This window comes from Mercenaria mercenaria, chromosome 12 (assembly GCF_021730395.1).
Source record: "Mercenaria mercenaria strain notata chromosome 12, MADL_Memer_1, whole genome shotgun sequence".
NCBI classification, from domain to species: Eukaryota; Metazoa; Mollusca; class Bivalvia; order Venerida; family Veneridae; genus Mercenaria; species Mercenaria mercenaria.
The window spans coordinates 29132372-29663045 of record NC_069372.1 but is presented as its reverse complement, the minus strand read 5'-3'; the positions used below and the strand labels follow the sequence as shown (position 1 = coordinate 29663045).

Here is a 530674-nt window from a genome sequence, read left to right as displayed (position 1 = left end):
TTACTGTTTTCAGTCATGCAATAAATCAGTTAGACAATACATACGCGTGTGTTACCGGCGAGTATCATCATGCTTGGGAGATTCTCAGGGAACGTAATTTGATAGCAAACTCGCCTCTACGAGGCTCGTTTGCTACCCAAATTACGTTCCCTGAGATTCCCCCACGCATGATGATACCAGCCGGTAACACACTTTTATGTATTATCTAACTTATACATATTTTAACGATTCCGCTATATGTTTATATAGTAATTGCTGCGGATCGTGTTAGAATTTGTAATATCAGAATAGCACTAGATATTATTTTTGTAATCACTATCGTCTTTTCATTGTTTGTGTGAATACTAGCATTTTTTTTGGCATTCATGGCCTAAATTTCATCTCGGTCAACGTCTGCAAAGTAGTACATTTAACAGTCTAGCTGGAAATGGACCTGATGAAAATTGACACATGTCTATGACATTACTAAAGCCTTGTGTCGAACATTTCATATCATATGTCTTGAATAATTCTGAATGGCTGTTTGAGTATTATTCAAATTACTATATCTTCCAGTGTAATGTTATTTTCGTGTGTCTGGGACCGATTGGTAAATTGTCATATATATTTTTTTCCGAGTGGACAGGCGTAAAAGAGATGGATCTATATCCGACCGAGTAATACAGATGGCCATATATTGGCCCTATATCGCTCATCGAAGTTTTCGAGCGACCAGGCGTGATAAAGATAGGCCTTTATCGATCATCGAAGTTTCCGATTGACCAGGCGTAATAGAGATGGCCCTATATCACTCATCAAAGTTTCCGAGCGACCAGGCATAATAGAGATGGCCCTATATCGCTCATCGAAATTTACGAGCGAACAGGTGTAACAGATGTGGCCCTATAGCGAACATGGAGATGGCCCTATATTACTCGTCGAAGTTTCCGAGCGACAAGGCGTAAAAGAGATGGCCCTATATCGCTCAACGAAGTTTCCGAGCGACCAGGCGTAATAGAGATGGCCCTTTATCGTTCATCGAAGTTTCCGAGCAACCAGGCGTAATAAAGATGGCCCTTTATCGTTCATCGAAGTTTCCGAGCAACCAGGCGTAATACAGATGGCCCTTTATCGCCCATAGAAGTTTCCGAGCAACCAGGCGTAATAGAGATGGCCCTATATCGCTCAACGAAGTTTCCGAGCGACCAGGTGTAATAGAGATGGCCCTATAACGGTCATCGAAGTTTTCGAGTGACCAGGCCTTATCGAGATGGCCCTATACCGCTCATTGAAATTCCCCGTAATGAAGATGGCCCTATATCGCTCATTGAAGTTTTCGAGCGACCAGGCGTAATAGAGATGGCCCTATATCGCTCATCAAAGTTTTCGAGTAATCAGGCGTAATAGAGATGGCCCTATACCGCTCACCAGGCGTAATAGAGATGGCCCTATATCGCTCATCGAAGTTTCCGAGCGACCAGGCGTAATAGAGATGGCCCTATATCGAAGTATTACGCCTGGTCGCTCGGAAGTACGCCTGGTCGCTCGGAAACTTCGATGAGCGATATAGGGCCATCTCTTTTACGCCTGGTCCCTCGGAAACTTTGATGAGCGATAAAGGGCCATCTCTATTACGCCTTGTCGCTCGGAAACTTCAATGAGCGATATAGGGCCATCTCTATTATGCCTGTCGAAGTAATACAGATAGTCTTATATCGCTCATCGAAGTCTCCGAGCGACCAGGCGTAATTAAGATGGCCCTATAACGCTCATCGAAGTTTCCGAGCGACCGGGCGTCCAACTAATTTTCTTTTTGGGGTATGAAAAAGATAATAAAAAAAGAAAATCAACTCTATTACAGTTAAATATTCATGCACAAAACAGAAACTACCAAACCCTGTTTGAAAACTGTTGTTTGATACAGATGGATACCCAAACCTCTCCATTAAAATTAAAATCAAGATATGACAGTTGTAAAGTCGGTCAAATGCCCATCTATTGATAAAGCTCTCTATGATGACAGAAGGTAAATAAAATAATCCAAGGGTTACCTATCACTGTGTAACACATAGAAATTAGCCCACGTATAGTTCACACAGCTGTCTGTGATAACAGTGACTTACTCTCTGACATTATCACCAATCAACAAATTATCACACCGAAGTTGTGTAACATGCAATCTGACTAAAGTACATCTCCTTGTAAGCGAGGGGTCCCGGGTTCGAACCCCAGGAGAATTTGCACATTTTTCTCACCCTATGACATTCGACGCTATTTTGATGGTCCTATATCGCTCAACGAAGTTTCCGAGCGACCAGGTGAAATAGAGTGTAATAGAGATGGCCCTATAACGCTCATCGAAGTTTTCGAGTGACCAGGCGTAATAGAGATGGCCCTATACCGCTCATTGAAATTTCCCGTAATGAAGATGGCCCTATATCGCTCATTAAAGTTTTCGAGCGACCAGGCGCTATTTTGATGGTCAGTCAAATGCGTTTCGTCTGCTTGGTTCAAATAACAAAGAGGGTCAATGACCCATAAAGCGCTCACCTTTGTACAAGGCTTCAAATGTGTGTTGTATTAGTACAGAGTTAGGTTTCTTCTATGTTAGCTTATATCATATGCATTCAACAAACATTTTGAACCCAGGGCAATAATTTGAATAATTACGATAGAAATTACAAATCTAATATCACATGCCAAATATCAAGGCCCTAGCCATTATTGATTTAGAGAAGAAAGATTTTCAATGTTTCTTATATAAAAGCCTATAGTAAGTACATGTCAGACACAGGGGCGTGGTCATTTATTTTACCTTAGGGTTAGTATGGTAGAGAGTCAAACCCTTATATCAAATGCCAAATATCAAAGTTCTAGAGAAAAGGATTTTTAAAGTCTGATAGCTAAAACCTATTTTTAACCAAAAAGACCTATATGTTCAATGAACCAGAACCATTTGAACAACTTTGAAAGAGGGCTTCCAAGAAATCATTTGTGTAACGTTTTATCAAAATCCATTCAGTGCTTTTGGCAGAGATATAGACCTTTTTACACAAACTATTGTTGCAATGTCACGGGTGTTTTGATTTTAACGCGCATGCGCTCTTTACGTGTGGCAAAAGAACGCTCAACGATAAGAAAACCTACATAGAATTATCATTATATTACGAATTGTTTTGCCACTATAAAGATGATTTCAGTCAAGTAATTTATTATACAGTATGCTTTGATTAAAGACATGTATGTTATTAATTATATCTTACCTGAAAAGCCTGCTTTATTCTTATTTTCGTCAGAAAAGAACAAGCATTCTATTTCCACACATCATACAAGTATAAAACTTATTCCTTACATTTACAAAATGTCATATTTTCTTTCATTTTATCTATTTTTTCCACAACTTCAAATAGTTGTTGTATATATTTTTCTCGGACTTGAATGACATCTACATACTTTGGGGTCGCGGCTCCATATGTCACTGAAGTTGCTGTTTTAAGTAATCTACCAGAAATTATTACGTAACTATTATGCAAATGGCATGATAAAACATAGCTCACTTAGGTAATCAAGACCCTAACTTAATTTCGATGGTGTCCCCTAATTAGAGTGGATTATAAAAGTTACTGAAGCATATAAGATGGCTTTGATGTGACATACTTTAATGCCTTCGGTCATCAATAGAAAGCACTCGGATTAATATATCACGTGGCGGAGCTGTTTTGTGAATCAAGAATAAACATTTCACGTGATATATAGACTAGTATTTTAAAATCAATAAGAATATACTTTAGAACTTTAATGAAAATTTCCCTTTATAGCGATGAAAGTGTAGTTTAAAACAAATCTAAATTCGTAAGATATGAATCAAATCAAGGACTATAACTACATACTGAAGCAAAATACCTAATATAAATTTCTATTTTTTATCTCTTATGTTTACATGCTGGATCATTTTCATATCGAAAATGTATCGTGCGCACTCATTAGCCGTAAATTAATAGAAAATTATGATAAACTTGAATTCCGCAAAGAATAGGAACTTCGTTTAACAACAGATAAAGAATGTAAGTATAGCCCCTCTCCCCACTACCCACTCCCTCTATTAAATCTGACCGCTGCATTCACCAACCGCTGCATTCACGATCCAAACCACTTTGATATTGCCATATCAAAACTTTCAAATTCAAAGAATCGGTAGAAATAACAAGAAATGTCTTTTAAAAGACAAACGGCGTAGAGGTAATAATGTTTGGTGCGTGAAAAATTCAGAATTAAACAGGATGTACACTGTAGTGATGGGCAAATCGGTTAGATTTGCCAGTCGATTAATCGGCATACTCGGACAAGCCAACCGATTCGATTAATCGGATATAATCGGTTATTTTAGTTGCATATCTGTAAGTTCACTTCACAGTGTATGTTTTATATCATTACTTAGGTAGCAGTTGGTAGTTTCCAGCCCTAGATTCGAATTTGCCAGGGTCAAAATCCTAAAATAAAGGTAAGTGTCAAAACTGAAGGTCCCGTTTTCATTCAAAATAATATTCAATGCAGATTTTGTGCTTTGGTGCTGTGAAATGGACATTTAAAAAACTTCTGACAAGTATTCAGCCGACCTGAACGGAATTAGTGTCCTGAAGTTGATCAGATGCGAAACTGCGAATATTGATTGCTGGCTCTATGTGCAAATGTCAAAACATCGGAGGCCTAATTCAAGAAGGAGTACTGAAAAAAGTAATCGGTTGACACATATTTTTGTTATGCAGAATAGGTACAGGAGAAGCTTGTGTTCAAGGCACTATGCATTGTTGAACTCCTGCTTTTCCCCTAACTTTTTGCCACAAGGCCAAATATGGCAATATTTTGGAAAAAATTGTCGATATTTTTGCGTACCTATGTTTCACTATTAGCTACCTATGGACTACAGAGTCTTATAAATGGCAAATATTTCTATCGGATTTTAAGAAAGCGTACAAATACATGATATGTATATGCTTTATTTCTTTCAAAGCACACTGTTTAGTTGATTTCTGCTTGATCGAAGGAAGACGGTCTCCGGTCGGCTTGTGAAAAACCGCAAAACTGGCATCTGCTACCTTAAGAAATGAACCACAAAGATATTAAATATCCTATTTCTATTGTAATCCTTCATTAACACGAGTAAGTTAACAGCGTAAAAGTAAAATATTTGTGAAGATAGTAAACTTCAAATCAGGTACTCGTCTTAATTTTACCAGGGTACAGACAGACAGTACATATTAATCCAGGGATATTGTGTTATTAAATTAAAAGTTATTTGGAGTTCAACAAAAAAAGTAATAATGATTTATTAATTCTAAGTAAACGACTTGAATGTTTTCAATCCCACAAAATCAAGAATTGAAAATATTTTTGTTTGTGTAAGTCTTACGGCATGCTATGCATACTAATGTCCAGAGTTTGGGATGATGGTTTTCCCGGCTTAATTTTGTAAAAGCCATATATCTTCCAAAATCTCGGTGATCATAGATGACCTCGAGTTCTTTCGAGACATTGAAGGAAGCCATTTTTTTTTTGCAGAAGAGTAGTTTCCCTTGGCGTAATTGCCCCCAAAGAACCGTAAATACCAGAAAGGAAAAGGTCAGAAACAACTACATTATCCGTTTAGGGTGCCAAGTAATTAACCGGTCAGGGAAAAGCAAAGTCGGCGATCGCGATCATGAATGCCACGCCGACGATTATCCGATTTTCGCCGATTGTCGGCCCATCACTTTATTGTACAGACAGAAACGATTTGGATATGCATATACGAACACATTATTCATTTGCAAATATTCCAACTAAGCGGCAAATTTAAATAATCAAGAGGTATCCTTTCAGTGATAGAAGGTCAAAATGATTTGACGTCCTGGGCTGATTCTGAAATACTTTCGTGTTGGGTCATAATCCTCCATAAGTAACCCACTAGCACAATATGTCCAGTGTACAATTACTTAGTAGTTGGACTGGAAAAGGCTAAAGCAGTTGACATGACAATAAAACCCTAGCTTTTAAATCACTAGTAGTGACCCCCATAACTCGAGTTACTTGATTAAGTTCTGTTTTAAAAAAAAAACTTAAAGCAAAAAATCAGACTTTTGCAGATTGGAATACCTTCAATAAGTGTTGAACTCTTTTTTATTTGGGTAAAGTAATAGGTAAATACTTACATAATATATGATGGAATAGTGATTTTTAAATTTAATTTGCACATTGTTGTTGTTTGCATTTAATTTGCATATTGTTGTTGTTAGCATAGTCATTATTTTCATGAAATTAAAAAAATTTCAGCTGACCTACTGGCCTCCATTTGTGTTGTTATTGTTTTTGCCTGCACTTGCCAGAGCGAGGCTCCAGTGGGGGAAATACCCCTGGTGTCAAATGTTATGTAGGGAATAACTCAGTTTCGTGAAATAATAACAAAGAATTGTTAAATTTTCTGCTTTATTTTCACGAAGAACATGAATTTGCTGTGTGTGCGAAACCGCGTACAGTCCGACACCGGGTACATTAACTCTACAGTTACAAGCAGCCACAACACATTCATCCATAAGCGAGGTACGCAACTGGGGAGAAGTTTACTTTCGATTTCTCTAGCGGTGATAAATTACTAAAAACTTTAAATTAGAATATATCATTTTAGTTTAGGGTATCAAAACTACTAAATATGTTCCATTTAATATGTGCCTTCTGATAATCAATGTCATTTAAGACTTAATAAATGGTTTATCTTCTCAGCGCGCACCTGTTCCGTGTCCCGATTACTACAGAATCTAGGTCAAAATCCATGTTATTCAGCTAACGCCGAAAAAAAAAATTTTAAGATTATTATTTTTTTAATACGGAATGAATTGATCCCCATTTGGGTATAATTGGATACAAAATCAAAGGCTGAACTTTGTTAATTGATAATTGAACATTTTGTTTTAAACTTCATTATTTAAGGTATATCAGCTGTGGGTTTGCAAAGATCTACATATATTTCCCCTTGTCTTGCGGTGGATATTTACTATAGAACAAACTAATTATTGATCCATCAGATTGAAATGCAATATAACTTTAACGTAATTTATATTGTGCCATCATGTCTTTTTGCTCTACGTAGAGTGCGCATCAGCGAAAATTGTCTCCCGTTGCTAAGGAAATAGCTCTCTGTAAAAAGGTCTATTGTTTAAAGAAATTGTCGATGAAAAGTGACTACGCCCTCTGGCGGTCATGTTTTTTGACAAATAAGAAAAATTTGAACAACATTTGCAGAAAGTGACACATGAACCATTTGTGTAAAATTATTTTAAAATCGGGCTACCAGTCTCACACAAGCAAACTTTTAAAGTTTCTAGTATATACATATAGGGAAAAGTGACCACGCTCCCTGGCGGCCATGTTTTTTGACAAATCAAAACTAGAACTGTCACAGGAGTGACTCATACCCCCACCATACGGTCTTGTCACAGAAGAATGGCAACCATAAGAAATCTTAAAAATACTTAGAATAATATAAAAATGTCAAAAAAAAGCTTAATACTTAAAAAGAATTTTACTTGTCTTTGGAGTACTTCATCCTGGGCTTCCACATATAAGTAATACTAGTATAATACTAGTATAGTAATACTAATATAAAAAATCTCTAATATTAGAGATACACTAAAAGTGAATACAAAAAAGTGTCTTACCGACCCATGTTACCACAAAAAATGTATTTACTTTTTACATAGGACTTATAATAAAAAAGTTAGAAAAATACCTAAAATATTGAAAATCTAAAAACAGGATTTCTAAAAATAGACTAATTCCTGGAATTTAAGGGGAAGAAACTCAGTACAAAAGTTAAAAAAAAGGTTACTTCCCTTTGGCTCTTAGCCAATCAGAATGAGATATAGTAAAATACATCAAAATTAACCTTAAATTCTAAGTAAAAGGGGACATAATTCAAGAAAAATTGGTGTCAGAGTTATGCACCTTGTCACATGATGTGGGTGATGAGATGGAACATCTATTTTAAGTTTGAATCAAATCCATTCAGTAGTAACTGAGATATAGTGAAAATACATCAAAATTAACCTTAAATTCTAAGTAAAAAGGGGCATAATTCATGAAAAATTGGTGTCAGAGTTATGCACCTTGTGTCACATGATGTGGGTGATGAGGTGGAACATCTATTTTAAGTTTGAATCAAATCCATTTTGTAATAACTGAGATATAGTGAAAATACATCAAAATCAACCTTAAATTCTAAGTAAAAGGGGACATAATTCATGAAAAATTGATGTCAGAGTTAAGCACGTTATGTCACATGATGTGGGCTATGAGGTGGAACAACTATTTTAAGTTTGAATCAAATCCATTTAGTAATAACTGAGATATAGTGAACATGCAACAAAATTAACCTTAAATTCTAAGTAAAAGGGGACATAATTCATGAAAACTTGGTGTCAGAGTTATGCATCTTGTGTCACATGATGTGGGTGATAAGGTGGAACATCTATTTTAAGTTTGAATCAAATCCATTTAGTTATAACTGAGATAATAGATTTCGCGACGCGACGGGACGGGACGCGACGCGACAAAACTGACTTGGTAGAGGGTCACACAAGAAGGACCATTTGTGTAAAATTATTTTAAAATCGGGCCAGCAGTTTCACACAATAAGATTTTTAAAATTTCCACTACATACATATAGGAAAAAGTGACTACGCCCTCTGGCGGCCATGATTTTTGACGAATCGGTATAATTTGAAAAATCTTGGTAGAGGGTCACACAAGGGCCATTTGTGTAAAATTATTCTAAAACCGGGCCAACAGTTTCACATGAAGATTTTTAAAGCTTCTATACTTGTAGGGAAAAGGGACGACGTACGCCTTCTGGCGGCCGTGTTTTTGACGAATCAAAATCATTTGAACAATCTTGGCAGATCACACAAGGACAATTGTAAAATTATTTTTAAAGTTTCCACTAAATACGATAAGGAAAAAGTCACTACGGCCCCTGGCAGTCATGTTTTTTTGGCAAATCGGTATAGTTTGAACAATATTGGCAGAGGGTGACATAAGAACCATTTGTGTGAAATTATTTCAAAATCTGACCATCGGTTTAGGAGGAGATGTCATTTTTCTATATTTAGCTCTGGCAGTCCCTATGTGCAACCTAGCGGAACAGTTTGAACAACTTTGGCAGAGGACCATCCAAGAAACATCATGGCAAAGTTTCATCAAAATCCATTCTATGGTTTCGGAGGAGGTAACGTTTAAACATTATTGTTGAGAACAGACAGACGAACGGACGCATGCACAACGAACGACGGACACAGCATGATCACAATAGCTCAACATGAGCACTTTGTGCTCAGGTGAGCTAAAAATAGATTTTCGTAAAACAAAAATAGCAATATCGGAAATCCAAATATACAGAAAGATGAATGTGAATACACCCAGTCCAATCGTTACCTTGAAAAACCGGATCAGTAACGCATGATCTCAGATCAAATGAGGGCGAATTCGGTAAGAAAATTAGTGTCTTTTTCAGTTATTCATGATTTTAACATGTCCAAAACATTGTGGAATGATACTAATTTCACTTGGGTATTGATTATATTTTACTCGGACTTTATCATAGACTCCCTGTGTAAAATCTCAAACTTTTAACTAAAATAAAGGTATTAAATCAATATGATATTTTGATGAAACCTCAAAGTTTTGATTGTTTGTAGCATCATCTGGAGCATGTGCAGTGAAAAATCTTAATTTGATTTCTACAATAGTATGATATTAATTGCTAAAGTCACTATATGTTCATTGTAAACATACTTCGTCATACCCAAGTGGAAACTGGCAGGTACTCGAAAATGCAGCTCTCTGATTGGTCAATTAGAACCCCTAATGTACTGTGATGTCATGATAAAGTTATGAATTTAGAAATTATTGTCAGAGACGGCATACAGCGCAAGATGTGCTCTAAACATTATGGAATGTAGGGTTAATGCACGTTTTTTTGTGTAACAACATCTGCAGAATCCCAAGGGATTCTGCAGATGTTGTTTCACGAAACAAACGTGTGTTATCGCTATTCTTGCATAAAACACAACTAAAGTGCAAAACAAGACTATTCAGCTGACATTAGCCGATCGAAGTCGGCCGTTTCAGGTTGTTATGGACACATGTTTAATTTATGCATTTCCTGGGCCAACAGAAACAGTGCATATTTTATACATGCTGAACGGACATTCTTGATGTGGTAATTTCTATAATATTAAACATATGTAAAATAAGTATGATTTCCCCTTTTTCCGATACTTTAGGTTTAGAGACTCGGAATTATGAGAAAAGGGCCTACACGGCATCCTGTCTAAAAAGTTACACAATATTTGCAGGTGTAGTGAGATGCAGATAGAACCCCACAATTCTGCTTGGTTTAAATTGATAGTCTGTCCCTTACGCTTTTTTGTAAACATTATCGTGCGATAGAAATTGGTATCGATACCTATATTCTTCATATCGTTAGAAATGAAATCTCTAGGCCTATATCGTAGAAAATTTTGCTTTGCACCCAACCCCATCGCGATCAAAGTTTGATAAACACAAAATTTTGAAATTTTCCAACATCGATATAATCAACTTATATTGACTTCATAAACTCAAACATGGTTGGTAAGATCTACAAATAAATTGAAAATTATATAATAAATACCTTCTGTTCATCAAATGTTCATTAACTATGGAAAAATCCTTCAAACTTAACGCTTCGTCATGTTTATGCTTTACATTACACACCATCACTACATCAGTAGACTGCATAGATGTGTAAAGTAGACACAAACATTTTTTAAAAGTTTTATTTTAAGATTTAAAGTAAGCATGTCAACTTTCTCGACTTAAATTAATTTGGAAACGAAATTGTATTTTTGTAAATATTGTTTGCATATCATTTTCAGGGATTAAATCGCGGCGTGTAAACTTACTTTGAGTCAAATACGCGTAATAATACAATAATAAGGAACGTCAATGCAGTCGCATATCAAGAGAGGTAGCACTTACTACAAGTTAAAGTAAAGTTAGGTTGAAAAATGATATTTTTAATAAAAATGCAGATGAAAAGATTTCATAAGTCTAGGACCTTTCGACTTCGGCCAAAATTGATTCGGGATCCATAATTTGCTTACGTTGGACCCGCAACAGCATATTCAAAACGTTCACCAACAGTGCGTGCTCACGAGAATCTCCTTGTATGTACACGTTTTTTCCCTGTTTGTGCATGGTCGAAATCGGCAAAAAACAAAGGTTTTATGCAAGAATACTCGTTGGTGCTTTAAAAGATGAATCAATAAAGACCAATATAAGGCGATTCATGACTGAGCTGACCAGTAACGCAGGAGCTAAAGGACCAGCGACTGCAAAATGCAGTAACGCAGGAGCTTCGGATTTTACTTCTGTGTTCATTTTCATCAGTTTCTAAGGGAAACGTACCATTATTCATTTAATTTATTTTTCAGAAACAGCTATAAGTATTTTTATTATTAAATCTATATATATATTCCATTCCATTGGTCTAGATGTAGTCACATGATCAATGATAAAAAGCCGTATTGACTCGTAGGCGGAGCCAAAAACACATATTGACGTCCAGCTGTGACTTCATCACGGTTTGACGTCAAAACAATGCGACGTCGTACACAATTTAGTGCGAAAAATGACCAAAGGCTGCAGATATTTGTATTCAATTTTAATACTTATTCAAGTAGGCTGGAAAACAATTGTTGCCGTTTAGGTTCGGTCAATATGTGGATTTATCGACCTGATAAAACCTCACCAAAATGCAATAATTGTATAACTCTTGATACTGTTCTAGACTAAACAGCAATTTATTGTTTTTATATAGTTAATCATTCTTCTGAAACCCCGTGAAATACTATTTCTTTAAGGGCGGTAATTGGGTCGCACTGTGGTCAAAATGTTTTAGACAGAAAAAAAAAGCATGCATGTACTAAATCCTGTCTATATTTTCTACATAAAATTAAAAAAAAATGTACAGATAGTTATAAGCACAATGGCGAGAAAGCCATTTTCGAGAGTTTTTTCCGGAGATCAAAATTAAAATGCTGTTAGTTTAAACATATTTTATTTCAAACAAATTGATATGATTACAACAGAGATATTAACATTAACAACGATACAATCAATTTGAAAAGGGATACGACCGAAAGCCCAGCTTATAGAGGTCTTCTCCCGATTGAAGTGTAATTACTTATACATCTGACGGTCAAATATATAATGTTTGAAATATGATTTTAACAATAACAAAGACATTTTCATAAGAAGTATGAAAGGAATGACGATGAGAATTGATTTGGATTAACGAATGCTGGAAGCAGATCCTATATGTTGTGTCATGGAAAGCGTCTACTGTCCCTTATGAAATTTTGAACAGCGAGAAATATTTCATTGTTAGTGTTTTCACTAAGATTTGGATCACCGTGCAACAACGTATAGAGCGTGACTGTACATAGGTTAGAGATTTTTTGGAACAACAAAGCTCTGATATTTGTGTAAAGTGGACATTCAAAAAAGAAATGATGGTTACTTTCTATAAGGCCACAATGACAGAGAGGTGAGGGGGAAATATTTTTGCTATGTAAGTGTTGGTTTAGGGAACTGCACTCGTTGCGTAACCGAGCATGATGAACTTGCCATTTCCTCGTTCCTATATAGAAATGTGCAGGTGTTTTGCGAATGTTACCACGGATTCTGTGTTTGAACGAAGATAAAGAAGGGGAATTTTGCAACTGAGGAGATAAATCATTCCATTCTCTTAAAGCCGATGGAAGAAAAGAATTATAGTAAAGTGCCGTACGAGTACGTAGTTCCTGAATGTCGGCGGCATTTCTCAAGTTGTATGTAGCTGTTTCTCCCACAGTTTGCGGAACAAGCGAAGACAAATATTCAGGTGTGAGACCATTTTTCATTTTATACAAAAGAATCAATTTGTGATGCAGTCTACGTGTTTCAAGTGATTCCCAGGGAACTTCTTTATGAAGATTATGAAATGAAACAAGCTGTGTCGTTCCAGACACAATTCTAGATGCTTCGTTCTGTATTTTGTCAAGCTCTTGTTTTTCGTATTGGGTGCAATTGCAATAAACAACGTCGGCATATTCGAGAATGGGTCTTATAAAGGAAAAATAAATGATTTCGAGAGATTTTCTGTCAAGTTGAAATTTAAGTTTGCGCATCAGATGGATCCTCTTCCAGGCCCGTTCTGTTATGTGTGTTATGTGATTATGCCAGGAATCATCCTCAGCAAGATGAACTCCAAGGTGTTTATGAGATGTTACAGTTGATATTTGTTGATTATTCATGAGAAGTGGTGGATGAAGTGGTTTATTTGCTTTGCGTGAGATAAGCATAGTTTCTGACTTTGATGGGTTAAATTTTACGAGCCATGTATCTGCCCAAGTAGAGATTTTGTTGATGTCAGTTTGCAAAACTTGAGCGGAGATTACAGGATGGTCAACTACAATATGAAGGCTAGTATCATCAGCAAACATGTTAATTCTAGCACCAATATCTTCAACGATATCGTTTATATAAACTAAAAAAAGGAGAGGTCCTAGGATTGAACCCTGAGGAACCCCAGCCTGGAGAGAACACCAGTTAGATTTAGCATCAGGTAGAATAACAGATTGACGTCTATTTGTGAGATAGTTAGAGAACCAAGACAAGAGAGGACCATCAACTCCAGTTTTACGAAGTTTCAGAAGAAGACCATCATGCCAGACTTTGTCAAATGCGTTGCTGATGTCAAAAAAAACTGTTCGGATTTCAAGACCATCGTCCAAAGCTTTGCAGAAAGTGTTATATAGGTACGTTAATTGGTTGACAGTGGAATCGCCTGGTTTAAACCCAGATTGCAGATGTGAAATAAAGTTGTTTGCATTTAAGAAGTTGAACAGATACTTGAATATTATTTTCTCAAAGACCTTTTCAACACAACAAAGAAGAGATATAGGGCGATAATTGTTTGGCAAAGCTGGGTCACCTTTTTTGAAAATTGCGCAAACATGAGCGTCTTTCCAAAGTTGGGGTACAATACAACGTTGCAAAGAATGATTAAACAAGGAACACAATGGATATTTAATGGCCGAAGCAGTCTCTCGAAGTATTCGGTTATTAATTTCATCGGGTCCAGTTGCTTTGTTTGTCTTTAGTGTTATGAGAGCATCTTCAACATCTTGCGGGGAAATTGATATTGTTAAGAGTTTGTTTGTTGGCTCCTTATAGTAATTATGAGGTAGTTCTTTGTTGGCTATATCCAGAGAAGATTGGCCGCAGAAGAATTCATTTAATAGGTTAGATTTTGATTGGGGATCGAAGACTAGTTCATTTGTTTGTTCATGTTTAAGTGCTGGGATTGTTTGTTTTTCATTAGGTGATAACAGTCCTTTGATTAATTTCCACCGGTTTGTTTGTGAGTTTGTATCTGATTTTAGCGAATCTGATATTTTATTGAAATGATCGTGTTTAGCACTGCGAATGAGTGATACTATTTCATTTCAAATTTGTCTAAACTTACGCCAGTGTGAGTGTTTAGCTTTTCGGTACAGTTTTTTCCTTTTGCGAATTTTTTGTTTTATTTGTGTTGTTATCCATGGCGAGTCATTTGATTTTACAGTTATAAATTTGGTTGGAATGCATTGTTTCGATAAATCTAAAAGTGTTTGTGTTACTGATGCTGCATATGCTTCAATATTGTCATCTTTAAGAATCTCCCAATTAGTGTTGCATATGTTTCTACGCAAGGAGTCGTAATCACCACGATCATATTGCCAAACAAGACGCTTAAATGATTTCAACTTAGGTTTTGAGAAAGCAAAAAGAGCAAAGATGGGACAGTGAAAACGTACATTTTGGTCCAGAACCGGCTCTCCCACGCCCGAGGCAATTACACGGTGACTGCATGATACAAGAAATAGATCAAGGATGGAAGAAGATGTCTCAGTAAAATGGGTTGGTTCAGAAATAAGCTGGTTAAGATTAAAATATTGGCAGATGGAAGTAAGTTTACGATATGAATTAGGATTAGACAGGTTAAAGTTGAAATCACCAGTTACAACTATGTCTGAAATGTTAGTGTCAAGAACTAAATTGAGAGAATCTTCTATCAAAGACGTATATATGGCATTTGAATTTGGGGGTCTGTAAAAGGTACCATTTAAAACTCGTTTCGAGTGGGTGAAGGATAATTCAACCCAAATACACTCGAGGTCTGTTGGTTCGAGATCTGGTCGTCGAATATAATGTAGGCTATCCTTAACATAAACAATAACTCCGCCATGACTATCTCCTTTTCTGTCCTTTCTTTCTGGCGCATGAAAACCTCTAATTCGTATATAGTCACTTAAGTCACTTAAGTCACTAGAGCTGAGCCATGTTTCAGAAAAAGAAAGGACATCAAAAGAGCTGAACTTCCAGAACATCAACCTTGTTAAAAAGACTTTGTATATTGTAATGCAGCACAGAGAGACAACCAGTTCCCGACATAAGATCTGACAATGACTGTGATATGGTAGAAGTAGATGAGCACGTTGCGCTAACAGAGTGAGTTGATGATGGACCAGGATTCGGATGAACGTCGCCAGCAAGAACCAGCAGGCAAACCAGCCATGTAATAAAGGTCATAATGAAAAGTGTGCTAATAGATTTATTTACGAAAGAAGTATTTCGTAAATAGTTAATTCCAGTAAGGGATTGTCTATATGGGTGACTGATACTGTGTTTTATTTTAATCTTTACCTGCGTGTAAGCACTGTACGTGTATATGTTATTTGAATAGATGGACAAAATTGTAATTATATGCAGAAATATAGACAGTTTCCACGGACTTGTGTATGACTGCATGATCAGCGAAATGCTGTTACTTGGAACTACCAATCATTTTACAATGTAATTTTATTTCTCACTTTAGCACATATATAAGTTTAATGCGTTTCTACCAAAATGTCAAAAACATTCGCAATGAAGACGCACGTATACCTTTAAGAATTCCTCAAGTAAAAACCTGTCCCCAGTTACGTGACTATTTTTAGATGGTTCTCACTCTTGTGATTTTACCTCCTTTAGACTAGTATGTAAATTTTCCCTTTTCAGACTAAAAGTAAGGCAAAAGTTTTTGGGTCCTTGACGACAATCACATACTTTTCGCTACAAACTTTATTCAGTAGTAAAATCGACAATATCTAAACTGAAGAATTACGGGATTAGCAATTCTTAAGCAGAAATTATCCAGTTTGTCTAATAGAATATAAATTATCATTCCACTGCTTTGCAAGTTATTTTCTCAAAAATTACGGCCTGTAAACACTAGCTCCACCTCTTTTTGGAGGTGAATTGAAAAAGAGTTAATGATACCTCCGTGGCAGGGTTATAATTACCGGAACTATAGCAGTTCTAAATGTAGGCAAAGAAATAGGGGGAGTTATTGCATTATCCGTTCATTATTATGGCTTCATCAAACATGCTCAACAAAATCAAACCTGAAGGGACATATGAAAAGACAAAATTCTCCAGTGTTACAGACGTAATAAATCATACTGTGCCGGCGAGCTGATGTAAACCTTCACGGAACACATTTAACTGCATGTAGTAACCGAAAATTGCTTTTATAAAACATTCACCAAAACACACTATGTGCAGTTACATGCGCATAATGCCATGTTAAGTGATTTAACACTTTTGACCCAAATAGTACATCATAGAACAGGTCCAAGTTCTCACTACAAAGAAATAATTTTAGCTTATTCAAAGATATAAACAGCATAGTTTTTATGTTAATGGAATGACAAACCATAATATTTAAAGTTAACTGATGAAATTTGAAATAGTTAAGTGTGTGAAGTTGGCGAGAAGTTCGACATTCGACATTGAACATTCGATCTCAGAACAACATTGGACATTTGAAGCGTGAAGTTGGCAATAAGTTAAACTTTCGACATTGAACATTCGATCTCAGAACGACATTGGACATTCAATTTTAGAACGACATTAGACATTCGAATCCAGAACGAAATTGGACATTCAATTTTAAAACGACATTAAACATTCGAATCCAGAACGACATTGGACATTCGAATCCAGAACGACATTGGACATTCAATTTTAGAACGACATTAGACATTCGAATCCAGAACGACATTGGACATTCGAATCCAGAACGACATTGGACATTCGATACCAGAATGACATTGGACATTTGATTTCAGAACGACATTGGACATTCGATTTAAGAACGACATTCAACATTCGATACCAGAACGACATTCGACATTTGATACCAGATCTACATTCGACATTCGATTTCAGAACGACATTGAACATTCGATTTCAGAACGACATTCGACATTTGATACCAGATCTACATTGGACATTCGATTTCAGAACGACATTGGACATTCGATTTCAGAACGACACTGGACATTCGATTTCAGAACGACATTGGACATTTGATACCAGATCGATATTCGATACCAGAACGACATTGGACATTTGATACCAGATCTACATTCGACATTCAATTTCAGAATGACATTGGACATTCGATTTCAGAACGACATTGGACACTGGACATTCGATTTCAGAACGACATTCGACATTCGATTTCAGAACGACATTGAACATTTGATACCAGAACGAAATTGGACATTCGATTTCAGAACGACATTGGACATTCGATTTCAGAACGACATTCGATTTCAGAACGACATTGAACATTTGATACCAGAACGAAATTGGACATTCGATTTCAGAACGACATTGGACATTCGATTTCAGAACGACATTCGACATTCGATACCAGAACAACATTGAACATTCGATTTCAGAACGACATTCGACATTCGATACCAGAACAACATTCGACATTTGATACCAGATCTACATTCGACATTCGATTTCAGAACGGCATTAGACATTCGATTTCAGAACAACACTGGACATTCGATTTCAGAACGACATTGGACATTTGATACCAGATCAACATTCGATACCAGAACGACATTGGACATTTGATACCAGATCTACATTCGACATTCGATTTCAGAACGACATTGGACATTGGACATTCTATTTCAGAATGACATTGGACATTCGATTTCACAACGACATTGAACATTTGATACCAGAACGACATTGGACATTCAATTTCAGAACGGCATTCGACATTCGATTTCAGAACGACATTCGATACCAGAACGACATTGGACATTCGATACCAGAACGACATTGGACATTCGATTTCAGAACGACATTCGACATTCAATTTCAGAACGACATTCAACATTCGATACCAGAACGACATTGAACATTCTATTTCAGAACGACATTGGACATTCCATTTCACAACGACATTAGACATTGGATTTCAGAATGACATTGTACATCCGAATCCAAAATGACATTGGGCATTCGAATCAAAAACGAAAATTGGCTAAAAGTAGCATCTTAAGTAAGTAGGTCTTCGTCCTTGAAAGGCGGCCTTTAAATTGTTAATCATGTTATATATCTGTTTTTTGCGTATCTGTTAGTTGTTTTTCTTTGTATTTATTACTTGCGAGTTCAAAACCAGCTGTCGACACATATCTTTTTTTATTTTCATTCTTATTGCGTTGTTTGTTTTAAATGTATAAACATGATGGAAAATGAACACAAGAATGATACCTCTGGTAATGAGTTATTTATGGTTTATGGGCATTTATCTCATCTAAGCTGAGCAAAGATTTTGTTTATAAACACAGGTGTCCTGAAGCTGGACAAATGGCTACCGGATTGACTGCACCGGGGCCGTGACATGAACAATTTCTATCTTAACCTTGTTTATTTGTGAATTGAAATAATACTTTTTTCAGATATGAAATGAATTTTTAGAGAGAAAAAAGTAACAGAAAACGAATGGGAAAACTGATTTGTTTGTTTTGGATTTAACGCCGTTTTTCAACAGAATTTTAGTCATGTAACGGCGGGCAGTTAACCTAGCCAGCATTCCAGGATTCTATACCAGTAAAAACCTGTTCTTTGCAAGTAACTGCCAACTTCCCCACATGAATTATCAGAGGTGGAGGACGAATGATTTCAGACAAAATGTCTTTCATCAAATCGTCACGGAGTACATCCACCGACCCGCGATCCATAGACAAACGCTCTACCTACTGCGCAAAGCGGGTGGGCACGAATGGGGAAAATGAAGTAAAATAATTCAAAGCAGTAAATATTGAAGTCCATGCAATAAAATATGTTACGTACTTTTTGAATTCTGATTCATAATACAATAAAATGAATTTCTGTTGGGGTTCGAACCCACAGGTTGTGTGCATGCCATGTATCAGGGGCAATCGCACTTACCAATACCGCTGAGCAGTCTTTGATCGCAAACCGGTTCATTTCTTACATTACATACCTATTTCTTACGTAAATCATCAGCCAACATTATCCGAAAACCAGATCCACCTTAGTTAATGAACTCGCCCAAAGGTCATTTTTGAATGTCAAAGTATATCTATATCTCGGCTGAATTTCAGATTCAGTTTATACGTATTTACCTTAGTAGTAGTAATGGGAGGAAACACTGTGTCGCATTTTTCGATAGTACAGTTAGAAAGGGTAACTTCCTTCAGGTGCTGGGAAATGATAATGACACGGCATATTGTGTTTACGTTTACAATATCTACACTAAACCGAGCAAAAAAGTAAATTTACTATTCAGCCATTTATTTTCTCTTCGCTATTAACAATTGTGGAAGCAATTGTGTCTTAAGCAGCGAAATATCCCGGTTAGCCAATAAACCTTACAACAATACTTTTGAAGCGGCTCCACGGGATGGATCTAGTAAGCTGCCGTGGACATAGTCGGTGTTAGAAGGGCCAGCATAGCTATCCCTGGAAACCTCTAAATGTTAGTCTTCTGGCAGTAGCATAATATTTAGAACACTTAAAACTGTGATATATGGAAGCCCTGGAGGGACAATTGATTTCCGTACTTCCCACTTCTGACTTCTAACTTTTGCACTTCTCACTTCCTACTTCTTGACTTCCTACTTCCTATTTCTAACTTCCACACTTCTGACTTCTAACTTCCGCACTTCTGACTTCCAACTTCCTGACTTTCGACTTCTTATTTCCAACTTCCACACTTCTTACTTCCGACTTCTTGACTTCTTACTTCCTTCTTCTAACTTCCTGACTTCCGACTTCCAACTTCCGCACTTCTGACTTCCAACTTCCTGACTTCTTACTTCCGACTTCCTCACTTCCGACTTCCAACTTCCTCACTTCTTACTTCCGACTTCCAACTTCCACACTTCTTACTTCTATCTTCCTCACTTCTGACTTCTAACTTCCTGACTTTCGACTTCTGATTTCCAGCTTCCACACTTCTTACTTCCGACTTCTTACTTCCCTCTTCTAACTTCCGCACTTCTGACTTCTAACTTCCACACTTCTGACTTCTAACTTCCTGATTTCCAACTTCCGCACTTCTGACTTCCAACTTTCCCTCTTTGGAAGTCGGAAGTAAGAAGTGTGGAAGTTGGAAGTCGGAAGTAAGAAGTCAGGAAGTTGGAAGTCAGAAGTGCGGAAGTTGGAAGTAAGAAGTCAGGAAGTTGGAAGTCAGAAGTGCGGAAGTTGGAAGTCAGGAAGTTAGAAGAAGGAAGTAAGAAGTCAAGAAGTCGGAAGTAAGAAGTGTGGAAGTTGGAAATCAGAAGTCGAAAGTCAGGAAGTTGGAAGTCAGAAGTGCGGAAGTTAGGAGTCAGAAGTGTGGAAGTTAGAAGTAAAAAGTAGGAAGTCAAGAAGTTGGAAGTGAGAAGTGCAAAAGTTAGAAGTGAGAAGTGGGAAGTACGGAAATCAATTGTCCCTCCAGGGCTTCCATAGTGATAAGATGCATAATTTTAATACTAATTATAATATATAGCGTACACTGACAGAGTAGTTTCACATTTTGATTCTGCTGTTAGTAACATAACTATACAGGCAACTAATACAAATGTGCGTGAAATTAGCCAGAGCATCCAGAGTAGCCAGAGTTCAGCCAGAGTTCGGCCAGAGTTCAGCCAGAGTAGCCAGAGTTCAGCCAGAGTTTAGCCAGAGTAGCCAGAGAAGTCAAAACTCTTGTTACTCTGGCTATCCAGAGTAGCCAGAGTTCAGCCAGAGTAGCCAGAGAAGTCAAAACTCTGGTTACTCTGGCTAGCCAGAGTAACCAGAGTAGCTTGAGTTCAGCCAGAGAAGTCATAACTCTGGTTACTCTGGCTGGCCAGAGTAGCCAGAGTTCAGCCAGAGTTCAGCCATAACTCTGGTTACTCTGGCTGGCCAGAGTAGCCAGAGTTCAGCCAGAGTAACCAGAACTCTAGTTACTCTGGCTGGCCAGAGTAGCCAGAGTTCAGCAAGAAAAGCCAGAGTTTGTAGGATGTTAAAATGTTATGGCTACTCTGGTCAGCCATAGTATCCAGAATAGCCCGAGTCGCCTGGATTTTTATTTGCTTTGGTTAGTCTGGCCAGAGTATCCAGAATAGCCCGAGTCGCCTGGCTGAACTCTGGCTACTCTGTTAGAAACAGCCAGAGTGACCAGAGCAAATGATATCCTGGTGACTCGGGCTACTGTTGCTACTTTGGCTGAACAGAGTAACCAGAACATGTTAAAAATCTAGAAACTCTGCCTACTCTGGTTGAACTATGGCTACTCTGGCCAGCCAGAGTAACCAGAGTTCTGGATACTGGATGAACTCTGGCTACTCTTGCTTAACTCTGGCTACTCTGGCCAGCCAGAGTAACTAACCAGAGTTCTGGCTACTCCTAGCCAGAGTAACCAGAATTATGGCTACTCTGACTGAACTCTGACTACTCTGGCCAGCCAGAGTAACCTGAGTTATGACTTCTCTGGCTGAACTTTGGCTACTCTGGCCAGCCAGAGTAACCAGAGTTATGACTTCTCTGGCTGAACTCTGGCTACTCTGGCCAGCCAGAGTAACCAGAGTTATGACTTCTCTGGCTGAACTCTGGCTACTCTGGCCAGCCAGAGTAACCAGAGTTTTGACTTCTCTGCCTGCACTCTGGCTACTCTGGCTAGCCTGAGTAACCAGAGTTTTGACTTCTCTGGCTACTCTGGCTAAACTCTGGCTGAATTCTGGCTACTCTGGCTGAACTCTGGCCGAACTCTGGCTACTCTGGCTGCTCTGGCTAATTTCACGCACATAAGCAATTGCTTTAAATATTGTTTACACCAGCATTAACGTATGAAGAAAAAAATATTAGAACATTCATTAAAATTTCAGCACATAAAATACTTTTCACGTACAGTGACATACTAGTATATAGAGCAGATGCAGCCAGCTGTCAAAAGGACTAACATTTATGATACTATAAAAAAATTGATTGCAGCAAACATTTCTGCCAAGTTTTTTTCAGAACATTACCATCCATTGCTAAATAACAGCCCAGATAAGAGAAGCTGTATTAACTTGTGACCTCACCTTTCCAGTACTTACATTTGACAGACTATCCCACTGAGGCAAACACTTATTTATGAATCCCTCAATTTTCATTACTAAATTACAGCACGGACAAGGAAAACTGCAATTCTTTGACCTTTGACCTCTAAGTATGACAATGACATTTAAGCTACTAATCTATTTGTTGCTTATACCGCATCATTACAGAATGAAATATTTTACACTGACACAAGAAATATATAGAAAACTGACGAATAATATATGTATAAAACTTCTAAAACACACCTGTTACCAAATACATCCTGGAAGAAGAATTTGCAAATACGTGAAAAAGGCATATAATGTAAGAAATCCAGACTTAACAATCCTGGACACTTCAAAATCTGTGACAGTGAAGAAGCTTTCTAAAACGATAACTAATATCGTTATGGAAGCGAATATCGAATATTGTTCTGAAATCGAATGTCCAATGTCGTTCTGAAATCGAATGTCCAATGTAGTTCTGGTATCAAATGTCCAATGTCGTTCTGAAATCGGATGTCTAATGTCGTTCTGGAAGCGAATGTCGAATGTCGTTCTGAAAACGAATGTCCAATGTCGTTCTGGTATCGAATGTCCAATGTCGTTCTGGTATCGAATGTCCGATGTCGTTCTGGTATCGAATGTCCAATGATCGTTCTGAATCGAATGTCGATGTCGTTCTGAAATCGAATGTCCATGTCGTTGAATTGAATGTCGAATGCCGTTCTGAACGAATGTCGAATGTCGTTCTGAAATCGAATGTCAATGTCGTTCTGGTATCGAATGTCGATGTTGTTCTGAATAAATTTCGAATGTCGTTCTGAAACGAATGTCCAATGTTGTTCCGAAATCGAATGTCGAATGTCGTTCTGAAATCGAATGTCCAATGTCGATCTGGTATCAAATGTCCAATGTCGTTCTGAAATCGAATGTCGAAAGTCGTTCTGAAATCGAATGTCGAATGTCGATCTGGTATCAAATGTCCAATGTCGTTCTGAAATCTAATGTCCAATGTCGTTCTGGTATCGAATGTCGAATGTCGTTCTGAAATTGAATGTCGAATGTCGTTCTGAAAACGAATGTCCAATGTCGTTCTGAAATTGAATGTCGAATGTCGTTCTGAAATCGAATGTCCAATGTCATTTTGAAAACAAATGTCCAATGTCGTTCTGAAATCAAATGTCCAATGCCGTTCTGGTATCGAATGTCGAATGTCGTTCTGAAATTGAATGTCCAATGTCGTTCTGAAAACGAATGTCCAATGTCGTTCTGAAATCGAATGGCCAATGTCGTTCTGGTATCGAATGTCCAATGTCGTTCTGAAATCGAATGTCGAATGTCGTTCTTGTATCGAATGTTCAAAGTCGTTCTGAAATCGAATGTCCAATGTCCTTCTGGTATCGAATGTCCAATGTCATTTTGAAATTGAATGTCTAATGTCCTTTTCAGTTTCAATGTCCAATGTCGTTCTGAGATCGAATGTTCAATGTCGAAAGTTTAACTTATTGCCAACTTCATGCTTCAAATGTTCAATGTTGTTCTCTTATCCAATGTTCAATGTCGAATGTCGAACTTCTCGCCAACTTCACACACTTGAAATAGTTTATAGTTTAATATAACTGTTGTAGCGTAGCCGCTCCTTATTAAGTCCGCTGGATAAATAACTTGATACACTGTTTTTGTTTCTATCTGTTTTATTTTCCGCCACCAATAGTATAACTTCTAACTGATAGAGCTAACAAAATTCCATCTAGCACAAATAAGCCTGCATTTCATAACTCTCTGTCTCCGTCTTCATTTCTCCTCAGGCTGGGCACAGAGCAAGGCCTTAGCCCTGGCCGTCTTCCGAGCCACCACGTGGTTGCTGTGTGAGCGTGCGTCCCTCAGTTTTGTCCGACAATATACAATTTGTCTCCATATTTATACAGATTGGTCAAATCATCATTTACATAAGCAAAATTAATGAATTCTAGTACAAACCGAAAGTAATAAACAATAAAAATATTTCTCTTAAAATACAGATAAATTGTCATTCAAGTTACACCCTATGTCAATCAGTTTACTGCAATATAACACTTATATGACCTGACTAATTGTTTTAGGGGCATTTTATGTTTTAGGGGCATTTTATGTGCACTTTGTGAGAAAAACAACATGTTTTTTCTATAGTGACACACTTTTTAATTAGACTAGATTTTAATCTGTTCAGTCTCGCCTTTTTGTAGGAAAAGTGTTTATTTACTTATGAAAGTTTTTTCTTTCCACAGAAAGAAATTATATCAATTTCTTTACATCTCCCATGGAAAAAAAGATTTTAAGTTTATTTTAGATGAAGTTAAATTCTTAGCAAGTTAAATTCCTTACAAGTATTACTTAATGTGCCGTTCTTAGTCTCACCTTTCAGTACACAGGAATATTTATAAAAAAAACTGTACTCATTTCTTTACACTTTACTTGATTTTTTGTACATAGTTACGACACAAAAGCACAGGAAAGAGTTGTAATTTAATTGACAACATTCTTAGGCCGTTTCTTCTTCTTTCTTCTTGGCGTTCACCGCCTACACTGTCATCCCTGATCCAGCAATGAAGGATGCCTTCCTCTTCAGGTCCTCCTTCTTGCCGTGCACTTTGGTTTTCATTGGGGTGCTGTTTTGCCACACACTTTTCCTTTGGTTTTCCAGACGTGGACATCTCTGCAGAATATGCTCAGCAGTTTGCTGTTCCAGGCCACAAGGGCACATGGGAGAGGGAGACAATTTAAGCTTTGTACACATATGGGCATTTAACCTGTTATGTCCTGTGCGAAGCCTAAAGATGATGACTTGTTCACATCTGTCCAGTAGGTGGTAGTCATCTTTGGTTGGCCTTGGCTTTGCCAGTGCTTTGTCACCTTCTCCTCGTGAGTAATGAAGAATATTTCTATAGAATAGAGCTAGTCTCTGTTATTTGGGCTGCAAATTATGTGCCATCCTGTAGCAGTGACGTAATTCATTTCTCAAACGTTACTTCCTTTCCTGCATCGACTGGAGAAGTTGAAGGTAAAACATTTAAGAGAAAAAATAAAAAATAAAATATTTAGCTACTAAATTAGTTTCTACTTAGACAAGATTAACATTAAATTAAACCTAAAGGAACATAGTTACTATTCAAGCTTAGTTAATTTGCAGATGATTTCTGTCAATTGTAGATTTAAACGGATTTGAATGGGCATGTCCGCGTTCACCGAGTCTCAACGCAAGCGTTGACCGGTGGTATAATTACGTGCGAGCAGGTCGCTTTTTGCGGTTGTTTTCACCAGTCAAGGTAATATTTTCCTTCGCAGGTTTTCATTTTTAAAGCTTTGTCATTAAGAACTGGCCGAGGATGACCTACAATGGACGCGCTTTGATGGTGATGTATTGAATTTTTCATGTCATTTGTATTTTTTTCTAACATTCAGGAAATATTCACTAAATTAGCTCCTTCAATAAGGGAAATGAAAATGACAAATAATAAATATGAATTTTAATGCCAAATATAATCACACGTGTATCAATTTAATTATCAATTATATAAATATATACTGAAAACCGCCATACGGCAGGTTACTTTTTAACAACATTAACCATACAGTATATCAACATCACGATCATTATATCAACATCACCACAATTTAAACACAGTTCATCTCTGAAACAGAGTTCATGACACTACACTACTCGTCATCTCTGCGCCTAACAGAGTTCATGAACACATCCTTTTTTCACTGTATATCACATTAGCACATGAATACTGAATATATGAACATTTCATCTCTGATACAGAGTTCATGATTGTATGAACACACACCCATATACATATAATCCAAGAATGAATTTAATTAAAAATAAAATTATATAAATATTTATGTAAACAGAAAGTAATTAATAACTGTAAATGAAGAACAATATATATATTTATTTGGCTGTAAATTAGCGGAGGGTGGGAGGGTTTTTCGAAAAAGAACGTGTGATCAGTTCGAAGCCAAAAACAACAGTGAAGAAAAGAGTTAGTTCTAAACAAAGGACTGGCCTCACACTACGTCAGAAACCGCGGGGAAATACAGTCTAATGCGCCAAGACTAAACCAATCAAAAAGTACGAAACAAAATGTAATTCAGAACTACGACCAATGAAATTTAATAACTCAAAAATTATGGACTGGTTTATTCTAACCATTTTCAAGAAAGGTAATTACAGACAAGAGTAAGTAAACATGTATAGCAAGAGTTATCAATCGCTAATTAAATATTTTAAAGTTAAACCTTATAATAAACCAACTAGCTCCTTCAATAAGGGAAATGAAAATGACAAATAATAAATATGAATTTTAATGCCAAATATAATCACACGTGTATCAATTTAATTATCAATTATATAAATATATACTGAAAACCGCCAAATTACAGCCAAAACAAGCAAAACATAGGCAAATAAACATAAAGCAAACGACACAAATAAACAAGGCAATAAAGGCAAAATTATAAGGTAAGCAAGCAAGACAACGCAAACAAAGTCAAGGCAAATTTGGTAAGGCAAGCAATCCTATCAAAACATAAGGGATGCTTGTCATAAGCCAAAAGGTGGTTAATATTAATATAAGATTACATGAAATTCATAAATAGTAATGAATGATGAATGTAGCTTGCGTAACTGAAATGATAAAGTTATGCCTGGAGACACAAATCTGTCTCTATAAAAAGATCTTCAAATAGTTTCCAAAAATTTTATATACATAGTTTTAGAATCTCATGTATCCTTAGTAAATACAAATGCAAATAAGCTGTAATGGAACACAATGCAGTAAAAACAAATAGTAACAGTTCAACATGATAGCCTACCTCTTATATAGTAAATTCTCTTGAACAAACTGTTTAACTTCATAGAATCCCTGGATTAAATTAATGTAAAATTAATTTTTTGCTAGATAAACAAGGCTATTGATAAAATTTGACAACAAATATTGACACTAAACTAAGGTAGCTAACAATGACTTTCTCTTTCGCGATTGTCTACCTTAGTAACTAATGCAAATGTATGCAATCTGATTTTTACCTTATTGTTCATCTGTCATTTAAGTGCGTTAAGGCAAATGTGCAATTACGTTTTTCAAATAATGACCTAAACGAGCTGAACCTTCAAAATTCAAATGAAGACCCCCGTCTAGTGTTGCAAAGAGATTCCTTTTAACCACACCTTTAGTAAAGAATGGTCTGTATTACTTAATAAATTTGAAATTTAGTTCCTTTGCATATACATCATCAAGCGATTTATTATATTCTTTAATCCTCTCAGAAGTTGTTTCCATATCTACTGGACGAGGCAAAATGGAGGACACAATAATATATACCCTTTTAGATTTTTTACAAACAATGGCCAATAAATTAGTTAGAGCTGATTGCATATCTCTTACTGACCAATTGTTGCTAATATTATTTGTACCTACATGCAGTATCAAAAATTCAACATTAGTTAAAGAAATGACTTTTTGATCAAAAAGATGTTGCAATTTACCTATAGTTGCCCCCCTAAAAGACAAATTAGTAACACCTTCAATATGTGGTAAATGCTTCACTATGGAATCCCCAACAATGAGAACTTTACGGATTTTGTGACAGTCTGCAAAGAAAAAACAAGTATTAAAAACATGCATAATTAATCATCACATTAAATTAAATAATTATAAAGACAATATGAGTAAAACAAATAATTAAAACTGTCTTTACTTTCGAACTGAGTTTGCTTCTCAGTTTACTGTCAAGTGTACACTGGACATGCCTAAGTAACTATTCTGACTATCATAGGAAATAATTTAAAACTATATATACACTTTCATAATCTAATCTATACTTAGACAATAAACATAACGCAAATGAGTATACAATCTGAAAAGTCTTAAAACATGATACACAGAACCACGTGATCCTACCCAGTGATGTCAAAACTGCCACTGTAAGTAGGGTCGTCTCCCCTTCTTAAGGTCGAAGACAAACACTCGTATCATGAAAATAAGACTCAACATTTTGAAAACCCATCTGCTTCAAAAATGCCTCTCTGTAAGTTGCTAGATATAAACTTAGACACTCTAACCTTGTCTGACAAAGTAAATTCTAGGTACTTTTTGTAACAATAAGATTTCCAGTCCCCCAAATTTTGAATAATGTCAGCTGGTAAATTTAAACGAAAGGCTAATGTTGTAAAACCACGACGAAAACTATGAGTCGAGTACTTGTAAGGATCCAGGCCTATCTGTGAAATTACAAAACGTAACTGTTTCAAGAACATACGGTATGAAACCAATTTGCCAGATTTCAAAACAAACAGTGGCGAGGCATGAGACCTGGGAATCAAGGAAATCATGTTATTATAGGCTGTAACTGGACACAATGGTGAATGAGGAATAGGTGCCAGAGGGAACTGAAGCACTCTTTCCCCTTGCTGAATGGTCTTGGACCACTTTATGGTTACTAACAGTCCTAACTCGGATTGCATAACATCCCTACTGAGTAAAGATTTTGGATTTATTAAATCATGTCTGGAAGTGGGTACTAAGTTTGATTTTCTGGCCAAAAGAAAAAAGGCGTAAAGGAAAAGACACCAGTAAACATAACTATCAGCCTTTGAAAAATCTAAAACTTTATGAATCTGTAACAGAATACCTGGAAAAATAGGTTCTGCTCGCTTCACCATATGACACTTTGATTTTGCTATGCCTTTTAAGGATAAATTTAATAAAAAATTATTAATTTGCTCTGTTTTAGCTCCTAAGATTAGGTGCATGTTTCTAACTCCACTGATGTAATTTTTAATTGAATCGACAGATTTAAATGTCCTACTCAAAAACTGAGCATATAATTGTAATGTTAATGTATCAACTGGTATAGCACATAGTTTAAAATAAGTACAAAACAATAAAAAGGATTTCCATTGTATATTTAAATTTTTTCTGGATCCTTCTGCATAAGCAATCCGGTTTGAGTAAGTAAGTTCATCTTTTAATTCTTTAATCTGGGTCTCTGAAAATTTAAATTTTATTACCAATTATTTAAAAACTGGAAATCTGAGTATTTAACTACATGTTCCTGTAACCTTGTAAGGTACATTTGGATTTACCAGTGTTGAGTGTAATGCACCCTGACTGATTGTCACATAGGACCACTATTCGGTGATGTTTAAACTTTTCACCCCATAGATGTAGACAAACTACCAAGGCTAACATCTCCAGAGCACCTATATGTAACTTTTTGTCCAAGATACTACTTGGAAACCGAGTATGGAAAAATTTTCCATTCCGGAAACCCCCGCAGCCATCTAAACATGCATCAGATGAGAAAATTTGATCAGGCTCTGACCAATCACCTAATGATAACATGGAAACTCCATTGTAAAGTGGTAGGAAAGTATCCCACCAAAGTAAATCTTTCCTTACCTCCGTTGGAATTAACACCTGCTTTGACCTTTCCATATTATACAATTCTTTCAACCAATTAAGTAACCTGGATACAAATACCCTACTTGGTTTGACGCAAGCACCAATGAAATTGAGTTTACCAAGCAATTGTTGAACTTCCTTTAAATTGGCTGAATCCTTATGTAACCAAGACTTAATTAGGCATGTAATTTCAATTAGTCTCTGTGGTGTTATTTCCATTGTCATTGTGTTAGAGTTGAATAAAACACCAAGAAATGACATAATCTGACAAGGGGGACAACTCTTACTAACAGATTCCTTTATACCTGCTCTCTCTAATACTCGACCTAATGTCAAGTAAGCAAATTCTGCATGCTGTGGCTTTTCAACCCCAGCAAAGTCATCTAAATAGTTTAAAATAGATAAGGATAATGATAAAAGAATAAAAGCAATAGCATTGGTGACTCGTTGGCAAATTTGAGCCGCGCGTCTCAAACCCATGGACAACACTACATCACAGAAAATATGTTTATTCCAGACATATGAAACTAGATTGTAACTGCCCGGACAAATATAAATCTGTCTATAGGCTCTGGATAAATCCTTCTTAAACATAAGGCAATTTTGACCTTTGGCAACTATTAAACGTGCAAAATCATCCACTTTTGGAAAAATTAAGGCTACTTGTTCACCTAAGTAAACATCTTTATCAATGAAACTGTTTACAGCACATCGAGTTGCACTACTTAAGTCTAAAATAACCCTTCTGTCTGAAATATCCTTCTTTGGAACGGTATTTAGAGGAGAAATCAGCAAATTGCTAGAAAATGGATTGGACTTAAATGGACCAATAATAGCATCTTCATTCATCTCCTTAATTAAATACTCTGACATTTGCTTTGGAAATTCATTGGCACCTTGATAATTTTTATATTGCCACACTGGTTTGGGAAGGGGAAACGAACTATCATCTCCTGTGAAACCTATTGGAAATCCAAATTCAATCAAATCGCAAACCAGTAAATCTTTATAACCAAAATTCTCAAGATTTCGTCTCAAATAATCTGTGTCTATTTTATCATTTACTTTAAAACGACACCCATCAAAATTATGCTTGCCTGATTGTTTTACTAATTCATGCATTCATTTTTTCGAAAAAGAACGTGTGATCAGTTCGAAGACAACAGTGAAGAAAAGAGTTAGTTCTAAACAAAGGACTGGCCTCACACTACGTCAGAAACCGCGGGGAAATACAGTCTAATGCGCCAAGACTAAACCAATCAAAAAGTACGAAACAAAATGTAATCAGAACTACGACCAATGAAATTTAATAACTCAAAAATTATGGACTGGTTTATTCTAACCATTTTCAAGAAAGGTAATTACAGACAAGAGTAAGTAAACATGTATAGCAAGATTTATCAATCGCTAATTAAATATTTTAAAGTTAAACCTTAAAATAAACCAAAAACACGTATTTGGATACCATGCGTAGTTCTCTCGCTGTAAATGGATAAATTACTGTTAAAATGCCCTGTAATTTAGTCATACCTGTACGATATACCCACTTTAACAGATCGGTCACCGTTATATGAAGTTTCAAAAATCACATAGCCCGGCAAAACCCGGCCGTCGGCGAAGGTGCTGTCTTATGTCCGAGTCGATGGTACACCAAAATAAAAATGCATACGTACGAGCTGGTGTAATTTATCAAAAACGTTATTTTCAAGACTTTTCAGGATCCGACAGTGGACAAAATGCATTTTTATCGATATATAGACTACCATTTCATGTTTCTTCGTTGTGCACAGTCATTTAACTCATCATTGTGCACAGTCATTTAGCGTATTTAGCAGGATTTTGTGACCGAATAGTAATGTTTCCTTCGCGATCGCCAGACTATTATTTGCCCATGTGTCTACGCTTACAGTACAGTTAAACCACAGTTGGCCCTATTAAAAGCTAAGTACATCTTGATACGCAACGTTTTTTCACACTTTCCTTGTACATGTATATATATGTTGAAAAATGTTGCGTTTCTAGATGTGCTCAGTATATTAATAGGTGTAAATATTGCTAGTAACGTTTGGGAGAAAAGTAATTAAAGTATAGTGGAAGCAACTTGACCCCGGTGGTTGACCTTTGTATTATAATACATAATAAGGCACAACCTATTATTGAAAAGGAGTGTACGTAAAACACGAGCTGCACGAGAAATGGAAATATAAATTAATGTATTGGAAAGTTTTAAAGACATGCTCCAGTCCTACCTTTTAACCTTAAATTGTCACTGAAAAAGCATGAAAATCCTGACTATGAATAGTGACGCCTGTCAAAATAGAGTCTATTTTATATAAAATACCTGTGGTTTTGCGTGCTATTAAAAGTGTGGCGCGTGGCCGTTAACTGTTACCTATTGTAATCATGGGTTGCATACACACAATAGATTTTGAATAGCCGCGGAGTAGGGCTTTAACGATCAAATGTAAGTATACATACTTTGATGCAGCACTGTATACAAACTAATTCGATATAAATATACACGGCTACCCCAAGCACCCCTTATTTCTACAATGAAATAATCGATATGAATAATCAGCCTCAATTCAACCATCGCGGTCAAGTTGCGACTACTATACTACATACAACCCAAAATTAAATAAATACACTGAATTCCCATGAATTCCTAAATGGAGAAATGTGTGCAGTTTAATTAAGTATGCACATATGCAGTCTTATTTACAGACTCTGTGAACCATCCTGACTATTTGAATTGTGCAATTTCAATTTCAGTTACTGTTTCATGTGGTGCTCATAGAATTATGGTACTTTATCGATTTAAAGAAATCACTTAATTTAAATGACTTTGTTTCGACCAAAACCTCTCAATGAAGATAGTCAATAGTTAACTATCAAGCACTGACATTAGTCGAGTGGCAGCTTTTGTTCCCAGTTATACTCACTTGTTTTATATAAGATAGATCTATATAAATGTATACTTTTAGATGTTTTGCGATTCAAAATGACTCGAAAAAGTCTCAAATTTCTTATTAACCAAACGCTTGATTTTGGTGAAACTGGATATAGGTTCATAATTAGGTTATACCAACAGTATGACCACTGAAAGTAAATCAATTTTCTTTTTCTATAATTTAGAAAATTTCTTTCTTTGTTCTACAGAGACTTTACCCAATAGCTATCGAATAAAAACGATTGAGTAACATCAAACATTCCATTGATCATTTACTGTTATATAAGGCAATACCTACCTTTATTATATACCTATATAAATTCTGTAAAAAAAATGGGTTGTATTTCACAATTAAATATGAACGGACAGACAAAAATTCCGTATTGTACCTTTTAAACTCCGTATTGTACCTTCCGTATTGTATGCTGCCGGACTATTTTCATAAATATGCATGACCCGACACATTTCTATATTTGCGCACATAAAAACTTCACTAAGTTCCATTTAATATAGATAAATATTGAGATTTCGTTCAAAGACAAAACAAGAATCAAAATGGTAAAGGTATATAATAAAAGGATCATTATAACAGTAGCTAGATCTGGGACTTTGTATTCGGCTCTCGTGGATTTTGCAAGGTCGGATCACAATCGGCGCTTGCGCGCCTCGTGAGATCCGATCTGGCAAAATCCACTCGAGCCGAATACAAAGTCCCAGATCAATCTACTGTTATAATAACCCTATTTTATTGTAGAGATGGTACCTAAAACAATCAAATTCATCTTTACAGATTGTTTCAGGGTGAAATGATAGCTAAGTGCACCAATGTACTAAATATATTTATGGTTTTACTCCTCTCCATATAAAAATAGAAGTATTTGATATTTGAAAAATTACTTCCTCAAAATATCTGAAGCAAAATGGACAACTCTTGTATTGACCGTTTTTCAATGACATAAGGATCTCCCCAATTAGTCTGTATCAAAAGTATCCACAGCTAAATAAATTCAATAGAGTATAGTGTAAGTTTAGTCTATTTCCAACACTTTGAAATAGCCTATACTGAACTTTCTTTTGTCTTTTAATAAAACCAAAATCTAAAACTCATGAAAAAAATCTGGGTGAAAGGGAATGGCATGCTCTTTATTATAAGCTTACAAAAACCATACCAAAACTGTACCTGAAAGAAGTTATTCAAAATTTTATAATGTAAACAAACCCTCTCACCATTTTGCCATCAATATTTTCCACTCATGAATGGTGATAATTACTGATAGAATTGTAAATGAGAGGCCAAAACAAAAATCTTTTTTTTAATTTATGTAAACAGTTTTAAGTTGTAAATTAATGTTGGTATCTGAAGTTTCTTAGTTATAAAACATCTCACAGTTTGTTACAATAAGGTAGTTGACATCTAACGAAAATCTTCAATAAAGTAATCTCCATATGCTTTTTCAGCAGTTATTCGTTGTTCATGGAACGCAATGATCGTGATAATTCCATCCAGAGAATGTTGAATTGCTTAAAAATACATTGCAGAGAGTCATTACCTATCAGCTACCTACCTTAAAGTGTTGTATTTACAACCACTGCCTTAAAATGTTGTAATTTCATTTGATGACAATTACTTTTTGTGTTTCATTATTTGCAGCAAAGTACTCTTGAACTGTAAGAGAAATGCTTCAAAACGACTAAAGCGTAAGAAACACTTTCAAAATGATTAACTGAAGTGATGAACATAAGCAGTATAGCTGCATTGTTACAGAAACATGATACCAGTCTAACTTCTTTTTTAAAATTCTCATTGTTGGATATATACATTGAACATTTAAATATATAAATTTTGTGTAAACCGGTGTATCATCCGATCATTGATTGTTACAGCCACATTTGTAATAAAAACCAGATTTGTAATAATTATAACATTTCTCGTTTTTATTACAAAAGTGGTTTCAAAGGTTCAACCATATTTGTAATAACCAGATTTGTAATAAAAATCGCAAACTATTTTTTTCGGGAGATGTGTTTTCCCACGTGATATTCAAGCTTATGCATGAGTTATTAAGCACGTGCAGGTCGAATTAAACTGTTCTGGGTCATTTAAGACTCCAAATGTTTTACCTGAAATCCTTGTTCGTGGACATATTTTACTTTAAAAAATTATTACATTTCTCGTTTTTATTACAAAAGTGGTTGGAAAGGTTCAACCACATTTGTAATAACCAGATTTGTAATAAAATTCGCAAACTTTTCTTTTCGGGAGATGTGTTTTTCCACGTGATATTCAAGCTTATGCATGCGTTATTAAGCACGTGCAGGTCGATTTAAACTGTCCTGGGTCATTTAAGACTCCAAATGTTTTACCTGAAATCCTTGTTCATGGACATATTTTACTTCAAAAAATTATTACATTTCTCGTTTTTATTACAAAAGTGGTTGGAAAGGTTCAACCACATTTGTAATAACCAGATTTGTAATAAAAATCGCAAACTTTGCTTTTCGGCAGATGTGTTTTCCCACGTGATATTCAAGCGTATGCATGCGTTATTAAGCACGTGCAGGTCGAATTAAACTGTCCTGGGTCATTTAAGACTCCAAATGTTTTACCTGAAATCCTTGTTCATGCACATAGTTTACTTTAAAAACTTATTACATTTCTCGTTTTTATTACAAAAGTGGTTGCAAAGGTTCAACCACATTTGTAATAACCAGATTTGTAATAAAAATCGCAAACTTTATTTTTCGAGAGATGTGTTTTCCCACGTGATATTCAAGCTTATGCATGCGTTATTAAGCACGTGCAGGTCGAATTAAACTGTCCTGGGTCATTTAAGACTCCAAATGTTTTACCTGAAATCCTTGTTCATGGATATATTTTACTTTAAAAACTTATTACATTTCTCGTTTTTATTACAAAAGTGGTTGCAAAGGTTCAACCACATTTGTAATAACCAGATTTGTAATAAAAATCGCAAACTTTTTTTTCGGGAGATGTGTTTTCTAACGTGATATTCAAGCTTATGCATGCGTTTATGGACATATGTTACTTTAAAAAATTATTACATTTCTCATTTTTATTACAAAAGTGGTTGCAAATGTTCAACCACATTTGTAATAACCAGATTTGTAATAAAAATCGCAAACTTTTTTTTTTCGGGAGATGTGTTTTCCCACATGATATTCAAGCGTATGCATGCGTTATTAAGCACAAGCGGGTCGAATTAAACTGTCCTGGGTCATTTAAGACTCCAAATGTTTTACCTGAAATCCTTGTTCATGGACATATTTTACTTTAAAAAATTATTACATTTCTCGTTTTTATTACAAAAGTGGTTGGAAAGGTTCAACCACATTTGTAATAACCAGATTTGTAATAAAAATCGCAAACATTTTTTTCGGGAGATGTGTTTTCTTTCTTGATATTTAAGCTTATGCATGCGTTATTAAGCACGTGCAGGTCGAATTGAATTCTACTGGGTCATTTTAGAACTCCAAATGTTTTACCTGAAATCCTTGTTCATGGACATATGTTTCTTTAGTGAAAGGTCGTTTTTGCATTAAGCCTATACTCTTTCAGCTTACCTGACACATGGACATAGACACGGACACCAATGGCAAATATTGGACTTCAGCAGAATCATTTGATATAGGAAATAATCAAATAACAAGTTTATTAAGATTTAGCTAAATTTATTAGGTCTATATCCTTTAGACCCTTTAAAGACTCATGATCAAAATAACGAAAAATTACACAACAAATATCGTAGTATCGTAAAAATTCTTCAATGAAAAATAAGCAACATCCTGTACACTCATCGTCTGGTGGTTTAAATACTACGCATCAGAACTCATGCCAGTACTTGAATTCCCAATAATGTACAGGATGTTGCTTATTTTTCATTGAAGAATTTTTACGATACTACGATATTTGTTGTGTAATTTTGCGTTATTTGTGATCATGAGTCTTTAAAGGGTCTAAAGGATATAGACCTAATAAATTTAGCTAAATCTTAATAAACTTGTTATTTGATTATTTCCTATATCAAATGATTCTGCTGAAGTCCAATATTTGCCATTGGTGTCCGTGTCTATGTCCATGTGTCAGGTAAGCTGTAAGAGTATAGGCTTAATGCAAAAACGATCTTTCACTAAAGAAACATATGTCCATGAACAAGGATTTCAGGTAAAACATTTGGAGTTCTAAAATGACCCAGTAGAATTCAATTCGACCTGCACGTGCTTAATAACGCATGCATAAGCTTGAATATCAAGTAAGAAAACACATCTCCCGAAAAAAAAGTTTGCGATTTTTATTACAAATCTGGTTATTACAAATGTGATTGACCCTTTGCAACCACTTTTATAATAAAAACGAGAAATGTAATAATTTTTTTAAAGTAAAATAGGTCCATGAACAAGAATTTCAGGTAAAACATTCGGAGTTCTTAAATGACCCAGGACAGTTTAATTCGACCTGCACGTGCTTAATAACGCAGGCATAAGCTTGAATATCACATGGGAAAACACATCTCCCGAAAAAAATAGTTTGCGATTTTTATTACAAATCTGGTTATTACAAATGTGGTTGAACCTTTCCAACCACTTTTATAATAAAAACGAGAAATGTAATAATTTTTTAAAGTAACATATGGGTGGTTTTCAAAATAATGAAGCAAAAGTGTGACATAGGGGTTGAAAATTCAAACTTATTTCTTATGGTGGTCACCTATTTTTTATTATAGCAAATACTTCAAATTTGAAGGAAATAACTTTAGGAAAGTGTTGAGAAATGCCAATCAGAAAATATTTCACCCTTTAAATTCGAAAGTTCAGTGAATTCCCAGTAAGGTGGGTGATAAATGTTGCATGGTTTTATAACAAGGAAATATGTATAACAGTAATTTTTTCAACATAAATGATAAGTAATGGGTGTATGTGTATGGTTTGAAACTTATTTAATCATATGTTTGTGGACTGGTTTTTAAAATCACCCTTTCTGCACAAATTTGACATGAAAATAAAACTTTACCTTGAAAAGTTGTTGCTGAATGCAAAATAACTATCATATAATTATAAAACCAACTTTTTTCTGACATGTTGCATGTTTATAAACCACATGCCAAATTTCAAGAATGTCCAGTAATTCTAATTTCTAGAATTGTCTACTCAAAACTGAGTTATTTTAAAGATGCACAGGGGACACCTACTGAAGATCAGTGTAATATTCATCCATTTTAAGTTTTCTATTCATAAAAAGACTACTGGTAATAAACTTTTGACAAAATTTTAATACTATCAAAAAAATAGTTTATTCCACAAAATAACTACAAAATTGAAAATTTTCACTACAAAAACATGAAAATTCAACCAAATGTAATGCTTTAAATGAAAAATAAGTGACTTTATACATAACAAACACACTGAAATCATTTAGTTTACATGAACTGCTTATTCATATTAGAAAAATGACAAAATACCATGCATGATAAAAAGGAATAGTAAAATTCATACATACTTTATAATGTTACTAAAAAGGGTGCACAGGGGACAAATTGTATCAAAATATTTATTTATAGAATATGTTCATGGTAAGTAAAATTCTTTTAACTACATAATATTTACTAGTGAACATTTACATATTTAGGTAGACTTAAGAGCTTAGGAAGCAATAAAATTGATGTTTCCACTTTTAAACTCGAAAAATTGCAACTTCGGAAAAAAATGCAAACAATGAATTTTTAATTGTCCAGGGTTTCTTATATAATGCTTTATTATCAAATAATGCCTAAATTCTGCATACACACGGCTAAGAATAAAGAAATGCCACCACAAATTACAGTAATGCTATGATAATTGAGATATGTCAAAAAAGGGTGCACAGGGGACATCACTTTTGGCTTTGTGAATGTTTAACAGTCAGTAATATGTGAAGTTGAAGGCTGCTTTTGTATCTGTTGTAACTCCCTTTCAAGGAAAATAAAGTAAAATCCCATTTTATTTAAAGAATAAAAGAAATCTGACACTTTACAACTGAAAAGGTGCACAGGGGACATTTTTAGGTGTATAGACATTCATCAAGTTTTTGAGAAAGTTCATTTTTTAAAGAAAAAAATCATACTGTGTCTTCACAGCTGAAAGGATAAAGATCATAGAAAAACATTAAGACTTTAGAAAAGTAATAGGGTAATGAAGTTGTAGTGTTCAACATTTAAATTTAGTATTTTTTCACCATTTTTCGTGAAAAGGGTTCCATCACAAGATGTGAAATGTTGGTAACAATAAGATGTAGGTAATGAAAAGAAGTATTTTATTTAAATGTGCAGAGTTTAAGTTACATTAAAAAGCCAAAGCTGTAACAATAAAGCATGGTTTTAAAAAGTAAACCTCAGTTGAAAACTATACTTCATGTAAAATGTCACACTTTTTTGGGTGCACAGGGGACAAAATTAGCTATATAATTTAATATAACTTTAAAACTGCTTGAGCCATTAAGCTGAAATTGCACACATTTATTGAGTACATTGATTTGGATATATTTTGCTGCAAAACACATTCTAAAACTGAACTGAATAAAAGTAAGGTGAGAGAGAAGAAAAAGCTTCATTATTTTGAAAACCACCCATATGTCCATGAACAATGATTTAACGTAAAACATTTGGAGTTTTTAAATGACCCAAGAGAGTTCAATTCGACCTGCACGTGCTTAACAACGCATGCACAAGCTTGAATATCACGTGGGAAAACACATCTCCCGAAAAAAAAAGTTTGCGATTTTTATTACAAATCTGGTTATTACAAATATGGTTGAACCTTTGCAACCACTTTTGTAATAAAAACGAGAAATGTTATAATTATTACAAATCTGGTTTTTATTACAAATGTGGTTGTAACAATGCACTGCTAAACTTTCTATCAGGGCCTCGGTACAAATTATTAAATAACTGTAAGTGTAAGCCATGAGAAAAGTGTGCGTGTTCTATACTGAATACAAAGCGTTCTAAACCAATGTAGGTCATATTTTGTCTGCCTGAGCAGTTGATGGTAAAAGGACCTATTTGATTTTCTTTCACTTTTGACCAATGTTTTATGTTTGCTTCAATTTATTGGTCAATTCAGAGTCGTTCCCCTTAGATTTTCTTTGGTCGGTACCATCTCTATTTATTGCACGGGAAATTGCCACCAACATTCTGTACGATTATAATTGATGATGTATCCGATTCAATTGACCTGCCGGGGCGGGGTTTCGCGATGGTCCACTGCGTTATTGTGTTGGATATATAGTATATTCTGCAACCAGATTTCTTATTCAGTGGCCATCTAGAAATATATTGCTCTGCGTATTTGGCTCGTTTCATGAATTTACCAGCATTCGCATAAATCAGAGTTTTTATCCTACCATCATACAAGATATAGCACAAAATCGGCCTGCCTAATAAACTTTGCTTTATCTAGTGGTATCTAGTCAGTGTCAAGATCTCGGATGGTAAACGCGCAATCCAATTCCCGCCGGGAATACGCTTAAAATGGGCTGCGCAACGTCCGGTGCTGGTGTTGCGCGTAAAAAAAGACGAAATTGAGGTATGTGAAGTTATGATTTTGCTTCGTATGAGACAAGAATAAATTTTCTCGAAAAAAGCAAAATGCTATTCGACACAAATATGGTAATACATATGTGTAAAATATCTGGTTTGTAATTTATGATTCGGCTCTATTATCTCAAAAACTCAGGCGACACGAAGCGTGAAAAAGTATGAAATCAACAAAAATGGAAGTTTCTGACCTCATGTGCCTAATCTGAGGACATCTGATGCTTTTTATGATAACTCAACCGTTATAAAGTAACCAATATCAAAATTATTTGCTTCAAATCCTGCTTACGTGGACATAATTGACCAAAAAATCATCGGGAATTGGGTTGCGCACCGGGAATGGAGTTGCTCGTATACATCATAATGTATTATAATGTATACGTGCAACACCATTCCCGGGGCACAACCCCATTTCCGATTATTTTTACAAATCTTTCTTCCAAAAGCAAAATATCATTCAAGTGTATGTAATATTCCTGACTGTTTTACACGTGTTTGATCATTAGAAGCGTCACATTTCCAGAAAGAAGGCACAAGAGTTAGAAAATTTGCATTTTTCATGATTCCATGCTTTTTTGACAGCTCGAGCCAGCAGAGTTTTCGTGATACCAGACCCGATTCTTAAATTAATAAGTTGGTATTTCACACATATGATCTTTATTCATTTTTTGTCGAATAGCATTTTGCTTTTTTTTCGAAAACACTCATAAATGTGTCGTTATTTACAAAAACAAAAACCCACCTACCTCGATTTTGTAAATATTGACCAGGTCGGATATCCGGGCACTTCAGCGTATCGCGTTGCGTAGCAACAAGCGGAGGTGACAGCAAACGCTAAATTGTAATTGAAAAGCGTTTCATGTTTCACTAGTGCTGGTTGTTTTTCTTTGCTTAAAGTAAAATTTTGGGCAATATTAATAAGTCAGTGAATTTATAATGTAGCATGATGTTCCAGAAATCACTCCTGAGAAAAAAACTTTCTTTTTTAGGTTTCAGACGTGATATTCATCATTGATCCGTGTAAGCTGCAAGGCCCCATATTTGTGACGGACTGGAGGAAAATCATAATTTAAAAAATCGGAGGTCTTTTAAAAATAAATAAACAAGAGCTGTCGGATGACAGCGCGCTCGACTATTCGAAGAATTGATTGAAGAATGGGGTCAAAATATTTCCATAGTTTTTCAGACTAAACAAAAAAATGGATTAAACAAAAAATGTTCCTGTATTTGTGGATTTCGATTAGTCTTGCACTAACTGGCAATGTGTGACCATGATGGCAAATATGTTAAGTTATATGTCTGGCAAAACATGGACTTATATGAAAAATTTAACTAATTTCCAAGTCCAAAAAGGGCCATAATTCAGTCAAAATAGTTGTCAGAGTTATGTACTCTTGCCTACAGATGGAAATCATAATGATAAACAAGTGTTTAAAGTTTAAAAGCCAAAATGTCAAATAGTCTTGACAAAACATGGACATATATAAAACAAAACCAATTTCCAAGTTCAAAAGGGCCATAATTCAGCCAAAAAAGACGAGAGAGTTACGTACTCTTGCCTATTGATAGAGACTATTATACTGAACAAGATATAAAAGTTTCAAAGCCATATGTCAAACACTTTACACAAAATATAAACTGGTACGAAAAACTTAACCAAGATTTCTAAGTCAAAAGGGGCCATAATTCAGTCAAAATGCTTGATGGAGTTATGTACTCTTGCCTACAACTGGACATTGTGATGGTAAACAAGTGTTGAAAGTTTCAAAGCTTTATCTCAAAAGACTTTGTCAAAATGTGGACTGGTACGAAAAACTTAACCAAGATTTTTAAGTCAAAAAGGGGCCATAATTCAACCAAAATGCTTGATGGAGTTATGTACTCTTGCCTACAACTGGACATTGTGATGGTAAACAAGTGTTGAAAGTTTCAAAGCTTTTTCTCAAAAGACTTTGTCAAAATATGAACTGGTACGAAAAACTTAACCAAGATTTCTAAGTCAAAAGGGGCCATAATTCAGTCAAAATGCTTGACAGAGTTATGTACTCTTGCCTATAACTGGACATGGTGATGGTAAACAAGTGTTGAAAGTTTCAAAGCTTTATCTCAAAAGACTTTGTCAAAATGTGGACTGGTACGAAAAACTTAACCAGGGTGTGACGCCGACGCCGACACCGACGCCGACGCCGTGGTGAGTAGGATAGCTCTACTTATTCTTCGAATAGTCGAGCTAAAAAGAGAATTTAGCGCACCTAATTAGGTTTCTCCATTTGTTTCACTTTTCTCGTTCTATTTTGTAGCCTGCCATTAAAATAGTTCTGAAAGCCAGATATATAGCTGAAACTGTGGTGTCAAAAGTGATTCAGTCACGCAAAGAACTAAAAATACATTTATTTTTATAGCTCTTTGAGTCACGCCAAATTTAATCAAATCAACACTTCTTACCTAAATTCTGATTCGTGTGAGATTTAATGAGAGGTGTCATAATTTAAAGCTTAATAACCTCTAGTACATTATGCGTAAATACTGGAGATGGGATTTTTTCTCCCTCGAAGCGTATCAGGGTCACAATATAAGATCTTTATCTGCATTTATAACACAAAGGGATTTTTTATACGTTACAATTGTTTTAAAAGTAATATGACATCTAGAGCTACTGTGTTACACGTGGAGATAAAATGATATATGATAACTGCATGCTAGCTTCTTTTTACGAAAAGCCAGGACGTATCAATAAATTGATGACTTCTATTTACGAAAATACTGATCTCTATGTAGTAAATTGTCAATTATTTAAAACTGTGAACGATAATTTGCATCCATATTTTTTGTTAATTGTTAGACTGTCACAATTGACTGCTTCCACATACCACAAAATTAAAGCATTCATTCCCGTCATAAGTCATAAATCACTATGAAAACCAATCAGAATGTGGTATATTAATGAAAATCAGTTCTGACCAGTTCCTAATGACTATCACTAATTAACAGATTGATTTCCTGTTTGTTTTATCCCTCTGATGTACCCCTTCGGGGCCTTATGGTAATTTCCTGTCTTATCCGTTTGATGTATGCCTTCAGGGTCTTATGATATTTGGAAGATGTTTCAAGTTTATTTATTAAATCCATTTGGCTCATAAGCCCATGAGGACAACAGTTCAATACATGTATGACGAACAGTGAAAAATGCAAATACATAGTACATACATATATCATACATTTCATGTCGGAGAAGGTTACATTCATATCAGTAACAAAGTGTTATATACTAATACGTTATTAACATTTTTAGAAAATTATTAAATTAAAAGGAACAAGAAAATACGTAATTCTAATATGACGTAAAAGGTGTATCTAGCGTATAATGGGAATAGTACTCCAACTATACAGTCGACCTTTATGAAGATGTACATTATTGTTATTTGCGTGTCAACTGACAAAGGAATTAATAGAGCTACTACATAAAAAAAATTAATTAATACACATGCCCGAGCATATAGTTCATTTGAAATTTTAAAATCAATTCACCAAACTAATTTTTGACTGGAAGGACATTTCTTCTTCTTAAAAAAAAAATAAAAAAAAAAACTGAATGCAATAAGATTACATAGAATAAAGTATAAGTTTTCAACTTTATGTAAATGACTTTCGTACTTAATGTACTTCGACATTATAGCATTTTACATAAAACTAAATGAAATATATCGCACAAAGTACATTTCAGAAAATGGCAACAATATAATTATTTCAGAGCATTAAAACATTTAGAAAACCAGCTTATTTTAAAAAGACATAAAAGAAATCAGAAAATTAATTTACTTATTTATTTGATCTGTTCATTCTTGAAAAAAACAAACATTCTTTTTCAAGACACTTAAATGATTCTCTGAAAGATGAAAGAAACAACTGCTACGATTTTAAGCAAATAAAAAAAAATTGAACGTTCTCAGATATTTAGTTTAGTTTAATACTTATATATGCAAACTGAGAAAATGTTGAATAAGCTTGGAAACTTGTTTTAATTATAACTGATCCGTAGCGCCGAAGGGCTGACAACACCTAATGTGTCACTTTTTCCAGACCGTTTTAAAATGCCACAAAATCAATTATTACAAAAATCCTACTTTTTTTGAAAAATATATAGATTGCACCATAGCGTAAGGACTGTAGATAATAAAAAAATGACTTTTGATTTGTTTTATTTGAAAATAAAAACATCACAACCCACACCGCTAGTTAATTCGCTACTCAACTTAGGAACACGAAATAAACGTCCTTAAACTTCAAAGGGAACTAACTATAGTACCCTATTGTTGTATTTTAAGAACATGAGTTCTTTACCTTTAGATATACAATCATATTTTGGAAATTGATCAAATGAGTTTTGTTAAATATTATGACATAGAATGTATAGTTTGTTATCGGACTATTTGCATACCTTTTATGAACCTACGATTTTATAGAAGGAGCTCGTTATTTTTCTTGTTTATAGAATGTTATAACAAGGCAAGTAAACTCTACATTAGCACTACTATATTTCTATTTATTATTATTATTATCATTATTATTATTACATTGTACAGATTTCTGTTATAGAATATTGATGTCAAGTTATTGTAAATATACTGACGGATTGTACTAAGATTATGTATATTCAATTAATGCAAGTAATCTCTATGTATAAACGTAAGCAGCAAGTTTATTTACAGTCACTATTTTAACTTCACGTTTATATGAATAGAGAAGGTCCGAGTATTCAGTATTGGTTTTGAAAATCCAAAAGATGGTATCAGAAAATTCTGAGACATGTACATTTTTCTTCAACTAGTCAAATTTTACTCACGATTGTTGGAATTAAATGTCTCATTCAGGGAATTAGTTATATTTAGTTTTTATTTAGATATGATCTTTCAAAATTTTATTTTAATTTGTTTTTTTTTTACGTATCATTCTTGTTAGAAGTAGTCCAAAGTTGTTGTTCCCTTGTCTACCTTGTGCCACGCACGTACATAGCATTGTTTATTACATACACTGTCCAGTGGTTGATAGAAATGAAACCAGTTGTACTTTACCCCAATAGGTGAATGATTTAATTTCTTATCGATCTATCATTGGACTGTTTAATATTAGAAAACAGCGAGTTGTGAGGCGAGTTGTATTTCAGTCAAGTCTATTAGTTTTTATTATTTAGTTGCTAATTAGAAATATATATCACCTGTTTTATCTTCTTAGACTCCATTTTGCGTATTTTCAACATAGTACACTAAATCTTCAGTTCACTAGTATTATAGTGCTTCATGTATGTAGTAAATGCGAAATGTATTACTGCCTAGGGGAGATAACGTCGTTTGATTCTCCTATATTAAATAATTTATATTATGTTGTAGTACTGAAAATCTTATTGTTGTTATGTGGAGATGCTGAAGTGAATCCAGGACCTTTTAATGCATCTTTGTCTATCTTTCATCAGAATATACGCAACATTAGAAACAAATTTGAATACATAAAAACTAATTTCTTAGACTATGACATACTATGTTTTACTGAGACTAAGCTATCTCTTGATATTACAGAGGATATGTTGAAATTAGAAGGTTTTGATACTATTTACAGGAAAGATAAATCTTCTTAATCGGGGGCCTTCTTACCTATGTATCAGCTAAACTTTGGTCGAAAAGAATAACTACATTAGAAAACATATTGCCGGAATCTATTTGGATGGAAATTAAATGTGAAACAAGGAAATATTTAGTATGCAACTTATATCGGCCACCGAATTCGGCCGTTGAACTCTGGGACAGAATCAATATTTGCATTGACAAAGCGCTCGAACTATCTAATAATATAATTCTGGTAGGGGATGTCAACGAAGATCAGTTAAATTTGAATAATAATAAACAGAGATATATTACTGTTGAATAATATGACCAATGTCATAAATGTACCTACTCGTATTAGTGCTTATTCTCGAACATTATTAGACCCTGTTGCCTTAACTAACAATATTCATTGTTTACATTATGGTATTTTTGAAACTGACAGAAGTATAAGTGATCATTTTGGTACATATGCATTTGTTAAGATTACCCTTCCATCTACGACTTCTTTTAAAAGAACAGTCTGGAATTACAAGCGTGCAGATTTTGACAAACTTAATAACGATATTCGTTTAACAGATTGGTCCTTTCTGAATTGTAACGATATAAATTCTGCAACTGAAACTTTTACAAGCAAATTTCTTGATTTAGCAAAGTCATGTATTCCTACGAGTTTCGCAACAATACGACAAAATGACAGGCCTTGGTATAACTCGGAAATTAGAAAAACTTCTCGACAACGCGACAGACAAAAAAGAAAAGCTGAAAATTCGGGAAAAACTTCTGATTGGAATTCTTATGAAAAAATTAGAAATAAAGTCAATAATATGAAAAAAACATGCCAAAGATTTTTTTTTCATTAATTTAGAATTTACCTTAAGCGATTTAAGTTCTTCTAATCAACGACAGTATTGGAAAATAGTCAGACAGTTGGTAAAAGATAACTCTTCGAGCTGTGAAACAATACCACCGCTTTCTATATCAGGCGATAATCTAGCTTTTTCAGATATTGACAAAGCTAATGGAAAGGATAATATATGTTTAAGGATTCATACAACTTTTTACATGAAAATAAACTTATATATAAATATCAAGCCGGATTTCTCCCAGGCCACTCTACTGTTTACCAGCTTATTGATATCTATGATCAGATTTGTAAGGCTTTTGACAATAAGAAATCGACATGTATAGTCTTCTGCGACATAAGCAAAGCATTCGACAGGGTGTGGCATAAAGGTCTTATCTTTAAACTTAAACACTAGGGCTTTTCTGGAAATGTATTATACTGGTTCTCAAACTATTTGCTTAATAGGAAACAAAGAGTATTTGTAGGCACTTCATTTTCAGATGAACAATACTTTCTGAAGTTCCAATAGACGCTAGCATTATTCATGTCAATTGTAACGAATCAGAAACAGTTGAAAGGTCGTTTGATAATGTACCTCTTGACAGTTGTGATGATACAGCTGAAACTGGTACAGAATCAAATAACCGTTCAACTGATTCTGCTTCGGAGGCAGACACAGAAGATCAATGTAATAATATTTTCACTGGGAAACTTGACTCAGCATTTATGGAAACACAAAAAGCTGTCCATCTTTTGACAAATGTATCGGGTGAGGGGTTGGGCAAAATTCCAGGGGGCGCTAAAGAAAACTCTTATTTTTTAGTAAACAACACAAAAAATTTTGACAAGCGCTCCCGTAGCAAAAAAAGCAGTTTCTCGGACGATTGTGGCGTCTGGAACACTGAAAGTGGTACCTCTCCCAAGACATTTTATCTTTTGGGCAATAATGGTGACCTGTCCGTCATTTACAAAAAAGATAACGTCTTCTGTAGGTTAACACGCGTCCAGCGGAAAAGGGAATATGTACCTATGAATCCTCAACCTGACATATCTCAGGTTGTAGCGGTTCATAGGTATTATACTTCCTTGAAGTTGGACCCAAATTATAAGAAAAAGGTCACCTGGTTGGGAGAGGGGGGCTTACAAAGTCAGTTAGCTTTAATTGAGTATGTAGGTAAATTTCCGGGTCTTGGTTCCCATGGTAATTCGAGACAGCAAACCGAGTACCTACGGACACCTGACTACGTAATGGATGAAGTCACGGATTTACTATCAAATAACAAACCCAAACAGGTCTTTGATAAAATGAAAAGTAAGCATGACGTATCTACTCGCCCCACTGGTCTTCAACAAATCCGTGACAAAAAAAAGAATATGACAAAGACTAACGGGCAACATTCATCTTCACGTAAGAATGTTGCAGACCATATACTGAACTTAGAAAACATGGTGTCAAATAATCATTCCTATGTGAGGTCAATCATCCGCAATAACGGTAAGACACCATGTATCATTCTATACACTGATGAGCAAATGACGGACTTACAAAACATCTGTTGTCAAGGTCATACAGTCCTAGGGGTGGACAAAACTTTCAATTTATGTGACATGCACGTCACGGTCACCTGTTATAAGCAACTTAGTGTTAACAGACAACGGACGGACGATCATCCCATATTCATTGGTCCAATTTATCTGCATGATAACAGTGACTTTGAGTCGTACTGCCACTTTTTTTATCATTTGAAAATGAAACTCTGCAGCTCCCCCTTGGACAAATTAGTCATTGGCAGTGACGACGAACGCGCTCTTGTAAAAGCAGTTACAACAGCGTTCCCTGAGGCTACCCATGTGCTTTGTACGCGACATCTGCGTCAAAACGCAAAACAAAAACTGACTGACGATGCTGTGACGTTACGGGATCGGACAGAAATTCTGGAAATGATATTTGGTGACGGTGGAATCTTAGACAGTGATGATAGTATCTGCTTTGAAGAAAAGTGTGATCGGTTAGAACGTCACTGTTTGGAAAAATCACAAAACTTTGTGCGCTATTTCCAAGACAGACTTAGACCGCAGCTCAAAACGAAGGTCAGTGACCCCTCGTTAAATGACAAAATTGACAGTCATTGGACGAACAATAATTGTGAATCCATGAACCATGTCCTTAAACAGGCCATTGACTGGAAGTCTCAACCATTGACAGACCTAGTCGACATTCTACATACCCTTAGTTAAAGGTCAATTGGAGGACTTGCGCGGTGCCCTTATTGGGTCCGGCGAGTTCCGCTTGTCCCAAACCCATGCCCAGTTTCAGGTCACTAAAACTGAGTATGTCCAAATGACGACTCAGCAAAGACAGAAACTTTTCAATCGATTTAGGCGCCATCATATCCAAAAACAAGGTTACATGACATCGACAAATGGACAGTCTACCATTGTTGCTCCTCGCACACATGGTAAAAAACCAGGTCAACAAAAACGAAAAATCAACACCCGTACTGTGACTGAAAAGAACAAAAAGGGATAATTAGCAATGTACATATTATTTAATAACTACTGATTAGGCTCTAGTGTGAATTACGATATCACTCTGGTGATCATCAGGCTACGGTATAGCCCTCACTACGGCTGAAATCAAAAATTATTTAATAACTACTGATTAGGCTCTAGTGTGAATTACGATATCACTCTGGTGATCATCAGGCTACGGTATAGCCCTCACTACGGCTGAAATCAAAAATTCAGCAGAATGATTCTCGAGTGAGTATAACGATATCACTCTTGTGATCATCAGGCTACAGTATGGCCCTCACTCGAGCTCATTTCCAGCTACTTCATTGCTAGTTATCCTTTCTGTCGGATTTGAGTCCGAATTGCCAATACATAATTTGTGTACATTTTGTATATACAATGTAATATATTTAAGTAGTAATAAGGAAATGTGCTTTACACATCTATTTTAAGTCTCAATCTGATCAAGTTTATATTAAATCAAGAAGGAGGCTCGAGTGTGGCCCTCACTCGAGCTGTGATATGAAAAATATTATGTGTACATGTACAAAATACACCAATGCTGATGCAAATGCTATAGATCTACCATGAAAACGGATTAAAAATGAAATAAAACCAAGCAACTCTATGAAATGGATAATGAAATGTCATTCTATTTACATAATAAATTAATAACTTTAATAACTTATCATTTTGAATAGTTAAATTAAGTCTGCCTCATATTCGATGTCTGTAATTTGTTTTGTGTACATAATTTAAGACAAATGTATTGTTTATATTGTGTGACTATTATATTTCTGACACATGTGGTTGTTTTTATTCTGTGTATAATCATTATAATGTGTTCTTTTATATGTATGTTTTATGTATTAACTTTATTAACTTTGTATATAGAAATTGTGATCCGGAATTACTGACACTTAAGAAAAATAATAAAACTAATATAACATGTTATTTTTTATTCCTCTCTTCCGATAAGACCACCGTGATGATTGGATTAACGCCTATTAATTATCGCTAATATACAATCGCTGTGATTAAATTAGCACCTCGTTAACTATAGATGTACAATACACGATGTGACAAGTGCTTTCCGGTAACCTTGAATTTGCTTTTCGGTACACAAATACATATAATATTGAACGTAAACAAATGTAAACATGTCATATCATAAAATAGTTAAAGAAAAAAAAATGTTTAGTAATTCTGGATCATCGTATTTTTAATGTTTTTAATGTTTTTATATGTAAGTCTTGTCTTCAATTTGTGATCATAAAAGTTCAACAACTACGATGAATTTTACAGACCGTCATCTGCTTTACGTTTGTATGTAATATTAATGTCGTATGTGCTTGTACATGTTTGTATGTTATTTTGACAGTTGTCACAAAAATAAATATGAAAATTGTTTTCAGATATGCTTTTTTTTTTTTTCTGTTTAACAAGTTTATTTATTTTAACACAGTTTTCTCAAAACCGGAAAGCACTATTGAAATAAATATTATCAAATGAACGTAATTATGAGACTTAATTTGACCAAATATTTATCACTTTTTATTACTTTTTCAATCATTACAAGTTAAACAGATTCAACGCTATGATTAAAGATTGCTTTCCGGTCGTGTTGATATATTCACGAAGTGAATGGACATGTGCGTCGGACATTTAGTTTTCATGTAGACATTGATAAATTCGCTTATAATCAATTAATATAATAAAACTTTAAATAATTATCTGAATTTCTGCTGCTCTTATAAATTCCAATTTCCTTCAAATATTATTAATCTCTTATAATTTAACAGGATCGCAGAACCGGAAAGCACTCGCGAAATGTCAATTATCATACTATCCTGATACAAGCAAGTTAATTGGTCAACATTTCATCAAATTATATCTTTTTTTCAATAATAAATCGATTTAAACCATTGAAAACTCGCCCAGAACATCCCATATATGTTTTTTATAAGAAATTTGAGTGCTTTCCGGTGTTTCGGTGCTATCCGGTGCTTTCCGGTCATTCTATTTACCCTTGACAGCCGGCGTGCCACAGAGCTCAGTGTTAGGGCCTTTGCTATGTTTAATTTACGTCAATGATATAGCCGATTCACTTAAGAAATAATATATCTCATCCAGTGATTTGTCGTTGAATAAATCATTGTTTGGAGTTCAGATGCGAAGGAATTATATCAGCCCTCGTGATATAATAATAGGCATCTGAACGACAAACAATGATTTATTCAAGAGCAAATCACTGAATGAGATATATTATTTCGATTCTAACACGTTATCAAGGATTTTTAAGTACATCCTTGACGACATTCATTAAATATTTGCCCGTTTTCAATCGATTTCTTTTCCAGCGCACCGCTATGCCGTTTGACGCCATGACGTAATAATTGTGACGTCAGAACAGTGATTTGTTGTATAATAATTCACTGTTTTCTGCCTTCTTTGTTTAATAGGAAAATGAATCGGATCGTGTTAGAATAATGAGTATAATACGTTTATTTGCCAATGACAGTTCCATAGCGATTAGTTCAAATGATAATAACTACAAAGAAATGACTATTAATACTGATTTAGAAAATGTATCTATCTGGGCTAAACAATGGTTAGTGCAATTTAATCCGGCTAAAACAGAAGTAATGTATTGTTCTCTGTCAAAATATAATAGAAATCGCCCTGCTATTTATTTTCAGAACGAACAGCTTCATTTTGTACATTACCATAAACACTTAGGTGTTACATTCAGTGACGACGGTACTTGGCATAAACATATACAAGATATAGCTTTGTCTGCATCAAAAATTTTAGGAACAATGCGTATGCTTAAATTTAAGTTAAAAAGGAACACTCTTAACCAGATTTATATATCATATCTGAGACCAATTATAGAATACGCATCATTGGTATGGGACAGCTGCACTCAATATGAAAAGGAAATGCTCGAAAAAATACAATATGATGCTGCACGTGTTGTCACTGGTTTAACTAGATCCGTCTCAATTAACAATTGTGCAAAGTCACAAGTGTCATCGGAGACTCAGTAGAACTTGTAAGCGATGACAGTATTATCAGAAAAGATACACAACTGAACATGGCATTTCTAAATCCCGAATTTACAGCAGATGTAATAGATCCAAAACATGTTATTCAAAGGTCAGAGCTTTGGTTTGGAATGCGTCGGATGGCATCAGTCACGTTGCATAACGCTGTTGAACTGTGCGGTGTGCAATGCCAAAAGAAGCACATTGCTAAACTGCCACAACCAGAGTCTGAAGACTCTTTCTCAGAATGGAGTATGGAACAAAGAATGAATGTAATGCTCTCGCGACAATAGCTGATACAGTACTGCCAACATTCTTCCCAGCCTTACAAGATTGAAGGAAATCAAATCTAAAAAAGCTAGGTATGTGAAAACTCTTGTAAAATTGCTAGCAGAAGTTCCGTCGGCAACTATGGTGGACTCAACTCTCCAGGAAGGACTGAATGGGTCCCCTTATGTGTTCCCTATTTCAACAGGTGTTAGAGAAGAAGTGATTTCTTCGTATGCTGTCAGTGAGACAGCTGTTGAGGCTTTACAGCGTGGAGTACAAATGATTGAACTTGCTTACGACTTACAACGACAAAAGGCCACAGAAGTTATGGTTTGGGTACTGACACATGTAAACAGAGATACAAAGACAGAACTTCCCTGCTCTGTGCCTATTGCCCTTGGCCTAAAAGATTATAAACTAACTTCTACAGCCATGAAAAGCCACAGATTTCGTAGTGAAAAAATGCCAGGAGAAAGGCATACAGATATCTCTAAAAATAGAGGGCGGAGGCAAACAAATAATAGGAGGTGCGCAAGTTCATATCATGATAAAAATGTTTATTTTAAGTTTTATGAAATTCTACCTGCTAGCTACTGAGAAATGGATGCGGACGGACAACACCATTTCAATACCCGCCTCCCGATTTCATCGGCGGGGGATAATAACTGCATATGACAAATCAGATTCGTAAAGCCAGTCTGCATAATATTTATCAATTTGTTGCTTTCTATTATGACAATGCCTGTCTTTTAATACTTTGCGTCTCCAGCCAATAGCATGAATGCAGGATGCATACCTAAAATAGTCATTGCATATCCTCATTTTAATACTAATACAATGTAGCAGTTTTATTCATGTTTATATAATAAACATTATGCAATGTTCTTATGATATGTCAAATGTGGTATCTAAAAACACTATAAATACAAACAAATAGAATGGCCACACATCAAACACCTGAAAAAGTTCAACTATTTATTTATTTTGATCAACTGGTTTTGGAGTATCTTACTCCTTCATCTGTGGTATCTGTATAGTTGAACAACAGCTATCACAGGAAACAGCGCGCTCGACTATTTTGATGCTGGATAGTGAAACAGGGTATATCCGAGGAAACTGGAGCTGTCACTGGAGTGTTTAATGACTCAAATGGTGGATGAAGATATTGCACAATAACTAGAGTCTGTGTCAAAAATATTAAGTAATGAGAGGTAAAGATAAAGTGCGTCAAATTTATTTATTTTATTTTTTTGGATATAACATCGCACAGACACAATTATAGGTCATAATAAATATTATGGCAACTTTCCAGCTTTGATGGTGGAGGAAGACTCCAGGTGCCCCTCCGTGCTTTATTTCATCACAAGCGGGCACCTACGTAGAACCACCGTCCTTGAATCCACATCGATGAGGGGCAAGTGATTTGAAGTCAGCGACCTTAACCACTCGGCCACGGAGGCCCCAAAGTGTGTCGAAACACTATAAATACAATTCTAAGTAAAAAGGGGGCATAATTCATACAAGAGGGCCAAGATGGCTCTAGTTCCCTCACCTGTGTAACATGCCATAACAGTGTAAATATGTTTTACCTAGGGATTTCATGGAGACAAATATTCTGACCAATTTTCATTAAGATTGAACCAAAAAACGTTGCCTCTTGAGTGTTAACAAGCATTTTCTTTGATTTGACCAAGTTACCTAGTTTTTAACCCCAGATGACCCAGATCATACTTGTCCAAAATTTCAAGAAAACAAACATTCTGACAAAGTTTCGGGAAGATTGGAGCAAAAAGGTGGCCTCTGGAGTGTATACAAACTTTTCTTACGATTTGACCTGGTGACCTAGTTTTGAAATCATCCAAGACTTCATGATAACAAACATTCTGACCAAATTTTATGAAGATAGAATCAAAAATGTGCCCCCTAGGATGTAAACAAGCTTATTCTTTGATTTGACCTGGTGACCTAGTTTTTGTCCCCACATGACCCAGATAAAAATTCATGCATATTTCATGCAGACAAACATTCTGACCAAGTTTCATGCACATCAAATGAACAAGAGTTGATTTGACCTGATGACCTAGTTTCTGACCCCATATGACCAAGTTTCAAACTTGGCCTAGAAATCATCAAGATAAACATTCTGTACAAGTTTCAAGAAGATAGGGTGATGAATGTGGCCTCTAGGTTGTTAACAAGCTTTTCCTTTGATTTGACCCGATGACCTAGTTTTTGACCCGACATGACCAAGTTTCGATCCAGGCATAGAGATCATCAAGATAATCATTCTGTGCAAGTTTGTATCAAATCAAAGCATAAATGAAACCTCTATATGGCTGAAAGGGTCAAAATAGAAAATTTTGCCCCTTTCAGGGCCATAACTGCAACCCATGATAGGATCTGGCCAGTTTTTGAAAGGAAGCAAGATAAAATACCATAACTCCTACAATACTGAATGAATCTGGACGCGAAACCCCAAGTGCACAACTGCACATGCTGACCAACATTCCTGTAAACTTTGGTGACTCTAGGTCAAATACTTTTGGAGCTATATGCGTCACAACATTGAAATGACCAATTTTTAACCAAATCAGAGGCCATAACTCCTACATGACTGAATGAATCCGGACGGGAAACCCCAGGTGCACAACTGCACATGCTGACCAACATTCCTGTAAACTTTGGTGACTCTAGGTCAAATACTTTTGGAGCTATGCACAACCCAACATTAAAATGACCAATTTTTTATAAAGTCAGAGGCCATAACTCCTACATGACTCAATAAATCCGGACGCGAAACCCCAGGTGCACAACTACACATGCTGACCTACATTCCTGTAAACTTTTGTGACTCTACATCAAATACTTTTGGAGCCACGCGCGACACAACACTAAAATGACCATATTTTACAGAGTCAGGGGCCATAACTCCCATACGACTGAATGAAACCGGATGCGAAACCCCAGGTGCACAACTACACATGCTGACCAACATTCCTGTAAAGTTTTGTGACTCTACGTCAAATGCTTTTGGAGCTAGGCGCGACACAACATTCTCGGAAGGACGGACGGACGGAAAGACAAGGGCAAATCTATATGCCCCCACCCCCCGCTCCAAAGTGGGGGCATAAAAATAGGAGGTGCGCAAGATCATATCATGATTAAGACTCATCCAAGGTTTCATGAATCTATATCAAATACTAAAATGACCAATTTTTACAAAGTCAGGGGCCATTACTCCCACACAACTGAATGAATCTGGATGCGAAACCCCAGGTGCACAACTACACATGCTGACCAACATTCCTGTAAAGTTTTGTGACTCTATGCTTTTGGAGCTAGGCGCGACACATTCTCGGAAGGACGGACGGACGGAAGGACGGACAAGGGCAAATCTATATGCCCCCCACAAAGTGGGGGCATAAAAATAGGAGGTGCGCAAGTTCATATCACGATTAAGACTCATCCAAGGTTTCATGAATCTATATCAAATACTTTTTGAGCTATGCGTGTCACAAGGTGAAAACGTGCATTTTTGACTATTTCAAGGGCCATAACTCTGGAAATAGGGGGGTGGAGCCAGACGAAAAATAGAAGGTGAGCAAGTTTATATCATGATAAAGACTCGTGCAAGGTTTCATCAATTTATATCAAATACTTTTTGAGCTATGCGCGTCACGAACTTTGGATGGATGGACGGAAGGATGCACACATGGATGCACGGACAAGAGCAAATCTATATGCCTCCATCACTCATGGGGGGGGGCACAAAAAGGGGGATATTTCTGCCTGCATTATGGCCCTTGTGTCATATGATGTGAGTAATGTTGATGAACAACTATTTTAAGTTTGAATAAAATCCATTTAGTAACAAAAGCTCGTCGAACACGAAATGCCCCCCTTGATGCATTCAGTAATTGCACAAGGAACAGAAATTATATGCTCAATGTAAACAAAAGTTCTACCGTTCTGGTTCAATCTGACCTTGACCTTTAACCTATTAACCTAACAAGAGATCACAGAGTGATCTTGGCGCCCACCACTGAGCCATTTTTGCATGTTCCAAATTTCAAGACTAGCTCAAGGTCAAAATCAAGGTCAAATATCATATCGGTACAAAACACTGTGCATGTGGTCCAAATTTGAAAGCTGTGGCTTGAGAAATGTGAAAGTAGGTCATTAGATCAATTTCAAGGTCAAAGTTCATTTCGGTAAACAGAACTATGCATGTGCTTCAAATTTGGAGGCTGTAGCTTGAGAAATGTGAAAGTAGGTCACTAGGTCAAAATCAAGGTCAAATTTTATTTCGAAACACAAAACTGTGCTTGGTCCAATTTTGGAGACTGTACCTTCAGAAATGTGAAAGTAGGTCACTAGGTCAATCTCAAGATCAAAGTTCATTTCGGTACACAAAACTATGCTTGTGGTTCAAATTTGAAGGCTGTAGCTTGAGAAATTGAAAAAAAAGGTCACTAGGTCAAAATCAAGGTTATATCTTATTTCGGAACACAAAACTAAGCATGGTCCAAATTTGAAGTCTGTAGCTTCAAAAATGTGAAAGTAGGTCACTAGGTCAATAACAAGGTCAAAGTTTGTTTTGGTACACAAACCTATGCATGTTGTCCAAATTTGAAGGCTGTAGCTACAGAAATGTGAAAGTAGGTCATCAGGTCAAGATCAAGGTCAACTCATGTCAAGCTTCATCTTGCCACTCAAAACTATACATGTGGTCCAAATTTGAATGATGTAGGTTATGGACATGAAGATTCTAATTTTTTTGCCTATACAAGTCTTTATGAACCATGTGACCCCCGGGGCGGGGCCATATTTGACGCTAGAGGGATACTTTGAACAAACTTGGTAGAGAACCTCAAAATCAGTAGGGGTCATCTGCTGGTCATGACCAACCTCACTATCAATTTTCCTGACACTAGGCCCAAGCGTTCTTGAGTTATTGCCCGCAAACCATTTTCCTGTTCCAGGTCACTGTGTCCTTGACCTTTGACATACTGACCTCAAAATCAATAGGGGTCATCTGCTGGTCATGACAAACCTCCCTATAAACTTTCATGACCCTAGGCCTCAGCGTTCTTGAGTTATCATCCGGAAACCGTTTAACTGTTCAGGGTCACTGTGACCTTGGCCTTTAACATACTGACCTCAAAATCAATAGGAGTCATCTACTGGTCATGACCAACCTCCCGATCAACTTTCATGATCCTAAGCCCAAGTGTTATTGAGTTATCATCCGGAAACCGTTTAACTATTCAGGGTCACTGTGACCTTGACCTTTGACATACAGACCTCAAAATTAATAGGGGTCATCTGCTGGTGATGAACAACCTCCCTATCAACTTTCATAATCCTAGGCCCAAGCGTTCTTGAGTTATCATCCGGAAATGGATTGGTCTACATTCCGACCGACTGACCGACCTACCGACATCTGCAAAACAATATACCCCTCCTTCTTCGAAGGGGGGCATAATACCGTATTTTCCCGTATTAAGGCCCCCGGGGGCGTTACATTTTCCAAAGAGGGGGCGTTTATTTGAGGTAAAAAAATAAAAAATAATTTTTTTTACAAAACTTAAAAACATCGTTCAAACTAGCTATAAAGTGTTTCTGTGTTGTTTAATCCCCCTAAAACGTAATTATTTGGCATCCAATTTAATGCAGTGTGTCTTTTATGCATTTAAATACGGTACCTCGTGTATTACGCTCGCGACACTACACATTACGTCATGACCCAAACAGCTGTGTACTCCGATAACATTTTCCTTAGTACATGCGGGTAGCTAATAGCGCAATACACAATGTCAATGGTTTGACATGCTGCTGTGCCTGCTTTAAAATTTAAAGTTCTTAAAACTGCCGAAGAAAAGGGTATATCGTAAACACATTGCTGCAAGTTTGTTTAAAGTCGGCAGGAAGCGTGTGCGCGAGTGGTGTAAAAACAAAATCAAAAATGTATTTACCGTTTAATTTTCTGTTACGTACCGTACTTAGTACAAATGTTTTGGCTTTACGGTACATGGACTGTTTAAAAGTGTGTTTAATTTTTAATACATTGGACTTTAGTACTGTAAATTACTTATTATGTGGACTTATAAAAATGAGGTAGGTGATTTTTTCCCGTTCTTGTTGACTTTTTTCCCCTCCAAAATGGGTGGGGGGCGTTAATTAGAAGGGGGGCCTTAATTCGGGAAAATACGGTAACTGAGATATAGTGAACATGTATCAAAACTTTAACCTGAAATTTTAAGTAAAGGGGGAGATAATTCTTTAAATATTGGTACCAGAGTAATGGGCCTTGTGTCATATGATACGGGAGATGATGTGAACAACTACTTTCAGTCAGAATCAAAACTATTTAGGGATAAGAGCTTGTAGAACACAAAATGCTCCCCTTGATGCATTGAGTAATTGCACAAGGAATTGTGTGGTCATTGTACACAAAAGTTCTACTGCTCTGGGTCAATGTGACCTTGACCTTTGACCTCAAAATCAATAGGGGTCATATGCTGGTCATGATCAACCTCCCTATTAAGTTTCGTGATCTAGGCCCAAGCGTTCTCAAGTTATTGTCCGGAAACGGTTTAACTGTTCCAGGGCAATGTGACCTTGACTTTTGGCCTATTGACCTCAAAATCAATAGGGATCATCTGCTGGTCATGATTAACCTCCTTATCAACTTTCATATCCTATGCCCAAGCGTTTTTGAGTTACCACCTGAAAACCATTCAACTGTTACGGGTCACTGTGACACTGACCTTTGACCTACTGACCTCAAAATCAATAGGGGTCATTTGCTGGTCATGACCAACCTCCCTATCAACTTTCATGATCCTAGGCCCAAGTATTCTCGAGTAACCCAGAAACCATTTAACTGTTCCGGGTCAATGTGACCTTGATCTTTGACCTATTGACCTCAAAATCAATAGGGGTCATTTGCTGGTCATGACTAACCTCCCTAAAGAAACCTCCAGAAACCGTTTAACTGTTCCGGGTCACTGTGACCTTGACCTTTGACCTACAGACCTCAAAATCAATAGAGGTCATCTGCTGGTTATGACCAACCTCCTTACCAACTTTCATGATCCTAGGCCCAAGCATTCTTGAGTTATCATCCAGAAACGGATTGTTCTACATACCAACCAACATCTGCAAAGCAATATACCCCTCCTTCTTCAAAGGGGGGCATAATAGTTGAAATTGAGTGAGAGTATCAAAACTTTAACCTGAAATTCTAAGTAAAAAGTGGGGGGGGGGGGATAATTCATGAAATATTGTGTGAGAGTTATGCCCCTTGTGCCATATGATGTGAGTGATGATGAGGAATAACTGTTTTAAGTTTAAAATTAATCCATCAAGTATTTACAGAGATAAGGATAAAATAGAGAAAGTGTAAAAAAAACTTTAATCAAGGTGGGGACAAAGACACTGATGCCAGGGTGAGTAGGATAGCTCTCCTTATACTTCGTATAGTCGAGCTAAAAATGTTTCCACAAGTCTATTTATACTACAAAATAGATAGATACAAAAACACAAATTATACATAGCATTTGTGACTTTGTAAGTCTACACCTGACATGCTGAGTCTCTTTTATTAAACAAAAATGGCATCATACATACAAGCTACACATAAAGAAAACAACAATATACTGAGATATTATCTAATACAAATTATACAAAATGTGTATTCCTTCCTTTTGGACGTTTCATTTTTAATTATTTGGTCGACTGCTCAAAATTATGGTTTTTATTTGTCCCCCACCCCCAATTTTTTTTAAAAATCTCCCGTAAACCAGAAAATAAACAAGAAGACCATGATGGTCCTGAATCGCTCACCTATCCCCACATGACCCAGTGTTGAACTTAGTATGACATCGTTATTTCTATTATTTGACATAGTGACCTAGTTTTTGAGCACATGTGACCTAGATACCATCAAGATAAAAAATTCTGACCAATTTTCATGAAGATTCATTGAAAAATATGACCTCTAAAGAGGTCACAAGGTTTTTCTATTATTTGACCTAATGACCTAGTTTTTGAAGGCACGTGACCTACTTTTGAACTTGACCTAGTTATCATCAAGATAAACATTCTCACCAATTTTCATGAAATATCTCATGAAAAATATGGCCTCTAGAGAGGTCACAAGGTTTTTCTATTTTTCGACCTACTGACATAGTTTTTGACCGCACATGACCCAGTTACGAACTTGACCTAGATGTCATCAAGCTGAACACTCTCACCAATGTTCATGAAGATCCATTGAGAAATATGGCCTCTAGAGACGTCACAAGGTTTTTCTATTTTTAGACCTACTGACCTAGTTTTTAACCGCACCTGACCCAGTTTCGAACCTGACCTAGATATCATCAAGATGAACATTCTGATCAATTTTCATGAAGATCTCTTGAAAAATATGGCCTCTAGAGAGGTCACAAGGTTTTTCTTTTTTTAGATCTACTGACCTAGTTATTGACCGCACGTGACCCAGTTTCGATCTAGACCTAGATGTCATCAAGGTGAACATTCTCACCAATTTTTATAAAGATCCCATGAAAAATATGGCCTCTAGAGAGGTCACAAAGTTTTTCTATTTTCAGACCTACTGACCTAGTTTTTGACTGCACGTGACCCAGTTTCAAACTTAACCTAGATATCATCAAGGTGAACATTCTGACCAATTTTCATGAAGATCCATTGAGAAATATGGCCTCTAGAGAGGTCACAAGGTTTTTCTATTTTTAGACCTACTGACCTAGTTTTTGACCTCATTTGACCCACTTTCGAACTTGATCTAGATATCATCAAGGTGAACATTCTCACCAATTTTCATGAAGATCCATTGAGAAATATGGCCTCTAGAGAGGTCACAAGGTTTTTCTATTTTTAGATCTACTGACCTAGTTTTTGACCCCATGTGACCCAGTTTCGAACTTGACCTAGATATCATCAAGGTAAACATTCTGACCAATTTTCTTTAAGATCTCATGTAAAATATGGCCTCTAGAGAGGTCACAAGGTTTTTCTATTTTTAGACCTACTGACCTAGTTTTTGACTGCATATGACCCAGTTTCGAACTTGACCTAGATATCATCAAGATGAACATTCTGACCAACTTTCATAAAGATTCCATGAAAAATGTGACCTCTAGAGTGGTCACAAGCAAAAGTTTACGCACGCACGGACGGACGGACGCACGGATGGACGACGGACGCCACACGATCACAAAAGCTCACCTTGTCACTTTGTGACAGGTGAGCTAAAAATGCTGGCCTGTCAGTAGTCTGACAAAGTTTTATCATCAGTAGTTTTTGGTATCTGTCAGTAGTAACTTACAGTCGACCAGTGTTTTACACAACAAAGATTGATTAAACAACAAAACATTGATAATAATAAAAATATAGGAAGTGTCTAGGGGGTACGGATCTGTACCTATAGACAAGCCTGTTAGGGGTTTTCTAGGGGTACGGACCTCCTTTTTCTAGAGATTTAGGTTTATTTACATCTTAAATTCTGTTGAAAATGAAAGACTTAACCTGTGTTCACTTAAAACATGTACCTAAGTGCTTTACAGATACCAAAGTTCACCCGATTGTTTACCGTTTCTTTCAAAACCTAAATAACTGAGGAGCTCCAAATGAATACACTGTTCCATGCCGATTAGTTTATTGTATAATAACCTGTTGATAACAGATTAATATGTGAATCTTACCCTTGAAATTGAATGAATTATATTTGAAATTCAGCAGAAAAAAATACAAATAATGATATACACCTGTTTATTTTGTTATTTAAGGAGATGTAATGATAATCAGCATGGACCTGATCGTTTAATAATCAATTAACCGATATTACGTAAAAGAAACTGTTTGTGAAAACGTCCCTTGTATCTCATAACGGCTACCAAAAGTGTCGAAAACATAAATACCCTAAGGGTTAATTATCACTCTAAAAATAGTTTTTTTTTTTTTCACAACATAATTTAACAATATTTTGTTTAATCGTTAATCTTTTTTCTACAAATTCGAATCCTTGTGATTTATTTGGTTTTCCTTGGTTATTTACGCTTCAAAAGAAAATGTAACCAATGGGGTGAAGTTGAATGTTGGTATCTGTTAACCATTTAGATCAAAGTTTAAGGTGAATACTGACGAAGTCTTATTTGTTATTTCTATGCACATTTTTGACTAATTTGCTCAAGGCACAGTGACTTGAAATTTTATATTGATAAAAACCCCAAAAGTCAAGTATCTGTATGCCATGTTGTATCTGAATGCAATGTTGCCGTACCCCACCCACTTCTTGTAAACAAGAAACTTTCCATATTCAGCACTGACAATTGAGTTTCTGAGCTGGACATCATCAGACCAAACAAGAGCGCCAACTGTCACAAAATACACCGTTTTTATGTTATTATAGCCAAGTATTAAAAGGATCGGATAAGAATTGCTCAAGTTAGGGAGCAGAAGTCGTCCACCCGCTGCTGGTGAGCCCATAACACGCTCTCTCTAGGAGTATAAAAAGGTTATTGAAACTACGCAAAATATTTGTAAGTATTCGTCATTACCTGCTGTTATGCAGTGTTTTCATCAACGGAGAAACCATTCTTTGCAACAGTGATGTCGACGCTTGAATACTACAGTAAGAATGAATGTTTATGTAACACAGATAAACTAAAGAATGGAATGTGTTCCAAATAAAGGAAAGGAGTCAACAACAAAAAACTTTTTACTGCAAATGACTGATTTCCATAGGAATTTCACTATAAATCCATAGTGCGTAGTTTCTGCGGCAAAATTGTAGTAAATACGGACAATCCATAAGGTGTAAACAGGTCTGATCGTGTTGATTAGGGGAATATTACAGCCAAGTCATATTAAAATCCTTCAAAAAAGTTTAGGAGATACAGAATGGACACAAAATGGAAGGATCAAACCTTTGATCTGGAGTTGTGACCTTGTCCTTGAGCCAACATGGCTGTCACATGAGTTCTGCACATCGTCTTGATGAGATGATCATGTGACCCAAGTTTCATGAAAATCCTTCAAGAGGTTTAGGAGATACAGAGAGAGGATACAAAATGGAAGACCTTTGACTTGGAGTTGTGGCCTTGACCTTGAGTCGACATGACTGACTCAGAAGTTCTGCACATCGTCTTGATGAGGTGAACATTTTTCATGAAAATCCTTCAAGGGGTTTAAGTTATATGGAGCAGACACAATGGATGGACGGACTGACGGAAACCATTCCTATAACCCCGATTAGCCAATTAAAAATGGTAACAGAAAAAATGTCTTCCTTTATGGTCATTTGTACATCTAGCTTTTTCATCTGTAAAAGTTTGAAGCAAATTCAGCTAATAGTGTGGAAGGAATTGGACACACAAGATTTTGGAACATACGGACGTACAGACAGCAACAATGCAAAAATTTACATTCTGGATAATATTCCTGCATGGTTGCATGACTCTAGGTGTAATATTTTTTCAAGATATATGCAACACAAACTTTTAAGCACTTTATGTATATTCTTCATTACGTAAAGGACCATAAATCCAGACTGACTGACTGACAGATTCACCGCACTCCCCACTGAAAAACACACCTACATTATACAAGGAAAAGTTTTATGCTGGAATAGGTTCCACAGTACAAAAACATCAAAGTCTTTCATAAAACAACATGTATGCCTCTGTTGATAAAACTTCATCAAGTGTCACTTCCTTTACTGCATGATCTGATGTACAAAGCCATTTACAGCTGTATTTGTTTCCAGATTTTGTTGCTGGGCTTCTTCTGTAAGTTACAAAATGTCCAGAAAACACATCACCAAGGTGGGTTATAACAGCTGTCAATTTGTAAGTGTAATCTTGTGATTTTGGACTGTTGTGATTAATGTCCGACTGAACACTGCCATGTTGACTTGAAGCGTTCTGACTAGATGCTGGGGAAGAAGGTTGGAGAAACAGACCATGTGCTGAGATACGTGAATCATAATTCAAAGCACGTAAAAGAGTTATATGACCAGACGTAGGTGACAACACTGGTGGCTGAGATGGCAATGGTATAACAGTATTCCTGTAATAACATATAATGAGTATAAACTTATTATGGTACTACAATACACAACAAGAGCTGTCCATAAGACAGCAAGCTCGACTTTTCTCAGTGCTTGACTCTGAGCTAGAGCTTTGCCAGAGATATTTGACTTTATCAAAAACTTTAACAAATGGCGACACCTATGCCGAAACAAGTGCAATAGCGCTACTTTTCCTTCGAAAAGTCAAGCTAAAAATGAATTGTTGCTTATATGGGATTTACCGCCTTTAAAGCTTTTTCTATCTTTAGCTTTGGCAAAATCTACAAGAGGCCAACCTATACCATTTAAACAAAATTGATAGAGGTCCATGCCAGGGTACTACTGACCAAGTTTGGTGTAATTCTGACCGGTAGTTTCATAGGAGAATAAGTTTAAGTAAAATTGTTGATGCAGGATGATGAAGTATGAATGACATATCATTGCCCTATACTAACAACTCAGCCTGAACAAAGTTCAGGTGGGCTAAAATTTACAAAGTAGACAAGACAAGAGGCCAAATGGGCAAGAGCGCATGTCTCCCACAATTTCCTTGTTTGTCTGGACTGTTCAGACGTATGGTTCCTATCAAAAATGTCTATTTTCTCTGTATGGTCTAGATGAGTGGATCCAATTAGATGGTATGGACGAGTGGATCCAATCAGTAATTCAAGGGCCATAATTCAAAAGTGCTAGGGCGGATTTGGCTAGTTATCGAACTTGGCCGAGGTCTTATGGTCAAACACATTTTGTTCAAGTTTGGTGAAAATCAGATGAGAAATGTTCGACTTAAGAGTGCGGACAAAAGTAAAAAGGCTGATTTTTTGGTAATTCAAGGGCTGTAACTCAAAAATGCCTGGACCGCTTTGGCTAGTTATCAAAGCTGGCTGAGGTCTTATGGTCAAACACATTTTGTTCAAGTCTGGTGAAGATCGGATGAGAAATGTTCAACTTAGATTGCGGACAAGAGTAAAAAGGCCGATTTTTGGTAATTCAAGGGCCATAACTCCAAAATGCCTGGACCGATTTGGATAGTTATCGAACTTGGTCGAGGTCTTATTTTCTTTAAGTTTGGTGAAGATCTGATGAGAAATATTTGACTTAAGAGTGCGGACAAGATTTGTGACAGACACACTGATGCACAGACTGGAGTAAATCAGTATGTCTCCCAAACCACTGTGTGGTGGGAGACATAATTTATATGAAATTAATTTTGTTTAAAAAAATAATAGACCACTGGATCTTTTACAGAACGTAATGGCAATCTTAGATTTTAGCGTAGACAGTTAGCGCGGAGAGTAGTTTCCCTTTACCAAATGGCGAAAATCATAAACAATCTTATTTCAAAGTTGGAAAATCGTCTATTCCTTTGTATAATACTAACCAACTATTCGGGAGTGGTCCCGATTTGGCAGTTGAATGTAAGAGTTCCGAATCTCTGCGTGCATGTACCCCCAACAAGCAGTTTTTATGCGCGCATTTGATATTTGTGTATGGTAAATGGGCATGCTGAGTTATATCCAAAAAGCGAAGATTGCCAAAAAACTTTAAAAGTATGAACGGGGTATAATTCTGTCAAAAATACAATTAGAGTTATGGGGATTATTTTTAATTTCAAGTCATTATCTTTTAAAGTACCAAAGATATGTCTATAAATGAAGCTTTAGAAAAAATTTAACATGAAAGTAATTAAAAATATAACAAATTGGTGACCTTGACCTTGGGTATAATGGGCCCAGCCTCTGCACATACTTTGTTTGTATGCTGGACAATGTTTATGTGAAGTTACAGTAAGATATAAGCAATAGTAACAAAGATGTGACAGAAAAACAAAGGTTGCCGAAAAACTTTAACCTTAAAAATAACCAAAGTATAACACCTTGGTGACCTTGACCTTGGGTATAATGGACCCGCCCCTGCACATACTTTGTTTGTATGCTAAACAATGTTTATTTGAACTAACAGTAAGATATAAGCAATAGTAACAAAGATATGACAGAAAAACAAAGGTTGCCAAAAAACTTTAACCAAGAAAGTGACACGCTGACACGAGCAGAATTACACCTCTATTCTCTGTATAGTGGAGCTAAAAACAACAGTAGGTAGGTAAGAAAGTAGGTAAGATTATCTGCCTGCATGTCCTTTAGGACTGGCAATATCCCGTTATGTTACCATTGCTAAACTATATACATGTATATAAATTACAAACCCAAACAAAGCTTTTCCACCAAGTAGACCATTTCTGCCTGATTTTTCACACTTGGTGTAGACATAATCATCCATATGCAAGACTTCAGGAAATATCACATGTTCGTATTTTTTGAGTGGGATACCACTGTCCAACCACTGGGTCCGTTGCATATGTAAACATAAACACTGGGGCAACTGCAATTAAAAAACAAATGAGCATGTAATACAAGAGGGTCATGATGACCCTATATTGCTCACATGTTAAACTTGGCTTTGGAATTATCAAGATAAACATTCTGACCTAGTTTCAAGAAGATAATGTCATAAATGTGGCCTCTACAGTGTTAAAAAGCTTTTCCTTTGATATTTGTGGTGACCTAGTTTTTGACCCCACAAGCCCAAGTTTCAAACTTGGCATGGATCATTAAGATGAACATTCTTACCACATTTCATGAAGGTAGGTTCATAAATATAGCCCATAGAATGTTAACAAGCTTTTCCTTTCATTTGTGCGTGTGACCTAGTTTTTGACCCTACATTATCAAATTTCGAACCTTGCCTAGGAATCATGTAGATGAACATTTTGACCAAGTTTCATGAAGATAGAGTCATAAATATGGCCTCAAAAGTGTTTTTTCCTTTCCTTTCCCTTTGATTTGACCATGTAACCTACTTTCTGACCCCATTAGACCCAGTTTCTAACTTGGCCTAAGAATCATCAAGATAAACATTCTTACTAAGTTTCATGAAAATAGGGTCATAAATGTGGCCTCTAGGGTGTGTTAACAAGCTTTCCCTTTGATTTGACTTGGTGACCTAGTTTTTGATCTCATATGACCCAGTTTCGAAGTTGGCCTAGAGATCATCAAGATAAACATTCTCTGCAAGTTTCAAATCAAAGCATAAATGAAACCTCTATATGGCTGAAAGGGCCAAAATAGAAATTCTAGAACCCATGATGGAATCTAACTAGTTTTCAAAGGAAACCGAGATCTTATTGTGACTTAAGTTATGTGTAAGTGTGGTTAAAATCGAATGTAAAATATCACTTCTATTGTGCTCACAAGGTAAAATTAACAAATTCTGGCTCTTTCAGAAGTCAATCAGGGGCCCTGACTCTGGAACCTACTTTTGGATCTGACAGATTCATCATGGAATCCAAGGCATATTGTTGCTAAAGATTCTTTGCAAGTTTTATCAAACCATAAATAAAGTCTCTCTATGGCTGCAAAAGCCAAAATAGCAAAGTTTAGCCCTTTAAGGGGCCATAATTCTGGAACCCATGATAGGACCTGGCCAGTTTCCTAAAGGTTCCAAGATATTATGCCAATACAAGTTGTGTGCAAGTTTGATTAAAATCCATTGCAAAATGTGGTATCTATCGTGTTCACAAGGCACTTTGTGCTCAGATGAGCTAAACTGTTAACTATTAAGTATTCATTAGATATGTATATAAATATTTACATTTATAACTTATATCTGGTATGCATATATACACCTATATGCTGTTTCGTTTATTTTATAAATGTCAAAGAAATATTACAATTTACTCTATAAATCACAACACAATTGAATAATCAACTTATGTACGACTGGTATAACGCAAGGAAATCAACACGCTGAAGCATATTCTTCAAAGAAAATGTTGCCAGTATATAATATTAGTCAGAGCAAAAACATCTTGGCGGCCATGTTTTTAAATAGATACTTTTACATTTTCGTCTAAATATATATTTTGTACTTTACATTGTTTTGATAATGATAATATATATAGTGGGATGTACACATCACAAAGATGATAATTAATTTGTTTCTGATTTCACGTATCAATAAATATATTTTATATTGAATTACCCCACCCACTTATATATATATGTTATCAATAATTTAGATGTACCCTTTTAACAAAATAATAATGTTATTACAATCTATTATCACTTGTCCAACTCTGGATTGCATAGTGTAAGGTACAACAGTAAATGGAAGCACACAAACAAAGTATATTGACCATATGTTCAAGAAAATAGTATTCGTCACATTTTAGTCCATATAGAAATGGTATAATATGTGTCAAAAAGTTTTTTTAAATATTGATTTACGCATATAATTTTGCAAATTTATAACTTTAAAAATGTTGTAATAATTCCAAATGAATTTATAACCGTTAAATACTTTTATTTTGCAATTTTATATATTGGATGTCATTTTCATGTATCAGCGGCCATCTTGAATTTGAGGACTTTGCCCAGTGACTAGAAACTGGCACCAGGCAGTCCTGAAAACTACATATTCTGACGAATATTTTGATATGCAGAAGTTGATGGTCACATTCATAGACCTTTAACACCTTACCTTTCCAACAGTGAGACTGTAATGTATCACCTTACCTTTCCTATAATGAGACTGTAATGTATAACCTTACCTTTCCTATAGTGAGACTGTAATGTATTACCTTACCTTTCCAATAGTGAGACTGTAATGTATAACCTTACCTTTCCTATAGTGAGACTGTAATGTATAACCTTACCTTTCCAATAATGAGTGTAATATATCACCTTACCTTTCCAATAATGAGTGTAATGTATAACCTTACCTTTCCAATAATGAGTGTAATGTATAACCTCATCTTTCCAATAGTGAGACTGTAATGTATAACTTCACCTTTCCAATAATGAGACTGTAATGTATAACCTGACCTTTCCTATAGTGAGACTGTAATGTATAACTTCACCTTTCCAATAGTGAGACTGTAATGTATAACCTGACCTTTCCTATAGTGAGACTGTAATGTATAACATTACCTTCCAATAGTGAGACTGTAATGTATAACCTTACCTTTCCAATAGTGAGACTGTATTGTATAACCTTACCTTCCAATAGTGAGACTGTAATGTATAACCTTACCTTCCAATAGTGAGACTGTAATGTATAACCTAACCTTCCAATAGTGAGACTGTAATGTATAACCTAACCTTCCAATAGTGAGACTGTAATGTATAACCTTACCTTCCAATAGTGAGACTGTACTGTATAACATTACCTTCCAATAGTGAGACTGTAATGTATAACCTTACCTTCCAATAGTGAGACTGTAATGTATAACCTAACCTTCCAATAGTGAGACTGTAATGTATAACCTTACCTTCCAATAGTGAGACTGTAATGTATAACATTACCTTTCCAATAGTGAGACTGTAATGTATAACCTTATCTTTCCAATAGTGAGACTGTACTGTATAACATTACCTTCCAATAGTGAGACTGTAATGTATAACCTTACCTTCCAATAGTGAGACTGTAATGTATAACATTACCTTCCAATAGTGAGACTGTAATGTATTACTTACCTTCCAATAGTGAGACTGTAATGTATAACCTTACCTTCAATAGTGAGACTGTATGTATAACATTACCTTCCAATAGTGAGACTGTAATGTATAACCTTACCTTTCAAAAGGAGACTGTAATGTTTACCTTACCTTCCAATAGTGAGACTGTAATGTAAACCTACCTTCATGTGAGACTGTAATGTATAACTTACTTTCCAATAGGAGACTGTAATGTATACATTACCTTTCCAATAGTGAGACTGTAATGTATAACCTCACCTTTCCAATAATGAGATTATATAACCTTACCTTCCAATAGGAGCTGTAAGTTTAACCTACCTTTCCAATAGTGAGACTGTAATTTAACCTTACCTTTCCAAAGTGATATGTAACTTATACATTACCTTTCCATAGTGAGCTGTAATGTATAACATTACCTTTCCAATAATGTAATGTATTCATTTATTTGGTTGTACGTTACAACACAGAAGTTTATCGCCAACGGAACTTTGTTACCTCTTTCCAATGTTGAAAGATTAATGTATAACCTTACCTTTCCAATAGTGAGACTGTAATGTATACCACCTTTCCAATATGAGTGTAATGTATACTACCTTTAAATGAGTGTAATGTATAACCTTCCTTTCAATTGATGTAATGTATACCTTACCTTTCCAATAGTGAGCTTAAGTAAAATTGTTTCATCGTAATAATGAAAACCACCTTCCTTCTGTAGTTACTACTTTGTAACTGTATTTTCACTTTCCAATACACTGTAATTTATTGACTTTTAATAACTTAATTAATACTTCCAAGTTGAATGTAATTTATAATTTACCTTAAAAAGACTGTATTTATAACCAGTACCTCCAATAGAGACTGAATGTATAACTTACTTCATAGTGAGACTTAATATAACTAACCTTTCAATATGAACTATGTATAACCTTACTTTCAATTGAGACTAAATGTAAACTTACCTTCAATAGAAGACTGTATGTATAACCTTAACCTTCCAATAGTGAGACTGTAATGTATAACCTTACCTTTCCAATAGTGAGACTGTAATGTATAACCTTACCTTTCCTATAGTGAGACTGTAATGTATAACCTTACCTTCCAATATGAGACTGTAATGTATAACCTTACCTTTCCAATAGTGAGACTGTAATGTATAACCTTACCTTTCCAATAAGTGAGCTGTAATGTATACCTTACCTTTCCAATAGTGAGACTGTAATGTATAACTTACCTTTCCAATAATGAGACTGTAATGTATAACCTACCTTTCCATAGTGAGACTGTAATGTATAACTTCACCTTTCCAATAATGAGACTGTAATGTATAACCTACCTTTCCAATAGTGAGACTGTAATGTATAACTTACCTTTCCAATAGTGAGACTGTAATGTATAACCTTACCTTTCCAATAGTGAGACTGTAATGTTATAACCTTACCTTCCAATAGTGAGACTGTAATGTATAACCTTACCTTCCAATAGTGAGACTGTATTGTATAACCTTACCTTCCAATAGTGAGACTGTAATGTATAACCTTACCTTTCCAATAGTGAGACTGTAATGTATAACCTACCTTCCAATAGTGAGACTGTAATGTATAACCTTACCTTCCAATAGTGAGACTGTAATGTATAACCTTACCTTCCAATAGTGAGACTGTAATGTATAACCTTACCTTCCAATAGTGAGACTGTAATGTATAACCTTACCTTCCAATAGTGAGACTGTAATGTATAACATTACCTTTCCAATAGTGAGACTGTAATGTATAACCTTATCTTTCCAATAGTGAGACTGTACTGTATAACATTACCTTCCAATAGTGAGACTGTAATGTATAACCTACCTTCCAATAGTGAGACTGTAATGTATAACCTTACCTTCCAATAGTGAGACTGTAATGTATAACTTACCTTTCCAATATGAGACTGTAATGTATAACCTTACCTTTCCAATAGTGAGACTGTAATGTATAACATTACCATTCCAATAGTGAGACTGTAATGTATAACCTTACCTTCCAATAGTGAGACTGTAATGTTAACCTGACCTTTCCAATAGTGAGACTGTAATGTAAAACCTCACCTTCCAATGTTGAGACTGTAATGTATAACCTCACCTTTCCTATAGTGAGACTGTTATGTATAACATTACCTTTCCAATAGTGAGACTGTAATGTATAACCTCACCTTTCCAATAGTGAGACTATATAACCTTACCTTTCCAATAGTGAGACTGTAAAGTATAACCTCACCTTTCCAATAGTGAGACTGTAATGTATAACCTTACCTTTCCAAAAGTGAAACTGTAATGTATAACATTACCTTTCCAATAGTGAGACTGTAATGTATAACCTGACCTTTCCTATAGTGAGACTGTAATGTTAACCTTACATTTCCAATGTTGAGACTGTAATGTATAACCTGACCTTTCCAACAGTGAGACTGTAATGTTAACCTTACCTTTCCAATGTTGAGACTTTAATGTATAACCTCATCTTTCCAATAGTGAGACTGTAATGTATAACTTCACCTTTCCAATAATGAGACTGTAATGTATAACCTGACCTTTCCTATAGTGTGACTGTAATGTATAACCTTTCATTTCCAATAATGAGTGTAATTTATCACCTTACCTTTCCAATAGTGAGACTGTAATGTATAACCTTACCTTTCCAATCGTGATACTGTAATGTATAACCTTACCTTTCCAATAGTGAGACTGTAATGTATTACCTTACCTTCCAATAGTGAGACTGTAATGTATAACCTCACCTTTCCTATAGTGACACTGTAATGTATAACCTTACCATTCCAATAGTGAGACTGTAATGTATAATCTTACTATCCAATGTTGAGACTGTAATGTATAATCTCACCTTTCCAATAATGAGACTGTAATGTATAACATTACCTTTCCAATAGTGAGACTGTAATGTATAACCTGACCTTTCCAATAATGAGACTGTTATATATAACCTTACCTTTCCAATAGTGAGACTGTAATGTATAACCTTACCTTTCCAATAGTGAGACTGTAATGTATAACATTACCTTTCAATAATGGGACTGTAATGTATAACCTTACCTTCAATAGTGAGACTGTAATGTATAACCTTACCTTTACAATAGTGAGACTGTAATGTATAACCTTACCTTTCCTATAGTGAGACTGTAATGTATAACTTCACCTTTCCAATAATGAGACTGTAATGTATAACCTCACCTTTCCTATAGTGAGACTGTTATGTATAACCTTACCTTTCCAATAGTGAGACTGTAATGTATGACCTTACCTTTCCTATAGTGAGACTGTAATGTATAACTTCACCTTTCCAATAATGAGACTGTTATGTATAACCTCACCTTTCCTATAGTGACACTGTAATATATAACCTTACCTTTCCAATAATGAGACTGTAAGGTATAACCTCACCTTTCCAATAGTGAGACTGTAATGTATAACTTTACCTTTCCAATAGTGAGACTGTAATGTATAACTTTACCTTTCCAATAGTGAGACTGTAATGTATAACCTCACCTTTCCAATAATGAGACTGTTATGTATAACCTTACCTTCCAATAGCAAGGCTGTAATGTTTAACCTTACTTTTCCAATAGTGAGACGGTAATGTATAACATTACCTTTCCAATAATGAGACTGTAATATATAACATCACCTTTCCAAGAGTGAGACTGTAATGTTTAACTTTACCTTTCCAATAATGAGACTGTAAGGTATAACCTCACCTTTCCAATAGTGAGACTATAATGTATAACTTAACCTTTCCAATAGTGAGACTGTAATGTATAACCTTACCTTTCCAATAGTGAGACTGTAATGTATAACCTCACCTTTCCAATAATGAGACTGTTATGTATAACCTTACCTTCCAATAGCAAGGCTGTAATGTTTAACCTTACCTTTCCAACAGTGAGACTGTAATGTATAACCTGACCTTTCCAATAGTGAGACTGTAATGTATAACCTCACCTTTCCAATAATGAGACTGTTATGTATAACCTTACCTTCCAATAGCAAGACTGTAATGTTTAACCTTACCTTTCCAATAGTGAGACTGTAATGTATAACTTTACCATTCCAATAGTGAGACTGTAATGTATAACCTTACCTTTCCAATGGTGAGTGTAATGTATAACCTTATGACTGTTATGTTAACCTGTCCTTTCCAATAGTGAGACTGTAATGTATAACATTACCTTTCAAATAGTGAGACTGTAATGTATAACCTCACCTTTCCAATAGTGAGACTGTAATGTATTACCTTACCTTCCAATAGTGAGACTGTAATGTATAACCTTACCTTCAATAGTGAGACTGTAATGTATAACATTACCTTTCCAATAGTGAGACTGTAATGTATTACCTTACCTTCCAATAGTGAGACTGTAATGTATAACCTTACCTTCAATAGTGAGACTGTAATGTATAACATTACCTTTCCAATAGTGAGACTGTAATGTATAACCTTACCTTTCCAAAAGAGAGACTGTAATGTATTACCTTACCTTCCAATATGAGACGTAAGTATAACCTACCTTCAATAGGAGACTGTAAAGTATAACATTACCTTTCCAATAGTGAGACTGTAATGTATAACATTACCTTTCCAATAGTGAGACTGTAATGTATAACCTCACCTTTCCAATAATGAAACTGTTATGTATAACCTTACCTTCCAATAGCGAGGCTGTAATGTTTAACCTTACCTTTCCAATAGTGAGACTGTAATGTTTAACCTTACCTTTCCAATGGTGAGTGTAATGTATAACCTTATGACTGTTATGTATACATTTTCTTTTCCAATAGTGAGTCTGTAATGTATAACATTACCTTTCCAATAATGAGTGTAATGTATTCATTTATTTGGGTTTTACGTCTCACCAACACAGTATAGGTTATATGGCGCCAAACAGGACTACAAATTTTGGTTCCACATCTCATTTACATCGAAATAAAAACATGAGTTATGGAATCAAAAGAGTGTAATGTATAACCTTACCTTTCCAATAGTGAGACTGTAATGTATAGCCCTACCTTTCCAATAGTGAAGCTGTAATGTATAACATATCCTTTCCAATAATGAGTGTAATGTATAACCTTACCTTTCTAATGGTGGTACTGTAATGTATGACCTTACCTTTCCAATAGTGAGTCTTTTAAGGCAAGAGGATTTGGGGTTCTCGTCAATCATAGGCACACTACCCCAACTTCCTTCCTGTTCCATGTTTCTCAACTTCTGTACCTGCATCTTTTTACATCCTGGACAATCCACATCTTGCACTATTTCTGATGTGATGAAACGTTGTAATAAAACTTCTAACTTAATAGCACTCTGCAAGAATTGAATAGTGTAAAATATTTTACAAGTTAAGTTTCTAAAATTAAACAGGAGCTGTCACTATTAGTGACAGATGCCCCAGAAGCATGCCCAATAAAGCTACAGCTGTCCGTGCAAAATATGCCAGAAAAGTTTAGGTATGAATCATTATGTGACCTTGACCTTGACCTCATAAGCATGACACACCTTCTCAATATGGTTAACATTTGTGTAAAATTATTTTCAAATTCCTGATAGATAAATGACAGAGTTATGGACAGAGAAGAAACAGACCATGTTAACCTTTGACTTCTAAGTGTGACCTTCATCTTGGAGGTAGGTGTATGGATCTTGCGCATGACATGTCCTCTAATTATGGGGAACATTTACGCCAAGTTATTTTAAAATCCCTTCATGGATGGCAGAGTTATGGACTGGACACGAAACAGACCATGTTAACCTTTGACCTCTTAAGTGTGACCTTGACCTTGGAGTCTTGGTCTCGCGCATGACATGTCATCTCATAACGGTGAACACTTAAACAAATTTATTTCAAAATCCTTTTATAAGATGGCAGAGTTACAGCCCGGACAAGAATTTACCAGATGCACGCAAGCATGCACTGACGCATGGACAGACAGTGCGCCCACCTTTGGGGGCATAAAAATAAATACCTATGTGATTACTAAATGATGTATATATCATAAATGATGAACAAGAGGGTCACTGACCTTAAAGCACTCACCTGTGTACAAGGCTTCAAGTGTGCTTGTATTAGCACAGAGTTAATTTTCTTCTATGTTAGCTTATATCATACACATTTCACACACATTTTTGAACCTAGGGCAAATATGGTAGCAATAATTTGAGTAATTACGGTAGAAATTACGAATCTGATATCACATACCAAATATCAAGGCCCTAGCCATTATTGATTACGAGAAAAAGATTATCAAAGTTTCATATAACAAGAGGGCCATGAAGGCCCTGTATCGCTCACCTGACGTATTGACCTAAAGATCATCAAGATTAACATTCTGACCAAGTTTCATTAAGATATGGTCATAAATGTGGCCTTAAAAGTGTTAACTTGCTTTTCCTTTGATTTGACCCTGTGACCTAGTTTTTTTACCCCACAAGACCCAGATTCGAACTTGACCTAAAGATCATCAAGATTAACATTCTGACTAAGTTTCATAAAGATACAGTCATAAAAATGGCCTCTACAGTGTTAACAAGCGTTTCCTTTGATTTGACCTGGTGACCTAGTTTTTGACCCCAGATGACCCAATATCGAACTCATCCAAGATTTTATTAAGGGTTAACAGTCTGACCAAGTTTCATTAAGATTGGGCTAAAATTGTGACCTCTAGAGTGTTAACAAGCTTTTCCTTTGATTTGACCTGGTGACCTAGTTTTTGACCCCAGATGACCCAATATCGAACTCGTCCAAGATTTTATTAAGAATAACATTCTGACCAAGTTTCATTAAGATTGGGCAAAAATTGTGACCTCTAGAGTGTTAACAAGCTTTTCCTTTGATTTCACCTGGTGACCTAGTTTTTGATCCCAGATGACCCAATATCGAACTTGTCCAAGATTTCATTGAGGGTAACATTCTGACCAAGTTTCATTAAGATTAGGCCAAAATTGTGACCTCTAGAGTGTTAACAGTTAAATTGTTGACGACAGACGGACGGACGACTGACGACGGACACAGGGCGATCACGAAGTGCTCAGGTGAGTTAAAAATAGTAAGTACATGTCAGACACAGGGGCGTGGCCATTTTTTTCCCTTAGGGTAATAATTTGGACAAGTATGGTGAAGAGTCAAACCCTTCTATCAAATGCCAAATATCAAAGCTCTAGAGAAAAGGATTTTTAAAGTCTGATAGCTAAAAACCTATTTTTAACCAAAAAGACCCATATGTTCAATAAACCAGAACCATTTGAACAACTTTGAAAGAGGGCTACCAAGAGATCATTTGTTTTAAGTTTCATCAAAATCCATTTCATGGAGGAGATATACATGGGTTGTCCCAGAAAATCGGGAACATTTTTTTTATTTCTAAAATAAGCAACGCATGAAATAATCATTTTAACTGATGGTATTTCAAAGTATACTGGCCAGGACTACAGAGTTTAAAATTTAATAACTTTAATGTTATTTTAGTATTCTTTAAATAATGGACGGCAGTCAGTGCTAGTCGGCGCACGCTCATTTTCCCTCCTAAATAAAGAAGCAGCTTCCATTTAAAATCATGTAATTTACCCGATATACATCTCATAGGATTAAAATTTATATTAACGTTAATTGCAATGTTTGGCACGTAATTATGTTGCGTTTCAAGTCTTTGACATCACTTGCTTTAAAATGGTGGTGTAAATTTGAAAGTAACGGTCGCACGCACTTTCAGAAATTACGATGTCAGAAAATGTCACGGCGCAGGAAGTATTAATAAAATATTGTGTAGGTCGCAGTGTGACTCCTTCACAAACAAAATGGGAAGTGGAAAATTCTGGAAGTCAGGCAAATATAAGCAGGACACTTGTCTTTACGTGGTACAAATGTTTTAAGGAAAGTTGGGCGAGTGATTCAAAGAGAGGGCGACAAAATGCTTTTAAAACTTTCTGCGCCGCAAACTTATCTGATGTAGTCATTTCTGAAAGTGCGTGCGACCGTGACTTTCAGAGTTACATCACTATTTTAACGAAAGTGATGCCAAAGACTTGAAACGCAACATTATTATGCACCACACGTTACCATTAACGGGGATAGAAATTTTAATCGTGTGAGATGTCAGGCCCTTCCCCAGCCGCATACCGCGGCGCTTAAAACACGAAATATAGCTTCCCGCAGCGCTTAAATATCCCGCGCGGTGCCTCAATTATTAGCGCAGCGTCTTAAATCAGTAAGCGATCCCCGCGAGATACCTCAGGTAAATTATGAATACACAGTGTAGCTAGCTGTTTACCGTGTACTGATCAGCTGATAAGGGTTTAAATACGACACGTGTTGACGAAAGTCTGTGTTTTCACAAGTTTGCGGTTAATTGGAACAGGGGTAATTGGAATATAATTAGTTAAGGATTATAATTAGACTATGCAAAGAAATGGAATAACAGTTGGTGGCGGCATGCATAGGTAAGTTAATTGTTATCGTGCAATAATTAGCAGAGAAAGGCAACTTTATTAAAAATGACCAGTGATTCTTCGACTGTTTGAAGTTTGAATTCATTGTTCCAGATGAACTGAAGCAAACTTTTTCGAGGATGTTTAATTACTACTGTATTGTCCTGTATTGTTTATGGTGCTATTAATTTCTAAATATTAAACTTTATCTACTATGATATTTTTGTTTCACTTTGCTTTTGTATCTCTCAAAGTAAACATGAAAAGACCAAATGATACAAGTTTCAGTGGAATTACAAAATTTAGGGCAGGTTACCTAACCATCGTTCCTGGGAAAGACCAGTTCCAAATAAACTGCCTACTTTCTCAGGTAAAGAACCGGGCTAGTCAGTAAAAGGGATGAATGAATTCTCTTCTGCTGTATTTCAAGGAAGTCAATATTTCTATGCTAAATAAACATTGATTTATTTAGAATTTCTATTTACTGAATATATTTACAGCATCATGAACCAAAGAATTTTAGAAGAAAAAACAAACAAGAAACTTATCAACAACAAAAAAGTTATGATTCATTTTGTCAAGTCATTGAAACATGTCATTGTAACTTATGTTTCATTTCAGGCTCTTTCATCACACTTCTCCCTTGAACAAGACTGTGCGGTTATTAAATTGAATGGGCACAGGCAAAAGCCACCCTTACCACAGATGAACACTTTGAGCACAATGGAGTGGATTATTGGTAATCTGTCTGAGTCTCACCAAAACCTGTGCAAAGTCGCTACAGTGGGACTGCTTCTACCAACGTCCACAGCTGGTGTGTATACAATCATGTTCTTTCTGAAACTTGCTGCTTGCAGTAAAATACATAGTTAAACTTGAAATACAGAACCTGCTTCTGTGTGTAAAAAAGCTGCAATGGTGTTGTTAACACCAACAAATATTTAACAGAAATACTGTTGCAGTTCATTGTGCAGAAGAACACAAATGTCAAATCTTAGGAATTTCTACAATATAAATCCATCCTTGGTTATCCTTGCTCTGGGAAAATAACAAATACTTTTTTTTGTACTTTCAGATTGTGAGAGGTTTCAGCAGTTGAAAGTGTAAAGACCACCCACCATTCACCAGTGAGCATGAAAGCGCTTAATGCCTTACTCATGGTATCCATGCAGGGACAAAAAAATGAATGACTTTAATTTCAATGGTGCAGTAAAGGAATGGCACAGTGCCAAAGACAGACACTTACATGAAAAAAAAATGCCTATTTGTTGTTAGTGTTAGTACAAAAGAAGTGGAAGGACATATGTGTTGTTCGAAAATACTTACAAAAGAAGTGGACATCTGTGTAGTGTATATGATATATTGATTGTTATATGATTATGTGAAAATGTAGAAGTAATGAAATACATGTTGTTGTGGTTTTTTTGCATATGGTATACTTAAAAAAGCAACATTTGGGTTCGACTTTTTAAAAAAAATCAAACACGGGAGGGGAAACCCCTCCCGCACCCACCCCTTATCCCGCCGCGCAAACTTTACCCCAGCGCCTTCAAAAATTTCTGGGGAAGGGCCTGGATGTATATCGGGAAAGTTACATGAATTTGAAAAGGACGCCACTTCTTTTTGTAGGAGGAAAACTGAGTGTGCGCTGATTACCACTGACTGACGTCCATTATTTAAAAAATACTCCAATAATATGACAGATAATTAATTTTAAACTTTATAGTCGTAGAAAGTATACTTTGAAATAACACCAGTTGAAATAATTATTTGATGTGTGGCTTATTTTCGAAAAAATAAACAAAGTTCACGATTTTCTGGGACAACCCTAGTAGTTTAAAGAAAGTTTTGATAAAAAGTAACCACACCCTCTGGCATCCATGTTTTCTGATGAATCAGAAAAATTAAAACAATGTTGTAGAAGGTCATACAAGGACCATTCGAGTATAACTATTATGAAATCAGGCCAGCAGTTTCTAACAAGAAGATTTTTGAAGTTTCCATTATATACATATAGGGAAAAGTGACCATGTGGCGGCCATGTTTTTTTTGACGAATCGGTATAATCTGAACAACCTTAGTAGAGGGTCACACAAGGACCATTTGTGTAAAATTTGTTTAAAATCAGCCCAGCAGTTACACACAAGAAGATTTTTTTTTAAATTTCCACTATATACATATAGGGAAAAGTGACCACGCCCTCTCGCGGCTATGTTTTTTGACGAATCGGTATAATTTGAACAATCTTATTAGAGGGTGACATAAGGACCATTTGGGTGAAATTATTTCAATATACCATTGGTTTAGAAGGAGATGTTGTTTGAAGATTTTTCTATTTTTAGCTCTGGCGGCCCCTATGTGCAACCAAGCGGAAACCGTTTGAACAACTTTAGTAGAGGACCATCCAAGGAACATGCATGCCAAGTTTCAACAAAATCAAGTCAGTGGTTTTTGGAGATGTCTTTTAAACACAATTGTTGACGACGGACGGACACACGATGGACACAGTGTGATCACACTAGCTCACCCTAAGCATTGCTCAGGTGAGCTAAAAACTGGACAACCTATTTTTCTCGACATAGCTCATACTGTCTCACCTGTATTGGTTAATTGTGAAACAAGTTCCACAACTTATATTAATCAATCACTCAAAACACCTTATTCCTAATGGTATCTAACACCAAGAGGAAAAGATAAGCCAGTTCCTCTTTTAATGTTGAGTGCCAAGCAAGGAGCTACTGGTACCTTATTCACGTCTTTGGTACGATGCAGCCAGGCCTCAAAGCAGGGCAGTATCACTAGGCTATCAATGCCTTCTGTCATATGTATCAAAATCACACTGCATTGAATATTTATTCACTACAGAGCTTTGTTGTTGATTTAACTAACGAAAGACCACACATCAATTTTTTTAACTTTATGTCAACATTTTAAAGAGGTTTACATGTGTCTGAAGAAAGAAACATTGTAAAGGCAAACCATTGTTTCTACCAGCTGAGGAAACCGTACATACAGAAATTATTTACCCAAGCAGTTTTAGGAAAACTGAGTGAGAGACTGTCACTGAGATCATATCTCACTGGGTGCCGGTATTTACAGTCAACACATTCTAGCTGGCTGGCAAACAACATACGAAATGGATTGTCCAACTCACGGCATGGCAACACTGGTAACAGACCTTTTGTCTTTGTTAATGCTATGTTCGACGGCTGGTACCTCAAGCTGGAACTCTACACAAAGAAATTACACACACTTGTACAATTATATATCTCAAGATTTTCTGAAATAATACTACATGAACTGTTCACTATTAAATGCAATTTTACCTCAATTCATCTCTTACATGGAGCTCTGAATGATGTGTGACAATATGTTATTACTGTGCCAATATATCTGATCCATTATTTACCAGTTTACCTGTGCCAATTATCCTAGGTTATTTCCATACAGGTGTGTTAAGTTACTTAAAGAAAATCATAAATGTTCTATGTCTGAATATCACAGGTGTTGCTTTAGTTGCAAGTGATAGGTTGTAAAGGCAGACAGATGTTCTAAATCACACTATCAAAACCAAGATAAGCACATGAGAAAATTGGAGACCCAAACTATCGGCACCGCCAAAGTTATCTCCTCATCATCTAAACAAGTTGTCAACGGAAATGTAAAACTGCAAATTCTGTAGCAAATTTTCATCCCTGACTTTTTTTACACAGTGCTTACATATTTCATGTACTATTATGGAAGAAGATTAGATATATACCTCTAGTGCAGGAAGGTCAAACAGAGGCAATATCCTTGGGAACTTTGTGCTCTCCTCATCAAGTGTTGAAGTAAAAACATTAAACAATTCATGTGCATCCTGCAATTTCAATAGAGCTCTGTACAATTTGTTTAGCACTGAAAAATATGACTATGCGATGTTTCATTCTGACTAAATATTTTTCATAAATACATTCTTGACATGTATGCGCAGTGAAATAATGCATTAATGAAACTCTTCAAATAGCTTGTTTATATTCACTTAGAGATATACAATATACCAACTGTGAATTAAGCATATGTTGCTTACCAATCTGACTTAAGTACTTGATCTTCTAAACAAAGATCTGAGAACGACCCATTCACATACGTCTTCTGTATATTTTGGATTTCCAGTATTGCTATTTTTATTTGAACCAATCAGACGACTTGTTCGACGACTTGTTCGAATGTCAAAGAGTAAGAAAAATGTGCAATCATGCCAGGGCTCGAACCCAGGACCCCTCGTTTAGAGAGAAAGTGGCCTACCGATTGAGCTAACCGGCTATCTGACACATTACGATATAAGAATTGTAAATATAAAATATCAAGGTTAAGTGTAGATTTGCAAAATGTTGTAAGTTAAGCTCTGATTGCCTAGCGAAAGGGTCGTCAGAACGAGGCTATCAATAGGTCGTTCTCAGATCCTATGCGTAGCGTAATAGGAGATGTACTTTAGTCAGATTGTGTTGCTTACTATCATCAATCCATTTCTTTGCAGAAATCTATTATCAGTCATATATGAAATAAGGCAGTGCCTCAATCAGGAATCATTACAGTCCATTAGCTAGCCTAGAAATACGCATTTGTATCAATGTAACGGTAGATTTTGTAATAAAAAACAATACTGCACATATCTCTACTGATGTGCAAGACAATGTGGTTCGGACAAGTGTTGTAGATGCTTATTATGCACAAGGAAAAAGCGTATTCTTAAAAAAACTCCGAAGTCAGACACTCTGTGCACGTGCTGGAAGACCACATTTTTTAATTTGTTAATAGTATATCTCATTCGGTATATATCGCATGTTACCGTAGAGGGATCAATTTCGATTTTCATCGCTTTGTGACGAAAATCAGTAGGATCGCTTTGTGACGAAAATCAGTAGGATCGATTCCCTACTAAGTAACAATTTTAGTGTTGCTTTTTAGCTGGCTGCAATGAATGTCACAAGTTATTGCTAAACTCTCTGCTTCTGCATTGTGTGTAGACAATTTAATAGAGCAATGAAAAACCAGAAGTCACTAACCAGACATCATAACAATTTCAGTGAAAATCCATCAATGGTCTACATTAAGAAAATGTTAAATCTATTTCTTTATTTCCTGAAGTACAGTCAAACAGAACAAGGATGCTACAGACCAAGTTTGGTGAAGATCAATTGAGTGGTTCATGACAAGAAGGTGTTTAAAGTTTTTCTATGTAGCTCTGCTGTACATTAAGTGCAACAAATGGAGCAAAGCATTTTAAAGAACTTGAGAAAGGTTATTCAAGTATATCTGACCAAATTTGATGGACATCCATCAAGTGTGTGTGTAGGTAAGCTTATTTATAGTCCCCGCTGGTAACCCATATGGGCGACTCCTCCAGAAGACTGTAAGTACTGTTAGTAGGAAGATAGTGCAAGATACAGAAGACGCTCCAATTCCAGAAGCTTCCCTGGATCTTTAGCGTGCCAGGTGTGAAGCATCCATACACGGGACTCTTATCCCGGTGTTAGTAATTTTTAGTTGGAGGAGCAGGGGCTCGAACTCACGACCCCTGGTTTCGTAGTCAAACAGTGTTAACACTGGACCACTGCGTCCGCTCCAGTGGTTGATGAGAAGTTGTAAAAAGATTTTATTCTTCCTTTTTATACTCTGGTAGCTCCTGCATGCAGTCAAGTGGAATAATTTGGACAAATCCAAGGAGGTTACAGAACCTTTGTTAAGGTAAAGATAGAATTACCATACCAAATAAAATACTCTTACCTGTTGGTCATGGGATATAACCCATCTCCTTGACCTAAGAGCCCCTATGATATCTGCCGGAGAGTGCACATCACCACAGTCTTCTTCTTTATTGTTCAATACTACAGATAAGATAAAGCCTAAGGTAAAACATTCTTACCATTCTGTAACCTTCTGTGAAATTGCATGAATTTGTATCTTTGTTTTTATGGTTTCAGTCTACACAAATAGTAACTGTAATATTTCAACTCGATTTTGTTACTTTGTAATCCTTTATTTTTCATGGAGAACTAAAACCTACTTTTAGAATGTGAAACTGAAACACAGGTGCCTGAAATTCTACCCATTATCCGCCTCAAGTCTATACATAAACAAAAAGTATTGGTAAAACCGATGGATGCTGCCCAAAATTTGCATATTAAAAAAACTAAAGTGAAGTTATACTGGCTGGGCACATAATTATAGTTTACTGATGTTGAATGATCAAAGGGCAATATATCACTGAAAACTCATTCCAGTGGATAATGAAGAAAATATGTGCACCTCCTCTTGACTATGAATTTTTGCTGAATACCAGGCAATGGTTGCTGAGAAATACTCCTGACCATGATGGCGCTATAGTTTACTAATGTTGAATAATCAAAGAACAATAATTCAGTGAACAAGAGCTTTCAGTGGACAGCGTGCTCGACTATTCTCAGTGCTTGATAGTATAATATAAGCAATGAGTAAAACTTTAACATTACAATAAGCATATTCTAAGTCAAAAAGGAGCCATAATTCAGTCAAAATGCTTGATAGAGTTGCCTCCTCCTTTTTACAGACTGGGGTCATGATGGTAAACAAGTATGCAAAATATGAAAGCAATATCTCAATGGACTTTAAAAATATTTGGGGTGGTACGCAAACTTTAACATTTGTGTGACGCTCACGCTAACGCTAACGCTCACGCTCACGTTGGGGCGAGTAGGATAGCTCCCCTATTCTTTGAATAGTTGAGCTAAAAATCATCCAACCGAAACAAAGACAAGAAACGCGGTAATGCCACGAAACCAGGTTTTCAAAACTTTTCATAAGAATAAACAAGAGTGCCAGAATGTCACAATATACACCCGTCACAGCAAATTTCTTTACTCTAGCACCTGTATTTGCAGATGTAATTTAAATTTTGTGGTTGTTTAGTAATCATTGTAATTCTTTTGTTTTTCTAAGTCCACAAAAAAACTCCTTACCAGGTAGAGATACCTTAAAATACACCTAAAATTAGAAAGTAACAACTATGTTGTACCACAGAAAAGTGGTCTTGGTTTTTCCCTACGGTCAATTATAAAAAAAGTTACAATATAAGTTATTTATAGTAACAACTAAGGGAAGTAGTCCACACAGAAATCCTTACCAGGTAGAGATTGGTCAAAATACACCTCAAAATTGGATGTAACATGCATGTTGTACTACAGAAAAGTGGTCTCGATTTTTCCCTACGTCTAGTAATGAAAAAGTTACAATATAAGCTATTTATAGTAACAACAAAGGGAAGTAATTCTAAAGAAGGGAACTGCGCAAGACACTTCGTCTCATGATGGTGTTTAATTGTGCCAAGTTACATCAAAATCCCTCTATGCATGAAGAAGATATGCTCCGTACAAAGTTTTCATTCTTGTATCCTTTGACCTCTAAGTGTGACCTTGACCTTAGACCTAGGGACCTGGTTCTTGCACATGACACTCCGTCTCATGATGGTGAACAATTGTGCCAACTTTCATCAAAATCCCTCCATGCATGTAGAAGATATGCTAACCCTAACCCTAACCCTATTTTTAATAACAATGACCTTGACCTTGATCCCAGAAACCCCAAAATCAATCCCAAGCTACAACTTTAAATAAGTTTTCTATACACCAAGTTTCATCATGATAGCTCATTCCTAAGTTAAGTTATTGACCGGAAACCCTTTTTCTATTTTAAGTAACAGTGACCTTGACCTTCACCCCAGAAACCCCAAAATCAATCCCAGCCTTTGTCTTGATATAAGCTACAAACATACCAAGTTTTATTCAAATATCTTTACCGAAACAAAAGTTATTGACCGGAAACACCAGTTTGACGCCGCCGCCGCCCGCCCGCCCGACCGACATCTACCCCAATCTAATAACTCAGGTTTTCGTTGAAAACCTGGTTAATAAACTGCCCATCTCGTCTTGATAGTAAGGCTTCCTATGAAGTATGGCTAATTCCAACTAGTGGTTGCTGAGAAATACTCTGGACAAGTATTGTCCTACAATATACTAATGTTGAATAATCAAAGGGCAATAATTGGGTGAAAAATCATCCGACCAGAACACAAAGATAATATGCATATTCATTATATACCTATATAAATTCTGTAAAAAATCGGCTTGTATTTCACAATTAAATATGAACAGACAGACAAAAAATCTGTATTGTACCTTTTAAATTCACTATTGTACCTTCACTTCTAAGTTCCATTTAATATCGATAAACATTGAAGATTTCGTTAAATAACAAAACAACAAACAACAAGAGATCACAGAGTGATCTTGGTGCCCACCAATGTGCCATTTTTGAGTGTTCCAAATTTCAAGACTTATTGACTAGCTCAAGGTCAAATTTCATTTCCGTACACAACACTGTGCATGTGGTCCATGCATGTGGTCCAAATTTGAAAGCTGTAGCTTGAGAAATGTGAAAGTAGGTAACTAGATCAATTTCAAGGACAAAGTTCTTTGTTCACAAAACTATGCATGTGCATCAAGTTTGAAGGCTGTAGTTTGAGAAATTTGAAAGTAGGTCACTAGGTCAATCCTAAGGTCAAAGTTTATTTCGGTACATAAAACTATGCAAGTGGTCCAAATTTGAAGGCTGTAACTTGAGAAATGTGAAAGTAGGTCACTAGGTCAAAATCAAGGTCAAATTTCACTTCAGAACACAAATCTATGCATGTGGTCCAAATTTGAAGCCTGTACCTTCAAAAATGTGAAAGTAGGTCACTAGGTCAATGTCAAGGTCAAAGTTTGTTTCGGTACACAATCCTATGCATGTGGTCCAAATTTGAAGCCTGTAGCTACAGAAATGTGGAAGTAGGTCACTAGGTCAATCTTAAGGTCAAAGTTCATTTCGGTACACAAAACTATGCAAGTGGTCCAAATTTGAAGGCTGTAGCTTGAGAAATGTGAAAGTAGGTCACTAGGTCAAAATCAAGGTCAAATTTTATTTCGGAACACAGAACTATGCATGTGGTCCAAATTTGAAGCCTGTACCTTCAAAAATGTGAAATAGGTCACTAGGTCAATGTCAAGGTCAAAGTTTGTTTCGGTAAACAAAACTATGCATGTGGTCCAAATTTGAAGGCTGTAGCTTGAGAAATGTGAAAGTAGGTCACAAGGTCAAAATCAAGGTCAAATATCATTTCGGAACACAAAACTATGCATGTGGTCCAAATTTGAAGCCTGTACATTCAAAAATGTGAAAGTAGGTCACTAGGTCAATGTCAAGGTCAAAGTTTTTTTCGGTGCACAAAACTATGCATGTGGTCCAAATTTTGAAGGCTGTAGCTACAGAAATTTGAAAGTAGGTCACCAGGTCAAAATCAAGGTCAACTCATGTCAAGGTTCATCTTGCCACTCAAAACCATACATGTGGTCCAAATTTGAATGTTCTAGGTTATTGACAAGAAGATTTTAGAAGCTTTTCCCTCCTATATAAGTCTATATGAACCATGTGACCCCCAGGGCGGGGCCATATTTGACCCTAGGGGGGTAATTTGAACAAACTTGGTAGAGAACCATTAGATGATGCTAAATTACAAATATCAAAGCCTTAGGCTTTGTGGTTTGGGCAAGAAGATTTTCAAAGTTTTTCCCTTTATAAGTCTATGTAAACCATGTGACCCCCGGGGCGGGGCCATATTTGACCCTAGGTGGATAATTTGAACAATCTTAGTAGAAGACCACTAGATGATGTCACATACAAAATATCAAAGCCCTAGGCCCTGTGGTTTTGGACAAGAGGTTTTTCAAAGTTTTCCCTATATAAGTCTATATAAACCATGTGACCCCCGGGGCGGGGCTATATTAGACCCCAGGGCAATAATTTGAATCAGCTTGGTAGAGGACCACTAGATGATGCTTCATACCAAATATCAAAGCCCTAGGCTCTGTGGTTTTGGACAAGAAGATTTTCAAAGTTTTTCCCTATATAAATCTATGTAAATTATAGAAATAAACAAAGGGCCATAACTCACTAAAAAATTGTTGAACCAGTATGATTTTCAGGGGGACACAACTAGGGTACCAATACATCATTCTGACAAAGTTTGGTCAAAATCCCCCCAGTAGTTTCTGAGGAAATGCGATAACGAGAAATTGTTAATGGACGGAAGGACTGATGGACCACAGATTCAGAGTGATTTGAATAGGGCTATAAAGGCAAAGGTATAAAATAAAAGGGTCATTATAACAGTAGCTAGATCTGGGACTTAGTATTTGGCTCGTGTATTTTGCAAGGTTGGATCAAACTCGGCGCTTGCGCGCCTCGTGAGATCCAATCTCGCAAAAATTCACTCGAGCCGAAAACAGTATCCCAGATTGAGCTACTGTTATAATAACCCTATTGTCCTCTTAAGAGTGAAGCTTCCTTTTAAGTTTCACTAAATTCCAACCTGAGAAATACTCTGGACAAGAATTGTATATTCTTAAAGGTGACTGTGTTTCGCACTGTTTTGCAATTTTTAAACAACTTTTACCGTGCCATTTTTTATAATTTTGTATAACTTATGGTATCTCCTCAAGCTCAAGTACAGACAAATTTCAAAGTGATGGCCACTACCCAAAACATAGAGACCATACCATAGCTCTTCGCATACTTCGATTTTTCAAACTAAAGTGATTTTTACAAATGCACCGGTTATGATAAAAATGTAAACAAAAGACTCCGTCTATAATCTTTGAAATGTATGAATGACACTCGATCTTAGTCATAATACTGACTGACAGTGAATGCTAATGACTCCATGTGTTGCAGAAAGGTATTTAGTTTGTAACTGTAATTTCCTTTCAATTGAAATCCTCTCAAAACTGGTAAAATAATTACTTATATTTGGACAAAGCTCACGGTCTTTTCCGTTCGACAGCTGCTAAAAGGGCAAATATAAAAGATTCAGAGTAAGTTATATTTCACTGGTACTATCAGTTAGTAAGTTCATACTCTGAACAACACGTCAGAGAAATTTGGGCAGATTTGACCGATTATGACGTTGGCAGCATTAGATTATATTTTTTCTTTACACGAAAATTGCCGTTAGGTAACAAAGCGAATATGCCGATAATCCGGAGTCACCGATTATTGTTCCAGTTCACGCAGTGTAATTCAGGCAATTAAACTGCATAGCTATTAGCTGCTGCTGTTATAGGGAAGTGGTAGAGTGTCTGCCTTAGGTGTGAGACTGGTCCTGGGTTCGAGTTCCAGTTAGAGCTTCACTATTTGCATTCTGCTAAAGCATAGTTTTGCTGTTAATAAACTGTTCCAGATGTTCTAATTTTTTAGCACACAGTATCATGGATCATTATTTAGCAATCCAGATCAAAGTTGAATGTTAAATCAAATGCACCCAATTAGTAAATATTCACTATATTATGTCCCTTTGATGTTTATGCTCTCCATGTTTGAGAAGAGTTACATTTCCTTGATCACAAAATTTTCTTTAACATGAAAATATTAAATGCTCATAACTCCACACTTCTGGTTAAAATATTGTCTATATTTCTGTTTTTGAGAAATATATGGACATTTGTCTTCATTTCAAAGCTTTTTAACTTCAAACCTATGATTTGAAAAACTTAGGTACTATCTCTACAAAACTCATTTTACCATTAATTTTAATAAAAGAAACATCAAATTATTGGTAAACAATTATAAAACACAAAATAAAAATGTCAATATCATTTTTTCTTGGGTGCCTCAAGTAAACGGATTTAATGAGACAGAATTTTAACTTCAACATTGAAAAAATAAGGTCGAATCCTTTGTTTCTGTTTTGAATTTTGCTTGTGTAAAACCGTAACCTAAATTTCTTCCACGATATGTAATCTAAAGAGTGAAAGCAAAATAGAGAACTTTAACCGCATGTAACTCAATATTTTTAAAGATGTGTAACTCTGACCCTTCTGTTTAAGTAGAAAATTCACTTCGAACAGCAAGAAATCGCTTATCAAATTATTTTTTTCCCATTTTTGTACAATAAATCAATTATAAGTTTTGAAAGAAGTAACAAGAGTGCCTGAATATCACAATAGACACCCGTCACAGCAAATTTCTTTACTCTAGCACCTGTATTTGCAAATGGAATTTTAATTTTGTGGTTGTTTAGTAATTATTGTAATTCTTTTGTTTTTCTAAATTCACATAAAAATTCCTTACCAGGTAGAGATACCTTAAAATACACCTAAAATTTGAAAGTAACATCTATGTTGTACCACAGAAAAGTGGTCTTGGTTTTTCCCTACTGTCAATTATAACAAGAGATCACAGAGTGATCTTGGCGCCCACCAATGTGCCATTTTTGAGTGTTCCAAATTTCAAGACTTACTGACTAGCTCAAGGTCAAATTTCATTTCCGTACACAACACAAATCTATGCATGTGGTCCAAATTTGAAGCCTGTACCTTCAAAAATGTGAAAGTAGGTCACTAGGTCAATGTCAAGGTCAAAGTTTGTTTCGGTACATTAAACTATGCATGTGGTCCTAAATTTGAAGCCTGTAGCTACAGAAATGTGAAAGTAGGTCACTAGGTCAATCTTAAGGTCAAAGTTCATTTCAGTACACAAAACTATGCAAGCGGTCCAAATTTGAAGGCTGTAGCTTGAGAAATGTAAAAGTAGGTCACTAGGTCAAAATTATGGTCAAATTTTACTTCAGAATACAAAACTATGCATGTGGTCCAAATTTGAAGCCTGTACCTTCAAAAATGTGAAAGTAGGTCACTAGGTCAATGTAAAGGTCAAAGTTTGTTTCGGTACACAAAACTATGCATGTGGTCCAAATTTGAAGGCTGTAGCTTGAGAAATGTAAAAGTAGGTCACTAGGTCAAAATCAAGGTCAAATTTTATTTCAGAATACAAAACTATGCATGTGGTCCAAATTTGAAGCCTGTACCTTAAAAATGTGGAAGTAGGTCACTAGGTCAATGTAAAGGTCAAAGGTCATTTCGGTACACAAAACTATGCAAGTGGTCCAAATTTGAAGGCTGTAGCTTGAGAAATCTAAAAGTAGGTCACTAGGTCAAAATCAAGGTCAAATTTTATTTCAGAATACAAAATTATGCATGTGGTCCAAATTTGAAGCCTGTACCTTCAAAAATGTGAAAGTAGGTCACTAGGTCAATGTCAAGGTCAAAGTTTTTTTCGGTACACAAAACTATGCATGTAGTCCAAATTTGAAGGCTGTAGCTTGAGAAATGTGAAAGTAGGTCACAAGGTCAAAATCAATGTCAAATTTCATTTTGAAACACAAAACTATGCATATGGTCCAAATTTGATGCCTGTACCTTCAAAAATGTGAAAGTAGGTCACTAGGTCAAAATAAAGGTCAAAGTTTTTTCCAGTGCACAAAATTATGCATGTGGTCCAAATTTGAAGGCTGTAGCTACAGAAATGTGAAAGTAGGTCACTAGGTCAAAATCAAGGTCAACTCATGTCAAGGTTCATCTTGCCACTCAAAAATATACATGTGGTCCAAGTTTGAATGTTGTAGTTACTGACAAGAACATTTTAAAAGCTTTTCCCTCCTATATAAGTCTATATGAACCATGTGACCCCCGGGGCGGGGCCATATTTAACCCTAGGAGGATAATTTGACAAACTTGGTAGAGAACCACTAGATGATGCTACATTACAAGTATCAAAGCCCTAGGCTTTGTGGTTTGGACAAGAAGATTTTCAAAGTTTTTCCCTATATAAGTCTATGTAAACCATATGACTCCCAGGGCGGGGCCATATTTGACCCTAGGGGTATAATTTGAACAATCTTAGTTGAAGACCACTAGATGATGTCACATACAAAACACAAAGCCCTAGGCCCTGTGGTTTTGGACAAGAGGTTATTCAAAGTTTTTCCCTATATAAGTCTATATAAACCATGTGACCCCCAGGGCGGGGCCATATTTGACCCCAGAGAAATAATTTGAATCATCTTGGTAGAGGAACACTAGATGATGCTTCATACCAAATATCAAAGCCCTAGGCTCTGTGGTTTTGGACAAGAATGTTTTCAAAGTTTTTCCCTATATAAATCTATATAAATTATAGAAATAAACAAAGGGCCATAACTCACTCATAAATTGTTGAACCAGTCTGATTTTCAGGGGGACACAACTAGGGTACCAATACATCATTCTGACAAAGTTTGGTCAAAATCCCCCCAGTAGTTTCTGAGGAGATGCGATAACGAGAAATTGTTAACGGACGGACGGACGGACGGAATGACGGACGGACGGACCACGGACGCAGAGTGATTTTAATAGCCCACCATCTGATGATGGTGGGCTAAAAAAGGTACAATATAAGTTATTTATAGTAACAACTAAGGGAAGTTAATCTTAAAAAAAAAAAAAAAAAAAAAAATCCCCCCAAAAAAATGTAAGTCCACACAAAAATCCTTACCAGGTAGAAATAGGTCAAAATACACCTCAAAATTGGATGTAACATGCATGTTGTACTACAGAAAAGGGGTCTTGATTTTTCCCAACGACTAGTAATGAAAAAGTTACAATATAAGCTATTTATAGTAGCAACAAAGAGAAGTAATTCTAAAGAAGGGACCTGCGCATGACACTTCATCTCATGATGGTGTACATCAAAATCTCTTCATGCATGAAGAAGATATGCTCTGGACAAAGTCATTCTTGAATTTGACCTTTGACCTCTAAGTGTGACCTTGACCTTAGACCTAGGGACCTGGTTCTTGTGCATGACACTGTCTCATGATGGTGAACAACTGTGCCAAGTTTCATCAAAATCCCTCCATGCATGAAGAAGATATGCTCCGGACAAAGTCTGTGGACGCCGCCCGCCCATCCGCCCGCCAGGGGCGTTCCCATAATACCTCCTGTTTTTCAAACGGGCGTATAAAAACTTACTAGAAACAAGAGGACCATGATGGTCCTGAGTCGCTCACCTATCCCCACATGACCCAGTGTTGAACTGAGTATGATGTCGTTATTTCTATTATTTGACATAGTGACCTAGTTTTTGAGCACATGTGACCTAGATATCATCAAGATAAAAAATTCTGACCAATTTTCATGAAGATCCATTGAAAAATATGACCTCTAGAGAGGTCACAAGGTTTTTCTATTATTTGACCTAATGACCTAGTTTTTGAAGGCACGTGACCCACTTTTGAATTTGACCTAGTTATCATCAAGGTGAACATTCTCACAATTTTCGTGAAGATCTCATGAAAAATATGGCCTCTAGAGAGGTCACAAGGTTTTTCTATTTTTCGACCTACTGACCTAATTTTTCACCGCACATGACCCAGTTATGAACTTGACCTAGATATCATCAAGCTGAACACTCTCACCAATTTTCATGAAGATCCATTGAGAAATATGGCCTCTAGAGACGTCACAAGGCTTTTCTATTTTCAGACCTACTGACCTAGTTTTTGACCCAACGTGACCCACTTTCAAATTTGACCCTAGATATCATCAAGATGAACACTCTGACCAATTTTCATGAAGATCCATTGAGAAATATGGCCTCTAGAGAGGTCACAAGGTTTTTCTATTTTTAGACCTACTGACCTAGTTTTTGATCCCACGTGAACCAGTTTCGAACTTGACCTAGATATCATCAAGGTAAACATTCTGACCAATTTCATGAAGATCTCATGAAAAATATGGCCTCTAGAGAGGTCACAAGGCTTTTCTATTTTTAGACCTACTGACCTAGTTTTTGACCGCACTGGACCCAGTTTCAAAATTGACCTAGATATCATCAAGCTGAACACTCTCACCAATTTTCATGAAGATCCATTGAGAAATATGGCCTCTAGAGACGTCACAAGGTTTTTCTATTTTTAGATCTACTGACCTAGTTTTTGACCGCAAGTGAACCAGTTTCGAACTTGACCTAGATATCATCAAGATGAACATTCCGATCAATTTTCATGATGATCTCTTGAAAAATATGGCCTCTAGAGAGGTCACAAGGTTTTTCTATTTTTAGACCTACTGACCTAGTTTTTAACCGCACGTGACCCAGTTTCGAACTTGACCTGGATATCATCAAGTTGAACATTCTGACCAATTTTCATGAAGATCCATTGAGAAATATGGCCTCTAGAGAGGTCACAAAGTTTTTCTATTTTTAGACCTACTGACCTAGTTTTTGACCGCATGTGACCCAGTTTCGAACTTGTCCTAGATATCATCAAGGTGAACATTCTGACTAATTTTCATAAAGATCCCATGAAAAATTATGGCCTTTAGAGAGGTCACAAAGTTTTTCTATTTTTAGACCTACTGACCTAGTTTTTGACCGCACGTGACCCAGTTTCAAACTTGACCTAGATATCATCAAGATGAACATTCTGACTAATTTTCATGAAGATCCTTTGAGAAATATGGCCTCTAGAGAGGTCACAAGGTTTTTCTATTTTTAGACCTACTGACCTAGTTTTTGACCGCACGTGACCCAGTTTCAAACTTGACCTGGATATCATCAAGTTGAACATTCTGACCAATTTTCATGAAGATCCATTGAGAAATATGGCCTCTAGAGAGGTCACAAAGTTTTTCTATTTTTAGACCTACTGACCTAGTTTTTGACCGCACGTGACCCAGTTTCGAACTTGACCTAGATATCATCAAGTTGAACATTCTGACCAATCTTCATGAAGATCTCATGAAAAATATGGCCTCTAGAGAGGTCACAAGGTTTTTCTATTTTTAGACCTACTGACCTAGTTTTTTACCGCACGTGACCCAGTTTCAAACTTGACCTAGATATCATCAAGATGAACATTCTGACCAACTTTCATAAAGATCCCATGAAAAATGTGACCTCTAGAGTGGTCACAAGCAAAAGTTTACGCACGCACGCACGGACTGACGGACGGACGACGGACGCCACGTGATCACAAAAGCTCACCTTGTCACTTTGTGACAGGTGAGCTAAAAAACGAAAATAAGGGGAAAACAAATTTGGTCCCAGTAGGGCTTGAACCTACGCCCCCGAGAATTGCAGTAGAAGTAGATTTATTGTAGGAATTGAATACTCTTCAAAAAGGAGGCACTGTATTACGCTTCTAATACCTTAACATGAATATAATATGCATATCTCGTCTTGATTGTGAAGCTAACTATGAAGTTTCACTAAATTCAAACCAGCAGCTGCTGAGAAATTCTCTGGACAATAATTGTACTTATGTATCTACTATTGTTGAATAATCAAAGAGCAATAACTTGGTGAAAAATCATCCAACTGGAACATGAAGACAATAATATTATGTGCATCTCCTCTTGAAAGTAAACTTTAAGCGTCCTATAAGGTATGGCTAAAGTCCAACTAGTGGACTCGGCGATATATGACCATTTTGTGTCGATTCGCAAAACCCAACTCACTCACCCAACTAGTGGATATTGAGAATTATATTAATACTCCAGACAAGAATTGTACTATAGTATACTACAGTTGAATAATCAAAGGGTGATAACTCTGTGAAAAATCATCCGACCAGAATACAAAGATAATATGCGCATCTCCACTTGATAGTGAAGCTTTCTATTAAGTATGGCTAAATTCCAACCAGTGGTTGCTGTGAAATACTCCAGACAAGAAATGTGGGACGGACGGACGAAGCCGTGACTATATGCTTCTCGAAGATAATATGCGCATCCCCTCTTGATGATTTTTTTCTTTTGTTTTTTCTTTTGGATTGAACATCGCACTGACACATGATAGGTCATATGGCGACTTTCCAGCTTTAATGGTGGAGGAAGACCCCAGGTGCCCCTCCGTGCATTATTTCATCGCGAGCGGGCACCTGGGTAGAACCACCGACCTTCCGTAAGCCAGCTGGATGGCTTCCTCACTTGAAGAATTCAACGCCCCGAGTGAGGCTTGAACCCACATCGATGAGGGGCAAGTGATTTAAAGTCAGCGACCTTAACCACTGGGCCATGGAGGCCGCTCCTCTTGATGATGAAACTTCGTATGAAGTATGGCTAAATTCTAACCAGTGGTTGCTGAGAAATACTGTGGAAAAAGGGACATAATTTTGTAAACAAGAGGGCCATGAAGGCCCTGTATCGCTCACCTGACCTACTGACCTAAAGATCATCAAGAACAACATTCTGACCAAGTTTCATTAAGATATGGTCATAAATGTAGCCTCTAAAGTATTTACTAGCTTTTCCTTTGATTTGATCCAGTGATCTAGTTTTTGACCCCACATGACCCAGATTCAAATTTGACCTAAAGATCATCAAGATTAACACTCTGCTTAAGTTTCATGAAGATACAGTCATAAATGTGGCCTCCAGAGTGTTAACAAGCTTTCCTTTGATTTGACCTAGTGACCTAGTTTTTGACCCCCACCTGACCCAGATTTAAACTTGACCTATAGATCATCAAGATTAACATTCTGACCAAGTTTCATTAAGATATGGTCATAAATGTGGCCACTACAGTGTTAACAAGCTTTTCCTTTGATTTGACCTGGTGACCTAGTTTTTGACCCCAGATGACCCAATATCAATCTCATCCAAGATTTTATTGAGGGTAACATTCTGACCAAGTTTCATTAAGATTAGGCCAAAATTGTGACCTCTAGAGTGTTAACAAGCTTTTCCTTTGATTAAACCTGTTGACCTAGTTTTTGATCCCACCTGACCCAGATTTGAATTTGACCTATGGATCATCAAGATTAACATTCTGACCAAGTTTCATTAAGATATGGTCATAAATGTAGCCTCTAGAGTGTTAACTAGCTTTTCCTTTGATTTGACCTAGTGACCTAGTTTTTGACCTTACATGACCCAGATTCAAACTGGACCTTGAGATCATCAAGATTAACATTCTGACCAAGTTTAATGAAGATATAGTCATAAATGTGGCCTCTACAGTGTTAACAAGCTTTTCCTTTGATTTGACCTGGTGACCTAGTTTTTGACCCCAGATGACCCAATATCGAACTCGTCCAAGATTTTATTGAGGGTAACATTCTGACCAAGTTTTATTAAGATTGGGCCAAAATTGTGTCCTCAAGAGTGTTAACTAGCTTTTCCTTTGATTTGACCTAGTGACCTAGTTTTTGACCCTACATGACCCAGATTCAAAGTGGACCTTGAGATCATCAAGATTAACACTCTGACCAAGTTTCATGAAGATATAGTCATAAATGTGACCTTTACAGTGTTAACAAGCTTTTCCTTTGATTTGACCTGCTGACCTAGTTTTTGACCCCAGATGACCCAATATCGAACTCGTCCAAGATTTTACTGAGGGTAACATTCTGACCAAGTTTCATTAAGATTGGGCCAAAATTGTGACCTCTAGAATGTTAACAAGCTTTTCTTTTGATCTGACCTGGTGACCTAGTTTTTGACCCCAGATGACTAATTATCGAATTCGTCCAAGATTTTATTGAGTGTAACATTCTGACCAAGTTTCATTAAGATTGGGCCAAAATTTTGACTTCTAGAGTGTTAACAAGCTTTTCCTTTGATTTGACCTGGTGACCTAGTTTTTGACCCCAGATGACCCAATATGGACTTCGTCCAAGATTTTATTGAGGGTAACATTCTGACCAAGTTTCATTAAGATTGGGCCAAAATTGTGACCTCTAGAGTATTAACAAGCTTTTCCTTTGATTTGATCTGGTGACCTAGTTTTTGAACCCAGATGACCCAATATCGAACTCGTCCAAGATTTTATTGAGGGTAACATTCTGACAAAGTTTCATTAAGATTAGGTCAAAATTGTGACTTCTAGAGTGTTAACAGTCAAATTGTTGATGACGGACTCAGGTGAGCTAAAAAGCAAAATAGAGTTATGGCACCTGTGCAATGTAAGTCAGTTTATCACAGTGAATAAGTGTGTAAAGTTTCAATCCATTCCCACTAGTGGTTACTGAGATACCAGCTTACATACAAAAACGTAACCAAATTGGGATGCCGACGCGGACGCACCGGCCAGTCCAATATCTCTACTATTCTTTGAATAGTCGAGCTAAAAACAACTCAGACATTCCAGTGCATTTCGTGGAAATTTAATGACAATGAGTGGCATTGTATTCATTTATCAGTTTTTACTGGTCTTATGCTAGAATAGCATTCAGCGCTTGTTCATTTTGTGTTATAACATTTACAGAATCACTCTGGATACATTGGTACCCTCGCCCTAACAGGCTTAGGCACCAACCAATCCCTCGGGATTCTGCAGATGTTATAACACAAAAAAACATGCGTTGTCCCTACAATATAATGGCAATATTGGAAGAATATATTAAGCAATTAAATAATGTGAAATAATCAAAATATATCTTACACCACCTACTTTATTTCAACAGATTATTGTTTGTTGAATATATTTATTTGGTATATGCCATACCAGTAAAAAATATATGAATATCCTTATATTCCAATAGTGTTCTAGCTTTTTATATTAAGGAGGTAGGTTACCTTTATATTTGTATGTGCGCATGTCCAACCGGAAGCTAACGTGACGATTTACGACGACGTTTACGACAAACTAAATGTGTTTGTATATTCATTCTTCTGAAAACAAATCATGAACTTGTCTTCGATCTGATGCTTTATGGTTTAATAATGCAGAAATAATGAATAAATTGCCGCAGAAACGCTTCAAAACAATGTTGCCATAAAATGACGTCACTGACGTCATGACGTTACGTGTCAGTTACCGCGCAAAATTAATAGCTTTTATCTTGAAAGTATGTAATTCTGTACATTTTCTTTATTTTAACTATTTTCAAATAACCATTATTTACTGAAATATTTTTTATGAGTCTTTTGCTCTGAATGATAATCAATATTTTGCTTCTTTTATGTAGTTATATTGAAATGTTATGCGGAATGTAAGAAAATGGATGATGGCAAGCAATGTTATTTGGAATATAGTTGGGTGAAAGGTTACTTGTTACGGCCATTTTCAAATAAAAAGTCTAGCAGTTTGATTTGTAATACCTATTTTTCAGGTTCCATTGATAATTTGTTACTTACATACTAAACCTAAGATCTAAAATTGTTCAAATTTCAGTAGAAAATTGTGGTTTCTTGAATAGAATTGATGTTACCATGGAAACGAAGCCCGTGACCTATGTATCTAAATGTAAAATTCAAAAGCGTTGACACTGGTCTATTTAAGAAACACAGCTTCGACTTTTTATTTTCATTTCAACAATATCCATGAGAATAATAGCAGCACACTGAATGATTTTTCCATGAAAAATGGCAGACGAGGGGTACTGCTGTACGTATTCTAAGCTGTGAAATTTGTTTGAATAAATGCAAATAACACGAAAATGTAACCTACGTTAGAAATAATATGTTTTAAAGCTACATCAGCTAGAAAGATAATCTTATTCAATATTTTTTTTAAAGAAATTACGACAAACAGCAAGATATAAGCTATTTTAAACATCTCTGTTGCCATGGTTACTTTAAAATTTAAGAAAAATAGGGTACAAGTGCTTGGTATTTTGCTAATAATATTACCAAAATATTTCATGTTGGTCATTAACAGAATGGCACTGAAGCCTTCGAAAACCCCTATTTTTATACGTAGTTGTTTAAAAATGAGAGAAAATGCGTTACCATGGAAACACGAGCCCCGCGACATATACATTTTAAGCTTATATTAGAAAGATAATGTGCATACCAGTAAAATTATCAATTATGCAGTCTTCTGCGGATATCAATGAAACTAAAATACACTGAAAAGTGTTTAATATCCGTATTTTCCTTCTTCTTTCAATATGAAATACCTTTGGAGGGTCATGTTCTTCAAACCTGGATAAAAATTGGACTTGAACGGACAGAGAAAAACGACATTGAGATTGTAGCAGTTAAAACTTCATATTACACGAAATACAAAAAATTGCTGCGGTTCAACTAATTTGAATTTACCCTTGTAACAAGGTAACCTACCTCCTTAAAGCAATGTATACTTATCAATTCCAATAGCCTGTTAACTTATGGAATAAAGCTCATTCTCTGCTACACATGGACATTATTCTGTACCAATTTGCTGGCCCAGCATTTGTATCAAATTGAACTGCACAATGGTTTTAAACATCCAAACTTAATTAAATGTAATGATTTGCATTCATGCAAATAAGATCTTACATTTCCTCTAATGTTTCTTTCCTGGTAGATATGTTTTATTTCGATAGAAGCCTTTCAAAAATTAGGATTTTAAATAGTTTCATAAGATCTCTAAACTTAATTGAACAATAATGGTGTTATTGAAGAATAAACTTTCCATAGTTCATGGTTTCCAGTGTTACCATCAGTATAGAAATATCAGTCATTTTAGCCCTGGCCTGTGGCAAGCAACTTGCGAGAAGGAAACTTTTCATGATGGGTATCATGACTGGGTGATGAACTTTTTGCCATTGTCTAGCATTCTGATTAACTCTTGATGAAAGTTCTTTGATAATTTTATCAGTGGTCAAGGGCTTGCACAACATTAAATAACATTTTTGCAGAATTTTCATAACAGTTCTATCTCAGATTTTTTTGCTATCAAAAGTGTCTTTCTTGAAATCACAATTGTCAACGACAAATAACATATAGCAACCATTCACAACGTTTCTTGGAATATAAACACCCTAATTACAGAACTGTTGCTGTATATCATTTAAAGCTATATGATTCTGATGGTCTACAATTAGTCAGCTACTCAAATATATTAATCGTGTAAAAAGTCTTTTAGTTCTGTACTTCATAACGTGACGTCCATTCCAAGATGGCGGCGTCCATACAAACGCCATTTAAGGGTTTGCTCACAGTTCGCGATGTCTGTTATATTTATTGTTGTGAGACATAGAAAATCAAAACAAACTTTGTCCAAAACTTGTACGGAAGGCCCTGAATTAACATTTTACTTCAAATTAAGCAGTTATTTCCATTTCAGGTGTTTGTACTTACTCGAGCATTGACGTATTACATGTCTCAAGTCTAGTGCGTATCATAAAGTAAAGTGGCGGCATGTTAAAACATTTTTGTGCTATTGATAGGCATGGTAGATCTACAGGCAAAATAAAAATATGACCTTTTGAAGGGGTATTTTGTTCTTCAGCATGTTCAAGCACGTCAGTTACTTTCATTTTCGATGGTATAAAACACATGTTTTTTTTCTCGCCAAAAAGTACATACATGAAGCATTTACTTCTATTACAAATGGGGGCAGTACATAGCTATATTGAAAATTCCACCAAAAACACGTTGAAGGCAAAAAAACCCCCCAAAAAACACAGTGTTTCTGTTAATTAGAGCTGTCCGTAAGACAGGGCGCTCCACTATTCGGCAATTTGTCAGTATAAATGTGGTTATAAATTGTCTCAATAAGAGACCTCTACTTTAAAAGGAAGATACACCAAGGGGCATAATTCTGTCAAGAACACAAATTAGAGTTATTGGGATTGTTACCACACATACAGATGATGATGGTAAAGATATATTTTGAGTTTCAAGTCATTATCTTATATAGTACCAAAGTTATGTCCAGAAAACAAAGTTTCTTAAAAAATTTAAGTATGAAAGGGGCATAATTTTGTCAAAAATACAAATCAGAGTTATTGGGATTGTTACCACACATGCAGATGATGATGATAAAGATAAATTTTAAGTTTCAAGTCTTTATTTTATGTTGCATTAAAGATATAATCCAGAAAGCGAAGATTGCAAAAACACTTTAAGTACAAAAGGAGCATAATTCTGTCAAAAATACAATTAGAGTTATGGGGTTTGTAACCACACGTGCAGATGATGAATATAAAGAAATATTTTTAAATTCAAGTCATTATCTTTTAAAGTACCAAAGATATGTCTATAAACGAAGCTTTCGAAAACATGCAAATAATTCCAAGTCTAACATTTGTGACCTTGACCTTGGGTATAATGGACCCGCCCCTGCACATACTTTGTTTGCATGCTAAACAATGTTTATTTGAACTAACAGTAAGATATAAGCAATAGTAACAAAGATATGACAGAAAAACAAAGGTTGCCGAAAAACTTTAACCAAGAAAGATCACGCTGACGCCGGGGCGAGTAGAATAGCCCCCCTATTCTCTGAATAATGGAGCTAAAAATGATTTGTAGCAATTCAAACTTTATATAGATATTCAGACGAAAATTTCGTAGTTGCAGGAACTTTACCGTACTGTGTATAACTAGCTTATTAAATACATCTACCCATTTCATTACAAAATTATACTCTGGCAAAAATGACGGTATCAATTGCCACAACTTGTAACTAATGCAACATATACACAGAATATCACTGTGGTCATGTATATGCCGTGTTATTTTTGATGGCGGAATAAGACCATCATGATGCATTATTTCATCACGGACGAGAACCTAGGTGATCTACAGACCTTTCGAAAGCCAGCTGGATCGCTTCCTAACATGAAAGAATTCTACACACTAAGGGATGTTTCTAGCCGCCGGCATTCAGGGGCAAGTGATTCGAAGTAAGCAGCCTCAACCACATGGTCGAGAAGCCACTTAATGGCAGCCAATTGAAATACACTAAAAAAAACTGTTAAAATTCTAATTTGAAGGCATATAAATCTCACTGTCTCTTTATTTTAAATAAGACATCCTTAATGCGACTACACGTGCCATTTAAAATATTTGATGAAATTTCAATAATCTTTGAAACTAAAGTTTGAATTGATCTGTACATGTGATAAATGTTTACATTTTTCAAATAGTTAAATTTTTCTGAGATACAGCTACTTATACAGAACATATTGTAGGCCTATTATTCTTGAATTTTCTGTGTAACATTTTAAATTTGTCAAATTGTATTTCGTGAGTCGGTGTAAACATGAACTGAATGTGAGCCAACGTATATCCTTTGATGATCTTCAACAATCCTCCATAATTTCGTGTATTCTAACTAACAATCATCTGCACTTTACAGACAAGTCAAAATTTCAAATTTATAAATATAACGCATCTTACGTAACTGGAAACGTGAAGGTTGTTTGTTTTTGTCGGTGATAGAAAAATCCCTTTTTTACACGTTTTCTTTTAAATTAGCTGTATCGATATGTTATAAAGGAAACTTCTTTTTTTTCTTCTCAGATTTAGGTCTGGGCTCAAACTTAAAGCAAACTGAACCATTCCCGCCTTTCACTTAAATCTATGTGCAAGAGAGCCGACATATCGTGACGCCTATGCACTTGATCGCTCGAGATATTTAGTGATGTCATATATTGTATATAGAGGATATTACGAGAGTGTCTTTTCATACTGAATTTATTAAACGAGTTCAATAAAATAATAAAATGCGAGGCTCTGCTGAGCATTTTATCAATTTTATTCAATGAGTTTAATAAATTCAATGTGGAAAGTCACAAATGTAATATTCTTTTTATCACGTTAGTTTTTCCTTTTGAAACATCAAAACTTCTACACTCTTTTACTATATAAACAAGTCAATTTTACCAACGTCTCCTATACTAAAAACGACGTCAAAGCTTTATTACACTATATTTATTTTATGTTTTTCGGTGGTTTATCGAAATATAACGGTGAATTATGTCCTGATAAACTCACTGGCCACTCAGTGAAAATTATCAAATCTGATACCCGGATTAACGTCAAAAAGTTTACCGAGCGTACTGAAAGCCGGAAACAATATGACGATGACGTCGTTAAAATGACGTCATCTTTGCGATGCTTCCCGATAAAGTTTCCCGCAAATTTCAACATTTCATTGTTTGTTTGTTTGTTTTTGTTTGTTTTGGGTTTAACGCCTTTTTTCAACAGTATTTCAGTCATGTAACGGCGGGCAGTTAACCTAATCAGTGTTCCTGGATTCTGTACCAGTACAAACCTGTTCTCCGCAAGTAACTGCCAACTTCCCCACATGAATTATCAGAGGTGGAGGACTAATGATTTCAGACAAAATGTCGTTTATCAAATAGTCACGGAGAACATTGGCCTCGCCCGAGGATCGAACTCGCGACCCCGCGATCCGTAGACCAACGCTCTTACCTACTGAGCTACTGAAATAAACACAACAAAAGTAGAGTTTTAGACATAAAATAAACAGAAAAATTGTTGGTATCGATGTAATATCACGGTAATTTCACTCGTGAACACCAAAAGTTGTTATTTTCACTTGTGGCTGCGCCACTCGTGAAAATATCACTTTTGGTGCCCACTCGGTGAAATTATAACGTGATATTACACCGAAACCAACAATTATCCTCTATGTATTATCATTTTCATTTCATGGCTTTATTACACTCCTGCAACCTCAAACATGTGATAAGACATAATTACATTTTAGGGTTTAAAAGTTATTGTGTCATGGCGAGCTTGTTAAATGTGTAGAAGGCTATATTCTAAGAAGGCTGAAGCAGTTGACGACTGTATCATACAGGTTCTTCCTGGATTATGCATCTGGAAAATACTGTGATTAAAGATATTGTTTCAAATGCATAGTTCAGTTGTTTGCCTGGAATTCTTAGAAACACTGCCGCAGATCAATTTTCGGATGATGGATTTTCTGTGAAAAACTTCTGACTTTGAAAATTGTGCACTGAAGTGGACATCGATTGGAAGGATTTAAGGATAAATGAAATTATGATTAAAGGAATTGATCTAGTGAATACTTAATGACAGGATTCTTTCGTGCAAAGTAAGTTCTTTTTTCGTTTGCATACTAAGTTATAAATTCTACAGTATTTCAAACCCAATCTGTTTTACGGGAGGAAAAATCGCTTTTTAAGTGTAAAAATAAGTGTGAAACGTCCCTGAAGAATAATATGTGAAATTTCCCAAAAATCTCCAAAATAGAGAATATTTGGCAATGGCGACCAGAAATAAACAACAGTGATTTTCCATAGAGATTATGAAATTCAGTCGCACGGGAAAACCAGATGATTGTTGCAAAAATCCTTGAAATTCCCGAGGGTGACTTTTTTTTAATTCACAAAAACATGTTTTATGTTCTTTGATCCTGTTCCATTTCTTCATATCAGTCCAAAGTTGAGGTCCAAAATTAGGTGGGACAGACTATAGTTATGACAACGAATAGCTGCAGTAAGTTTGTGGATTGTATGCAAACATTATAAGTGTCGAGCTAATAAGATTATGTGACGAGTTGTGAATGCGACTGTCCATGACATATTCATATTATCACTCTCGCTTTCTGCGGAGGACCTAGAATCAACCAACGCAGAAAATGTGCAATCAAATAGGTATAGACTTATCCTTTTTCCATCAAGAGTTTTGCTGTAGGGGAAAGCTCTTTTACATTATAGAACCTTTCCGTCCAAAACCTGAATAGCTATGTATTTGTGTCATCAACAATGGCTCTATTTCTGAAGTTTGTTTGATTGGCCCTCTTGTTTTTTCTATCTTTATAAAACTTGGTCAGAATGTTTGTTATCATGAAGTCTTTGATGATCTTAAATCTGGGTCACATGGGATCAAAAACTAGGTCACTAGGTCAAACTAAAGAAAAAACTTGTATACACTCTAGAGGTCACTTTTTTTGCTCCAATCTTCCCGAAACTTTGTCAGAATGCTTTGTTTTCATAAATGTTGGACAAGTCTTGATTGATCTGGGTTCTTGTGCGGGTAATAAAAAAAAAAAAAAAACTGGGGGCATTAGGTCAAATCAACGAAATTGCCTTGATTTACTATCAAGAGCGCCATGGTTTTTGTGCTTCCATATTTCTAAATGAGAAAATTAAGTCAGATTATTTGTCCCCATGTAATCACTAGGGCAAAACATGTTTACCACTGTGTAGGTATTGGGTTGTTCCTCAGGTGAGCGACCTAAAGCCATCTTTTGCCCTTCTTGGTCATGTTAATCAAACAATAAATTCTTATAACACTGCATCATGACTGCGCCCTTATGTCTTTGAAAGGTTTATCTATGTCTCGGTTTCGGGACTTGGTCACATAAGGAAGAGACTATGTGTCAGGCAGCAGTTTAGGCTCAGTCGGGTGGTAGAGCACTCACCCTGGGTAAGCGTGGCGGTCCTGGGTTCAAGCCTCCGGACTAATTGCACCTTTTTCTACCCTGTGACATTTCCAATGCTATTTTGAGGTACAGCCAAATGCTTTGTTGAACCCCCCCCCCCTCTAGTCGTCTGATTGGGTTTTCAATAAAAATAGATTTGGAGGAAGAAAAAACTAACAAAAATAGCACTATCGGGGCAAGCGAAATCCATATATACAAAAGATGTATTTCAGTGAGTAGGTCATCCTCAGTTCTACATTTAGAAGATCAAGCACTACTTAAGTCAGATTGGCGAGAATACAATGAGATATTGCACTAAAATAGAATAAGAAACGATTTTTTTTTCTTGTGCGAATGTCAATAGAATAGAACAAATTGTGACTGAAAACTAAACATATGTTAAATACTAACTAGAAGAAGTTTGTAATGATTCTTTTAGGAAAAAAAAAAAGCTGCTTGTTTTCCTGGTCAAGAAAGGTAATTGCAGAATATTGATATTAGTTGTTCTCAGAGGGGCCCAATGATCTTGCGATGTGAAAAATCTACAGACAGGGACATCAGTATCCTGAAAAAAAATTTACTGTCAGACATCCAGACCCTTCTTGAAAAGGATATCGCTTTGTTTCTCTTTGTATCAACTTATACTGAAGAGAACTCGTTTTTCAACTTGTATGGCAGCATGTCCATGTGGTACCATTTAAGCTCCGCCCTTATAGGTATGAGGACGGACGGTATATAGGGTTTATTTCGGCCCCCCCTCATCATGTTATTTGCCGGGTAACTTCTGTTTGTTTTAAAAAAAATATAATAAACTATTATTTTATGGTTTAATAAAGGGATTTGATATAGAAACAAAACATTTGAACTTGTATTGGATTTGAAAAATATTTATTTTTTCGTTAACATACATTTGTCGCTTACCTATTTGAACATCACAATATACATATTTTCTTCTAATTCACTCACAGCATGAAGACTCTAATGATTTGAAGGTTAAGGTCCCTACCTTTATAATTATGTGTGATATTAGTAGACCAAACGTTAATAAATTACGAGACAGACCTGCCCTAGAGGATTGATAACAATAGATAATGGTGTGCGTGCGTTACTGTGTGTTTTGTGCCACCCTAATACTTTTGGTCTTTCCACACAATCCTCAGCGATTATGTACGTACGCTGTTTCAGAGATGTTCCGTTGGCTTTATTTCAACTGGAATCGACATTGTAAGTTCGAAGCTTGATTCGTTTTTTTATGAATTACCGTTGGACAGTTTTATGTGTGTAGCGCATCTGCTTTAAACGGTTGAATTGTGTTGTTGTTTTGCGCCATAATGCATCCTTTTTTTCGTGTTTTTTTTAAGGCTCACTTTTTTTTAAATTTTATGTACTTGCCTCCTTCCCTAGAGTCTTTGATCAAACAAATCCAATATTGTCACAAGCTAAAATGTCTAATTAATTAACTAAAAGTAACTATTTTGACCAAACTCAGATATGGACAGTCTTTGTAGAGTATCTGGTTCTGAAATGGCTGGTATGTATTTTTGCCATTCCATAATTACCGGCGTGTTTAATGGTATACTGGACAATGAATTTCTGCAACCTTATCCCCTTTTTATAAGTTGATGTTATACAGAAATTTCTTCGGAGTGTTGTTCTTCGTAATTAATTTTTTAAAACTGTCACACCATATGTTATGAAACCTTTCTGTAGCAAATTGGCTCACCCATAAGTACAAATAGCTGTAATTGTACATAAAACATTATACGTTCTTCTTGTTCGCTCATCAGCCTTGATTTAAACATTTAAATCTGAATATTGGACTAAGGACAGACTTCAATATCAAATGCAAAGCGTTTATTGTACAGTCAGTTCAGCTTATCTGTCTTACAGGGTGATACGTCAATATCGCATCCATTTTATTGTTTTTTTTTAAAGTAGGGGACCGAAATGGGAAATTGTCCTGTTCCTATATGCCTTTGTTGTTTACTGGACAATGTAAAATTTTCAGCATAATGTCTTAAATTAATGTTCGGAAAATTATCAGATTCTGAATCTTTTATTAACAAAATCTGACTTGGGAAGGTTGATACGCCAAAATTGCATATATTTTTTCGGTTTTTATAATGTTATGGTAATTTAAAGTTCTGTCTCACGCACAACAACCTTGATTTTTTAAATAGCAGGAATAGGGTTATTAATTTTCAAAATAGATTTCAATAAATGTTTTCACTTACGTATAATAATTAGGTTTGTCGCAAAATCTCCCTTAAAAGTTCAGTATCATGTTTTTGCACTTTTTTTAAAACTACGGTTTCCAAGGCGAAGCATTGTGTTATGTTCTTTTCATTTTAACAAAACAATCGTGATTTTTGCCACCCTGTAAACACGCTTCAACCATAGCAGAAAAACGCATTAGCATGTCAAGTGCCAAGTTAAACAGTCTGTTTAGAATATTTACCGTCATAGGTTATACTACACGGATAGGTTGATACTCCAAACAACATCCTAGAATGAAGACATTTTTACGCCCAATTTTCTGCGCTGTGTGTCTTTAATTTAAACAAAAATATCATTAATTTTATGCGGACAAACGTTTTAAACATTTCTCAAAAATCACTAGTATATGATGGCGTTGGCTTATCTTACGTAAAGGTTCTACCTACGTATAGGTTGATACGTCCATAAAACGTTCATAGCTGAAGACTTTATTAGCTAAAACATGAGCTCTTTGATTTCAGTTTAACTTAAATATATAATATTTCTGTACCAACGTTGTGCAATGAAGAAAAAAATATCTGTACAGGCAATTCTTACCGTATTATAGATTGATTAACTGCCTTATAGGTTGATTACCCATAAAAACTCAGATGATGGACTACAGTAGCCAAATTTTGCTGTTTGCCTTTCGTTTAACGAAATATCTTAATTTAGTTGCAAAAACATTTCGTACATAGCAGAAAAATAAATTGTGTAGTTTATATACCATATCTTCGTATCAGGTTGCTTACGTCGTAAAAGGCTGATATCTGCCATATAGGTGTGAAGCCATCAAAACCTCAAGATGAGACTACCATTAGCCAACTTTCATTGTTTGCCTTTCGTTTAACTGATATATCATAATTTAAGTTGCAAAAACATATCTACACAGGCAGAAGAATAAACAGGGTAAAGTACAGTATAATCAGTTTTATAGCATACTTACGTTCTATTAGGGATTGATTCCCTTCCGTTATATTTATAAAAAATAAAATAAAAAGTTTGATATAAAAAAAGTTGATTATATAAAAAAAAAAAGTTGAATTTCTGCCGTTTATAGGTATAGCACAATTAAACACGTCAAGTTATTATTAAAGATCTCTTTCGTGGCCTAATTTTTTTTGCATGCCTGTCCTGTTTGTCTTCCTGTTGAAGTTGAAGTGAAATTATCTTACTTTATGCACCAAAAACGTATGTTGCGCTTTGGTGTGTAACATGTAAAATAAATTAAAATTGTGTGGTTGTGGTTTTTTCTACGTATAGGTTGTTGCCTACCTGTAAAAGGTTGAGTATGTTTTTGATGTATCTACCGTATAGGTTTGATATAAAGTCCTTTAACACGTTCCCAGATGAAGACTTAGTTGCGATATATTTTCGCCTCTCTTGTCTGTTGGTTTTTGTTTTTTAACTAGGACTATCTTAATCATGCTAGGAAAATGTTTTTAAACAGTAGCAGAAAAATAACTACTCAGTACGTATTATATAGAACATCTACCTTATAGGTTGATATCTTCCGGTTTATAGGTTGATCGTTTTGATTGATATTTTTGCGAATTGTGTTAGTACGTCAGAGGATGCATTATACTATGGTTTCAAACCCGTCTGCATCCGCCCTTGGGTCTGTTGTTTTGTCTCCCTTTAAGAGATTAAGTTACAATTCATAACTTATTGCAGCACAAATAGATGCTGAAAAATATATTGTGTGGTCTTTTATGGATATCTACGTTATAGTAGGTCTGCATGCCTACCGTTTAATAAAGGTTTTGATGTCTAAGTTTTAGGTTGATAAAAGCCATCATAACCGTCCAGTTTGAGGAAAAGTCTTCGTTGTGGAAAAAATTTGCGTGTTTGTCTTTCAGTGTTAACTGAACTTTCTTAATTATTATATTTGGAAAACGTTTTTAAACATAGCAGGAAAAATAACTAGTTCACGTTTTTATAGCACATACTACCGTATAGGTTGAAATTCTTCCGTAAAGTTGATTATACTATTATTGTCTAGAGCGATGCATTTTTATGGTCAAATTTGCCGAAGTTTGTCTTAAGGAATAATTTAATTTCTTTAATTATGTAGCAAAACGTAGACAGAAAATTTACTAGTGGGTTCTGATATGGCATTATCTAACCGTTAAGGTTGATGCCCTACCGTAAAGGGTGATGTCTACCGTATAAGGTTTATAAGCCATAACAGTCCAGATGAAGACTTTAGTGGAAAACTTTGCGCTGTTTGACTTCAGGTTTAACTGAACTATCTTATTTATGTAGAAAAACGTTTTTAAAACATCGCAGAAAATAACTAGTTCCGTAGTGATAGCATCATCTACCGTTCGGTTGATCTCTTCCGTATAGGTTGATATGCGATTAACACGTCTAGAGGATGCTTTTATGGTAAATTGCGTGTTGTCCTTAAGAATAACTTTATTTTTAAATTATGCAGCAAAAACATAACTGAAAAAAATAACTAGTGTGGTCTTTATGGCATAACTACGTATAGTTGGGATGACTACCGTAAAGGTTGATGTCTACAGTATAGGTTGATAAGCGTAACACGTCAGATGAAGACTTTAGTGGAAAATTTGTGCGCTGTTGTTTCAGTTTACTGACCTATCTTCAAGTCATGTAGGAAAACATTTTAAAACATAGCAGACAAATAAACTAGTTCCGTATTTATAGCAGCACATCTACTCTCTCAGGTTGATATGATTATACGTCTAGAGGATGCATTTTATTGGGTTCAATTTGCCTTGTTTGTCTTTAGACTTAACTTATTTCTTAATTATGCAGCAGAGAAACATAGAGAAAAAAAACTCGTGAAGGTCTGTACGGATATCCACCGTATGGTTGAGCCTACCGCAAAGGTTGATGTCTACCGTAAGGTTGATATGCCTAACGTCCGATGAAGACTATAGTGGAAAAAAATTTGTGCGTGTTTTTTCTCTTAGTTTAATGAAACTATCTTATAGCGTTGTAGAAAACGTTTAGAAAACATAGCAGAAATTATACTAGTTCCGTTTTTATAGACCATCTACCTCTATAGGTTGATATCTGTAAGTTTGATTTGCGATTATACGTCTAGAGATGCTTTTATGGTCAAATTTGCGATGTGTTTGTCTTAAGAAATAACTTAATTTTTAACTTATGCAGGCCACATAGCAGAAGAAATATACTAGTGTGGTCTTTATGTAACATTCTACGTATCGTTGATGCCTACCGCAAAAAGGTTGATGTTACCGTATAGGTTTAATAGTCATAACACGTCCAGATGAAGACGTTAGATGAAAAAATTTGCGTGGTTTCTCTTCAGTTTAATGAACTATCTTAATTTATGTAGGAAAACGTTTAAATATCAGAAAAATAACTATTACGTATTTATTAGCACTATCTCTATATGGTTGATTCTTCCGTATAGGTTGATATGTAATCTTATGCGTCTAGACGATAGGATTTATGGTCAAATTTGCGCTGTTCAGTCTTAAGCATAACCTAATTGCTTAACTTATGCAGCAAAAAACGTAGCAGAAAATAACTAGTGTGGTCATTATTGCATATTACCGTATTATAGGTTGGATACTACGTAAAGGTTGAGGTCTACGTATAGGTTGATAAGCATAACACGTCCAGATGAAGACTTTAGTGGAAAAATTTGCGGCTGTTAGTCTTCAGTGTAACGGAAACTATCTTATTCATGTCGGAAAGTTTAAAACCTATCAGAAAAATAACTAGTTCGTTTTATAGAATTCTCGTATAGGTTGATTCTTTCCGTATAGGTTGATATGCGATTATAGTCTAGAGGAGTGCATTTTTTGAGTCCAAATTCTTGCGCTGTTTGTCTTAAGAATAACTTATTTCTTACTTATAAACCAAAACAATTAAAACATTGCAAGCAAAAATAGGTTTTATTCAGTCAGTATAGCCTATCTGCCTCACTGGTGGATATCTACGTCTAGGTTGATCGCATAACAAACTTCAAGATGAAGGTTGTATTAGCAAAATTGGCTCTTTGATATCAGTTTAAAATAATATCTATTTTATGTACCATCAAGGCGTTGGTAATGACAAAAAATAACTAGTATAGCCTCTGTAGCATATCTACGTAAAGGTTGATACCTGGCCTTATATGTAGATAGGGTATAAAAACCATCACCGATGAAGACTTCAGTAGCTAAAATTTCGCTGATTGCCTTTTGTTTAACCCGCAATAATATGAATTATTGTAGCAAATCGTTTTTAAACCTAGCAGGAAAGTAATTAGTATAGTATGGTATAGCATATCTAGTATGGTTGATACGTACCGTAAAGGTTGAGTTGCTGCATAGGTTGATACGCGATAAACGTATAGATGAAATCTTTAGTGGCAAAATTTGCGCTGTTTGTCTTCAGTTCAACTGAAATATCTTTTTTCATGTAGGAAATACGTTTATGAACATAGTAGAAAAAATAACAATACAGTCTTTCTACTTATCTACCCAGTTTATGGTTGTACTAACGTACAGGCTGATTTTTCCGTATAGGTTGATACGCGATTATACGTCTAAAGGATGCCTTCTATAGTCAAATTTGCGCTGTTTGTCTTAAGTATAAGTTAATATCTTAGCTTATGCAGCAAAACAATTAAAACATTGCAGAAAAAATATATTACAGTCAGTTCTGCCTAACTACGTAAGGTGATTCCTACGTATAGGTTTGATACGCCATAAAACTTTAGATGAAGAACACTAGCCAACATTCACTGTTTGCTTTGTTTAATGAAAATTCTGTATTTATGTTGCAAAACTTTTCCCGTACATAGCAGAAAAATTAAATAGTGTAGTTTTTTTTTATAGATATCTACCGTATAGGTGTGATAACTTCGTAAAATTTGATATCTGCGTAAGGGTGATAAGCCATAAAGCCAGATGGAGACTTTAGTGAATAAATTTTCGCTGTTTGTTTAGTAAAATTTTAATATCTTAATTCATGTAGTAATACGTTTCAAAATAGCAGCAGAAATAACAAGTAACAGTTTTCATAGCACATCTACGTTAGGTTTGATACTCGTTCATGCACATCTACGTATAGGTTGATAGCGATTAAATGTCTAGAGGCTGCTTTTTAAGGTCATATTTGCGCCTTTGTCTTAAGAATAACTTAATTTCTTAAACTTATTCGGCAATACACAATTTAAAATTGCAAGAAAATAGTTATTTACCGTCAGTATTGCCTATCTGCCGTACAGGTTGATATCTACCGTATAGGTTGATACGCCTAAAAGCTTCAGTTGAGGTTTTTTGCCCAAATGCGCTTCTTTGATTTCGGTTTTTTAACTTAAATTATAATTTTATGTACCCAAAAACGTTGTGTGAGAACATTAGTAATATCTTTGTACAGGCATATCTACCATATTGGTTGATATGCTTTATAGGTTTGATAGCCATAAACGTCAAAGGAAGACTTCAATCGCCAAACTTTCGCTTTGTTTAGCCTTCTCGTTTACTGAATATCTTATTTTAATGTAGTTAAAATATTCTAAAACATAGCAGAATCTAGTTTAGTATTTATTACCTTATCTATACCCCCCGTTATAGGTTGATACCTTCCGTTAAAAAGTTGATATCTGCCGTATGGTTGATAAGCATAAACTGTCCAGATGAAGACTGAAGTGGCAATAATTGCGCTGTTTGTCTTCAGTTTAACTGAATATTTACGTTATGCACAAAAACGTTGTAAAATTCGCAGAAGAATAATAGAAGGTTGCGTAGAAATATCTACGTAATGGTTGTGGTTGATACCTTCCGTATAGGTTTGATCGCCATAAAACGTCAAGATGAAGAATTTTATAGCTTAATTTCGAATGTTTGCCTTTTGTTTATTGAAATTTCTTAATTTATGTAGCACAAAGTTGTATAAAATAGAGAATAGTAAACGATTATTGTCTTTATAGCATATTACCGTATAGGTTGGATACCTACGTAAAGGGTGATATTACGTGATAGGTTGAAAGCATAGATACGCCTTTGAAACGTCATTATGAAGAAATTAATAGCCAAAACTGGATGGCTGTTTGGCTTCGATTGACTGAAATTATTTTTATTCGTTGTAAGGTAAAACCTTTTTAACATAGTAAAAAAATACCAGTTAATCTTTTGTAACATATTACGATATAGGTTGATACCTACCATATAGATTTATCTCTGCCGTATAGGTTGATTATGCGGATAAACACGTCCTGAGAATGACTTAAGTGGCTAAATAGGCTTGTCTTCAGTATGACTGAACTGTCTTAATTTATTGGCAAAAGTTTTTATAATAGCTGAAAAGTGAGCTAGTTTAGTCTTTTTAGCCATTACGTATAGGTTGATATACCGTATAGGCTGATAACATCAAACTTTCCAGAAGTAGACTCTTTAGTCAAATGCGCTGTTTATCTTTAGTATAACTAAAAGGTCATAATTTATGCAGGAAAACGTTTAAACATTAGCAGAAATATTTCGCTGTTTATCTTAACGTTCTGTTTAGATCTTCTTTTGATAGGTTGATACGCCATTTAAAACTTTATGGAAGCTTTAGTGGACAAATAAAAATATCTCGTCGTGTATTAATTAAAGCATCAAAAACGTTTTTAAATTGCAGAAAAAAGCGCTATCGGTGAACAGTCCGCGTAGCAATCTAGTGGATACGCCTAGTGACGCTATAACTGGCAAATGTGCGAATTTCCGTCATTGAAAAATGTAAATGAGAATGTCGTGATCAACCGTGTTAAGTCATTGACGATAAATGAATTTAAAATGAATTTTAAGAGAATCAGGACTTTTGTCCATGTTTGTATCGGCAGACACCGTTTCAACTTAATTTGTCAATCTCATATTTTGCCAAAAATCGATGATGCACAATATATGTGTAAAAACCATAGCACCGGTTATTACTTCGACTATACAAGATGGAGAGCTATACTACTTCACCTGGCGAGGGCATTGGGTAGGTTTCATGAAAAGATAGTACATTGTATATAAGATCTGTTTCTTATGATAATCGTAAGTATATATAAAGATATTTACTTCCCCAAACTTGGAACACTTATTTATTTTAACAGCTTCGACAGTACGCAGACTACATATCGTGTGAATTATTTAGCTGAATTATGGTCATTATTTGGGATTTGCTGTTGGTTCATAAAGACTATGTTCTGTACATGTGGCTTTGAAAAACATTTCACACTTGTTTATTAGTTTGTAATGTATGCAAGAACGCATAACATTTTTACGCAGATTGGCGGAATTTGGCCTCTTTTGGACTCGGGAAATCGGTTCATTTTTGGTACCGTCCTTTATTCAAAAATGTATTGAATACAGCCTTGAGTTTTTGGCCACTTGTTACTAATATTCTTGATATTTAGGATGACTTAAAAAACAAATTGGTCAACTGAGAATTTGTGCTCGATTTATGGCTCTTTCTGAGAGTTGATATCGATATTAAGTTCAGATTGCCATATAGTGGAAGATTATAGTTCAAATATTCGATCGGCGTGAAGTTGGCAGTTGCAGAAGTAGAGCAGTATCAGAGTTAATGCTGTAACTGCTGGCAGTGCAGACAGTTAATGATCCTACTGCAGCTGTTTTTTTTTTGACAGCCAGTTAATGCTTACTGCCAGCGTTAAACAGTAACTGCTGCTACTGTAGCAGTTACAGAAGTTTATAGCCTGTCGAAGTTTCACTACCACTAGTTACAGGCAGTTGATGTGTTTACTAACTCAGTTAACTGTACTACTGCCAGCAATTTATAACAGTAATAAGCTGTATTAACAGATGTTAGAATGGCATAGGTTAATTATTTGTCAGTGTTAAATATATACTGCCAAGCAGTTACTTTGTGTTATTAAAAAGTTTTATAGTTTCTTCCGTTGTAATAGGCGTTAAAACTGCCTTTCGCTTATCCTTTATCCGTACGTTTAAAGTTTTGAGGATTTAATCTATTTCTTTCCATGAATTAAAAAGTATCTGCGATTGTGAAATGACTTTCAAGGGCAGAAATTTCAGGATATGTGGATACTATGATTTTAATAATATTTTTGTTTAAACTTGATTTCAGTAAGTATACATTGTTTAAAGAAAATTGCCGTAGGTAAAATTTTGCATCAAGGAAATTGTCCATTTACCTTAAATTCTCCTTAAACTTGTAATAACAGGCAGTTAAATGGTTTTAAAAGTTCTACCCGTTGTGACTTTTTATTTTAATTCTAAACGGAATGCACGCGGATCGATGACGAAAACGGATGGCGCGATGGCCCGAAGATGAAAAACGTGGTACGATGATGAAAACGCGATGGCGTGATTAAAATCGCGATGGTGCGATGGTACATGGTGAAATGTGATGAAATTGCGTTTTTATCTGTACATCGGTTTTCACATCGACTATGCCCTCGCGTTGGCATCCATGTACATGTGGTTTCTCATCGTACCATCACGTGTTCACCATGTGCCATCGCGTTTTCATCATGTACCATCGTGGTTTAATCGTACCATCGCGGTTTCACCATCGTCCATCGCCTTCGGCTGGAATGTTTAGTCGTTGCACGGGTACTTTAGTCCAATAGATGAATGTATCTCATGTATTTTGTGGAGAGAAATTTCCATTTAGATTTCTGCTGTTTTGCAATATGTGTTACTAATGTTCAGTGTAGTTCATTAAAACTGTGTAAACTTAAGGCCACGTTTGTATTTTTTGTATGCCTGGAATGTAATAAAAAGTGGGTGTATAGTCAAGGATATTATTCAACTCAGCTTATTTCTTGTAAGGATGTAGAAGTTATATGTGCAATGTAGAAATTAAAATGTATCAAGGCCTGTAATTTACTGACACATAAAACGTTACACACTGCGCATGGACCACCGGAAGCGGATGGTTGATGGTGAAAATGCGATGGATGATGGTGAAAAGCGAATGACACGTTTGGTGAAAACGGATGGTACGATGGTGATAATGCGATGTTTCGATGCGAAAAGCGGATGGCGATGGCGAAACAAATGGTACGATGATGAAAACGCGATTGTACGATGATTCGATTGGTGAAAAGCGATGGTACGGATGATTCGATGGTGAAAAGGATGTTTTGATGATGAAAAAGCGTTTTACATTCGAATTTCACCATTGCGTTTTCGTATGTACCATCGTACATCGCGATTTAGGATTCAATAAATGCAAGATTGTCCAACGGGACCCGTAATGCGAGCAGATGTTCACTTCAGCGTGAAATGACAATGAAAGCAGTTTTAGAGTTTTGTGTTTTACTGGCAGACGTCAAAGGGTTATAAGACAAGTATTCCAATTTTTTTACATGTACTTCCATAGCGATTATATGATTAAAGGGCTCCTTTTCTGCTGCAGGATAAAAAGTTTATGAAGCAAAAGAAGGTCCTGTTACGGCAAAGCGAGGTGTTACACGTTCGATCTATTTTGGTGTTATTTACTGTAAAAGAAACACTCAAGCGGCCATCCGCCGCGAGTTCCTAAAAACAAGATTATCCTTGGAAAACGCCCACACGGGACCCGGGTTTTTCAAACAAGTGTTTTCCGGCTTGTCGGGCACCCGTGCTGGTGGGGGACAACCTCTCTACAATGGCCACCGGTCCGATTGCAAAATAAGGTGGGGGGGAGATGTTTAAGTGGCGACCCCAAACTTCTCTGCTTTTACCAAATTCCATGATGCGATAGTACTGCTTGGAAGCCGCTCGAGAGGTGAGGTCGTGGGTTTCGATCCTGGCCGGTCATACCAAAGACATTAAAAAAATGGTTAACTAGCTGCTCCTCGCTTTGGCTCAGCATTAGAGGATAGTGCTAGGTCTGGTCGCCCGGTGTAGTATAATGTGAATGGGTGGGATATCATTGGCACGTGTCTGAGGGCAGCACTATTGTGTCACTGCTACAAGCAGGACACCGTCGTATATTTGAACTGAAGAAATGTTGGAAAAAGACGGTTTTTTTTTAAACCGACAAACAACACACACACGCACACTGATTGCGATAGATGGCCTTCTATAACTAGTTTGTGTCTGTTCGGAGCCAGGAAAATTCGATTCCACTGCAGCAACTGTTTGTTATATTCTACTTCTACTCACGTCAAATAATCTTAAAATAAATTTATTGAATAAATATGCTAATAAAATCACGCACTCATTTTGGTTAGAAAACGTGGCCAAAATACGAAAAATAACTGAAATACATGTAAACTATCTAGAAAAGCGGGGGTTTTCTTTTTCGATGCTTCATACGAGCAAATCAAGGGAATTTATTACATCAAACTTGTTTAAAACTACTTTCCATAGGGTAGGGAAGGAGTGGGTGTGTGTGTGTATTGGGGGGGGGGGGGGGGGGGGGGGGGAGTAGGTAGCGCAACCCTCCTTAATTTTAAGTGCTTAAATTACAGTACAACACGGAAACATTTAGATGCACTGAATGTACTAATATTGGGATTTTACTTGATGTGATGTATATTGCAAAGTAAAGTGAGTTTTTATTTACACAAAATACTGATGTCAGCAAAACCATCAAACTAGTGTAAACAGCTATTAATGCTGTAATGTGCAGTAGGAGCGTTAACTGCTGTAACTACTGGCGTAGGAAACAGTTAATGCTGTAACTGCTGGCAGTAGCAGAGTTAATGTCTACTGTGCTACAGCTGTATGCAATTCACACGTTGCAGCAGTTTATAGGTTAATCTGTTCTTGTTACCTTCAGGAAACATTTAGCCTAGTAGGTTTGTAAACACAGCTGTTGTTGCCGTGCGCTGGTTCTTCAATAATTCTATTCAGTATTTATACAGCAATTTAACATTGTGATGAATGAAATGTAATAGTGAACAAAAAAGTGAAAAAAATATCAAAGGTTTTAGTAGGAATATGAAATCTCCCACAATATTAAGGTGGATTAAGTAATAGTACGGACCAACGGAGGAGTTTGTATGGTTCTGGCGTAGGACACAATCGTTTTTTTATTATTACAGCAAGTACAACTTATGTTTCTGTTACTCAGATTGTAGCAAGAATGTCGGTACTGTTTTCAGGACACGATCTTCGCACTGTATCAGTGTTTACACAGGGCACGTTAAATGAACAGCTATCTATTCGAAAAGACGTAGGCTAAGTTAGCCGGGCAGTCTGTATCTCTCTATTGTCTCTGTCGGTTTGAGGGGCTTTATCTCACTCTGTCTGTCTTGGTAGACCTGTGTTGTATAGTACAAGGTGATTTCGCAGCGCTTCGAACATGCTTATCACGAAAAGGCCGCATGTAAATCTGGTTAAATTATATATACAACGAACACTAACATAGTCTAGTTTAATCGCAACGATTTTGGGGATGCAATCAACCATTATATAGCGTTTTTGTGTTAGTATTTTAGAAATGAATATATTTATTGGATTTATCGAAAAATAGCAATGGTTTACACTGGGAAAAAAAATCATGTGGAGCGAAGTTATACCGCAGCGTGTGGGCCAATTAATAGTATTGGGATAGATGAAAAAGGTTCTGCTATAATGATTATTTTAGTCGATAGGGGTATTTTATGTAAGTTATTTCTTGCACTTGTACAGGCCAAATGTTTAGTCGATGTGTCGCCAATGCGTGTACTATTGAAACGTTAAATATGTAAGTAATTAATAAGTCCGCGATTATATTAGGAATGAGTATGTAGATGTTAGAAAGTTTATTATGCGTGCCTAATATTTAAGCTCATTGCGTGTAAATGTAAGAAAATCGCATGCTTTATCGTGTATAAAATAAAATAGTGACATCATTCGAGCATATTATGTTGAGTGACGTTAAGTTTGTAGCGGTAAAAATGCTAGCATTAAAATGCCGTTTGGTCATTTGGGGGATTTTTTATAAAAGAAAAGTGTGTTAGCAGAGTATACTCGCCTCCGTGCTGTTAAATATTTTATATTGACGTTATTCGTGGCTGAGCAAACGTATTACGGCCAAAAGGATAATTCAAAAGGAAATAACGTCCATGTTATAAAACAACGCAGACATCACCGCGCATTTCAGGGAAAATTTTAAATTTGGTTCATGGATAAAATATTCTATATTAGTCTTTACATGTTTCATGCTAAAATAGCGTTAGCGCATATTATTTGTTTATAAATTGTAATAACATCATAGAATACCTACCGTGGGGAAAACCCCAACCCCAATCCTCGGCTTTTGAACGTTTTTTTTATAGATAAAAAGAGTGTATAAAAAATAATAATATTCAGCAGACGTTATAAGAAAAAAAACTATGCGTTATCCCTATTTCGCATGGATTTTTATATTAGATACATATGTTTACATATTGTTTCACCGACGAATTTTCAGACGGGACATATGTACAAAAAGGCCTAATTACGAAATGTGCACATAGTTTGTGCTTGTTGAAGCCAGCAATAAACAGCGTATTTTTACTGAAACTGTTAGTTCAAATTTAACCACATTTTTGGTTTTAAAATATAGCATACTCCCATCATAAAGTCTATAAATAAACGAAAAGCGAATGTACGAGAATATGGCATAATTTGAAACTTGTACTATTTGTGTGAAAGGTTTTTCAGAATAAAACCCCTGTCATATGTTAATGAAAATAATTATGATATTTTCATATATTAACTTTACGTCGCGTGTGGTTAGGGTCCGAATGGGTTTTGTCACCCATGTGGGTTCAAACCTCAATTGGATGTAGAATTTTTATCTGAGGACTCATCAGCTGGTTCAACCTAGGTGTTCACTTATGCCTAAATTCAATATCTCGATTGACACCCCAGATCTTCTTCATCCAGTTAAATTGCAATAGTCGTCGCATTGCCTAAATTCTGTCGGCATGAATCAAACTCAAAAAATAAATAAATAAATTAAAATTTAAATTAATTAATAATACTTGAAACTGTCATAGTCAAAGTAATATTCATGTTCGGCAATGAACATATTGTTTGTTTTAACATTTTTAAATTTTTTAATTTAATAACGCTAACAATGCCAAATATTTCTTAAAATGCTGCCACGCCAGGAAAGGCTAAAAAAAATTAGAAACATTTTAACAAAGTCAGCTACTGTAACAGTGAATGAAATACAAGTATGTCTTGAGAAGACCCTCAGGATATACAGCACATTCACAGTTCATTGTCCACATCAACTTCAGCCGACAATGTCTATTGGGCACCACATATATGTTTATTGAAGTTTATTTTTCACGACATATTATATTTTAATATTTAGGAACAGTTTAAAGTGATTTTACTGAAAAATACTTAACCGTATATATTTGGTTTCATCACGGGCCTTTTATCTAGACACCTCTATATTTTCATAATGCATGGATGCTTTGGAATTTCCGTTCCAATGACAGCACACATAACATTGATATAAAAAATATGGCAGAGTTTGATTTGCCTTAAATGACTGAATTACAATATTATCCTTAAAAAAGTAATACTTGACATTTTCCCATATGAATCTAAGAGAGCTATAAAGTGATGTGTTACTTCTTCATGTTCTTTGGTCTGATATATATATCGAAGCTGTTTATACAAACGAAGGTCATAAATTCATATAATGTAAGTTTTCAATAGGACCTTGATCTTTTAGGTTACACAGTAGATAATTAATTTTCGCATCATTAATTACTAAGTTAGTTACGATTATTTTTTTTCCAAACTGGGGGAGATTTTTTTTAAAATCTGAAATTGGTCAAACTATGACTTGTAGTTGTATGGCCATTCGGTGAAAATTATTTTATGTAGAATAAATCTTGTGCCGCCTAACCTATAAATTACAACACACTAAATAACTGTTCTTTATTCTATATAAAATGGACATATTTCCAATGGCTGTAACACACATCAGGCCTGTAACGTTTTCTTGTAGAATATTATTAGTGCTGAATATCAGTATCACTAGCTTAAAATAGATATAAAGTTCCTTACGATTTTCAGGTAACTATTTAGTACTGATTTTTAGTCTCAGCTGGAATTTAATCTTGAAGTTTTAGTAAACTTTGATTATGAAATTTCACTCTCAGACTCAGCTGAGACAGAAAAATGTTTTATCAGCATGGGGCCTGGCTTTTGTAGATGTCAGTATCTGTTGTTTTACATGTAATACATGGATTTGACTTATATTACCGATGTTTACATTTTTTCAGGTTGAGTCAAGAACCGTAATGAACAGTTATGTAGATGCTGGAACACCAACAGTTAGTATTAATCAATAGTCATAATAATTCCTTTCGGGAAGAAAATGTGTTTCACATACATGATATGCATTTGACACTAGTTGTTTAAAGAAAATTAAGTATTTCAGGACTGAACTGAACAAAATTTAAAGCACAGACATTCTGAGTTGTAATTACTCCCCTATCAGTGGAACACAGGAGAGGACCACAAAAATGCACTCCATCCGTCTGTCTGTACATTCGCAAGTCTGGATCTTGCTGTTTTTCAAAAAGCATTCAAGCTAGGTTCATAAAACTTGGTATGTGTATAGAGGGCATTATTTAAATCATGCACGTTCATGACTATTGTTTAATAGTCAAAGGTCAAGGTCATAATTGAAGGTCAATATTGTTGCAGATAACAATGAGGGAAGAATATTAACAATTTTTCCACTGGTAGGGGACTAATTCTGTATTGCCACTGCAATACTCAGTCATAATTTTTTCTTTTTTGATATCAAATCAGTTTTTTAATGCTTCATATCACCGTTATTACCCTTACAGTACATGGATAGGGATGTAACTGATAAAATAATTTAAATCTGTAAATCATGTCAGCAATATCGTCGGTACAGGTGTAAATAGGGACTGACCGCCTACTTAAAGAATTATCTTAATTTTCAGCGCATATTCACCCAACGTTTTCTGTGTAATTTAGTTATGTTATTGCCACGGTTTCGAATACTCTTTTAACAATTTCTTTGTTTCCCTTGATAAATCCAATATTAATTTTATGAACTGTGTCTCCCTTTTGATTACCAATTTGCAAACAATTTTGAGCCACTCTATTGTATAACATTCTTGGAAATTTGATATTTGAATTTCGAATATACAGTAGTGTTTTTTATTTTTTTATACACCCATATTGTGTAAATCATTTACACCCCTCTACAGGCGTTCTTGAAAATATTACCTTTCTCCTCATTTACCTGTTTTTGTACATAAGGGAATGGTTTAAACAATATTTATTCAACATAATTGCAATTGTTACAATGTTACATATATCAACATATAGATTTGAGTAGGAAGCTAACAGCATCTTTAGAAACTCTCTCCCTCCCAGTGAATGCTTGTTTTTAAAGCTCAATGTTTTTTCTAGGTTGCATTTAAGACAAGTCAAGACACAAATTGCTGCATCATATGTTATGAACGACCGAAAGAGGCATTTTTGGTACCATGCGGCCACAGCTTCTGCACACCATGTGCCATCCAACTGGAATCCTCAGGAGACAGGCTATTATGTGTGCTGTATGCAGAGACTCTATTAAAAATGCGGAAATTCGTTACTAAAGAGTAAAGACTAGTCCATCACATTGAGCTGACATATTCATAATACTAGTCATTACTTTATATATATGTTTCAATTTGGTTTTATGTTACATTTCTTTCTTTGATGTTTTAACTTTCCTTTCCTTAGTGAGTGCATGGGAGTATACGCTTTTAGATGGCAAAGCACCCATACAAAAATATTTTTCTTAATTATTTTGTTTTTCTTAATGTTGTCTCTTATACCCCAGTCACACATACGGCGCGGATAGCTACGTCTAGCCACGGATAGAAACATAGTAATCCGTATCGATCCGTGCCTTAGCCGTACGGATAGGTAAGGACTGTTACGGATTACTATTTTAAGGTACGGCTCAGGTACGGACCGATACGGATTACTACGCTTCTGTCCGTGGCTAAATGTAACCAACCGCGCCGTATGTGTGATTGGGGTATTATTAACCAGTCACTTTTCCCCACCTACATTACCCCTTCTCCTATTTGCATTATTCCCTCTCTCCCCCATCCACCAAACCCCAAATCCCCAACTGGTGGAACAGAGGAAGAAGCTATAGCACTGCCCTCCATCTGTCTGTACGCAAATCCTGATCTTGCAATTACTCAAAAGTGTTTAAGGTAGGTTAATAAACTTGGTATATAAGTAGAGGGCAATATAATAGTTCAAGGTCACTATTGAAGGTCAAGTAAAGCTTGTTTCTGCTCCATAACTTTAATGGATTATCTTAGTGGTATACACAAACGTTCCACATGGTTAGATAATGTGTCAACGCATGCCTTATGATTGGTTTATAAAGGTCAGTGTCACTGTTTAAGGTCAAGTTAAAAATTTGTCTGCCCCATTACTTTCAATTGCATTCGAGTTTCACAGAAATTTTCGCCATGCTTAGACTCTGTGTCTTGCACATAGATTTGGTTTTGTCTGTGCGTCCTAGCGTCCGTCCGTCCGAGGTTCGTGACGCGCCTAGCTAAAAAGTATAAGATATGAATTGATGAAACCTTGCATGAGTATTTATCAAAATATAAACTTGCGCACCTCCTATTTTTCGTCTGGCTCCGCGCCCTATTTCTAGAGTTATGGCCCCTGAAATAGTAAAAAATGCACAAATTAAAGGAACTACTATGAAACACTATAGAGTCAAAATTTATGACACTATCTTCTTGAAACTTTGTCAGAATGTTTATCTTGATGATTACAATGCCAAGTTTAACAAGTGAGCAATATAGGGTTAAAATGACCCTCTTGTTCAGATTTAAATGTATGAAGAATTGAACTTAAAGACTATCATATAATTCACAAGGCATGTCCATCAAAACTTGCACTAGCGTTATTAGGGCTAACACCAACACTGCTGAAGTAATTGTAATGTTTATAGTTTTCTATGACAGACTAGTTTTGGATTACTGTATTATTTTGATTGGGATTATTTGTTTAAGATATTTTGCTTTTATTTACTAGCTATTTGCTTAAGTAAGCTATCCTGGACTTTATTATGTCTACCCTTACTGGGGGAGACATACTGTTTTTGCCCTGTCCGTCCATTTGTCCGTCAGTCCGTCCGTTCGTCACACTTCGTTTCCGATCAATAACTGGAGAACAATTCAACCTAGAATCTTCAAACTTCATATGCTGGTAGGGCTTATTGAGTAGGTGATCTCTATTGATTTGGGGGTCAATAGGTCAAAGGTCAAGGTCACAGGAGCTCGAAGATGAAAAACCGTTTCCGATCAATAACTCGAAAACCACTTTACCTAGATTTTTCAAATTTCATTTCCTGGTAGGGCTTATTGAGTAGATGATCCCTATTGATTTTGGGGTCACTGGGTCAAAGGTCAAGGTCACAAGGGGAGACATGCGCTTTTCTTCAAAAGCATCTTCAAGTTTTATCTGTTATGTCTTGAATAATTTCTTAAACAAGAACTTTGTTAGAATAGAACTTCATGGTAATGAATACAAGGAAAATGTGATTTGATTGAAAGATTTAATAGGCACCATTTAATAATCAAATTAGAAAAAGAAGAAAAACAACCTGTCGTTTCCTTTTCTGTTTCTGTTTTGGTTATTAATTTTCATAAATCTATATATACGGATACATTCAACTGGCCAAAGGACTTCGGACACTATCATATGCTTCTAGCCTACATTTCAAATGCAAATTTCTCCTTAAGTATTTAAACAATACCCAAAGCGTTTCGAGTCAGTGATAAGCCAATGTATTAGTTAATTTATTACAGCAGAAACTGATTTGTATCTGTTCCTATCAAGATGTTTTTCTTATTTTATCTTGGCCAGGGTATATTTTCCTGAAAAAATAAAATGTTTAAATTTCCGTGAAAATATAATGTCATCACTTTACGGAAGTTTTAAATATTTTAATTCCAGTCAAAAAAAATGACAAAATCTGTTTATTTAAGGAAAAAATAACATTTTAAGATTAAAATCTTATAAATAAATAAAAAAGGGAACGATATTTTTCCAAACATCCTGTACTTGATTTATCTATACACTGTTCATAATGTAAAGTTATTGACGCATTACATTGTGTGAATAGGTATACATGTATAAGTGACCGGTCAGTTTTATTACAGTGGTTCAGGTAGTTATTTAAGTACATGTACATGTCTGTATAGCTCTGTTGTAAGTGATGGCAGCTATTTGTGTGATGTATAACATTATTATCGCATAGTGCGGCAATTTTCCTTTGATCTTTGCAGCATGTTATACATAGTAACACACATTATTACTACAAAACTGTGCTGATATCTTACAAAACTGTTGCGATATATATCAACACGGAAATCTCTATGGAGTTTCATAAGAAAAAAAGTGTTCCGATATATATCAGCACAGTAAAACTGTTCCGATATATATCGGAACACTTTTTCTCTATTGAGGTCCTATCAAGGGAGTATAATTTTTTCCTTTCAAAGAAAAGATGATTTTAGCTCCAGTTTACAGTTCACAGAGAAAGAATTGTCACAAAGACCTACATTTATAAAGTAAAAGAATAAATAAACTAGAATATTTCAAAAACTTGATAGTTATTGCCAAATTCAGAAATACATGAAATATATGAAATTCTGAGATTTCTCAAATGTTTCTTTTTCTTTGATTTTTTTTACAAACAAAACAACAAGTTTTACAATATGTCTGGCCAATGAAATGCAAAGATTTAAAACCAATGCAGAAATTTATTGGGTACTTTTATCTGGGGAACACATTTTCTAAAACAGAAGTTTTAGTGTTTCAGTCAGCGAGGCGCAGAAAGGGAATCAAAATAGTAAGAATAATAATAAACAAATTTAAATGAAAATAATATATAAATTTTAATGATAAACTATGCGATAAAACAGTTATAATATGTAGTGCTCGTGTGTTACCAGGATATATCAGAGCTAGGGGTACATCTCGGTATTTTTCTCTTCACATATCTGTCTCGGCCTACCGGCCTCGACGATATGTGCAGAGAAAAATACCCTCGATGTACCCCTAGCTCTGATATATCCTGGTAACACACTCTCACACATACTATAACTATTACATAATAAGAAAAGTCAGTAATCTTATCAAGGCCGTAGGGTGGGATTTTGTTTAGGATAAGTACCAGTGGCACACATTATATTTGAGCCGCGCCATTGGAAAACCAACATAGTGCAATTGCCACCAGCATTGATCGATCCTGACCAGTCTGCACATCTGCGCAGTCTAGTCAGGATCAATGCTGTTCGCTAACGGTTTGTCTTATTCCAATAGACTTTGAAAGCAAACAGCATGGATCCTGACCAGACTACGCAGATGCTCAGGCTGGTCTGGATCCATGCTGGTCGCAAAGCCACTATGTTGGTTTTCTCATAACACGGCTCATTTTGCTTAAACATATAATAAAAATGTATCCGAAATGACAGTTCTATCTGAGGCTTGCCTAAGGAAGCTGGATCGGAAAAAGTTAAAACCGGATAAGTCTGACAACAACCCACCTATAGATAATGTTGTCTATTCAGGGCTGAAGTTGTGGGCAAAACATATTCGAAAAGTTGAAGCAGGTCGCTGCTTAAAAGTTCCACCTGAAACTCGGCTGGACCGTTTAGTTCGTGTTCGCGTCTAGCCGTATTTGTATATGCCATCTGCATGGAAAGCGACTTGACACATCACTTTCGTGGCATCACACTGAATGTGAAACCGTCACTGATATGACCTGCCAAGAAGCTACTGTTCTTGACCTATGCATCACAGGCATATCAATGCCAAGCGGTATTTCTGTTGGATAGACTATAGTCAGGATCAGATAAAATGCTGTGCACATATTGCCCCTTTTTTTTGTTGTGTTTAGGCCTAGTCCGCCGCAAAGAAAATCTTCAATTCAGTTTTTACTGAAGGAAGAACATGAAGTGATGAATGCGTGTCACATGTAGTATGTGTCTAAAAGAAATAAATATAAATGCACAGAAAAAGATGAAGAAATAAAGAAATGAAAAATGTATAAAAAATACAAAAAAAAAAAAAAATAATAATAATAAAAACAAAATGGAAAACAAATTACATCCTGGTGTGCGCGTCGCGAGGAGGGCATGCAGAAGATTACCTGGTGTGTTGCTAGTATTTTACAGCACACATTTGCCAATCTACTACAACAAACAAACAGGATATGCGAATGAAAATTTAACCCAATGAATAATAATGAATTAACAGTATTTGCTTCTCTCACTACTCTACATGTATAACATGCCTATATGTGCCCATTCACACATTTGTATAGTATTTTAGTTACAAACAGATGTAAAAATATGTGACTATCAAATTATTAAAAATGAATATAAAAAGTATTGGTTACTTTACAATTGGGAACACCCTGTAGTTATATTTTTTGTTTAAAAGTACTGTTCCACCCCTTGCATCAACACAATAGTCACAGAAAATGTGTATAATTAATATCTACATATGCTGGTCAAATATGGTTTTGATGCACGGGGGGAACAATGTTCTTTAAAGCAAAATAGCTTTTATATGTATATAACAGGGTACGTAATTCTATTTAGAGCAAAAATTACCATTTTATGAAAAAATATTGAAAAATTTTACTTTAAGAAATAATCTCAAATATGTATTTTGATGGTATATGTAATTAAATACTTATTTCTTAGTGGTTTATTTTTCACTCTTGGAGTAGGCAAATTCATATAGAAAGTGTCCGAAGTCCTTATCTACAGTTGAACACACTGTAATTTGCTACTTATTTTCTCTTGAATACCTCATTAGTCTTAAGTATTTTCTGTTATTTTTTCACAAAGTTACCAATAAAAGTTAAACCTTCCTTGTAGATGTAATTACACACTTATACGATATGTATTGTATTTAATCTGGAAAGTTATATGACAATACATGTCCTCTTAATTATAACTGGTGATTTATACCAGTATGTGATGTTTTCAAACATGTTTGTGATAACTTTTCAAAAAGAACTACAGTCAATTGCGTCCTTTCTTTCATATGACAGTTCTGAAATCAATAAATTAAAGAAAATGCACTAATGTTTACCATTGTCATGTGTTTAACATTTTACATTTCTAGTTTGGCTATTCGAAGAGTTGGTGGAGCTTTTGCACTCATAAGTGCATTGGCGTCAGTGTTTAGATTTATTTAAGTTTTTAGCTTGACTTTACGAAGTATATGGAAAGCTATTCTACTCACCCTGGCGTTGGCGTCTTTTCCCGTTCCAACCTTGGTTAAAGTTTTTTTTCATTTTTTTCTCCTTATCTCTGTAATTATTTTCTATATTTGCTTGAAACTTTAAATACTTATTCCTCATCATCACCCACATCGTATGGCACAAAAGCCCTAACTCGTACACCAATATTTCATGAATTATCCCCTTCTTTACTTAGATTTTCATGTTAAACGTTTGAGGCACTTTTACTTTATCTCAGTTATTCCTAAATAGATTCAAACTGAAAGTTATTGTTCACATCATATGATACAAGGCCCATAACTTAAAATAGTTATTCCTCATCATCACCCACATCGTATGGCACAAGAGCCAGAACCATACACAAAGATCGTTTTGCACATCTACAGGTTTCATTTTAGTTTAATTAGAACATTTCTACATACAAGAAATTGACAAGGAGAACGCATATCTATGGATCGTGGTTCGTTAGTTCGTCGTGCGAAGCGTATATTCTCCATGATGATTGCATAAAAGACATTATATCTTAAAGCATCTGTCCACCAGCCCTAACTCGTGTGGACTAATTGACGGTTACTTGTGGAGAACAGGTTTTTTTGGGAACAGAATCCAGGAACAGGTTAGGTTAGATTATCTGCATGCCGTACTGTTAAAAAAGGTGTTAACCCCAAAGCAAGTGTAATTGTTTAATAGGCATTCTAAAATGCGGCTAATCTGATTTTGGTCAACCAATGGATTTTTTATAAACTTTACCAGCGGATCATTTACACTTATTTTTGTTCATCGTGCTCCTAATACACAACAGATTTTCACTAGAAACATTTGAGTCCGAAGCTACACCTTGCATTTTGTTTCAGGTAGATGAAATATTCCAATATATGTAAAAACTGCAAATTTATAACTAGAATTATATTAATTATTCCAGTTAAATAAAAAATACAGTAATTAATTCAAAAGTTTACTTTCTTTATAATTTATATATTCCTCCAATATGTAGAATTTGACATGGGAATCCATCGTCACGAGGGTATGAGAGAAGAGGCCAGTTTCCCTTTTAATGCTGAGCGCCAAGCAAGGGAGCTACTGGTACCGTTTTTCACGTCTTTGGTATGACGCGGCCGAGGATCGAACCCACGACCTCGATCCACGACCTCCCACTTGTCATCGTTGTCACAAAATGCTTCAGGTCCTATATAAAAACAGTAAAACATTCTTTGTCATAATGCTTTCTTATTATCTAACAATTTGATTGAAAAGCCAGTGTTATATCGTACTTCGTACCGAAAGAAACGATTTCCTGAGTTCCTAAACTTTACTACCGTGTTTTTGATACTTCAAGTATTTTCACGTTCCAGCTTCTCTGACAACATGGCAACGCTGCATTTACGTCATTTCCGGTTTTGAGTCTAGAAGAATTCAAGATATTTCAACAGACGGACATTATCATTTGATGTCCATAGAAGAGGATCAAAAATGGAGTAAATTCGTGAACTTCAATGCAGTACTTCTAATGCTAATTGCAATGTTTCTATGGGGGTATTATCATTGAATAAGCGAAAGACCGGTTTGCTACAAATAGTAAACTTATCTGTATATGCAAGTTAGGTCTCGCATAGGCCTATTTTCCAACTGATTAATCGGATTGATAAATTTATTACTCAGATCTCATCATTTCATAAACTCACTGAGTGTCATTTTTTCGTAAGGTACGAGTGATTACAGGGCGGACTACTAGTGAATATCCGATTAGGTTTATCGATGTTGAAGACGCGCCAAAAATAACTATTCATTTGTATTTCCATGATGGTAATTATACATGGTCTGCATAACAAAAGAGAAGTAACTAGTATCTATCTACAAATTGACAGTGACATATATTGGTCCAAGACAATATGTTTTAATGTCTAAATATATTATCAAATGAATGTAGTAATTGATGTATTAAGATGGGTTTATACCACACTTTGTTGTGTAATATACATATTATTCTATGTTTTAAAACTATAAACAAAAGAGAATGACTGAATAAGTTTGCAGATGAACTTCTGAAAACAATAATTTAGGGAGGACCTAAATTTTGCACCTGTATGTAGCTGTATTTTATACCAGTTTTATCAGAAAGATTTGCACGAAGTTCATGCGGGAGAAAAAAAGTAGGTCACTAGGTTGTGGTGGGTCTTTAAGTGTGAGTAAATAAAGAACAACATAAGTATAATGATGTAGAACTAGTGACTAAAAAATGGACTAGGTACACTATTATATCTTGTTATTTTTATATATTTACAGCCCACGATGTAAAACAATGCATCGTGCTTTACATTTGTACAGAACGGCAATTTTCTTTAAATGTTTAATTTAATCATTTTCCTAATAATCACTTTCTATTTAGAACGTTATCCAATTTCATATTTATCGAATGATTTACACGGTTTTCTGGTATAAGGGGAGGAACGTTCTGTTATTTTCGAGTGTGTGTGGTATATTAGTCTATGTACAGAATTTTTTACGATTTAATTAACTATATTGACTTTATTGCGGTCATTTGCAACCTTTTTTAAATTGTGGTTGATAAATTAAGCTAGAAAAGTAAAACAGGTGCTCATTCTAAATGTAAAGTCATATAAAGGAAATCTGGAAACATAGAACGCACTCAAGCAAAATTATACACTGACGAGATATGAAAACGCAACAAGCATATGCTTGAATATATTTTGTACTACAAAAAAGCATCACCTTGAAATGTTCAACACATACACATCTCGATACTCTATACCCATTGTGTTCAAAGTTTTAAATCAGCAAAACAGAACGTAAACTTAACACAATGGGAATAGAGTATCGAGATTCATGCGGCAAATATGGCCAAATAAGTAGCTTAAAACTGGTAGTAGGTGGTCTATGAATGTGCACATCAACTTCTGCATACCAAAATGTTCGTCAGAATATGTAGTTTTCAGAACTGCCTGATGCCAGTTTCTAGTCTCTGGGCAAAGTCCTCAAATTCAAGATGGCCGCCAACATGGCCGCTGATACATGGAAATGATACCCAATGCATAAAATTGCAAAATAAAAGCATTTAACTGTTGTGAATTAATTTGAAGTTATTATAAAAATGTTAAAGTTATAAATCTGCAAAATTATATGCATTTATCGATATGAAATACAACTTTCTGACACATTTTATACCAATTTTATATGGACTTAAATGTGATGAATACTATTTACGGTCAATACACTTTGTTTGTATTCCTCTATTTACTGTTGTTCCTTACACAATGCAATCCCGTGTTGAACAAGTGATAATAAATTGTAATAACATTATTAGTTTGTTAAAGGATACATTCAAATTATTGATAATATATATATTTATAAGTGGGTGGGGTAATTCAATATAGAATACAATGTATATCTAATAACAGGCAAAATAAAAAATAAATTGATAATCATCTTCAGTTTTGTATACATCATACTATAGTTTCATTATCAAAACAATGTATGAAGTACGAAATATATATTTAGACGAAACGTACCAAGTTTATTTAAAAAATGGCCGCCAAGATGGCTGCCGCAATGTTTTTGCTATGACTTATATTTTATACCGGCAGCAACACCTTTGAAGAATATGCTATAGCTTGTTGAATTCTTTGCGTTATAACAGTCGTACATATGTTGATTATTTAATTGTATTGTGATTTATAGAGTAAACTGTAATATATTATTGGACATTTATAAAATAAACGAAACAGAACAAAGGTATATACATACATACCAGATATAGGTTATAAATGTAAATATTCATATACAAATATCTAATAAATGAATATTTCCCCTACACCAAATACACAGTGAATAAACACTGCTTAATTAAATTACTTAGATCAAGGGAAAGTTTCCCTTACACCAAAGTTACAGGAAATAACGAAACTGTCCGCTCTTCCAATGGAAATAAAGGGCCCGAGCTTTTTTGGCTGTGAGGGTCAAAACACCCATTGTGCACGTTCCAATAATTTCTGCCACTGTCTGGGCAGTCATGCCAAACAAATGTGGGCTGCCAAAGCTGGAAACACCATGGGACAAACTGCCCATTAACTGTGGGCCGCCAAATCTGAAAACCCCATAGGACAAAATACCCAACAAATGTGGGCTGCCAAATCGGAAAACACCATGGTCAAAATGCCCAACAAATGTGGGCCGCCAAATCTGAAAACCCCATGGGACAAAATGCCCAACAAATGTGGGCTGCCAAATCTGAAAACCCCATAGGACAAAATGCCCAACAAATGTGGGCCGCCAAATCTGAAAACCCATAGGACAACATGCCCAACAAATGTGGGCTGGCAAATCTGAAAACCCCATAGGACAAAATGCCCAACAAATGTGGGCCGTCAAATCGGAAAACCCAATGGACAAAATGCCAAACAAATGTGGGCTGCCAAATCTGAAAACTCCCATAGGACAAAATACTGAACATTCGACTCCAGCATTCACAAACTATCGAAAATTAACTATTTCCAGTAGGTGACCTGGTGAATACACAAAATGGCCTGAACATTCACTGCCAACCATGTGATAAATGCAGGGAGAAATAGATCCTTGAGAACATACACTATACAAAATGGTAACCTCCCTGGTTTAATATCTTACATCATATCACTCTACTCCTTCAGTTCAGGGCAATCTCTTCTCAGGTGATTTCCCTGACAATTAAAGCATCTCCCTGGAGATCTAGGCAAAATACGATTCTTCAGCAAATGACTTCCCCCACAATTAAAGCAGCCTCCCCCATTCCGACTAAGGACTACCTGATCAACCCAGACAGGTTTCCCGAGACTTATTTCTTCCGGGACTACACGGAGAGGGAGACAATGATTGATCAACTTTGGCGGTAAGCTCAGACATAGCTTTCAACAAATCTGTCCGCTGCTTAGTAGCGTTTTCTTGGTATTTAAGTTGGCTTTTGCTAGCGGTCTCCTGGACTTTAATCATACTGTTTAGTAACTCTGAGAGGGCATGTTGCGTTGGGGTTGGAGCGGCTTTAGAACTAATAGTCGGACTTGAACTATCTGAGTCTGTACTGGAGGCAAGCCTCTCTGAACGTCTGGGAATTGTCTCCCTATTAGCCCTAATATTTGGACATTCCTTATGCGGAGACAGATTGCCCTGTAATGCATTATGGCACTGTTGAAATTCCTTAGCACGTTCTAAGCACGAGCGTACCGAATTTAGTTTGAGATGGATCACATGTTCAGCTGCACTTACGTCCCGCATTCCATAACAAAAACGGGTTACAGCCTGTGATTCTATCAATGGCTGGTCAACGGATGGAAATGCCTCAGTGGCCAATTCTAACATCCTATCTGACCAGTTAAGGCTCTCATCCGGGCGTTGTGTAGCAGACTGACGTTTTGACTAGATATCTTTTAGTGTGTGTTTGTGGGCGGCGGGGGGTGGGGGGGATTAAGTCCCCAAAATTCCGTTCCAATTTTATGATAAGTTCTGCATAGGAGATCTTAGGCCTACGTCTAACTGAGTTTGAGAAGATCTCCACTGCCTTCCCGGAAAGATTCAATTCTATATGAAATTTGCTCTGTTCTTCCCCCACTTATTATAATGTGCATATGTTTCAAACTTATAACGGAAGGTTCGCCAACTTGAGGTGCCATCATATGGTTGCAGTTTTGGCAGCTTAAAGTCTCTTTTGGAATTTTCTTTTGGTCTTGCAGAAGGTTGTGCGAGGGCAACCCCATTTTGGTTAATAAACCGCACAGCCGAGTTATTATAGTCTTGCAAACCAGAATTACTGGAGAGCACATAATGCGCCTGCTGTTGAGTCTCCAATAGACCCTGGGGGCCCAGGTTTCATGGTTCAGGATGGAACCATTGGTTGGTAAATTGGCTTGAACCTCAGCACGCACTTGATGTTCATAAGGGGTTGTAACTCTTGAATCCGAATATAACAGACCAGAACCTACCCAAGGGTACATGATCTGAGCCGCAATCGACTCATTTACCCTAGGTAAGATCTGTGCCCTTGTGGCAGGCACTTGGAACGGTGCCCTAGCATGCATATTTGCATAAGCTAGGGTGTGGATCATGGGAGTAGCCACGGCATCAGGTGGCATTGAAGCAGCTATAGTGTATGGTGTCGAGGCCACTAAAGATACATTAGCGGGCATTTGCGCAAAGAACGCAGTCGTATGGTAAGATGGCAGTGCAGCAACTGTAGTATTTGGGATTGAGGCCAGACCGGACCCAGCTATACTGGTTGGAATGGATTGAACCCCAACGATACCCATTCCGGGTGCCAGGGGTTGACACAAATGACTACCCCTGGGTTGCGCTATGCGGGAGGGAGCTTGTATATTTGTACTAAGTGTGCCACTCATACAGTAGGGTGTTTGTGCAACAACATGGTCTCTAGCTCCATGTGGAAAGGATCGAACCACCGTTTGTTCCACCGGTGGGATGTGGTACAGGAGCCATAGGCGGTACATTTGTACTAATTCTAGGGGCTTGAACCCCGGTGTCAACCATAGGGTAGGCTGGTCGAACCAGAGCGTTTTGATCAGATGGACGGATATTATTCCAAATGCAACTTTTGGGTTTTGGTGCAGAAACTGTTGCGGGTACATTTGTGTCAATAGGAGGGGGGTAATCGCCTGTGCTATCCATATGGTAGGGTGGTCTAACAATAGCATTCTAGCCCCCGTCAAGTGGACGGGATTGATTCCAAGTGCCACCTGTAAGATGTAGTGCGAGCACAGTTTCTGGCACATTTGAACCAGTTGTAGGGCCCTGCAGCCCTGTTCCTCCCGTATAATTGGGTGGTTGTACCAAAGTGGACTGTTTTATGTCGGGCGGTCACAGCCTTTTCCATATTTCAGCCTTAGATTGTTGTACCGTACCCAAAACTGGAACAACTGTACCATGATGAGGGTCAAGTACCCCACTCCCGCTCATAGGATAAAGCGGCATATACTTGGATGCTGGTACAATTGTACCCTGCTGCGTGGCACATAATTTTCACACAAAAGCTGATGAGGGCGTATTCGTACTAGGCGGAGGTACTTGCCCCCCGGTACCACTAGTAAGACACGGATGCGGGCGTATTTGTACCATGTGGAGGTACTTGTCCTCCGGTGCCACTTCTAATAATACTTGGCACGGAAACCGATGTGGGCACATTTGTACCAGCGGAGGTACTTGTCCCCCAGTACCTCTTGATGCCATAGTCAGAACTGGTTTATATATAGCAGGAGTCTGGCACACTTTGGCAGCCTAGAGGTTCGATGCTGCTTGACCCGTCGGTTTAGACATACGGGAGGCGCGGCTTGGCCCCTCTGAATATTCGCATAATGAGAAACCAAAGATGAACTAATTTCATTTGTATTCCAGTAAGGGGTATGATCCCTCGTGCCACCCGTAAGGTTCGAAGATGTATGCATTGCTGGATCAGACATACGGGAGGCGGGGGCTTGGCCCCTCTGAATATTCGCGTGATGCGATCCCGAAGATGAACTCATTTCTATAGATAAAAGTAAGCATTTTATTTTTACAGAAACTACTTACGTCTTACAAGTAAACTTTAAATCGCAAATACAGTTTATGTATGAGTTGTGCGTATTTGACGTATACAAAGATAGCCCATTAAAACTGCCTAGCTAGCTTCCTGCATATGTTCTCAAAGACCTTCTTCAATTTAAGGCTTTTTTACATTTTGTTCTGCTTTAATTACCTCATACTACAAAGTATGAGAAAACATATGCTTTCTTAAATAACAAATAAATAAAATTAAGATGTTGCTGTTTCAAAACCTTGACTTACATGTAGATTACTTAAATCATATTGTGTTAATTTGTATCAATCAATATGTGTTCAATGTATGTTGTATTTTTTTTTAGAATTTAATAACATTCTAAAGGTTATTTATTCAAATCTTAAAAAGATGTCATTACAGAGCAGTATTCCATATTTTACTGGTATTATCATATCTCACAAGCTTACAACTGAACATAAAATGTGAAGACATTATTACGTATGTTGTATCTTAATCATTTTTACTTTCTCGTTTTACAAGAAAACGACTAGCAAACAGTTAATAAGTTTAAATCAGTATTTTATGTAATTGCTAAAGAAATATTCTATTAAATGCTGTTTTAATCTTCGAATTTAGATTTCAGCCTGTTTTAGTTACTTTTAGCAAACATATGTTTACTTAAAGATCGAACCGTGTCATAATGTGAAAATGATACATTTTCATCATTTACTGATTACCCACACCAATTATGTAACTTAGTTTTACTAATGTCGGTATATATGACACATTTTATTCGTGTAATAGTTCAAGGTCAAGGTCAAACTGAGGTCAGGTGATGTCTGAAGATGAGGAATGGTCACAGGTTACATCTGCATTAGTATCAAGTCATTCTAGTTAGGATACTGATGCTAGACGAAACGGTCCTATCTGGTTAACCTCTACGGACGAACGGACGAACGAACGGACGGACGGACAGGACAATCACTATATGTCTCCCGCTTCAGTAGATGCCGGGGGCATAAAAACCTGCACCTTTACTTAATATGAATTTTAAAGTATTACACATATTTTATGTAAGTGTACATAGATTTACCCCAACCACTAAGCTGTTTACTTAGCCATTGATTGCTGGATTAACAGATAATAATTTTAATTAAAAGTTGTCATGTCAAATACTTGTGATATAGTTTATGAAATTCTGAACATTTATAAGCATAAAACTTGTAAAATATAATCAAGTAATTAAAAGTGGTAGAATTATTAAAGAATGTATGTAAAACAACAATTTTTCTGATCATTTTGCATGCAAAATCCATCATATTTTGTAAGAATTTATTTCAATTTAGTTAAAGATGAATAAAATATGTTTTAATCTATTCTGCAACAGAAAACTAGTATAAGACTAGGACGATGCCTTTAAATTTGAAATACATTGTCCAGTCAATATGTATAGTATGATTTTTAATTTTCGGCGGCCATATTGGCGGCCATCTTGAATTTGAGCACTTTGCCCACCACTTGCATTCTGGCATCAACTGGTTTTGGAAACTTAAGACTCTTACAAACATTTTGATATATAGTTTGCGATGTGCACATTCGTAGACCACCTACCCCCCATGGAAGTGAACTCGTTTGCGACAGTAGATGTGTATGTGTTGAACATTTCAAGGTGATTCTTTTTGTAGTAAAAATATATTCAAACATATGCTTATTGCGTTTTCATATCACGTCAGTGTACTAGTAGCATAGAAATAAAAGTAATAAAAATAATTAGTTGTGTTTTGCGATAATTGTAATCTTTAATTAAAAGGGAACCCCTATTCTTACAAGACAAGGCGTATAATTGTAGGCGGCGTTAGCCATGCTCACAGATTAACCATATACTGTAAAATTTTATAGGTTTTTCTAGTTTAAGGTATGACCCACATTATGGTGAATATTTCAATGTTCAAAACAATGTTACAGCAATATATTGTATCTAGTGAGAGACTTGTATGCAAAATTTAAACAACTTTTACCGTCCCGTTTTTTTTTTATTGTAAATTTTGTATAATTCATGATATTTCCTTAAGTTCAAGTACAGACAAATTTCAAAGTGATGGCCACTGTCCGGAGACGTTTTGCAGAGAATTCATGATACAATTAATTTTGATAAAAGAAACGGCAAACTATTATAAAACACAAAATAAAACTCTGAATATCATTTTTCTAGGGTGCCTCAAGTAAAAGGATTTAATGAGACAGAATTCTAACTCCAGCATTGAAAAAATAAGGTCGAGGAGTCCTGTGGGACTGTTTTTGCTCACTTCATTTAAAAATAAACTTGGGGCAGAAGTAAAACCTACCTACATTTTTCCACAATATGTTATCTAAAGAGTAAAGACAAAATAGAGAACTTTTACCGCATGTAACTCGGTATTTTTAAAGATGTCTAACTCTGCCCACTTCTATTTTAGAGGTAATTTTACTTTGAACAGCAAGAGGTCATTTATCAAATGAAAGGTTTTCACTTTTGTACAATAAATCAATAATAAGTCTTGAAAAAAGGTAAAAACTTACTTGAAAAAAAGGAATATAAGGGGAAAAATGGCCCCAGTGGAGCTTGAACCTATGTACCCTGAAAAATTCAAGTCATTTTTTTTTTGTAGGAATTGAATACTCTTCAAAAAGGAGGTACACTATTACATGAGATATACCTTAACTGAACAGCATCTCAGGATGTTGATCCACGCCTGAAGTAGTTCCAGGTCCTCCATAGAAATTTTACACAGTGCAAGTCGGTAAAGCTTTCAGAAACGTCTTTTGAAAACATTTTAATTTAAGGACAGGTGTCCGCCCGCTTAGCTCAGTAGGGAGAGCGTTGGTCTACGGATGGCGGGACGCGAGTTCGATCCCCGGGCGGGGCGAATGTTCTCCGTGACGAGTTGATAAAAGACATTGTGTCTGAAATCATTCGTCCTCCACCTCTGATAATTCATGTGAGGAAGTTGGCAGTTACTTGCGGAAAACAGGTTTGTACTGGTACAGAATCCAGGAACACTGGTTAGGTTAACTGCCCGCCGTTACATGACTGAAATACTGTTGAAAAACGGCGTTAAACCCAAAACAAACAAACAAAACCTGTTTAACATAGTTTTTCTCTTCCTTTCCGAAGAAAAAACATAATATGTAGCATACCAAAATGAAGGTGAAAGATTGAACTATACTTTTGACTATTTTAATAACATTTTATGCATCATGATTCTTTTGAGATAAAAGAATATGTAAAACTCTATTGTTATCTTCAACTAGATTCAACTCTCTCATCGGTACTTAAAATGAAACAATATTTTGTGTCCAGTATGGGGGGGGGCATAAACTACGAAAGTGTATCACAATTTTTTCCTAAATTGACAGAAAAAAATGAGTTACAGACAAATCAATTATTTTTGGGTATCTGTTTCCTTCCTGAATTAATTAAAAGTAATATAACTCAAGAATGGGTTCATCTCTCAAGAAAACTTGAAACACTTTTATAGACCACCTTTCAAAGGAACAGACTGCAAATTTTATGCAATTTCCTTCATAAATAAAGGAATTGAATTACATCAAACACTTCACCAAGTTGTTAATTTCTGTTCTGAGAAAACGAAGAAAATGTATTGTATGAACTCAAGTCTTAGACTCCATCTTCATCAAAGGATGAACGTCCATTTTTTATCGCCAACAAATCAGACTACTTCATTCTTCCATTCCATGTATTAATAGGTTGGCAGTTTGAACATTATTAATACTGCCATCTGCTTTATACATGTACCTGTTTTCTGAAAGCTTGATATCATACCCATACGTATTCCGCAAAGAATCCTTACCAAGATTCTGCCTTGCAGCCTGATGTGATGTGACCATTTTCTGCATATTCACCATATGATGTTACACTCCTCTCACAATCAACGATATTTCTTGACAATTCTGCTGGAATTCTTACCTCACGCCCCAACATTAGCATGTTGGGTGTCATACCAGTAGAACTATGTGGTGTAGCCCTGAAGGCTGCGGAAAGACATCCAAGGTTCAAGTCCCAATCTGTTCACCTTTAAAATGAGCTTTTATCAGACATACCATGTGGCATCAAAACGTTCAGCTTGGCCGTTACATTTTGGGTTCTTAACTGATGTTCGAGTCTTACGGCATCCATTAACTTATACAGTTCTGTAATAATCCTACTCTCAAAATTACTACCAAGATCACTATGAATAGAAATTGGTGACCCATAACGTGAGATGACTTCATCCAAGATGACATTTGCAGTAGTCATTGCAGTCTAATCAGGAACAACAAAATTAATATTTCAACCCATGTTGTAAAATGATCAGTAACAATAAGTTAATATCTGTTGCCACGAGACGTTAAAGGAAATAGACCTAAGTGTCTGTAGCCAAACATTCTATTACACTACCTACAGAAAAACTTCCAAGTTGCGCTTAAGGCTTCCTCGCTGGTCGTTTGTCAGCTTCACACATGTCGCACTTGCGAACCCAGTTGTTGGCATCTTCTTTCATCTCATACCAGTAGTACCTCATTTTCAGATTTTGATAAGTCTTTTCCTACCAAAGTGTCCCCTAGTAGACATTGTCGGCTTAAGTTCATGTGAACAATGAACTGTGAATGTACTGTAAATCCTGGGGCTCTTCTCAAGACATACTTGTATATCATTCACTGTTACAGTAGCTGACTTTGTTCATGACAGAACGTCATTCAAGTATTATATAAACAGACTGAACGAAATTGAGTCTTGGTTATGTTCTATGCTTGTACAGGAAGTAATTATCTGGGACAATTTAAATGAATGTTAGTATAGGAATGTTCTCATATTAAGACATTAGAAGAGTTACTTTAACCAAACATGAGTAAAGTTTTTATCAAGAGCTCTCCAAAATATACATGAAATTAAATAAGATTTCTTTTTTAAAAAAGATAGTAATTCTACAAAAGTTCCATAAACTATGTTTCCCATTTCATTTGATATATTGTGTTTCTGCCTTCGTCGTAGGTCCGTCTGTCCGTCTTCATATAGCCTGATCTAGCTTCTCAAAATCCTCCGCTAGGATTTAAACGGAACTGCACAGAAATAATATTATGAAGCCTTGTTGTGCGTATCCTCGTTTTTTTTGTGGAGTTAGGGTCCCTTAAAAGTAGCTTTTGAATGAAATTTGTCCGAACTGCTTTTTATTATAATTAGCAGGATTTGAAAACAATTTCATAGGAATGATCCGTTCAAATTCTAGCTGAACATGTATTACGAGGTTCATATTTAAATGATCTTGTACTGAGTAATGGCCCTTTGATTATCCTACATAAAGTCTATGAAGAGATTTTTTCTGTAATTCATCTCCAAATTTCATTGAAGCCTAAGGGATTTATTGAAATAAGATGTACATATCGTTGGTACATACTGCTCGAAATATTTTTCCGGTTTTATGTCCCTTATTCATTTTACGGGAAAAAAAATGTTCGGACTACTTCTCCTAGTATACTGTTTGTGTGATTTGACTGAAACGTCTTAGGAATGATAGTTGCAGGTCTATATTATTCATAAGGTATGGATTGTACGTTGAATGATTTGACGAATTAATTGTACTTCATTATTAGAGATAGAAATTATGTAGACAGGTCCTTTTTCATCATTTTGGGAAAGCCATCAACACCAGTGGAATTAGGAAAATGCTCTTGAAAATTGTTTTATTTGAGAAAATTTGCAAATAAACAAAATCTGTGTAAAGGTATTTTTGTGTAAAATATTAATGTACTGCATTTCAGTAATTGTTCAACAGTATAACTGTTTTTTAATGACCAAAATATACATACAGATTAGCGAAACTATTTTAAACCGGCAAAATTCCTAAAAGGTAACACTAATTTGGGATGTTAAATTAAGAATTTGGGAAAAATACTTTCTTTGCTTTGGGATTACCTCCTTTTACTGTAGGTAGATTTATAGGGAGAAAAGCCCTGCTAAAAATTTTTGTGAACGCTTCATTTTAAAATTCTAGTCCAGATTTCAATGATAGTAGGAAGTGCTTGGTATAAAGTATAATGTCATAGTATTCAGTTACAAAGTTTACATTATTTATTTTACATCGTTTTTTTTTTAGAATTTAATGTAAATATAAACTGTCATTTTTATACATTTCATTCAGCTAATGTGAAAAGGTAAATAGTTACACATAATCAGTTTTGCATAAAAGTAATGCTCTGACCTGTCTAAAAATCATTTTCTATAATATAAAGAATCATCATCATGCGCAAAACCGTTATTTTAAATTTCTGCGTAGGTGATATGATCCATAATTTCATATCACATGCGCAACAGCGTTATTTTGTTTTTCTGCGCATGTGATATTATTTTTTCATATCACCCGTTGAGAGATTGATACTTACGCATTGATTAAAAGACTGAGTCGATAAATTTTCAGACGGACGCTTATATAATTATACTTTAGGATTAAATTACCCTTTTCTGCTGCTCTTGCATGTGCGAATCCGGCCGAATTTTCTTTTTTCTACGTGTAAAATATTTCGCAAACAACTTTTCATCTAATATTGAATCGAAACTACCACCATGAGATTGGAAATGATCTAACTAAGAAAATGAGTGCTCACACTTATATGTTTCGTTTAGAAAAAAAGAAAGTTATCGTCATTTTTCGAATGGTACAGATTGACGCAATGTTGAAATATAAGAATGAATATACTGTAGGGGTCAGCGATATGTAAACGTCTCCACTAAATCTATCAAAAAGTCTTATTACACAGCAAAGTCGCCATAACAAGTAAATACTCTTTAATTTTGTCTTCATTATTTGGTTAGTAATTACTTTTTAATGTTAAATAAATTATGTTGATTTTCCAGTAAATGTTTTGACCCTAATAATCTTCCGGTATAATAAAATAAATATAACATTCCTGAGAGGGTGATATGAAAAATGTTCACCCCTCGAAATATGAATATAGACCTCGGCTGGCGCCTCTGTCGATATTCATATATCTCGCGGTGAACATTTTTCATATCACCCTCTCAGGAATGCAATATTTATATGATATAGGCAAGTTGGCGAGCGTAGCGATCCGCAAAAAAAGGATATCAAGGGTATTTTGATATAATGAAAAATGGAAACTTTGCCGAAAAGGGAGTGCGATCGCACCCGTCGCACCCCTCCCTTCCCTCCTCTGGCTACGCCCTTGCAGTATTTGTTGTAAGTTAACATTAACTTCCCCGTTTTATTTTATCAGGAAGGGAGAAAATCGTTTTTTAAATATCTCCCAAGCATGATTATAGATTGACGAGCACTTTAATGTATAAGAGACCGTTGAAAATATAATGTAAAATTGCGCACTTTAAGCACATAATTGTAGTCAATGAAAATGAATGCACGGCTTCATCCACTAGGGATACACATTTTGATAGTTTAAAAATCTCTACACTAGCTTAAAGTGAACTTCATATGATCATCAAACTGTAATTACATGGTCTCCGAATAGTCTAATTTCAGTATGCACAGTTAATGGGTGTGACTTGTCACTGTGTTAAAGCAACTTAAAAATAGTTTGCTCGTTACATTTTAACATTTTCCATGAAAAAAACAGCAACAGTTACTTGCTGAGAACGGGTTAACTTGTACCGGTAAACAATCCAGGAACACTGGTTAGGCCAACTGCCTGCCGTTACATAACAGAAATACTTTAAAAAACGGCCCTTACCGAAACTAACCAGTAAATGAATAAATGTGTTTTGAAACGCTCCCTAGACAGTCCGCATTCGGTGTTCACAGTCAGACTTCACATAAACCGACAATGTCTAGTACTGGGCCATGAACCCCATGCAACACTTCTTTCATCAATGATCTTGGGGGAAAATGTCTTATAAAGAGCATCTGTACATCGTACATAGGTTTAAGGTCTGAATCTTTATGTTGTAAATCTGTTATCTCGCTGTTAGATCTCTACTGAAGTATTGTTCTCTGTCTTGTCACATTTTTGCTTGTAGTTGGCTTTCCCCCTGTTATGTCTGACCTCTTAACCTTTGTCTTCTCCTGACTTTGAATTCCTCCTTCTTGCAGATCTGTCCCAACTTTCCTCATCTGTTCCTTACTGCAATTATCCTCATTTATACATGTACTGTTTTCCACTTCTGTCACCATTTTAAACTCATTCACTTAGTTTTCAGTCTTGCCATCCTGTGAGACCTTTTCTATACCACGGTTGTACGACTGTCTCAAAGAGTTGTCTCCATTTTCGTGCGTACCGGATCTTATTGTATTTACCTCAATGATTGGTTCCTCATGTTCTACATTATTTTCGGTGCTTACATAGGACGTTTCACCTCTCGGTAGGTTTACAGTCGTCTATGCCTCAGTCTCTCCAACAGATTCATGACTCTTTGTCGATTGACGAGACAAATCAGCACCGATATCTCTACTCACCTTATTAACATGTCTCTCCACAGGCACCGGCATATCTCTACGTACACTCGTCTCACACTTTTTACCTGGCCCACGCCTTAAAACCTCCATCCAATCGAAGTAATTGCACTGACAATAACAGGGCTTTTACTAACCTTAACTTACCATCTGCATTTGAATGTTTTTTCATGAACGATACTCAATGAAAAAGTCATAAGGAGACAAGATTGCCAATTTTAATTGAAAACAAGTAGACTAATGCTTGATGGTCTGTCCTCACTACAAATTTCCTGCCTAACAAATGCCGCCTGTAGTATTCTACAAAGTATCTCAGAGCCAGAAGTTCTTTGTCAGTTACACAGTAGTTTTTCTCAGACTTAGTCAACATTTTACTAGCATGGCTAATCACTCTCTCAACGCCATCTTGAGCCCGCCTGCTTAGCTCATAAGGGAGAGCGTTAGTCTATGGATCGCGGGGTCGTGAGATCGATCCCCGGGCGGGATGTATGTTCTCTGTAACGATTTGATAAAAGACATTGTGTCTGAAATCATTCGTCCTCCACCTCTGATTCATGTGGGGAAGTTGGCAGTTACTTGCGGAGAACAGGTTTGTAATGGTACAGAATCCAGGAACACTGGTTAGGTTAACTGCCCGCCGTTACATGACTGAAATACTGTTGAAAATCTGATGGTATGAACTTGTAATATCAAAAGTAGAGAATAATGTTGCTCCAGCTACAGCGGGCAGGCAATCTCTAGTCCTTGGATAACTATCTGTCTTAGTCACTTTGTTAAGGTCTAACCTTTCCATCCTTTTTGAACACAAGACACAGTGGACTTGCCCAAGGGCTTTTTGATTTTTGAATACTGTCCTGTTTCTCCATTTTCTCTAGGATCTTGCGCTCTTCAGCAGCAAATGCTACTGGGACTCTTCTAGGAGGCACCCTGACAGGTCTTGCATCCCCCGTATCAATTTCATGTTCAACCAGATCTGTGCGACCAAGATCATTTTCATCTTTAGAAAAGGTCTTTTCGTGATTTAAGAGCAAGTTTGCTATTTTTACTGGTGACCTTTCTCTGCCAGCATCCTCAAAGAGACTCTTCAAGTAGCCAGGTACAGCATTTCCATCTTGAACATTGTTTTTAAGCAATGATTCATGACCTTTTTTCTCATACTGAATCAGACGAATAGCACAAATGTTGTCTCTGTCTGCAGGACTTTCTTAAGAAATAATAGTCCTCAGATCAACATAACCCTCTGCTGTACCAATCACGCTGTCTTGCACAAAAGGATTCATTATACGTACCTTTTGAGTAGGACAGCTGTTTATACCAACAATAGTATTTGCCATAACAAGAGAATATCTATCAGTAAAGCCTTTATTTGGTTCGATTAATATATCCTTTGCCCTGTCATAGTCATCTTCAGGTAACCTTTTTACAAAAACATCTATCACTTGCTCAGTTTTACCTGGTACTACATAATAATCCACAACTGTCACCTTCCTTGCACTGTTACATTTGCCAGATTGTAAAATTGGTATTTCATTTCCATGAAAGTTCAAAATTCTCTTGCTTAAAAGTAAGCCGCCAGGTACACTTACATCCTCTGCATTATATCTGTTCCAAGTAGACCTTCATTATCAATTTCAGTAACAATGATGTCAGTATAATTACCAGAGGCCCTAGCTTAACCTCGAATAAAGCTTTGCTTTAAGTTTGTTTGTTTGTTTGTTTTGGGTTTAACGCCGTTTTTCAACAGTATTTCAGTCATGTAACGGCGGGCAGTTAACCTAACCAGTGTTCCTGGGTTCTGTACCAGTACAAACCTGTTCTCCGCAAGTAACTGCCAACTTCCCCACATGAATTATCAGAGGTGGAGGACTAATGATTTCAGACACAATGTCGTTTATCAAATAGTCACGGAGAACATACGCCCCGCCCGAGGATCGAACTCGCGACCCCGCGATCCGTAGACCAACGCTCTTACCTACTGAACTAAGCGGGCGGGTGCTTTAAGTACATTACCACATGCATCTGTGAGGTTGAAGTTTTTCTCAGAATAGGTCTTACATAAGTTCATTTCATATATCCATTAGGTCGTAGACCCATGTGGCAATTTCAGTACAAATAATATTTAAAATATAACGGACATGTACATATAATATAATTTCATATTTGCACTGAATTATACTAATTCTAATAAATATAATTGTATGAAACATTAGTTGTCACAATATGACATAAATCAAAATTTGATTCAGATACTTGTAACGTTACAATACAATTAGTCGTACATTATACATATTATATTGCAACAATAAAACGATTGAGGCACTTTAAAAATCTAAAATGTGATCAATACTATACCACTGCATAGTAAACCTTGTAAGATAGATTCACAAGTGGTTTGTGATAAACATGTTTAATAGTATTTGATTATTATAAAATATGTAACGTCATTATCAATACACATATTAATCAAACGATCATTTTAATATAAAGTTATTCAAAAGCACATTCCACTTTGATGTCTATCTGGTCCAAAACGAAAAAAGACAAGAACAAACGGTGGAAAATAACGCTTGTTTGTTGCAGAAATAAATGTGCAGTTAGTAACCACTAGATTACATAACATTAACGCTACATATAACTAAGTTCATATATGTTTTTAAATTACGTGTTGTTATACAATAAGTCTGATCTCATAGTAAATGCTTTGTTTACAAAACTTCCATCGGCTATTCTCCGAATTCAACAGTTCTATAAATTTAAACATATTTGGACGTTTCCAGTAATACAGAGGTAACAATTGTTTTCTAAGTTCAGAATATATAACATATTCTAGCACAAAATGATATTCATCTTCTAATTTATCGCATATACGTTCATTTAAAGGTGTACTGACTGGTTTATTCCATCTGACGGTTTCAATACAAAGTCTATGAGATGATAATCGTAGTCTAGGTACACTTATTCTTAATTTTGATATATGATTACATCGAGATATGGTTGAAATTTGAAATCAGCAATGTGTTTAGAAAAAAAAAGTTCTCTGCTAGAGTCCTCTAGTCTACTTATCCAATTCTGCATTAACAAGGTCAGCTTTTAACGAGAATTTTCAAGAATTCTCTTCCTTAATTGACTGTGTTAAAGCAATTCCCTTCAAATTGGATTGTCTCCCTTACATTAGCTAAAATCGTGTCATTCGTGACCCAAGTCAATAATTCTTTGTCACAGATTTTGCATTGGTCTTAAGGTTTAGCAGTTTATCGCAAAACAACAGAATGTTTTAGTAAACGAACATCCTCTTGACAAACAACTTATCTGTCTAATACTTGTTTTACTGTTCTGTCACATAGAGTTGTCCCCCCTTTAAAAAAAGAATGTCATTTGTAAAGAAATAAATGTAAACAATTGTCAAAAACGATGTTTTACCTAGTTTTGTTAAGTTTTAACACTGGTACTTGTTGCAAATGCATCAAAACAAAGACATGTAACAACTTTTTTAAAAATGGTGAGTTTTTAAAGGCGCTGAACTGTCCAGAAGTGTGGCCCCTTCATGTAGTCCCTTTCCGGAATTCAAAACATATAAAAATTGACAATAGTTTTGTAGAATAATATAAATGTTTTATATGCTGTTTAATTTTCATGTAAAACAATGCTTTCTTTCTATGATTTGATGATGTTCGATTTTTTTTTCTCCGAAACATGGACCTAACTCTTAATATTTTGCTTTGGGCAATACACGGAAATAAAGCTCGAATATTACTCCATAGAAAACAACAAAACGTGTAGGCAGTTTTTGATATAAATCATGTTGTTTTATTGATTTATATAGAAATATTATTCTTGTAAAGATATAAAACATTTCTGTAAAAAGAGCAATATGTTAGCTTATGATATTGCGGAATTCGTGTTGTCCTGTAACACAAAAGAAAATAAGTGGGTGGGGTATGATAGAATTTATCTGCAAAAAAAATACACAGTTTTGGTACATGAAATGGATACTGTTTCAACTGTTATTAGTACACAAAGGAATGCTCACTGAAATAAAGATAAAAAACTCAAATAAGAAAATTATTGTTGAATTACATACGACTTCGTGTGTACATTCAAAGTCAACAATTAATAATTTTTGTGTGAAAACAATAGCACTTTACCTTGTCCAAACATTTATCAATATCCTACAGATTCTAATTTAAAGAAAAAATGTGAAATAAGTTCACTATCTTTTTTTCTTTTTGCATAGGTAAGCTAAAACACAGTATTTAGTTTGTTTACAAAGAAGTGCATATAAAAAGATATGGTTGTCAAGGAAGGCCACATTCCAAAATTAAAAGAGTGTATTCCCCTTAATACATTAAATATTTATTGTTATAGAAGTCGAGTTGCTTGCAATAAGGACCTAGAAATGATTCCATTATTAACTTTCAACTTGGTATTTGCAAAATACAATGCACTTAAAAATAAACATAAACAACAAACTCTTGAAAATTTATTTTCTTAAAAATCTTTAAAATAAGGTATGAAATTTGGTTGAGGGGTCGAATCAATGTGAATATGTGCAAAATAACTTTCAAATCTCATTCTCATAACTTACTAATACACATCAGGAATGTCAATGATCAAAACTCGACAAAAATACAATTATCGTCACTTTTATGCCATTTATAATATGGCCTTGAATTCTCCACCATACTTTTCATAACTCCATTTCCACGAGCTGCACGAGACTGCTGTCATTCACGTAAAATATCGGGGTCAGACAAGTTGTAAATGCAATACCATGTAAACGAAATTAATTAATAATGCAGTTTTTTTTATCTCATAACATAACGAACAAGTAAAATGTTGCAATAACACCTACACTTACACTGATCTGAGTAGCTGTTGGTTTATATGTGATTTTATTAATTCATTGTTTCTTCTCAAGGGAAGGAACAGTTATGGTGAACATGTCACACTTGACTGAGCATGTAATGGATACAACGGTACCGTCAAAGGAATCCGATTTCCCATAGGGCGCCGCCATCTTGAACTCATGCATATTCATTACAAATAGCCTCTTGCCCAGTATGTGTTTACGCATAATCAATCTTTATTTCAGTCTTTAGTGCAACACAACTACCTAAAATAACAGAACAACAAGACACAATAATAAAGTTTAAAGCATGTAACTCCCCAATTGAATATATCATAGTAAAGAATCGAGATTAATTAGGTAGGGGGCCAATAAGGTCTACCATGTACCCCCACCCCACACCCTCCTCCCTAGACTTTTTTTCATAGGTATGAAATTGTTCAGCAGGACCAACTCTTTCAAAATAAAAATGTTCCCATGAAAAAACTCTTTTGAACTATATATGATTTCACTGTTTCCATGGCAACCGTTCATTTTTGGAAAGGACAACCATATAAATGATAATCAGTCATATCTTGGTCAGTTTTGGTGATAAAAAGGTAACAATGGTATCAAACTGGAGCTAAGACATTGGCCTTAAAATAGCAGTATTTTTATTTTAATTTACTCATTTGCATATTCATGAATATTAACGATAATGTTACAAAATGACAAAATTTTATTAGAAAATAATATTTTCTAAGTTTTAAATCAATTTAATTGTATCAAACAGTTTTGATCTGTTCTGAAAGTCTCTCAGTGTTTTCTTAAATAGTATTTTGTAACACTGGTGATAATTTTTTTACTCCAAAGTAGGTATGTTTAGCTAATTTGCATAAAATTAACTACTACCACAACCAACGTCTCAGGAAACAAGATACTACTAAAATTTAATAAAATGATATAATTAATTGTTATCAATAAAATAACAATTATGTGAGCTATCTTGTTCGGAAATGTAGTTTAAACATCTTTTTGAAGGAGGAATCAGTATGTAACATACTTTACACATGTTACGTTACCATTTCAATAACCTTGTTTTATTACTCGGCGATATATGACCATTTTGTCTCGATTCGCCGTAAAACCCAACGCACGCACTCACTTGTTTTATTACATCAATGTTTTAAAAAATATAGATCAGACAGTTTTGATCTGGTCTTAATGTCTCTCAGTGTTTTCTAGAATAGTATTTTATTACTCTGAAGGTAATTTTATTTTTCTACATTAGGTATTTTAGCTAATTTGCATAAATTAATCTATGCTAAAACAGACATCTCTGGAAACAAGATATAACTTAAACTGAACGACATGATGAAATAAACTGTAATCAATAAACGTGTGTTATTTCAGCTATATCATATGAAAATATAGTGTAAATACTTATTTAAAGGAGGAATCTGTTTGTTACATACTTTACACATGTTACGTTACCATTCCAATAATCTTGTTTTATTGTATCGTTATTTTCTCAGAAAATAATAGAGGGATATTTAGTTATCAAGTTATTAAATACTCTTCTCAATCAATGAGATTTTTTCCATAACTGCGCTTTGAAATACGTTACCGCTGTATTTTGCTGTATTTACAAATACGTAGGAAGAAATTTTAATCATTGTTATTAATGTTATGATATCATTGATTTGTTAAAACTTTAAAGTATTAATTCTAACGTTCTTTTTATACTTTTATTAACCAAGAAATAATCTGAAAATTCATTACACATTCAAAGTTCCTTTTTCATTTTGAATTAATGCATCTATCAGTTTAATTATACTAATATCAGTTTCTTAATAATGATGTTATTGTATTTGATGGTTTCAATATTGTTGTCAATAATCACATTTTACTTTCATTTATTATGTATTTTTATGTATATATTCTGTATATGTTAATTATGTATAAATCCCTGCTAACATCCATACACTGATAATAGGGTTACAATTTGGGGCTGCCTTTCATGAATTTTTTTCTTTTATTGGAATATTTATCTTGTTTTGTGTGATTGTGAAGCGCATCTATGCAGTTATTTACGTAAGAAATAAAGCATTTTGTTTTTGAGTTTGAGAAAAAGATGCATTTGATTGAGACATTTATGGGCTTATTAATAAATTAATCACTGTTGAAAAGCAGCACTGAACAATAACATAAAAACAAAATGAAATATTCAGGTACTTTAAGTAATTTTTAGATTTAGATTTATGAAATTGCAAAAAGCTGTCAAGAATGTGAACAATATTTAGTGTTTGAAAACCAAAATTGTTAAGAAAACAATAACATAATGCTATTCAAAACTTCTAGGAAGATACTGAGTGCCTTCTGAACGACACTTCAGATTGCTGAAAACATGTTGCAATTGACTTTACGAAGATCCTTTAGAAGCAAAGAACGCAACCAAGCAAATAAATAGCAAACTCAGTTGAATCAATGAGAGGTAATGAAGTGTGAAACACATCTTACGGCCCCCTAGCACTGGCTTAAGAGGGATTCTGGTTTAGTTAACATGGTCCAAAAGGGCACGAAAAAATAACAACACTGAAACGGAGAATGAGGAGACTTTTTATAAACTATAAACATCACATGGCACTTAAAGACTTTTTTGTGATAGCAAATATTTTTTAAGATGATCCTTTGGAAGCATAACAACACAACCAAGCAAAATAACAGCTGATTTGATTTGATTGTGTCTCTTCGTTAGATGTAATGAAATGTGAAATTGCCCTCACACCCCTAGCACAAGCTTAAACAGTGTTCTGTGATAGTAAGTTTGTATGGATTAGTTAAAATCTTAATCTAAAATTAGATGAAATATCTGAAAAATATGAACTGCACACAATTTGAGGCAGCAGTGTTACAAGAAAATCACATTTTGTAAGTCTTGATTAAGATGTGACTTACGATATTTTCACTTTAATGTTACCTAATGTAGCATATTTGCTCTCTTGCTGGTTAGCTGTTATGAATAATATGTCGCTTATGACGTATTATTAATAAGATAGAAAGCAACTGACAAAAGAAGATCATAGGCTCTCGAAAATCACTTTGTTTTTACGAATGACATTTGATTACTCTTTGATTCTGAAGCAATTTGTATCATGCTCTCGAGTTTCTTGCTACAGTTTGAACTTTTGACAAAGACAGGTCATGCCTTTTTCATAACCTTTGGTACGTAACTTAATTGATAATCAAACTTTAATTGTTATGATTGATGCATAGCTTCTCTTAGTAGTGTTTCTCTTAATGTTCCGGTATATCCAGGAATATACCATCACATAATATTTATTACAGGGTTTGTAACTGACCCTCTACGGAAATGTGTAGGGTCAGTATGCTTTATAGAGGGAGAGGCGAAGCCGAGCTCTCTGTAAAGCATACTGACCCTACATATTTCCGTAGAGGGTCAGTAACAAACCCAATAATTGATTTGTTTTATCGACCACTTAATTATTTCTCGAAAGGTCTCTGAAGGTGGTAGTAGGATCCTTTTGAATTTTTGAAATAATGTTAATTTTATGGTCAACATCACGCAATTTTGAATTGCAATTCTCATGTAGGGTAACCCACTGACCCTCTATAGAGATATAGAGGGCAACCACGTGACACATCTCAACCACTGAAAGGGCTAGAATCTGGTGGGAGGTAAAAAAAATACAATTTAGTCCTTGTCTGTACAATTTAAAATATTAAAAAAATATTTTGAACATTCTGCCATTCTTGTAAATGTTTCAAAATGACAACAAAAGTTTTCTTAATTTCATATCTATAAAGTTTTATATATTTCTTATATCTTGATTTGGTATCACTTATTTAATAAACAGTTTTGTCAACCTTGTAAAAATTTTAAATCTAAAGTGTTTGATAAATACCTGCATATTTTCTTTTGTTTTTTAGTTTTGGTTTAGCACCGCTTTGCAACAGAAATCCAGTCATGTAATGTTGAGTTAACCTAACAAGTGTCCCTGGATTCTGTACCGGAACTATTCAGTTCTCTACAGGCAAGTGCTAAGTTCTCCGTATTATACAAGGTTCAGAGTCTTTATTGAATCGTCATGGAGAGCAAAGGCCTCGTCCAGATATCTGACTCAAGACCCTATGATTCGTCCTATCGAGCTAGGGTTGGTATTTGTATATGTATATGCTACTATTTCTAAAATAAAAAAAAAATTAAAAAAACTTTTTATAAAACTTGATTTTTACTCACAGGACGACTGCACATATCAGCTGTATGATCATAATTTTATGAACGCACAGATGGATATTATTGTATGTTTTATTGAAATTCCATCTAAAATCATAGTTACATGGATGTTGCAATATATATTTTAGGCAATTTCTGAAATAACAGAAGAAACCCTTCTTAAACAATGTTAAAACATACCACTAACAGTTTAAATAAATCAGTATGTGACAATTTGGGCTTCAGTTTCTTCTTAAATATCTTTTTAAAAAGCAATGGTAGTGGTAACGTATTTTAAACTGTGTTACGGAAAAAAACACTATTTGTCAAATAAATAGAGAATATTAGGTTACTGTCTGATAAATTTAAATTTATTAGGCGAGTTGAAGAAAATAAATTAGGCGAGGCTGTGCCGAGCCTTATATTTTTTCGAAGACGAGCCTAATAAATTTAAATTTTTCAGACAGTAATCTAATATTCTATTTATCCTACCTGTTCAGAAAATAGAGAAAAAAGTCGTTGGAAAGAGCAACAGCGTGCAGACTTGACGTCATATATGACGTTTACAAGTGCAATTCTATTTGTGGATAAAATTGAAAAATTGCAATAACTTCTTTGTTTCTGGATAAAAACTTTTGATATTACCACTTATTTTCTTAGTAAGAACATTTCCAATACAATGGTAATGGTTTCTGTGAAAAATTCGGAAAAAAATGTGTTTTCAAAATTCCAGGCTGAAGTGCTGTAAAAGTGAAAAATAGTAATAACATTTTTTGTTTCTGTATAAAAACCTATAATTTGACCACTCATTTTCTAAGTTCAAGCATTTCCAATATAAAGGTGATGGTTTCAATGCAAAATTTTGATATAATATGTGATTTCAAAAGTTCCCGCAAAAGTGATATCTTGACACTAACTAGATAAAGCAAAGTTTATTAGGCAGGCCGATTTTGTGCTCTATCTTGTATGAGAGTAGGATAAAGAAGCATATTGCGTTATTATAGTGCAAAATAAGTAATATTAATTAATATGTTTCTGGAATATCTTCTAAATAATTGAATCAATACAACAAGGTTGTTGAAATGGTAACGTAACATGTGTAATGTATGTTACATTTTTATTCTTCCTTCAATAAAGCGATGTCTGCGAACATTATAGACCACATAAAAATTGTTATTTCATTGATAACAATTAATTATATCATTTTATTCAGTTTTATTGGTCTCAGAATTTTATTCATTGTTTGTGACACTGGTTCATTTTATGCATATTAGTTGAGAACATCCAGTTTTGAGTAAAAAAATACCATAATAGTAACAAAATAATATATTAAAACACACTGAGAGATTTTAAGACCAGATCAAAGCTGTTTGGTACATGTAAATTGATTTGAAACTTAGAAAATGTTATTATTTTTTAAACAAAATCTTGTCATTTTGTTTATTCGCGTGATGAAAACATCCGGAATTTAAATACAGACTGCCAGACAAATGCTTCCAAATAGCATAATATCTACTGCACTTGCATATATTAAAAAAAAACAACTTTGGATTATGATAAAACTGTTAATACTTAGATTAGTTCTTAAGTAGTTAAGTTTGCACCAAAAATGACAGAACATATTTTTCTCATTGCATTATTAAATGCGCTAGAAGGAACCTTTTGGTAAGCTAAATTTTGTTTTGTATTTGTTATTGTTGTCAAAAAAGTATAACGGAAGTGCCTCACAACTGAAAACGAAAATTACTTCGATTCGGAAAGTAGTCCACTGTAAGTAATTTTTTTATAAAGGTTTATAGAAATTAATAATTTTCAGATATTGAAGACACATTTTCTGAATAGGATTCATTATTTGATAAGAAATTATAAACATCGACAGTTTTTTTTAATTATACACATGCTGACACCTATGGATTATATTACAGTAATTCGGTCAAAAATGTGCTTCGAAAGAAGTCCCTAATAAATAGCTAGATCCTAATTTTTCCATTTTTCGCGCATTTGCGCGTAAATCGGGGGCCAAATGGGCATTATTTCACTCGTGGACTGAATTTTACATAAAACAGGACACTTTTCATGCTAATATTCGCATGTTTTCGAGTTGTTTACTTGAAAACGAAAGTAGGATATTATTCTGCGGACCGTTTTCTGAAATGCGGCAATACGAGGGTACCTGATCACATCAGCTGACTTGAATTTCACTGCATTCTATTCAACACCCCCTTTTTTATTTTCGTTTTCTTGAAGCAAATGTATGGATATCTTGTGTAAAGTAGGTCTACGACGGAGTGAAAATCTAGAAACTGTAACGACATTGTTCTGAAGCAGCTGAATTTTATATGAAACAAAGAACAACTTCTTTTATTGGTATATAGCCTATAAGTGGCAAATCAGGTATTTTTCTCAAAGTGCCAGTAGACAGAGCGGAATCTCATAATTCTATTTCTAATCACGTATAACAACATTTGGGCACGAAACAGAGAATTATTTTTGGATTATTTTTTTATTTTTGACCAGATTTTCGCACATGGTGTGATAATTTCGCTAAATCTGGTGCAGATCAAATCCCGTTTTTGTATGATTTAGACATGAAATCACGAGTGATTTGTTTAATTCGTGGCATTTTAGATGAAATAGTACTTATTTCACCCTCTGTGCATCAAAACATTTGCTGAACTAACGTAAAACACTCGAAAAATGCGAAAACTTGCACATGAGGTGACATTTTTGGCCAAAAATCGGACTTCGGGTGGCCGAAAAACGCGAATTTCTCGACTTTAACTTACAACTTGTAAATGGAACTGCACAGGTTGTCTTTAATTAAGTTTTCTGATAAATAAATGCAAAAACTGCCGAAAATTAAATAAAATAGTTCCTCTTATAGGTTATATTGTAGTAATTCGGTCAAAAGAAGTACCTAATAAATAGATCCTCATTTTTCCATTTTTCGCGCATTTGCGCGTAAATCGGAAGCCAAATGGGCATTATTTCACTCGTGGACTGAATTTTACATAAAATAGGACTCTTTTCATGCTAATATTCGCATGTTTTCGAGTTGTTTATTTAAAAAACGAAAGTAGGATGTTATTCTGCGGACCGTTTTCTGAAATGCGGCAATATTAGGGTACCTGATCTCTTCAGCTGACTTGAATTTCACTGCATACTATTCAACACCCCTTTTTCTTTTCGTTTTCTTGAAGCAAATATGTGGATATCTTGTGTAAAGAAGATCTTCGACGGAGTGAAAATCTAGAAAATGTAGCGAAATCATTCTGAAGTAGCTGAATTTTATATGAAACAAAGATCAATTTCTTTTATTGGTATTAGCCTATAAGTGGCAAATCAGGTATTTTTCTCAAAGTGCCAGTAGACAGAGCGGAATCTCATAATTCTATTTCTAATCACGTATAACGACATTTGGGCACGAAACAGAGACTTATTTTTGGATTTTTTTTAATTTTTGACCAAATTTTCGCACATGGTGTGATAATTTCGCTAAATCTGGTGCAGATCAAATCCCGTATTTGTATGATTAAGACATGTAATCACGAGGTATTTGTTAAATTCGTGGCATTTTAGATGAAATAGTACTTATTTTACCTTCTGCACATCAAAACATTTGCTGAACTAATGTAAAACACTCGAAAAATGCGAAAACTTGCACATGAGGTGACATTTTTGGCCAAAAATCGGACTCGGTGGCAAAACGCGATTCTCGACTTTAACTTATTGTAAATGGAACGCACAGGTTGTTAATAGTTTTCTGATAAATAATGCAAATGCGAAAATTAATAAATAGTCCTTTAGGTATATGAGTAATTCGTCAAAAGAATCCTAATAATAGATCCTCATTTTCCATTTCGCGCATTTGCGCGTAATCGGCCAAATGGCATATTCCTCGTGGACTGAATTACATAAAATAGGACCTTTTCATGCTATATTGATGTTTCGAGTGTTTATTAAAACGAAGTGATTTATTCTGCGGACGTTTTCTGAAATGCGGCATAAGGTACTGATCCTCAGTGACTGAATTCACTGCATACATTCAACACCCCTTTTTCTTTTCGTTTCTTGAAGCAATATGGAATCTTGGTAAAGATTTCGACGAGTGAAATCTAGAATGTACGAATTTTGAAGAGCTGAATTTATATGAAACAAGAACATTCTTTATGGTATTAGCTAAAGTGGCAAATCAGTATTTTTCTCAAAGTGCAGTAGACAGAGCGGAATCTAAATCTATTTAATCCGTATAACGACATTGGCAGAACAAGACTATTTGATTTTTATTTTGACCAATTTTCGCACATGGTGATAATTTCGCTAAATCTGGTGCAGACAAATCGTATTGTATGATAGACATGAATCACGAGGTTGTTAATCGTGGATTTTGATGAAATAGTACTTATTACCTTGCTCAAAACATTTGCTGAACTAATGTAACACTCGAAAATGCAAACTTGCACAGAGGTGACATTTTGCAAACGGACATCGGTGCCTAGAAACGGATTTCTCGACTTAACTTAATTGTAAAGGAACTGCAGTTGTTAATGAGTTTCTGAAAATAAATGCAAATGCCGAATTAATAAATAGTTCCCTTATAGGTATATGCGTAATTCGGTCAAAAAAGCCTAATAATGATCCATTTTCCATTTTCGCGATTGCGCGTAATCGGACAAATGGCATTATTCACTGTGGACTGATTTACATAAAATAGGACCTTTTCATGCAATATTCGCATGTTTTCGAGTTGTTTATTTAAAAAACGAAAGTAGGATGTTATTCTGCGGACCGTTTTCTGAAATGCGGCAATACGAGGGTACCTGATCACATCAGTTGACTTGAATTTCACTGCATACTATTCAACACCCCTTTTTCTTTTCGTTTTCTTGAAGCAAATGTGTGGATATCTTGTGTAAAGAAGATCTTCGACGGAGTGAAAATCTAGAAAATGTAGCGAAATTATTCTGAAGTAGCTGAATTTTATATGAAACAAAGATCAATTTCTTTTATTGGTATTAGCCTATAAGTGGCAAATCAGGTATTTTTCTCAAAGTGCCAGTAGACAGAGCGGAATCTCATAATTCTATTTCTAATCACGTATAACGACATTTGGGCAAGAAACAGAGACTTATTTTTGGATTTTTTTTATTTTTTGACAAAATTTTCGCACATGGGGTGATAATTTCGCTAAATCTGGTGCAGATCAAGTCCAGTATTTGTATGATTTAGACATGAAATCACGAGGGATTTGTTAAATTCGTTGCATGTTAGATGAAATAGTACTTATTTTACCTTCTGTACATCAAAACATTTGCTGAACTAATGTAAAACACTCGAAAAATGCGAAAACTTGCACATGAGGTGACATTTTTGGCCAAAAATCGGACATCGGGTGGCCTTAGAAAAACGCGAATTTCTCGACTTTAACTTATGACTTGTAAATGGAACTGCACAGGTTGTCTTTAATGAAGGTTTTCTGATAAATAAATGCAAAAACTGCCGAAAATTAAATAAAATAGTTCCCCTTATAGGTTATATTGCAGTAATTCGGTCAAAAGAAGTCCCTAATAAAGAGATCCTATTTTTTCCATTTTTCGCACATTTGCGCGTAAATCGGGGGCCAAATGGGCATTATTTCACTCATGGACTGAATTTTACATAAAATAGGACACTTTTCATGCTAGTATTCGCATGTTTTTGAGTTGTTTATATGAAAACGAAAGTAGGATGTTATTCTGCGGACCGTTTTCTGAAATGCGGCAATACGAGGGTACCTGATCACTTCAGTAGTAGTTAGATGAATAACGCGGCCAGCGCTATTTAACCTCATTTTGAACTCTAGCCCTTGGTCCAAAGTGACTACTGCTAACCAAATCAAACAAGAGGGTCATGATGACCCTGGATCGCTCACCAGAGTAATATGTTTCAAATGTCAAACTGATGATTTTTAGAAATTTTTTGGAAAATTTTCCAATGTACAATCAAGTAACCCCTGGGGCGGTGCCAATTTTACCCCGGGGGTCATGATTTGAATAAAGTTTGTAGAAGTCGACTAGGCAATATTACATATCGAAGATTTCCCAATGTACAATAAAGTAAACCCTGGGGCTGGGTCAATTTGACCCTGGGGGGGTCAAGATTTGAACAAATTTTGTAGAGGTTCACTAGGCAATGCTACATGTCGAATATCTAAGCTCTAGGCCTTCTGGTTTGTTTACAGAAAATATTGAAGATTTTTCTATGTACAATCAAGTAACTCCATGGGGCTGGGCCAATTTGACCCCGGGGGTCATGATTTGAAGAAATTTTGTAGAGGTCTACTAGGCAATGCTACATGTCAAATATCTAAGACCTAGGCCTTCTGGTTTATTTGTAGAAATTTTTTGAAGATTTTCCTATGTAAAATCAAGTGACCCCTGGGGCTGGGTCAATTTTGACCCTGGGGTCATGATTTGAATAAATATTGTAGAGGTCTACTAGGCAATGCTACATGTGAAATATCTAAGCTCTAGGCCTTCTGGTTTATTTTAAGAAAATTTTTGAAGATTTTCATATGTAAAATCAAGCGACCCCTAGGGCCGGTCAATTTTGACCTCGGGGGTCATGATTTGAACAACTTTAGTAGAGGTCCACTAGGCAATGCTACATGTCAAATATCTAAGCTCCTGGGCTTCTGCTTTTTGAGAAGAAGATTTTTTAAGGTTTTCCTATGTAAAATCAAGTGACCCCTGGGGCGGGGTCAATTTTGACCCCGGGGGTCTGATTTGAACAAATTTTGTAGAGGTCTACTAGGCAATGCTACATGTGAAATACCTAAGACCTAGGCCTTCTGCTTTATTTTTAGAAATTTTTTGAAGATTTTCCTATGTAAAATCAAGTGACCCCTGGGCGGGGTCAATTTTGACTCTGGGGTCATGATTTGAACAACTTTAGTAGAGGTCCATTAGGCAATGCTACATGTCAAATATCTAAGGTCTAGGGCTTCTGGTTTTCGAGAAGAAGATTTTTTAAGATTTTTCTATGTAAAATCAAGTGACCCCTGGGGCGGGGTCAATTTTGACCCCAGGGTCATGATTTGAACAAACTTGGTAGAGGTTCACTAGGCAATGCTTCACACCAAATATCTAAGCTCTAGGGCTTCTGGTTTTTGAGAAGAAGATTTTTAAAAATTTTCCTTTCGGTTGCCATGGCAACCAGAGTTCTGCATAGAATTCAATTCTTTGAACAATTTTTAGAGAAGACCATCCAAGGAACATCCCTGTGAAGTTTCATCAAAATTGGCCTGTTGGTTTAGGAGGAGATGTTGTTTAAAGGAAAGTGTGGACGGACGGACGGACGGACGGACGGACGACGGACGGACGGACGCCGGACGGTGAGCGATCACAATAGCTCACCCTGAGCACTTTGTGCTCTGGTGAGCTAAAAACCTTCGGTTTGATACAAGGTCTACTTACAAAATTTAAAAACCCACAGGTTTTAACAAACTACTATGAAAACCTTTGGTTTAACGAGAGCTTTATGCCAGGACTGAAAAGAATTTACATAATAGTTTAAGCCTTTATCTAGTTTTGTAATCATATTAGCAAGCGTGAACAAATTTTGGTTTTCCAGCATTTAAATATAGCATTTAAATATAGTTATGATAAGGACTTAAATATAGATTTTTACATCCGGTTTTCCCTGTATTTCGTAAGAACTTAACACTTTAGTTGATTAACAACGTTAGAACATTATTTGCATTAATAAGCTAGCTACTTTATACAACAGAAAGGAGGAAAATTTAAACAAATGAAATGTAAGTTTTATTTTTCGTTCTTTTTATTAACTTCAGAAATATTATTTTGTGTTTTTAGAGATAAATTTTACTTTTACCTGCTTATGGTAATGCAATTGTTTTTTTTTTTCAGGGATAACATTACAACAACATAACTTTTATTTGGCGGAAGACAAGGAGAAGTTATAAAAATGTAGATACTTTAAACGAAGAGAAATGTTTCAGAAGTATTCAAAATTTAGATCAACAAATATGCAGGAACAAACGACATGTAGTTTTTTGTATATAACATTGGATTCATAATTAAAACATTAAAATTAGCTTGCCCAAAGGATTATGCTATAGGACTTTATCTTTATAACAAAGGTATACCTTACACAAAATATTGTCGACACCTTGTTCTAGTTTATGATTTAATTGAAAAACATCAAAATTTACTAATATTTAGTATAAATATTGGAGCTTTTACCAAAAAAAAGGAAACTGACTGAGGAAATATGTATAGAATTGAATTGGTAATTGTTTTAATAACGTCACTCCCGTGTACAATGTTCACGTTTATTTATAGTAACGTTTACAGTGTAAAAGCACGTCACTTCCGTGTATAATGTTCACGTTTATTTATAGTAACGTTTATAGTGTAAACGCACGTCACTTCCGTGTACAATGTTCAAGTTTATTTTTAGCATTAGTGTAATTTTTACGTTTATTTATAGTAACGTTCACAGTGTAAACACTTTTTTTAACATTAGTGGAATTTCTATGTATTTGTACTTTTACTTATAGTAACGTTTACAGTGTAAACGCTTATTTTTAGATTACTTTTTGTATTGAGATATAAAATAATTCATAACTGTTTGTTCATTATGTTTTACATTATTAACATTTAGTATTTTATACAATAAATCATAAATGTTTATACCGTCTTGTAACATTTTAATGAAAAATAAACAATAATAACCACACAATACACTTGTTTTTTCTTGATATTGTATATTGTTATACTTTACATCCGGAATATAACTAATTACCTCCTTTGGTGGTGGTAAGCCAAATGGGTCAAAGTACAAAGTACTATGAAGAAAACCCTTGGTTTGATCAAAGTATATTTTATTTACATAACATATCCAGTGTGTTCCGGATCCAATAGAATTATCCAAATTGATTATTCCACACTCCTTCTTTAACACCTTAGTCCACTTTGTTTTTGGTAGATTATTTCTACTAAATACACCCCTAAAGTTTTTTTTATTTTTAATTGTTTTACCCATTGTTCAATTTCAAAGTTAGAAACAGGTTTGTTTATAAATTTTACTTTTTTTTACAATAGGAATTCGTCTGTAAAGTTTGCTTTGAGAGTCAATTTGTATGCCTTTACCACTTAACAGGGATGTAATCAAAGGTATTCCGAGACTAGCAGCCAGCATACCTAGAAACCCACCGTCTTGTTTTTGTTTTTGTGTTAATTTAATTATTTCAGATCCAACTAATTGTTTTCTTTGATTAGGTGTAAGATATGGTGATATCATATTTCTGTTATCATTAGCTATCGAAATCATACCATTTCCAAGTAACTTACTGACATTAGCACAAGCAAGACCAGGCCGAACACCAACGTTTAACGACCCTACTATTTTTGAAGCTGCCGGAAGTACTCCCCTTAATTGTTTTCTTTGATTAGGTGTAAGATTTGGTGGTATTATACCATTTCCAAGTATTTTACTAACACCATACTGGCAAGACAAGATAAAGCTCCAACGCCTAACGGCCCTAATATTTTTGGAGCTATTTTTGCAGCTACCGGAAGTACTGTTCGACCTAACAAACCAGCCAAAGCTCCCAAAAATCCGCCATTTTGACCTTGACTGAACATTTGTTTTTTTTTTGAAATTGTAATTTCTAATCCCTACTTATCCCTAATAGACTTTTCAATTTGATTAATTTGTGTTTTTGTTAAAAGTAAAGGAAAGTTTCCACGTAATTGTTCATGTTTTAATCTAAAAGTATGTGGAATCTTGTTGATATAAGCTTGTGCTAAGTTTTTTTTTTTGTCCATCTGTTAAATTTACTTTATATTCAATATAATTTGATGTCATTATATATTTTTATATATTTTATTTACACAATAACAAGTTCATTTCCAATAGTATTTATTTTAACTGTTTCTTCATACAATACAATTGCGTAAACACGAATATTAGCTGCTGGCGGAATATTTAATTTAGCTGTTAATGTAATATGCTTAGGATCTTCTGTAATTCCTTCCTTTTTAAATTCTAAGTTAAAATGAATTAATCCAAACAATGTTTTAAAATTTAACATATTTAAAAGACTTCCAGTGGTTTTATTATTTTGTTTATGAAAATAATTAAAAACATCATCATAAATTCTTGATATACTTGTGTATTCCGTTTCAGGGTAAAAACACCATTACCAACTTCAAGACGGCAAGATTCCAGCCTACAGTTATTATTTGCTGCAGTAATTTTAAATGTATCTAACAAATGTGGATTATGTTCTTGTGAATTACTTTTATCAGGTCGTTGTGAATAAACAAACACATGTTCGGGGGGTTTTACACCGGCTGTTATTTTAAAAGTTATATTATTTTGTTGTGTATCTGTTGATTGTGTTATCATTTCCCGGAGGTATTTCCAACTTGTTGCTTTCATATATCTTTCAGAAATTAAATTAATTCCATGTAGATTAAAAATTAAACGTGGAACCCACAAAATTAATTTAGTTACAATTACCCTACCTGCATCAGCAGCATTAGCTCTGTAAATTCATTCATCATCATTTGTTAATTGTAATGTTATTTGGATTTGGCTTGGGGGTAACATGTTTTGTTCCAAACTCTGAAAATATGAATAATTATTTAACGGAATTTTAGCATTTACATTATTACCACCCTGGATTAATACCTTTCTAGAAGCAAAACCTTTATTATATGTAGCTTGATCATCCCTGCTTTCAGCATTAGCATTTTTATCTAAATAAATAAATTCGTTTGTTCCAGTTGATTCTGCACAATCCTTAGATAGTTCAACTAAATTTTTTACATTTATTACCTTGTAATCATAGACAATTTTTCCATTTTGTTTAACCATTAGTTGATCAATTATTGAAGCTGCATTATTAATTAAAGCAATTTGATCTCCATCAGCATAATCATTACCATTAGCAAGTTTATTAACTTTAAAACTTACTACAAAATAACCATTAAACCAATCAAAATATGAACTTCTATCATTAATTGTAAAGTGATACCCACTTTTTTGTTGTTTAACATTATTTCCAAAGGCAGAAATTAAAGGTGTATCTAATTATATAGGAGTTAGTTCGTATCTTTCACAATACTGTTTTGTTCTAAACATGTATATTATATATTATTTTATTTTTTTATAAATTAATCTGTTAATACGTTTCCGCTGAGCTGAAGTCCCAGATCCTGACAATATTTTATTTAATCTTATATCAATATCCTCCTCCTCATCAAATCACCATCTACCATAACGTTAATTACTTCATTTCCAGTTCTTTGATCCTTAGAAATTAATTTGTTTTGACCATAAAGTTTATTAAGATCAATCAACAAATTGCCATATCTACCATCTGTAGAAACTTTATATGGATTATGATGTTTTATTCCTTGTCCATATATAGAAGACATATCAAAAATATTATTTAACCGGCTTTTGTACTTTATCAGTTCACCTTGTTTATATTTTAATTCTTTTGCTTCTTTTTGTTTATTTGGATCTTTTGATCTTGATTTGCTAGCTATCGGACCATTTAAACTTTTAATATTTTCATCAACATTATCTTTTGTTTTTTGAAGTCCCTCTTTATTTATTTTATAAAAAATAAATTCATCTGCAGTAAAAAATGTCAAATATTCTAGATGGTTTTGAATATTCTTCTTAAACATTATCCAAATCAACATCTAAATCTATTGTAGGTATTTTCTTTTCGTTTGGTCTTGTCCCCAATTCTTCAAAAAATTCTTTTTCTCTACTATAATCCTCATATTCTTTTATTAAATCAAATTCTTTTTCTCTTCCATTATCTTTCAGTATTTTATCAATCTCTTTATCGTCTAGTTTTTGTGTTAATGATGGTAATAATGGTTGTTCTTGTAGTTCCTCCGGGGGTAGTTCTTTCAATAACTCTGCTATTTTTTGTTGCTGTTCTACTTCTTGTATTTTATCAACAAACCGTTTGGGAGTAATGCTATTTGCTCTTTGATTCCAGGTAATGCTTTTAACTGACTCAATTCTTCTTTCTGACTTTCTATTCCTTCTGTAATTGGTTTATAAATTTCACTATACATTTCTCGACCAGTAGGTTTTCTTATTTTTTCTTTCATTATTTCTTCTCTTTTAGCTTTTGCTTTGTCCAACTAGGTTGTTTATTTCTCTCATTTCTTTAAGTTTTGCTAACATTTATATAATAATATAAGATAATGTAAGATAATGTAATATTATTATATAATGAAAATTCCTAATTATGATACAAAAAGTGATAAATCTAATAACTTTAAGCAAATTTATCCTTTTATGCCAGATTCATGTTTTAGAATGTTAATGGTTGGATCTTCCGGATCAGGAAAAACAAACACATAAATGCATATGCCCCGAAAACCTCTTATATATTATGATAAATTATACTTGTATGCTAAAAACCTAGAACAATGTAAATATCAGGATTTAATAAATCACTTAAATGAAATTGCAGATGAAATTGAATTAGATCCAAATGTAATACTTGGATATTCGGCTGATCCCAGCCAAAAAATTAACGTTAATGATCTTGAATCAGAAAAACAAAAAGTAGTAATATTTGATGATTGTATATGTGAAGAAAAAAAGTTTCAAAATGAAATAACAAAATACTTTATTCAAGGACGTCACAAAAACTGTTCTGTTATTTATTTAAGTCAGTCTTACTATAAAACACCAAAAGATATCTGAATAAACTGTTCACACTATATCTTGTTTGAAAGTCCAGGTAAAAAGGAAAATGATACGATTTGTAATGAACAAAATATAGATCGTGATTCTTTTACTAATGCAACAAAACAAAAATATGATTTCTTATATGTTGACAAACCAAGGAAGTTTTTAAGAAAAAACTTTACAGGAATTATATAATAATTATATAATGGGAGTTTTTAATGATGTAAAACAATTGCAAATAAGTGAACCTGACAGAATAAGTAAAGTTAAATTTGATATTGATTTAAGCGATTATTTCACTAAAAACAATTCAAAAAGCTTAAAAGGGAAACAGAATCGTATCTTCATAAAAATAAGGAACTTGATAACACAATGAATAGAGCATTAGATATGGGAGGTAATGGAATAATTAATTTAGGAAATTCAGATAAACCCAATGATGCAGTTCCAAAACATTAATGGTTGAGTTACGAGATAAAATTGAAAAAGAAATGAAAGCTAAAGTTGATTCTGTTAAAGAACTTGAAGAGAAATCTGATTTGACAGATAGTCAGATAAAAAAGTATTCCGGGTTAGTTCAGAAATTTTACACAAGCAACATAAGGAATTAAAAGATAGTATGATTAAACATGAAGAATTAAAAGACAAGATTATTGAAGCCGAGAAAAAGTTACAAAATATGTATCAGTTAGAAATCAGAACAGAAATAAATAAACTAAATACTGAGTTTACAAAAAGGCATCAAGATTTGTGAGACACATTTTCAAATCAATTTGCAGAATATAAATCTGAACTTGAAAAGGCAGTTTTACAAAGAGGTGATGACCATGACATAGCATTAGATAACCTTAAAAAAGAGCTTATTTCTAACTTAGAAAATTTGAAGAAACAACTTCGGATCTTGATTAGTAATGTTGACACACGTCACAATTTAAAGTACGCGGAATTAAGTACACTTACATAAATATTACAAAAAGATATTAACGAATTTAATGCTAAAGTTGAAAAAAATAAAAATGAACTGGACTTTGTAGTTGAAAAATCAGTTAAACAGGGAGAATTAGAATTAATTATCTCTAATGCTGAAGCAATTACCACTAATACCGAAGAAATTACAAAAGTAAATAATGTTTTTTTAAAACAAGAAACACGATTAGCTAGAACAAAAAATACTGTTGACAATTTGTCTGCTTCTGAAGTTGCTACAACAAAACGAGTTGATGATTTAGCTGAAGTAATTCTTAAACTTAATGAAAATTATAAAGCAATAGAAGAAGAACTAGAAAAAGTAAGATGTGAAGTATTTCTTTTTGAATACTACAATAGCAGACAACTACATGTAAAATATTATCTTGGAACACAATTTGATATTGAAGATAAACAGTTACAACAAAAGGTATTAAAGACCCATGATTTTTTTTGCATTATTCGGAATACGAGTTAATAAGATTACAGATTATAAAAGTTTTATTAAAAAAGAAAAAGATGGATATACATTTGAAATCCAACAAGATGGAGATTACATAATTGAAATGAATATTATCATTGAATACTCTGGTAAAGAATTAAGATTGTTTATTTTTAACTGGAGGAGTGAACACACGAGCGGATATGAGCATATATCACCTGAGGTTAAAAATACAACATTGGTTTTCAAGAAAAAAATTGAGATTAATTTAAGCAAAGGAACAATATTTACAATTTTACCAAATCTAAACATTAGAAACACACCGATGGATTTTACTATAGAACCAGGAAGTTATGTTAGATTTTATCTGGGTAATCTAGTTAATTAATTTATTTCATTGTTTTTTATATAATGGGAATATTCAATAAAATAAATGAAAAAGTAAATAAAATAGAACGGCAAATAATAAGAAAACCTCCATTGTTTTTAACATCTGCAACAGAAGATGTTGCTGGATTATTTCAATGGAAAGTTAGTAATGCTAGTCCTGGTTTAGTTCAAAATGGTAATTATGTAACAATCAAACAAAATTGCATTTTAATTATTCTTATAGATGCAATTAAATTAGATAAAGGAGAAGCTAAATTGGAATTAAAAAGCAAAGCAAAGAAAATAAAGTTCTTCAAAGATATTATGCAAAAAATAACAGAAAAAAATGAATCTATTTCTATTAATTATGCTAATGAATTTAAAATGAATGATGTAATTTATATAAATGGTTTAAACGTTATGAATATTCAATTAACAATTTATGGTTCTGCTATATAACCGTAGGCTAATTTATATTTTTACCATTATCAAGAATATATCTTTTATCGTCATAACATGATAAAGACGTTTTCTTTATAACATAACTGGAAAGATTGTGCTTTTCAGAACGAATAGCTTTAAAGGTGTGATTACTTTGGGTTGAATTAAATAAGGTATCTTTGTAATTTTTATGAAATATTGTTTTCTTTACAACATGTATTTAATTCCTTTACATTTTTTAATGTTAACCTGAGCTTTATGCTCAGATGAATTTTCTAATAAATATGAATACATTTTACTTCTTAATCCGACAAATTCAACAATGGGAATGCCGGCAGCTTCATCTTTGAATTTTCCAATTACTTTTTTGTTGTAATCAAAATAAAACTCTGAATTATTATTATCAAATAAATCTTTGTCCTTATAAAAATCCTCATATGCATCTTCAGTCTTTATTTCATAACATTTCATGAATCAGAGTCAGTAAATAGTAATTTACAATTATCTTTATACTTTTCCTTAATGTAATTATAATGAAAATCATACATTAAATATTTTGATAAATTTAGAATGCACATTCCAACATAACAAGGTCTATTTAATAATAAACTTTCTTTTATTTTATGAATACCAAACAAATTCTTATTAAACATTGTTAAACTAACAAATGAAGGTTTTGCTATATATTTTAATAAAAGATTTTCATCATGTGTTAATCTAATATTGATTCTTTTGCGTAAATTCTCTATCGTCTTACCGAATACACTGTTGTTTATGAGTTTAAAAATGTCTTTTTCAAATGAATTTTTTTTTGCTTTAGATCTTTTTTGAGTATTAAAATCAATATATCCTTTTAAACAAGGACTTTCGTCAAAAGTTAATATTCTGTGTATTTTTATTATTTTTAATCCTAATTGTACATATAGTTCAAGATTTTTAAAATGAACAACATAGTTTTGTTTTTTCATTGAAGTTGGAACTAACTTTTTTTACATTACTTTTCCTATTTCAAATTTTGTTTTAATATTTTTACTATAATTTGAAAGCCATTGATCTGGTATTTTAATTTTTTCAGGAGCTAAAGGATAATCATTGTGAAGATAATGTAATTCTTTTGGATATTCAAGATCACATTCAATTATAAAGTTAGTTTTAACTTTTGCAATTAATTTCTTATATTGTTTTTCAGTGACCCATTTAAAAATTCCAGAGGAAAACGGTCGGCACATAGCCCAACCGTAGAGGTTATTAGCATCTAAGTACATAATGTATTTAGTTTCTAATTCAGGATCAGGATCATAATCTTTCATATATTTATTGTTTGCTTTGCTGTAACGATTAGCTATATAACTTATTCCTCCTCTCAGTCACTTTTCAATAAAAAGGTACATATCAATATCAGTTATTAAATTGGCGTTAAACCCAAAACAAACAAACAAACAAATCCAAATTTATTCCAGTCATTTTTAACATTGCATCCCAAGCTAACCCAGGACTACTAAAGTAATGACAAGGGTCAAGTTTATAATATTCCAAACATAGTTTTCTAAAATTTTCAAAAACATCAGCTAAAAGTAATACGCCAGTTTTTAAATATAGATCATGATATTCTCCCATTGTTTTTATTTTAAATTTATTCCAAACATTTTTAGCATGCTCATATTCATTGTCAGATATATGGGTTTCGTTTGAAATTGAATAAAACTCTTTTTAGGAGGTAATTCTGTTTCTTTGAATTTTTCAAATGAATTCATGTAATCATACGGATAAAAACCTTTTGTTTTTAATAATTCAACGTTATCACTATCAAATTCTTAAGAAGTGTACTTAAATTCTGGAATATTTTTACTAAGTTATCCAATGATTGAGACATAAATTGAAAACTATCTATAAAAACCAAATCACTTACCATAAATGCCATATATCTTTCCATATTATTAGGAATTACATTAATTTCTTTTTTGAACTTACCAAGTTCTTGCATAATAGAATAACCATCATAACCTCTTAAATTAAGAAAAATAACAGGAATTTTGTGTGTTAGTCTAAAATTAATATTACATTATTGATGAGCACTTCCTCTAAATTTTCCTATTATATGACAGTGATCTCTTACTCTAGTTTCATTTTCCTTATATTCTTTTCACAAATATGACAAAACTTTTGTTTTTTAAATAAAGCTTCATCTTTTTTAGACATTCTTAATTCTTTGTTAAAGTTTTCATTAAATATTTTCTTACAATACTCTTCTTCCTCAAGCATTTTTTCAATAAACTTATAAACTGCATTAGGACCTCTGTAAACTTGTGTTGGTTTAGTATATTGATGCCCGCCGGGCAAGAGCTTTAGCTCATCATAACAACAAACAAGTTTATAACCGTAACCACAATCTATATGTTTTTGATACGGTTCAGTAAATGAAGATTCAGGTGATGGTAAAGCAGTTGATATTTTTTCAGTTATAGATTCAAAATCAGCATAAATTACAAAAGGTACTGCTAAACCTTTATGATAATTTTTAGAATGTACTTTAGTTCCCTCTTTTGGCATTTTTATAGCTTGAACGCCATTAATAGCTAAACAATTTGGAATATGTTCATTAAATATTTTTTCTTGAGAAAAATTTTGTAAACATGATTTGCAAAAATGTTTTTTATGTTGATATTTTGTTTTTTTAAACATTAATCTATTAAAGTCTTTTATCCAAACATAATGACTCACAGTGACTGGTGACTTACAGTCGACATTAATTTTATCATTACTGATTAGCAACATGTCACAGTGTTTTTCATATTGATATTTTGAAATGTACAATCGATAAACATTATTATCTTCATAACCAAATATATTAAATGAAATATCATTCTGAGTTTCTATTTTAGGTATTTGATTTAAAGTTACAGGAAATTTTATTCCTTTATAATTAAGTTTTTCTATATATTTTTTTTTTTTATTTTGAAACACTTTGGGGGTCTTTTTTAACAGGAAATTTGTAAGCTAAATGACACCATCTAAAACATTCATTATCATCATTCTTTATATTTATCAATCCTTTCATTGAATTTTGTAATGGTTTTGGTAATTCTAAATAACTAGAAGCAGCTAATGAAATATATTTATATCTATTTTATAATGAGCATCAACTGACTCTATTCTCCAGCCACTTCCTTCCTGAAATCCAGTTACCAATCCTATTTATTATTTCATCAAAAGCTTGACGTAAAGTGTTTTTTTTTATTTCGTTTGTGTCAATAATTCTTAAAGCCCTTGATTGAAAATGAGCTGATTTATATATTTTATCTGTTTTAGAAATTTTTGCAAAAGTAATTTTTTAAACAACTTTTTTTTTACACCTTTTGAAGTTTTAAGGTATTGGACCCCTAATAGTAATGTTTAAAAAAAGGCATTTTCTTGGTATATTCTTAAAGTTGACCATGTTTCACACTGTGTTGCAAATTTTAAACAACTTTTACCGTGCTGAAGAGACAAAATTCAATGTGATGGCCACTATCTAAAATGTTTGCAGAGAATTCATTGCAGCATTAATTTTGATAAAAGAAACATCAAACTATTGTTAAACTATTATAAAACACAAAATAAAACTGTAAAAATCATTTTTGTCTAGGGTGCCCCAAGTAAACAGATTTAATGAGACAGAATTCTAACTCCAACATTGAAAAATTAAGGTCGAATCCTGTGGGTCTGTTTTGAATTTTGCTCACTTCATTCAAAAATAACCTTGGGGCAATAGTAAAACCTACCTGCATTTCTTCCACAATATATAATCTAAAGAATGAAGGCAAAATAGAGAACTTTTACCGCACGTAACTCAGTATTTTTAAAGATGTCTAACTCTCCTCCTCCTGATTCAGAGGTAAATTCACATTGAACAGCAAAAAATCGCTTATAAAATGAAAATTTTCCACTTTTGTACAATTCATCCATAATTAGTCTTGAAAGAAGTAAAAACTAACTAGAAAAAAAGGAAAACATGGAGAAAAAAAATTTGGTCCCAGTGGGGTTTGAACCTACGCCCCCCTGAAAATTGCAGTCAAAGTAGGTTTATGGTAGGAACTGAATACTCTTCAAAAAGGAGATACTTTATTACGGGTCCAATAGCTTAAGTTCAGATTTAAGAATATCAAATGAGTCTTCTATATTTAAATATAATTTATTTTTTGGATCTTGTCTATATGTAATTTTGATTTCGAATTTCTTAAAATATTGCTTTGTAGACTTCTCAATTTCTCAAACAGCCATCTATATATTATGTTTAGAAAAAAAACTCTTTAAGCAAAAAAAATAAAGTTTAAGAAGAAATAAAATATTTAAATTTATATCTTTTTCCATTAGTTTTTGATATTCCACTTTTTACTCTGTTTTTCCTTTAACAGAACATTTTTATTAACCCAGAATTAATATCAAGGTTTTTAGATGCTGCGTAAGTGCTTATATATGTTTTTTCTTCATTAGTGTCACAATCGGTTACAATTATCATTTTAGGATTGTTTCGATAATAATTGGTCTTGGACAATCACATAATATTTCATTATTTTGCTTTTCTGTTAATAAACAACCACAATCCTATTCAAATAAATCTTTATTCTTTTCAAAAAGATAAGGATCTATATCATTTTCCAATCTATCAATTACTTTATTTTTAAAATTTTCACTGGTCAATTGATTAAGCTTTGATTTAATAATGTTTTTATTTTTCCTTACTTTTTTAAAATTTCCACTGGTTAATCGATTAATCTTTGATTTAATAACGTTTTTTCTTTACTTTTTTATATGAATTTTTTCTTGTATTTTTTTCTTAATTCTTTTATTTCTCTTTCTTCATTCCATATTAATCCCAAAGTACAAGATAGTTTTATTGAAATATTATTATCTATATTTCTATTAGCCATTTATATAATATAGTTATAGAAAAACTCTTTAAAAAACGCACGTAAAGAAATAAATTCAGCAATCTAAATTTAATACAACTATTCCTCTTTTTTATTTTTATATCCGTTTAAATTCCTTCATATGCATTTCAAGAGGCATTCAATAGTCTTTTTCTTTCTGCATCTATAACAGTATTATAAAAATATCTTCAATAACTTTTTTCTCATCTTCTTTACTTACTTTTCCAATCCGTGCTTTTGTGATTAGTTGTTTCATCTTTTTATGGTGTGATTTTAAAATATCTTTCTTGTCTTCAACCTTTAAACCTTTAATAAATATTGTAATTACTGCTGGAACAGCGCCAGGAAATGCCACAGATATAGGAATAGCAGGAACAAGTACTAATTCCACTGCATATTATTCAACACCCCTTTTTCTTTTCGTTTTCTGGAAGCAAATGTGTGGATATATTGTGTAAAGTAGGTCTACGACGGAGTGAAAATCTAGAAACAGAAACGAAATTATTCTGAAGTAGCAGAATCTAGCCTATAAGTGGCAAATCAGGTATTTTTCACAAAGTGCCAGTAGACAGAGCGGAATCTCATAATTCTATTTCTAAACACGTATAACGACATTTGGGCACGAAACAGATACTTATTTTTGGATTTTTTTTATTTTTGACCAAATTTTCGCTAAATCTGGTGCAGATCAAATCCAGTATTTGTATGATTTAGACATGAAATCACGAGGGATTTGTTAAATTCGTGGCATTTTAGATGAAATAGTACTTATTTTACCTTCTGTGCATCAAAACATTTGCTGAACTAATGTAAAACACTCGAAAAATGCGAAAACTTCCACATGAGGTGACATTTTTTGGCCAAAAATCGGACATGGGGTGGCCGTAGAAAAACGCGAATTTCTCGACTTTAACTTATGACTTGTAAATGGAACTGCACAGGTTGTCTTTAATGAAGTTTTGTGATAAATAAATGCAAAAACTGCCGAAAATTAAATAAAATAGTTCCCCTGATAGGTTATATTGCAGTAATTCGGTCAAAAGAAGTCCCTAATAAATAGATCCTCATTTTTCCATTTTTCGCGCATTTGCGCGTAAATCGGGGGCCAAATGGGCATTATTTCACTCATGGACTGAATTTTACATAAAATAGGACACTTTTCATGCTAATATTCGCATGTGTTCGAGTTGTTTACTTGAAAACGAAAGTAGGATATTATTCTGCGGACTGTTTTCTGAAATGCGGCAATATGAGGGTACCTGGTCACTTCAGTTGACTTGAATTTCACTGCATACTATTCAACACCCCTTTTTCTTTTCGTTTTCTTGAAGCAAATGTATAGATATCTTGTGTAAAGTAGGTCTACGACGGAGTGAAAATCTAGAAACTGTAACGAAATTGTTCTGAAGTAGCTGAATTTTATATGAAACAAAGAATAATTTCTTTTATTGGTATATAGCCTTTATAAGTGGCAAATCAGGTATTTTTCTCAAAGTGCCAGTAGCCAGAGCAGAATCTCATAATTCTATTTCTAATCACGTATAACGACATTTGGGCACGAAACAGAGACTTATTTTTGGACTTTTTTTATTTTTGACCAAATGTTCGCACATGGGGTGATAATTTAGCTAAATCTGGTGCAGATCAAATCCCGTATTTGTATGATTAAGACATGAAATCATGAGGGATTTGTTAAATTCATGGCATTTTAGATGAAATAGTACTTATTTTACCTTCTGTACATCAAAACATTTGCTGAACTAATGTAAAACACTCGAAAAAATGCGAAAACTTGCACATGAGGTGACATTTTTGGCCAAAAATCGGACATCGGGTGGCCGTAGAAAAACGCGAATTTCTTGACTTTAACTAATGACTTGTAAATGGAACTGCACAGGTTGTCTTTAATGAAGTTTTCTGATAAATAAATGCAAAAACTGCCGAAAATTAAATAAAATAGTTCCCCTTATAGGTGATATTGCAGTAATTCGGTCAAAAGATGTCCCTAATAAATAGATCCTATTTTTTCCATTTTTCGCGCATTTGCGCGTAAATCGGGGGCCAAATGGGCATTATTTCACTCATGGACTGAATTTTACATAAAATAGAACACTTTTCATGCTAATATTAGCATGTTTTCGAGTTGTTTACGTGAAAACGAAAGTATGATGTTATTCTGCGGACCGTTTTCTGAAATGTGGCAATACGAGGGTACCTGATCACTTCAGTAGTAGTTAGATGAATAGCGCGGCCAGCGCTATTTAACCTCATTTTGACCTCTAGCCCTTGGTCCAAAGTGACCACTGCTGACCAATTCAAAAAACCTTCGGTTTGATACAAGGTCCACTTACACAATTTAAAAAACTACAGGTTTTAACAAACTCCTATGAAAACCTTTGGTTTAACGAGAGCTTTATGCCAGGACTGAAAACAATTTACAAAATAGTTTAAGCTTTAAATTTAAAACCAATATTGACTTTACTAGCTAGTTTTGTAATCATATTTTCAAGCGTGAACAAATATTGGTTTTTACAGCATTTAAATATAACATTTAAATATAGTTATAATTAGGATTTAAATGTAGATTTTTACATCCGGTTTTCCCTGTATTTCGTAAGAACTTAACACTTTAGTTGATTAACAACGTTAGAACATTATTTGCATTAATAAGTTAGCTACTTTGTACAACAGAAAGGAGGTAAATTTAAACAAATGAAATGTAAGTTTTATTTTTCGTTCTTTTTATTAACTTTTGTGTTTTTAGAGATAAATTTTACTTTTACCTGCTTATGGTAATGCAATTGTTTTTTATTTCAGGGATAACATTACAACAACAGAACTTTTATTTGGCGGAAGACAAGGAAAAGTTATAAAAGTGTTGATACTTTAAACGAGGAGAAATGTGTCAGAAGTATTCAAAATTTAGATCAACAAATATGCAGAAATAAACGACATATAGTATTTTGTATATAACATTGGATTCATAATTAAAACATTAAAATTAGCTTGCCCAAAGGATTATGCTGTAGGACTTTATCTTTATAACAAAGGTATACCTTACACAAAATATTGTCAACACTTGTTCTAGTTTATGATTTAAATGAAAAACATCAAAATTTACTAAAAAAGAAGTCCCTAATAAATAGATCCTAATTTTTCCATTTTCGCGCATTTGCGCGTAAATCGGGGGCCAAATGGGCGTGATCGACGTTATGCATTTAACCCACCAGACCAATGCAGCATCTTGGATACCTGTACTAAGGTATTCATTTTGTAGAAAGTCATGTTATGCCCTTGCAATGCCAATCCCACTGATTTTTTGTTTACATTTTTTTTTCAATGAGAAAGATGACGTCGATCCCGAGTTGAGATGACGGGGCATTACATTTTTACCTGTTTAATTAAGCAAACCTTTTGTGTTAGAAAAAAAACTCAGAAGTGCAACATACACTGGTATTGTAAAAAAACTTGTTTTTTTCCTTATACAAAAGCTTAATATTTTGTTTTGTTTCACGAAGACCTGTTTTCTTATTACATTCATATGGCCAGTTTATCAACTATTAAGTAAAGACTTAAGCTCCGACTTAAGCCGTGTCGGATATATTTACAACGCTTAAGTCAGCACGTGAATAACGGGGCTCAACAAAAATTAAACCATCGATTGGATTTTTCTACTTTGAGCTGTGTCAGCAATGATTTATCTTTCTATTGTTATTTTAAACCTGGGACATAGGTGGTTTAAGAAAAGATGGAGGCGGAATATTTAGACATTGATTTAAATTTCCAGCATAAAGTTAAAGCAGAAATGCTGAGGAGGGAAGGAATGATACGGGACTGAGCAAACCCTTTCGCGATGTATGACGATTTGGAATTTTGGGTAGATTTCGTCTCAGTAAGCTAGTATTGGAGATGTTTCACTTTATAAAAAAAACTTAAACCAAAGGCGACGCCGACGCCGACGCTGACTTTGGGGCGAATGCAAAAGCTCTTTTTTTTTATTCGAAAAGTCGAGCTAAAAATGTAACAGATTCAACTCTTCAATGTTAACTTTACTAAATTCGCTACGTTTGTACACGTTTCAAAATATACTTGCAAGCATAAAGATATCAGGTCTAGGAAAGTGGTATATTTACAGATTATCTGTAAATTTACAGATAATCTATAATTTACAGATTTTTCGATCTGTAAATTTACAGATTGTGTGTATGAAAATTCATGAAATTACATTTATTCCCAAAACCGCAGCTTGAAACTAATTGGTTTATTTACAGTATGCACAAATTAACATCAGTTGTGAGTTTCAGCCACTTTTATTGACTTTGAATTTTTGGCATTTTCAAAAAAATCAAAGTCAAAGGAAATGACTTAATGTTACAATTGACCTTTATTTATGCATACGATAAGTAAATCAATTAATTTCAAGCTGCGATTTTGAGTCAAAGTATGATTTTAGCAGTTTTCAAACATTTGATCTGTAAATTTATAGATCGAAAAATCTGCAAAATTATAGATTATCTGTAAATTTACAGATAATCTGTAAATATACCACTTTCCTAGACCTGTATATAAGAGCATGTAATTAATTATAATTACATGTAACGCAAAAATATGTAACGGATAAGCACGTCTCCTTTCAATGACGTGTGGATTTTGAAATTCATGCATTTGCAAGTGCAGTTTAAGTACCTATACTATTAATTTAAATTTACAAATGCATTCCTAATTACAAGTGCATATTGCAAGTGTTTTGTACGTGAAAGGTTGAACATTTAGGAATAATGAAAACAATAGGACAGTGAGCAAACATAGGAATGCTTGTAGTCTTACCTTGAATTAAATTCACCTTTTCCCAGCATTTTTTTTTTTCATTTAATAGACGGGCGCTAGTGCTTTTGTGTTTTAATGTGTCTTTGTATTTTTCCATGATTTCTATGAGAATTTCTTTTTCGAAAGTAGTAAATCACCAAAGTAACACGTTTTATATGTGTAAAAATACAGCGAAACGGTCCGATGACTGTATCTGCATGTTCATAGTATGTGACCAAGGCTTAGCTAATACATCGCAAATATACCCGCCGAGTATTAGTAAAAATCCGTTAGAAAACAAGGTTGAGCGATGGCTTAACTAATACTGGTTTAAGCCTTTCTTAGTGCTAGAGTTGAAAAACTGACCAATAGTAGCACATCCTTAAAAAATACTAAATTGTACAGGTGTCCATCAGTATTATATCAATTTAGGAATATGTTTTTATCTTCCCACCATCAATTTCTTAAAATGCACCCCTTCCTCATTTCTGCATGAACTGTGAGTGTGAGTGTAGCAATATGCGTCCCCTTAAATAAATTTCTTTTCTTTTGAAACTTTGAATTCCGTTAGAAAATAACCGCTAAACATTGAAATCCGAGGATTATTTTATAAACGAGCATTCCCACAAAAACATGTATAATAATTTTCCTCGAGAAACTTTGTCAGAATGATGTATTGGTACCCTAGTTGTGTCCTCCTGAAAATCAGACTGGTTCAACAATTTTTGCCTTTTGGTTTGCACTCGTAACCACAAGATTGGTTGATGAACGATTTTTCACAGCTGTCTGCAAACACGCCATGATGTCAATTTAGTTATGTAAAGTATTGGTATAATTTCGCTGTTTATGTTCATTTAGGAAAATACTTACGGGCAATATAGGCCTAAACAAAAAGTTTTTCGCTTTTCGTCAATGACAATTATATTATTATAATATCTATTGTCGCTTAACTACAAGGTAACCAGTGCATTATGTTCATTCTTTTGTACATCATTTTGTAAACAATTTAGATTAAATTGAATAAAATAAAATACAGAATTGACATTCATGGAAAGTCGTAATGAAGAATTAGCTAAAATTTATCTACATTGTAATTATTGACCGGCACAATTATAGATTATAATTTTTTCCTAAATGTCATCTTTTTGCATATAAAGTTGGTCCAGTACAGAATAATCGTGTAGGCCTACTGTACACCTTCGAAAATTTTCCATAAATTACTCACCATCTGCAGACGATAAACTTCCTGGGCATCTCAGGCTTGTCCTTGTAAAAGATGCAGAAGCTATGTCCATCCATCCGCCAAACTTTCAAGAAAACCCAAGTTTCTCAGATTTGTATGTTTTGCTAGATATCTTGACTGTGTTTTAGAAATTTAGGTCAGAATGGGTATCCCGTAGTACACATTAGTATGGGTATGATAGTCCCATTCCTGGGTATTCCAGCACAATAATAATTTGGTACATTTCTCCGTGCAACCCAGGAGTTTATGAACTAATGCAATATGTGTATCACCTGGCATACATTAGTGTTAGTATTATGGTCCTTGCTCTGGGTATCCCAGGGCCTTAATAATTTGGTGTTTTTCTAGGCATCCTGGAAGTTTATGAACATGGGTCAGGGTATCCCATGACCTTAATTTTTGTTATTATAAGATATGTGTGGAATAACTGCTTCGATATAGTAATTAACCGTCCATGGGGAATCTCGTCTGTTTTAAGGTCGCACTTATTCGTCAGAGGTCATACCTAATAGGACTAATATTCGCATTGCGGAGTTCATGTTATTTATTTATACTAATGATAATTATAATATGCAGTCATACTTGCACATTCAAAGAGCTATATATTCTTAATATACATTTAAATAATATTGTCTAATGAATTATAAAATCTATATGCATTTATTTGATAATGTTGTTCATGTCTGTTGATGTTTATTTATAGTCCAATGTATACATTTTTATGCCCCCAAAGGGAGGCATATTAGTTTTCAACTGCCCGTCGTTCGTTAGTGTCGTTCGTTCATTTGTCACAACGTTAACTTTTTGCATGAAGGCACTTTACTCGCGAACACTGCCCAGGCCCTTAAAACTTCCCCTGCTGATAGTACTTAATGATTTCACGCCCCCTACTGACTTTGGGGTCACCAGGTCAAAGGTCAGGTCCCCAGGTCATAGGTCAGGCGCTGCGGGGGCATTTTGTCGCCATTAGTGACAGCTCTTGTTTTAAAATCCAAACCTATAGGTAATACCAAATTTTAAATATTTTTTCTTTAACATATATAGTCATATTCAGAAAGGTAACGTATTATACGTGACGTATTGAAAAAGTCAACTGGGGGGCAGTTTTATTATTATATAAATCTAATTATTTGAACTGTGTATTGGCCATTATCATTATTTTACAACTTAAAAAATCATCATTTTTGGGTTGATATATTTTTATGTTCTAGAAATTTCAAAAAGAGTATGTAAAGTTACGGATAATACATAAAATATATGAACATATGATAATTTCAATTTTAAATACATAAACATATGTAAATGTCTTGTTTATTATGATTAATTGTACAATTGGCATGTTTATAATAATAAATTAACATAAATGGTGAATTAAATGAAAATTTGCATGGTAACGTATTTTAAATCTCCATAACTCGTTAAAGCCCCAACGGAAACTTGCAAACTTTTGTCTGTGAATGCCAACTACCATAAGGTTTAAGGAAGTCATAGTGTTGAAAATTCCCCCTGGGGGGGAGCAGGGTCAATTGTCAGCTCAAGGTCTAACTGTTTTTTTTATACTACATCTTATTCTTACCAATATTTCACATCTTGTGATGGAACCTCCTTCACAAAAAATAGTAAACAAGAGGGCCAAAATGGCCCTATATCGCTCACCTGTTATCATTGCACTTAAGGACAAGAAGGTCAACAAAATCATAATCAAGATTAAAAGAATTATGAGACAAGAGATCACAGAGTGATCTTGGCGCCCACCAATGTGCCATTTTTGAGTGTTCCAAATTTCAAGACTTACTGACTAGCTCAAGGTCAATTTTCATTTCCGTACACAACACTGTGCAGGTGGTCCAAATTCAAAAGCTGTAGCTTGAGAAATGTGAAAGTAGGTCACTAGATCAATTTCAAGTTCAAAGTTCTTTGTACACAAAACTATGCATGTGCATCAAGTTTGAAGGCTGTAGTTTGAGAAATTTGAAAGTAGGTCACTAGGTCAATTTTTAAAGGTCACAGTTTATTTTGGTACAAAAACTATGCAAGTGGTCCAAATTTGAAGACTGTAGCTTGAGAAATGTGGAAAGTAGGTCATAGGTCAATGTCCCAAAATTTGTTTTTGGGACACAATCTAAGCATGTGGTCTAAATTTGGGAAACCCGTGCTACAGAAATGTGAAAGTAGGTCACTAGGTCAATCTTAAGATCAAGTTCATTTCAGTACACAAAAATAAGCAAATGGTCCAAATTTGAAGGCTGTGGCTCGAGAAATGTGAAAATAGGTCACTAGGTCAAAATCAAGGTCAAATTTTTTTTTCGGGAAAACAGAACTATGCTGTGGTCCGAATTTGAAGCCTGTACCTTCAAAAAATGTGAAAGTAGGTCACTAGGTTTAATGTAAAGGTCAAAGTTTGTTCGGTACACAAAACTATGCAAGTGGTCCAAATTTGAAGCTGTGCTTGAGAAATGTGAAGTAGGTCACTAGGTCAAAAACAATGTCAAATTTTTTTTGGAACACAGAACTATGCATGTGGTCCAAATTTGAAGCCTGTACCTTCAAACATGTGAAAGTAGGTCACTAGGTCAATGTAAAAGGGCCCAAAATTTGTTTCGGTACACAAAAAACTAAGCATGTGGTCCAAATTTGATGGCTGTAGCTTGAGAAATGTGAAAGTAGGTCACTAGGTCAAAATCAAGGTTTAAATTTCATTTCGGAACACAAAACTATGCACGTGGTCCAAATTTGAAGCCTTACCTTCAAAAATGTGAAAGTAGGTCACTAGGTCAATGTCAAGGTCAAAGTTTTTTCAGTGCTCAAAACTATGCATGTGGTCCAAATTTGAAGGTGTAGCTACAAAATGTGAAAGTAGGTCACTAGGTCAATACCAAGGTCACTCATGTCAAGGTTCATCTTGCCACAAAACCATACATGTGGTTCAAATTTGAATATTGTAGGTTACTGACAAGAAGATTTAAAAGCTTTTCCCTATATAAGTCCCATATGAACCATGTGACCCCGGCGGGGCCATATTTGACCCTAGGGGATAATTTGACCAAAATTGGTAGAGAACCACTAGATGATGTACTAACAATATCAAAGCCCTAGTTTTTTGGTTTGGGCAAAAGATATTCAAAGTTTTTCCCTATATAAGTCTATGTAAACCATGTGACCCCCGGGGCGGGGCCATATTTGACCCTAGGGGGATAATTTGAAAAATCTTAGTAGAAGACCACTAGATGATGTCACATACAAAATATCAAAGCCTAGACCTATGGTTTTGAACAAGAGGTTTTTCCAAGTTTTTCCCTATATAAGTCTATATAAACCATGTGACCCCCGGGGCGGGGCCATATTAGACCCGGGGAATAATTTGAATCATCTTGGTAGAGGACACTAGTGATGCTTCATACCAAATATCAAAGCCCTAGGCTCTGTGGTTTTGGACAAGAAGATTTTCAAAGTTTTTCCCTATATAAATCTATGTAAATTATAGAAATAAACAAAGGGCCATAACTCACTAAAAAATTGTTGAACCAGTCTGATTTTCAGGGGGACACAACTAGAGTACCAATACATCATTCTGACAAAGTTTGGTCAAAATGCCCTTGGTAGTTTCTGAGGAGATGCGATAACGAGAAATTGTTAACGGAAGGACGGACGGACGGACGGACGGAAGGACGTCAGACCACGGACGCAGAGTGATTTGAATAGCCCACCATCTGATGATGGTGGGCTAAAAATATAGTGATTTTCAAATCAGGCCAGTAGTTTCATGCCCGAAGGATTACATCAGAGGAGGATAGGAGCAAAATTTTGACCGATGAAGCCCAAAGGACAGGAAGAACAAAGGGAAGAATTTAACCAAAAAGAAAAAGAAATTCTTACAAGGTACAGATATGTCAAAATACACCTAAAAATTGGAGGTACCATCCATATTGTACCACAGAAAAGTGGTCTCGGTTTTTCCCTACGGCCAATAATAAAAACATTACTAAATAAGCTATTTATAGTAACATAAAAGGGAAGTAATTGAAAAAAATTATTGTAAGTGAACAAAAGAAGGATCTGCCAAACAAAAACAAGAGCACTGCAATCGACGCAAATGCAGAGCAATATCCACACAGAACAAAGTCATATGACCTTTGACCCCTAAGTGTGACCTTGACCTTGAAGTGAGCCATCCAAAACATGCGCTCTGCATGTCGTTTTGATGAGGTGAACATTTGTGTCAGGTTTCTTTGAAATCCTTCAAGGTGTTCAAGAGTTACAGAGCGGAAGGGAAATTGCTAACCAACAGACATACAGACAGACGGACACCGAGGCGATAACACAATATGTCCCTTCTGGCGTATAAAAAGGAATCAAGATCTTATGGTGATACAAGTTGTGTGCAAGTTTGGTTAAAATCAAATTATAAATGAAGCTGCTATTGTGCAGACAAGGTCAAAATAGCTCATTTTGGCCCTTTCAGGGGCCATGACTCTTGAACCCATAATGGGATCTGGCCAGTTCAAGAAAGGAACAAAGACCTTAAGGTGACACAAGTTTGTGCAAATTTGATTAAATTCAAATCATAAATGAAGTTGCTATTGTGCAGACAATGTCAAAATAGCTAATTCTGGCCCTTTCAGGGGCCATAACTCTGGAACTCATAAAGGAATCTGGCCATTTCAAGAAAGGAACCAAGATCTTGTGGTGGTACAAGTTGTTTGTTTGTTTGTTTGTTTGTTTTTTTGGGTTTAACGCCATTTTTCAACAGTATTTCAGTCATGTAACAGCGGGCAGATAACCTAATCAGTGTTCCTGGATTCTATACCAGTACAAACCTGTTCTCCGCAAGTAACTGCCAACTTCCCCACATAAATTATCAGAGGTGGAGGACTAATGATTTCAGACATAATGTCGTTTATCAAATAGTCACGGAGAACATACGCCTCGCCCGAGGATCAAACTCGCGACCCCGCGATCCGTAGACCAACGCTCTTACCTACTGAGCTAAGTGGGCGGGCTTGGTACAAGTTGTGTGCAAGTTTGGTTAAAATAAAATCATAAATGAAGCTGCTGTTGTGCAGACACGGTCAAAAAAAGCTAATTTTGGCCCTTTCAGGTGCCATAACTCTGGAACCCATTATGGGATCTGATTGGTTCAAAAAAGGAACCGAGATCTTATGGTGACACAAGTTTTGTGCAAGTTTGATTAAAATCAAATTATAAATGAGGTTGCTATTGTGCAGACAAGGTCAAAAAAGCTAATACTGGCCCTTTCAGGGGCCATAACTCTGGAACCCACTATGGGATCTGGTCAGTTCAAAAAAGGAACCGAGATCTTATGGTGACACAAGTTTTCTGCAAGTTTGATTAAATTCAAATCATAAATGGAGCTGCTATTGTGCGGACAAGGACAAAATAGCTAATTCTGGCCCTTTCAGGGGCCATAACTCTGGAACCCATAACGGAATCTGGCCAGTTCAACAAAGGAACCAAGATCTCACAGTGATACTAGTTGTTTGCAAGTTTGGTAAAAATCAAATCATAAATGAAGCTGCTATTGTGCAGACAAGGTCAAAACAGTTAATTTTGGCCCTTCAGGGGCCATAACTCTGGAACTCATAATGGGATCTGACCAGTTCAAGAAAGGAACCAAGATCTTATGGTGATACAAGTTGTGTGCAAGTTTGGTTAAAATAAAATCATAAATGAAACCACTATCACGCAGACAAGAAATTGTTGATGCACAAAAATAGCAAATTCTGGCCCTTTAAGGGGCAATAACTCTAGAACCCATGATGGGATCTGGCCAGTTTTTGAAAGGAACTGAGATGTCATGCCAATACAAGTTTTGTACAAGTTTGATCAAAATTGCTTGCAAAATGTGGTCTCTATCTTGTTCACAAGAAATTGTGGATGGACGGACAGACGACGAACGAAGGGTGATCACAAAAGCTCACCCTGTCACTATGTGACAGGTGAGCTAAAAACAAGTAGCTGCGTTCAATAAACGCTTGATGCCCCCAGTGGCATCCTTGTTGATACAAAGCAAGCTAAGTCCAAAACGAGGTCAAGTTCAAGGTCAAGGTCAAACTGAGTTCAGGTGATGTCTGAAGATGAGGAATGGTCACAGGATACATCTGCATTAGTATCAAGTCATTCTAGTTAGGCGTATTGATGCCAGACGAAACGGTCCCATTTGGTTAACCTAGTACGGACGGACGAATGGACGAACGGGCGTACAGGACAATCACTATATGCCTCCCGCATCAGTAGATGCCGGGGGCATAAAAATACTAAATTTAAATGTTGAACACTAAAATTTCATAACCCCATTAATTTTCTTAAGTCCAAATGTTTTTCTAAGATCTTAGTTCTTTCAGCTTTGAAGGCACAATATGATTTTTTTGTTTAATAAGTCAACTTTCTCAGAATCTTGATGAATGTCTATACAGTGCAAACTCTGTAGAGCAACACCCTTTGAGAAATATAAATATTGACTGTTATGTAGAGGTTGTTGTTCTGGAGAGGTAAATTTGATAGTATATTTCAGGTTAGGGAATTTTTATGATGTTGTTATAGAGAGGTTTTTGCTTAAGAGAGGACCGCTCTGGAAAGGTTGTATTGTACACCCCAAAATGTCCCCTATGCACCTTTTCAGTAGTTAAGTGTCAGATTTCTTTTATTCTTTTTATTTAAAAATGAAATGTTTTTTTTTTTACTTTATTTTCCTTGAAAAGGAGTTACAATGAATACAAAAGTAGCTTTCAACTTCACATATAAAGAACTGTTAAACATCTCAAGTCATTCCTGGGATTTCCCGAGAACAGGACAATATATACTTTTATTTCCTGACATCAGGAAATCCCAGGACATTCCTGGAATTTCCAGGATAGCAGGACAGCATAGGTTCCTTTGAATTCTGGTGTCCTGTTTTTTTCCTGTTCATAGGAAAATCCTGGGATTGTCCCATTCTCATTTACTGGCGTGAAAAGTCCCAGGACTATCCCAGGAATTCCTGAGGTATTTTCAAAACATAATCCCAGGATAGTCCTGGGACTTCCTGGGATAATGCCAGGATTTCCTGTTCCATTTTCACACGGGCGAGATTTCCAATACCCAATTCAGACAAAAAAAGATAGGTAAATACCCAATTGCACTAAAAGCTTATCTGGAGCTCTGTATGAACATATTCTATAAATATATTTTTTGCTGCAATTTGTCCCCTGTGCATCTTCTCAGTAACATTATAAAGTATGTATGTATTTTACTATTCCATTTTACCATGCATGACATTTTGTCATTTTTATACTTTGAATAAGCAATGCATGTAAACTAAGTGATTTCAATGTGTTAGTTATGTTTAAAGTCACTTATTTTTCAATTAAAGCATTACATGCTGTTGAATTTTCATGTTTTTGTTGTGAAAATTTTCATTTTTGTAATTTTTGTATGGAATACACTTATCTGTTGATAGGATTTGTCTTAAAGCAGCATGCCTCCAGATTTGGCTAAAAAATAATATTTCTTTCAAATTGAAGTTTGGTCATATTATGAACATTAGAATATGAATTTTTGTTTCTAAAATATTTTAAAAGTTCCAAATCAAGAAAAAAATATGACCGCGCCGGGAATCAAACCCCGGACCACCGCGGCAATAAAGACATTTTCCCGTCATCGTAACCAATAGTGCTATAGCTGAAGTAGTGAATAATGACTTCAAAATATAGATATTTATAATCAAGACAGTTTACCTGCAGTAAAAACGTGACAAACGCTTTTCAATTTTCATCGTAAAAAGTAGTAAAAACAGCAAATTCTCATGTGTTTCCATAACATATAGTTTGTCAGTAATTAAGTTTTAAAGCCTTCTCAAGAAATATAGAATTTATTTCAAGATATCTAAAAAAAATTTTTTTTTGTGTTTGTTGTCAAACGATCTGGAGGCATGCTTAGCAGCTTTAAGTCAATCATCAATAGTCTTTTTATGAACAGACAACTAATAATGATTGAATATAACTCTGATTTTCAATATGTGTCCCCTGTCCACCTGTAAATTAACTCAATTATGAATTGACAATTTTAGAAATTAAAATTATTGAACATATTTTAAATTTGGCATGTAGTTTATAAACATGCAAAATGCGACAAAAAAATAAGTTTTATAATAGTATGTCAATTATTTTTCATTCAGCAACAACTTTTCTAAGTATAAAATTTTATTTTCATGTCAGATTTGTGCAGAAAGGGTGATTTAAAAACCAATGTTCACAATTATTTTGATTAAATAAGTTTCAAACCATACTCATGCACCTATTACTTATCATATATGTTGAAAAAAGTACTCCCATACATACTTCCTTGTCATAAAACACTACAGCATTCATCACCCATCTTACTGGAAATTCACTGAAATTTCGAATTAAAGGTTTAAATATTTTCTGATTGGTATTTCACAACGAAAGTTGAAGTATTTGCTATCATATAAAGTAGGTGACCATCATAAGAAATAGGTTTGAATTTTCAACCCCTTTGTCTCACTTTTGCTTCATTATTTTGAAAACCACCCACACGCATTTTTTCCATATTGCCCTATATCCATGTACCTTAAATTGTTTCATGACAAGATATCTTGTTCTTTATGAATTACTGCAGAATCCAATTCAATTTTAAAGTGTCAGGACTGTCTAATATTCAGATTTTTGAGTCCCTTTTAAATGGATGCTAGAATTACTTTGTACAATGGCCGTTATCATCATCATCATCATCACTTGACATAGAATTATGACAAATTACATCAGTCACCTGGCAATGTCCAACCAGTTAACTTTCATCCCAGATCAAAGAGCAATGCCGAAAATCAATAAAGGAAAATTTCCGAGACTGCTGATGGTCTCTTTGAAGTTTAACTGCCATGTGCTGGTGTTTATTTCAGGCTATTCATCAAAATGTGTCATAGATATCAGTTGTAACCTAAATAGGAGACAATTGAAGTGTGTTTTTTTTTTAATACTGAAAAAGTAGGATTTATATATAAGTAGCAAATTTATTACCGATCGGAAAAAAGGTTTTTAACTTTGACTTTGAAAAAACCAATTTGCAAATAAAATCTATTCATTTATTTTTTGTGCTGAAATTGTCGATATCATTGCGAGAATTAGTTCTATTGTCTTCCAACTTCGGAGCAAACAACTTACCAACTTAATTCGAGCTAAATGCATATACTTTTTTATTATCGGCAATTAGCGCCTTCTCAACATGTCAACTGGTCTGAATTACGGTTTTCATTTACAGACTCTCTAACACAATCAAACACAATGCTTTTTCACACTTCAAACATGACATCTAAAGAAATGCGACAGTTTTTAGGAGGCTGTCAATCATCAAGCGTTAAACTGCATTGATAAGTTACGGGGCGGAGCTAATCACATCATTAACTGAAGTTACGTCACGGTGTATTGATTTTGTTGTCCTTCGAAAATTTCGGAAGTGTCCATAAAAAATGGTGGAATGTGTATTGAAAAGTGTACACAATTGACATATATTGGATATTAAGGGTTTTAGAGGTGTACACAATTGACATATATTGGATATTAAGGGTTTTAGAGGTAAAGTCATCCTGTGAAATTCACTCGACCGGTTGGGCGTGAAGGTTTGATTTTACACTTGACCAATCTGCAAATCACTCGACTCGGGCTTCGGGCTGGCTTTTTAAGTCAAAGACTGCTTCCTGAGGGTATGGGTACCTGTCCCCAAAAATTGTCTAGTGCCCTGCTGGTAGTAACATCAGTCTAGTAGATGTACAAATGTATTATATATGTCAGCTGCACGCACACAAACACATGTACATGATGTGGCTTGTGACCAAGACATATTATATTGTGTACATTTTTAAAACTGAAACTGATTTATCATTAGATGATTCTTTTTTTTTGAAAATGGTTAAAATAGAAATACCGTTTAGTGTCCGCAGTAATGGCCTTGCTAAGCACTGTCTATGAGCATTTCCTGTATTCTTCAAGACAAATTCATTCAACCAGGATACAACAGATGGTGTGGCTGCCCAGGCTTGTACAACAACATTCATGAAACATGTGTTACCAAGGTTTTCTAAGCCTCTGCAGAGACCTGAAATCAAAGTAAGTCATGCTATATTTAGACGTTTTAAATAACTGGATAATTTCAAGTGTTTGTAAATTAAGCTTTAATTCAGAATTTTTAATATCAGTTCTGTACACTAAATGCTTAGAAAAAAGTAAGCAGTGGAATGGAGAACAAGAGCTGTCAGAGGACAGCTTATAACGCTTGACTAGTCAACAGCTCTGTCAACTGAATAAATATTAAAGACGAAAAGGGTGCCAAATTTTGTAAAAATGCAAAACAGAGTTAAGGAACCTGTAGAATATATGTCAGCTCATCACAGTAAGTTCTGGTTAAGTTTTGTATGTAAGGTACAGCTCAGTACCCTAAAATGGGAATGGAATGAAACTTCACACAATTTTTGGTTTAGTTTTGTATGTGAGGCTGTAGCTGGGAATGGAATGAAACTTCACACAATTTTTGGTTTAGTTTTGTGTGTGAAGTGGGCCGGAGGTTTAGTAGTAGCACGCTTGACTGTCAATCCAGAGGTTCGGGGTTCGAATCACGGTCCAGATACTGAGAATTTCTGAGATGCTCTTGTGTGTCTCACACCTAACTTAGTGGCCTTTACTGGTTCTTCCCAGGAAAGACAGCGTCGCGTGTATCGGTACTATACACCGGTCACGTTAAAAAACCAGACTGTTTATTAGAAAAGAGCTAGGCTAAGTTAGCGGGACAAGTCTGTATCTAAAAAGGATTTCTCTCCATCTGTTCTGGGGGCTTTATCTCACTTTGACCCTCTGGTCAGATCACTCTGCACCCTGTACGTGTAGCTGCATTTGCTATACGTCATAATCTTTAATCTTACTTATAATGTGATAGTAAACTTTTTTTTCTGATGGCTGATTTACCCTGTAAGAAAAAAATCTACGCTACAAATAAATACTTGTCTGTTCAGTGTATCTGCAAATTCAAAATATTTAGTTCTGTCGAAGTTGAAAATACAACCAAGGACTGTAAAGAAAACAATAATTCATTCCTGCTGCTAAGCACGTGCTAAAAGCTATGCCCCTGGAACCAATTATAAATGATTCTATCGATCTTTAACCTTAAACATATAAAATGCGTATAATCTATTAGTTTGACACTTGAAAAAGCTTCTAATATTTCTGAATTAAATGCACTAAGTCTTGCAAATGTAATATATTTAAGTCCTATATTCAAATCTATGAAACAAATAGCGCGGTAGTACCAGGGCTTTTTCCACCTGTCTCACGAGGCTGATCTTCTTCCAGGGGGACATAAAAATCCCTATTGACTTTGACATCAGAGTGTGACCTTAATCTTTTGAGCTAATGGTCTGGGTGTTGTGCATGACAAGTTGCCTTATTTTGGGAAACAGTTGTGCCAAAAAATATTAAAATGCCTTGATGGATGGCAGAGTTATGAACCACACAGAAGTAAAAACAAGAGGGTCATCATGACCCTGAATCGCTCACCTGAGTAATATGAGCCACATGTTTCAAATGGCTAACTGATGCTAAAATATTAAGAAAGTAGGTCAGTAGGTCACATTCATGGTAACTGAAAGTCACTTTTAATATCGGTGTGCAAAACTGTACATGTCATCCAAATTTCAAGGCTGTATCTTAACTAGAATGTGTCTGTAGGACACAGGGTGTGGCCCCCACTGGCACATTTGTCATTATACAGAACTACTACTAATGTTTCTGAACATTTTAAATCTCAAGGACATACTATCCAGGATTTCTCTTTTATGCCCATTGATAAAGTAACTAATCCTTGGAAAAGGCTATTAAAAAGAGACTTCCTGGATGTATCGTTTGGGCACTATGTCTCCACAAGGAATGAATTCAAAAATTCTGTATTAATGCCTTTCTAAAACACTTGTTATATACGTATATATCATTGCTGTGTATGTATTCCATAATCAGTTTTTACTGGTGCCTTTCCTTAATCATTGCACTTACACTGCATTTTTTCACCGGTATTTATGTATAATACTATGATTCTGTTTATGATTTTTACGCCAAACCCTTTGTTAAATTTTGACGTTGTCGTCATGGACGTCGTTTGACGTTGACGTCACTTCCTTCGTTGTGTTTATTTTGAACCCTGAAGAAGGCTAATGTAGTAGAAACGTTGGTTAAAAATAAAGTGACTTGTTTTTAAAAAGTTTTTGTAGTTTTGACTACTTTTAATACTTTTATCACAAATAAGGGGAAATAATTCAAATGTTTGAAGTCTTAATGGGGTATAGCCTCAACAAACATTTTATGAAAAGGATTCATTATTCTAGGCCATATACTTTTTGAGCTATAAGCATCACAAACAAAAACCCACTATTTTGGCTATTTCAAGGGCCATAACTCTGTAATAAGCACTAAGATTCTCAAAAAGAATGCCAAGTGCGCAAGGTCACATCATAATAAGACTCAAGCAAGTTTTCATGAATTTACATCAAATTCTTTTTTAACTAGGCACATAATTAAGTGAAAATGTTCATTTTTTTACTATTTCAGGGGCCATAACTCTGAAAATAGGGGGCAGAGGCAGACAAAAAATAGAAGGTATGCAAGTTCATATCATGATTAAGACTCATGCAAGGTCTAATCAATTTATATGTAATACTTTTTGAGCTAGGTGCTTCACAAGGTGAAAATGTGCATTTTTTGACTATTTCAGGGGCCATAACTCTTAAAATAGTGGGCGGACCCAATGAAAAATAGGAGGTGGGCAAGTTCATATCATGATAAAGACTCATGCAAGGTTTAATCAAATTATATGTATTACTTTTTGAGTTAGGCGCATCACAAGGTGAAAATGTGCATTTTTTCACTATTTCAGGGGCCATAACTCTGAAAATAGGGGGCAGACCCAGACAAAAAATAGGAGGTGCGCAAGTTCATATCATGATAAAGACTCATGCAAGGTTTAATAAATTCATATTAAATACTTTTTGAGCTAGGCGCGTCACAAGGTGAAAGTGTGCATTTTTTACTATTTCAGGGGCCATAACTCTGGAAATAGCAGGCGCAGCCAGACGAAAAATAGGAGGTGCGCAAGTTCATATCATGATAAAGACTCATGCAAGGTTTCATCAATTTATATATAATACTTTTTGAGCTAGGTGCGTCACCACGGTGACAACGGGACTTTTTTACTATTTCAGGGGCCATAACTCTGGAAATAGCAGGCGCAGCCAGACGAAAAATAGGAGGTGCGCAAGTTCATATCATGATAAAGACTCATGCAAGGTTTCATCAATTTATATATAATACTTTTTGAGCTAGGCGTGTCACGAACTTCGGACGGAGTGACAGACGGACGGACGAACGGACAAGAGCAAATCTATATGCCCCCACCACTCATGGGGAGGCACAAAAAACAAGAAAGTAGGTCAGTAGGTGAAGGTCACAGACAAGTGATCCCTAATCGCTTAGGGTAATTATAATTAAACAGTCTAGGAAATATGATCTGATAATTTTTTAAGTATTTTTTCCTTTTTAACTCATAATCATAACAAGTGAGCCCCGAGGCGGGGCGTCTTTTCACCCCAGGGGAACAATTTGAACAAACTTGTTAGAGATCCACCAGGCAATGCAACATACCAAATATCAAAGGCCCAGGCCTTGAACTTTCAGACAAGAAGATCTTCTTTTTTTTCCCTACATTGTATATAAGTCTATGTTAAACTTGGTATCCTCAGGGCAGGGCCTCTTTTCACCCTAGGGGCATAATTTGGACATTTTTGGTAGAGAATCACTAGGAAAGGCAACATACTTCATGTCAAAAGCCTAGGTCTTGCAGTTTAAGTCTACTGAAGTTTTTTTCCTGTATAAGTCTATGTAAAACTTGAGACCCCCCCCCCCCCCCACCCCAAAGGGCACAATTTGAACAATCTTGATAGAGGACCGTAAGATGATCTCACATGCCAAATATCAAGGCAGTTTTGGACAAGAAGATTTTTAAAGTTTTTCCTTTCGGTTGCCATGGCAACCAGAGTTCTGCATGGAATTATATTCTTTGAACAATTTTGAAAGGGGACCACCCAAGGATCATTCCTGTGAAGTTTGGTGTAATTCTGCTCAGTGGTTTTTAAGAAGAACATTTTTTTAGAAAATGTTGACGGACGCATGACGGACAACGGATATTGAGCGGTCACAAAAGCTCACCATGAGCCCTTGGCTCAGGTGAGCTAAAAACTATTAAACTTTGACCTCAGAGTGTGACCTTGAACTTTGAGTTAAGGATCTGAGTTGCATACATGTCGGTGTTTTTGTAAAAATCCAACCCCATAAAGTACACCATAGCTGTTGTTAATTTTGGCGAATCTGCGGCACACTTCAGATATACAAGTTGGCACATTGATGTTTTGATGATTAACTGATTAATTATCAATTCACACATACATGCAATTATCTTCTCAAACTGTCATCCAACATCAATAGCTGAATTGACAACACTGCCTAAACAGGTTACAATTTTATTCACAACCAGCGCCTAGGTAAACACATGCATCAAGAACCACTTCTTGACCTGCTTATATCATTACGGCATGCATGTGATACATCCCAGAAATGACATGCTCGTCCCGGTGTCCTGGACACTGTTGAAATGTCCCGGAAAAATAGAAATACAGGAAACAAATACAGTCGACATTGTATTAAGAGATCGCCCGAGGGACTGCTAAAAAGTGGTCTCTTAATGGAGTGGTCTCTTAATGAATTTCAGTCAGGTGAAGAGAAAAGCTATTTTTAACTGTTAATGTAACTGTATATATCATGAGCATACATATATGTATATAAATTTCACGAACTGAAAATTATAACTTCATAGTGCGTCAGTTCGACTGTTACAAAGGTTAATTGCATCTAGGCAGGTGCCCAGTGTACTCGCTAATTACACAGGTGAAGAAATACCCGGCAGGAATTTGGTACCAGGTTGCTTGATAGATACTTTTAAATATTTTACCTGTCGGGACTCCATTAAAGTGGTCGCTGGACGTTTAATAAACAAGAGGGCCATGAAGGCCCTGTATCGCTCACCTGACCTATTGACCTAAAGATCATCAAGATTAACATTCTGACCAAGTTTCATCAAGATATGTTCATAAATGTGGCCTCTACAGTGTTAACTAGCTTTTCTTTTGATTTGACCCCGTGACCTAGTTTTTGACCCAACATGACCCAGATTTGAACTTGACCTAAAGATCATCAAGTTTAACATTCTAAGTTTCATGAAGTTACAGTCATAAATGTGGCCTCTAGAGTGTTAACAAGCTTTTCCTTTGATTTGCCCCCATGACCTAATTCTTGACCCAACATGACCCAGATTCAAACCTGACCTAAAGATCATCAAGTTTAATATTCTGACTAAGTTTCATGAAGATATAGTCATAAATGTGCCCCTACAGTGTTAACAAGCTTTTCTCTTGATTTAACCTAGTGACCTAGTTTTTGACCGAAGCTGACCAGGTTTAAATTTGACCTAAAGGCTCAAGATCAACATTCTGACAAGTTTCTTTAAGATATGTATAAATGTGGCCTCTACAGTGTTAACTAGCTTTCCTTTGATTTGACCAGGTGAACCTAGTTTTTTAATCCTACATGACCAGATCAAACTGGACCTTAAGATCATCAATATTAACATCCTGACCAAGTTCATGAGTATAAGTCATAAATGCGCCTCTACAGTGTTAACAAGCTTTTCTTTGATTTGACTGGTGACTAGTTTTTGACCCAGATGACCCAATATCGAACTCATCCAAGATTTTATGGAGGGTAACATTCTGACAAGTTTCCATTAAGAATGGGCACAAAAATGTACTCTGAGTGTTAACCAAGCTTTTCCTTGAATTGACCTGGTGACTAGTTTTTTGAACCAGATGACCGATAATCGAACATCGTCCAGACTTTATGGAGGGTAACATTGGCACAAGTTCATTAAGATGGGTCAAAATTGTGACTCTAGAGTGTTAACAAGCTTTTCCATTGATTTGACCTGGTGACTGTTTTTGAACCCAGATGACCAATATTCGAATCGTCCAAGATTTTATGGAGGGTAACATTCTGACCAAGTTTCATTAAGATTGGGCCCAAAAATGTGACCTCTAGATGTTAAACAGTCAAATGTGTCGACGACGACGGAGACGGAGGACGGACGCGGACGACGACGGACGCGGACACAGGGTGATACTAAAGCTCACTTTGACCTTCGTGCTCAGGTGAGCTAAAAAAGTCGTTTAATGGAATAAATTTATGTACTGAAAATGTTCGGGAGGGATTTTGACCAGTCGTTTAATACAAAAATCGCTTAATAGAGGTGGTCGCAAGTACGATGTCGGCTGTAACAAGAGATCACAGAGTGATCTTGGCGCCCACCACTGAGTCATTTTTGAATGTTCCAAATTTCAAGACTAGCTCAAAATCCTAAAAGTAGGTAACTAATAATTATAACTAATAATTAAACCGATACCCTAAACAAGAGAGATGACATCATTAATGAGTTATATTCAATTATTATTTTTTTCTTATATGATACAAGAAGAGCTGTCACTAATGGTGACAAATGCCCCCGCAGTGCCTTGACCTTTGACCTGGTGACCTTGACCTTTGACCTGGTGACCCCAAAGACAGTAGGGGTCTTGTACTCAATAAGTAAGTACTATCAGCATGTGAAGTTTGAAGGTCCTGGGCGCAGTGGTTCGCGAGTAAAGTGCCTTCATGCAAAAAGTTAACGTTGTGACGAACTAACGGACGCTGAGGGGTAATAGGAAAATAATGAACAACTTAAATCATTATCTCATTAGTGTCTGCAGACTTTATGACCATTCTACAGGTTTGGCCATAAAAAAACAATTAACTACTTGGAGGGCCACTGGATATAAAATTATATTAGAAATCAAAATAAACAAAAGGCCATAACTCACTCAAAAATTGTTGTACCAGTCTGATTTTCAGGGGGCACAACTAGGGTATCAATGCATCATTCTGACAAAGTTTGGTCAAAATCCCCCCAGTAGTTTCTGAGGAGATGCGATAACGTGAAATTGTTAACGGACGGACGGACAGACCACGGAAGCAGAGTGATAGGCTAAAAATAAACCCCCACAAAAACTAGTTTTTTTGGTCTATTATTTGTTGAATTGTACGTTAATATAAGAGATCACAGAGTGATCTTCAAGGTGCCCACCATTGAGCCATTTTTTAATGTTCCAAATTTCAAGACTAGCTCAAGATCAAAATCAAGCTCAAAGTTATTTCGGTACACAAAACTGTGCATGTGGTTCAAATTTGAAAGCTGTAGCTTGAGAAATGTGGTAGTAGATCACAAGATCAATTTCAATGTCTAAGTTCATTTCGGTACATAAAACTATGCATGTGCTTCAAATTTGAAGCCTGTAGCTTGAGAAATATGGAAGTAGGTCACTAGATCAATCTCAAGATCAAATTTCATTTCGCAATACAAAACTATGCATGTGGTCCAAATTTGAAGCCTGTATCTTCAAAAATGTGAAAGTAGGTCACTAGGTCAATGTCAAGGTCAGTTTATTTCGGTACACAAACCTATGCACGTGGTCAAAATTTGAAGGCTGTAGCTACAGAAATGTGAAACGACGTCACTAGGTTATGATCAAAGTCAAAGTTCACTTTGGTACACAAAACTATGCACATGGTCCAAATTTGAAGGCTGTAGCTTAAGCAATGTGAAAGCAGGTCACTAGGTCAAAATCATGGTCAAATTTCATTTCGGAACACAAAACAATGCATGTGGTCTAAATTTGAAGCATGTACCTTCAAAATGTGAAAGTTTGTCCAACTAATTTGATGCGATCCTAGGAAATATTGAGATAATTTTTTCATATGGGCAATATCCCGACTTGTGTCAAACACTTGAAAGACCAAAATAGTTGAAGCAACTTCCAATGAAATTTTCATACTGCCGATGCTTTACATGATACAGGTTTAAATGCCGATTTTTTCATGAATTGGCCATAAATTCAAATAAAACTTACATGTATCATGGATTTATGTAAAAATTAGGAAGTGTCTAGCTGTGCAGTAACCGGACGCCTAGCCTGCATTCTAGCCATCGGGTAATTTAAATCTATGTATGTACTGTACACGCTTAACGTTTACAGAGTACAGTACGCCAATATGCCCAAGCGATAAAATCAATAACTTTACACGACCGTGTACTGTGATTTATCCTCCATTATTTTGGTCATTCAAAGTTTTGACGTTTAGATTGCCCCATCACAAATATAAAACAATCTGAATGTCTAGACTCGTTTAACCTATGCTCGACTAGATTTACATGTATTTTTCTCAGAGCAAATTAAACAAGAGGGCCATGAAGGCCCTGTATCGCTCACCTGACCTATTGACCTAAAGATCATAAAGATTAAAATTCTGACCAAGTTTCATTAAGATATGGTCATAAATGTGGCCTCTAAAGTGTTAACTAACTTTTCCTTTGACTTGACCCGGTGACCTATTTTTTGATCCCACATGACCCAGATTCGAACTTGACCTTAAGATCATCAAGATTAACATTCTGACTAAGTTTCATGAAGATACAGTCATAAATGTGGCTTCTAGAGTGTTAACAAGCTTTTCCTTTGATTTGGCCTGGTGACCCATTTTTTGACCCCACATGACCCAGACTTAAATTTGACCTAAAGATCATCAGGATTAACATTCTGACTAAGTTTCATAAAGATACAGTCATAAATGTGGCCTCTCGAGTGTTAACAAGCTTTTCCTTTGATTTGACCTATTGACCTAGTTTTTCACCCCATCTGAACCAGATTTGAATCTGACCTATAGATCATCACCATTAACATTCTGACCAAGTTTCATTAAGATATGTTCATAAATGTGGCCTCTGGAGTGTTAACTAGCTTTTCCTTTGATTTGACCTGATGACCTAGTTTTTGATCCTACATGACCCAGATTCAAACTGGACCTTAAGATCATCACGATTAACATTCTGACCAAGTTTCATGAAAATACATCATAAATGTGGCCTCTACAGTGTTAACAAGCTTTTCCTTTGATTTGACCTGGTGACCTAGTTTTTGACCCCAGATGACCCAATATCAAACTCGTCCAAGATTTTATTTAGGGTAACATTCTGACCAAGTTTCATGAAGATTGGGTCCAAATTGTGACCTCTAGAGTGTTAACAAGCTTTTCTTTTGATTTGACCTGGTGACCTAGTTTTTGACCCCAGATGACCCAATATCGAACTCGTCCAAGATTTTATTGAGAGTAACATCCTGACCAAATTTCATTAAGATTGGGCCAAAATTATGACCTCTAGAGTGTTAACAGTCAAATTGTTGACGACGACTGACAACGGACACAGGGCAATCACAAAAGCTCACCTTTGAGCACTTCGTGCTCAGGTGAGCTAAAAATGACAAGGTTTTGGAAAATGTTTAGTTTCTGAAGTGACCTACTTTTACTGGTAAATTTCCACCCAAACATTTGACTGACATTGATCTTGATAAAATATAGTTCGGTTCGAACTTTAGGCTGCTAAACACTAAATTTTAAAGTGACATTATCCTATGCTCGACTAGACCGATTTCTTTTTTTAGAGGTAATTGTAAAATCAAACAAACAAATATTTTTATGCTCAAAACTTCATATTTTCTAGTTTTGTTTTCAGATTTGAAAACCAATAAGTTTCAGACTTTCAAACAAGAGATAGAAACACCTACCTGAACAGCAGGATTAAGGAACACTGGTAAATGGTGTGTCTGCAATATCCATCAAGTAATTTAACAAGAAATCAAACTATTTCAACAATTAAACAAACCTAAACTTAAGTCAAATGTCGATAACATTAAAAGTTTTTTAAACATATTGTCTTATTTTAACAGTTTTAACAAACAGTTTATTCCTCTGTGCATTTACTGCAGCATCAGGATGAAGCAGTCACCAGACTTAGATCGACCTCTGTTTGCACATAATATTATGTAGGAAGGCATTCATAGTGAAACCAACGTTCACAAAAGTCAACCCCCACCCAGTAGAAACCTTCCCTAGTAGACAGCATACACACTTGGCACAGTACACTGTCATCTTCAGCTGGAGTGGGTGAGTCTGAGGTGTGGAGTGGGTGAGTCTAGAGTGGGTGAGTCTGGGGTGGGTGAGTCTGGAGTGTGGGTGAGTCTAGAGTGGGTGAGTCTGGGGTGTGGAGTGGGTGAGTCCGGGGTGTGGAGTGGGTGAGTCCGGGGTGTGGAGTGGGTGAGTCTGGGGCGTGGAGTGGGTGGGTCTGGGGTGTGGAGTGGGTGAGTCCTGGGGCGTGGAGTGGGTGGGTCTGGGGCGTGGAATGGGTGAGTCTGGGGCGTGGAGTGGGTGAGTCCGGGGCGTGGAGTGGGTGAGTCTGGGGCGTGGAGTGGGTGAGTCTAGGGCGTGGAGTGGGTGAGTGGAGTGGGTGAGTCTGGGGCATGGAGTGGGTGAGTCTGGGGCATAGAGTGGGTGGGTCTGGGGCGTGGAGTGGGTGAGTCTGGGGCGTGGAGTGGGTGGGTCTGGGGCGTGGAGTGGGTGAGTCTGGGGCGTGGAGTGGGTGAGTCTGGGGCGTTGAGTGGGTGAGTCTGGGGTGTGGAGTGGGTGAGTCTGGGGTGTTTGTTTGTTCATTTGTGCCCTTTTTTCCAGTTCATGCCTGTTTCTGCTTTGGGCTAAGATAAAGAGAATTATCGGAACATAGTACAGATCGAGCTCTTTTATAACCTTTTTGCCGTGGCTTTGGTACTGCTAAGTTTGAAGAGGGCTCTAACAAGATATTGGCAAGTTCCTCAGACACAATGCCTAACTTGACAAGATTGTTTTGTTGTATTGCAGGATGAGACTCAGCGGAAGTAGATAGTGTAGGAGAGCAATCATCTGTCTTCGAAGATGAGGGGACTAGAGCCTTGACTGCAGATTGATTGCAGGGAACTATTCCTGTACACTTGAATGCATTTGAAACGGACTGTTCTGTGATTTTGTTAAGAGCTTGGTGAAGGATCTTTGGAAAAAGGCTTCTGGGTAAAGTTTTCATCCCCAAATATCCAAGCTGAACAGCCAGTTCGTCTACACGCTGCTTCACAATATGGAAATACCCAGCATCCTGAGGTTGAAGTAGATGTGACATATGGGCTGGGATATACAGCAAATCTACTCTGTTTTCTCTTGCAGCATCAACAAACATCTTTGATACATGTGAGGCATGGTTGTCTAATATGAAATATGAGGAGAACAGGACGACGGGCTCCAACATACGGTATGAAGCATAACTGAAACCATTCTACAAACAGCTCAGAATTGATAAAGCCAGACTCGGAAGATCTAAATACCCAGCTGCCAGGCAATCCATCTTCACGGTTTCTGGGAAGTACTTGTGAAAAGATCCGTAGCGGGGGCAGTGTTCCACCAGTAGCAGATATGGCATTCAGCATTGTAACATGACCAGAAATATTAACCATGGCTTGATAAGAATGACGGGTCCTTTTTGATACGACAACCTTTTTACTGTTATTAATAGTGCCAGAAAGACCGCTTTCATCACAGTTGTATATGTTAGAAGGGACATTTTCAAGAGATAGTTCTTGAATTGTAGATTTGAGGAGAGCAAAATATATAGTCATCAAATATGTCCTGCGACACCGAAACCCTCTCCCTCTCTAAGGCATGTGCTTTTCTCAAAGACAAGTCGTGATTTCTTTTCAAAAACGCATATATCCATTTGTCTGACGGAATATCAAAAGTTGGATTGCGTTGCCTAATAATTTCACCAGCAAAATGTTTGATGTCGTCACGTGTAAGAGGAAGACCCCTTGATGCCATGTACTTAACATAGGATACTAATGATTCTTCCTCCTTGGGTTTCATAAGTCTCTCAGGACCAAATTGTGTAATGAAACCAGCATATTGGCCATTTATATGATCCCTTATTGTGTTATAAGGAATCCCGGTTTCTTTTGCAGCTTTACGTATTGAAAAGTTATCATGAATGACCAATTGTTTTGCTGCTTCAAATGTGCTTTCATCATGAATCACTTGACCTCTAGATATGCTGAAAATAAAGTTTGATTCCATACGCAGTGCTCCAGCTAGGATTAAAAAAGGGCAGGGTGCTGGCAATGATAAAGGGCACTTCTGTGTGTGTGGGGGGGGGGGGGGGGGGGATCCCCCCCCTGTCAAAAAAATGTAACTGGTGCATGCATTAGGTGCATTTTAACATATACTTTAGGCATGGAATTTTGCATTATATTAGGCATACTTTAGGCATGGTATAATTTTTGAGGTATTGCAGGGATATGTTACTCTCCTCTTGATTGGGTGGTCAGGGGGCTCTCCCCCTGGAAAATTTTGAAATACAGGTATGAAATGGTGGCCTCTTGTGCTTTTCTGGGTCTAAATTTTGAGAAAAAAATATTCTTTTGTCAAAATAGTAGGGTGCATCTTTGATGAGTATAGGTCACTTCTCAGCCAACTGGGGGGTACAGGCCCCTTTGGCCCGGCCCTGAATCCGGGCCTGTTCTTTGTAATTGTTTATTTAATAACAATATCTGTGTGTTAAAGAGACAAGAGATCACAAGAGTGATCTTGGCGCCCACCAATGTGCCATTTTTGAGTGTTCCAAATTTCAAGACTTATTGACTAGCTCAAGGTCAAATTTTCATTTCATTTCCGTACATAACACATGTGGTCCAAATTCGAAAGCTGTAGCTTGAGAAATGTGAAAGTAGGTCACTAGATCAATTTCAAGGACAAAGTTCTTTGTACACAAAACTATGCATGAGCATCAAGTTTGAAGGCTGTAGTTTGAGAAATTTGAAAGTAGGTCACTAGGTCAATCTTAAGGTCAAAGTTTATTTCGGTACACAAAACTATGCAAGTGGTCCAAATTTGAAGGCTGTAGGTCACTAGGTCAAAATCAAGGTTAAATTACACTTCAAAACACAAATCTATGCTTGTGGTCCAAATTTAAAGCCTGTACCTTCAAAAATGTGAAAGTAGGTCACTAGGTCAATGTCAAGGTCAAAGTTTGTTTCGGTACACAATCTTATGCATGTGGTCTAAATCTGAAGCCTGTAGCTACAGAAATGTGAAAGTAGATCACTAGGTCAATCTTAAGGTCAAAGTTCATTTCGGTACACAAAACTATGCAAGTGGTCCAAATTTGAAGGCTGTAGCTTGAGAAATGTGAAAGTAGGTCACTAGGTCAAAATCAAGGTCAAATTTTATTTCGGAACACAGAACTATGCATGTGGTCCAAATTTGAAGCCTGTACCTTCAAAAATGTGAAAGTAGGATCTCTTGGTCAAAGTAAAGGTCAAAGTTTGTTTCGGTACACAAAACTATGCATGTGGTCCAAATTTGAAGGCTGTAGCTTGAGAAATGTGAAAGTAGGTCATTAGGTCAAAATCAAGGTCAAACTTCATTTCGGAACACAAAACTATGCATGTGGTCCAAATTTGAAGCCTGTACCTTCAAAAATGTGAAAGTAGGTCACTAGGTCAATGTCAAGGTCAAAGATCTTTTCAGTGCACAAAACTATGCATGTGGTCCAAATTTGAAGGCTGTAGCTACAGAAATGTGAAAGTAGGTCACTAGGTCAAAATCAAGGTCAACTCATGTCAAGGTTCATGCCACTCAAAAGCATACATGTGGTCCAAATTTGAATGTTGTAGGTTATTGACAAGAAGATTTTAAAAGCTTTTCCCTATATAAGTCTATATGAACCATGTGACCCCCAGGGCGGGGCCATATTTGACCCTAGGGGGATAATTTGAACAAACTTGGTAGAAAACCATTAGATGATGCAACATTACAAATGCCAAAGCCCTAGGCTTTGTGGTTTGGACAAGAAGATTTTAAAAAGTTTTTCCCTATATAAGTCTATGTAAACCATGTGACCCCCGGGGAGGGGCCATATTTGACCCTAGGGGGATAATTTGAAAAATCTTAGTAGAAGACCACTAGATGATGTCACATACAAAATATCAAAGCCCTAGCCCTGTGATTTTGAATAAGAGGTTTTTCAAAGTTTTTCCCTATACAAGTCTATATAAACCATGTGACCCCCGGGGCGGGGCCATATTAGACCCCAGGGAAAGAATCTGAATCATCTTGGTAGAGGACCACTAGATGATGCTTCATACCAAATATCAAAGCCCTAGGCTCTGTGGTTTTGGACAAGAAGATTTTCAAAGTTTTTCCCTATATAAATCTATGTAAATTATAGAAATAAACAAAGGGCCATAACTCACTAAACAATTGTTGAACCAGTCTGATTTTCAGGGGGACACAACTAGGGTACCAATACATCATTCTGACAAAGTTTGGTCAAAATCCCCCAAGTAGTTTCTGAGGAGATGCGATAACGAGAAACTGTTAACGGATGGACGGACAGACGGACGGACCACGGACGCAGAGTGATTTGAATAGCCCACCATCATGATGATGGTGGGCTAATAAAAGCTTGAAATCATTTCTGTAGCTATAACATTTTAATAACTTTTATTTAGGCCCGTTTTACTTGTTAAAATTTCAGAACACATCTCCCTGTACTTGATATTTATAAATTTTTATGTGTAACATACAGACGATAAAGTTTAAACTTCCAATTAAATAAATGTAATAAGGCAAAGTTTTTAACTTACAACAGACTAAATGCAAGTTTAGCACTTCTAATAGAATGTATTCCGGGTATCCAAATTTTTTTTATCTGGGTATGGTTACACTTTTCTAAAACTCATATTAAGGTTACATTCTACCAATTCAATTTCTTCTTTATTTCATATTTACAATAAAATATTCAGACCTTATTTTCAGCATTTTAGAGCATTTCAATGATATGAAAACCATATATGGTCATTTAGTATGACATGTCTAAATCTTATCAAAAATAGAAAAATATTGACATGTTATGTTGTATATAAGAAACATAATCTGTTCTAAGAAACATCATCCTCTAAAAATGCCCGCATGAAAACAGCCGTTTAGCAATTACGCGTAGGTAGACATTTTTCGCAAAGAACAAAACTTATTCCAGGAAATTCACAATGAAAATGGTCTAGATCTTTTCTCAATACAATAAGCACCTCCTCATGTCACTCATTATACCAGATTTCATCCATAGCATGGAACTACATTTTGGACTACTTCACGTGTAACACTGAGTAGTCACTTCCGGTCCTTAAACAATAATTTTGAAAAAATATTATGATGCATTTTCAGTATCTGACATTAAAGTTTACAGTGTCCTTACATCTTGTTAAACTAATTTCAAAGAAATGTTCACGAAAAATCTGCTATTTTATACAGCAGACGACAATCTACTTTCGATTTCAAAAACTTTTTAAATGATTAAGGTAAAAAACAAGAGCTGTCTCCATAGGATGACACATGCCCCCGATGGCACTTTGAATGAATAGTTATGGCCGATGTTAGTGTTTAGGACCTTTGACCTACGGAGCTGGGTCTTGCGCACGACAAGTCGTCTTACTGTGTCACACATGCATGCGTAGTTATTTTAAAATCCATGCATGAATGACAATGATATGGACCGGACATGCCCATCAATGCACTATCATGAAAAATGACCTTTAATGTCTAAGTGTGACGTTGACCTTTGAGCTACGGACCTGGGTCTTGCGTGCAACACGTCGTCTTACTGTGGTACACATTCATGCCAAGTTATTTGAAAATCCATCCATCGATGACAAAGATATGGACCGGACACGCCCATCAATGCACTATCCTTTAACGTCTAAGTGTGACCTTGACCTTTGAGCTACGGACCTGGGTCTTGCGCGCGACACGTCGTCTTACTGTGGTACACATTCATGCCAAGTTATTTGAAAATCAATCCATCAATGACAAAGATATGGTCCGGACACGCCCATCAATGCACTATCCTTTAACGTCTAAGTGTGACCTTGACCTTTGAGCTAAGGACCTGGGTCTTGCGCGCGACACGTCGTCTTACTGTGGTACACATTCATGCCAAGTTATTTGAAAATCCATCCATCGATGACAAAGATATGGACCGGACACGCCCATCAATGCACTATCCTTTAATGTCTAAGTGTGACCTTGACCTTTGAGCTACGGACCTGGGTCTTGTGCGCGACACGTCGTCTTACTGTGGTACACATTCATGCCAAGTTATTTGAAAATCCATCCATCTATGACAAAGATATGGACCGGACACGAAAATTGCGGACAGACAGACCAATAGACTGACAGACCGACAGACGGTTCAAAAACTATATGCCTCCCTTCGGGGGCATAAAAATCCTATTTAAACTTGACTGTGGTCCATTTTTATCAATAAGATTTATTTGTCTGTTGTCTGGACTTAAGTTTTAATTGTGTATAAACGGACATTTACGTCCATGACCGAAAACGAAAGTACAGTTTGACAGGCTGCACTAAAATGAAGATTTTCAGACTGGTTAGATATTGTTTTAACACTAAGCTTCAGTGATTTAAATGCTGGTGTAGCAGACAAAATTGGGCCGATTACAGCAGGTAATTGTTTGCCAATTATGTCAATGCCCCCACCCCCCGGCGTGTATCACTCGATAAAAAGGTGCAATAAAGCAGTTTATTATAACCACTGAGGCAAAAAAGGGAAGGTTGGCTAAAAAGGAAATGAATGGTTGTAAAACGGGCAGGATGCCTGGCGGGGCAAGAGGGCTGAACGAATTTCGGAACGGGCGATGCGCCCTGCTAAAAATAGCTAGCTGGAGTGATTTGTTTATGTATTTGTTTATGCATTTATCTGTAGACAGGCTGACGTATTTATTTACAATACAATATAAACAAAATTTTCATTTACAGTCGGCATTTGATAACAAAATAACATTAGATCTAGCTATAATTTGCTATTGACCAACAACATAGTTATAACATATTTATTTTATTCATTATTCATAATTATTGATCGTGCAACCTTTTGTGGCAACAAAAACAGGCACACATTAACCTTTTGTGGCAACAAAAACTGGCAAAAAACGGGCGCACATTTTACCCAGTCTCAGATAATCATTTTGTTCAACTTGTTTTATGGCGCGGTGAATCTTTTTATATCAAGCGTCTACATGACGTAACTAATGAAGGTGCCATTTTTGATTCGGCCTGTCAAGGGGTCGGCTTGTTTGTTACATCCTAAATTTTACTTTCCAGTCGATAGTTTACAAATATAAAATTATGTCAAATTATCAATAAAGGTTAGAAGACTATAAAATACATTGTTCCGGTACTCTTCTTAATGAATACGGGAAATACACATCCTTTTCAAGAGGAGATTCACAGGGTATTTTTTTTACATATGCAAAGAATCTGTCGTCTGTAAACAAATGCCCCCCTTGATGCATTCAGTAATTGCACAAGGAACAGAAATTATATGCTCACTGTAAACAAAAGTTCTACCATTCTGGTTTAATCTGACCTTGACCTTTAACCTATTAACCTAACAAGAGATTACAGAGTGATCTTGGCGCCATCCACTGAGCCATATTTGAATGTTCCAAATTTCAAGACTAGCTCAAGGTCAAAATTTGAAAGCGGTGGCTTGAGAAATGTGAAAGTAGGTCACCAGATCAATTTCAAGGTCAAAATTCATTTCGGTAGACAGACCTATGCATGTGCTTCAAATTGGAGGCTGTAGCTTGAGAAATGTGAAAGTAAGTAATAGGTAAAAATCAATGTCAAATTTCAATTCAGAACACAAAAATATGCATGTGGTCCAAATTTGAAGTCTGTGAGCTTCAGAAATGTGAAAGTAGGTCACTAGGTTAATCTCAAGATCAAAGTTCATTTCGGTACACAAAACTATGCATGTGGTTTAAATTTGAAGGCTGTAGCTTGAGAAATGTGAAAGTAGGACACTAGGTCAAAATCAAGGTCAAATTTTATTTCGGAACACAAAACTATGCAAGTGGTCCAAATTTGAAGCCTGCACCTTCAGAAATGTGAAAGTAGGTCACTAGGTCAATCTAAAGATCAAAGTTCATTTCAGTACACAAAACTATGCTTGTGGTTCAGATTTGAAGGCTGTAGCTTGAGAAATGTGAAAGTAGGTCACTAGGTCAAAATCAAGGTCAAATTTTATTTCGGAACACAAAACTATGCAAGTGGTCCAAATTTGAAGCCTGCACCTTCAGAAATGTGAAAGTAGGTCACTAGGTCAATCTAAAGATCAAAGTTCATTTCAGTACACAAAACTATGCTTGTGGTTCAGATTTGAAGGCTGTAGCTTGAGAAATGTGAAAGTAGGTCACTAGGTCAAAATCAAGGTCAAATTTTATTTTGGAACAAAAAACTATGCATGTGGTCAAAATCTGAAGCCTGTACCTTCAAAAATGTGAAAGTAGGTCACTAGGTCAATAACAAGGTCAAAGTTTTTTTCAGTACACATACCTATGCATGTGGTCCAAATTTGAAGGCTGTAGCTACAGAAATGTGAAAGTAGGTCAAGATCAAGGTCAACTCATGTCAAGGTTCATCTTGCCACTCAAAACTATACATATGGTCCAAATTTGAATGATGTAAGTTATGGACATGAAGATTCTAAGTTTTTCCCTATATAAGTCTATATGACCATGTGACCCCTGGGGCGGGGCCATATTTGACGCTGGAGGGATAATTTGAACAAACTTGGTAGAGAACCACTAGTTGATGCTACATTACAAAATATCAAAGCCATAGTCTTTGTGGTTTGGACAAGAAGATTTTCAAAGTTTTTCCCTAAGTCAATGTAAACCATGTGACCCCCAGGGTGGAGCCATATTTGACCCTAGGGGAATAATTTGAACAACCTTAGTAGAGGACCACTAGATGATGTCATATACAAAATATCAAAGCCCTAGGCCCTGTGGTTTTGGACAAGAGGTTTTTCAAAGTTTTTTCCTATATAAGTCTATATAAACCATGTGACCCCCGGGGTGGGGCCATATTTGACCCCAGGGAAATAATCTGAACAATCTTGGTAGAGGACCACTAGATTTTGCTACAAACCAAATATCAGAGCCCTTGGCCCTATAGTTTTCGACAAGAAGATCAGAAACCGTTTAACTGTTCCTGGCCAATGTGACCTTGACCTTTGACCTAATGACCTCAAAATCAATAAGGGTCATCTGCTGGTCATGGCCAACCTAACTATCAATTTTCCTGACACTAGGCCCAAGCGTTCTTGAGTTATTGCCTGGAAACCATTTTACTGTTCCTGGTCACTGTGACATACTGACCTCAAAATCAATAGGGGTCATCTGCTGGTCATGACCAACCTCTCTATCAACTTTCGTGACCCTAGGCCTAAGCATTCTTGAGTTATCATCCGGAAACCGTTAAACTGTACAGGGTCACAGTGACCTTGACCTTTAACATACTGACCTCAAAATCAATAGGGGTCATTTGCTGGTCATGACCAACCTCCCTATCAACTTCCATGATCCTAGGCCCAAGTGTTCTTGAGTTATCATCCGGAAACGGACTGGTCTACATTCCGACCGACCGACCGACCGACAGACCTACCTACCGATCGACATCTGCAAAACAATATACCCCTCCTTCTTCAAAGGGGGGCATAATAAAAAACTGATGTACGTGAAATGCCGAGGTGTTAAAGTGATCAAATAATCCGCCGGAAGATTTAATGGCAATTAAATTATTTTGTACATCTGAAAGCATCTAATAATGCATATACAAAACAACTGTACAATTTTATATTTAAATAATTTAAACATCGTACATGTTTAAAGCAAATAACATTTAAAACCGGCAAAGTAGTTTTCATGCATTCCGGGCATTCGTACTAGTTTATATCATTCCAATAAGGCGGACACAGTATGCGGCAAGTACAATTTTGAAGACACAATAAACGCAGATAAATGCAAGGACATGGTAAAAATAATCAAGATAATGATATACTGGTATTGGACCTGCATCCAAACAGTACCAGTATCCGAATTCTCGTAATTTCTCCTTTCATGTAAAACTTCATAAAGGGAGTACTATGTGTTTTGGAACGCTGTTTCACAAGCAAGCATCGAGCGAAATTTCGTTCATCAATGGTAAGTGTTAACAGAGAAATTCTACCTTCTTTATTAAGCAATCAACTTTCTGTTTTGTTTACATCTAAGGGATTCCACATGACACGCATGTGCGGAAGACAAACCCATGTTTGTCCAATTCCAGGGAGGTAAATCCTGAGCTTATGATTTGCACTCTGTTGTAGAATTACTCTCCCTTTATAATTGTAGTGTTATTTCTAGAGCGACGCAGCGGGGCACCTGCCCTGCCCTTTTTTACTGCCGCCACGCTGCCCTTAAAATGCGCCATCCTGCTTTTGATCTTCTGCTAAATCCCGCCAATTTCCATGTTGACATGCCTCGCCAATTTTTTGATCAGCAAATTATGTCACGGCGAGTGCACACAGGTAATGAGAATCAACGAAATGTTAAAATTAATTGATAAAGAGTATGGATCCTGTGTAATGTCAAAAAGACGTTCGTAAGTGGCCAGCTAATTACCGAGCACGTGAAAAGTGCCCTAGATTTCTTTGTGCAAAATTTAAATTAGACCGTTGTTTAGTATAATAATAAGTATATATCAGTGCAGTTTGATTCTAGTGTAATTTCACCAAGAAAATGCACAAATTTTAATGAATATCGAAAGTAAAAGTAAGTTTAGAATGTCCGTTCATGAGTCGTATTACACCCGATGTCGTATGCAATTTTTCCATAATTCCTTCAAACAAGAGATCACAGAGTGATCTTGGCGCCCACCAATGTGCCATTTTTGAGTGTTCCAAATTTCAAGACTTACTGACTAGCTCAAGGTCAAATTTCATTTCCGTACACAACACTGTGCATGTGGTCCAAATTCGAAAGCTGTAGCTCGAGAAATGTGAAAGTAGGTCACTAGATCAATTTCAAGGACAAAGTTTTTTGTACACAAAACTATGCATGTGCATCAAGTTTGAAGGCTGTAGTTTGAGAAATTTGAAAGTAGGTCACTAGGTCAATCTTAAGGTCACAGTTTATTTTGGTACAAAAAACTATGCAAGTGGTCAAAATTTGAAGGCTGTAGCTTGAGAAATGTGAAAGTAGGTCACTAGGTCAATGTCAAAGTTTGTTTCGGTACACAATCCTATGCATGTGGTCTAAATTTGAAGCCTTTAGCTACAGAAATGTGAAAGTAGGTCACTAGGTCAATCTTAAGGTCAAAGTTCATTTCGGTACACAAAACTATGCAAGTGGTCCAAATTTGAAGGCTGTAGCTCGAGAAATGTGAAAGTAGGTCACTAGGTCAAATCAGGTCAAATTTTATTTCGGAACACAAAACTATGCATGTGGTCCAAATTTGAAGCCTGTATCTTCAAAAATGTGGAAGTAGGTCACTAGGTCAATGTAAAGGTCAAAGTTTGTTCGGTACACAAAACTATGCAAGTGGTCCAAATTTGAAGGCTGTAGCTCGAGAAATGTGAAAGTAGGTCACTAGGTCAAAATCAAGGTCAAATTTTTTTCGGAACACAGAACTATGCATGTGGTCCAAATTTGAAGCCTGTACCTTCAAAAATGTGAAAGTAGGTCACTAGGTCAATGTAAAGGTCAAAGTTTGTTTCGGTACACAAAACTATGCATGTGGTCCAATTTGAAGGCTGTAGCTTGACATATGTGAAAGTAGGTCACTAGGTCAAAATCAAGGTCAAATTTCATTTCGGAACACAAAACTATGCATTTGGTCCAAATTTGAAGCCTGTACCTTCAAAAATGTGAAAGTAGGTCACTAGGTCAATGTCAAGGTCAAAGTTTTTTTCAGTGCTCAAAACTATGCATGTGGTCCAAATTTGAAGGCTGTAGCTACAGAAATGAGAAAGTAGGTCAGTAGGTCAATACCAAGGTCAACTCATGTCAAGGTTCATCTTGCCACTCAAAACCATACATGTGGTCCAAATTTGAATGTTGTAGGTTACTGACAAGAAGATTTTAAAAGCTTTTCCCTATATAAGTCTATATGAACCATGTGACCCCCAGGGCGGGGCCATATTTGACCCTAGGGGGATAATTTGAACAAACTTGGTACAGAACCACTAGATGATGCTACATAACAAATATCAAAGCCCTAGGTTTTGTGGTTTGGGCAAGAAGATATTCAAAGTTTTTCCCTACATAAGTCTATGTAAACCATGTGACCCCTGGGGTGGGGCCATATTTGACCCTCGGGGGATAATTTGAAAAATCTTAGTAGAAGACCACTAGATGATGTCACATACAAAATATCAAAGCCCTTAACCCTATGGTTTTGAACAAGAGGTTTTTCAAAGTTTTTCCCTATATAAGTCTATATAAACCATGTGACCCCCAGGGCGGGGCCATATTAGACCCCAGGGAAATAATTTGAATCATCTTGGTAGAGGACCACTAGATGATGCTTCATACCAAATATCAAAGCCCTAGGCTCTATGGTTTTGGACAAGAAGATTTTAAAAGTTTTTCCCTCTATAAATCTATGTAAATTATAGAAATAAACAAAGGGCCATAACTCACTAAAAAATTGTTGAACCAGTCTGATTTTCAGGGGGACACAACTAGAGTACCAATACATCATTCTGACAAAGTTTGGTCAAATTTCCCTGGTAGTTTCTGAGGAGATGCGATAACGAGAAATTGTTAACGGAAGGACGGACGGACGGACGGACGTCGGACCACGGACGCAGAGTGATTTGAATAGCCCACCATCTGATGATGGTGGGCTAAAAAGCTGACAGTCAGCGTATTTTTTATGATAAGAAACATCAAAATTTGAGGAACTATCTCTGGTTTACCCATTTGGGTCAAGTAAACTGAGTAAAAACTACTTTTAGACAACATTCCGAAAGTGTACCAGTATCCAGATAGTATATTTTGAATATATATTCGTTTTACAGACTGTAATAGCACTTTTCTGTTAATGAAATATTGAAAGACCTGATCAATACAACATGACTTTTGATATTTAGTAGTTTACAATGTGACCTGAAACAGACCTTTTTACCATGATCTTGGTTTCAAGATTAAGCTTATATTAAGGCCCTCCACTATTTCATGTTCATATGAATAAGTTGACATTCTTGGTGACATTTTTTAAGAGAAAGGCTTGAATGGTTTAACCTAAACTATAAAGTAAGTTAAAAACCTTTGTAAAAACCTCTGTTACTGGTTTTGGAAGATATCATTTTTACCACTTTATTCTGTGACATTTCTAAATTGGGTAAAGTATTACGGAAATTATACTGCTTTTGCATCACATTGGTATTTATTCCCAGTCAACACTTAAAATTTTTATCTTTTTTTTTACTTTTTTTAAATATATGTTAATACAGCTTATCGACTTAAAGTCGATATAAAACTCCTATATACCGAGAGTACAATGTATACAGTAATCAAATAAACTACTGTCTACAAGCTAGACAAATACACAATTTGAAAGGTGCTTGTCTGAAGTGTTGCATAATATGATTATACAGGCATACATGTGATAAGTTCAGAATCCCAAAACTGGAGGTTTGCCATTTTTCAGCTGGAGTTGGGGTCTCAAAACTGGAGGTTTTTTATCGACATAAATTACGCGCGCGGACACAAAATTTAGAGACAAAATCCAACATTTTAGGCCACACAATAACGCATAACCCTACACCAGAAGAAACAATCCTCAAAACTCTTGATTTGAAGTTTTATATAATGTCCAGTATCTCTGTTACATTCAAAGCTATTGACTATTATGCCCCTTAAATACTGGCAAAGCTTTAATTGCCCCTTTTACTGTCATAGCTTTAATTCAGAGTCAATCACTGAGAAAAGTCGAGCATGCTGTCTTACAGAAGCTCCCTCTTGTTCTGACTAAGTAACTTTCTTGACAGGTTAAATTTGTAGAAACAAAGTCTCAATTTAGGGGTGAAATGGTGGTGAACATGCATTAACATTATTCTAATCGAGGACTGAAAAAAAAAACGAAGCTCTAAATTGGTCTGAACACAACTCCTAAATTAATTCCTTACCCCACCCACTTTCGTATAAAAATGCTGATCATTAATGATTTTGACATGAAAAACAGAAAACAGAAATGCATCAACATGTCTTTACCCTTACCAAAATAATGTAGATTGATATCAAATCAGTGAGTGCGTGTTTTCATCCATTTTCAATGAAATAAGTCCGACTTTATTAGCAAATTAATTTTGTAAACATTGGAAGAAAATGGCGTAACTGCATAAGGGGAAATAACATTCATTTTCTAAAAATAGTAATGGGTTGGTTTTTCCAACAATTATTTATGTGATTTTATTATTGAATAATCAAAAAATCATTTCAGCTGGGAATTATTTCTTATAACTGGGAGTTTTTTTTTTTTTGCTTCAAATTGGTAAAAAATGGAGCCTAAATGGCTTTGAGAATAGACCGATATTCGGCTCCGTGAGACAGGTGGAAAAGGCCCAGCTTGTCTAATCCCTTATCAAAACAATCATGTTACCAAAATTCACCTGTGAAAAACAACTCTTTCCTCCAGCTACATGTGTGTCAAACATGTATAATACACAACAGTCCGTGACACTTTGATTTACTGATTTTTTTTTTTTTTTTTTTTTTTGAAAAGCGGGAGAATTATGGTTTTGGTCGGGAGACGGGAGGCAAGGTGAAAAAATCGGGATTTTGACCCTCCCGCGCGGGAGATCACAAGTATGATACAGGTGCTGTACGGTACCATATGTAACGGAACGGAAGATAGCCACACCCTGTACGATTTATGGGAAAAAGTAGTAAAGGTTAATTACATAATTTAAAATCAAAATTATAAAAGATTTTCAGTCATAATTATTTTAAAGCTGCTTACAAAACCATTTGTCAGAAACTGGTACTGTAGATAAACCAATTAACGTTAATTAGACTGCCCTTTCAGAGCCCCTGTTTTTAGACGCATGCGCAGATAAGGCCGGTATTGTTTACATCCTTGCAAAGAGTAAAGACTAAGGTTTAAAGATTTGTAGATTATTTTTGTGAACAATTTGTATTTAAAAATAAATATAATGAAAACCCTCATTTTTTATCGGAAACTGGTCTGAAACCAGAAGCCTGTTCCCCTATTCTCGCGGTACTAGTGACACTAAATACAGTAAGCAAGCAAATGAAAATATGACAGTTATTTTGTTTAATACTTAATTTAAAATTATTCATTTTCTATCAAAACATACAAGTTTTGACACAAAATATAATTAAAATACTCCCGACAATCACGTGTCAACATGTACACTTTCTACCATTTTGATTTTGTATGTCCTTGGTATTTTCGCGTTAAAGATGTTGTTGTTGTAGTTGTAGAATTATTGTTAGGTTACATACCAGGATATTTGTTTATTTCCAGTACACTAAGGAATCCTGTGTCTGTTTGTAAAAATAACAGTTTAATTATAACAATATTGGTAAAATTATGTGAAATGTTCCACATCCAGTACTTAACAATTTACTCATTTTGACAGCGTGTACACCTGAAAGAGCTGTCCCTTCTCAGAACCCTGACCTTTGAACCTTTGTATGTGACCCCTAAAATTAGTCTGTTTCGGAAATTATGGTACCAAGGCGGGAATTAAAGGGAAGCGGGGCGTTGTGGGATCGTCATTCATATTTATAACAGACGAACAAACAAAACGTTGGCGAAAACGATGTTAACAAGTGAAAAATACAGGATTTGGGTTTAATTGGATAGAAATTTAAGAATTTCAACTATATTGAAAGTTAACTCACCAAAATTCTATGCATTCTGGATAAATTTATTAAAATTTGAACTGAAAGTGAAAGTAGGTTGTTTGTAAACAATGTCAAGATGGTGCTGCAGTGCAAAACGGAAATAACGCGAAATTACCAATGACGCGAGAATACCGCGGATGACTATACGTCCATTCTACAGATAGAGGAGCAACTTGGACAGCAAAAATGTCCCCACATCTGATGTTCCAAAATATAATCAGATTTGGTTTTATTTAGTTGTTTCATGCCTTTGGAGTACACATATTAAATATTTTAGTTAACTATCGACAATTTTTCGTTATTTCATTGATTTTACAAAGATAGCTGTAAATCAGCGACAGATACGTTACAGTGCCAATTTTCATTCAAAAGAATATTTTAATATAACACATAACAATATTTGTGTCCGTTATTTACCTGTTCAGACTAAATACTCTTTATAGTTTTATAAGAAATGAAGTTATTTATATATTATGATTGATAAAATAAATCAAATTGTATGGAAAAACTAGCGTAATTTACACAAATATCAGTTGTCATAAAACGCAATTCATATTGGATTATGAAATAAGATCTATATCATCATGTAGATTAACGTACTAGAATTGATGAGGGAAACATACTATATGAACAATATAACTGTTGGTTCTTAGATATATCCGAAAATACAGTCTTTTTGGTGAAAATAGTCTACCCATTTCGTATAAACGTATCTGTCGCATTTTTAGATTGCCTAATTGGCGTTACATCTGCTTTATATTTCATACATTTTGATATGATTCTATTTGAAAATAAAGAAATATAACATAAAATGTTTATGTTTTGTATAGAAAAACTTTAATTTGAACATCTAACATAAACAAGAGCTCGTCGAGCACGAAATGCCCCCCTTGATGCATTCAGTAATTGCACAAGGAACAGAAATTATATGCTCACTGTAAACAAAAGTTCTGCCATTCTGGTTTAATCTGACCTTGACCTTTAACCTATTAACCTAACAAGAGATTACAGAGTGATCTTGGTGCCATCCACTGAGCCATTTTTGAATGTTCCAAATTTCAAGACTAGCTCAAGGTCAAAATCAATGTCAAATTTCATTTCGGTATAAAACAACGTGTTTGTGGTCCAAATTTGAAATCTGTGGCTTGAGAAATGTGAAAGCAGGTCACTAGATCAATTTCAAGGTCAAAGTTCATTTCGGTAGACAGAACTATGCATATGATTCAAATTTGAAGGCTGTAGCTTGAGAAATGTGAAAGTAGGTAATAGGTAAAAATCAATGTCAAATTTCAATTCAGAACACAAAAATATGCATGCGGTCCAAATATGAAGCCTGTATCTTCAGAAATTGAGAAATGTGAAAGTAGGTCACCAGGTCAAAATCAAGGTCAAATTTTAATTTGGAACAAAAAACTATGCTTGTGGTCCAAATTTGAAGCCTGTACCTTCAAAAATGTGAAAGTAGGTCACTAGGTCAATAACAAGGTCAAAGTTTTTTTCGGTACACAAACATATGCATGTGGTCCAAATTTGAAGGCTGTAGCTACAGAAATGTGAAAGTAGGTCACTAGATCAAGGTCAACTCATGTCAAGCTTCATCTTGCCACTCAAAACTATACGTGGTCCAAATTTGAATGATGTAAGTTATGGACATGAAGGTTCTAAGTTTTTCCCGATATAAGTCTATATGAACCATATGACCCCTGGGGTGGGGCCATATTTGACCATAGAGGGATAATTTGAACAAACTTGGTAGAGAACCACTAAATGATGCTACATTACAAAATATCAAAGCCATAGTCTTTGTGGTTTGGACAAGAAGATTTTCAAAGTTTTTCCCTATATAAGTCTATGTAAACCATGTGACCCGCAGGGCGGAGCCATATTTGACTCTAAGGGAATAATTTGAAAAATCTTAGTAGAGGACCACTAGATGATGTCATATACAAAATATCAAAGCCCTAGGCCCTGTGGTTTTGGACAAGAGGTTTTGCAAAGTTTTTTCCTATATAAGTCTATATAAACCATGTGACCCCAGTGCCATATTTGACCCCAGGGAAATAATCTGAACAATCTTAGTAGAGGACCACTAGATTTTGCTACATTCCAAATATCAAAGCCCTAGGCCCTATGGTTTTGGACAAGAAGATCAGAAACCATTTAACTGTTCCTGGCCAATGTGACCTTGACCTTTGACCTAATGACCTCAAAATCAATAGGGGTCATCTGCTGGTCATGGCCAACCTAATTATCAATTTTCCTGACACTAGGCCCAAGCATTCTTGAGTTATTGCCTGGAAACCATTTTACTGTTCCTGGTCACTGTGACCTTGACCTTTGACATACTGATCTCAAAATCAATAGGAGTCATCTGCTGGTAATTACCAACCTCCCTATCAACTTTCGTGACCCTAGGCCTAAGTGTTCTTGAGTTATCATCCGGAAACCGTTTTACTGTTCAGGGTCACTGTGACCTTGACCTTTAACATACTGACCTCAAAATCAATAGGGGTCATCTGCTGGTCATTACCAACTTCCCTATCAACTTTCATGATCCTAGGCCCAAGTGTTCTTGAGTTATCATCCGGACACTTTTTTACTATTCAGGGTCACTGTGACCTTGACCTTTGACATACAGATCTCAAAATCAATAGGGGTCATCTGCTGGTGATGACCAACCTCCCTATCAACTTTCGTGACCCTAGGCCTAAGCGTTCTTGAGTTATCATCCGGAAACCGTTTTAATGTTCAGGGTCACTGTGACCTTGACCTTTAATATACTGACCTCAAAATCAATAGGGGTCATCTGCTGGTCATTACCAACTTCCCTATCAATTTTCGTGACCCTAGGCCTAAGCGTTCTTGAGTTATCATCCGGAAACCGTTTTACTGTTCAGGGTCACTGTGACCTTGAACTTTAACATACTGATCTCAAAATCAATAGGGGTCATCTGCTGGTCATTATCAACTTCCCTATCAACTTTCATGATCCTAGGCCCAAGTGTTCTTGTGTTATCATCCGGAAACTGTTTTACTATTCAGGGTCACTGTGACCTTGACCTTTGACATACAGACCTCAAAATCAATAGTGGTCATCTGCTGGTGATGACCAACCTCCTTATCAACTTTCATTATCCTAGGCCCAAGCGTTCTTGAGTTATCATCCGGAAACGGATTGATCTACATTCCGACCGACCTACCCACCGACATCTGCAAAACAATATACCCCTCCTTCTTCGAAGGGGCATAAAAATAGAAACTGTAATGTATATGTTTTATTCAATATTTATGATGTCTTATTAACCCCAGATATCAATAATAAAACCGTAATCAACTATTTTCTAAAACTTTAAGTTAAGGTGATGATTATTCAAACAATTCAAACATTTTTACACTTTTATAGCACAGTCATACAACGTATCTGTTGTTTGTAACGTATCTGTTTTTAATATGTTTTCTGAAGAGAAAAATATGAAATCTGGACTAAAAGATAAATACTTTAACTTGAATACAAAGTTAAACACGTGTTCTACTACACTGCGCCTAAATTAAAATTAAGTTTGTTTGACCTTTACCGACCCAGTATTTTTACAGTGGGTAGGTAGGTAGGTAAATCAGGGTTTTTTTTCAGTATTTTGGGAACATGACCCATACCCTTGGGATTGGGAATTTTCGCGTCGTTTTGCTCAAAATTGGGAAAAATGTTATATTGTAAAATTTACAAAATTAAACGAGACTTACCTTGGTTAAAGGTGATGTTTAATTGAAATTACTATTATGGAATATTATAACTTAATGAACACAAGTTAACAAACAAATGAACATGATGGAAACATTTAATCAGTACTACTCCAACAGTCTCCTGTATGTATTCTCATATATATCTTATATTTAACATTTAAATCATTTCCTCTAAAATATATATTCTTATATAGGTGACATTTTGTCTAACATCAATACACTTGCCAAGTAATTGACCAGTCAGACAATTACAATGCAAGATCCCTGCTTTTCATATTCTTGAACTCTTGTATGATGTCATTTAGTTGTGCATCTGTTAGTGATTGATTTGCTTGCTTACGCTTATGGACACAAATTCTCATCAGAGAATCCAGTGAACTCTGGTTTAACCTGCTACGGGAGGCAGTGCATAACGAATTCATTAAACTAAATGTCCTTTCAACACTTGCTGTGCTGCTTGGTATGATCCTACTAAGACCCACAAAAAAGAACATAACAGGATAGGCATTGCGAAGGATTCCATCTGTTGCCATCTCCTCATATAGGTCTGGTCTTGGATTCCTCTGCCTGTAATAGGATTATTGTAAAAGTTAAAATTATAATTAAAATCATCTAGGATTGATTCTACACCATTTGGTGAAAGAAGTGAAATACTGTGCAAAAATAGTCAAAGTAAATTCATGGATGTAAGTCATTAGCTATAAACTGATCATTCATTCAATACTTTATATTTCAGAAGCAGTATAAACAGTACTCATCATATCGATAATCACAATTGACATTTTCATGATCATGATTACAACTTTAATTATCAAACAATTTACTTTGAATCTTCTTATTTATTTTTCTAATCTTACAAGAAACTTACTCAAATGTATAGAAGATACCCTAACCAATTCATTGCTGCATTCAAAGACTTATTGACAGTCTACTAACCAACTGAACACTAGTGAACACTAGTACAGGAATCAACTGGAAGGGAGATGGATCATGAAACAACAAATGTAGCAACAACTGAAAACTAGAATAACAAAAGCAATCATGCCTTAAAATATCAACAACAATTAAAAAACAGAACTAACAGTGAACTGAAAAGAACTCTGATTCTTAGAAACTTTAAAACAATGAACAGTAAAACTGCTAACTTCTTATGGGTAAATAATTACTCTAATTTGAAAACAGGTAAATTTAACTTAAGCTGAACTGTGTCAACATGTTGTTATTATATGACTTACTTCAATAATTATAAAAAGAACTTAAATAATAACTCAACAACTGGTACCATATCAAAATCTGATTCTTCAACTTGGAAACTTTAATTTTAAAATTTAGTAATAAATAGTGCAAAACATTAGAAGTAGCTTGATATTGGAATGGATTATAAATCATTAACAAAACATGCAAACTGTTAACAGGTAAATTCAACTTAAACTGAACATGCAGTTGGATGACTTACTTCAAAATAAGCATCTGCCGTTTGAACTGTTCAAACTCCTGAATAATTACTTCCTCTGTATACACAGGGTTAACTTCAGTTCGGTGCCCCATGAAAACATCTATTCTGTTTCTACCATAATGGCTGGCTAGTGTCTTAATGGCTTGCTGGAAATAATATATGTATAGAATCATCTAAAATAAATTGTTGTTCAGAATGAGATACATATTTGTTGCTTTAAAAGTTTGTTTTTTTCAATCATTAGTTTACAGTTCCATAATAAATTCAAATAAAGTAAATGGTCACCAGCATCTCTTGGTTACTGAATTTATAGGCTAGCTATTGATAATTCTATTACTAAATTTCTGTAATTCATTACACCATCAATTTTTAATTTGAAAACTACAATTTATGATACATATACCATTTCAGTGTAGACATGTATTTTAATTTCATTTTCAATATACCTCCTTATAGTCCTTGAGTTCTTCAAGATTGTCTGGAACTGACTCTAATCTGAAAGCATCAAATGCAGCAAGAACTGGTGAGCAGTTAAAAGCATCTTCTATTTCTTGTATGAGATGGTGTGTTACGGGCACTGCTACCTCAGCTACAAGCTGTTCTGGTTCATGAAGTCCTGTGGCCCTGGAAAATGAAAATGTCAATAATGTCATACACTTACAATTTGTATTAACTTATGAGTATCAATTAGTTTACTTCTATTCATGATAAGAATTAGTACTGTAAAACACTACCATATACTCCATACTGAAACCTGTAAAGAGAATCAAAATACTGGTTGAGGAATTCATTAATATAAAATAAATTACAGTACCTCATTCTCCTTCTGAGATTGGTGCGTTCATCAATTTCCAGGAAAAGGGTTGGTATCTTTGAAAAGTACAAATCTGTGTCAGGAGTCCGGAGGGATTCACGAAACCTTTCAATCAGGAGGTAAAGTGCATCTGTCAGATCCTGAAATAATAACTTCATATCTTGATCTTTTTTTTCTGACATGAATTTATTTGAATACTTACAGTAAGTGACTAGTCAAATGAACAAAATTTATGTATAACTATTGCATCTTTTAAACAAACAAATCATTGGCTTATTTAATTACAGTACATGTAACGGGAATATTAAATGATCCTTTGTATAAAATAATTTTATTGATCTTTACATACTAAGCCCTAGGACTAGAAGAAAAACAAGAGGACCATGATGGTCCTGAATCGCTCACCTGTCCCAACATAACCAGTTTTGAACTGAGTATGACGTCGTTTTTTTTCTATTATTTGACATAGTGACCTAGTTTTTGAGCTCATGTGACCCAGTTTTGAATCTGACCTAGATATCATCAAGATGAACATTCAGACCAACTTTCATACAGATCCCATGAAAAATATGGCCTCTAGAGAGGTCACAAGGTTTTTTCATTATTTGACCTACTGACCTAGTAATTGATGGCACGTGACCCAGTTTCAAACTTGACCTAGATATCATCAAAATGAACATTCTGACCAATTTTCATGAAGATCCACTCAAAAGTATGGCCTCTAGAGAGGTCACAAGCTTTTTCTATTTTTAGACCTAATGACCTAGTTTTTGACCGCAGCTGACCCAGTTTCAAAACTGATCTAGATATAATCAAGATGAACATTCAGACCAACTTTCATACAGATCCCATGAAAAATATGGCCTCTAGAGAGGTCACAATGTTTTTTCATTATTTGACCTACTGACCTAGTTATTGACGGCACGTGACCCAGTTTCGAACCTGACCTAGACATCATCAAGATGAACATTCTGACCAATTTTCATGAAGATCCATTCAAAAGTATGGCCTCTAGAGAGGTCACAAGGTTTTTCTATTATTTGACCTACTGACCTAGTTTTTGAAGGCACGTGACCCAGTTTCGAACTTGACCTAGACATCATCAAGATGAACATTCTGACCAAATTTCATGAAGATCATGTGAAAAATATGACCTCTAGAGAGGTCACAAGGTTTTTCTATTTTTAGACCTACTGACCTAGTTTTTGACCGCACGTGACCCAGTTTCGAACTTGACCTAGATATCATCAAGATGAACATTCTGACCAACTTTCATAAAGATCCCATGAAAAATATGGCTTCTAGAGAGGTCACAAGTTTTTTTTTATTATTTGACCTACTGACCTAGTTATTGATGGCACGTGACCCAGTTTCAAACTTGACCTAGATATCATCAAGGTGAACATTCTGACCAATTTTCATGAAGATCCATTCAAAAGTATGACCTTTACAGAGGTCACAAGGTTTTTCTATTTTTAGACCTAATGACCTAGTTTTTGCCCGCAGCTGACCCAGTTTCGAACTTGACCTAGATATCATCAAGATGAATATTCAGACCAACTTTCATACAGATCCCATGAAAAATATGGCCTCTAGAGAGGTCACAAGGTTTTTCTATTATTTGACCAACTTACCTAGTTTTTGAAGGCACGTGACCCAGTTTCGAACTTGACCTAGATATCATCAAGATGAACATTCTGACCAATTTTCATGAAGATCTCATGAAAAATATGGCCTCTAGAGAGGTCACAAGGTTTTTCTATTTTTAGACCTACTGACCTAGTTTTTGACCGCACGTGACCCAGTTTCGAACTTGACCTAGATATCATCAAGATGAACATTCTGACCAACTTTCATAAAGATCCCATGAAAAATGTGACCTCTAGAGAGGTCACAAGCAAAAGTTTACGCACGGACGCACGGACGGACGACGGACGCTGCGCGATCACAAAAGCTCACACTGTCACTTTGTGACATGTGAGCTAAAAAGGCAATTTTCATTGGGAATATTTTACCTTGACTTTTTTTATTGACCTGTGAGAAGTCTATGATGGCCCCTTGAAGGTAATTGCTGAAGACGATGACTGGTTCTAGTAGGTCGCACAATATTAATATGCCAGCCAAGGTGCTCTTTGAACACAGCATGTTTCGAATACCCTCGATTTCTGGATCATGTTTTCGATCGATCATTTCGTCCAGAGAATCTAGAACCTAAAAAAAAAATAAAATTCTATAGATCTGCAACCTTAAAACAGTGCATGGATTCTCTTTTACTATTTATGTGTTCACCATGATTGCCCTTTGAACTTTTAATAAAATTGTATTTTTATTCAGGGTTATGGTATACAAATGTAAATTCAACAGAACTGTAGAAACAGTGAGAAAAGTTAAAACTCACCTGTACAAAGCGTCAATAAGTCGTCTACATGCATGACCGTGTGACAGCCATCTTGTCGCTGCAGCCCGTACCATTTTAAGATTTTTCATTCCATATGCTTTCTGTACATCCATAAATATGACGTACTTCTGAGGACTATAATGGAAGAGCTTCCAGACACTCAAGAGAAGGCTGTCTACATCTTCTAACACAGGGAAACTTTGCATTAAATGCTTCACACACAATGCAAGTTTATGATTACGACAATTTATGTAGATCTGATATGGTAGGTGGTTTCTGAATCTTCTCTGAAGACCTGGAAATGCAGATAACATTATTTTAAAGTTAAAACATTAATTTGATACATCAGATTTATCAAATATTTTATAAATTAATATAAAATACTACAAGTTTGGGGAATATCAAAGAATTTCCCAGCAATGACGTATGCATTGTACATAAACTGATAGGTTAATCACATTTTCATGGCATTTCAATTTGTTACTGATTGACCAAACAACTTAAGAAAAAAAACATGATGTTATGATAATTGGTCTATTTTTGTCTTATCTTTTAAAAGATTTTTTAAATTCAAAATTTAGAGAAATATCTAACTGAGCAGCTGTCTATTATTTAATACCTTTATTCTCACCACTCATGGTGTTACAACCATCAAATCCAACAAAATAGGCCTTCTTGATGTCCACTCCTTTGGCCAGTAGAAATATTTCAATGGCTTGCATAAGTGACGCTGCATCAGTGCGTTCAACATGGATTATACCAAGAAAATGGTCAGTCACAGACTTGTCATATGGAAACCGTACCAGGATAGCAAATTGCTCCTTATGAGCTTCATCAGATGACTCGTCAGCCAAAAGAGCATAATACGGAGTTGCACGCAGCTTCTCAACTAGTTCTCTTTCCAGTACGTAATTCATTGAAGCAAGGAGGTCTGTTACTGTTGTAGATGAAGCATATTTTATGAAAGATGACTGTCCCATGACAGGCTGTGCATCCATGTACTCGGCTATAGAAGGAGGACGCAAGTCTGCTATAAAATCTAACATTGGCTCAAAACTGTCAAGGGCCCATCGCTGAGTAATGATAAAATATAAAATCTTAACTAAACACTGCACATAGCGCCTATTTCTTTCAATCTCTTTCTTTTGTTTAACTTCTACAGTTTCTGTCAACATGTCTGCAACTGTTTTTTTTCACTTTACCAGATGTAGCAATACTATTTACCAAAACATACTTTGACACAGAATTTTTGTGGCATTTGGCACTAACATGGCCCTCTAATTTACGAGTGGGGTGGTCCCCTAGATTAGTTCCAACAATGAAGACATTGTCCTTATCTGTAGATGAAAACAGCTCACACATTTTGCAACAATAACCACCTTTGGCACAACTGTAATATAGCCAGTCATACCGGCTCTCATATTTGCTAGAGCTAAACAGACGCTGGTCAGGGACAGGCACTGTTTTATCAGTTTCAGACTCTTGCTCATCACTATCGTCACTGGCATTTTCATTCAGTTGTTTTTCACAGGATACGCCAGGCAGGGGGCACTCCGATGACTCGGACTGCTGCTTACTAATAGTAGCTTCAGTACTTTGTCTTTGTTCAGACAGAGCAGCCTGTTTAAACAGGGTGTCAATTTTTTGAATGTTTTTGTCCGTTTTCTTCAATTTTTTCACATAATACTTTGAATTGTGAGACATTATTTCTTTCGATTATTTACTTTCGCTTTCCGACAATGTCATGATCGCCAGATGCTTTGCATTATCATACGCCATGATCTCCCTTACCTATATATACTGTAGTGGAAGGGAAGTAATTCCCGCGTGGAGTTGCAATCAACTGCTTACATAACACCGCGCATGTATATTTGTTTAGACTACGGCTTTCGTATTCGTTTTACGTACCTGATATTCCCGAAAAAAGATCGATATTCATTTTATTTTTTGGAAGTTTCAATTGGGAATTTTTGCATGAAATTTGGGGAAAAAACATACTTTTTTCAATTGGGAATATGACCGAATATCGGCTATAAAATCGGCCAAAAAAAAACCCTGGATAGTAACAAAAAAATGAATGCACTACGTGCGTTTTTTGTGTATGAGTAAACAAAAGTAACGCCGAGCAATGGAAATTAGATATTACGACAGGTCGCACGTGCTCGTGGAATGGAAAACTACCGGCACGACGTTTTGATATATTTACGTTTCGCAGGTAAATTAGATATTAGATTTGTAAAATTATGTCCTTTTGTCAGATTGCCTTCCGGTTATAAGCGGTTTGATTGTCGTCTGCATCCTATGGCCTTAGGCAACGTTATCGGCATAGTTGACACGTTTTCGGAATACACGAGATAATAAACAGTCTGCTTTATTGATTTTCTACTAGCTGACCGCGGGTTACTTTCTCACTTGCCATAATTATTTACGCATTTGTTAAATAAAATAATCGCCAGTTTCAAGCACCAAAATAAGTTTTTCCCTCTGATAAGAAAATAAAAATAATTTTTTTTTCTGGAATGCAATAAAATTATTTGAGTCGGGGCAATTTTATCGGGTCAGTAGGTAAAGGTCAAACAAACTTAATTTTATTTTAAGCCCTGTCCAGTAACATTTCTAGATAAATGCAATATAAATGTATGCTAAATGAAACACTTCATTACGTATCTGTTAAAAACAAATTGAAACATGGTGGCAGTTGAACATCATCTTATTTTATTTTCTACAATATGTTTATTTCGTTAATAAATAAATGTTATTTTGATAATCATATCATTAAACATTCAAACTGTCAATAGTCGTCCGAAACATGCATTACGCACCCGATATTTGAAGTGAATAGATGTTGTAACATATCAGTTGTCTAAATTGCTGACACAAAAGGTACGCTGTCAATATACACATGATTGACACATATTGAAAAAGGCGATATTTTGTTCAAGATATATATCATTAATTAATCATTTGAGCATAACAGTTCAGTAATTATCCCGATATTTAAATTTCAGTACCATGTAATTTAATTTAACCCTAGATCGTAGACATAGATTTTTGGGCAATATCCGGGAATCTTCCCCTCTGTTTACGGAATGAGCAAAAATAATAAAGGGAGGTAAAAAAAACGTTGATTTAGAAACCTTTCTGAAAGTCATAATTCAATATCTATAAGTTTAAGACACTCTTAGGGGTGGTGGTGGGGCATTGAGGTGGATATAACATAGTTCATTCCGTAGAGGGGAAGATAACTGGATATTGCCGATTTTTGATCTCATGTGCATCTGTTTAACGTCTGATTTCGAAAATTAGTTATCTCTAGTGGACATTTCAGTGCGATTTTAGACAGTATTAATTCATGATACTTACCAAACAAAAAAAAAAGAGAATTCCGACAGCTTTATGCATAGAAATAAAATTCCGGTTCCCTAGCCTATGCAGCACGGTATATTGGCTAGAGAACCGGTTCCGGACGAATAAGTTCGATGTCTAGGGAACCGATAATTCCGGTTCTCTAGCCACTGCCTTAAGAGTAAAGTTAGACTTTAGTCCTTACCTTTCTTATTTGTTTTGTTTGATGGGCCCCAAACTATATAAATAGTAGCTGCAAATATACTAGATAAACTTCCAACTAAAAGTAGAGTTTTGTCAAACATTTTAGGTTTCAGCAGAATTTCCTTACGGGTGAAGGTCGTACATGGTGCATAAGAAATATGAAATATGAAAATAACTTTGAAAATTACAACAACAACAAATAATGGCGGATCAAAACGATTGGAAAAGTGAAGCGTTTCGGAGAAAAGTCATTACTCAGATGTAAGCTTTTGTATAATGAAAAAAACTTGAAACAGCTTCACAACAAATTTGACGCGATCCTAGGAAATGTCGGAAAATCGGTCGGTGTAAACACGTGGCAGTAGTCAAAATAAATCGAAGGACCAAATTAACAGTGATTAATAGTTCATGTAAAGTCTTTTGAAACAACCCCTCGGGTGATTTTTTGTTTTAGTTTTTTTACGCCCTATAGGCCTTGGTCTATCATAAAGAATACACCTGTCACAGGCATACATGCCATATTTTCAGACGGTCAATAAGGGAGATTTGCCTCAGCAGGGTTTTTTTTAAGGGAGATTTGGGTAAAAATAAGGGAGACTTTTATTCGCTCATTTTTTACGCGCTAAATAGCCGTTTTCATGAAAAAATCATGAAGTTTTTTTACATTGAATTGATGAGTGCAGCCAACAGTTGTGTACAGAATGCATGATTATTACTTATAGCACTTAACTTAAATTCCCATATATGGCCCAAAATGTGCACCTCTGCACAAGTGCGTCCATTTGTAACCTACTACATACATTTGGTTACTGGGGTTACTTACTATATTGCTTTGGTTACTGTACTCTTTTAGTGTCAGTGCACAGTGTCCATTTACAGACCATTATATTCCTTTGGTTACCAAGGTTACTTACTCTATGACTTTGGTTACTGCAGTATTTGGTTACTGCAGTATTGAAGAATGATTTTGTCCTTTTTTCATTTAGGAGGAATGAGTTTATTCAACTATTTTATGCTTGATCACATGACATTCTTATTTTATGCTTTACTCGCGCGGCATTCTTATTCAAGATGTTGTTGCATAAACATGCGGATGAAGTTTTCGAGGAAGTTGAGGTGTTGTCCAAGGAAATTCAGAATTCCATGAAAGATTGAACCAGGAACTTTGTTTTTGCTTTATGTGTTTATGCTTCTGCATCTGGAGAGAGTGATCTTTTTGACATGTTTAAGCATACAATACTCAAAAGATTGCGGAGATATCATGTCAAAACAGTCTTTTAAGGGCAGTCATTTCTTTTCATAAATGAAGTTGTTAAAACAAAAATGAAAGCCGTTCTTTTGCTGGATTGTCCATATTTAGATTAAAACTACATGTATTTAACCTGAGAATTCTTCTCCCGTTAATTATTGCAACATGACAGTATCACAAAGGAATGGCAGTCAGTTATTCGGGCAGTATGAATTGCAATTTATTTCATAAAGTTCACTTATCCGAATTCATGTTTGTCCGAAATTCTGTGTAGTCTGACATTAACTCGCCAATTTTGTTAAGTAGTTGTCGATTTTTTGCATGTTGTGCAAGTATTTAAATTGAGAAACATAAACTCGGTGTTAGCACTAACCTGTCTCATCCTCTGATGGCTCGATAAATACAGAATATTGAGGTCGAGTTGAGTTGAGGTCGCCTAATGTCACAGGGTGAGAAAAATGTGCAGTCAGTCCGGGGCTCGAACCCGGAACCCCTCGCTTACAGGGCGAGTGCTCTAACGACTAAGCTAACCGGCTGCCTGACACATAATCTCCCCTTACGTGACCAAGTCCGTACCGTGACACACCAAAATGTTCATAATAAGTAGAAGAAACTTTCAAGACACAGGGTTCTCGGAAACGCCGAAATCGGCGTCCCAGTACGCATAATTGGTCCCGGTATAAGCGTGTTTATTGCAGCTTGGGAGTCCCTGGACGCACGTTTCTGCAGTGAGACGCAATGAAAATTAATTGATTACATAAACCTGTGAATACACAAGGTTTGACTCGAGAGCAAAATATGTGGGCGGAGTCACTCGCTTGTCACCGATAGCCGTGTATAGCCAATCAGCGTTGCCCGTTTACAGTACACCGAGAGATAAGCTGCATATGTATAATTTACTCGAATGTATACATGTGATTGTCGGCGTGATTGCATAGGTGACAATTTCTAATTGTTAACGACGGATTACGTAGTGTTTGGTGTAACTCCGATTGTTTTCTCACGTACTAATTACCAGGCAGTTTTAAAGAACTTTTTTAGAAGAAGTGATAAGTAATAGTTATAGTATGTGTTAGAGTGTGTTACCAGGATATATCAGAGCTAGGGGTACATCGAGGGTATTTTTCTCTGCACATATCGGCGAGGCCAGTAGGCCTCGACGATATGTGCAGAGAAAAATACCGAGATGTACCCCTAGCTCTGATATATCCTTGTAACACACGAGCATTACATATTATAACTGTTTTATCGCATAGTTTTATCATTAAAATTTATATACATGTATTATTTTCATTTAAATTTGTTTAGTATTATTTTTACTCTTTTGATTCCCTTTCTGCGCCTCGCTGACTGAAACAATAAAACTTCTGTTTTAGAAAATGTGTTCCCCAGATAAAAGTATCCAACAGATTTCTGCATTGGTTTTAAATCTTTGCATTTCATTGGCCAAACATATTGTAAAGCTTGTTGTTTTGTTTGTAAAAAAAATCAAATTGAGAAATCTCAGAACTTCATATATTTCATGTATTTCTGAATTTGGCGATAACTATCGAGTTTTTTTTAAATATTCTAGTTTATTTATTCTTTTACTTTATAAATGTATGTGTTTGTTGTAATTCTTTCTCTGTGAACTGTAAATAGGAGCTAAAATCATCTTTTCTTTGAAAGGAAAAAATTATAGTCCCTTGATAGGACCTCAATAGAGAAAAAGTGTTGCGATATATATCGGAACAGTTTTACTGTGCTGATATATATTGCAACAGTTTTTTTCTAATGAAACTCTATAGACATTTCTGTGTTGATATATATCGTAGCAGTTTTGTAAAATATCAGCACAGATTTTGTAGTATTAATGTGTGTTACCATGTTTAACATACTGCAAAGATCAAAGGAAAACTGCCGCACTATGCGATAATTAGGAATTAATGTCCGAGTAATTTAAGATGCTGCCGATGCCAGTCTTAGTAACGTGATTATTATTCTGCAAAATCGATGATGTTACTGAAGAAGCATTTATTAATATGTTGACCATAGACATACTGTGCATTCTTAATGTATTTTAGACTGAATGTTTTGACTTTAATAAGTATTAAAATAAAAGCAGTAATTGTTCATGTATTTTCTTTTCACTGTATGTTTATATACGTTTCCATTTTGAAATAAAAAGGTAAAGATAAAATTATCGCCAGGAATTTTGTCTAACTTTATATTTTTACAAGGGGAATTTTGTCCACCTTGATAATTTCACAGGGGGATTTTGTCCAGGAAGATCAGAAACAGCAGGGATGGGGCGGAGAGGGGGTGGGGGTGTTGTGCAGGGGGGATTTTGTCCTGCATTAATTTTTGACTACATTTTACCTTTACCTTTTCATCGCACCTTCAGGTTTCGATGGAGGACTTGAGAAACAAAAATCAAACAACACCAAATCATAGAAAGAAAGAGTTGTTTGACATGAAAATTGAACAGCATGTAAAACATGTATATTACTTTACGAAACAAGTGTCAGTATACTGATATAAACATTGAATTCCGGAAAAGGGCTGCCTAAAGGGGCTCCACTTCCGGACAGTTAAACGCCTTTAAAAACTCACCATTTTCAAAGAACTGTTACACATGTTTGTTTTGATGCATTTGCAATAGCGTGCGAGTGGTGAAATTTCATGTAACAAGGTGGAACATAGTTTTCAGCAATTGTTTATCTTTTTTTCTTTACAAATGGCATTCATTTTCGAAGGGAGGCAACTTTTTCTCAAAGATTACTTAAAATAATCGGAAAAAGTTGTTTCCCTTTGAAAATGAATGCCATTTGTACTTAAAATAATCGGGAACAGTTGTCTCCCTTTGAAAATGAATGCCATTTGTAAAGAAATAAAGATAAACAATTGCTGAAAACTGTGTTCCACCTTGTTATGCGAAATTTCACCACTCGCACGCTATTGCAAATGCATCAAAACGAACATGTGTAACAGTTCTTTGAAAATGGTGAGTTTTTAAGGCGTTTAACTGTCCGGAAGTGGAGCCCCTTTAGGCAGCCCTTTTCCGGAATTCAATGTTTATATCAGTATACTGATACTTGTTTCGTAAAGTAATATACATGTTTTACATGCTGTTCAATTTTCATGTCAAACAACTCTTTCTTTCTATGATTTGGTGTTGTTTGATTTTTGTTTCTCAATGCCTCCATCGAAACCTTAACAATATTTGGGTGAAGAATTGTGATTACAAAATGTCTGTCGTCTACACTTAATTTGACAGTACAATAGAGGCCTGTGTTTTGACGAAACATTTAAGTCTGTCCGTCAGTCTAGTCAGTAGTTGGGACTGCAACTTTTTCAGCTTTGGGAGTCCCAGGACTGCAACTTGAAATTGCTAGTGAGAACCCTGAGACAGGTTTTTCCATTTTGAACAACACATTTTGTCTTGTATCACATGTGCTTTGACTGTTCATGTTCTATTTGTAGAAGATATCAAGCTTCTTTTTCAAAAATATTTTGTCATCACTTTTATAATCATTGTGTGGCTAACATATTTGTCCAGGTACTCCGGGAGTTGAAAGTGTTACAAACCATGTAGAGCAGGTGGGTGTACTATAATCGACGGTCTACAGTTAGCGACAGTTCTGTTGATCTTGATTAATTTGTAAGTGAAAGGAAGTTCTTATGGTTCTGTAGGAATAGCCTCGCAGGTGTCTATTCTTACGGCTCTCCCATACGAATTATGAAAAGTCCGTAGTGGTTATTCATACGGCAGTTTTGCGTACTGAATTCATTTGACTGATATAATTTCTGCCAACTTCTTTACTTTTTCGGTAAGGAAATCCAGAGAAGACATAAACAAACAATTTTAATACAACGAATTCATCGCAAGTGTAAAATACTTATTTAACTGAAATTGGTCTTCTAAATAAATCGGAAAACGATTTTTCAGGGCGTCTGCTGCCTGTCGCATTTGGAGCCACTGGCTCAAACTTTGACTAAAGTGGCTCCAAAAAATCTCGATTGCATATTACACAATGTTGTGACATGTGTGTGCGAGTTAACTTGAGCGGGGGAGACGGATGCGATCAATTATTAAAGAAATCACGTTTTCAATGGAAATGTTTGAAGTATCCGCTGATGTTTATTTTAATTGAACCAATTATCGATGACCAAACCAATTTTATTGATCAATGAGTGGGGGGGGGGGGGCCTCCATGGCCGAGTGGTTAAGGTCGCTGACTTCAAATCACTTGCCCCTCATCGATGTGGGTTCAAGCCTCACTCGGGGCGTTGAATTTTTCATGCGGGAAAGCCATCCAGCTGGCTTACAGAAGGTCGGTGGTTCTACCCAGGTGCCCGCTCGTGATGAAATAATGCTCGGAGGGGCACCTGGGGTCTTCCTCCACCATTAAAGCTGGAAAGTCGCCATATGACCTATCATGTGTCGGTGCGACGTTAAATTAAAAAAAAACATGATCAATGAGCGGCGACCCATTTCTTTTGAATGGTTGTTTTCCCGACAATTTTTTCGGTTCTTTGTACGAGATTAACTTAATCAGATAATATTTACGGTAATTGCGATAATTATCCTACAAACTTTTCTTTCAATTTCCGCCGTATTTTGTAATTTTAGCATGACACCTCGTGTCAGTTTTGTTGTTCACAGTTTGATCTCGGTTGGAGTTGATACTCGATATTTAATAACTTAGTATCATAATATCTATGGTTTTTATATTTCTTTCAGCAAAATAATGTTAAATTTACATTCATGAAATAAAAATTGTATAAGGAAAAAATCAACAACAAACAAACACTCGATCTTTTACGGAATGTAACGTTAATCTTAAATTTTAGCGTAGACAATTAGCTCAGAGAGTAGTTGCCCTTTACCAAAATGGCGAAAATCGTAAATAAACTTATTTTGAAGTTGAAAAAATTGTGTATACTTGTGACCAGGGCTTCGGAAATTTGCCGGTTTGTCGGTTTTGGACCGATTTTTGACTTTTCAGACCGATTCTTGAAGTGAAAAAACGGAAAAAATCGGTCCCGTAAAAATGGAGAAAAGTATAAATTTCGGTCTGATATCTCAATACACGATCACCTGCCAAGTAGGAAATTGTTGGTCGCACCTTCAGATAATCAATAAACGTGTCAATCGGTCTGATTGTCACTTTGATAATCGGTCCGTAATTAGCGCGTGACGCAATCAGTGCTCGCGCGGCACATCCTTTAATGTTTGCAGACAGCCGACTGCGGTGTATTAAACATTTTTGACTGGTTTCCTAACGTTTCTGACTGGATCCAAATCATTTCGACGGGGATACACTTCTTTTATTTAGAATCCGACGGATGGTTTATTTCAAAAGGCTATGCTAACAAACAAATGGTCGCTGCATTTAATCAAAGAGCTATAATTCTACATTATAGGTCTTTGATTTAATGAGACATCACACAGAAAACTGATAAAAATAATTTTTACAATTACTTGATTTGAAAAAATTACATGATTCATTTGTTGGGGCTCCAGTTGAAACAAATGCAGAAAATCGTCTTTGCAACCCGACTGCACAAAAAAGAAAAAAATGGACGGGCAACCACGAATGATAAAGAAAACCGGAGTGGCACTGTTTATTAAATCGGTCTTTTAAAAAACGTTTCAAAATGAAATTTTGTTTACATCAGAAGAGAACATATAACTTTATACAGTAATGTAGTTGCTTATTGAAGTACAACGTAAGTGAAATGAAATATCCGCGGCCAACCCGCGTGACGTTTTGGTACTATAACATGCGGGAAATTCGATCTCAGCGTTCAAATAACGTACACATTCGGTCCGCGGCAGATTATTCTTTAAATACTGAGGCTGTTTAGCAGAGAATATGTGTCGTGTAACTCACTTTGACGCATTGTATTTAATAGAATTCCGTCAAAGAATGAGGAAACATCGCAAAGTATCTGCCGTGTATACGGTATCGAAGTCACGTGCGTTGGCTTTTAGACTAGTCACGTACACGGTGTCAATGCCTCGTATTATCTCGGAAAAACATCGAAATTTAAACAAAGTAACGATCACACATAACACTGAATAACTGTCTTCATTGTATGGTAACGTGCGGTGACTGGTAACTCAGTTTTAATGCATGACATGCTTATTTCTTTACCCTATCGCGTTTTACAAAATATGTAATATTGGGAATGCGGTGGGTGGGGTAGCGCCGATGTCAGAATTTTCGTTTCGGACCGATTGAGTTATCAAAATTTCCGGAGCCCTGCTTGTGACTACTACGCCCTCACGATTCGAGGGTGGTCCCGGAGGTCATAAATCTGCACATTTTACATGAGTATCAACGGTATGTTCAGTAATATGATGAAAGTATAATGACATTTATTTAAAAATGTATTCAGATTTGCAAGTTAGAAGAAACTTGCTATGAATTGAAATGAAAAACAAAAAAACAGAACATTATTCCTGTTTGTTTATATAACATGCTTATGAATATGATTAATGAATACCTACTGTCTGATTTATGATTGCAGTCATTATTTTTGTCTTGCAAGTTTTCTTTATTAGAAATATCATAAAATGTTAGGTTCTGCATAAAGATTGTATTGCACACCATGTAGTAAACAATGCAGTAACTTACAAAAGAGACATTTATAACCAAAAAACCTTGGAAATATACCTTTTGTTTGTTGTAGACAAAGGTGTGCAATGCGCAAAATGCACCCTATCCCTAATTTTAACAGTACCCTGCCCTTTTAAGCGCTCTCGAAAAATCCCTATAAATGCACATCTTTCTGTTTAAAAGAGTCTGTTGATAGTTGAAAGTTGATATATGTGATAAATAATGAGCATGCATATTTAATTTTGTCATCATTGATAAAAAGACTTAAAACTGTTATTTATTTGTTTGTTATAAGAAAATATAAAACACAAAAGATATTACATTTACATAGATAGTAAGTGTAACAAGTATTATGTTGTTTATTTTATACACATATCCCTTCTTTATGCATACAAAACAGACCACGGCTTCAAAAAATGGATTGGCTCCTGAGTGGCTCTAAAATTTTGAAAGTGGCTAAACTGGTGGCTCCAACTTCTAAATTCCCAGCGGACACCCTGTTTTTGGTTGTACAGATGTAGATGTAAATACATACGTTATAAATATTGAAACACTAAAAAATATTGACCAAGTGTTTTCAACTAGATCTAAACCATTTAGAGAATTATTGATCTATGTTTCGTGCATATATATACACATTTTTCACAACACTACAAATCCCTTACCACTCTTAACATGTTTATTGCCCTTTAATTAAGTTTAATACTTGACGTTTTTCACACATCAGCTTGACATGATGTTTGCATCAATTCAGACCTGACATTTTATTTGTAACACAATGACCAAATGTGATTACTTGTCATTTCCGAAATCGGTTGAAAATATATCAGTTGAATGACATTAGTTATTAGTACAAAGTATTGTAATACAGAACTGCTGTAGGAATAACCACCTGCGGGCTTTTCACTATTCTTACAGGAGAGCTGTAAGAATAGCCTGCGAGGCTATTCCTACGGGACCGTAAGAATAGCCACTTCCTAAGTGAAAATAACTTCATGGAAACCCAATAATATCACAGTGTACCAGAAAAATATTTTATGTGTTCGTTTCGTCGTTTTTGAAAGCTGTGTGCCATATTTTTGACTGACCAGAGACAATTTCGTCAGGCACTGTTTGTTGTTGTTTCTAAAAATAGAAGTGCTTACATCACGTGGTAAGAGTACCAGTGTCCTAAATATTGCTTCTAGAAATTTTCGCTGTAGTTTTGGCGGGTTATTTATTTGACCTTATGACGTATATTTGTAGGTTGCATACCAATAAATATTACATGCATCTATTGTGGGTGTCAAATTGGGGGGTGTCGATAACTATCTCCGAATTTCAGTGATGTCTACAGTTATCAGCGTGGTCCCTAATAATATTTAAAAATGTTACAAAATGAATATTTGAGTCGTCAGGCCTCTTTTCTTATTTCAATTGAGTATAGCAAAATGGTTCATACATAGTATTTAGATGCTTACAAACCATTTTTTCCCTGAATTTAATGTTATCTCAACATAAGAGGTTGAATTTGAAATATTCTCCCTCAAAAATGGGGGCTGCCAATGAAATATTGGGAGATGGTTTCGCTGCCTTTGCTTTGGCAAAATTGTATGCTGTGCCCTGCCCAACTTTACTAGTAAATTGGCAGGCCGAGTACCAGAAGAGCCGACACGATCGGGACCACCATCATTCTTGAAACCCGCGGAGGAAAAACTTCTGTTCCGTTATGCAGACTTAATGATGAAAATCGGAACATAGACAAATTCATCTATATGAATGAAAGCTATATTTCCTTTTACAAGTTTTCAAAGAAATGAAAACGTCATGGTTGGTAATTTTCCAATACAATACGCGTGACCTAATTTACTAATGGAAAAATACCATTTAGACTCTACACTGATATTTTTTCTCTCACAGATCCAATAACATTTATTTCAGTGTCACTAATTGAATCAGTTAAACAATTAGTGGCCAATTAATTTGCATATGTTGTCGTCGTAACCATGTGATTTGAAGGAGAGGCTAGCTAGCGTGTCGTCTGCACATTTTTTTATTACGTAAACAATTTTACATGAATAAGTTGAACTTTAATATATTTATTTATAAAATACTGCATAAAATGTCCAGAAATCAAATGGTCTTATATAGCTGTTGATAACTATATCCAGATGTCGATAACTATATCCACAAGAGAGATCGTTTTTTTGCTCGTCATAACGTGGACATATCACAGTAACCGGGAAATACCTTTCGAAAGGGCCAATCAAAAACCGCTTTACATAATAGGATAGATATTACAATAAGTAAACAAAGAACGTAATTTGTGTATTTATATTTAGATTAAACTGTCGATAAATGTGTCACCTGCTCTACATTTAAAAAAAATGCAAAACTTGCAAAATGAAAATGGAAGTAGAGCTGTCAAATTGACAAAATACTGCGTATTTCAACAAATATAAAAGTAAACTATTTTTCATTTCCTGGAGTACCTAGATAAGTATGTAAGACACACAACAAAAACAAACTTAGAGAAATAATATGTTTGAAAAAGAAGTTGGATATTTTGTACAAAATAGAATGTGGACAACTGAAGTACATGTTTTGTAAGACAAAATACATATTACCAAACAAGGTGACCTTTATAGAAAGTATTTTCTACTTCTTCTGAACAACTCCGTATATGTATGTTATGAATATTATGAGCCTGTCCGGTATAATATCCAAAATGAAAATTTACCTAAGGGGTGGTCTCAAACGCTTTACATGAACCTTAAATCACAGTACACAGTCATGTAAAGTTATTGGTTTTATATGACGTGTAAAGACACGGTAAACGTTGATCATGTACAGTACATACAAAGGTTTAAATCACCAGAAAATTCGTAATTTTGGATATTATTTAATAATTTCAACATACATGTAGGTTAATGAGGAATTGAATCCCCTTTCAATAAATTAAGTTATATTTTAATTTATGGCCAATTCATAAAATTATCCACATTTAAACGTATAGCATGTAAAGCATTGGCAGCGATGAAAATTTCATGAAAAGTTACTTGAACTATTTTGGTCATTCGAGTGTTTTGACGCGAGTGGGGATATCGCCCATATGAAAAAATATCTCAATATTTCCTAGGATCATGTCAAATTAGTTGGACTAAGGTGGCAGTAGTGTACCTAGGATACAGTACAGTTAGTTCGCCGGTTCTGACGTTTCACCGGTTCCGAACTATTTGGAAATAATATCGAATAAACAATAAGATATCAATGATCAAACTATTGCTTTATTACCCTTCATTAACATGAACCCCTTGAAGGATTTCAAAGACACTTGGCTTAAATGTTCACCACATCGAGACGACGTGCAGAGCACATGTTTAGGATGGCTTGCTTCAAGGTCAAGGTCACACTTTGGGGTCAAAGGTCATATGACTTTGTTTCTGTCCGCTCTGTAACTCTTGAACCGCTTGAAGGATTTTAAAGAAACTTGGCACAAATGTTCACCACATTGAGACGATGTGCAGAGCTCATGTCTCGGATGGCTCACTTCAAGGTCAAGGTCAAACTTAGGGGTCAATTTTTAGGTCATATGACTTTTTTCGTGTGTATATTGCACTGCATTGCGGTGTTCTTGTTTTTATTTGGCAGATCCCTTTTTTGATCACTTACAATAATTTTTTTATTGAATTCCCTTTTGTGTTACTATAAATAGCTCATTTTGTAACTTTTTTATTATTGGTCATAGGGAAAAACGGAGACCACTTTTTTGTGGTACAACATGGATGGTACCTCCAATTTTTAGGTGTATTTTGACATATCTATACCTGGTAAGGATTTTTTTGTGGACCTTTAATTGTTTTTTCTGTCAACTTAGAATTATGTCTCCCACCACACAGTGGTGTGGGAGACATATTGATTTACTCCAGTCTGTGTGTGTTTGTGTGTCTGTCTGTCACAAAGCTTGTCCGCACTCTTTAAGTCGAATATTTCTCATCCGATCTTCACCAAACTTGAACAAAATTTGTTTGACCATAAGACCTCAGCCAAGTTCGAAAACTAGCTAAATCGGCCAAGACACTTCGGAATTATGGCCCTTGACAATAATTTATGAATCACCTAGATGCATAAAAATGCTGAAGTCTTCATTCTCAAACATGCACCAAAAACCATTCATCTTGTCCGCACTCTAAGTTGAATATTTCTCATCTGATCTTCACCAAACTTGAACAAAATGTGTTTGACCATAAGACCTCAGCCAAGTTTGATAACTAGCTAATTCGGCCAAGACACTTCGGAATTATGGCCCTTGACAATAATTTATGAATCACCTAGATGCATGAAAATGCTGAAGTCTTCATTCTCAAACATGCACCAAAAACCATTCATCTTGTCCGCACTCTAAGTCGAATATTTCTCATCCGATCTTCACCAAACTTGAACAAAATGTGTTAGCCAATAAGACCTTGGCCAAGGTCGATAACTAGCCAAATCGGCCCAGGGTCTTCGGAATTATGACCCTTAAAATAATAAATGAATCACCTAGACTCATAAAAATGCTGAAGTCTTCATTTTCAAACATGCACCAAAAACCATTCATCTTGTCCGCACACTAAGTCAAACATTTCACATGTGATCTTCACCAAACTTGAACAAAATGTGTCTTGGCCAAGTTCGATAACTAGCCAAATCGACTCAGGCACTTAGGAATTATGGCCCTTGAATTACTAAAAATCAGCCTTTTTACACTTGTCTGCACTCTTACTCGAATATTTCTGAAAATGCTGAAGTCTTCATTCTCAAACATGCACCAAAAACCATTCATCTTGTCCGCACTCTAAGTCAAACATTGCATATCCGATCTTCACCAAACTCGAACAAAATGTGTTTGCAAATAAGACCTTGGCCGAGTTCGATAACTAGCCAAATCGGTTAAGATACTTCGGAATTATGGCCCTTGACAATAACTAATGAATCACCTAGACTCATAAAAATGCTGTTTTTTTCATTCTCAAACATGCACCAAAAACCATTCATCTTGTCCGCACTCCAAGTCAAACATTTTTTATCCGATCTTCACCAAACTTGAACAAAATGTGTTAGCCAATAAGACCTTGGCCAAGTTCGATAACTAGCCAAATCGGCCCAGGGTCTTCGGAATTATGACCCTTAAAATAATAAATGAATCACCTAGACTCATAAAAATGCTGAAGTCTTCATTCTCAAACATGCACCAAAAACCATTCATCATGTCCGCACACTAAGTCAAACATTTCACATGTGATCTTCACCAAACTTGAACAAAATGTGTCTCGGCCAAGTTCGATAACTAGCCAAATCGACTCAGGCACTTAGGAATTATGGCCCTTGAATTACCAAAAATCAGCCTTTTTACACTTGTCTGCACTCTAACTCGAATATTTCTCATCCGATCTTCACGAAACTTAAACAAAATGTATATGACCATAATTCCTCTCCCAGGTTCAATAACTAGCAAAATTGGCATAGGCACTTCAGAATTATAGCCCTTGAATTACTGAAAATCAGCCATTTTACTCTTCAAAGGTATATTTGTTGTGACTAAACAGTATAAAAACACTGACTTAGTGTTTAGATGATTAGGCAGTTGTGGGAGACATGCGCTTTTCTCAAAAGTAGCTCTAGTTTTCTTTTGAATTTCTTCCCTTTGTTCTTCCTGTCCTTTGGGCTTCAACAGTTAAGTTCTTTAAAGTTTGCTCCCATCCTCCTCTAATATAACCCTTCAGGCGTATATTGCCCTGCTTGGCGGAGCTCTTGTTATGTCTCCCCCAGGAGACATATTGTTTTTGCCCTGTCCGTCCGTCCGTCCGTACGTCACACTTCATTTCCGAGCAATAACTGGAGAACCATTTGACCTAGAACCTTCAAACTTCATAGGGTTGTAGGGCTGCTGGAGTAGACGACCCCTATTGTTTTTGGGGTCACTCCGTCAAAGGTCAAGGTCACAGGGGCCTGAACATTGAAAACCATTTCCAATCAATAACTAGAGAACCACTTGACCCAGAATGTTGAAACTTCATAGGATGATTGGTCATGCAGAGTAGATGACCCCTATTGATTTTGGGGTTACTCCATCAAAGGTCAAGGTCACAGGGGCCTGAACATTGAAAACCATTTCCGATCAATAACTAGAGAACCACTTTACCCAGAATGTTGAAACTTCATAGGATGATTGGTCATAAAGAGTAATTGACCCCTATTGATTTTGGGGTCACTCCATCAAAGGTCAAGGTCACAGGGGCCTGAACCTGGAAAACCATTTCCGATCAATAACTAGAGAACCACTTGACCCAGAATGTTGAAACTTCATAGGATGATTGTACATGCAAAGTAGATGACCCCTATCGATTTTGGGGTCACTCCATTAAAGGTCAAGGTCACAGGGGCCTGAACATTGAAAACCATTTCCGGTCAATAACTTGAGAACCACCTGACCCAGAATGTTGAAACTTAGAGGATGATTGATCATGCAGAGTAGATGACCCCTAACGATTTTGGGGTCACTCTGTGAAAGGTCAAGGTCACAGGGGCCCGAACATTGAAAACCATTTCCGGTCAGTAACTTGAGAACCACTTGACCCAGAATGATGAAACTTCATAGGATGATTGGTCATGCAGAGTAGATGACCCCTAACGATTATAGGGTCACTCTGTGAAAGGTCAAGGTCACAGGGGCCCGAACATTGAAAACCATTTCTGGTCAGTAACTTGAGAACCTCTCGACCCAGAATGTTGAAACTTCATAGGATGATTGTTCATGCAGAGTAAATGACCCCTATTGTTTTTGGGGTCACTCCGTTAAAGGTCAAGGTCACAGGGGCCTGAACATTGATAACCAGATGACCCCTAACGATTATAGGGTCACTCTGTGAATGGTCAAGGTCACAGGGGCCCGAACATTGAAAACCATTTCCGATCAATAACTTGAGAACCACTTGACCCAGAATGTTGAAACTTCATAGGATGATTGAACATGCAGAGTAGATGACCCCTATTGATTTTGGGATCAGTCTATTAAAGGTCAAGGTCACAGTGGCCTGTTCATGTAAAATCATTTTTTGGAAATAACTTGAGAACCACTTGACCTACAATGTTGAAACTTAATAGGATGATTGGACATGTAGAGTAGATGACCCCTATTTATTTTGAGGTCACTTGATCAAAGGTCAAGGTCACAGGAGCCTGAACAGTGACTTGAGAACAACTAGGCCAAGAGTGTTGAAATTTAGCGGGATGACTGGACATGCCAAGTAGATGATCCCTGTTGCAGCCAACCATCAGTGTCTCTTTGACTTTCGCTCCTGACCCCTATTGACTTCTTGCCTATAGGACTTTGCATTGGGGGAGACATTCGCTTTTTTACAAAAGCATTTTCTAGTTTTAACTTGTTGATATCCGCCTCCTCTAGGTAGACTACTTAAAATATCAAAATGTAAAATCGGTCTACCAGAGGTCTCATTATTTAGACTAAGGAAGTGTCTAGCCGTCCGGTAACCAGACGCCTAGCCTGCGTTCTAGCCGTCCAGTTACCGGACAGTAAGCAAATCTTAAGGGGATTTTCTGGCCATCTGGTAATGGATTTCTTAATGAATAAGTAATGATTTTATATAGTTTTAAATGTTATTTACTTAAGATATCAATATAATCCAGAAGCACCGAGAACAGTGCAAACAGTGAAAATACTTATCTGATTTTTCAGTCGATGAAACAAATGAGATCGTGTTTGTATACAAATCCGTTGGTATTCTACTTTTAGAAATGATAAAACATTGATTGTCAAACGTCCATGTTATTAGAACACCATGAGCCAAAGGCTCGTGGTGAGCTTTTGTGACCGCTCAATGTCCGTCGTGCGTGGTCCGTCGTGCACCCGTCAACATTTTCTAAAAAAATCTTCTTGAAAACCACTGGGCAGAATTACACCAAACTTCACAGGAATGATCCTTGGGTGGTCCGCTTTCAAAATTATTCAAAGAAAGTTATTCCATGCAGAACTCTGGTTGCCATGGCAACCAAAAGGAAAGACTTTAAAAACCTTCTTGTCCAAAACCGTAAGATGTACAGCCTTGATATTTGGAATGTGACATCATCTTATGGTCCTCTATCAAGATTGTTCAAATTGTGCCCCTTGGGTGAAAAGAGGCCCCACCCCGGGGATCACAAGTTTTACATAAACTTATATAGGAAAAAACTTTAAAAATCTTCTTGTCTAAAACCACAAGACCTACCCCTTTGATATTTGGTATTTAGCATTGCCTTGTGGTCCTCTACCAAAATTTTTCAAATTATTACTCTAGGGTGAAAAGAGGTCCCGCCCTGGGGGCCTCAAGTTTTACATACCGTATTTTGGTGTGTATAGGTCGCACTTTTTCTACCCATTTTGCTGCCTGAAAAAGTTCCTGCGACCTATACGACAGAACATTGCCAGCAGTTTTTTTTTTCGGGCCAATTTTCTGACCGTAGCTCTCGCAAAATTACGTGCATCTGTTACGAACGAACAAAATGGACAAAAAATATCAATATCGGCGGCTTTTCAACCAATAGCGGTTACTTTCAATAAAATATATCGTAAATAACCCATACAGAATATTAAAATTACGAATGACTTTAATTCAAAGATGTTTTTGCAGTCTGAATTACGTTTGTTTCTACTTTCGTTTTACTGGACGCCATTGACATGTACTCTGGGTTGGATAAAATCCGGACAGATCCGTCCTCCATTCCAAACATTGTTTATACCAATTCTTAGCGTATTAAAAAACTTGAAAGATAATTTTTTACTTTTGATTTTTAAATAAAAGAAAAAAATCCAAAAAGAGATATTTTGTTAATCTTTTTACTCAGAATCAAAAGAACGCGGTTAATTACATGACAGGGAAAGGTGTTATAATTGCTGTGCAAACAATTCACACTTAAACTTGCATGATAACAGAATGTAAACGCAAACCGTCTGCTGCCAATTAGTGTCAAAAAGTCGCTTTTCTTTGATGTAGTCTGTTACCGATACTACTGTTAGTACGAAACGGTTGGGAACGAAAATAACACTGTCCGATTTCCACCAATCAGGTTCTGATAATAATTCAGTCCTCGGCATCAATATGGCCGCCGCCATAACTTTTTTGCCATTAAATATTAAATATTGCTGGGGAAAAAATCCGAAATTTAACTGCGACTAATATGCTAGAAGTTAAATTTTCCGACCATTTCCAGAGCAAAAATTAGATGCGGACTATACATTACCGCGACCTATACACACCAAAATACGGTAGACTTGTATAGGGAAAAAAATAAAAATCTTCTTGTCTGAAAGTTCAAGACCTAGGCCTTTGATATTTGGTATGTATCATTGCCTAGTGAACCTCTAACAGGATTGTTCAAGTTATGCACCTGGAGTGAAAACAGGCCCCGCCCTGGTGGTCACTTGTTATATGAGTTATATAGGAAAAAATACTTAAAAAATTATCAGATCATATTTCCTAGACTGTTTAATTATATTTACCTGATGTACCCAAGTGACTACGTGTCACCTTACTGTGACCTTGACCTACTGACCCACTTTCTTGTTTTTAGCTCACCTGAGCAATGCTCAGGTGAGTTTTTGTGATTGCTCAATGTCCGGCGTCTGTCTGTCGCCTGTCATCGTCTGTCTGTCATCTGTCAACATTTAGCTTGTGTATGCAATAGAGGCTGTATTTTTCAACTGATCTTCATGAAATTTGGTCAGAATGATTACCTTGATGAAATCTAGGCCAAGTTTGAAAATGGGTCATCTGGGGTCAAAAACTAGGTCACTAGGTCAAATCAAAGAAAAACCTTGTGTATGCGATAGAGGCTGTATTTTTCAATGTAGGGTTAACGCACGTTTTTTTGTGTAACAACATCTGCAGAATCCCAAGGGATTGGTTGGTGCAAGAGCCCGTAGGTGTTGTTAGAAATGAAATCTCTAGGCCTATAACGTAGAAACAAACTTGTGTTATCACTATTCTTGCATAAAACACAACTAAAGTGCTGGAAATATCGAAAAAAAACATACATAACTATTCAGCTGACATTAGCCGATCAAAGTCGGCCGTTTCAGGTTGTTATGGACACATGTTTTATTTATGCATTTCCAGGGCCAACAGAAACAGTGCATATTTTATACATGCTGAATGGACATTCTTGATGTGGTAATTTCTATAATATTAAATATATGTAAAATAAGTATGATTCCCCCTTTTTCCGATACTTTAGGTTTAGAGACTCGGAATTATGAGAAAAGGGTGCCGATACACGGCATCCTGTCTTACACAATATTTGCAGGTGTAGTGAGATGCAGACAGAACACAATTCTGCTTGGTTTAAATTGACAGTCTGTCCCTTACACATTTTTAAATGTAAACATTATCGTGCAATAGAAATTGGTATCGATACCTATATTCTTCATATCATTAGAAATGAAATCTCTAGGCCTCTAACATAGAAAATTTTGCTTTGCACCCAACCCCATCGCGATCAAAGTTTGATAAACACAAAATTTTGAATTTTTCCAACATCGATATAATCTACTTATATTAAATTCATAAACTCAAACATGGTTGGTGAGATCTACAAATAAATTGAAAAATATATAATAAATACCTTCTGTTCATCAAATGTTCATTATCTATGGAAAAATCCTTCAAACTTAACGCTTCGTCATGTTTATGCTTTACATTACACACCATCACTACATCAGTAGACTGCATAGATGTGTAAAGTAGACACAAACATTTTTTTAAAGTTTTAGTGTAAGATTTAAAGTAAGCATGTCAACTTTCTCGACTCAAATTAATTTGAAAAACGAAATTGTATTTTTGTAAATATTGTTTGCATATCATTTTCAGGGATTAAATCGCGGCGTGTAAACTTACTTTGAGTCAAATATGCGTAATAATACAATAATATGGAAGGTCAATGCAGTCGCGTATCAAGAGAGGTAGCACTTACTACAAGGTTGAAAAATGATATTTTTGATAAAAATGCAGATGAAAAGATTTCATAAGTCTAGGACCTTTCGACTTTGGCCAAAATTGATTCGGGATCCATAATTTGCTTACGTTGGACCCGCAACAGCATATTCAAAACATTCACCAACAGCGCGTGCTCACGAGAATCTCCTTGTTTGTACACGTTTTTTCCCTGTTTGTGCATGGTCGAAATCGGCAAAAAACAAAGGTTTTATGCAAGAATTAATCTTCATCAATTTTGGTCAGAATGATTACCTTGATGAAATCTAGGCAGAGTTCGAAAATGGGTCATCTGGGGTCAAAAACTAGGTCACTAGGTCAAATCAAAGAAAAACCTTGTGTATGCGATAGAGGCTGTATTTTTCAATTAATCTTCATAAATTTTGGTCAGAATGATTACCTTGATGAAATCTAGGCCAAGCTTGAAAATGGGTCATCTGGGGTCAAAAACTAGGTCACTAGGTCAAATCAAAGAAAAACCTTGTGTATGTGATAGAGGCTGTATTTTTCAATTAATCTTCATGAATTTTGGTCAGAATGATTACCTTGATGAAAGCTAGGCCGAGTTTAAAAATGGGTCATCTGGGGTCAAAAACTAGGTCACTAGGTCAAATCAAAGAAAAACCTTGTGTATGCGATAGAGGCTGTATTTTTCAATTAATCTTCATGAATTTTGGTCAGAATGATTACCTTGATGAAATCTAGGCAGAGTTTGAAAATGGGTCATCTGGGGTCAAAAACTAGGTCACTAGGTCAAATCAAAGAAAAATTTTGTGTATGCGATAGAGGCTGTATTTTTCAATTAATCTTCATGAATTTTGGTCAGAATGATTGCCTTGATGAAATCTAGGTCAAGTTTGAATATGGGTCATCTGGGGTCAAAAACTAGGTCACTAGGTCAGATCAAAGGAAAACCTTGTATATGCGATAGAGGCTGTATTGTTAGCTCACCAGAGTCAAAGGCTCAGGGTGAGCTATTAGGATCACTCATCGTCCGTTGTCCGTCCGTAAACTTTTACTTTAAACGACATCTCCTCATAAACCGCTAGGCCAATTTCATCCAAACTTCACAGGAATATTCCTTGGGTGAAGCTCTACAAAAATTGTTCAAAGAATTGAATTCCATGCAGAACTCTGGTTGTCATGGCAACCGAAAGGAAAAACTTAAAAAATCTTCTTCTCAAAAACCAGAAGCCCTTGGGCTTAGATATTTGGTGTGAAGCATTGCCTAGTGAACCTCTACCAATTTGTTCAAATCATGACCCCAGGGTCAAAATTGACCCCGCCCCAGGGGTCACTTGATTTTACATAGGAAAATCTTAAAAAATCTTCTTCTCAAAAACCAGAAGCCCTAGAGCTTAGATATTTGACATGTAGCATTGCCTAGTGGACCTCTACTAAAGTTGTTCAAATCATGACCCCGGGGTCATAATTGACCCCGCCCCAGGGGTCACTTGATTTTACATAGATTTCTATAGTAAAATCTTCAAAAATTTAAAAAAAATAAACCAGAAGGCCTAGAGCTTAGATATTTGACATGTAGCATTGCCTGGTGGACCTCTACAAAATTTCTTCAAATCATGACCCCCGGGGTCAAAATCAGGGGTCACTTGATTTTACATAGGGAAATCTTCAAAAAATTTCTAAAAATAAACCAGAAGGCCTAGAGCTTAGATATTTGACATGTAGCATTGCCTAGTGGACCTCTACAAAATTTGTTCAAATCTTGTCCCCCGGGGTCAAATTGACCCCGCCCCATGGGGTTACTTGATTGTACATAGAAAAATCTTCAAAATTTTCTAAAAATAAACCAGAAGGCCTAGAGCTTAGATATTTGACATGTAGCATTGCCTAGTGGACCTCTACAAAATTTGTTTAAATCTTGATCCCCCAGGGTCAAATTGACCCAGCCCCAGGGGTTACTTGATGGTACATAGGGAAATCTTCATAAATTTCCTAAAAAAAACCCAGAAGGCCTAGGTCTTAGATATTTGATATGTAACATTGTCTAGTAGTCTTCTACAAACTTTGTTCAAATCATGTCCCCCCGGGGTAAAATTGGCCCCGCCCCAGGGGTAACTTGATTTTACATCTGAAAATCTTCCAAAAAATTTCTAAAAATCATCAGTTTGACATTTGAAACATGTAGCTCATATTTCTCAGGTGAGCGATCCAGGGTCATCATGACCCTCTTGTTCAATTGATCTTCCTGTAATTAAGTCAAAATGACAACCTTAATGAAATCTAGGCCGAATTTGAAAATGGGTTATCTTGGGTCAAAAAGTAGGTCACTAGGTCAAATCAAAGAAAAATCTTTTGTATGCCTAGAGGCTGTATTTTTCAATTGATCTTCATGAAATTTGGTCAGAATGATTGCATTGATGAAATCTAAGTCAAGTTTGAATATGGGTCATCTGGGATCAAAAATTAGGTCACTAGGTCAAATCAAAGAAAAACCTTGTGTATGCGATAGAGGCTATATTTTTCAATTGATCTTCCTGAAATTAAGTCAGAATGATTGCCTTGATGAAATCTACGTTAAGTTTGATTATAGGTCATCTTAGATCAAAAAATAGGTCACTAGGTCAAATCAAACAAAACCCTTCTTTATGCAATAGAGGCTGTATTTTTCAATTGATGTTCATGAAATTTGGTCAGAATGATTGCCTTGATGAAATCTAGGTCAAGTTCCAATATCTGGTCATCTGGGTCAAAAAGTAGGTCACTAGGTTAAATCAAAGAAAAACCTCGTGTATGCGATAGAGGCTAATTTTTTTCAACTGATCTTCATGAATTTTTATCAGAATGATAGCCTTGATGAAATCTAGGTCAAGTTTGAATATGGGTCATCTGGGTTTAAAAACTAGGTCACTAGGTCAAATCAAGGGAAAACCTTGTGTATGCAATAGGGGTTGCATTTTACACTGGATTTTCATAAAATCTGGTCAGAATGGTTGCCTTGATGAAATCTAGGTCAAGTTTGAATATGGGTAGTCTGGGGTCAAAAACTAGGTCACTAGGTCAAATCAAAGAAAAACCTTGTGTATGCGATAGGGCTGTATTTTTCAATTGATCTTCATGAAATTTGATCAGAATGATAGCCTTGATGAAATCTAGTTTAAGTTCGAATATGGGTCATCTGGGATCAAAAACTAGGTCACTAGGTCAAATCAAAGAAAATACTTACTTATACTCAAGATTTTTGCTCCCAATTTTAATGATAATTGGTCAGAATATTTTTTTCCATGAAGTCACTAGGTCAAACATGTTTACTCTGTTTAATATGTTGTGTTATGGTGTGTTTCTCAGGTGAGCGACCTAGGGCCATCTTGGCCCTCTTGTTTTTGAGATACAGCCTTGAAATTTGGATGACATGTACAGTTTTGCATACCGCTCTTAAAACTGACTTTCAGTTACCATGAATATGACCTACTGACCTACTTTCTAATATTTTAGCATCAGTGTGCCATTTTAAACATGTTGCTCATATTACTTAGGTGAGCGATTTAGGGTCATCTTGACCCTTCTTGTTTTGTAAAATGTGATGTTTTTTCTAAATTTGTATTTTTTTTTTTTGAAGAATGGAAAGCTTATAAAACAAGCAATCCATTAAGTAATTTTGACTATTATTTAGAAATAAAATGAATTAATTATGAATGCTTAACTACTGTTTTTCTAAAAGTTTTTAACATCACACTGCCGCTATTGAAATTAAATGTCATTTAAAACAGTTATTCATTAAAAAAAAATTGAATACTCAAATATGAAAATTGTAAGTATTTCAAAACTGTTTTTATTTTAAAAATCCAGTGAAAAAGTTGTTAAAATTTAAAAATTCCGATCCCATAAAAGCCATCAGATGGACAGAGTTTAATGAGCGATCTCGCCATTATTGATTTCGGCAACTTTCATTTTATCTGCTGAATAATGCAGTGATTTATTGTAAATCTTTAGTATGTTTTCACACAAAGTTTTGTTTGCAGATAAGTATCGATATTTTAAGTAAATAACATTAGAACTGTATAAAATCAATACTTATTCATTAGGAAATCTATTACCGGATGGCTAGAAATTCTCCTGAGGATTTGCTAGCCGTCCGGTAACCGGATGGCTAGAACGCAGGCTAGACGTCTAGTTACCGGACGGCTTAAGACACTTCCTTGTTTTAAAGTTAAACAAAATATGATTTCTATTGCGCCAAATGGGTGTAAATTGACGGCACAAACTAAACTGCTGACAACTTAGCTGACGATATAGAATATATAGGAAACTCACTGCCGCGTAGGTAAAGAAGGGTATCGGATAGTGCTGACCATATAGATATAGAAGGATACTTAAATTGATATTGTCTAGTCTAATGATATAGAGGTGTTTTAAACGGGTTTATTGTGAGCGCAGAATAGTTAATTTTGTATAAATGTTTTAAATGAAATAGATCTTAACAATTATTTTTTACTGAGCAGTAATTCATAATATTATTTTGATTTAAAGCAAAAAAAAAATTTATATTATAAACGTATAATAACGTATAATTTGTAGTGGGTGATCCAATTCTATATAATTATAGGAAATTCAGTTTGGACAATGCATGTAAATAATTGATTTTTAGTCCCCTACTGGTTGAAAACCAGTTTCGGGGACTATAGGAATGTGCTTTTCCGTCCTTCCGACATTCCGTCCGTCCGCAATTTCGTGTCCGGTCCATAACTCTGTCATCCATGAAGGGATTTTAATATTACTTGGCACAAATGTTCCCCATGATGAGACGACATGTCATGCGCAAAACCCGGACCCCTAGCTTAAAGGTCAAGGTCACAATTGGAGGTCAAAGGTCAACAGGGCCTTTTTCCTGTCCGGTCCATAACTCTGCTATTCATGAAAGGATTTTAATATTACTTGGCACAAATATACCTCATAATAAGACGATATGTCATACACAACTTTCAGACCCATAGCTCAAAGGTCAAGGTCACACTTGGCAGTCAGATGTTAACATGGCATGAACAGGGTCTGTTTCGTTTCCGGTCCACAACTCTGCCATCCATGAAGGTATTTTAATATTACTTGGCACAAATGTTTCCCATGATGAGATGACTTGTCATAAGCAAAACCCGGACACCTAGCTCAAAGGTCAAGGTCACAATTGGGGGTCAATGGGCAATAGGGTTTTTTTTCCTGGCTGGTCCAGAACTCTGTCATCCATTAAGGGATTTTAATATTACTTGGGATAAATATTCTCCATGATGAGACGACATGTCATGCGCAAAACCCAGAACCTTGGCTTAAAGGTCAAGGTCACACTTGGAGATCTAAAGTCAATAGGACATTTTTCTTGTCCGGTGTATAACTTTGTCATGTAAAACAGGATTTGAATATTACTTGGCACAAATGTTCACCACTATGAGGCAGAAGTTGGTCCCTAGGCGGAAGGTCAAGGTCACACGTAGAGGCCAAAGGTCAGATACAAGAATGACTTTGTCTGGAACACTTCTTCTTCATGCATGTAGGGATTTTGATGTAACTTGGCACAAATGTCGCTACCATGAGACTGATTGTTGTGCCCAAGAACCAGGTCCCTAGGTCTAAGGTCAAGGTCACACTAAGAAGTCAAATGCCAGATTCAAGAATGACTTTGTCCGGAGCATTTCTTCTTTATGCATGGAGGGATTTTGATGTAACTTGGCACAAACGTTCATCACCATGAGGCACTCATGTTAGCTCACCTGAGCCAGTGGCTCATGATGAGCTTTTGTGACCACTAAATGTCCGTTGTCAGTCGTGCGTTGTGTGTCTGTCAACATTTTCTATAAAAATCTTCATCTTGAAAACCATTGGGCAGAATTAAACCAAACTTCACAGGAATGATCTTTTGATGGCCCCCTTTCAAAATTGTTCAAAGAATTGAATTCCATGCAGAACTCTGGTTGCCATGGCAACCGAAAGGAAAAACTTTAAAAATCTTCATGTCCAAAAGCACAAGGGATAGAGCCTTTATATCTGGCATGTGACATCATCTAATGGTCCTCTATGAATATTTTTCAAATTATGCCCCTGGGGTGAAAAGAGGCCCTGCCACAGGGGTCACAAGTTTTACATAGACTAATATAGGAATAAACTACTTTCTTGATTTTAGCTCACCAGAGCACAAAGTGCTCAAGGTGAGCTATTGTGACCGGCTAGGTCAGTAGGTCAGATCAAAGGAAAAGCTTGTGAACACTCTAGAGACCACATTTGTGACCTAATCTTTATGAAACTTAGTCAGAATGTTAGTCTTGATAATCTCTGGGTCAGATTCAAAACTGGGTCATGTGGGGTCAAAAACTAGGTCAGTAGGTCAGATCAAAGGAAAAGCTTGTGATCACTCTAGAGGCCACATTTGTGACCCAATATTTATGAAACTTGGTCAGAAAGTCTTGATGATCTCTAGGTCAGGTTTGAAACTGGGTCATGTGGGGTCAAAAACTAGGGTCAGTAGGTCAGATCACAGGAAAAGCTTGTGAACACTCCAGAGACAACATTTGTCACCCAATCTTTATGAAACTTGGTAAGAATGTTAGTCTTGATGATCTCTAGGTCAAGTTTGAAACTGGGTCATGTGGGTTAAAAAACTAGGTCAGTAGGTCAGATCAAAGGAAAAGCTTGTGAACACTCTAGAGACCACATTTTTGACCCAATCTTTATGAAACTTGGTCAGAATGTAAGTCTTGATGATCTCTAGGTCAAGTTCGAAACTGGGTCATGTGGGGTAAATTACTAGGTCAGTAGGTCAGATCAAAGGGAAAGCTTGTGAACAGTCTAGGGACCACATTATTGACCCAATCTTTATGACACTTGTTCAGAGTGTAAGTCTTGATGATCTCTAGGTCAGGTTTGAAACTGGGTCATGTTGGGTTAAAAAACTAGGTCAGTAAGTCAGATCAAAGGAAAAGCTTGTGAACACTCTAGAGACCACATTTGTGACCCAATCTTTATGAAACTTAGTCAGAAAGTTTGGCTTGATGATCTCTAGGTCAAACTGGGTCATGTGGGGTCAAAAACTAAGTCAGATCAAAAGAAAAGGCTGTGAACACTCTAGAGACCACATTTGTGACACAATCTTTAAACTTGGTCAGAATGTTAATCTTGATGATCTTTAGGTAAAACTTGAAACTAGGTCATGTGGGGTCAAAAACTAGGTCAGTAGGTCAGATCAAAGGAAAAGCTTGTGAACACTCTAGAGACCACATTTTTGACCCAATCTTTATGAAACTTGGTCAGAATGTAAGTCTTGATGATCTCAAGGTCAAGTTCGAAACTGGGTCATTTGGGGTCAAAAACTAGGTCAGTAGGCCATGTGGGGTCAAAAACTAGGTCAGATCAAAGGAAAATATTGTGAACACTCTAGAGACCACATTTTTGACCCAATCTTTATGAAACTTGGTCAGAATGTTAGTCTTGATGATTTCTGGGTCAGGTTGGAAACTGAGTCATGTGGGGTCAAAAACTTGGTCAGTAAATTAGATCAAAGGAAAAGCTTGTGAACACTCTAGAGACCACATTTGTGCCCAAAGCTTTATGAATCTTGATCAGAATGTTAGTCTTGAAGGTCTCTAGGTCAAGTTTGAATCTGGGTCATGTTGGGTCAGAACCTAGGTCAGTAGGTCAGATCAAAGGAAAAGCTTGTGAACACTTCAGAGGCCACAGTTGTGACCTAATGTTTATGAAACTTATTCAGAAAGTTTGTCTTGATGATTTCTAGGTCCAGTTTGCATCTGGGTCATATGGGGTCAGAAACGAGGTCACCCGGTCAAATCAAAGGAAAAGCTTGTGAACACTTTAGAGGCCACATTTGTGACTCAATCTTTATGAAACTGGTTCAGAATGTTTGTCTTAATCATTTCTAGGTAAAATTTGAATCTGGGTCATGTGGGGTCAAAAACAAGGTCACTAGGCCAGATCAAAGGAAAATCTTTTCAACACTAGAGACCACAATTTAAGTTTGAAACTCATGAGTATTAGTCAGAATGTTAGTCTTGATAATCTATAGGCCAAGTTCGAATCTCGGTCATGTGGGGTCAAAAACTAGGTCACCCGTTCAAATAAAAGAAAAAGTTTGTGAACACTCTAGAGGTCAAGGTTGTAACCAAATCTTTATGAAATTTAGTCAGAATGTTTGTCTTGATGATCTTTAGGTCAAGTTCAACTCTTGGTCATGTGGGGTCAAAAACTAGGTCAGTAGGCCAGATCAACTCTGGTGAGCGATATATAGGGCCATCATGGCCCTCTTGTTTAAAATACAGCCTTGAAATTCGGATGGCATGTACAGTTTTGCACACCGATCTTAAAACTGACTTTCAGTGACCATGAATATGACCTAATGACCTATCTTTCTAATATTTTAGCATCAGTTTGCCATTTTAAACGTGTGGCTCATATTACTCAGGTGAGCGATTCAGGGTCATCATGACCCTCTTGTTTTTAGAATAATGTCCCTTTGTTGTTACCGTATATACTCGCGTATAAGGCGCCCTCGCTTATAAGACGCATCCTGATATTGGACTATTGATCGGGGAGGTTATGCACTGACCCTTGTATAAGACGCAGTCATATTTTTATACAAACTATATCAGAAATTTGTAGAGATGCATTATTTTCCCCAACATTCTATGATTTGCAATAGAAAATAGCAGAAAATGGACAATTTTATTGTAAAAATGCAGAATTTAAATGAATTAGTAACAGCGGAAATTGTGTATTCCGGCGATTAAGAACTGACAATAATGTATCGATTGATTACTGATAAGATAGCAAAAAAGGTGGCGAGATTAGGATACATGTACTTTTATGGCAGTAAATCTGACACATTTGTCAATCAAATATGGATATGCCCACTTTGAAATGTTATCCAATGATATTCCAGTTCCGAGTAGCTAGACATCTCTACTGTACCTTCATTGTACCCCCCGACAACAAAGTTGTAAGGGGGGGTATACTGGTTTCAGGTTGTCTGTCTGTCTGTCCGTCTGGCCGTCTGTCCGTAGACGCAATCTTGTGCGCACCATCTCTCCTTATCCCCTTGACAGAATTTAATGAAACTTCACACAAGTGATCAGTACCAACAGTAGTTGTGCATGGGGCATGTTAGGTTCTTTTAGAAAAAAAATTTGCAGAGTTATGGGACTTTGTTTTTTTGTTACTATACTATATACATAGACACAATCTTGTGCGCACCATCTCTCCTCATCCCCTTGACACAATTTAATGAAACTTCACACAAGTGATCAGTAACAACAATAGTTGTGCATGGGGCATGTTAGGTTCTTTCAGAAAAAAAATTTGCAGAGTTATGGGACTTTGTTTTTTAGTTACTATACTATATACATAGACACAATCTTGTGCGAACCATCTCTCCTCATCCCCTTGACACAATTTAATGAAACTTCACACATGTGATCAGTAACAACAGTAGTTGTGCATGGGGCATGTTAGGTTCTTTCAGAAAAAAAATTTGCAGAATTACGGGACTTTGTTTTTTTGTTACTATACTATATACATAGACACAATCTTGTGCGCACCATCTCTCCTCATCCCCTTGACACAATTTAATGAAACTTCAAACAAGTGATCAGTAACAACAGTAGTTGTGCATGGGGCATGTTAGGTTCTTTCAGCGACAAAAATTGCAGAGTTATGGGACTTTGTTTCTTGTTCACATACTATGTACATACAGTCTGCATATGCAATCTTGTGCGTTCCTAATCTACTAAACCCTTACACACAATTTAATGAAACTTCACACAAGTGATCAGTACCAACCCTAGTTGTGCATGGTGCATGTTACATTCTTCTAGTTAAATATTCTGCATAGTTATGGGACTTTGTTTTTTGTACTATACTGTATACATACAGTCTATATACATACAGTCCACATAATTATGCAATCTTGTGTGCGTCAGATTGCAATGTACTGTGTTAGTGCATGCGGGGGGTACATTCATCACCTTTAGTGATAGCTCTAGTTTGACTAGAGGGCAGAATTAAAATAATTGCAGCCGACTATTCTATGAAGTCGCCAATTAACATCAATCAGTGTTTATGATACATCTATTTCTATACACGTGTTTATTTAACAGTTTGCACCTTCAGATGATTTATAATGGGTGCGTTTTAACAGTTTACACTTGCAACAATTATAGGTACCGTATCATATAACATACTATTATGCTAACATAGAAGAAACCTAACTCAGCACTAATGTACCATTACATTATACAAACACACTTGAAAGTTTAAGTTGTACACAGGTGCTTTAGGGTCAATGACCCTCTTGTTTCCCTCCTCCTACCAAACATTTCTCTGAAATAAAATCAGAGAAGCAAAAAGTGAGAAAAAAACTGAAAATGAAACTGGAGAATAGAACAATGAAAAAACAACAACACAAAACTGATTTGTTTATTGCAGAGAGGAGGCCCTTCGGAACTCAAACACACAAATGAACAAATCCAGTGTTGAAATGGAGAACCATGTGTTTCAGAAAGCAAAGTCAAGGGTATGGAAATTGTATCTTATTCATTTTTAGCTCAACTATATGAAGTATAAGGAGAGCTATCCTACTCAGCATTGGTGTCAACGACCATTCTGCATCCACACCTTGGTTAAAGTTTTGATGCATGTTCTCATTATATCTGTAATTACTTGATGAATTTGCTTCAAACTCTAGTCATCATCCACATCATACAGTAGGGGAAACTTCCCGTTTGGGAAATCATTTATGGGTTTTTCCCTACTTCCTGAACGGGAAACTTGTTACTTTTTATAGTAACATGCTTCCCGTTCGGGAAGCAATATCGCAAGTTTTAGACCCATTTCATTTAAAATAGCCGGTGCATAAGAATATACACAAGATCTGCAAATTAAATATGCCACATTAAACTTGAATGATATATCTAAATTTCTACCGTTCACATTTTTTTTAAATGTCTTATTGAATTTTTTATTTGACAGTGAAATTGACCATTTTCTTCAGAAATTGCTTAAAATCAGAGTTTCCCGAATTGGAAACCTAACTTCCTGATCGGGAAACCTAGCTTTTAAGTTACTTCACAATCAGGAAATTGAAAGCAGACATTCAGAAAATTTATTCTTTTATTTTGTTATAAAAAGCAATTATTTCAAATTTCAAGTTTTCAGGGAGTTGTGATCCCGTAATTTGATGTGTCTAGTGACCCAGGATTTTAACAGACTCATATGAGTTTTGGTTCAAAGGCAGTGGATCAGTTATTTGAATATTTACTTTAAACACATTCCAAGATCTTGTGTTGTGTGACTCCAGCATAATTTCTGATGTAAATGTATTTTTTTCTCCTTTTAGTTCGTCTGTTTTTTTTGTTGTTTTTGTTTTTAGCTCACCTGAGCAATGCTCAGGTGAGTTTTTCTGATCGCTCGATGTCCGGCGTCCGTCGTCCGTCGTCCGTCGTCTGTCGTCTGTCGTCCGTCGTCTGTCAACATTTAGCTTGTGTATGCGATAGAGGCTGTATTTTTCAATTAATCTTCATGAATATTGGTCAGAATGATAACCTTGATGAAATCTAGGCCGAGTTCGAAAATGGATCATCTCGGGTCAAAAACTAGGTCACTAGGTCAAATCAAAGAAAAACCTTGTGTATGCGATAGAGGCTGTATTTTTCATTTAATCTTCATGAATATTGGTCAGAATGATAACATTGATGAAATCTAGACCGAGTTCAAAAATGGGTCATCTCGGGTCAAAAACTAGGTCACTAGGTCAAATCAAAGAAAAACCTTGTGTATGCGATAGAGGCTGTATTTTTCAATTCTTCTTCATGAATTTTGGTCAGAATGATAACCTTGATAAAATCTAGGCCAAGTTCGAAAATGGGTCATCTCGGGTCAAAAACTAGGTCACTAGGTCAATTCAAAGAAAAACCTTGTGTATGCGAAAGAGGCTGTATTTTTCAATTGATCTTCATGAATTTTGGTCAGAATGATTGCCTTGATGAAATCTAGGCCGAGATCGAAAATGGGTCATCTGGGGTCAAAAACTAGGTCACTAGGTCAAATCAAAGAAAAACCTTGTGTATGCGATAGAGGCGGTATTTTTCAATTGATCTTTATGAATTTTGGTCAGAATGATTGCCTTGATGAAATCTAGGCCGAGATCGAAAATGGGTCATCTGGGGTCAAAAACTAGGTCACTAGGTCAAATCAAAGAAAAACCTTGTGTATGCGATAGAGGCGGTATTTTTCAATTGATCTTCATGAATTTTGGTCAGAATGATTGCCTTGATGAAATTTAGACCAAGTTCGAAAATGGGTCATCTGGGGTCAAAAACTAGGTCACTAGGTCAAATCAAAGAAAAACCTTTTTATGCAATAGAGGCTGTATTTTTCAACTGATCTTCATGAAATTTAGCCAGAATGATTACCTTGATAAAATCTAGGCTGATTTCGAAAATGGGTCATCTGGGGTTAAAAACTAGGTCACTAGGTCAAATCGAAGAAAAACATTGTGTATGCAATAGAGGATGTATTTTTCAATTGATCTTCATGAAATTTGGTCAGAGTGATTGCCTTGATGAAAACTAGGTCCGTTTTGAATATGGGTTATCTGAGGTCAAAAACTAGGTCACTAGGTCAAATTAAAGAAAAATCTTGTGTATGCGATAGAGACTGTTTTTTTCAGTTGATATTTATGAAATTTGGTCAGGTTGATTGCCTAAATGAAATCTAGATCGAATTTGAATATGGGTCATCTGAGGTCAAAAACTAGGTCACTTGGTCAGATCAAAGAAAAAACTTCTGTATGTGATAGAGGCTGTATTTTTCAGTTGATCTTCATGAATTTTGGTCAGAATGATTGCCTTGATAAAATCTAGGTCGAGTTTGAACATGGGTCATCTAGGGTCAAAAACTAGGTCATATCTAAGAAAATGCTTGTTTTATCGCAAGAGAATAATTTTTTGGTCCAATCTTAATGAAAATTGGTCAGAATATTTGTTTCCATGAAATCACTAGGTCAAACATGTTTTACACTGTTATGGAGTGTTTCTTAGGTGAGCGACCTAGGGCCATCTTGGCCCTCTTGTTTTTAATCTATGAGGTATTGTCGTCACTTGATCGTTGGCATTGGTGTCTGCATTTGTTAAAAAATTTGTTTAGGTCCACATTTTCTCAAACATTGTAAGGGTTACAGCTTTAAAACTTTGCACATTAGGGGACTATGTATGCCTAGAACCACAACTCTGATATGCATTTTGATAAAATAATTGCCCTTTATTGTACTTGGAAAATTTTAGTTTCTTGGTTAAATTTTTTGTTTAGGTCAAAAACTATAAGAGCTACAGTTTTGAAACTTTGCACACTTGTTTATCATCGATCATTAGGGACTATAAAGTATAATAAAGAACCATAACTCTAATCTGCATTTTGTCAGAATTATGGCCATTTTTGTAGTTTTAGAAAATCCCAACTATATCTTTTTAAGATCTCTTGTATGTGTTACTACATAATACACATGTTATTTCTTTACTTTTCTGTTGTTCAGTTTTTATCATTTTCAGTACTATCAGAGAAATTGCATTCAACAAATGCGGATCTCTGCTCTTCAAAAATAATCTTCTTTGCTGAAAACAATGTACAAATATTCATAATGTGGGTCATAAATTGAATCATAATACTGGCCTGTTTTGTTCTTTACACCTTGTTTTTCACTACATACTGATGTTCTGAATTCAAACCTACTGATGTTCTGAATTCAAATCTACTGCACAAAATGATGTTACAACTTATGTATTAACTTTGGTATCAGTTTTAATTGACCATGTTTTTCCAACTATTTGATCATTGTCAAAGGCTCCTATACAGTTAGACAGAAGAAATTTCAGTTGCTAAGTTCCCTGTGATGTCAGCCACTTCATTAAGGTAAGATAGCAACCAGATGAATTACATGAGCTGTCCATAAGACAGCATGCTCAACTTTTGTCAGTGCTTGACTCTGAATTAGAGTTTTGCAAGTACAAATTTTAACAGTCAAAATTCAAATCAGAGTTATAAGGATTGTTTTTCCTAGCGATGACTTTGATAGTAAAAAACTATTTTAATTGTCAAGTCAAAATCTTTGATAGTAACAGAGATATTTGACTTCATCAACAACTTTTACCAAAAAAAAAAGTCTAAGTTAAAAAGGGGCATAACTCTATCAAAATTCAAATCAGTGTTATGGGGATTGTTTCTCCTGGTGTAGACTTTAATAGCAAAAAACTAGTTTAATCTTTGATAGTAACAGAGATATCTGACTTTATCAAAAACTTTTACACAACAAAATCAAAGATAAAAAGAGGCCTAACTCTGGCAAATTTCAAGTTATGAGGATTGTTTCCTGGTGTAGACTTTGACAGTAAATACATGTTGTAAGTTTCAAGTCAAAACCTTACAGAGATATTTGACTTTATCAAAAACTTTAAAGTTAACAAGGAGAATAACTATATCATAAGTCAAATCAGAGTTATGTGGATTGGTGTAGACTTTGATAGTAAATAACTTTTTGAAAACTGATGTCATATTTTTTTTACTTCTCTTTTTAGGTTTAAAACAGTCTGAAAGAGCATTTGTCGCCTTTGCATTTGGGTGTGCAAAAAAGGAAGATATATCAAGAGATTATAATTCTATATCAGTTATAAATAGAGACACAGAATCCTTGATTAACTTGGGTTTTGATAAAAATAAAAGTGAAAGAAACAAAGTAGTTATATCTTTTCTTGAAGGTATCACATCTGACACAGTCAAAACACAAAATACTGTAAGAGCATGTGCTGCATTTAAACAGATTTTCAGTTTCAGGTAGATGCATCTTATGGCCCTAGTTTTCTTTATGTTTAATGTTTTACAATATCAAGCACCACAAGGTTAATTGTCTGTCAGTATTGGTTCTAATCTTTAGCTCGATTTTTAAAAGAAAAAGGTAGAGCTGGCGATGGTATCACCCTTGATTAAAGTTTTTTTAAAAGTCAAATATCTCTGTTCCTATCAAAGCATAAACTAGTATTCCAAACCATGAGCTTATAGGGACTTGTCACTGCTATATTTCTATGTCATTAAAAGGAAACCCCTTTCATATTTTATCGTTATGTTTTGTAATACAAGTACATGTACTGTTATATTATCATGTATAATAAGTAAGCTAAAGAACAGACTTTAATTTAATAATATTTTTGGTTCTAGCATATGACAGTATGCTAGTATGTCATACTGTTTCCTTGTCAGTTGCCTTAAAGCTACTTTTTCGAATATCTTAAGTTTGTTCAAAAATTTTCAATTTGAAAAATACATTTTGTATCACCTTGACAATTGATTTTTTTTTTTTTTTGTAAAATATTCATGTGAAGAATACAAACAATCTGGAAAAGCATTATGTATCCCTCGTGAACAAAATCAGAATTTTACATTGAAAAACATCTCGCATCGAATATCGTCCTGCTTTTGGTATTTCAAATACACATGTATCATTTTGTATCAAACTAGATACTGTGAATTTATTACTGAAAGCAGGGGTGTAAAATTCCACTCGCCCGCTCGCATTGGCGAGTTAAAGTCTGAGTAGGACGAGTGGACCTCGCAGTATACTCGACCGATCGGGCGAGTGGTTTTTTACGTCCTTACTTTACCAAAATTCAGAAATTACAACTCCAAAACGTCAACAAACTTTGAGATGGTTCAGTCGCTACCTGGATTGACTGGAATTTACCCGAGAATCGTAAAGATATCAAAACGTCATGCCGGTAATTTTCCATTCCACAAGCACGTGCGACCTATCATATTAAATATCTAATTTACATCGACACGTACACAAAAACCGTGCGTAGTGCATTCATTTTTTATCATTTTCGCTTCAAGTTTTCAACACCTCCTGAGAAATAATACTATTTGAATTCTATAATGATTTTAATAAGATATCGACAGAAATGTAGGCAAAATTCTATAAAACGGTCGAATTTTCATATAATTTGTAAAAATTCAAACAGCGCGATCTTAGTTACTTATTTCTTTCTAAAAGTAAATAAATGATGAATACTCTGGGCATAAAATTCAGACTTTTGACCAGAAAGAACAAAAAACAGAATAAAAAAATCTTAAATAATGAAAAAGCGGCAGCAATTACAATACATGGAGTAAAACGATTTTTGGCTAGTGCGGCAGAATAGGTTACGTGACCTCGTGAACGTAATTTTAAAATAAAGCAATTTGATGTCATTGCGGTTTTTAATAAGTTTTAAATGAATCTTTGTACATGTATTTTTGACCAACAATTCAGAAGTTTTTTTTGTCGAACAATAATGTAAATTCCTTGAGGGCAAATAGGTCACAGAGGTAGGATATCCACTATAGTAACTATTGTTTGAGACATTTACCTTTTATACGCTTTTATAGCACATTCGCTTTTGATAACAAATTAAAGAAGAAACTTTTTATTGATTTCTATTTCTCAGCAATTTTAAGAATCGATGCGGTACGATCAGACAATGATGTGTCACATGGCGCGAAAACATGACGTAATGCCATGACAATCTCGAGCAAAAATACCGCTTTGATCTCCACTTAAGATGTCAAGATATTGACACACTTCTTTTAGCTCTTTGAGGGGGTGTAAATTGATCGTGAAAACAAGGTCAATTACTTAGTTTATCAACTGAATAATTACCGATAACTTTAACGTTTTTTTTCATCTCTTTCAACACGGGTGGATGGACAATGATTATTGTGTCCAAATTTTTTTTAGACACTTTTCAAAATAAATATTTTTCGGGAAATAATGCCATTGTACATAATACTCCTTTCATAAAAGTGACAGTATTAAAAGTGTCAATTATTAGGGCGAGTGGCTGTTCACTAAGGGCGAGTAGATATTACTGGCTACTAGTCCTGCAGGGCGAGTGGTGTGAAAAATTTTTTTACACCCCTGTGAAAGAAAAATTTGGCATCAATTTAGGTAAAAAATGTACCTGTACATGTACATGTGTTCAATAGTATCGGTCTGTGTTGCTTGATCTACTGTCTTTGCATTCTGTATAATAGTTTTAAAGTTTTCAATGTAGGAGACACAGGCTTTGTAATATGACACTAGTTTTGTGATTTTCTATTTTATGTAGTTTATCAAGTGTTTTCAGATCTCCCTTTGACATGTTTCTTCTGGTTCTTATGACTTCGTCTGTCTTGATATTCCATTTAGTATGATAAAAAGATGTACCACGCAAATAAGAAGAATTTCCTGATCGGGAAGTTTGGTTTCCAAATCGGGAAACTCTGCTTTTTTGCAGTTCATTCGGAAAAAGGGCAGATTCAATGTGAAATTAAAAAAATACTAGGACATTTAAAAAAATTCTGAACGGTAGAAATCTAGATCTGTCTTTTCAGTTCAATATGGCATATTCAATTTCGAGATCTCATGTATAGTCTTATGCACCGGGCATTTTTAATGAACCTACCTAAAATATAGTGGTTTTACTTCCCAAACGGGAAGCATGTTACTATAATAAGTAACAAGTTTCCTGTTCGGGAAGTAGGGAAAAACCCATAAATAATTTCCCGGTCGGGAAGTTTCCTCTACTGTCATATGATAGGCCTTAATTCTGGCACCAATATTTCATGAATTATCCCCTCTTTTCTTCCTAGAATTTCAATTTAATTTCGATGCACTTTCACTATATCTTTGTTGTAACTTTTATTAGCCCACCATCATCAGATGGTGGGCTGTTCAAATCACTCTGCGTCCGTGCGTCTGTCCGTCCGTCCGTTAACAATTTCTCGTTATCGCATCTCCTCAGAAACTACTGTGGTGATTTTGACCAAACTTTGTCAGAATGATGTATTGGTACCCTAGTTGTGTCCCCCTGAAAATCAGACTGGTTCAACAATTTATGAGTGAGTTATGGCCCTTTGTTTATGAGTTATTAGATTGGGGTATGTCGTTGGTCGGGCGGGCAGGCGGCGTCAAACTGGTGTTTCTGGTCAATAACTTTTGTTTCGGTAAAGATATTTGAATAAAACTTGGTATGTATGTAGCTTATATCAAGACAAAGGCTGGGATTGATTTTGGGGTTTCTAGGGTCAAGGTCAAGGTCACTGTTACTTAAAATAGAAAAAGGTTTTCCGGTCAATAACTTAACTTAGGAATGAGCTATCATGATGAAACTTGGTATGTATGTTGCTTATATCAAGACAAAGGCTGGGATTGATTTTGGGGTTTCTGTGATCAAGGTCAAGGTCATTGTTACTAAAAATAGGGTTAGGTTAGGGTTAGGGTTAGCATATCTTCTACATGCATGGAGGGATTTTGATGAAAGTTGGCACAATTGTTCACCATCATGAGACGGAGTGTCATGCGCAAGAACCAGGTCCCTAGGTCTAAGGTCAAGGTCATACTTAGAGGTCAAAGGATACAAGAATGAAAACTTTGTCTGGAGCATATCTTCTTCATGCATAGAGGGATTTTGTTGTAACTTGGCACAATTATACACCATCATGAGACGAAGTGTCTTGCGCAGTTCCCTTCTTTAGAATTACTTCCCTTTGTTGTTACTATAAATAGCTTATATTGTAACTTTTTCATTACTAGACGTAGGGAAAAATCGAGACCACTTTTCTGTAGTACAACATGCATGTTACATCCAATTTTGAGGTGTATTTTGACCAATCTCTACCTGGTAAGGATTTCTGTGTGGACTTACAATTGTTTTTTTGTATTTTTTAAGATTAACTTCCCTTAGTTGTTACTATAAATAACTTATATTGTAACTTTTTTATAATTGACCATAGGAAAAAACCAAGACCACTTTCCTGTGGTACAACATAGTTGTTACTTTCTAATTTTAGGTGTATTTTAAGGTATCTCTACCTGGTAAGGAGTTTTTTTGTGGACTTAGAAAAACAAAAGAATTACAATGATTACTAAACAACCACAAAATTAAAATTACATCTGCAAATACAGGTGCTAGAGTAAAGAAATTGCTGTGACGGGTGTATATTGTGACATTCTGGCACTCTTGTTTATTCTTATGAAAAGTGTTGAAAACCTGGTTTCGTGGTATTGCCGCGTTTCTTGTTTCTATAATTTACATAGATTTATATAGGGAAAAACCTTGAAATCCTTCTTGTCCAAAACCACAGAGCCTAGGGCTTTGATATTTGATATGAAGCATCATCTAGTGGTCCTCTACCAGTATGATTCAAATTATTTCCCTGGGGTCAAATATGGCCCCGCCCCGGGGGTCACATGGTTTATATAGACTTATATAGGGAAAACTTTGAAAAACCTCTTGTTCAAAACCACAGGGCCTAGGGCTTTGATATTTTGTATGTGACATCATCTAGTGGTCTTCTACTAAGATTGTTCAAATTATCCCCCTTGGGTCAAATATGGCCCCGCCCTGGGAGTCATATGGTTTACATAGACTTATATAGGGAAAAGCTTTGAAAATCTTCTTGTCCAAACCACAAAGCCTAGAGGGCTTTGATATTTGTAATGTAGCATCATCTAGTGGTTCTCTACCAAGTTTTTTCAAATTATCCCCCTAGGGTCAAATATGGCCCCGCCCCGGGGACACATGGTTCATATTGACTTATATAAAGAAAAGCTTTTAAAATCTTCTTGTCAATAACTACAACATTCAAATTTGGACCATATGTATATTTTTGAGTGGCAAGATGAACCTTGACATGAGTTGACCTTGATTTTGACCTAGTGACCTACTTTCACATTTCTGTAGCTACAGCCCTCAAATTTGGACCACATGCATAGTTTTGTGCACCAGAAAAAACTTTGACCTTGATTTTGACCTAGTGACCTACTTTCACATTTTTGAAGGTACAGGCGTCAAATTTGGCCCATATGCATAGTTGTGTGTTTCGAAATAAAATTTGACCTTGATTTTTACCTAGTGACCTACTTTCACATTTTCTCAAGCTACAGCCTTCAAATTTTGACCACATGCATAGTTTTGTGTACCAAAAAAACTTTGACCTTGACATTGACCTAGTGACCTTTCCCATTTTAAATTTGGACCACATGCATAGTTTTGTGTTCCGAAATGAAATTTGACCTTGATTTTGACCCAGTGACTTACTTTCACCTTTCTCAAGCTAAACCACAGAGCCTAGGGCTTTGATATTTGATATGAAGCATCATCTAGTGGTCCTCTACCAATATGATTCAAATTATTTCCCTGGGGTCAAATATGGCCCCGCCCCGAGGGTCACATGGTTTATATAGATTTATATAGGGGAAACTTTGAAAAACCTCTTGTTCAAAACCACAGGGCCTAGGGCTTTGATATTTTGTATGTGACATTATCTAGTGGTCTTCTGCTAAGATTGTTCAAATTATCCCCCTAGGGTCAAATATGGCCCCGCCCTGGGAGTCATATGGTTTACATAGACTTATATAGGGAAAAGCTTTGAAAATCTTCTTGTCCAAACCACAAAGCCTAGGGCTTTGATATTTGTAATGTAGCATCATCTAGTGGTTCTCTACCAAGTTTTTTTCAAATTATCCCCCTAGGGTCAAATATGGCCCCGCCCCGGGGTCACATGGTTCATATTGACTTATATAAAGAAAAGCTTTTAAAATCTTCTTGTCAATAACTACAACATTCAAATTTGGACCATATGTATATTTTTGAGTGGCAAGATGAATCTTGACATGAGTTGACCTTGATTTTGACCTAGTGACCTACTTTCACATTTCTGTAGCTACAGCCTTTAAATTTGGACCACATGCATAGTTTTGTGCACCAGAAAAAACTTTGACCTTGATTTTGACCTAGTGACCTACTTTCACATTTTTGAAGGTACAGGCGTCAAATTTGGCCCATATGCATAGTTCTGTGTTTCGAAATAAAATTTGACCTTGATTTTTACCTAGTGACCTACTTTCACATTTTCTCAAGCTACAGCCTTCAAATTTTGACCACATGCATTGTTTTGTGTACCGAAAAAAGTTTGACCTTGACATTGACCTAGTGACCTTTCCCATTTTAAATTTGGACCACATGCATAGTTCTGTGTTCCGAAATGAAATTTGACCTTGATTTTGACCCAGTAACCTACTTTCACCTTTCTCAAGCTACAGCCTTCAAATTTGGACCACATGCATGGTTTTGTGTACTGAAATGAACTTTGACCTTAAGATTGACCTAGTGACCTACTTTCACATTTCTGTAGCTACAGGCTTCAAATTTAGACCATATGCACAGGATTGTGTACCAAAACAAACTTTGATCTTGACATTGACCTAGTGACCTACTTTCACATTTTTGAAGGTACAGGCTTCAAATTTGGACAACATGCATAGATTTGTGTTCTGAAGCAAAATTTGACCTTGATTTTGACCTAGTGACCTACATACACATTTCTCAAGCTACAGCCTTCAAATTTGGACCACTTGCATAGTTTTGTTTACCGAATTAAACTTTGACCTTAAGATTGACCTAGTTACCTACTTTCAAATTTTTCAAGCTACAGCCTTTAAACTTGATGCACATGCATAGTTTTGTGTACAAAGAACTTTGTCCTTGAAATTGATCTAGTTACCTACTTTCACATTTCTCAAGCTACAGCTTTCGAATTTGAACCACATGCACAGTGTTGTGTACACAAATGAAATTTGACCTTGAGCTAGTCAATAAGTCTTGAAATTTGGAACACTCAAAAATGGCACATTGGTGGGCGCCAAGATCACTCTGTGATCTCTTGTTGGAAGTGAAACTAAGCGATCCAAATTCTGTCAGCAATGGGTAATAACTCAAAAACTGTTGGATATTCTTCTTTTGAACCTTGTTGGATGATTTAGAAACTAATTTTACAATGATGAGTCCTGGCCCTTTACTGGCCTTGACCTTAAAGAAATTAGCATTTTTAGAATAAAAAAAAAATGTTTTGTATGTGATAGAGGCTGTATTTTTCAATTGAGGTTCATTAAATTTGGTCAGAATGATTGCCTTGATCAAATCTAGGTCAAATTCGAATGTAGGTCATCTTGGCTTAAAAACTAGGTCACTAGGTCAAAGGGAAGAAAATACTTGTTAACACTTAAGAGACCACATTTTTGGTCCAATCTTAATGAAAATTGGTTAGAATATCTGTTTCTATGAAATCACTAGGTAAAACATGTTTACACTGTTATGGTGTGTTTCTCAGGTGAGTGACGTAGGGCCATCTTGTTAAAAAAAAGCCTAAGAAGTATTGTCGTCACTTGATCGTCGGCATTGGTTAAATTTTTTGTTTAGGAACATATAAGAGCTACAGCTTTGAAGCTTTGGACACTTGTTTATCATCATTATGTGACCGTTTATGCCAAGAACCATAACTCTGATGCATTTTGTCAAGAAACTTAAAAAAAATTCTTGCCTGAAACTTCAAGGCCTAGGCTTTTGATATTTAGTATGTAGCATTGGCTAGTAGTCTTCTACCAAAATTGTTCAAATTATGCCCCTGAGGTTAAAAGAGACCCTGTCCTGGGACTCCCATAGACTTTTTAGCTCACCAGAGCACAAAGTGCTCAAGGTGAGCTATTGTGACCGGTCATTGTCCGGTGTCCGTTGGTGTCCGTCGTCTGACGTGCGTCGTCCGTCAACATTTGCCTTGTGAACACTCTAGAGGCCATATTTGTGACCCAATCTTTATGAAACTTGGTCAGAATGTTAATCTTGATGATCTCTAGGTCAAGATTGAAACTGGGTCATGTGGGGTCAAAAACTAGGTCAGTAGGCCAGATCAAAGGAAAATCTTATCAAAACTCTAGAGACCACAATTTAAGTTTGAAACTCATGAGAATTAATCAAAATGTTTGTCTTGATAATTTATAGGTCATGTTCGAATTTTGGTCATGTGGGGTCAAAAACTAGGCCACCCGGTCAAATCAAAGAAAAAGCGTGTGAACACTCTAGAGCACACAGTTGTGACCCAATCTTTATGATTTTTGGCCAGAATGTTTATCTTGATGATTTCTAGGTCAATTTCGAAACTGGGTCATATGGGCTTTAAAACTAGGTCAGTAGGTCAGATCAAAGGAAAAGCTTGTGAACACTCAAGAGGCCAAAGTTGTGACTTAATCTTAAAAAATTTGGTCAGAATGTTTGTGTTGATGATCTCTAGGTCAAGTTTGAATCTGGGCCATGTGGTTCAAAAACTAAGTCAGTAGGCCAGATCAAAGAAGAAGCTTATGAACACTCTAGAGGCCACAGTTTTGGCTCGGTCTATCTGAAATTTTGTCAGAATGTTTGTCTTGATGATCTCTAGGTCAAGTTCGAAACTGGGTCATGTGGGTTCAAAAAGTAGGTCAGTAGGCCAGATCAAAGGAAAAGCTTGTGAGCACTCTAGAGGCCACAGTTGTGACCCAGTGTTTATGAATCTTTATCAGAATGTTTGTCTTGATGATCTTCAGGTCAAGTTCGAAACTGGATCATGTGGGGTGAAAAACTAGGTCAGTAGGCAAGATCAAAGGAAAGCTTGTGAACTCTCTAGAGGCCACAATTTTGACTCAATCTTTAGTCAGAATGGTTGTCCTGTTGATCTCTAGGTCCAGTTTTAATCTGGGTCATTTGGGGTCAAAAACTAGGTCACATGGTCAAAGGAAAGGAAAAGTTTGTGAACACTTTAAAGGCAACAGTTGTGACTCGATCTATATGAAACTTGGTCAGAATGTTTGTCTTGATGATCTTTAGGGTAAATTCAAAACTGGGTCATTTGGGGTCAAAAACTAGGTCAGTAGGCCAGATCAACTCTGGTGAGCAATATAGGGCCATCATGGCCCTCTTGTTAGACCCCTACCAGATTCGGGGACTGTAGGAATGCGCTTTTCCGTCCATCTGTCATTCCGTCTGTCCGTCCGTCCGTCTGTCCGTCCACAATTTCGTGTCCGGTCCATAACTCTGTCATCCATGAAGGGATTTTAATATTACTTGGCACAAATGTTCCCCATGAGGAGACGACGTGTCATGCGCAAAACCCGGACCCCTAGCTCAAAGGTCAAGGTCACAATTGGAGGTCAAAGGTCAACAGGGCTTTTTTCCTGTCCGGTCCACAAATCTCCCATCCTTGTAGAGATTTTAGTATTTCTTGGCACAAATGTTCCCCATGATGAGGTGACGTGTCGTGCGCAAATCCCGGACCCCTAGCTTAAAGGTCAAGGTCACAATTGGAGGTCAAAGGTCAACAGGGCTTTTTTCCTGTCCGGTCCACAACTCTCCCATCCATGAAGAGATTTTAATATTACTTGGCACAAATGTTCCCCATGAGGAGACGACGTGTCATGCACAAAACCTGGACCCCTAGCTTAAAGGTCAAGGTCACAATTGGAGGTCAAAGGTCAACAAGGCTTTTTTTCTGTCCGGTCCATAACTCTCCCATCCATGAAGGGATTTTAATATTACTTTGTACAAATATACCTCATAATAAGACGATGTGTCATGCACAACTTTCAGACCCCTAGCTCAAAGGTCAAGGTCACACTTAGCAGTCAAATGTTAACATAGCATGAACAGGGTCTGTTTCGTGTCTGGTCCATAACTCTGACATTCATTAAGGGATTTTAATATCACTTAGCACAAGTGTTCCCCATGATGAGACGACGTGTGATGCGCAAATCCCGGACCCCTAGCTCAAAGATCAAGGTCACAATTGGGGGTCAAAGGTCAACAGAGTTTTTTTCCTGTCCCGTCCATAACTCTGCCATCCGTGAAGGGATTTTAATATTACTTGGCACAAATGTTCCCCATGATGAGACAACATGTCATGCGCAAAGCCCAGACCCTTAGCTCGAAGATCAAGGTCACAATTGGAGGTCAAAGGTCAATAAGGTTTTTTCCCTGTCCGATCCAGAACTCTGTCATCCATCAAGGGATTACAATATTACTTGGCACAAATGTTCCCCATGATGAGACGGCGTGTCATGTGCAATACCCAGTACCCTAGCTTAAAGGTCAAGGTCACACTTTGAGATCAAAGGTCAAGAGGATTTTTTTCTGTCCGGTCTATAACTTTGTCATGCAAAGCAGGATTTAGATATCAGTTGGCACAAATATTCCCCTGGATGAGACAACATGTCATGCGCAAAAACCAGGTCCCTAGGTCTAAGGTCAAGGTCATATTTAGAGGTCAAATTCAAGAATGACTTTGTATGGAACATTTCTTCTTCATGCATGGAGGGATTTTGATGTAACTTGAACCAAATGTTCACCACCATGAGGCACCCTTGTTTTAAGAATTACGTCCCTTTGTTGTTACTATAAATAGATTTTATTGTAACTTTTTTATTACTGGCGGTAGAGAAAAATCGAGACCACTTTTCTGTGGTACAGCATGCATGTTACATCCAATTATTAGGTGTATTTTGACCTATCTCTACCTGGTAAAGAGTTTCTTGTGGACTTATATTAAATAGATTTTTTTTTTTTTTTTTTTTTTAAAGATTAATTTCCCTTTGTTGTTACTATAAATAACTTACATGATAACATTTTTATAATCAGCCAAAAAAATTCAATATGAAAACAACTGTGGGTTTTTATGTATGCACATTTTAATCCAAGTGTGTTGTTATAACATATTGTATATGTAGTACAATATTGTTTATACATCATTGACAGATATCAGTTTATTATGTTATACTGCAGCAGGGGTGTAAAATTCCACTTGCCCGCTCGCATTGGCGAGTTAAAGTATGGATAGGACGAGTGGATCTCGCTGTATACTCGACTGATCGGGCGAGTGGTTTTTACGTCGTAGCTTTAATGAAATTTAGAAATTACATCTTGAAAAACCTCAACAAACATTGAGATAGTTCAGTTGCTACTTTGACTGGAATTTTCCCGCGAATCGTAAAGATATCAAAACGTCATGCCAGTAATTTTCCATTCCGAGAGCACGTGCGACCTATCGTAGTATCAAATTCACATCTCCGTTACTTTTGTTTATTGACACGTACACAAAAAACGTGCGTAGTGCATTCATTTTTTAACATTATCGCTTCAGTTTTTCAACATCGCTTGAGAAGTAATACAATTTGAAATCTACTAAGATTTCAATAAAATATCGACGGAAATATAAGCAAATTTGTATGAAAACGGTGGAATTTTCATATAATCATTTGTTAAATTTCAAACAGCGCGATCTTAATTACTGATTTCTTTCTAAGAGAAAATACGTGATACATACTATGGGCATAAAATGCGGACTTTTGACCAGAAAGAACAAAGAACAGAATTAAAAAATCTTAAATAATGAAAAAGCGGCAGTAATTTAAATACATTCAGTAAAACGATTTTTTTTTTTTTTTTTTTTTTTGGTAAAAAGGTCTCGTGGACGTAAATAGAAATGTGGTTTTAAAATAAAACGAAATGATGTTGTTGCGGTTTTTAATAGTTTTAAATGAATCTTTGTGCATGTATTTTTATTTTATATAAAATATTCCTTGAGGGCAAATAGTCACATGGCGCGAAAACTGTAATATGACGTAATGCCATGACAATCTTGTGCGACAATACCGCTTTGATCTCCACTTCAGATGTCATGATACCAACACACTTCTTTTAGCTCTTTGAGAGGATGTTAATTGATGATGAAAACAGACCAATTACTTAGTTTATAAACAGAATAATTACCGATTAAGGTCAACTTTTTTTTTTTCGTATCAAGACGGGTAGGTGGAATATGATTATTGTGTCCATATTTTTAGGACACTTTTCAAAATAATTTTTTTTCAGGAAATAAGTCTTGAGAAAATTAAAATAACTGATGTTTAATACTTTCCTGACACTTTGGGAAACTACGGCAGGGGTTAGACTGTGTTTATTTTTACTATCGATGCAGTTATTATGGAAAGCAACTTGGTGGAGATGACAAATTAGTGAAAGAAAAATGAATGTCTGGTGTGAAAAGGAAATTTAAAGAGTAACAAAAACGGATAATCAAAAAGGAAACGTAGTGTACGAGCTATGTGTTAAGTTTGAAATTTGCTTGTACATAATTCTCCTTTCATAAAACGTGACAGTATTAAACATGTCAATTATTAGGGTGAGTGACTGTCCACTAAGGGCGAGTAGATTTTACTAGCTACTAGTCCTGCAGGGCGAGTGGTGTGAAAAAGAATTTTACACCCCTGTGCAGTAGAGAAAATTAGGTGCCTTCCAGTAGGGGACTTTGTATTGCATGGCAATACTTCATTCACTTGTTTATCCCCAAGATTCGCAATTAATACCTAAGTGAAGTTACATATGTAAGATTGCCATGTTAATATTTCATTATACGCATTTAATACCTAAGTTAAGGAGGTAGGTTACCTTGATATTTGTAAGTGCGCATGTCCAACCGGAAGCTAACGTGACGATTTACGACGACGTTTACGACAAACTAAATGTGTTTGTATATCCATTCTTCTGGAAATAAATCTTGAACCTGCCTCCAATCTTATGTTTAATAGTTTAATAATGCAGAAATAATGAATGAATTGCCGCAGAAACGCTTCAAAACATTGTTGCCTTAAAATGACGTCATTGACGTCATGACGTTATGTGTCAGTTACCGCGCAAAATTAATATCTTTTATTTTGAAAGTACGTTATTCTGTGCTTTTTCTTTATTTGAACTATTTTTAAACAGCCATTATTTGCTGAAATACTTTTTATTAGTATTTTGCTCGGAAAAATGATCAATATTTTGCTTCTTTTATGTAATTATATTGAAATGTTATGCGGAATGTAAGAAAATAGATGATGGTAACTGATGTGATTGGGAATATAGTTGGCTGAAAGGTAACTTATTACGGTCATTTACAAATAAAAATTGGGCAGTTTGATTTGTTATACCTATTTCCCAGTTTCCGTTGATAATTTGTTACTTAAATACTAAAACTAAGCTCTAAAATTGTTCAGATTTCAGTATAAAATTGTGATGTCTTGAATTAAATTGATGTTACCATGGAAACGAAGCCCGTGACCTATATGTCTAATTGTAAAATTCAAAAGCTTTGACACTGGTCCATTTAAGGAACACAGCTTCGGCTTTTTATTTTCATTTCAACAATATCCATGAGAATAATAGCAGCATGCAGAACGATTTTTCAATAAAAATGTCAGACGACGGGCACAGCTGTAAGTATTTTAAGCTGTGAAATTTGTTAAATTAACTGCAATTCATACGAAAATATTACTAACGTTAGAAATAAGATGTTTTAAAGCTACATTAACAAGAAAGATAATTTTATATAATATTTTTTTATGAGAAATTACGATAAAAAGCAACATATAAGCTATTTTAAACATCTCTGTTGCCATGGTTACTCTAAACTTTAAGAAAAACATAGTACCATGTAAAGTTCTTGGTATTTTGCTAAGGCCATACCAAACTGATTAATAGTTCTTCGGAAAATTTTCAAAAAAAATGGGAGCGGGCGAGCGAAATTTTTTTTTTTTTTGTTTTTTTCTCAATTTTGATTTTTTCAGAGGCGGGTAGCTTTTACATGGAGCAACGGAAATTTTTTTTTTTTTTTTTTTTTTTTTTGCAGTTATGACTATACATGAAGTTAACATTTCTTTAAGAATAACACAGAACTTAAACATTTACAGTGTGACTAAGACAGTAGATAGCTTTTCTGTATGTTTTAAAGATTACATGAATGGTTTTGCAAATAAATTCTTGCTAAAACTCACTGAATCACTTTGTTTTTATTTTGTATTTATAATTACTGAGGGATGAATGTCTTATTTTTAATTTTGATTGTTCTACATTAATCTGAAGGCGTGCCCATTTAACGGCAGAAGATGAGGAATATTTAAGACAAAACAGGCACCCAAGTGGAATAACATATCTTCTGAAACCCAGTTAGATGGCTTCGACACATGAGCAACTTTGTGCCCCTAAAGAAACTCCAAACGGTAGAGGTGAGGGGAAAGTAATAAATCACTTGACCAATGAGACCAAACAGAGTTGGGCACACAAATGCTTCAACATTGCTCGAATCCATTGGAATAATTTCTTAACAGATAAGGTTAGCTTAAGTTTTGTGGTAGAGGTTCATTTCAGTCAAAAATGATAACAGACGGACAAAAAATGATCCCAATATGGCCACTCTTTAAAAGTGTTATTTGTTGTGCTTTGATTGACCAAGAAATTTTGAGTTGGGAAGGTCTGTTTTTTCAGATTCTTTCTTTCAATCAATTCATAGCCAATTAATATACAAACAGGGAAAATTGGGGTTACAATACCACAGAAATTATTTTTATATCTACACAACTTATTTGAAAAGCTAAACATTTTTAAAAATGAATATATGCATTTTGATAGAATATCTGACTTCCGTACTAAAGAAGATACGTTCAAAACGATTTGGGCCCGAGACGATCTGTGAACAAACTTTTTTTTCAAGAAAGCACTGGCTTTGGCTCTAGATCTAAAATATTTAACTAAACAACTGATAACAAATGGTTTGAAAACTTTATCTGAACAATATTTCTATGTTTAATCCAAATATTTTCAATTTGAATCCCCGTGGCCCTGCACGTCTTACAAGTCGGGCTTTGTTCTTTTCACTGTATAATTTGAACAATCGTAGAACGTGCCTACTTCATCACCTACCGGCACATCGAAGGCCATGTGTGGCACTAGCACAGACACTCCAGATTTAAAACAAATGATGAACAACACCATAATTCCTGACTTTTTGAGTTTGTGTCATCAGCTACATGTTACCATTACAAACGCATGGATTCCGATCACTATCACTTTGACGCATTAAAACAGCGATAAAACCTGTTTACCATTATCATTCCGGACCGCGTAATCAGAAAAAAAAAAAAAATTTCGGCGATTTTTATGTACATGCGGGCGGGTGAATTTTTTTTCTTTTTCTCGGGAATGAAATCATTGATGCGGTAGTTCCGACGAACGACAAATCAATTTGGTATGGCCTAATCATATTACCCAAATATTCCATGTTGGTCAATAACAGAATGGCACTGAAGCCGTCGAAAAACCCGTTTTCATACATAATTGTTGAAAAATGAGAGAAAATGCGTTACCATGGAAACACGAGCCCCGCGACATATACATTTTAAGCTTTTATTAGAAAGCTAATGCGCATACTAGTAAAATTATTAATTATGCAGACTTCTACGGATAACAATGAAACCAAAATACACTGAAAAGTGTTAAATATCCGTATTTTCCTTCTTCTTTCTATATAAAATACCTTAAGAGGGTCATGTAATTAAAACCTGATTAAAAACTGTACTTGAAGGGACAGAGATAAACGGAACTGAAATTGTAGCAGTTAAAACATTAAATTACACGAAAAACAAAACATCACTGCGGTTCAACTAATTTGAATTTACCCTGGTAACAAGGTAACCTACCTCCTTAAGTTAGAGATGTAAGACTGTCATGTTAATGTTTCATTATTTATCCCCAAGATACACATTTAATACCCAGTTGAAGTTAGAGATGTAGGACTACCATGTTAATGTTTCATTATTTATCCCCAAGATACACATTTAATACCCAGTTGAAGTTAGAGATGTAGGACTACCATGTTAATGTTTCATTATTTGTCCCCAAGACAGTGAACATCCCTTTGAATAGCAAGTGGTACTGCCTGTATTGAATGATGGACCTGAGACCATTTTAGAAAGTTAGCAGGGTTAACATCAATTTATTTGTTTAAAGAGCAAGTGTATGTTTACTTTCAGGATGAGTACCTTGCTTTGGTTGCCAGGCTGATTCTCCATGTGAAAGATTACAGTAAGTATATGTCATGCATATTCTGCTTTATCTTTCAAAGCATGGCTTTGTGTCCTGAAATTTAAGAGCAAATATTAACCACTGGCCCTTGCCAGATTCTTTTCTGGAAGATACACAACGTTACTTGAAAGCAATACATCTTTCAGATAGTCAGAGACGAGATAAGCAGGCACTTCCTCAGGGCATCATGGGTGGACCCATGCAACAGCAACAGATGAGTGGGGCAGGGATGTCGGGACAGATGGGGGCTATTCAGGACCCTATCAATGCCCTTCAGTCAATGGCAATGAGCGGGCCAGGTATGGGACAGCCACAACCAGGTAAGTTATACATAAAATGTTTGTTCATTGTCATTATATTACTCCTTGTGATTATTAGTCCCCTACTGGTTGAAAACCAGTTTCGGGGACTATAGGAATGCACTTTTCCGTCCGCCTGTCATTCGTGTCCGGTCCATAACTATGTATTAAGGGATTTTAATATTACTTGGCACAAATGTTCCCCATGATGAGACGACATGTCATGCGCAAAACCTGGACCCCTGGCTCAAAGGTCAAGGTCACAATTAGAGGTCAAATGTCAACAGTGCTTTTTAGCTCGACTATTCGAAGAATAGGGGAGCTATCCTACTCGCCCCGGCGTGAGCATTAGCGTTCAAGCGTGACACAAATGTTAAAGTTTGTGTACCACCCCAAATATTTTCAAAGTCCATTGAGATATTGCTTTCATATTTTGCATACTTGTTTACCATCATGACCCCAGTCTGTAAAAAGGAGGAGGCAACTCTGTCAAGCATTTTGACTGAATTATGACCCCTTTTCGACTTAGAATATGCTTATTGTAATTTAATGTTAAAGTTTGCGTACCACCCCAAATATTTTCAAAGTCCATTGAGATATTGCTTTTCATATTTTGCATACTTGTTTACCATCATGACCCCAGTCTGTAAAAAGGAGGAGGCAACTCTATCAAGCATTTTGACTGAATTATGGCCCCTTTTTCGACTTAGAATAAATGTTAAGTTTGCGTACCACCCCAAATAATTTCAAAGTCCATTGAGATATTGCTTTGATATTTTGCATACTTGTTTACCATCATGACCCCAGTCTGTAAAAAGGAGGAGGCAACTCTATCAAGCATTTTGACTGAATTATGGTCCCTTTTCAACTTAGAATAAATGTTAAAGTTTGCGTACTCCCCCAAATATTTTCAAAGTCCATTGAGATATTGCTTTGATATTTTGCTTACTTGTTTACCATCATGACCCCAGTCTGTAAAAAGGAGGAGGCAACTCTATCAAGCATTTTGACTGAATTATGGTCCCTTTTCTACTTAGAATAAATGTTTAAGTTTGCATACCACCCCAAATATTATTAAAGTCCATTGAGATATTGCTTTGATATTTTGCTTACTTGTTTCCCATCATGACCCCAGTCTGTAAAAAGGAGGAGGCAACTCTACCAAGCATTTTGACTGAATTATGGCCCCTTTTCGACCTAGAATATGCTTATTGTATGTTAAAGTTTTACTCATAGCTTATATTATACTATCAAGCACTGAGAATAGTCAAGCACGCTGTCCACTGACAGCTCTTGTTAGCTCGACTGTTCGAAGAATAGGGGAGCTATCTTACTCGCCCCAGCATCGGCGTGAGCGTTAGCATGTGCATGAGCGATAGCATGAGCGTCACACAAATGTTAAAGTTTGCGTACCACCCCAAATATTTTCAAAGTCCATTGAGATATTGCTTTCATATTTTGCATACTTGTTAACCATCATGACCTCAGTCTGTAAAAAGGAGGAGGCAACTCTATCAAGCATTTTGACTGAATTATGGCCCCTTTTCGACTTAGAATAAATGTTAAAGTTTGCGTACTACCCCAAATATTTTCAAAGTCCATTGAGATATTGCTTTGATATTTTGCTTACTTGTTTACCATCATGACCCCAGTCTGTAAAAAGGAGGAGACAACTCTATCAAGCATTTTGACTGAATTATGGTCCCTTTTCTACTTAGAATAAATGTTAAAGTTTGTGTACCACCCCAAATATTATTAAAGTCCATTGAGATATTGCTTTGATATTTTGCTTACTTGTTTCCCATCATGACCCCAGTCTGTAAAAAGGAGGAGGCAACTCTATCAAGCATTTTGACTGAATTATGGCCCCTTTTTGACCTAGAATATGCTTATTGTAATGTTAAAGTTTTGCTCATAGCTTATATTATACTATCAAGCACTGAGAATAGTCAAGCGCGCTGTCCACTGACAGCTCTTGTTAGCTCGACTGTTCGAAGAATAGGGGAGCTATCTTACTCGCCCCAGCATCGGCGTGAGCGTTAGCGTGTGCACGAGCGATAGCGTGAGCGTCACACAAATGTTAAAGTTTGCGTACCACCCCAAATATTTTCAAAGTCCATTGAGATATTGCTTTCATATTTTGCATACTTGTTTACCGTCATGACCTCAGTCTGTAAAAAGGAGGAGGCAACTCTATCAAGCATTTTGATTGAATTATGGCCCCTTTTTGACTTAGAATAAATGTTAAAGTTTGCGTACCACCCCAAATATTTTCAAAGTCCATTGAGATATTGCTTTGATATTTTGCATACTTGTTTACCATCATGACCCCAGTCTGTAAAAAGGAGGAGGCAACTCTATCAAGCGTTTTGACTGAATTATGGCCCCTTTTCGACTTAGAATAAATGTTAAAGTTTGCGTACCACCCCAAATATTTTCAGTCCATTGTGATATTGCTTTGATATTTTGCATAGTTGTTTACCATCATGACCCCAGTCTATAAAAAGGAGGAGGCAACTCTATCAAGCATTTTGACTGAATTATGGCCCCTTTTCGACTAAGAATATGCATATCTTCTTCATGAATAGAGGGATTTTGATGAAATTTGGCACAGTTGTTCACCATCATGAGACGGAGTGTCTTGCGCAAGAGCCAGGTCCCTTGGTCTAAGGTCAAGTTCACGCTTAGAGATCAAAGGTCAAATTCAAGAATGACTTTGTCCGGAGCATATCTTCTTCATGCATGGAGGGATTTTGATTTAACTTGGCACAATTGTTCACCATCATGAGACGGAGTGTCTTGCACAAGAACCAGGTCCCTGGGTCTAAGGTCAAGGTCACGCTTAGAGGTCAAAGGATACAAGAATGAAAACTTTGTCCGGAGCATTTCTTCTTCATGCATGGAGAGATTTTGATATAACTTGGCACAAATGTTCACCACCACGAGATGGAGTGTCTTGCGCAAGAAACAGGTCCCTAGGTCTAAGGTCAAGGTCACACTTAGAGGCCAAAGGTCAGATACAAGAATGACTTTGTCCAAAGCATTTCTTCTTCATGCATGGAGGGATTTTGATGTAACTTGGCACAATTGTACACCATCATGAGACGAAGTGTCTTGCGCAGGTCCCTTCTTTAGAATTACTTCCCTTTGTTGTTACTATAAATAACTTGTATTGTAACTTTTTCATTACTAGTCGTAGGGAAAAATCGAGACCACTTTTCTGTAGTACAACATGCATGTTACATCCAATTCTGAGGTGTATTTTGACCTATCTCTACCTGGTAAGGATTTTTGTGTGGACTTGCAATTTTTTTGGGGGGTGGGGCGTTTTGGGGGGGGATTTTTTTTTTTTTTTAAAGATTAACTTCCCTTAGTTGTTACTGTAAATAACTTAGATTGTAATTTTTTATACGCCCGTTTGAAAAACGGGACGTATTATAGGAACGCCCCTGGCGGGCGGCGTCCACAGACTTTGTCTGGAGCATATCTTCTACATGCATGGAGGGATTTTGATGAAACTTGGCACAGTTGTTCACCATCATGAGACGGAGTGTCATGCGCAAGAACTAGGTCTAAGGTCAAGGTCACACTTAGAGGTCAAAGGTCAAATTCAAGAATGACTTTGTCCGGAGCATATCTTCTTCATGCATGGAGGGATTTTGATGAAAGTTGGCTCAATTGTTCATCATCATGAGACGGAGTGTCATGCGCAAGAACCAGATCCCTAGGTCTAAGGTCAAGGTCACACTTAGAGGTCAAAGGATACAAGAAAGAAAACTTTGTCCGGAGCATATCTTCTTCATGCATGGAGGGATTTTGATATAACTTGGCACAAATGTTCACCACCACGAGACGGAGTGTCATGCGCAAGAACCAGGTCCCTAGGTCTAAGGTCAAGGTCACACTTAGAGGTCAAAGGTCAGATACAAGAATGACTTTGTCTGAAGCATTTCTTCTTCATGCATGGAGGGATTTTGATGTAACAATTATACACCGTCATGAGACGAAGTGTCATGCGCAGTTCCCTTCTTTAGAATTACTTCCCTTTGTTGTTACTGTAAATAGCTTATATTGTAACTTTTTCATTACTAGTCGTAGGGAAAAATCGAGACCACTTTTCTGTAGTACAACATGCATGCTACATCCAATTATGAGGTGTATTTTGACCAATCTCTACCTGGTAAAGATTTTTATGTGGACTTACAATTTGTTTTTGGATTTTTTTTTTTAACTTCCCTTAGTTGTTACTATAAATAACTTATATGTGAGCATGACTGAGAAAATGGGTCCAGATGAGGAATTTTGACATTTTCAGGTTTTTGCATATTTAGAAAGTATATCATTCAGAAATAAATCCTGAAAATTTCAGATGAAAATCTTCAAAATTGTCAATTTTATGGCAAATTTTATAACATAGATATTAAAAATAAAAACTGTACATTTCAGTTATCCTTTCTTTCTAGTTTATTTCTCACATACTGGTAATGCCTAACAATTCTGAAATAAATTTATCTTTTGTTACAATTGCATGATATAAGTAAGATCCCTTCTTAATACACAAAATGATAATCAATTAAAATCTACAACAATTTCTATAAAAATATTTCTAAAATTGTGTTACCATGGCAACAAATATATTAAAATCCCTTTTCTATGATAAAACTTTAAAAAAAACATGTTCGCTTGGAATAAGGATTTTAAAAAGTAAAATATTTTAAGGCATATGTATTTACAAAAATAAATGAAAATTTCCCATGAAAATATTAGGAATGTTTGGTTTTATGACAGTTTTTGTAACATTGGTAATAACCATAAGAATAAGATAGATTTGTCATTGTTTCTTCATAACTTGTGGTTTACATGCTGATAATAAATGACTACTTTGGAAAAAAAAACTTCTATTACTATGAAATTTTGTTTTTGTGATGCTTACTTAAAACAGAAAAATACAGCTAATTTAAACCTTTCATATTTTCTATGAAAACATTATTCAAATTGCGTTACCATGGCAACATATGCAATAAATTGCTTTTTCTACAATAGTACTTAAAAATAAAAGTTTAATTTAAAATAATGTTTCTTATAAGTTGAATATTTAGAAGTATATGTATTCAAAAGTAAAACTTGAAAACTTTATATGAAAAGATATAAAATATTTGGTTTTATGACAGATTTCATAACATGGATAATAACCACAAGAATAAACTATTTCAGTCGTTTTTTCTTCAGTTTGTGTTTTCACTTATTGGTAATCACTGGCTATTTTTAAATAAATGAATCTTCTTTTACAAAGAATATTTAGATATTCACTTAAAGTGCAAACATCTAGCTGGCTAAAGTCCTTCACATTTTCTATAAAAACATTATTAAATTATGTTACCATGGCAACATATGCATTCGACTCTGTTTTCTACAATAATACTTTAAAAAAGAGCTAAATTTGGAAAAAGTGTTTCAGATAACTTGAATATTATAAAGTGGTATGTATTCAAAAGTATCTCAAAATTCCATGTTAAAAAATTTAAACGTTTTGTTTTATGACAGTGTTTGTAACATGAGTAATAACTATAAGAATAAGACACTTCTGTCATTGTTTCTTCATAACTTGCCTTTTACCTGCTGGTAATACATGACTATTTTGAAATAAATGAAACATATATTACTATTGATTTTTTTTATTGTTTATGCTTATTTTAAAGTAGAATACTAGAAAGTACAGCTAATTAAAAAATTTCCATATTTTCTAAGAAAATTGTGTTACCATGGCGACATATGCTTTAAATTCCCTTTTCCTACAATAATACTTAAAAACAAGAGCTTATTTTAAAAAAGTATTTCTAATAAGTTAAATATTTGAAAGTATAAGTATTCAGGAAAGAAATCTGAAAATTTCACATAAAAACTTTTAAAAAGTCATGTTCTGTAACAAAAGTAGTTATCGTAAGAATAAACATTTCAGTCATCCCTTTCCTCATAATCTGTTTTTTCACTGGCTAGTTATAACTGACAATACTGAAGAAAGTGAACTTTCTTTTACCATTACAATATATACTGTAGATCCCTTATTGAAATACAAATCCATAATTTCAATGAAATATTATTTGAATTATGTTACCATGGCAACATACATACTAAATTCTTTTTTCTAAAAATACTTTAATAATTAACACATCAGCTTAACTTTTGATGAAGGTTACACTGCTACAAGCTCTGGTGAAAAGTAAATATTTATTTCCAGTCAATACTTTAATGTAGGTAACTGAAACTACAACCTTTACTTGATGTTTAATCTTAACAGCAAAACAGGCTAAAGTGTTGTGTATTAAAACGTTTGAATTCAACAACAATTTCTATCTTTTACATTCACTTCCTTATTTCAGTTCTCAGAAAAATCCTCGTCAGTCACAATTCCAGTTTTCAGTTCAAGTGGTTTGGGACAAACAGAATCCTTTGACTTTTCAGATGAATACTATTCTCTTATGAGTTCATACAGGTACCATTGTCAGACTTGTGTCATTCCATATCAATAATATTCGTTTGGCAGGGGGGAGGTGGGGGTATATTTTAGTAAGTTAACTGTCTCAACTGGACTGTCACTTTTAACACTAACAATCCAGGTGTTTCTGCAGACATGATAAACGTGGTAATACTTGGTTATCTTCTTCAAAAGTTTAAAATATTGTGATAAGATATTTCTCCACTGGTAGAATGTGACAGGATTTAAATCATTGTTGACCAACTGTGCAATGTTATGACCTTTCTTTGATGACTGACACACTGTGTCAGCAATATCATGTATTATTAAAAATCTCAGCATTCACCCTCCTCCTTCTTCTAAATTCAGAAGTGCAAGTCAGATTCAAACTTTGCGTGGTCTGTGATCGTGGTTGAATATTCAATCGATCTGTGATATCCTGTAACAAATAAGTAAAACATTTTATTTAAAATAATTAACCTGGGAATCGCTTTATTTAATAAAAGCAGTTATCACTATTTGATAATAGATGATCCTTACAACTAATGCTCTAAAATATTGACAAACAGATTGACAACAGCGTGCTGTCAGTATATAAAATGTAGTTTGTTTGTAGATTTTGATTACTGCAAATAGGATGTTTTAAAAGACATTTTTTGCATTTATTGTGCTAACCCTTAACCTGCTAAATTTGTAAAATGGACTACTCCATCTATAAGTAGAGACAATACCATTTATAGCTTATAGGGGGTTCTCATAGAAAATTTGCTGACTAAATATCAAACACTGCAAATCATGATCAGACTGCACAGATGTGCAGGTTGATCTTGATCTGCACTGGTTGCAAAGGCAGACATAGCTGCCTCATGCAGCCTAAGGGTTAAAAGTATACACTGTTTTAACAGCTATCAAAAATGGTTGTTACCTAGTAAAACTCTCCACAGACCATACCACAGCAAGATGTTACTTCTATTCTAGCTAGCAGCATTGTCAAAATGGAATACCAATTCAGGTGGTGATGTACCATGCTCACAAGTTGTCTGCCTCTTCACCAACTGAGTTGCTTTCATAAACAAGAGGAAACACTTGCCTTCCTGAAAAAAAGATTTAAAAGTCTTTGGTAAAAGTATCTGCTATCTTCATGTATCTCAGGAACCTTTACAGTCTTCATTTTAATCCATATTCTTAGTGCAATAAAACTGGTAAAAAAATTCAATCACATCACAATTTCTAAGTCAAAAATGGGCTAATTAAATTTGAAAATAATCACATTACAATTAAACTAAATTACAATTAACTGATTTATTTCAAATTATTAGCTCATCTGATTTTTTGAAAAAAAATGATGAGTTATTGTCATCACTTGAGCGGTTGTTGGCGTCGGCGTTGCCTGGTTAAGTTTTATGTTTAGGTCAGCTTTTCTCCTAAACTATCAAAGCTATTGCTTTGAAACTTGGAATACTTGTTCACCATCATAAGCTGACCCTGTATAGCAAGAAACATAACTCCATCTTGCTTTTTGCAAAATTTATGGCCCCTTTTGTACTTAGAAAATATCAGATTTCTTGGTTAAGTTTTATGTTTAGGTCAACTTTTCTCCTAAACTATCAAAGCTATTGCTTTGAAACTTGGAATACTTGTTCACCATCATAAGCAGACCCTGTACATCAAGAAACATAACTCCATCTCGCTTTTTGCAAGATTTATTGCCCCTTTTGGACTTAGAAAATCAGTTTTCTTGGTTAAGTTTTATGTTTAGGTCAGCTTTTATCCTAAACTATCAAAGCTATTGCTTTAAAACTTGCAACACTTGTTCACCATCATAAGTTGACCCTGTACAGCAAGAAACATAACTCCATCCTGCTTTTTGCAAGATTTATGGCCCCTTTTGGACTTAGAAAATATCAGATTTCTTGGTTAAGTTTTATGTTTAGGTCAACTTTTTCTCTTAAACTATCAAAGCTATTGCTTTGAAACTTGCATCACTTGTTGACCATCATAAGCTGACCCTGTACAGCAAGCAACATAACTCCATCCTGCTTTTTGCAATAATTATTGCCCCTTTTGGACTTAGAAAATAATTTTCTTGGTTGAGTATTATGTTTAAGTCAACTTTTCTCATAAACTATCAAAGCTATTGCTTTAAAACTTGCAACAGTTTTTCACCATCATAAGTGGACACTGAACATCAAGAAACGTAACTCTATCCTGCTTTTTGCAAGAATGATGGCCCTTTTTAGACTTAGAAAATCATGGGTAGGACAATATTTCTATTACACAAAAAAAAATCAGATGAACGTCAGCACCCGCAAGGCGGTGCTCTTGTTAATTAAAATTCCTATTATTTAGAACTTTTCTACAACTTAATGAGATATCAACTTATACACATGTACATGTAGTGTTAAGCATTCAAATTATCCATGTACTTATTGAGTGCCACAGACTTTTCTCAGGCTAATAGCCAATGTAATGAAGACTTTACACCAACTATTCCTCCTCAAAACCGGATTGTTGAAATTAAATTTCAATAATGCCAGTTTTGTCAGTTTAAGCCATTCAATAGTCATAGTACATGTACATACATTGTACAAATCATTAGTGTAGAAGTAGACTTATTTTGTATTGGCTCCAACAAAACCTAGACAGAGGTATAAATAAATAATATATTGCATTAAAATTATAATAGGAGCCATTAGTTGCATGTTACTTACCTAATTCCTCAAAGCACATCCAAAATATGTTACACTTTCTTGAGATCTTAAAGTAAACAGACCAATTTCCTTGCTGTTGTAGGGTATATGAACCAGTTGTAGTGGAATGAACCATCAAAGGAACAAGGAAAATTATCTGAAAGAAGATACATTACATGTACTGTAAACATCACTAAAAATCAAAAACTGAATACTAAATTAATAATGTGATTGTGAAAGGTTTCATTAACTTACCACAAAATACTTTAAAAGTTATTATACTATGAATATATTTTCTAAAGGATCATAAATTGTTTTACACACAGCAAGGCTCAAAATTTTCAAAAATAAAAAGATTTTCATTATATAGCATAAATTCCTACTATCCATATACAATCATCCTGTTACAAAACATTCTGAATCAACAATAATGGAAAGAAAGTAGTCACCAGACAGAAATAACATGACTTATGAGACCCACAGCAAAAACAGTTACCATTTTATAAATGGAAGTGTAGACATCCGGTAACCAGAAACCTAGCCAGTGTTCTAGCCAACCGGTAACAGGATGGCTAGCCTATCCTATCCTATAGGGGTTTTCTAGGCGTCCGCCGTCCGGTAATGAATTTTAAAATATTGTCTGAATAAGCCTTACTGGTGAATATTCAAACCTGTGCCAAAAAAAAATATGATACAATAAATTTATTCATTACAGTATTCATATATAAAAAGATTGCCGAACAGCTAGAAAAACATTCGCGGAGAGGCTAGTAGTTGTCTTGTTGCCGGATAGCTAGAATGCAGGGTAGGCATCCAGTTACCGGACATCTACATATTTCCTTTTAAAATACCTCGGCTACTACTGTGAGAGGGGACTTTTCTCGAAATGATGTGACATAGGCAGGCATCTATAAGTCTGCATCAAATCAAAGAGCTATAAAAATAATTTTATACTTCTTTGATCAAATTTATTAATTATCATAGCTACATGTATATTGTATTTTTCCACACTAATGCTTACTATGGACAATGCAATAATTTGATGAATCTTGGTCACCTTGAGTAAGAAGCTGCCTGCTTTCAATAATATTTGTGATAACCCAACTGGCCATTTTATATTAAATACACAGGCATAATGAAATCATCTGTGCTTAGTGGCCACAAGATAAATTTCATAAATTTCCCTCAGTATGTTTTGGATTCACTTCCGGGTAAAAGGCAGACTTATTTCGTGAAAGTTTCAAATATATTAGAGAATCTACATTAACAACTGTTTATAAACGGTACTTGCCAAATTAGTAAACAGTATTACAAGTCTCAGATCCCTGCATTGTTGAACAAAAGGTAGTTAAACAAAAGTAAACTTCACATGCTTCCTCTGGTAAAATCCGAAACCGGAAACATAGCTAAGGGGAAACAACTGATTTTGAACGAAATATTTTGCCTCAGGCGTAATACCACTATTAATTTTACAGGTCTGATGTCTAAATATTCTTTCTCTAGTAGGCTGTTATCAGTCATGTAACAAGCAGTTGTACTTTAACGGTCAAACTTTTGCTAATTGTACCCCCCGACAACAAAGTTGTAAGGGGGGGTATACTGGTTTCAGGTTGTCTGTCTGTCTGTCCGTCTGTCGTCTGGCCGTCTGTCCATAGACGCAATCTTGTGCGCACCATCTCTCCTTATCCCCTTGACAGAATTTAATGAAACTTCACACAAGTGATCAGTACCAACAGAAGTTGTGCATAGGGCATGGTAGGTTCTTTTAGAAAAAAAATTTGCAGAGTTATGGGACTTTGTTTTTTTGTTACTATACTATATACATAGACACAATCTTGTGCGCACCATCTCTCCTCATCCCCTTGACACAATTTAATGAAACTTCACACAAGTGATCAGTACCAACAGTAGTTGTGCATGGGGCATGTTAGGTTCTTTTAGAAATTTTTTTTGCAGAGTTATGGGACTTTGTTTTTTTGTTACTATACTATATACATAGACACAATCTTGTGCGCACCATCTCTCCTCATCCCCTTGACACAATTTAATGAAACTTCACACAAGTGATCAGTAACAACAGTAGTTGTGCATGGGGCATGTTAGGTTCTTTCAGAAAAAAAATTTGCAGAGTTATGGGACTTTGTTTTTTTGTTACTATACTATATACATAGACACAATCTTGTGCGCACCATCTCTCCTCATCCCCTTGACACAATTTAATGAAACTTCACACAAGTGATCAGTAACAACAGTAGTTGTGCATGGGGCTTGTTAGGTTCTTTCAGCGACAAAAATTGAAGAGTTATGGGGCTTTGTTTCTTGTTAACATACTATGTACATACAGTCTGCACATGCAATCTTGTGCGTGCCTAATCTACCAAACCCTTACACACAATTTAATGAAACTTCACACAAGTGATCAGTACCAACCCTAGTTGTGCATGGTGCATGCTACATTCTTTTAGATAAATATTCTGCATAGTTATGGGACTTTGTTTTTTGTTACTATACTGTATACATACAGTCTATATACATACAGTCCACATAATTATACAGTCTTGTGTGCGTCAAATTGCAATGTACTGTGTCAGTGCATGCTGGGGGTACATTCATCCCCTTTAGTGATAGCTCTAGTTAAAACATGTGTAAGAAAGCTGCGCGCGTAAACTTGGCGCAGCTTTAAACATCGTTTCTCGATATTACGTCATGCCGCATCTGGACCGGTTTTCAAAGACGACATCACATAATTGACCGTAGGGAAAAAATAAGACCACTTTTCTGTGGTACAACATAGATGTTACTTTCAAATTTTAGGTGTATTTTAAGGTATCTCTACCTAGTAAGGTGTTTTTTTGTGGACTTTGAAAAACAAAAGACTTACAATGATTACTGAACAACCACAAAATTAAAATTCCATTTGCAAATACAGGTGCTAGAGTAAAGAATTTGCTGTGACGGGCGTATATTGTGACATTCTGGCACTCTTGTTTATAAATTTTCTGTCGGCAGCGGCACCCTCAACTTCAATGTTAGAATTTTGAGATGGTATTCTTATTGAAAACATCTTTTCCCAAGGGAAATAAATCATGGTGTTTTACCTCCCTTAATATGCTTTTAAATTGAAAATAAATCAGCAATTTCACATAACATGCATATTTGAATTTTATTATCAAATTTACCTAAGTGACACTCAAGTAACTTTTAAACTAGACTTTGTATAATTTGATTTGATACAAAGAGGGGCCATTCATGCATAGCTAGTCTGAAAAGGGGGGATTCAGCGACACATCTGTACCATAACAAACCCCCATCCGTCCGGGCACACAAGTCTGTATTGGAAACATCAATAGTTTTCCATACCACACCCGTTAACCGGTTCCGAGCAAAACAGTTCGTGGCGGACAAAACAGTTTACTGATATTTTTGCCGGCATCTGCATTGGGGTAAGTATTCTCCATCCAAGAATCGGTTGGTGCAAAATATGTTAAAGATTTTTGTTTCTGTAAAAAGTAGCATGAACGAAGAACATGTCATGGGCTTCCCGTTTAAAAATAACCTATATTTAGTAAGTTATGGCGAGTTAAAAGTGTGATTTTGTTGAAAAACTGTGGAAATGAAAGTTTAACGCGGTATATTTAATTCACTTTTCAAAATAGGGCTATTGTATTAACATCAACCTGTAAAATAATGTTTGCTCTGAATATTGTCCAAGTTTTAAACGACAAAACGCAATATTCAACGAGTTATAGACATTCAAACATGACATGGTCAAAAAAAGTGTGGCGGCATTGCACAGCTCAAACTTATTTGTGTGATGAGCAAGAGCAGTCCTGTGTCTTTTTTATTTTATTCTAATAATAAATGGTCTAAATAGTGATATCAAGCTCGTAACTCTTAAAACATAACGTTTTTAATTAGACAACAGCAATTTACTCTAGCTTTTATTAACAAATAGATGTAAGTCAAAGCATAAGTAATCACACAACCGCCTAACAATGTAATATACATGTAACACCGCTCGCTCGAGCTCGCAAGGGGATGTGCAAAATGCTCGAGTTATCCATGGTTTCGAGCGACCCAAACATTGACCAACATACGAAGAAAGTTGAAGTTTGTTTTACCAATTGTCATCGAGACCATTTGCAGAGGAAATGGTGATGCGTAATAATAACACACTCGTGACATTTTCAAAAAAAAAACGTATAACAAACGTTATTTATGATAGATCGTAAATGGCACATGTGAAGAAACAGCTAAGACATTTTTAGCTCGACTATTCATAGAATAGTAGAGCTATTGGACTCGTCCATGCGTTGGCGTCCGCGTCCCCGATTTGGTTAAGTTTTTGTATGTAAGCTGGTATCTCAGCAACCACTTCTGGGAATGGATTGAAACTTCACACACTTATTCACTGTGATAAACTGACCTACATTGCACAGGTTCCATAACTCTATTATGCTTTTTTACAAAATTATGCCCCTTTTTCGACTTAGAAAATTTTGGTTAAGGTTTTGTATGTAAGCTGGTATCTCAGTAACCACTTGTGGGAATGGATTGAAACTTCACAAACTTATTTACTGTGATAAACTGACTTACATTGCACAGGTTCCATAATTCTATTTTGCTTTTTTACAAAATTATGCCCCTTTTTCGACTTAGAATTTTTTGGTTAAGGTTTTGTATGTAAGCTGGTATCTCAGTACTCACTAATTGGAATGGATTGAAACTTCACAAACTTGTTCACTGTCATGATCTGACATGCACAAAGCAGGTCCCATAACTTTATTTTGCTTTTTTTCAAAATTATGCCCCTTTTTCAACATAGAAATTTTTGGTTAAGTGATTGTATGTAAGCTGGTATCTCAGTATCCACTAATAGGAAAGGATTGAAATTGCACACACTTGTTCACTGTCATGATATGACATGCAATGCAAAGGGTCAATAACTCAACTTCGCATTTTACAAAATTATGCCCCTTTTTCGACTTAGGAGTTTTTGGTTAAATTCCTATTATGTAAGCTTGTATCTTAGTACCCACTAATGGGAATGGATTGAAACTTCACACACTTGTCCACTGTCCTGAGCTGATAAGCACTATGCAGGTTCCATAACCCTGTTTTGCTTTTTTACTAAATTATGTCCCTTTTTCGACTCGTATTCATTCAATCGACAAGGCTGTTGAATAGTCGAGCGTTGCTGTCCTCCGACAGCTCTTGTTTTATTTGAAATACTGTAATTGAATTCGCAATTTTCTTCTCCAGATTAAGATTTCATTTTATCGTCTCAATTTTATGAAAAGACTATCTTATTTCCTTTATTTGCTTGCAAACAACTGTTGATTAAAATATTAAGATCTCATAATTATCTTCTCGATCCCGCAGAAAAAAGTAATAATTAATAACAATTTTGATCAATAAAATTTTTCTTCCACCTTTCATCAATAATTAATCTCATTATCAGATCAAATATACCGACAAACAAACATTTAAGATAGTCGGGGAATAGACCATGCAATTCTCATGACGTGGGAAAGTTTTAAATTAACTGATACATTCTGACCGCCGAAGGTGTGAAAATTTTTGACCCCTCTGCTCGAGTTTGTCATAAGCAACAAAGAGTAAATTAATACACAGGGACCAGGTGTCATGCTCGAGCGATCGAGTTATCGATGCTCGATCCAGCCATGGTAATTTCACATAGAAAATAGAAGGAAATCGGCCGGGACCACATGAATTGCTCGAGCGAGCCCGGGTGCTCGAGTCATCGATGCTCGAGCAAGCAGTGTTTCACTGTATCATCAACACTTCTTCCTACATTTTTGAATTATGGTTATGTGGTACAGTAATTTGATGTGATGCATTCCCGTTTAGGAACGTTCCATTTAAATTTCTTTCAGGATTACAATGCATATGTACCTACATATGCAATGCAACAGCTGACTTTTATAGGCACTTACTTCAGCACCTCTGTAATAGCCATAGGTTTGACACGTTAAAGTACAAGCAACTTGAGCTTGACTGACTGATAGGAAAGCCCGATTCAATAAGGAGTTTGAATTATGTCCAAAATATATGCACGTGTTGAAGAGATTGAAAAAGAACATGTACCGACAGAACCGAAAGATTTAAGAAATGAAGTATATGAAACTATCTGAGTAATAGGTGACAGAATAAAAGATTTGAGGGAGTCTATAAGGATCTTACATGCCTGCCTGTGTAAGACAGGGTTTTCCCTACCCGAGGGACTGTGTGGAATGGAAAACCGAGCGTTAGCGAGGTTTTTTATCCGTGCTGTCCCGAGGGTAGGGAAAACAGCTGTCTTACACAGGCAGACACGTTAGATCATTTTTCTTGCCTATCATGTTCAAAATAGATCGTGGAGACAAATAGGTTTTTGGTATTTCCTGACATTATTTATAAAGTTTATGACATCACAATGGTACCTGATTACTATGTGACGTCACCTTAAGTAGTGCACGCTATTGTAGACAAGGGTTTTCCCTAGGGAAAGACAGGAATATCTATCCCCGGCGTGTGCTCGAATCATTGTATACTTTCCCCACTAGCCTAGGTAGGCAAGGATATTGTATCTTTAAATTGCGGCATTGAAAATTTAATAAACAGGGAAATATTGAGGGTAAACAGTGGACGAAATCAAGATTTGCACCAGTGATTGTTCGCTTGAATGAAATTTCTTGGCCTTAAAGTGCCTATAAACGTCAGCTGTTGTATTGCAGTAGTAGCACAGGTACATATGCCTCAAAGAAATATCACATATGATATGATAACTTTAGTGGAACGTTCCTAAACGGGAATGCATCACACCAAACTACTGTACCACTGTAACCATAATTCAAAAATGTAGGAAGAAGTGTTGATGATATATTACATTGTTAGGCGGTTGTGTGATTACTTATGCTGTTGTCTAATTAAAAACGTTATGTTTTAAGAGTAATGTTTTAACAGTTACGGGCTTAATATCACTATTTAGACCATTTATTATTAGAGTATAATAAAAAAGACACAGGACTGCTCTTGCTCGCAACACAAATACGTTTGAGCTGTGCAATGCCGCCACACTTTTTTTCGACCATGTCATGTTTGAATGTCTATAACTCATTGAATATTGCTTTTTGTCGCTTAAAAATTGGACAATATTCAGAGCAAACATTATTTTAAAGAGTGAGTTAACACAATAGCCCTAAGGTGAAAAATGAATTAAATGTATCGCGATAAACTTTCATTTCCACATTTTTTTCAACAACATCACACTTTTAACTCGCCATAACTTACTAAATATAGGTTATTTTTAAACGGGAAGCACATGACACGTTCTTCGTTCATGCTAGTTTTTACAGAAACAAAAATATTTAACATATTTTGCACCAACCGACTCTTGGATGGAGAATACTTACCCCAATGCAGGTGCCGGCAAAAATATCGGTGAACTGTTTTGTCCGCCACGAACTGTTTTGCTCGGAACCGGTTAACGGGTGTGCATACACTGACGCCTGACTTTCATATCGGATGCATTATGTGATTGAATGTGTGTCGTGGCATGAATTCTTTTATTTAGTTCAGTTATTGTCAATCTTATTCAGACTATTGAACAAATTTATAGTAGTTACATTACATTGTATATGCATATGTAATATAAAGGTTATCATCTTTGAATCGGTAAATATGCACTCGTTCTTTAGCGGAAGAATATTGAGCTCCTAAAGTCTATTTCCGCTGCAAAACTTGTGCATCGCTAATAACCTATAATTATTGTGGTGCTTTTAAATTCGAACACCATTTCTTAACTCAAACACTGAAGTTAAATTGAGAGGGCACCGATGCCGATAGAAAATTAATTGTGTCTGAGAGGGTTTCCGTGCCGTGTGCAGAGTCAAGAGGGATCCTGTGAGGCAAAATTGAGCCAACTGAGAGGGATCCCATGCATTAATGAAATAGAAAGTAGAGCGTTTTTAAGGAAATATGATGAAAATAACCACATATTGTGTATTTACAAATAAGATGAGATCAACGGCTTCACATCTATTATAAGTATTAGATAGGGATTACAGGTATTAGATACTTGCTATACAGTCTAACCTGTCTTAAGCAGCCAGCCAGGGGAAGCAGACAATTTGGCCACTTAAGCCAGGTGACCGCTGTTCGGAGGTGCAGCCAGTATATGTATTTTCAGACTTCTGACCAGTTTAGCCCTTAGGCCCAATTTTTTCGGTTTTCTGTTATTATTGAGTCGGCTAAAGGCTGAAAGCCTTTTGACGAGTCCTTGCTGTTCAGCGATTCTCTAAATGGACCAAATAACACGTGAAGGGATGTAGTTACATTAGATTTCTCAAATTTCAAACAGTTCACTGCATGAATGAAGTTAAGTTGTGTCAATTCTCTTTGCTATGACCAATATACGATGTAATCTGTCATATTTATGACTTGTAATTGTGCAATACTCGAATGTAACTCATTAAGCATAAATGTGCATTTTAAGAATTGCGCAGGCTTACAAAGCTTGGGTAACATCCAGCGAAAGACAAAAAATAGTTCCACAGGGCTCCAGATAAGATGCGTATTAGCGTAAATTATGTATAGAAATAATGCAAATACGCATGTCTAATAATTTATAAGCGTATAAAAACGTATATAAAATTACAGAAACGCACACAATCCTTTTTTAAAAACAAAATCTGAATCGTCTGGATGCGTTAGGTAACAGCCGATCAGCCTTAATTCTCCCACATTGAACGTAAACACGCATCGTATGATTTCTATAAACTTTGCGTGGGTTGAATTTTGCAGTCAGTAAACGGATAAATTATCGGAAGAAGAAGCTCTTACTGGTTTGTTTAGTTACTACAGATATTAAAAATGATTTTAAATCTTATTTTTCGAGAAATAAACAAATCGGCGAAACATTAAATTGTATTTTCTTGTAGTTTTTGAAATCGAAAATAGATCGTCTATGTTTGGCTGCTTTCACGAAACAAAACAACTTTTTTATGAAAAGATTTAAATAAGAGGTAATTTAACCATAAACTTCAATGTCAGATACTGCCAATTGCTGCTAAATGTCTTCGTATCATCACAATTTGTAAAATATATTGTTGAAACTGGAGAAAAGTGTAATCGTATCCGGATATAATAATTTGGGTAAATATCGAGCTGTGTTATGAAAACAAACTGAAACTGGTAGACTATACTGTCAGTACATCAATCATTAGCCGACTCAGGCCCTTCAGGCCTTTGATTTTACCAGGATACATTGATGTGCATTTGCCTCGCAATACGAATGGTCTTCTAAGCAATCTCAAACTCCGGCATGTTTTCTTTTAAACAAAAATTATTGTAACAGACAAGTATCCAAATTCAAAACTGTTTACAGTTTCCGCCATTTTGGTAAGGGAAGCTACTCTCCGCGCTTACTGTCTACGCTAAAATCTAATATTGCTGTTACGTTCCGTAAAAGATCGAGTGCTACTAATTAGATATAGAGTATTATTTTTAACCGACATCAAACTGTGAACAACAAAATTGGCACAAGTGACACGCTAATTGCCGATAATTACTGGCCATTTGATGTAACACAAAGGGGATCACACCTTTGTTCATCAGTTTTAATTGAGAAGCTCATGTAATTTTGTCGTTCTTGTGGTGAAGTCACGCGAAACTTGGCAATTACGTGTTTCTCAAAAATCGGGTATCTTCGGCGATTATCGCCTAAAAATAATTGGTTTTGGAAGAAACATGGCCGCTGAAAGGGGTCAAATACGGCGGTTGGGAGGCAATTTCGGTGGCCATAGGCCGCGGACGAGAGAAGGCCGCTGAATAAAGTGATGAAATAGTAGAAAATCCGTCGGGGGGTGTCATAAAATGACCGCTGAACGGAGGTGACCGTTAGTACAGGTTAGACTGTATTCGAGGGAAGTCATATTTAAGTTTCATAAACATCGCACAATGTTCATCCAAGCCAGTACCTCCGGCTACATTCCATCTTCGTTTGGACTTGTGTCAACTGATAACACAAATGTAACGATAAAAAGGCAATGGTATATAGCTACGTCTTCCCATGGTTCATATGTTTTTATGCACTAACCTGTGTTCAGGATGAAAATTTTGATTTCATTGTTTACCACAAAGAGTGTCCTGTGCGCGAACAGAGAGGTATCCGTTTTCTCATTTACCACAAGTTCATGTGCAAACTCTTTCTTAAAAGTATTGTGAGTGTTTAAAGTGAACATGAGCCTGGAAGTGTATGCTAATGTATTCATTGTAACATTGATGTAAAATGAGAAGTATTTAAATATGCATGACTTAGATAATTGCAATAATTGTTCGAGTATGGAACTTGCACAACTGGTTACAGTTTGTAATACATAAAAAAACGACAGAAAGCACAGGAAAAGCAATATTATCATTATGTTTTCATTGTGCAGAAATTCAAGGATAATTTCTTAGATATACAAGCATAATATTTTTGTCTTGAAAATACTGGTTATGCAGTACAAAACTATTTTATTGACTGATCATTGAAACAGTTGATTGTATACTGTTTCTGATGAAATATCAGTGGTGAATTAAACACAGTATTTACTACCTGAGCTGTAAATTGAAATAATGTTGACGGGAACTACTGAGGAAAAATTGGGTAAGTTGTGGTCAAATAGGTTATGACACATGTTAAATATTCTTTGAAAACTTGAAGTTAAGTTCAAAGAGGTCAGATTTGTTTATTGTCCTCCACATTTTTCGAAGAAAAAAAGGGGAACATAGAAATAGGCTCTGTCCTTCCATCCTTCCTTCCTTCCATCAGTCTGTCTTCCCTTCTGTCCGTCCACCACATATCTTGTCCGGTCCATAACTGTGTCATCCATGAAGGGAGGTTCATGTCTGGTCCATAACTGCCATTCATGAAGGGATTTTGAAATATTTTGGCACAAATGTTACCCATAATGAGATGACATGTCATGCGCAAGACCCAGATCCCTAGCGCCAGTAATTTTAGCACGACTTTTCAAAGAATAGTAGAGCTATTGGACTCACCCGTGCGTCGGTGTCCGCGTCCACGTCAGCGTCCCGATTTGGTTAAGTTTTTAGCTTGACTTTTTGAAGAATAGGGGAGCTATCCTACTCGCCCCGGCGTCGGTGTGAGCGTTAGCGTCACACAAATGTTAAAGTTTGCGTACCACCCCAAATATTTTCAAAGTCCATTGAGATATTGCTTTGATATTTTGCATACTTGTTTACCATCATGACCCTAGTCTGTAAAAAGGAGGAGGCAACTCTATCAAGCATTTTGACTGAATTATGGCTCCTTTTTCGACTTAGAATAAATGTTAAAGTTTGCGTACCACCCCAAATATTTTCAAAGACCATTGAGATATTGCTTTGATATTTTGCATACTTGTTTACCATCATGACCCCAGTCTGTAAAAAGGAGGAGGCAACTCTATCAAGCATTTTGACTGAATTATGGCCCCTTTTCGACTTAGAATAAATGTTAAAGTTTGCGTACCACCCCAAATATTTTCAAAGTCCAATCTAAATGAAACTTGGTCAGAATGTTACTCTCAATAAAATCTTAGACGAGATCGATATTGGGTCAGGTGGGGTCAAAAACTAGGTCCCCAGGTCAAATCAAAGGAAAAGCTTGTTAACACTAGAGGTCACAATTTTGGCCTAATCTTAATGAAACTTAATCAGAATGTTACCCTTAATAAGTTCTTGGATGAGTTCGATATTGGGTCATCTGGGGTCACCAGGTCAAATCAAAGGAAAAGCTTGTTAACACTGTAGAGGCCACATTTATGACCATATCTTAATGAAACTTGGCCAGAATGTTAATCTTGATGGTCTCAAGATCCAGATTGAATCTGGGTCATGTAGGATAAATAACTAGGTCACCAGAACAAATCAAAGGAAAAGCTAGCACTGCACCCAGGACCTTCAAACTTCACATGCTGATAGTACTTATTGAGTACACCACCCCTACTGACTTTGGGGTCACTAAGTCAAAGGTCAAGGTCACAGGGGCCAACGTTAACTTATTGCATGAAGGCACTTTACTCGCGAACCACTGCACCCAGGACCTTCAAACTTTACATGCTGATAGTACTTTATTAGTACACCATCCCTACTGACTTTGGGGTCACCAGGTCAAAGGTCAAGGTGCAGTGGGGGCATTTGTCACCATTAGTGACAGCTCTTGTTATTTATTTTTCCTTACCAATTTGACAATAAAATCACATTATAAATCTTTAAAATATAGATATTATTATGTCTTCCCCACTTGGGGAGACATATTGTTTTTGCCTTTTTGCATGAAGACACTTTATTCGCAAACCACTGCACCCAGGACCTTCAAACTTCACATGCTGATAGTACTTACTGAGTACACCACCCCTACTGACTTTGGGGTCACCAGGTCAAAGGTCAAGGTCACAGGGGCCAACGTTAACTTTTTGCATGAAGGCACTTTACTCACGAACGACTGCACCCAGGACCTTCAAACTTCACATGCTGATAGTACTTATTGAGTACACCACCCCTACTGACTTTGGGGTCACCAGGTCAAAGGTCAAGGTCACAGGGGCCAACGTTAACTTTTTGCATGAAGGCACTTTAGTCGCGAACCACTGCACCCAGGACCTTCAAACTTCACATGCTGATAGTACTTATTGAGTACACCACCCCAACTGACTTTGGGGTCACCAGGTCAAAGGTCAAGGTCACAGGGGCCAACGTTAACTTTTTGCATGAAGGCACTTTACTCGCGAACCACTGCACCCAGGACCTTCAAACTTTACATGCTGATAGTACTTTATGAGTACACCAACCCTACTGACTTTGGGGTCACCAGGTCAAAGGTCAAGGTGCTGTGGGGGCATTTGTCACCATTAGTGACAGCTCTTGTTATTTATTTTTCCTTACCAATTTGACAGTAAAATCACATTATAAATCTTTAAAATACAGATATTATTATGTCTTTCCCACTGGGGGAGACATATTGTTTTTGCCCTGTCCGTCCATCTGTCTGTACGTAAGTCACACTTCAGTTCTGATTAATAACTGGAGAACCATTTGATCTAGAACCTTCAAACTTCATAGGATGGTAGGGCTACTGGAGTAGATGACCCTATTGTTTTGGGGGTCACTCCATGAAAGGTCAAGGTCACAGGGGCCTGAACATTGAAAATCATTTCTGATCAATAACTTGAGAATCACTTGATCCAGGATGTTGAAGCTTCATAGGATGATTGGTCATGCAGAGTAGATGACCCCTATTGATTTTGGGGACACTCTGTTAAAGGTCAAGGTCACAGGGGCCTGAACATTGAAAACCATTTCCGATCAATAACTTGAAAACCACTTGACCCAGAATGTTGAAACTTCATACGATGATTGGTCATGTAAAGTAGATGGCCTCTATTGATTATGGGGTCACTCTATTAAAGGTCAAGGTCTCAGGGGCCTGGTCATGTGAAATCATTTCTGATCAATAACTTGAGAACCACCTTACCCAGAATGTTGAAACTTCATAGGATGATTGGTCATGTAAAGTAGATGGCTCCTATTGATTTTGGGGTCAGTCTTTTAAAGGTCAAGGTTACAGTAGACAGAAAATGGAAATTCATTTCTGGTCAATAACTTGAGAACCATTCGACCTAGAAGCTTCAATCTTCATAGGGTGATGGGACTTACAGAGTAGATGCATGGCCTCTCAAGGTCAGTGTCACAGGGGGCTGAACTTATAACACTCTTACCAATCAATAACTTGAGAACCACTTGATGTAGAATGTTGAAACTTAATAGGATGATTGGACATGCAGAGCAGATGACCACTATTGATTTTGGGGTCACTTGATCAAAGGTCAAGGTCACAGGAGCCTGAACAATAACCTGAGAACCACTAGGATCAGAATGTTGAAATTTAGTGGGATGACTGGACATGCCAAGTAGATCATCCCAATTGCAGCCAACCATCAGTGTCTCTTTGATTTTTGCTCCTATTGACTTCTTGCCTGTATGATTAAGAGGTTAGTTAAGAACTTAAGAATGTCTGGGGTTCAGCCTGCCATTGAGTTCCATAAAGTCTGTTCCCAAAGAGATTTGCCTCAGTGAAAGGAAAACAAAAATGAAAATGCCGTTACCAGTGTAACTGTAAATATATTTGTATCTTAGTAACCTTTGCTGTTCCAAACTAGGTAATTAATATTTTGTTAATTATAAAGCAAAATCAATTTGTTAGTATAATAACAAAAAACTGTGCAGGAAAGTTACGATCAGAAGGGCCCATTCTGTATTGCAGGTGCAGTACTGTGTAGGATAGGTATGTAAAGAGTGGTCCATTGTGTTTTACAGGTATAGTACTATATAGGATAGGTATGATCTGAAGGGCCTAATCTGTATTGCAGGGACAGTACTGGGTAGGATAGGTATGATAGAGAGAGCCCATTTTTAGGCTGGCGATTTATTCGCCAGGCTATTATAACCATAAATCGAGATGCAACAAAGATCAACATGTGCTGAGACTGACAACAGAAAATATCGTTTCATGCGCAATTCAAATAGTTGCCATGTTTATATGTTTTGCTTTATAGAGTTGTATTAAGATTGTTATACTTACCTGTTTCAATAAATCTATTTGCTCAAACATGTTATAATAATGGGTTTTTTTCTAACGGAAAATACTTGAAAGGAAAAACAGATGTCTATAAAGGCATTGATAATTACATATTCAAACTTACTACATGTTTCTTATGTTTTATTCATGAAGTAGGTAAAGAATCCGCCATGGGTGAAAGACACTCAATACAATTTGTACAACCATGCAGTTCCAGATCGGCAACAGTTATATGAACGTAGGAAACTGAAATATTATACTTCTTACGATGAGAGAGAATCTGTAAAATGAAGAAAAATAATCACTTGCAGATATTGAATCAATCTTAGAGTAGCACTCTCTAAACCAAAAATGGAATGTGCCACCCCTGGTCGGTCTTTTCCGTGACACATCTTTTTAAAAAAAAAATTAGCTTTAGACAATTTGTGTATTTTAAATCTTCTAGAAATGATTGATGAGGTGTTTAATTTCATAATTGATTGAGTTTAGAAAAAAAAAATGAATTACGTAAAATTACATCAGGAAATCCAAATAAGGAATGTAAATTGTACGGATTTTATATAAAATCTGACTATTGTATTCATAAGATTTCTGGGATTTCCCTTCAAAATCGTGTTCATCCAGTGTTTTGTGGTAGCCAGCCTTTCTGTACTTTCAGTACTTTGAGGATAGGTATTATTTTAAAAGCCTATTCTTTAAGGCATGTACAGTATTGTGTAGGATAGGTATGATCCGAAGGGCCTATTCTGTATTGCAGGGACAGTACTGTGTAGGATAGGTATGATAGAAAGCGCCTGTTCTTTATTTCAGGTTCCGTGATGTGTAGGATAGGTATGACTGGAACAACCTATTCTGTTTTGCTGGTTTGGTACTATGTAAGGCAAAATTTATATTTCAGGTATGATAGGAAGTGGTCCACAGATGTCAAACCTGCAGCAACAGCAACAGCAGCAACAACAACAACAACAGCAACGTCAGCAGCAAATGCTTCAGTTACAGCAGCAGAGGCTTGCTGTACAGCAACAGCAACAGCAGCCCAGGCCTCATTTACAAGTATTGCATATGAAATATTAACATTATTTAGGTCACCTGTCCACATGTTAAACTCATAATCATGTCACTCACTGTCCACTGTCCACCAGTCTTCCTCATTTTCTTCAAACATTATCTTGCCAGAAACCGTTTATTATGTCTGCCCCCACTGGGGGAGACATATTGTTTATGCCCTGTCCGTCCGTCCTTCCTTATGTCACACTTCATTTCCGATAAATAACTTGAGAACCATTTGACCTAGGACCTTCAAACTTTATAGGGTGGTAGGACTGCTGGAGTAGACGACCCTATTGTTTTTGGGATCACTCCATCAATGGTCAAGGTCACAGGGGCCTGAACATTGAAAACCATTTCCGATCAATAACTTGAGAACCACTTGACCCAGAATTTTGAAACTTCATAGGATGATTGGTCATTTTGGGGTCACTCTATTAAAGGTCAAGGTCACAGGGGCGTGAACATGCAAAACCGTTTCCAGTCAGTAACTTGAGAACCACTTCACCTAGAATGTTGAAACTTCATAGGATGATTGGTCATGCAGAATAGATGACCACTATCGATTTTTGGGTCACTCTGTTAAAGGTAGAAGGTCACAGGGGTCTGAACATGGAAAATCATTTCCAATCAATAACTTGAGAACTACTTGACCCAGAATGTTAAAACTTCCTAGGATGATTGGACATGCAGAGTAGATGACCACTATGGATTTTGGGGTCACTCTGTTAAAAGTCAAGGTCACAGGGGCCTGAACATTGAAAACCATTTCGGATCAATAACTTGAGAACCACTTGACCCAGAATGTTGAAACTTCATAGGATGATTGGTCATGTAAAGTAGATGGCCCCTATTGATTTTGGAATTACTCTGTTAACCCTTCACCACACAGAACAGAAGCCAAAGTAACCTCTTTTACATAACACTGATAAGTGATAATCAATAATCAATAATCGGTATATGGCTGATAAAGGTGACTGTCTTATCTGAACAGAGGTGTTGGCATTATTTTGTGATTACACACACTTATGTTAAAAATGTCATTATTTTAATATTTTCTGTAAGTTTGACATTATTTTTGTCATTATAAAGTTTATAGCAATTTAAATTCTCTTTCCGATGATACAAAATTTATTGTAGTTTCTCTTTGAGTTTCGAAGATATAAAGTGTTAAAGTACGGGAATATATATTTTTAGGCATAAAATTCTGTTTTGGATTACTTTCACATTGAAATTCATATACAATTTCATTTTGATGTTTGAAAGTTTGATTTATAGTTAATAGACTTATCTTCTGAATCGGAATTAGTAAGTATTTATATAAAAAAACAACCATCAAACTGAATAACACTACAAAAATAATGGATCGTAAAATTTCTGAAAGTTCAGAAAGATCGCCGAGATCGAGACTCGTAACCGACTACAGTATTCTTGTGCTAAAAATTAAAATATTTTATTTTTAGGATAACATTACGTAATATTTTGATGATCAAACGTCGGTACATCATGGGTGACTTCCGCTGCAATTAACTCTTGGGGTGTCATAAAATATTTGAAAGCCGCGGTCCTTCTGTTTTGATTAACACTTCCCGTTATGTAAGGCCATAAATTCCAAGCCATCGTATACACAAATTGTTGTTTAGGGGAAATCTGCATGTATCACGCGTGACCTTCATGACCTAACACATTTGAAAATACTTTGATGTTAAATGGTTGTTATTTTTAGAACGAGGAAAGCCCGCGAACTGGCCAGTTGCAAGCAGTTTTCTCAGTAATTTTCCATGACGTAGCGTCGTGCACATGCAGGAAAAAACCCCGGTGTCTTTCTTTGCAAAGTACTCGATAAATTTAAATAGTAACCACATGATCATGTACGTAAATAATGATGACGAAATCCCATATTTTGAGTTAGTAAACATCCGGAATTTGTTTCTTTAGGAAAAGAACGAAAATAAAGCGATTGATTATGAGACACGGGATAAAACGATTCTGTTCAAATGGCCGTTAATCGGTATAATACGTTTCTATCGGGGAACCGATAGACACGGGTCAATACATTTCTGTTTGGTAATCGATAGATACGGTGATAAACGTATCGGTGTGGGAAAGGGTTAAAGGTCAAGGTCACAGGGGCCTGAACATGGAAAACCATTTCTGGTCTTGAGAACCACTTGACCCAGAATGTTGAAACTTCATAGGATGATTGGTCATGCAGAGTAGATGACTCCTATTGATTTTAGGGTCACTCTGTTAAAGGTCAATGTTACAGGGGCCTGAACATGGAAAACCATTTCGGATCAATAACTTGAGAACCACTTGACCCAGAATGTTAAAACTTCATAGGATGATTTGACATGCAGAGTAGATGACCCCTATTGATTTTTGGTCACTTTATTAAAGGTCAAGGTCTCAGGGGCCTGGTCATGTAAAATCATTTCCGGACAGTAACTTGAGAACGACTTGACCCAGAATGTTGAAACTTCATAGGATGATTGGACATACAGAGCAGATGACCTCTATCGATTTTGGGGTCAGTCTTTTAAAGGTCAAGGTTACAGCAGACAGAAAATGGAAATTCATTTCTGGTCAATAACTGGAGAGCCATTTGATCTAGAACCTTCAAAGTTCATAGGGTTGTAGGGCTGCTGGAGTAGACGACCCTATTGTTTTTGGGATCACTCCATCAAAGGTCAAGGTCACAGGGGCCTGAACATTGAAAACCATCATTAATAACTTGAGAACCACTTGACCCAGAATTTTGAAACTTAATAGGATGATTGGTCATGCAAAGTAGATGACCCCTATTAATTTTGGGGTCACTCTATTAAAGGTCAAGGTCACAGGGGAGTGAACATGCAAAACCGTTTCCAGTCAGTAACTTGAGAACCACTTGACCTAGAATGTTGAAACTTCATAGGATGATTGGTCATGCAGAGTAGATGACCATATCGATTTGGCATCACTCTGTTAAAGGTCAAGGTCACAGGGGCCTGAACATCGAAAAGCATTTCCGATCAATAACTTGAGAACCACTTGACCCATAATGTTAAAACTTCATAGGATGATTGGACATGCAGAGTAAATGACCCCAATTGATTTTGGGGTTACTCTATTAAAGGTCAATGTCACAGGGGCCTGAACATGGAAAACCGTTTCCGGTCAGTAACTTGAGAACCACTTGACCCAGAATATTGAAACTTCATAGGATGATTGGTCATGCAGAGTAGATGACTCCTATTGACTTTAAGGTCACTCTGTTAAAGGTCAATGTTACAGGGGCCTGAACATGGAAAACCATTTCCGATCAGTAACTTGAGAACCACTTGACCCAGAATGTTGAAACTTCATAGGATGATTGGGCATGCAGAGTAGATGACCCCTATTGATTTTTGGTCACTTTATTAAAGGTCAAGGTCTCAGGGGCCTGGTCATGTAAAATCATTTCCGGACAGTAACTTGAGAACGACTTGACCCAGAATGTTGAAACTTCATAGGATGATTGGACATACAGAGCAGATGACCTCTATCGATTTTGGGGTCAGTCTTTTAAAGGTCAAGTTTACAGCAGACAGAAAATGGAAATTCATTTCTGGTCAATAACTTGAGAACCATTTGATCTAAAACCTTCAATCTTCATAGGGCGACAGGACTTACAGAGTAGATGCATGGCCCCTATTGTTTTTGGGGTCACTCCATCAAATGTCAAGGTCACAGGGAGCTGAACATAGAAAACTCTTTCCAATCAATAACTTGAGAACCACTTGACGTAGAATGTTGAAACTTAATAGAATGATTGGACATGCAGAGTGATGACCCCTATTGATTTTGGGGTCACTTGATCAAAAGTCAAGGTCACAGGAGCCTGAACAATAACTTGAGAACCACTAGGTCCAGAATGTTGAAACTTAGTGGGATCACTGGACATGCCAAGTAGATGATCCCTATTGCAGCCAACCATCAGTGTCTCTTTGACGTTCGCTCATGTCCCCTACTGACTTCTTGCCTATACGACTATGCATTGGGGGAGACATGTGCTTTTTTACAAAAGCATCTTCTTGTTGGAAGCATGATTGAATGATCCTAGTTTAATTTGCTTCAGTTTATTTCAGTTTTATATTATACCTCCAAATCAGCCACTTCTGAAAACTTTGAGTTTGAAGGTATTGTGATATATGACAATTCACTTGCAGCATCAGCTGCGCAGAGCAACAGATAAGCTGTTATTTGCGTAAATACCCAATTACATTTGCAAAAAAGTCAAAATAATTTTCTTTTAATGCGTGTTAAAACTCATATTATGTAGAATCAGTACACTCAGTTCTCATCCCAGTATATATCATCATGTATATCCCATAGACTTTAAGTTGTCACTCGTAGTCCAGACAATCACTAACTGTCTCTGTCTGACAATTTGACTTTCAGAAAAACATCTTGCATTCTTACATGTCCATGCGTCTGTTTGATATTCAGTTTGGTTTGATCATGCTTGCTTCATTTTTAGCTTACCTGATGTCCGTCATGCATCGTGCGTCGTCTGTCGTGTGTCGGTCAACATTTTCTAAAAAAATCGTCTTCTTGAAAACCACTGGGCAGAATTTACACCAAACTTCACAGGAATGATCCTTGGATGGCCCCCTTTCAAAATTATTCAAAGAATTGAATGCCATGCAGAACTCTGGTTGCCATGGCAACCAAAAGGAAAAACTTTAAAAATCTTCTTGTCCAAAACCGCAAGGCATAGAGTCTTGATATTTGGCTTGTGACATCATCTAATGTCCTCTATGAAGATTGTTCAAATTGTGCCCTGGTGTGAAAAGAGGCCCCGTAGCGGGGGGGTCTCAAGTTTTACATAGTCTTATATAGGAAAAAACTTTAAAAATCTTCTTGTATAAAACCACAAGACCTAGGCCCTTTGATATTTGGTATGTAGCATTGCCTTGTGGTCCTCTACCAAATTTGTTCAAATTATAACCCTGGGGTGAAAAGAGGCCCAGCCCCGGGGGGTCTCAATATTTACATAGACTTATATAGGAAAAAACTTTAAAAATCTTCTTGCCTGAAAGTGCAAGGCCTCGGCATTTGATATTTGGTATGTAGCATTGCCTTGTGGTCCTCTACCAAAATTATTCAAATTATGCCCCTGGGTTGAAAAGAGGCCCTGCCCCGGGGGGTCTCAAGTTATACATAGACTTAATATATAGGGAAAAAAAACTTTAAAAATCTTCTCGCCTGAAACTGCAAGGCATAGGCTTTAAATATTTTGTATGTTGCCTTGCCTAGTGTTCCTCTACCAAAATTGTTCAAATTATGCCCCTGGGGTGAAAAGAGGCCCTGCCCTGGGGGTCCCAAATTTAACATAGACATATATAAGAAAAATTAAAAATCTTCTTGTCTGAAAGTTCAAGGCCTAGGCCTTTGATATTTGTTATGTAGCATTGCCTAGTGGATCTTTAACAAGACTGTTAAAATTATGCCCCTGGGGTGAAAAGAGGCCCCGCCCTGGTAGGTCACTTGTTATATGAGTTATATAGAAATAAATACTTAAAAAATTATCAGATCATATTTCATAGACTGTTTAATTATAATTATGTCTCCCACCACACAGTGGTGTGGGAGACATATTGATTTACTCCAGTCTGTGTGTGTGTCTGTCTGTCACAAAGCTTGTCTGCACTCTTAAGTCAAACATTTCTCACCCAATCTTCACCAAACTTGAACAAAATGTGTCTGACCATAAGACCTTGGCCAAATTCGATAACTAGCCAAATCGGCCTAGGCACTTCGGAATTATGGCACTTGAATTACCGAAAAATCCTCGGAGCGCATGCGCTTTCGTGCACCCAAACCGTACCCTATACTACTTTTATTAGTAGTATAGGGTACCTTTTGGGTGCAAGAAAGCGCATGCACAAGTAGTATAGGGTACATTTTGGGTCCAAGAAAGCGCAGACTGACTTACTATTTAGATGATTAGGCAGTTGTGGGAGACATGCGCTTTTCTCAAAAGCATCTCCAGTTACCTGATGACCCCAAGTGATTAGGGGTCACTTGACTGTTACCTTGACTTACTTTCTTGTTTTTAGCTCTTCGTGCTCTAGGTGAGCTTTTGTGATCGCCTGTGTCCATCGTTGTCCGTCCGTCGTCAACAGTTTGACTGTTAACATTCTACAGGTCACAATTTTGGCCTAATCTTAATGAAACTTGGTCAGAATGTTACCCTCAATAAAATCTTGGATGAGTTTGATATTGGGTCATCTGGGGTCAAAAACTAGGTCACCAGTTCAAATCAAAGGAAAAGCTAATTAACACTCTAGAGGTCACAATTTTGTCCCAATTTTTGAAACTTTGTCAGAATGTTACCCTCAATAATATCTTGGACCAGTTCGATATCGGGTAATCTAGGGTCAAAAACTAGGTCACCAGGTCATATCAAAGGAAAAGCTTGTTAACACTGTGGAGGACACATTTATGACTGTATCTTCATGAAACTTGGTCAGAATGTTAATCTTGATGATTTTTAGGTCAAGTTTAAATCTGGGTCAGGTGGGGTCAAAAACTAGGTCACTAGGTCAAATCAAAGGAAAAGCTTGTTAACACTCTAGAGGCCACATTTATGACTGTATCTTTATGAAACTTGGTCAGAATGTTAATCTTGATGATCTTCCGGTCAAGTTTGAATCTGGGTCATGTGGGGTCAAAAACTAGGTCACCGAGTCAAATCAGAGGAAAAGCTAGTTAAAACTTTAGAAGCCACATTTATGACCATATCTTAATGAAACTTGGTCAGAATGTTAATCTTGATTATCTTTAGGTCAGTAGGCCAGGTGAGCGATACAGGGCCTTCATGGCCCTCTTGTTTAAGATTCAGCCTTGAAATTTGGATGACATGTACAGTTCTGCACATGGATTTTAAAATTGACTTTCAGTGACCTTGAATGTGACCTACTGACCTACTTTCTTAATATTTTAGCATCAGTTTGCCATTTTAAACGTGGCTCATATTACTCAGGTGAGCGATTCAGGGTCATCATGACCCTCTTGTTCTAAGTTATTCATCTTGCTTTCGGACGTGATGTAATATGACATACTACATTCATCATAATGACTAGTGGTTACTTACATCGTGTCTTCTTGGAGCATCAATGGTGTATATTAATTGATGAAAATAATATAAGTGGGTCCTAAAACACTACCTCAAATACATCGTAGTCGGCGGATATTTATGGCACACTATAAATAGCCTACACAGTAGAATTATGTCAGCATAAACTCAGGAATTTAATTAATTATATGCGAGATCTGTTGGATTAAATGTTACTTTTTTACAAGTGAATGACTACAACATGATATAAGACATTTAAGAATGTGAGTACACTTTTAGCTGTTATAATTCAGTTAATTTCAAATGTAAACAAACGTTATTGACCCCATCCCAACCTGTTTCTTGTTATTTAAGGATAACATGGTGTTATAGCCATATTTCATATCTTGTAACTGGATGGTAATATTTAAATGAAATTTGGTCACTTTAAAGACATTCAAAATTAAAAACTTTTCACCGAGAGATTTTTCAAATTTTGTCATTTTTTGGTGAGATAATCGGTATTGAAGTTAACATTGATGCCTATGGAAAATATATAATTTCTTTGATTATGAGAATCTGAACTTGAGTTTCGAGAAAATTTTGCGGTAGAAAGCTGCATTATATAATTCTTATACAAATCCCATAGGGAAAAGGAGAAAATCATTTTTTTCTAGTTTTCAGTGGAGATAACTCATGAAAAACCAAAATTATCAGGAGAGGTAACCTAAAGGAAATTTTTTGAGAACTTCTGTCACAATATAACCTGTCAGTATGCACCTTATTTATCCCCCCGCCAAAGGCGAAGGGGATATTAGAAATGCTCTCCGTCCGTCCGTGCGTCCGCAACGATCTTTGTCCGGAGCATAACTCCAAAAGTACTGGAGGGATTTTCTTCAAACTTCATACACTGATAGAACACATTGGGAGGAAGTGCAGTGTGCAAGAACAATAACTCTACCTAGCCTATTTTTTGAGTTATTCCCCTTTATCATATTTTCTTAAAAAATTTTGTCGGAGCATAACTCCAAAAGTACTGACTGGAGGGATATTCTTCAAACTTCATACACTGATAGAACACATTGGGAGGAAGTGCAGTGTGCAAGAACAATAACTGTATCTTGCCTATTTTTTGAGTTATTCCCCTTTATCATATTTTCTTAAAAAAATTTGTCCGGAGCATAACTCCAAAAGTACTGGAGGGATTTTCTTCAAACTTCATACACTTATAGAACACATTAGGAGGAAGTGCAGTATGCAAGAACAATAACTCTACCTTGCCTATTTTTTGAGTTATTCCCCTTTATCATATTTTCTTTAAACATTTTGTCCGGAGCATAACCCCAAAAGTACTGGAGGGATTTTCTTCAAACTTCATACACTGATAGAACACATTGGGAGAAAGTGCAGTGTGCAAGAACAATAACTCTACCTTGCCTATTTTTTGAGTTATTCCCCTTTATCATATTTTCTTAAAACATTTTGTCCGGAGCATAACCCCAAAAGTACTGGAGGGATTTTCTTCAAACTTCATACACTAATAGAACACATTGGGAGAAAGTGCAGTGTGCAAGAACAATAACTCTACCTTGCCTATTTTTGAGTTATTCCCCTTTATCATAATTTCTTAAAAAAATTTGTCCGCAGCATTTCTTCTTCATGCATAGAGGGAGACCACGAGACGGAGTGTCATACACAAGATCCAGGTCACTAGGTCTAAGGTCAAGGTCACACTTAGAGGCCAAAGGTCAGATACAAGAATGACTTCGTCTGAAGCATTTTTTCTTCATGCATGGAGGGATTTTGATGTAACTTGGCACACTTATACACCATCATGAGACGAAGTGTCATGCGCAGTTCCCTTCTTTAGAATTACATCCCTTTGTTGTTACTTTAAATAGCTTTTATTGTAACTTTTTCATTACTAGTCGTAGGGAAAAATCAAGATCACTTTTCTGTAGTACAACATGCATGCTAAATCCAATTTTGAGGTGTATTTTGACCAATCTCTACCTGATAAAGAGTTTTGTGTGGACTTGCCATTTTTGTTGTTTTTTGTTTTTTTTTAGCTCACCAGAGCACAAAGTGCTCAGGGTGAGCTATTGTGATCGCTCACCGTCCGGCGTCCGTCCGTCCGTCCACACTTTCCTTTAAACAACATCTCCTCCTAAACCAACAGGCCAATTTTGATGAAACTTCACAGGGATGTTCCTTGGATGGTCTTCTCTAAAAATTGTTCAAAGAATTGAATTCCATGCAGAACTCTGGTTGCCATGGCAACCGAAAGGAAAAACTTTAAAAATCTTCTTCTCAAAAACCAGAAGCCCTAGAGCTTAGATATTTGGTGTGAAGCATTGCCTAGTGGACCTCTACCAAATTTGTTCAAATCATGACCCCGGGGTCAAAATTGACCTCGCCCCGGGGGTCACTTGATTTTACATAGAAAAATCTTCTTCTCGAAAACCAGAAGCCCTAGACCTTAGATATTTGACATGTAGCATTGCCTAATGGACCTCTACTAAAATTGTTCAAATCATGACCCCGGGGTCAAAATTGACCCCGCCCCAGGGGTCACTTGATTTTACATAGGAAAATTTTCAAAAAATTTCTTAAAATAAAGCAGAAGGCCTAGGTCTTAGATATTTCACATGTAGCATTGCCTAGTGGACCTCTACAAAAATTGTTCAAATCAGACCCCCGGGGTCAAAATTGACCCCGCCCCAGGGGTCACTTGATTTTACATAGGAAAACCTTAAAAAATCTTCTTCTCAAAAAGCAGAAGCCCTAGAGCTTAGATATTTGACATGTAGCATTGCCTAGTGGACCTCTACTAAAGTTGTTAAAATCATGACCCCCGGGGTCAAAATTGACCCCGCCCTAGGGGTCGCATGATTTTACATATGAAAATCTTCAAAAGTTTTCTTAAAATAAACCAGAAGGCCTAGAGCTTAGATATTTCACATGTAGCATTGCCTAGTGGACCTCTACAACATTTATTCAAATCATGACCCCAGGGTCAAAATTGACCCCACCCCAGGGGTCACTTGATTTTACATAGGAAAATCTTCAAAAATTTCCTAAAAATAAACCAGAAGGCCTAGGTCTTAGATATTTGACATGTAGCATTGCCTAGTAGACCTCTACAAGATTTGTTCAAATCATGACCCCCGGGGTCAAATTGGCCCCGCCCCATGGGGTTACTTGATTGTACATAGAAAAATCTTCAATATTTTCTCAAAATAAACCAGAAGGCCTAGAGCTTAGATATTCGACATGTAGCATTGCCTAGTGGACCTCTACAAAATTTGTTCAAATCTTGACCCCCCAGGGTCAAATTGACCCAGCCCCAGGGTTTACTTTATTGTACCTTGGGAAATCTTCATAAATTTGCTTAAAATAAACCAGAAGGCCTAGATCTTAGATATTCGATATGTAATATTGCCTAGTCGACTTCTACAAACTTTATTCAAATCATGACCCCCGGGGTAAAATTGGCCCCGCCCCAGGGTTGATTGTACATTGGAAAATTTTCCAAAAAATTTCTAAAAATCATCAGTTTGACATTTGAAACATATTACTCTGGTGAGCGATCCAGGGTCATCATGACCCTCTTGTTTAAGATTAACTTCCCTTAGTTGTTACTATAAATAACTTATATTGTAACATTTTTATAACTGACCGTAGGGAAAAAACAAGACCACTATTCTGTGGTACAACATAGATGTTACTCTCCAATTTTAGGTGTATTTTATTATATATAAGGTATCTTTACCTGGTAAGGAGTTTTTTTGTGGACTTAAAAAAAACAAAAGACTTACAATGATTACTAAACAACCACAAAATTAACATTCCATTTGCAAATACAGCTGCTAGAGTAAAGAAATTTGCTGCGACGGGCATATATTGTGACATTCTGGCACTCTTGTTCCCTGTTAGCTTTCCATTCCTTCTTTTTACAGTAGCCATATAGAAAAACATCATAGCTATACTGTTTATGAAAATTAATAGAATTTAGCAGTAAACCACCTCACTACTGACTTATCCTTTCTTCCACATCTTTAAAACCTCCTGATGCGGACCACAACTAAACGGTTGTTCAAAGCTTTCCCCAAAATTAAGACTTTCAGACACTAACTTGCCAGGAACTTTAGCCTTCAGTTATAATATGCCCGGCGGGGGGATTAGCCATGTCTAACATGGCTCTTGCTTCTATCGTTTGACATTTTTATAGCTTACATTATCAAGTTGTATGTACGCTTTTGGTGAAATTTAGGCCTATTACACCATGTTATCCCTAATGTCAACTGAACTATAATTTCCTGGAGGTTGGGGATGGGGGCGGGGGCCAAAAGCGCATGGTGAGCTTTTGTGACCGCGCGATGTCCCTCCTCAGTCGTACGTTGTCTTATGTCATTTTCTAAAAAAATCTTCTTCAAAACCACTGGGCAGAATTAAATTTCACAGGAATGATTTGTTAATTTTTACCTTGTCAACATAATAGAAGTGACATTTTACTTTAGATTTAAACCACACTTACACATCACTTAAGACGCAATAAGATCTTAGTTCCATTCAAAAACTGGCTAGATTTTTTCATTATGCAGGGTCTAGAGTTACTGTCCCTGAAAGGGGCAAAATTTTCTATTTTGTCCCTTTCAGCCATATAGAGGTTTCATTTATACTTTGATTTGATACAAACTTGCACAGAATGATTATCTTGATGATCTCTAGGCCAAGTTCAAAACTGGGTTATATTGGGTCAAAAACTAAGTCAACAGGTTAAATCAAAGGAAAAGCTTGTTAACATGCAAGAGGCCACATTTATGACCCTATCTTCATGAAACTTGGTCAGAATGTTTATCTTGATGATTCCTACTGGGCCATATGGAATCAAAAACTAGGGTGACCCAGTCAAATCAAAGGAAACGCTTTGAAGAGAGATGTTCATGAAACCAGACTCAATGCCTACAACAAAACTCTGCTACAGTGCTGGAGAGCAAATATCAATATTCAGTTCGTTTTAGATGCTTACGCTTGTGCTGTTTATATTGTAACATACATTGCCAAGTCACAGCGTGGGATGTCAAACCTGTTATACCATGCTGTGCAAGAGACTAGGGATGGAAACAACAATCTCAGTAAACAAGTGCGCTCACTTGGACACAAGTTCCTCAATCATGTTAAAGTTTCAGCTCGGGAAGCAGTATATTTCATCTTACAAATTGAAACAATCATCTAGAGATGTCGTATTTGTTAACATATCACCACCTGAAGAAAGAGTGATCATGCTAAAGAGTCTGCATGTGATAAAGAATATGCCTGATGATTCCACTGACATTGAAACAAAAATTCTCTTTAAAAGGTATGCTGAAATACCAAAAGGGCTAGAAAATGTGTGTTTAGCAGATTTTTGCTCACAGAACAAAATTGTATACACGAGGAAAACTCTAGAAAAGGGACAGTGTGATGATGATGATGATGATGAGAAAGATTTGACTATTGAATTATAAACTATCTGATGGTAATTTTCTAAGAAAAAGGAACAGTTCCATTATTCTGCGGTATGTAAGATATCAACAATCACTTGACCAAGAAAACTACTTCAGGGAAATTTTACTGTTATTTCATCATTGGAGGCAGGAAAGTTTGATAATTGGAGACAGTGATTCATACAAAAGCTGCTACCTTTCCATACAGGAAAACAGTAACATTGAAACAAAGATGAAAGAATATAACCGTAAGTCTGTTGAAATTGAACAAGCAATGGAATATGCAAGCAGTTTGCTGAGAGAACAGTTGATGACTGGTTGGAACACAATAGCACCACAGACACAGTCACATTAGGAAGAAGATGAAAATGAAGGTGAAAAAGACAGTCATGAGTATGCAGCATTAGCACCATCTTCAGAGGAGATGCAACAGTTTTCAGATTTCTCCACTGATGTGCCTGTTTCTATACTTGAATTCATCAAAAACTCAGTTCCGGATGAGCAATACCTCAAACAATGTCAAAGTTTAAACACAGATCAAAGAAAGTTCTTCCTGTATATTTTGTATCAGGTCAAAACAAGTGAACAACCCATTTACGTGTTTTTGAGTGGAGGTGCTGGAGTGGGCAAAACAGTTGTAGTCAGAACAATTTACCAAGCACTTATCCGATGGTTCAATTCAAAACCAGGGTCAAATCCAGATGATGCAAAGGTTTTACTGGCTGCACCTACTGTTAAGGCAGCATATCTTATTAAAGGTAACACCCTCCACTCACTCTTTGCAATACCTGCAAATCAGGGCTTTTCATATACACCTCTGGCAAGTGACAAGCTAAATACATTGAGATCAAAATTTTGCAAGGTGAAATTTATCATTGATGAAGTGTCAATGGTTGGGAATCGCATGTTTTCCTTCATCAACCAATGTCTTCAACAGATTATCGGCTTTACACAAGTGTTTCTATATTAGCAGTTGGAGATCTATATCAACTTAAACCAGTTTTTGATGGATGGATTTTCTCAAACCTGAATAATGGTTATGGACCTTTAGCAACAAACCTCTGGATGGAAAACTTTTCTATGTTTGAGTTGATTAAGATTATGCGCCAAAGAGACTCTAAAGACTTTGTTGAGCTTCTTAATAGATTCATTGAAAATAAACAAACAAGAGCAGATATAAAGCTTTTAGAAACAAGAAGAATTGGAACTGACATTACTCATCCATCATATCCTATAGAGCCCGCCCGCTTAGCTCAGTAGGTAAGAGCGTTGGTCTACGGATCTCGGGGTCGCGAGTTCGATCCTCGGGCGGGGCGTATGTTCTCCGTGACTATTTGATAAACGACATTGTGTCTGAAATCATTAGTCCTCCACCTCTGATTCATGTGGGGAAGTTGGCAGTTACTTGCGGAGGACAGGTTTGTACTGGTACAGAATCCAGGAATACTGGTTAGGTTAACTGCCCGCCGTTACATGACTGAAATACTGTTGAAAAATGGCGTTAAACCAAAAACAAACAAACAAACAAAATCATATCCTATAGAGATTCCTCATATCTATTTGACATGAAAAAATGTTGATACCCACAACATGGTTGTATGTGAGAACCAACAGGCAAGAAGAATTTCAAATGAATCTATAGATGTTGTTCTAGGAGATGTAGGAGACCTGAAGTGAGACAGCACTTGGTTTAAAAAATGAACTTTCATGCAATGTAGATGTTGAAGATGGCATGGCCAATGGCGCACCATGTATACGTAGTGCAGTTGGTCCAAGAGACAAAACAGGAAGGTACAGACATTTGTGGGTTCAGTTTGAAGATGAAAGTATGGGTAAAAAATGTAGAAAAGATAATAAGACATTATACACTAAGAACATAAATCCAGGGCGGACACCTCTAATGAGAGTTAAACGGCAGTTTTTCAGTGGGAAAGTACAAAGCTGCAAAAGTTATGAGGAACCAATTCCCCATACGCTGTGCTGCTGCGAAGACATGTCATAGAAGTCAAGGTGACACAGTGGAATCTATTAGTTGTTGACTTTTCTGGCCAAAATTTCCACATGCACATTATTTTGGACTGACGAGAGTTACAAAGTTGGAAAATCTTAGTATAAGATTTTTGAATATAGAAAACCTGAAAGTTGACAAATTAGTTGTGGCAGAAATGGAAAGACTGAGAAGTTCACCATTATTGATATCAAATCCTCTTGTAGATGACAACAACAACAACACATTCAGTATTTTGTTCCAAAATGTTAGGTCTCTTCGCAAACACTTTCCTGACATAATGTCATATGAGATCTATAAACAAGCAGAAAGCAATATTTTTTCAGAAACCAAACTTGCAGACAAAGATCTCTCAGATCTATATATGATGCCAGACTTCTTCATGCACAGGTATGACAGTACAGAGAATAAGGCCTATGGGTTAGTAGTGTATTCAAGGAATGATATTAATCAGAATATAATTCATCAGTGTACACGGCATACATCTGGATATATAGAAATGGTAATGATGGGTGTAGAAACAGGACTGTCGAACATTCCATGGATATCTGTTGCTGGTTATGTTTCACCAAAGACAACAAAAGAAGAATTAAAACGTCAGGCGTAAATTAAAATATTGTTTGTTTGACCTTTACCTACCGACTCCGATAAAATTGCCCCGACTCAAATAATTTTATTGCATTCCAGGGAAAACAATTATTTTTATTTTCTTATCAAAGAGAAACAACTTTTTTGGTGACCCAGGAACTGGCGATTATTTTATTTAACAGATGCATAAATAATTATGCCAAGTGAGAAAGTAACCTGCAGTCAGCTAGAAGAAAATCAATAAAGCTGACTGTTTATTACCTCGTGTATTCCAAACACGTGTCAGCTATGCTGATAAGTTGCCTAAGGCCGTAGGATGCAGACGACAATTAAACCGCTTTTAACCGGAAGGCAATCTGACAGAAAAACATAATTTTACTAATCTAGTATGGTGAGGCTATCAATCAAATTAAACTTTTTGAAAAGGTTTTCAAATTCTACAGCCCTATATCGGCAGACGACAGTAAAACCAATTTGTACGGTGGGTTTCCTGACGAAAACATACAGAGACTTGCAGTCTATAATTACCGCTAATTTAATTATCTGTGAAAATATATTATTACAGGGTTCATACGCGTCAGGGAAAAGTCAGGGAAAAATTTTTTTTTTCAAGGTCAGGGAATTGTCAGGGAATTTTACAAAATGTCAGGGAAATTTTGAAATTTGGAAAATGTCAGGAAAATGTCAGGGAATTTTCTGATCTGGTTAGGCAACAATTTGTAAAGGTTAAGGCAGTTTCTTCAGATATTTCCTTTTTCATGAAAGCTATCACACTTACAACAATTAAAGCATAATTTTAAATTATATGCATATATCTATATTCTACATATTTTCAAATTCCATATAGAAGAAACTGAAAGGGATTTGCACCCCTTACCTCCTGAGCAAATCTGGTGATGGCTATATCTAATGATTCGATCCCCTTCTCTCCTGTATAGTGTCCATTACACATAGCCATTACTATATATACATACAAGGCTCCGATAACACAAACATATGGTCTTTATTTTACACAGTTTCAGTATTTGAAGAAGGATGTTTTTGTGATACTGGTGCCTTGTGCATGTGGCTAGTGCTTGCATGGTATATATCCTATAGATGTTACTCTTTTAAATTGGTAATCAGAATGACAATTCCATTTTAATGTAATTTAGTAAAGCTATGTTCAGAAAAACAGTTCGATTTGGCTAATATGTTCAGGTTTCCAAAAGTAATTGCTTTATTGTCTATTGATCATAACATAAAAACATTTGTTTGTTTGAAACAGTGTATTTGATTACTTTTTAATGCATGATAATTCATGTCATTTTGCTTGCCAATGTGTTTTGTATAATCACCAGCTCCATATCCAGTTGATTTGGAATAAACAAACAAAATATTAAACAATGTAAATGTTTGTCAAAAAAGGAGGTAAGGGTTGGCTGTAGGGGTGGTGGAGGCCAACATTCTATTTTTCATTTAAAATTGAACCACTAAATGTGCACATTTTAAGATAACAAAAGTCATACTAGGTGACTTGGTTTGTATCGTACCGAACCAAAAAGTCAGGGAAAAATGCTTTCATGTCAGGGAAAAGTCAGGGAAATGTCAGGGAATTTTGTCTGAAAGAATGTGTATGAACCATGTATTAACTGACTTAATTGTTGACGATTTCAAAATATCTTTAATCAGAAATCGTTCTGAAATGCAAGTGTTTGAAGTGAGAAAATCTCAGTTTTTCGAATTTCAAGAATTTGACAAGAACGGAAATGTGGCTAGATATTTTTAATATTTTAATTTTGTTATGCCTATAAAAATCTTATACTTCTTTGGCCAGGACAATGACATAATAAATGTCTGATTTCGGGAAACCCAATCTTGTTTCTATTTTAAGTAACATGCCGATAATTGCAAGCTAAAAAAATCAACAAATACTTTTGCTTGCATACTGTCATAAGCATTGTAAAAACCTTCTAAACGCATAAAAAGTTATGATCTATTGAATAAAGCTTAAAAACTTGTTGAAAATTAGCTGTAATTCACTAGTGTGTTTAGATGCCAAATATCACGTATTTTTCGCGACCCGATTGTTTTGTACTTTTTGGGCAATTTAAGTGCAGTTGTAGTGAAAAGAATCATGAAAACACTTTTTATATATATAAAGAAAAAGTATAGACATGAAAGATACTCAAAGACTTGGTGAACTTTACCTTATGTGCAAATTAAGTCTGTGCCCATATTGTGTGTGCATGAATATGGTTTGGGGTTTATATGTTACAAGCATACATTTGACAGAGCATCTACAGAGATTATCTACAAGCAACAGATAACAAATAGACATTATTACTGAGACAACAAAAATTTTAAAAATAAAATAGAATTATTTACCTACCTACCTACTTACCTACCCAGTGTAAAAATACAGGGTCGGTAAAGGTCAAACAAACAATTTTTAGTGAGGTATTGTGATCACGCTGTGTCCGTCGTCTGTCATCAACATTTGTGTTTAAACGACATCTCCTCCAAAACCACTGAATGTTCCTTGGATGGTCCTCTACTAAAGTTGTTCAAATGGTTCAGCTTGGTTGCATGTAGGGGCTGCCAGAGCTAAAACTAGTAAAAACCTTCAAACGACATCTCCTACTAAACGGATTGTCCGATTTTGAAATAATTTCACACAAATAATCCTTATGCTACCCTCTACCAAGATTATTCAAATTATACCGATTCGTCAAAAAACATGGCTGCCAGAGGGCGTTGTCACTTTTCCCTATATGTATATAGTGGAAACTTTAAAAATCTTCTTGCATGAAACTGTTGGCCCGATTTTAGAATAATTTTGCACAAATGGTCGTTAAAAGTCTTAATCTTTACCATGACCTTCTCACCTAGTTTTTTTTGGTGTTTTTTTTAAGCTTTAGCAAAGAAATTTGTTCAAACTAGCAATTAAACTCAGGTGAGCGATATAGGGCCATCATGGCCCTCTTGTCTATGGTACAGCATGCATGTTTCATCCAATTTTTAGGTGTATTTTGACCTATTTCTACCTGGTAAGGAGTTTCGTTTGGACTTACCGTAGATACCCATGTATAATGCACAGTTTTTTGACCCCCCGGACCACCCCCGAATCGTAGGTGCACATAATACACAGGTATAGACAATTTTCCAACTTCAAAACAAGTTTGTTACCGATGTTCGCCATTTTGGTAAAGGGAAACTACTCCCCGCGCTTACTGTCACCGCTAAAATCTAAGATTGCCGTTACGTTCCGTAAAAGATTGAAAGGTTTATTTTTCTTTCAAACAAAATGGATTTCATATAAATTTAAAAGTATTTTGATGAAAGAAATGTTAATAAATCACAAAAATTATGATACTAATTAAAGAACGAGAATTATCTTTAACTGAGATCAAACTGTGAACAACATAATTGACACGAGGTGACACGTTAATTGCCGGTAATTACTGGCTATTTGATCGTGACAAAAAGACTATCACACCTTTTGTTATTGGTTTGAATGAGAAGCTCATGTCATTTTGAAAGATACCATTTCGAAATATTGAATCAGCTGCTGTTTATTTATTCAAAATAGTTAATTAAAAAGGTAAAACAACAAATAAAACAATATTTTACTGGTTTTATTTTCGAGAAAACAAAAATCAGTAGTACCACGAGACTGATGCTGCTGTCCACCGCGGAAATAAAAAATTTTACCGGTGTCAATGTAAACTTTACTTTCGTTTTCCATCCACCTCAAAATTGACCAAAAATGTTTTTTTTCCCAGGATTTTGGGCCAAAATCGGGGGTGCACATTATACACGGGTGCGCATTATACATGGGTATCTACGGTATATTATATAGATTTTTTTTGTAATTGGACAAAAACTAAATGTTAATTTTTTAGACAGCTGGCGGGCTCGACATTTTGCCCGTGGGCATGTAGAATGTATTTCTAGTCTTGAATAAACTTTACCATGATCTACTCACCTAGTTTATGTTAGTGAAGCTTAAGCAGAGAAATTTGTTTAAGCAAGCAACTAAACTCAGGTGAGCAATATAGGGCCATCGTGGCCCTCTTGTTTAAGATACAGCCTTGAAACTTGTATGACATGTACAGTTTAGCAAACTGATCTTAAAACTGCTTTTCAGTGACCACGAATGTGACCTACTGACCTACTTTCTTGTTTTTTAAGATACAGCCTTGAAGTTTGGATGACATGTTCAGTTTTGCAGACTGATCTTAAACTGAATTTCAGTGACCATGAATATAACCTACTGACCTACTTTTTTGTTTTTTAAGATACAGACTTGAAATTTTGATGACATGTACATTTTAGCACATTAATCTTAAAACTGAATTTCAGTAACCATGAATGCGACCTACTGACCTACTTTCTTGTTTTTTAAGATACAGCGTTGAAATTTGGATGACATGTACAGTTTTGCATACTGATCTTAAAACTGACCCAGTGACCATAAATATGACCTACTGACCTACTTTCCTAATATTTTAGCATCAGTTTGACATTTGAAAACATGTAGCTCATATTACTCAGGTGAGCGATCCAGGTTCATCATGACCCTCTTGTTTTTATTTTTTCAACCATGTATGCTCTCACTTTGGAAGAAAAACTCAAATTATTTATTATCCCTTGCCAAAGGCTGGGGGATATAGGGATATAGTTTTGGAGCCATATCTAGGAAGTGGTTGGGAATATTGAAATAAAACTTCATATACATGTTCACCACTATAGGTAAACTTAGAAGTTTCTAGTGTTAACTATTACTCATATATATAGGGTACTATAAATATGGCAATTTCTGCTTCATAACTTGTGACATATTTGACCTAGAACTAAAAAACTTTAATTGAATTTAGATCACCATAATGTGGTAGTGCATACACGATTTCGTCAGGATCTCTGTAGTAACTTCAGAGTTATTACCCTTTAATTGTTTAAAAATCCACATATTTATACATAACAAACTTAAAGCAATTGGAAGAATTTCATTAAACTTCTTTCATTTTTAGCTCATCTGATTTTTTGAAGAAAAAAAAAATTATGAGTTATTGTCATCACTTGATCGGCATTGGCATTGGTGTTGGCGTTGCCTGGTTAAGTTTTATGTTTAGGTCATTTTTTCTCCTAAACTGTCAAAGCTATTGCTTTAAAACTTGCAACATTTGTTTACCATCAATAGCTGACTCTGTTCAGCAAGAAACAAAACTCCATCCTGCTTTTTGCAAGAATTATGGCCTTTTTTGGACTTAGAAAATCAGATTTCTTGGTTAAGTTTTGTGTTTAGGTCAGCTTTTCTCCTATTATAAAACAGCAAGAACTCCATTCTGCTTTTGCAAGAATTATAGCCCCTTTTGGACTTAGAAAATCAGATCTCTTGGTTAAGTTTTGTGTTTAGGTCAGCTTTTCTCCTATTATAAAACTATCAATAGCTGACTCTGTACAGCAAGAAACTCCATCGAGCTTTTTGCAAGAATCAGGGCCCCTTTTGGACTTAGAAAATCAGATTTCTTGGTTGAGCTTTGTGTTTAGGTCAGCTTTTCTTTATTATAAAACTATCAAAGCTATTGCTTTAAAACTTGCAACACTTGTTCACCATCAAAAGCTGACTCAGTTCAGCAAGAAACATAGCTCCATCCTACTTTTTTTGCAAGAATTATGGCCCCTTTTGGACTTAGGAAAAATCAGATTTCTTGTTTAAGTTTTGTGTTTAGGTCAACTTATCTCCTTAACGGTCAAAGTTATTGCTTTATAACTTGGAGCAGTTATTTGCCATTAAAAGCTGCCTCTGCACAGCAAGTACCATAACTCTACATTTCTTTTTGCAAGAATTATGGCCCATTTTGGAAAATCATAGGTAGGACAATATTTCTATTAAACAGAGACAAAAAAAATCAGATGAGCGTCTATGGCATGCCAATTGTCCAATTATTATGTGAACCCAGGTTCACAGTTGAAAAACTAGGATTACGATCAATAAACCTAAGGTTTTTCGAATGTAAAACCAGGTTTTTCGATTACTAACCTATATTTTCGAGCGAAAGATTTTGATCTCCAATTTTTCAAAAACTAGGAGAGATATTATCATTTTTTATTATCATAAATGATTAACTGGCATAATGGAACATATTTAATCCGACTGATGTCCATATTTCTCTTGAAAATCGCCAATGTTTTTTTTGTTACATATTTTCGGACGGTAACCTTGATGCAAAAAGGACGTTTTTGATTTTCTGCTAATTTCATGTTAGATATTGCGGATCTCACGCCCAAATATAAGCTGTTACATTTTGGAAATAAAATCTTTTAATTTGAGGGGGAAAACACCTCTTTTTGGGGGGAAAAAATGATGATTTTTTTTTGGAAAAATAGCCTATTTTGGCAAGGGGAAATTGTCGAAATTTCGGCAGTAAAAATAGGCAAAAAAAAATCACTGTACTGGAATAAAATATTTCATTCTAGTTACGCTTCAAGTTCACATTTCAGTTCTAAAAGCTAAGCTTATTACAGTAAACATATTCCATTCAAAATAATTTCATTAGTCAGGATCAAAATGTTACATAATTTACTATGCACACTTAATTATTATGCACACTTAAAACATTTGTTTTCTGTTAAATTGATTCTGACTAAAAAAATTATTTGCTTCTTAGTAACATGCCAGATATACTTATTTGCCATTCCTCACCACAAACCTTCGGCAGGGGATACCAATTCATCGAATTTGCCTGTTTCATTTCAGAGGCAGGATGCATTTATTGTCACATCTTCACAGACTGCCCAACAGATGTCCCAGCCTCAACAAGCACAGAGTCAGCCAGTTTCGGTTTGTAGTGTTTTCTCTTAGTCTTATCATAGTGGCAAGTAATTGATAAGAAATTGGCTGAATAAAAAGTATTGTAACAATTTCTGACTTGCAGTAGAAGCAAATAGGAATATCTGTTTAGAATGTAGCTGTTGTGGCAGTATCAAGGCTGAGAAATTCCTATCTTTACCTTCAAGCAGTCCTGTACTGGTCATGCATATACTAAGGATTGCTCTTTTGTGTCTATCTGTTATTCCATCTATCCATCCACATTTACGTCTGGTCAGTAATTTCCATCCATCAAGGGATCTTGATTTTATTGGCACAAGGGGCTGCATTTTTAGCTCACCTGAGCCAAAGTCTCAGGATGAGCTATTGTGATCGCTCACCGTCTGGCATCCGTCCCTCTTCCGTCCCTCCGGCCGGCCGGCTGTCCGAGCACACGATTGGTACCTTAGATGGTAGGAGGTGTGGTCTAGGACAATAGAAATCCTTTGTATTCATTCCGTAACCACTTTATTCTTTTGTTACTTAAGTGGTCATTCTATTGTTTTCAAACAATGGAATGACCACCTAATACATGAATCGTATGGGCATCCGTCCGTTCGTCCGTCCACACTTTCCTTTAAACAACATCTCCTCCTAAACCATCAGGCCAATTTTGATGAAACTTCACAGGGATGTTCCTTGGATGGTCTTCTTTAAAAATTATTCAAAGAATTGAATTCCATGTAGAACTCTGGTTGCTATGGCAACCAAAAGGAAAAACTTTAAAAATATTCTTGTCCAAAACCACAGATCATAGGGTTTTTATATTTGGTACGTAGTGTGACAGGATGGACATACTGGGGACAATAACTACCAGAACAAATCAACACCCATACAATATTTACAAATTTATTTACAGAAAATGATTATTTACAATGAATAAATGAAAAGTGAAAAAAATCTTATTGTAAGAAAGAATGAACCAAAAAAAAAAATCTGAGCTCATTATCTCTTTTTAACAGATATAAAGTCCTAACACTAACAGTTCCTTTTTAACATGATGTAACACAGGTGTTTCCGTTAACTTCGAACTTTAAGTAGCACAAAAATAAACAACATATCTTCAAGTAAAGTCCCTCTAAACTGTGAAAACGTTGACTCCGTTTTGGCTCCTTATGATGGTAGGTGTTTGCATCCCTGAGCTGTCTCAGTTGATTGCAAAAATCATCGTCTTTGTGGGTTAAGGCACAACCATGGGACGAAAGCTTTGCACTGGGAAAATCACATCCAGGCGAGTGAAGACAAGTTAACCGCGATATTGTACTTCTGGGTCGTGACATCATCACCAGGTAAAAGTCGTCTGGTGGAAGAAGCTAAAATATGTAACATATGGTAAGCACCATAGCAAAAACAAGTCAGGGTATAAAACTGCTCCTTTGGGTACACCATACCTCCGTAGGCTCCCATAAACAATACGTACTACTTATACAAAATATATGTGCGACTAAGTTCATACGTCACATGATTACAATATGTCACTTATTACAGTACTTCCATTATTTCTCAAAATAATTACTTATAAGTCTAAAGTTGAAGTATGAAAAAGATATGAAAAGTTTATGATGAAAAATTATAGATGAGGAAATGATAAACTGCAGCTATTATTTACAACAAAACATTGCTATAGACTGGCACACAATTTCAAATTACAGTAACATATTACATACACGGTACTAGACTTGCCACATAGATTTATACATCACAATGCAATGCAGTATCGGCGTTCCATAATTAACAACGAAATGTTTGACATATGTTTATGACAAAGAGTCATTCAGTATAAATAAATAGTGGTATATTTCAGTATAAATCTTACAGCTTATACAAACGAAACATTTTAGATTCTTCTTTCGAAATAAATTACAAAAGCCTGAAAAATTTAATAAATTATCCTGACATACCGAAACTAGCCAAAATCTCATGCTGTAAAGTAAACGTTACAAAATTCTGTAGAATGAACAAAAATTTACTAGATAAAAATCGTAATTCAAAAGTTATACAAAAATCCAACAAGTAAATTTCTTACCTCGATCGAGCAAAATTTCTGCCAAGAAAAATCAATGTGACATAAATTCGTCTAATGTCGAAAATGGTGTGCACAAGGCATATCTAGTCCAGTCTATTTGTAGGGTTATATCCCGCAAAATATTGGATTTCATGGAACTCACGACATATGCGAGACTATTTGCATTTCCACGGGAATCACGATATAGCCAGGAAATCTAACTACTTTGGCGCGGAATTGAATTGGACAATTTGAGGCCCGTTATAGTGGTTTAGGGGATAAAAACATAGATTAATGAAGTTTATAAAATATCAACTTTCTTATTACTGAACCGAATTTAATAAAATTTACATGGAAATTCAAGTTACGAAATACAGAAAAACATGAGAGGTATTTTATGTGTTAAATCAGACATTTACCTCAATAACTCAAAAATTTATAAAAAGATGATGCAATACCTATATTTAAACTACAGATACATTGAGGCCCGTATGTCAGTTTGTGACATGTAGCATCATCTAGTAGTCCTCTTCCAAGATTGTTCTAATTATTTCCCTAGGGTCAAATATGGCCCCGCCCTGGGGGTCACATGGTTTACTTAGACTTATATAGGGAAAACTTTAAAAATCTTCTTGTCCAAAACCACAAGGCATAGAGCCTCAATATTTGGCCTGTGACATTATCTAATGGTCCTCTATAAAGATGGTTTGAATTATGCCCCTGGGGTGAAAAGAGGTCCCGTCCCGGGGGTCCCAAGTTTTGCATAGACTTATATAGGAAAAAAACTTAAAAATTCTTCTTGTCTGAAACCAAAAGACCTAGGACTTTGATATTTGGTATGTAGCATTGCCTTTTCGTTCCGTACCAAAATTTTTCAAATTATGCCTCTGGGGTGAAAAGAGACCCCGCCCCGGGGTTCTCAAGTTTTACATAGACTTAAATAGGAAAAAAATTTAAAAATCTTCTTTTCTGAAACTGCAAGACCTAGGCCTTTGATGTTTGGTAGGTAGCATTGCTTTGTGGTTCTCTACCAAGGTTATACAAATTATGCCCCTGGGGTAAAAAGAGGCCTCACCCTGGGGGTCCCAAGTTTTATATAGACTTACATAGGAAAAAAATTTAAAAATCTTGTCTGAAACTGCAAGGCCTAGGCTTTTGATTTTTAGTATGTTGCATTGCCTAGTGGTTCTTTACCAAGATTGTTGAAATTATGCCTCTTGGGGTAAAAAGAGGCCCTGGGGGTCCCAGGTTTTACATAGACTTACATAAGAAAAAAAAAAAAATCTTGATATTCGGATTTTGATATTCGGTATGTAACATTGCCTAGTGGCTCTCTAACAGATTGTTTGAATTATGCCCCTGGAGTGAAAAGAGGCCCCGCCCCTAGGGTAACATAGCTTTTATATGAGTTATATAGGAAAAATACTTCAAAAATTATCTCATCATATTTCCTAGACTGTTTAATTATCATTACCGTATGACCCGAAGTAATGAGGGGTCATTTTACTGTAACCTTGACCTGCTGGCCTACTTTCTTGTTTTTTAAGATACAGCTTTGAAATGGATGACATGTATAGTTTTGCATGCCAATCTTTAAACAAACTTTCAGTGACCATCAGTGTGACCTACTGACCTACTTTCTTGTTTTCTAAGCTACAGCAAAAGGTTTTTGGACCACCTGTAATATTTTTTTACAGGTTTCAAAAGTAATCTTGCATAATCTTTACCTTGACCCACTCTCCAAATTTTTTTTGTTTATAAAGCTTCAGCTAAGAAATTTGTTCAAGTAAGCAACTCTACTCAGGTAAGCGATATAGGGCCATCATGGCCCTCTTGTTCAGTGTATCTTCATGAAATTTGATCAGAATGTATGTCTTGATGAAATCTAGGTCAAGTTCAAATAGGGGTCATCTGTGATCAAGAACTAGATCACCCAGTAAAATCAAAGAAAAACTTTGTTAATGCAATAGAGGCTACATTTTAGGCATGATGTTCATGAAATTTGATGAAAATGTTTGCTTTGATGAAATCTAGGTCAAATTCAGATATGGTTCATGTTGGATCAAAAACTATGTCACCTGGTCAGATCAAAGAGTAATCTTGTGTTTGCAATAGGAACCGTACAGTTTCTGGACGCTAACTCCAGAATGCTTGTGCCTAAGATAGGAAAATTAATGGGGAGGTTGGTCATGACCAGCAGATGACCCCTATTGAATTTGAGGTCATTAAGTCAAAGTTCAAGGTCACATTGGCCAGGAACAATTAAATGGTTTCCGGATGATAACTGAAGAATGTTTGGGCCAAGGATCATGAAAGTTGATAGAGAGGTTAATCATGGCCAGCAGATGACCCCTATTGATTTTGAGGTCAGTAGGTCAAAGGTCAAGGTTACAGTGACCCGGAACAGTTTAACCATTTCGGGACGATTACTTGAGAATGCTTGTGCCTAGGATCATGAAACTTGATAGGGAGGTTTGCCATGACCAGTAGATGACCCCTATAGATTTTGAGGTCAGTAGGCCAAAGGTCAAGGACACATGGACCTGGAACAGTAAAATCGTTTCCAGACGATAACTTGAGAATGCTTGGACCTAGGATCACAAAACTTAAAAGGGAGGTTTATCCTGACCAGCAGATGATCCCTATTGATTTTGAAGTCAATAGGTCAAAGGTCAAAGAAACTTTGCCCAAGAACAGTAGAACTCTTGTGCTCAGTGACCAAATAATTTCTGTTCCTTGTGCAATTACTGAATGCATCAAGGGGGGGCATTTCGTGTTCTACGAGGTCTTGTTATGAAATTTGATAGAATGTTTCTCTTGATGAAGTCTAGGTCAAGCTGCAATATGTGCCATCTAGGGTCAAAAACTAGGTCACCCAGTCAAATCAAGGAAAAGCCTTTCAATGCATTAGGGGCTGTATTACATAACATTGACTCTTCATGAGATTTTGATTAGAATGTTTGTCTTGATGAAATCTTGGCCAGGTTCGATCATTGGTCATCTGTGGTCAAAAACTAGGTCACTAGGTCAAATCAAGTTCTAGCTATTCTCAGGTGAGAGACCTAGGACCGTTTGGTCCTCTTATATACTTAGAATGTCAGGTCCAACATTTCTGTGTATGCTCCAGGTTTCTTATAAACTACATGACCAAATATTTTTAAACATCACACATTTCTCAGCATCAGAAGGTGATATTATATGACAAGTCACATAACTCTAGTGTTTTTTTGTCTAAATTAAGCCCCTTTTGAACACAGAAATTTTGTGACAGTTTTGCCTTTAATCATATTTGATCAGATTTTTTAGATTCTGTTGCATCATGGGATGAGCTCACTCGACATGTTTCATTACTACTTCTGTTTCTTTACATTTAATTCAAGTAGTCAAGCTAGTCGAAGTAACTGGGCATAAACATTCACTAAAAAAAAACTATTCTTGTACTTTCTTTACATTTTCTTTACATTTACATTCGTTTAATATAATGAAGCATTTTATTATATTTTTCTCTTTTTTTTCACACCAATTTGAAATTAAAAAATGATTAAAAATATTTTTGTCCCCTGCCTTTTTTGAAGAAAAAAGGGGGACATAGAAATGGGCTGCGTCCTTCTCTCACATTTTGTGTTAGTCCATATCTCTACCATCCATAAAGTGATTTTGAAATAAGTTTGTATAGCGGTGGTCTAGTGGATAAGGTGTCGGCCTCTCAATCCAGGGGTCGTGGGTTCAAGCCCTATTGGGTCATGGCCATGACTTCTCATATTACACCAGTACTGGTTTTTCCAGGAAGCGGACTCGAGAGTGGTTACAATAAGCTTAAAGCTTTCATCACAATGGAGCTAAAACAAATTAGTATAAACTAAATGTTCCCAATAATGAGACAACATATCATGCACAAAACCAAGACCCCTAGCTCCAAGATAAAGGTCACTCTTTGAGGTCAAAGGTAAATAGGGCTTGTTCTCCTGTCAGTTTCTCCGCCATTCGTCAAGGGATTTTGAAATTACTTTGCACAAATATTCCCCATAATGAGACGATAATTATGTCATGTGCAAGACCCAGAGCCATAGCTCCAAGGCCAAGGTCACACTTGGAAGTCACAAATTTAGAGCATCAGTTTCATGTCTAGTCCAGCTCTTCTTTCATCAAGAGATTTGTTGCATTTGGTGCATTTGTTTAGTCTAAATTTTGAGGTACATGAAGGGGTACCCCTCTCATTGTATGAGGGTCAGGGGGCTCTCCTCCTGGAAAATTTTGAAATTTAGGTATGAAATGTTTTAATTGGCCTCTGGTGCATATTTGGGGTTTAAATTTGGAGAAAATATTATTCCTTCGCCACAGTAGTTGGATGAAACTTTAATGAGTTAAGGTCACTTCTCAGCCAACTGGTATACTTTTATACTGAAACTTTGCTCTAAAACTGTTTATATTTCAGAAGACAATAGTGGTATCTTGAACTAATTTAATGTTACCATGGAAAAAAAACCAGGAACCTATATATCTAAATGTAAAATTCAAAGGCATTGACTCTGTTCTATTTAAGGAACACAGTTTCCACTTTTTATCTGTATTTCAACACTATCTTGCAAGCATTTTTATGCCCCCCTTCGAAGAAGGAGGGCTATATTGTTTTGCAGATGTCGGTCGGTTGGTCTGTCTGTCGGTCGGAATGTAGACCAATCCGTTTCCGGATGATAACTCAAGAACGCTTGGGCCTAGGATCATGAAAGTTGATAGGGAGGTTGGTCATCACCAGCAGATGACCCCTATTGATTTTGAGATCAGTATGTCGAAGGTCAAGGTCACAGCGACCCTGAACAGTTAAACAGTTTCCGGATGATAACTCAAGAACACTTGGACCTAGGATCATCAAAGATGATAGGGAGATTGGTCATGACCGGCAGATGACCCCTACTGAGGTCAGTAGGTCAAAGTTCAAGGTCACAGTGACCTGAAACAGTTAAACGGTTTGCGGATGATAACTCCAGAATGCTTGGGCCTAGGATCGTGAAAGTTGATAAGGAGGTTGGGCATCACCAGGAAATGACCCCTTTTGATTTTGAGATCAGTAGGTCAAAGGTCAAGGTCACAGTGACCAGGAACAGTAAAACGGTTTCTGGACGCTAACTCCAGAATGCTTGTGCCTAAGATAGGAAAATTAATGGGGAGGTTGGTCATGACCAGCAGATGACCCCTATTGAATTTGAGGTCATTAAGTCAAAGTTCAAGGTCACATTGGCCAGGAACAATTAAATGCTTTCCGGATGATAACTGAAGAATGTTTGGGCCAAGGATCATGAAAGTTGATAGAGAGGTTAATCATGACCAGCAGATGACCCCTATTGATTTTGAGGTCAGTAGGTCAAAGGTCAAGGTTACAGTGACCCGGAACAGTTTAACCATTTCGGGACGATTACTTGAGAATGCTTGTGCCTAGGATCATGAAACTTGATAGGGAGGTTTGTCATGACCAGTAGATGACCCCTATAGATTTTGAGGTCAGTAGGCCAAAGGTCAAGGTCACATTGACCCGGAACAGTTAAACACTTTCCGGACGATAACTTGAAAACGCTTTGGCCTAGGATCAAGAAACTTAATAGGGAGGTTGATTATGACAAACAGAAGACACATGTTGAATTTGAGGTCAATAGGTCAAAGGTCAAGGTCACATTGAACCAGAACAGTAGAACTTTGTTTACAGTGACCAAATAATTTCTGTTTCTTGTGCAATTACTGAATGTATCAAGGGGGGCATTTTGTGTTCTACAAGCTCTTGTTCCATAAAAATTCCGACGAGGAGTACTGCTGTAAGTATTTTAAGCTTCGATATTTGTATAAAGCTAACATATTACTGACTTTTGAAGTAAAATGTTTTGAAGCTGTATTAAACAAGAAAGATAAATTTGTTTTATGTTTTTAGCTCACCTGTCACGAAGTGACATGGTGAGCTATTGTGACCGCTTGATGTCTGTCGTGCGTAGTCCGTCGTCCATCAACAGTTTCTAAAAAAATCTTCTTCTTGAAAACCACTGGGCAGAATTACACCAAACTCACAGGAATGATCCTTGGGTGGTCCCCTTTCAAAATTGTTCAAAGAATTGAATTCCATGCAAAACTCTGGTTGCCATGGCAACCGAAAGGAAAAAGTTTAAAAATCTTCTTGTCCAAAACCACAGGTCCTAGGGCTTTGATATCTGGTAAGTAGCATCATCTAGTGGTCCTCTACCAAGATTGTTCAAATTATTCCCCTAGGTTCAAATGTGGCCCCGCCCTGGGGGTCCCAAGTTTTACATAGACTTAGTAATACATAGGAAAAAAAGTTTTAAAATCTTCTTGTCTGAAACCACAACACTTAGACCTTTGATATTTGGTTTGTAGCATTGTCTTATGGTCCTCAACCAAAATTATTCAAATTGTAACCCTTGGTTGAAAAGAGGCTCTGCCCTGGGGGTCCCAAATTTTATATAGACTTATATAGAAAAAAGCTTTAAAAATCTTCTTGTCTGAAACCATAGGATCTAGGCTTGTGATATTTGGTATGATGCATTGTCTAGTAGTCCTCTACTAAAATTGTTCAAATTATGCCCCGTGGGTTAAAAGCCCTGGGGTCACTTTGTTATTATGTGAGTTATAATGTGAGTTATATAATTAGGAAAAATTCTTAAAAAATCATCTGATCCTATTTCCAACTGTTTTATTATAATTACCTGATGACCCCAAGTAATATGATGTCACTTGACTGTGACCTTGACCTACTGACCTACTTTCTTGTTTTTAGCTCACCATTGCTCAGGTGAGTTTTTCTGATCGCTTGATGTCCGGCGTCCGGCATCTGTCGTCTGTCTGTCTGTCAACATTTAGCTTGTGTATACGATAGAGGCTGTATTTTTCAACTGATCTTCATGAAATTTGGTCAGAATGATTACCTTGATGAAATCTAGGCTGAGTTCGAAAGTGGGTCATCTGGGGTCAAAAACTAGGTCACTAGGTCAAATCAAAGAAAAACCTTGTGTATGCGATAGAGGCTGTATTTTTCAATTAATCTTCATGAATGTTGGTCAGAATGATAACCTTGATGAAATCTAGGCCGAATTCGAAAATGGGTCATCTCTGGTAAAAAACTAGGTCACTAGGTCAAATCAAAGAAAAACCTTGTGTATGCGATAGAGGCTGTACTTTTCAATTAATCTTCATGAATATTCGTCAGAATGATAACCTTGATGAAATCTAGGCCGAGTTCGAAAATGGGTCATCTCGGGTCGAAAACTAGGTCACTAGGTCAAATCGAGGAAAAACCTTGTGTATGCCATAGAGGCTGTATTTTTAGCTCGACTATTCAAAGAATAGTCTAGCTATTCTACTCACCCTGGCGTCGGCGTCGGCGTCGGCGTCGGCGTCACACCTTGGTTAAGTTTTTGCATGCAAGTACATACAGCTATCATTTAAAGGCCTATAGCTTTGAAACTTATTTATTCTTTTTCTAGGTCAATTACCAACCTCACTGGGTCAAGTTCCATAACTCTAACATGTATTTTGAGCAAATTATGCCCCTTTTTGGACTTAGAAAATTCTGGTTAAAGTTTTACATGCAAGTTACTATCTCCAAAACTAATGCAGATATTGAATTGAAACTTCACATGTGTCTTTGGGGTTATAAAACTAGTTGATAACACCAAGTCCCATAACTCTGACCTTCATTTTGGCCAAATTATGCCCCCTTTTGGACTTAGAAAATTCTGGTTAAAGTTTTGCGTGCAAGTACATACAGCTATTACTAAAAGGCATATAGATTTAAAACTTATTTTTTCTTTTTCTAGATCAATTACCTACCTCACTGGGTCAAGTCCCATAACTCTGACATGTATTTTGGGCAAATTATGCCCCCTTTTGGACTTAGAAATTCTGGTTAAAGTTTTGCGTGCAAGTACATACAGCTATTACTAAAAGGCATATATATTTGAAACTTATTTTTTCTTTTTCTAGATCAATTACCTACCTCACTGGGTCAAGTCCCATAACTCTGACATGTATTTTGGCCAAATTATGCCCCCTTTTGGACTTAGAAATTCTGGTTAAAGTTTTGCGTGCAAGTACATACAGCTATTACTAAAAGGCATATATATTTGAAACTTATTTTTTCTTTTTCTAGATCAATTACCTACCTCACTGGGTCAAGTCCCATAACTCTGACATGTATTTTGGGCAAATTATGCCCCCTTTTGGACTTAGAAAATCCTGGTTAAAGTTTTACATGCAAGTTACTATCTCCAAAACTAATGCATATATTGAATGGAAACTTCACATGTGTCTTCGGGGTAAAACTAGTTGATAGAATCAAGTCTTATAACTCTGACATGTATTTTGGGCAAATTATCCCCCCTTTTGGACTTAGAAAATCCTGGTTAAAGTTTTGCGTGCAAGTACATACAGCTATTACCAAAAGGCATATAGCTTTGAAACTTATTTATTCTTTGTCTAGGCCAATTACCAAGCTCACTGGGTCAAGTTCCATAACTCTAACTTGTATTTTGAGCAAATTATGCCCCCTTTTGGACTTAAAAATTCTGGTTAAAGTTTTACATGCAAGTTACTATCTCCAAAACTAATGCAGATTATGGAATTGAAACTTAACATGTTTCTTCGGGGTTTTGAAACTAGTTGATAGCATCAAGTCTGATAACTCTGATATGCATTTTGGTCAAATTATGTCCCCTTTCGAACTTAAAACTCTTTTGGATATTTAACATTTTGGGTAATAATTTCCTGCTTCTGTGAATATATTTTGAATAGTCGAGCTTGGCTGTCTTACGGACAGCTCTTGTTCAATTAATCTTCATGAATACTGGTCAGAAAGATAACCTTGATGAAATCTAGGCCGAGTTCGAAAATGGGTCATCTCGGGTCAAAAACTAGGTCACTAGGTCAAATCAAAGAAAAACCTTGTGTTTGCGATAGAGGCTGTATTTTTCAATTGATCTTCATGAATATTGGTCAGAATGATTACCTTGATGAAATCTAGGCCGAGTTCGAAAATGGGTCATCTCGGGTCGAAAACTAGGTCACTAGGTCAAATCAAAGAAAAACCTTGTGTATGCGATATAGGCTGTATTTTTCAATTGATCTTCATGACATTTGGTCAGAACGATTGCATTGATGAAATATAGGTCAAGTTTGAATATGGGTCATCTAGGGTCAAAAAGTAGGTCACTAGGTCAAATTTAAGAAAAACCTTGTGTATGCGATAGAGGCTATATTTTTGGCTCACCTGTCACGAAGCGACAAGGTGAGCTTTTGTAACCGCGCAGCGTCCGTCGTCCGTGCGTCTGTCCGTGTGTAAACTTTTCCTTGTGACATCTCTAGAGGTCACAGTTTTCATGGGATCTTTATGAAAATGGGTCAGAATGCTCATCTTGGTAAATTCTAGGTCAAGTTCGAAACTGGGTCACTGCCTTCAAAAACTAGGTCAGTAGGTCTAAAAATAGAAAAACCTTGTGACCTCTCTAGAGGTCATATATTTCACAAGATCTTCATGAAAATTAGTCAGAATGTTCACCTTGATGATTTCTAGGCCAAGTTTGAAACTGGGTCACGTGCCACAAAAAAACTAGGTCAGTAGGTCTAAAAATAGAAAAACCTTGTGACCTCTCTAGAGGCCATATATTTCAAAAGATCTTCATGAAAATTGGTCAGAACGTTCACCTTGATGATATCTAGGTCAAGTTCGAAAGTCGATCACGTGCCATCAAAAACTAGATCAGTAGGTCAAATAATAGAAAAACCTTGTGACCTCTCTAAAGGCCATATTTTTGATGGGAACTGTATGAAAGTTGGTCTGAGTGTTCATCTTGATGATATCTAGGTGAAGTTCGAAACTGGGTCACGTGCGGTCAAAAACTAGGTCAGTAGGTCTAAAAATAGAAAAACCTTGTGACCTCTCTAGAGGACATATATTTCATGAGATCTTCATGAAAATTGGTCAGAATGTTCACCTTGATGATATCTAGGTCAAGTTTGAAAGTGGGTCACGTGCCATCAAAAACTAGGTCAGTAGGTCAAATAATAAAACCTTGTGACCTCTCTAGAGGCCATATTTTTCATGGGATCTGTATGAAAGTTGGTCTGAATGTGTATCTTGATGATATCTAGGTCAAGTTCGAAAGTGGGTCACATGCCATCAAAAACTAGGTCAGTAGGTCAAATAATAGAAAAACCTTGTGACCACTCTAGAGGCCATATTTTTCATGGGATCTGTTTGAAAGTTGGTCTGAATGTTCATCTTGATGATATCTAGGTCAAGTTCAAAACAGGGCCATGTGCGATTAAAAACTAGGTCAGTAGGTCTAAAAATAGAAAAACCTTGTGACCTCTCTAGAGGCCATATATTCCACAAGATCTTCATGAAAATTGGTCAGAATGTTCATCTTGATGATATCTAGGTCAGATTCGAAAGTGCGTCACGTGCCTTCAAAAAGTAGGTCAGTAGGTCAAATAATGAAAAAACCTTGTGACCTCTCTAGAGGCCATATTTTTCATGGGATCTGTATGAAAGTTGGTCTGAATGTTTATCTTGATGATATATAGGTCAAGTTTGAAACTGGGTCAACTGCGATCAAAAACTAGGTCAGTAGGTCTTGAAATAGAAAAACCTTGTGACCTCTCTAGAGGCCGTACCCTTAAATGGATCTTTATGAAAATTGGTCAGAATGTTCACCTTGATGATATCAAGGTCAGTTTTGAAACTGGGTCACGTGCCTTAAAAAACTAGGTCAGTAGGTCAAATAATAAAAAAACCTTGTGACCTCTCTAGAGGCCATACTTTTCATGGGATCTGTATGAAAGTTGGTCTGAATGTTCATCTTGATGATATCTAGGTCAAGTTTGAAACTGGGTCACGTGCGGTCAAAAACTAGGTCAGTAGGTCTAAAATTATTAAAATCTTTTGACCTCTCTAGAGGCCATATTTTTCAATGGATCTTCATGAAAAATTGATCTGAATAATCACCTTGATGATATCTAGGTCAGTTTCAAAACTGGGTCACATGCGGTCAAAAACTAGGCCAGTAGGTATGAAAATAGAAAAACCTTGTGACCTCTCTAGAGGCGATATTTTTCATGAGATCTTAATGAAAATTAGTGAGAATGTTCACCTTGATGATATCTAGATAAAATTCAAAACAGGGTCACGTACCTTCGAAAACTAGGTCAATAGGTCAAATAATAGAAAAACCTTGTGACCTCTCTAGAGACCATATTTTTCAATGGATCTTCATGAAAATTGGTCAGAATTTTTATCTTGATAACATCTAGGTCAAGTTCAAAACTGGGTCACATGAGCTCAAAAACTAGGTCACTATGTCATATAATAGAAAAAACGACGTCATACTCAAAACTGGGTCATGTGGGAAGAGATGAGCGATTCAGGACCATCATGGTCCTCTTGTTCAATTGATCTTCCTGAAATTAAGTCAGAATGATTGCCTTGATGAAATCTAGGTCGAGTTTGAATATGGGTCATCTGAGGTCAAAAACTAGGTCACTAGGTCAAATTAAAGAAAAATCTTATGTATGCGATAGAGGCTGTATTTTTCAATTGATATTCATGAAATTTGCTCAGAATGATTGCCTTGATAAAATCTACGTTGAATTTGATATGGGTCATTGGACTCAAAAGGTAGGTCACTAGGTCAAATCAAAGAAAACCCTTCTGTATGCGATAGAGGCTGTATTTTTCAATTAATCTTCATGAAATTTGGTCAGAATGATTGCCTTGATGTAATCTAGGTCAAGTTCAATTATGGATCATCTGGGTCACTAGGTTAAATCAAAGAAAAATCTTGTGTATGTGATAGAGGCTGTATTTTTCAACTGTCTATCATCTTCATGAAATTTTGTCAGAATGATAGCATTGATGAAATCTAGGTCAAGTTCGAATATGGGTCATCTGGGTTTACAAACTAGGTCACTAAATCAAATCAAGGAAAAACAGTGTGTATGCAGTAGGGACTGCATTTTACACTGAATTCATAAAATTTGGTCACAATGGTTGGCTTGATGAAATCTAGGTCAAGTTCGAATATGGGTAGTCTGGGGTCAAAAACTAGGTCACTAGGTCAAATCAAAGAAAATACTTATTTATACTCAAGATTTTTTGCTCCAATTTTAATAATTGGTCCGAATATTTTTTTCCATGAAATCATTAGGTCAAACATGTTTACACTGTTATGGTGTGTTTCTCAGGTGAGCAGCCTAGGGCCATCTTGGCCCTCTTCTTTAAGATACAGCGTTGAAATTTTGATGACATACCGTAGATACCCATGTATAATGCTCAGTTTTTTTACCCCCGGGACCACCCTCGAATCGTGGGTGCGCATAATACACAGGTATAGACAATTTTCCAACTTCAAAACAAGTTTGTCACCGATGTTGGCCATTTTGGTAAAGGGAAACTACTCCCCGCGCTTACTGTCACCGCTGAAATCTAAGATTGCCGTTATGTTCCGTAAAAGATCAAATGGTTTATTTTTCTTTTAAACAAAATTAATTTCATATAAATTTAAAAGTATTTTGATGAAAGAAATGTTAATTAATTACAAAAATTATGATACTAATTAAAGATCGAGAATTATCTTTAAACGAGATCAAACTGTGAACAACATAACTGACACAAGGTGACACGTTAATTGCCGGTAATTACTGGCTATTTGATCATGACAAAAAGACTATCACACCTTTTGTTACCGGTTTGAATTGAGAAGCTCATGTCATTTTGAAGATACCATTCCGAAATATTGAATCAGCAGTTATTTATTTATTCAAAATAGTAAACTAAAAAAGGTAAAACAACAAATATTACATTATTTTACTGGTTTTATTTTCAAGAGAACAAAAATCAATAGTACCGTGAGACCGATGCTGCTCTTCGCCGCGGAGATATAATTAATTACCGACGTTGATGTAAACTCTACTTTCGTTTTCCATCCACCTCAAAATTGACCAAAAATGTTTTTTTCCCCAGGATTTTGCTTAAATCGGGGGTGCGCATTATACACGGGTGCGCATTATACATGGGTATCTACGGTACACAGTTTTGCACACAAATCGTAAAACTGAATTTCATTGACCATGAATGTGACCTATTGACTTTCTTAATATTTTATCATCAGTTTGACATTTGAAACATGTAGCTCATATTACTCAGGTGAGCGATCCAGGGTCTTGTTCTAAGAAATTACATTTTAGATCAAGATATAAGATATTTTAAACATCTCTGTTGTCATGGTTACTTTAAACATCAACCATGTAAAATGTTTGATATTCTGCTGTTGTAATTACTCCTAACATTCCATTTTGGTCATAAAGAGAATGGCACTGAAGCCGATGAAAAACCTGTTATCATTCATAGTTATTTAAAAATGAGAAAATGTGTTAATATGGAAACATGAGCCCTAGGACATATACATTTTAAGTTTATATTAGAAAGCTAACACACATACACATAAAACTATCAACTATGTAAACTCATACGGATAACAATGAAACTGAAATACTCTTGAAAATTGTTAAATATTCATATTTTCCTTCTTCTTTAAATATAAAATACCTTTGGATAGTTATTTACTTCAAACCTGGAAAAAAATTGCACCAAGACTGTGTTGAAGCCACAAAGATAAAGATTTAGTTGTAGCAGCTAAAACATTAAATTAATACATGAAATACAATAAACTGCAAAGGTTCAATTAATTTGAATCTTTCTGGTGACAAGGTATACTATATCCTTAAGGTCATGTCAATGTCAGGCTGAAAAATACAAGGTGAGTCAGATCCATAACTCTACCAGGGGTGACAAGTTTAAGGGATTCTTCAACCTTAAATGGCACTATTTGTAGAACAAATGGTCCAAAACAAATGTGATATAAATGTTCTAGAACAAAAGTAACTACCATAGATTCCATACATGTTCTAGTAGACTGCCAGAATGGTTCTACAATGTTGTATAACAACTAGTTCTACAAAATTAATGTAATATAACAGTTCTGATTTGTAGAACTGAGTTTCACATGGGAAGTTTACAATCTAAAAGCTTTAATTTGCTTGTAGATACATGTATTGTCGAAGGAAAATGGCAGCGATAAGTGGTACACACGTGTCTTAAATCGATATCTGATTGGATCATATATAAGTATGGTTGACAGGCAGCGACTGGTCGATTATGAATAACAAACAAGAGGGCCATGAAGGCCCTGTATCGCTCACCTGACCTATTGACCTAAAGATCATCAAGATTAACATTCTGACCATGTTTCATTAAGATATGGTCATAAATGTGGCCTCTAAAGTGTTAACTAGCTTTTCCTTTGATTTGACCCCGTGACTTAGTTTTTGACCCGACATGACCAAGATTCGAACTTGACCTAAAGATCATCAAGTTTAACATTCTGACTAATTTCATGAAGATACAGTCTTAAATGTGGCCTCTAGAGTGTTAACAAGCTTTTCCTTTGATTTGACCTAGTGACCTAGTTTTTGACCCCACCTGACCCAGATTTGAACTTGACCTATAGATCATCAAGATTAACATTTTGACCAAGTTTCATTAAGATATGGTCATAAATGTGGCCTCTACAGTGTAAATTAGCTTTTCCTTTGATTTGACCCCGTGACCTAGTTTTTGACCCTACATGACCCAGATTCAAACTGGACCTTGAGATCATCAAGATTAACATTCTGACCAAGTTTCATGAAGATACAGTCATAAAAGTGGCCTCTACAGTGTTAACAAGCTTTTCCTTTGATTTGACCTGGTGACCTAGTTTTTGACCCCAGATGACCCAATATCGAACTTGTCCAAGACTTTATTGAGGATAACAATCTGACAAAGTTTCATTAATATTGGGCCAAAAATGTGACCTCTAAAATGTTAACAAACTTTTCCTTTGATTTGACCTGGTGACCTAGTTTTTGACCCCAGATGACCCAATATTGAACTCGTCCAAGACTTTATTGAGGATAACAATCTGACCAAGTTTCATTAAGATTGGGCCAAAATTGTGACCTCAAGAGTGTTAACTAGCTTTTCCTTTGATTTGACCTGGTGACCTAGTTTTTGACCCCAGATGACCCAATATCGAACTCATCCAAGATTTTATTAAGGGTAACATTCTGACCAAGTTTCATTAAGACTGGGTCAAAAATGTTACCTCTAGAGTGTTAACAGTCAAATTGTTGACGACTGAAGGAGTGTCGACGACGGACACAGGGCGATCACAAAAGATCACCTTTGAGCACTTTGTGCTCAGGTGAGCTAAAAAGGATCACCTTTGAGCACTTTGTGCTCAGGTGAGCTAAAAAGAAAGACCTACAATATTTTGGCCAAAACTGGTGCACTGTGAAAATAACACATTAAATTCTACAAATGTTGTACAAAGTTTCTGAAGTGAAGTAGAATTCTTGAAGATTTTATCAAGACAGAATTGTTTAGATTATTTTATAATATTTGTCATGTATAAAGTATTAAAATTTTGTTAATCCATTGCTCATCTCTCATGTTTTGTGTTGAACATTATTACAAAATTAGTGGAAGGAACTCATTCTAACTGCAAACAATCGTGTTTGTTGCTTTGAGCATTCCCTTTGCAGTACATTTTTTATTGTGCCCAGTAAAGACAGAGGGGTATATAATATTTACATTTTCTTTTTTCCAAGCTGCCTTATAAATCAAGGGCCTTTTAGCTTGGTTCTAGAAACAATGTATCATTATTTGTTCCAAACTTTCTATTGTAACATTTATAAGAACTTGTTTGGTTCTAGAAGTGTTTTGATTCCACCAGACTGAAAGCTTAATTTGAATTTCACAGTACATTATTTGTAAAAATAAAAGTTTATTTTAAAATCTTCAAATATTCTACAAATGTTCCAGAACTCATCCACTTCAGAATCTTTAAAGAACATTTGCAGAATTTAATTTGGTTCTTAAAACCTATTTATTTTCTACATATGTTCGATTTTTAACTCACCTGAGCAATGAGTTATTGTGATCGCTTGATGTCTGTCGTCTGTCAACATTTAGCTTGTGTATGCGTTAGAGGCTGTATTTTTCAACTGATCTTCATAAAATTTGGTCAGAATGATTACCTTGATGAAATCTAGGCTAAGTTTGAAAACGAGTCATTTTGGGTCAAAAACTAGGTCACTCGGTCAAATCAAAGAAAAACCTTGTGAATGCGATGGAGGCTGTATTTTTCAATTGATCTTCATGAAGTTTGGTCAGAATGATTGCCTTGATGAAATCTAGGTCGAGTTCGAATATGGGTCATCTGGGGTCAAAAACTAGGTCACTAGGTCAAATCAAAGAAAAACCTTGTGTATGCAATAGAGGCTATGGTTTTAGAACTGTTGTAGAACTTTTATATGATATTTGTTTTGGAACAGTTATAGAACCAGTTGTTCTACAAATAGTGCCAATTAACATTATAGAACTGTTCTGAAAATGTTCTAGAATGTACTATGAATAGTTTAAGAACAGTTCTGGTACACTTGTACTAGAACTAAGAACTTCAAATTTTAACCCAAGTGTTGTGTTATAACATACTGTATATATAGAACAATACTGTTTATACATCATCGACAGGTATCAGTTCATTATGTTATACTGCAGTAGAGAAAATTTATTAAATTAGTGTCACACATGAATAAAAAAGTATGAAGTGGCCAGGAAGCACATCCACAACCTCCCGCATTAGAAGCGGTTACTTTACCGCTAGGATACATAGGCAGTTTTGCGGCATTGGAAGCAGTTACTCTACCGCTAGGTTACAGAGGCTGTTATCCGCCATTGGAAGCGGTTACTCTACCACTAGGATACAGAGGCTGTTCTCCCGCATTGGAAGCGATTAATCTACCTCTAGCATACAGAGGCTGTTCTCTGCCATTGGAAGCGGTTACTCTACCTCTAGGTTACAGAGAGTGTTCTCCCGCATTGGAAGCGGTTAATCTACCACTAGGTTCCAGAGGCTGTTCTCCCGCATTGGAAACGGTTACTCTACCACTTGGTTACAGAGGCTGTTCTCCCGCATTGGAAGCGGTTACTCTACCACTAGGTTACAGAGGCTGTTCTCCCGCATTGAAAGCGGTTAATCTACCTCTAGGTTACAGAGGCTGTTCTCCCACATTGGAAGTGGTTACTCTACCTCTAGGTTACAGAGGCTGTTCTCCCGCATTGGAAGCGGTTACTCTACCTCTAGGTTACAGAGGCTGTTCTCCCACATTGGAAGTGGTTACTCTACCTCTGGGTTACAGAGGCTGTTCTCCCGCATTGGAAGCAGTTACTCTACCACTAGGTTACAGAGGCAGTTCTCCCACATTGGAAGTGGTTAATCTACCAGTAGGTTACAGACGCTGTTCTTCCGCATTGGAAGCGGTAAATCTACCTCTAGGTTACAGAGGCTGTTCTCCCACATTGGAAGGGGTTAATCTACCGCTAGGTTACAGAGGCTGTTCTCCCACATTGGAAGCGGTTACTCTACCTCTAGGTTACAGAGGCTGTTCTCCCACATTGGAAGTGGTTACTCTACTACTAGGGACAGAGGCTGTTCTCCCGCATTGGAAGCGGTTACTCTACCTCTAGGTTACAGAGGCTGTTCTCCAGCATTGGAAGCGGTTACTCTACTTCTAGGTTACAGAGGCTGTTCTCCCGCATTGGAAGCGGTTACTCTACCTCTAGGTTACAGAGGCTGTTCTCCCACATTGGAAGCAGTTACTCTACCTCTAGGTTACAGAGGCTGTTCTCCCGCATTGGAAGCGGCTACTCTACCACTAGGTATGAAGGCTGTTCTCCCGCATTGGAAGCGGTTACTCTACCTCTAGGTTACAGAAGCTGTTCTCCCACATTGGAAGCGGTTACTCTACCTCTAGGTTACAGAGGGCATTACAAATGCATTAAAGACCTAATAGTTTGTGACACACATCTCAAAAAGTATTTGACCTGGTGAGTCATAAAACTATAGGAATGTTGTTCAGCATGTGAATTTGTGCACCTGGCATTTTATTTGGAATTTAAACTCTCCTACTTTCTATCTCTTCCCTTCCCCTCACAAAAAAAGAGAGAGAAAAATGTTTCTACTCTTTCAGTTTGTTTTATCTTGTGTTTAACTTGATGATATTTTGTAGTATCCTTACCCCACCCAAACACACACACCCCTGTGACTTATACCTCCAAGCTAAGATAAGAATATAAAAGTTTACTTAGTCCTGCATTGTCAACATGTAACATGACCATACAGTGACAAGATATAGGGGAGCCAGTGTCCTGCAGACATACACTGTCAGCACCCACATGTCAGTCAGTGCACTGTTTGGTTTCTGATCAAGAACTACATAACACTTGGTCTCAGTATAGTCAAACTTCATAGGATGGTTGTCTGTGATCAGTAGATAACTCTTGTAATATATGGGGCCAGTAGGTCAAAGTTCAAGGTCAAAGTGATATTGAGACTGATCATAAAGTAAATACTATTTTGCTCAGCAGTTGCCAAACTCCATAAGATGATTTCCTTTGGTCCCATATCATATTACAATCAGTTCTCTGAGAAAATCTCTAAAATAGACTGGCATTTGTCACTATTACATAAAATAAAAGAAAAATTAGAAAATCTTAAATTTTGTGATAAATTCTTTATTATAAGTCTAGTGGCTAGACTAACCAACAACTTAAGGTTAGGTTAATAATGGCCAGGTGAACTTGTGCTTACTATCAGAATACATTTCCTTCATTTAACAAGCACTTACTCTAGTCTAGACTCATGCTAAATTCTTACAGTGTTGATTTTTTGAACTAGTTTATCTGCATCTTTTAATTAGTAGTCCCTTACTGGTTGAAAACCAGTTTCGGGGACTATAGGAATGCGCTTTTCCGTCCGCCTGCAAGTTCATGTACGGTCCATAACTCTGTCATTCATCAATGGATTTTAACATTATTTTGCACAAATGTTCCCCATAATGAGACGACATGTCATGCGAAAAGCTGGACCCCTAGCTCAAAGGTCGAGGTCACAATTGGAGGTCAAAGGTCATTGTGTGACAGGGCTTTTTTCTAGTCCGGTCCGTAACTCCATCCTTAAAGGGATTTCAGTATTACTTGGCACAAATGTTCTCCATAATAGACGATGTGTCATGCACAACTTTCAGACCCCTAGCTCAAAGGTCAAGATCATACTAGTCAGTCAAATGTTAACATGGCATAAACAGGGTCTGTTTCGTTTCCGGTCCATAACTCTGTCATTCATCAAGTGATATTGATATTACTTGGCACAAATGTTCCCAATGATGAGACGATATGTTGTGCGCAAAATCCGGACCCATAGCTCAAAGGTCAAGGACACAATTGGAGGTCAAAGGTCAACAGGGCTTTTTTCCTGTCCAGTCCATAACTACCATCCATGAAGTGATTTTAATATTACTTGGCACAAATGATCCCCACAATAAGATGATGTGTAGACCCCTAACTCAAAGGTCAAGGTCACAATTGGCAGACAAATGTTAACATGGCATGAACAGAGTCTGTTTCTAGTCTGGTCTAGAACTTGGTCAGCCATCAAGGGATTACAATATTACTTGGCATAAATATTCTTCATGATGAGACGTGTCAGGCGCAACACCCAGAACCCTAGTTTAAAGTTTAAGGTCACACTTTGGAGATCAAAGGTCAATAGGGTTTTTATCCTGTCTTGTCTATAACTTTGTCATGCAAAACAGGATTTAAATATCAGCTGGCACTAATATTCTTCTGGATGAGACAACATTTCATGCACATAACCCAGACCCATAGCTAAAAAGTCAAGGTCACACTTGGAAGTCAAAGGCCAAAAGGGCTTTTTTCCTGTCCGGTCTTCTTAAAGGGATTTTAATATTACAAATGTACCCCATGATAAGGTGATGTGTCATGCGCAACACACAGACCTGTAACTCAGAGGTCAAGGTCACACTTTAAGGTCAAAGGTCGATAGGATTTTTTCTTGTATAACTCTGTCATCCATGAAGGGATTTTGATATTACTTAGCAAAAATATTTTCCATAATGAGACAACATATCTTACGCAACCCCTTATCCCTAATTTTAAGGTCAAGGTCACTGTCAGAGGGCAAAGGTCAATAGGATTTCTTTTCCTTTCTGGTACATAATTAGATTTTTAAATACCTTGACACAAGTATTCCCAATAATGAGACAACATGTCATGTGCAACATCTAGACCCCTAGTGCAAAGGTCAAGGACACACCTGAAGGTCAAAAGTCAAAAATTGATACTTTCCTGTCCAGTCCTTAAAATATTTTTATATAAGCTCATGTGTCATATGGACCCAATTAAAAAAGTACTTTGGAGTATTATCTTCAGAATTACTTCCCTTTAATATGATGATTTCTTACATTTTTAGCTCACCTGAGCTTGAAGTACTCAAGGTGAGTTTTTGTGATTGCAGTGTCTGTCTTGATGATCTTTAGGTCAAATTCAAATCTGGGTCAAGTGGGTCAAAAATGAGGTCACCAGGTCAGATCAAAGGAAAAGCTAGTTAACACTCTAGAGGCCACATTTGTGACATTATCTTAATGAAACTTGGTCAGAATGATGATCTTTAGGTCAAGTGCAAATCTGGGTCAGGTGGGATCAAAAACTAGGTCACCAGGTCAAATCAAAGGAAAAGCTAGTTAACATTCTAGAGGCCACATTTATGACTATATCTTAATGACAGTTACATTTTACTGTCAAATCGCCAAATAGTGGAGCGCACTGTCTTACGGATAGCTCTTGTTGTATATGCAAATTTTAATCCAAGTGTTGTGTTATAACATATTGTATACATAATATTATAGTACAATATTGTTTATACATCATTGACAGATATCAAATCATTATGTTATCCTGCAGTAGAGAGGTACCTTCCAGTAGGGGACTTTGTATTGCATGGCAATACTTAATTCACTTGTTTTATGAGTTATGTGCAGACTTCAGCTCCATTTTAATGCACAAATAATAAAAAGCTCAAGGCTTTAAATAGTAAATAAATGTTCATTCATGTTTCTGATTAATGTTTAATACTGATATTGGCTATAGCATATTTTTACATAAATATACATTGCCAGTCCATAGCTTGTGTTATTGATTGGTCTATATATACATTGTCAGTCCATAGTTTGTGTTATTGACTGGTCTGTAGTTTCAAACAAATGTTTTGGGGGCTGAGGTTAAAACTGAAGACAAAAAAAATATTGAGCACTAATTATGTCTCCCACCACACAGTGGTGTAGGAGACATATTGATTTACTCCAGTCTGTGTCTGTCTGTCTGTCAAAAAGCTTGTCCGCACTCTAAATCGAACATTTCACATCCGATCTTCACCAAACTTCAACAAAATGTGTCTGCCAATAAGTGCTTGGTTAAGTTCGATAACTAGCCAAATCGGCCTAGGCACTTCGGAATTATGGCCCTTGATTTACCAAAAACACTCAGATTTCTTGCGCAGTTTTACCCCTAAACCGGCGCCTATATTACTAGTAGTATAGGCGTCCTTTTGGTGTCAAGAAAGCGCATGCACATGTGGATTAAGTAAACAGTATATAAAGACTGACTTACCATTTAGATGATTAGGCAGTTGTGGGAGACATGCGCTTTTCTCAAAAGCATCTATAGTTTGACTACTGACTGGCAAGCCATTTAGTAAGTGTATAATATATAATAGTTGCTGAAGTTCACTTATTAACACAGGTTGAATCAATGTAATACAAGGCAAATACTTGTAGCTGATGTTTTGCTAGAAGATTGAATCGCCACAGTAATAGTGAGACAATGTGTCATGAGCAACACCTAGACCCCTAGTGCAAAGGTCAGGTTCACACCTGAAGGTCAAAAGTCAAAAATGGATCTTTTCCTGCCCAGTCAGTAAAATGTTTTTATATAAGCTCATGTGCCATATAGACCCAATTAAAAAAGATTACACACAGGTCATTAAGTTTGGGAATTTCTGTAATAAGTTAGACCTATTGATTATGTGGAACAAGTGGTAAATGGTTGTTAATTGTGTTTTCAGAAATTTCCATCTATTGCTGAAAATATATATTAGAAGACCAACATTTTGAAAATTGTGTTATTTTATTCTGTAGAGAACTTACAGCAGTGAAATGCAGAACATCTGCATTATAGGAAATGAATGAAATGCTCACAATCTTGCTTTGTTTAAACTTACAGCAAGTGAATTATGCCACAGGTGGGTTTGGTACATTGGTTAGACAAACACCATTTGGCATGAGTCAGGTAAAATATCATCTCAGATAATGCTGTCACCTTGCACTACACTGATTCCCAGAATTCCTACCCTTACCTACCTGTCAGAATGTTCATACATCAGTATATAGTAGAAACATGTTTTAATGAAGCACTTGATGCACCTGCTGTAGCATCTTTGGATGAACCTTTCTCAAGTTCATTTAAGTAGTTTCACTGAACTGCATTTATGGGCTGCTGGAGCTAAAAAAAGCAAAACACTTCAATATTTCTAAGGAATGGCTTGATGGATGTTTGTAACTAGCTGAAAATGTCAATCTCAGGTTAGCATTTATGGCAATTGTGGCTCTGCTGTAGCATTATGCTCATGTGTTTCAGTAAAAAGTTTACATCTTAGATATTAAAAACAAACAAGACATTGTTGTTGACCAGACCCATGTATGAAATCTTTCGGCTTCTTGCAGTGTTAGGCCTGTTACTTTCTCTTAGTTCTAGATGATATTAAATGATGATACAGATTTTCAAGACAAGCACAGTTCTATATTTACTAGTATATCTAAATTCTGACAGGTCAGTGGTAAAGGGGTGTGGAGGAGAATCATTTCTCATCATACCAAGTCTGCCATCACACTGCAAGGTTTCTATGGTGTTTGTGTCCATGCTGCTTATATTGTTCACTATAAATGTGTGTTTAATACATGTTCTGCTGTCTTTGTCTGGTCTTGGGTTTATAGGGTTAGGGATAGATTCTATATTATACTCTTTAAGCAGAATGTAGTAATACGTGTATGTCATCCATAATGTCCATATAGAATATGTTCGTAATAACCAAGCTAAGTTTAACCAAATTAAAAAATCACTTGTCTGATTTCAGAACAATATTTCATAGATACATTGATATGGTGGACTGACCTACCAAATTCCTCCAGATCATTCTATTAACATGTAAAACTGGCAGTAAGTGTTCAGACAAGCTTCCTGTATAAAGAGCAAGCTATAGTGGGAAATTTTATAGTTATCTTGTAAAAAAAAATGTTTTTTGTTTGACCATATTTAAAAACCATGTCTGCATGGGGGCATGGTCACTGAATCTCCAATATGTATGAAGTGGGGATTAGAGAAATTCTTGTCAGAGATAAAAAGTTTCTTGAGGACTACAAACATTTTTCTTGTTACTCATAATCATAAAAAGCACAGTCACAAGGGGATAAAGTCACTTCTACATAATTATGTGTATAGCAAAAACTTGAATTTGGTGATGGACTTTATCAAGTTTGTCAAAGAATGAAGGAATGCTGAAATTAAAAAAGGCTTGAATTCTTCCCATGAAGGGCTTGATAGATGCTCATTAAACTTTACCATTAGTCATCCATGTATGGTTCTTTCTCAAGTACCTTCAAATGGCTCATCTTGACTGCACTTAGATCTCAAAAACTGAACAAGTTCTCTTGAACTGCTGAATGGATGTTAAACCAACTTGGTCAAAGCAATGTCAAATGGTCATGGTCAGGTGATCTTCAGCGTAATGGCCCTTGAGTTAATGTACACCTGGTAAACTACAGAGCTACCTCTTTAAGAGGTATATGTTAAACTGCTCTGTTGCAACTTCCGAGGTAGTGCACGTCGCTATAAAAGAGGTGAGTGTCATCATATTTTTTGCATTTTTACAAGCAGTGTATCGAATATCAAAAATCGAGGAATGGTAGGCGATGTAGGTATGATTTAACTTTACAGGGAACTTTAAGTTTGCTAATACATTCATAATTTGTGGTCGTGGTGATGTTTACCAACAAACTGATTTAGCAGTAAATTTGGCCATTTCGCCATGTAAGCAGTATAAAAACAATACACTGAAAAATTATACATATGTATATCAGATGGAACGGTTAACTTTATATTATTAATCCCCCGCCGTGGCGGAGGGATTATTGGAATTGTCTGCGTCCGTCCTTCCGTCCGTAACAAAATCGTGTCCGGTCCATATCTCCTAAACCCCTTGAAGGATTTTCATAAAACTTGGGTCAAATGATCACCTCATCAAGACGATGTGCAGAACCCATGAGTCAGCCTTGTCGGTTCAAGGTCAAGGTCACAACTCAAGGTCAAAGGTTTGAGCCTGCCATTTTGTGTCCGCTCTATATCTCGTAAACCCCTTGAAGGAATTTTATAAAACTTGGGTCAAATGATCACCTCATCAAGATGAAGTGCAGAACCCATGAGTCAGCCATGCCAGCTCAAGGTCAAGGTCACAACTCAAGGTCAAAGGTTTGAGCCTTCCATTTCGTGTCCGCTCTATATCTCCTAAACCCCTTGAAGGAATTTTATAAAAGTTGGGTCAAATGATCACCTCATCAAGATGATGTGCAGAACCCATGAGTCAGTCATGCCGGCTCAAGGTCAAGGTCACAACTTAGGGTCAAAGGTTTGAGCCTTCCATTTTGTGTCCGCTCTATATCTCCTAAACCCCTTGAAGGATTTTCATCAAACTTGGGTCAAACGATCACCTCATCAAGGCGATGTGCAGAACTTATGAGTCAGCCATGTCGGCTCAAGGTCAAGGTCACAACTGAAGTCAAAGGTTTGAGCCTTCCATTTCGTGTCCACTCTATATCTCCTAAACCCCTTGAAGGCATTATATAAAACTTGGGTCAAATGATTACCTCATCAGAACGATTTCAGAAATTATCAGTCAATCATGCCAGCTCAAGGTCAAGGTCACAACTAAGGGTCGAAGGTTTGAGCCTTCCATTTGGTGTCATCTCTGTATCTCCTTAACCCCTTGAAGGATTTTCATCAAACTTGGGTCAAATGATCACCTCATCAAGAACTCATGAGTCAGCCATGTCAACTCAAGGTCAAGGTCACAACTGAAGGTCAAAGGTTTCATCTCTGTATCTCCTAAACCCCTTGAAGGATTTTCATGAAACTTTGATCAAATGATCACCTCATCAAGATGTTGTGCAGAATTCATGAGTCAGGTATGTCAGTTCAAGGTCAAGGTCACAGCTAAAATCAAAGGTTTACCCTTTCACTATCTATAGCAGTGGCGGGGGATTTAGCTGTCTTTCAGACTGCCTTGTTTCAAATGAGGACAACCCAAAGTAAATATTAAAATGTTTTATTTGAACACAATTCATGCAACACAGAGCTATCTCCTTAGCGACATGACTATCTCCTTCATGACAGAGCTATCTAGCTCTCACAATAAAAAGTGAATAATTTTACTCCCGAACTATTTTCGGTACATACTTTATTTCAAAATGCATTGTATATTTTACAGCTATCTCACGCCTACTCGGTTTGCTTCTTAATATTAGTTAAAATGTAAATATTTGACAATGAAAGTGCTTTCATGACGAAATTGCCAAATTTACTGCTAAATCAGTTTGTTGGTAAACATCACTACGACCACAAATTAAGAATGAATTAGCAAACTTAAAGTTCTCTGTAAAGTTAAATCATGTCTACATCGCCTACCATTCCTTGATTTTTGATATTCGATACACTGCTTGTAAAAATGCAAAAAATATGATGATACTCACCATTGTTGATGTTCTTTTATCGCGAAGTGCACTACCTCGGAAGTTGCGACAGAGCAGTTTAACATATACCTCTTAAAGAGGTAGCTCTGTAGTTTACCAGGCGTGTAATGTATTAATTTATTAGTAATGGTTTTCAAGTTGCAAGAGTAGAAAAGATTAATGGTTAAGAAGATTTTATCTATTATCAGATCCCCAGTTGTAGCACAATATGGTCCTAGTTAGCAGACTAGTAGAAATTCAGATATATTCATTATGCTAATGTTTTACGGTAGACACTGATATGAGCATACTCCACATCAAGTAAAGTTTAATTGTCAGGTAATATGTTGCCGTAACAGTTATAGAATTATATAAATTACTGTTTATTAGTTTACATAATTTGAAATTCAGCTTTTATATAAGTTTAGCAATCCATCAAGCTATTGAAGACAATGTTATTTATGAAAAATGCTAATCTAATCTATAACCCAAGACACATTTTTTTTTTTTCTGTAAGCAAGTTCTTTCTTTTGAAAATCACTTAAGCTTGTGCAATAACACTGGTATCAGTCTTACCTCAGTTATAGTACTCATCACAACTAAATGGAACTACATGCATACCTTCCTTTTGATAATATCAATTGTATTATATAGGTTCAATGTGTATTGTTTTCTTTTTGATGAAATAATGCCCCTTTTAGCACACCTGAGCATGAAATGTTCAGGGTGAGCTATTGTGAACACTCACAACAGGAAAAAAATGAACAATCTTCTTCTCCAGAACTGCAAGGCCCAGAACTTATATTGGCTTATAGCATTTTCTAGTCATCCTCTTAGAGTACCAAAATTGTTCAAAGCATGATGCTTGGCCTCCCTTCTTGGTATAGGTGGATGGTCTGGTGTCCATCGTCCTTCGTCATTTGTCAACATTTTTATGTTAAACATCTTCTCTGAAACTATGGTCAGAATTACACCAAACTTTGTCAGTAGCATCCAGGCATAGAACTCGATGTAGTTTGTTCAAATGGTTAAGCTTGGCCCCTTTAGGGGCCACCAGAGCTCAGAAGAAATAGAAAAGCCTGTAAAGAACTTCTTGTCATGAATCGCTTGATGGATTTTCATCAAACTTGGTCAGTAGCATCATTATAAGGTCCTCTCCTGATCTTATTCAAATACGGGCACTAGGCTCCTTTCAGGGGTTGCAGAGCTAAAAACAAATATATCTTGTAACAACTTTCTTGAATGAACAGCTCAATGGATCTGAAACTTGGTCTGTAGCATCATTATAGGGTCCTCTCCAAAATTTATTTAGTGGAAGCACTTTGCACCTTTAGGTGCTACTAGAGCTAAAAATAGGATGGAACATTATGAGATTTGGTCTATAGCATCATTATAAGGTCATCTCTCAAATTTATTCAAATGGGGCGTTTGGCCCATTTTAGGGGCCGCTAAAGCTAAAATGAAAAGAGAAATGCCTTTAAACTTCTTCTTATGAACCACTTGATTGTTATAAGGTCCTTAACCAACTTTATTCAGTTGGGGGGCACTTGGCCCATTATAGGGGCTACTAGAGTTAAAAAATAGAAGTACCTTATAAGAACTTCTTTTCATGAACTGCTTGATGGATTTTCATCAAACCTGGTCAGGAGGATCATTATAAGATCTTTTCCCAAAATGGTTTTCATAGGGGCAGTTGGCCCCTTTTAAGGGCGAAAAATAGAAATACCTTTAAATGACATCTTCTCATGAACTGCCTGATGGATTTTCATCAAACTTGGTGTGTAGCAGCATTATGATGTCCTCTCTTGAATTTGTTCAAATGGGGGAGCTGCTAGAGCTAAAATTAGAAATGCCTTCAAATGACTTCTTCTTATGAATTGCTTGGTCTTTGGCATCATTGTATGTCTCCTCCCAATTTTGTTCATGTAGGGACACAAAATTGCCCCATTTAGGGTCCACTGGAGTTAAGAATAAAAATATGCTTAAATGACTTCTCCTCACAAACCACTTGATGGATCTTCAACAAACTTGGTTTGTAGCATCATTGTATGGTCCTCTTCTAGGGGCCACTAGAGGTAAATATAGAAAAATCTTTAAATGATTTCTTTTCATGAACCACTTTATTGAACTTTGTCTTACAGTAATGGTTCTGCTCGGTCACTTTTTGGGGACATTAGATCTAAAATTATAGAAGAAGCAAAAACAACTTTTTATCATGAAGGTTGTTCTAATGGTTATGCATTTTTAGCTCACCTGAACTTTCAGGGTGAGCTATTAGTATAGGTGGATAGTCTGGACTCCGTTGTCCTACGTCCCATTGTACTGCATCCTGCGTCAACATTTTTACTTAAACATCTTCTCCTCTGAAACTACTGGTCAGAATTACAGCCTCGATCAGCGGCATCCTGGCAAACTTTGTCCGTAGCATGATTATAAGGTCTTCTCCCAAGTTTGTTCAAATGGGGGCACTTTGCCCTTTCTGTGGCCACTAGAGCTAAAAATAGATATACCTTTAAATGACTTTTTCTCATAAACTGCTCAATGGATCTTTATCAAACTTGGTCTATAGCATGATTATAATGTCCTTTACCAGATATGTTCAAATGAGGGTTTAAAAAGGAGCTTAAAATAGTTATACCTTTAAAAGACTTCATCTCATGAACCACTTGATGGATCTTCATCAAACTTAGTCTGTATCATCATTATGAGGTCCCCTCCCAAATTCTTTCAAGTAGGGGCACTTGGCCCCATTTTAAGGGCTGCTAGAGCTAAAATTAGAAATACCATTAAACAACTTCTTCACATTAAGCCTTTGATGGATCTTCATCAAACTTTAGTTTATACTGATTTGTTTTAGCTCAATTGTGATGAAAGCTTTAAGCTTATTGTAACCACTCTCGAGTCTGCTTCCTGGAAAAACCAGTACTGGTGTCATATGAGAAGTCATGGTCATGACCCCAGTGGGGCTCGAACCCACGACCCCTGGATTGATAGACCACCGCTCCCCTTTATTCATCAATCTTTGTCTGTAGCATGATTATAATTTATAAGGTCCTCTCCCAGTTTTGTTCAAATGGGGAAAGTTGGCTCCTTTTGGAGCCACAAAAGCTAAAATTGTGCATTTGGCCTATTTTTGGGGCCACTAGACCTATAAATAGAAATACCTTTGAATGACTTCTTCTTCTGCTGTAGCTAAAATAGAAATACCTTTTAACAACTTCTTCTAATGAATGACTACACAGATTTTTATCAGACTTGGTATGTAGGATCATTATAAGGTCCTCCCTGAAATTTGTTCAAATGGGGGCAGTTGGCCCCTCTTAGGGGTTGCTAGGGCTAAAAGTAAAAATACCTTTTAAGGACTACTTCTCCTGAACCACTCAATGGATGTTCATCAATCCTGGTCTGTAGCATCAACATAAGGTCCTCTCATAAATTTGTTCAGTTTTGAGTGTTTGGCCCCTTTAAGGGTCAGATAGTTGAGGTCCTCTTCAGGTTAGCGACTAAAGCCCAATTGGGCCTCTTGTTTGAAATGTCTGTTTCTTTGCATGCTAAATATCATCTACAGTCATTGCCGTTTAATTTACTGTATAGCTAAAGATTAACAACCAGTCCTTGATTTTGCTTTATAATGCATGAATGATGTAGTTTTGGCAGGAAATTGTATACTTTTCACTCATTGACATTTTTTGCTGTGGACAGTATATCAAAGCTTAGACTTGTCACTTGAGAACCAAAATACTCGGTTTTTCATAACTTTCTTAATAGTTAATTTATAATGTTGAAATTTTGCTGAAAGCATTTAATGCACATATTAATTATGTGCCAATTTTTTTTCCCATCTGTGTAAATTAAGGAATGACAGTGTAAAAGAAAATTTAAACTATTTGTATGTTTAAATAATATTATTTCATTTCAAACATCTATGACCAAGGCCAGAAACATTTTTACATGTTGAAACACTCTCTTGTTGAAGGAAAACTACTTTTTGAAACTCATGGAAAAGGTCTGTCCACTTTTTAGCTCGACTATACAAAGTATAGAGAGCTATCCTACTCAAGTCTGTGTCGCATCCTTCCGCTTCCGCACTTTGGTTAAAGTTTTCATGCACTTTCTATTAAGAATTAGTTTAACATTGATGCTTTTTATATCTCTGCTGTTACTAAATGGATTTAATCAAACTTAAAACGGTTGTTCCACATCATCACTCACATCATGCAACACAAGTTCGATAATGCCGGCACCAGTACATTCTGAGTTATGCCCTCTCTTTACTTATAGAATTTCCAGTTCAAGTTGCAATGCACTTTTGCTGTATCTACAGTATTACTAAATAGATTTGATTAAAACTTAAAATAGGAGTTCTGAATTATTAGCTGCTTGATATGACACATGGTGCATTACTTTTGCAGAAGTTTTCCATGAATTATGTTCCTTTTATACTGATTTAATTTTTTGAGACTTAAGCTATTGTCCATATCTTCATCCACATTTGAGTCATTAAACATTCCAGTGACAACTCCAGCTTCCTCAGATGTACCCTATTTCACAATCCAGCATCGAAATAGTCCAGCGCGCTGTCTCCTGTGTCAGCTCTTGTTTATGAAGTGTTTTCCAAATTTTCAAATTAAATTAAAAAGAGGATTGAAAAACAAACAGAATACTGATATTAATTTTTTGGAAACAAAGAGAAACCAGAAATAGATACAGGTACTACTGATTATTTCATGTACTTCTTTCTTAAGGTAGCAATATAGATACATACTGTATTTAAGTGTTGGTATAATTACAGGCTAGTCCACAGATAGCAAGCAATCCACCAAGCCAGGGAGCTATACCATCCCCTGCACAACCAAGGTAAGATTTGCCATAGAAACAGAACACTTTCTGTATGTCATTTGTGCAGAATGGAGTACATGTAAAGAAAACTTCAAGGGTCTTTTAGCTCACCTGAACTTTATTCAGGGTGAGCTATTAGTATAGGTGGACGGTCTGGCATCCATCGTCCTTTATCCTGCGTCCTGAGCCAACATTTTAACTTAAACATCTTCATCTGTGAAACTACTGGTCAGAATTTGATAAGAATAAAAATGGCCCCCACAAAATATGCATGTGAAACAAAACCATTTCATTGGTAGTTATCTATAATTTTATGGTCACCCTTTGTCCGTCGTCAGTCCGTCCGTCTGTCCGTGCGTCAACAATTTCTTGTCTGCACGATAGTGGTTTCATTTATGATTTTATTTTAACCAAACTTGCACACAACTTGTATCACCATGAGATCTCGGTTCCTTTCTTGAACTGGCCAGATCCCATTATGGGTTCCAGAGTTATGGCCCCTGAAAGGGCCAAAATCAGCTATTTTGACCTTGTCTGCACATTAGCAGCTTTATTAGCTCACCTGAGCACAAAGTGCTCAGGGTGAGGTATTGTGATCGCTCACCTTCCGGCGTCCATCCGTCCGTCCGTCCGTCCGTCCACACTTTCCTTTAAACAGTATCTCCTCCTAAACCAACAGGCCAATTTTGATGAAACTTCACAGGGATGTTCCTTGGATGGCCCCCTTTCAAAATTGTTTAAAGAATTGAATTCTATGCAGAACACTGGTTGCCATGGCAACCGAAAGGAAAAACTTTAAAAATCTTCTTCTCAAAAACCAGAAGCCCTAGAGCTTAGATATTTGGTGTGAAGCATTGCCTAGTGGACCTCTACCAAATTTGTTCAAATCATGACCCCGGGGTCAAAATTGACCCCGCCCCAGTGTCACTTGATTTTACATAAGAAAATCTTAAAAAATCTTCTTCTCAAAAACCAGAAGCCTTAGAGCTTAGATATTTGACATGTAGCATTGCCTAGTGGACATCTACTAAAATTGTTCAAATCATGACCCCAGGGTCAAAATTGACCCTGCCCCAGGGGGCACTTGATTTTACATAGGAAAATCTTCAAAAAATTTCTAAAAATAAACCAGAAGGCCTAGAGCTTAGATATTTCACATGTAGCATTGCCTAGTGGACCTCTACAAAATTTGTTCAAATCATGGCCCCCAGTGTCAAAATTGACCCCACCCCAGGGGTCACTTGACTTTACACAGGAAAATCTTCAAAAGTTTTCTAAAAATAAACCAGAAGGCCTAACTCTTAGATATTTCACATGTAGCATTACCTAGTGGACCTCTACAAAAAATTTTCATATCATGACCCCCTTGGTCAAAATTGACCCCGCCCCAGAGGTCACTTAATTTTTCATAGGAAAATCTTCAAAAAATTTCTAAAAATAAACTAGAAGGCCTAGAGACTAGATATTTGACATGTAGCATTGCCTAGTGGACCTCTACAAAATTTGTTCAAACCTTGTCCTCCGGGGTCAAAATTGACTCCGCCCTAGGGGTCACTTGATTTTACATAGGAAAATCTTAAAAAAAAATTCTAAAAATAAACCAGAAGGCCTAGATCTTAGATATTTGACATGTAGCATTGCCTATTAGACTTTTACAAAGTTTATTCAAATCATGACCCGTGGGGTCAAATTGACCCTGCCCCATGGGGTTACTTGATTGTACATAGAAAAATCTTCAAAATTTTCTAAAAATAAACCAGAAGAGCTTAGATATTTGACATGTAGCATTGCCTAGTGGACCTCTACAAAAAAGTTTTCAAATCTTGTTTTTAAAGTTACTTAAAGAAAATTCCAACTATATTTTCTCATAATTCTTTTGATTGATTTCTATTATGATCTTTTGACCTTGAAGACTTGTCCTTAATTGCAATAATAACAGGTGAGTGATATAGGGCCATCATGGCCCTCTTGTTTATGATTTGATTTTTACCAAACTGGCACACAACTTGTATCACCATAAGATCTTGGTTCCTTTCTTGAACTGGCCAGATTCCTTTATGGGTTCCAGAGTTATGGCCCCTGAAAGGGCCAGAATTAGCTATTTTGACCTGGTCTGCACAATAGCAGCTTCTTTTATGATTTGATTTTAACCAAACTGGCACACAACTTGTATCACCTAAGATCTTGGTTCCTTTCTTCAACTGGCGAGAATTCATTATGGGTTCCAGAGTGATGGCCCCTGAAAGGGCCAAAATTAGCTATTTTGACCTTGTCTGCACAATAGCAGCTTCATTTAAGACTTGAATTTAATCAAACTTGCGCAAAACTTGTGTCACCATAAGATCTCGGTTCCTTTTTTAAACCGGCCAGATCCCTTAATGGTTTCCAGAGTTATGGCCCCTGAAAGGGCCAAAGTTAGCTATTTTGACCTTGTCTGCACAATAGCAGCTTCATTTATGATTTGATTTTAACCAAACTTGTATTACCACAAGATCTTGGTTCCTTTTTTGAACTGGCCAGATTCCATCATGGGTTCCAGAGTTATGGCCCCTTAAAGGTCCAAAATTGGCTATTTTGGCTTTTGCAGCCATATAGAGACTTCATTTATGGTTTTTTTGATACAAACTTCCAAAATATCTTCAACAACAATAAATTTTGGATATCATGACAAATCAGATCCAATCGTAGGTTCCAGTGTTATTTTATATCTGATTACCTCTCCTGATTGTAATCAAAGTGGATTTATATCAGTAAGTACTTATAGGACTTATTTGAAATTTCATTATTGTCATTAGTTGGACTGAGCCAATCAGGGTAGATAACTATGGACTGATTTTATTTCAGATTACCTCCCTTCATTTCAAATTAAAATGGGTTTATCTCCGTAACTAATAACCGTAATAATTCTATTTATAGCCCATGCTCTAATAAAAGCCCAGTCCCGACTTTTTGTAAAAAAAAACGGCCTTTTTTTAGAAAAAAATAAAAAAATACAATGTTACCTAATAAGCGCCCATACTATGGATCTTAGAAAATAATCCTACCTTTTATCAGTTAAACAGCGAGTTGTCTTATTTCTCCTCTGATGTAAGATCGCATACATCACTTTTCTTGTCTTTAATTCCATATATTTTATATGAACACAGTATTTCAATGCCCACTCCTTGCACGAACAATAGCACTATCACTGTGTTCGTTTTCAGGTTCTAATATGCATGTCAGTATAGTTCCAAAAGGATGATTATTCTTAAGAACATGATAACCTTTTATGGCTGCTTTAACTGAAGCTAACACACATGCCGCCATATCATATATACATGTAATGTGTATTGACCCAGGTAAACATGTGCTAATGCAAAGGCGAGCGCTTTTATGTCACGTCACTAGTCTGGCATTTCGAGACAGGGGTCCCACAAGGGATTATTAATCAATATTGGATTCAAGGCGCTTTGATCTAAAACAATAGGGTGTTGTTTAAATTTGCTTGAAAATGAGAGAATCATCAAGATTTTGAATGTTTGCAGTTGATTTGTCTCTAATATTCGACTTTTGAGCCGGTCGTGTTTCTAATAAACGCCCGGGCTATAAATAGAATTATTACGGTACTTCCCTTTTACATTACTATAAATAGCGTATTTTTAGTAACTTTTTAGCTCACATGTCACGAAGTGACAGTGTGAGCTTTTGTGATCGCGCAGCGTCTGTCGTCCGTGCGTGCATCCGTGCGTAAACTTTTGCTTGTGACCTCTCTAGAGGCCATATTTTTCATGTGATCTTTATGAAAGTTGGTCAGAATGTTCATCTTGATGATATCTAAGTCAAGTTCGAAACTGGGTCACGTGCGGTCAAAAACTAGGTCAGTAGGTCTAAAAATAGAAAAACCTTATGACCTCTCTAGAGGCCATATTTTCAAAAGATCTTCATGAAAATTGGTCAGAATGTTCACCTTGATGATATCTAGGCCAAGTTCGAAACTGGGTCACATGCCATCAAAAACTAGGTCAGTAGGTCAAATAATAGAAAAACCTTGTGACCTCTCTAGAGGCCATATTTTTCATGGGATCTGTATGAAAGTTGGTCTGAATGTTCATCTTGATGATATCTAGGTCAAGTTCGAAACTGAGTCAGCTGTGGTCAAAAACTAGGTCATTAGATCTAAAAATAGAAAAACCTTGTGACCTCTCTAGAGGTCATACTTTTGAATGGATCTTCATGAAAGTTGGTCAGAATCTTCACCTTGATGATATCTAGGTCAGGTTCGAAACTGGGTCACGTGCCATCAGTAACTAGGTCAGTAGGTCAAATAATAAAAAAACCTTGTGACCTCTCTAGAGGCCATATTTTTCATGGGAACTGTATGAAGGTTGGTCTGAATGTTCATCTTGATGATAACTAGACCAAGTTCGAAACTGGGTCAACTATGGTTAAAAACTAGGTCAGTAGGTCTAAAAATAGAAAACCCTTGTGACCTCTCTAGAGGCCATATTATTCACAAGATCTTCATGAAAATTGGTCAGAATGTTCACCTTCATGATATCTAGGTCAAGTTCGAAACTGGGTCATGTGCCATCAAAGACTAGGTCAGTAGGTCAAATAATAGAAAAACCTTGTGACCTCTCTAGAGGCCATATTTTTCATGGGATCTGTATGAAAGTTGGTCTGAATGTTCATCATGATGATATCTAGATCAGTTTCGAAACTGGGTCAGCTGCGGTCAAAAACTAGGTCATTAGGTCTAAAAATAGAAAAACCTTGTGACCTCTCTAGAGGTCATACTTTAGAATGGATCTTCATGAAAATTGGTCAGAATGTTCACCTTGATGATATCTAGGTCAAGTTTGAAAATGGGTCACGTGCCATCAATAACTAGGTCAGTAGGTCAAATAATGAAAAAACCTTGTGACCTCCCTAGAGGCCATATTTTTCATGGGATCTGTATGAAAGTTGGTCTGAATGTTCATCTTGATAATATCTAGTTCAAGTTCAAAACTGGGTCACATGAGCTCAAAAACTAGCTCACTATGTCAGATAATAGAAAAAAAACGACGTCATACTCAGTTCAAAACTGGGTCATGTTGGGACAGGTGAGCAATTCAGGACCATCATGGTCCTCTTGTTGATTATTGGCCGTAGGGAAAAACCGAGACCACTTTTATGTGGTACAACATGGATGGTACCTTCAATTTTTAGGTGTATTTTGACATATCTGTACCTTGTAAGAATTTTTTTTTCTTTTTGGTTAAATTTCTTCCCTTTGTTGTTCCTGTCCTATGGACTTAGATATTTTTTCTGAGGACCTTCTTGTCCTCAAGTGCAATGATAACAGGTGAGCGATATAGGGCCATCATGGCCCTCTTGTTTTCAAACCTTCCATGAGTATTTATCAACATGCATTTTTTTTTTTTTTTTTTTTTTTTTTCATTTTTAATTTTCCGTCAATATTTATAATCAACATGTGAAGTTTTGTTTCCTCACCTGTTCACCCCACCCCCTAAAAATATATATATATATATATATTTCCATTCCTTTTTTTTTTTTTTTAAATGTTCAAACCTTCAACATGTAAAGTTGCAAAAATTTTAAATGCCCCCGCCATTTAAAGATTCTTATTTGATTGTGTTCTTTAAGGCAGTGTTCTTTTATGTCAAATGTACATGTAAAACGCAACACTTGGTGCCAACACTCAAAGGCAATTTTGTTCCAGTTAAATTCAAGCTACATTTCAAATAACTGTTTTTAATTTTTAAAAGCTAAGCTTATTAAGTAAGCATTTCCTTCAAAATAATTTCTTTAGTAAGGATCAAGTATCATACATTTATATGTACATTTTAAAAACGTTTTTTTTTCTGTTAAAATTGATTTTGACAATAAAAATTTTTGTCTTAGAAAACCCCTTTAAAACTTTTGCGGATTTTTTTTTTGCCATTCCTCACCAAAACACTCGAAAAAAGATTTAATATACGGGGGTGTAGGGGATCCGTATTTACCAATTGGGGGAAAAAAATGGGAAAAACCAAAAATAGGGCTGTAGGGTGCTTGTATTTTTTAAAAGTCCGTTACAATAAAATAGGATTTCCGTATACTTGAAATGGAATTTCTTAGTTTCAATACCCGTTATTATTGAAATACGGGAAATTCTATAAAGGGTTTTCTGTGTTACAACACGTATATTCCGTATTTCTGGTGACGGGAAACATAAAATCGTATATTACGAAAATAGGGCGTATTTTTTCCCATATATTTTTTCTATACAACCCCCTTTTTTCCGTATATTCTGGTATACGGGATAGTTATTTGTTATTTGAAAAAACGGGGAAATTAAATTTCCCCCTTTTTTTGTATAAAACTCCTTTAAATTTCCTTTTATGCGGAATTAGGGTTTTAAAATAATTTGTTATTTCGAAAATGGGGGACAGTATGCCCCGTGTTGTTTCATTACAACCCGTTTTCCCGATTTTTGGTTATACGGGATTGTTATTTTGTATATTTCGAAAAACAGGGATTAAAATTTCCCCGTATATTTTCGTTAAATCCGTATTTTTCCGTATATGCCGGAAAACGGGATTTAAAAAATTTGTATATTTCGAAAATATGGCACGTTATGCCCCGTTTGTTGGTTACAATTGTTTTTTCCCCGTTTACCCAGAAATAGGGATTTAAAATAATTGTATTTTTTAAAAAAATAGGGACTTATATTTCCGTATATTCTTTGTATCAACCCGTATATTTCCCCTTTTTCCTGGATTGGGGGGTTGTATAGTTTGTTATTTGGGAAATCGGGATTAAATTTCCATATTTTCTTCGTATCAACCCCGATTTTTCCCCGTATATCCGGAAATACGGGTTAAATAATTTGTTTTTCGAAAACGGGACGTATTAAATGTCCGTATTTTGGTTGTATACACTCCCTATATTTCGTATATCCCGGAAATTGGGTTTAAATAATTTATATATTTCAAAAATCGGATGCAATCAATATGTGTAGTGAAATTATATTCTCGGCCATTTCAAAGGTCAAACGTTTTGCATTTTTTCGAACTTGTACGTGTATGTAGAGATGAATGCCAATATTGAAAGAAAGAATGTTTATACTATATTAATGAAAAAGCATTCACGGACCAAACAGGAATAAATTTAAATCAAAATGAATGAATCCATATTATCTAGCGTTCCGATTTATTTTAACTTTTAATCTAAATGCCGATTGAGAAAAGAAAGGGTTAATCATTCATCCTATCTTTTGTAGTGATAAATACATGGGATCATCGCCATTGTAAAATCTAATGCAAAGCATTAAATTTAAAACTCTTTTTCTGCCATTTCCAAGCTTGTGCATACAATGAAATATTTATTAGAAAAAAAGGGGAAAACTTACCCATTTATATTTTGTACTGAAAAAGTATATAAGACAGTATTGATACTATTACTTATGAAATCAATTCTAATTTTACAGAACGAAAAAAAAATATATAATGTGTCTGCGTCCAAAGATTCAAACCCAAACCTTTCGTTGATTAATCAGTATTCGTCTGCTACCGACCGAGTAGGTCATTTTTTGGTTTTTTTAAGCTCACCTGTCACAAAGTGACAAGGTGAGCTTTTTGATCGCCGCGGTGTCCGTCGCCCGTCGGCGTGCGCCCGTCCGTCTGTAAATTTTGCTTGTGACACTTTTAGAGGTCACATTTTTCATGGGACTTTATGAAAATTGGTCAGAATGTTATCTTGATGATATTGGTCAAGTTGAACTGGGTCACGTGCGGTAAAAAGTTTAGGTCAGTAGGTTAAAAATGAAAACCTTGTGACCACTCTAGGAGGAAACATTTTTGATGTGATTCATAAAAGTTGGTCGAATGTTATCTTGATGATATTAGGCAAGTTAAAACTGGGTCACGTTGCAGTCAAAAATAGGCCAGTAGGTCTAAAAATAGAAAAACTTGTGACCATCTAGAGGTACATTTTTCTTTGGGATCTTCTGAAGTTTAGAATGTTCATCTTATGTATCTAGGCCAAGTTCGAAATGGGTCCCCGTGCGTTCAAAAAACTAGGTCAGTAGGTTAAAAATAGAAAAACTTGTGCCCATCAGAGGTCACATTTTCATGGGATCTTCGGGAAATTTGGGTGGGAATGTTCATCTTGATGTATTAGGTAAAGTTCAAAATGGGTCACGTGCGTTCAAAACAAGGTCAGTAGGTTAAAAATGAAAACCTTTTTGCCACTTAGAGGTCACATTTTTTGGGATTTCATGAAAGTTGGTCAGAATGTTCACTGATGATATCAGGTCAAGTTCGAAACTGGGTCGTGGAATCAAAAATAGGTCGTAGGTTAAAAAGAAACCATTGTGACCACTCAAGTCCTTTTCCATGGGATTTCATGAAGTTGGTCAGAATGTCATTTATGTTTTAGGCCCAATTCGAAACGGGTTTTATTGCCTTCAAAAACTAGAGTCATAGGCCCCTAAAATAGAAAAAACTTGTGACACTTAGGGTCCCATTTTCGGGGAGTCTTATGAAAGTTGGCAGAATGTTCTCCTTTAAAGGGATATCTGGTCGTCTGAAAGTGGGTCACGTGGTCAAAAAAATGGTCAGTTGGTCTAAAAAAGAAAACCTTGTGACCACTCTAGAGGTCACTTTTTCATGGGAAATTCAAAGTTGGTCAGAATTTTAAATCTGATGATTCTAGGTTCAAGTTTGAAAACTGGGTCAGTGCGGTCAAAAACTAGGTCAGTAGGTCTAAAATAGAAAAACCTTCTGACCACTTAGAGGTCACATTTTTATGGAACTTCATGAAAGTTGGTCAGAATGTTCATCTGATGATATCTAGGTAAAGTTCGAAACGGGGTTTAGTGCGGTCAAAACTAGTCAGTAGGTCTAATAAATAGAAAAAAACCTTGTGACCACTCTAGAGTGAATTTTTCATGGGATCTTTATGAAAGTTGGAGATGTTCATTTTGATGATATCTAGGTTTGTTCGAAACTTGGTCAGGTGCCTTCAAAACTAGGTCAGTAGGTCTAAAAATAGAAAACCTTGTGACCACTTAGAGGCACTTTTTCAGGATCTTATAAAGTTGGTCAAAAACTTTGTCATACTCAAAACTGGGTCATGTGGAAGAGGTGATCGATTCAGGACCATCATGTCTCTTGTTTGGGTTAACGTTGGGCTGACACATTATTGGTCTTTGCGACTTTCCTGTACTTTTGTTGGGGAAATTTACCCCTGGTCCCCCTACGTGCTTTATTTCATGTGACGAGCGAGCACCTGCTTAATGTCTTCCTCACATGGAGATTTTAACGCTCTGAGTGGGGGCTTGGAACCGCACCGGTGGGGCAACTGGTTTTTAAGTCATCGATCTAAACCACTCGACCTCGGAAACCCACTCCAGGTGGGTCGAATCTTTAAACCAACATGTAGATAGCATAGCATTTTTGGTAATAAAGAAAGACTAATCTACCGAAAGTCATTCAGTTTAATATAAATTTAAAGAGCTGTAAATTTTGTATTTTATACCTTTTTGTTCAATGTTCACTTTCAACTGTTATTAATTATAATCATTTAAACGAAAAATATTTTCATATCCCTTGACTTTTGTTTCGAAGTAATTCTGCAGATGTTCTATGTATAGTACGGTGGATAGCGAGGACATAGGGAATATTTATTTTTTTTGTGCGCACGGGTTAGCTACCCACGTGCGTTATGTGGTAATTCACACGTGCGCGGGTGATAACTATCACGTGCGCAATGTGACAGCACGTTATACTACCATGTGCCCATGTGATAACTAACACGTGCGCACGTGTAGCTGATCAATGAAAAATTGTGAAAGATCTGCAATTTTTCTAAATGGATGTCTTTCATAAGGAAGTGTTATTTATTTGTTAGCTGTAATTTACGAAGTAAGTGTTTCTTGTTTTCAAAAAAAAAAAAGGCTGATATCTCGATTAGTTTCGTTTGGGAATATTTCACGTTTCGCACGTGTCAGCTAACAACTGCGAAAAGTGATAGCTATCACATGCGAACGTTTTAGCTAAGATAGTTATTACGTGCGCAAATGTAATCAGCACATTCGCACGTGGTTCTAACATGTGCGAATGTGGTGCTAACACGTGTGAACGTGATAAATAAAATGTTTCCTATGTCCCCTCTATTCCACTGTAGTAACACTGTGGCAGACTATTTTATTTCTCGTGGATGTAGGGTCCTTTAGTATTAACCTAGCACATGTGAATATTTTTGTATATTTCCATAAATTCATTTTCAATGTCAAACATAAATAGCGATACAAATATTACATATATAATTCTTAGTTGATATTATAAATATTGCATGTGCAGGTAGCTGGGCGACAAAGCGTTTAGCTGCCAATATCAGGTAGTGGGTTCGAGTTTTGGCCATACCTTTTCCCCTAAATTATTTGCAAACTTTCACTTATTTGTCAAACGCACCGGATATTTTTGGCCATTTATTAAAGTTACCATATTCACCCGTTGTAAAAAGCAATTATTTAAAATATTCTTAGACAAAAAGAAAGACACATTACCAGTCACAAGCGTACTAAAAATAAATACTTTAAGAGAAAAATAAAAATTATAGAGATAAAAAAAGGTAGCGATAACATCACATTACTTTACTTAAAGCAATGATAAACCGTGGTAACGTGGATGGGGTGACACTGATTGACTGTATAAATACAAATATTGCTTAAAATTACGAAAACGCTCGAAAAATATTGGCAAAGATTAATGAGTGTATTTCATTAAATCAAATGATATAGCATTTACACTAATTTACCCATCTCCACGAAAATAAACTGTACATATAATTTCTGCCGAACAGTTTTTTCTGCAAAATTAATTGATATAATTGTATGCTTTTTAACTAAATCAGATTTGATAGCCCCTGTACCCCAAGCCTGGTAATCCAGTCTGACAATTTCTAAATTTTCTACCTGCAAATTGACAATATCAGAAACTCGATGAATGCCAATTAACACAAATTAGGCAAATTAATTGGGTCTTTAATGCATATATTAGGTATCCAATCGTTGGGAACACGCTTCGTCACGTTCGCGTGTTATATCCCGAAGCGATAAAATCTGGCTCAAGTGACCGCAACGCGATAATCTGTTTATTTCATTTTCAGAGGGAAGGAAGTCACGGTAAGTACTTATTTGATTTATATGTTTTAATTTTTATAAACGATTTTTTTTTTTGTGTGACAAACCAGACCCTGAATTATATTTCAATTAATCGGAAACACGGGTTGCTTTTTATTGCTTTAACAAATTCAGAAGCGTCAAAAGGCAGTTTAATTTTGTAATCTTAAATAAAAAAAAGAATTCAGAATAGCCGTTAAATAGTTCATTCATTCATTCATCATTCATTCGATTGATCATTCTTCACAACCAATCATTTAACTATTATTTCATTCATTCTTTCACCGATAGTCTACAAGGATGTCAGTCACCAAATGTTGATGTTGCAAGTGTTTGAAATAAAAGAAAAATATCGTGCAAAAATCTTTTGATGAATACCATTGGGGTTAAACGAGATTAAGTTGAAAGGACAAAAACAACTCCAGATAGAAGTTTTATTTCGTAGAAGCTAGGTAGCCGAGGCTAGCTTTAAGAATGAATAAGGCGGCACGCACGTTCATTCATTCGATTAAAACTGGAATCTCGGAAAAGCATTAATAAAGTTAATAATTACAATCTTTTATTTTTAGCTCACCTGTCACAAAGTGACATGGTGAGCTTTTGTGATCGCGCGGCGTCCGTCGTCCGTGCGTGTGTGCGTGCGTGCGTGCGTCCGTAAACTTTTGCTTGTGACCACTCTAGAGGTCACATTTTTCATGGGATCTTTATGAAATGTTCATCTTGAATGATATCTAGGTCAAGTTCGAAACTGGGTTTACGTGCCTCAAAAACTAGGTCAGTAGGTCTAAAAATAGAAAAAACCCTTTTGACCTCTCTAGAGGCCTATATTTCACAAGATCTTCATGAAAATTGGTCAGAATGTTCACCTTGATGTATCTAGGTCAAGTTCGAACTGGGTCATGTGGGTCAAAAAAATAGGTCAGTAGGTCTAAAAATAGAAAAACCTTGTGACCTCTCTAGAGGCCATATATTTCACAAGATCTTCATGAAAATTGGTCAGAATGTTCACCTTGATGATATCTAGGTCAAATTCGAAACTGGGTCACGTGGGGTCAAAAACTAGGTCATTAGGTCTAAAAATAGAAAAACCTTTTGACTCTCTAGAGGCCATATTTCTCAATGGATCTTCATGAAAATTGGTCAGAATGTTCACCTTGATGATATCTAGGTCAAGTTCGAAACTGGGTCACGTGGGGTTAAAATAGGTCAGTAGATCTAAAAATAGAAAAACCTTGTGACCTCTCTAGAGGGCCATATTTTTCATGAGATCTTTTATGAATATTGGTCAGAATGTTCACCTGATGATATCTAGGTCAAGTTTGTACTGGGTCATGTTGGATCAAAAACTAGGTCAGTAGGTCTAAAAATGGAAAAACCTTGTGACCTCTCTAGAGGCCATATTTCTCAATGGATCTTCATGAAAATTGGTCAGAATGGTCACCTTGATGATATCTAGGTCAAGTTCGAACTGGGTCCCCGTGGGGTCAAAAACTAGGTCAGTAGGTCTAAAAATAGAAAACCTTGTGACCTCTCTAGAGGCCATATTTTTCCAATGGATCTTCAGGAAAATTGGTCAGAATGTTTACCTTGATGATATCTAGATCAAGTCGAAACTGGGTCACATGGGGTTAAAAACTAGGTCAGTAGATCTAAAAATAGAAAAACCTTGTGACCTCTCTAGAGGCCATATTTTTCATGAGATCTTCATGAATATTGGTCAGAATGTTCACCTTGATGATATCTAGGTCAGGTTCGAAACTGGGTCACGTGGGATCAAAAACTAGGTCAGTAGGTCTAAAAATAGAAAAATTGTGGGCCTCTTGAGGCTATATTTCTCAAAAGGTCTTCATGAAAACTGGTTTAGAATGTCAGCTTGATGATATCTAGGTCAGGTTCGTAATGGGTCATGTGCGGTCAAAAACTAGGTCAGTAGGTCGAAAAATAGAAAAACCTTGGGGACCTCTTAGAGGCCATATTTTTCACGAGATCTTCATGAAAATTGGTGAGAATGTTCATCTTGATGATATCTAGGTCAAGTTTAAAAGTGGGTTACGTGCCTTCAAAAATTAGGTCATTAGGTCAAATAATAGAAAAATCTTGTGACCTCTCTAGAGGCCATATTTTTCAATGGATCTTCATTAAAATTGGTCAGAATTTTTTATCTTGATGATATCTAGGTCACATGTGCTCAAAAACTACGTCACTGTCAAATAATAGAAATAACGACGTCATACTCAGTTCAACACTGGGTCATGTGGGGATAGGTGAGCGATTCAGGACCATCATGGTCCTCTTGTTAGAAAATGGGTACCGGTAATCTGACAAAATAACGCTTTTTTCTAGATGGCACTTTTGCAAAAAATTACATCTTTTGACTCTGTCTAGAGAGAAAATGTTTTTCTCTGCGAAAATATCAGTGTCAGTATGAAGAAATTAATACTATTACAGATTATTTTATCTCTACAGACTTTGTAAGTCTATGTAGAACTAAGCGGTTGAGATGCGTATTTTTTTTCAAAGTATTATATAAAAAAAGGTTGGTAATAATAAAAATTTATATTATGTAGAATTTGATTATTAATCTGAAAGTTATAAGAATTTTATAGTGACCTAAAATAAATTTTTAGTAACATCTTTAAAACCGATAAAGCGGGAGAACAAATAATCCAATTTGTCGATTTCCGTACAAAGTGTTGTTGTTGTAACACGGGGGTGGGGGTGGGGTGAATCGATAACTCATAGCTTTGGTCATTATAATTTTTTATCTGATGCATTTACAGGCAAACAGTTTACTAACGATGTACTTGAATGAAGTTTAAATTAATATTAAAGTGAAATGCGGAACAAGTCGAATATGTATATAATACTTTATTTATTGTCAAATAAAAGTAATATTTAGTAATATGAATATGGTATCTAACATATTTAAAATTGTTACATATTATACATCTAAAACAAAGATTTACTTTCAGGACCATACATGTACAAACAATAAGTAATTGCTCAGCTTAGTCTGTTATTTTAAATCGATTTTCAACGGACCATTTTGACATTTTAACAAATTAAGGTTGACGATATTTCCGATTTACTGGTATTTTTTCAGTTCTATGTTTTATTCCATTTTACAGCTGTAAATCTTCAAATATGACCACAAACGTCTTTTTTTTCAGCAGGGCGCAAAATGATGTACTTAACAGGTTAACCATAAAACCATAAAATTTAAAGTACCTATCACTTGTAGTAATTGGGGTTCCATTTTTATGACCCAGCTTGAAACAACACTGACCGAATATTTCTTATCCCCAGGCAATATTGTAATACACAATGAAATTTAAAGGGTGATTCAACATTTGACACAATTAAATTATCTTATTAATCCCCCGCCGTGGCGGAGGGATTATAGGAATGGTCTGCGTCCGTCCTTCCGTCCGTAACAAAATCGTGTCCGGTCCATATCTCCTAAACCCCTTGAAGGATTTTCATGAAACTTGGGTCAAATGATCACCTCATCAAGACGATGTGCAGAACCCATGAGTCAGCCTTGTCGGTTCAAGGTCAAGGTCACAACTCAAGGTCAAAGGTTTGAGCCTGCCATTTTGTGTCCGCTCTATATCTCCTAAACCCCTTGAAGGAATTTTATAAAACTTGGGTCAAATGATCACCTCATCAAGACGATGTGCAGAACCCATGAGTCAGCCATGCCGGCTCAAGGTCGAGGTCACAACTCAAGGTCAAAGGTTTGAGCCTTCCATTTTGTGCCCGCTCTATATCTCTTAAACCCCTTGAAGGAATTTTATAAAACTTGGGTCAAATGATCACCTCATCAAGACGATGTGCAGAACCCATGAGTCAGTCATGCCGGCTCAAGGTCAAGGTCACAACTTAGGGTCAAAGGTTTGAGCCTTCCATTTCGTGTCCGCTCTATATCTCCTAAACCCCTTGAAGGATTTTCATCAAACTTGGGTCAAACGATCACCTCATCAAGGCGATGTGCAGAACTTATGAGTCAGCCATGTCGGCTCAAGGTCAAGGTCACAACTGAAGGTCAAAGGTTTGAGCCTTCCATTTCGTGTCCGCTCTATATCTCCTAAACCCCTTGAAGGAATTTTATAAAACTTTGGTCAAATGATGACCTCATCAGAACGATGTGCAGAAATTATGAGTCAACCATGCCAGCTAAAGGTCAAGGTCACAACTAAGGGTCGAAGGTTTGAGCCTTCCATTTGGTGTCCACTCTGTATCTCCTTAACCCCTTGAAGGATTTTCTTCAAACTTGGGTCAAATGATCACCTCATCAAGAACTCATGAGTCAGCCATGTCAACTCAAGGTCAAGGTCACAACTGAAGGTCAAAGGTTTCAGCTCTGTATCTCCTAAACCCCTTGAAGGATTTTCATGAAACTTTGGTCAAATGATCACCTCATCAAGACGTTGTGCAGAATTCATGAGTCAGCCATGTCAGTTCAAGGTCAAGGTCACAGCTAAAATCAAAGGTTTTACCCTTTCACTATCCATAGCAGTGGCGGGGGATTTAGCTGTCATTCAGACTGCCTTGTTTTTAGTGTAACTGTATGCAATCTTGGGGTTAAAATAAATTTAAGAAATAACGCAATGTTTAAACGAATACTAAAAAAAGGCACTGGCATCCACATCGTCCGACAAGAACAGAAAAAAAATATATAATTGAGCCGTACCATGAGAAAACCAACATAGTCTTAGTTTTCGACCAGCATGGATCGAGATCAACCTGCGCATTCGTGCAGTCTGCTTAGGATCCATGCTGTTCGCTAACAGTTTTTCTAATTCCAATAGGCTTTGAAAGCGAACAGCATGGATCCTGACCAGACTACACGGATGCGCAGGCTGGTCTCAATCCATGCTGGTCGCAAACCCACTATGTTGGTTTTCTCATGGCACGGCATTATATTTTTTTAGATATATGGATATTAATGGTGTATAATTATGCTACGTATACTGACAGACTATAATGTTGCGGAAACACATGAGAATTAGATGTTTTAACTAATTTTTACGATAAACACTAAACCCTCCCTTGCGTTATAATTGGTAACGACAGTGGAAAACTTCTTTATTGCCGCTGCGGTCAGGGTTCGTTTTCCGGCGAGACCATCTTTTTTTCTATATATGACATTTTTTAATAGTTTATAGAAACAAAATGATTCCTATTTTAAGTTTCATAATGTGACAACTTCAGCTTAAAAGGTATCCTTGATGAACTGATAATTGTGCTTTTTAATCGAACCTCCTTTCAATATTTTACTCCGTAGATGTTATTTGTAGAATTTTATCGTCAAGCATATCCTGTGCATTTAAGGAATATTGATTAAGGAATATTAAAGCCTGTTTGCCTAGGGTCTATATATTTCAGTAAAAAAAAAAAACTGTGAGAACAATAAACATCTCGCGGGAAGGTCTATCTTTGCATGTCTACCGTTTTTCTGTTACTCTAGCCAGGCCTGTTCACGTGCACGAATAGACATGTGCTCGTGCAAAACCAATCATTTTGAAAACAAAGTGGTCATTTATTAGGAATGAAATCGAGTATGTCTGTAAATTCGATCTTCAAACATTCAATCAAACTAGTACCATTTCTTTCATTTTTCAACAGATTAAACATGTATACACTGTTACATAATTATTATCGAATATTCGGCAACTCTAATATGAAATAAGGTAAGTTATATTGATACCCTGATATTATTTATTATATTTTAGTTAGGTTAATTTATGAGATTGGGATAATTTTAAATCCAGATTTATAGATGCATTATATTTATTTGAACATGATAAAGAGATAGGACGTTTATGATGAACATTTTACTTGTCTAAGAATATTATACTGACTGCGAGATTGGAAATTCTGGAAACTCTTCAGATTGTTTAACCAAATATTAAAACGTTTAGAGGCAAATATATCGTTCAGAACTTGTTCAGTCACAAAGGTTAAAGAGATGTTTGAAATATTTAAATTAAAAAAAAAAAAAGCTTAACAAAGCGACTGTTATGCATTCTCATCAGTCATATGTTCGTCAAAATCCCGGGGAACCACGATAGACCTCTGGTATGCGAGAATGCTGTTATGTCATTCTGATATATTTTATCCAAACTGTACAAAAGATTTATTGTGCATTTTGAATAAGTTCTAACACGGAGGATTGCGTAATGGCGGACAGGTTAAGGAACACTAATTTAGCATAGTTTACGTTAACACTAGCGTTGGTTTAAATTATACTGTGGCTGTAGTTTTTACATTTTGGTAGGAATAAAATGGGGAAGTGTTATTTAGATCCCATTACCGCACTTTATGTGCTTTTGAAGTTTTGTGACAGGTAAAATCTCTCTTGAAAAAAGTCTCTCCCGTACTTATGTTATTACTGTATGTCAGTTTGAAGACAATCCATCAAAATGAGGTGAGGATTGACTGGACAACGTGTGATGGCACTATGAACACCATGGATTTTATATTAAATATAATTTGGGAGATAGATTTTAACGTAATATAACCATAAAATGCAAATAAAACACTACATAGATAACTTGTATTAAATATCAACAGGCACGTTTAATGATATCTAATTTCTTTCGCGACGAAATGAGTATGGGCGTTCTGACACTTAATGATGTCGCCATCCCTGCACACATGTCATTTTATTCGTCATAATTTTCACATAATTTAATAGATATAATTATTAGTATCTATGAATTGCAAGAGTCCATTTTTTATAACTTTTAATGCGTGCATTTTTTTTTATTCCAGGTTGACACAAGAGTTGTTTACTGGAATCAGAAAACAGGACGACTATTTATTTTCACGATAGAGAATATACTTATGTGTGAAGTTTCTACTAGTTTGATCAACAGATGCAGACAGACAGCCCGGATGAGCCATTCGTTCTCAGTGACATTCGTAACAACAGATAAAAGCCTATACTTATTGAGATCAGGAAACTGAATATTTCCATGTGGTTCATCATTTGTAACCTGCTTACATATCGTGTTCCAGTACAGAACCAACATGCGTCTTTTTAAAGTCATCTTCGGACATTAGGAGGGGTGTACTGCTCTTTTTAGAAGACGGCAATCGAAAAGCCTATAGCGGTAATCAGCATTCATTGGAATAACGAAAACATGTACAGACAATAGTAAAAGAAGTGATACTCAACTGATTTGTTGAGTCAACCGCGCAGAATTAAATGTAATGTGTGAATTGCTAGTTAACCAGGTTTTCAACGAAAACCTGAGTTATTAGATTGGGGTAGATGTCGGTCGGGCGGGCAGGCGGCGGCGGCGGCGGTGGTGGCGGCGGCGGCGGCGTCAAACTGGTGTTTCCGGTCAATAACTTTTGTTTCGGTAAAGATATTTGAATAAAACTTGGTATGTATGTAGCTTATATCAAGACAAAGGCTGGGATTGATTTTGGGGTTTCTGGGGTCAAGGTCAAGGTCACTGTTACTTAAAATAGAAAAAGGGTTTCCGGTCAATAACTTTTGTTTCGGTAAAGATATTTGAATAAAACTTGGTATGTATGTAGCTTATATCAAAACAAAGGCTGGGATTGATTTTGGGGTTTCTGGGATCAAGGTCAAGGTCACTGTTACTTAAAATAGAAAAAGGGTTTCTGGTCAATAACTTAACTTAGGAATGAGCTATCATGATGAAACTTGGTGTATAGAAAACTTATATAAAGTTGTAGCTTGGGATTGATTTTGGGGTTTCTGGGATCAAGGTCAAGGTCATTGTTACTAAAAATAGGGTTAGGGTTAGGTTAGGGTTAGGGTTAGCATATCTTCTACATGCATGGAGGGATTTTGATGAAAGTTGGCACAATTGTTCACCATCATGAGACGGAGTGTCATGCGCAAGAACCAGGTCCCTAGGTCTAAGGTCAAGGTCACACTTAGAGGTCAAAGGATACAAGAATGAAAACTTTGTCCGGAGCATATCTTCTTCATGCATAGAGGGATTTTGATGTAACTTGGCACAATTATACACCATCATGAGACGAAGTGTCTTGCGCAGTTCCCTTCTTTAGAATTACTTCCCTTTGTTGTTACTATAAATAGCTTATATTGTAACTTTTTCATTACTAGACGTAGGGAAAAATCGAGACCACTTTTCTGTAGTACAACATGCATGTTACATCCAATTTTGAGGTGTATTTTGACCAATCTCTACCTGGTAAGGATTTCTGTGTGGACTTACAATTTTTTTTTTTTTGTATTTTTTTTTTTTTTTTTTTTAAATTTTTTTTTTTTAAGATTAACTTTCCTTAGTTGTTACTATAAATAACTTATATTGTAACTTTTTTATAATTGACCGTAGCATACATGTGATCTCCTGCGCGGGAGGGTCAAAATCCCGATTTTTTCACCTTGCCTCCCGTCTCCCAACCAAAACCATATTTCTCCCGCTTTTCAAAAAAAAAATCAGTATTATGACTGGGTTGATAATTACCGAGGAGTGCCAAACATGTTTGCACAGTAAATCAAAGTGTCACCGACTGTTGTGTATTATACATGTTTGACACACATGTAGCTGGAGGAAAGAGTTGTTTTTCACAGGTGAATTATTAATTGTTTGTTTTGATAAGGGATTAGACAAGCAGGGCATTTTCCACCTGTCTCACGGGGCCGAATATCTGCCCATTCTCAATGCCAATTAAGCTCCATTTTTTACCAATTTGAAGCAAAAAACTCCCAGTCATAAGAAATAATTCCCAACTGAAATGAATTTTGATTATTCAAGAAATTTTGCCGGTAATAAAATCACATAAATAATTGTTGGAAACCAACCATTATATTTTTAGACAGGGTGTTATTTCCCTATGGAGTTCGCATTTTCTTCCAATGTTTACCAAATTATTGCTACTAATCGGATATTCATTGACATTGATGAAAACACCACTCATTTATTTGATAACATCAATCTACATTATTTTGGTAAGGGTAAATACATGTTGATGCATTTCTGTTTTCTATTTTTCATGTCAAAATCATCAGTATTTTTACACGAAAGTGGGTGGGGTAAGGAATTTACATAATTTATGAGTTGTGTTCAGACCAATTTAGAACTTCGTTTTTTTTTTTTAAGTCCTCGAGTAGAATAATGTTAATGCATGTTCACCACCATTTCAGACCTAAATTGAGACTTTGTTTCTACAAATTTAATCTGTTAAGAAAGTTTAAAGTTAGAACAAGAGGGAGCTTCTGTAATTATAAGATAGCATGCTCGACTTTTCTCAGTGATTGACTCTGAATTAACGCTTTGCCAGTAAAAGGGGCAATTAAAGCTTTGCCAGTAAAAGGGGCATAATAGTCAATAGCTTTGAATGTAACAGAGATGTTAGACATTATATAAAACTTTAACAAAAAAAAAATGAAGTTAAAAAGTGGTATAACTCTGTCAAAATTCGAATCAAGAGTTATGAGGATTGTTTCTTCTGGTGTAGACTTATATACATTATTTTGTGGCCAAAAATGTTGGATTTTGTCTCTAAGTTATGTGTCCGCGCGCTTAATTTATGTCGATAAAAAACCTCCAGTTTTGAGACCCCAACTCCAGCTGAAAAATGGCAAACCTCCAGTTTTGGGATTCTGAACTTACCACATGTATGCCGTAGGGAAAAACCAAGACCACTTTTCTGTGGTACAACATAGTTGTTACTTTCTAATTTTAGGTGTATTTTAAGGTATCTCTACCTGGTAAGGAGTTTTTTTTGTGGACTTAGAAAAACAAAAGAATTACAATGATTACTAAACAACCACAAAATTAAAATTACATCTGCAAATACAGGTGCTAGAGTAAAGAAATTTGCTGTGACGGGCGTATATTGTGACATTCTGGCACTCTTGTTTATTCTTATGAAAAGTGTTGGAAACCTGGTTTGGTGGCATTGCCGCGTTTCTTGTTTTTCAATTAGAAATGAACATAATAATATTAAGAAATGCTTGATGTTATTGATTACTCACATTTTAATTCTGCTTATTTCATTTGGACAAGAAATGAAAATGATTCATAACCGTTTGAAAAACTGATTTAAAAAGTATTTAAGTTGAATAAAATGTTAGTTTAATCTGACATGTCTCCAATTAATAACAATATGATTTTTTTTCTCATACCCTGTCTTTGTCTTGCTTTTTCTTTCTTGCTCATACCGTATTCTGCTGTAGGTATCACCGACATTCATTTTGTCATCTTTCAGTGTTCAATGTGTGCCCATATACAAAATCAGTTCACATAAAAGAAAAATACGGGATTTGTATACTACACATGCATATACGGGAAAAGTCTGGTAAATGTATCTTTTAGAAGGAGGACGGACGTTTTGGCCACGGACGTTTTGGCCCGGACGTTTCGGCCTAGGATCTTTCAGCCTAGGACGTTTTGGCCAAGAAAATTTTTGAGGTATGACGTTTTGGCCAAAAAAAATTATATCCACAATATGCAAATTATGATCTGGACATTAATATGTTATCATATGTTATAGTATAATTGATCATTCTTTTAAAAAAAATAATTGTGAATAAAATTTATTTTCATAACTCTTTTGGTTTGTTGTCAATGGCAAATATTTTCGCATACACAAACATATACAATGTGTGTATGTACATATACAATGTGTATATGTTTATATATAAAATGATTATAAAAAATAAAATACCATGAGTATGTTTTATTATCAGTTTAATTTGTTCACTTATACTATAACATTCTTTAGAGTAATCTCCAGACCATATTTTCCACAATATGGAACCACAATTTATTTTTGGCCAAAACGTCCTACCCCCAAAAAATGCCTGGCCAAAACATCCTAGGCCGAAAGATCCTAGGCCGAAACGTCCGGGCCAAAACGTCCGCTGGCCAAAACGTCCTACATTCCTTTTAGAAATACTGGTCCGTGAATTCCCACGAGAACCAAATTCAGTCTAAATGTGACACAAATATGGAATCTGTATACTCTGCATATCGTGCATAAACGGGGAAAAACCTGGCCCGTATATCAAAAACTACAGGTTCGTATATCCCTGTATATCAGATGCAAATACATTCCGTATATGACACAAGTACGGGATCCGTATATTGCGTATACCATGCATATACGGGACAAGTCTGTAGCCCCTATAGTAAAAAATACAGTTTCGTATTTTCCCCGTATATGACACAAGTACGGGATCCGTATATTGCGTATACCATGCATATACGGGACTAGTCCGTAGCCTGTATATCAAAAAGTACATGTTCGTATATGCCCCGTATATGACAAAAGTACGGGATCCGTATACTTAGTATATCATGCGTATACGGAAAAAATCCGAAGCCCGTATATTAGAAAATACAAGTCCGTATATGCCCCGTATATTAGATGCAATCACAGTCCGTATATGACAAAAATACGGGATCCGTATACTACGTATATTCGGAATATACAGGCTCGTATACGTGTTCCGTATATTCTAAAATACGGAAAGTATACGGGAAAAAAAGTCTCAAGACCCTTCGAATACGTGAAAATGAAACTTATGTTAAAGCAGGACACGAATAAACACCATTTCTAGGGATTTTTTTTTAAAGTTTGTATATTGCGCATATACGGGAAATATACATTTATGTATATTCGGCGTATACGGGATCCCGTATATGCATGACAAATATACGGACTTCCCGTATACTAGATGTTCCGAATACGGGATCGTATATTAGGTCCGTATGTTTGTAATATACATCCCGTATACTCCCGTATTTTCGAAATATACGGGACCGTACACTCGCGTATATTTGTCACAAATTGACATACGGGCCTTATTTTATCTGTATTGTAAATGCAGGTATTGCATCATCTTTTTGTAAATTTTTGAGTTATTGAGGTAAATGTCAGATTTCACGCATGAAATACCTCTCATGTTTTTCTGTATTTCATAACTTAAATTTCCATGTAAATTTCATTCAATTCTGTTCAGTAATAAGAAAGTTGATATTTTATAAACTTCAGTAATTTATGTTTTATCCCCAAAACCACTATAATGGGCCTCAAATTGTCAATTTAAATTCGCGCCAAAGTAGTTAGATTCCCCGGCTATATCGTGAATCCCGTGAAAATGACAATAGTCGGAGTCCACGGCTTAGCCGTGAATCCCATGAAATTTAGTATTTGGCGGGACATTATCCTTTAAATAGACTGGACTAGATATGCCTTGCGCACACCACCTTACGACTTTATAGACGAATCTATGTCTGAATTATTTTCTTGCTAGAAATTTATGCTCGATCGAGCTTCTTCCGCCAGACGATTTTACCTGGTGATGTCATAACCCGGAAGTACAATGCCTGAGGTTCACTTGTCTTCACTCGCCTGGATGTGATATTCCCAGCGCAGAGCTTTCGTCCCATGGTTGTGCCGTAAACCGCAAAGACGATGATTTTTGTTATCCTCTGAAGTCAGCTCAGGGATGCAATCACCTACCACCATAGGGAGCCAATACGGAATCAACGTATTCACGGTTTAAAGGGACTGGATTTTGAGATATGTTTTGTTTGTGCTACTTAAAGTTCACAATTACATTAAAGACCTGTGTCACGTCAGATTAGAATGGACTATAAGAACTTTTGTATCTAGAGATACTGAACTTTCTTTTTTTTTTCTTTCTTATAATCAGTTTTTTTTTCTTTTCATATCTATTTATTGTTAATAATCATCTTATGTAAATAAATTTGTAAATATTGTAAAGGGTGTTGATTTGTTTTGATGGTTACTGTCGCCGGTACGGCCTTTCCTGTCACAATATTGACCCTTTTTTCGCAGTGAACCCTTTCGGCGGGGGATACCAATTCATCGTATTTGCTTGTTTATTTTGTATTCTAGGGTAGAATGAGCATGCAAAAATAATAGAGATAACTCTTTCATGGTAGGATGGCTGAAAACTATTTTTAGAAATGAAATTTATTTTATTTTATACATCTACATAGGCTTGTTCTCTAACTATTATGTCTGTTTCATTTGAATTTGTATCAAGAAAATGTCTAAAACTAAAATCTGAAACTTTTATTTTATATATTCACCATAGCAACATAGAAACAGTTTTGCCTCTGTTTGGAATTATAGTAATTTGCAAGTTTTTTCACCTAATTGATGAAATGATAACCTTTGAAAACATCTTTGCTTCTATCTCAGTACATATTTAGTGTGTTTTATTAGTCCCCTACTGGTTGATAATATAGGAATGCGCTTTTCCGTCATTCTGTCATTCCGTCTGTCCGCAATTTAGTGTCCGGTCCATAACTTCTTCATCCTTGAAGGGATTTGAATATTACTTGGCACAAATGTTGCCCATGGTGAGACGATGTGTCGTGCGCAAAACCCGGACCCCTAGCTCAGAGGTCAAGGTCACAGTTGGAGGTCAAAGGTCAACAGGGCTTTTTTCCTGTCCGGTCCATAACTCTGCCATCCATGAAGGGATTTTAATATTACTTGGCACAAATGTACCTCATAATAAGATGATATGTCGTGCACAACTTTCAGACCCCTAGCTCAAAGATCAAGGTCACACTTAGCAGTCAAATGTTAACACGGCATGAACACGGTCTGTTTCGTGTCCGGTCCATAACTCTTGTCAGTCATTAAGGGATTTTAATATCACTTAGCACAAATGTTCCCCATGATGAAACGATGTGTCGTGCACAGGTCCCGGACCCCTGGCTCAAAGATCAAGGTCACAATTGGGGGTCAAAGGTCAACAGGGCTTTTTTCCTGTTTGATCCATAACTCTGCCATCCATGAAGGGATTTTAATAAAACTTGGCTCAAATGTTTCCCATGATGAGACAACTTGTCATACACAAAATCTGGACCCCTAGCTCAAAGGTCAAGTTCACAATTAAAGGTCAAAGGTCAATTTTTTTCCTGTCTGGTCCAGAACTCTTGTCATCCATCAAAGGATTACAATATTTCTTGGCATAAATGTTCCTTATGATGAGACAACATGTCATGCGCAACACCCGGAACCCTAGCTTAAAGGTTAAGGTCACACTTGGAGATCAGAGGTCAATATGATTTTTTTCCTGTCCAGACTATAACTTTGTCATGCAAAACAGGATTTAAATATCAGTTTGCACAACCCGGAAAGAATCCAGTACTTGAAGGGAAAACTAGGGGGAAAGAACTGACTAACTAGTCAGTTTCTTCCCCCCCTAGTCAGTTTTTTCCCCCCTTGGAATAAGTTTTCTGATAGGGAAAGAAACTGACTAGTTAGTCAGTTCTTTCCCCCTAGTTTTCCCTTCAAGTACTGGATTCTTTCAGTATTGTTATTTGGGATACAAGTGTCTATTCATTTTCCATTTAAATTTCAGATGAAACAGGTATTGCTTTTCATTTGAATAAACCTGTTTGTTTCTTTTTTGTAATTTTAATCAATGTTTTTTTTTGTCAAATCAAATTTTTTAACTTTTGTTTGATTGCCATTACTATTTAATATCTGTCAGGTGCGGGAAGAAATTGACTGGTCAGTTCTTTCCCCCTTGCATATGCTTGACCTATCAGGTGGGGGAAAAAATTGATCAGTCACTTATTTCCCCCCTAGCGTATATTTCACCTATCAGGTGGGGGAAGAAACTGACCAGTCAGTTCTTTCCCCCGTAGCATATAGGTGGGGGAAGAAATTGACTAGTCAGTTCTTTCCCCCCTTGCATATACTTGACCTATCAGGTGGGGGAAGAAACTGACCGGTCAGTTCTTTCTCCCCTAGACAGTACTTGACCTGTCAGGTGGGGGAAGAAATTGACCGGTCAGTTCTTTCCCCCCTAGCCTGTACTTTATCTTCAGGTGGGGGAAGAAATTGACCAGTCAGTTCTTTCCCCCCTAGCCAGGACTTGACCTGTCAGGTGGGGGAAGAAATTGACCGGTCAGTTCTTTCCCCCCTAGCCAGTACTTGACCTGTCAGGTGGGGGAAGAAATTGACCGGTCAGTTCTTTCCCCCCTAGCCAGTACTTGACCTGTCAGGTGGGGGAAGAAATTGACCGGTCAGTTCTTTCCCCCCTAGCCAGTACTTGACCTGTCAGGTGGGGGAAGAAATTGACCGGTCAGTTCTTTCCCCCCTAGCCAGTACTTGACCTGTCGGGTGGGGAGAAGAAATTGACCGGTCAGTTCTTTCCCCCCTTGCATATACTTGACCTGTCGGGTGGGGAGAAGAAATTGACCAGTCAGTTCTTTCCCCCCTAGCCAGGACTTGACCTGTCAGGTGGGGGAAGAAATTGACAGGTCAGTTCTTTCCCCCCTAGCCAGTACTTGACCTGTCAGGTGGGGGAAGAAATTGACCGGTCAGTTCTTTCCCCCCTAGCCAGTACTTGACCTGTCAGGTGGGGGAAGAAATTGACCAGTCAGTTCTTTCCCCCTAGCATATCCTTGACCTGTCAGGTGGGGGAAGAAATTGACTAGTCAGTTCTTTCCCCCCTAGCCAGCACTTGACCTGTCAAGAGGCGAAATGAAATCGACCATTCAGTTTTTTCCCCCCTAGCCAGTACTTGCTCTGTTAGGTGGGGAAGAAATTGACCAGTCAGTTCTTTCCCCCCTAGCAATTACTTGCTCTGTTAGGTGGGGGAAGAAATTGACCCGTCAGTTCTTTCCCCCACCTAACAGAGCAAGTACTGGCTTTGGAGGGGAAAGAACTGACCAGACATTTTCTTCGCCCACCTAAGAGAGCAAGTACTAGCTAGAGGGGGAAGAAATTGACCGGTCAGTTCTTTCTAGCAAGTACTGCCTAGAGGGGAAAGAACTGACCAGTAAATTTCTTCCCCCACCTGACAGATCAAGCACTGGCTAGGGGGTAAAGAACTGACCAGACATTTTCTTCGCCCACCTAACAGAACAAGTACTGGCTGGAGGGGGAAGAAATTGACCGGTCAGTTCTTTCTAGCAAGTACTGCCTAGAGGGGAAAGAACTGACCAGTAAATTTCTTCCCCCACTTGATAGGTCAAGCATATGATAGGGGGAAAGAACTGACCGGTCAATTTCTTCTTCCCACCTGAAAGGTCAAGTTCTGGCTAGGGGGGAAAGAACTGACCAGTTAATTTCTTCCCCCACCTGACAGGTCAAGTACTGGCTAGGGGGGAAAGAACTGACTGGTCAATTTCTTCTCCCCACCTGACATGTCAAGATCTGGCTAGGGGGGAAAGAACTGACCGGTCAATTTCTTCTCCCGACGCGACAGGTCAAGTACTGGCTAGGGGGGAAAGAACTGACTGGTCAAATTCATTTCCCCACCCGACAGGTCAAGTACTGGCTAGGGGGGAAAGAACTGACTTGTTAATTTGATCTCGCCTTGACAGGTCAAGTACTTGCTGGGGGGAAAGAACTGACCAGTCAATTTCTTCTCCCACCAAACAGAGCAAGTACTGGCTAGTGGGGAAAAGAACTGACCAGTCAATTTCTTCTCCCCACCTGAGAAGTCAAGTACTGGGTAGGGGGGAAAGAACTGACCAGACATTTTCTTCGCCCACCTAACAGAGCAAGTACTGGCTAGAGGGGGAAGAATCGGTCAGTTCTTTCTATCAAGTACTGACTAGAGGGGAAAGAACTGACCAGTAAATTTCTTCCCCCACCTGACAGGTCAAGTGTATGATAGGGGGGAAAGAACTGACCGGTCAATTTCTTCCCACTTAACAGAGCAAGTACTGGCTAGGGGGAAAGAACTGACCTGTCAATTTCTTCCACCACCTGACAAAGCAAGTACTGGCTAGTGGGGAAAGAACTGACTGGTCAATTTCATTTCCCCACCTGACAGGTCAAGTACTGGCTAGGGGGGAAAGAACTGACCAGTCAATTTCTTCCCCCACCTAACAGAGCAAGTACAGGCTAGGGGGAAAAGAACTGACTGGTCAATTTACTTCCCCCACCTTACTGGTCAAGTACTGGCTTTAGTAACGTGGGAAAAGAACTGACCAGCAGTAATTTCCTTAGTAAGTTACCTTAGAAGAAACTGAAACAGGAAAAAGGCAAATAAAAAAATACAACAGAAATTTAAATAAGTTCTTTTAAAAACATTTTTTTAAATTTACACAAAATATGAAACATATTTCTTATCTTATATGAAATTTAAATGAAAACCGACTATCGGAAATGAAAAACAGGCTAGTTAAGAATAACCAAGAATAACCAGTTCCAATTCACTAACTGGGGAAATAATTGACTAGCCAGGAAAATTGATGAGGGGGGAAAGAATTGACTAGTTAGTTTTTTCCCCCCATAAGAATGATCAAGAGTAACCAGTTGCGATTGGGGGGGAAAAATTGACTAGGGGGGGGAAAGAACTGACCAGTCAGTTTCTTCCCCGGGGAAAAAACTGACTAGTCAATTCTTTCCCCCGGGGAAGAAACTAACTAGTCAGTTTTTTCCCCGGGGAAAGAACTGACTGGGGAAAAAACTGACCGTTACACCGGGCCCTAAGTCTAAGGTCAGGGTTACACTTAGACGCCAAAGGTCAGTTACAAGAATGACTTTGTCAGGAGCATTTCTTCCTCATGCATAAAGGGATTTTGATGTAACTTGGCACAAATGTTCACCACCATGACACGGATTGTCATGTACCAGGTCCCTAGGTCTAAGGTCAAGGTCATACTTAGAGGTCAAAGGTCAAATCTAAGAATGACTTTGTCCAGAACATTTCTACTTCATGCATGGAAGGATTTTGATGTAACTTGGCACAAATGTTCACTACCATAGGGTACTCTTGTTTTAGAATTATGTCCTTTTGTTCTTACTATAAATAGATGATATTGTAACTTTTTTATTACTGGCAGTAGGGAAAAATCCAGACCGCTTTTCTGTGGTACAACATGCATGTTACCTCCAATTATTAGGTGTATTTTGACCTATCTCTACCTGGAATTTTATTTTTTAATTTTTTAGAATTTATTTCCCTTTGTTGTTACTATAAATAACTTATATGATATTTTTTTATAATCGGCCAAAAAAATCATATGAAAACAACTGTAGGTTTTTATATATGCAAATTTTAATCCAAGTGTTTTGTTATAACATATTGCAACACTTTCAAGAAACATCAGAAGGCAAAACTTTGTCCTGTAAGTCTCCATTTCTCATATTTATGACCCCCTTTGAAGCAGGAGGGGTATATTGTATTTCAGATGTCTGTCAGTTGGTCAGTCTGTCGGTCGGTATGTAGACCAATCTGTATCTGGATGATAACTCAAGAATGCTTGGGCCTAGGAGCATGAAAGTTGAGATGGAGGTTGGTCATGACCAGCAGATTGTCCGCAGTTTCATTATGAACACGATAGAGACCACATTTTGCAATTAATTTTAATCAAACTTGCAAACAACTTGTATTAGCATAATAACTCGGTTCCTTTCGAAAACTGAGGCCAGATCCCATCATGGGTTCCAGAGTTATGGCCCCATAAATGGCCAAAATTTGCTATTTTGACTTTTGCAGCCATATAGAGACTTTATGGTTTGATTTGATACAAACTTGCAAAATATCTTTTACAACAATAGATCTTGAATTCCATAATGAATTCTTCATATCCAATCATAGATTGACCCCTGAAAGAGCCAAAATTTGTTAATTTTTACTGTTGTATTCTGTCCTTTATTGCTATTATCAAACACTCAAAAATTTATACAAGTATTACAACACTTCATCTATCAGTTCATATGGTATATAATTATATATTTCTTCAGATATCTGTTAAGGTGTTGTATACATAACAAACAATAGCAACCGTATTTATATATAAACAAAGTAAACAGTTAAGTAACTGTACATGTTCATAATAAATAGGTAATGTTCTCGGTTAAATATTCTGTACTGATAAATATCTCATTTATATAAAATCACAGTTTACACACAATAGTGGTCTAATGCCTTAATTATGCATATCATAAAATAATGTATACAATACATGTATAATGTTCACAAGATAATAAAAAGGCTAACTTACAGATCTAGGGGATCTTAAATCTTTATACACACAGTGACACTGGTCTGCACGGTTTCTCTCCACACATCTGCCACACGTGATGCTGATACTGTGAACAATGATTTAGATATTAATACATGCATGTTATAAATAGAAGTTCAGAAGTTATATACATGACCGCCATTTTGGAACACAAAGACAGTGCACTAAATCATTAAATAGCACCAAAACTGAATAATAAAATAATCATTCCAGCCATTGCAAAGTTACCTCTTAAAGCTATAGTAAATGCATGAAATAATGCATTTACAATGCAAGCAGATAAAGAAGTGGCAGAAATAAAACATTCGTCGCACCAGGTTCTGTACAACAGCTCCTTTACTAAAATAACCTGGGAGAATGATGTCATACACTTCTGATAATCACATGACCACAAATAAAATCAAAGTACTCACAAGATCAATATATATACCCAAAGAGATAAAAACATCGAAAGCAGCAATGAGATGGACATAAACAACATGTCATATGACCTGGAAAATATGACCCGGCTACACACTCCCGCTCCACAGAAAATGCCGTCTCATCATTTAACAATAAACCTCAAAAAATGTTTAGCGACAATAAACTTAAAGTTTACTATCAACAATAACTAAAGAATTATCTAAACATTCAAAAACAATTATAACTGCATCAGGTACATCTGCTGTCTCTGAAAATAACTAATATGATAACTTAAAACTACATAAACACATATTGCCGGAAACTGCCTCTTGCTCGAGTCTTTATCATGATATGAACTTGCGCACCTCCTATTTTTCGTCTGGCTCCGCCCCCTATTTTCAGAGTTATGGCCCCTGAAATAGTCTAAAATGCACATTTTCACCTTGTGACACGCCTAGCTCAAAAAGTATTTGATATAGATTCATGAAACCTTGCATGAGTCTTAATCATGATATGAACTTGTGCACCTCATATTTTTCATTTGGGTCCGCCCCCTATTTCAAGAGTTATGGCCCCTGAAATAGTAAAAAATGCACATTTTCACCTTGTGATGGGCCTAGCTCAAAAAGAATTTCATGTAAATTGATTAAATCTTGCATGAGTCTTTATCATGATATGAACTTGGGCATCTCTTATTTTTCGTCTGGCTCTGCCCTCTATTATCAGAGTTATGGCCCCTGAAATAGTCAAAAATGCACATTTTCACTCTGTGACACGCCTAGTTCAAGAAGTATTTGATATAGATTCATGAAACCTTGCATGAGTCTTAATCATGATATGTACTTGCGCACCTCCTTTTTTCATTTGGGTCCACCCCCTATTTTCAGAGTTAAGGCCCCTAAAAAATGCACATTTTCCCCTTGTGACGCACCTAGCTCAAAAAGTGTTTAATATAAATGGTTGAAAACTTGCATAAGTCTATCATGATATAAACTTGCGCACCTCTTATATTTTGGCTGGCTCCACCCCCTATTTTTAAAGTTATGGCCCCTGAAATAGTAAAAAAAATGCACATTTTCAACTAATTATGTGCCTAACTTTCATTTTGGATGAATCCCAGAGGGAAAAGATGGTTTCTGTGTAGTGTTCTTGTTTCCCTATTTGGTGATCTAATGATGAACACAGGTATATCCTTGTTTGGTTGATCTATCACTTCACAGGCTTTTTTCTCAAATTTATCAGAAATTTTATGCTTTCCATCGAATGCTAAAATTTTAACCAATACTGTATCTCCTATCTCAATTCTCACTGCCTTTGCCTTTTTGTCATAACCTGTTTTCTGCTTCACTTTTGCCTTTGCTATATTTTGTGTCCCCCCATGAGTGGTGGGGGCATATAGATTTGGTCTTATCCGTGCGTCCGTCCGTCCGAAGTTCGTGACGCGCCTAGCTCGAAAAGTGTTTGATATAAATTGATGAAACTTTGCATGAGTCTTTATCATGATATGAACTTGCACACCTCCTATTTTTCATCTGGCTCCGCCCCCTATTTTCAGAGTTATGGCCCCTGATAGTCAAAAATGCACATTTTTACCTTGTGACACGCCTAGCTCAAAAAGTATTTGATATAGATTCATGAAACCTTGCATGAGTCTTAATCATGATATGAACCTCTTGTTTGATTAAAACTTCAAATAGTTGCTCCACATTATTAGCCACATGATATTACACAATGTCCTGGTGCATTAAATTTCCATGAATTATGTCCCTTTTATGCTTATTTAATGTTTTGATACACTTCTCTATCCCTTTTAGACACAGACTGTTATATTTTACACAGACTTAAGCTTTTGTTTAATATCTTCATCCAGCATCGAAATAGTCAAGTCTCCTGCGACAGCTCTTGTTTATATTCTTTTTGACGCCTTTGAAAATTCACAAAAATGACAATTTCTCATAAACCGCTACATTTATTGCTTTGAAACCCTGTAAGATGGTTCAAAAACTCATTTTACATCTCAGTGGTAGGCCTGGCCCCATAGTGGCCTTGATTTTGAAGAAATTAGTATTTTTTAGATTTTTTTGATGCCTTTGAAAATTCACAAAAATGACAATTTCTGAAAATTTAACTTACATATATTGCTATGAAACCTTTTGGGATGGTTCAAAAACTCATTTTATATCCCCCATGGTGAGTCCTGGCCCCCAATAAGACAATAAGCATTTTTATACGCCCATCTTAAAGAGCATTTCTTCTTCATGCATGGAGGAATTTTGATGTAACTTGGCACAATGTTCACCACTATGTGACTTTGATATATGGCAAATTTCATATCTATTGATAAAGGATACAAATGCTTTATGTATACAGTCATGTGTGTATTGCTTTGTCATGCGCAAAAACCAGGTCCCTAGGTCTAAGGTCATGGTTACACTTAGAGGCCAAAGGTCAGTTACAAGAATGACTTTGTCAGGAGCATTTCTTCTTCATTCATGTAGGGATTTTGATGTAACTTGGCACAAATGTTCACCACCATGAGACAGAGTGTCATGTGAAAGAATCAGGTCCCTAGGTCTAAGGTCAAACTCATACTTAGAGGTCAGAGGTCATATATAAGAACTAAATTTTTAGCTCGACTATTCATAGAATGATGAATGCTCCTACCTAACGCCACCAAACTTTATATGCAGGTCTAACAAAGCTCTCGACGGGCGTATTTTGTGACTATAGCATTTAGATATTATGGTTCAGATTTTTTTGACACCTTTGAAAATTCACAAAAATGACAATTTCTCAAAAAATGTTACATATATTGCCTTGAAACATTGTAGGATGGTTCAAAATTCATTTTACACCCCCATGATGAGTCCTGGCCCCCTAGTGACCAGCTTGAAGAAATCAGCCTTTGAAAATTCACAAAAATGACAATTTTTCAAAAAGTGGTTACAGATAAAAGCTTTGTAACTTTGAAAAATGGTTTAAAACTCATTTTGCACCTATTTAATGAGTCAAAGCTCCTTTGGGCGAGACACTTTCAAGCAGTGGCCTTTTTTTCAAAGGAAAACTATATTGTGAAAAGTACCCTATGTTTGAGTAACACTTTGTTGTATTTATGCTTCAGTTCTCAACAGCAGCAGGCTGGATCCCCAATGCCGATGATGACATCACCTTCACCTGCAATAGTACCGTCACCTGGAGCACGTGCAACATTATCCATGGGTGCCCCATCACCAAGCACAGTACTAAATACACCAGGTTAGTGTTTCATCATCTTACATTTATACATTGCTTTTAAGTCCCCTAACAATGTCACACTGGAGGGGACTTTAGGAATGCCCTCTGTCCATCTGTCTGTCCGTCTGCAAATCTGGATCCAGCAATTACTAAAAAAATATTCAAGCTAGATTCATAAAACATGGTATGTGAATAGAGGGCAATATGTAGATAATGCATGTACATGACTTTTGCTTGTAGGTCAATGTTCCCCATGATGAGACAATATGTTAACACGTGATTTATGCTTGTTGGTTAAAGGTCAAGGTCGCTGTTTAAGGTCAAGTAAAAATTTGTGTCTGCCCCATAATGATTTTTTAGCTCACCTGAGCACAAAGTGCTCATGGTGAAGTATTGTGATCATGCTGTGTCCATCCGTGCGTCAAGTCATCCGTCGTCAACATTTGTGTTTAAACGACATCTTCTCCAAAACCAGTGAATGGATTTTGATGAAACATGGCCATAATGTTGCTTGGATTGCTCTACCAAAGTTGTTCAAACGGTTCCGCTTAGTTGCACATAGGGGCTGCCAGAGCTAAAAATTGAAAAAATTTCAAACGACATCTCCTCCTAAACCGATGGTCCAATTTTGAAATAATATCACACAAATCGTCCTTATGCTACCCTCTACCAAGATTATTTAAATTATACCGATTCGTCAAAAAACATGTCCGCCAGAGGGTGTGGTTACTTTTCCCTATATGTATATAGAGGAAACTTTAAAAATCTTGTATGAAACTGCTTGTCCGATTTTAGAATAATTTTACACAAATGGTTCTTGTGTGACCCTCTACCAAGATTGTTCAAATTATTTTGATTCATCAAAAAACATGGCCGCCAGAGGGCATGGTCATTTTTTCCTATATGTATATAGTGGAAACTTTAAAATTCTTCTTGTATGAAACTGCTGGCCCAGATTTTAGAATAATTTTACACAAACGGTCCTTGTGTGACCCTCTACCAAGATTGTTCAAATTATACCGATTCGTCAGAAAACATGGCCACCAGAGGGCGTGGTCACTTTTTTATGTATATATATATATAGTGGAAACTTTAGAAATCTTCTTGTATGAAACTGCTTGTCCGATTTTAGAATAATTTTACACAAATGGTCCTTGTGTGACCCAGTCTACCAAGATTGTTCAAATCATTTTGATTCGTCAAAAAACATGGCTGCCAGAGGGCGTGGTCACTTTTCCCTATATGTATATAGTTGAAACTTTAAAAAATCTTCTTGTGTGAAACTGCTGGCCCAATTTTAAAATAATTTTACACAAATGGTCCTTGTGTGACCCTTTCAAAAGATTTTGTTCAAATTTTTTTGATTCGTCAAAAAACATGGCAGTCAGAGGGCGTGGTCACGTTTCCCTATATGTATATAGTGGAAACTTTAAAAAATCTTTTTAGCTCACCTGTCACAAATTGACAAGGTGAGCTTTTGTGATCGCGCAGCGCCCCTCGTCCGTCTGTGCGTGTGTGCGTGCGTGCGTAAACTTTTGCTTGTGACCACTCTAGAGGTCACATTTTTCATGGGATCTTTATGAAAATAGGTCAGAATGTTCCACTTGATGATATCTAGGTCAAGTTCGAAACTGGGTCACGTGCGGTCAAAAACTAGGTCAGTAGGTCTAAAAATAGAAAAACCTTGTGACCTCTCTAGAGGCCATATATTTCACAAGATCTTCATGAAAATTGGTCAGAATATTTACCTTGATGATATCTAGGTCAAGTTCGAAACTGGGTCACTTGGCTTCACAAACTAGGTCAGTAGGTCAAATAATAGAAGAACCTTGTGACCTCTCTAAAGGCCATTTTCATGGGATCTGTATGAAAGTTGGTCTGAATGTTCATCTTGATGATATCTAAGTCAAGTTGGAAACTTGGTCACGTGCAATCAAAAACTAGGTCAGTAGGTCTAAAAATAGAAAAACATTGTGACCTCTCTAGAGGCCATACTTGTGAATGGATCTTCACAAAAATTGGTCAGAATGTTCACCTTGATAATATCTAGGTCAAGTTCGAAACTGGGTCACGTGCGGTCAAAAACTAGGTCAGTAGGTCTAAAAATAGAAAAACCTTATGACCTCTCTAGAGGCCATATATTTCATGAGATCTTCATGAAAATTAGTCGGAATGTTCACCTTAATGATATCTAAATCAAGTTCGAAAGTGGGTCACGTGCCATCAAAAACTAGGTCAGTAGGTCAAATAATAGAAAAACCTTGTGACCTCTCTAGAGGCCATATTTTTCATGGGATCTGTATGAAAGTTGGTCTGAATGTTCATCTTGATGATATCTAGGTCAAGTTCGAAAGTGGGTCACGTGCCATCAAAAACTAGGTCAGTAGGTCAAATAATAGAAAAACCTTGTGACCTCTCTAGAGGCCATATTTTTCATGGGATCTGTATGAAAGTTGGTCTGAATGTTCATCTTGATGATATCTAGGTCAAATTCGAAACAGGGTCATGTGCAGTCAAAAACTAGGTCAGTAGGTCTAAAAATAGAAAAACCTTATGACCTCTCTAGAGGGCATATATTTCATGAGATCTTCATGAAAATTGGTCAGAATGTTCACCTTGATGATATCTAAGTTGGTCAGAATGTTCACCTTGATGATATTTAAGTCAAGTTCCAAAGTGGGTCACGTGCCATCAAAAACTAGGTCAGTAGGTCAAATAATAGAAAAAACCTTGTGACCTCTCTAGAGGCCATATTTTTCATGAGATCTGTATGAAAGTTGGTCTGAATGTTCATCTTGATGATATCTAGGTCAGGTTCGAAAGTGGGTCACGTGCCATCAAAAACTAGGTCAGTAGGTCAAATAATAGCAAAACCTTGTGACCTCTCTAGAGGCCATGTTTTTCATGGGATCTGTATGAAAGTTGATCTGAATGTTCATCTTGATGATATCTAGGTCAACTTCGAAACAGGGTCATGTGCGGTCAAAAACTAGGTCAGTAGGTCTAAAAATAGAAAAACCTTGTGACCTCGCTAGAGGCCATACTTGTGAATGGATCTCCATAAAAATTGGTCAGAATGTTCATCTTGATGATATCTAGGTCAAGTTCGAAAGTGGGTCACGTGACATCAAAAAGTAGGTCAGTAGGTCAAATAATGAAAAAACATTGTGACCTCTCTAGAGGCCATATATTTCATGGGATCTGTATGAAAGTTGGTCTGAATGTTTACCTTGATGATTTATAGGTCAAGTTTGAAACTGGGTCAACTGCGATCAAAAACTAGGTCAGTAGGTCTTAAAATAGAAAAACCTTGTGACCTCTCTAGAGGCCATACCCTTGAATGGATCTTCATGAAAATTGGTCAGAATGTTCACCTTGATGATATCTAGGTCAAGTTTGAAACTGGGTCACGTGCCTTAAAAAACTAGGTCAGTAGGTCAAATAATAAAAAAGCCTTGTGACCTCTCTAGAGGCCATACTTTTCATGGGATCTGTATGAACGTTGGTCTGAATGTTCATCTTGATGATATCTAGGTCAGGTTTGAAACTAGGTCAACTGCGGTTAAAAACTAGGTCAGTAGGTCTAAAATTAGAAAAATCTTTTGACCTCTCTAGAGGCCATATTTTTCAATGGATCTTCATGACAATTGATCTGAATGTTCACCTTGATGATATCTAGGTCAGTTTCGAAACTGGGTCACGTGCGGTCAAAAACTAGGCCAGTAGGTATAAAAATAGAAAAACCTTGTGACCTCTCTAGAGGCCATATTTTTCATGAGATCTTCATGAAAATTAGTGAGAATGTTCACCTTGATGATATCTAGGTAAAGTTCAAAACAGGGTCACGTACATTCGAAAACTAGGTCAATAGGTCAAATAATACAACAACCTTGTGACCGCTCTAGAGACCATATTTTTCAATGGATCTTCATGAAAATTGGTCAGAATTTTTATCTTGATAATATCTAGGTCAAGTTTAAAACTGGGTCACATGAGCTCAAAAACTAGGCCACTATGTCAAATAATAAAAAAACGACGTCATACTCAAAACTGGGTCATGTGGGAAGAGGTGAGCGATTCAGGACCATCATGGTCCTCTTGTTTGTGTGAAACTGCTGACCCAATTTTAAAATGATTTTGCATAAATGGTTCTTGTGTGACCCTCTACCAAGATTATTCAAATTTTTCTGATTCTTCAAAAAATATGGCTGCCAGGGGGTGTGGTCACTTTTCTTCTCTGGATCAATAATAGCAAGAGCCTTGATATTTGGCGTGTGATATCAGATTTGTAATGTCTACCATATTTGTTCAAATTATTGTGCTAGGTTCAAAAGTGTGTGTGACATGTATATAATATAGGCTAACATAGAAGAAACCTAACTCTGTACTTATACAAACACACTTGAAGCCTTGTACACAGGTGAGCGCTTTAGGGTCAATGACCCTCTTGTTTATCACTACACTGAAATGTTCACCATGATAAGACTATGCGTGGCACACATGACCCATGGTTGTTGGTCAAGTCAAAGTCATTATTGAAGGTCAAGTAAAATTGTTTCTGCTCCATACCTTTTATGTGCATTAGTGGATTATCTTAGCACTGCACACAAATGTTCCCCATCATGAGACAATGTATTGCGTACATGATCTAGGCTTGTAGGTCAGTGTCACTATTGAAATTTAAGTAAAAGTAGTGTGTCTCTTAGCTCCTAAACAGGCTGGTAACATTGCCCGATCGGGCTTATGACACAAAAAGTAATATTTCTTGACAAATAATGAAGATATTTCTTTCAAACTTGGTCCATTTATTAAGCATTACATATAATGCTTATCAAGATAGAAATAACTTTGTTGCCTTCAGTTTAATTAGAATTACTTCCCTTTTTCAGATTTTTATGATGCATAATTTTTGAAGTCCAAAAATATTATGTTTTAATGCAATGTTTAAAACAGAAAAGGGTTCAATGGCTTTCTAGTGCTCCAAACTTGTGCGCCAATACCTTTACTCTATATATTTAGGGTAAATACTTTGTTTCTAGTGCAGATGTATGAGCAATTTTTTTAGGACTAACATTTCTCTATAATGTTGTAAGTGAAAGCAGAGTAAAATGCTTACATTCATGTACTAGCGCAATAATTTAGAGCATTAGAAAGCCATTTAACCCTTTTTTGTTTTAAACTTAGCATTAGAACATTGTTCTTTTGGACTTCAAAGATTATGCGTCATAAAAATCTGAAAAGGGGAAATAATTCTACCAAAACTGAAGGCAACCAAGTTATTTTTATTCTAATTTGTATCATTTGTTATGCTTAACAAATGGACCAAGTTTGGAAGAAATATCTTCATTATTTTTCAAGAAATATTACTTTTTGTGTCATAAGCCCGATCGGGCAATGTTACCAGCCTGCTAAACGCCTTGAAGCATTTTTAGCTCACCTGAGCCAAAGGCTCATGGTGAGTTTTTGTGACCACTCAATGTCCATTGTCAATCGTAGGTTGTGCGTCGTGCAACATTTTCTAAAAAAATCTTCTTCTTGAAAACAACTGGGCAGAATTACACCAAACTTCACAGGAATGATCCTTGGGTGGCCCCCTTTCAAAATTGTTCAAAGAATTGAATTCCATGGAGAATTCTGGTTGCCGTGGCAACCGGAAGGAAAAACTTTAAAAAATCTTCTTGTTCAAAACCGCTTGGCATTTGGCTTTTGAACATCATCTGATGGTCCTCTATGAAGAATGTTCAAATTGTGCCCCTGGGGTGAAAAGAGGCCCTGCCTCAAGTTTCTCATAGACTTATATATGAAAAAAAACTTTAAAAGTCTTCTTGTCTAAAACCACAAGACCTAGGTCTTTGATATTTTGTATGTAGCATTGCCTTGTGGACCTCTACCAAATTTATTCATATTATAACCCTGGGGTGAAAAGAGGCCCTGCCACGGGGTCTCAAGTTTTAAATAGATTTGTATAGGAAAAAACTTTAAAAATCTTCTTGTCTGAAACTGCAAGTCCTAGGCTTTTGATATTTGGTATGTTGCCTTGCCTAGTGTTCCTCTACCAAAATTGTTCAAATTATGCCACTGGAGTGAAAAGAGGTCCTGCCCTGAGGGTCCCAAATTTAACATAAACTTACATAGGGAAAAAAATCTTCTTGTCTGAAAGTTCAAGACCTAGGCCTTTGATATTTGGTATGTATCGTTGCCTAGTGGATCTCTAACAAGATTATGCCCCTGGGATGAAAAGAGGTCCCACCCTGGGGGTCACCTGTTATATGAGTTATATAGGAATAAATACTTCAAAAATTATCAGATCATTTTTCCTAGACTGTTTAATTATAATTACCTGATGACCCCAAGTGATAAGGGGTCACTTGACTGTGACCTTGACCTGATGACCTACTTTCTTGTTTTTTAAGATACAGCCTTGAAATTTGGATGACATGTACAGTTTTGCACACGGATTTTAAATCTGACTTTCAGTGACCATGAGAATGACCTACCTTCTAATATTTAAGCAACAGTTTGCCATTTTTAAACATGTGGCTCATATTACTCAGGTGAGCGATTCAGGGTCATCATGACCCACTTGTTAGTCTTAACACTTTTGCCAGCAACCGAAAAGGACAAACAATAACACAGTTTTATGCCAGTAGGGGACTCTTGTATTGCCACTGCAATACTCAGTAACTTGTCTGTACTAAGTTCCGGCAGCAGTTGTTTTTAATTTAAGATTTTTAGCTTGTCTATAAGCAATAATGGCTCTGTCTTGCCTTAGATTTGGCATCAATGTATGCTTGATTCCTTAGCTGTTGCCCCAGTATTTCATTAAATATGCCACATTCAGTAATAGAATTTCAGGTTAGTGTTAAGCTCTTCACACTTTATTGTTATTTCTTAATGGATTTGATTCAAACTTTAAACAGTTATTAGCTCAAAGGTGAGCTACTGTGGTCAGTGGTTGTCCGTCGTGCGTTGTCTGTCAACATTTTCCTTTAAACAACATCTCCTCCTAAACCACTAGGCCAATTTTGATGAAACTTCAAGGGGATGTTCCTTGGGTGGTCTTCTATAAAAAATTGTTCAGATAATTGAATTACGGACAGAACTCTAGGAAAGGAAAGGAAAAACTTAAAAAATCTTCTTGTCCAAAACCACTGAGCCTAGGGATTTGATATTTGGTATGTACATCATATAGTGGTCCTCTACCAAGATTGTTCAAATTATCCCCCAGGGTCAAATATGGCCCCACCCCGGGTGTCACATGGTTTACATAGACTTATATAAGGAAAAACTTTGAAAATCTTCTTGTCCAAAACCACAGGGCCTAGGGCTTTGATATTTGGTATGTAGCATCATCTAATGGTCTTCTACCAAGTTTGTTCAAATTTTCCCCCTAGGGTCAAATATGGCCCCGCCCTGGGGGTCACATAGTTTATGTAGACTTATATAGGGAAGAACTTTGAAAATCTTCTTGTCCAAAACCACAGGGCCTAGGGCTTTGATTTTTGTTATGTCACATCATCTAGTGGTCCTCTACAAAGATTGTTCAAATAATGCTCCTGGGGTGAAAAGAGGCCCCACTCCGGGGGTCCCAAGTTTTAAATAAACTTGTGTAGGCAAAAAGTTTAAGAATCTTCCTGTCTGAAACCACAAGACCTAGGCCTTTGATATTTTGTATGTAGCATTGCCTTATGGTCCCCTACCAAGATTGTTCAAATTATTACCTTGGAGTGAAAAGGGGCCCATCCCAGGGGTCCCAAGTTTTATAGGATTTTTTTTTTTAATCTTCTTTCTAAAAGTTCAAGGCCTAGGCCTTTGATACTTGGTATGTAGCATTGCCTAGTGGTTCTCTAACAAGAATGTTCAAATTATGCCCCAGGGGTGAAAAGAGGCCCTGCCCTGGGGGTCACTTGTTATATGAGTTATATCGGAAAAAATACATTAAAATTTTCTGATCATATTTCCTAGACTGTTTTAATTATAATTACCTGATGGCCCCAAGTAATTAGTGGTCATTGACTTTTACCTACTTTTTTAGGCCCCCGAAGGGAGGCATATTAGTTTTCAACTGTCCGTCCGTTCGTTAGTTCGTTCGTTTGTTCGTCACAACGTTAACTTTTTCCATGAAGGCACTTGACTCGCAAACCACTGCACCCAGGACCTTCAAACTTCACATGCTGATAGTACTTATTGAGTACACGACCCCTACTGACTTAGGGGTCACCATTTCAAAGGTCAAGGTCACCAGGTCAAAGATCAAGGCGCTGCGGGGGCATTTGTCACCATTAGTGACAGCTCTTGTTGTTTTTAGCTCACATGTCACAAAGTGACAGTGTGAGCTTTTGTGATCGCGCAGCGTCCGTCGTCCGTGCGTAAACTTTTGCTTGTGACCTCTCTAGAGGTCACATTTTTCATGGGATCTTTATGAAAGTTCGTCAGAATGTTCATCTTGATGATATCTAAGACAAGTTTAAAACTGGGTCACGTGCGTTCAAAAACTAGGTCAATAGGTCTAAAAATAGAAAAACCTTGTGACCTCTCTAGAGGCCATATATTTCACAAGATCTTCATGAAAATTGGTCAGAATATTCACCTTGATGATATCTAGGTCAGTTTCGAAACTGGGTCATGTGCCATCAAAAAACTAGGTCAGTAGGTCAAATAATAGAAAAACTTTGTGACCTCTCTAGAGGCCATATTTTTCATGGGATCTGTATGAAAGTTGGTCTGAATGTTCATCTTGATGATATCTAGGTCAAGTTTGAAACTGGGTCAGCTGCGGTCAAAAACCAGGTCATTAGATCTAGAAATAGAAAAATCTTTTGACCTCTCTAGAGGTCATACCTATGAATGGATCTTCATGAAAATTGGTCAGAATATTCACCTTGATGATATCTAGATCAAGTTCGAAACTGGGTCACGTGCCATCAATAACTAGGTCAGTAGGTCAAATAATGAAAAAACCTTGTGACCTCTCTGGAGGCCATATTTTTCATGGGATCTGTATGAAGGTTGGTCTGAATGTTCATCTTGATGAAATCTAGGTCAAGTTCGAAACTGGGTCAACTGTCGTTAAAAACTAGGTCAGTAGATCTAAAAATAGAAAAACCTTGTGACCTCTCTAGAGGCCATATTTTTCACAAGATCTTCATGAAAATTGGTCAGAATGTTCACCTTGATGATATCTAGGTCAAGTTCGAAACTGGGTCATGTGCCTTCAAAAACTAGGTCAGTAGGTCAAATAATAGAAAAATCTTGTGACCTCTCTAGAGGCCATATTTTTCATGGGATCTGTATGAAAGTTGGTCTGAATGTTCATCTTGATGATATCTAGATCTATTTCGAAACTGGGTCAGCTGCGATCAAAAACTAGGTCATTAGGTCTAAAAATAGAAAAACATTGTGACCTCTCTAGAGGCCAAACTTTTGAATGGATCTTCATGAAAATTGGTCAGAATGTTCACCTTGATGATATCTAGGACAAGTTTGAAACTGGGTCACATGCCATCAATAACTAGGTCAGTAGGTCAAATAATGAAAAAACCTTGTGACCTCTCTAGAAGCCATATTTTTCATGAGATCTGTATGAAAGTTGGTCTGAATGTTCATCTTGATGATTATCTAGGTCAGGTTCAAATCTGGGTCACATGAGCTCAAAAACTAGGTCACTATGTCAAATAATAGAAAAAAAAACGACATCATACTCAGTTCAAAACTGGGTCATGTTGGGACAGGTGAGCGATTCAGGACCATCATGGTCCTCTTGTTTAACATACAGCCTTGAAATTTTGATGACAAATACAGTTTTGCACACTGATCTTAAAGCTGACTTTCATTGACTATGAATATTACCTGCTGACCTACTTTCTTAATATTTTAGCATCAGTTTGACATTTGAAACATGTAGTTCATATTACTCAGGTGAGCAATCAAGGGTCATCATGACCCTCTTTTTGAAGTTACAGCATAGAAATTTGGAACACATGTAAATGTTTGATACAGATTTCAACATAAATCTTGAATAGTCTTAGTCGTAACCTACAGACCTACTTTCTTGCTTTCGAAGTTACAGCATGGAAATTTGGACCACATGTATAGTTTTTTATACAGATTTCAATACATGTACTCATCTTGAATAGTCTGAATCTTGACCTACTAACCTACAGTCTTGTTTCTGAAGGTACAGCGTAGAAATTTAGACCACTTGTATAACTTTTAATACAGATTTCAATACTCATCTTTAATTCTTAACCCTGACCTGCCCAACTACTTTCTTGTTTTTTAAGCTACAGCAAAGCGACCACTTGTTATATCTTTTAACAGATTTCAGTAGTTATCTTGAATAATCTTTACCATGACTACTCACCTAGTTTTTTAGCTCACCTGTCACAAAGTGACAAGGTGAGCTTGTGTGATCGCGCGGCGTCCGTTGTCTGTCCGTCCGTGCGTCCGTAAACTTTTGCTTGTGACCACTCTAGAGGTCACATTTTTTGTGGGATCTTTATGAAAGTTGGTCAGAATGTTCATCTTGATGATATCTAGGTCAAGTTCGAAACTGGGTCACATGCCATCAAAAACTAGGTCAGTAGGTCTAAAAATAGAAAAACCTTGTGACCTCTCTAGAGGTCATATATTTCACAAGATCTTCATGAAAATTGGTCAGAATGTTCACCTTGATGATATCTAGGTCAAGTTCGAAACTGGGTCACGTGCCTTCAACAACTAGGTCAGTAGGTCTAAAAATAGAAAAACCTTGTGACCTCTCTAGAGGCCATATATTTCACAAGATCTTCATGAAAATTGGTCAGAACATTCACCTTGATGATATCTAGGTCAAGTTTGAAACTGGGTCACGTGCCTTCAAAAACTAGGTCAGTAGGTCAAATAATAGAAAAACCTTGTGACCTCTCTAAAGGCCATTTTTTTCATGGGACGTGTATGAAAGTTGGTCTGAATGTTCATCTTGATGATATCTAGGTCAAGTTCGAAACTGGGTCACATGCGGTCGAAAACTAGGTCAGGTCTAAAAATAGAAAAACCTTGTGACCTCTGTAGAGGCCATATATATCATGAGATCTTCATGAAAATTGGTCAGAATGTTCTCCTTGATGATATCTAGGTCAGGTTCGAAAGTGGGTCACGTGCCATCAAAAACTAGGTCAGTAGGTCAAATAATAGAAAAACCATGTGACCTCTCTAAAGGCCATAGTTTCATGGGATCTGTATGAAAGTTGGTCTGAATTTTCATCTTGATGATATCTAGGTCAAGTTCGAAAGTGGGTCACGTGCCCTCAAAAACTAGGTCAGTAGGTCTAAAAATAGAAAAACCTTGTGACCTCTCTAGAGGCCATACTTGTGAATGGATCTCCATAAAAATTGATCAGAATGTTCATCTTGATGATATCTAGTTCAAGTTCAAAAGTGGGTCACGTGCCATCAAAAAGTAGGTCAGTAGGTCAAATAATGAAAAAACGTTGTGACCTCTCTAGAGGCCATATTTTTAATGGGATCTGTATAAAAGTTGGTCTGAATGTTTATCTTGATGATTTATAGGTCAAGTTTGAAACTGGGTCAACTGCGATCAAAAACTAGGTCAGTAGGTCTTGAAATAGAAAAACCTTGTGACCTCTCTAGAGGCCATACCCTTGAATGGATCTTCATGAAAATTGGTCAGAATCTTCACCTTGATGATATCTAGGTCAGGTTTGAAACTGGGTCACGTGCCTTAAAAAACTAGGTCAGTAGGTCAAATAATAAAAAAACCTTGTGACCTCTCTAGAGGCCATACTTTTCATGGGATCTGTATGAAAGTTGGTCTGAATGTTCATCTTGATGATACCTAGGTCAAGTTTGAAACTGGGTCAACTGCGTTCAAAAACTAGGTCAGTAGGTCTAAAATTAGAAAAATCTTTTGACCTCTCTAGAGGCCATATTTTTCAATGGATCTTCATGAAAATTGATCTGATTGTTCACCTTGATGATATCTAGGTCACTTTTGAAGCTGGGTCATGTGCGGTCGAAAACTAGGTCAGTAGGTCTAAAAATAGAAAAACCTTGTGACCTCTCTAGAGGCCATATATTTCATGAGATCTTCATGAAAATTGGTCAGAATGTTCACCTTGATGATATCTAGGTCAGGTTCGAAAGTGGGTCACGTGCAATCAAAAACTAGGTCAATAGGTCAAATAATAGAAAAACCATGTGACCTCTCTAAAGGCCATAGTTTCATGGGATCTGTATGAAAGTTGGTCTGAATTTTCTTCTTGATGATATCTAGGTCAAGTTTGAAAGTGGGTCACGTGCCCTCAAAAACTAGGTCGTAGGTCAAATAATAGAAAAACCTTGTGACCTCTCTAAAGGCCATATATTTCATGGGATCTGTATGAAAGTTGGTCTGAATGTTCATCTTGAAGATACCTAGGTCAAGTTCGAAACAGGGTCATGTGCGGTCAAAAACTAGGTCGGTAGGTCTAAAAATAGAAAAACCTTGTGACCTCTCTAGAGGCCATATTTGTGAATGGATCTCCATAAAAATTGGTCAGAATGTTCATCTTGATGATATCTAGGTCAAGTTCGAAAGTGGGTCACGTGCCATCAAAAAGTAGGTCAGTAGGTCAAATAATGAAAAAACGTTGTGACCTCTCTAGAGGCCATATTTTTCACGGGATCTGTATGAAAGTTGGTCTGAATGTTTATCTTGATGATTTATTGGTCAAGTTTGAAACTGGGTCAACTGCGATCAAAAACTAGGTCAGTAGGTCTTGAAATAGAAAAACCTTGTGACCTCTCTAGAAGTCATTACCCTTGAATGGATCTTCATGAAAATTGGTCAGAATCTTCACCTTGATGATATCTAGGTCACGTTTGAAACTGGGTCATGTGCCTTAAAAAACTAGGTCAGTAGGTCAAATAATAAAAAAACGTTGTGACCTCTTTAGAGGCAATACTTTTCATGGGATCTGTAATAAAGTTGGTCTGAATGTTCATCTTGATGATATCTAGGTCAAGTTTGAAACTGGGTCAACTGCGTTCAAAAACTAGGTCAGTAGGTCTAAAATTAGAAAAATATTTTGACCTCTCTAGAGGCCATATTTTTCAATGGATCTTCATGAAAATTGATCTGAATGTTCACCTTGATGATATCTATGTCAGTTTCGAAACTGGGTCTCGTGCGGTCAAAAACTAGGCCAGTAGGTATAAAAATAGAAAGACCTTGTGACCTCTCTAGAGGCCATATTTTTCATGAGATCTTCATGAAAATTAGTGAGAATGTTCACCTTGATGATATCTAGTTAAAATTCAAAACAGGGTCACGTACCTTTGAAAACTAGGTCAATAGGTCAAATAATAGAAAAACCTTGTGGCCTCTCTAGAGACCATATTTTTCAATGGATCTTCATGAAAATTGGTCAGAATTTTTATCTTGATAATATCTAGGTCAAGTTCAAAACTGGGTCACATGAGCGCAAAAACTAGGTCACTGTGTCAAATAATAGAAAAAAATGACGTCATACTCTAAGCTCGAAAGTAGGTCAGTAGGTCAAATAATGAAAAAATTTTGTGACCTCTCTAGAGGCCATATTTTTCATAGGATCTGTATGAAAGTTGGTCTGAATGTTTATCTTGATGATTTATAGGTCAAGTTTGAAACTGGGTCAACTGCGATCAAAAGCTAGGTCAGTAGGTCTTGAAATAGAAAAACCTTTTGACCTCTCTAGAGGTCATACCCTTGAATGGATCTTCATGAAAATTGGTCAGAATCTTCACCTTGATGATATCTAGGTCAAGTTTGAAACTGGGTCACGTGCCTTAAAAAACTAGGTCAGTAGGTCAAATGATAAATTAGTGAGAATGTTCACCTTGATGATATCTAGTTAAAATTCAAAACAGGGTCACGTACCTTTGAAAACTAGGTCAATAGGTCAAATAATAGAAAAACCTTGTGACCTCTCTAGAGACCATATTTTTCAATGGATCTTCATGAAAATTGGTCAGAATTTTTATCTTGATAATATCTAGGTCAAGTTCAAAACTGGGTCACATGAGCGCAAAAACTAGGTCACTGTGTCAAATAATAGAAAAAACGATGTCATACTCTAAACTGGGTCATGTGGGAAGAGGTGAGCGATTCAGGACCATCATGGTCCTCTTGTTTTGTTTTTGAAGCTTTACTAAAGAAATTTGTTCAAGCAAGCAGCTAAACTTAGATGAGCAATATAGGGCCATCATGGCTCTCTTGTTTCACATACTTACCTGCTTCATATGACATTAGGTCTATGACAAATCTTTTCTTCATTCTGGTTACTCTCCTCCTTCCACCCTCCCCAAATTCTTCTAATCTTCAATTAAGGTATGACCCACCTAATGATGAATATTTCAAATGTTAAAAACAATGTTACAGCAATATAATGAATCCAGTGAGAGACTTGTATGCAAAATTTAAACAACTTTTACCGTGGTGTTTTTTTTTGTTTTTTTTTTAATAAATTTTGTATAATTCATGATATTTCCTCAAGCTCAAGTAGAGACAAATTTCAGAGTGTTGGCAACTGTTCAAAACTTTTGCAGAGAATTTGTTATACCATCAATTTTGATAAAAGAAACTTCAAACTATTGGTAAACAATTATAAAACACAAAATGAAGCTGTGAATATTATTTTTAGCTCATTTGATTTTTGGGGAAAAAAAGATGAGTTATTGTCATCACTTGATCGGAGTCAGATTTCTTGGTTAAGTTTTATGTTTAGGTCAGCTTTTCTCCTAAACTATCAAAGCTATTTTTAAAACTTGCAACACTTGTTCACCATCATTAGCTGACTCTGTACAGCAAGAAACATAATTCCATCCTGCTTTTTGCAAGAATTATGGCCCCTTTTGGACTCAGAAAATCAGATTTCTTGGTTAAGTTTTATGTTTAGGTCAACTTTTCTCCTAAACTATTGCAGCTATTGCTTTGAAGCTTGCAACACTTGTTCACCATCAAAAGCTGACTCTGTACAGCAAGAAACATAACTCATCCTGCTTTTTGCAAGAATTATGGCCCCTTTTGGACTCAGAAAATCAGATTTCTTGGTTAAGTTTTGTGATTAGGTCAGCTTTTCTCCTAAACTATCAAAGCTATTGCTTTAAAACTTGCAACACTTGTTCACCATCAAAAGCTGACTTTGTACAGCAAGAAACATAAGTCCATTCTGATTTTTGCAAGAATTATGGCCGCTTTTGGACTAAGAAAATATCAAATATCTTGGTTAAGTTTTGCGTTTAGGTCAACTTTTCTCCTTTACGGTCAAAGCTATTGCTTTAAAACTTGAAGCAGTTGTTCGCCATTAAAAGCTGACACTGCACAGCAAGTTCCGTAACTTTGTATTGATTTTAGCATGAATTATGGGCCCTTATGGACTTAGAAAGTCATGGGTAGGTCAATATTTCTATTATACAGAGACAAAAAAATCAGATAAGTGTCTGCACCCGCAAGGCGGTGCTCTTGTTTCCTAGCGTGCCTCAAGTAAAAGGTTTTAATGAGACAAAATTCTAACTCTATCGTCGAGTCCTGTGGGACTGTTTTAAATTTTGCTCACTTAATTCAAAAATAACCTTGGGGCAGAAGTAAAACCTACCTACATTTCTTCCACAATATGTTATCTAAAGGCAAAATAGAGAACTTTTACCGCATGTAACTCAGTACTTTTAAAGATGTCTAACTCTGCCCACTTCTGTTTCAGAGGAACAGCAAGAAATCACTTATCAAATGAAAATTTTTCACTTTTGTACAATAAATCAATAATAAGTCTTGAAAAAAGTAAAAACTTACTAGAAAAAAAAGAAAAATAAAGAAAAAAATTTTGATCCCAGTGAGACTTGAACCTTTGACCCCTGAAAAAATTAAGTCAAAGTAGGTTTATTGTATAAACTGAATACTCTTCTAAAGGAGGTACACTACTACACGGGTCATACCTTAAATTTATCTTGTCAATTTAGAAATGGTTTCCTGTGATATATGTCCTATTTCACTATCTAGCCTGTAAGTAATTGAGTAGGCTTTTCTCCCTAGATGGGTTAGATACTTGGCTTTGTTTGAGCATGGCATCAGGTTCTTGCAATAAAATTATCTGTAAGAATATTGTTCTGCTAGTGATTCAAATTTTAGTTATCTCATTAGAACTGTACTAGAACTGTTACTTAATGAACTTTTCACGCAGATGGAAGCCAGGTTCTATGGATAGTTTTATTTTTCTGTGTAGGTAATCCTGGCTCAGTGGGAACAGAACAGAGCCCAGCTAGTCTAGCTGCAGAGGAGCAAGCTTATCTCGAGAAACTGAAGTCTCTCTATAAATACATTGAGCCACTGAGAAGAATGATTAAGAAAACTGAGGATGGTAGGATTTTTTCTCCTTTAGCTCTACTAAACACACTGGATATTTGGCTACCTACTCGTGTGATTTATATACATGTAGGTGTACTGGATATTCACACCTAAAACAGGTATTTATTCCATATTTTACTGAAGATTTGAAAAGTTTTAGTATTGAATGTGTAAGATCATACATTAACTATATCAGTGTCAAATTTCTATCTCATATGATATGAATAATTGTGAAAAAAATACGTTTTTTTTTTTGTCGCGAAAATGAAGATATTTTAGTGTGTTAGTCATTGCTTTCATTTCACAAAAACTGGAAGCACAGTAAAATTAGAGTGTGTTTTTCGAAGACATTATGTAGAAAAAGGGATAACTGACGATGTACCATGATACCATCCTCGTTTTTAGCTCACCTGAGCACGAAGTGCTCAAAGGTGAGCTTTTGTGACCGCCCTGTGTCTGTCGTCCTTCCGATGTCAACAATTTGACTGTTAACACTCTAGAGGTCACAATTTTGGCGTAATCTTAATGAAACTTGGTCAGAATGTTACCCTCAATAAAATCTTGGACGAGTTCGATATTGGGTCATCTGGGGTCAAAAACTAGGTCACCAGGTGAAATCAAAGGAAAAGCTTGTTAACACTCTAGAGGTCACAATTTTTGCCCAATCTTAATGAAACTTGGTCAGAATGTTATTCTTAATAAAATCTTGGACGAGTTCGATATTGGGTCATCTGGGGTCAAAAACTAGGTCAGCAGGTCAAATCAAAGGAAAAGCTTGTTAACACTCTAGAGGTCACAATTTTAGCCCAATCTAAATGAAACTTGGTCAGAATGTTACCCTCAATAAAATCTTGGACGAGTTCAATATTGGGTCATCTAGGGTCAAAAACTAGGTCACCAGGTGAAATCAAAGGAAAAGCTTGTTAACTCACTAGAGGTCAAAATTTTGGCCCAGTCTTAATGAAACTTGGTCAGAATGTTATTCTCAGTAGGGTCTTAGACGAGTTCGATATTGGGTCATCTAGGGTCAAAAACTAGGTCACCAGGTCAAATCAAAGGAAAAGCTTGTTAACACTCTAGAGGTCACAATTTTAGCCCAGTCTTAATGAAACTTGGTCAGAATGTTATTCTCAATAAAATCTTGGACGAGTTTGATATTGTGTCATCTGGGATCAAAAACTAGGTCACCAGGTCAAATCAAAGGAAAAGCTTGTTAACACTGTAGAGGCCACATTTATGACTGTATCTTCATGAATCTTGGTCAGAATGTTAATCTTGATGGTCTCAAGGTCCAGTTTGAATCTGGGTCATGTTGGGTCAAAAACTAGGTCACCAGGTCAAATTAAAGGAAAGCTAGTTAAACCTGTAGAGGCCACATTTATGACCATATCTTAGTGAAACTTGGTCAGAATGTTAATCTTGATGATCTGTAAGTCAAGTTTTAATCTTGGTCAGGTTAAGTCAAAAACTAGGTTACTAGGTCAAATATAAGGAAAAGCTTGTTAACACTCTAGAGGCCACATTTATAACTTTATCTTCATGAAACTTAGTCAGAATGTTAATCTTGAGGTCAAGTTTGAATCTGGGTCATGTGGGGTCAAAAACTAGGTCACCGGGTCAAATCAGAGGAATAGCTAATTAACACTTTAGAGACCACATTTATGACCATATCTTTATGAAACTTGGTCAGATTGTTAATCTTGATGATCTTTAGGTCAATAAGTCAGGTGAGCAATACAGGGCCTTCATGGCCCTCTTGTTTCTGCCAGTTGAGTGGATACCATCCTCGTTATTGAAATGAACATTACATTGACGCAGACCCCTTTTCTAGAATTTAGCGATAATATGCAATGACCAACCAAGATAAAGATAAAACTTGGGTCTTCTATACCCTTCAGCTACTTCAAGCAGCCTACCCGAAGAAAACTTCTTCTTGCATAATTTCTTCAAATTTGCTACCAAGATTCATCCACAGAGACCCATTCTTGTGTGTACTTACCAATTGAATTGCGACTTCAGAAGCAGCAAAGTCTGTCAGTACATGTTGTCTTGTCTTGTGTAAAATATTCACCCATCACGAAGAAGATATGATTTCGACTGTTCCGCTTATATTTCATTGCAGCATTGCAGCGGTGTCTACAGATAGAAGTGTTGCCTATAGACATTGTGATGTTCCCTTATTGGAGTTGTAAATTTGCCTTGCCTTTTGTTAATGTCTCCTTCTCGAAATAACCCCTAAAACTGACTTCAGTTTTATAGTGTTTAAAATCGATTCAGGGTTCTCAAAAGGCTACAGCGTATAGATCTAACAGGCATTGGAAATTCTAATGAGTATCCTGATGAATGTAACTGATCAGTGTGAGACTGAATTGGATTTACAAAGCCAGTGGTTTGTTCCTGAACCAGGCCCATAGAAAGCATTTTGGGATTGAGGGACACAACCTATGTTTTCATAATTATTGGGGGACACAGCCAAAATTTTCGTAAAATATCAGGGTTAAATTAAGAAAATATGTCTAGTTTGGCCAAGATATGGGGACACGTCTCCCTTGCCCCGCCACAGTTCCTACGCCTCTATGAACCGAAGAGACCCAGGACTGTATGCCCTGCAGAAATTGAAATTGATAAAAGTCCTGGATCCACCCTATGCTTGTGCGGGGAGTTTTATAAAATTAATGTTCATTGACATAACTAGGACAGTATTTATGTGCAAACGGGTAGGTATCTTTGTTTATTTTCATCCATCATCAGAGGTATCATTAAAAATGGCAACAAGGTGCATATAATTGAAATTTTATCAACGAAAATAAATTGCAGGCATAGGATCCATACATTATGTAGTTGAGTATGTATAGTTCTACTAGGGAGAGTGGCAAATTCAGCTATCAGAACTTTGAACAAAGAAAGATACGTCTCAAAACGTCAAAATACATGAATTTCGATACATTTCTTCAAATTCTGTAGTCATATCAATATTATAGATGACTGATATTTTCACCAGTACAAATTAATGCATTGCTTTGGACGAATCTGTCTATAAAATGTTCAACATCTATAAATATGTGTCATACGTTGGCATTGTTTTTATTTACCCTAAACAGCCTACATGTATATAAATCACACTAGGACGGTATTTCTCACACAAGTAGGTAGCCAGATACCCAGTGTGCTAAAATAAAAGGGTTTTAATCAAGGAGTCCATGTTTCATCTACATTTGAGGAATTAAACAATGTACAGTTGAAATGCTAGTTGTTTTATTAGTCCCATACTGGTTGGAAACCAGTTTCGGGGACTGTAGGAATGCACTTTTCCATCCGTCTGTAATTTCTTGTCCGGTCCATAGCTCTGTCATTGATGAAGGGATTTTAATATTACTTGGCACAAATGTTCCCCATGATGAGACGACGTGTCCTGCGAAACCTGGACCCCTGGCTTAAAGGTCAAGGTCACAATTGGAGGTCAAAGGTCAACAGGGCTATTTTCCTGTCCGGTATTTAACTCTGCCATCCATGAAGGGATTTTAATATTGCTTGGCACAAATGTATCTCATAATAAGATGATGTGTCATGCACAACTTTCAGATCCCTAGTTCAAAGGTCAAGGTCACACTTGGCAGTCAGATGTTAACATGGCATGAACAGGGTCTGTTTCATGTCTGGTCCATAACTCTGTCAATCATTAAGGGGTTTTAATATTACTTGGCACAAATGTTCCCCCATGATGAGACGACATGTCATGCACAAAACCTGGACCCCTAGCTGAAAGGTCAATGTCACAGTTGGGAGGTCAAATGTCAACAGAGGTTTTTTCCTGTCCAGTCCATAATTCTGCCAAGAATGAATTTTAATATTACTTGGCACAAATGTACCTCATAACAAGTCGATGTGTCATGCACAACTTTCAGACCCCTAGCTTAAAGGTCAAGGTTACACTTGGTGTTTGGTCCAGAACTGTCATTCATCAAGGGATTTTAATATTACTTGGCACTAATGTTTCTTATATGAGACGATGGTCATGCGCAAAATCCGGACCCCTATTTCAGAGGTATTACTTGGCACTAATGTTTCTTAGATGAGACGATGTGTTATGCGCAAAATCCAGACCGATAGTTCAGAGGTCAAGGTGACAATTGGAGGTCAGGAGAGTTTTTTCTGTCTGTTCTATAATTCTGCCATCCATGAAGGGATTTTAATATTACTTGGCACAAATGTACCACATTATAAGACGATGTGTCATGCACAACTTTCAGACTCCTAGCTCAAAGGTCAAGGTCACATTTTGTAGTCATATGTTAACATGGCATGAACAGGGTCTGTTTCGTGTCTGGTCTATAACTGTCATCCAACAAGGGATTACAATATTACTTGGCATAAATGTTCCTCGTGATGAGACTACGTGTCATGCGCAAAACCCAGAACTCTAGCTTAAAGGTCAAGTTCACACTTGGAGATCAAAGGTCAGTAGGATTTTTTTTCCTGTCCGGTCTATAACTTTGTCATGCAAAGCAGGATTTAAATATCAGTTGGCACAAATATTCCCCTGGATGAGACAATGTGTCATGCATGAAACCAGGGCCCTTAGCTTAAAGATCAAGGTCAGACTTGGGAAAGGTCAGATACAAGAATAACTTTGTCCAGAGCATTTCTTCTTCATGCATGGAGGAATTTTGATATAACTTGGCATAAATATTCACCACATTTTCATGCGCAAGAACCAGGTCCCTAATTCTAAGGTCAAGGTCACACTTAGAGGTCAAAGGTCAAATTCAAGAATGGCTTTGTCAGCAACATTTCTTCTTCATGCATGGATAGATTTTGATGTGACTTGGCACAAATGCTCACCACCACCAGGCACCTTTGTTTTTAGAATTACTTCCTTACCCGTGCAGAAATATTTTCCTGGTCTCGGGAAATCCCAGGATTATCCTGGGATATCCTGAGATTCTTTTAGCAGGCTGTATAAAAGTCCTGAAGACAGGACTTTAACACTGAAAGACGGGACTTTTGATAGAAAAATTGTCCTGTGCACAAGAAAAAGACGGGACTTTTTCTAAAAGATACAGAATGAAAGATGGTAATTAATATGAAACATGATCTTGTAATGGTCTAATAAGTTAATTACATCCTGGTGTTGAAGACCCATGTTTTGGGAGAAACTGTATCATTAAGCTCTTGTACTGTGGTGCTGTTGGTGTAACAGGAATATATTCTATATTTGTGGTAAGTTAGCAGACTATTTCTGTATAAACTTTTAGAAATAATACTAAATATATTCCTTCATTTAATGATTTTACAAAACAATACCGGTAAGTTATTTAGAAAAGTATTTTTCTTTAAAGTCAGTCAGAGCATTAAAAAGTGAAATGTGTTACTGTTTAGATTATCTCGACATGTTTGATCAAAGACAGTTTCACTCTTAAAAGTGAACAGATCATAGTATGATAACAGCTTTTTGCTCATATGAAGCTCATAATTTGATGTTTCTAGACTACGAAAGTAGTATTTACACCTAGTTTTTAGCTCACCTGTACTCAAAAGTGAGCTTTTATGATCTCCCTGTGTCCATTGTCCGTCAGTCGTCCGTCGTCAACAGTTTGACTGTTAACACTCTAGAGGTCACAATTTTGGCTCAGTCGTAATGAAACTTGGTCAGAATGTTACCCTTAATAAAATCTTGGACAAGTTCGATATTGGGTCATCTTGGGTCAAAAACTAGGTCACCAAGTCAAATCAAAGGAAAAGCTTGTTAACATTCTAGAGGTCACAATTTTGGCCCAATCTTAATGAAACTTGGTGAGAATGATTTTGGGGTCACTCCGTCAAAGGTCAAGGTCACAGGGGCCTGAACATTGAAAACCATTTCCGATCAATAACTAGAGAACCACTTGATCCAGAATGTTGAAACTCAATAGGATGATTGGTCATGAAGAGTAGTTGACCCTTATTGATTTTGGGGTCACTCCGTCAAAGGTCAAGGTCACAGGGGCCTGAACATTGAAAACCATTTCCATTCAATAACTAGAGAACCACTTGACCCAGAATGTTGAAACTTCATAGGATGATTTGTCATGAAGAGTAGATGACCCCTATTGTTTTTGGGGTCACTCCGTCAAAGGTGAAGGTCACAGGGGCATGAACATTGAAAACCATTTCCAATCAATAACTAGAGAACCACTTGACCCAGAATGTTGAAACTTCATAGGATGATTGGTCATGTAGAGTAGATGACCCGTATTGTTTTTTGGGTCACTCCGTTAAAAGTCAAGGTCACAGGGGCCTGAACATGGAAAACCGTTTCCGATCAATAACTAGAGAACCTCTTGACCCAGAATGTTAAAACTTTATAGGATAATTGGACATGCAGAGTAAATGACCCTAATTAATTTTGGGGTCACTCTATTAAAGGTCAAGGTCACAGGGGCCTGAACATGGAAAACAATTTCCAGTCAGTAACTTGAGAACCACTCAACCCAGAATGTTGAAACTTCATAGGATGATTGGTCATGCAGAGTAGATGACCCCTATCGATTTTGGGGTCACTCTGTTAAAGGTCAAGGTCACACAGGCCTGAACATTGATAACCATTTCCAATCAATAACTTGAGAACCTCTTGACCCAGATTGTTGAAACTTAATAGGATAGTTGGACATGCAGAGTAGATGACCCATACTGATTTTGGGGTCACTCAATCAAAGGTCAAGGTCACAGGTGCCAGGTCATGTGAAATCATTTCCGGAAAATAACTTGAGAACCACTTCAACTAGAATGTTGAAACTTAATAGGATGATTGGACATGCAGAGTAGATGACCCCTATTTATTTTGGGGTCACTTGATCAAAGGTCAAGGATACAGGAGCCTGTACAGTGGCTTGAGAACCACTAGGCCAAGAGTGTTGAAACTTAGCGGGATGACTGGACATGCCAAGTAGATGATCCCCATTGCAGCCAACCATAAGTGTCTCTTTGACTTTCGCTCCTGACCCCTATTGACTTCTTGCCTATACCACTTTGCATTGGGGGAGACATGCGCTTTTTTGCAAAAGCATCTTCTAGTTATTGCCCTTTCACCTGGCATTTCACTAAGAAAACAAATATCAAGAAAAGTGAGAAAATGCAGAAGAGAGCTTTACGTTTTATTTTTGATGACCTCCAAAGTACAAATGAAGAAATATTGTTAAAATCAGGACTGTTGCACTAGAAATTTTTAAAATAGTTCTTTAAGCAAGGTCCTTTGTAGTTACAAGACCTGGTACATGTCAGAAAACCTGAAATAAGTTTTAGATATAGCAATACAGCTGTTTTACCATGTTTTAATATTATAAAATATGGCAAAAACTCTTTTCGTAATTCTGCTGCTAAAATGTGGAACTCCCTGCCAGACAATTTTAGGAAATGTACTTTTACGGTCAATGTCAGTCCCTAATCTCCAGCAGGGAGGGGCCATCTGGCGGAGATGGCTGAGTCTTCCCGATTGATCATCATTATGTAGGTATTAATTATAATACGAATATTTGTACTGCTTTACAACTGTTGTCTATGTAAAATTTAACTGCTGATTTGGATTTGGACTATAGAAAACATTAAACTTTTCCATATTTTTTGTTGCAATTTTGATACAATCTGACTTTCAGTTTAATTCAGGTACCGATAACAGTACCAATACTTTCTGGAAACTATATATTCCGGTACTTTCTGAAGTGAATACTATGTACCAAATACCAGTACCTAACCCTAAATACCAGATTATATCCTTGGTGTACCAATTACCGATGTATTAATGATTGATATTCAACAATAGATGACATTCAATTCATATGCTTACTAAAATTTAACTAATTTTCAAGAAAAATATATTCTTTTCATTAAAAGTTAATTTTATTCACCTGGGAACAGAGTTATTGGAAATAATGGGTCATATTTTGACAGACCACAGTCGCCATCTTGGATGTTTACAGTTACCTATTACCGGTGGAATTGTGGGACATTATGCTACTGCATTAAACTTCCATCCAGATACACAAAGATAACAAGTAAACAAAGCTGAAAGTTCTGGCTACTGGATTATTTTATTAGCTCACCTGTCACATAGTGACAAGGTGAGCTTTTGTGATCACCCGTCGTCCGTTTTCTGTGCGTCTGTCCGTCAACAATACCTTGTCTGCACAATAGCAGCTTTATTTATGATTTGATTTTAACCAAACTTGCACACAACTTGTATCACCATAAGATCTTGATTGCTTTTTTGAACTGGCTAGATTCCTTAATGGGTTCCAGAGTAATGGCCCCTGAAAGGGCCAGAATGAGCTATTTTGACCTTGTCTGCACTAAAGCAACTTCATTTATGATATTATTTTAACCAAACTTGCACACAACTTGTATCACCATAAGATCTTGGTTCCATTCTTGAATTGGCGAGATTCCTTTATGGGTTCCAGAGTTATGGCCCCTGATACTGCCAGAATGAGCTATTTTGACCTTGTCTGCACAATAGCAGCTTCATTTATGATTTGAATTTAATCAAACTTGCACAAAACTTGTGTCACCATAAGATCTCGTTTCCTTACTTGAACCGGCCAGATCCCATAATGGGTTCCAGAGTTATGGCCCCTGAAAGGGCCAAAATTAGCTATTTTGACCTTGTCTGCACAATAGCAGCTTTATTTATGATTTGATTTTAACCAAACTTGCACACAACTTGTATCACCATAAGATCTTGATTGCTTTTTTGAACTGGTGAGATTCCATAATGGGTTCCAGAGTTATGGCCCCTGAAAGGGCCAGAATGAGCTATTTTGACCTTGTCTGCACTATAGCAACTTCATTTATGATTTTATTTTAACCAAACTTGCATACAACTTGTATCACCATAAGATCTTGATTCCTTTCTTGAACTGGCGAGATTCCTTTATGGGTTCCAGAGTTATGGCCCCTGATACTGCCAGAATTAGCTATTTTGACCTTGTCTGCACAATAGCAGCTTCATTTATGATTTGATTTTAACCAAACTTGCACACAACTTGTATCACCACAAGATCTTGCTTCCTTTCTTGAACTGGCGAGATTCCTTCATGGGTTCCAGAGTTATGGCCCCTTAAAGGTCCAAAATTGGCTATTTTGGCTTTTGCATTCATATAGAGACTTCATTTATGGTTCTAATTTGATACAAACTTCCAAAATATCTTCAACAACAATAAATCTTGGATTCCATGACAAATCAGATCCAGCCGTAGGTTCCAGAGTTATTTTATATCGGATGACCTCCCCTGATTGTAATCAAAATGGATTTATATCAGTAAGTACTTAAGGACTTATTTGAAATTTCATTATTGTTATTAGTTGGACTGAGACAATCAGGGTAAATAACTATGGACTGATTTTATGTCAAATTACCTCCCTTTATTTCAAATTAAACTGGGTATATCTCCATAACTAATGAAGATACTGATCTGAAATTTCATTTATGTCAACAGATTTATTTGACAAATCCTTCTTTTGTTCACTTACAATATTATTTTTTTTTTTAATTACTTCCCTTTTACGTTACTATAAATAGCTTATTTTTAGTAACTTTTTTATTATTGGCCATAGGGAAAAACCAAGACCACTTTTCTGTGGTACAACATGGATGGTATCTCCAATTTTTAGGTGTATTTTGACATATCTATACCTTGTAAGAATTTTTTTTTCTTTTTGGTTAAATTTCTTCCCTTTGTTGTTACTGTCCTTTCGACTTAGATATTTTTTCAGAGGACCTTCTTGTCCTCAAGTGCAATGATAACAGGTGAGCGATACAGGGCCATCATGGCCCTCTTGTTTGCTGTGGGAAAGAAACATATATATAAAATATATATATAAAATAAAAGAAAAATATAGCAAACAAAATTAATTAAATAAATTAATAATATCACAAACAGCAATTTGTTACATTTTTTGTCAAAAATCGCAGATAAACCAGACTTATCACATTCAGTGGTGGCACAAGAACTCATCATGCCTCCTTAAAAACTTCACACCACAGCAGTATAATTTCAGGTGTGTCCAATGACCACACTTATCACACTGTCCATTGTAACTGTAATGAAATAAACAAAAAAAAACTTACCACATGTGCACACAATATTGAATATAATTTGATATCTGTTTTTAACAATAAAAAGTCGGAAGTTTAGTCCAGTAGTATTGTTCATCAAAAAGGACCCAAAAAGCACATGTGCGAGGCAGTGCTGGATGACGTCTTTTACAGGAAGGGACTCCTGTCAAATTTTTTTCTGGGGAATTATTCTTTATTCATTGAGTGATATTTAAGTTTATCAATAAAATGAATTAAAACAACATATTTCCCATCAATTCATATAAAATAAGTAAGTAACTTACCCATAGGAAGGCCTATATTTCACGGAAGATTCACTTTGACGAATGTCGTGTAACTTTGTAAACAAAGAATTCCGGAAGTGTTCTTCAGGAACTAAATATTTGGGATTTTCGGATTGCACCGGTAATAAGTAAGGTGGGGATACCACTATTTAAAGCAAATTTTATGAATGTATCTTTTACCCATATTTTATGCATATTTCAAAATTGTGATTTATTTTTTCCTTGAAGTGGGGAAACTATTGTCTTATGTGAACTGAGACTAAATCAGCTTAAGATTTTTCAGTTCTCGACTTGGGACTTGAAATCAACATGAATACCTATAGTTGATTAATCTTAAAAAAAAAATAAAAGATAAAATTTAATTCCAACACTGAAATTTTTTTTTTGATAAACATATTTCCATCCCAGCCCTTTAAAAAAATTCAGAGGTGCGCTGAAAGGAAAAAACAGACAACAAAAAGTAATTCAGTCAAAAACACTATTCATTGGGATCCCACCGGGAAATCGACTCGCCAATCCCGGTTGGTTATCAATGGGATCCCACCAGGATTAATTTCCATCCCACTGAAATGATAACATCCCACCAGGATTAAGTCATCCCAACAGGATCCCAGTTCGATTTTCTATGGGGTAAGAAATGACAGTTGTCAGTAAATTGTGAAAATCAGGGGCAGTGACTCTTTATAAGATATGGGAAGAGTTATTATAGCATTGTTTTACAATTCTTTGAGTGATAAAATATTTTTGGAATCAATCTGTTTATTTTCAGTTAATGAGAACTCATTCTTGAAAATTTGGTGATGGCCTAACTATAGTAAAGGAACCAGCATGCGAGCCATCTGGTCTAATTACGTAATGGCGGACAAGTTTTTGAACACTAATTTTTCACTTGGCATGGCAGGAGAGGTCTAAATTAAAGCAAGTTTCTGTTTAAATTTCATTCTGGATGTATTTCTGACATTTTGGTAGGGAAAATGGCAGAGCAGGTTGAATTTGGTGCGGTGAAGCTCAATTTTAGTATGAGTAGTACTTTCACTGGTCACAGCAGCATGATTTTAATGTGATTTTGCAGTAAGCAAATGTGACAAGAGAAATCTCTCTTAGAAGATACATGACCCCTACTTATCACTTCATTTTATATAAGTTTTATCATAACTCTTTAAAATGAGGTAAGGATTTGTTCTCTGAAATGGGTCTAGCTATGTTTGGTAGCTCTTTAAAAATGTCAGTTTTATATGAAATGTATAGGGAAAACTACTTACTTGTTTGTGACCTGATTCCACCAGGTCTTCTTTGACAACTAAGAAATACCGTAGATACCCATGTATAATGCGCAGTTTTTTTACCCCCGGGACCACCCCCGAATCGTGGGTGCGCATAATACACAGGTATAGACAATTTTCCAACTTCAAAACAAGTTTGTTACCGATGTTCGCCATTTTGGTAAAGGGAAACTACTCCCCGCGCTTACTGTCTCCGCTAAAATCTAAGATTGCCGTTACGTTCCGTAAAAAATCGAATTGTTTATTTTTCTTTCAAACAAAATTAATTTCGTATAAATTTAAAAGTATTTTGACGAAAGAAATGTTTACAAATCACAAAAATTATGATACTAATTAAAGATCGAGAATTATCTTTAACCGAGATCAAACTGTGAACAACATAATTGACACGAGGTGAAACGTTAATTGCCGGTAATTACTGGCTTTATGATCGTGACAAAAAGACTATCACACCTTTTGTTATCAGTTTGAATTGAGAAGCTCATGTCATTTTGAAAGATACCATTCCGAAATATTGAATCAGCTGCTATTTATTTGTTCAAAATAGTGAATTAAAAAAGGTAAAACAACAAACATAACAATAATTTACTGGTTTTATTTTCGAGAAAACAAAAATCGATAGTACCGTGAGACCGATGCTGCTCTCCGCCGCGGAGATAAAGTTTATTACCGGTGTCGATGTAAACTCTACTTTCGTTTTCCATCCGCCTCAAAATTGACCAAAATTTTTTTTTTTTTTTTTTTTTTTCCCAGGATTTTGGACTAAGATCGGGGGTGCGCATTATACATGGGTATCTACGGTAGATTTTATGAAAATTCATATTTTTAGCTGTCAAATGAAATAAAAAGTTTGCTTGAGCTCAAAAAAGTAAATAAAGTGTCCTATCTCTTGGACTAATATTAATATGCCATACATGTAATTACTGTTCTGCTGATATGTTAGGACTATTCGGATCGATTGTTTACTGGTTGCTTGTAGGCAGATGGTATTAAGAGAATCCTAAATGTATTGTTAACTCTGGGGCTAATCATCCCCAAAACAAGTATGGTGACCTGTGCTTTTATTTATGTTATATAAATTTCTTAACTGTAAAAAGAATTGATCTTACATCCTTTAACAACTTAATGGCATGAACCACTTGATGGATCTTCAAGCTTGATCTATAGAATCATTATAATGTCCTCTCTTAATTTTATTCCAATGGGTATTTTTGGCCCCTTTTAGGGGCTGCAATAACTATATTAAATAGAAATATCTTTAAACATTTTCTTCTCATGAACCACTTCATAGATCTTCTTCAAACTTGGTCTGGAACATCTCGGGATTCAGCTCAGATGGGGTTTGTCACATCATTGTATTGGTTTGGCTTAGACCCTTTTTAGCTCACGGTTATGTCAACAATTTTTTGTGAACACGATAGAGACCACATTTTGTAATCAATTTTCCTTTTGAAAACTGGCCAGATCCCATCATGGGTTCCAGAGTTACGAAAATTATGAAAATAAAAATTTACTATTTTTGGCTTGTGAACACGATAGAGGCCACATTTTGCAACCAATTTTAATCAAACTTGCACACAACTTGTATTGGCATAATATCTTTGTTCTTTTTAGATCCCATCATGAGTTATGGTCCCTTAAAGGGCCAAAATTTGCTATTTTGGTTTTTGCACCCATATTATAGTGACTTCTTTATGGTTTGATTTGATACAAACTTGCAAAATATCTTCAACAACAATAAATCTTGAATTCCATGATGAATCTGTCAGATCCAATCATATGTTCCGGAGTTACAGCCCCTGTTAATTTTTACCTTGCGAACACGATAGAAGTGACATTTTATATTTGATTTTAACCACACTTACAGACAACTTAAGTCACAATAAGGTCTTGGTTCCTTTCAAAAACCAGCTAGATTCCGTCATGGGTTCTAGAGTTACTGCCCCTGAAAGGGGCATAGTTTTCTATTTTGGCCCTTTCAGCCATATAGAGGTTTCATTTATGCTTTGATTTGATACAAACTTGCACAGAATGATTATCTTGATCTCTAGGCCGGGATCGAAACTTGGTCATGTTGGGTCAAAAACTAGGTCATCAGGTCAAATCAAAGGAAAAGCTTGTTAACAAGCTAAAGGCCACATTTATGAACCTATCTTCATGCAACTTGGTCAGAATGTTTCATCTTGATAATTTCTAGGCCAGTTTCGAAACCGGGTCGTATGGGGTCAAAAACTAGGTCACCCGGTCAAATCAAAGGAAAAGCTTGTTAACACTCTTGAGACCACATTTATGACCCTAACTTGGTCAGAATGTATATCTTGATGATTCCTAGGCAAAGTTCGAAACTGAGTCATTATAGGGTCATAAACTAGGTCACCGGGTCAAATCAAAGGAAACCCTTGTTAACACTCTTGTTCATTTAATGTGCATGAAACTTGGTCAGAATGTTTGTCTGCATGAAATATCTTACTAATTTTTATCAGGGTCATGTGAGGTCAAAAACTAGGTCACCAGGTCAAATTAAAGAATAAGCTTGTTTACACCTTAGGGGGCACATTTTTTATTCTATCTTCATAAAACTTGATCAAAATGTTTGTTATCATGAAGTCTTGCAGGGTTTTCCTGGACGCAGGTTTTCTGCATCCCTGATGAGCTTTTACTGCTTTGAAGTCGCATTTTTTAGCACCTCTGCGTCCACTGGACCCGCAAAATCGGTCACGAAAATCCTTTGCGCTGAAACTCCTTTGCGCCTTTTAATACTCTTTTTCGGTAATCTTTGTGATCAAAATTGTCCCGGGGCTTGGGCGAGTATAATACTGTGTAATTGAAAGCGTCTGCTTGATGTATTCTAATCATGGCTTCCCAAAACAGCGAATGTCGCCAATTTTCTATTGCCGATATGTCATAGAGACAGTAAGACTATAGCCTAGGTTTCTTTTTTTACAGTCAGATTAGTCTGTCATCCATTTATAGTGAATAGTCTGATATTTTGGAAATCAATTGTCTGAGATTTAAAAAATATATTTATGGCATAAGTCTTGCTTATTTAGCGTTATTTTATTGAATAAAATCTAGTTAACAAATGAATTTCAAGTACTACTCTGACACAGAAACACCTTGTAGACTTTTGATGAAGATATAGCATACTGATGAGGTATGTCTACGAATGAAAAATCAATATAAAAAGATAAGTAAATCAAGAAGATACAAGTGAATTCTGTTTTAGGGTACATTTTTGTGCCGCCGCCCCCCCGCCATGAGTGGTTGGGGGATATAGATTTGCTCTTGTCCATCCGTCCGTCCTTCCGAGAATGTTGTGTCGCGCCTAGCTCCAAAAATATTTGACATAGAGTCACAAAACTTTACAGGAATGTTGGTCAGCATGTGTAGTTGTGCACCTGGGTTCGCGTCTGGATTCATTCAGTCATGTAGGAGTTATGGCCCCTGACTTTGTAAAAATTGGTCATTTTAGTGTTGTGTCGCGCCTAGCTCCAAAAGTGTTTGACGTAGAGTCACAAAACTTTACAGGAATGTTGGTCAGCATGTGTAGTTGTGCACCTGGGGTTTCGCGTCCGCATTCATTCAGTCATGTAGGAGTTATGGCCCCTGACTTAGTAAAAAATTGTTCATTTTAATGTTGTGTTGCGCGTAACTCCAAAATTATTTGATCTAGAGTCACCAAAGTTTACAGGAATGTTGGTCAGCATGTGCAGTTGTGCACCTGGGGTTTCGCGTCCAGATTCATTCAGTCGTGTAGGAGTTATGGCCCCTGCCTTACTTAAAAATTGGTAATTTTAATGTTGTGTCGCGCGTAGCTCCAAAAGTATTTGACCTAGAGTCACCAAAGTTTACAGGAATGTTGGTCAGCATGTGCAGTTGTGCACCTGGGGTTTCGCGTCCGGATTCATTCAGTATTGTAGGAGTTATGGCCCCTGCCTTACTTAAAAATTGGTAATTTTAATGTTGTGTCGCACGTAGCTCCAAAAGTATTTGACCTAAAGTCACCAAAATTTACAGGAATGTTGGTCAGCATGTGCAGATGTGCACCTGGGTTTTGCGTCTGGATTCATTCAGTATTGTAGGAGTTATGGCCCCTGACCTAGGAAAAAATTGTCATTTTAATGTTTTGTCGCACGTAGCTCCAAAAGTATTTGACCTAGAGTCACCAAAGTTTACAGGAATGTTGATCAGCATGTGCAGTTGTGCACCTGGGTTTCGCGTCCCGTTTCGTTCAGTATTGTAGGAGTTATGGCCCCTGATCTAGGACAAAATTGTCATTTTAATGTTTTGTCGCAAGTAGCTCATTTTACCTACAGTCATTATTTCACTACACAAGACCAGACTTCTTGTCCAGACTTACTAAAAAAAAAAAGTTTGTGAAACATGTATGTTAAAATGTACTTGACCTAGAATCATAAAACATTAGAGGATTGTTTTATAGCCTATGAAGTGTTCTCTTTAGGATTTTACTCAGCTAGGCCAGAGTTATGGCCAACTAAGTGAAATATACACATAAGGTTCTTAAAAGTTTGTGTTGCAAACATCTTAAAAATTGTTTAATCTGAGTCATTAAACCATGTTACAGTGGCAGGAGGGGGGCACATTTGTCCTATGGACACACATCTAGCTATAGTAATAATGTCCATTTTCAAGATCAGTAATTTGTGGACCCCCAAAAATCGTTAGGGACCCTTAAATTAGCAGCCATGGGAGTCCATGGACTCCCAAATAAAAAACCCGAGGGAAAACCCTGGTCTTGGATGATGTCAAATCTGGGTCATGTGGGATCAAAAACTAGATCACTATATCAAATCAAAGGAAAAGCTTGTATACACTTTAGAGGCCACTTTTTTGCTTCAGTCTTCCGGAATGTTTGTTTTCTTGAAATTTTGAATAAGTTTGTATCTGGGTCATGTGGGGTAAAAAGACTAGGTCACTAGGTCAAATCAAAGAAAATGCTTGTTTACACTCAAGCTGCCACTATTTTTTGTCCAATCTTAATGAAAACTGGTCAGAATATTTGTCTCTATGAAATCACTAGGTAAAACATGTTTACACTGTTATGGTATGTTATTCAGGTGAGCGACTTAGAGCCATCTTGGCCCACTTTTAGTTTATACTAGAGCTAAAAAAAATTAAACAACACCTTATGATGAGGTTTGTTCTAATGTTAATGCACTTTTGAGCTGTCACAAGAAAAACCTTCAAAATATTTTTCTAAATGAACTGCTTAAAAAGATGTTCATTAAACTTTGTCCAAAGCAAGGTCAGGTGGTCAAGGTCCTATTTTGACCCCTTGTTATGTTTTAATGTTTCTGCATTTCATTTCTGCAGAAAGACACTTGGGGAAAATATTCATTATTTGTTTTATTAGGTTGTTTTTGTTGATTCAAATTTGATAATTGATATTTCCAGGAAAGTCTGAGTCATCAGATCAAAGGAAAAATGACATCAACAAGTTAAAGAATCTCCATGATATTCTCACTAACCCTAGCAAAAGGTAACTTTTCTTTTATACCACCAAACTAAAACATAACTTTCTCACTAAGGCAAAAAGAAACTTTTCCTTTATACCAGCAAACTATAACATGACATTCTTACTAACCCAAGCAAAAGGTAATTTTTCCTTTTATACCAGCAAATTATAACATGACATTCTCACTAATCCGAGCAAAAGGTAATTTTTCCTTTATACTAGCAAATTAAAACGTAACATTCACATTAACCTAAGCAAAAGGTAATTTTTAGCTCACCTGAGCATTGCTCAAGGTGAGATATTGTGATCACACTGTGTCCATCATCCGTCCATGCGTCCGTCCGTCGTCAACTATTGTGTTTAAAAGACATCTCTATAACCACTTAATGGATTTTGATGAAACTTGGCATGGATGTTCCTTGGATGGTCTTCTACCAAAGTTGTTCAAACGATTCGGCTTGGTTGCACACAGGGGCTGCTAGAGCTGAAAATAGAAAAATCTTCAAACGACATCTCCTCCTAAACCAATGGTCAGATTTTGAAATAATTTCACATAATGTCTTATGTCACCCTTTACCAAGATTGTTCAAGTTATATTGATTTCTCAAAAAACATGGCCGCCAGAGGGCGTTGTCACTTTTCCCTATATGTATATAGTGGAAACTTTAAAAATCTTCTTGTATGAAACTGCTGGCCCAATTTTAGAATAATTTTACACAAATAGTCCTTATGTCACCCTCTACTAAGATTTTTCAAGTTATATTGATTCGTCAAAAAACATGGCCGCCAGAGGGCTTTTTCGATTTTCCCTATATGTATATAGTGGAAACTTTAAAAACCTTGTGTGAAACTACTAGCCCGATTTTAGAATAATTTTACACAGTCCTTTTGTGACCCTCTACCAAGATTGTTCAAATTATTTTGATTTGTCAAAAAACATGGTTGCCAGAGGCCACTTTTCCCTATATGTATATAGTGGAAACTTTAAAAATCTTCTTGTGTGAAACTGCTAGCCCGATTTTAAAATAATTTTACAAAAATGCTTCTTGTGTGACCCTCTACCAAGATTATTCAAATTATTCGGATTTGTCAAAAAATGTGGCTGCCAGGGGGCGTGGTAACTTTTCCCTTTATGTATACCATACTTGTCCAAATTATTGCTGTAAGGTCAAAAGATGGCCACATCCTTGTGTCAGACATGTACATTCTATAGGCTTTTATATTAGAAACTTTGAAAATCTTCTTCTTTGAATCAGTAATAGCTAGAGCCTTGATATTTGGTTTGTGATATCACATTTGTAATGTCTACCATAATTTTTCAAATTATTGCCCTAGGTTCAAAAGTATGTGTGACATGTACTATGTAATATAGGTTAACATAGAAGGAACCTAACTCAGTACTTATACTAGCACACTTGAAGCCTTGTACGCAGGTGAGCGCTTTAGGGTCAATGACCCTATTGTTCCTTTATACCAGCAAACTATGACATGACATTCTCACTAACCCAAGCAAAAGGTAATTTTTCCTTAATACTAGCAAAGTATAACTTGACATTCTCACTGACCCAAGCAAAAGGTAATTTTTCATTTATACCAGCAAACTATGACATGACATTCTCACTGACCAAAGCAAAAGGTACCTTAATATTAGGAAATTAAAACATAACATTCTCACTAACCCAAGCAATATGTAATTTTTCCTTAATACTAGCAAACTATAACTTGACATTCTCACTAACCTAAGCAAAAGGTAATTTTTCCTTTATACCAGCAAACTATGACATAACTTTCTCACTAACCCACCAAAAGGTAATTTTTCATTTATACCAACAAACTATGACATGACATTCTCACTAACCCAAGCAAAAGGTAATTTTTCCTTAATACCAGCAAACTATAACATAACATTCTCACTAACCCAAGCAAAAGGTAATTTTTCCTTTATACCAGCAAACTATGACATGACATTCTCACTAACCCGAGCAAAAGGTAATTTTTAGCTCGATTATTCGAAGAATAAGTAGAGCTATCCTACTCGCGTCGGCGTCACATCTTGGTTAAGTTTTTCATACCAGTCCACATTTTGACAAAGTCTTTTGAGATAAAGCTTTGAAACTTTCAACACTTGTTTACCATCGCCATGGCCAGTTATAGGCAAGAGCACATAACTCCATCAGGGATTTCGGCTGAATTATGGCCCCTTTTGACTTAGAAATCATGGTTAAGTTTTTCGTACCAGTTCATATTTTGACAAAGTCTTTTGAAATAAACCTTGGAAACTTTCAACACTTGTTTACCATTGCCATATTCAATTATAGGCAAGAGTACATAACTTCATCAAGGATTTTGGCTGAATTATGGCCCCTTTCGACATAGAAATTTTCGTACCAGTTCATATTTTGACAAAGTCTTATGAGATAAAGCTTTGAAACTTTCAGCACTTGTTTACCATCACCATGTCCAGTTATAGGCAAGAGCACATTACTCCATCAAGGATTTTGGCTGAATTATGGCCCTTTTTGACTTAGAAATCTGGGTTAAGTTTTTCTTACCAGTTAATATTTTGACAGTCTTTGAAGATAAAACTTTGTTGAAAACTTTCAACACCTGTTTACCATCACCATGTCCAGTTATAGGCAAGAGTACATAACTTCATCAAGGATTTTGGCTGAATTATGGCCCCTTTTGACTTAGAAATCTTGGTTAAGTTTTTCGTACCAGTTTATATTTTGTGTAAAGTGTTTGACATATGGCTTTGAAACTTTCATCACTTGTTCAGTATAATAGTCTCTATCTGTAGGAAAGAGTACATAACTCTGTCTTATATTTTGGCTTAATTATTGCCCTTTTTGGACATGGAAATTGGTTCTGATTTCATACAAGTCCACGTTTTGTCAAAACTATTTGACATATGGCTTTTCAACTTTGAACACTTGTTTATCATCATGATTTCCATCTGTAGGCAAGTGTACATAACTCTGACAACTATTTTGACTGAATAATGGCCCTTTTTGGACTTTGAAATTGGTTCACATATTGCCATTTAGGCCAACATTTTTTTATTTTCTGGTTTACGGGAGATTTTTCAAACAATTTGGGTCGGGGGGGGGGGGGACAAATAAAAATAAAAATAAAAGTCCCAATTTTGAGTAGTCGACCAAATAAATAAAAATAAAACGTCCAAAAGGATACAATTTTTTAGCTCACCTGTCACAAAGTGACAAGGTGAGCTTTTGTGATCGCGCGGCGTCCGTCGTCCGTCCGTGCGTGCGTCCGTAAACTTTTGCTTGTGACCACTCTAGAGGTCACATTTTTCATGGGATCTTTATGAAAATTGGTCAGAATGTTCACCTTGATGATATCTAGGTCAAGTTCGAAACTGGGTCACGTGCCATCAAAAACTAGGTCAGTAGGTCTAAAAATAGAAAAACCTTGTGACCTCTCTAGAGGCCATATATTTCACAAGATCTTCATGAAAATTGGTCAGAATGTTCACCTTGATGATATTTAGGTCAAGTTCGAAACTGGGTCACGTGGGGTCAAAAACTAGGTCAGTAGGTCTAAAAATAGAAAAACCTTGTGACCTCTCTAGAGGCCATATTTTTCATGAGATCTTCATGATTATTGGTCAGAATGTTCACCTTGATGATATCTAGGTCAGGTCCGAAACTGGGTCACGTGTGGTCAAAAACTAGGTCAGTAGGTCTAAAAATAGAAAAACCTTGTGACCTCTCTAGAGGCCATATTTTTCATGAGATCTTCATGAATATTGGTCAGAATGTTCACCTTGATGATATCTAGGTCAAGTTTGAAACTGGGTCACGTGGGGTCAAAAACTAGGTCATAAGGTCTAAAAATAGAAAAACCTTGTGACCTCTCTAGAGGCCATATTTCTCAATGGATCTTCATGAAAATTGGTCAGAATGTTCAGCTTGATGATATCTAGGTCAAGTTCGAAACTGGGTCACGTGGGGGTAAAAACTAGGTCAGTAGATCTAAAAATAGAAAAACCTTGTGACCTCTCTAGAGGCCATATTTTTCATGAGATCTTCATGAATATTGGTCAGAATGTTTACCTTGATGATATCTAGGTCAAGTTTTGATACTGGGTCATGTGGGATCAAAAACTAGGTCAGTAGGTCTAAAAATAGAAAAACCTTGTGACCTCTCTAGAGGCCATATTTCTCAATGGATCTTCATGAAAATTGGTCAGAATGTTCACCTTGATGATATCTAGGTCAAGTTTGAAACTGGGTCACGTGCGGGTCAAAAACTAGGTCAGTAGGTCTAAAAATAGAAAAACCTTGTGACCTCTCTAGAGGCCATATTTTTCAAAGGATCTTCATGAAAATTGGTCAGAATGTTAACCTTGATGATATCTAGATCAAGTTCGAAACTGGGTCACGTGGGGTTAAAAACTAGGTCAGGAGATCTAAAAATAGAAAAACCTTGTGACCTCTCTAGAGGCCATATTTTTCATGAGATCTTCATGAATATTGGTCAGAAGGTTCATCTTGATGATATCTAGGTCAGGTTTGAAACTGGGTCACGTGGGGTTAAAAACTAGGTCAGTAGGTCTAAAAATAGAAAACCTTGTGACCTCTCTAGAGGCCATATTTCTCTATGGATCTTCATGAAAATTGGTGAGACTGTTCAGCTTGATGATATCTAGGTCAGGTTCGTAACTGGGTCATGTGCCGTCAAAAACTAGGTCAGTAGGTCGAAAAATAGAAAAACCTTGTGACCTCTCTAGAGGCCATATTTTTCACGAGATCTTCATGAAAATTGGTGAGAATGTTCACCTTGATGATATCTAGGTCAAGTTTAAAAGTGGGTCACGTGCCTTCAAAAACTAGGTCATTAGGTCAAATAATAGAAAAACCTTGTGACCTCTCTAGAGGCCATATTTTTCAATGGATCTTCATGAAAATTGGTCAGAATTTTTTATCTTGATGATATCTATGTCACATGTGCTGAAAAACTAGGTCACTTTGTCAAATAATAGAAATAACGACGTCATACTCAGTTCAACACTGGGTCATGTGGGGATAGGTGAGCGATTCAGGACCATCATGGTCCTCTTGTTTATTTTTTGTAAACCACAGAAAACAAAAGCTTGCAAGCTTAAATTGCATACACACAAATGAACTATTCTGAACTGGTTTATATCTCATCATCTCAGTATACTGTTGTTTTCTTTATGTGTAATTTATATGAATAATGCCATTTTCAAAGTCACCAAGGATATGCACTGTTTGTGTTTTTGTATTGTATCTATTTTGTAGTAAAAATAGACTTGTGTAAACATTCTTCATTATTAAATATACATATACCACAGTTGACATTATCATATCATAAGACCACTGGATAATGTTTATTATTTAAACATGAATAAAAACTGCTATAAAATGGGGATATGCAATGACTACTTTAGGTCTGCATCCTGCATACATGCATATTAATTGGCTGGAGATGGAGTCTTAAAAGACAGGCATTGTCATACTAGAAGTGAAAAATTATGAATTGATAAATATTATCAATATGCACACTGGCTTTAAAATTAAATTGCTTTGGTTAAGTTTCACTGGCTTGAATATTGTTTTATATTTTGCCGACTGTCAGTGCCACCTATATTGTACGACAATTCAAAACAATCTGAACTTTGGTTCAGCTAAAATGTGTACAAAATAACAACCTTATCAGCTGATGTTCAAACAACATTATCGGAGATTTATCAGATTCTTCACTGAGATGGGACTTGGAATTAGTAAGTTAGGAGTCCGAAAAAACATTTATTACTGGATATGTCATTATGTGTTCCTCAGTGTCAAAGGCACATGTGGCATATAGTGTCAGAATGTTTGTCCCAAACATACTTTCAAAGGGTCTTCACTCTTCTTAAGAAGTACAGATTTTGTCGGTATACTTAATTAAGTGAACATGACAATACTGCTCGGAGTTTATTTCATAATTATCTTTTGAGTTACAGTACCAGGCTAGAACTTTAGTCAAACTAGTTTGACGCGATCCTCTCGGAAATATTGAGATAATTTTCTATATATGGCCAATAACTCCACTCGGATTAGATTGCCCGTCACAAATATTAAACAACCATTAATCTGACGGTCCAATTATTTTGACAAGTTTGAATCTTTTATCACACTTATCATTGTCAAGCATTTGCAGGGACATGTCATTTTACATCGAAATTGCACTTTGTTTTGAACAGAACTACTGAAAATTGTGGTATTAGTTATTTTTTCTTCTCTAACCCTCAAGACTTCAAAGTAAAAAAAAATGTTTAGCAAGTTGATACACTGATACTCACTTTTGCTCTTCCATTTTGCCATTTCTTTGGTTTCTTTCCTTTTTTTTTTTTCAATTGTGGTATTTTTCTGACAGTCCCACATGAATTTGATCATTGTCCAATTACAATATACAGACAACAAATCTCGTACATGTGATACGCCAGATTTTTCAACATCTGGACAGCGTTGACAGTGAAGGTCATTTTCCGTAGGTGATTACTCCTAATGTTGAGCTGTAGGTGCTGTAATTTCTACTCAGATCTAATTGTTTACAATACTTGTTATTTCTGCCAACTCATTCCAAAGATTATTGTCTGTAAACGTGTATATTTTTCCAATTTAATTTCACACAATTTACATTCATGCAGGCTGCCATTTTTCATGCGTCTACTGATCTAGATTAAAAACCTCTACCATACAGTTAAACTTTTATTTTTGGCAGCAGCAATTACCGACAGTCGGCGGGTAAAATGAAAATAAAAGTACTGAAAATGACTTTTATTATTATTTTGTTTTGTCAAAAAATAGGGTCGGCGCTCCCGTAAACCAGAAAATTAAAAAAAGCTGGCCTTAGTGCAAGACTTATCAGAATCCACAAATATGGGAACATTGTTTGTCTAATGTATTTTTTTCTTTTGTTTGAATATCTGTAGAAATATTTTGACCCCATTCTTCAATCAATTCTTCGAATAGTCGAGCGCGCTGTCATCCGACAGCTCTTGTTCCTTAGCCTGCCCGCTTAGCTCAGTACGTAGAGCGTTCATCTATGGATCGTGGGGTCGTGAGTTTGATCCTCGGGTGGGACATATGCTCTCTGTGACTATTTGATCAACAACATTGTGTCTGAAGTCATTAGTCCTCCACCTCTATTTCATGCGAGGAAGTTGGCAGTTTCTTGTGGAAAAAAGGTTTATACTGGTACAGAATCCAGAAACGCTGGTTAGGTTAACTGCCGGCCGTTACATGACTAAAAAACTGTTGAAAAATGGCGTTAAACCCAAAACAAACAAAACATTTTCCTTAATACTAGCAAATTAAAACATAACATTCTCACTAACCCAAGCAAAAGGTGACTTTTTCCATTTATATAAGCAAACTATAACATAACATTCTCAATAACCCAAGCAAAAGGTACCTTTTCCTTAATACTAGCAAATTAACACATAACATTCTCACTAACCCAAGCAAAAGGTGATTTTTTCCTTTGTACCAGCAAACTATAACATGACATTCTCACTAACCCAAACAAAAGGTAATTTTTCCTATATACTAGCAAACTATAGCATGACATTTTCACTAACCCAAACAAAAGGTAATTTTTCCTTTATACTAGCAAACTATAGCATGACATTCTCACTAACCCAAACAAAAGGTAATTTTTCCTTTATACTAGCAAACTGTACTGGTCCACGTTTTGTCAAAACTATTTGACATATGGCTTTTAAACTTTGAACACTTGTTTATCATCATGATTTCCATCTGTAGGCAAGTGTACATAACTCTGACAACTATTTTGGCTGAATAATGGCCCTTTTTGGACTTTGAAATTGGTTCACATATTGCCATTTAGTGCAAGACTTATTGAAATCCACAAATATGGGAACATTGTTTGTCTAATGTATTTTTTTCTTTTGTTTGAATATCTGTAGAAATATTTTGACCCCATTCTTCAATCAGTTCTTCGAATAGTCGAGCGCGCTGTCATCCTTGTTCCTTAGCCTGCCCGCTTAGCTCAGTACGTAGAGCGTTGGTCTATGGATCGTGGGGTCGTGAGTTTGATCCTCGGGTGGGACGTATGCTCTCTGTGACTATTTGATCAACAACATTGTGTCTGAAGTCATTAGTCCTCCACCTCTATTTCATGCGAGGAAGTTGGCAGTTTCTTGTGGAAAACAGGTTTGTACTGGTACAGAATCCAGGAACGCTGGTTAGGTTAACTGCCGGCCGTTACATGACTAAAAAACTGTTGAAAAATGGCGTTAAACCCAAAACAAACAAGACATTTTCCATAATACTAGCAAATTAAAACAGCATTCTCACTAACCCAAGCAAAAGGTAATTTTTATGCCCCGGAAGGGAGGCATATAGTTTTTGAACCGTCTGTCTGTCGGTCTGTCTGCATTTTTCGTGTCCGGTCCATATCTTTGTCATCGATGGATGGATTTTCAAATAACTTGGCATGAATGTGTACCACAGTAAGACGACGTGTCGCGCGCAAGACCCAGGTCCGTACCTCAAAGGTGAAGGTCACACTTGGACATTAAGGGACAGTGCATTGATGGGCGTGTCTGGTCCATATCTTTGTCATCGATGGATGGATTTTCAAATAACTTGGCATGAATATGTACCACAGTAAGACGACGTGTCGCGCGCAAGACCCAGGTCCGTACCTCAAAGGTGAAGGTCACACTTGGACATTAAGGGACAGTGCATTGATGGGCGTGTCCGGTCCATATCTTTGTCATCGATGGATGGATTTTCAAATAACTTGGCATGAATGTGTACCACAGTAAGACGACGTGTCGCGCGCAAGACCCCGGTCCGTATCTCAAAGGTCAAGGTCACACTTAGACATTAAGGGATAGTGCATTGATGGGCGTGTCCGGTCCATATCTTTGTCATCGATGGATGGATTTTCAAATAACTTGGCATGAATGTGTACCACAGTAAGACGACATGTCATGTGTAAGACCCAGGTCCGTAGCTCAAAGGTCAAGGTCACACTTAGATGTTAAAGGTCTTTTTTCATGATAGTGCATTGATGGGCGTGTCCGGTCCATATCTTTGTCATTCATGCATGGATTTTAAAATAACTACGCATAAATGTGTGACACAGTAAGACGACGTGTCGCGCGCAAGACCCAGCTCTGTAGGTCAAAGGTCCTAAACTCGAACATCGGCCATAACTATTCATTTAAAGTGCCATCGGGGGCATGTGTCATCCTATGGAGACAGCTCTTGTTCCTTTATACCATCAAACAACTGTAACATGACATTCTTACTAACCCCTGCAAAAGGTAATTTTTCCTTTATACTAGCAAACTATAACATGACATTCTCACTAACCCAAGCAAAAGGTATTTTTTTCCTTAATACTAGCAAATTAAAACATGACATTCTCACTAACCCAAGCAAAAGGTAATTTTTAGCTCACCTGTCACAAAGTGACAAGGTGAGTATTTGTGATCGTGCGGTGTCCGTCGTCCGTCCGTCCGTGCGTCCGTCCATAAACTTTTGCTTGTGACCACTCTAGAGGTCACATTTTTCATGGGATCTTTATGAAAGTTGGTCAGAATGTTTATCTTGATGATATCTAGGTCAAGTTCGAAACTGGGTCACGTGCCATCAAAAACTAGGTCAGTAGGCCTAAAAATAGAAAAACCTTGTGACCTCTCTAGAGGCCATATATTTCATGAGATCTTCATGAAAATTGGTCAGAATCTTCACCTTGATGATATCTAGGCCAAGTTCGAAACTGGGTCACGTGACTTCAAAAACTAGGTCAGTAGGTCTAAAAATAGAAAAACCTTGTGACCTCTCTAGAGGCTATATATTTCACAAGATCTTCATGAAAATTGGTCAGAACGTTCACCTTGATGATATCTAGGTCAAGTTGGAAACTGGGTTATGTGCCTCTAAAATCTAGGTCAGTAGGTCAAATAATAGAAAAACCTTGTGACCTCTCTAAAGGCCATATTTTTCATGGGATTTGTATGAAAGTTGGTCTGAATGTTCATCTTGTTGATATCTAGGCCAAGTTCGAAACTGGGTCACGTGCGGTCAAAAACTAGGTCAGTAGGTCTAAAAATAGAAAAACCTTGTGACCTCTCTAGAGGCCATATATTTCATGAGATCTTCATGAAAATTGGTCAGAATGTTCAACTTGATGATATCTAGGTCAGGTTCGAAAGTGGGTCACATGCCATCAAAAACTAGGTCAGTAGGTCAAATAATAGAAAAACCTTGTGACCTCTCTAGAGGCCATATTTTTCATGGGATCTGTATGAAAGTTGGTCTGAATGTTCACCTTGATGATATCTAGGTCAAGTTCGAAAGTGGGTCACGTGCCTTCAAAAACTAGGTCAGTAGGTCAAATAATAGAAAAACCTTGTGACCTCTCTAAAGGCCATATTTTTCATGGGATCTGTAAGAAAATTGGTCTGAATGTTTATCTTGATGATATCTAGGTCAAGTTTAAACAAGGTCATGTGCGGTCAAAAACTAGGTCAGTAGGTCTAAAAATAGAAAAACCTTGTGACCTCTCTAGAGGCCATACTTTTGAACGGATCTCCATAGAAATTGGTCAGAATGTTCACCTTGATGATATCTAGGTCAAGTTTGAAACTGGGTCACGTGCCCTAAAAAACTAGGTCAGTAGGTCAAATAATAAAAAAAACCTTGTGACCTCTCTAGAGGCCATACTTTTCATGGGATCTGTATGAAAGTTGGTCTGAATGTTCATCTTGATGATATCTAGATCAGATTTGAAACTGGGTCAACTGCGGTCAAAAACTAGGTCAGTAGGTCTAAAATTATTGAAAATTTTTGACCTCTCTAGAGGCCATATTTTTCAATGGATGTTCATGAAAATTGATCTGAATGTTCACCTTGATGATATCTAGGTCAGTTTCGAAACTGGGTCACGTATGGTCAAAAACTAGGCCAGTAGGTATAAAAATAGAAAAACCTTGTGACCTCTCTAGAGGCCATATTTTTCATGAGATCTTCATGAAAATTAGTGAGAATATTCACCTTGATGATATCTAGGTAAAGTTCAAAACAGGGTCACGTACCTTCGAAAACTAGGTCACCAGGTCAAATAATACAAAAACCTTGTGACCTCTCTAGAGACCATTTTTTTCAATGGATCTTCATGAAAATTGCTCAGAATTTTTATCTTGATAATATCTAGGTCAAGTTCAAAACTGGGTCACATGAGCTCAAAAACTAGGTCACTATGTCAAATAATAGAAAAAACGACGTCATACTCAAAACTGGGTCATGTGGGAAGAGGTGAGCGATTCAGGACCATCATGGTCCTCTTGTTCCTTTATACCAGCAAACTATAACATGACATTCTCACTAACCCCAGCAAAAGGTAATTTTTCCTTTATACTAGCAAATTAAAACATGACATTCTCACTAACCCAAACAAAAGGTAATTTTTCCTTTATACCAGCAAACTATAACATGACATTCTCACTAACCCAAACAAAAGGTAATTTTTCCTTTATACTAGCAAACTATAACATGACTTACCCCAGCAAAAGGTAATTTTTCCTTTATACCAGAACATTCTAACTTAGGCAGAAGGTAGCTTTTCCTTTAATACCAGCAAATTAAAATATAAAATTCTTACTAACCCAGCAAATGGTATCTTTTCAATAATACCAGCTAAGTAAAACATAACATTCTCAGTAACCCCAGTAAAAGGTAACTTTTCTTTTATACCAGCAAGGTAAACTATGAACATCACATTCTCACTAACAGTAGCAGAATGTAACTTTTCCTTCATACCAGCAAAATAAAACATGCTATTGTTACTAACCCAAGCTAAAGGTAACGTTTTGTCTCGCCCACTTTTAGCGGAAGTGGGACTAAGCTACCATCCGTCTGTGCTTATAAGAAAACTTTTTTAGGCTTACTTTTAAATCCCCCGCCACGAGTGGTGGGGGTTATAGGAATGGTCTCTGTCCATCCTTCAGTCCATCTGTAACACTTTTGTGTCCGCCCCATATCTCCTAAACCCCTTAAAGGATTTTCATGAAACTTAGGTCAAATGATCACCTCATCAAGACAATGTGCAGAACTCACAAGTCAGCCATGTCGGCTCAAGGTCAAGGTCACAACTCAAGGTTGACGGTTTTAGCCTTCCATTGTGTCCGCTCTATATCTCCTAAACCCCTTGAAGGAATTTTATAAAACTTTGGTCAAATGATCACTTCATCAAGACGATGTGCAGAACTCATGAGCCAGCCATGCCTGCTAAAGGTCAAATCACAACTTAGGGTCTTTTTAGCACCGTCGATATTGGCTTCAATGTTTTACAAAAAAAAATTGTCACTTTTACCACATCATCAAAAAATATTTTAGTAGAAACAAACTGCCGATCAACGATCCATGTCAATTTTACAATGTAGCTGATAAAAATCAATCACAGTATTAACAAACTGCTGACACCAATCGCCGTCAATTTTACACCTTGTCTTATATGTTAGTGTCAGCAAAAATCTTGACTTTTTGTGCCCCCCTATGAGTGGTGGGGGCATATAGAAATTGGTTTTGTCCGTGCGTCTGTGCGTGCGTGCATCCGTCCAAAGTTCATGACACCCCTAGCTCAAAAAGTATTTGATATAACTTGATGAAACCTTGCATGAGTCTTTATTAGCTCACCAGAGCAAAAGGCTCAGGGTGAGCTATTCTGATCACTCACCGTCTGGCGTCTGTTGTCCTTAAACTTTTACTTTAAACGTCATCTCCTCATAAACCACTAGGCCAATTTCATCCAAACTTCACAGGAATGTTCCTTGGGTGAAGCTCTACAAAAATTGTTCAAAGAATTGAATTCCATGCAGTACTCTGGTTGCCATGGCAACCGAAAGGAAAAACTTAAAAAATCTTCTCCTCAAAAACCAGAAGCCCTAGAGCTTAGATATTTGGTGTGAAGCATTGCCTAGTGGACCTCTACCAAGTTTTTCAGATCATGACCCCGGGGTCAAAATTGACCCCGCCTAAGGGGTCACTTGATTTTACATAGGAAAATCTTAAAAAATCTTCTTCTCAAAAATCAGAAGCCCTAGAGCTTAGATATTTGACATGTAGCATTGCCTAGTTGACCTCTACTAAATTTGTTCAAATCATGACCCCAGGGTCAAAATTGACCCCGCCCCAGGGGTCATTTGATTTTACATAGATTTCTATTGGAAAATCTTCAAATTTTTTTTAAAAAAAATAAACCAGAAGGCCTAGAGCTTAGATATTTGACTTGTAGCATTGCCTAGTGGACCTCTACAAAATTTGTTCAAATCATGACCCCCTGGGTCAAAATTGACCCAGCCCCAGGAGTCACTTGATTTTTGTCGAGCCCGCTTGCGGAAGCGAAGACATAGTTGTCCAAATGTCTGTTCGGTGTATGTGTGTGCGTGAGTGCGTGCGTCCGTCCGGATTTGTTTGTCCGGACCATAACTTTGACCTGCATGGAGCATTCTTGTTTATATTTGGTATGATTGTTAACCTCAGTGAGACGGAGTGTCACGCGCAAACCCCAGGTTCCTGTCTCAAAGGTCAAAGTCACACTTACAGGTCAAAGGTCAAATTCAAAAATGACTGTCCGGAGCATTTCTTCTTCATGCATGGAGGGATTTTGATGTAACTTGGCACAATTGTTCACCATCATGAGATGGAGTGTCATGCGCAAGAACCAGGTCCCTAGGTCTAAGGTCAAGGTCACACTTAAGGTCAAAGGATACAAGAATGACAACTTTGTCCGGAGCATTTCTTCTTCATGCATTGAGGGATTTTAAGGTAACTTGGCACAAATGTCCACCACCATGAGACGGAGTGTCATGCGCAAGAAACAGGTCCCTAGGTCTAAGGTCAAGGTCACATTTAGAGGTCAGAAGTCAGATACAGGAATGACTTTGTCTGGAGCATTTCTTTTTGATGCATAGAGGGATTTTGATGTAACTTGGCACAGTTGTTCATCATCATGCGATGGAGTGTCATGCGTAAGATCCTAGAATTACTTCCCTTTGTTGTTACTATAAATAGCTTATATTTGTAACTTTTTTATTACTGGTCGTAGGGAAAAATCAAGACCACTTTTCTGTAGTACAACATGCATGTAACATCCAGTTTTCAGGTTTATTTTGACCTATCTCTGCTGGTGCCGATTTTTTGTGGACTTAGAATTTTTTTATATTTTTTTATATTTTTTTTTTTTAGATTTACGTTCCTTTGTTGTTACTTCAAATAACTTATATTGTAACTTTTTGCAATCTCTTTTTTATTTGGCATAAATGTTTGCCTCAATGAGACAAGGAGTGTCATGTACAACTCCCAGTCCTTTTGACAGCTGGCGGGCTCGACATATTGCCCGTGGGCATCTTGTACATAGGAAAATCTTCAAAAATTTTCTAAAAATAAACCAGAAGGCCTAGAGCTTAGATATTTCACATGTAGCATTGCCTAGTGGACCTCTACAAAAAAATTTCAAATCATGACACCGCCCTACGGGGTTACTTGATTGTACATAGAAAAATCTTCAAAATTTTCTAAAAATAAACCAGAAGGCCTAGATCTTAGATATTTGACCTGTAGCATTGCCTAATAGACTTCTACAAAATTTGTTCAAATCATGACCTCCGGGGTCAAATTGACCCCGCCCAATGGGGTTACTTGATTGTACATAGAAAAATCTTCAAAATTTTCTAAAAATAAACCAGAAGGCCTAGAGCTTAGATATTTGACATATAGCATTGCCTAGTGAATCTCTACAAAATTTGTTCAAATCTTGACCCCCCCCCCAGGGTCAAATTGACCCAGCCCCAGGGGTTACTTGATTGTACATAGAAAAATCTTTAAAATTTTCTAAAAATAAACCAGAAGGCCTAGAGCTTAGATATTTGGTATATAGCATTGCCTAGTAGACTTCTACAAACTTTGTTCAAATCATGACTCCTGGGGTAAAATTGGCCCCGCCCTAGGGATTACTTGATTTTACATAGGAAAATCTTCAAAAAATTTCTAAAAATGAACCAGAAGGCCTAGAGCTTAGATATTTGACATGTAGCATTGCCTAGTGGACCTCTACAAAATTTGTTCAAATCATGACTCCCTGGTCAAAATTAAACCCCCCCCCCCCCCAGGGGTCACTCGATTTTACATGGGAAAATCTTCAAAATTTTTCTAAAAATAAACCAGAAGGCCTAGATCTTAGATATTTGACGTGTAGCATTGCCTAGTAGACTTCTACAGAATTTGTTCAAATCATGACCCCCGGGGTCAAATTGACTCCGTCCCATAGGGCTACTTGATTGTACATAGAAAAATCTTCAAAATTTTCTAAAAATAAACCAGAAGGCCTAAAGCTTAGATATGTCAAATGTAGCATTGCCTAGAGGACCTCTACAAAATTTGTTCAAATCTTGACCCTCCTGGGTCAAATTGGCCAAGGCCCAGGGGTTACTTGATTGTACATAGGGAAATCTTCATAAATTTGCTAAAAATAACCCAGAAGGCCTAGATCTTAGATATTTGATCTGTAACATTGCCTAGTAGACTTCTACAAACTTTGTTCAAATCATGACCCCGGGGGTAAAATTGGCCCCGCCCCAGGGTTTACTTGATTGTACATTGGAAAATCTTCCAAAACATTTCTAAAAATCATCAGTTTGATATTTGAAACATGTAGCTCATATTACTCTGGTGAGCGATCCAGGATCATCATGACCCTCATGACATGATATGAAATTGTGAACCTCCTATTATTCATCTGGCTCCGCCCCCTATTTCCAGAGTTATGGCCCCTGAAATAGTAAAAAATAAACGTTTTCACCTTGTGACACGCCTTGCTAAAAAAGTATTTAATATAAATTGATTAAACCAATGCAGGAGTCTTAATCATGATATGAAATTGTGCACCTTCTATTTTTCATCTGGGTCCGCCCCCTATTTCCAGAGTTATAGCCCCTGAAATAGTAAAAAATGCACATTTTCACCTTGTGACGCGCCTAACTCAAAAAGTATTTGATATAGATTGATTAAACGTTGCATGAGTCTTTATCATGATATGAACTTGCGCACCTCCTACTTTTTGACTGCCTCCTCCCCCGATTTCCAGAGGTATTGCCCCTGAAATAGTCAAAAATGCACATTTTCATCTTGTGACGCACCTAGCTCAAAAAGTATATGATATAAATGGATGAAAACTTGCATGAGTCTTCATTATGATATAAACTTGTGCACCTCTTATTTTTTAGCTGGCTCCAACCCCTATTTTTAGCTCACCTGTCACAAAGTGACAAGGTGAGCTTTTGTGATCGTGCGGTGTCCTTCGTCCGTCGTCCGTCCGTGCGTGCGTGCGTGCGTGCGTCCGTCCGTAAACTTTTGCTTGTGACCACTCAAGAGGTCACATTTTTCATGGGATCTTTATGAAAATTGGTCAGAATGTTCACCTTGATGATATCTAGGTCAAGTTCGAAACTGGGTCACGTGCCGTCAAAAACTAGGTCAGTAGGTCTAAAAATAGAAAAACCTTGTGACCTCTCTAGAGGCCATATATTTCACAAGATCTTCATGAAAATTGGTCAGAATGTTCACCTTGATGATATCTAGGTCAAGTTCGAAACTGGGTCACATGGGGTCAAAAACTAGGTCAGTAGGTCTAAAAATAGAAAAACCTTGTGACCTCTCTAGAGGCCATATTTTTCATGAGATCTTCATGAATATTGGTCAGAATGTTCACCTTGATGATATCTAGGTCAAGTTCGAAACTGGGTCACGTGGGGTCAAAAACTAGGTCAGTAGGTCTAAAAATAGAAAAACCTTGTGACCTCTCTAGAGGCCATATTTTTCATGAGATCTTCATGAATATTGGTCAGAATGTTCAGCTTGATGATATCTAGGTCAAGTTCGAAACTGGGTCACGTGGGGTCAAAAACTAGGTCATTAGGTCTAAAAATAGAAAAACCTTGTGAGCTCTCTAGAGGCCATATTTCTCAATGGATCTTCATGAAAATTGGTCAGAATGTTCAGCTTGATGATATCTAGGTCGGGTTCGAAACTGGGTCATGTGGGGGTAAAAACTAGGTCAGTAGATCTAAAAATAGAAAAACCTTGTGACCTCTCTAGAGGCCATATTTTTCATGAGATCTTCATGAATATTGGTCAGAATGTTCACCTTGATGATATCTAGGTCAAGTTCGATACTGGGTCATGTGGGATCAAAACTAGGTCAGTAGGTCTAAAAATAGAAAAACCTTGTGACCTCTCTAGAGGCCATATTTCTCAATGGATCTTCATGAAAATTGGTCAGAATGTTCACCTTGATGATATCTAGGTCAAGTTCGAAACTGGGTCACGTGCGGTCAAAAACTAGGTCAGTAGGTCTAAAATAGAAAAACCTTGTGACCTCTGTAGAGGCCATATTTTTCAATGGATCTTCATAAAAATTGGTCAGAATGTTTACCTTGATGATATCTAGATCAAGTTCGAAACTGGGTCACGTGGGGTTAAAAACTAGGTCAGTAGATCTAAAAATAGAAAAACCTTGTGACCTCTATTGAGGCCATATTTTTCATGAGATCTTCATGAATATTGGTCAGAAGGTTCACCTTGATGATATCTAGGTCAAGTTCGAAACTGGGTCACGTGGGGTCAAAAACTAGGTCAGTAGGTCTAAAAATAGAAAAACCTTGTGACCTCTCTAGAGGCCATATTTCTGTATGGATCTTCATGAAAATGGGTGAGAATGTTCAGCTTGATGATATCTAGGTCAGGTTCGTAACTGGGTCATGTGCCGTCAAAAACTAAGTCAGTAGGTCTAAAAATAGAAAAACCTTGTGACCTCTCTAGAGGCCATATTTTTCACGAGATCTTCATGAAAATTGGTGAGAATGTTCACCTTGATGATATCTAGGTCAAGTTTAAAAGTGGGTCACGTGCCTTCAAAAACTAGGTCATTAGGTCAAATAATAGAAAAACCTTGTGACCTCTCTAGAGGCCATATTTTTCAATGGATCTTCATGAAAATTGGTCAGAATTTTTTATCTTGATGATATCTAGGTCACATGTGCTCAAAAACTAGGTCACTTTGTCAAATAATAGAAATAACGACGTCATACACAGTTCAACACTGGGTCATTTGGGGATAGGTGAGCGATTCAGGACCATCATGGTCCTCTTGTTAAAGTTATAGCCCCTGAAATAGTCAAAAATGCACATTTTCACCTAATAATGTGCCTAGCTCAAAAAGTATTTGATGTAAATTCATGAAACCTTGCTTGAGTCTTTATCATGATGTGACCTTGCACACTTGGCATTCTTCTTGGGAATCTTAGTGCTTATTACAGAGTTATGGCCCTTGAAATAGCCAAAATAGTGGATTTTTTTGTGATGCACATAGCTCAAAAAGTATATGGCCTAGAATAATGAATCCTTTTATATAAAATGTTTGTTGAGACAATACCCCCTTAAGACTGCAAACATTTGAATTATTGTCCTTATTTGTGACAAATCTACCAGATGGGGCACACCCTGTGTCCTACAGACACAGTCTAGTTTAGATCAAAGTTAGGGTCTCGTCTTATAGGCGATTAGTCTTATAAGTGCAGAGGGACAGTATCAAAAGTTGGTGACAGCCTCAATAATTGGTAATAACTCAAAAACCTACGCATATATTTCTTTTACACCTTGTAGGATGATTTAGAAACATATTTTACACCCCCATGGTGAGTCCTGGCCTCCAAGTGACCTTGAAGAAATAAGCATTTTTGTGCCCTCTCATGAGTGGTGGGGGCATATAGATTTGGTCTTGTCCGTCCGTCCGAAGTTCTTGACGCGCCTAGCTCGAAAAGTATTTGATATAAATTGATGAAACCTTGCACAAGTCTTTATCATGATATGAACTTGTGCACCTCCTATTTTTTGTCTGGCTTCGCCCCCTATTTTCAGAGTTATGGCCCCTGAAATAGTCAAAAATGCACATTTTTACCTTGTGACACACCTAGCTCAGAAAGTAGTTGATATAGATTCATGAAACCTTGCATGAATCTTAATCATGATATGAACTTGTGCACCTCCTATTTTTTATCTGGCTCAGCCCCCTATTTAAAGAGTTATGGCCCCTGAAATAGTCAAAATTGCACATTTTCACCTTGTGACACGCCTAGCTCAAAAAGTATTTGATATCGATTCATGAAACCTTGCATGAGTCTTAATCATGATATGAACTTGCGCACCTCCTATTTTTCATTTGGGTCCGCCCCCTATTTTCAGAGTTATGGCCCCTGAAATAGTCAAAAATGCACATTTTCACCTTGTGACATGCCTAGCTCAAAAAGTATTTGATATAGATTCATGAAACCTTGCATGAGTCTTAATCATGATATGAACTTGTGCACCTCCTATTTTTCATTTGGGTCCGCTCCCTATTTTTAGAGTTATGGCCCCTGAAATAGTCAAAAATGTACATTTTCACCTAGTGACACACCTAGCTCAAGAAGTATTTAAAATAACTGGTTGAAAACTTGCGTAAGTCTTTATCATGATAGAAACTTGCACACCTCTAATTTTTTGGCTGGCTCTACCCCTTATTTTTAAAGTTATGGCCCCTGAAATAGTAAAAAAATGCACTTTTTCACCTAATTATGTGCCTAGCTCAAAAAGTATTAGATGTAAATTCAGGAAACCTTGCTAGAGTCTTTAACATGATGTGACCTTGCACACTTAGCATTCTTCTTGAGAATCTTAGCTCTAATTACAGAGCTATGGCCCTTGAAATAGTCAAAATAATGGATTTTTTGTTTGTGATGCTCATAGCTCAAAAAGTATAGGGCCTAGAATAATGAATCCTTTTCATAAAATGTTTGTTGAGGCTATACCCCATTAAGACTGCAAACATTTGAATTATTGCCCCTTATTTGTGACAAATACCAGTGGGGGACACACCCTGTGTCCTACAGACACATTCTAGTTTAGATTTTTTTTAAGCCTTTGAAAATTCACAAAAATAGCAATTTCTCAAAAACTATTACATATATTGATATGAAACCTTATAGGATGCTTCAAAAACTCATTTTACATCCACAGGATGAGTCCTGGCCTCCTAATGACCTTGACCTTGAAGAAACTAGCATTTTTTAGATTTTTAGCTTACCTGTCACTTAGTGACAGGGTGAGCTTTTGTGATTGCCCGTCGTCCGTCCGTCCACAATTTCTTGTGAACACGATAGAGACCACTTGTACAAAATTTGTATTGGCATGATATCTCAGTTCCTTTCGAAATCTGGCCAGATCCCATCATGGGTTCTAGAGTTATTGCCCTTTAAAGGGCTAGAATTTGCTATTTTTGTGCGTTAACAATTTCTTGTCTGCATGATAGTGGTTTCATTTATGATTTTATTTTAACCAAACTTGCACACAACTTGTATCACCAGAAGATCTGGGTTCCTTTCTTGAACTGGCCAGATCCTATTATGGGTTCCAGAGTTATGGCCCCTGAAAGGGCCAAAATTAGCTATTTTGACCTTGTCTGCACAATAGCAGCTTTATGATTTGATTTTTACCAAACTTGCACACAACTTGTATCACCATAAGATCTTGGTTCCTTTCTTGAACTGGCCAGATTCCATTATGGGTTCTAGAGTGATGGCCCCTGAAAGGGCTAGAATTAGCTATTTTGACTTAATTTAATGTCTGCACAATAGCAGCTTCATTTATGATTTGAATTTAATCAAACTTGCACAAAACTTGTGTCGACATAAGATCTTGGTTCCTTTCTTCAATCGGCCAGATCCCTTAATGGGTTCACGAGTTGTGGCCCCTGAAAGGGCAAAAATTAGCTATTTTGAACTTGTCTGCACAATAGCAGCTTCATTTATGATTTGATTTTAACCAAACTTGCACACAACTTGTATCACCACAAGATCTTGGTTCCTTTCTTGAACTGGCCAGATCCCATAATGTGTTCCAGAGTTATGGCCCCTGGTAGGGCCAGAATTAGCTAGTTTGGCCTTGTCTGCACAATAGCAGCTTCATTTATGATTTGAATTTAATCAAACTTGTACAAAACTTGTGTCACCATAAGATCTTGTTTGCTTTCTTGAATCGGCCAGATCCCATAATGGGTTCCAGAGTTATGGCCCCTGAAAGGGCCAAAATTAGCTATTCTGACACTGTCTGCACAATAGCAGCTTCATTTATGATTTGATTTTAACCAAACTTGCACATGACTTATATCACCATAAGATCTCGATTCCTTTTTATACGCCCGAAGGGACGTGTTATGTTATCACCTCAGTGTCCGTCTGTCTGTTGGTTAGCAATTTCCCTTCCGCTCTGTAACTCTTGAACCCTTGAAGGATTTCAAAGAAACCTGACACAAATGTTCACCTCATCGAAACGACGTGCAGAGCACATGTTTCATGTGGCTCATTTCAAGGTCAAGGTCACACTTAGGTGTTAAAGGTCATATGACTTTGTTTTGTGTGTATATTGCTCTGCATTTGCGTTGCATTGCAGTGCTCTTGTTTTTATTTGGCAGATCCTTCTTTTGTTCAGCTTTCTTGGTTAAAGTTTTTTGGCAGCCTTTGTTTTCCTGTCATATCTTTGTTACTATTGCTTATATCTTACTGTAATTTCACATAAACATTGTCCAGCGCACAAACAAAGTATGTGCAGGGGCTTGGCCCATTATACCAAAGGTCAAGGTCACCAAGGTGATACTTTGGTTATTTTTAAGGTTAAAGTTTTATCGGCAACCTTTGTTTTTCTGTCATATCTGTGTTACTATTTCTTATAACTTACTTTAAGTTCACATAAACATTGTCCAGCATACAAACAAAGTATGTGCAGGAGCTGGGTCAATTATACCCAAGGTCAAGGTCACAAAGTTGTTATACTTGGAATTATTTTCATGTTAAATGTTTTTGAAAGCTTTGTTTATAGACATATCTTTGGTTCTTTAATAGATAATGACTTGAAATTAAAATATTTCTTTATAATGTGTGTTACAATCCCCATAACTCTAATTGTATTTTTGACAGAATTATGCCCCTTTCATTTAAACCATTTCTGAATGATTTCTTGAGAACACTTGGTCCTAGAATCATGTACCTTAGTAGGGACATTGACCATGACCGGCAGATGACCCGTATTGATTTTGAGGTAAGTAGGTCAAGGTCACAGTGACCGGGAACAGTTCAACCGTTTCAGGACGATAACTTGAGAATGCTTAACCCTAGGATCACGAAACTTAATAGGGAGGTTGATCATGACAAGCAGACGGCCCCTATAAATTGTGATGTCAGTATGTCAAAGGTCAAGGTCACAGTGACCCGGAACATTTCAACTGTTTCAGGACTATAACTTGAAAATGCTTGGGCCTAGTATCACAAAACTTGATAAGGAGGTTGATCATGACCAGCAGATGACCCTTTTGATTTTGAGGTCAGTAGGTCTAAGGTCAAGGTCACATTAACCCAGAACAGTAGAACTTTTTTTCTGACAAATAACTAGAGAATTCTTTGGTTTAAGATCACATTTGATATGGAGGTCACTTATGACTGGTAAATGACCCATAATTATGTCTCCCACCACACAGTGGTGTGTTAGACATATTGATTTACTCCAGTCTCTGTGTTTGTGTCAGTCTGTCTGTCTGTGTGTCTGTCTGTCACAAAGCTTGTCCCCACTCTAAGTCAAACATTTCTCATCCGATCTTCACCAAACTTGAACAAAATGTGTTTGACCATAAGACCTTGGCCAAGTTCGATAACTAGCCAAATCGGTCCAGGCATATTGGAGTTACGGCCCTTGACTTACCGAAAATCGGCCTTTTTACTCTTGTCCGCACTCTAAGTCAACATTTCTCATCCGATCTTCACCAAACTTGAACAAAATATGTTTGACCATAAGACCTCGGCCAAGTTTGATAACTAGCCAAATCGGTCCAGGCATTTTGGAGTTGCGGCCCTTGAATTACTGAAAAATCGGCCTTTTTACTCTTGTCTGCACTCTAAGTCAAACATTTCTCATCCGATCTTCACAAAACTTTAATAGAATGTGTTTGACCATAAGACCTTAGCCAAGTTCGATAACTAGCCAAATCGGTTCAGTCATTTTTGAGTTACAGCCCTTGAATTACTGAAAAATCGGCCTTTTTGCTCTTGTCTGCACTCTTAAGTCAAACATTTCTCATCCAATCTTCACCAAATTTGAACAAAATGTGTTTGACCATAAGACCTCCAACAAGTTCGATAATGAGCCAAATTGGTCCAGGCATTTTGGAGTTTGTGCCCTTTAATTGTAGTAAGTAAACAGTATATAAAGACTGACTTGCTATTTAGATGATTAGGCACTTGTGGGAGACATTCGCTTTTCTCAAAAGCAGCTCTATTTATTAAGTGAGGTCAGTACATCAAACATCCAGTGCACAGTGACCAAATAATTTCTGTTCCTTGTGCTGTTACTGAATGCATGAAGGGGAGCATTTCGTGATCAATGAGCTCTTGTTGTAATAAATACACATTTTACACTCATACACATGCAGTTCTTATTTTAAATGTTATGTAGCTTAAAATTATACTGGCCCAAAATGATTTTATGCAGTAGTATGCATCAATGAAAGCTTTCTTGCTGACTTGAACAAAAAACCTGAAAACAAAAAAAAAAGTAATAATTTTTGAGTGGAAAAGGGGTCATAAATATGACTGAATGTAATTCAATGTAAATATATATATATCTGTGTTTCCCCAATTGAGAAGTTATCTTTCCTGTTCGAGAAGCTTTGAAATTAAGATATATAAAAGTTCAGTACAAATTTTGTTGTGACATTAAAATAAAATCTGAACGGTAGAAATTCAGATAAAGCATCTGAGTTTAAATTGGCTTTTTTGACACATGCATATTCTTATACACCGGTCTTGTGATGGAAACAAGTAAAAAAAATGAAGATTTGCTTCCAGAACAGGAAACAAGTTACTATGTTAAGTAACAAGTTTCCTGTTCCAGAAATAGGGAAAAACCATAAAATGATTTCCAGAACGGGAAATTTCCCCTACTGGTATTGGGTCAAATATGTTTTGAGATATGTACGACACAAACTTAGGCATACTTTTGTGCTCCCTTCTGTCTGGTTCATCTGTCTGATTTTGTATCATTCATATCTCATAAGTATTTGACCCAGAGTCATCAAACCTCACAGGATTGTTATACTGCATGGAAAGCAGTGCACCAGGGGTTGTAATTTGGATCTCACACAGATAGACAAGAGTTATGGTCCTTGACTTAGTCTAAAATAGTTACTCCTTCCAGCTTTCTTGGCATTTACTATAAATGGATAAATCAGTCAGTCATCATTATTTACTTAAATTGATTTGCTGTGAGATCTGTTGTTTGATTTTTTCAGAGTTCCCATGGCAACATTAGCTAAATGTGAAACTGTGTTGGATAAATTAATGGGACCTAAAATTGTAAGTATAAAGTACTTTGATAATGAAGTAGATGATGCTGCACAGCTTATTAGCTTAGGGATATTGGCATTCCAGTTTGACTAAATTTTTAGCTCACCAGGTATTTTCATTCCATTTGAACTAAGTTTTTTAGCCTGACTATACAGTGTATGTGGAGAGCTATCCTACTTACCCTGGCATCAGTGTCGACATCCATCAGCGTCCACACCTTGGTTAAAGTTTTGATGCACTTTCTCTTTTTATGCTCCCTGAAGGGGAAGCATATAGTTGCTGCTTCGCCCATCCGTCCGTCCGTCCGTCCCGCATTTCTTGTCTGGAGTATTTCTCAGTAACCACTGGTTGGAATTTAGGAAATCTTCATAGGAAGCTTCCCTATCAAGAGCAGATGCACATATTATCTTCCTGTTCTAGTTGGATGATTTTTCATTGAGTTATTGTCCTTTGATTATTCAACAATAGTATACTATAGTAAAACTCTTGTCAGGAGTATTTCTCAGCAACCACTGGTTGGAATTTATTGAAACTTCATAGGAAGCTTCATTATCAAGCGCAGATGTGCCTATTTTCTTTATATTCTGGTCCGATGATTTTTCATTGAGTTATTGCCCTTTGATTATTCAATAGTTTTTGTTTGTTTGTTTTGGGTTTAACGCCGTTTTTCAACAGTATTTCAGTTATGTAACGGCGGGCAGTTAACCTAACCAGTGTTCCTGGATTCTGTACCAGTACAAACCTGTTCTCCGCAAGTAACTGCCAACTTCCCCACATGAATCAGAGGACTAATGATTTCAGAGGTGGAGGACTAATGATTTCAGACACAATGTCGTTTATCAAATAGTCACGGAGAACACACGCCCAGCCCGAGGATCGAACTCGCGATCCGTAGACCGACGCTCTACCTACTGAGCTAAGCAGGCGGGTTATTCAATAGTAGTATACTATAGTACAATTCTTGTCCAGAGTATTTCTCTGCAACCATTGGTTGGAATTTAGCAGATCTTCATAGGAAGCTTCACTATCAAGAGGAGATGCACATATTATCTTAATGTTGGGGGTCGGATGATTGATCACGGAGTTATTGCCCTTTGATTATTCAACAATAGTATACTATTAAGTACAATTATTTTCTGGAATATTTCTCAGCAACCGCTGGTTGAAATTTAGTGAAACCTCATAGGAAGCTTCACTACCAAGAGGTTATCTTGGTGATCTGTGCAGGTGATTTTATACGAGTTATTGCCCTTTGAATTGCACCCTCTTGTGGCCATTTCTTTCTTATGGTTGCCATACTTCTGTGACATTGCCGTATTTTTGGAGTATTATTCGTCACTCCTGTGACAGTTCTAGTTATGAATTATAACAAAATAATGTAGCCACGAAAGTCTGCATTTGTTATGGCCCTTGTTTAACTTAGAGGCTTTTCAAATAGTCAAGCATACACTCTTATAGACAGCTCTTGTCCTTTGCTATACAAAGTATTTGTCTGGAAAGGAAGTGTCTATTGACATGACCGTCGTGCTGATTATTTTTCTTATTCACACGACGGTCATGCCGATTAGTATTCTTATCCGCACGACGGGTGTTTCGGTAGCGTTTCTATTTTTGGCGTAAGTTAGTTAAAAATACTAGCTGTTTTAGCATCATGTTCTTTGTATAAGATATTAAATCAATAGACTTTAATTGGATATTAAAACAACACCACAATAAATACCATTATTAGTAAAATTAATTGAATAATTCATCAATTGCAAATAAATTAAAAGAATGCAAAGAACACATATTCTTGCGTAATTAATAATAGTTAGTTATCAAACCTTAATGCTGTTATTTTACTTTTCATACTATGTTTTTAATTCAATAACTCATGCATAAGTGATTCAACATAATGCGGGTAGGTGCATGCTAAAATTGTGAAATAATCTGTATTTTATGGAGATCTGGTAAGGCCTAAAACAAAACATGCTTACAAAAAATAGGGTAGGTAGGTCGGAATTTTTTTTTTTTTTTGAAATTTTTTTATTAATGCTACTGTCACGCTATTGCGTATCTTGCTACTTAAGCGGCGTATTGAAGAAAAAAACCTTATACGCGTGGAACGCCGAGAAAACGAGGTGCATTTTATGCAAATTATCTGCTTATGGCAAGCACGACGTATGTGTGGCATTTCTATGGCGTACCTGTGGAGTTCCCAGTATACCACTGGGTTCGTGGGACGTACAGCTTCGGCGTAGTATGGCGTATGTGTGGCGTATAGTACGTTGCAGCTGCATAACCGTTTCGTTTGTATGGCGTTACGTTCTAACGTGTGACGTCAGAGTACGTACACCCGGCGTTTACAAATGGGTATAAAGTGACTGTGCACGTTTTTGCTGCTGTCATTCGTTCTAGAGAAATCAAAGCATATTCTATTATAGTATACCAACAAAAAGGAGAACAAAAAGTGCTAAAGGAAGGGGCAGAACAATGCCCCCCCTACCTTTAGAAGTCCAGTCTGCACCAGACCCTGCAACAACTGAAGAGGTCGCCACTACACCAGCTCCATCTATTGAAGGAAACTCTTCATTATCAACCTCCCCATCTTCAGACTCAGGTAGCAAGAGAAGGAAATCTGGGGACTCCCCAGAAAAAAACGGAAGGCCAAAGAACGTGCCAACCTTAACGAGGAGCAGGAGGATGTTCGAATGGCTTAAATTAAATCCAGTTCTGTACTCTAGGTGCATGGCTGGATACAAAGATGTACAGGCAAGAAACAAACTATGGGCTGACAAAGCTGCAGCGATGGGAAAGTCCATTAAGCAATTGAAAGATATCTGGTACAAGTCGGTGAGATCCAGAGTTGGAAGACTGCTAAAGAAAAAGTCTGGCAGTCCACAGTTTGATGTTGAAGGCTGCTCGGACCGTGAAAAGCATCTCACAGATAAGATGCAGTTTCAGATTCTCCATATCCATGAAGTCATGAGGAGACCAACAGTTAGTGTAAGTACATTTACATTGATAATTTTACCTCGTCACCTCAGAAGAAACTGCCACAGAAACTAAAATGACTTAAAAATATCATTTTACACTTTCGATTCTTATTCGTTATAAGTACTTTTTCTATTTGCCAGTTTCAATCCCCGTATAACTGGCCTGCGACAAGAGAAATGGGGCACTTGGGCATCGGTTACATTATTGAATAACAGTTACTTGAACCAATCATAAAAATGACATTTTTTATGAAAATGTAAAATTAATGTTGAAAATTGATAGCCTCACTATTTTTCTACACATAAAACTGACATTTATTTCAAAATTCTAAGTACTATTTTGCCACGGCAACTGCAGACAGAAACAGTTCTTTTTCTTAATATATTAATGAAGCTAAAATTGAAATAAAGCATCTTGTCCAAAAATGGAATTCATACATCCAACAAACATTACATATAAGGTATAGAATTTGTGTTTCAGATATGTATGATACTTTTAGAACATGCTAGGCATATTCATTTACTACCCACAGAAACTTGGGTAAGTTTTGACGTCAAGTTAGGGTATGTGACGTCATTGTAAGAGCAATCAAGGACGTACCTGGTGTACGTATGTGCTTTTTATAGGAAGCTGAAAATTTCACATATTGTTCATGAAATATAGTTTGTTCAAAATATCTTAACAACTATGGTTTCAAGTATTTTGTCCGAATGCCCTTTTTCCCATGACGCCGACCATATAATCATATATTGCTATGTAGACCTTCTCATTATTTGAAAAACGGGACGTATTATGGGAACGCCTCTGCCGGGCGGGCGGCATCCACAGACTTTGTCCATAATCTTCTTCATGCATGGAGGGATTTTGATGAAACTTGGCACAGTTGTTCACCATCATGAGACAGAGGTCATGCGCAAGAACCAGGTCCCTATGTCTAAGGTCAAGGTCAAATTCAAGAATGATATATTGTAACTTTTTTATAATTGACCGTAGGGAAAAACCAAGACCACTTTTCTGTGGTACAACATAGATGTTACTTTCAAATTTTAAGTGTATTTTAAGGTATCTCTACCTGGTAGGGAGTTTTTATGCGGATTTAGAAAAACAAAAGAATTACAATAATTACTAAACAACCACAAAATTAAAATTCCATTTGCAAATACAGATGCTAGTGTAAAGAGATTTGCTGTGACAGGCGTATATTGTTACATTCTGGCACTCTTGTTGCAGTTATATTTTTATGTTTAAAGTCAAGATGTAGAGAACTAAACTACAGACATACAGTGATAAATTATTGCAAATAGCTTATCATTTTCAATACCTTATCACAGCAACACTAAGTCTTGCTAATTTGTGTGTATTGTTTTACCTCCCAGACAGAGAAAACTGTGAGCGATAACTGTGTGCAACGGAATTTAGAGCATGGCTAACCATGGCGATACTAGAATTTAGAAAACAAAAAACTTCAAAGGAAAATGCTGCAGTCATGCAATAACACTTTGCATAGCATAATGTTTTATATTTCTATAAAATACCATTCTTGTTTATTTCTATCTTTTTAGAAAACCCTTAAGAATGTTTGGACCATTTCCACCTCCGCCTACTCCTATTTAGGGACCTTCAACCTGTTCCAAAGAGAGTTCTGGCCTGAAACATCCAGATTACCAGTGGCAGCCAATGCCTTATCAGTGGCCACAGGAAACTTTTCTTAATGTTTCACCTTGGCAGTCACAGGAACCGTCATTCATGGCCGAGTTGCAGCAGGTTCCCCAGCAGTATTATCTCCAAGCTCCTAATCTGTTCTGTCAACAGCCTTCTCAGCAGAATGTTCGGGTTCAGCCAGTCCAGCAGACAGTGTCGTCAGACTCTCCATCCACGCCTGTCACTTCTCCAATGATAGATGAGAGTGCCAGCACTACTTCAGTCAAATTGGCATCTGTGATCCAGAGCACGATAGGATCTCGTAGTGAAGTATCCCAGGATTCTGAAGATTTCACCAACAGTCCCACAACACCCTCTGCCAGCCCTTCTTCTTAAACTGATAGAGCTGTGAAGTCACAGCAACGGTTGTTATTGTACCGTTAGTGTAATAGTGGACAGTTGTTTCATTTGCAACAATACATTTGTGCTAATTTTGGGGTCAATTATGTGTCTATTTAAAATTTCAATCTGATTCGAATCAGTGTAAATGAATTCTTATTCCAAGAAGCCAAGACAGCTTTTCAGTGCAAAAACTCATGGCAACATGTACTTGTCATTAATTGTAGCACATCATTGCAGTGGCAACAATGCTGTATTTTTAGCTCACCTGAGCAATACTCAGGTGAGCTTTTGTGATCGCTCAATGTCCGGTGTCTGTCGTCCGTCTTCCATCAACATTTAGCTTGTGTATACGATAGAGGCTGTATTTTTCAACTGATCTTCATGAAATTTTGTCAGAATGATTACCTTGATGAAATCTAGGCTGAGTTCGAAAACGGGTCATCTGGGGTCAAAAACTAGGTCACTAGGTCAAATCAGAGAAAAACCTTGTGTATGCGATAGAGGCTGTATTTTTCAATTGATCTTTATGAATTTTAGTCAGAATGATTACCTTGATAAAATCTAGGCCAACTTCGAAAATGGGTCATCTGGGGTCAAAAACTAGGTCACTAGGTCAAATCAAAGAAAAACCTTGTGTATGCGATAGAGGCTGTATTTTTCAATTGATCTTCATGAATTTAGGTCACAATGATTACCTTGATGAAATCTAGGCCGAATTGGAAAATGGGTCATCTGTGGTCAAAATCTAGGTCATTAGGTCAAATCAAAGAAAAACCTTTTATATGCGATAGAGGCTGTATTTTTCAACTGGTCTCCATGAAATTTTTTGTCAGAATAATTACCTTAATGAAATCTAGGCCAAGTTCTAAAATTCATCTGGGTCAAAAACTAGGTCACTAGGTCAAATCAAAGAAAAACCTTATGTATGCTGAGAGGCTGTATTTTTTAGTTGATCTTCATGAATTTTGGTCAGCATGATTGCCTTGATGAAATCTAGGTTAAGTTTGAAAATGGGTCATCTGGGGTCAAAAATGAGATCACTAGGTCAAATCAAAGAAAAACCTTGTGCATGCGATATAGGCTGTATTTTTCAATTGATCTTCATGAAATTTAGTCAGAATGATTGCCTTGATGAAATCTAGGTCAAGGTCGAATATGGGTCATCTTTGGTCAAAAACTAGGTCACTAGATCAAATCAAAGAAAACCCTTGTATATGGGATAGAGGCTGTATTTTTTAACTGATCTTCATGAAAATTTGTCAGAATGATTGTCTTGATGAAATCTAGGTCAGGTTTGAATGTGGGTCATCTGGTATCAAAAACTAGGTCACCCGGTCAAGTTAAAGAAAGACCTTGTGTACGCAATAGGGGCTGCTTTTTACACTGGATATTCATAGAAATTGGTCAGAATGATAGCTTTGAATAAATCTAGGTCAAGTTTGAATACTGATCATCTGGCATCAAAATTTAGGTCACTAGTTCAAATCAAAATAAAACCTTGTGTGTGCAATAGAGGCTGTATTTTTCAACTGATCTTCATGAATTTTGGTCAGAATGATAGCCTTGATGAAATCTAGGTCAAGATTGAAAATGGGTCATCTAGGGTCAAAAAGTAGGTCACTAGGTCAAATCAAGGAAAAACCTTGTGTATGCTATAGGAGCTGCATTTACACTGGATTTTTATAAAATTTAATCAGAATGGTTGCATTGATGAAATCTATGTCAAGTTTGAATATGGGTAATCTGGGGTCAAAAACTAGGTCACTAGATCAAATCAAGGAAAAACCTTTTGTATGTGATAGAGGCTGTATTTTTCAGTTGATCTTCATGAAATTTGGCCAGAATGATAGCCTTGATGAAAGATTAGAATATGGGTCATCTGGGATCAAAAACTAGGTCAGTAGGTCAAATCAAAGAAAATACTTGTTTACACTCAAGATTTTTGCTCCAATTTGAATGTCAAACATGTTTACACGGTTATGGTATGTTTCTCAGGTGAGCGACCTAGGGCCATCTGCCTCTTGGTTAATAGATTTTTTGTTTTTAGTTTCTTTTCAGTGCTATTGAGTACTTGTACTTGTTGCAGGAGTGCATATTTATAATATCGGATTGACTGTAAAAATTTTGACATATTTTCTTTCTTAAAACATTTTGCTTTTATATCTACTGCAACATGTAAAAATTCTTATTTTTAACCATAATAATATTATGTTCTGTATCATAGAACCTTTGAAAGCAAGAAAATTGTACTTTTGTACAGTATTTGAACCACTGTAATAGATCTAGTGAAGGTTGGGTGCCCCAGATGCAACTCCAATAATAACATATTTGGCCGATCAAAGGTGGTTCGAATGTTTACATTACATGTATATTGTCTATCTGTTTTCTTTTGCCGATTGTGTATAATATAATGATATATTTTGTTCGTTCAGTTTTTGTGGCTGAGAGACAGTTTGTGAAAGAAATGCCTATTCAGCAAACTTGTACAGTTGTAAATAAAAAAAGATAAAGAATTATTTCTTTTATTTATAACATGAACAATCAGCTATCCACTAGTCTACTGTTGTTAAAACCTGTGCTCTTAGTGTTAGTCTTTCTGTGAACCAACAGATATATTTGAAAGTCAAATGAAATACATTTTGCTAATACAGCACAGTACTTTTCGTATATCCAGAACAGATACTATAGAAGGTGAAATATGGACTGTATTAATGTTATCGCACATGGTTTTGAATGGCTACAAATGAAAGAAACAGATGGGAAATCAGAAACCTATAACACAAGATTTGTCAGTTTTACATCTTGTCCAAGGTCTTGAACTGAAAAGAACTGATTTCTGTCTCTTTTTTGTTGATTTATTGGCGTGGCTGAATCATGCGTTCCTGCCATGGGATGGAACCAACAGGACTACAAGTCAAATAGTTTATCGCGGTCAGAAATTTGTACAAACCGGACAGAAGTTGCAAAATTGTCATTTGTGCAGGAAAGAAACGTTTACCATAATGTTCAGTACTGGACAGGTATAGTGACCATGCAGGGACACAGCCAGTTTTCTCAGCCAGTTTTCTCAGAGGGGGTCTGATCCCCGCCCCCCGCCCCCCCTGGAAATTTTGAAATTTAGCACTTCATTTTTTGCATTCTGGGACAGTTTTATGGACTAACCTGTTAAATTTGGGAAAATGATAAAATGAAGCTTTCTTGAAGGTAAAATTCTTAGTTTCTTTTAGATAAATAATATGAATTATGTCGGGGTTGTATGTAGCAGCAGCCGCATATACTTCACATGCAGTCCTAATGTTGCCTTTTTCGAAAAACATTTTCTTTCCTTCTTGTCTTCTTTTTTTTTAAGATTTTCCAGAGGGGGTCTGGTCCCCCCCCCCCCCCCCCCCCCCCCCCCCCTCTGGATCTGCGCATGGTGACATATCATGCTTTCTGTTTATGCAGGTAAACTTGTGTTTGGTTAAATTTCAACAGAGCACTATTGTCTGAACAGTGTACAAACTCATTACTGTTTTTTCAGGCAAGGGTGGAAAAAAAGTGGTAGACAATGAAAGCAGTAACATTTTTATTAAAAAAACAAAAAATAAACAATGAGACAAACATTTCCAACATCTTTGGACGGTTCAAAAATCCCATGTTAAACATACGATAAAGCCCGAAATGCGTGAAAATGTTCCGAATGTAAATTGGGTGAAGTAAGCGCTCTATGTATAGAGTTAGATTATGCGTCTATATTGATTAAACTGGGCGAGTCTACTTACTTATTACTTGAGGATGAAAAAAAAACGTGTTTTTTAAATGTTGCTCTTAAACAAGGGTGGCGGTTGAACTACTTAAAGTACAACAACAGTTAATTCACAACAAATCGTACGGTATGTTTTATAATCAGTAGAAGCTAGTCGTATTTACGCTTATGAGACCTGTTTCACCCACAAGTAAAGAATTTACAGGTCCATCATGAAATATTTTCCCCAGCGCGCATATACTTGTCCTATTCAATATGATCGCGGCCTCATCGACTGCGATCAATTTATAAAGTACTGCTTTAGATACTCTCTCTGTCTCTATGAAATTGTAGTGGTGCAACTATGTTCTCTGTTAGCTAGCTTCCACGTCATGCATATTTGCATTTTGCCTCCACTGGCTAGGAACAAAGTTCTGGTTCTCCTCCTCAAAGTCTAGGGCTGCATTCTGTAATGCTGGGTATCTCTTCCTCATAACGTTGTGCAGACATATGCAGGCTTCAACTATGACCCGAACAGTATCTGGCTTTTGCTGCATGGTTCTCATGAGGACTTGTCATCTCATGGCCAAGATGCCAAACACATTCTCAACAACCCGGCGTCCTCTTCATATGCGGTAGTTAAAAATCCTTTCATCATTTGTAAGCTGTCGCCTGGAGTACGGTTTCATCATAAAAGTTCTGAGCACGAAGGCATCATCACCCAAAATGAAATATGGTGTGTTCTGGTCATGGTGGGGGAGGGTATCAGGATCAGGTAAGTTTATGGAACTGTCTTCAAGGCATTCTTTTAGCTCTGATTCATTGAAGATTTGCCCGTCGAACATGGCACCATCTCCACCAACATCCACCAACAAGATACGGTAGTTGGCATCAACCAGGCCCATGAGCACAATAGAAAAGAAACCTTCATAATTGTAGAAAAGCGACCCAGAACGTGGCAGCTTCTTAATGGCAACGTGTTTCCCATCAATGGCGCCGCAGGCATGTGGGACGTTCCATTTGCTCTCAGATTCTTTCGCTATAGCACGCCACTCATCTGATGTCGTTGGGCAAGGGATGACTTCATCTTTGTATTCCTCAACTATGGCTCTTCACACCTCTGGAACAAAGACGCTGATAGTATTGTGTCTAACTTGGAAGTCATAAGCAAGTGATGCATATGTATCTCCGGTACCAAGTGCTTCAGGGTACAAGCTAGCTTTAGGCCAGGATCAAGTGATTGTCGATACCAGGTATTTCGTTTGGCAATCTTTGGCGTAATTCTGTTCAGGAGCTTGTCGAACATGGCTGGTTCCATCCTCAAGAAATGTCTGAATGAATCAGCGTCTTCAAGTCGCAATTCCTCCATTAGGTGAGGGTAATGGCCATACTGCAGCCTTCGGTCGGCATCAAGCCAGGGCCTCACCCACCATCTTCGGGGTCTTCTTCTTCTCACAACATGTTCTTGACTAACTCTCCTAGTTTTCTGTCTTTTGTTTACTTCTTCCTGAAGTAAAGTCCACAGTAATTCCACAACTGCTACTTGTAATTCAGAGTTAAGATTCATGACCATAGACAGAATGACAATTATTATTTAAAGAAAATTTTTCTATAAACACACGATACCTCATTTGGAACGTTGTAAATGCCAAAATCGCAGTGACGACGTTGTAAGTACGTTTGCAACGCTGCACTAAATTATATATCGCAGCGCATGCGCAGCAGCAACCACACGGCTACGAATGATTAGCGTATTGTGCGTCTTATATACGTCAGGATATGCGATTCATACACACTTGATACGCTTTCGTTAAGAAAAGAAGGCCATGGTTACGCAGTGACAACACCTAGTATGTTATATCTACGCCACAGTTACGTTTAGAAATAAAAGCTATGATTCCGCTGCATACTTGTTGCGTCCTTTTCGCTTTTACTGTGTACGTATGACGTATCAAACATGCTACGTATGTGCTACGAATTTTCGAAGGCAGCTTAAAAAAATAGCCACAGCCTTGCGTACAAGGAGATTGCATTACGCATACAGAAGTATTAGCTATGTGTTGCTATGACGTTCCTTTCTTACTGCCGCGTATCTTGATACGCCGTACATACGCAAGCCTGATAGCCAATGTGTGACAGGGGTATAAGTGAGACTTTTCGGAAATTATTTTTGTGTCAAAAAATGAGTACAATTAGTGGTTATGCCTTTAGAGCATCGGTAAGTTGATTTCTAACATCACTGACCATGTTTAAAGCATAAAAAGTGCAGTTTTGCAACTATTTGTTAAAAAGTTGACAATCATGCCTGGAAAGTCGTATCGAGTATTTCTAGGCCATAAAAACATTTAGGGTCGGGCCAAAAATTTAGGGTAGGTCGGGATACCGGAAACAAACCATTTTTTTTAAGCCTAAGCAGGAAAACCTTCAGAAAAGATTAATTAAATTTCATGTATGTATACAGTAATTAATTAGTTGTATCTGAAATAGAAATACTCGATACGACTTTCCAGGCATGATTGTCGGGCGAATAATGAAAATAATCGGCACAACCGTCGTGTGAATAACGAAAATAATCGGCATGGCGGTCATGCGGATAAGGAAAATTATCGGCACAACTGTCGTGCGGATAGCATCGGCCGTCTGGAATACTGCCATACCTGACCCAATGTCTACATTGGCATCTCCACTTTGGTTAAGTTTTTATGCACTTTCACTTTATCTCCGTTATTAGCCAGTTTTTTTCAAAGTAGAAAACCTGATTATTAAATTGGCTATGTTGTCAGGCAGTTGGATGGATGTATGGGCAGTGCCAAGATTTGGTTTCTGTTCAATAACTTCTGTCTATGTTGAGATATTGAAATGAAAGTTGGCCTTTAGGTACCTTATAGTAAGACCAAGGTTGGTATTAAATTTGGGGTCAGTGGACTTAAGGTCATAGTCACAGTTAATAAAGACAGAAAAAACCAGTGACTGCTCAATAACTTAAGTTTTAATTAATGGATTGAAATAAAACTTGGCATATAAGTAGCTTACAGAGAAACCAAGACTGGGATTACATATGGGATCAATGGGGTCAAGTTCAAGGTCAGTATAACTGATTTAATTTGCGTACTTAGAAAATACCACAGTGGAGCTACATTCTGGCAGTGGAACAGATGGGTCGCAGTTCAGATCCTACTGAGCGCCTAACCTTGTTTTTGGTAATAAGAAAAGAACAATTTAGACACCATAGGGTCACAAATAGATCTTATTTTTTTTTTTTTTTGCTGGAATTATCAGAAAGTTGGTTGACATATTGACATACTTTCATCAAACTCAATGTACAGCACATCAAGCTTATTATGACAATATAGCTATAGCTTGATACAAGAAAAAATCCTGTAGGTCAAAGCGTTGTTCATGCAGTTGGTGGCTAGAGATTGTTTTAGTCTCTGCTGAGTCACTGTGACAGTGACATTTTCCACCCTCAACAAATGAAATGTTGAGTCAAACAGTAAACTGGAGTGGGATTGGGAGCATAATAAGAAGTAAACAATTGCTGTATAAAATACAAAACATTAAATTAAACAATGTATTATTTACTTTAATCTCAAGATTGAAATTTAGATACTAGCTTCAGGGTCTTGAAAACTTGTGACATTTTAGAAGGGTTTTATATTTTTAAAATGAACGATTTATAACAACACCATAATTACTTATATGATATTCAGTATACTCATGTTCCTTTAAACCATTCCTAACTGTAGTATGATAAATATTTCCTTCTCATTTGCTGCACAAACTTCTCAAAAATTGCTGAATCACATGTGCAAAAAATGTCCCAGCATGCAACAAAATAATGGAAACTAATCATGTGACATGAATTTAATGTTCGTGAACATTCATGAACAGTTCATGAACTTATTCATTTATTGTAAAAGGTAAACCTAAGTTTTATGTTTAATGAATGGACAGTTCAGAAACTCACAATTGGGTTCAAGAACTGGTACTGAACTAGAAAAAGGTTTTGAATTTTAGTACTTTTAATGAATCATAGATATACTCATTAAATATTCATGACTTTTTCTTAAGAACACATAAAGAATGTTTTAAGAATTTAATATTCTTAAACTGCTCATAAAATGTTCATAATTTTTTTCAAGAATTTTTCTTTAATTCTATAGGTATATTGACATTCATGAAAAAAATCTTGATTCATTCTTAAACTTAGTTCATGAATATTTCAAGGATTTTATGAATCTGTCAATAATGCTTGATATCTTCATGAAGTAGATCAAGCGACACTTCATGCATAAAACTTCATGAAGTTAGATTAAGAAGTAATCCAGAACAGTTCATGAATAATTTATAATGGTGATGAAAAATTCATGATTTCATGAATTCCATTTCGCTGGGGTAGGACCTACATAGTGCATGTCTGATCATGACAGTGAACAAGTGTGTAAAGTTTCAATCCATTCCCATTAGTGGATACTGAGATACCAGCTTACAAACAAAACCTTAACCAAAAACTGCTAAGTCAGAAAAATGGGCATAATTTTGAAAAAATGCAAAGTAGAGTTATGGGACCTGTACAGTGCATGTCAAATCATGACAGTGAACAAGTGTGTGAAGTTTCAATCCATTCCCATTAGTGGGTACTGAGATACCAGCTTACATGCAAAACTTAACCAAGAATTTCTTAGTCGAAAAAGGGGCATAATTTTGTAAAAAAGCAAAATAGAGCAATGTAGGTCAGTTTATCACAGTGAATAAGTGTGTGAAGTTTCAATCCATTCCCACAAGTGGTTACTGAGATACCAGCTTACATACAAAACCTTAACTAAGAATTTCTAAGTTGAAAAAGGGGCATATATTTGGTCAGGATATGCGATTCATACACACTTGATACGCTTTCGTTAAGAAAAGAAGGCCATGGTTACGCAGTGACAACACCTAGTATGTTATATCTACGCCATAGTTACGTTTAGAAATAAAAGCTATGATTCCGCTGCATACTTGTTGCGTCCTTTTCGCTTTTACTGTGTACGTATGACGTAACGAACATGCTACGTATGTGCTACGAATTTTTGAAGGCAGCTTAAAAAAATAGCCACAGCCTTGCGTACAAGGAGATTGCATTACGCATACAGAAGTATTAGCTATGTAATCTGGCGTTGCTATGACATTCCTTTCTTACTATAGAATTAAAGAAAAATTCTTGAAAAAAATTATGAACATTTTATGAGCAGTTTAAGAATATTAAATTCTTAAAACATTCTTTATGTGTTCTTAAGAAAAAGTCATGAATATTTAATGAGTATATCTATGATTCATTAAAAGTACTAAAATTCAAAACCTTTTTCTAGTTCAGTACCAGTTCTTGAACCCAATTGTGAGTTTCTGAACTGTCCATTCATTAAACATAAAACTTAGGTTTACCTTTTACAATAAATGAATAAGTTCATGAACTGTTCATGAATGTTCATGAACATTAAATTCATGTCACATGATCAGTTTCCATTATTTTGTTGCATGCTGGGACATTTTTATGCCCCCGAAGGGAGGCATATAGTTTTTGAACCATCTGTCCGTCTGTCGGTCTGTCGGTCTGTCAGTCTGTCAGTCTGTCCGCAATTTTCGTGTCCGGTCCATATCTTTGTCATCGATGGATGGATTTTCAAATAACTTGGCATGAATGTGTACCACAGTAAGACAACATGTTGCGCGCAAGACCCAGGTCCGTAGCTCAAAGGTCAAGGTCACACTTAGACATTAAAGGATAGTGCATTGACGGGCGTGTCCGGTCCATATCTTTGTCATCGATGGATGGATTTTCAAATAACTTGGCATGAATGTGTACCACAGTAAGACGACGTGTCGCGCGCAAGACCCAGGTCCGTAGCTCAAAGGTCAAGGTCACACTTAGACATTAAAGAATAGTGCATTGATGGGCGTGTCCGGTCCATATCTTTGTCATCGATGGATGGATTTTCAAATAACTTGGCATGAATGTGTACCACAGTAAGACGACGTGTCGTGCGCAAGACCCAGGTCCGTAGCTCAAAGGTCAAGGTCACACTTAGACATTAAAGAATAGTGCATTGATGGGCGTGTCCGGTCCATATCTTTGTCAACCATGGATGGATTTTCAAATAACTTGGCATGAATGTGTACCACAGTAACACGACGTGTCGCACGCAAGACCCAGGTCAGTAGCTCAAAGGTCAAGGTCACACTTAGACGTTAAAGGTCATTTTTCATGATAGTGCATTGATGGGCGTGTCCGGTCCATATCTTTGTCATTCATGCATGGATTTTAAAATAACTAAGCATGAATGTGTGGCACAGTAAGACGACATGTCGCGCGCAAGACCCAGCTCCGTAGGTCAAAGGTCCCAAACTCTAACATCGGCCATAAATATTCATTCAAAGTGCCATCAGGGGCATATGTCATCCTATGGAGACAGCTCTTGTTTGCACATGTGATTCAGCAATTTTTGAGAAGTTTGTGCAGCAAATGAGAAGGAAATATTTATCATACTACAGTTAGGAATGGTTTAAATGGAACATGAGTATACTGAATATCATATAAGTAATTATGGTGTTGTTATAAATCGTTCATTTTAAAATATAAAACCCTTTTAAAATGTCACAAGTTTTCACGACCCTGAAGCTAGTATCTAAATTTCAATCTTGAGATTAAAGTAAATTATACATTGTTTAATTTAATGTTTTGTATCAGGGCACTCGTTTGGCCGTTTTTGGGGCCGAATATGGGCCCCATTCCCCTCATAAAATGGTATGTTTTTTTCCCCTTTCACAGAAGAAAATTCCCCTGCATACCCAGAAATCTAAGCCAATTTGCTGGCTTATTGGCGAAATTGTCTCCCTTGAAAACAGATTATCGGGTGTATCGATTAGCCATTATCGGTCAATTTACGCCTATTGAAATATAGAAGGAGAAAAACTTTAACACACCAGATGACATCAAAAGCATCATCTGACAATATTTATTAAGTTATTGAAGTAATCTGCAATATTTGCACTTTCTTTCAATATAATTTTTAATAAAATGAAATATGATCTTCTTGCTTCCCTAAGCATTTGAAATATGTAACTAATTTTGATCCCGAGTCCCATTGATTTCTGTAGGAAATGACAGATTTCAAGCTTTACATGGTCTTTTAGAATGAGTTATTCTTATATTTATAATCATCTCACAACATTTATTAAGTTATTGAAGTAAGCTAGAAAAGTTAATCTTTCTTTCAATGAGTTTATTTTTAAATTATTTTTATGTCTTCTTGCTTCCCTAAACGTTTGAATATCACTAATCTTACCAATTTGGAAAATTTTGCCCGTCGCAGTACACGTGTACTGATGACACCGGATGAACTGAATTAGATAGACATGTATGTCAGTCTAATTCCGTGTTTAATGTCAGATTAAATAAAAAATAAAGTTATTTTAAATTACATGTTTAAATAAAAATATTCCATTTCTTAATTTATTTAATACCATTTTCACAACTAGAATTATTTATTGCATTAAAACTTTACATAACTTAAAGTTGATTAACATACAGAACTACATGTTCATATTTAAACTTGAATATTGTACATGTAAATATAACAAGTCCATTGGGTTGGGTGTAAATTTCATGTTTCTTGTTTGTAAGTATTATAATATTGTTGTTAAAAAATTATTATCTTTTTGTAATGACTATATATGTATGATAAAGTCAAATAACGTGTTTGACAATAAGTTAACCGAATGCTGACATATTTCTGTTTATTACCGTTACTAATTGGATTAGTATCTGTTTGTCTGACATACCCCGCGGCCTAAAGGGACAATTATTACGGCTCTTGCATGAACACTTTAAAGTTAAAATCTAAATTACGGATATGGAGTTATTAATTTTAATAATTTATCTTACAGTTCAAAATCCAAATTCACATTATTGTAAAGTAAAATGCATTTATAGGCCACGGATCCATAATATTTAAAATCTTTTTTTTAATTGAAAAGACACATTTTCAAGGAGACCCCGAAATACAAATATATTTCGCCCTCGTAAAAATATTTTAAAAATTTAAGGGATTATCCTCTAGATCGTTCGACAACAAGAAAAAATACTTTTATAGATATCTGGAAATAAATGCTATATTTCTTAAGACGGCTTTAAAACTTAATTACTGACAAAGTTTAACTATATATAATATTACGGAAATACTTGAGAATTTGCTATTTTTTTACTTTATATGATGAAAATCGAAAAGCGATTGTAACGCTTTACTCAAGGTAAACTGTCTCGATTATAAAAAATATTTTGAAGTCATAATTCACTTATTCCGCTATAGCGCTATTGGTTTCGACAAAATATTTTAGACACAAAAACACATCTTCTAGTATTAACAAACTTCAATTTGAGAGAAAGATTAATTTTAGCCAAATCTGGAGGTCATTAAATACATATTTTAAAAATACGTTAAGTTATGGGAATTATATGCTTCCTGACAATTTTAAAACAAATTCCAGATTATCATTGAAAATCACCAATTTGAAGAAATAAGAATGTTATGTATATCAGATAATAAACATGTACGTCAATCTAATTCCGTCTTTGTCAAATAAGGTTAAAACTGTTATTTTAAATTACACGTTTGAATAAAAATATTTAAATTTCAAAAATTATTTTTAATTAATTAACTTTTAATTTATGATTCACATACATTTTGCCCTTAAAAGATATAATCAAAAGTTTAAATACATATCTAAAATGGGAATATTCTTCCCGGCTCTCAATTTTGAAACAAAAACCCGATTATCATTCAAAATCACCAATTTGAGGAATACACTGCAAATTGCCTCGGGCAAGGTATAAAATCTGCTTGTGTTAAAAGTTTCACAATGTTGTCGCAATACCCCTTATTAACAAAACCAGTGTACGGTCAAGATAAGAGAGATTAACAAAAGTCGATACTCGCGTTAAGATGGTATAAAGGGAAACAACCAAATTTAACCGATCTGGCTTAATAATCAAGGGACAATCCGATACTCTCCAAAACACGGTCTCATTTCTGGACATGATAACAGGTTGTTTGACACAACTAAATATGAACTCTCTTTCAAGTTATATTTAGTTACTCTAAGGAAGGTTACTGCTGCAATATAGTTACATTAGTTAGAAATGATTGAAAACAGTGTTGATAAGTGTGAAAAGTAGTAACATATGGCTAAAATCTTCCTCTTTTTGTCTTAAAACGTCAAAAAATTCCCCTTCCTGAGGGTATGGGTACCTGTCCCCAAAAGTTGTCTAGTGCCCTGTGTATTTTATACAGCAATTGTTTACTTCTTATTATGCTCCCAATCCCACTCCAGTTTACTGTTTGACTCAACGTTTCATTTGTTGAGGGTGGAAAATGTCACTGTCACAGTGACTCAGCAGAGACTAAAACAATCTCTAGCCACCAACTGCATGAACAACACTTTGACCTACAGGATTTTTTCTTGTATCAAGCTATAGCTATATTGTTCAAAGAATCCCATTACATGCAGATCTTTCAGGTTTCACTCCCTCCACTGGTTACCTTGACTAGTTCATGAAACTTTTTTTTTTTTTTTTTACAAAAATAGTTCATGAATAAATATTCATGAAAATCAAAATTTATGTTTCATGAATTTCAATACATTATCTCAGCTCTTAATAACAGGTGCATGGATACTACTTAATTAGTACAGGTATTATTTAGTAACTGAAAATATGATGGATTACTGTATCATCTATAGCAAAGAAGTCCTTTTATAATGTTTTGTATTGTTCATGAAATATTCAAGAATTTAAGCACAAATGTCTTCATGAAGTTATAAGAATATTTATTCTTGAAGTGTTCATGGAAAAAACATGAAGTGCAAATGAGACATTGAAATAAAGAACAAAATAATGCATGAATTCTTCATGAAGTATTTTTTTCAGGAATATTTTCATGAATTCTTCATGAAGATTAATAAATACAAACTTTATGAATTTTTCATGAACACAGGCTATGCTTAATTTCATGCATTTTTAATGCATTTACCACTTCATGAATAATTCATGAATCTGTTTTCATGAGCTGCTGATGCATTTGTCTCATTTGCACTTCATGTTTTTGTCATGAAGACTTGATGAAGTCTCCTCATGAAGAAGTCATGAATGCTTCACGAGTACTTCATGAAGTATGACTAAACATTTGACAGGGGCATAACTCTACTTTGCATTTTTTCAAAATTATGCCCATTTTTCAAACTTAGCAGTTTTTGGTTAAGTTTTTGTATGTAAGCTGGTATTTCAGTATCCAGTAAAGGGGAAGGATTGAAACTTCACACACTTGTTCAGTGTCATGAGCTGATAAGCACTGTGAAGGTTCCATAACCATTTTTCCCATTTTTACAAAATTATGCCCCTTTTTCGACTTTTGTATTCATTCAATTGACAAGGCTGTTGAATAGTCGAGTGTTGCTGTCCTCCAACAGCTCTTGTTAAAAACCTTTTTGTCCAAAACCACAGGTCGTAGGGCTTTGATATTTGATATGTAGCATCATCTAGTGGTCCTCTACCAAGATTATTCAAATTATCCCCCTAGGGTCAAATATGGCCACGCCCCAGGGGTCGCATGGTTTACATAGACTTATATAGGGAAAAACTTCAAAAATCTTCTTGTCCAAAACCACAGGGCCTAAACTAAGTCATCCGCTCAAATCAAAGGAAAAGCTTGTTAACACTCTAGAGGCCACATTTCTCACCCTATCTTATGAAACTTAATCTGTATGTTTATCTTGATTATTCCTATGGCAAGTTCATAACTGGGTCATATTGGGTCAAAAACTAGGTCACATGGTCAAGTCAAAGGAAAAGCTTGTTAACACGCTTGAGGCCACATTTATTGCCCTATCTTCATGAAACTTGGTCAGAATGTTTTTCTTGATGATGCCTACTATAAGTTAAAATCTTGGTCAGGTGGGTTCAAAAACTAGGTCACCCACGCAATTCAAAGGCAAAGCTTGTTAACACCCTAGAAGCCACATTTATGACCCTGTCTTCATGAAACTTGGTCAGAATGTTTTTCTTGATGATTGTAAGGCCAAGTTCGAAACTAGATCATGTGGGGTCAAAAACTAGGTCATCCGCTCAAATCAAAGGAAAATCTTTTTAACACTGAAGAGGCCATATTTCTGACCCAATCTTCATGAAACTAGGTCAGAATGTTTATCTTGATGATTCCAAGGCTAATTGAATCTGGGTGATGTGGATTCAAAAACTAGGTCACATGGTCAAATCAAAGGAAAAGCTTGTTAACACTCTAGAGGCCATATTTATGACCCTTTCTTCATGAAACTCGGTTAGAATGTTTGTCTTGATGATACCTAGGTCAAGTCTAAAACTGGGTCATGTGGGGTCAAAAACTAGGTCACCCACTCAAATCAAAGAAATGCTTATTAATATTTTAGAGGTCACATTTATGAACCTATCTTCATTAAAGTTAATCAAAATGTTTATCTTGATGATCCCTAGGTCAAGTTTGAATCTGGGTCATGTAGGGTCCAAAAAATAGTCATGTGCTCAAATCATAATAAAAGCTTTTTAACACTCTTGAGACCACATTTATGATCCTATCTTCATGAAACTGTCAGAATGTTTATCTTGATGATCTCTATATAAGCCATGTTGAATCTGGGTCATGTGGGGTCAAAAACTAGGTTACTCAGACAAATCAAAGGAAAAGCCTGTTAACAGTCCAGAGACATTTAGGCCCAATTACTCAGGTGAGTGATCCATGGTCATCATGACCCTCTTTTATTAGTATAAGTGGATAGTCTAGCATCTGTCATCCATCATCTGTCGTTCTGCGTCAACATTTTCTCCACAGAATTACACAAAACTTGGTCAGTAGCATCCTGGCATTGAACTCTATCAATTTTATTCAAATGGTTTACATTGGCCCCTTTTAGGAGTCGCACCACAGCTAAAAATAGAAAAACTTTTTAAGAACTTTTTCTTAAGAATCGCTTGATGGATCTTCATCTAACTTGGTCTGTAGCATCATTATAAGGCCCTCCCGTAAACTTTTTCAAATGTGGGCTCTTGGCTCCTTTTAGGGGTTGCTAGTGCCAAAATTAGAAATACATTTAAACAACTTCTTCTCATGAACTGATAGATGGATCTTCATCAAACTTGGTCTGTAGCATCATTATAAGGTCCTCTTTCAAATCTCTTCAAATGGGGGGTACTCGGCCCCTAGAACCAAAATCAAAAATATCTTTAAACAGCTTCTTCTCATGAACAGCTAGCAGGATTTTCATCAAACTTGGTCTGTAGCGTCATTGTAAGGTCCCCGTCTGTAGAATGTCAAGGGATTTCCATGGAAAAGTACATGGAACTATACCATGGATAATTGGAACAGATTTCCATGGGAAAAATCCACTGTTCCAAGGAAAATTTAAAAGGTTTAGTCTGTTAATGTTTCTGGAAATATTCCATAGTATCCCTGGAAATATTCCCTGGTACACCTGGAGATATTCCATAGTATCCCTGGAAATATTCCCTGGTATGCCTGGAAATATTTCCCTGGTACACGTGGAAATATTCCATAGTATCCCTGGAAATATTCCCTGGCATCCCTGCAAATAGTCCCTGATACACCTGGAAATATTCCCTGGTATCCCTGGAAATATTCCATGGTACACATGGAAATATTCCCTGATACACCAAGTTTCTTACTTAGAAATAATGTTGTTAGTAGCTCAGTCAGAAACAAAAGATTTCTAATGATTAATTTCTTGGTTCAAACCTGACATTTGCACAATTTGTAGTCTCAGGTCAGTCGGTAATATCTTTTCATCCTATAGCATGTTCATTGAAGCACACAAATTTCTCTGACCATATAAATTCATACATATGTGTTGAGGACATTCAAGTGTCAATAGCATACTTTCCATGGAATTCCATGCACTTTCCATGGAAAACCTTGCTTGTCCATGGACATTCTACAGACAGGTCCTCTCCTAATTTTTGGACAAATGGGGGCTTTTGACCCCTTTTTGGGGCCGCTAGAGCCAAAATAATATATACTTTTAAACAACTTCTTTTCATGAACCGCTAGAATGATCTTCATCAAAGTTAGTCTATTGTTTTGCAGATGTCAGTCGGTCTGTCGGTCGGTCCTTATGTAGACCAGTCCGTTTCTGGATGATAACTCAAGAACGCTTGGGCTTAGGATCATGAAAGTTGATAGGATGGTTGGTCATAACCAGCAGATGACCCCTATTGAATTTGAGATTAGTAGGTCAAAGGTCAAGGTCACAGTGACCCAGAACAGTTAAACAGTTTCAGGATGATAACTCAAGAAGGCTTGGGCCTAGGATCATGAAAGTTGATAGGATGGTTGGTCATGACCAGCAGATGACCCCTATTGATTTTGAGATCAGTAGGTCAAAGGTCAAGGTCACAGTGACCCAGAACAGTTTAACAGTTTCCAGATGATAACTCAAGAACACTTGGGCCTAGGATAATGAAAGTTGATAGGGAGGTTGGTCATGACCAGCAAATGACCCCTATTGATTTTGAGGTCAGTAGGCCAAAGGTCAAGGGCACAGGGACCTGGAACAGTAAAACCGTTTCCAGACGATAACTTGAGAACGCTTGGGCTTAGGATCACGAAACTTAATAGGGAGGTTGATCATGACCAGCAGATGACCGCTATCGATTTTGAGGTCAGTAGGTCAATGGTCATGGTCACAGTGACCTGGAACAGTTAAAATGTGTCCAGACGATAACTCGAGAATGCTTGGGACTAGGATCACGAAACTTAATAGGGAGGTTTATCATGACCAGCAGATGACCCCTATTGATTTCGAGTTCAATAGGTCTAAGGTCAAGGTCATTTTGCCCAAGAACAGTAGAACTCTTGTGCATAATTTCTGTTCCTTGTGCAATTACTGAATGCATCAAGGGTGGCATTTCGTGTTCTACGAGGTCTTGTTCAAATGGGGGCAGTCAGTCAAAAATAGAAATGCCTTGAAAAGACTTCTTCTTATGACCCACTTTAAGGATCTTCATCAGACTGGGTCTGTAGCTTCATTGTAATGTCCTCTCTCACATTTGTTCAAATTGGGGCACTTGGCCCCTTTTAGCAGCCACTTGGGCCAAAATTTGAAATACCTTGAGAAGGCTTCTTCTTATGAACCACAGGAAGGATCTTCATCAAACATGGTTTGTAGCATTATTGTAAGGTCCTCTCCCCAGTTTGGGGGCAATTGGCTCTTTTGTAAGGCAACTGGAACTAAAAATACAAATGCCTTTAAAAGACTTTTACTCATGAACAACTTGATGGATCTTCATCAAGCTTGGTCTGTAGTATCATTATAAGGTCAAATTTGTACACTTTGGGATGCTTGGCCTTATTAAGGGTCAGACGGTTAAGGTCCTCTTCAGGGGAGGGGCCTCTTGTTTATATATTCCATATCTTCTTTACTGCTGGAAAAATGTTCATAAAGTACAAGTTGTTAAACTTATACCCCATCACATCAAGCTCATTTATAATATGTTGAAAAAAACGTAGCCAAACGGGCTCGAACTGTGAGCCAATGAAACAGATGTAGTAGCGACATTCTACTGTCTGTCTAAGAACTTTGTAGACTGCCTTGGACGGGTTTGAACAGGAATGGTGCTCCAGAACTTTGAGCCTGCTCAAAATTTTCTGCCAATCACATCGTCCTGCAGTTAGATGGACTGACAACGTACTTAAAACAAGATGGACATACTAAGAATTGAACTGCTGTACTTGGATTGTACTTGAGATGTGGTATGACGTAATGCGATCGGGCGTCGATTTCAGTATGTGTGCACACTGACTGGATCCGTTTGTAGCTAGTTCAACCCATTCGCAGACAGACTTAACTCTACCGCATTACATCCTTAGTGCGTCGTTATTCCATCTGAATATGATCAAAATAAAATTCTAAGTTTTAATCTGTTCTAAGATTTTGCAGTACTTAGATTCTAAGTATGTTGATCTTTTCTGCAATACAATTACCCAAAGTAGGGTATGAATACAGGCCATTGCCATACGGGTTCAACATTTGGGCACAAGGTTTAGCTGAAACCATGGATAATATTGTAGCTCTGAACATATTAAATGTTGGTTTCATGCAGTTTTTAGTGGAAGCCTAGCAAGAATACAATGTGATGAAAACACAAGAGAGAAGACTCTGTCCTCCTCCATCCTTGGACTTTGAGACAGAGAAGGTGCAGGGGATAAATTATGATGCTCATCTTCTCCGCTTTCACATTCTGGGGCTGGCTCAGGAGGCTGATGTGCAGGAGTTTTGAGACATTTGGTCTTTTATTGCTTTAACACCCCGTCTCTGTTTGGCTCCACATTTCTTTGGAGGCCAATTGCTGTGGATTTTTTTAGGAGTTGAGGAGGCAAACCAGAAAGAGAACTGGGCAAAACGTGATAGCTTTTTATAGCATTTTATACATTCTGAACATATTAGGAACAAGTTGAGGAACAAGTTAAACTGTCTGTGAATGAGATTGCAGCCTATTTTACGATTTTTCAGGACGGGTTGGGACATTATGAGAACTAGTTTGGTGTGATAGGGGCTTTAGCAAGAGGATGTAAGGAGCAACTACCTTCGCTATATCACAGCAATGTTTGTGGGATATTTTTGCCTTCAATGAAATATCATTTTAACAGAAGAAATATATGTATGTTCTTTTCTCATTTACAGAGTGGACAATCAGCATCTGCAGCACCTCCACCCCCTGCCCCTCAAGTACACATGTGTCAGCCTCTTCTAGATGCTGTAGCTGCTCACATTACATCACCTTCCTTTAACCATGTTCTGCACAAGACCTTTGGGCCTGCCATGTCAGCAATATTTGGAAATCCTATAAGGTGTGTCCATAGTTTCCTAAGTGTGTTTAACCATATTCTACACAAGATCTTTGGGCCAGTTATCTTACACATTTTTAGCGCACCTGAGCACAAAGTGCTCAAGGTGAGCTTTTGTGATCAACCTGTGTCCGTCGTCTGTCGTCCATCGTCAACAGTTTGACTGTTAACACTCTACAGGTATTTTGGCCTAATCTTAATGAATCTTGGTCAGATTGTTACCTTAATAAAATCTTGGATGAGTTTGATATTGGGTCATCTGGGGTCAAAAACTAGGTCACCAGGTCAGATCAAAGGAAAAGCTTGTAAACACTCTAGAGACCACATTTACAATAATATCTCTATGAAACTTGGTCAGAATGTTAATCTTGATGATCTTTAGGTCAAGTTCAAATGTGGGGCAGGTGGGGTCAAAAACTAGGTCACCAGGTCAAAACAAAGAAAAAGCTTGTTGACACTCTAGAGGCCACATTTATGACTGTATCTTCATGAAACTTGGTCAGAATGTTAATCTTGATGATCTTAAGGTCAAGTACAAATCTGGGTCATGTGGGGTAAGAAACTAGGTCACCAGGTCAAATCAAAGGAAAAGCTTGTTAACACTCTAGAGGCCACATTTATGACAATAGATACTTGGTCAGAACGTTAATCTTGATGATTTTATGTTAAGTTCAAATCTGCGTCAGGTTGGATAAAAAACTAGGTCACCAGGTCAAATCAAAGGAAAAGCTTGTTGACACTCTTGAGGCCACATTTATGACTGTATCTTCATGAAACTTGGTCAGAATGTTAACCTTGATGATCTTTAGGTCAAGAGCGGATCTGGGTCATGTGGGGTCAAAAACTAGACCATCAGGTCAAATCAAAGGAAAAACTAGTTAACACTGTAGGCCACATTTATGACCATATATGTATGAAACTTGGTCGGAATGTTAATCTTGATGATCTTCAGGTTAAGTTTGAATCTGGGTCATTTGGGGTCAAAAACTAGGTCACCAGGTCAAATCAAAGTACAAGCTTGTTAACATTCTAGAGGCCATATTTATGACAATATCTCTGTGAAACTTGGTCAGAATGTTAATCTTGATGATCTTATGATGATGTCATGTTTAAATTTGGGTCATGTGGGGTCAAAAACTAGGTCACCCGGTCAGATCAAAGGAAAAGCTTGTGAACACTTAAGAGGCCACAATTTTGATTCAATCTTTATGAAACTTGGTCAGAATGTCTTGATGATTTCTAGGTCAGGTTTGAAACTGGGTCATGTGGGGTCAAAAACTAGGTCACTAGGCCAGATCAAAGGAAAAGCTTGTGAACACTCTAGAGGCCACAGTTGTGACCCAATATTTATGAAACTTGGTCAGAATGTTTGTCTTGATGATTTCTAGGTCAAGTTCGAATCTGGGTCATGTGGGGTCAAAAACTATGTCACCCGGTCAAATCGAAGGAAAAGCTTGTGAACACTTTAGAGGCCACAATTATGATTCAATCTTTAGGTCACTAGGCCAGATCAAAGGAAAAGCTTGTGAACACTCTAGAGGCCACAGTTGTGACCCAGTATTTATGAAACTTGGTCAGAATGTTTGTCTGGATGATTTCTAGGACAAGTTTGAAACAGGGTCATGTGGGATCAAAAACTAGGTCACTAGGCCAGATCAAAGGAAAATCTTGTTAACACTAGAGACCACAATTTAAGTTTGAAACTCATGAGAATTAATCAGACTGTTCGTCTTGATAATCTATAGGTTATGTTCGAATCTGAGTCATGTGGGGTCAAAGACTAGGTCATGTGGGGTCAAAGACTAGGTCACCCGGTCAAATCAAAGGAAAAGTTTGTGAACACTTTAGAGGCCACAGTTGTGACCCAATCTTTATGAAACTTGGCCAGAATGTTGATCTTGATGATTTTTAGATCAAATTTGAAACTGGGTCATATGGGGTCAAAAACTAGGTCAGTAGGCCATATCAAAGGAAAAGCTTGTGAATACTCAAGAGGCCACAGTTGTGACTCAGTCTCTATGAAAATTGGTCAGAATGTTTGTCTTGATGATCTCTAGGTCAGGTTTGAATCTGGGTCATGTGGGGTCAAAAACTAGGTCAGGCCAGATCAAAGGAAAAGCTTGTGAACACTCTAGAGGCCACAGTTGTGACCCAATATTTATGAAACTTGGTCAGAATGTTTGTCTTGGTGATTTCTAGGTCAAGTTTGAATCTGAGTCATGTGGGGTCAAAAACTAGGTCACATGGTCAAATCGAAGGAAAAGCTTGTGAACACTTTAGAGGCCACAATTTTGATTCAGTCTTTAGGTCACTGGGCCAGATCAAAGGAAAAGCTTGTGAACAGTCTAGAGGCCACAGTTGTGACCCAATATTTATGAAACTTGGTCAGAATGTTTGTCTGGATGAGCTCTAGGTCAGTTTCGAATCTGGGTCATGTGGGGTCAAAACTGGGTCAGTATTATAGTCCAACAAAAAGCTTGTGAACACCTAAAATCATCAAGACAAACATTCTGACCAAGTTTCATAAAGATTGAGTCACAACTGTGGCCTATAGAGTGTTCACAAGCTTTTCCTTTGATCTGGCTTACTGACCTAGTTTTTGATCCCATGTGACCCAGTTTCGAAATTGACCTAGAAATCATCAAAATTAACATTCTGGCCAAGTTTCATAAATATTGGTTCACAACTGTGGCCTCTAGAGTGTTTACAGGGCGATATAGGGCCATCATGGCCCTCTTGTTTAAGAGTTTTCTGTCTGCAATGTCAGCAGTACTGAAAATATTGTACCTACATAAGGGGAAATAACTTTATGCAGCTAATGGTAAATATCGTGAATAGTCTTGTTATAAGGTATATTCTGAATTTTCAGTCTGTCTTTAACCATATTCTAAACAAGACCTTTGAACCTGTGATGCTTGTAGTATTTGAAAGATGACTTACATTATTTTTGATACAACGATACTTCTGAAAACTGTTGTTTTTGTTTATAGCTCTGTTCACTATTCCAAAGGACTCTTGCTGATTTTCTGAATTATGACATTTTTATGCCCCCGAAGGGAGGCATATAGTTTTTGAACCGTCTGTCGGTCTGTCAGTCTGTCCGCAATTTTGTGTCTGGTCCATATCTTTGTCATCCATGGATAGATTTTCAAATAACTTGGCATGAATGTGTACCACAGTAAGACGACGTGTCACGCTCAAGCCCCAGGTCTGTAGCTCAAAGGTCAAGGTCACACTTAGACGTTAAAGGTTATTTTCATGGTAGTGCATTGATGGGCGTGTCCGGTCCATATCTTTGTCATCCATGGATGGATTTTTAAATAACTTGGCATGAATGTGTACCACAGTAAGAGGACGTTTCACGCACAAGACCCAGGTCTGTAGCTCAAAGGTCAAGGTCACACTTAGACGTTAAAGGTCATTTTTCATGATAGTGCATTGATGGTCGTGTCCGGTCCATATCTTTGTCATCCATGGATGGATTTTCAAATAACTTGGCATGAATGTGTGGCACAGTAAGACGACATGTCGCGCGCAAGACCCAGGTCAGAAGCTCAAAGGTCAAGGTCACACTTAGACTTTAAAGGTCATATTTCATGATAGTGCATTGATGGGCGTGTCCGGTCCATATCTTTGTCATTCATGCATGGATTTTAAAATAACTACGCATGAATGTGTGGCACAGTAAGACGACATGTTGCGCGCAAGATCCAGGTCCGTACGTCAAAGGTCAAGGAGGCACTTGGACTTAAAGGTCTATTCATTCAAAGTGCCATCGGGGGCATGTGTCATCCTATGGAGACAGCTCTTGTTTAACTTTGTCACTTAAACAAATACATTTTACTGTTATTATTTTGAGATTTTTACCAAAAATCTGCAAAATAAGAGAGATGGAGAAATTCCAGATGTGTATTACATAATGCAGCCATGTAATGTTGACTGTGTTACTACAGACCTGCAAGTCCACCTGCAAAGAGACAAAAAGTTGAAGAGAAGAGCAAGATACCGGACATTCTACAGGGTGAGATTGCACGATTAGACAGACGCTTTAAAGTGAAGTTAGATCCCATACAGCATACAGGCTCCAAGGACATCCATCTTGTTTGCAGACTTGGTTTGTACTTTCTGAAACTTCTAATTGATGCATGTAAAATAAAACAAATTTGAATAGGACTTCTGTACATCCAAAACATCTTCTGACAGATTTTATTATGTAAGGACTGCAGAATATACCATATCTGATTTCCCTTTCAGTATAATTCCATAGACTTATACATTACCACTATCCTTTAGAACTCCAGAAGTACAGCTTTTTAACTCACCAGAGCACAAAGTGCTCAAGGTGAGCTATTGTGACCGGTCATTGTCCGTAGTGCTGCGTCCGTCAACATTTGCCTTGTGAACACTCTAGAAGCCACATTTGTGACCCAATCTTTATGAAACTTAGTCGTTTCTCGTTATCACATATCCTCAGAAACTACTGGGGGGATTTTGACCAAACTTTGTCAGAATGATGTATTGGTACCCTAGTTGTGTCCCCCTGAAAATCAGACTGGTTCAACAATTTATGAGTGAGTTATGGTCCTTATGGTCCTTTGCTTATTTCTATAATTTACATAGATTTATATAGGGAAAAACTTTGAAAATCTTCTTGTCCAAAATCACAGAGCCTAGGGCTTTGATATTTGGTATGAAGCATCATCTAGCGGTCCTCTACCAAGATGATTCAAATTATTACCCTGGGGTCAAATATGGCCCTGCCCCGGGGGTCACATGGTTTATATAGACTTATATAGGGAAAAGCTTTGAAAAACCTCTTGTCCAAAACCACAGGGCCTAGGGCTTTGATATTTTGTATGTGACATCATCTAGTGGTCTTCAACTAAGATTGTTCAAATTTTCCCCCTAGAGTCAAATATGGCCCCATAGACTTATATAGGGAAAAACATTGAAAATCTTCTTGTCCAAACCACAAATCCTAGGGTTTTGATATTTGTATTGTAGCATCATCTAGTGGGTCTCTACCAAGTTTGTTCAAATTATCCCCCTAGGGTCAAATATGGCCCCCCCGGGGGGTCACATGGTTCATATAGACTTATATAGGGAAAAGCTTTTAAAATCTTCTTGTCAATAACTACAACATTCAAATTTGGACCACATGTATATTTTTGAGTGGCAAGATGAACCTTGACATAAGTTGACCTTGATTTTGACCTAGTGACCTACTTTCACATTTCTGTAGCTACAGCCTTCAAATTTGGACCACATGCATAGTTTTGTGCACCGGAAAAAACTTTGACCTTGACATTGACCTAGTGACCTACTTTCACATTTTTGAAGGTACATGCATCAAATTTGGACCATATGCATAGTTCCGTGTTCCGAAATGAAACTTGACATTGATTTTGACCTAGTGACCTACTTTCACATTTCTCAAGCTACAGCCTTCAAATTTGGACCACATGCATAGTTTTGTGTACCGAAAAAAAACTTTGACCTTGACATTGACCTAGTGACCTACTTTCACATTTTTGAAGGTACAGGCTTCAAATTTGGACCACGTGCATAATTTTGTGTTTCGAAATGAAATTTGACCTTGATTTTGACCTAGTGACCTACTTTCACATTTCTCAAGCTACAGCCTTCAGATTTGGACCACATGCATAGTTTTGTGCACCAGAAAAACTTTGACCTTGACATTGACCTAGTGACCTACTTTCACATTTTTGAAGGTACAGGCTTCAAATTTGGACCACATGCATAGTTTCGTGTTCCGAATTTCAAATGATATTTGACCTTGATTTTGACCTAGTGACCTACTTCCACATTTCTCAAGCTACAGCTTTCAAATTTGGACCACATGCATAGTTTTGTGTACCGAAATGAACTTTGATCTTGACATTGACCTAAGGACCTACTTTCACATTTTTGAAGGTACAGGCTTCAAATTTGGACCACATGCATAGTTTTGTGTTTCGAAATGAAATTTGACCTTGATTTTGACCTAGTGACCTACTGCCACATTTCTCAAGCTACAGCCTTCGAATTTGGACCACATGCATAGTTTTGTGTACCGAAATGAACCTTGATCTTGAGAATGACCTAGTGACCTACTTTCACATTTCTGAAGCTACAAGCTTCAAATTTGGACCACATGCATATTTTTTGTGTTCAAATATCTGGGGTCAAAAACTAGGTCACCTGGTCAAATCAAAGAAAATCCTTTTGTACGCAATAGGGGCTGCATTTTACACTGGATATTCATAAAATTCAGTCTGAAAAATCTTTTGTATACAATAGGGGCTGCTTTCCATGTCTGTTTCGTCAAAGTCTCTTAGGCCTCAACGTTGAAAAATGTTCCCTTAGCATTTGTTGAGAAGCCGTTAACCTACACCCTTTAAACTTGCGGTCCAAATAGAGTAGACAACTCCTATTACTTTTCAGATCAGAAGGTTGTAGGTAAAAGCTGCAGCAGCCGGGATGCCCCCTTTCTGTTTCTTTCTTGAGAAATTACCCAAAAAAATTTAACAGTCATTTTCAGGAAGATTATTCCGGCTGTTCTAGGTGTTCTCAGGTGAGCGACCTAGGAACATTTGGTCCTCTTGTTTTCACACATGGCCGTGAACAGAACGTAAAAGAATAACTGTTTTTATTAAAAACTTTACAGTCTGTAGGTACTTAGTTACGGTAAGCTTGTGAGACACAATGGCACCTTAGCATCGACGAATAACTCATGATCTTATTGGCCAATATTATTGGTTTGATTGACAGGTCAGATATATGCATTGTAAACAAATGATGTACCAGGATAAACTTTGTATAGATCTGAAAATGTTTGATCATTTTCAGATGACCAGTATCTTCCTATTGTTCCGCCTATTCTAGTCACAGTGCCATTTGATTATCCTGAAAATAGTCCCGAATGCTCTACCAGTAGAAAAGATTATGGTAAGTGTAATATACATATTGCTGAACACTTCAGTGTAATAATACAGGTATAATTATGTGTGGGCTTTTACTTATAAAATATGCTTGAACTTCTGCATTGTGTTGCAGAAAATCAAGAAAGCAGTCTTGTTATTGTGACCAGTAATTTTCTGGCGTTGTGCGGTGTGCATCGTCTGTCAACATTTGCCTTGTTATTATCCCCCGACGAAAGTCGGAGGGATATAGTTATGGCGTTGTCCGTCCGTCCGTCTTTCCGTCCGGAGCCATATCTAGGAAATAGTTGGGAACATTTATTTAAAACTTCATATACACGTTCACCACTATGAGTTCTTGCGGCCCGTCAAGTTTCAGTCAGATTGCCCAAGTAACACCAGAGTTATGGCCCTTAGAAGTTTCTAGTGTTAACTATATAGGGTACTATAAATATGGCAATTTCTGCATCATAACTTTTGATATATTTGACCTAGAACTATGAAACTTAAACAGAATTTAGATCACCATACTGTGGTTGTGTACACAAAATTTCATTCGGATTTATTTGTAAATTAAGAGTTATTGCCCTTTAATTGTATAAAACTCCACATATTTGTACATAACAAACTTACCATTTGGTAGAATTTCATTAAATTTCTTTCATTCTTCTCCATGAACATTTATTGTAAACATGTGAAGTTGTGTACCCACACCTGGTCACCCCCTTACCTTGATCACACACCTCCCCCCCCCCCCCCCCCCCCCCCCCCCCCCCCCCCCCCCCAAAAAAAAACAAAAAAAAATCATTCCTTATTTTAGATTTTTTTCAAACAAACTTCATATACATGTTCACCACTATGAGGTTATGGGGCCCATCACGTTTCAGACAGATTGCCCAAGTAACACCAGAGTTATGGCCCTTAGAAGTTTCTAGTGTTAACTATATAGTGTACTATAGATCTATAGATATGGCAATTTCTGCATCATAACTTTTGATATATTTGACCTAGAACTATGAAACTTAAACAGAATTTAGATCACCATACTGTGGTTGTGTACACAAAATTTCATTCGGATTTATTTGTAAATTAAGAGTTATTGCCCTTTAATTGTATAAAACTCCACATATTTGTACATAACAAACTTACCATTTGGTAGAATTTCATTAAATTTCTTTCATTCTTCTCCATGAACATTTATTGTAAACATGTGAAGTTGTGTACCCACACCTGGTCACCCCCTTACCTTGATCCACACCTCCCCCCCTACCCCCCCCACCCCCCCCCCAAACAAAAAAAAATCATTCCTTATTTTAGATTTTTTTCAAACAAACTTCATATACATGTTCACCACTATGAGGTTATGGGGCCCATCACGTTTCAGACAGATTGCCCAGAATTTAGAGCACTATAATATGGTTGTGCACAGACAATTTTGTACGGATTTCTTTTGTAACTTCAGAGTTATTGCCCTTTAATTGTCTAAAAATCCACATATTTGTACATAACAAACTTACCATTTGGCACCCCCACCCCCTAAAAAAATAAATATATACATATATATATTTCCATTCCCTTTTTTTTAGCTCACCTGTCACAAAGTGACAAGGTGAGCTTTTGTGATCGCGCGGTGTCCGTCGTCCGTCCGTGCGTCCGTAAACTTTTGCTTGTGACCACTCTAGAGGTCACATTTTTCATGGGATCTTTATGAAAGTTGGTCAGAATGTTCATCTTGATGATATCTAGGTCAAGTTCGAAACTGGGTCACGTGCCATCAAAAACTAGGTCAGTAGGTCTAAAAATAGAAAAACCTTGTGACCTCTCTAGAGGCCATATATTTCATAAGATCTTCATGAAAATTGGTCAGAATGTTCACCTTGATAATTACTAGGTCAAGTTCGAAACTGGGTCACGTGGGTTCAAAAACTAGGTCAGTAGGTCTAAAAATAGAAAAACCTTGTGACCTCTCTAGAGGCCATATTTTTCATGAGATCTTCATGAATTTTGGTCAGAATGTTTACCTTGATGATATCTAGGTCAAGTTCGAAACTGGGTCACGTAGGGTCAAAAACTAGGTCATTAGGTCTAAAAATAGAAAAACCTTGTGACCTCTCTAGAGGCCATATTTCTCAATGGATCTTCATGAAAATTGATCAGAATGTTCACCTTGATGATATCTAGGTCAAGTTCGAAACTGGGTCACGTGGGGTTAAAAACTAGGTCAGTAGATCTAAAAATAGAAAAACCTTGTGACCTCTCTAGAGGCCATATTTTTTAATGAGATCTTTATGAATATTGGTCAGAATGTTCACCTTGATGATATCTAGGTCAGGTTCGAAACTGGGCCATGTGGGGTCAAAAACTAGGTCAGTAGATCTAAAAATAGAAAAACCTTGTGACCTCTCTAGAGGCCATATTTCTCAATGGATCTTCATGAAAATTGGTCAGAATGTTCACCTTGATGATATCTAGGTCAGGTTCGAAACTGGGTCACGTGCGGTCAAAAACTAGGTCAGTAGGTCTAAAAATAGGAAAACCTTGTGAGCTCTCTAGAGGCCATATTTTTCAATGGATCTTCATGAAAATTGGTCAGAGTGTTCACCTTGATGATATCTAGGTCAGGTTCGAAACTGGGTCATATGGGGTTAAAAACTAGGTCAGTAGATCTAAAAATAGAAAAACCTTGTGACCTCTCTAGAGGCCATATTTTTCATGAGATCTTCATGATTATTGGTCAGAATGTTCACCTTGATGATATCTAAGTCAAGTTCGAAACTGGGTCACGTTGGGTTAAAAACTAGGTCAGTAGGTCTAAAAATAGAAAAAACCTTGTGACCTCTCTAGAGGCCATATTTCTCAACGGATCTTCATGAAAATTGGTGAGAATGTTCAGCTTGATGATATCTAGGTCAGGTTTGTAACTGGGTCATGTGCGGTCAAAAACTAGGTCAGTAGGTCGAAAAATAGAAAAACCTTGTAACCTCTCTAGAGGCCATATTTTTCACGAGATCTTCATGAAAATTGGTGAGAATGTTCACCTTGATGATATCTAGGTCAAGTTTAAAAGTGGGTCACGTGCCTTTAAAAACTAGGCCATTAGGTCAAATAATAGAAAAACCTTGTGACCTCTCTAGAGGCCATATTTTTCAATGGATCTTCATGAAAATTGGTCAGAATTTTTTATCTTGATGATATCTAGGTCACATGTGCTCAAAAACTAGGTCACTATGTCAAATAATAGAAATAATGACGTCATACTCAGTTCAACACTGGGTCATGTGGGGATAGGTGAGCGATTCAGGACCATCATGGTCCTCTTGTTTAAATGTTCAAACCTTCAACATGTTAAGTTGTGACTGCACAAACCTTGCCCTCAGCCATGTTAAAGATATCTTACCTGTGTTCTCTTAAGGACATCTGTCCTTTTAAGTTCAAATATACATGAACTTGTTAAACAGCAACACCTGGTGCCAAACCACTCAAAGACAATATTTCGTTCCAGCTAAACTTCAAGCTCACATTTCAATTAACTGCATTTAATTTTAAAAGCTAAGCTTATTACAGTAAGCATATCCCATTCAAAATAAATTCTTTAGTCAGGATCAAAGTATCATACAATTTAATACTCTTTAATTAAACATTTGTTTTCTGTTAAATTGATTTTGACTTATGAAATTATTTGCTTCTTATTAACATCCTTAACTTTTTGCCGGATATATCCTTTTGCCATTCCTCACCACAAACCCTTTTCGGCGGGGGATACCAATTCATCGAATTTGCTTGTTACTCTAGAGGCCACAGCTGTGACCCAATCTTTATCGAACTTGGTCAGATTGTTTGTCTTGATGATCTCTAAGCCAAGTTCAAAACTGGGTCATTTTGGGTCAAAAACTAGGTCAGTAGGCCAGATCAAAGGAAAATCTTGTTAACCTCTAGAGTCCACAGTTTAAGTTTGAAACTCATGGGAATAGGTCAGAATGTTTGTCATTATGAGCTCTAGTTCAGGTTTGAATCTGGGTCATGTGGGGTCAAAACTAGGTCACCCAATCAAATCAAAGGAAAAGCTTGTTAACACTCTAGAGGCCGCATTTATGATCCTATCTTCGTGAAACTTGGTCAGATTGTTTATCTTGATGATTGCTAGGCCAAGTTGAAACTAGGTCATGTGGAGTCAAAAACTAGATCACCCGCTCAAATCAAAGAAAAAGCTTGTTTTAAAAGTGGTTGCGCTTTTGCACTAGTGATGGCGATATACAGTAGTGGTAGCGCTGTGGTGGACGGTTAGAGTTAGAAAGTCTGACTGCAAATAAATTGTTTTACTCACGAGAAATAAGGTGTGATTACAGGGATTGTCATTTACCTTTTTGGATTTAATGTCTTAAGAAGCATATGTGTGAATAATGATTGAACGACTAATTTTTTAATCACATAAAACTTTTATATATTCAAGTATCATGCAGACACTGTTTAGCCGTTGCAGATGGGAAGTAGTACATCTCCTAACAAATTAAAAGAAGAACAATATCGTGTCAAGCCTTTTTCTCCGAAGGGATTAATTCAAATCCACCGAAGGCAAGTTCTACAATAAGAACACATACTCCTCCAAAATACAGTCACTCAAAAAGGGCTTAATTTGTTCACCGATCAACAAATAGGTCATAAAACTGAAATCACATTCCAAATAAGACAAAACTTTTGAAAAGTCAGTCACTTTCAAATCAAGAAACTCTTCAAGAAATGAGACGATTGCAACAATGACGATGAATATGGAGAATTACTTGAAAATATTAGCGAAATGGAGGAATGCGACACTTAATTGTATTAATTTGGTGCACGTGAAGACTGGTCATTTATTAGGCAGATTAGTCAATTGATTCCATTTTTTTAACAAAGAGAAAACCATTTCAGAAGTATTAATAGATGTTCTGGAAATATTTGAAAAAGAAAATGTAAAAATTGAGTTTCTGTCATTTTGTAGTAATGGCCAGGAAAACTCCACATGCTGATGCTACAATGTGTCAGGGTTGCCACTTACCTTGAAAAGTCAGGGATTTTTTTTTTTTCAAGGTCGGTGAATTGTCGGGGAAATCTTGATAATGGTCAGTGAAAAATGAAATTTTAGAAAAGTCAGGAAAATGGCAGGGAAAAATGAAATTCTGGGTCGATGTTTAAAATGTTCAGTGGCTATGGCAGCCTTCAAGCAGTATTTATAAGTACAGTCGGAACTCGGTATCTTGAATTTCAAGGGACCGTGCTTTTTATTTCGAGATAACCAAAATTCGAGTTATGAGAAGGGACGTATATGGACAAAGTGACTACACATTACGAACAGATTTAATGAAAAGTCAGAACTGTTTCCTTGATGCTGTGTATACGCTGTCGGCAATTTATGCGTACACGATTCTGTACAGTTCGTGTTTATCAAAGTTTTAAGTTTTTCGAAGAATAAAAATGGTACCAACTTCAGATGTTTTTGAGCCAAGTTTCCTGTTTGTACCACGTTTCTCTCCCGGATGACTGACAGCATTTCGATCTGACATTTTGAACGAATGATGCTTTCCCCCAAGAAGTTAATTTTTATACAGTCTTTGAAACTTTGACCACTTGTTTATCGTCATGATCTCCATGTGTAGGCAAGAGTACATAACTCTGTCAACTATTTTGGCTGAATTATGGCCCTTTTTGGACTAGGAAATCAGTTGATTTTTAGCTCACCTGTCACAAAGTGACAAGGTGAGCTTTTGTGATCGCGCGGTGTCCGTCGTCCGTCCGTCCGTCCGTGCGTGCGTGCGTCCGTAAACTTTTGCTTGTGACCACTCTAGAGGTCACATTTTTCATGGGATCTTTATGAAAGTTGGTCAGAATGTTCATCTTGATGATATCTAGGTCAAGTTCGAAACTGGGTCACGTGCCATCAAAAACTAGGTCAGTAGGTCTAAAAATAGAAAAACCTTGTGACCTCTCTAGAGGCCATATATTTCATAAGATCTTCATGAAAATTGGTCAGAATGTTCACCTTGATGATATCTAGGTCAAGTTTGAAACTGGGTCACGTGGGTTCAAAAACTAGGTCAGTAGGTCTAAAAATAGAAAAACCTTGTGACCTCCCTAGAGGCCATATTTTTCATGAGATCTTCATGAATATTGGTCAGAATGTTTACCTTGATGATATCTAGGTCAAGTTTGAAACTGGGTCACGTAGGGTCAAAAACTAGGTCATTAGGTCTAAAAATAGAAAAACCTTGTGACCTCTCTAGAGGCCATATTTCTCAATGGATCTTCATGAAAATTGGTCAGAATGTTCACCTTGATGATATCTAGGTCAAGTTCGAAACTGGGTCACGTGGGGTTAAAAACTAGGTCAGTAGATCTAAAAATAGAAAAACCTTGTGACCTCTCTAGAGGCCGTATTTTTCATGAGATCTTCATGAATATTGGTCAGAATGTTCACCTTGATGATATCTAGGTCAAGTTCGAAACTGGGTCATGTGGAGTCAAAAACTAGGTCAGTAGATCTAAAAATAGAAAAACCTTGTGACCTCTCTAGAGGCCATATTTCTCAATGGATCTTCATGAAAATTGGTCAGAATGTTTACCTTGATGATATCTAGGTCAAGTTCGAAACTGGGTCATGTGCGGTCAAAAACTAGGTCAGTAGGTCTAAAAATAGGAAAACCTTGTGACCTCTCTAGAGGCGATATTTTTCAATGGATCTTCATGAAAATTGGTCAGAGTGTTTACCTTGAAGATATCTAGGTCAAGTTCGAAACTGGGTCAGGTGGGGTTAAAAACTAGGTCAGTAGATCTAAAAATAGAAAAACCTTGTGACCTCTCTTGAGGCCATATTTTTCATGAGATCTTCATGATTATTGGTCAGAATGTTCACCTTGATGATATCTAAGTCAAATTCGAAACTGGGTCACGTGGGGTTAAAAACTAGGTCAGTAGGTCTAAAAATAGAAAAAACCTTGTGACCTTTCTAGAGGCCATATTTCTCAACGGATCTTCATGAAAATTTGTGAGAATGTTCAGCTTGATGATATCTAGGTAAGTTTTGTAACTGGGTCATGTGTGGTCAAAAACTAGGTCAGTAGGTCGAAAAATAGAAAAACCTTGTAACCTCTCTAGAGGCCATATTTTTCACGAGATCTTCATGAAAATTGGTGAGAATGTTCACCTTGATGATATCTAGGTCAAGTTTAAAAGTGGGTCACGTGCCTTCAAAAACTTGGCCATTAGGTCAAATAATAGAAAAACTTTGTGACCTCTCTAGAGGCCATATTTTTCAATGGATCTTCATGAAAATTGGTCAGAATTTTTTATCTTGATGATATCTAGGTCACATGTGCTCAAAAACTAGGTCACTATGTCAAATAATAGAAATAATGACGTCATACTCAGTTCAACACTGGGTCGTGTGGGGATAGGTGAGCGATTCAGGACCATCATGGTCCTCTTGTTTTGTACCAGTCTATAGTTTGTCTAACCTGTTTGTCATATGGCTTTGAAACTTTGACCACTTGTTTACCATCAAAGTCTACATATGTAGGAAAGACTACATAACTTAACCCGGCTGTACATATTCCAGAGTACCTGTGGAAAAACTGTGGACAAATACAAAACTTCCATGGAAAATAGGTATTTTCCATGGAATAGTATGGAAAAGTCACCTGTTATGTGGCATGTCCAGTGATTGCAAATATTTTTCATGGACATCTCTGGAAATCACTCTGGATATCTTTCAGAATGTTCATGGAATGTTCACGGACACTGTAGAAATGTAGCACTTAGGCAAATTTCTGGTGGATTTATGTACACTGCCAGATGGTCTTACATTCCCATAATTATAATGCAATACTTACCCAGTTCCACTGTTTGTCTTATCTATTTTTCTTTTTTTGTCTGAAATTCTGTGGTAATACTTACATCAATTCTTTGAATAGTTGAGCACACTGTCAACAGTCAGCTCTTGTTTTAAATCTCATGGTAACCAGGAACCTGTTTAGTAAATTGGAAATCCCCTCATAAAATCGTCTAGTAAGAATTTTGATCGGCTAGCTTCATACAAGTGTGCATACTGTTTCAGAGCTTCCACTTTATAAGGTCAAATGGGGGCACTTGGCCCCTTTTTGGGGCCACTAGAGCCAAAATTTGAAATACCTTTAAATGACTTCTTCTTATGAACTGCTTGAAGGATTTTCATCAAACTTGGTTTGTAGCATCATTATAAGGTTCTCTCCTAAGTTTGTTCAAATATGGGCACTCGGGCCCCTTTTAGTGGCTGCTAGAGCCCAAAATTAGAAATACCTTTAAATGACTTCTCGTGACCTGCTAGAAGGATCTTCTTCAAAGTTGGTCTGTAGCATCAGTATAAGGTCCTCTCCTGGAGGTAGTTGGGCCCCTTTTAGGGGCCACTAGAACTAGAAATAGAAATGCCTTTCAAAGGCTTCTTCTCATGAACCGCTTACTTGATCTTCATCAGATTTGATCTATAGCATCATTGTACGTTCCTCTCCCAGATTTGTTCAAATGGGGGGTGGGGGGCACTTTTCCCCTTTTAGAGGCCACTAGAAATGAAGATATAAATGCCTTTTAAAGACTTCTTTTCATGGGCCACTTAACAGATCTTCATAAAATTTGATCTGTAGTATCATTATAAGGTCTTCTCCCAGTTTTATTCAAATGGGGGACTTGGCTCCTTTTAGGGACTGCTTGAGCCAAAATTAGAATGGATTTATATCAGTAAGTGCTTATAGGACTTATTTGAAATTTCATTATTGTCATTAGTTGGACTGAGACAATCAGGGTAGATAACTATGGACTGATTTCATGTCAAATTACCTCCCTTTATTTCAAATTAAAATGGGTATATCTCTGTAACTAATGAAGATACTGATCTGAAATTTCATTTGTGTCAACAGATGGACTTGGACAATCAGTGAAGATACATACTGACTGAATTTATGACAGATTACCTCCCTTTATTTTTTATCTAAATGAATACACCTTAGCAGCTTCTAATGAGATTGGTTTGAAACATTATTTATGTCTTCTTTCATATTAGATAACTCTTGATTGAACATTTATCAATATGAATACTTTACTAATATATTGTTGTATAGGCTTGTACTCTGTATCTTTTACATGTATATACCAATGCATGATTACCTCCCCTGATTTTAATAAAAAGGGATTTATCTCAGTAAATATTTATAGAACTCATTTGAAATTTCATTATTGTCTTTAGTTGGACTGAGGCAATCATGGTAGATAGCTATAGACTGATTTTATGTCAAATTACCTCCCTTTGTTTCAAATTAAAATGGGTGTATCTCAGTAAGCAATGAAGGTACTGATTTGAAATGTCATTTGTGCCATCAGATGGACTCGGACAATCAGGGTAGATAACTTTTGACTGAATTTATGACAAATTACCTCCCTTTATTTTATGTAAACGAATACATATCAGCAGGATCTAATGAGATTGGTTTTAAATGTTATTTAAGTCTTCTAGGGTAAGGAATAGTCATGTTAGTACAAAAATGCAGCATTTGAGCCTAGGACCCTCAAACTTGGTAACTGGCCCTGACTAGGTCAAAAGGGACTGTTACAAGAAAAAATGTTCATCCTGGTGATATTTAATGTGTATGCATATCTGCTCTATGTCAAAACTTGATCATATCATTTAGAGCAATGGTACTCAGGTGAGCGATATAGGGCCATCATGGCCCTCTTGTATTGTTTTCTTAGGAAAAATTGAAAAAAGAGCCATTTTGAAAAAAAAATTGCACCTGTGACAATGAGTCATGAGAAAGGTAGGTAAGAACAGTTTGACATGTGCATTGCTTCCAGGTCCGTATATTTTTTTCAAAACAATATTTCCTTATCAATGATTGACCCTCTTTCGGGCAAAAGAATAATCTTTCAGAAATACATTACTTCAAAGCCCAGTTCCAAACTGTTTAGGCATCACGAGCGAGCAACAGCGTATGAAACGGTAGTGTTTTCTCTATCCGAATAAATTCCACACATTTTTCGCACCGAAGTCTCCCCCCTAAAAACAAATCAAGTACACCATGCCAGTTAAAAGTAGCGCTACTTAGCAGTCAGAATATGCTAAATGAAAACTAACAAGACTAAAGATAAGGTTCAGTTCTACTTAGTTACTTACCAGTTGCTATTTAATTTGAATTTGGTAAATAATCTTCGTGACCCATCCCTGCTTGTTTATATTCGGGTACTCTTCGGATTTTATCGCTACATTTGAAATACGTAAACTGTCTCCGCCAATGAAAACGTCATTTACAACCACCGTCTTGTCATCGGTAATCATGGCAGGCGAAGGTAATTTGCGAAAGCGAAAAAGTAAAATAGCGAATTTGTAATTAACAAAGTAGGATTGAACCTGATTTTCGGTCTTGTTAGTTTGCGTTTAGCCTGTTCTGAACGGTAATAACGTTATTTAAAACTGGCACGGTGTGCTTAATGTGTTTTAGGGGAGAGACTTTGCCCCCTTTTCGACTTAGAAATTCTTGGTTAAGGTTTAGTATGTAAGCTGGTATCTCAGTACCCACTAATGGGAATGGATTGAAACTTCACATGCTTCTTTACTGTCATGATCTGACATGCACTGTGTAGGTCCCATAACTCTACTTTGCATTTTTTTTCAAAATTATGCCCCTTTTTCGACTTAGCAGTTTTTGGTTAAGTTTTTGTATGTATGCTGGTATTTCAGTATCCACTTATGGGAATGGATTGAAACTAATCACACACTTGTTCACTTTATGAGCTGATAAGCGCTATGAAGGTTCCATAACCCTTTCTCCCATTTTTACAAAATTATGCCCCTTTTTCGACGTCTGTATTCATTCAATTGACAAGGCTGTTGAATAGTCGAGCGTTGCTGTCCTCCGACAGCTCTTGTTTTATATATTTTCAGTGCTTAAACATGGATGCCGACCTATTCACAACAAATTTATCACCATTAAAGAATTCAATTTGTATCCATCTTTCCAGAATTTATGTTATTTGGGACGAAGCTGTGTTCGAAAATTAATCAACAACGTCTAAAAAGAGTAGATAGCATTATTATATTTTCCATAAGAAACGTTTTGTTTGCTGCTAATGAACACCGTTTCTTGCACAAGTGAAACCGACCATGTTCTATGAGTGTGTCAATAATGCCCGGAATTGTTTTATATTTCGTCAAAATCGCTACTTTCATTGATATTTTCTCCTTCGCAGTTGATTTGCAGTTAAATGTTAAATTTGAATAATGCCAAGTTTCAAACTCTTCAAAATCAAATTTAACAATGGAATGAAGCTAGAACAAATGATTGGGTTAAAAACAACAAGCTAGAGATATTAAATCAAACTTGGCACAGCTTTTTGGATTAAACAGACAAAGGAAACTGCTGCATCACAACACTCTTTCTTCTGTAGGTTTTTTCTTAACCTTTTTAGCTCACCTGTCACATAGTGACAGGGTGAGCTTTTGTAATCGTCCGTTCGTCTGTCCATCATTCGTCCACAATTTCCTTGCGAACACGATAGAGACCACATTTTGTATTTGATTTTTATCAAACTTGCACAGAACTGGTATGTGCATAATATCTCGGTTCCTTTCGAAAACTGGCCAGATCCCATCATGGGTTCCAAAGTTATGGCTCCTTAAAGGGCCAAAATTTCCCATTTTTGGCTTGTGAACACAATAGAGACCACATTTTGCAATCAACTTTAATAAAACTTGCACACAACTTGTATTGGCATAATATCTTGGTTCCTTTCGGTCACCCAGTCAAATCAAAGGAAAAGCTTGTTAATACTCTTGTTCATTTGATGTGCATGAAACGTGGTCAGAATGTTTGTCTGCATGAAATATTGGATGAATTTTTATCTAGGTCATGTGGGGTCAAAAACTAGGTCATCTGGTCAAATCAAAGAATAAGCTTGTTTATACTGAAGAGGCCACAGTTGTGACTCAATCTTTATGAAACTTAGTCAGAATGTTTGTCTTGATGATCTCTAGGTCAGTTTCGAAACTGGGTCATGTTGGGTCAAAAACTAGGTCAGTAGGTTAAATCAATGGAAAAGCTTGTGAACACTACAGGCCACAGTTGTGAACCAATCTTTTTGAAACTTGGTCAGAATGTTTGTCTTGAGGATCTCTAGGCCAAGATCGAAACTGGGTCATGTGGGGTCAGAAACTAGGTCAGTAGGTTAGATCATAGGAAAAGCTTGTGAAAACTCTAGAGGCCACAGTTGTGATTCAATCTTATATGAAATTTAGTAAGAATGTTTGTCTTGATGATCTCTAGGTCAAGTTCGAAACTGGATCATGTGGGGTTAAAAACTAGGTCAGTAGGTTAGATCATAGGAAAAGCTTGTGAAAACTCTAGAGGCCACAGTTGTGACCCAATCTTTATGAAACTTGGTCAGAATGCTTGTCTTGTTGAACTTTAAGTCAAGTTCGAATCTGGGTCATGTGGGATCAAAAACTAGGTCACCAGGTCAAATCAAAGGAAAAGCTTGTGAACACTATAGAGGACACAGTTGTGATTCAATCTTATATGAAATTTAGTAAGAATGTTTGTCTTGATGATCTCTAGGTCAAGTTCGAAACTGGATCATGTGGGGTTAAAAACTAGGTCAATAGGTTAGATCATAGGAAAAGCTTGGGAACACTCTAGAGGCCACAGTTGTGACCCAGTATTTATGAAACTTGGTCAGAATGTTTGTCTTGATGATCTCTAGGTCAGGTTTGAAACTAGGTCATGTGGGGTCAGAAACTAGGTCAGTAGGCCAGATTATAGGAAAAGCTTGTGAACACTCTTAGAGGCCACAGTTGTGACCTAATATTTATGAAACTTGGTCAGAATGTTTGTCTTGATGATTTCTAGGTCAAGATCGAATCTGGGTCATGTGGGGTCAAAAACTAGGTCACCAGGTCAAATCAAAGAAAATGCTTGTTTACACTCTAGATGCCATGTTTTTTGGTCCAATCTTAATGAAAATTGGTCAGAATATTTGTCTCCATGAAATCATTAGGTAAAACATGTTATGTTGTGTTACTCAAGTGAGCGACCTAGGGCCATCTTGGCCCGCTTGTTTTGTGTGTGATAAAAAGTTATTTTAATGCCAGGGTCAGGGTCAATGTCAGAGTTACTAAATATATATATATATATTTTTAGCTCGACTATTCGAAGAATAAGTAGAGCTATCCTACTCACCACGGCGTCGGCGTCACACTTTGGTAAAGTTTTTCGTACCAGTCCACATTTTGACAAAGTCTTTTGAGATAAAGCTTTGAAACTTTCAACACTTGTTTACCATCACCATGGCCAGTTATAGGCAAGAGCACATAACTCCATCAAGGATTTTGACTGAATTATGGCCCCTTTTGACTTAGAAATCATGGTTAAGTTTTTCGTACCAGTTCATATTTTGACAAAGTCTTTTAAGATAAAGCTTTGAAACTTTCAACACTTGTTTACCATCACCATGGCCAGTTATAGGCAAGAGTACATAACTCCATCAAGGATTTTGGCTGAATTATGGCCCCTTTCGACTTAGAAATCTTGGTTAAGTTTTTCGTACCAGTTCGTATTTTGACAAAGTCTTTTGAGATAAAGCTTTGAAACTTTCAACACTTGTTTACCATCACCATGTCCAGTTATAGGCAAGAGCACATAACTCCATCAAGGATTTTGGCTGAATTATGGCCCTTTTTTACTTAGAAATCTGTGTTAATATTCGTACCAGTTCATATTTTGACAAAGTCTTTTGAGATAAAGCTTTGAAACTTTCAACTCCTGTTTACCATCACCATATCCAGTTATAGGCAAGAGTACATAACTCCATCAAGGATTTTGGCTGAATTATGGCCTCTTTTGACTTAGAAATCTTGGTTAAGTTTTCCGTACCAGTTCATATTTTTGTAAAGTGTTTGACCTATTGCTTTGAAACTTTTATCACTTGTTTAGTATAATAGTCTCTATCTGTAGGAAAGAGTACATAACTCTGTCATCTATTTTAGCTGAATTATGGCCCTTTTTGGACTTTGAAATTGGTTCTGTTTTCATACAAGTCCACGTTTAGTCAAAACTATTTGACATATGGCTTTTAAATTTTGAACACTTGTTTATCATTATGATTTCCATCTGTAGGCAAGAGTACATAACTATTTTGACTGAATTATGGCCCTTTTAGGACTTTGAAATTGGTTCATACCTTGCCATTTAGTGCAAGACTTATTGAAATCAAAGAAATACAGGAACATTGTTTGTCTAATCTATTTATTTCTTTTGTCTGAATATCTGTGGAAATATTTTGACCCCATTCTTCAATCAATTCTTCGAATAGTCGAGCGCGCTGTCATCAGACAGCTCTTGTTATATGATGTGAGCAATGCTCAAATGAGTTATTGTGATCGCACGATGTCTGTCATCTGTCTGTCTGTCGTCTGTTGTCTGTCAACATTTAACTTGTGTATGCGATAGAAGCTGTATTTTTCAATTGATCTTCATGAAATTTGGTCAGAATGATTGCCTTGATGAAATCTAGGTCAAGTATGAATATGGGTCATCTGGGATCAAATCTAGGTCATTAGGTCATATCAAAGAAAATACTTGTTTAAACTCAAGAGACCACATTTTTGGTCCAATCCTAATGAAAATTGGCCAGAATATTTGTTTCCATGAAATCACTAGGTCAAACTTGTTTACACTGTTCTGGTGTGTTTCTCAGGTGAGCGGGCCATCTTGGCCCTCTTGTTTTTTTATCTCACCTGTCACATAGTGACAAGGTGAGCTTTTGTGATCGCCCTCCGTCTGTTCATCGTCCGTCGTTGTATGTCCACAATTTCTTGTAAACACGATAGAGACCATATTTTGCAATCAATTTTAATTAAACTTGCACACAACTTGCATTGGCATAAAGGCTCGGTTCTTTTCGAAAACTGGCCAGATCCTATCATGGGTTCCAGAGTTTTGGACCCTTAAAAGGCCAAAATTTGCTATTTTAGTCTCGTGAACACGATAAAGACCACATTTTGCAATTAATTTTAATTAAACTAGCACACAACTTGCATTGGCATAAAGTCTCGGTTCCTTTCAAAAACCGGCCAGATCCCATCATGGATTCAAGAGTTATGGCCCCTTAAAGGGCTAAACTTTGCTATTCTTGCTATTGCAGCCATATAGAGACTTCATTTATTGTTTGATTTGATACAAACTTGCAAAATATCTTTAACAACAATAGATCTTGGATTCCATGATGAATCCGGAAGATCCAATGATAGGTTTCAGAGTGACAGCCCCTGAAAGAGCCAAAATTTGTTAATTTTACCTTGTGAACACAGTATAAGTGACATTTTACATTCCAGTTTAACCACACTTACACACAACTTAAGTCACAATAATATCTCAGTTTCTTTCAAAAACCGGCGAGATACAGTCATGGGTTCTAGTGTTATTGCCCTATAGAGGTTTCATTTATGCTTTGATTTGATACAAACTTGCACAGAATGTTTATCTAGATGATCTCTAGGCCAAGTTCGAAACTTTGTCATGTGGGGCAAAAACCACGTCAAATCATAGCTCGTTAACACCTAGCTTGGAGGCCACATTTATGACCCTATCTTCATGAAACTTGGTCAGAAAGTTTATCTTGATGATTCCTATGCCAAGTTTAAAACTGGGTCATGTGGGGTAAAAAACTAGGTCACCCAGTCAAATGAAAGGAACAGCTTGTTAACACTCTTGAGGCTACATTTATGACCCTATCTTCATGAAACTTGGTCAGAATGTTCATCTTGATGATATCTAGGACAAGTTAGAAACTGTTTCATAGTGGGTCAAAAACTAGATCACCACTCAAATCAAAGGAAAGGCTTGTTAATGATGTAGAGGCCACATTTATGACCCTGTCTTAATGAAACTTGGACAGAATGTTTATGTTGATGATTCCAAGGCCAAGTTTAACAGGTGAGGAATGTAGGGTCATTATGACCCTCTTGTTTTTGCTGGAATCATCATCAAAATTTTGTGTCTTTTCAATAACTTTGGTTTGGGTAGAGATATTGAAATGAAATGGTCCATTTGAATTGTGAATTAGATATATCAACAAGTGATCCTTTGGCACTGAAACATACATTAACTGATTAAAATCATTCTGTATACACAATGTAATAAATATGTTCTTATTTCCTAACTCGCTATGCTCAAACATAAATAAGTCATTTACCCCATAATCAAAGTAAAGTTGGTGGGGGGAGTAGAAAGATACCAAGTCTCAAAGACTAGCTTGGAGTGGAGTCTGGTTTGAGATCTTAGACCTTGGAGTCTAATTTTGGAGTGAAAATTTTGAGTCTAATATATTTTTTCATTTAAAGTTTGAAAAGTTATTCAGAATAAAAGCAGTGGTATTATCGGTGAAATTTCATAAGACAAAATACAGTAATGATTAATGTATGTTGCTGTTGCTGTTGCAGTCTATAATAAGAATGGTGATTGTTGGTATGAAGAATCAACTTTAATATAACATGAGACTGTAGTTATACTTTTGATTGTTGGAATGATGATGATCTGTTTTATATAATTTTGTTTACAACAGAATATTGATTGTTGTTTGTGTCTTTTGGATGAAAATGTATATCACCAATTATGTTAACGTCATTATATCAGTATCATTGATATCCTGAAAACTCAGGGCTGGGCCGAGGGGGCTCGTGTCCCCCCAGTTGGCTGAGAAGTGACCTATACTTATCAGAGATGCACCCAACTATTTTAGCAAAGAAATAATATTCTCTCAAAATTTAGACCCAGAAACTCACCAGAGGCCACCATTTCATATCTTATTTCAAATTTCAAGACCCCCCTGACCCCCCTCCCATCAAGAGTGGGCTAACCCATCCATTACCTAAGAATTTTTACCTATAAATGCACCATTTCGTACCAGTATTTCAAAAATTTCCAGGGGGAGAGCCCCTGACCCCCCTAAAATGAGAGGAATATCCAGCAAATGCCACTTTAAGGCCACAATTTTATACCTCTTTTTGAAACATTTCATTTCAAAGGGGGGCCTCACTGAACCCTAAAACATGGGCAGAGTCCCCCTCCCAAGCTCTTGGCTTGGAATGGTGCCCCCCCCCCCCCCCCCCCCCCCCACACTAGTCAAATATTTCGGGATCCTGACCTGAAACCAATTTATCACCTTTGACAGACAAAATCAATCATCCAACACTCTTAAAGAAAGGAAAGAATTGTCTAAATTTTAATCATCATCATTATCATTAACAACAATACAAACACCTAGATCCATCATCAATAACAATAACATCAACAAACTGTTATTCTTCCGACCACAACTGTTTTTCATCTTGTCCCTAACTCAAAATTTAGACCGAAAAAATGCACCAGAGGGCACCATTTCATACCTGTATATAAAAAACTTTCTGCAAGGAGACCCCACTCTTCCCTTCCAGCACTGACAGAGACGCCTTTGTTCTGGTGTCCCCCCCCCCCCCCCCCCAAATATTTCTGGATAAATACCTTCATACAACTATTTTTTCCCATTAATCTCTTATCGGTTATAGCAACTAGGAGGCTAAAATGTTTTGTCAGTGTTCTTACAATTAATGCTGGAATTCATATGGTCTACCTGTGAAACATTATAATCTCTCTGTAAGAAGTTCCATTCCGCATTTGCATATTCCACATTTTACTCAAGGTGATATCACCACATTCACTACAAGAGGACTATGAGGCCCTAAGCCACTCACTTGACCTTGACATTTTCATGAGCATCCATCAAGTGGTGCATGAAAATAACTTGTTTTAACATTATGTTTTCTTCCATTTTTGTTTTGGCCCCCTGAGTTCAGTAAAGTGGAAATGTTTCAGCAAACTTTAGAAAGGTTGCTTCTTACAAAGTTTGGTAAAGACCCATCATCTGGTTTATGAGAGTAAGACATTTACAAGTTTTTCTGTTTTAGGTGAGGCAGTCACTATATGCTACCAAGCAGTATTATTAAATGACTGCTTTTATGAATTGCTGGTCCATAGTTTGTGCTATTGACCAGTCTATAGTTCAGTATTAAATTTTGCTGTGCTACAGTCAGAACTTGATGAAAAACTAGATGTGTGTGCTACAGTCAGAACTTGATGAAAAACTAGATGTGTGTCCATAAGGTAGCAGATGCCAGTTTTTGGACTTTTCGCAAGCCGGCCTGAGAGACTGTCTTCCTTCGATTCAGCAGAAATCAACTAAACAAAGAGATTTGAAAGAAATAAAGCATATAGTTATCATGTATTTGTATGCTTTCTTAATATCCAGTAGAAATATTTGCCATTGACTCTGTAGTCCATACATAGCTAATAGGGAAAGATAGGTTCTAGTAAATATGGGCCAATTTTCCAAAATATTACCATATTGCCTTGTGGGGAAAGCAGGAGTCCAACCATGCACAGTGCCTTGAACACAAACCTCTCCTGTACCTATTCTGCATAACAAAACTATCTGTCAACCAATTACTTTTTTCAGTACTCCTTATTGAATTAGGCCTCTGTTGATTTGACATTTGCACATTCAGCCAGCAATCAATATTCACAGTTTCGCATTTGACCAACTTCAGGACACTAATTCCATTAAGGTCAGCTGAATGCTTGTCAGGAGTTTTTTTAAAATGTCCATTACACAGCACCAAAGCACAAAATCCGCATTGAATATCATTTTGAATGAAAACAGGGCCTTCAGTTTTGACGCTTACCTTTATTTTAAGATTTTGACCTCCGGCCAATTCGCATCTAAGGCTGGAAACTACCAACTGCTACTTAAGACACTGGTGCCCTACTTCCTGTCAATGCACAAGGTTTCATGACTCTAGGTGAAATATTTTTTAAGACAACTGCAACGCAAACTTTAAACACTTTTAATATGATGGGATTTCTGCCATCAGATCTGAAACACAGATATCAAGTTTTATGAAAAAAGCAGTTTTTTTTATCACTACATGATTGTGTGTGCCACAGTATCAGCAGTTTAACAAGCTCAGCATTATTTTGACAAGGAAGTTGTTTCTGTCATTAGAAAGATAGTGCATACAGTTTTTCACAGCAGAACAATCATTAATCAAGAGTGGCTGCACCTGTCTACATCCTATCCACTATTTCAGACATGTTAATATACTGTCAGACAATACATAACTTTCTCTTGTTGATTTTTCACCAAATGACAAACACAGACAAACAGTAACTTTTATATGAGATGCAGCACATGTAGTACACAGAGAATCATCCGAAATATGTTGGGTACCATAGATACACATGTATAATGCGCACTCCCTGATTTTAGCCCAAAATCCTGGGGGAAAAAAGTTTTGGTCAATTTTGAGGTACATGGAAAACGAAAGTAGTGTTTACATAGACACTTGTAATAAATTTTACCTTCGCAGCGGAGAGCAGCACCAGTATCAAACTGCATGGAAACAATTGCACACATTCTGCACCTAGCCATGCTGTGTCAGACAGTAGGTAGAAACAATTACACACATTCTGCACCTAGCCATGCTGTGTCAGACAGTAGGTAGAAACAATTACACACATTCTGCACCTAGCCATGCAGTGTCAGACAGTAGGTAGAAACAATTACACATCCCTGCACCTAGCCTTGCAGTGTCAGACAGTAGGTAGAAACAATTACACCATTCTTGCACTGCCCTGCATTGTCAGACAGTAGTAAGACAATTACACACATTCTGCATATGTCATATGTGTAAGAATATATATATATATATATATATATATATATATATATATATATATATATATATATTATACCAGATTTATATAGCGCCCTTTTCATGATAAACACGTTCAAAGGCGCTTTACATACAGCAACTGCAGCCACACAGGGCGCGAAATCATCCTCTACTAGTACAGACACAGAGCAATCTGACCAGAGGGACAGAGTGAGATAAAGCCCCCAGAACAAACAGAGAGAACATTTCAGATACAGACGTGTCCGGCTAACTTAGCCTAGCTCTTTTCGAATAGACAGTCTGGTTCTTTAACGTGCCCGGTGTATAGCACCGATACCCGCGAAGCTGTCTTCCCTGGGAAGAACCAGTACAGGCCTCTAGATAGGTGGGAGACACTCAAGAGCATCTCAGAAATTTTTAAGTGCCTGGACCGGGATTCGAACCCCGGACCTCTGGATTGACAGTCAAGCGTTGTTACCACAAGACCACCGGCCCACCTTGTATGTAGAATTAATTGCACACATTCTGCATCTTGTCATACTGTGTAAGACAGTATGTAGAAACAATTGCACACATTCTGCATCTTGTCATGCTGTGTAAGACAGTAGGTAGAAACAATTGCACACATTCTTCATCTTGTCATGCTGTGTAAGACAATAGGTAGAAATAATTGCACACATTCTGCATCTTGTCATGCTGTGTCAGACAGTAGGTAGAAACAGTTGCATACGTTCTGCATTTAGTCATGCTATGTTAGACAGTAGGTAGAAATAATGCACACATTCTACATCTAGTCACGCTGTATCAGACAGTAGGTAGACCTTTGACTTTTGCTCACTGATAGTATTAACTCTATTTCCCCTTCAGTTGTTAAAATATAGGGATGTTTGACTGAATCTAAGTAACCTATGGATGGATCTTCATGAAACTGTACTCAAATGTAGATCACTATTTGGCAGAAGTGCATAAACAACTTTCATCAGGGTCACTGCAGAAACTTCAGAGTAATTGCCCTTTAGTTGTTTCACAATCCATAAATTTCCATATAAAAGAGAAGTCCATTGATGGATCTTCATTAATTTCAAAACAAATGAGTTATTGTCCTTTGGTTATTGTACATAACTTGTGTATATCTGGAAATTAGATATCTCCCTAATTCACAAAACAACCTGTTTGGTGGGGGATAGAAATGCACTGAATTTGCTTGTTGTACTTCGATTTATTGCTGTAACACACTAGGTAACCGGATATGTTCGGCACAGGATGCTATGTTCAGCGCAGGATTGATACATTAATTTAAAAACTTTAGAGGGGTTAGTATTCTCCTCATTTCGGTCTATAAGAACAAATGACCAGTAAAATCAACTCACTAACCTTATCATGTAATAAATGAAGTTTCCAAAGCCGATTTAAAATCCTGAAAAGATGCCATTTTAAGAGAAAACCGTGATGTTAAATGTTAACCTTTATGCCAGTTTCGACAATTATAAAGTTTATAGCCACATTTCTTTGAAAATATTACTAAACAAAGACAATATCTTTATGGACTATATTTATCAGTCTTTCCCTCGTCATTCTTTCAAATTATAATATCTTAATCTTACACCATATACATGAAAAAGGCGATGTTTGGCGCAAGATGAAAATATTTGGGTGATGTTAGGGAGCAGGTTATTGTAAACTTCATCACAGATAGCGCAATGACCGTTTTTGATGCTGACAGGTGAAGTGTTTATAACGATTTTATTCAGATGGAGTAGGACGTGTATATCTAAGAATATACAGTCAGTTTTTAGTGATACACCTTCTGAATACATGTATTGCTGCCTGTAATTTCTGTTACCATTAAGGAAATCCCTCTGTTAGGGAAAAGCTTGTCATACAACCAGGCATTAAGAGCCTTATGTTATTGCAAAGCCAACAAATACTAGGTTAATCTATACTCATTGAAATTATTGTTTTTATTTTTTAGCTCGACTATTCAAAGAATAGTAGAGCTATTGGACTCACCCATGCGTCCACGTCCCGATTTGGTTAAAGTTTTGTATGTAAGCTGGTACCTCAGTAACCACTTGTGGGAATGGATTGAAACTTCACACACTTATTCACTGTGATAAACTGACCTACAATGCACAGGTTCCATAACTCTATTTTGCTTTTTTACAAAATTATGCCCCTTTTTCGACTTAGAAATTCTTGGTTAAGGTTTTGTATGTAAGCTGGTATCTCAGTAACCAGCTGTGGGAATGGATTGAAACTTCACACACTTGTTCACTGTGATAAACTGACCTATATTGCACAGGTTCCATAACTCTGTTTTGCTTTTTGACAAAATTATGCCCCCTTTTCGACTTAGAAATTCTTGGTTAAGGTTTAGTATGTAAGCTGGTATCTCAGTACCCACTAATGGGAATGGATTGAAACTTCACACACTTGTTCACTGTGATAAACTGACCTACATTGCACAGGTTCCATAACTCTATTTTGCTTTTTTACAAAATTATGCCCCTTTTTCGACTTAGAAATTCTTGGTTAAGGTTTTGTATGTAAGCTGGTATCTCAGTACCCACTAATGGTAATGGATTGAAACTTCACACACTTCTTTACTGTCATGATCTGACATGCACTGTGTAGGTCCTATAACTCTACTTTGCATTTTTTTTCAAAATTATGCCCCTTTTTCGACTTAGCAGTTTTTGGTTAAGTTTTTGTATGTATGTTGGTATTTCAGTATCCACTTATGGGAATGGATTGAAACTAATCACACACTTGCTCACTTTATGAGCTGATAAGCACTATGAAGGTTCCATAACCCTTTCTCCCATTTTTACAAAATTATGCCCCTTTTTCAACTTCTGTTTTCATTCAGTTGACAAGGCTGTTGAATAGTCGAGCGTTGCTGTCCTCCGACAGCTCTTGTTTTATATATTTTCAGTGCTTAAACATGGATGCCGACCTATTCACAACAAATTTATCACCATTAAAAAATTCAATTTGTATCCATCTTTCCAGAATTTTAATGTCATGTCCTGCATGTATCTCATTTGGGACGAAGCTGTGTTCGAAAACTAATCAACAACTTCTAAAAAGAGTAGATAGCATATATTTTCCATAAGAAATGTTTTGTTTGCTGCTAATGAACACTGTTTCTTGCACAAGTGAAACTGACCATGTTCTATGAGTGTGTCAATAATGCCCGGAATTGTTTTATATTTCATCAAAATCTCTACTTTCATTGATATTTTCTCCTTCGCAGTTGATTTGCAGTTAATCATTCTCTGTCGCATCACCTTTAATTACGGATTTCTTAGTTTGGACTGTCTTAAGTACGGATTTCTTTTGGACTGTGTTCAAAATCTGTTGAATTTGTAAGCAATTGTAATAATTCTTTGTTGTCTTGGGCATGTTCTTGTGATATTACAACAATTTTATCCCTTCTTTTTAGATTAACATGTATGAACTTTGCTGTCCTTAGAAACCTGTGTCATGTGATACTGGTTTCACATTATAGAATAGTTTTGTCTGATACCCTGGTTGTCCAGTACAGTATTCTAGTTTCATTTCCTTATATTTTAGGCAGTCACTTTGTGACTCTCACATATATGATATACATGTACAGTGACATCAATGTTGACACACTCATCTACGTTTACATACAATATTATAGTTATTTTTACTGGAATAAAGCCTCCAACACTGTCTGATAAAGTAGTTTAAGCTAATAAATGGCCTAAATTCTACTGTTTTAAAGAAACCGTTACTCCTTAATGCTGAGGAGTTAATATGCTAATGCTGAATTAATTGTTTCCTGCAGCTACGTATATTTTTAAAGCTGCAACATTTCTTTTTTATGCCCCCAGCATCTACTGATGCGGGAGGCATATAGTGATTGTCCTGTTCGTCCGTTCGTCCGTCCGTACGAGGTTAACCAAATTGGACACGTTTCGTCTATCATCAATACCCCTAACTAGAATGACTTGATACTAATGCAGATGTATCCTGTGACCATTCCTCATCTTCAGACATCACCTGACCTCAGTTTGACCTTGAACTTGACCTCGTTTTGGACTTAGGCTGCTTTGTATTGACAAGGATGCCACCGGGGGCATCAAGCGTTTATTGAACGCAGCTCCTTGTTAAAAAATAAAAATTCATCTGGATAAATCTTTACATGCTTCGAACATCTGAGAGTACTTAATGTTTATATAACAATAAATGGTCTTACTAATGGCAGACACAATTCTTCTTTTATTGAATTATGCACAAAGACATAAGCATGAAAAAAATAATGTAATATCCTGAAGAAATCAAATAAAAACAATAGACACAATTGCTTGACAGTGTCCAAATTGGACTCTGCATTCTATCTTCTAAATATATATAAAGGAACATGTCTCCAAATGGAAAGCAGTACAACTTGTACTAAACCGTTAAATACATACAGCAAAATCTATTAGATATAAAAAATTTGTTTGACAGCGTCAAAAACGGTCATTGCGTTATTTGTGATAAAGTTCACAACAACCTGCTCCCGAACATCCCCGCAAAATTTTTATCCTGCTTCAAACATCCCCTTTTTTCGTGTATATGGTGTATTTCAAACTTAAAAATCTCCACTAAAACACCGATTTAGACATTATGATTTGGAAGGATGACAGGGAAAAGATTGATAAATATAGTCCATAAAGATATTAGTTTTGTTTTGCAATATTTTCAAAGAAATGTGGCTATAATATATAAATATTGCATTCCTGAGAGGGTGATATGAAACATGTTCACCGCGAGATATATGAATATTGACCGAGGCGCCAGCCGAGGTCTATATTCATATTTCGAGGGGTGAACATGTTTCATATCACCCTCTCAGGAATGCAATATTTATTTTATTATACCGAAAACGTATAAGGGTCAAAGCATTTACTGGAAAATCAACATAATAGAGCTAATGTATTTAACATTAAAAAGTAATTACTAACCAAATAATGAAGACAGAATTAAAGAGTCTTACTTGTTAGCACTCATAATTTGTGGCGACTTTGCTTTGTAATTAGACATTTTTGATAGATTTAGTCGAGACGTTTGTAAGCATATCGCTGACTCCTATAATTATTCTAATATTTCAACATTGCGTCAATCAGTAGCATTCGAAAAACGGCGATAACTTTCTGTTTTCTAAATGAAACATATAAGTGTGAGCACTCATTTTCTTAGTTAGATCATTTCCAAACTTATTGTGGTAGTTTCGATTCAATATTTGATGAAAAATTGTTTTTGAAATATTTTGCACGTAGCATAAAAAAGAAAATTCAGCCGTGTTCGCACATGCAAGAGCACCAGAAAAGGGTAATTCAATCCTAACGTATAATTATATAAGCGCCTCGTCTGAAAATTTATCAACTCCGTCTTTTAATCAATTCCAAAGTGTCAATCTCTCAACGGGTGATATGAAAAAATAATATCACATGCGCAGAAAAACAAAATAACGCTGTTGCGCATGTGATATGAAATTATGGATCATATCACCTGCGCAGAAATTGAAAATTACGATTTTGCGCATGTGTTATAAAATCACTGGGGAATATGATATATTATTCAAGTTAAACTAATGGGAAATTTGCATTGGACATTTATGTGAGGTATAATAAACTTAATTATCGCATAGTGCGGCAGTTTTCCTTTGATCTTTGCAGTATGTTAAACATGGTAACACACATTAATACTACAAAATCTGTGCTGATATTTTACAAAACTGTTACGATATATATCAACACAGAAATCTCTATAGAGTTTCATTAGAAAGAAACTGTTGTGATATATATCAGCACAGTAAAACTGTTCCGATATATATCGCAACACTTTTTAGCTCACCTGACACAAAGTGACAAGGTGAGCTTTTGTGATCGCGCAGCGTCCGTCGTCCGTCTGTTAGTCCATCCTTGCGTGCGTGCGTAAACTTTTGCTTGTGACAACTCTAGAGGTCACATTTTTCATGGGATCTTTATGAAAGTTGGTCAGAATGTTCACCTTGATGATATCTAGGTCAAGTTTGAAACTGGGTCACGTGTGGTCAAAAACTAGGTCAGTAGGTCTAAAAATAGAAAGACCTTGTGACCTCTCTAGAGGCCATATATTTCACAAGATCTTCATTAAAATTAGTCAGAATGTTCACCTTGATGATATCTAGTTCAAGTTCGAAACTGGGTCATGTGCCTTCAAAAACTAGGTCAGTAGGTCAAATAATAGAAAAACCTTGTGACCTCTCTAAGGGCCATATTTTTCATGGGATCTGTATGAAAGTTGGTCTGAATGTTCATCTTGATGATATCTAGGCCGAGTTCGAAACTGGGGCACTTGCGGTCAAAAACTAGGTCAGTAGATCTAAAAATAGAAAAACCTTGTGACCTCTCTAGAGGCCATATATTTCACAAGATCATCATTAAAATTGGTCAGAATGTTCACCTTGATGATATCTAGGTCAAATTCGAAACTGGGTCACGTGCCTTCAAAAACTAGGTCAGTAGGTCAAATAATAGAAAAACCTTGTGACTTCTCTAAAGGCCATATTTTTCATGGGATCTGTATGAAAGTTGGTCTGAATATTCATCTTGATGATATCTAGGTCAAGTTCGAAACTGGGTTACGTGCGGTCAAAAACTAGGTCAGTAGGTCTAAAAATAGAAAAACCTTGTGACCTCTCTAGAGGCCATACTTGTGAATGGATCTTCATAAAAATTGGTCTGAATGTTAACCTTGATGATATCTAGGTCAGATTTGAAAGTGGGTCCTGTGTCATCAAAAAGTAGGTCAGTAGGTCAAATAATGGAAAAACCTTGTGACCTCTCTAGAGGTCATATTTTTCATGGGATCTGTATGAAAGTTGGTCTGAATGTTTATCTTGATGATATATAGGTCAGGTTTGAAACTGGGACAACTGTGATCAAAAACTAGGTCAGTAGGTCTTAAAATAGAAAAACTTTGTGACCTCTCTAGAGGCCATACCCTTAAATGGATCTTCATGAAAATTGGTCAGAATGTTCACCTTGATGATATCTAGGTCAAATTTGAAACTGGGTCACGTGCCTTCAAAAACTAGGTCAGTAGGTCAAATAATAAAAAATCCTTGTGACCTCTCTAGAGGCCATACTTTTCATGGGATCTGTATGAAAGTTGGTCTAAATGTTCATCTTGATGATATCTAGGTCAAGTTTGAAACTGGGTCAACTGTGGTCAAAAAACTAGGTCAGTAGGTCTAAAATTAGAAAAATCTTTTGACCTCTCTAGAGGCCATATTTTTCAATGGATCTTCATGAAAATTGGTCAGAATTTTTATCTTGATGATATCTAGGTCAAGTTCAAAACCGGGTCACATGAGCTCAAAAACTAGGTCACTATGTCAAATAATAGAAAAAACGACATCATACTCAAAACTGGGTCATGTGGGAACAGGTGAGCGATTCAGGACCATCATGGTCCTCTTGTTCTCTTATCCTGGCCAGCTAACTGAGGCCCTATCGAGGGAGTATAATTTTTTCCTTTCAAAGAAAAGATGATTTTAGCTCCAATTTACAGTTCACAGAGAAAGAATTATCACAAACACCTACATTTATAAAGTAAAAGAATAAATAAACTAGAATATTTCAAAGACTCGATAGTTATTTCCAAATTCAGAAATACATGAAATTCTGCGATTTCTCAAATGTTCCTTTTTCTTTTTTTTTTTCTTTTTTTTTTACAAACAAAACAACAAGTTTTACAAAATGTTTGGCCAATGAAATGCAAAGATTTAAAACCAATCCAGAAATCTGTTGGATACTTTTATCTGGGGAACACATTTTCTAAAACAGAAGTTTTAGTGTTTCAGTCAGCAAGGCACAGAAAGGGAATCAAGTGTAAAAATAATAATAAACAAATTTAAATGAAAATAATATATAAATTTTAATGATAAAACAGTTATAATATGTAATGCTCATGTGTTACGAGGATATATCAGAGCTAGGGGTACATCTCGGTATTTTTCTCTGCACAGTAGGCCTCGACGATATGTGCAGAGAAAAATACCCTCGATGTACCCCTAGCTCTGATATATCCTGGTAACACATTCTCACACATACTATAACTATTACTAATTGCCGAAACTGGCGTAAAGTTTAACATTTAACTTCGCCATTTATCCTTAAATTAGCATCTTTTCAGGATTTTAAATCGACTTTGGAAACTTCATTTATTTCGCGATAAGGCTAGTGAGGTGATTTTACTGGTTAATTGTTTTATAGACCGAAATGAGGAGAAAACTAACTCCATTAAAGTTTTCAAATCAATGTATCGATCCTGTGCCGAACATAGCATCCTGCGCCGAACATATCCGGTTACCTAGTGTGTGTAAGGATCATTGAAAAAATAGTGTGAGATTCCTCATTACTCATGAAATATCATGTATACAGGATAACAGATGTAAACTATGAAATACCACATTTTCAAGTGACATTTTACAAAAGTCCATCAGGGTCGAGTGGTTAATGTTGCTGACTTCTAATCACTTACTCCTAACTGATGAGGCTTAGTTTAAAATTTTGTGGTGAGATAACGTCATCCAGCTTGCTTATGATAGGCTGGTGGTTAGACCCAGGTGCTAAGTGCAGATAAAAAAATGTATTTAGGGACATCTGAGGTCTTTTTCTACCCTCAGAAGATTTAAAGTCAACATTATGACCTTTATTTGTGTTGATGTGAAGTTAAAAAGCAACAAAAACAGTCACATTAATTTTACATGTTGTTAGTCTGTACTGTTATTGCTACAAGTTGAATATGTGTGAGTAGTCAGGAATGTATACTGCAACAGCTTGTTGTTTGTACCTTGATTAGGTTCATTCATAATGTTTCAGAATCAACGCCATTCCTGCGTGCCATACAAAAGTCCATGGTGACTCACCTTCTAGATCTGCCAAGTAAATTCACATTTACATCATTGTTGGATATGTGGGTATGTATGTTGAGGTTGATCAGGTCTTTTGATTGATACATTTTTATTAGCTCGACTATTTAAGAATAGTCTAGCTATTCTACTCACCCTGGCGTCGGTGTCGGCGTCGGCATCGGCGTCACACCTTGGTTAAGTTTTTGCATGCAAGTACATACAGCCATCGATTAAAGGCATATAGCTTTGAAACTTATTTTTTCTTTTTCTAGGTCAATTACCAATCTCTCTGGGTCAAGTCCCATAACTCTGACATGTATTTTGAGCAAATTATGCCCCCTTTTGGACTTAGAAAATTTTGGTTAAAGTTTTACATGCAAGTTACTATCTCCAAAACTAATGCAGATATTGATTTGAAACTTCACATGTGTCTTCGGGGTTATAAAACTAGTTGATAGCAGCAAGTCCCATAACTCTGACTTTCATTTTGGCCAAATTATGCCCCCTTTTGGACTTAGAAAATTCTGGTTAAAGTTTTGCGTGCAAGTACATACAGCTATTTCTAAAAGGCATATAGATTTGAAACTTATTTTTTCTTTTTTTAGATCAATTACCAACCTCACTGGGTCAAGACCCATAACTCTGACATGTATTTTGAGCAAGTTATGCCCCCTTTTAGACCTAGAAAGTTACTATCTCCAAAACTAATGCAGATATTGATTTGAAACTTCACATGTGTCTTCGGGGTTATAAAACTAGTTGATAGCAGCAAGTCTCATAACTCTGACCTTCATTTTGGCCAAATTATGTCCCCTTTTGGACTTTAAAAATTCTGGTTAAAGTTTTACATGCAAGTTTCTATCTCTAAAACTAATGCAGATATTGAATTGGAACTTCACATGTGCCTTCGGGGTTATAAAACTAGTTGATAGCAGCAAGTCCCATAACTGATATGCATTTTGGTCAAATTATTCCCCCTTTTGAACTTAAAACTCTTTTGATATTTAACCTTTTTGGGTAATATTTTCCTGCTTCTGAGACAATATTTCGAATAGTCGAGCTTGGCTGTCTTACAGACAGCTCTTGTTTCATTGGATGTCTCTTTAAATATAAGAAATTTACCATTCACATGATCATTTTAAAGAATAGGTGGTAAAATAAATTTTAAAACTTTGTTTCTTGATTAAGTTTTGAATTCAGTTCTAATTAATAGTGTATTTTCTGTTGTAAGTTATTGCTTACAGCAGAAAGTTTTAAAATTTAGATTCTAAGTTTATTTTTTAGCTTACCAGAGCACAAAGTGCTCAAGGTGAGCTTTTGTGATCGCCTTGTGTCCGTTGTCGTCGTCAGTCGTCAACAATTTGACTGTTAACACTCTAGAGGTCACAATTTTGGCCCAATCTTAATGAAACTTGGTCAGAATGTTACCCTCAATAAAATCTTGGACGAATTCGATATTGGGTCATCTGGGATCAGAAACTAGGTAACCAGGTCAAATCAAAGGAAAAGTTTATTAACACTCTAGAGGCCAAATTTATGACCCTATCTTTGTGAAACTTGTTCAGAATGTTTATTTTGATGACCTCTAGGCCAGGTTCGAATCTGTGTCATGTTGGGTCAAAAACTAGGTCAACTGGTCAAATCAAGGGAAAAATTTGTTAACACTCTAGAGGCCATATTTATGACCCTGTCTTCATGAAACATGGTCAGAATGTTTATCTTGATGATTCCTAGGCCAAGTTTGATTCTGGGTCATGTTGGGTCAAGAACTAGGTCATTAGGCCAGATCAAAGGAAAGTCTTGTTATCACTCTAAATACCACATTTTAAGTTTGAAACTCATGAGAATTGGTCAGAATGTTTGTCTTAATGACCTCTAGGTCAAGTTTGAATCTGGGTCATGTGGGGTTAAAAACTAGGTCACCAGGTCAAATTAAAGGAAAAGCTTGTTCACACTCTAGAGGCCACATTTTTGACCCTATTGTCATGAAACTTGGTCAGAATGTTTATCTTGATGATCTTAAGGCCAAGTTTGAATCTGGGTCATGTTGGGTCAAAAACTAGGTGACTAAGCCAGATCAAAGGAAAATCTTGTTAACACTCTAGAGACCACATTTTAAGTTTGAAACTCATGAGAAATATTCAGAATGTTTGTCTTGATGATTTCTAGGTCAAGTTTGAATCTGGGTCATATGGGGTCAAAAACTAGGTCACCCAGTCAAAGTAAAGGAAAAGCTTATTCACACTCTAGAGACCACATTTTATGACCCGGTCTTCATGAAACTTGTTCAGAACGTTTATCTTGATGACCTCTAGGCCAAGTTCGAATCTGGGTCATGTGGGATCAAAAACTAGGTCACCCGGTCAAATCAAAGAAAAAGCTTGTTAACACTCTATGAGGCCATATTTATGACACTATCTTCATGAACCTTGTTAAAAATGTTTATCTTGATGAGCTTTAGGCAAGGTTTGAATCTTGGTCATGTGGGGTCAAAAGCTAGGGCACTAGATCAGATCAAAGGAAAATCTTGTTAACACTCTAGGGGCCACATTTTTTTATTCAATCTTCATAAAACTTGGTCAGAATGTTTGGTATCATGAAGTCTTGTATGATTTTGTCTCTGAGTCATGAAATCATTGACAGGTTTTAATCTGGGTCATTCAGGGTCAAAAACTAGGTCACTAGGTCAAATGAAAGAAAATGCTTGCTTACACTCAGGCCACATTTTTGGTCCAATCTTAATGAAAATTGGTCAGAATATTTGTCTTCATAAAATTTGACAGGTTAAAAATTAGGTCTGGTTGGGTAAAAAACTACGTTACTAGGCCAGATCGAAGAAAAAAACACTAGAGGCTACATTTTTGCTCCAATCTTCATGAAACTCGGTCAAAATGTTTATCTCTTTGAAAACTCAGACGAGTTTGAAACTGCGTCATGTCGTGTCAAGAACTGGGTCACTAGGTCAAACATGTTTGTCATGGTGTGTTACTCTGGTGAGTGACCTAGGGCCATCATTGCCCTCTTGTTGATGGTTTTAGGAAATCAAAGCATAAAAGCAAAATTGTTCCATAAAAGTTTTGTAAAATTGAAAAAGAAACAACATTTTTTATTGAGCAGTATTTTTTGCTAAGAAAAAAAACATTTTAGACCATAAAATTGAAATTATAAAAGAGATCTTAAAAATTTAGTTCCTACATGAGTAAAAGTTAAGTAACCAGTTGAGCTGAAATAAACTTAAGGCCTTAAAAAAGATTGTTTTCAGTAACATGCTAAAAAAATTAGGGTTGTTAGGTCAGTAATTTTTTTTTTTTTTTTTTTTTTTTTTTTTTTTTAATAAGTGGGACTTTTTGGAAATTATTTTTGTGTCAGAAAATGAATAGAAATGAAGGGGTTATGCCTTTAGAGCATCAGTAAATCACTGACCATGTTTAAAGCATAAAAAGAGAAGTTTTGCAACTTTTTGTTAAAAAGTTGGAAAAAAAATCTCCAAAGCCATAAAAATATTTAGGGTCGGGCCAAAACAAACAAGTCTTTTAGGCCTAACACATAATACTGTTGAAAATTGTCAGAAACAAAGCAGTTATGTTTTGCAATACTCCTTGGCTTATTTGTACAAAGGTATTTGCCTATGTTTTATACAATACCTTTGTATATATATATATATTTTAATTTTACCTTTGATAAAAGCGGGATATGGGTGCTTCATAAACAAAACAAGTATATACACAATGTTTAATTTGTTTTTAAAAATTGTGTGTGGTTTGATCTGTTTTACTGATGAATACGTTCATTCAGTACTTGACAATAAACTTCTGTGAAAAGTGAAGAAAAGCCCAGGTGCAGATGTTTGCTACTTTGACAGTCTGGAAAATGAGTACTCTGAATAAACATCAGGAAACTTTTAACATGTTTGTAAAATGATAACTTTGAACAGGTGAAAGTTGTACACATTCTGAACATAAAGTCTGCACAAAGTAGTAAGCAGTTTATTCATATTTAAACTGCAATACTTTCTGTTTCAGGAGATGAGTATACGGAAAGCTTGTGCACAGACATGAAAACAAGGACTGGTTCTGTGTATGAACTGTCAAACACGCCATCTACTCTGTGTAATGGATTCTGTTCAAGAAACATTCTTGATCAGTATATTGGGTTGAGATCTGCAAAATAAAATGATATTCTAAGTCTAAAATATTAATTTTGTTATGCCATAACAATAGACTTTTTGCCACACATTTCTGCTCTTTCAGTTTACCAGGCAATAAGCCATTATTTAATGGTATTATTGAGACATGGAAACATGTATCAGTATAAGGTTGAAAACAGTCCTAGGACTGAGTAATACATTGACAAAGACATACATAAGGGATCTCCAAGCACCGCTACAAAGAGTGAATACTAGTTTTTACATTCATGAAAAGGGAATATATCGAGCAGCTTTATAAAATGTTTACTGGAATATTATAAATCTAAAACGGTATAACAGTATACATATACAACAACAAAAGGGTTGTAAGCCCCTGGAGGGTACACAAATTAGTGTAAATGCAGGATGTGGTTGTGGTTATAGCCGTCTCTCACCAAGTTCAGAACCACACTTTGGATGTAGAATTCTTCATGTGAGGAAGCTATCCAGCTGCCTTATGGAAGCTCAATGGTTTTACCTAGGTGCCTGCGTGTAAGGCCAGAGAAAATAAATTTCTATATTCTCATCCAAATTTCGGGAAAGGATGGGGTGGGTGGGCACTTATTTTTTTCATTCTTTAATTTGGAAATAAAGGAGACCTCAGGACAAATTAGAAAAAAGCTGTATTGATAATGCTAGTGAATATTGTTGTGTCTGAATAGCCTGTATATTCAAAACTCTTTTTAGTGTACATAAAAAAAATAATTTCATGTCATGAATGATAATTTTACTTATAATGTGATGATAATCCTTTTTTTTTTTTTACCTTGGCTGATTGTATCCTGTACGAAATATGTGAAAAATAAATATTTGTGTGTTCAGTGTATTTTTAAATTCAAAATATTTAGTCCTGTCAAAGTAAAATCAAGTTTTTTCAAGAAAACAATCAATCTGTGGAACAACTGGTTCTTTCTGCTATGCATGTGCTGAAAGCTTAAAATGCCAGTGGAAGCGATAATGATGCTGTCGATCTTCAACCTTAATTACAGACACTTGGGGTCAGGACGACACCCCACCCATCCTCCTCCGCCCCTGCCAGCTGTTAGCCAGTATTTTTAGCATTATAACACACACTGAGCATAGGTGACGATTATAAAATAGGTTTTGTTTTAGAAATGCACTTTTCTACAATCAAAGCTCTTCCAAATTCAAGATTTGCATCTGTGAAACTGACACTGGGAACACTTGCACTGGAATCACTGCTTTTTACCATGCATGTCATAAACCAGGTACCAAAATTAATATGCTTACAACTATATTAAACCGGATCGTCACTTCCTATGATAAAAGTCCAATTTTGGTATCCACCTAGGATATCAGTTCGCAGGGAAGTGTTCCATAGAAATAAAATTGATCAATTAATTATAGTTATTGATTTCTCATCGGAACCCTCCCCCACCGACAGGATAGGTGGGGGGGGGGTCCTGACCCTGAGTGTCTGTGACCTTAATAACAAAATGCATTGTAATTTGACATGAAAATTTTTTAAACGTTTGTCTATTAAATGCACTTGACAAACTTAACAAATTTTAGTCCTATATCCATGAAACAAATAGCATGGAAGTGCCGCCTGCTTTGCATGTGAAAATGGTTCTTTGGGTTTAGCAGTATATCACCAAATCACAGAAATGTTTGGTAAAGAAACAACATTTTTACCTACAATCTACCTGTCTAATACATTACCTTACTGTCCTGTACCATTGGATACTTAAGATATTCTTAAAAGTTTATAAAAGAATGCCATTTGTAAAGAAATAAAAGTAAACAATTTTTCAAATCGATGTTTAACCAAGTTATGTGAAGTTTAAGCACTGGGACATTCTTGCAATTGCATCAAAACAAAGACATGTAACAGTTCTTTAAAAATGGTGAGTGTTTAAAGGCATTGAACTATCCAGAAGAAGTATCGCCCCCTTCATGCAATCCCTTTTCAGAATTCAATACATATCTGAGCAAATTGATGATGCTTTTTTAGACTTATTTATATGTTTTATATAAAGTTTAATTTTTAGCTCACCTGAGCACAAAGTGCTCATGGTGAGCTATTGTGATCACGCAGTGTCCGTCGTGCGTGCGTCAGTTCGTCCGTCCGTACATCGAGTCATCTGTCTGACGTCAACTATTGTGTTTAAACGACATCTCCTCCAAAATGACTGAATGGATTTTGATGAAACTTGGCCTGGATATTCCTGGATGGTCCTCTACCAAAATTTTTCAAATGGTTCCACTTGGTTGCACATAGGGGCCACCAGAGCTAAAAATTGAAAAATCTTCAATTGACATCTCCTCCTAAACCACTGGGCCGAATTTGAAGCAATTTCACAGAAATGGTCCTTATGTCACCCTCTACCAAGATTGTTAAAATTTTACCGATTCTTCAAAAAACATGGCCGCCAGGGGGCGTGGTAACTTTTCCCTATATGTATATAGTGGAAATCTTCTTGTGTGAAACTACAGGCCCGATTTGAAAATAATTTCACATAAATGGTCCTTATGTGACCATCTACCAAGATTATTCAAATTATTCCAATTCGTCAAAAAACATGGCCGCCAAGGGACATGGTCACTTTTCCCTATATGTAATTTATTTTTATGTATATGGTGGAAATTTAAAAAATCTTCTTGTTTCAAACTGCAAGCCTGATTTTAAAATAATTTACACAAATGGTTCTTGTGTGACCCTCTACCAAGATTGTTCAAATTATTCCGATTTGTTAAAAAACATGGCTGCCAGGGGGCGTGGTCACTTTTCTTCTCTGAATCTATAACAGCTAGAGCCTTGATATTTGGCGTGTGATATCAGATTTGTAATGTCTACCATAATTGTTCAAATTATTGCCCTAGGTTCAAAAGTGTGTGTGACATGTTTATAATATAGGCTAACATAGAAGAAACCTGACTCTGTACTTATACAAACACACCTGGAGCCTTGTACACAGGTGAGCGTTTTAGGGTCATTGACCCTCTTGTTATTCATATTAGTTCAGAAGGTAATGAACAGTGATCATGTTATTTATTCCGCGCGATGTGAATGTCCTCAATGATGATATGTTGTTCCCCCAAAACCCCACCCCCAAACCCCAAACCCCTCCCATTTATTTATGTTGAAAAGTTGTCAGTAGTTGCAGAGGAAAGGTTTTCTTTGCAAAACTCAGGAACACTGGACTGGATAGATTAACTCAGTCACTGTCCTTTTGTAACTTAATTATCTTGTACAACAAACATAATTTTAAGCTGGTACTCAACCATCGAATTTTGAATATCATGAGTAAAATCTACCTACCGTAATCGGCCGAATATAGGTCGCACTCGTGTATAGGACGCAGTGAAAAATATCAGCAGAATTCTGGAAAAATGCTTATACCCACTTATCACTTATCCGAATTTATGTTTGTCCAAAATTCGCTATAGTTTCTACGAACTCGCCAGTTTTTGATAAATCATTGTTGATGTTTTTTCATGTTGTGCAAGTATTTAAATTGAAAACCATTGTAAGCACTTAACTGCCGCATCCTCTGATCACTCCATGAATATTGACACCAGTGAAAACGAAAGTACACTTTGGCACGTGGCGGCAAAATGACTTAATTTTAAGACTGGTTTGCAAATTGTTTTGAAAATTATTGATCAGCAACTATGATCATATTGGATCAGTCTAAAATCTCGCATGCACATGTTTACAATTGCCTCTGGGTATGATTAAATGGTTAATTGTTTACAGATTGTGTGTGTGTTGAGTTTTTTTATAGTCGCCACCAGTTGATACCATATGGGTGACTTGTTCTACAATTATTTCCCTCCTCCTTTGTAACATCGTCTTTTCTTCACTCCCGTTAGTTGTACTACATAATTATGTGGACTACAATTACGTTGTGACATCTGTTATGTGGTGCCTTCTTGTGTTGAAATCTGCGTTGTTATGTTGAATCTGCGTTGTTATGTTGAAATCTACGTTGTTATCTTTCTACAGTTTAGACATTCATTTGCTGCTATATTTAACATCTGGTCACCCGGTCTGCATCCTGCCGTTATGATCTGTGGTAGGCCTTAGTCGTCAGCATCATCAGTCGTCTTTAATGCCCCTCTCGAGTCCCTGTTGAGTTGACAAACCCGCCTGCTTCTGGTCCCGAGCCCGGGTATCCGTCAAGAGCCATACTTGACAACAACAACAAGTATAACCGGTGTCAGATCCGGTAAGTTGGTAGGTTGGTTAAAAACAGTGTAAAAACAAGATAAAAACATGCTGTCGACGTAGATATCCAAATGCATAAGTCCCAGTTGGGTGCAAACTCTTCTGGTTCTCAAGTCATGGCGCGGCTCATCATGTAGACCATCGACGAATACGTTGTAAACATCGGCAGGATGCATTCCGGATAATTATTGTTCCCTTTTTACGGCCACACTTCCCGGTTTTAGTCATGTGATGCTAACTAGGTCAACAATATACAGACAATATACATGACCCAGTTAGCGCCATATGTGCCCTCTCCATGACGTGCACGCACCGGGGAGCTCAGAGAAGATTTACAGATTGTGACAGTAGGTGTAAGATAAGTAATGCCTCGAGCGTGAATTTTTGAAGAACAAGAGGATTATAGGCACCTATCTAAATTATTAGATAATCGATTTCCGGGCTACCTGATATGGAGTTTCAAGTATTTTTAATGCAAAATGTGTGAAAACACGCCGGGAAAGTTTTACGTTACACAAAACTACGCATGTGGTCCAAATTTATAGGCTGTAGCTTGAGAAATGTGGAAATAGGTCACTAGGTCAAATTTGATTTCTGAACACGAAACTATGCATGTGGTCCAAATTTGAAGCCTGTACCTTCAAAAATGTGAAAGTAGGTCACTAGGTCAATGTCGAGGTCAAAGTTTCCTTTGGTGCACAAAACTATGCATGTGGTTTAAAGGCTGTAGCTTGAGAAATGTGCAAGTAGGTCACTAGGTCAAAATCAAGGTCAAATTTCATTTCTGAACACAAAATTATGCATGTGGTCTAAATTTGAAGCCTGTACCTTCAAAAATGTGAAAGTAGGTCACTAGGTCAATGTGAAGGTCAAAGTTTTTTTCAGTGCACAAAACTATGAAGGCTGTAGCCACAGAAATGTGAAAGTAGGTCACTAGGTCAATATTAAGGTCAACTCATGTCAAGGTTCATCTTGCCACTCAAGACTATACATGTGGTCCAAATTTGAATGTTGTAGGTTATGGACAAGAAGATTTTAAAAGTTTTTCCCTCTATAAGTCTATATGTACCATGTGACCCCAGAGGTAGAGGACCACTAGATGATGCTACATACCAAATATCAAAGCCCTAGGCTTTGTGGTTTTGGACAAGAAGATTTTCAAAGTTTTTCCCTATATAAATCTATGTAAATTATAAAAATAAACAAAGGGCCATAACTCACTCAAAAATTGTTGAACCAGTCTGATTTTCAAGGGGACACAACTAAGATACCAATACATCATTCTGACAAAGTTTGGTCAAAATCCCCCTAGTAGTTTCCCAGGAGATGCGATAATGAGAAATTTTTAACGGATGGAAGGATGACGAACCACGGATGCAGAGTGATTTGAATAGCCCACCATCTGATGATAGTGGGCTAAAAACAAGAAAGTAGGTCAAGGTCAAAGTCAAGTGACATCATATTACTTTGGGTCATCAGGTAATTATAATTAAACAGTTTTGGAAATAGGATCAAATGATTTTTTAAGTTTTTTTTTTCTATATAACTCATATAATAACTAAGTGACCCCAGGGCGGGGCCTCTTTTAACCCCAGGGGCATAATTTGAAAAATTTTGGTAGAAGACTTCTAGACAATGCATCATACCAAATATCAAAAGCCTAGGTCGTATGGTTTCAGACAAGAAGATTTTTAAAGTTTTTTCCTAAGTCTATATAAAACTTGGGACCTCAAGGGCAGGGCCTCTTTTAACCCCAAGGGTACAATTTGAACAATTTTGGTTGAGGACCATAAGTCAATGCAACTAACCAAATATCAAAGGTCTAAGTGTTGTGGGTTCAGACGAGAAGATTTTTAAACTTTTTTTCCTATATATCTATGTAAAACTTGGGACCCCCGGGGAGGGGCCATATTTGACCCTAGGAGGATAATTTGAACAATCTTGGTAGAGGACCACTAGATGATGCTACATACCAAAATATCAAAGCCCTAGGCCATGTGGTTTTGTACAAGAAGATTTTCAAAGTTTTTCCTTTCGGTTGCCATGGCAACCAGAGTTCTGCATGGAATTCAATTCTTTGAACAATTTTGAAAGGGGGCCACCCAAGGATCATTCCTGTGAAGTTTGGTATAATTCTGCCCAGTGGTTTTCAAGAAGATATTTTTTTTTGAAAATGTTGACGGACGCACGACAGACATTGAACGGTCATAAAAGCTCACCATGAGCCTTTGGCTCAGTTGAGCTTAAAACCAATCTCATTAGATGCTGCTGAGATATATTCGTTTACATAAAATAAAGGGAGGTAATTTGTCATAAATTTAGTCAATATGTATCTTTACTGACTGTCCAAGTCCATCAGTTGAAATGAACGAAATTTCAGATCAGTATCTTCATAAGTTACAGAGATATACCCATTTTAATTTGAAATAAAGGGAGGTAATTTGACATAAAATCAGTCCATAGTTATCTACCCTGATTGTCTCAATCCAACTAATGACAATAATGAAATTTCAAATAAGTCCAATAAGTACTTACTGATATAAATCCATTTTGATTACAATCAGTAGAGGTAATCAGATATAAAATAACTCTGGAACCTACGATTGGATCTGACAGATTCATCATGGAATCCAAGATTTATTGTTGTTGAAGATATTTTGGAAGTTTGTATCAAATCGAACCATAAATGAAGTCTCTATATGGCTGCAAAAGCCAAAACAGCAAATTTTGGACCTTTAAGGTGCCATAACTCTAGAACTCATGATGGAATCTGGCCAGTTCAAGAAAGGAACCAAGATCTTGTGGTGATACAAGTTGTGTGCAAGTTTGGATAAAATCAAATCATAAATGAAGCTGCTATTGTGCAGTTAAGGTCAAAATAGTTAATTCTGGCCCTTTCAGGGGCAATAACTCTGGAACCTATTATGGGATCTGGCCGGTTCAAGAAAGGAACCAAGATCTTATGGTGACACAAGTTTTGTGCAAGTTTGATTAAATTCAAATCATAAATGAAGCCTCTGTTGTGCAGACAAGGTCAAAATAGCTAATTTTGGCCCTCTCAGGGGCCATAACTCTGGAACCCTTAATGGAATCTGGCCAGTTAAAAAAAGGGTCCGAGATCTTGTGGTGATAGTTGTGTGCAAGTTTTGTTAAAATCAAATCATAAATGAAGCTGCTATTGTGCAGACAAGGTCAAAATAGCTAATTTTGGCCCTTTCAGGGGCCATAACTCTGGAACCCATAATGGAATCTGGCGGGTTCAAGAAAGGAACCAAGATCTTATGGTGACAAGTTTTGTGCAAGTTTGATTAAATTCAAATCATAAATGAAGCTGCTGTTGTGCAGACAAGGTCAAAATAGCTAATTCTGGCCCTTTCAGGGGCCATAACTCTAAAAACCCATAATGGGATCTGGCCAGTTCAAGAAAGGAACCGAGATCTTATGGTGATACAAGTTGTGTGCAAGTTTGGTGAAAATCAAATCATAAATGAAACCACTATCGTGCAGACAAGAAATTGTTGACACACGGACGCATGGACTGACGACGGACAAAGGGTGATCACAAAAGCTCACCTAGTCACTATGTGACAGGTGAGCTAAAAATTATACAGGTGGTCCAAATCTCTTTGCTGTAGCTTCAAAAACAAGAAAGTAAGTTAGTAGGTCAGGGTTAATAATATTTAAGATGAGTATTAAAATCTGTATCAGAAGTTCTACATGTGGTCTAAATTTCCGCGCTTATCTTCAATAACAAGAAAGTAGGTCAGAAGGTTGCAATTAAGACTATTCAAGACGAGTATTGAAATCTGTATAAACAAGCAAATTGGATGAATTGGATGAATTGGTATCCCCCAGCCCGAAAGGATTTGTGGTGAGTAATGGCAAAAAATTATATCCAGCAAAAAGTTAAGGATCTTACTAAGAAGCAAATAATTTCATTTAATTTAGTCAAAATCAATTTTAACAGAAAACTAGAATGTGTCTGTAGGACACAGGGTGTACCCCCCACTGGAACATTTGTCAAAAATAAGGGGAAATAATTCAAATGTTTGCAGTCTTAAAGGGGTATAGCCTCAACAAACATTTTATGAAAAGATTAACATTCTGACCAAGTTTCATGAAGATACAGTCATAAATGTGACCTCTAGAGTGTTAACAAGCTTTTCCTGTGGTCTGACCTAGTGACCTAGTTTTTTACCCCACCTGACCCAGATTTGAACTTGATCTATAGATCATCAAGATCAACATTCTGACCAAGTTTCATTAAGATATGGTCATAAATGTGGCCTCTACAGTGTTAACTAGCTTTTCCTTTGATTTAACTTGATGACCTAGTTTTTTATCCTACATGACACAGATTCAAAATGGACCTTGAGACCATCAAGATTAACATTCTGACCAAGGTTCATGAAGATATAATTATAAATGTGGCCTCTACAGTGTTAACTAGCTTTTCCTTTGATTTGACCTGGTGACCTAGTTTTTGACCCAAGATGACCCAATATCGAATTCATCCAAGATTTTATTGAGGGGAAGATTCTGACCAAGTTTCATTAAGATTCGGCCAATATTGTGACCTCTAGAGTGTTAACAAGCGTTTCCTTTGATTTGACCTGGTGACCTAGTTTTTGACCCCACCTGACCCAGATTTGAACTTGACCTATAGATCATCAAGATCAACATTCTGACCAAGTTTCATTAAGATCATAAATGTGGCCTCTACAGTGTTAACTAGCTTTTCCTTTGACTTGACCTGGTGACCTAGTTTTTGACCCCAGATGACCAAATATCTAACTCATCCATGATTGTACTGAGGGGAACATTCTGACCAAGTTTCATTAAGATTGGGCCAAAACTGTGACCTCTAGAGCGGTAACAAGCTTTTCCTTTGATTTGACCTTGTGACCTAGATTTTGACCCCAGATGACCCAATATCGAACTTGTCCAAAACTGATCAAGTTTCATTAAGATTGGGCCAAAATTGTGACCTCTAGAGCGTTAACAAGCTTTTCCTTTGATCTGACCTAGTGACCTAGTTTTTGACCCCACCTGACCCAGATTTGAACTTGACCTATAGATCATCAAGATCAACATTCTGACTAAGTTTCATTAAGGTTTAGGAGTATATCACCAAAACACAGAAATATTTTATAAACGAACAACATCGTTACCAATATTTTACCTGACCATTACGTGTTCTGCCGTACTGTCCCGTACTGAAAATATTCTGAAAAAGTTGTCCCCCTTTGAAAATGAATGCCATTTGTAAAGAAATAAAAATAAACAATCGCTGAAAACTGTGTTCCATCTAGTTATGTGAAATTTCAACACTCGCACGCTATTACAAATGCATCAAAACAAACATGTGTAACAGTTCCTTGAAAATGGTGAGTTTTTAAAAGCACTTGACTGTCTGGAAGTTGGGCCTGTTTAAACAGTTCTTTTTTTCGGAATTCAATGCTTATATCAGTATACTGATACTTGTTTTGTAGAGTAATATAAGTAATATACATGCTATCATTACAAAAACAACAAAACAAGTGTCAGTATACTAATATAAACATTGAATTCCGAAAAAACGACTGCCTAAATGGGACCCACTTCCGGGCAGTCAAACGCCTTCAGAAACTCAACATTTTCAAAGAACTGTTTGATTCATTTGCAGTCGCATGCGAGTGTTGAAAATTCACATAATTAAGTGGAACACAGTTTTCAGCAATTGTTTATTTTTATTTCTTTACAAATGGCATTCATTTTCAAAGGGGGACAACTTTTTCAGAATATTTTCAGTACGGGACAGTACGGCAGAACATGTAATGGTTAAGTAAAATATTGGTAACGATGTTATTCGTTTATAAAATATTTCTGTGTTTTGGTGATATACGCCTAAACCTTAAGATACGGTCATAAATGTGGCCTCTACAGTGTTAACTAGCTTTTCCTTTGATTTGACCTGGTGACCTAGTTTTTGACCCCAGATGACCGAATATCGAACTCGTCCAAGATTTTATTGAGGGTAACATTCTGACCAAGTTTCATTAAGATTGGGTCACAAATGTGGCTTCTAGAGTGTTAACAAGGCAAATGTTGACGCACACCGCATGCCGACGGACGCCGGACAATGACCGGTCACAATAGCTCACCTTGAGCACTTCGTGCTCTGGTTAGCTAAAACGTTACTAAATAAGCTATTTATAGTAACATAAAAGGGAAGTAATTAAAAAAACATTATTGTAATAGAACAAAAGAAGGATCTGCCAAATAAAAACAAGAGCACTGCAATGCAACGCAAATGCAGAGCAATATACACACAAAACAAAGTCATATGACCTTTGACTCCTAAGTGTGACCTTGACCTTGAAATGAGCCATCCGGAACATGCACTCTGCATATCGTTTCGATGAGGTTAAAATTTGTGTCAGGTTTCTTTGAAATCCTTCAATGGGTTCAAGAGTTACAGAGCGGAAGGAAAATTGCTAACCAACAGACAGACAGACGGACACCAAGGCGATAACATATAAAACCTCCTTTAGGCATATAAAAAGGAATCGAGATCTTACGGTGATACAAGTTGTGTGCAAGTTTGGTTAAAATCAAATCATAAATGAAGCTGCTATTGTGCAAACAAGGTCAACATAGCTAATGTTGGCCCTTTCAGGGGCCATAACTCTAGAACCCATTATGGGACCTGGCCAGTTCAAAAAAAGGAACCAAGATCTTATGGTAATACAAGTTGTGTGCAAGTTTGGTTAAAATCAAATCATAAATGAAGCTGCTATTGTGCAGACAAGGTCAAAATAGTTAATTTTGGCCCTTTCAGGGGCCATAATGCACCTGTCAATATTTTGCCCGCCCAGGGGGGCGGCGGGCTGACCCAGGGGAATTTGACATTTCAAAAAAATTGTTGTCTAAATCCCCACCCTAGAGACAACCTTTTTTGTCTAAATCCCACCCTAGAGCCTTGTTGGTACATCAAATGTTTGTCTAATTCCCGCCTGTCGGGAATGGCCTTCTGTCTAAAGTCCCGTGTATGCCCGCCGCTCCCCCGGGCGGGCAAAATATTGACAGGTGCATAACTCTGGAACCCATTATTGGATCTGGTTGATTCAAGAAAGGAACCGAGATCATATGGTGACAGAAGTTTTGTGCAAGTTTGATTAAATTCAAATTATAAATGAAGCTGCTATTGTGCAGACAAGGTCAAAATAGTTAATTTTGGCCCTTCCAGGGGCCATAACTCTGGAACCCATTATGGGATCTGGCTGGTTCAAGAAAGGAACCGAGATCTTATGGTGGTGACAGAAGTTTTGTGCAAGTTTGATTAAATTCAAATCATAAATGAAGCTGCTATTATGCAGACAAGGTCAAAATAGCTAATTCTGGCCCTTTCAGGGGCCATCACTCTGGAACCCATAATAGAACCTGGCCAGTTCAAAAAAAAGAACCAAGATCTTACGGTGATATAAGTTGTGTGCAAGTTTGGTTAAAATAAAATCATAAATGAAACCACTATCATGCAGACAAGAAATTGTGGCCGGAAGACGGACGAAGGGCGATCACAAAGCTCACCCTGTCACTACATGACAGGTGAGCTAAAAACAAGTTAGAAAATAGTGTTACTGTGCTGGCGTTTCGGCATACATGTACAGACTTGATTCAGACAGCGTGTTTCAAAAACAAACCAAAAAAAAAAAACAGTAACATGCAACCAGAGATTTTTGTGACAATTCTAAGTTAACAAAACAATAGCACATAGTGTCAAACGTGTTTCTCATATTGTTAGATCTATAAACATTACATGTGTGTTGCCAACGTTCATTAAAATCAAATAACAACACATTCAACAATCATATGTTATTCACAAGCAAACCTAAAATTTTATTTGTTATTCTGCAAAAATACAATCAGCTCTTTGCCGTACATTATTCTAAGAAGTGTTGGATATAAACACTTGTCTCATATTATCCATTTAATGCATTGTCAGTAGAGTTTGGATGCTTAAAATTCATGGGTAGCCATAAGCAAAAGATATAGCTTGTTAAAAGCTTCAGATGACGCTGATCTGAGGTCAGATCTTCGCAAAATACTCATCATCTGCAAATTTATGATATGTTAGAAGGTATTCATTCTTCTATATGTCTGTATAAAAACTGAAAAGTTTATCCTTTGAAGATACTGTTTATTTCATGATTTTATAATAAAAATCACATTTTTCTGGCGTTAAACAGCTTTTCCCGCACAAGCGACGTCATCAGTTTATTCGCCACATCAATATATGACTATAGGTTTATTAGTATTACTTGTTTATCAAAATATTAGGGAATCGATCTTGTGGCGAAAATCGTGATCGATCCCTCTATGTTAACATGCGATATACCAAAAGAGACATATACTATCGAATTAGAAAATGTGTCCTTCCGGCGCGTGCACAGAGCGTCTGACTTCGGATTATTTGGAAGAATACGCTCCTTGTGCCTAATAAGCGTCCACATACAGGGGGTCGAACGTAAAGTGTTGTGGGAGTCTTTATGTGAGGAGTTGTTGTTGTGGGAGTCAAAATGGCGGAAAATGACGTTTTTTTGACGGAAATTTTCTGAAAACTTGGTAAATGTAACTTTGTTTGCAGTTTTCTCTTAATTTCAATATGGCCAGTCCAGAGAGCTATGTTTTGGCTTTAATCGGCATCAATCGTTGGTTAAATAGATTCAAAAACAAAACAGTTACTGAAGACACCAGTTGGCTGATTGGGGTAATATTTTGAAAGACCTTCACTTTTTTTCTCCATTTTAAAGTATCTAAACACTACTCAGGCCTTTATGTTGTTAACTAAGATTAATCACTCGCTAATTAAACAAGAGGGTCATGATGACCCTGGATCGCTCACCTGAGTAATATGAGCTGCATGTTTCAAATGTCAAACTGATGATAAAATATTCATGGTCAATGAAATTCAGTTTTACGATTTGTGTGCAAAACTGTGTATGTCATCAAAATTTCAAGGCGGTATGTTAAACAAGAGGACCTGAATGGTCCTGAATTGCTCACCTGTCCCCACATGACACAGTTTTGAACTGCGTATGACGTCGTTTTTTCTATCATTTGACATAGTGATCTAGTTTCTGAGCTCAAGTGACCAAGTTTTGAACCTGACCTAGATATCAAGATAAAAATTCTGACCAATTTTCATGAAGATACATTGAAAAATATGGCCTCTAGAGAGGTCACAAGGTTTTTTATTATTTGACCTACTGACCTAGTTATTGAAGGCATGTGACCCAGTTTCGAATCTGACCTAGATATCATCAAGTTGAACATTCTGACCAATTTTCATGAAGATCCATTCAAAAGTATGGCCTTTAGAGAGGTCACAAGGTTTTTATATTTTTAGACCTACTGACCTAGTTTTTGACCGCAGTTGACCCTGTTTCGAACTTGACCTAGATATCATCAAGATGAACATTCAGACCAAGTTTCATACAGATCCCATGAAAAATATGGCCTCTAGAGAGGTCACAAGGTATTTTTATTATTTGACCTACTGACCTACTTATTGAAGGCACGTGACCCAGTTTCGAGCTTGACCTAGATATCATCAAGGTGAACATTCTGACCAACTTTCATGAAGATCCATTCGAAAGTATAGCCTCTAGATAGGTCAAAGGTTTTTCTATTTTTAGACCTACTGACCTAGTTTTTGACCGCAGTTGATCCAGTTTCAAACCTGACCTAGATATCATCAAGTTGAACATTCAGACCAACTTTCATACAGATCCCATGAAAAATATGGCCTCTAGAGAGGTCACAAGGTTTTTTATATTATTTGACCTACTGACCTAGTTATTAAAGGCACGTGACCCAGTTTCGAATCTGACCTAGATATGATCAAGGTGAACATTCTGACCAATTTTCATGAAGATCCATTCAAAAGTATGACCTCTACAGAGGTCACAAGGTTTTTCTATTTTTAGACCTAATGACCTAGTTTTTGATCGCAGTTGACCCAGTTTCGAACTTGACTAAGATATCATCAAGATGAAAATTCAGACTAACTTTCATGTAGATCCCCTGAAAAATATGGCCTCTAGAGAGGTCACAATCTATTTTTATTATTTGACCTACTGACCTAGTTATTGAAGGCAATGATCCAGTTTCGAGCTTGACCTAGATATCATCAAGGTGAACATTCTGACCGACTTTCATGAAGATCCATTCGAAAGTATGGCCTCTAGACAGGTCACAAGGTTTTTCTATTTTTAGACCTACTGACTTAGTTTTTGACCGCAGTTGATCCAGTTTCAAAGTTGACCTAGATATCATCAAGTTGAACATTCAGACCAACTTTCATACAGATCCCATGAAAAATATGGCCTCTAGAGAGGTTACAAGTTTTTTTTTATTATTTGACCTACTGATCTAGTTATTAGAGGCACGTGACCCAGTTTCGAATCTGACCTAGATATGATCAAGGTGAACATTCTGACCAATTTTCATGAAGATCCATTCAAAAGTATGACCTCTAGAGAGGTCACAAGGTTTTTCTATTTTTAGACCTACTGACCTAGTTTTTGACCGCAGTTGACCCAGTTTCGAACTTGACCTAGATATGATCAAGATGAACATTCAGACCAACTTTCATGTAGATCCCATGAAAAATATGGCCTCTAGAGAGGTCACAAGGTTTTTAAATTATTTGACCTACTGACCTAGTTATTGATGGCACTTGACACAGTTTCAAACCTGACCTAGATATGATCAAGACGAACATTCAGACCAAGTTTCATACAGATCCCATGAAAAATATGGCCTCTAGAGAGGTCACAAGATCTTTCTATTATTTGACCTACTGACCTAGTTATTGAAGGCACATGACCCAGTTTCGAACTTGACCTAGATATGATCAAGATGAACATTCAGACCAACTTTCATACAGTTCCCTTGAAAAATATGGCCTCTAGAGAGGTCACAAGGTTTTTCTATTATTTGACCTATAGTCAGTTACTTTTTGATGGCACGTGACCCAGTTTCAAACTTGACCTAGATGTCATCAAGCTGAACATTCTGACCAATTTTCATGAAGATCTTATGAAAAATATGGCCTCTAGAGAGGTCACAAGGTTTTTCTATTTTTAGACCTACTGACCTAGTTTTTGACCGCACGTGACCCAGTTTCGAACTTGACCTAGATATCATCAAGATGAACATTCTGACCAATTTTCATAAAGGCCTCCTGAAAAATGTGACCTCTAGAGTGGTCACAAGCAAAAGTTTACGCACGGACGGACGGACGGACGACGGACGCTGCGCGATCACTAAAGCTCACCTTGTCACTTTGTGACAGGTGAGCTAAAAATTCATCCAATTTTCACGTTTATAAATATCTTTATCGCCGATTTTTTCACTTTATGCATATTTTGTTGTTGTTGGGATGACTTTATGACAAATTTTTATTGTGGGTAAACATTGATGGGAAGGTCCTGGGTTCAGGTCCGGCGAGAACGAGTCTGGGTATCATTGAAAAGTGTAAGCTGATTCAAAATTAAGCAGTTTTATGCACACAATATGTATATAATGTATTATTTTTTACGGACTGCGAAGAATTCTACCGTGACAGTGCTAAGACCACGGAATCGGACAGGAATGTAAATGTTATTCATTGAGATTGTTTCTTTTAATATGCACAGTGTAAACAATACAAACAGAGAGATGATGAATGTATATATTTTAAAGGTGATAGGTCTAG

General features: G+C 36.3%; 3 protein-coding genes and 3 long non-coding RNA genes across 10 annotated transcripts; 3 read left to right on the top strand and 3 right to left on the bottom strand.

Moving 5' to 3' along the window:
- Window positions 1-26833: 26833 nt before the first annotated feature.
- On the bottom strand, window positions 26834-29224 carry LOC128547301 (uncharacterized). The gene is made up of 2 exons (XR_008366438.1): window positions 28033-29224; window positions 26834-27409 (listed from the first exon to the last, which is right to left on the bottom strand). It is a non-coding gene; the product is annotated as an uncharacterized LOC128547301 (long non-coding RNA).
- Window positions 29225-47369: 18145 nt separating this feature from the next.
- Window positions 47370-49171, top strand: LOC128547528 (uncharacterized). Its single transcript, XM_053520500.1, has one exon. It carries the CDS (start codon window positions 47660-47662, stop codon window positions 49169-49171), a length of 1512 nt encoding a protein of 503 aa, XP_053376475.1. The 5' UTR covers window positions 47370-47659.
- An 11142-nt stretch (window positions 49172-60313) lies between these two features.
- On the bottom strand, window positions 60314-229271 carry LOC123534967 (ubiquitin carboxyl-terminal hydrolase 30-like). Its single transcript, XM_045317470.2, has 8 exons — window positions 229112-229271; window positions 191217-191387; window positions 84639-84739; window positions 82630-82728; window positions 81896-82099; window positions 75558-75752; window positions 67065-67240; window positions 60314-64857 (listed from the first exon to the last, which is right to left on the bottom strand). The coding sequence occupies exons 1-8, from the start codon at window positions 229209-229211 to the stop codon at window positions 64440-64442; spliced, it is 1464 nt and encodes a 487-aa protein (XP_045173405.2). The 5' UTR covers window positions 229212-229271; the 3' UTR covers window positions 60314-64439.
- On the top strand, window positions 78586-80252 carry LOC128547299 (uncharacterized). Its single transcript, XR_008366436.1, has 3 exons — window positions 78586-78881; window positions 79491-79683; window positions 79945-80252. It is a non-coding gene; the product is annotated as an uncharacterized LOC128547299 (long non-coding RNA).
- A 41-nt stretch (window positions 229272-229312) lies between the features above and the next one.
- LOC123534966 (mediator of RNA polymerase II transcription subunit 15-like) lies at window positions 229313-515564 on the top strand. Of its 5 annotated transcripts, XM_045317466.2 has the most exons (17): window positions 229313-229371; window positions 258411-258498; window positions 278698-278749; window positions 278896-279069; window positions 303738-303892; window positions 325795-325878; window positions 350145-350210; window positions 358494-358558; window positions 392205-392338; window positions 408556-408690; window positions 425750-425834; window positions 450246-450309; window positions 474803-474969; window positions 478920-479080; window positions 481816-481914; window positions 510525-510622; window positions 514579-515564. In XM_045317466.2, exons 1-17 carry the CDS (start codon window positions 229313-229315, stop codon window positions 514612-514614), a joined length of 1722 nt encoding a protein of 573 aa, XP_045173401.2. In that variant the 3' UTR covers window positions 514615-515564. The 5 variants fall into 5 exon arrangements, with proteins under 5 accessions (XP_045173401.2, XP_045173402.2, XP_045173403.2 ...); XM_045317467.2 differs by lacking the exon at window positions 350145-350210; XM_045317468.2 differs by lacking the exon at window positions 481816-481914.
- LOC128547300 (uncharacterized) lies at window positions 283495-290058 on the bottom strand. The gene is made up of 3 exons (XR_008366437.1): window positions 288235-290058; window positions 286449-286617; window positions 283495-285962 (listed from the first exon to the last, which is right to left on the bottom strand). It is a non-coding gene; the product is annotated as an uncharacterized LOC128547300 (long non-coding RNA).
- Window positions 515565-530674: the final 15110 nt, after the last annotated feature.

Coding starts and splice junctions, on each gene's coding strand:
- LOC128547528 (XM_053520500.1), top strand. CDS start 47,660: ATGGAAACACAAAAAGCTGTCCATCTTTTGACAAATGTATCGGGTGAG.
- LOC123534967 (XM_045317470.2), bottom strand. CDS start 229,211: ATGTTTGACAAAACTCTACTTTTAGTTGGAAGTTTATCTAGTATATTT. Junction 84,740..191,216: donor ATTACTGCGGACACTAAACG/GTATTTCTATTT, acceptor TCTTATCTGTAG/TATTGAACAATAAAGAAGAA. Junction 82,100..82,629: donor TTGACCTTCCTGCACTAGAG/GTATATATCTAA, acceptor TTCTTTGTGTAG/AGTTCCAGCTTGAGGTACCA.
- LOC123534966 (XM_045317466.2), top strand. CDS start 229,313: ATGGCGGATCAAAACGATTGGAAAAGTGAAGCGTTTCGGAGAAAAGTC. Junction 258,499..278,697: donor TTCAGAAAGCAAAGTCAAGG/GTATGGAAATTG, acceptor GTTTACTTTCAG/GATGAGTACCTTGCTTTGGT. Junction 481,915..510,524: donor TACCAGTAGAAAAGATTATG/GTAAGTGTAATA, acceptor ATAATGTTTCAG/AATCAACGCCATTCCTGCGT.